The sequence below is a fragment of the Salarias fasciatus genome, chromosome 6 (genome assembly GCF_902148845.1).
Source record: "Salarias fasciatus chromosome 6, fSalaFa1.1, whole genome shotgun sequence".
In the NCBI taxonomy this organism is placed as follows: Eukaryota; Metazoa; Chordata; class Actinopteri; order Blenniiformes; family Blenniidae; genus Salarias; species Salarias fasciatus.
In genome coordinates this window covers 31,097,271-31,632,647 of record NC_043750.1, presented here as the reverse complement: position 1 = coordinate 31,632,647, position 535,377 = coordinate 31,097,271, and the positions used below count along the sequence as shown (strand labels likewise).

At 42.3% G+C, this 535,377-nt stretch overlaps 1 protein-coding gene across 1 annotated transcript; it reads right to left on the bottom strand.

Annotated features, from left to right (window-relative positions):
• Window positions 1–88,477: 88,477 nt before the first annotated feature.
• sorcs3a (sortilin related VPS10 domain containing receptor 3a) lies at window positions 88,478–353,849 on the bottom strand. The gene is made up of 27 exons (XM_030093398.1): window positions 353,172–353,849; window positions 237,372–237,439; window positions 202,557–202,656; window positions 192,210–192,368; window positions 160,539–160,612; window positions 158,221–158,285; window positions 157,538–157,656; window positions 152,339–152,428; window positions 151,801–151,980; window positions 144,032–144,178; window positions 135,362–135,464; window positions 134,004–134,080; window positions 133,133–133,224; window positions 131,685–131,792; window positions 130,803–130,920; window positions 129,965–130,098; window positions 126,283–126,396; window positions 124,876–125,047; window positions 115,443–115,629; window positions 111,291–111,424; window positions 110,414–110,537; window positions 109,853–109,965; window positions 99,413–99,544; window positions 98,267–98,366; window positions 93,308–93,413; window positions 91,528–91,688; window positions 88,478–88,571 (listed from the first exon to the last, which is right to left on the bottom strand). The coding sequence occupies exons 1-27, from the start codon at window positions 353,847–353,849 to the stop codon at window positions 88,513–88,515; spliced, it is 3,714 nt and encodes a 1,237-aa protein (XP_029949258.1). The 3' UTR covers window positions 88,478–88,512.
• Window positions 353,850–535,377: the final 181,528 nt, after the last annotated feature.

Here is a 535,377-nt window from a genome sequence, read left to right as displayed (position 1 = left end):
GCGGCCCGTCAGACTGGAGACCGCCCGAGGTCGGTGACACATTTAGGCTAATGTCTCGGCCCCGCTCCGGAGCCGCGGCTCCCGCCGTCATCCCGGCTCATTACGGAGCGCCGCCGCAGCCGGGGAAGTAGAGCGCGGGAGCTAGCAGGCGGCACGGATGGTTAGCTCGTTGGGAAGAGCGGAGAGACGCGTGGTGCTCGGCGAGTGTGAAATCTGACACATGGAAATGTCTGATTGATGCCTTTCAAATCTTCTGAGGGAACTTTTTCTAGATTTACTGCAGCTTGAGAATGGAGGACGTGCAAGTCCAGAGCGACATGTGTTGCTGCAGAGGAAACTGGCCCGACGTAGAAACTCGACCATGCAGCGCATCGTTCTCTCTGTGTGTTGTTTCATTACAAAAAACAAACCACAAACGTCTTTACAAACATCTGGATGAATGGAAAGCTGGACGAAGACCCATTTAGGAGCTCATTTCAACAATAAATCATCAAAAGATAAGGTTGTGTTGTCTAGAACAGTGCTACCCCCCCCTTTTTTTTTTTATCTAGAAGTTTTCCTAGAGTCCTAGATGATCTCCAGCGCTCCAGGTTGGACCACACGGCTCGAGTTCTTTCAGTGTAAGAGACTTACTTGTCTGCACTGTCCATATTGTAACATTTCTCATTCCTGTGGTTGTCCAACAAAGTCCGTCGCTCCCCCCTGGTGATTTGCCAGAAGAATAAAAGACATTTAGAATTACTTTTTGAACTGATTTGCTTTATAAGGTTTATGTTTGAAATTTAAAGTTTCAAAGAGAAATGGAGTCAATGTTTTAGACTTGTGAAGTTTGGCAGCTGTTTGCTGAGCATCGATGGCCCTGAATGCAGGTGGTCTTTTGGTGTCTGATTAAACTTGAAGGTGTCATAATACATTCCCATTGTGTTGCTCAAATGAAAGTTGGTAAAATCCCTCTTTCTTCAGGTTGTAATTGTGAGTTTAAGCTCAGGATCAGTGGTCAGCGTGGCTAAATGCAGTTTGAAATGCCAGCTAGACAGTGTTTGGATGTAAGATAGGTAAATATGAGTATGACATTACAGTGCTGTTGTGAAATCAGTCTGAAGATATTCATTTTGAGTCAGAGAGTTGATAAAAGAGTAGTTTTCCAGAAAGCGGCCGTCTTGCTTTTTAAGATGCGGTGTTGTGATCAACTGTTCCTTCAAGCTTATTGAAGGCCTGCAGCATCAGACATCAGCAGGAACTTCACGAGTTACTTTCTACATTTATTGTTAGAGACTAGTTACTGTGAAACCAACAAGGGAATTCAGCAGATTACACGTGAAAAGCTTCAGCGAAGAGCTGTATTAAACATGTACTTGTCCTGTCGGAATAACGGGAAATTTCTCATATTTAATCGTTGATATGTCGCTTTTGAAGAGGATTTATTCGGCAGTTTGAACTGGCATGCAACATCCATGAAATTCCATATCTTGAAAGAGAGCTTCTCTCTGTCTGCTTCTGGTTTCTGTCGCTGGAGGAAAATATAGATACACATTAGCTTGTGGTCACGGACCCACAGTCAGAGACAGCAGAAAGCTTATCCTTCCTAAAACCCCCGGGAGACGTAATTTACCCCGACCGCTCCTACATCTGAAGGTTTATCATAATAAATGTGGATCTGGGCTTCAGAAGAAGGAGGACGGGTCAAAGGAACAGGAAGTCACACGAACACGAGAGCGCTGAGCCTCCTGGGAAGCAGCATGTGGTCGTGCATGAGCTCTGAGCTCCACGGTTCCTCCTCCTCCTCCTCCTCCTCCTCCCTGCAGAATTAGCAAGATTATTATTTTTGTAGAGAAATATTAATAATACCAACAAAAAAAAGAGTTTTATTACTGTACAGCTTTTGTATAAGAACAGACGGTAAGGTGTTACAGTGTTTTTGTTCGACCTCAACTGTGCTGTGTGTAATTGTTTTATGCATTTACAATCATATTTATTAAATGGAAAGAAGTCTGTAAACTGTAGTCCCCTTTTTCTTACTCTGTTTGTACAGAATGTATTTGAGAAAGTAATATCCAAGCTATAAAGGAAACAAACCAAGCGTGTGTTGGTATTTTCTTCGATACATATGTCAGGAAATCTGTCGGTCGTGGACATATTGTGCTTCAGCTCTGTGTCGTGAAGTTTTGATTTGGCCTTTGTGATCTCGCTTTGGACGAATCGGATGCCGTTTTCCATGAATGCTATGTCCCATCGAGTGATCCATCAGTGAACGTGTTGATGCCAGCATCCAAATTCTGACGAGCACCAAGCAAGCAGGCTCTGCTCCTCCAACAAGCAAACTCCAGTCAAAAACATGATCCTTCATTGAAGTTTACCTATGTTCTGGTCAGCTGTGGCTCAGTTCGTAGAGCAGGTCTTCATCCAGTCCAGAAGCTGTGGTCCAGTCTCCAGTCTGTCCCATTTATCCAGTGTTGTTGGGTAGAAGATGGACCGCCTCCCCTCCTGCTTGTGGAAATGAAATATCTCCAATGGTGTTTTATATGTCTGTTTTCAGCAACCAAAACTTGTGAAGAAAACTACTTCATGGTCATCAAATTTAAATGGTGGTGCTGTAACACTCATAAAATGCACCACTAAAAACAGAGAAGACATGAAGAAAATCATTTTATTTAACCTATATCATGATTTTCCACTGATTCAACAATTCCCAAAGAGCTTTTCAAACGTAGGTACATCAACACACACCAATGGCAGCAGCTGCCATGGAAGGAGCTGAATTCTTCTACGGAGAGCAGCTTCAGGTTCAGTGACTTGATCGAGGACACGTCCGCACATGGAGAGATGGAGGACCGAACCTGCAACATTCCAACTGAGAGAAAACCCTTTTCACCAACAGAGCTGCGGCCCCGCATGAAACTGGAGGGACAGATGGAGCTAGGAGTCAGCGTTTTACAGTTTTTGATGGAAAAACTGAGTGAGCATTTTCAGTTTCACCCACTCTGGAAGCCTCTTTCAAAAAAAAATCCTCATGTTCTGAAAATGCCATATTTGTGTGGAGGGAACTTCAACTGCTGAAGAGGTTAAAATGTGTTATATAGGTGAAATTCATTCATCCTTGTTGAGGAAGTTAAGTAAGTAATGAAGGCATCTCTTTGTGGAATCTGTCTGCTGATGGTGTGTTTGCAATTTGCAAGTCTTCATTTCTTTGCAGTCCAGCTTTGAAAAATGTATTGGCACATCACATTTACATTAGACAGAAGGAAAACCAAATTTCAACATTCTCTCATCTTTAAAGAACAACATTAAAGAGTGAAGTGGAGGCAATCGGTGTTCACTGGATGGTGACGAAGAAGAGGGTTTCACAAAGCCCTCCGTTCCGTAGCAGCGTGCCCTGAGCTGAGACCGGCGGTTCACCAGCAGTCTAAACCTTCAGCAGCAGCACTAAGACACTCAGTGTGAGCCGAGTATGTCTCAACTAAAACCTTCAACCAAAAGGAAAGTTCAAAGACCGATAATGAAGGCCGAAACTTCTTGGAAGATCTTTTAGGAGATTTTTTTTTTTTCAACTGGAAACCTCTATCAGTGCTACTAATCGACCTCACAACAGTGCAAAACTGAGAATATATCAAGAATTTCTCTTTGAGATAAATAAAGTATTTCTATTTCTATTCTATTCTTTGATTCACATTAGAGTTTCTCATTTTGTCTTTGTTTTTTGTTGAATTTTGTCATTTTACATGAACCAAGACAGATGTTTTAAGTGCTTTTGGGTGTTTGTGTTTCACTTGCTGCCCTCTGGAGCCTTTTCTTTGAGTAATTACAGCAACCACTCAGGAATAAAAAGTAAATATGTTTTATGTGATTAGATTTGGAGCAGCCACAGCACATGCAAAGTAGCAACAAAAGAAGAGCTGGGTAAGATTTAAATAGTATTTTTGCGGGCTGGAGCTTCCAGTCTGTCAAGAGGTTGGAGTATTGTGGGGGGTTTTTTATTATTATTTTTTCTGTTTCGACCAGATGTCTGAGTGCCTACGTGCATCATCTTGTGGTAAAATGTGGTATTATATATGACAGGACATGCTGGGAATAATCGATTTCACATCTCATCTCCTGAACAATCTACAACAGATCATGGTCTTCATTATACAGTTTGACTAATTTAGGTTCTCTTGTCAGTAGTTTATTCACAATATTGTACCTTTAAATGATTGAAAAATGTCATCCCATAGTGTGTCCATAAAGAATAAAATCCGAAAATAACAGATGGGATGATTGTGCAAGCTGCAAAAAACCCACCAATCTGTCATCTGTCTGTATCCTGAGACCTCTAGTGGCTGCAGTTTGTTCAGCATCAGGGGGAATAAAGGAGCTGAGTGATATTTAATAATATTCTCAGTGAGTTTAGAATTTTTACTTAAATAATTACACAATATTGGACCATAAATGGACTTCAGCAATGAAATATTAAACTTTTAATCCACTATTGCTCTTCCACAGGATATTGGTTCCAGAAAATATTTAACAAAACACTTTGTGGTCGCAGGAATGTCCTCGGTTCAAATCCCGCTTAGGTTATTTTGCTTGTGTAGCTTCTCCAGTTTTCCAATGCAGTATAAAATCATGTGTTTGAGGTTAGTTAGTGACTGTGTGAATAAGAGTTTTTGATTTTAGCTGACTGGTTAAAACTCCAGCACCCTGACCTGGTTAAAATATGAATGAATGGATGTTGGAAAAGTTAAGAAACGAGAAAATTAAACTAGGTGTGCAAAATGCTGTCTTCAGAATAAACAACCAACAGCAAAAACAGAAATACTTCAGGCTGCAATGAAGTTGCTTCATTGAGAAGATCAGCGTAACAAGCTTGAAGTGTAAAACATGCAGCTCCTTCAATTAGCTGTCTTTTCATCTTTTCCGACCTTTCTTCTTCTTTTCTTTTTTAAATAGATGACTTTCTTGTTAAAAACTTAGGAGTAATTTGCCTGTGAGAAGCCCGCCGGGGGCTTGTTCGCTGAGGGCGGTTTGGACCGGGAGGACACTCATAAACAGGGAGAAGCTGAGACGGACTCATTAAAGATCAAGATGTTCATTTCGGCGTGGATATAAGCTTAACAAGTTTCAGCGCTGACTATAATGATGCTGGAGTGAGTGATAGTGCGTATCCACCGGATGGGAATAATTACAGCTCGCTGCTTTTACTTTTTATTTATGCAGATCCTGAAATAGGAGCGGTAAGAGCAGCAGCGGCGGTGATAATGATGAGAGCCACAGCAGACTCGAAAAAAAAAAAGAACATAATTTACAGCAAATATACTGTATATACAGTACAGGTCAGAAGGGCTGGCTCATTTATAGAATTACAAATACCTTCAAAAAAATGCAAATGCTCCATGATTAGAATAATTAATAAAAGACGGAACATGCAGCATGCTTGTAAGTTGTTAGGATGCAATGCCCTTGTAAATATTCTTCAGCACACACACTCTCATTTGAAGTCATTTTGTGGCATTAATATGACGGTAAGTTTTATTCTTCCTTTAAACCTATACCTATATCTCTATCTATATCCATTTACATAAACATATGTAGCGATAGAGAGATATATAACTAGCTTGATTTTGAAGCAAGTTTTTATTAGCTTCACATTAGCCTAACAAGAGTTTAAGTCCTCAAAGCTGTCAATATGGATGTAAAGTTGGCGTTTAAGATTGAAAACAATATTATTGTTTATGACCTTTAAATAGTGTGGAGCTTCATCAAAGTATTTAATGTTTGATATATTTTTTTTTACACTTTCATGCTTTCTCTATTTATATACATATTAATATTTAATTCTACTCCTTCATTCCCTATCCTGTCTGATGATATTTGATTAACTTTGGTTTTCTATTTATTCTGTGTGGAGCAATACTTTTAAAGATTTTCCCACTGGGATTAGCAAGGTATTGTGATTCTTTTCTATTCTCATCATCCACTTAATTGCTGAGAGAAAAAGTTTGAAATGACTGTTAGTAGTGACTCTTCTGCTGTTTCCAATGATCTTTGGGTATGGATTCAGCTTTGATTTTTTTTTTTTTTTTTTTAATAAGACCATATTTGTTAACTTACGGAGCTCTTTCTGTTCTTTTTTTCTGAAAAAGTCAAATAAAAATAAAAGTCAGACTTCAGTTATTTAATCCACCTTCGCTTGTTGGTAACAAGGATGACAGTCAAAGTTTTTATAGCTAAACTCAGAGATACATATTGTTGCAGTTTGTCATATTAATATAATGTACAATACTTTGCATAGTAAGTGAAGCATTGCCGTTTTTTTTTTTTTTTGCTTTTAGACATATTCACTCTCAATCTTTCAAAGACTTGATTCATCGTTATATGCAACAATTGTTTGAGAATTAGTTTCTACACTCAAGTCGACACAACTTCACGACGCACCCCGGAATCTGCTGCAGCGCATCACATTTTGAATCAACCAACAACTGAACTCTGACAGTGGAAAATATGTTCGAGAATTAAGGTACGTTTCGATCATTCTTACATGTTTTCAAAGATAAATATGAATCAGTCATTGCAGATCACATCCGGCCTTGCTTACTGCCTCCATTCAGGTGGTACAGGAGTTGAGTATCAGTGAGTAGACAGAAACAAGATATGTAACAATGTGAAGCAATATTAGAACTTTGTCATTTAATTTTGACAGATCTTTAATCCTGCAATGTTTAACAGGAGAAGATATACTTTTCCCCCCTCTCATTAAACGTCTGGAGTTAGAAAATACTTTTAACCTGTGCAAAACCAAGAAAATTAAGCCTAATTAATGTCTAAGTATTTTCTCTTTAACTCTTTTCCTCTCCTCATCAGGTGATGGTGGTTGATTTTTTTTTTTTTTTTTACTGCTAGCAGCTATTAAGCTCCTTTTAAATTGACTTTTTTTTTAATTCTTATGTCTTACTATCATATGACATATTGCATAATACTAACTGATATTCAACATACTTGTAAAACCAGCATCAGCGTGCAACTGAGTTCTGGACTTCCTGACAAACTGCGTGCAGACTATCAGGCTGGGGACGCACCTATTTTGTGCTCTACACATGACTGATCTCCCTCTGATCCAGTAGTGTGTAGGCAAGGTAGGCACTGCTTACCCAAGGTTGAAAGGAATAAATGAATCATATATATTTATATCTATCTATCTATCTATCTATCTATATATATATCTATATATATCTATATATACTATATATATATACATGTATAAGTGTGTGTGTGTGTGTGTGTGTGTATATATATATATATATATATATATATATATATATATATATATATGTGTGTGTGTATATATAATTTTTATACTTTTTTATAATTTTTTTTTTTTACTGTATATAGTACCTTTTAGTTTGAAAGACAATGGTATGACAATGACCAAATAGCAATTTGGACGTGGAGCTGTCTGCGGTGCTGAAACGTGGCTCTGTGTGTGGGGGTTGTAGGCCCTGGAGGGAGAGCCGCGTTTCAGCACCACAGACAGCTCCGCGTCTGAATAGTCATTTTTTCACTCATTTTGCATCTTGAACATAAACAAAGAATGCCTGTGTTATCATGAGATATAAAATTCATTGGGATAGTCTTGGGACCGCTACTAAATTATTGTTTAAGCTTTTTTAATGGTGTCTTACTATCTTGATTTTGTCAGATTAAGCAGGCACTTATCTGCCTACACATGTAAATTGTCATTGGTGTGTCCATCACAATTTGCGACTGCCTGCCTACCTGACCCTGGAGCTCCACTTTGATTCACACAAAGAAAAATTAACAACACAACCTGTGGTTGAACCATTTGTCCTTTGCCACAAAATCAACAGGAACTTAATGAAAACCCATCAAGAGTCTGAATCTGATTTATGTCAGTTAAACTAGTGTGACGGTGGTGAGCATCTCTAACTGGGATCCACATGTCATTTCACCCCAAGTCTTCCCTCCATCATCCAGCTCGTTCCGTTAGTAAAACATTTAAATGCATGTGCTTTCATGCGTGGACCAATTACTTCCATGATACATCACTCAGTGGCGTGCGGAGCAACAGAGGTTTTCATTTACAGGAGTTATTGAGATCATTACTTCCACTTCAGAAAATAACTGTGAGTAATATTTATTGGCTCAACATTTAGGCATTTCATTATTAACTCAAAACATGTAATGGAATAAGTTTATTTTCTTGGAATGTGTCAGTTAAGATGCAAAATAAATAAATAAATAAATGTACACATGGTATTTTCCAAAAATTGAGGCAAAATTCTGTCCATTCTACACTTATGTACTCCTTCGTATGTTCCTGGGCCCAGTGTATCTGTAATATTGAGAAGAAAAAGACACATTTCAAACTACATTTAGATTAATTATGTACTGTTTCTGAATATTTGTTAAATGAGAGGAAGAGTAATTTGAGGCTGAGGAATGTTTAAAAGAGGCCAGCAACTGTTGACTTGGAATCAAGGTTCTCCAGACGTCAAACAGTAGCAGAACACGGATGGATGCATCTGATCCATCGAGACTCCACCTCAAAACTCACAGCACTTAAAGGATCTGCTGCAGACGTCTTGGAACAGAAACTACAGAAACGCCTTCAGAGGTTTGGAGTCCACAGAAAGGAGGAACTATCTGAACAGCCTACTTGATGTAAGAAAGCGCAGATTCAGATCAGAGACAATGAAAATTCATTTTCTCGAACCACTTAGTACTTTCTGTAACATTTTTTTTGATGACCAGTGCCAGACCGGGGTGAACAAGTTCATCCCTTTTGTTCCATAATGTCTCTAATCGTCGCTATACAGTTGCACTTTGCTGCAAGAAACCCACACTGAATGCTAAGTGATATATCTCTTTTTTCTCCACAAATCAGATAATAGTACATGAACTGCTGAGACGTATCAGATGCGACTCCTCATCTGCTTTAATGCTGACATTTCTTTTCAGACGTTCAAATCAAAATCCTGATGCGTGGCTTTTAAAGGCTGATCGCTAGCCGCCTTCTGCTCCTAATGAACACGGAGTCTGTTTAATTTCCCGATACATTTCTCAGGCCTCCTCTCATAATGTCAGATTCAAAGGCCCGTGACGTCATGTTCAATTAAAAGCTGGACTTAATGACAAGGACTCGAGCACCGCGCAGAGTAGATCTAATTGCTCGAAGAGGGAAAACTCGGCAAGGCAAGGGCAGGCGGAGGACAGGCTTCTGCTTTCTCCCGGGGTTGTATGTGAGAGTATGTCATTGTGTGCTGTTGTGATGCGTGTGCATGCGTGTGTACACACCAGCTGTGCTATGATGTTTGTTCAGCTGGAGCTGGTACCAGTCTGTCTATGGGTGGATTCATTGTAAGGATGTATTTTTCCATTTGGCTTTAAGACACAAGCCTAATATTAAGTCATGCTAACAAGGTAGAAGGAGAATACCGGATGTTTCCAGGCATGTTAGCATGTTTGAAAGCATTCGTCTTCACAGAGATCCCCTTCAGGTCAGGGTCAGTGTTCATCCGAGACACGTTTCAGTAACAGTTCAAATCTGTCTGAAGCCAGCTTGAGGGATTTGACTGTAAACACATTAATCTTACATAAAAAGAATGGTTGCTGGGATCATGTGAAAAAGACTGAGTAATAACTGCGACCATCGATCTTCCAAACTGTCTTCAGGCAGTACGGGGTCACAGGAGGGCTTCGGTCCATCCCAGCTGACATTGCAGAGGATATCAAGGACGGGTCGCCAGTCCGTCAGGCAGGACTAACGTAGAGAGACAGACCAGACCGCCGCCGCACGTTCACCGGCAGAGGCACCAATTAACCCAACACACGTGGTCTTCAGGAGGTCAGGTCAACATGCGGCCTCATCACTTTTACCCTTCTGCACCAACAGACCTGCTGCCTTATAGCAGATAAACGGATAAAGGCAGAATCGATCAGCTCATACAGGTGACTTCACCAATGTGTCCAGCTCCTTTTGTTTGTCTCAGTTTTCCTTGAAGAGAGTCCTTGGACACCCTTAGTCTACGGTCTATCGAAGCATTAATCTAAACAAAGGTGACCTGAGGAAAAGCTTGAAACATGAACGATGGCGAGGATACGGATATTCGTACGTACAAGTCGTGATTTGAAAGATTTGCCACTTTTGTGGATGATGTGGAAGCAGTGCGTCAGTGAAGATCCAAATTGTCTTCAGTTCATTTCTGTTGACCTGCAGGAGTAGACATCCAGAAGACTGGACATGCTGGGGCTAGCTGGTTAACGTGCTAACTTTAACACTCAATAATGTTCAAGGAGGAAGAAAGCTGTGGGTGGTTTTAAATGTGCCAGCTGGAATTTCTCTCTTTAATTCCACTGACTCATTGTGAATGTATCTGAACTACTGGGAGCAGTCGCAGCGGGTGGAGAGGAGCTATGCTGACATATGTGGGAAGTATTATTTATTTACTAGTTTTATGTGCTGCCTGTTCCTTATTATGTACATATTTTCCACTGACACTTGGTGTGTGTCCCTCTGGGTCCCACTCACACTCATTATGCGTTTGTTTCTCACACACTGATAATACATTGAAGCCCACACTGTACTGTTGAAAGACAAGAAAACCTTGGATTCAGATTTTATAGGCGACTTCAGTCCTTAAAGAATATATAAAAAATACTCTGGTGCAGAAACGATTAAAGTGTATATCAGTTTATAACAAATTATTATTTTATAAATGGATAAAATCACTTTGATTTCAGTAGCTTTCTCTGATCATATTTTGCTCAAATCCCTAAATGTTTAAAGAATACTCTCATGTGTAATATCTTCACCTTGAAATACTATAACATTTTTTATTGCATAACCAATAAAATTGTCAGACCATGAAACATAACGTTTTAACATTTAAACTTGCCCATTTTTATATTTTTACAAAGTAATTTAGCTTTTATTTGTGGTAAATCTTCAGGAATATGTTCTGTCTGGATTCACTTTTCTATGTAGCTGCCAGTTATCCTATGTTCAGGTCAACATTTTAGGCTCTTTTCCCCACAATTCTTTCTTTAAATAATAATGAATTTGGAGAGTGAAACGAAGAACAATTCCATTTAAATGTATATCGTCAGTCATGTAAGATGCAAGCTGTACGTACTCTCAGTACATTACTACATTTTGTACTGTATAGTTTACTGTACAAACTATATATTTTGCATCTGTATATCTGATCTTGCAAAGTTATGCTAATGTCTCCCGGATGAGACAAGCAGACTCAGCGTGATGCCATAAAGGCGATATTCAACCCGTCACTCAGCGTGCCCTCTGCCACTCACTGGCTGCCAGCTGTGAGCTGTCTCTGCAGTGATTGATGGCTGGGAAAAGAGGCGGGAACTCAAAACAAAAGCTGACTCAACTTGAAGGACGCCAACCGCGTGCTTCATTATTTGGGATATCAGTTTTAATTCATGAGGGTGATGAAATCCACTGATCGCCTGGACGGGGCACGTATGTACATGTTTCAGTGCTTTCATTACTCCCAGCATGCTGCAGCTGGCTGTGTTACATTAATCCCACCTGGTTTGGACAGACAGATGTTCACAGTGGTTTCAGCACGAAAACAGGTTTGACTTGTCAGTCAGTCTGATTGAGGGGAATGAACCCCCGGTCGAACAGCCTAGTTTTCTTGGAGTCAAACCTCAAGCGGCGTTTCAAGTGAGAATGCATTTTTTTGTGTTTTCGTTTCAGAAAACAGCAACATTTTGAAAATGATGACAGACACACTGAAAACTATGTCGTTTCCATGTTGGGCCACTAGTGGATGCTGTTGGTTGTTATTGTAATGACAAATTTTTCACTTTTTTTCCGCTTTTTACTTGAAAATGTTTGAGTGTGAACCAGGCCTAATTTCAGGAAAAACCCCAAATCTTGTGACAGTATTATTCTTTTAAATCCATGTTATACTTGACACAGATGGTGGCCAATAAAGCGGTGTGACCATGCGTTTCCATTATCCTGCTCCCTCTCTCCCTCCTGTCCTCGTCTTTTCAGATTTCGACGGTGTAAGTGAGCAGAAACCATCCAGCAGAGTTACAGAGAAAGGCCACTGCTAACAAGCCAGTGCTCCACTCTCAGCGTCCCCCGAGGAAAAGGATGAGATAGAGCTGCAGTCAGGGCGTCCATCGAGGGAACGCCGCTCTTCTCCAGAGTAATTCACATGCTCGAATATTAATTGCTATTGGAAACGCTTGATCTGATTATAGCGAGGGTGTCTTTGCTTCTAACCTTGTCAGACTTAAAAGACAAGCTCAACCGATAATGCATACAGTGCTCACACACACACACACACACACACACACACACACACACACACACACACACACACACACACACACACACACGCACACACAGATTGGTGAACAAAGAAATACACATTCAATCTGTAGAGTTTGTTTACACATTTCTACATGTGTTTCTTCACAGATCACTGACACAATAGATGGCGCGAATCAAAGATTTATGGAAAAAGCCTTTGCAGGCGTATTCGGGGGAAAACACACCAGCAGTCACTCAGATGCTTAAACACTCAACCGTACACATGTTTAATAAATTATTTGCATCCGCCGAGCCCGCATTTGAATTTTCATCAGATTAAAACATTGCAGCTATGCACACTCACAGGCTACGTATTTAGCATTCAGACAAGCGGAGAATTGATGGCTGCGTTTGATATGGAAATGCAGCCTGAGCTCACTGTATCCGCCCAGCATTTGCATTCTGCTGATCACTCGGCAATTCATTGCCGGGGATTTTTCTCGACACGTGTTTTCTTTGGCGAGAAGAGATCTATTGTTTTGACTGTATTTGTCCCCCCGGACGCAGCATAAAGACGAGCCGACAATAAAAAAGGGCCTCCGGGAGAATTTACAGGTGGGTGACAACGAGGACCATCTGATTACTTTAATCTGCAGACATAAACAGATCTGGGTTTGAGGGCAGAAAGTCGATGTCTATTCTCTCAGTTTGGATCTGTTAGGGTGTCAAACTGAGGCCCACATTTCAAGTAAAGGTCCATCATTTTAGGCTTTTTGTTTCAGATAAGTTTTGCATTTACATGACAACATTTTGGAAACAATACGGATTACACAGAAGCAGCAGAAACGCTGAAAACCACATAGTTAGCATGTCAGGACACAAGTTAGGGGTAGTGTTGGTTGTTGTTTTAATGAAACTACACACTGATGTGAGTCTTGCCACCCAGGAGTTTGACTTTGTTTTTCCATGTAGACGAAGTTGGACTGTTATCAATACGTCCCTTTTGGAGGCATTTTCAAAAAGTTGTGGTTTCAGAGGCTTTAAGCACTATTGTTGTGTATGTGGATGTCACAAAAACACAGGAAAAGTTGTCTATTTTCACTTGAAACCATTGTCATGTAAGCAGGGACTCAGTTCACCAACAGCTTACAGCCCAATTTTATCTCCGTTAGATAGGTGTACTAAAGTGATAATGCGAAAACTATAAATACTGAAAAAAATCAATTTTGTTTCTTTTCAGTACAACAAGCATAAACATATCTTGAAAAGATAAAGGCACTCTGCGAAACATTCTGAGTATTTCTTTTGGAAAAGAAAAACATGTAATGACAAATCTTTATAGCAACAGAGCATTTGCAGGCTTTGAGAATGTTTTCATAAACTCATCTTCTCATATGGATTTGAAAAGAATGTAATTTTCCAAGCAGTAAGTTTACACTGTTCAACACCTAAATGATTACATCGACCATCAGTAAACCCATTAAGTTTGTGTCATTTAACCCTAACCAAAGCCCTAATGCTAACCCTAAACCCTAACTGGATTGGTCCTGTCTAACTGGAAATAAGATGGGATCTATGAAAACACGTAACGTTGCTAATGATCTGATCAGAGTCCGTCTGAAGGGCCCCGCAGTTTTAGTTTTGTTTGCATTTTTTTTACATAACATCACCAGAAGACACTTCTCGTGTGCCACTTTAAGATAAACCAATGCAGGTGCGGGAGAGAACGTTTCTCTTAAGATATACTGAAAGTCTACAATAGATGGAATAGGCTTGGTGCATATAAACCAGCACCACACAGTCTGATCCCTCAATCACAAAGAGTTTTACCAGAATGATCTGTATGAATTCTGATCTGATCTTTCAGATGAGAGTTGCTACCATCTGCTGTTCAGAACTTGGTTTCAGTGTTTCCATCATAATCTCTCCTGAAACAATGTGTCTCCCACTAGAGAAATTAGGAATAACAGTTTATTTATCCTTGTTTTCTAATATAATGCATTCAGTGTAGTAAATCTTTACACTTTGCAGGATCGTCTGTCCTATTGATCTGTCTTGGAGGAGATCGAGCAGAGGCTTAACTTTAGAGTTTTGTGGACTTTTTATTTGAGATTGAGAACTAGTAAATCAATATTCTTACAGTTAACTGTGAGATGTTGCCAAAATCTTCAGCGCTGGTTATTTCTTTTTCTTAGTAATGCCACGATCTTCTGCTTCTTCTGTTCTTGTACTGAAATCAAGAAGAGAGACTGAGTGACTCATCCTCTTGTTATAAAGTGATTTGACACTGTGGCTAGCCTGTACAAACAACCTTCTGATCATTATGTTAAAGTGTCTCCTACATCTTTCATGCTAAAATATTACACATTGTACCTTTAAAGTGTATTACTCCATCATATTACTGATCCAGACTATTGGAGTTTCATTTTGGCCTGAAGTAAAATGAGTTTGACATCCCTGCTTGAGAATCTCTGAGGAAGAATATTAGCATACAGTAACCGGGCTTCCAGCAGCTTATCTTAATATTCTTCCTCAGTTAAATCTGGAGCTCACCAGACTTTGTCTGCAGATGATTGGACGGTGCAGAGCCGCAGCTGATGAACTCGGAATTCCTTGGAGGCCGGCACCATTAATTCCTGTCATTACGCTCCAACACTCACCGCACAGATCACAAAGTCCCTCATTCGAAACGCTTTATTCAGCCTTCGTTTGTTTTCCGAGTCAACGTGACCACTGAGGTAAACAATGCGCTGACAGCAACAGGCAGCATTTCATTACAATCTCCATCGGAGCTGCCGAGGAGCCTGTCTGGGAGACGGATATCGTCACTGGTTAATGTTGCCTGGACTATTAGGGATTTAACCTTTGAGGTTAATTTACAGGATCAATATTGCTTTGAAAGGTTCAACACAAAGCAAAGTCTGTCTTTGGCTGTTGCATTGTGTTGACCTGCTGTTTTGTTGCTGTTACTTCTTCTATGTGATATGACGACTCTTGAACTGAGGTTGGGAACATTGTCACTTCTATTTCCAAGCGTATTTTCTCTAATTAGTAAGTAGACACGCAATTCTTCACAAGTTGCACCACGCTGATGACACCCTGGTGTATCAGCATTGTGTGTTTATACAAAGAAACCATTACTGCAGTCCAACATGCACTGGGACGATCTGTGCGTGTGTGTGTGTGTGTGTGTGTGTGTGTGTGTGTGTGTGTGTGTGTGTGTGTGTGTGTGTGATTGGTGTGTGAAATGACACAGCAGCCTCGGCCGGACCGCCACATGCAGGATGTCTTCCTGCCAGCAGGGGGAGCTGTGGCTCTGCCATGTGCTGCTCTGTGCTGAGCTTCCTCCTCCAGACTCCCGGGCTCCCAGACTGTGATGAGTGCAGCCGTCCCGCCTCGCACACCCGCGGGCTGCTGATCTGGTTTGATCTGGCTGTTTTATGTTATTTAATAGGATTTTCATAGCGATGTGTCGCTCCCTGCAGTCTGTCACTTCCAGTGACTGAGAGCTTACGCGCTCTGGAAGCAGGCAGGAGTTCAGCTTGGCTGTCTACGCGGAGAGAAACCCGATGCCGCGACGATCCAGGGTGACGGACTCAAACGCCGGGGCTTTTTTCTCCCCCGGATGCATCAGGTAGCTTCCAGATGTTCGCAGCAGCACGTCCAGGATATGAGGAAGCCGAGCTCGAGCTCCGCTTTGCACGCTGGGTTACAGATCAGAAGAGAGCAGCAGGGTTAATTGCTGCGGCTCCAGACTCGACATGTGAGCCGAGGAGCAATAAAAGTAACTGAAAGTGACTTTTGACCTGATGGAGATCAAACCTATATAAACATCAGTGAGGGATAGAGCTCTTAGACGCTGAGCGGCCACCTTTCCCTCCCTCCTGCCTCCTCATGTTGACTCCTCTTATTCTGCTTTTAACTTCTGACTTTGCATTAGGAGCACCGAGGTCACATGTATTGCTCGTCTTTTGAGGCTTCATTCACTGCTCATATCATCACAAATCCCCCCCCCCCCCCCCACACACACACACACACGTACACATGCATATATCTTATTTCTGCCTTCTTAAAGGAATATTTCATCTGACTCCTGTTTTAGCATCAAACGCTCACCTCCTGCCAGCTTGAAAGGCGTCTGTGAAAAGTTTGGAGCTTCCCAGTGGAAGGAAGCCGGAGCATCGAAATGTTCACAGAAACTTCTTGGAAAGGGGTGTGAAGCCAGGATTTGAACCTTCTATTTTTTCAGGTTCGAGTGATTAGAGAAGCGATGCGTGATGGTCAGAGCAGCCTGACCGAGACTGAAGCTTCACTGCAACGGGGACAGAAGTTCAAATACTGAAAATGAACCTGCCGGTTTATATCAAGGGCACAGAAAACCCTGCACACAGAACAAAGTTGTCGTGTCAGGAACCGGGACAGACGTTTAGTCTTCTTTTTAGACGGGCACAAATGTCAGTGTGCACACGTTTTTTCACTCACCGGGATACAAACACAGATTTTGATGACAGACATATATCAGTTCAACTAGTTCATTATTTCATTAGTTTATTTATCTTCTTTTCAGGAAAGTAGGATTCACAACATACCTTCTTCATCAGAAATGTCATGACGGGGTTCTTGAATATCTCCTTTAAATGACAGCAAAAAAAAAAAAATCTGATCTTGAAAAGTTTGCAATCAATATTTCTTTTTCTTGAATCTAATAAGAATTATAAATATACTAATTAAAAGTTTATCAGCAACAAACAAGTTAAAAAGAATTGAGGTATTTTATTTAAAAGATGGCAAAAAGTTCGGTAAGAAAACAAAAACGTGTGATAAAAGAAGATGGAAAGCTTTGAAAGAATAAATGTTGCACTTCTCTTGAAGCTTTCATTGCTGCACCTCAATATAATCAGCATTCAGTTCCAGGAGTCATCATTGTCTTCGGTCAGCTAGTCTTATCCCAACATTGAAAACTCCAGTGGACAATTTGGGAACAGGATATTCTTTATAGGGAAATAGTGATTTCTTGTGTTGTAACCACCCCCCACGGACCATGTTGGGTCGGTTGTGATCCATGGGTCACATACTTGACACCGAAAATTACACCTTATTATTGATGATTGCTTTGCCGGACCACTTCACTGGTGTCATCCCATTGACGTAACCCTGGACTGTGCCTGGCTTCTGAACCAAGATGACTTTCACTATCCTGATCTACTGACCCATCATCACAGAAGCTGTTGAGTTGGTCACCCGTTAACATGAGACCAGCAGATGAAGTCCACAAAGCTGAAGATAACAGTAGAGACAAGACAGACTGAGGTAGTAACTGCGAGCTGGGCACGTTGACCTTTCAGCGGAAGTGACGTGGAGATACTAATACAATCCCAACTCAAGTGTTTTGCCCAAAACACTTTGTGAGGACAAATGTAAACAGTCTGTGTCAGGACTCACCACATGTGATCCGATCACCTGAACTGCAGGTGAAAACGGACCTGCTTCTCAATCCGCCTGCAGCACGCTGTTAAGCACCAGAGATCTGCTCACAGTGGAAAGTTTGCATCAAACATGGCTGTCAGAAAAAGATGGACTCCGACAGGCTTCACCGTGCCGCAAGCTTGTTGACCTCAATTTCATGGCCGTCCTGTTTGAGTCCAGATTGGAGCTACATGGTGGTGATGTAGAGACAAAGCCGGGGGAGGAACTCGAAGCAGACTCCTCTCAGAGTACACACCAGCTCTGAAGTCTGGGGCTGTTCTCACGCTGCTGCAGGTGAGCTTGTACTTCTTGATGAAATCGTAAACTCCAAAGTACCTGCCGTCTGATATGAGAGATTATTTTCAGAAAATCAAAGTCTTGTAGCGGAGGAGAGCGGCCCTCCCACAGCGCTGACCTCAATCCCTCTGAGTGCCTATAGGATGCGCTGAAGATAAAACTGCTGTTTGTTTGTTGGCGCTCTGCTGTAGGTGAACTGAAGGGTTTGATGGATGTAACAGAAAACTTTCACCGAGTATTAGATTCTGATACGACTGGTTAGACCGAAAGACTTGGCCTACTCTCAACATTGAATCTTAATGGTCCTAACCCTCATTTGAGTGTAATTTTTATATACTCAGGCTTTTATAAGCATAGAGTCTACCTATGTTAGCATTTAGCTATAATGGGGAAAGATTAATTTATCCTGTTTCTCCTCCTGGGTATGATTTTAATGCCGTTGTGTTGATGTTTTTTCCTCTTCGTGACGCATTCTTTGGCTGATGCGACGTTCTGTGAAACTGCTCCCCTCTGTCAGAGCTGTGTCCGTGTGGAACCCCACATAAACTAACCTGGTGCCACTGCTGTGTGCACAAAGGCACCCGATGACCCAACACAAAAGAGAATCCCTTCTGCTTCGTGACATTATTAAAACTGACTTCCCAGCCAACGGGGGACATGACTCCACATTTTCTGTTATTTTGGCTGTATTTGTCTTTCCCCTCTGCTTTCTCCTTCCCCCAGTGGAATGCTCAGGCTTTAGAGTGTTACATCTACACAAAAAAAAAGCATGTTTTTCTGGTGATTCTGATCAACATCCTTGGATATTTTAGCTATAAGCTCTTAACTGTTAAAACAATGAGAGAAATTGCAAAATTTCCATGGGTTAAAACATCTAAAAGCTGCTGCCGTCAACCCTGTTTGGGAATCTAGCCACAGTTCTCCCTCCACGAGCAGCCAGTCGCACTGCCTGTCTGCACATCTACGCAAGCAGCCTCATAAACACGATAACCGCATTAGAGACACAGAGAGCTGACACAGATGCATTACTCGACTCAGGGAGCACAGTTTAGTGCCTGTGTACAGTTTACACTGCTCTGTGATAAACTGCCGCTGCACACGACGACAGGCACGGGAACACCGGCAGAATATCTGATGGTTGCAGTTTTCATGGAGTTTCCAGATGACCCGAGCACAGGGTCCGACAGACAACATCGACTTTGTGACTCATTATTGCTGCCTCGTTTGACTTTTCTTTTTTTTTTCTTCTTCTTCCTGTCCTGAGTGCTAAATTTACTCCTGCAAGGTGACACGCGGGAGATTATGAGGCGCCTCACCGATGTGGAACAAAATGCGGGCGATTTAGCTCGTAGGTCAGACACTAATTGTTTGGAGCGACATAAGTGGAAGTGGATGACAAAGAGAGTCCGAAGGTTCGACAACAGATCTGTTGTTGCTGCAGTTTTGAGTTTGGGAATCATGGAGTCTAATTTTAGATTCAGCCAGAGTTCAGGTAGGTGGAGATGTCAATCAGACTCCAGTGCCGGTCAAGACTGATGCAGGTTTGGATTTCATACCTCCTCTATTGTTTAGAGCTGTATGCCTCATCTAGTTCTGTGCATTTGAGCTTTGCTGTCTGGCATCGACAGTTTCGGAGGACATCAAGAAGTCCTAGATGTTTTCAGTTGGGAATGGACTGGTTTCTCCAGCACATCCCACAAATGTGTGGTTGGATATTGATTTGGTGAAGTTGTAGGCCAAATCAGGTGTGTTTCTCAAATCATTCCACAAGTGCTGTAGATCTGTGTTGACTCAATAACATAATAAAACTAATGCCAATTATAGCAGCAATACTTAAGGAGGTGCTACCTGTCTCAGTAACATCCACAAAGATGAGAACTCGAAGTTTTTCAGACGGACATTGTCTCGTTACATATCTCCATCATCTCCTTTCCTTCAGTAATCCATCGTGGAGCCATGTGTTCCTCAGGTAAATCTCACATACATCCAACCGTCCGCTTGATACCACATAAAACCTGATCCAGCAGAACAGACAACTTTCTTAGTGCTCCACGTTCCAGTTCTGCTGCTCAGAGCCCATACTCCTGTCAGCAGATCACCTGTAAATCTCGCCACTGCAGACTGGTCACCAAGCAACGGCTGCTGGTTTGGAGATGCTCTGACCCGGTCGTCATCAAACGTCCTCACTTTTTCACATTCTCTTAAATCAACCCAGAAGACTAAATGTCATACTGATAGAATCCCATGTATTCGCTTCAGCTGTCAGTGGTCATAAAGTTATGGCTCATGAGTGAATGTGTTTTTCTTTCTTGCTCATTCATCCTTCACATCGACTCCTCTCAGGTTTGTCCTCCTGCAGAGATGTGAGCGCTCTGCTGCACTAGATGGCACTGTGCACACGGCTGTGAGACGCCTGCAAGAACTCAGTCTGAATCAAAGCACAGCCACATCCTTTATAATCACTTATTGACACAGTGTTTGTATTTAGACTTCAACCCATCAGACATTCACTGTTGCCGTGGGAACAAGCCTAAAATAGGCCGCACCAAATCCACGCGGCGTAATTTACTCCCCATCCAACGCGCGTCGCCGTAATGCATATAGCAGCCGAGTTGAGTCAGCAAAGGTCACCGAAGATGACACTACACCCTGAGAGTGAATTAGCTCGGGGTCCCTGCCAGGGCCAGGTGCTGAGCCCAGAGCCCCGCTTGGCTCACGGCCAAGTGATAAAAGTCAAGTCTTGGAAACTGATGTCCTGTAAAAGCCAAGTCTTACTTGAACACAGTGCTGGCCAGGTAATCCGGCAGGAGAATAAAATGTCAGGCTGGCTCAGCACACCTGTAAGGACGCCTTTAAAGGTTCAGTTCACCCAAATTACTCCAATAACCAAAGGCCAATTTCTCTCAATGGCCTCCTGTGGAATCTAGTTAGAGGGTGATGATGGGATGCTGCTTTGTGCCTGTGTTTCTATCCAAGAAGAGTAGCAAAGCTGAGACACAGAGAGAGAGAGAGATTCCTTCTTAGCGCACACCACTGCCACTGCAGACGTTCTGCAGCGGGACACTTCTGAGGCCCGTCACGTCCGGCGCCCGGCCCGCTTTGAGCTCTTTGCTGCAATCAGGCTTGAATTGGGCTTAAAGTGAATTGCACAGGAGTTTGTTTGGACCCGTTTGTCAGACGGACTCGTTCGGGGTCGGATGTCAGCACTTGTACTTCTACAAACAAACTGTTTTGATGGAACAATGGATTTTCTTTCCATCCCACCAACTATGACAAGCGAAAACACCCTCGAATCATATTTTTTAATTCTCTCAAGTGTTTCCAGTCCATCAAGCTGAAGGAAGTTCCTTCGGCCCCCATCAATGTCGAGCTGGTACTGAATGAATTTCAAATGTAAATGGGAGGAAAATCTTTCAGTAACAGGCACACTGGGGAAAGCCGTCTCCACCCGCACACATCTGGGTAATCTTGATATATACGGTGGACTGTTTGGCCATGAAGTTGGAGCTTCGGTGAAATATGCACAGCAGTCGTCAATTTACTGCTTTCTCCCCATTAGTTCAGAGACAGTCCTTGGAGTCCGAGCGTTTCTTTCTTTTTTTTTCTTTTTTTTTTTTTCTGCTCTGATTGACTTGAAGAGCACTGGCACAAAACGGGAAGCACAACTTCTCCTGTAGGCAAAAATCAAACCCTGCATAGCAGCGTGCGGCGGCTCAGTTTCCAGATCCATCTGCACAGACAGCCATCGTTCAGTATTGGACATCTGTGGACGGACCCAACCCTCCAGTACTGGTCTTCTTATTATCCACTCCTTTTTCTTTGATAATGCACACAAATTAAACATGTTCTTTTTGTTTTTCTATTCATCAGTTCTCAGATAAAGTGATAAACAAGAAAAAGAGAGTAATTTATTGTTTATTTTTATTATGCTAAATCTAAATTTTAATGCCATTTGGCAGCTTTGTCTCTGTTGTAGTTGTTCCCATCTTTAATATACATTTTGGTTTTCCTGCCATGTCTTTATAATTAAAAATGATTGTTTCTTCCATTTAAAAACCTGCCAGAGAATGAATTGGAATATATTGGGCTTTTTTGGACAATGGAGAGTAATGAGGACTCTAAGGTCTCAGAGGGCATGTGGAGAGTTTCAACATGAAGGCCAAACGCAATGGAGCAAAAGCAACAGCGTCCAAGCTTTTCCTAAAAATACATTTCACACAATGCAACACAAAACTATCTCTCCTTGTTTTACCTAATTAAAGGTCCCAATAGTTTGATACCAGATGCAATTACAACAAGTAATCTAATTAATTAGAGTCTTTGTAATCAATTAATTGCATCCCAGTGGTTGATGCAAGAAGCAACATTTTCTGTTCAAACAGATTTTGGAAGATAAATGGATCAATAATTAAACTTGCATATGTTCACAGAAACATTCTACGTTTGTTTATTCATTTCATTCTAAAATTAGTGAATGTGACTGAACAAAGTAAAGTGAAGCAGTGAAAATATGCAATCTAAGTGAAGCCCATTTATCATTTACCGATAACCTTCATGTCAGCTTGCAGCTACTTTTTTAGCAGTGAAGGCTTGAATTTAAGGTGACCGAACTGCCTCTTTTACCCCAGCATGTCCTCTTTATATGTCCTGAGGGCCTTTTCTAAATTCATGTAATTTTTTCAGTTTTTCTTTCATACAGGTGACTTTAAAGTCTATAGAAATATGTAAGTAGACATTTCATCATTTACTTCTCTTCAGGAATGAAGTCGTTCCACATTCAAAGTAATCTGAACTCACTGAATTTCTCACAGTGTCACCTGAGTTTTATCGATTCATTTCTTTTGTTTTTTAACAGAGGACATATAGTTTTGATTCAGGATGCAGTTGTATACCAATATGAGCATCTTTAATGCTACAGTACTTGAAGATATTAACAGTCCTGATTATGCTCGATTTGAAATTGCAACAGACATTTTCTTCTTCTTCATACCAGACTGTTTGTTTGCCGTTAAATGGCCAATCAGCTCCTCATGCAACATGGTGGCAGAGTCCAAACCTGATCAGATGTGTCTGCTGCTTCAGTATGATGAGAACCAAAAGGAACCTTGTCAGCTGTATTAATAAATGTGTATCGATGAATTTATTACATTAAGATAGAGAAATATCCAGATTTGAAAAAATGAAATTTAATTTGGTTTTATGGCAAATAGGGACTCAGACTGTAGAAGTTCAGTGGCATTGTGGTGAAAAGCTTAAAATGGAACCTCCATGAGAAGTGGTGCTTCAACTTTTTAATATTAGACATCCTTGAAAACGTTTTTTTTTTTTTCTTTTTTTTTTTTGACCCAATGGAACACATTAAAAAAACATAAAACTCATACAAAAATACGGTTTTGTAATCTCTGGAGGAATGATTAAACAAGATTTAGTCATTTATTAAATAACAAAGCTGTTGTGTTTTGAGCATTTTAAATCAGTTGCTGGATTCACAATTAAATGCTTTTATTTAACTTAAAAATTAATCATTTCACTTTGAAGTTCATTCATGTTTCAGCCACTGACATTTTCCAGCAATTTGAGCTCCTGAATGTCTGTTAAATATCCACAACATCTCTCTGTAGCATTGATGTCTCTGTTTCTGTAGTCCACGTGTCTGTTTGAGTCTTGATGGAAGGTTTCAGCAGCAGTGAAAGTCTTATTAGGATCTCACAGTTTTTTTTTCCCTGCAAACTCTCTCATATCTGATCCTTCATACTGTATCTACTGTGTCCAAAATCCAAGTTTATTGGGTTTATTCTATGGCTTATTTCTCATTTCTACCTATGAAACTCCTATGTACTGATTCATTGACTGGTCTTGTTCATCCCTAACATTGCAGAAGCAGGCAAAAAAAAAAAAAAAAAAAAAAATCGGAAAAACAAAAGCAAAATCAAGGAAAAAAAGACTAAAAGCAACAAAATTACCACAGTCCAAAAAACTTAGCTAAGTGTACCTCAAAATAGCTAATCTTAAGTATTAAATTCGTGATGCCTTCCATCAGCTCGGTGCACCCTGTGTATTCACATGAATGAGAGAAAAAAAAAAAAAAAAAAGACCATAAGTACAAAAGATTAATCACTTGACATGCTGAACGAGTCACATTTCCGTCATTAATGTTCTGGGCGGGAGACATTATGCCTCCACATCTCCCCCAGGATCCCGGATCCAGCCTCCCACCCGTCCATATCTTAACCTGGGTGTGCGCATATACATACAAATGTATTTACACGTGGCGGCTGGGTCCGTCATTGATATTCATGCTGCAAAAACGAGGACAAACAGCCTCATGGATGCACAAATGTATTTTCGCATGCAGACAAACGTCCCTCCTCCAGCCTCGTCGAGGCGGCACATATTTTCAGGAGAAGTAGTTAATAGCGCCCGACGTCTTTGAATCTGCTTTGCGTTTGGCTGCTGCTTCGACAGTGAGCGTAATAAAAAGACGCTCTGACAGCGACTAACAGGCCTAAGCGCATTCCCTGCTCCGTGCAACTTAAGAGTAATTATCTTCCTCTCTGGGAAATCAGTTGCACATCATGAAAGGCTTCCAGAGACCAACTTCCTGCCCCAGTCAAAGCGCAAAAATTCTCAGCTGCCCTACTTTCTCCTTCCTTCATAAAGCCTGTGACAGATGAGCTAACAGGACTATCTTCTTCTAAATGCATCAGACACATGTAAAGTTTATCAAGACGTGACAAATCCACCAGTCTTATGAGAAGAGAGGAGCTTTTTCTATGCATAAATATGGAGAAATACTCCTAATGAAAGTTATGATGCCGAGCAACACGTACATGTGGCACTTTCATTTTCCCTACATCACACTGTTTGTAATATCGTTGGGATCAACATACATTATTGAGCTCTACAACTTACAATACAAAGAAATAACACTGAAATAACACTGTCTTGACCCCAGAACCCCAGAACTGAGGCTTTTTCCCTCGAAATGTAGCTGTGAGCAAGTATCTCCATGAGACTAAAGAAGCTGCCATTATCACATTTTGTACATTCTGAAACTCTTCTCAAGCTCTCCAACTGGGAGATTTCCACAGTTCTGGACGTTTCCTCTGTCGAACCTGTATTCTCATGTGTGGAGAAGAGATATTTACCTCTCTGCACAAACCCTGTCTCTTTATGCGTGTGTGGTGAGCGACCAATCAGACGGGGGGGTGGGGGGATTCGAAGCACCGACACACCCAGGAGCCAGTGGGAAGTTTCCATTTTCATTTCTGGGGTTGGAATCTTTTACAGCTTGAATCACTCATAGATCTTACATCAATCTTTGGCTCTGACTCACCAAAAAAATCCACAACACATGGGAGTCAGGTCTCTATTGATCTGATGAATTTGCATGTTCTTTCTGGGTCTGTCAGCTGGGATCGGGTTCAACTCTAGACTACTTGTGGAAAGCACTGTAAAAGATCAATGGTTGGAATCAGTTGCACATGGTCAGACTAGATGCAATTATCAGCCTATAACAATGCTAAGCCGTCTCAATTAGGCTTCGTTTGTATTGTATTCTAGAGGTCAGCATTTTTCAACTTCATACAGGAAATAATTGGTAACACAAGTTTTCAGATTAAGAGTTTAATGGACTGGCTGGGGACCGAAGAGCTGAGTATTTTTTGTTATTCCAACTTGTGTTGTATCTTTTTAAAACATAATAAATCAAAATCTATGTACACCTGCGTGACGATTTAACTTCACACCGTTAACATAAACGCTAGCACAAATCTCAGCGCTAATAAGCGACGGACACACACGACATGGAGCTGCCTCTGATTTATGCAGCCACATGTCTGCTACATTTCCTGCGACGCTGTAAGATAGAAGATGTATGCCAGTAAATCATACATGTCCAGTTAACCTTGTTAAGCAGTTTGATGAGGAGCTGACGTGCGGCGACTGGAGGCCATGTTTCCCATTTCCTGCTATTTATTGAACAGCAGCTGAAGGTGACGAGAGATGAGACTGGAGAGGTGTGAATGAGCTCACAAGGCAACATTTTGGGAGTCGGCGTCTAATTGAGGCTGCCTCCTCCTTCAGGCTCCGGGCCTCCATCAGAGCCACATCAGGAGGGTTTTATTTATTATTTAGATGAGCAGAGCTGTCCATCAGATCAAGGTCGGACCACAGGAACAGCTGATGCTTGAGCTGAAACCATCAGCAGCAGATTAGAGCTGAGGAGAGACACGAATCACAGCTTCAAGCTCCTTCACCAACTTTCTACTATTAGTCCGAGTCTTTACTAGTCCAAAGCATTTCCGAAACACAGTCGGAAACTGTCTTTAAACTGAGCTACAATATAATTCAAAACAAGTCTCAAGCTCATCTAAAGCATTCAGAGTTCACTGACTTCAAATTATTCTACAATATGTCTTTTGCAAGTCTTCAACGTTTCAGAGAAATTTCACTTTAACATAACAATGTAGTTTTCATGGAGGGCCACTAGTAGGTGCTGTAGTTATTTTTTCTTTCTTTTTTTTTTAATGAAGCCAAAGTTGACCTTTTTCTTCCAAAGGTTTAGTAAAAAACATCAGCACATAGAAAGGTCCTCAGGCTCCTCTGTGATCTCCAGTACCAGGTATCAAGGTGAAAAAAGCACAGAAATAGTTAAAAAAAAAAAAAAAAAAGTATTGTCAGTCATATTTACAGTAATTTGTGAGCTCCAATTTTATGCAGCAATCCCGAACATTTGTTCTCGCCTCACATTGTTTGATGCCTGTTTGTGTCTCCTGGGCAAACCCCTGAGACAATGCTGATCACCATATAAACATGTCATACGAATTCTCCTCTTGTTTAAACACAACTTAAAAACACAGATATTTTCTGCCGCTTTGGTCGCGCCTCTCACTGAGAGCAGAGAGCTGAAACTCAACACATCCATATGTGACTGCATGGCTTTGATTCTCATTTGAACCAAGTGTGTATTTCACATATGTGCCGGTGCATCGTGATGCCAAACATGATTGTGTGGAATATAAAGTGAATAATATCTTATGCTCTTGTCTGGGAGCTCAATGAAAGGCTGATTTCTTTACTTTTTTTTTTCTTTTTTCCATCTGGTGATTCTTTGAATTTCATGACAAGTGTTCATGAGTGAACTAATCAACTGTGACTTTCACTCCCCCACTCATAGCAAATTCTTAATATCTCTGCAGCAGAGCAGATTACCTGAAACTCAACTCCACCGTGAGTTTTGGGTGAGAAACGCTGCAGTCGGAAGACGTCGTCTCGCTCCTGGATCCAGCTTGCGTCTGGACGAACTCTTCGATTAGGTTTATTAGTCCAGCAGGAGGCGTTACCTGGAGGAGCCGTGCTGATGATGATTACATATCAGATTTCAATCATGACACAGACCATAAAGCTGTGATGAGAAAAACTCTCGCAAATTGCAAAAAGGCTTTTCACAAATCGAAATTTACCCCAAACAAATGAACCGGTCTGTCTCCTTTAAAATGTTTTTTTTTTTTTTCTCTCAAATTTCCAACCCTGTGTTTCTCATTACTTGTGCCACATCTCAATTTTTGTTACTTTTTCTTTTTGGACGACAGTAATTCTTGATATATGCTGTCACTTATGCACCTTTTCATTGTGTTCTTCTCAGTTAAGCCAGATTATAGACGCCCATCAACCACAACATTCTGGGTCTAAGTCAAAAAGTAGCTTCAAGCCCAACTAAAAATCAAAATCAATACCACCACAAGAATAATTTGTACCCGAAGTAACAAGCTACATAAGATGGAAATACATTTTACAAGTCTGAAGCGAAAAGGATTGAATAATAACAACTTTATTGACAATACAGTAACACAATACAGTAAAGGTACCTCACCCAAAAATTGAAATATGATAAAAGTGAGTGTGTATGTTGATCCAAAAGGTCCAAAATGAATTCTAACTTTCCATCTCAATATCCGTCTGAAGCCAGACCACAATCCTAAATTGGTCATCATAAACCTAAAATCAGGTTCAAAACAAGCCATAAATTAGCTTACAGTTAATCTCAGCACAACTTCAATATTAACCTTGAGGAAAAAAGTCATAAACCACGTGGACTTGTCTCTAGAAAGTATAAAACTAGACTCATGGACTAATCTAGAGTACATCGTAACTGAGTCCAAAGTAAACCTTGAACCATCACATAATCACTTTGAGGCCAAGTTCAAAAACCAGTCTACAAGATACAGAGAGTCTAAGCAAGTCTTTAAATAACTCCCAACTCACAAGTTCAAAGTGTAAACCGATACCTGAACCGGTCAAGCAGTAAAAAAATAAGTATAAAACCATGTCCAAAACTTTTTTTAAATACTTCATTGCGAGTCAAAAACCAAGGGTGAAAGTTGTCCAGTATAAATATAAAATTTCCACTCAAACTAACCTGAACTTCGTTTAAAGCCAGTTGAAAAACCAATATTAAACTAGTCTACAAAAGTCAAAAACCAAACCTGAGAATAGTCTCAAGGAAATTGAATCCAAGTCTGTAAGTATCCATACAAAAAAACAAAAACAACAACTAAAACCATATCTAAATAAGCCTTGAACACATCACATTGGTTGAAATCGGTTTAAATTCTTAATATTATTCATTAAACAAGTCTTATAAAGTCAGAATCTACATCCAGAACTGGTTCATGCGTAATCTGTAAGTATAGAACTAGTCAACAATTCATCTGAAACAGAGTCCTAAATTGAATTAAAATTAAATCTCAGTTTGTTTTGAAATAGTTCAAATAAAGTCACATCAAAAATGTGTTTTAAAGTGATGGGATCTCTTGTGAAACAGAGCCGCTCTTCCACTGTGGTCTGATCTCAGTCCGTCTGACGCTCTGGAGTCTGCGGTCGACCGGAGCTTCATGGAGAACAGTCAGCTAAAAGCTTCTGCCATGTTGCTCTGTCATGCTTCCAGGGGAGTCTTGAATCAGCTCATAAAGGAGAAGCTTGAAGGCTAACTAGCACTCACGAGGTGTACGTAGTGCTAAATCTGTTCCAGCCTCCAGACGCGACTCCCAATTCCCCAACTTTCTCTTCAGCTCTGAAGGTACATCCAGGTAGAGGTAATTAATCCACTCATATGGGTTCATTCCTCCTTCATATGCTAATTTCATTTTTTTTCTGTGTCTGATTTCATCTGTTCTAAATAAAGTTCAAAGACAAATATTAAAATTTCAGCTTGAAGACAAAAAACACTATCACGAGCTGAGCTCGCAAAGGGCAACTGCTCGCTGACGCTGACGCTACAATGGAGGACGAATTAAGGATTCAGATATGAGGACGAGACATTGCTGGTGGCCAGAATGGTCTAATCTCATTGCAGACGTGTCAGAGACTAAACAAATACGCTACCGGCTGAACGCACAGAGGTGCGTTTGACTTCAGAGAGAATCATCTTTCATCCGGTTCCAGCAGATTAGCTTTGCGGAGCCGGATAGAGCTTGACGAGGTTTTTACCTCCTCACTGAAGCTGGAGACTGGGCGAGACTTGACAGGGCTAATTGGTGCCAGTCGGCCTTTTAGTCTGTGAAGTCATAATCAAACTCAGCTCTATCTTTTTTTTTTGGTGAGAGACTAAAGGAGCAACACGACACAGGGTCAGCGGAGGGAACAAAGAGGCTCTTCTCCACCTCCCATTACTGACCACAGCCCTCTTTGAAGAGCCTCCTGACAGCGTCTGCCGGGAGCGGCGCCGCTGATGTCCGAATACCTTTGACTTTCTGAACCGTCTGGAATTCAAACAGCCTGGCAGCAGGCGACAACATGGAGGGGCCGCTTGATGGAAACCAATGCTCACTAATTATCAAAGAAAATCTGGTCTGAAAGTCAGAAATGCAAAACACAAGAGCACCTTTCTTCAACTTACTGTTCTCTCCTCCAAGCCCCAAGATCCAGTTTAGCAAGTGTTGGATCCTCTCTGGTCACTGATGTGCCAAAGCATCAAAGTGAAAACAAACCATCCCGCTCGATGTTCACCATCGACCCTTAAACATCAGATTCCTGGGGGAAGCTCATACACGCACAAGGAGAACATGAACACCTCACATGGAAAGGCCGCAACTGGGATTCAAACCCATACAGTGTTACTGTGATGCCACAGTGTGAACCACTGCCCCATGGCACAGCCCTTTCGCACACAGCTTGTCCAGTGATTAACTCCCCGCTCCTCTGAGCCAAATATCTGTCTGAGAGTTGAAATGCAAATATCCAAATGTCTCTGGGGCCGAGTCAATCTATCAGAAACTGGCAGACGTTACAGGTAATCATTATAGGTGTCATCCCAGAGCTATGATTAAAAGACCCAACTTCATTTTCTTGGGGGTCAGTTGTCACTGAACTGTGGCAGCAGCCCAGCAATCTCAACACTGTCAGCATCCTGCAGGCCACAACATGAACACAGCGACCACAGATGAAATTGAAGCTGCTTTTATCTTTAAAATTAAGGATAACAACATAAATTTGGCTACTGGCATTGCTTGAAACAAGCAATGTCAACAAATATTATTTGAAAAGCAATTTTAGTAACAGATAACTTCAATATAATGAATCACTCAGTCACAGTTGCTGACATTGTGATGAGTTTGCCTTGTATTAATTTAGTCCTGGATGAAAACAGTCGAGGAGCTGCTGTCTATGTCTGTCTTGCTTCTTGATCTCAATGCTAGCTTATTAGCATTATCAGAAGTCATTTTCTACAATAACTGTGGAACTCTGGAAAGGAAAAACTCCCTTTCAAAAGGAATAAACCTTTGCAGAATCAGGCTCAGAGGTGGCGAATTTCTGCTAATCTGGTTGGGGTGAGGGGACAGAAAGAGAGAAAAGGACCGGACCAACCAACAATGCTCCTCTCGATGCGGGTGGATCTATTGTGGTTTTACCATCTTGAAGATGTACAATCCTGTCAGAACTCAGAAGCTAACCGTGATAGGATCTGGGCAGTACCTGGATGGGAGACTGCGAGGGAATACCAGGAAGACTTTGTGAATGCAGAGTGAGTAGCTGGGGGTGGTTGGATTGACTGACAGTACAGATTAGCAGTTTCGCTTCTGCAAATCTACCCCAGGGCAGCTTTATATAGCTGACCAACATCAAGTATGGAATAAAAGAATAATGCAATTGTAAAGTGACTCAATGTTCAGAAAAGTGCTATATAATAATATAAACGTATTTTTCATTATTATTTCACTAAACTCCTGTTTTTACTGAAGTAGGAAAACCTCAATAATCTTGAACTATTTCAGTTCTCCTGCCAGTTATCTGTTCTACTGTAATATTAACATGTGTCCAGAGTAGACGCTATTTTCATTGGCATGCTTTTAGCATTAGCTTGCAGCCCCTTTTCTAATAGCAGTTTGCAGCTTTCCGCATGTTGGTGGTTCAAGCTACGTCTTCCGGTTTCAGCAGTGCTCATGTCCAGATTACAGCATATCCAGTAGCTGGCCAAAGTATTTACAGGCTTTGAACTGTTTCATATTTTTATCACATTACAAACACAAATTGAAAGTTATTTAAAGCGACACTAAGGAACTTTTCAACCTTAATAAAACATTTTAATATCTTTTGTGATGATACATCGACTTACAACGGGTTGAATGACCCCTCTGTCACGGGCTGAGGGCGTCAGTATTGCTTTCACTTGAACTAAGAAACTGTGAGGAGGGTGGTAGGAACCCAGCACATGGCATGCGTCACATTATGATATAATATTGTTTAGCCACCATTAGATTCATTACCTCGTCGCTATCCGTCCTTCACACAGCCACTGGAAACAAATGTAGGCGAGTTCAGTCTGACAGCATGCCACCGGGAGCAGCATTTTACGACGTCACGCACTAGTCCTCATGGGAACTGTAGTATTCCTTTAGGCAAAACACTACCGCTTTTGTCCACTGGCGCCGCCAAAATCAACGGAAACTGAAAGTTCCTTAGTGTTACTTTAATAATCAGGATTTTGGAAAATGATCCATGGTTTTCATGGACCTTTAGTGTTTTCAGGTCTGTCTTTCCCAGTTTTGCATACAGCCTGAAATTTCTGCACACTATTCTTTGAAAAACAGCTCGGGATCAGTAAGGTTGGATGGAAAGCATTAACGATTTTCGAGTCATGCCAGAGATTTTTCAATCAGACGAAGGTCTGGACTTTGACACATGACACAAGAATATACTTTGTTCTAATCCTTACCGTTGCAGCTCTGGCTCGATGTTTTGGGTCGTCGTACTGCTGCACGGTACACCGCAGAACCAGGCTACAGTCTTTTGCGGACAGGTTTTCCTTCATGACTTCCCTGTATTTGGCTTCATCCATCTTCCATTAACTCTGAGCAGCCTCCCTGTCTCTCCTCCTCACTGTGATATTTTTTAGCAATATTATTAGAACATAAATGGGTTAAGTAACTGAGCTAAAGTAGTCTTCAGCTCAGTGGGAAATCTGTGTGCTCAGGTTTTTCCTCAGCTGTAACAGTAATGCTAATGCTGAAGAATAGTGCAAGTCGCTCTCATCAGAAGCACATAAAAACACACTTCCAGCTGAGCTTCACTGTATCCAAGTACCAGAACGTCATTCTGAGAGGAGAGTAAATGGCGTTCGACTCAGTGTGTCGTCGAGTCCAAGAAGTGCATGATTTCCCTTCTCCAAGCTTATTATCAGAGCAGATGGTGTTTGAAAGTTTGCAGGTTAAAAATGACACTCAGTTGCCTGGTTATTGAATGCTGAAGATGTCTGCTAACCCACTCATGGATCCTGCTCTTGTGTACAGTCTGTTCCTGCATAAGTGTGAACAATGTAGGCTGGCGTGATGGATAAGCTATGTTGGATCCTCTCCTACTGAGCATGTTCAGCTTAGTGAAGTCTGTGATATACTTACATTAACATTAGTCTTGAAATTTCCCGCAGCTTTCCACGCCTAAATGAGGTAATAAAACAATCTGCTGTCTTTTAGTGAAGGAAAAAAATAAAAAAGAGAACAATTTACACAATACGAAACAGTGACAGTTCCAGTTTAAGTTGATTTGTATTGTAACAGATTGTTAAGAACTAGAAATGTTCACTCACTTTACAACTAATCTGTAAGAAGCAGCTTCACTGTTTAGACTTTACAATTAACTGTAACTCACTAACTGTGGTTAAACTAAGTTTATTATGAAGCAGAAAATCAAGTATGTGTTCAATGCAAAATTTTCTTCTTATTATTAAATTTCACATATATAGTGCCAGAAATGCCATTAACATCTCAAGGCACTCTCACAGAGAGAGAGAGAGAGAGAGAGAGAGAGAGAGAGAGAGAAAAACAAACAAACAAACAAGAATTTTACATAATCCAAAGGCGAAAGTTCTTCTAAACAGACCAATGTGGTATTGTTTGTTTACCTGACAGTTTCGAAGGCTGTCAGCCTTCTTCCTCAGAGTGTCACTGATGTTGTTGTGACGTATCTAGTCAGCTGATTTTATAGAGGTTTTGGCGCTGTTCTCCCACTAGTGGAAGCGGGAGAACAGCGCCATCTGCAGTCCGACTTCTTGAGTACAGCATCCCAGGTGTGTGAAAGCAAAAAAGCCCCCTCGTCCCGGTTAACTGTCCCGGGGGCACGTTTCCGAATTTCGATAGCCTCTTTTATCCACCGTCGGTGTTTATTCTCCTCTAGGTAAACAAACAATACCACATTGGTCTGTTTAGAAGAACTTTCGCCTTTGGATTATAACTTATTAAGGACCAAATGAACATTTTTGGACTAAGAATTTTACATGAGTAAAAGGAGAGTCAGAGAAGCCTGCAGAACAAGACTGATGTAGAGACTCTCTACAAAAACCCGAATGCAAGCTTGCAGGTTTCTGCTCAGTTGAGTACTGAAGCCTTAATTCATTCAACGGTTAAAGCTAAATTTAGCACTGGCCTGAAGATAATGAACTAACAAGGCATCATGACGGTGAGAAACGACAACAATACCCAATAAACAGGAGTTCAGTGCCGTACAAACAGAGGCATGTCTCACTGAATTGATGCTAATGCGAATGCTAAAAGTGGGACTTATGAGCAAGCGTTGAAAGAGACAGCAGCCCCGAACTGAAACATAGCTGTAACTGGGTCACTGATTTGCTTCTAGTTCCAAAAATATTGCTTGAAAGCAAATTATTTGTACGACTTATAACCATGCAAAATGCTTTACTGCACATTAAAATCTGTTTTCTGCATTTTGTAGCAGCAAATGGTGGCACGTCCTTCCTGTCGGGATTCGAATCGCCCATACTCGAGGTCAAGACTGATTGCTCAATTTCAGACTCTAAATAAATGACTCATAGAGTTCATAAAAACAAATCGTAAAAGTTTTGTGTGACGCTTTCATTGGAGGCTGCATTATTTTTCATGTCAAACTTGTCGAGGTCAATTCTTCAAAGAGAGGAGAAAAGACAGAACTTTTACAGGGTTTGTGAGCACAGACGGATGATTTATTGCCAGTAATGGATCAAATGTCTCATGATACAGCTCGTAAATGTAAAGGAGCAATCTGTTTTTGTTGGCTTGCTGACAGTGGATCATCTTTACGCTGTGATTACACGGAGGAGAAGAAACACAACGTGACGAACAAAGAAAGCGGCGGAATAAAAGCTTTGCCGTTCCATCCTCCTCCGTGCCGTGATGAATGGGCGCTAGCTAGCTAAAGCTGAGGTCATCCATCATGAGTCGCGCTAGTAATTAATGCTGTAGGAGGCGACCCGACGAGCCCCGTTCCACATCAGCCCAAAAGGAAAAACCCAGCTCTTTCCCCCTTCGGGCGGCTCAAAAAGCACTGTGGCTGTTTCCCGACGAGGACGATTCCGATCGGGACGCATGAGATTTACAGTCACACCTGAACGCCTCACTGGGCTCGCTGCCGACAGCGTGAAGGTATCCTCCTGCTCGTCACCCTCGCCGCTATCAGCCCGAGATGTGACTGCTTCTCATGATGGCTTTTCATTAAGGTGTAATGTGATTTATGTGAGCGCCGAGCGCTCCGCCACAGTAAATCGTCCCGGAGGAGAAAAGCTGCACACAAACACGCGTGTCCTCGGCGTCACGAGCACACGTGACGGGAATTCTTCCTGCGTGGGAAACGTCTCCGCTTTTATTGAGCAAGTGAGTTCAAATGGTAACATTGACTTTTTTTTTTTTTTCCATATAAATAATATGTTGAACAACGTGGAAAAAAGCAGTTGCTGGACAGGGAGCCGCAGCACTGCCGTTACATCTGGGCTTTGGACAAATAAATATGACTTATGTTTGTTTACTCTTCACAACACGTTCTTAAACAGATGCGACTTATGCGAAGGTGTTGCATACAGTAATTTATTGGTTTTATAATCCAAAGCAGGGGATCTTCTTCACACAAATCCCCCTGTTCTCACCCATACGTACATATTTGCTTAGTTGCTCACACGTATGCTTCATGTCTTGTCTGTTTGTCATATTTCTGGGATGCTGTGCCACCGATACTGCAGGCCTGAAGGAAGATGGAGACATTTTTAGATGGAGGAAGCAGCTCGCGCTTGTGTGTGTGGCTATATGGTGAAGTTCAACAACTTTCCTTATTACTCTCATATTACATTTGTTACATTATCACTCATTCTAAACAGTGATTTTTACAATCTTTTCAGTTGCATAATGCTGAATCAAAAGTTACACCGTTACAAAAAGAATAACCAAGAAAAGTTCACAAAAAAAATCAATTTTCTACATTTTCTTTGCTGCTGCCGTGCTGCTTTGAATCCCAAACAACTTCACAGACAAGTTTTTGTGTGTGAAACGGCGGAACGCGATCGGACTCAGTCACTCTGAGAGGTTAAATGTCAGAAAACAGCCGAGCTGCGTGTTGAAGTGTGTCATTAGCCACGAGCTAAAGGGCACGGTGTCAGAAACAAGCAGGTCCGTGACATTCGTCTGAACGTTGCGCTCCCCGTCTAAAGGTTACGTAACGTTCACGTCTCGGCTGGAAGGAAAACAGCTGAGAACAGACACCATTTCTACTTTTAATAAATTAAATTTAGCACACAGCGGAGCAACGCAACTTCTTACTCTGTCTTTATTGCAGCTCATTAGTCACCGCTGTTTCAACTCGCCTGCCCTTTAGGTGAACGAGAAGTGCATGAGACAGCAGTGACAAATGAAAGGACAAATGACTTAATAAATGTCTGCTGGCTCATTTTTTCAGGTTTTTCTGTCGAGTCACTAAACGCATCAGGCCCGCTCTCTTCTGATCCTAAACAATATATCCTCCTGTCTCGCAGGGATTTTACCTCCATTATTCATTTACAATCATTCTCCGCTCCCCTGGAAAATATTTCCAAAAAACATCTATCTCCGAGCAAACCAGAGTCAAAGTCAGCATGGGGGCAGATTTCGAGAAGGGGTATTATCAGCTGCCATCATCTCTCCTCGGGCATTATAAATATGGCATTTATCTCACAGGCCGTCCACAAAGCTCACTTTAATGCATTCTCATTTGACAGCAGGCTAAGTGATAAATCTCTCCTCGGACCGTTTTAGACGAGGTAACTACAACACGCCGGGGCAACAACCAGAAATGAATAATTCATACGCTGACAAAACGCTGCGCCAATTACCCGGCGCAGTCCTCCGCCTCGCTGGCAGTTAAACGTGAGCTCGAGCTGGAGATGGAGGTGAGATCAAAGTGAGCTTTCACGTCGTCTCGTCCTGGATTTCACTCCCGATGTACCGACTCCACGGCCGCTTTGAAGCTGCAGCAACACAATGAAGAGCAGCTGCTGGATTTCACACGTACACGCACACACATGCGCACGTGTGTTTATTTATCAGGAGTTACTCAAAACTTTACAGCAGGTCTGGGAACAAAAATCTTCAGGAAAATTCAGCGATCACAGTGAAATAAAGACATATAACGCTAATGCTAAAGCTAACAGTGGGTTCAGCAGACAGAACCAAGAGAGACAGCAGCTCTGGAGCTTCACCACTCTTTTCCACAAAAAAGCATTGAATAAGGAGCCTTTTGATAGTTCAGTCACTTTACTTGTTGTGACAGAAAGTCAGAGCCTTTTCCAACAAGGGTTTAGTGAATTAGAGATTAAAATGCTAATTCTATCAAAAAAACAGTCTGCACTGAACACCACTAAAACCAAGGTTATAGGCTTTAGTTAGGCAAGCTCAAAGGCCTTTTTGCCCTTTTTCCACCAAGGAGAACCATGTGCTTTTTCAGTGCTGGAATCTGTTTGACGGTTGTTTTAAAAATGGCGGTTCTGATAGACGCACTCGGTGCTTGGCTCTGGCCCATCAAAGAGTCGGTGCTTGCTGAGCACCTGTTGTGAGAACCTGGAGCAGTACTTATGTGACGGGAACACAAAGAACTGGTGCCGAGTGAGGATCTGTCTCCAGGCCGGTGGAACCAGCTGTTACAGTTCGGGAGCAGCTCTGATGCAGACAGCAGGAAGCTCCAGAGGTTCATCACAGCAGCACAGGAGATCGCTGGACTCCCTCTGATGGACATTCCATCTCCCAACGCCTCAGCAGAGCAGAAAACATTATCCGTGATAACTCAGACCCTGAATTCCACCTGTTTTCACCTGTCGTCGGCTCTGCAGGTGAACAGATTTGTCTTTTGAGTCATAACCACGCTAAATTCATACCTTCACTTCTATTACCGCTCCAGGATGCTTTGACTTATAGCTGCATGTTGAGACAGTCATAACACACACATACACACACACTCACACATATACATGGTAAACCGACCGTTGCTGTCAGCATCCACTCAAACAGGTGAACAGGTGTGTTTGCTCACACAGCCTCATCCTGACCTCTGAACTTCTCATCCGCACACTCGTCCTGTAACACACAGAAATGAGCCGCAGCAGCAGAGTAACGTGAGGGGAGGAATCCATCACAGCAGGATCGTTTTACGTATTTACAGCTTTTAATGTGTTTCATCTTCTAATATATTTACAGAGGTTTTCCACAGCGGTAATACAAACACGGCTCAGCAGATGGAAGACTGCAAACAGAATGTGTGTAGAACTACCTGCACTGGGAATAACAAGTGCAACTTCACTACCTTTGGCTCATCGGGTCAGAAACTGCATGTTGGCATTTGTCGGAAGCTAATTGTTTTATGTGCCTGAAAGTAAAATGTTCAATTTGAAATTTGACCAAATCAGAACCATAATGTTTCAGACAACTATAAACCTTTGGAGGGAGCTCAACCAGCAACATGTACTTTGGGGGAAAAAAAAGCCCCTGTCAGTCCACAGCAGGGGAAAATCCAGCAGGAATATTCAGTCGTTTCACTGTTTCCAGGAGCATTCCTCTTCGATCAAACTGATTTGAATGACCGTTCAACTTATTTTGAGCTGAAAAGTTAAAGTAACTTTGGGATTCATTTTGCTCTCTGAAAGGCAAGCGAAGTGCTTTTAAAGCATGTTAATACTAGCCACAGCCAGGGCTGGGCAAGTTACTTTGGAAAAAGTACTTAGTTATAGTAACTAGTTACTTCCTCACAAAGTAACTTAGTAACTGAACTATAATAATTTAAAAGTAAGTAATTTCTAGGCAAAGTAACTATTGCATTACTGCAATAGAGCTTTGGTCAGCTGCAGGTGCGGCGCAGTTAGGTGAGCTAAATAAGTGTTAACTTGTTATTGCGGAGAATCTAAGGGGCAGCAGAAAATCCACTCCCAACAGCAGAGTACAAAAAAAGAGGTTCGGGTCTCTTACGGTGAAATGGCTGTCTGTGTGAATAGGAAAAAAAAAATAGGTGAAGCTGGATGAGTTTTTTGTGCTCGCCACATCCTGCTGCGAAGCAAAAGAAGCAGCGAGTTTTCTGAGGAAATCCTTCAGTATTCTGAATGCTGCTGGAATAGTATGAAGACGTGTTGAAATTACACACTGGGACCAGCAGACGAGCATCAAGTCAAAAGAAGAAGCAGACGAGGTCAAGCTGGACAAAGTCTACAACCACGGGGGAAATGAAAGGAACAGACAGGAAAATAAGGTGAGACTGAAGTCCTTGATCAGATTCCTACTTATTCTAATTCCATTCATTATGAATTTATATTTATAGGTATTGATTGTCAAATGTTGTTACTACTGTAGTATGACAATGAGTAGTAAAGATGCTTAAGTAACTAAGTAACTAGCTTTGCAATAACTAGAAATAGTTATTTTATTATAATGTGTTTATGATGCATTATTATACTGTAAAATAATACCGTCACAAATAAATGTCAGCTAATGATTTTTCAGCAATCCTAAATTCTGGGATTGTTTGGGGTTCAGAGGAGGATATGTGAAAGGTTTTCGGGGGTTTTTTTTTCCTCTTGGGCTGTAACTGTGGTCCTGACAGCGTCATCATGATTTGGGTAAAAGGGGTGAATCTACATGTCTCACATTAGTGCAGATGGGACAGATTACAGTGATTTTGGCCAACAGCACAGGTGCAGTGTTACTAACATCTTCCTGAGCTTTTAGACTAATCCGAGCTCCGTGTTTGGAGAAAAGTATTCAGATCCCTCCTGATTTATCCTTTTCCTTTTTTTTTTTAATATGCAGTCAACCAAACAGTTTCAGAGCTTTAAAATAACTTGATTAAACATTTTCCAAATAAGGAACCAATAAACAAGACCTGAAGTGTATAAGAAGTATTTACTGGTGTCTGTAAATTAGAATTAAAAAGATATTTTTTAACTTTGTGAAGTCAGTTTAAAGGCTTTATTTAGTAGGTTTCTGCAATTGATGAGCGTCAGGTGAATGATCACAGTCTTCTGAGGTCCTGCGACTCATGTGCACATTCAGCCGTTTCATCCAGAGACCAGATGCTCTCTCTTCCCGAGCATGGCGAAAAGAGCAGCTTTATGTCAGCAGTGGATGTTTGGACAGAGGTCACAGTACCAGGTTTGAGGGATAGTTATACAGGGAAGGGTCAGAAATCCAAAATCCAAACTTGAGGGTGATTACTTTTCATTTTCGGTAACTGCTGAAATAATCCCACTTCTTCTTCAAGGAGCCACAAATCAAGTTCTAAGTTTCAGTCGCTTGTTGACACTGTAGGTTTTTACAACTTCGATTCTCATTAAGGTTCTAACTCTGCTGCAGTTCCTCAAGCAGCTCAAATTGCAGAATCCCTGAAGCTTTAATGTGACAGCTGTGGTGTCCTTTTCTTTCCTCTGCAGTTTGTGTAAATCTACCTGTTCGTGGCGCCGTTTGCGTCAGAGAATGAAGCAGGAGTTCTTGCAGGGTGTTGGTGAACCTGTCTGTGCTTCGCGCCGTGTGATGGACCGATCCGGTCTTTTCTGATGTCACTCAGTGTAACATCAAGAAACCTCACACGACAGCTTTAAAGAAAGAAGGAGAAGAAGAAGAAGGAGAGAGACAGGAGTCAGAATGAGCGGCACGCTGCAGGTGAATGGATGTACTTGTTGCCTGTGGAATTGTGGATGAACACGGAGCGGGCCAGTCGAACCTTCGCGCTGCAGACAGAAGAGATTAATCTCCTCAATTTAATGTTTCCACCTGACAGCCGGGAAACGGATTGTAGCTGGAACGGCCTTATGGGTCCTCTGCAGGACATCTATAACGCTTCTGCTTATTAATCTGCACTCAAACCCTGTGAACTCCCTGCTGGGTGCCAGAGGCTCCACCGCACCCAGAGTCTCACCATCAGTTGTTTACAGAAGGGAATCAAACCCTGCCGCTGTTCTCAGATGCGGTCTCATTGTTGTCTTTAATCAGTTTTTCCTGTTTCAGTGAAATTTTGAATTGCTTTTAAAGGGCTCCACTAATCCATTTATAAAATCCGAGCCTTCCATGTTTGATTGACTCTCAGCCTTCAAGATCTCCTTGCAGCTTTTAAACAAACAAATGAACTCATTTCAGGATGCTTTCTCTTCTTCAGCATTTCAGGCTCTATCAGGCTGCCTATTCATCAATATAAATAAGGGTTTATTTTTCAGGGTTATTTCACCATAATTCAATAAAAACCTAGCTCAGTTTTCAGTTTTACTGATCAACTAACTTCTTAATGGTGTGCATGTTCTGCTTTGGAACCTGTGGAGGAATGACCTGCAGACTCCTGGTGTCTCCGTCCAAATGAAGGTTCTTTTGATCCTGGGAACAAAGAGGTAGAGTCTCCACAGGTCACAGTTTGTTCTGCACATCCCTCAGATGCTCCTTTAGGTTGTGATCTGGTTGATTTCAGGGATAAATCAACCTTTAATCTCTAACACAGAGAGGCCCCAGTGGTATTTTTACCTTGAGCTGAGAGGAGCTTCACCACTGCTTCACTGTGCACACCTTTGTCTGAATTAAATCTAAGAAAAATACATATATCCAGAAGATTGCTAAAATCAGTCTTAAACATCTTCAAAAGAGTCTGAAAGAATTAAAAACTACAAAACAATCAAAAATGTGGCTGATTACTTTCAATAAAGTCTCCCGTGTTTTATTTCCTTTGGCCTGTGGAAATTATTTTGAAGAACTTGGGCAGGTAAAGTCTCATGCTGTGTCCTAAAAAGGCAATGGTGAATTATTGGAATGCTGTTTGATAGAAGGATAGAAGTGTGTCATTAGAACTTTTACAGTTTTATCATTTAACATGATTATGTAATTCTACATTCCAGGAAATATCACTGTGTGCATTAACTTAAGGGAGGTTTTCTCTAGAAGATTTCCCCCTAATTTTAATGCTTAAATTGGGTAGAATGTCAGTTCACATCCAGCCTTCAAATTATTCTTATGAGTTTTTTTTTCACATTTGTTTTGATGTCTTTCTTTGTAATTTTAACAATATTTCACTATATTTCTTTTAAAAACGGGTCTGAAAAGTGGAAGATTGCGCCTTCAAAGTGTAACTGGTTGGTGAAGCTGATGCAGTTTGACGCATTGAGAGCAGAGCGAGTCTGCTGACCCGCTCAAAGTGAAACCTGCGAAACACCGACTGCAGCCTGTGTGAACACAGATGGCGGATCTGCCTGATGGTCTCACCTACACAGAGACATCTGCTTCATCCTTCTGATCACTCACACACACACACACACACACACACACACACACACACACACACACACACACACACACACACACACACACACACTATCACACACACAATCTCCAGTAAAGTGTTTGTTGGGCTGTGAAAGTTAACCAGAGTACCTAAAACCAAAGACTGGAATCAAACCTGGGATCCTCCCGCTGTGAGCAGGCATGCTAAACACCGCCCCACCGTGCAGGAGAAGCGTTGCAGGTTTTTGACAGACATCATTGAAACTCACATTATTTCATATAAACACTGCATGAGGCGCTCATTATGTTGAGAAGAACTGAAGTCTGGAAACCTTTATTATCTGAATGTTCTTATTAAGATACTCAAAAGTTGTACAAATTTAACCCTGTTATTGTGGAAAATACCAAACTTATTCATTGTATGGTTGCTTTTTAAAGGCTGTATAGAAAGTTTAAGTTATTCAGGCTTCTTTCATGACTTAGATCTTTAAACCATCTAAAAAAAACATTAACAGTTTTCATATTGTGACTAAACTGAATGTGTCTGACTGTATAATGTGTTATTTGACAAGGAGAAATGGACATATTGTAACTTGTATAGGTTTCTATGCACAACAAACATTAAATATAATGTCAACAGGGAATAAACAGGGTGACACAGACGATTCTCATGTCCAGCTCTTCAACTCTCAGAGCTCATTTAGAGAAATGTTTATGGCCATGTCCAGCAGGGTAAAACACACTCTGGATCAAATTCACAATATTTTAATGAATGAAGGAAAATAAAAACTCAAAAAGCTGCGTTTCCTCTTGAAACCACCTGGAAGAGAAAGCAGAGTGTACTCTTTAACCTCCTGCTCTCCACTTCCTGTCGGCGCTGCGTTCAGGGCCGCAGCTTCCTGCAGACCCGTGACGTCTGCGTGTCGTTCTCACCGGTTTATCTCGGTCCTGCTGTGTTTGATCAAACCCTGCTCAGCACAGCTGGTTTATACACCGACAGACCGCCTGACCCCGGCCTGCAGCGCTCCATCATCTGGCCGACCAGGACTTTGCACCGGGCCGCTGTCTGTTTGCTCCCGCCGTCTCACACTCATATGTGTGTGTTTGCTCTGCTGTGATCAGGAATTATTAAGACGTGCTCTAATGTCTCTGACTTAAGGAGCTGCATTGTTTGCCTGCACACACACTCGGCCTGTCAAACACATGCAGTGGTGATTGCAGACAGGGCTTCGCTGTCTGATCAAACATCCAGATTTTTATTCAGTTTATTTTTATAGTGAACATATTTTTTTATTTCACGTTAAGATTTTTGTTTGGGTTGGAGGATTTTTTTAAACCCTTTATTATAATTATTGTGTGATTTGAGACCATAATTACGAATTCAGAATCCAGTAAGTGGAGTTTAGAACAGTTTCCTAAATAAATGTAATTTAATCTCACTGTGCTGCAGGTCTGATAGTTCTGAAGCTTTTTACAACTTTTCCCAGCAGCTGCAGACTGGTATTGAATCATTAGTTATATGCAGACCAGGTCTGATCCCAGTTGCTGCCGCTCTTTGCTGCAGGTAGGGCTTCCGGACGCCGCCCCACCTGGAGCTGAAGGCTCGGTCCAAACTGGGCAAGCGGGAGGTGACCCTGGCCCACGTCACCGACTGGATCGAGAGGAAACTGGACCAGGAGTTCCAGGTAGGACCAACATGGCCGCCGGGAGGGTTTCATCCCTCCACTGAGCCCAGGAGGGTGGGCGGGGCTTCGATTCCGGAGGTTTTCAGTCACTCATCACCTTCTGTCGTCTCCCAGAAAATCCTGGTCATGCACTCCGCCCTGGACCCCCGCTCGGCCGGTGGCCCCCCCGCTGGGCCCCCCGGGACCCCGAGAGCAACTGAAGACTGTTTACAGTATTTCCCTGGAAGTGGGACATGGAGCCAAAGCCTGGAGGTCCGACACGGCTCTGAGTGGCTTCAGGAGCCACACTAAAGACAAACTGCTGCTCAGCCCTCGGTCATGAAGTATTGATTGCAGATGATTCTACTCTGCAGAAGGAATCATTGATGAGAAACTCTATGAAGGGAGTTCAGCTCGGTCAGCCAGCAGGAGGTTCATGGAGACGCATTCACCAGATACCTTACGGACGATACCTGATCCACACCGGACAGCCTGCAGCTGATGAACAGCTTTAGACTGTGGACATTCGAGGAGTTTTTAGTGAATCCAGAAGGTTCAGTTCCTCCATGTTTGGCGTCAGTGAATGTAGATCACATGACAACTGGCAGTATTCAGACCATGAACCTCTCTTCCACTGCCAAACCCTCCACCATTCTTTTTGTTTTTTGTGCCATTGATTCCACTATCAGTGGAGGTTCGGTAGGAAGTGTGGCTCAGCCTGTAAATTCCTCAATAACATGCATAAAGACAATAAGTGCAATGATAGAAACGCTCTGGGCTTCAGTCTGCTATAAAATCCTGTATGTCGGATGAATGTATGTTTTCTTTTTCTATGTAAATATTTGCCACCCAGTTTATTTCCACTGAGTTATGCAAATGATTGCACAAAAGAAGGTTTTCTTGATGTTTCCAACACTATCTCCTCTTCCTGTCCTCCTGGTGGTGCATATGTGTCTCCATCACTCATCCTGAACCGTGCTGATGGTTTTTCTCCCATCACTGGAGGCACGTCGCTGAAGTTACGGTACGCTTTACACGATGAAGACCGCCTCCCCCCCGTCCCTGAGCCTCTGACCAAAGCCCTCTGCTCCGCATCGCGAGCCCACCTCTCCAGGCTGTTTACAGGACTCCTCCGTTCTGCGTCGGGTTCTTTTGTTCTTCTGTTCTTTTGTGTTGCGTATTTTAGAACGGCGACGTGAATGAAGGGTTGTGGCTTCAGTTGCTTTTTTTTTTTTTTTTTGGTATAAACAGAATGAACTGAGATTTTTGAGGTTATATGAAGATCACAACATGATTTACAGTATATCTGTGAATTATTAAAGTTTTTAAAGATTTACTTGTGATTTTATGGCCAAATCCAGTGATTATGTATATCTATTTATAGAGCTAATAAAGCCATCATTGAGAAAGCCTTCTGAACATGACTCTCGTGTTTATTCACTCAGGATTTTGCAGGTTTGTGCTGAAATGTTGATTCACAGGACTTGATTTGAAACCGGTTCGTCTGCAGTGATGCATCGGTGTGATCAGCTGCAGGATCAGCTGAGATCTGCTCTGAACTCAAACCCTGCACTGGATGAAACCCTGAAGAAAAACATGACAAATGATTTCAAATCTACTTTCTCCAAACTTCCTCTCAGGTAGAACACAAATGTCTGATGAATGCATTCATCCAGAAAATATGAGAAAAGGTGCACATTAAATTTACATTTCTTATTTTTGTTTTAACATGTAATGAACAGAACTTCCTCACAATATTTCAGTGTATCTGTCCTCGCTTACAGGAAACTGTGATTGACTGTGACATGTGAAACATCTAGAAGACTGTTTAAATCATATTTCCATGCAGGTTTTACAGTCAATACATTGTGCACATTAACATTCAAATCACCCAATAAATAAATAAATAAAAATCGATCAGGATTCTGCATCATGTCTCGGGAGCACGTGAACACAGTTTTAAAGTCGCATGTATCAAAAACATTTTCGGATCCGGTGAAATTTAAAACGGTTAAAACGATTATGTTTAAGGCAAAACAAAAAAATTCCGGGTAGAATTCAGTAAATATTTAGTGACAGTGAGGAGGGTTTTAACTTAAGAATGTTAAATCTTTTCCAGGTTTAGCTTCCCTTTAAAGGTGTGTGCATACAGCTGTTGTTTGTGTGTGAGTGTGTGTGTTTTAAGACAGATTTTTACTCATGCTTGTTTTATTTTGAAAATAAAAACAGCTCTGTGGTTGCCTAGCAATGAGAGCAGCCCCGCCTGCCACTCAACGGTAGCGGAGGAATAAAAAGGTTTATCTTTACTGTTTCTTTACTGTGTGAATAAATGATCGATTCCGGTGTTACCTGTTGTTGTTTATCACTAAAGTGAGTTTCCGTTCGTGCTTCCCTCTAAAAAAAAATCACTTAATAACGCTGTTAATCACTTAATCACTTAATAACGCCGTTAATCCCCCGGGAGGAACAGTTTAGCACAGTTTGACTCTGGAGGATCAATAACTTCTCTTTCTCAGAGCCGATGGATCAGGCAGGAGGTGAGGATGAGAGGGAGGAAGGGCTAAACCAACCGGATGATGGAGGTGGAGGAAGAGGAGGGAGTGAAGCAGCCGCCCCACAGGTGGGAAACCCGAGGAGGACGGAGGAGGAACCAGCACTGAATGATTTTGCTTTTTTCCTGTTTCATTTCATCATTTTCCCATTTGCCTTGTAATACGGGCGCACGCATGTGTGTGCTCATGACAGGGGGGTTCAGAGGATGAGCTCTCACCGGCGCCCTCCCCTGGCAGTGGTCTTCCGGCTGGATCCTCAGGTGAAGACGGTTCTCCAGGTGAGTCTCTGCTCCTGCAGGCTCGTCTTGAGTTCCTATATATCACTCTGATTTCCTCCGATTGTGTGTTTTAGTGCTGGAAAATGCCAAGACATCAGGAGTCGGAGGAGGAGGAGGAAGAGGAGAAAGAGGAGGACTTGTTTGTTCTGGACCCTGAACATGTCTGATGAGTATTCCCTTCCTTGTTAGCTTTTAGACGATGGTTTCATGGTTTTATTTGCTTCCAGGTGAATCTCAAGAACCTTTAAGCTTTGGGTTAAAAGAAATAGGGGAAACATTTGATCTCAAAATATTCTGAGATTCTGCATTTTTAATCTCAACGATTTATGAGTTCAAGCTACTTGAATGTTTTTCAGTTTATTTGCTTCAAATTTAAAATTTTGTCTTGTTTATATTCAACACCATGAAAAAACCCTGCTCCGCCATGAACATGATTTTCTCTGAATTTAGCTGATGAGCTTCACACCTCGTAATTTGTTCTGTTTTGACCTTTGACCTCTCCGTGTCCTCTCGTCTGGCAGCCTCTGGTCAAGAAGCGGCAAGCTGCCTTGAAGAGAATCCTCCTGGCCCACAGAGAGACGCTGGTTCTGGCCCTGAAGGAAAAGGTTTCTCATTTGATCCAGTTCGGTCCGGTCCGGTGGTGGGCGTGGCAGCTGCTCTGTGACCCCTCCCCCTCTCCTCCGCCCGCAGCTGGAGCTGAGGAAGGCCGTCCAGAGCTGCATGGAGGAAACCTCCTGCCAGATGTTGAGCAAGCAGGAGCAGCTGGCCCGGCAGAGCCGGAGGCTGGCGGAGCACCAGGAAGACAAGGCCCGGGCCCAGGCCTGGCACCAGCAGGCCCGGGAGCAGCTGGAGGAGACCATTGACCAGTATGACGAGACCAGCAGAGAGCCCGGCGAGGCCCAGGCCAGTGGTGAGGGAGGAGTTCAGTCACTCAGATCCTCTCATCTGTACTGCAGCAGTGGAAGTGCGGAATAAACCCGTCCTGCTCGTTTCCCAGTTTCCCACCTCCAGGCGGACCTGGATCGCCTCGCCCAGCGGCTCCTCTCCACACAAGAGGTCAGCGAAGACCTGAGCTCCAAGATCAAGACTCTGCACAACGTGGCGAGCAAGGCAGCGAGCTGGAGGACGCAAGTGGAGGAGCAGAAGCTGAAGCAGGTGCTCCACCCGGGAGGCGGCACCGGCAGCTCCGTCTGGTGCGGCGGCGGTTGATCCCGGCATTTCCTCTCCATCAGGACTTCTACGTGGAGCATCTGACGGTGGAGCTGGAGTGGCTGACGGAGCAGAGCAGCATGTACGACACCCACATCAGTGCCCTGTCGGAGGAAACGCAGGCTGCCAAGGCGCTTCTGTCCGAGGTGCCTTAAACCGTCAGGACGGCTGCAGTTCCAGACCTGGAAGTCCAGGTAACGCCTTCAGTGTGTGTGTGTGTGTGTGTGTGTGTGTGTGTGTGTGTGTGTGTGTGTGTGTGTGTGTGTGTCCTGCGCAGGATGACCTGGACCTGGAGGTGCTGCTGATGGCCAGGAAGCAGCTGGCTCAGCAGTGGAACAGCCACTTGCTGAGCATGAGGAGGCAGGACGACGCCCTCTGCGCCATGCAGGAGGTGGTTCGGTGAGACCCGGGACAGAGCAGGGCCTGAGGAGTGTCTGCAGTCCTTTTTCACCGCCTCTCTCCCCCGCAGTGACGTCCAGCATCAGCTGCTTTTGGTGCAGAGGGAGAGGGAGGGCTACAGGAAGTCCATCACCGAAGAGGAGGAGAGCAACAAGGAGCTGACGCTGCAGTTGCACTGGTCTGAGGCGGACTGCGAGACGTGCAGGAAGCTGCTGGCTCAGACACAGGCCCAGAGCGACGCCGTGCAGGCGCACTACACCACCGGCCTCTGCAAGCTGGAGGAGACCCAACGCGTCCAGGATGCCCTGGCCAAGGTGGACGCCTGCGACGCCGTCCTCGCGCCATCTGTCCGAACAGCCGCGGCCTCACCTGCTCTCTGATCTGTCTGAAACCAGGAGCCTCCAGGTTAAGCTGAGCGAGCAGCGGCAGCAGGTGGAGAGGAGCGCCCGTATCTAATTACTGGTGTTCATAGGTGTTTATGGCCTGGATCTTATTTTTGCCATTCAGCTGGCTCTTCAGGACCTGTCTTTCTCTCTGTAGGTATTTGGCTGTGGCTGACTTTTGAGCTGCCTCCTCATGGTTACCATTTACCTGTGGGATCCCCAGGTACTTGTAGCTGTCCTGCACATCTGTTATGCTCCCTTCAGGTAATTCAACTCCTTCAGTTGTGATCACCTTCCCTCTTCTAGATACCATTCTTCCAAACTTATCTAGTCCGAATGACATCCCGATGTCACTGCTGTATATCCTGGTGAGGTGAATCAGGGAGTTGATGTCACGCTCATTCTTGGCATACAGTTTGATGTCATCCATGTAGAGGAGGTGGCTGACAGTTGTTCCGCTCTTGAACCGGTATCCAAAGCCGCTCTTGGTAATGATCTGACTGAGGGTGTTCAGGCCTATGCAGAACAGCAGGGGGGACAGGGCATCTCCTTGGTATATGCCACATTTGATGTTCACCTGTGCCACTGGCTTTGAGTTGGCTTCTAGACTTGTCTTCCACAACCCCATTGAGTTCTGAATGAAGCCCCCTAGAGTCCTGTTGATGTTGTACAGTTTCAAGCACTCCAGCATGCACGTGTGTGGCATTGAGTCATAGGCTTTCTTGTAATCAATCCAGGCAGTGCACAGGTTGGTGCTGCGGGCCTTGCAGTCTTGGGCGATTGCCCTGTCAACCAGGTGGTGTCTGGCCCCCCTGGTGTTATTGCCAATCCCTTTTTGTGCTTTACTCATGTACTGATCCATGTGCCTACTTATCTTGGCCGCTATGATGCCTGATAGGAGTTTCTATATGGTGCTGAGGCAGGTTATAGGCCAGTAGTTTGATGGTATTGTTCCCTTCTGGGTGTCCTTCATGATGAGGACTGTCCAACCTTGGGTTACCCACTCTAGGTGGGTCCCTGATATTAGCAACTGGTTCATTTGTGCTGCAAGGCATTCATGGAGTGCAGTTTGCTTCTTAAGCCAGTAGGTGTGAATCTTGTCGGGCCCTGGAGCTGTCCAGCTCTTCATTTTGGCCACTCTTGCCTGAACATCTGCTGTTGTAATTACTACTGGGTCTTGTTCTGGGAGGTTGCTGTGCTCTGCCTGCAAGCCTGCCAGCTATTGGGCATTGGTGTTGTGTGACATCTTTCTCCCAGATACTCTTCCAGTATTGCTCAGTCTCAGCCCTGGGTGGGTCTGCTGTGGTCTTACTACCCTGCCACTGAGAGTAGACCTTAGCTGGATTGTTGGAGAACACCATGTTTATTCTCCTGGTCTCCACTTCTCTCGTGTATCTCTTTAGGTGGGTAGCTAGGGCTGTGAGTCTTTGCTTAGCAGTCTCCAGTGCCTCAGTTATTGACAGCTTTCTGTATTTCTTGGGCAGTTCTTTCTTGAGATTCAACCCTCTACTTAGTTCTGTGAGGAAGCTGACTTCTCTCTGTGTTGCCATGATTTCTGCCTCTAGCCTTCTTTTCCATGGAGGTTCTTGGTCACTCCGGCTACTCATGCTGTTCATCTTGTAGCCAAGCATCTCTAGGATGACTGTCGCTGTTGCATATATCAGCTGATTGGTCTCAGTGATGGTGCTGGTAGGGATAGTTAGTAGTGCTGTGTTCACATCTTCCAGTAGAGATTCCGATGGTACTTTATCATTACCTAGCCTTGGCAGCCAGGAGGGTGTTGAGTTCCCCCAGGACGGCATGATCTTCTCTCTCAGGTCAGCTGCTCTCGTGTTCAGCTCTGTTATTAGGGCTTGGTACCCAATCTTGTATGACCTGTTGTACTGGCTCCCCCTTGATGTAGCATCTTGTACCGTGGGTGAGGTACTGGGCCTTGGTACCCATTCTTGTTGAACCTCATCAATCTCTAATTTTGACAGCAACTTCCTCTTGCGGATATTCGAGCACTGACTTAGTAGCTGTTTCTTCGTCAGCTTGGATGTTGGGTTTTGAAGTAACCATTGTTCCCACATTCTCTGCATATATGAGGGGGTACCCAAAAATTCCCGGAATTTGGTTGTAACTTTTTATTTATTACATTTCAAAATAAAAAACCACCGTCGCCTTCAAAATAATCTCCATCCGCATTAATGCAGCGCTCCAGCCGTGCCTCCCACTTCACGAATGTGTCGTTACACCCATGCGTAATTGTGCCATTCTGGGCCGGTTGCGATTTGTCTGTCACCTCTTCCACATCTGCAAACCGCTGTCCCTTCAGCTCCTTCTTCAACTTGGGGAACAAGAAAAAGTCACTCGAGGCTACATTTGGTGAATAAAGCGGATCGGGGAGGAGAATCATCTCATTCTTCACCAGAAACTGCGTGACGCGCAGCGCCGTGTCCGCTGGCGCACTGTGGTGGTGGATCAACCGGGCTCCACTCCGCCACTACGCGGGCCGCTTCCTCCTCACATCCTCACGGAGCCGTCTGAGGACTTCGATGTAGTAGTCCTGATTTACAGTCTGACCTGGAGGGACAAAATCGCTGTGGATGACATCCTGGACAGCGAAAAAGCAGCTCAGCATTGTTTTCATGGCTGAGCAGACCTGATGCACGGACATCTGGCCCTTTTTAAACCGCCCGAACCACTCATGGACCTGAGTCTTCCCCGGAGCATCATCCTTGTAGACTTGCTGCAACAAGGTGTTTCTGCTGCTGTTTTTTCCCTGCAAAAAGCAGAATTTAATGTTTGCGCGCTGCTCTGGCTTTCCAGTTAATCTCGCCATTTTGGAAAAAAATCGCAGACCGCAACTGCACTCTGTTACTATAAATAGTGCCTGACAGGCGTCAGTGTCATTTAGGGGGCTCAGCTTTTTCACAGATATGCATGCTTACCTGTAGCACATCTGACAACCAGAAGTCGAAACTCATTATTATTAGTATTTCATGACCAAATTCCGGGAACTTTTGGGTACCCCCTTGTTTCCCCTTTCGCTGGGATTACTGCTGTAGTAGCATTCCATTAACAGTCTGTTCTCCGACCTGCTCCACGAGTGTCTTGTTCCAGTAGTCAATTTCTCAACAGTATGCCCTGGTTCCACAACAACTGACGCGGATCTTATTGACCCAGGTGACGTCTGAGTCGGTATGACTCTTTCATTTATGGTTTCGAGGTGTGGACATGTTTGTGTTATATATATATATATATATATATATATATATATATATATATATATATATATATATATATATATATGTAACAAATCAACAAGATAATCACCAACAATTTTGAAAAGTTTCCTCAAATATTTTCCCATAAAGCAAAATAAATGATAGTTTATATGGGGTTATGTATTTTTCATGTGGCAGTTATTACATTTTTGCAGTCAAACAAACTGACTGAAGTGAAGCCCCTGAAGGCCGACGCTATTTTGGAGTTCCTCATGAAAAACAGGCCAACAATTACAGGCGCTAAACGAACGGCCTTGGACTCCAGGGATCGCACGCACTCCAAAGAATTCAGAAACATAATAAGGTTCTGTGTCCCCGTCACCGGGTCAGAACAAGAGTTTCACAAACTCCACAGATTTTTTTTTTTCTTTGTCACACTCCTGCCTGATTGAAAATGTAAATTGGAAAGCAGATAAGAGCATTGGAACAAAGCGAGCTCAGTTCACCTGATCTCAGCTGCTGAAAGAAGAAAATAAATAAATAAATAAATAAATAAATAAATAAATCCCAACAACGTTTCCTCCACTTTTAATTACGCCTAAACTTTGTGGCCGTTTCACTGACTGTGGGTATTTTTTTAATAACTGCGCCTGCTGACTATCAGAGAATCACTTTAAAAAAGCTGATTATTTTAAGGCTAGTGTTTTTAAAGCGCCCTCTAGTGGCTTCAAGTATTCAAACATGAGCAAAGGTGGTGATAGAAGTTAGTTTGTGAGCTTAACCGAACAGAAAAGCTGCTGTCTGTAAAGAGGATGAGCTTTTAGAGGATGGATAGGCTCAATATAGGACTTTGATCCAATAAATTTGTGCTTTTTGGACGAAGTCGATGAATTTTTTTCAAGTTTTTGGTTTGATTTGATTGCGAAACACCTGAGGGCAGTGAATTTACAGGAAAACTCTTCTGTTCTGTCCAGTTGTTTCATTCTGTCTTGAACTGAGACAGTCTTTTCGTCTGTTTCAGGAGGTTGAGCGAAGAGCATCTCGGGCTGCTTCCCGTTTCCCTGTCCCACAAAAAGCGATTCCGCTTTTAGAAATCAAGCTGACAAAAGCATTACTGCAGCAGCAGAACAGCGTTTGCATGTTGCTGTTAATGAACCTCAAATTAGGTTTGTTTGAAGTAAAAAAAAAAAAAAAAAAAAAGAAGAAGAAGAAAAACCTCCCAGGATGAAAGAGATGCATAAAGACATGATGTGAGATCCAGGCCTGACAACAATGCCTCGTCGTTTTAATTCATCTGGATGTTTTTCAGCTGAAAGAAAAAGAGAGAAAAACAAGCTGATTTTGTGGGATGTTTCGAGTGTTACATGCTTCATGTGAAGTCACTGCAACGCAGTCTGATCTCAGAGCTTTTCTGTCCGAGAAAACTCAACCGAACATTTTTTTAAATTCTTTTCAGCTGTGGAAATGCAGTTCTATTAGAATCAAAATGTATTATAATTGCCTTGAAATAACAAGAAAGTTTTTCAGCTCCATCCAGCAGTGAGAAATGAATGAAAATACATCAAGAGTAAATAAATAGAGCAATCCGATGCCAAGAAATTCGAATTAATTGCATCTGCGGCCCTGTATAGAGGATGGTCGGGGATGTTTTGGCTGTTAGGGGTTCAGAAACTGATTTAATGATTTCAAAAAACACAGAAAACAGTTGACGTTCAGATTAAATGGACTTAAATTTCTTTACAATTCCTCAATTGGATTCAATTTTATTCGTACTGGTTCAAAAAGCAGTTAAAGAATTAAAGTGGGTTGGCGTGATGCTGGTGCTAATGCTCGCTGGGTTCAGTCAGCAGGACAGAGGAGGTGTTACGTCCACAGCTATCCATTCAAAATACCAGGATATGCTAGCGCTAATTGTGGAAAATCTCAAGGAGAGCCATATATTTACTTTGGGATAATGCTAATGCTAAAGCCAACAGTGGCTGTAACATAATGCTAATTCTTACGTTCATCTAAATGAGTAGAAGAGAAAAATAGCTTCAAATTCGTTCTAATGCTATCAGGGAGCAGCAGATAAAGAGACAGCAACTCTTCATTTATGTTAACTTATTTAACTGTATTAAATATAAGTAAAGTCAGAATGTATTAAAATAAAACCACGCCTTGTTTTGAAACTGAGGCATCTTGTAATTTCATGTGTATGATGGCTGATCTTGAACTCAGATTTGTGTTTACTGTTGTGTAAGATCCCCTCTGTCTGGGAAGTGAAGAGAAGTGAGGATGTGTTCAAAAGGAGGCAGAGGGCTTTAAGTGCTTTCATCCAAGGTAACTCTGTGGATTTCAGCGTGAGAATCAAAGAGAGACTGAAGGTCGTATCAAGGTAAACTCCTTTTTATGTGGACGATAATGATCCGTGTGTCTGATTCCAAGGGACTTAATGTGCGGACACAATGCTGTCTGTTCCAGCTGTTTTCCCCTTTTGGACTATCAAAGCTTGTCTTTTTCACCTTCATTTGTTTAATTTGGTTTCTCTTTCCAAATCTTTACTCTCGGGAAATCATGGCTGTTGTTGCTCACCATTCCAGAGAGCTGATAAGTGTCGGGATTTCAAAGGAAACTAAATAACTTGACTTTTAGCTGTTGTCTTTATTTACTAATGGCCTCTTCCACACTGATTTTTGTGAAGAACACATCAATTATTGAGATTTGTGAGGCTGAAATGCCTTTCAGGCAGGCACTAAAAATATGGACTGTCTGGACAATCAGGACACGTTGAAATGGCTGCTCCACCTGTACAGTCTAATTCATCAGTGTTTTTGTTGATTTTTACTGATAACTCTCTCTCTTAGACCATACAGTGCATCCAGAAAGTATTCAATCACTTTTTCCACATTTTGACATGTTACAGCATTATTCTCAGATGGATAAAATTCTCTCTTTTCCTCATCAATCTTCACACAGTACCCCATAATGATGAAGTTAAAAAAGATATTTTTTGAAATTGAAATAAAGAACTGAAACATCACACATAAGTAAGTATTTACTCCCTTTGCTAAACTGAGCTCAGCTGCATCCTGATTCCACTGATCGTCCTTGAGATGTTTCTACAACTTGACTGGAGTCCACCTGAGGGAAATTCAATTGGTTAGGCTTGATTTGGAAAAGCACACACCTGCCTAGTCCAGGTTTCACAGCTGAAAGACTATATCAGAGCAGAAACAAAGCCATAAAGTCAAATGAACTGCCTGGAGACCTCAGAGACAGGACTGTATGGAGGAACAAGTCTGGAAAAGAGTACAGAAAGATTTCTGTAGCATTGAAGGTCCAGAGGAGCACAGTGGCCTCCATCATTTAGAACCAAACGGAGCAAAAGGCACCTGGAGGACTCTCAGACCATGAGAAACAAGATTCTCTGGTCTGCTGCAACCAAGATTGAACTATTTTGTATGAACAACAAAGTACTAAACAAAAGGAATGAATACCACGTATGTGTGATCTTTAAGTTTTTTGTTTTTAATAAATGTGGAATAAAAACCATTGTTCACTTTGTCATTAAAGAGAATTGAGTGCGGATTGATGAGAGAAAAGATAATAATACTTTCCATTTTTGAAAAAAAATCTCTAACAACAAAATATGGAAAAATGTGGTTTAATACTTTATGGATGCACTGTTGACTCATTCACACACTAGTGACAAGTCTTTTCCCTTCTTTGGTGTATCTAAATCAGTTCAGGTTTTCTACCCCTTTCACACTGACGAACTCGCTCCACTGAGGTGTGTGAATGGCCGCAGTGTGTGATGGGGCAAGTTTGTACGAACTCAATCTGAGAGCCCAGGAGTTCATTACGCATTTGTATGGCCTCACGCATTCATCCACAACCAATGAATGTGGACCATCTTGGATTTCTGAGTGACCACACAGAGATGCTGCACATCTGAGACTCCTGCTGCATATGGTGGAGTGGTCTCAGACTGTTCATGTACAAGACGACATCATCCACAATGCCAAAGTTCACAACAACATATGAAACATGTTTCATCATCAAACCAACTCATTACTTTCATTTCTGATAGATATTTCCAGGTTGCCTTGCTTGGTCTTTTCTGAATCTCTTTTGTTCCTCTCTTCCCCACAGATTTGAATTATTTAATGGTCATATCCAACGTTAAAATTTATTGTGTCTTTTGGATATTTGTCTTTGTGCTCCAGCCAATCACTTCATGGAGAACAGAAGCAAACATACGTGGAAATGATATAATTTCCAATGCATTAATCTTGTGTAAACATGACTGAAGCATACAAAAAGATATTCTGAATACTTTTTTTCCTTGTGATTTCACTCATGGTGTTATTCCTGGGTGGACAACAATCAGAAAAAACACAATCAGTTTGCATGAGGTTGAAAGACAGGATAGGTCTGTCTGCACAGCCTCCAGCTGGCATGTGTTTTCTTACTTCTCTTCTGTCCTCAACTTTTTATAAAGACTACCTGTTTAAAATTACAAAGCAAAAATCTCAACAATAGACATTTTCATGTACATCATGCAGGCAGCTGTGGCTCAGTCAGTACGGCGCGTCGGCTTCCAGTAGCAATATTGTGGGTTTGATGCTCCATCTGTCCATACAATGATTTGTCCTTGAGGAAGACGCTGAACCGCAAGTTACTCCTTCCATGGCAGCCAAATGTGATGGATTATGTAAAACGTGTTGAGAGCGCTCATGCAACATAATGTTCTGTACCAGGAAAGTCCATTTTACTGACTGTGTTTGATTTGCATTCACATTCCTCACATTTAAGCAGCCGTTGACCGGAGGTGGTGAAATGAGTGATGCAGAAACTGATGTAAAATGTAAATCAGCGCTGTCACGATTTCACTTTGATCTAATGAGCTCTTTAAACAATGCCTCTCCACCACTGGAGCGCCCCAAAAAAAAAAAAAAAAAAAAAAATTGCCATCACTCACATCCAGGCCAAACCGGGCATGAATGAAAGGTAGCAGATTATCTGTCAGCTCAGACTGTGACGTCGAGCTGTGAGTGACTTTGCACAATTCAATGAACCACTGAAAAATACTCTTGACACCAGTGTCAGAAAATCAAGAACCCAAAATAAGACTGACTTGGTTTGAGTCACTGATTCTGATTCTGACCAGCAGGGTTTGACACACAAATACAGCAGTATAGAAATCAATGTACACAGAGGGTAATCCAAACAAGGTCCATAAACCTTATATCAACATGATGCTAAAGAAAGAAAGCTGAAAGAACTGCTGCATGACACAACATAAGATTAACAGGAGAGAACTACGAGGAGGGCGGACATATAACAAACCACAGGCCTGGGAAAGGAAGGCTGACAGGGACATGAACCATAAAAATGATACAAGAACCAGAATGTCTGAGATCACGAAATGACCTGAAACTCTAAAACATTATGAGCTGACAAAACTCACAAAATGTGAGAACAATTCATGAAAACTGAGTAAAAGGCAATAGAGAACACCTGGGCTATCACAAGCTGTATGTCCAAAATAACTATGTAAAAGCAAAAAATACATGCAAAATGCTTTTATTTTCTTTTTTCCAATAAAATATTATGACAAAATGTTTCTTCAGCCTTTTTGATTATGTTTGCTTGGAACTGCAGGGAATAGAGCGGGTGATACAACTAGCTGCACATCATTCTAACTTGCAATACCACTTTCTACCACAGGACGAAGAAGCACAAATCAACACTTTGATTATTCAAAAAGTGGTTAAAAATGTCAAAATCAAGCTGGGGCTTATGTTCTCCTAGCATTCCTTTTTCTTTGTAAATTAATTCTTTTTGAGAAGGAATGAAGATTGATAACTATTGAATCCATGGAGGGTAACATCATACTGGGCATCATACTGTGGGGGCGACAGTAGCTCAGTTGGTAGAGCAGGTTGTCTTATAACCGGAAGGTTGGCGGTTCGATCCCTGCTCCCGCAGGCGTAAAACTGTCGTTGTGTCCTTGGGCAAGACACTTCACCCACCTTGCCTAGTATGAAAGTTGTGAGAGTGAATGGTTGGTGGTGGTCGGAGGGGCCGATGGCGCAGACTGGCAGCCTCGCTTCCGTCAGTCTGCCCCAGGGCAGCTGTGGCTACAGTAGTAGCTTACCACCACCCACTATGGTGTGAATGAATAATGCAATGTAATGTAAAGCGTCTTTGAGTGTCCTGAAAAGCGCTATATAAAACCAATGCATTATTATTATTATACTGATTTGCTTGGTTGGTCGGAGACAAAAGACTGTAGTGAATTTCATCACATCTTCTCCACCCTCATGTTCAGGAAACGAAAGATATATAGTTTAGCATGTTCGATTAGCTGAGTGACCAAAAACCACTGACACCTTTCAAAATGGGGCTTCCATGTTTTCAGCAGGCCGACTCTTATGTGTGACTGCTATAACACAGTTTGGTTTGGTTTGGTTCATAAACTACGACTGGATTATATGTCTCTCTGTTTTAACCTTGTCTTGTTCTGTTGAACTGTCCTACCTGGACGTTTTCCTGGCTGTGTCAAGCTTCCTTGGTTAGGACAGGCAGAGCAGATGGATAACAGGATTCCTGGAGGTCAAAGTCACCGTAGCTCTGAATGTCCTATATTGATGTAAAGGTGAAGGTGAATTAGATCTGATGTGTCAGCACTATCTGCACAAAGAGGCCGTTTCACAACTCCAAAATCCATGTTTTCACTGGCATTTATTGACAAACCACTGCAGTGTACACTTTTCATCCCTCTCCAGGCCGTCCGTTTACACCTTACAAGCTTGTTCCACACTAGCGCGAAAGCTGCAGGTGACTCCCCACCGAACCCACCGTGAAATGTAGCCCATAATAAAAGCAGCAGCTCCCTCTGCACAGCTGCACCAGTTGTTTCTGTGATCAACGGCTCCGAAGTGCTTCATCGCAGTTCACGCAGCTGTCACACACCTCCCAGCCCGCCCAGGTTGTCCCCCCCGGGAGGCAGACAGGGATGGAAAGGCAGCGAAAATCCCAGCTTGGGAAAGAACATCTGTCATGGGTACTCGAGCAAAACTGCCTCCCACGGCTCAGGTGGAACAGACACCGCCACGGTGTAGATGACTGAGGAGAGGTGTTTGATTTCTGCCACCATTTCTCTCAACACCGCGGACGTCTGTTGAGCTAATACCTGCAAAATGTGATTGATGAGTCTTCCAAAGGTATAAATGGTGGGGCTGTTATCTCTGCAACACAAACAGACAAAGCAGGTTTCGCCACAACGTTTACACAGCATCATTTTGAAAATCTGTGTTCACTTAGCAATGGCAGGAACACGGAAAATGATGCAGCCTTCCTCGCGGTCCACTTGTTGGTGCTGTGTTTTGTTTTTGTATTGAAACCATACACACAAAAGCGAAAGCAACTCTACTTTGTATGGTAATCATTAACAAATCATTAACAATAATTAACAAAGACATGCAGAATAACTGTTCACTATGGTCGTGGTGTGTGTGCACAGTAAGTTAAAAGTTACAAGTTATTGAGTTTATTGAGTTTAAACCATTACGGTAAGAGCGTTTCCACCATCTACCTGGAGACGGAGTCAGAGCGATTGCAGAAAAGTTGTGTTTTACCCCATTTACATGGAGTTTGAGCATTTTCAGAAAGTCCCACCTTGGGAGGTCCTTTTCAAAAGTTGCATTTTCATTGACTCCGACCACCATTGATGTGTAAATAGAAACCCAAAATGCACCAAAACTGTGGTGTTTCCACTTGAAAACATTGCTGTGGAAGCAGGGCCTTAGTCTCTGAATGCTCCAAATTGTCCCAAAATGTTTAAAGTGAGTTTGTTGGAAGGTTGAAATTCATGTAACCTCTCCTGAACCCTCACAAAAATTAATAAGACTAAAGGCTGTGATCTATTAAAGGTCAGAATTCATGAATACAATATTGCAAATATTAAAGCTGATCTTCTAACGGACCTGCTCACTGACAACATCTTTCTGAACATTTAAAATTATAAAATAACTTGATTGACAGCAGCCTGAATGTAGCATACACTGAGGATTAAATACAACAATTATCCTCAGGACAGTCTGGGTTTGGTCCAGGCAGGCTACGGTTGAACCATGTGGGTCTAACTGCAACTCACTGTGAATGGAATTCAATCTGGCTGCTGGAACACGGCCAGATTTGGCCTCACAAACACAGCCAGCTCATATTTGGACGTCCAACCCGGCCTCAGGAAGTCAGAGGCTGTAGCTCCGGTGGTTTCAATTAAAGGACAGAGTCTTGTGTAGTGATCGCTCATTAGCTCATTTCACAGTGTCAGTATTCATCAAGCCATCTGCTGAAGGTCTTGGGGATATTTAGTGTTGGTTTAGAGGTGGAAGGCGAAACTAAAGACAGAAGTCTCATGAGAGAGAAAAAATCACACAACATGAAAGAACGTTTGGTGTGCATCACTAGTGGGATCAGATGATGAGCTGATAATAAAAAAACACAGGAAACCATTTCATTTCTCTTCATTTGGCATCTCCTGGCTTCTTTTTCATTATCCACTAAACCCGTTTCTTCCAGACGGACTCAGATGTGTTTATCAGGTGAACTCTGTTCAGCTGTTTAAACCCTTATCACTTCTGTGCGTTGGATAAAACTGTCTTCAGGTTTGCACGAACACACTCATGTATGTTTGATAAATGTATTAATCATGAGCAAAGAGAAACGCTATGGCTACATTTCCATCTACAAAGGATCAAGCTTTTTAGAATAAGAACAAATTGGATTGTGCACCATTGACCGGTACTCATTGTTAGCGGCTGTGCTGTTTCATCTTTTCATTGAAGATTAAACCTCCAACAAAAGTAGTCTTAAACAAGCAAATTATCAGTTAAAGAACAATGCCAAAACCAGCCTTAAACAAGTCTATACCTAATCAAATATTCTTCTGAAGTTTAAGAAAAGAATGTCAAAAAGTTGCCTAAATGTACACCAGAGTTTAAATGGAAGCTGTCCAAAAATGTCCTGAAAAACTTCAAACTCTAAAGTGAAGTTCAAAACTATCATTATACAGCTAATATCATTGTACGGCTAATTCGAAACATTCATGAAAGCCGTCCAAAACTATCCTGGAACCATTCTCACATTATTTGAAGATAATTTCAAAGCAGATTTACCACTGTTCACATCTGACAAGATCTCCAAGAAAATGAAAGCAATGAAACTAGTTTCAGCATGGTATGAAATTAGTGAACAGCAGCCAAAGAATGACACCACGACACGCCTACAAATAGCATTGAAGTGGTCCTGAGGTAAAAATGTGTGAGGTTTGAAACTAACCTGAAACCCATTCAAGACGATCCGAATAGACCCTCAAAGTGGTAAAAACTTATCCCAAAACCAGTTTTAAACCAACCTAGAGTCATTCCAAAAGAAGAAAACATTTCTTAATGTACGTTAGCTTTGACTTACCTGAGCACGAGCGTGAAATCAGCCATGATCTCACTTGCAGGTTGAGCCGATGATCTTGGTACTCAGCGATGTGATTCAGTGATGGCTTGTGAACACTCTACATCTGGGCTCGTTTTATCCACTAGAACTGGTGAATGGAATAATTGAACGCTGATTGGGTGCAGAGTCATGATGATGTGGATAATTGTGGTGAACAGTGAATCTCGGCTTGTTGTTGCTGCGATCCAGCCCTGCCGGGGGAATAATTGGCGGAGAGGATTAGATATTGAATTTTTAATTTCCTGTGCCCTGAGAGTCGACTGACCTGCTTCGGATTGGAGTTATTGGAAGTAATTCAAATCCCATTAAGAATTCCATGTTAATGGAGGTTGATGAAGTGACCAGGAATCCATAGTCATTTAGAAGGTTGATGCCACAAAATTCCCCAACAAGTTTCCCCTCCGAGCCCCGATGAAACTCTGTCAAACATGTGATGCCAGAGAGCGGCTTGTAACACCAAAATACTCTGACATGTGCTCAGTAAACGCTCTGGCTTTTCCCATAAGTGCAGTGGAATGAGAGTGAATGAGCTTTGAAGCCTGCGCTGCGTTTAGCAGTCGGCAGGTAAGCAGCCGCACAAATTACTGCGCCGAACGGCTCCTCTCAAGTGTTGTCTGCTTCCCATTGCAACTACAACAGCCCGGGAAGTTTTATGTTCTCCTCCGCTCTCGCTCCATCTTGATATGTGTCTCCAGGTGCTTTGAAGTGGGTACTTTACTTCTTGAAAAGCTGCAGCCCCGATCTGGCTTTTAATGAACAAATCACCTTGTAAAATATGTGCGGCGCCCTATTGATGGGAGGGAAATGAGGACTGCTGACCCAGCAGCGTCGTTCAAGCACCGACGTGAATTAACGGCTCGGGGGCCTCAAGTCTTTCTTATCAGGACAGACGCAGTGATAACTCACAGGACTAATTAATTCTCATCCCATTTAAATTAGTTTTCAGCCTGGTGTATTTGTAAGAAATGTGCTGCAGAGGAGGCGTAAATACCCCTCTGAATATGCTGACTGGAGATGCAGGATGTCTCTTTGATGTAATTCCACTTTTTAGCACCTGGTGGCAATAATGGGTCGTGGTATTGTAACTTTTGTCAATCGTTAACATGAGTTTCAGCCGTGTTTGTGTTTGCTGGTCCACCAACACTTGAGGATGGACTCAACTTTTGGAGAGTTTTCACAACAGGTACAAAGTGGGAAACATGTAATTTTCTTTTGAATCAGAATGAGAGATGTTGGGATGATGACAATCATAAAAGTTACAGGGTCATTTTTTTTCAGAATGTGAACATCAAAAAGGTTGCAAATTTTAATTTTAACCAAATCTAATTTGTTTACAATGAACAAAAGGTGTTCCTCAGTGTTATATATTGGCCTGATTTTATATTCTTCACTGACCTTCCCCCACGTGAAATGATGAAACATGAGTTAAAGATACTCTACAAAAATCTTTATTTCTGAAAAAAAAAAGAAAAAAGAAACAGCAACAAATGCTTTATCTATCGATTGATTTTGATCCATAAACAGCTATTCCGTATCAATCCTCAGGAGGAGGTTTTTGGATATTAAACAAGATGATCACCACATTTCAGGCACTTGGATTTTGGTTTAGTTTTGCATCGCCCTTTATTTTCAACCATGACAATCCAGTGGGCTGTGGCATCAAGGCACACATCAGAAACCAGAACAGCTTTTGAAAGTGCTGTTTTTCTCCTGTCTTTGTGTCTCCCAGCGATTGGAGGAGTTGGATGACCTCTGTTCCATGTTCTTTTCAATTTCACAGAGACTTTCTGCTACGTATGACTTGAATTTGAGAAGCTTAATCTTTTCTTGTCTTGAAATACCAGTGTTGTTGTAATCTGTACAACATCCTGATTGTCAAGATCACCATGTCAGCACAGTCACACACAAGCCGATCGATGGCATTTTGTTGCAGTACAGTACCATGAGGTGCCCAGAAATTCCACCTCTCCCAAGGTGGTTTCCCCAAACTCCACAGTCTTCTCCATGTCAAATCCTCACCCACACTCTTCAGCTCAGCGTCAGACATCAGATTGACTCCTGGTAATCTGTTGCTGTGAAAAGTACCAGCTGAGTGGATTTTGAGTGGAGTAGATAAACTTGTAAACCAAATGTCAAAGAATGTATGATTCTGTTGCTTTGGTGATGGTTGCACCAGGCGAAGGACCATGTTGCTTCTTGATCCAATAAATGGTGGGAGCAGAATGAAAATAAGAGAATTGAACTGATTTTTGCAAATGATAGTTTACGCAATACTCACCTTGTTGAAATTTACTTAATTATGCCAAGGTAAAAAAACAAACAAACAAACAAATAAAAAACAACAACAACCATTTCACAAGAGGAGCTGAGTGTTTATTGCACCTTTCTTGTGAAGATGAAGATGAAGCATTGCTTTATCATAAAGGTAATAGGCATATCTATTTCGCTGGCTGTTAAAGTCTTTTACAAATCGTATTGTACACCTAGAAAAGGTCCCTTATTGGATGGATTTTAATTTCTGTGCGATACACAATTTGTATTTAACACTTGTGTGAAAATGTGCCTTTATGCTGATGACGTCAGGGGCCGCTGACGTTCTGTTAGTCAGTGGGATGAACCTACATCTTCAGAGCTCATTCACTGCCTCTCCGGGTCAAAACCAGGGAGCAACACAGGAGGGTAGGCGGTCGTAACCTCATTGCTAATTGGTGAACTCCTGACCATCCTGTGTCGTTACATCAGCAGACTCGGAGTGAATGTGAGGCCTGACATCAATATGCAGAACAGACGAGCAGCAGGAGTAATATTCACGAGCTCACAGGGTGACAGACTGTCTGACTCTGAATGAATCTGTTGAGCCCTGAAACTCCCGGAGTGGTCTCTGTGGTACTTTTCTGCTTAACCGAATAGAGTCCAGGAAACAGGCCCGAGCTACTGAAGGCTCTCAGTAACAAGGAGAGCCTCGAGGGAGGGGGAGGGGGGGGCGGCGTAATTCAGCCTGCAGTCCTGGAAGTTTAACTTTGTCACACAGAGGCTGAGTGAGTTTCTCACTGCTGCTGTTAATAAGGCGAGCTGCTCGTAGCTAGCATCAAATCTGAGCATGCATTTAGCTTCATCCTGCACAGCAAGGAGGGAAACACACAGTCACGATGTCTCATTTAATGATTGTTAAATGTTATTTTCTTAAATGCAGATATGAACAATCCTGTCGTGCTACAAATGCACTCAGTTATCATAGTGAAATCTTGTACTGAGCTCCAGATAGCAAGAAACGAGGCTGATTAGGCTCTCTGCAGAGTGTAATCAGGTTTTAAATCCCAGGCTGTTTATTTTTAAGTTTCCTGCCGAGGAAACATCCCCGAATTCAATCAGCAACACAAAAACGAGGTCAAAAGGAGCAACAACTTAAGGTTTTATGAATCAGAGACACACGGGGGTTCGGGGCATACAAAAATCAGTTTCCTCTCTTCCAGGTCAAGAAGAAATCAAATTCTCACTTAAAACTAAAATTTAAACATGTATATAATCAGTCTGTGGCACTGAAGTTCATGAATCTTTTAGAAAAGTCCTCTAAACTACAAACTAACCAAAATTTGATGCAATGCAAATAAGAAAAAGCTAATTTAATCCGAGTGGTTTTGATTAAATCAGACAAACTCTGCAGCCTCTATTACGATTAATAAAATTCATGATAGAATCATGGTGCCTGAAATACAAACTTATTTGTTTGTTGAGGAGACTCCTCCCTCCCCAGGAAGCTGCTTCTTCACATTTGAACAACAATGATGAGAGACAGCAAGCAGAAGAGAAGTGAAGCAATGCTGCAAAAAAAATAAGTGAATGAATAAATAAATTAATTAATTAATGTCACTGAGGATGACTAAGGTGAAAACAACACTGCACCAGCTGAAAGTGAAGATACTCGTGCTATCTCATGTCCTGAGTTTAGGAGTACAGACCCATCTGATTGGTTTTGCATCTTCAGCACCAAGGACAGCGCTTGAAACAATTGAATGCTGTTAGTGGTTTTGTTGTAGTCTGCTCTTGTCATGTGGTGAATTACCGTGGTGAATTAATGAAAATGTAATGAAATGTGAATTTGTTTGGACTTCTTAATGTTTTATTTCTGTGAAGCTTATGGCAATCAGTCAGCAGTCTAATGAGTGGTGATGCACTGTACAGCAGGATAAAAAAATACAGTGGTGCCACTGATTTTTTTCATTCAGTTGGTGTCAATCAGTGACTGATTCATTAAATTCAGATAAAGCTACATCAGTTGATGGGAGGAAGATGCTCTAACAATGCTTTCAGCTTTACAGATTTCCCACCATACCAGGATAAAAGGAAAATAGCTGTGCTGACAAAAAACATACAAGCAACGAATAAAATGAGCACTCAAAAAGCAAGAAAGTAGTGAAAAATAAAATAAAGACACTACTCATTTAGGCGTTATCAGTTTTTGTATTTATGGATTTTCCTGTAATAAATTGAGCAACTTTGATGAGTTTCAGGCTGAATTTTTAGTTCTTATTGTGTGTAATGCTCACTATGAGGGTCTGGCATGAAGTGGGTTTGTATTAGCAGAGTTTTTTTTTTTTTTTTTTTTCCCCATCTTGTTTCAATAGAAGACACTTTCATTATTCCAAGACAACAATTATTGGAAAAAACAGCAAGCAGGTTGATTTTATGCCTCGGCTGAGATGCTGCTAACCTGTTACTAACATCACAGGTCTCAGGAAGACTTTCTTTTTCTTATTAAACTACCTTTCTTCTTCTTTGTTTCAACGTGTCTTGGAGCATTTGCAGGTAATTTCAAGGCTGAAAAGCAGAGTCACACTGCTGACATGGCAGAGGAGTATGTCTTGACACACCGTCAGTATCCCAGATAAGACAGAGGTGTGTGTAAAACAGCTGAATGCTGAAATCCTAAAAATAAAATTAACCATAGCTTTAACTGCATAAATCTGAACAGAACCTATGAATTTTAAATGCAATGGCATGCATCATCATTTCATGAACAGTATAATGACAAAGTATTCAATCCTCAAATGGAGACATTTCTCCAGACTGAAGGGAGTAGAATTCAGATTGTTTTACCATAAAACTGTGCTTTTGAAATATTTAGCAATTAGTTTATTACCAGAAAGACTTTGTGGACATGACAGAGCTTTATTACAAGAATTAGCAATGAACTGTGTTCTTGGACATGTTTTTTTGGAAGTGAATCAGTCATATATTTTTCAGAGATGTCTAACAGAAATATTTCTGGAAAGGAGTTTGCAGAAGGGTTCATGTGACCTTGTCTTTTTGAAGGTGTTCACAAACAGACACGGCACAGACGGTTCTCAGTTATCAATCTGGTGTTGAACTGGGTGCAGATTTGAGCGCTGCTTTCACCATATGACAGTGAGGTTTGGTGAGATTTGACCGATCTTGGCATCTGAACGATTGGGTGTTCATAAATATGGCAACTGAAATCGATCGTCATTAACGTGTCATGCCCTTAAAGATTCACGGTTCAGAGATGTTACCCACTGAGGTCAAACACCGAGAGGAGAAACCTTAGCAAAAAAAGAAACTTTTCTGAACTGGAAATTGATTCCCTCAAATCTGAGGTTGAGGTAAAGAAGGACGAGCTCTTTGGAGAAATAACAACTGGAATTAAAGAAGGACAGAAAAACGCTGTCTGGAAGAAGATCTCAGGGGCAGTGAACACCGTTCCCATGGACAAATACTGATACACCCAGGACCAGGTCCAGACGCCGGGCCGAGCCGGACCACCGAGGGTGCGTGGCATCCACTCCCCGAGCTGGACCAAGGCCAGCCATCATCACTCAGAGGTCCTGGAAGGGCAAACAGAAACCTGCCGTTTATTGGCCCCAGTAGTGACCACGCTTGAGGGACTCAATAATCAATAACACACTCAACAAAATGAACGACAATTAAAGACGTCTCAATAAAATGCTTGACTAAATGTTGTCCATTTTCTGTATTTAATCTCCCTTTAGACAGTATGCTATCCCTAAGCTACCGGCATGACATCACTGATTAAATAGAGCGGTGTTTCCCAATCCTGGTTCTCAGCCCCCTTTTAGGTAAAGAGATTTTTCTGGATAATGACTTATTATTATAATTCAGATGATATAATCTGTTAAAATTTGTTTGCCTTGAAATATTTACCTTTAACTATATACAGCATGCAACAATGTGTTCCCCTACAAAACCACTTCCAAACTTTCTGGAACTGTTGTTGTATGAAACTTTTATTGAATATAAACATATTATTCAAACATTTGACTTATAACATAAAATATGAATGAACTGCAGCCAGTTTTCTAAATAAGCCCTGCATTGCAGTGCTGAATGAAAAGCTATAAACCAAAATAATAAGAGTTACACACCGATCAGCTCGACCATCTGCTCCACTACTTTATGCATGCATTAATGCATTAATTCACTTTTAGAAAGTCACGTGTGCAAACTTTTAACTCAGAGTACCTTTATACGGCATACTTAGGATAAATTAGCCCTCCTAAAAACACAAGATTAGCATTAAGTGGGTAACTGTCTGCTGCCAGCAGTGGAAGACTGTATGGAGCTCATTATGGGAATTTACATACTTAAAATCAGAAAGGCAAAGGTTCCGTTTTAGGGCTTCATTATTATACATCTTAATATTATAGCAGAAACTGATCATGAACACTTGGTTAGAAACGATTGAATATTCACAATCTCCCTTTTTTAGAAAAAAAAAAAACAGCATGAGAAAGCAATGATGCCAAGAAATGAAAGTTTGCATGTGGTAAAGAGGTTAGAAGCAACTGCAGGAGAGAAAACAACAATCCAAAATCAGAAAGCTCAAATTAGGATCCTTCAGCTCAATGGCTGAAGATCCTGTTGGAAGATCATTAAAACCGATGAAAGAGAGGAGAAACTTAGTGCTTTATGTATGGTCTCCAAACTAAATGAAGCTGAAGCAGCAACACTCACACAATGGTCCTCAAACAACCTCAAATCAATGTTCTGTTGCTTCAAATTAGTATTTCAGGGCCACAAATTAATGTTTTGTGGCTTTTGAGACCATGAAATATTAATTTGTGGGCACAAATCAATGTTTCATGGTCACAAAATAGTTTTTGAGATGTCCTGAAGAAAGAGGCTTTATTGTTTACATGCAGTAATTTACATGCTTCAAAATTGAGAATACAAGTTTTATGTACTTAAAATTTGTATCTGACATCTTCTCTATGACTGTCACGTAATGGAAAGATTATATCTACATGGGTGAACAAATGTCGCTATTCTACATGTAAAACTCCAACATTGGACACCGTTGTACTTGCAAAAAGCCTACTGAAACACAACACAAGTGCTTTTTGCAAGAGCTCTGTAAAGAGTGTTGTAGCATCCAACTGGGTTGTAAAAGATGCAAACAAACAAAAATGAAAAGATTTTGAGGTGATTAGATTTGGTGGATCTGCAGTTGAGCTCAGATTCAGTCTCATTCACTGACTTGAAGGTTGGAAAAACACCATATTTAGCAGTTTGCTGCTACCGGTGTGGATTTGGTGAATTTTCTGTCGCTGGAGATCAAGGATGATACTTGTGAAATCCAACAGTATTGGGGACATAATTTATTCATGTGTAAAGCCTGAAAATATCAAATCATACTGGACCTTACGGGGCTACAATAACCTGACCTTTACTATTCAGTTTCTCATATCTCTGAAAACGTACTTACATATATTTTATAAAAACACAAATGTTTTTAAGTGGCGCTGAAGGCTTCTTCGATCCCACTCGACCTGCTGGAGGACCCATTATGTAAATACACACTTTGCGTGGGCAGGGAGTGTTGATATTTGGCAGTTTTAAATTCCTGGAGTCTAAAAAAATAAAAAAATAAATTTAAAAAAAGAGTCACAGGTTTGAAAGGAGATGTCGGACAAACCACTTCAGCTCAATTGCCAACAGAAAGGTCATCGGGTCCTGAAAGCTGAACGTGTCCTCCGCAAATCTCATTACATAACGTGCCGGTTCGGTCGACACATTTCTGTTTCACAAGAGGAAGCTTGAAGAGGATGATGAGGAGGGTCAGCGATTCACCAACACTGAGAGCAGCGTGAATATCGCCTTGATCTCCTGGGTGAAAAGTCTGCATAGTAATGGACTCAGGATGTCTGAACGTGAATATTTATTCAGTTTTACAGAGAAATATGAACCATACTGGATTGGTTTGAATGCATCTCTGCCTTTAGCTTAATGCCATGAATTAAAGGTTGAAGCTAAAGGAGAAAGCCAGTTGGGAGAAGAGTCAGACCAAAACCTTCAACATCCAAATTAAAATCCATAGTCATTTTACGTGCCTTACAGGCCCCGTGAAATAAAATCTATAGTTCCCAAGTCTGTAATCTTGTTTCTCTGAGCTTGTTGTTAATTCATTTCTTGATGTGAGACACATCAATATCAAAAGACTAAATTTGGAAGCATTTTCCCCTCAAATTTAAGTGTTTTCTCTTTGCTTCTCTTCATCCTTTTGCCACATACTTTTGACATGTTTTGACTGGATTGGAGAATCCAGTCAAAACATGTTGAAAGTGTGTTGAAAAAAAAACAAACAAGCTATGCACTTAATTGAACTATTTCTTCTTTTTCCTTGTCCTCTGAAACAGGAGACAAAGTGCTAATTTAGTAACACTTATTTTGAAACACTTTGTAGAATTTTCTGTATCCCTGGTAAAACACATGAAATGAAATCTAACTCGGACGTGTTTTAAAAATTCGGTCTGTGAGATTTGAAGGAGACCAGAAGACGACAGTGATCTCCAGAGTTTGACTGGCTCTTTTTCGATGTTTGGGTGCTTTCATCTGCGAGACCTTTTTGTTAATTAATTCCACTGCCCACGAGCTCCTCAGAGACTCGTTTTTGTTCGGAGTCGGGGAGAAAATCAAGTTTAATTGACCTTTAAACTGATATTTAATCCTTGCCAGGTTGCGGCGTCGGACGTTGGAGGAGTCTCTGAATCGTCATAAATAGTGGAAGTGGAAGCGGAGTGGAAGTCTGGCGCCGGCTCTCTGTCGCTGGGAGCAGATCCCCTCAGCACTATGAAGCTTCTTCCTATGGCCACTGACAGACTCTCGCAGTAAAAAAAGTGATCAAGCGGGAGAAAATCTTCTTCCTGTTCGATGAACTGAACTGTCTCTTACGTCAAGTAGGAAAGGTTCTTTTGTTTGAGAACTCTGAAGTAGCTGTTCAGTCTTCAGATGAACCTCTTCCATTTCAGAGGTTATACTTAAAGCGTTTTTATCAGGTTCAAATGAGATTCAGCTCTAAAAATGTTTGTTTTTCTTTTTGAGGTCGAAGCTTACAAAGAAAAGGGCTTTCTATGAAATGACAGCACCTCCTCTTGACAAATATTTTATACTATGTGCAGATTAATAGGCATTTTTTCCCTTTCTTGTAATTAGATAAAAACTCTTCAAACAGTAAGTGTAGTTTCCAGTCAGCGTTTGTCCTTCTGTGTTTGAACAGACCTTTGAAATGTGCAGAATCACGTCCTGATGCTCACTCTCATCATAAAACTACTTTCTCCTGAATCCAGATGTAATTATCCATGTTTGAGGGTCTGACTTTTCTAAGAACATCAAATTTTATGTGTATCCTTCTTTGTTCCGCTCTCAAGGGCTTCAGGGAACTCTTGTAAATGTCAGATTTTAATGCCTCCACTTGGTCGGAAAACAGAAAACACCAGAAAAGACCTGAAGCTTTTTTTATTTCGATCTGCAGCAGCGCTTCTGTTGGAACCCGCGGTCTCATCTAGATTATTTCCAGTGGAATCTTTGAACTTTTGGAGTCAAACTGATGTCTTTTGTTTTATTATGAGCCGTAGGAGTGTGTGAATGTGGTGTGTGGATGTAGAAATGTGAAAGCGACACCTGCCTGAGTCGGTAAATGGGAAAAGACAGCTGGTGTTTCCCTTCATCGGTGGCAGAAGTTAAGAACTCCGTCAGATTGGGCCAATGTTGTCTCTTCACCTTGTGATTTTCAATTTTGGGACTTTTTTTTCCCCCCCTTCCAGCGGCTGTTTATTTGCTTTTTGATGAAAATGATTTACATAAATAACAAACAGTGAGAGAAGAGTGCAGATGCTGCGTGCTACAGAATTACATGAAAGAATAATGATGAAAGACATCAAGCCCTAATGAGGCATCTGGAACCGCAAATAAAAAGACAACCTGGAGAATTCCTCCAGTCCCTCAGAAAGATCTGCTCGTCCTTGATACCTCAGGATGGAGGGAGGGAGGGAGAGATGCAGAGAGAGGGAGGGAGGGAAGGAAGGAAGGAAGGAAGGGAGGATGAAGGGAGAGAGGGAGGGAGGGACTGAAAGATTGAAGGAAGGATTGAAGGAGAGAGGGAACGGTGGAGGGAGAGAGAGAAGCGGGGAAGGATGAGTGAGGGAAGGATGGAGGGAGAGAGGGAAGAATGGAAGAAGGGATTGAAAGATGGAAGGAGGGAAGGATGGAAAATGGGATGATAAGGAAATGAAGGATGGAAGGATGGAGGGAGGAGGGTGAGTAACGAGATGAGACGATGGAGAAGGAAGGGATGGAGGGATTTAAAACAGGACAATTCGGGATGGAGGAAAGAAGAATGGAGGGATGGAAGAATGGAACAATGGAGAGATGGAAGGAGAGAAGGATGGAAGGAAAGAAGGGTAGGAGGAGAGAAGGATGGAGATGGATGAAGGTTGGAAGGTAGAAAGGGGTGAAGAATGAAAGGGTGGAAAATGGAGAAGTGGAGGATAAGAGATGAAGGGTGGACAGACAGAAGAATGAAAAGATGTGAAGAAGAAAGATGAAAGGGTGCTGGATAATAGAAGGACACAGAGATGTAAGGACAGACAATGAATTGATCGAGGCATGGAATGAAGAAAGGATGTAAAGAGGAAGGATGAAAGAGTGTAAAGCTGGAATGAAGGATGATTTAATGATTCTAAAATGTAGAATTTTAACTGTACCTCCAACTCATCCCATAAACTGAGCAGTGAAAGACAAAACAACTTCTTATCCATTCAGTCCCTGATCCTCTCAGTCAGAACTCCTTCAGAAAAGTAATGCAGCTACTTGAAAGGTTCTGAAAGGTAATATTAACAGCCTGACCTATTCAACACTAGCAATCACTCTTTAGTATTGAATTAAGTCGTCGACAAATATTTATCCACATTAATGTAGCCCCCTCGCTCCTTTAAAATACAGATTCTAACACAAACTAACTTGGTGACTTTGTCTGAAAGGAGGGCCGACGGCTTCTTATTTACTGCCGGATTAATCCACGTTAAAGCATCAAACTAGGTAAAACTACATGATTATGTTAGATCTTGCTAATTTCATGGTGAGATAATTTTCTGAGTTTTAGGATGGATCAGACTCTGTTCCTGACTGAGCAGATGTCAGTACTTAAAAAACCACAACCGTCAGAACACAACTGAAGGCTGCAAAGCTCACAGCCAGCAGATTAAGAATGTAACGGTGACAGCTAACTTTGTTATTAAAGGAGTATTTCCATCTACATCTGAGCAGAGATCACACTTTCTGAAAAAAAATCTACATTGATCAATAGATCATGCTGAAATTGTATTAAATCTACTTTTTTTTTTGTCTAATTTATAAATTGTCCCTATTTGAAGGACTTTAAGCATTGTTTTACTAGTTTACTGGCTGTGGACTCTGATAAATGTTTGTTCACCTGATAATAGTTTCTTGGATGAAGAACAAAGGGCAGTTTTTTGACAGATCCAGTGTTAAACCGGCTCCTCTTTGCTGCCTGTTCCCATATTTCACCACCGAGGTGCAGATCCCCAAAGAAGCTCGGCTGCATTCATTCCATTGCTGCAGCTGCTTCTGAACTCTGAGCTTGTGGAAGAATAAATAAACCTCCAGGAGCACTGTGCACTGTATGTGTGCATACACACAGCTGAATGGGATCAGAGTCGATTTCACTGCATTAGAAATCAATTTGACGCCACAAACCCATCATCGAATCATCCTGATTAAAACAAATAAGGGATTCGAAAGAAATTTGCTAATGAGTCAGAATCCAAACAGCACCGAGGAATGATGGGAGCCCTGGAGGTGCGAGGAGCTGATAGATTTGCATACGCGGTGACACAATAGCTTCAGACAGTCTCCATATGGGACTTTGGAGGCAGTGAAATTGGAAATGAAAGCACAGATGCTGTCGCAATACATCGGGGGATCGCAATTCAACAAAGAGTCTCAGAAGTGTCAGGATGTGGCAACAGGACTGCGGCTGGCGCTGCGGAGGAGAGGCACCTTCTGACAGCTTCACTTAGAGCATCACTGAAGACAAATTATCATATTTCAAATGTCAGTCAAATGTGAAAAGACCGGCTGAAGCCGCGGTGTGAAGTGTTTTTCCCTGGCAGATAGATAATCTTCTTTATGAAGTACGTGATGATTAAAGACTTTAATAAGTTTCAATCCATTTAGAGCTCTTAAAAGTCATCAAACTCAGAAAATGCCTCAGTATCCCTTGAACTTATCTTTTAATGGGTTATTTAAATGGCCAGTGCTAATCCGAATATCTAAATTATTATCGAGATGAAACGATCGTTTCTGATGTGCTGATCTGTGTGTGCATGTATGTGTGTGTGCGCGCGTGTGTGTGTGTGTGTGTGTGTGTGTGTGTGTGTGTGTGTGTGTGTGTGTGTGTGTGTGTGTGTGTGTGTGTGTGTGTGTGATGATCTGTCACCTTCTGCTCACATCCTCCGCTGAAGGTCTGCCTGCTGCATCCTCCTCTTCACTCAAAATGAGATCTGCTCATCAAATGGAGCAATAATTTACTGTCAGACCTTTTTATTCCAAAGACATCAGTCATAACATTATGACAACATGCTGACTGCTGTGTAGGTGGAGTCGTGGATGTATGCAGACTCCTGAAGGGGTTTCTGCTCTAAGACGTTAATAGCAGGTCTCTTCAGTCCTGGAAAATGTGAACTGGAACCTTCACGTCACTTTCAGCTGAGTCTTGCAAAAATGCTTCACTGGATAAAGTTCTTTCCTCTCCATCTCAGATATTTGCGCATGTACAATTGTTGGTTTTTCCCTGTAAAAGTACCTTGAAATGTATTGCTGTACAGATAAAATCAAATGTAACATTAACTTATAGCTAGTGGATTCTGGGTTATTTCGAACCAGCAGATCGTTGTGGAACATCAGTGCAGATTCATCAGCCCCTCAGCCGCGCTTTAATCCATCTCGTTCTTTAAACTAACCCTGACACAGGACTTTAACGCTAATGCTAGTTTGACAGCAACCTTGTAGCTAGCACGCCACTCTTAAGAAATCTGGTATAATGTGTTTTCTAAAGTTGAATGTCTTTGCCGGCCTGGATCCTCTTTAGCTTTGCTGAATCTGTCCTGTTTTCTATTTGATGTGTCAGGATGAAACGCAAAACATATCAATTGAATCATTTTGTTTCCTGCAGTTAAAGTTTAAAAGAATTTTTTCTTTGATGATTTCAGACTGGACGAAAGTGAAATCACACTGACCTTTGATCTTCTGGTTTCTGATATTATTTCTGGGTGCAGTCTCACTCTGAACAATGATGATAAATATTCTGGTCCTCCCATTCTGCCTGATCAAAAAAAAAAAAAAAAAAGAAATCTGTCCCTGCTAACAGCTCCAACACGAGGTACACGATGCATATTTATGATTTCCATCTGTGAGCATCAAATCATAAATAATCCAACATCTTTTCTTTTTTACAGTGAGACTCTGTGCATCTGTGTTTCATGGAGGGTTTGAACAGTTTGATGAGGAGATCACTCCTGTGGTTTCTGTCCAAATAAACACTGAAGCCATCGTCACATGAATAAATAAGAGAAACTATTGGAATGTGTTTTTACTCTACATTAGTCATCTGGTCGCTGATATGAAGCGGGAGAAGTTTTCTCTCTGTTAATCGGGCCCGAAGCCTGTTTTGTTTTTCGAATGACAGCATTACAAAGGTCAGTGTGGTTGCATCAGAGCAAGTGTTCAAACAGGCGACGAGTCTTTGATCCCACTCTGTGCTCCATCCTCCAAATGTGAACGGGAGCCATATTTAACTTAGTATTAGCATCATTATTGTCAAAACATGTGAACTCGTGAAAGCAGAAATGTGTGACAGTGTCATCCTTTACAGAACTTTCCTCTTTAGTTATGTATATAAGGTTCACACAGTTGAAACACATCAGGGCAGGGAGCAGCAATCAGACAAGAGGAGGGGAAATCAGGGAGCCTGAGACAAGAGACAGGAAACAGACATAAATGTGACATAATCAGTGGAGATGCACTATTTGAAATTTTAACTGATACCGATGTGGAATAATACTATTGTAATTACGTAAACAATATTTTCCGATAACTATATTGTTATAAAAACAAGTTTCTGTGTTGATTTTTTATGCTGAAAACCATGTAAACGCTGAGTATGAAAAAGTAATTTCTTTTTTTCCCCAAAATTTCAAATACAAAATACAGTGGATATAAAACGTCTACACACCCCTGTTGAAATGCCACATGTGTTTGAGAGATTCCAGATGTCTTCCTGCAAAATGAAGCTGGGCTTGGATGTTTCTCTTTGCAAGATAAGGCTTCCATCTTGCCACCCTACCTCATAGCCCAGACATATGAAGGAGACAGGAGATTGTTGTCACATGTATGACACAGCCAGGACTTGCCAGAAATTCCTGCAGCTCCTTCAGTGTCGCTGTTGGCCTCTAGGCAGCCTCCCTGACAAGTTTTCTTCTCGTCTTATCATCAATTTTGGACGGACGTCCTGTTCTTGGTAATATCACTGTTGTGCCATATTTTCTCCACTGGATGATGACGGTCTTCACCATGTTCCATGGTATGTTCAATCCCTTGGAAATTCTTTTGTAGCCTTCACCTGGCTGATATCTTTGAATAATGAGATCCCTCTGATGCTTTGGAAGCTCTCTGCAGACCATGGCTTGTGCTGGAAGATGCAGCTGCAAAAATGTCAGAAAAAACCTCCTAGAACAGCTGAACTTTATTTGGGGTTGATCAGAGACACTTTAATTGTTGACAAGCGTGTGCTGACTCCAGTTTAACCTGAGTTTGAATGTAATCCCCAGTTATAAGAGGGTGTGCACACTTAAACACACAACATTATCTCATTTTTTTTTCACCTCCCTGAAAGATTTCTGCTTGATTTTTCAGTTGTGATATAATAGTGGTCACATTGGTCACATTAAAGGTGGAAAAAGTTGTGAAATTATCTGTCTTGCTTTTTTTACATCACGAAAACCTTGCATTTCAACAGGGGTGTGTGGACTTTTTATATCCACAGTACAAAACAAATGCTGTTATATAAAAGTGTTAGCTTTAGGCTAACTTCAAAACTTGTAGCACCTTCCTCCATGAAGGTACTAACCCTTTTAATCATAGTTGATGAATCAAAATATCTTGACGGGGCTTTATAACTTCAATCAATTTCAACTAAAATATGTGAAATAGGCAAAATCAGAAATCTGAAAACATGTCCCGATTATGTTTCCACTAAACAAACTTATTTACAATGTACACTGTCATCAGTGGGAATTTTCCAAGTTAAATTATAACATTAAAGTAAATATCCAAACACTGAAACAATGTTTTGAGGAAGAAATTAGACAATATGATTGTATTGTATTTTCTCCACATTCCCCAACTTAAAGGAACCTTAAGCCACACATGACACAAACTAGATGGAAATAAAGATGCATCAGCTTCTGATATGTTAATATCGGAAGCTGATATATCTTGCTTCCCTAGTATTTAAATTGAGAGCGTGCCTGCAGCAGATCCCAGGAATAACATCTGAAGAATCAGGTCTATTTACACAACAACATTTTCAAGAGACAAATGGAAAGCATGCATTGCATTTTTGGTGTCTATTTGCAAAGCAATGGTGCTCGGAACCACTGAAAATGTTTGGAAAATGCTCCTCCATCATGTAAACAGGGAAAACACAACTTTCATGGGTTAGATGTGGTCAAGTCAATGCACCAATGTTGCAGTTCCTTAAAGCTCGTGTCCGGAGTTTCTGTTAACAGCTTAAATGGTAAATGGTAAATGGACGACACTTATATAGTGCTTTTACATCTGCATTAGCAGAGCCCAAAGCGCTTTACACTGCATTATCACATCTACCCATTCACACTCGCATTCACACACCGGTGGAGGCGGTTGCCATGCAAGGCGCTCAATCTATCCACCAGAATGGTTAAATGTGTTAGTCTGGTTCGATACTATAATATAATGTTGGCATAAAACAACATAAACATTTATTTATGAGCTCCGCCTTCCTCTCATAGACCCCCATGTTATCCGAAAAAGCGCCGGTCAGCCTTCAGCCAATAGATTTCGAGTTTCTGCTTTGTCATGCTGTCAATCCACGTGTGCACGCAGCCAGAGAGCACGCTCACTCACCCAGGCAGAGATGAGTTAGCTACGCAGCAGCCTAGCTAGCTTACCTAGCTTACCTCGGATATATCCATTGTCTGCTAAACAACCACCGTAAACAGCTAAACGTAGGAATTGGAGGCACTCATTTTGACTCCACAGGTAATGAGCGTGCACAATTAAAGGGGCGTGGCTTGGTAGCTCACGAAAGCAGAGGGAGGTCGAAACCTCGAGACGTTGGATTTAAAAAAAACTCTCATTCTTTCAAAACTCTGGACACAAGCTTTAAATGGGAACCTTCCAGCTATGCTGATGGATCATCTGATCATTAGTATTGAGATATTCAGTCTGTTCAGAGACATTTCTCTGACTCACAGTCGATGAGTGGATGCTGTCAATATTCCTCCATGCCCCTTTTTAACCCAGCCTTGTATTTCTGTACATGTTTAAAATTAAAGCCCTCCTCTGCCAGTCTGCTCTCTGAGCCGCTAGCAAAGCGCCATGAGAGCTCTCCACCTCATGTGACACTGAAATCAAACGCTCACCAACATGCTCGTTACAGCTCAGATGAACACTTCCTCCCACTCACTTCCACAATCAGACATCAGTCTGTTCTTTGAAATCACGTTCTCCTCTGAGTATTTGATCGACTCAATTCATCGTGCTTTTTGTTCCGATGGCCCGCGGTGTCAAGACGAGTGCTCAGAGTCACTCAGGAGCCCCCGAAGGGGAGGGGGGGCTGTTGATCTGGTCCTCTGTGCTGGAAACAGATGGCTCTCAAAGAAAAGTATGCCGAAGCAGCTGTTTGTGTCAGGTTTGAAACATTTTGTCCAAAGCATTACAAACCAGAATGTTCAAACAGCTTTTAAACAGAATCACGGAGGATTCCTGTGGTTGTTGGGCTTTTTGACACAATGTCCATAAAGTGTTTTCAATACATTAAAGCAGCTCCAGCCATCAAAATCAAGGAAGGCCAAGAAGATTTGGTCAAAAGTACAAATATGTTTAAAGAAGTGTGCAATTTTAATATTTCACACAAATCCAATTTGAAGCTGATTGACTATTGGGATGCAGTGTAACAGAGCTGCTTTTATTTAAGTGAGTGACATTTCCTCAACTGGCTCCTCATGACTTTTATTTGTGGATTTCAGAATAACATAATTTTCTCTGCTGTACGATCTTAAGTCCTCAGTTTTTTTTTTCTGAATCTCCTCTGCTGTGTTCTTCACCACAGCTTTGACTTAGTGACTGATATTTTATCATATTCCTATTTTCTTTCTTTTTCTTAGTCCCTTTTTTTATTTGTTGTTACGCTCTTTGATGACTTCCTTGCCAAGTGGTCTGACTTTATGGGAACACATTTAAGTACGGCCCGTGGACTATCCGCAAGGATGTTTTGTTTTCATCATTTCTGTCTGTCTGTCTGTCTGTCTGTCTGTCTGTCTGTCTGTCTGTCTGTCCGTCCGTCTGTCCGTCTGTCCGTCTGTCTGTCTGTCCGTCCAGATGTCAAATTGCCCCTGATACTGCAATTTTTTGGTCAGAACCACTTCAGCACCCTGCCTGGGAATGGTCCCCAGCTTGGCCAGTGGGTTTCATTCAGCCGCCTTTTGGTTTGTCCGGCCCGCACAGACTCCTCGGCAGGCAGTGTGTCTGGGGCCCCCTTGCATGATGGTTTCTAGCATTGTGATGGTGGGGATTTAAAGCTACGTCCAATCACTCCATGGTGAACTGAAACAAATGAACACAAAAGCTTTATCTGAATGCTGACATTTTCAAATGATGTTACTTTTATTTGACAACCTGCAAAACCTAGCAGTGTCTATTTTCTCAGGAATGTCATTTACCATGTTTCAGACAGATTCTGAATACATCAGACTCTATATGTTAAATTTTTCCAACAAAAAGAAACAGGTTTTGTGGAATTTCAGCCTCTCCTCACTTTTATATCCAGCAGACACCTGAGATTTTATTTTGTGCACATTTCTCCCAGAAGCTGTAAGCTGCTTTAGAATCTCAGATCCATTCACCTCGAGGTCACCTTGTAAAGTTTGGAAATCTCAAAGAAGACATTTCCTGCAGTGTTTCCAATAAAAGTAATCACAATTTTGATTCACTGCCAGTTTTACTGATTTATTATGATTACTGGATGTAACACAACGATGTGATTCAGATCTAAACAGCTGATTGTAGAGAGATACGGTGCTGAAGCTTGGCTATCACTTGCATTAATTACATTCTGTTTAGTCACAACACTGAACAAATACCAAGAAGAACACAATGATGTTCAGATCATATCGACACTCTTCCAACACTTCTGACATTATCTTCTAATTTCAGTACTCACCTCCATGTTTACTGATGCTCCTGGACTGTATCTGTAAATGTGGGAGACAAACTGAATGCAGAGGAAAAATGAGGTTTGGGAGTATTTAACCGCTAAATGAATCTCAAGGGATTTTTGTATTGGTCCTCAGCTGGTTTTAATGTTGTGGCCGATGGCCATCTGCTAATCCACATTTAGAAAGAGACCAATAATTGTGAAAAAATGTCACACACAGTGGAAAAAAAAGTCTGATTGCGAATCGAAGCATGTCCGCAGCCGTTTCCTGGCTGCGGTGATGAAGCTGAATATTAATGTTGGAATCTGAAGTCTGTCCCGATCTCACTTCGCACCTTCATCACGACAACCAAACACTTTGCAAACTCAAACGGACAACGAGAGCCAACCTTTACCTGTTTGTCCACATTAGGCTTTCACCGCCACCTCCATCCGTTCCTCCGTCCTCCACCTGACACGCAAAGTCTATCAGTAAGGCGGGTCGCGGTGTGTGATCGGGGTTCTAAGAAGAGTGCGACGCATTGTATCGGGCTCCCAAGGTGAGAACGGAGAGACAGGGGCCTGAGATTAATTCAAGCCACAGTATAATGAGGCTGCTCTCAGACTTCCCCGGTGTATAAAGACAAATGGCTTTTGTTTGTGCCAGCTTTGCCATCTTGCTTTGATAACTCCAATAATTCTACAAGTCTCATCTGCCTCAGCTGGAGAGGAAGTGAAAGACACTGGAACAGAGGGAGGGTGGGGGGGCCTTTATCAATCGACAGGGTGTTTTCACACTCTTGTGGAAGTAATCCCTGGAGAATGGGTGGAGGCTGATCACAATGCTTTCCTCTCTATGGAGAAGCTCTTTCACCCAGCACAACAAATATCTCACTTCTGATCAGTCTGCTGAGGCTGGATGGATACAGGCATGGAGCAGAGTGTGTGTTGTGAGTCTGCTTGTCAGGGTGAACAGATCAAGGCACTGATCACACTCTCACGTTATTGTGGAGTCATGTGATCACTGAGGTGATAATTAAAGCCCCCATCAATACTCATTGTAATTGCTCCACTGTTACCGCCCTCTCTGAGACGTCGGGGTTTAATGAGGCGACCAGCGGCTAGATCACCACCGGCCTGAACCAGTCTCCACTTAACCCCGAATCTCTTTTCAAATGAGACAATCAACTGATGGCACCAAAATGGGACACTGCCAGTCAAAAGATGAAATCACAGAGGAGACAGATTCGTTTGGACCCTGTTCTCTGAAGAAAAACTGAAAATCATCCTCTACTTTCATACAATTGCAGAAAACTCCATACATTGAGAATTTAATCACACATGACGATGGATTTGTTCACCGGACTATTCAAGCCTGTTGTGTTTCGTTTCAAACTGTAACACTAAACAAGCATTTCTTCAAAGTCTGATGAGGAAGAATCTATGGGAGTTCAACGACAGTCTTATTTCCTGTATTGAACACCTTTTCTCTAAACGTTGTGTGAAGATGTTGACGTTATAGGGGAGACATGGACACAAAGCTCTGGTCAGACCGTAAAGAGGGTTTCACCACCTCCTCCAATCCAACCAAAATAATTAGATTGACGTGTTTACATTCACACCAATATAACCAGATTATAATCATACAAATAACTTTAGATTTTGACCTGGGAGTTCCGCTTTCACAGTGCTTGGAACAGCTACCGATCATGCTTATTTTATTCTCCATGTTGGAGGCCTTTCAAACCAACACCGGGCCAAAGAAAGCCACACGTCAGTGGGGAAAATAGATATTTGATAGGACCATGGATCGCTGACTGGGGGAAGATGAGATTAGATAGTAGATGGTTTGACTTATTTGAATCACTGGTGAAAGGCGAGGTACGTTATTTTTACTGCAGGTACGCATCAACTGTGAGAGACATTCATTTGTATTTTATTGCATAAAATATTTTATCACCTACTAAACTGTAATAATCCTGGCTCTCATGGGTTTGTTAGATTTCTCCACAATGGGCAACACCAAAGAGTTGTCTGTGGAGACCAGGGACAGAACTGGAGCTCTGTACAATACTAGGATCGGTTCCAGGACAATAGGGAAGGAGCGACAACAGGTGTTGGTGCAGTTATTGGAATGGAAGAAACTCAAGCTGATTACCATGCAAGAGCTTCACTCTTGTGGCATCAGTGATCATGAGAAAGGTGATGAATCAGTGCAGAACTGCATCACAGGACCAGAGACCCAAGACCACAGACTAAACAATCACATTAGTAACACATTACTGCATCACACACAAAGTGCTCCTGCTCTTGTTTCATGCAATAAAAGGTGAATTATTTGGAAAATCGCTCACTGCAATTTCTGGATTGTTCTTTCAGATTCTTTCTCTCACAGTTGAAGTGTCTCAACAAATTAAGACATCTCCATTCTTTGGAAGAGAGAAAACTTGCAAATCCTCACTTTCCACTCTGTATATTCATCAATCAACACCCCCACAATTCCAAAGACTCCTCAAATAACCCTCCCCGCAGGTTCATACCAGGAACGCACTCCCTGTGAGGCAGCAGTGCTAACCCCTGCCCCACCGCGCCACCCGAAATCCGAAGACCTCAGAACCTCTTTCTGTTCCATTTTCTTATCTGCTTCCAACTTTCTCAACACATTGGCTCATTTCCTCAGGCAGCTCCGCTCAAACTTTGTGTCTGCTTCAGTGCCTCACCGGGGCTCTGCGAGAAGAGAGAGTCACGTAGCTCCATGCACAGGGACGGATTTAACCAAATCTGAGGCTGAGGTGGATATTGGCAGATAAAACTTGGAATGAAAGGCTTCCATTGACAAACTGGAGAAAACGGGGGAAAAAAGAAAAAAAAAAAAAAAAAAAGCATCCCCAGAACAAGAAATCTCAAAGTGATCAAGTCAAGTTTGGGTGAAAAAAAAAAAAAAAAAAAAAAAAAAAAAAAAAACACTTGAAGAGTTAAAAAAAAAAGTGCCTTGACACTTGATAATGAGACAGTTTTTGTATAGAAACAATAGCATGTAGCTGTTTTTTTTTTCTCCACAGATTAACTAGCTGACATGATAGTTTACAGGTGGCACAGTGGAACAGTGGTTAGCATTGCAGCCTCACAATTATTAGAGTTTATAAAGGCTTTAGATGTTTTCTACCAAACAGGCACAGAATGATAACATTAGGGAGGTGTTAATGCTTCAACTGAACCATAAAATATTAATTGATGGTATGATGGAGGAGAGGTCAGTACTGTAGCTTCAGAGAAACAACAGTCAGGGACCAACTACTGAGCTGATAGATCCATATATAGACGGACACCCAAAACGGAACAAAGGTTTTCTGTTTTCACGTTTAAAATGTTGAAAACTATTAGGGATGTATAAGTCAAGGATAAATGGAAGGGGTAACTGATTCTGCATTTTTGCAAATTTCTAGTAGAAAGAAAAGTTAAAGATGAAGCTGATGGAAAGGAGGCGTCTTAAGAAGCTGCGTATGTACCACAATGAAGGGGGCGGGGTTTGAGAACGGAAGCAAAAACGACCAAAACTGAGCCGTTTCCATCATAGAATTGTAGACTCAGAATCTGGATACACCGTCAAGCATTTTTTTTTTTTTTTATGTAGTTTAAAAGACAGCTTAGGAATAAAAGATAAAATAAGAAAAATAATTTTATTTCATGCCACCAGAATAGGCTGTATAATTTTCCTTTCACAGGACTGAAAGGTTAAAAGTAAAACTGTCATAGTAAAACTTCATCACTCTCATTTACATCGACATTAGTTTCAGCAGATATAACACGCCGGATCGCTGCAAAAAGAAAAGCTCATAGTGTTTATTGTGTTTTCTGCTTGATGCAATTTCCTGACACTGTAATTATTGCAGTCTTGTCGCTTCTTTGGAGCCTCGTCAAAAACATTGTGATGGAAGCTGAGAAATGACTGTTTGTCTTTAATTAGAAATTACTGCCCACTCAAAAACTCATCTTAGCTGTCAGCGAAGCCGCCGGCAGAAGAACGCAGGGAAAGTTATTTACTATGAGAAAAGCAGGCTGCATGCTGGGATTTAAACGACGCAACAGTTTGTAAGTGAGGATCAGTTAATTGTTATTCTTTCATTTCTTGGATTGCTTCCTCAGATTGAGTTTTTTGTCCAGGATAACATGAAAATGCTTTTTAAATCATCTGACAAACTGTTGTGCATTAACTTAATCAATCACATACAAGTCAATGAGTTTTAGTACTTAATGATAGTTTGTGGAAACTTTTATTTAATAAGTTTGATATTTGAATAGCTACCAATAATATTAAGCAAAACACGTGTTTGTGCAAACAACAGCACCCACTAGTGGTCCGACATGAAAACTGCACCGTTTCCAAAACATGAGACTGCAGCTCTGCAGCTTAACAACTCTTCTCACAAACAGCCTTGAGATGTCAATGATTCTCTGATAGCTATCGTCCAAACTGATAGCGTTACACAATGAGCTAACATAATTTCAAAGTTAATCTTGATGCCGTTTCATCGATAACGGCCGAGTGAGTAGAGAACTACTTTTAAACATTGAGTGGAATCTTCTGTGCGTATGTGTAAACAACATGTTTTGAAGGTTTTGAAGGTCTGAAGGTCTTTGTCACCACATGCTGATGAGATTGGGAGGATTTCTGGGAACAGAAGCTCGGAGCTTTTATTTGGTGCACGGCCACGCTGGAGATTACATCCAGATTGTCTCTCATTATTTATAGCAGCCATGTGGGTTTGTGTACAGGAGCTCCTCAGTCTACTGTTTGATTTAAACACATTCCTCCGATGTTTGGTTTAACATACGAGGCGATGATGTTTCCAACCTTGCTGCGGTCGCTGCTGTACCGAGTCGTCGGGCCACGGCAAAATTCTGCCAGCAGCATCTTCTCCTCACCGCTGGTTCCACGGGAAATTCATCACCCACAGAGGCAGAGCGCTGATGTACAAAAATACATTTATTTGAAACAATTTCAAAATGACAGTTTCTTAACCGTAGAAATATCCAAATAAAGATGAAACAGAACATTACTGATGATGCATGCATTGTAGATTTTTGTGCACTGGAGAACATTACAATGCTTTTGCCTTCTGAAAATAATCACAAATTGTTCAAGTATGGATTCCTCCGGAGACCTGCTACTTACAGTGTGATGTGGCATTGAAGATATGAGATGAGACATAAAATTTCCAATGATTGAGTGAGCGATGAGGAAATAAACAGCAGGAAATTACCCGGAGCGGATGAGTTTCTTCTACTGGGGACAGTTTGTCTGTGCGGATATGAAACACATCATCGTCTACTCCTTACACTGCTCCCGGAAAGCCGGATTTTCTTACAGTAAAGTGTATTTTTCATACATTCGTTACACTTTCAAAGGGTACAAGAGAACAAAGAGTCCTGTATGTTTGTTGGGGATGCACAAACTTTTTTTTTTTTTCAGATTTCTTCCTCCTGCGCCTCCTAATCCTGTTCTGCTAATAAGAATGACAACAAAGTGCCACCATCAAAGCCCCCCCACCCCACAGCCGAACAAAACCCTCCAACAAACGGGCCCGGGTTTGTGATGCGCCGAACACAAGAAAGCCGTCTTTGTTGGGCGTGTGTTGTGTCTGCGGTAACAAGGCTCCGCCGCCGGCCTGGAGATGAGAGAGAGCTCCCTTCCAGGTAATACATATGAGATGTGACAGCCTATAACTTTGTGCTGCGCTCCCTTTCCTCCTCACGCCTCGCCTACAAAGTGGGGGTCTTAATCGAGCCGAGCATCGTGGGAAAACTCTGCGAGGGGGGATGCTGTCCGGCTTTGCTTCATTATCCGCGGCTGCAGTCAGACCCCGGCCTCCGGGCTCACGAGCATGTTGGAGGAAACAGGCCGAATGCCTCCTTGTTTCATGCTGGAGACTGTGAACTGAGGTGGATGAAAAAAAAAATCTATCTGGTTTAAATGTGCTGCTTCAACTGGCTTTGTGGCATCCTAACAGGTTGGTTGAGTCACAACTAGAAATGATATTCTGCTTTTGGCACATGACAGCGGCTTGGTCCAAAGAGATTCATTTGCTGATGCAACAAATCTTGGAAGTTCTTATTAGGATCTATCTCAAAGTAACTCGAATTAGATCCTGTGAAATATAAAACCCTGTAGGCTTACAGCTGGGTTTCAGGAGGATGCATCAAATTTAAAATCATATTACCAGAAACTGGGATAGGCTTGACCAGATTGCTTTAGGTGGAGGAGAGTTGACTCTATGCTGAGCATGTCAAACAGATCCAGGGTGGAACCAAACTAGTCCTGGAACCAAATCCTAAACATAACCACGAAGAGGTTGAGTTGAATTACTTCACTGTCAGTTTCATAATCAGATGTTTTATGTCTCAGCAATATTTCACAGAAGATAAACTAATCAGGATCTCTGGTTTTCTGAGGAATATTGACACTCAAATGAATGGCAGTCAATGAGAGGGTTTGTACGTTCATTCGGGACCTCAAGCTGATTTGAAAGGTCGCTGTACGTGAGTTCAGTCAAAATGAGGATGAAACTGGCTGAAAAGTTACAGAATTTGCTTAATTTTGACGGAAGGTTGGCCGGTATGGAGTGAAATCTGTGGTCTTGGCAGGAGCTTGAATTAAGTGTTTTTTTGGGGTCAGACCTGATGTCACTGCACTCCAACTATGAACACCCTGTCTATCAGACATCCATTATGACCTGGAAATTACACTTATAAATCCATGAAATTTTGTAGAAAAACCATAAAAAGTATCACAACACCGATCTGGCAGAGTGAAGCCTCACGTCTCGTGACCTGTGACTCAGCTGCATTACTGTTACACTCCAACATAAAAGACAAAACACTTTGGATCTTCGGCCAACTTCACATAAAAAAAAACAATTTTCAAACTGAGGCCCCGTTTACAAGATGTTTTTAGGTAAAACTAGAAAACCAGAAATTTTACTTTGGAGTTGAGAGTTACCTTTGAAAAAAAAAATCAACATTTCTGTGTGTGTGTGTGTGTGTGTGGTTTCATTACAAAAATGAACAGCAGCACCCGCCCGTGGCTCTACATGAACACTATATCATTTTCAGTGTTTCTGCCATTTCCGTGTGAATGGACATTGTAAACCAGAACATTTTTTGAAATGGAAACACAACTGATACTGTATGTTTTCACTTGAAATGTCCTGTAGATGAGGCCTAAATAAAATCTCTTTCTACCCAACTTTGTTTGTACAGACTGATTCTCAGACAGGCTGTGAACTCCCTCTCTGCTCTCTGATTCACCAAAATGTTCCAGTGAAGACAAACACTGGTGGAAATGTTCTCTCTACACGAGTACCATGTACATTGGGCTGTTTCCTGGGTTTGTTATAGAGGGATAAACATTTCTATTTTCAGAGTATGACACAAAACTGATCAAATCCCATTGAGTTTGCTAAAACTTCACCAAGTTCCTCCTGAAATGCTGGGACTATTTGTTTACTTAATTACTTTTTATGTCTGACTCAAAGGTAAAATGTGATGCAATGATTCAAATAAGCATTTTAAAGATCCTCTAGGTTAAAAATGTCTTCTATATCGTATACGTTTACAGAAAATAGAAACATAATTGAACACGATCCTGTTCATTTCCATCCTTCTCATTCAAACGGAGAGAAGTGAAATCTCTACGATGTGGATACATCTCTACCTGCAGTAACGGATAAATCCTCTGTACTAGATACACGCTGCCCAACAGGAAGTGAGGAAAATGAAGAATCTGGACGGAATCAGTTGGGCTCTTCTTAGACGAATGATTAGAAAATAACTATTTACAACACTTGCTTATCTACAACACAGAAATCGTGTCCTCAGTAGGAACATGCACAAGTCAAGGACCTCAGCAACGAAAGTTGGATTTCTTTAAGTAATGTTTTAAACACACTTGTTCAAAAAGAGACCACTGTCGGATCTTCTGTCGGACTACGAGCATGTAGAAAGTAATAATATATATACATAAAACAGAACGGATGATAATATTGTACATTTCAGTAATATTCCCTGTTGGATTGAAGACTCAGACGTTATAAGTCTATATATAGGCAGAAATGATTCTCAAAGCAAAACCCTTTTTTTTCCTCGCAAATTTACAGAACTCTTCGAAGGTTTCCACGAAAGATATTTCACTCTGCGAATGAATGTCGTTATGTAGCTTATACATCCACGAAACCCAACAAGTTTTTGTAGGTAATTACAATGATCTCATCGAGTAAACGGCTGCATGGATGCTGCTGATCGACACATCCATGCAAGTCTGTATAAATGAGGTCCCTTAGAAAACTATTAACATCGGCTGTGTCGAGGATTACAAAACAGAAAAAGGAGACTTGGCCCTCCATCCCGCCCTCCCTCCATCGTCCCTGTAACGCCGTCACACCGTCGCTCTCCGGCCTCACACGCTGGTACAGTTGGGGATCTCCCTTGTGCTCTCGCAGGCGTTTCCGACTCCTCCTGAGCAGAAAGTCGGGAGAAACAGGAAGAAAGAATGTAACCTGGATAACATGGTAACGTCCTTTTAATACGTTCCAACAACTCTACATTCACCCACTAGCCAGAACATTTTGATCTCACTGAGTCATGAGGTGGCTTAGGCAGTGATAAGAAATGTAGTTTAGTGCTTTTATTCACTTCACACACATTTAATAACTTGTTAACAGAATCACAAAATGTGTATCACGCAAATCGCACAGTTAAACTTTCCATTTTAAATGAAGACAATATCAATCATGACTCAGGAGCACAAATCCATTTATCTATGAAACCAGATGATACTGATCAACTTGTCAAAGTAGAAGCTTGTCTTAAAAACAAAATTACATAAAAGAAAAAAAAATTCTGTACTGTCCTGTTAAAGTGCCAAGAAAGGATGGTACAATATGAATAGAATTTCATAGGACTGAGATGATCTGCTCCAGTGGAACTTCAGAGGTATAAAGGAGTCCAATCCTGAAGCAGTTGAGGCTGTTGGACCAAGGGTGTGTATTGACCAGAACTTCATGATGTGATATGCATCACGATGCATGGGCTGCAACACGATAATATCACAATATATCGTGATATTGCGATGTATTGTGATATTCATTAAAAAAATAGAGATAACACAAGTTGCATTCTCGTATATCAATCATTCAAAGGGCATTTCGAGTCAAAAGTATTTGTCTAAAAAAAAATCTCAAAGTAACTGCTCTTCTCTTTTCCCCAACTAACACAATACAAGTAGGTCTAACTAACTCACACAGTAACTGAAACTTTTAGGGTTTAGTTCCCTGAGTCCACTAGAGCAAAGGTTCAGAAGTCCTAGTGTATTCACAGAGAGTTTAACATATGAATAATTGTCTTCATACAAAAAAACTGAAATAAAATAAATAAAATGAGCTGTTGCACTGATACTATATCGGGACGCTGAGTATCACAGTATATTGCAATGTCAATATTTTTCACACCCCTAGTTTTGACAACACCAAGACATTCTCATCCTTGTTTTATTGAATTCCAGACCACCATGAAGAAAGACTGCGGACCAGCACCTCTCAGCACAGCAAAAAGTGTCAGATCTTCAAAACCCCAAATTGAGAACCCTTCCTTACTAATCAGCTAGGTGACACAATGTTATGGCTGTTAGTGAAATCCAGCATTGCTTTCCATAAAGTGTTAAATCAGTCAGATTTCTACAGTAGTTGAGCCTAGACTCCAGTTTCCAGTATAAAGTCCTGGTAAAGGAGGGTGAACTCACACTACAGTGAAACAGATTGCAAGCAAGAAGATACTTTAATTATAAGATGCAAATAAGCAGGCAGTTGTGTTCTTGATCCACTACTTTCTGAGTGCCCATTTAAGACAGTGACTCTGAAAGTGCAAGAGCTTGATGGTTCCTGTGAACCGAGAGAATCCACGGGCGCCTCGGCAGCTTTAGTTGGTGTGGATCCAGAACAGATTGGTACCATGTGAGAGCAGCCTGCAATTTGCTTCTGACAACCTGTTGTTTCTGCGTTAGTGTGAATTATTATTCTTAAACAAGTCAAACTGTGACTGGAAAAAGGAAAGCGATTAAAACCAGTGCATCTGTGGTCCTGCTGGTGCCTTCAGTCCGGAGGCCAAACGCTCCAACATGCTGCTTTCATTCATCATTCATTGGGAGACCTGCCAGAGTTTGTTCTTCCTCATGTTAACACCCTTTCAGCACTGTGTCTGTGGCTGAGGATTTCCCGCTCTCTGAATAATTAAAGATGGCAAAAACAGATTTGATGATTCCAATTCAATAGCTGAACAACCCCTGGAGAGCACGGCTCTGCACATGGCCATCCTCTGTGTTAAATTTGGACTTTTACTCAACAAAAGGAACCGATTCCTCCACAGATCAGGACACAAAGGAAACTAGCAGCCAAAAACTGGCCCACAAAAAGGTTTGAGTGGCCAGTTAATTGCTATACTTGAAAAAAAGCAGCTGCTGTCCTGTCCACTGGGGGTCACACTGTTCCAGTAAGAGTAGCGGTCGCAGCATAAACCAACTAGCAGAGAGTGAGAAAATCAGTGATGTAAAAGTTTGTTTTGTTAGTGTAGCGGAGTTCATCATTCCATTTGCCATACCTAATCCTGTTTTAAATTTCTATTTTTTTCCAGATTTCCAGATGACATTTATCATGTCACTTTTATACTCTACTTTGTGATTGTATTATTGATTTTTCTTGTGTCACGGTCATTACCTGAGATTACTAAATTAATGAGTTTTGCCTTGTGGTGAAGTATTTTAATTATTTTATTCAAGCCGAGTAAATTTATAATCTATTTATGATGTCTGTTGCTTTTTAATTCCTTAAATTAAGCTGTTAGCGATAGCTTTGCTAGCTATAGCTTCGCTAAGGCTAACTACTAATTCAAATAATTTAATGCTGTTCTAGAATGTTCTGGAGACTTTGCTGCCCTGAGACTGATCTGGAAACTTATTTTCATCTTTGTTTAATCATTTACCTGTTATTCTGCTTTATGAACATGTATATGTTGTTAAATGATATCAACCTGCTTTAAGCTATGTCTGCGAATTCTCTGATAACGTTGTTGTTATAAGACTGACCTGGAGATAATTTTACGCTGCTATTGTGTTAGAACAAAAGGCCAATCGAAGGAAGTGACCATTTATGCTTTCACTCACAGGAGAGAGTTCACACTGCTACTAGTGAAGTAGCATTAGCATTAAAGCCAAACCATGAGCCTGAGCTCGGGAGGAAGTTTATGCTCAAGGCTTCAGAGGGCCTACCAACTATTTTCCACTTCAGGTCTAAAGATTTTGAGTTTGTCTCAGATATTGTTTCTGGTCTGGCTCTTTTCAGAAGAAACTGAAATGTATGTGGCGCCTGGAATTACAACAACTCTGACAACACGGCCGCACATGGTTTAAAACCCCACTCACGTTTGACTCTGGCATCCAGCTCCTTCTCCATGAGTTCTTTGGATGTGGAGAACTCACTCAGGGTGATTTTCGGCGTGCTGTCACCCTGACCCACCGAACCGATCATCTCCTGCTCCTTCTCCTGGTTCACCTCAGCATATATGTTGATCCAGGGTATTTTTCTAGGGATTACAACGAGACCAAAAATGAGCTCCAGAATCACGATGGACCATCTGATGGTGTGATTCTCCTCAGTTGTTGATTCTCATTTACGCCATAATATTTTCATTTATCACAATCTGGTTCCGAGCCAATCAGCACAAGGTAAGGTACGAGGCTTTCAGTGTGACACATGGTAAGCAGACTGAGGCTGATCAAAATCTATTACCAACAAAAGGTTGTGAAGTTAAGGAGACATGTCATGACACCAGCATACAAAGAGAAGGAATTTCAAGACACGAGGCAATAACAAAGGAAAGCTCGGAGCAAAGCATCCTGGGAACAAAGTGGGAATACAGATATGTAGGGGAAAAAAAAACAGCCGAACAAAGGATTCATGATGCATTCAGGAGCGACTGGAAAGCACGACAAATGGGCCTGCATGCTGTGGATGTATATAATTTCCCACTGGATAGAGATTCTGTGATATCCAAGGAGGCATTTTGACATCATTCAACATAATTTCAAGTCATGAGACAATAACAGAGGAAAACCAGGAACTCGGTACACTGGGAACAGGCTGTGAATACAGAAAAGTAGAAGCACAAAGCAAAGCACAGACTCATGTTGCAGTCATGAGCAACTGGGAAGTGGATAAATCTCCACGGCTAGGTGGGTAAAACCTAAACACTGTCAAGCTCGAAACCTTCCCCAAGGAAACTGTAAAAGCAAAGTGTATTGATAATAAATTGCTTTAAATGATCATTTGACCCATCTGTTGGTTTGTACGCGTGAGGCCTTACCTGCACATATTCATGTGTTACTGTTAAAATGAACTTTCTCAATTGGCAACTTCTCAAGTTCTCGGCTACACGAATGCATCTTGCACAAGAAGGTTGGGGCAGTTGGGGTAAAAGTAAAAAAAACAAAACAAAACAAAAAAAACTCAACTCATTATTTTCCAAACTCTGACAGACCCATAGAAAGGCAGCCATGTGTTGCCACAACTAATTTGGAATAGAATAGCTGTGCTTCCTGGAGCTGATGGGTCCACACCAACTTTAAAGCTTTCTTAATTGTAATTATACTTCACTGACTAATTTACAGGCAAATTACAGCGACACTGGTATCGTCCGCCATCTACATTTACAATGCCTCGTATACATCTTTATTTAGTGACAATCCAATTTATTTCCAATTACGATTCATTTTTGTTATTAATTGCTCTGTTTTGTCAACTGTGAGATTTCTTGAAAAATGCATCCTCTTTATACTAATGGGAAAATTTTCATATCCATAATTAATGACAGCTTTTCCATTTCCCTCCGACTTTTCAAGAGAATCATTTTGAGTATGAATAATTTATTCGGCAAATAGGAGCCGAGGCACAGAAAATCCGCATATTAAACCTTTCTAATGATCATTTGTGCCTCATGCAGGGGAATCATGCAAGAAGTATGTGCATAACCTCCGAGGGGGGTCTTATTAAATCAAACCACCGAAACAGGATCGTAATTGATAGGTCCAGACTCTGCTCATCTGGCTTCATCAATAATAGAGAATATGGTATGTGTTCAGACAGGGGTCGCGTAGAGTGAGGCTGTAAAGTGCAGGAGGCGGAATTAATCTGGAAGATTTGTACCTCTTGAACTTGTAGATGAGGAACACGGCGAGGCCCAGGAACACCACCGACAGGAGCATGAGCATCGCCGAGCTGCTGTGTCTGGGACTGGAGTCCACCAGAGGAGCTGTGGAAGCAGAGCAGGAGGAGGAGGATGCAGCGTTTCTCAACGTCTTTGCACTGATTCACTCAAGCCAACAGTGAGAGACTGGATTCCATCACAGTTGAGACAGACAGGCACACACACATTATTTCTTTTTTGTTTTTTGTTTTTTTGGGGAAACCTGCAGAAAATCCACACTTGCACAGGACAAAAATAAGTGTTTTCTTTTATTAATTCCACCAAGATATCCATATTGTTATCAACTGCTACACCACTGTGCAATCCTGAAAGCACACAATGGAAATTAACCCTCCTCTCCACATCAGTCCTGTAATGATGTGGTCCATTTTCCTGCCCTGAATCAGTGGAAATGTGTCGAAGTTGTAATAAGTGGCTTTATAAATATTCACTGCGCAGCAGAGACGTGGGTGACAGTTTCATTTCTTACAACTTGGGAATAAAAGACCTGAAACCAGACATTTTTTTTTACCGCAGTGTGACTTGTTGCCATTAACTAGTAAAAGGATTTCATTTAAATGGCGCCTTTCCACTAGTTGAGCAACAGCCAAAGCACTTCATGCTGTTAATCACATTCACCCATTCACACATGCATGGAGGCAGCCGCCATGCAGATCGCTCAGTCCATCCATTTGGGAGCAAGTTGGGATTCAGTGTTTCAGTGTTGCTCAAGGACACTTTGACATGTGGACATGGGGAATCGAACTTGCAAAATTCCCATTGAGAGACTCAAGCAACAGCTGCCCTTTGCTTGAAGTGGAACTCCAAATCAGAATGCTCTGTGCTTAAACCACAATTTTTCTGTTTCAGCTTTCCAAACTCAGGTTAGTTGAGCTGTTTCACTGCCTGGATTTACTGCTGGGTTCATCCATTCTTAACCACATAAAAAACCATCACGGTTACAATGAATCCATCAGGCAGGTTCTCAGGACTGTTTTTTTCTGGTTTTCTTTGATTCAAGCAGATCCAATTTTGACAATAATCACAACCACTCTCAGTAAAATGACTTTTAGTTCAACGCTCTCTCTCTTCTTCTGGAAAGTTTATTTAAAGGCTCATTAAACTGTTCAAGAAACACTCATAAAAGATGTGGATCATGCAGCACTTTTCTATTTGTGGAACCTTTAAATTTTCCGTGAATTGTCTGTCTCAAAAACAAATCAGAATTTCCAAAGGCGTGATAAACTTCAGTTCTTGAATATTTCTGCCTGTGCTTTCTTTTATCTTTGAAACAAATTAAAAAGCCGATGAGTTGATATCCTGAGTTCCTCTTCCAATTATCTCAGAGAAACAATGTTCCTGTGATTTTTAAATGTCGGAAAAATTAAAAGTGGATAACAACCTGCTCTGAGGAGAGCATCGCTGCCGGGGCTCGTCTCCACTCGAGGTTAGAGAGCGCAATTGTAGACGGAGCCACGGAGATCACAATAGGAGCTCAAAAAAGACACTACATTAAAAGAAAAAGACTAATTGTTCATTAGTCTAATGGAGATAAAGGGAAAAGGAGAGTCTCTCACTCTGGGAGTGTACTGCCACCTACACTCATGTGAAGCTTTTTTTGATTTCAGCTTTCTTTGCCACTCTGATGGGTAATATTTAAATGGTCTCAAGTGTTTATCAACCATTTTATCCAAGTTCGGGTCACAAGGAACCAGAGTCTATTGTAGGTAATGTTATATGAAGGACCGGTTTCAAGTCCATCACAGGGTAGAAGGAGACATCAAACACAGGTGGAAGCAGTGGCGCAAATGTTCTCATTTGAAAAGAAAGCTGCAGCTAAGGATGACTCAGCAAAGCCTGCATCTTTTTCTCTGTTGACCTGTGGGAAAAAAAAAAAAAAAAAAAAGCAACAGAAAACCTTAGAAACACATTAAACTCTGACCAAAGTCCATCCAAACTACTGTGATTATGATGACGATGCAAGTTTCTATAAAAAAAAGGCCCCCAACTTAAATCCCTCTCATTACTCTGCGGAGAGTCTAAATGTCTGTCATTGAGGGAAATCACAATGCAATTTTCACACAACGCTGGAGCCCTTCAGCTCAGAGATGGAGGCGTGAGGTGCAGCTGACCTTTCTCCACAAGCTTGAAGGCTCTTTAGACCTTTTCTCAGGAAGTGAAATATAAAGCGGGATCCAGCTGAGGACAGCTTCCATGTCATTAAAGTGCAGCGCAGCACAGCGTGCGCCGGCAGCTACACACTCCCCTCTTCACGCCGAGCCATTTGGGCCACAGACAACTTGTGGCTGCGCGTCTCCAGAGACTTTGTGTGACGAATAAAACCAGCCAAGCAGTGCAGACAAGCAGCCCGGTAGCTGAACGAAGAATTAAAGCTGGAGAAGACCGACTGTCTCAACTCACTGTCTGCTCAGTGGATCCCTTCACAGGGGCAAAAAAACACAGAGCTACATAAACCAGAGGTATCACAGTGACGAGTGAATATCACCGATTATGGTTTTATCACCTTGTTAGGTAGAATATAGGATGCAGCAAGTGTACATGGTGGTGTCGTGGTAGCAGTCTTGTTCCAAATCAATAATTTCGCTGATTCAATTCAACTCTGGAGTTCTTTCCAATATCTGAATTTAGATATCTGCAGATATCGATACTATCCTCTCTGCAGACAAGTCTGAAATGTACAAATGTATGAATTCTTGTCCCTAAAACCAACTGAAGGAAAGTATAAGGTCAGAAAACAAAGCCAAAAAAATAGGAAATCCTGTTAACAGGAAGAATCCCACAATATCCAACCGTAAGGGTTTCAAATTGACTGTCAATATTTATTAAATTCAAGACCGATACACACAAAGTGTAAACTTCTCGAACACGACTCCTCTCCAGATAAAACACAGAGGGCTGTTTCATTTCAACAGCATGATTTTTTCTCATGGATCAGCAACAATTTTTTTTCTTTGAAATAAAAGTGCAATAAGTGTAAAGATCTTACACAAACACAATATCAATTAAAGAGTTTATGCCTGAACAGCACAAATCAAGTACCGAAGGATTTTTGGGTGTTAAAGTTGACCTGGATTAAGATCAGTGTTAATCTCTCCTCTCTCCCAGCAATCCCTGCCGGCTCCTGTCCTCTTTAATGTGGAGCTTTTTCAAATGTTTGATGAGGTTTGTTGTATTAGAGGTTGTATCCCTACTATACACTCACTGCATGCAAAGATGTTTATGCTGTTGAAATGGTTGTACTGTTAATGTGATTGTGAAGAAGGTGGAAATCAGCTCAGCCTTGAGAGACGTTGCAGTTATTGTGATGACTCCTTTAATATACTGTGTTTTCAGTGTTGTACCTCTTCTTATGTCTTGTAATCTTTTCTGAATCTCTTCTGTTGGTTGGTTTTCCATGTTCATATTTTTTGGGGGGGGTCCAGATTTATTTGCTGTCATGACTCTCAAATACATTTGAAATCTGCCTCTGCCTACACGTTGAAGGTTTGTGTTTGTGGGGGCTCGATGCTCCATCTAATGATGAGCCCAAGCAAACAAACATGGAAACAATCCTTTTCCCATTTAAATAGGGACTAATGCACACGAAAACCCTCCAATGAACACTTCTGCTTAGGAGTAAAGTCACTTATGGTGTTGATTCTTGGATGATCACTTAAAAAACTCATGAACAAAAATACAATCTATTTGTGAGAGCATGTGGAGGGGGGGGGGGGGGGGGGGGGGCTCCTCCTCTTTGTGGCAAGATTTAAAGTTGGGAATTGGTCGACAGTCATTTTGTCAATGAATTGGAGCTCATTCTAATTTGGCTTAGGAAATGGTTTATTGCTCTCTGTGTTGTAAATAGAACTGTTACAAAATCATCAGGAAGGTTACTGCCTGAGTCCACCACATCCCCATTCCTGTTTTTCTCTCTCCATATCTCCTGTGACGATCATTTTCAACTTTCAATAATGAGCAAACACTCTTTCAACACTAAAAGCCTCTGTAAATCATGTAATCATGTAAATCATGTAAATTTGTAGCTGCCAAACAGGACAAGGGGGTAAAAAAACCCCTAAAACAAAACAGTGAAACAATATACTAAAAATAGATTTTCTGACGTATTGTGCTTACTTTAGTATCTTGCAGTACAAATGTTAGTTGACAAAATAGCTTTTAATCTTAAAAGTCACATTTTTCAGCCTCAACTGAAGGACAACAGTCCCTTTAAAAGACAGTCAAACGATCATAAATTAAACAATGAGCATTTATTGCTCTGTAACTTTGAGGAATCCATAAATAATCAAGGTTGATGGGGTTGGCTGCAGACTTCTGCCCAAAGCTGCTCACACAAAAAGAGTTTTTCAGTCGATCCATCTTATTTACAGTCCCGATGCCTCTGTGAATCAGCTCTGATTTGATCCTCACACCAGCTGCTTGTTTTCTTTTTTGTGCATCGGAGTGTTTCGAATGTCAACCAGCCTCACAGCGGTTAAGAAATGCTGTTGACTTCTCCAGCGATTCTGCCTCTGCCCTCCAATAGTACAGTGTTCTTTCTCAAGGACTAAATAATCAACATAATTATACTCAGTGTAACACTCATTTTGTGGTTGGATGGCCGTAAAAGAAATCGAACAGATGTTTGGCTTTTGATGGCAGGCATAAAAGATCCCTCGTCTCAAGGAGCTCCACTTAAAATCAAACCCCTCCCACAGTCCCCCGTGTTGCTTTCCACCGGCTGGAGCCGGGCTGACAGGAATTTTAATTGGTGGACCAAAGATGAATTCTTCTTGTCAAAACATAGTTATTACAGTTGTGTTTTGTGGCACTTCAAATTGAGGAAGGGAAAAAAAAAAAGGCTGTGTCATAATTAAATTAGCCATGCAAGCTCATGTTACGGCTGACAATTTAATATTTACCCAGCGTCAGCTGTGTGTTGTACACGATCACTCTGACTCCGGGCTTCAGCTCGAACTCCACCAGGTTCTGGTTCAACGCGCTCACGATGATGTCCGACGCCTGGCACGAACGACAGACACAAACAAACATAAACAGGCATAACAGACATAAACAGACACAAACAAACATAAACAGGCATAACAGACATAAACAGACACAAACAAACATAAACAGGGATAACAGACACGAACATAAACAGACATAAAACACACAAGCATATATAACATACAGACAAAACAGATAAACAAACAGATATAAACCAATACAACAGGCAAAAACAAACATAACCGACACACACAAACAGATACAACAGATACAAGAAGACATAAACAAACATAAACAAACATAAACAGACACAACATACACAAATAACAGACATAAGCAGACACAAACAAGTACAGGTGTAAAACACACAGACATAACAGACACAAACAACAGACAAACAGGCACAAATAGATTAGAATCGAGATTGTCTACAGTAAAGGGGCGTGTCTACATTTATGCAATTTTTTTTTCTGACACTAAAAGTCTCAAAAACCAATAAAAATTTGGTGGTTCTTCTTGTCCTGTGAGATGACGATAACCAAAAAAGGCCGATAGAAATACTGTTTTAATGACTTGTTTATTCAGATTTTCATTCATTTTTCATTTTAAAATGTATTCTTTATTAGATAAAATTGTGAGCTATCCAGGCGAATGGTGCCTTGCCCCATAGTTGACTGGGATTGGCTCCAGCAAGCCGCCACCCGAAATGGGATGTAAACAGTACGTAAGAAGGATGGATGGATGGGTTTATTAGTAGTTGGAGCCTTTCAACAAAGCAAAAAACTGAACATCACAGCACCTGTTTGACGATAAATTTACAGCGTCAACGTTGGGTTTAAAAGCAAGAAGTTTTGTGTGAAACACTTTTTAACCCAACCCAACCTGACATCTGGGACCCATTGGAAGTGAAGGTTCACATCCGGGGCTTTTTTAGTCAGAGTTTCAGTTAAGGAAAAAAACATAAGTATCGATCTCCAGATAACACAAATGTCCATAAATCAACATCAACATCCCTGTGAATACTGGAATGTGATTTTGAACACATGCATAGTCAGACATACCCGCTCCAGCTCCTCCTCGCTCTTTTTCTTGCCTTCTGATTGGTTCTTGTGGGGCAGCAGGAAGAGCTCAGCTGCTGTTGGCACTCCGGGGAACACGGCTACCAGCAGCTGCTCCTCGGGGAAATCAGACACCTGCAACCAGGCAAACATATGCCTCATCGAGCTTCAGCACTGCACATACACCGCTAACGTTCGCTTGAGGCCATAAGACAAAACATACGGAAGCGTCAGATGGGTTAGAGGACACATGCCGAACGTCTCACGGCAGGCTAAGCACCGAGGTGTGGAGGTGGCAGGAGTGACTCCTCTATATACCGCCATGTTACAGCGATATCATGTTCTGTTACATTTGAATTGCTGTTGGTGCATCGACGTCCCGCTGCATCTAATCACAGTGACAAATGAAGCAAAGCGACTGTAACACAATCCAGAGTGCCTGTTTCACAGCGGCGCATGTAAACTCAGTGGCCTCCACAAAGCCGTGCCAAACATAGCGTAGCCGGATCTTTTTCACGGATTCCAGGTTTGAATACGATGTTTCACATGAAATTCCTCCAAGTGCTAAGATTCATCCTAATTATGCACTCACAGTTTCATTCAGTGTATAATTGCCTGACTAAAAATCCCTGTAGGAAACTAAGAGGCTGCATCCGCTCAGACCTTCAGCTCAGACGACGGTGATGATTTTCATGCTGGGTTTGTCTGCAATCTTTCATTTTGGCATTCGAGCGATTTGATTTAATTTGTAGATCTTTTGGTGACTGTGTGAACAGGTTTTAGCATGAGGCCAACGTATAAACAGCATCATATACAGTATGACATGTTATGAAGTAATAAACATCACAATCAGGTGAAAATGTATTGTTTTTGCGTTTTGGTTTCAGAAAAGTTTCGAGTTTGCATGGCAATGTTTTTAAAATGTGCGCTCACTCAGAAATGGCAGAAATGCTGAAAATGATGTAGTTGGCATGTCAGGCCACTAGTGGGTGCTGTTGTACACACATACGGTAACAGTACATTAGATACCATCTTCACATTACTTCACTGCACTCCTGTTAGCTGGAGACTCATTAATCCTGAACTCCCCCAATAAACAAACATGTCCCTCTGAATGTAGCATGAGCACTAGCAAAGCTCTCGTCCTGAGTTATTATTTCACTAAGCTCCCGTTTATAGATAGATAGATAGATAGATAGATAGACAAATAGATAGATAGAAAGGAATAATTTGCTTTGTTCTGTTTCACAGAAAAAAAGAGCTGCGGAGATAAAAGCAGCACTTCAAATGAACAGAGCCATAAAGAGAGTTGAACTTTATCTCCAGCCTACAATTGTAAGCACATAAAACCTAGTCAAGCATAATTTATTGGGAAAGAACAGAGAACAATAGAGCTTTTTCTTTTTCTATTTAACACTTGACAGTGTTCATTATGTACAAAGTTTTCCCAGCTGGATATCCGTGTATTTCACAGTTGTTTCATTATAAATGCTGATGACTGCGAGAACAGCCGGGAATGTAAAACTCAGCATTTTGTTAAAACAAACATCCTCAGAAGCTGAAGTCCGTCACTCCTTCAAGATGCATTGTTTTACCAAATCCACCCTCACAGCGTGGCTTCAATGCTGCTTTTCAAGGTTTTAATTCAGGCTTCAGCAGCCAGATTGGTCCCAGTCACAAAAAAACACCACACTGGTTGAAGTCATGTGGAGACAGCGTGAAGATGAAAAGAAGCTTTGATTTTTCTCGTTTGTCAGGTTTCATAATTATCCTGTATTGAAGCAGCCTGCCCCGGCTCACTGCAGCGACTTTAACCAGCGTCTGTGTCGGGATGTTAAAGTTTACTCTGCCCTCCAGCTGAATGTTCGCATTCATTTGAAACGGTTTTTACGAGAACAATTGATTGAATGTTTTCTGGCATCATCTTAATTTGTTGGGATGTGAAGTGAAGCAGATTTTTTTTTGGAGGCCAGTGTTTTTAAAAGCCGGCGAAGGGGCTGAGCGGGGATGGTGATTACTCTTCGTTCTCCCGCCTGTGATGGTTTTATGTTTTCCCCGTGGCCGGGACGGACGGCGGAGTGGATACAGCCAAAGCGCATCAATTATCCAGCACAGGAATCACTATTTGAGGAGCAAAGCAGTGGACAAATAATCGCTGTGGGCGATGAGAGAAGAGGCGTTAAAGGGTGAATGAAGTGAAGAGGATGACAGGAGAGGCAATAACCTCTGGACAAAAAGAAATCGATGCGCTTGGACCATGTTTACTCTCCCTGCTGCAATCGGTCATTAGTCTCAAAATCTGGCTGGCTTATGTGGCGCGCTCACTGTGTGATGTTCTGCAGATCCACTGCCGGGAACAGACGTCAGCGCACCGCCGTAAACAGGAAGGGGGGTTCAGAGAGTCGGTGAGGACGAGGTTACCCGCTGCAGGGAAGTCAGCCTCAATTCAGTGTGGCATCAAGATTTCATAGTGCAATATTTCGCAACTTTACTTCAAGAAATATCATTTGAAGGAGATAAATTCTGCACAGACTGCACAGAGGGGCGATACGCTCCTTCACATTCAGGGCTTTGTTTGGATGCCTTCATTCATTTCTGCTTATGTTCAATATGGGAAAAATTTAGATTTAACATTAGCTATAAGATACCAAATTAAAATGTCAACTGAAGCAGTGAACAAGTGATTCTCGGTGGGTTCTTTCCTGAAGCAGTCCCAAGAAGAACATCTCAAGAAACCATAATGCTGTATCGAAGCAGGAGCCATCAAAAAAAAAAAAAAAGGAGTGAAGCAGCTACTGAGGTCTGCTCTCGTTTCAAGAATTTAATTTTCAGTTTGTAAGTCACTAATTGATGCAGGCAGATTGGAAACCAGTGATCTGCACATTTCACTGTGTTCATGACCCATCACGCCAATGAATGAATGAATGAAGAAAATTCAGAAACTACATATAGACGAATAAAAAATAGATATGATATTTTAAAAAGCCATACAATGACGCAGTGATTAGTGCTCTCTCCTAACAGCAAGAATATCCTGGCTTCAAATATCGACTGGGGCCCAGGTTCTTTCTGTGTTGAGTTTGCATGTTCTTCTTTGTGTGTGTGTGTGTGTGCGTGGGTTCTTTCCAGGTACTCCGGCTTCCTCCAATGGTCCAAAACATGAGCCTAACTTCAGCCCACGTATGCATGTTTATTTACATACACTCACCGGCCACTTTATGAGGCACACCCGTCCAACTGCTCGTTAGCGCAAATTTCAAATCAGCCAATCACATTGCAGCGACTTAATGCATTTAGGCATGGTCAAGAAGATCTGCTGCAGTTCAAACCGAGCATCAATGGCGACGAAAGTTGATTTAAGCAACTTTGAACGTGGCATGGTTGTTGGTGTCAGATGGGCTGGTCTGAGTATTTCAGAAACTGCTGATCTACTGGGATTTTCACGCATAGCCGTCTCTAGGGTTTACAGAGAATGGTCCGAAAAGAAAGGAAGAAAAAAAAAAAACAGTGAGCAGCAGTTCTGGGGGCAAAAATGTCTTGTTGATGCCAGAGGTCAGAGGAGAATGGCCAGACTGGTTCGAGTTGGTAGAAAGGCAACAGTAACTCAACTCACTTTATGACTGCAGTGTACCCAAATTCTGATGGCTACTTCCAGTGGGATAAAATGCCATGTCATACAGCTCGAATCATCTCAGACTGCTTTCTTGAACATGACAATGAGTTCACTGTACTCAAATGGCCTCCACAGTCACCAGATTTCAAACCAATGGAGCACCTTTGGGATGTGGTGGAATGGGAGATTCGCATCATGGATGTACAGCCGACAAATCTGCAGCAACTGCATGATGTTATCATGTTGATATGGACCAAACTCTCTAAGGAATGTTTCCAGTACTTTGTTGAATCCATGCCAAGAAGGATTAAGGCAGTTCTGAAGGCAAAAGGGGGTTCAACCCGGTACTAGCAAGGTGTGCCTAATAAAGTGGCTGGTGAATGGAAGTCGGCAGTAAACATGGTGCTCTCCATGGTGCTGAAGTATCTCCTGAACACACCTGAGGAAATATTTTAAATTCCTGACACATTGTAAAATGCACACATGCATACACATACACACACACGCACACAAAGAAACAATCAAAGGCCCAGAAGTTGAAAGTAAACACGGTGCTGTCCATGGTCCTGAAGTATCACCTAAACACATCTGAGGAAACATTCTGAATTCCTGCCGCACACTCAAATGCCTGCATGAATTTATGTGCGCGCGCGCACACACACACACACACACACACACACACACACACACACACACACACACAAAGAAACAATTAAATAAGGACAAGGGCACATACAGCGTATATATATATATATATATATATATATATATATATATATATATATATATATATATATATATATATATATATATATATGTATAAAAGAACTTGATAGTTGACATATAGATTAAGAAGTTGAACAGATAAATTTAGCATAAATGGATGGATGAATAAATCAATAAATCAATTAAATCTGTAAGTATGAGGATTTTGAAAGAAACATCAGTCCGTATTTTTTTTTTTTTTCAAATTAACACTCTTTACTATTTGTCTTGTTGAGACAGTGATGTGTGAAGGACCAATATCCATCCATCTTCTCTGCTGTTTTATCTAACCTCAGGTTACAAAGCACTGAAGAACAGTCACACATTCACAGGAAAAACATACAAACTTCACACAGAAAGGCTCCCGAGCCCTAAAACAAATGATGTTCTTGCTCATATCAGTCTGTGACATCAAAGAAAGAAACAAATCAGTTCATTCAAAACAGTAAGTCAAGCTTGGTACAAAACCCTGATTGTACTTCAGTCGTGAGGAAGTGAGACTCACTGAACTCAAGTCATCAGAGAGGAAGCTCATCATCAACATTACTACTGTTTAGCAGAGTGAGAAGAGGAAAATATCACATCACGGGACGTGATCTAGCAGGCGGACGCTGAAGGAAAAGTGTTTCATCGCCTTTGGGGAAGCAAAGTGGGGACGGGAGCTTGATAGCTGGCATTAACCTTCAAGGGAAGCTGGAGGGAGTGTGACCATTGTAAAGCGTACGAGTCGGAGCGGAGCGACGTTCGGGGAATGAGGGAGCGTGGCAGCTGCAGATAGACAGAGTGGAATGAGATAACCTCCATTACTGCGTGAGCGCCGAGGACCGGCTGAGGCGGCGGCGCAGAAACGAGCCCGGGTGAAGAGTGCAGAGGCACGGCGTGAAGGATTCAGCAGAAGGGCCGCACCTCTGCTAAATGGACCTTGACTTTAATTGCGAGTTGTTCCCGCTCGCTCTCATCTCCTGTTTTATTGTTAGGGAGTTGTTTACTTTGTTGGAAAACCATCAGTTGCAGACTGGCCTCTGTCTCCAGCAGGCAGGAGTTCTCAACCATAGCAAAGGAGAGGGAAAAATAAACCCGCTTGTCATCACACGGGCGAGACGAGCGCATGGAGATGAACTTCGTGTCAGCCGCCGTAAACACATCTACTTTCGTTTAAGGGACGGCAGATATCAAACGCAAATAGTGCGATTTGAAAAGATAAAAACAAACAAGAGCAACAGTTCAGCCTCTGATAGGATTTAGTTATAATAGAAAAGCGAACGTGGAGATGACTCATCATCACTAAGTGGTGTTAAGTGAACAGCCAAACTAAGCTGCCACATCTCCCGTGTTAACACTCCGATGGTGCACATAACAGAGAGTTCACAATATTTACTCCTGGAACAATCTGATTGCTTAGACTAAAGCCTGCGGATCCCCCCTTTGGCCTGATTTGCCAGACATTTACAGTGAAGCCAAAGCCTGGGGGACTAACAAGCATACCAGAAGCACAACAAAAGCAAAAAGGAACAGCTCTCCTGCATGTCTTTGGGAAGTGTTTTATTTTCTGCTCTGCTGAGGAAGTCCAGGACCCGACTACTCTACAGTGTGGTATTATAATGTTCTAGTGCTTAGATTAGTGCGTTCCATGTGCAACCACTAGATGTCACTGTATGGCAACAGAATGCTGCTACAGCACCACAGAAGAACCTCCAGTTATTTGACTATAATAACAAAATTATCTTTATAAAGAAAAATCTGCGCAGAATTTACAGTAAAACTGATCAAATTTATGGCAGAAAAAATAAACTTGAGAAGCAGAAAGTTTAGAATGTGGGAAAAAGAGAGAAACTGTCACTATGATGAAGATTGTGGGCTAAAAGCCAAGCTGACAAACAAATTCACAGAAGGTTCTGGAAGAGCAGCAGCAGGATCAGGATTTTCCCAGATACAGCTGGACATGGAAAATACTTCTTTGATGAGAATTTTTTGTTTTCTCCTTGTTCATGACACTATTTTGCTGGAAGTGACTTATCATCTGGAAATTACGGTACACCCAGGTTGACGGCTTCCATGAAAGGTGGTCCTTATCCAGGGCGGCGACCAACCTTTTGTTTGGAGATGACCCAACAGTCCAGATCCAGGCTGGTTGATCTGGAGCTGCTTTCTTAGCTGTGCTGCTGTGGGTTGAGCCTTAATGTAGTGAACTCTCTCTCTCTCTCTCTCTCTCTCTCTCTCTCTCTCTCTCTCTCTCTCTCTCTCTCTCTCTCTCTCTCTCTCTCCTCTGTACCTTCCTGCAGGGTCTCTCTGATCTGTGCTTCTTTCTGTCATCAGCCTTTGGTTTGTGGAGTTACTATTTCCTGTTCTGTTCTGTCAACCCAACAATCCCAACAGCTTCGCTCCACCTCTGAGTTTGCGTCACACGAAGGCATCTTCCTCTTTTCTCCTCACATTGCCTCTGCATCTCATGTGGAATGGTTGAGTTTATTCTCCATATTTCATCCGAATGCAAAGTGCTGTGAGATAACGGTGCTGTAATTGGCGCTGAATGACGGAAACTGAATTAAAACGAGAACAGAAACAGCCATATGAGACTTATTTTCCACAATCCTGAATGATTTCATTTAGTCTGAGTTGATTTATGTGTGCAAGTGTGTCTGCAATATTAAGTTTCACTACGTGTGTGCGTGTGTGTATGTGTGTGTTGTGAAGACTGTGCAGTAGTGTAGGTGGTAACTATGATGTGAATAGAAAGTAGCTGAACCAGACTTGGCACAACTCATAATATGAGTTGTTTAAGTAGAATTTTTTTTTTCAGTTACCAGAGTGCATTGGTGCATTGTAAGTTACACAAGGAAGAGTTTACTTCAGGGGGAAAAAAAAAAAAAATCACTTCTGAGCTGCTGTTACTCCCTCAGTTTCTATACTGTCTGCACTCAGTGCTGATTCATGAAGCAAATAATGATCTGTTTGAGGAGTTCAAGAGACATATATGCCATGTGTACAAGTCTACAAGAAGTATAAGTTTAAGAAATAAAAAAAAAAAAATCATATTTTTCCTTCAAACGATTTAGACTGTTCTTTGATGTGATAATCAACAATTCAGTCGAACCTCAGGAATGATGTATTTTGTTGGTTCTGTGGTTAACCAGCTCAACGTCACAGATACTCACATTAATTGCGATCCATTTGTCAAGTTTTGGTGATTGGACAAAATTACAAGGTTGCGCAGAATTCATGGAGATTGGTCAAATTTAAATTAGTTGTTGAAATTGCAGTGTTTCTGCTTCTGAGATGTACTAATACATGCTTTACATTATTTTCTTAAAACTGGATTGAAATGCAGAACACGGACACGGTCGTGGCTCGGAAAGTGAGGCGAGTTTGGGATGCCAGTTTTGCAAAGGGATTTTGAAGTAAGTACGTCTTAATATCTCTAAGCATTTTACATTAGCATACCATGTCATTAGCATTTACTGTCATTTTACAGCAAAACACAGGACACGTAAACACAAAATAACATTGCCAGTAGTTGCAGCAGCAGTCCCGCGATCGCTCCAAATTTCTGACATGAAATGAAGAATTTTATCACAGCTCATCTCTGGTCACATACAACGATGTCGGCCATCCTTGACCCGGCATCACGAGGTGAAGTCGGACCACGGATTTAGAGCCAACACCAAAGATATCGCCATGATTCTCTCATATCATCTTTCGTCTGGGACGGCCAAAAATACATACAGCATATGAATTAGACTTTATGCCATTTAAGAAGTGCTCTTTTCAGAACCTGGGATCGGCAATTATCTGAAGGTTAGTAACTGTTGTACTTGTACTCATCGTTTGGTATCGGTGCTTCCCTAATCCCTGGCAGAGAGCAGGTAGTTTTCCATCTCAGTCTTTCAGATGCATCTGACATGCAGGGAATCAGTGCTGCTAATTTCTTTCTCACCCACATTGTTGCTTGTCTTTCAGCAACTGCTGATGTTTTTGCTCAGGGTCGCCAAAAGTTTGAAGTATTTCCCACAGATGTTTGTGTTCCTTTGTTTGATCGAGAGCACTGGAGGGTACATTATCAGCTGTGTGCTGCAGCCGTCTGATAACACCCAGTGTATATACCATCGGGTGTTGAGAGTCACAGAGATCGCTCTTAGAAAGCTAGCCTACCCTTTACTTAAGGCTACGAGTGCTACTCACTGTGGGAAATCTTGTATGTAGCTGTCAGGAGGACTGAGTTAGTTCAGAAGTAATAAGGCGCTCCAAGAAACAGGCCTTTAGAGAAAAAGCAACAAAGCTACATCTCAAAGTCTGGATAATGCGCAATGTGACCAGCAGCTTTGGCTCAATCACCAGTCGATCCGTTGGCAGGATTGAGAGAGACAGAAGGTTGACGACCTGTTTGTTTGAAGCAAAAATATTGTATAGCGATGCATTAAAAGGGGAACCTGTTAGAAGAGCAAACATTTTGGTTTAACGGTGCAACTTCAAACAGGAAAAGCTGCATCACTGGGCTCATGAAGCCTGGTCTGAGATGAGGTTATGTGGGTCACCCATGAGATCCACCTCAGACGTTTCAAATCTGCCCCTGTCAGCCTCAACGTGCTGCAAGAGAACAGCCATCAAAGACAGCGTGCTGTTCATGAGCGGCGAACGAGGAGGTGAGGAACATTTTACAGTGACGGCGCAGCTTCCCACGTGCTCTTCATGTGCATGGGAGGCTGAGTCGGAATCAGATCCTGCATGAAACCTGCATGCTTGCGGAAGTGGATGGAGTTTCGAGTCTTCGTGTATATTGTAGAGGATTTTGTAAAATCATATACAACCAGTGTGTACTCATACGAGGATGTTTGTTGTAAAATGAGAACAATCTGTTGAAAACAGTATCACTTTCATGTTCATTTGGTTGCATAATTCACATTGATTGGATGGAGATCATTCAGAATTACTGTTACCAACCAATCAAAGAAGGAAGTCATGAAAAAAAAAAGATCAACTCACAATTTGTTTGAGATACAACATATAAAATACATCATGATAAAGTCAACAATGAAAGTTATGGGGCCTCAGCTGAAGAAACGTCTCTCACCCCCTTCACAAGCACCCAACAGTGGTGATCCAACTCCATGTCAATGGGGAAAATGCTGCTTTTCATTCTGCACGTGCATGAGAAGGACTCATTCATAATAATGAATATGTGCTGTTTTCTAATAGTGGTTCTCTAACAACATTTACTACACCATCACCTGGATCACATGCGGCGACATTTCCTTTCTAACAGTCAAAACAACGAGAAAAGGCAGTAAAGGAGCTTGAGCGTTCACAGTGTACTGCTCTCTGCATGGACACAGAGGTGGTTTTATTACGTAAAACACCTACTACTGGCCCTACAGAAAGATTACATCATTTTCAGCATTTCTGCTATTTCTGTGTAAACGGAGATCTCTTTCAAGACATCTTCAAACACGAAGCTTTTCTAAAGTGAAAATGATGCATTATTTTGAATTACACAGCATATTCTACAGCATATTCTACATTAATCTATAAGTATTAACCTCTCCCACTCTTTTACATGATCTAGAAAACAGACGATAAATTGATACTGTGTTCAGTTAATAAATCAGCTCACAAACGCACATTTAATATACACAGTGTGTGTGCAATGCTTTCGTCAATCAGCTCCTGTGATGGATATTGCCACTCCACATTAAGGAAAACTCATACATCCCCAGTGGTGGGATCAACTTTAGCAGTGACTTTTAAAATTAAAAGAGAGTTTGCTCATGAAGCCATCTCTGGAGAGACGCCAAGCAGAGGCGTCTTCACACCTGTCTGAAGATGAATCGCAGGGTGGCTCGAGGGCGTTCTCGCCCCGCACCACTGAGCCCAGAGTATTGGGCAGCAAAGGAGTGTGGGAAATAATTGAGAAATAGCCGGACGACACAGACGGGAAAAAGAGAGAGAGAGAGAGAGAGAGAGAGAGAGAGATGGAGGGAGGGGGCTGACAGAGAGGCGAAGCGATGGGAGGAAGAAGACAGCGAGAGGGAGACGGAGGTGGAAGGACAAAGAAAATGAGAATCACTCACTTGGAGCAGAGCCTTCTTAATTACTCTCCCCACATCCTGCCTCCACTCGGGTATGTCGGGGTTGAACTCGTCCAGATTAGGGGAGAAAGATAAAAGTAGAGATTTGAAGAATTCTGTCGAGGAGAGTCAGGGGAGAATCAGCCATTAATTCACCAGGATCCGGGGGCATTATCTCGGGGAGCCGCGCTCCAACTGTCATCTCGCTCCAGCCCAGTTTCAGGTAGTTAACACTTGATGAAAAGAAGAGGTTCCTCATATCCCCCGCACTTCCCTTTGGCTACATGTACCAGATGCACTTCCAGATAATTAGAAAATGTCAGCGCTTTACGGCAGCCCGTCCTCCAGTAATAAATCACCGCATTTTACAGACACTTGCAGCCGGATTACTTCATTTGAAATGAAGATGTATTCTTTAAGAGGTTGGAGCTGTAATTTGATTTATTGCAGCTGAGCAGGAGTCATTTTTATTTCAGAAACGTTTTAGGAAAAAAGCTGAGCGGCAGAGACTCGGCGACAGTTGTTTGCAGCTCCGGGAACATGGGTCGATACAGACACACTGACCTTTGACTGCGATGGTCTTAGTGTCCTGCAGGATGACGTTGGCCGAAGCCACTTGGACGGTGATGGTGTGCATGCCCTCGCTGTGAAAGGTGTACGCGATGCTCCCGTCCAGCGAGACCACCGGCTGCAGGAGGCCAGTACAGAGATCAGGGATCAACTGAGAAGCTCCTCTTGGACGTGTCCATGAAAGAGAAATCTAATTTCTTCCATATTTCAGGTTGAAAGCATCACTCAGGCATTGAAATCTTTTTGAATGAGAACTTGCTACTAAACAAGTTGATCGTCACTTCTAACCTTCCTGTATTTAAGAGAGATTTGTAGCCTAAACTGATTGCTTGTCTTGACATCAGCTTTCTCACAGTCTCTTAGTCTTTTCGGGACTTATGACACAATCTTTATTTATTTTTGACCCTATTTTCTAAAAGCTTTAAAACCCGACTGACTCATAGTTGTGGTGTTATTGAAGTTAACATCATTACAAAAAACATTCAACCTTTATTTGAAACTGGAAATGATAAATTACATGATTATTTTAAAGGAAATTTAAATGCAGCTTACAGTGTGTCTTAGCCGCCTAGTGGTGTGAGGAAGTATTTCAATAAAGGGTGTGCTAACATGAGTTGTATTTGGTAATTTAAGTAACTAAACCACAATGCATCACTTTAATGCTTTCAGTTATTTAAGGTTCCAAAATACCTTAAATTGTCTTTTCGCCAGGTGAAAACCACTTGACCATAATCATTTTTACTCTGAATATTCATTCACTTAATGGCAACACATTTTCACAGTCTAAGAAATAATAACGCGGCAAGTGCGATCCAACCTATCAAGGTGAAATTCAAGGCAGAGTGTGGTTTTAATGAGATGCAGTAATTACCTCTGTATTGTTGCCGAGCCACCAGAAGTAAGTGACAGTGCGGGGGTGACTGGGTAAAACCACCGCTGTGATGTTCACCTCTTTGTTTCTGATGACCACGAAGGGAGCGAGGAGCTGGACGTGCTCCACTGGGCCTGGGAGGAAGACACAGGAGGACCACTTATTATGAAGTTTCCTCTCATTAAGAGGCAAAAACGGCGTCGAGAAGACCACGAGGAATCCTCCGCATATCACTTCAGAGTGCCGAGGTTTCAGTCCAAGACCCAAACCTGGGGTGAAATGATAGATAGCCCATCGGCATTAATGTGAGAGCGACTGTGTTCCTCTGTGATGATCCGTCCACACTCGTCCTCCACAGCTGATCTGCAGCTCTCCGGAGGGTTTCAATCCAAACCCGAAGAGCTAAAGCAAATCAGAAAAATGGATGGACACCAAGATTTTGGTGACAGATACTGAATACAGAACTGAATTACTCGCAGAGAGGAGACTCTCCAGGTGGAGCTGAGAGTGTGTTAATATGAAATGATGGATGGAAATTCCTTTGTTTCTCTTTATATTTCCGTACAACCTCATAGAATATAGACTGAGCTCTTTGAAAAAGTCTTGATTTACCTGAAGTATACCTTTTCAGACATAAAACCCAGAGTCATGTGAGTTGGTAACACTCCTTTCTTACCTGAAAATCTTTAATGTCTAAATAAAGTAACTAATTATTATTAATATTATGCCTTAATCATCAGGCAGCATTAAAAGAAATGTCAGAAACATCATCTCAATACAGCAGAGATGACGTTTCCAGTGAAGACGGAAGAACCCGGTCAAAAAATAGTGCATCAGAAAACTCTACTCACTTGAAAAGAAGAAAGCAAAATACTTATGAACAAACTAAAGGCATAATGAACCATAAACTATAGAGATACTGCTGCTACAGATAATGTAAAAGGAAAAAGAAAAACATAGTAGTCCCAGTGAGCGTAAGGGAGAGAAAGCATATACTTTTATCCATATTATTGTAGGTGTGCAAAATGATGTGGACGGCACAGCAAACAGTTTTTTCCCCCTGCCCCTGGGCGGTTTGTGCGATTCACACTTTAATTTAATAGAGCTTCTCCAAAACTGTGCACATTTACTACATGGTCATCGGGATCTGCAACGTTCCTTAGCATGCACTGTGACGAGTGAGGCAGACCAATGACAGTTCTCATGGTTTGCGTACACCCGCATGCATTCTGTGACACTTTAAACGTGTATCTAGAACTTGTTGGAGGTGTGCTTCGGGCAACACAGAGGCCCACTGCAGGTGTTTTCGCATCAAGGCAAAGCCTTCACATATCATTTGTGTATGTGGCATAAGCTAGACTTCAGCTTGAACAGAAACAACTGAAGGCATTGAGCTTGGCAATAAAACAATGAAATGACAGACCATGCACTGTTTTATTAGAGGGGATTTTTCCTGCAGTTTAATGCCTGTTTCCTTTATTTGTGAGTCAGACAGACTTTCCCCCCATTAGAGCGTCGGCTGGTAGGTGAACTGACACCGCCTAATAGGTAAGACGTATACGGTGGGCTGCTTTAACAATGCACATGCTGCGATGGCGGCAGATGAGAGAGCGTTGGGTCGTGTGATCTCGGTGAGCTTCCTCTTTACTTTTAAACCTGCTGCAATTGTGACAGCACAATTATGATTAATAGGAGTGACGGCGAGTTGGCTGTGTGTTTCATTTCCTGCATGTTAGAGGGAAAATAATCCCCAGATAGAAAAGTTTTGCGTGCTACCTGCTGTGTTTTTGTTTTTTTGTTTTTTTGTTCTTGCTTCTTTTAAAATAACACACATTGTAGTTTGATGATCTCAGGAAGTCAAGTTAATCATTTGTTTTGTACAGAGAGTTCACTGGATTTGAGCGGAGTCGCCACGTCAGCGTGTCCTCGCACAGTTTGACTGGAAAAGATTGGAAAGTGCTGGCAGCTGTGGGTGGAGCTGGACCCTGGCCAGTCTGATTGGATCACAGGGATTTTATAAGATTGACCGTGTCTCTAAAAATAACCTTTAATACACTGCACGATGTGAAATTTCTGTGAAGGAAGCCAACAATTCCTCCAATGAAGAGACACCGTGTGGAGCTCTGGATGATGCTGGACGTACAAAGAGGCTTTGACACGATAGTGACAATGACCCTATAATCTCTTGGTGTTTGGTTGCACATCGGAAATGTTGATTTTTTTTTTCTTTGGCTTGGACATATAGCTGTTTTTTTAAGGTTTTAAGGTCCCCACCAATTATTTGAGGATTTATTTCTACCATCAATGGTCACCTTTGTGTGCATTGTTCCTTATAAGCCCTGAAATGCATTGAAACATTTAGTAAATTCAAAATGAACCATTATCGAGTCATCTGTCATCCAATCGCATGACACTCGTTGGAAGTGTTGATTTACCAGCTGCGCATTTGTGGTCATCATGAGCAATTTTCTCACAAAGACCATTAGTGACGCTGCAAATTTTAAGTATGGTTTCCAGCCAGGCTGTCGGGGAGAGTGACATGCTAGCTGAAGGTACGTCAGAGAAATCATTTACTAGGTGCCAAAAGTACCGCAGTACCAGTGATGTGTCATGAAGCAAAAAATGTCATCAAATAATCAAAACTTAACTTAGTTGCTATAAGTAGCTGTTGATGGAAAAGCAATGAAAGAAGTGACGAGAAAGCATTTCTGCCCCCGAGCTCAGACTTCTTAGCAGAGTTCAAAAACTTCTTGATCTGAAATGTTGTTGTCGTCATGTGAAAGTGACAGCATGTGTCCCGCTGACATTTAATGCCACCTGACAGGCTGCTGCACGCTAATCTGAGGATGAGGTTTCTCGCCGCAGACACGTGTAATGTAATACTGCGCTTTCATGGAGGAACTCCCAGCTCAGGTTTGAGTCCCGCTGGGATGCGGGACCCCTCGTGTTGGCGCTCATCCTCTTTAACCACAGCTAATCTTTATCCCAGCTCTGAAGGAGCGAAGGTGACGACGTCGTGTGCTGTTAACTGTGCTTCGCTGAGGCATCAATACATGCTGCAGCTGCTGACACATCAAGAAAAAAAACAAGAAGGTGAATTAAAACACACTGAGCAGGAGACGATGAATTTGCAAGAAAAGTTTCACATTCTTTTAAAGCTCTAATTTCTTCAGGGTGCTCTCTTTAAAAACTATTGTTTGTTGTGTTGTGTCCTCACACGGCCTCCCGTGAGCCATCCGTTAACCTGTATTCCAGTCATGTTAGCCTCCTGTTCCCATCCTGTTAGAAGCCTGTTAGACTCCTATAACCATCCTGTCCACCGCCTGTCAAGCCTCCTTCCTGCTGCGCGGTACGATACGATATAGTACTGTACGGGTCTTTGTGTTTCAACTGACGAAAGTTGTGGATTGTACCAAAACCACAGTACCAAACATTTACCATTTCTCATAAAGTCTCGGTTGGGGTAGCTATCACTCCAGGTTTCATTAGGACTTTTTTAATGCACTACACAGCACCCTGGTTTCCCGATGAGGTGCAGGCGCTCCTTTCTATAAAAGGAGATTCAGGGAGAGTTGGCCAGTGCTGTTTGGAATAAAGTTTTTCCAGTTGTGTCACAGAGAAGAGAGGCTTGCAGATTCCTAAGCAGAAAGTGAGGAGTGACGACCAGAGAGCGAAGGACCACAGCAGCCAGAGTGGAGCCAAATATTTGCCATGTGAAATACCTGCATCACCTGAACCCCTCCTACATTTTACTCATATTCTCTGCAGGTGAGACACAGAACAGATTTGGATCCGGTTATGCTTTGCCAGACTGTACTGTACCATGCCGGACTTCACTGCACAGTGGGAAAAAACATCCTTTTAGCTGACTCCCAGCCTCCTGTTCATTTAGCATCCTGTTATTTAGCATTGACGTCTCTGCCAACAATGAACATTTACAAAAGCAAACCTTTTTCTGACCTCAGCAGAAGATATTTTATCACCTGCAGGACAGTGGCCATGAAACATAACAAATACAAATAATTCAAAGTCTGACTTAACCTTACAAATGTCCTATTATCTTCTATTCTTATTTCCTTCCTCCATATTTTATACTTGAAAAGTTACTAAACATCAAGTAACTGTAACTCAGTGTATTTTCTGGTTACTTACAGGTGACATGTAGGAAGAGCGTTGTGGTGTCGAAGCCCATCGTGTTCTCAGCCAGCACAGTGACACGGAAAATCCCCGCCGACTTGTACACGTGTTTGATTCCCTCCTCGGTCCAGCTCAGGTTGGAGTATGACACGGCCGTCCCGTCACCGAAGTCCAGCTGGATGTTCGTCCTCAGGGAGTCACCCTGCAAAACATTACATGTCTTAAATATCTAATTTAATCCTTGAAATGAACAAACATTGCATAGTGTGGACCAGGAGTGGTAGACAGTTTAGGGATTTGTGATCTCTGCTAAACTTACAGTATATGTAAAATATAAAGAAACAAATAATATAGGAATCTATTTCATTAAATCAAAACCTCGTGAAGAGGCTGAAGCTAACCGCTTGTTTCAAATTGATTAGTTCAAAACAAAAGCTTTGGAGTATTAAATACATGAAATATGAAAGTGGTCAGCGATGGTTTGAAGTGAAATGTTTAGCAGCTAAAGTACTTGTTAGCATCAGAAGCTAACAGAAAGTGAACACCGCAGGTGTTCTTATTGAAGATTGTGCGACGAGAGAGAGGTTTACGCTTCCTATGGATATCCTGTGTGGTCTTTTGCAGTCACATTTTACAGGATTTAAAGAGAAGAGAAGCAAAAAAAACACCTTTTCTTTTTCCCTCTTGATGCTACATTTTCTCTGTAGCTACCGCTCGGTGCCTTTGTAGGGCAGCTCTGTCGGAAAGCTAGATAAAGCACAAGAACAGATTGAGAAGGGAATGTTTGAGGGCGACTTCATTAAACCAGCTCTCGGACTGGAGGTGGGCGAATCTGCAGTCAGGAGGCGTTTCTGGTGGCCGTCGGCATGCGAGTCTTCCCGTTAGCAAAGCTCTAACATGCACAGTGATTATTTGGAGGGATACAGTATCAGTGGGTGTAAATTTGTTTGCTTTTGAACGCAGAGCAAGAGCCAGGCTGAGAATGAGTCAGTAGTCTGTTTCCCTGAGGAGGGAAGTGTCCTAGTCTACACATCCAACGCCAAAACACAGCAGCAGGCACTGTGTGAGGGCGGGGAACGTTCCCGCTGCTCATTAATACATTTTCAAGGACATTTTTACATTCCTGCCAATGCTTAAAATCAGAAATCGTGAGAGTGAAACATTAACTGGATCGCAAAATGTGAGTGGATTACAGACAAATATTCCTGAAAGAGTTTTGAAAACCAGAAAGAAAGCTGCTGTCTCTCTCTGTGTTGGCATTAGCCAGAGCGTTAATATGCTTACAAATGTAACTTTTTCACCAAAATCGTGTGTGCCACATTCTTTTTTTTTGTTTTAAGTTACTGTTATACCCATAATGACCACTAGAGAAAACAATATATATAAATATAAGTAATTTATATATTTAGACATACAACAGAAAAACAACAATGACTGAGTGACTCTGGCTGAACTTTCATCAGACATCAGCCGTGTTCCGCATGGCGATGATGTATTAGCAGCCTTAAATAAGGGTCAGTTTCTATCTTTAAAATTCAACAGGATGGTGGAGAGTAACAAGCAATATATACAATATGTATCTTTATTTATTTGTGTTTTGGGAATATCATCAGTGATGACAGCTCCACCAATGTGTCACAGTCACATTTTATAAAAATTTTATTTTTAAAAAACTGTACTGAATCCTGGATCAGAGCACTTCTATTTTAGTTTGCAAACATCAGCCTGCAGAGAGAATTACAACTTATTTTTCTGTATTCGTCACATGAATGTTTTACGACTTGTTTTGCAAATTAATATCTTCTACATTTGTACAGAACAGACAGAATTAATGCTTCTTTTTAATGAAATTCTTTTTTTTCCCATCCCTGCTAAACTAATTGGACAAAACTTTAGAAGTCAGAGACACAAGCAGACAAGAGACATCATTACGCTCAGTCTGCGAGAGAAATAATTAAACAAGTGTGGTTATCTAACTATGTAATTATACCTAAGTACCATAATTATATGGACTGCCTGAACACTTTGATAAAAATGAAAAAGAGCTGAAAATATGTGGACTAACATTTAAATGGAGAAAACTCACAATATCTATGAATTTGTTCCCTCCCCACGAGCCGAATGTGTTTTGTGTTCAAAGACGTGACGACTGTGTAATTCTGAGCTGAAGAAAGCGCCGAATCCTGGCAGCTCATCTCGTGTCCGACTGTCCTTGGAGCTCATTTTTTTTCTCTCCATCTCAGAGGAAATGGGCAAAAAGGGTCCAAGAAATCTGTCTCATGTCACGAAAGTTCTCTGTCACATTTCCTTTTTTTTGTTTGTTGCTTCAAATATTAATTATGTAGATTCAAAAAATATTCCAAATTCTGTAATATTCTAATTCAAAATTCCCCTTTTTTATTAACAAGGGCTGAGATTTATGTTAGATTCTCTCCATTCTCAACAAGCTTGCTGAATTAAATTTGGTATTTTGGCTGTTGATTGCTGAATGAATAAAACCTAAACTGCAATGTCAAAGCTCTTCAAATTTTGCACGTAGTTCCATGTGAAACGTAACTTATTGGCTTCAATTTTTATTCCTTTCACTCACAGAAGAATCAGACTGATGATCTCCATGTTACTCTGAATGTTTTTTTCTTTTTATTTATTTGCTTTTTTCATAAGAGTGTTTCAGGTTTAGGCATCATTTACATGACATGTCAAGGGAAAATTTCAAGAAAAGTTTCACGTTTATACGGCAATGTTTTGAAAAGACGGTAGTCAGCGTGTGAGTACGAATTGGTGCTATTGGTTGTTTTTGTAATGAAACCACACAAACACGTATGCAGAAAACAATATGCTATTAGCATCAGCAATGGTGAGCAGACGAAGGCCAGAGTGTGTCGCCTCCCCCCCCCCGACCCCCCCGGCCTCCCCTCAGCACACCGTGCCGTAGCTGCAGGGGTCTCCACCTGTGATGGAGCATTAGCATGCCGGCGTCGCCAAAACGCACAATAGCACACAATAAACAAAGCTATTGTTCTCTTTGTGTGCGGCTGCTCTTTAGCCCGCTCCGTCCCCTGCCCGACTCCCTTCTTTGTGTGCCTCCGAGCGTGAAAACGGGGGAGGGAGGTGTTTCTGTCGGGGACTTCAGGGGATGTTTTCATGTCACTCTGCCTGGTAAATGATATCTGTGATAAGTGGCTGCAGAGAAGAGCGAGCAGCAAAAACAGGCTCTGACAGCGCCGCATTGTTACCAACTGTAATGAGCTGGCGTGCGGACAAGACTCAGGCCCGGTGGCGCCGATGTCACTCAGCTCTTCCCGGTGTCCGTCGTCTCTCTCTCTCTCTCTCTCTCTGTGTCTTGCTCGGCTCTTGGTGGGACTGGCTTCATCTGCATGAGAGTAAAGCCCACCCGTCTCTGTAAATGTCACTCTTTGTGTGCTCGGATCTCCCCGGGCCGAGCGCATCCAAACACGCCATGCCACGCCACGCCGCAGCAGCCTTCAGCGTTCAGCTGACAGAGTTTTGGACACACGAGGACAGGGGTTTGTTCAGTGTGTTGTGTGTGTGTCCGAGTCCAACCTACAGCGACGGTTGATGTGTTACAACAGAAGGCGGCGGCGAGTCGCTTCGGAACAACGCTCAGGTTATTCCTGTCAGGCTGAGCTGTTTCTACACCGACGATTCATTCTTCTCCTGCAGTGATTCATGATCAGAAACAGTGAAAGGCCAACTGCCTGTTATTGAGTGGATCCCTCTTCGGGGAATCCATTTGACCTCTAAAAGTCTTTCTGGACCCAGATTCTTTGAGTTCTGGGTATTTTGAGCTGGAGTCTCCATGGATTGGACTTGTTTGTCCAGCATATCCCACAGATACTTGGATATATTGATATCTGTAGACTTTATAGGGTGAGTCAACATTTCAAACTTTCATCAGTTAATGAATAATTTTGACTTTGTCAAGTTTCAAATATTCCCTTTCCCCGTACTCGAACCAGGGTTTGAATCCCTCCCCACAATCTGTCAGTCTGTCCTTTTTGCTTTCTATCCATTAACCTCAACTTGACCAGCAGAGAATCTCCGCCTCTGAGTCTGATTTTGCAGGTTAGTTGCTGTTAAAAGAGAGTTTTTCGTTTCCATCAATCACTACGCTTTGTTCATTTAGAATCACCTGGTTTTTCTCTGTTAAAGCGCCTTCAACCAGCTGTATTGAACTAAACTGGAATTAAAATGATGCATTTTTAAAGCAAGTCAGAAACTAAACTGCAATAAGTCCAAAACAAATGGTAAACATAGCTTAAAGTGGTCCAAGTGTACTTCTGAATAGGGAGAAAGTTTCTGTGAGATATCATCACCATGAAAACTAACAAGAACTTTTGCTCTATTGGATTGGATCACCTGTATTGATGAGTCCATCCATCACTCTGTCATCAGGTCACTTCTGAGGGATTCTGACCACTGCAGAGGTGTTTCACCCCACAGGAGCTGCAGGTTTGGAGGCAAACTTGCTCAAATCCCCACTCTCATCCATTTTTCTGCTCCTGACATCAACTTTAATTGCTGCCTGACATATTCCGCACACCAACATGGGCCATACTGAGAGAGTTAAGTGTTATGTTAATGCTCATCATGTCACGTCTGGATCATATATCTCCACTTTTCATTGCTGTCATGCTGCAAGATCAGGAAATAAACTTTATCTGACTTATAATCTAACTTCGACATCTAAAATAACTGCAATTAAATTCTACCTTCAGCCTTATTTTAAAAAGTGCTTTGAAACCCCTCGTGTTTCCTGTTTTTGACATACAGCAAGAGATCTTAAAGTGGCTCCACAAGGAGGATAATTACCTTAATGACAGACATGTTTTGGGATTGTGTTGTGATGTGAAAGGTGTCTGACGAAGTGAATCATCCCTCCACTGTAAAGCTCCCCTCGGCTGTCAGGAGCTCGTTAGCCTCCTTTTGGTTGGAGCTCACGGCTCCGTTCTCACCACCGCTGTTGTCAACAGGAAGCTGTTTTCAGCAATCAAACAATACGTTTCATTTCAGTTTAACGTTTGTTTTTTTCTTGATTTAGTGAGGCTTTTCATGCGGGTGTTCCTAGTTAAGAAAAATGTCAAAACTTTTATTTTGAGTTTAGAGTGAGTCACAGCACTTCATTAATGTAAGAAACAAAGTCTTAATGGAAAATGTTGGTTTTTCTCATCTTGAATATATAAAAATATAAATTTTCTGCTGTCCATAGGCTATTTACATCCTGGACAGGTCATAAGTCAAGGATAATGTGCAATCTCATAATCAAAGTGGAGTCATAAATTGCCATATCCATTTAAAGTACCGTCGTTTTCAAAATGTTACTGTATAAACACAAAAGTTTTCTGAAACCAAAATGCAAAACTGATGCATTTTCACGTGAAAACACAGACAAATGGAAGCACTAGACAGTTTGTCAGGTCTCTTCCTTAGTATTGGAAGTCTATTTTTGGGGTATGTGATCGTTAATGCCTCTGCAGGAGGGTCCCAGATCCAAAGTTACTACTGCTAAATAGATAAACTGGTTAAGAATCAAAACACAACAGAAACCAATATAAATGAAGGCCAAGGTGAGAAAAAATGACAAAGAACTTTTGTTCTGTTGGATTGGGAAAAAAATGACACAAACCCTGTGTTCCAGGTGTGTGCAATGAGCCACCTGTTGGCTGTTGTTTTTATTTAAATGCTTTCATAAGCTGGTAAAATGTCACCACTGTGTTCACAGTTTGCTCTGCTGTCAAACAGTATTACCATACAGTGTTGGTTTTGTGGCCCCTGGGTGGAATTTGTGGCTCAACATGTGTGGAAAAAGTGAATTTTCAAAAACCAATAAAGGATGAGAGTGCTGTAATTTGTGCTGCTCGCCACACAAATCACAGCAACTTCTGCTAATGCTGCAATTGCACACAGAGAGGGAGTTAATATTTTAGCTGGGATTCCTCGGCGGTCCCGGCTGTCGTGTTCCATCACAGCATTCGTGGGCTGGAGATTCATCCGACTGGTCCGCTGGGGCCGAAATAGGTTTCACAAAAAAAACACAAAAAAAAAAAACAAAGGAGAGATAATGCCGGCGAGAACAACTGTAGAACAATTCCTCCCAAATGTGACTGGAGTGTGAAACAGGGAGGCGGCTGATAAGAACTCGAGCTGACAAAACAACTGTTAGGCAGATCACGGGGCACTGATATTAAGCGAGGTAGAAGCGCTGCGAGGGAGCTTTCACAGCTCGCACCGATAGCGGAGCAGCGGACACCATGTGACGTGGCGACCGACTCACACGAGACCACAGATTCAAATCAAGCACACGCCAAGTGGCTGAAACGCTTCGGTAGTTATAAATAAACCCTTTTAACTTCCCACATCTTCAGGGGATAATTGAAAAGCTACAGTAACACAAAGAACAGTCTGAATTTTTGAGAGAACAGAAATGGAGCACGCTGCCACCGGTTTCTACTCTCCAGTTTAAGCACAGGGCTGGCAAAGCTTTGGTTACTTTAGTTCTGCCAGAAGAAGGGACGCCAAGTCTGATTCATTATGGCAGCATTGAACCAAGATGGATTCGGTTTATCCAGTCAGAGCTCACTCTGAGACACCATCTGATTTCATCTGTTGTGCCTTTATTACGAAAAAAAAAATTGGGTTGTAGAAAACTGATGTGAAGTCAGTGGACGAATAAGGTGTTCTCTCTCAAGAGCAGAGGTGTCAGACTTCTTGTAAATGATCCCGTGTAGGTCAGACCAGCAAAACTCGACTATAAATGCCTCTAAATAGCAATACATTTGTTGTATTTGATTTTGTCACCTGAAATATTACAATGAAAAAAAGAAGCATGTATCATTTCACATTGTTACATAAATGATATGAAATTCGTGCTAATGCTACATAGCTAGCTGCTTCTGCTCCATCACTGATCTCTGTGGCTTCAGTTATTTTCACCGTTGTTACCAAAACATTGCAATCCCCTCCTAATAGTTTATGCATTAAATAAAATATGTGTCATCTTGTGGACAGGAATGGACTTTGGTGGGTTAGTGTAGTCCTGTGGACCATCATGTAAGACCACAGTCATGATTGTATCCCAACAACTCGAGCCCAGCTCCAACCAACAAGCCTCCCACTGCTCCATCCAATTATCAATGACTTACTATAACCCAACAACTTACGGAACAAGTTAGTCTCTTAGTAATATGATGAAAATAATTACTTAGACCGCAATTTTACAATGTTTTTAAGTAAAAACTGAAAACTTTTGCTGCGTTTTGGTTGACCGTTTACACTAAAATGTTGCTTGAACCCAGTAAAAGATTTTTGAAGACGCTCTGATTCTGCATAGATGGCAGAAAACAACCTTTCTGAATGTTGCTACTGTGCATGCACATCACCACCATGGTTAATCATTCTTCAAACAGAGTCAACCCTTGGCCTGGCACGCTAACTACATTGCTTTCCGGGTTGTTTTTTTCCCCATTTCCGTGTAAAAGGACATTTTTTTCAAAACATTGCCATGTGAACACAAAACTTTTCTTGCTATGTTCTTGCTATTTACTGGTATTTTCTGCTCAGATTCACTCACCAATATACAACATATTTATTGAATCGAATGAAGTACAGTGAAGTACATGAATAATGAAGTGCAGTGTGAGTTTTTTTTTTCTTTTCATCGAGTTGATCATAAAACGGGAGTTCCATTCTAAATTGTTTTGTCACAAAGTATTTGTCTGCTCACAGTTCCCTGATCGTTTCCTGTAGTCATAAATAAATAGTCTCTAAAGTAATGCAGAAAGAACACAGAGGAGCAGATCAGGTCTTAATTCTGAACATGTGTCAATTTCTTCATTCTTTCCAGACCTATTTTTAACGTGGATGTGAGCCACAGAGTCCTCTTCCCATTAAATATTTAATGCCATTTGCTCTCCACAAGAAATACAGCCGTTGCAGGCTTCATGAATATAAATTAAACTCTGAATTCATCTGGAGAATTTTCTCAGAAGAGAACGATGCCACAAGGATTCTCTACCCCACGCTTCTCGCCTCGACTGTATCGCTTCATCACGGAAACCCTCTCCTAATGAAAGAAAACAGGTCTCCATTCTTCACCTCATCACACAATAATATGAGGACCGGGCCCCGGACCCCTGGGGGCCCCCTCTTCGGGCTGTTACTGCATTGGCAGGGAAATGCTGGCTTTCTTGCACTTTTCAACCCACACACCGCATTCTGCCTGAGAAAACACGTCGGGCAGTTTTCTCAGTGACCAGGCAGCCCGACGGGCCCGGCTCTGAATTCAGACTACAAACCGTCTCTGGTGAGGTTTTTAGTTCTTTTTTTTTTCTTTTCTTTCTTTTTTTTCCTCCTGGCTCTGAGCTCTTACATCGTGTGGGCGATTAGAAAGGATTTGACTCGCTTAAAATCTGAATAGCAGCTACTTTCCTAGAAATCTCTTGCCGACACTGTAACGTCTGTGTTTAGGCTTTAAGGGTCAGAAAAAATGTGTTTCACAAACACAATGAAGCATCAATACATTTTATTTCATGTAACAAAGACCTTAATGCCTTATTTTTGACATAACATCTTCAGTAGTTCTCTGAACTGCGTAAATAACGGGTATTTAATTGATACCACTGAGCTGTGTGAAGCCAGGTCCGTCAGTCACACAGTCAAACACACTCATCTTCACACCTACAGGACACTTACAGCCACCAACTGAGCTCAAACATATGTTTTTGGACTGTGGGAGGAAGCTGCACATGCAATATTCAGAAGCCCGAGTTCGAACTGGTGAGATTCTATTTGTGACGCCAGACTCACGACAACTGCAGCATCATGTGGGTCTCGTTCTGTTAGCCGATGGTTACATTCAGCTCCACATGCTACACTAGCGATTGGATTTTAACATCAGACCCCAACAATCCTTTAGGTTTCATCACAAATTGCACATTCATAAAGCGGTAAGTCATCAGTGTATTAGTAGATGTTTTTCTAGGTCATCGGTCTTTTTCTTGACGTTTATCAGGAGAGTGACTGCATTTTGTTGATCACTATAGTTGAGCTCAGAATTGATACACGGAGTGTTGCTTGATTAGGATTTTTCAACTTTGTAAAAACAAAACCATTTATCTGCTTCTCGAATAAAAAAAGGACTCTTGCTTTTTTCCCTCTCCTGCTTCAGAAAAGTGACAGATGAATTTAATACATGTTGGAAAAAAATCTGTTTCACAGTATTGAACACATAAAGTTTCCCATGAGGAGCACCACCTTGCATAATTTAGATTTCTTACCCATTCAACTACAACTAATGTGTCTTCAAGCCAGAAAATCCGCAAGTTATTACGAAAACTGACACCAAATTGCCCCTAAAGCAGCAGTGTAGTGAATTATACTGAATAAATCCCTGGTTAGAGTGAGTTCAGTGCTCGCTGTGTCTCCTCACCTCATCCAGATGCACCAGGAAGGTGACGTTGCTGCCCAGGTTGGCTGTGAGTTTGCCGTCTTTGGTGGTCAGCTGGAGTCCTTTGGGAGGCCTGTTGGGGCACTGCTGCTTCCTGGCTGTGTACATTTCCTTAACTCCTTTTGTGCAGTTATTCAACACCACTTTGCGGTACCTTTAGTAAAAAAAATAAATAAATAAATAAAAAAATAATCCAAGAAAACAAAATACGTGTTATTCAATTTGGTCTCACCCCCTTCGGATTTTAAAGCATTCCCCTCGAGTTTGTGCTTTTCACACAGTTTTTTGTCGAAGTCAGCAGCTGCTCCGTCTGAACAGTCTGCAGACTCGACGACAAGCGACAACACAAGCTGTGTCAGAGGCTGAGACATGTTGGGAAGCTTAATCACAAGCGTGGTGAATAAAACACTCCCGCTGTGATTAAGCTTTGTAAGGTGTCTGTTCCCCCGGGGAGCTTCCAAAACCAACACACGTCGAGGCACATCGTTCTGACATAACAAGAGACAAATGGATCGTAATGGGAGGAAAATGATCGCGCAGACATCGGCTTTTGTTCTGGCGAAGTAAGCGTCGCTAACAGGACGCGGCGCTGTGGTAGTCGGGCCGCCATCAGGGAGGGAAGGCGGCTGTAGATCAGTGCGAGTTCGGCTGAGCGGAGGGATGACAAAGCGAAAATGAAGTAGCAGCGCGCTGATCAATCGGGTAGAGACTGGAAAAGGTCAATATTCATTACAAAGTGTTTGATTGTCGGGGCCCAGTCGATCACACACAATGACTGCAAGATAGACTAAACAACTGAACAGACGTTACTTAAACAGTGCTTTTGATGTCTTGTTAATTGCCGGCACTTTATACCCTCCCCGGTGGTTGTTGCACATTTATGATGGATTAATAAATATAACACACACTTTCAGCTCTGCAGCGCCCCGCAGGACAGCTGGGAGGTTTTGGTCAACGGTAGCATCTGAGGTCCTTTGTGGATATCCGCTTTCACTTGATTCACAAATCATTTTGTCTCCCCAACTTCATCATCCTCATCAAACTGACTTCATTTCAATCACAATCTTTAAAAAACTATATCAGATATAAATACTGCTGAAGATCTACGCTCTCTGTTCCGAGCAGTATTCTGGATTTAGCATCTGTGTATTAAGACTCAAAATTTTTCATTTACTTCCTGAAGCCTTTAATTATTTAACTAACTAGTTACTTTTTCTGTGCTGTAACTGCTACTGGAACTCCACTTAGTTTCAAAGACGTAAAAAGTACCTATAATCAACTGTCTACAATAATCGCTGTAACTACAGTGGGACATCATGAAGGACTAGTTCCATTTGAAGTAAGTCAGTAATGTGTACTGAGCAGGAGCCGGGTTGCTGAAGGTCTTACCCGGTGCTGTTGAGGTAGTTCTGGCCCTGACTGCAGCTGCGGGACACGGTGGACGGGTTGAACCAGAAGGCGGGTCTGCAGTTCCCGTCGCCACGGCGCTCATATCCGTAATCACTGCGGAGAGAAGACCGGGATCAATACTATGCTGTCCTGCTGTGTGTTCCCCACATCCACATCTTATCTCTCCACCTGTGACTGCTGACCGTCTGTCTGCCGTCGTTATTACGTATCGATCCCCACTGATAAATGCGGCATGGCAGCGTGAAGCTGCACGGAAATGCGCCTGCGAGGCGAAAATCCACCACCGTCCGTACGACTGGCTCTCAGTCTGCTGCCAGCCTTTCTAATCACAGTCTGATTTACATGTTACACAGCGAAGCAAGCGATCGCCTGCTGGAATAACACTCCAGACATTGATTTATCAATTGTTTACACGGACGGACAGACCGGTCCGGTTCGATTCTGTGATTACAACACTGTGAACTTCTCATTAACGGGCTGTCAGGGACGATACGCTGCACAGCTGCACACGGACAAACAGGTCACAGGTCACACAGGATTGGTATGGAGCTTTCCCAGCTTTCCAAAGCCTGATCCACATTTTTAAAAGTCTCCCATTTAGTTTTCTTTGAAATATACGAATCTCGTTCCAATGCCTTTCACGCCGGTGAAGAGTTGGTGGAAACACCTCTGAGGTCTATTTCACTCTGGTTCACTTTGACGTGTGGATGTAACGTAATCAAGGAACGGTTTGAGCTCTCAGTATTCCCTGTATTCTGGGATGTCCAAATCTTTACCCAGAATAACTGGGTTTTCCTGAATATAATTCTCATATTTGGGGCGAATAGATGTCACTTTATGACAACACACTACTAATTGCTGGTGCAATCAGTAACATTTTATAGAAAATATATTCTCACATGTAAAGTAAAGGTTGATTTGTGTGGTTGCTGTTCTGATATCCCGACTGTCCAGAACGGGATGCCACAGGGCTCTGTATTAGGTCACTTGCTATTTTTTATCTATCTCAGTGATATCTATTTTTTTATGCAGGTGTTACTGTCATTTATTGTGTTGGAGACATTGTGTTAATGGTTCTTAAGCACTTGCAAGCTGTTTTGAAAGAAATATTAGAAGGACTTCTGTCTTTGAGACTTGTGCTAAATTCATATTAAACAAAGATAATAATAATAATAATAATAATAATAATAATAATAATAATAATAATAATACATTTTATTTATAATGCACTTTACATTACAATAATCTCAAATCACTGATGAAGATTTTTACCAACTGCAGAGACTAACCTAATTTTTGCTCAACTGTATGTACATTTCAGTGAACTCCTGTTGAGACTGTTACTGTTTTCAAATAAATCTATTTCCTTGTTGATGTTAAATTGTCATTTAAACACCATATTGAAAACCTGCCAAAAAAAAAAAAAAACTGAGAATGAGATTTCCAAAAAATGTCCTATCTTTTTCTGTTTTGAAGAAGACACTTCTTATTGTGACCTGCACACCCAGTGCTGCAGTTCTTTGTACTTTCCCAATATCAACTAATGAAATGTTTGAGCCTTCTTCAGACTAATATTTTGCACATAATTCAATGTTATTACATCTTGAAATTACATTACAAATCCTTTTAAAATGTAATTACTGCAGCCAATAACATAATAATGCATACATAAGACTACACACCTCCTGGTAATAAAATAATTTTATGCCATTTGGATTGGATGTTGTAATGGTCATAATCATTCATTGAGGATACACACTATACAGCACTCTCTCCCAATTATAGTTGTAATTCTCTAAATATATCATTACATTCTTGGCTTTATTACGTTTAAAATGGCCAAAGTTATTAGTTTATTGGTTGCTGCGCATCTGCTTGGCCTGAACACCGATGCCGTTGTGTTGTACATGGCCCATAAGCCGAAGTAATAGGCTTGATTTATCATCATCAAGACTGCAGACATCATGTTCAACTACCCAGATACTGTAAGATATAAATTCACTCACGCTCATGTCCGTGCTGCACTGGCTTCTCTTTATGTCCTTCACGTAACTGACGCCCACTTTCTATCTGTGTTTAAATGACGCTCTGCACATTTACACTGCTCCATGCAGGGTGACATTTCATGTCTTGAACTGTCTGCTGATTGTGATCCAGACGGACTCTTTACATCAAATTAACTTAAAGGATTGCAGTATTTTTTTTTCTCCCCCCAGCCTATTGTAGCATTTCAAGCTAGCGCTGAGTTAATTCCCAGCAGAGAAGATAGACGGAATCACAATAACTAACTTTGCACTAGTTCAATGGGAACCAATTAGCGCTCCGTCTCTGCCCTTCTACAAAACACTATTCACATAACTGCTGAATGATGGGATGGAATTTTTTTTCTTGCTGGCTGTCATTACAAGATAAAAAAAAACAACAAAAAAAGCGTTCAGGATTTGCATACAAATTGAAAGTATTTACACCTTTGCATAAGAGAAGCTCGAGCTGACACACTGGAGGCTCACATTATGAGCAAATTGTGCAAAATCACACCAAAGTTATCAGATTATTGGAAAACGCGCAGCAAATAGGGTAAATTAATGACACGCATGGATCGCATATGCAATGGATTCCACGTAACCGCCGTGTCTGGATGGCTTCACTTGGTCAATTCACTCGTCGCAACATAAGACGTTCTGCTTTTTTTCCCTCCTCACAGGCAGTGAACATCAATTCTTTGAAACATTGCAGCATTTTTCCACAAGAGCAAACATTTATCAAGTGAATTCTCCTCTGAAATAGACGTCCATGTCCACTCAGCGGGTTTTATCTGTAAATGCGTTTGCAATTATTCAGAAACCTTTTTGAAAATGAAAGAAAGTGGATGTAGCAACAAAGTGCAGCTGAGGACAGTCTTTGTTTTCATAAATTCAACTAAGGTGAAAAAAAAAAAAGAGTTAGATCTGGAAAAATGGGCATTTAAGTTGGATTAAGCAGGTTTTAATGGTAGGTGGAAGAACGCAGATGAAAATAAATGGCTGCATTTCAGGATAAAACGTCAATTTAAGTAGCTTCCAATTACTCTCATGACTATTTTTACCCACCATGACACTCATCTCCTCTGTACTGTTTGCATATTAGCGAACCTGAGACTCACTGTCAGCTGTGTGCTCACTGTGTATGTCAGTGTTCAGACTGTAAAGTGGAGACAATTACAAGTTGCTAATTAGCGGTGAAGGAGACATGAAGTCTGACAGAAAGGGGTCTGCTCTTCATTATATACTGTGTCAAGCTGGCTGCCCTGTAATGAATTTTTAAATGTTTTGCTTCATATTTCCAATTAAAAACGGTTTTCTGAGGACATGACGTGGACTGTGAGGTTCCACAGGGTCATGTTTTGGGCCCTCCACCTTTTAATATAAACGTGGAATCAGAGAGCATCTTGGTTCATGTTATGCTGATGACACTCAGATCTTCTTGAAGATGATGGAGTTTTTCTCCTACACATTGTTCATCATTTTACCATAGTTTGCTTTCTTATTATTATCAATCTCTTGCAGGGATGTACTTGTCTCTTATTTTATTCTGGGTAAGTTCAGAAATCCACACTTCTGGATAATTCTGGAGAAACATGATCGCGCCCCGCCACTGAGGGGAAAAGCAGCAGTGGTCTTACCATTCGAAGTCGTGAGCCCGGCAGATGCAGGACTCGGCAGACAGGATGCGGGAGTAGTCCTTTCCCAGCATGCAGTAGTTTCCGGGTCTTCGCTTCATGTAGATCTGCTTCTGTCCCATCACACACGGCTCGCCCTGATGGAGCAAGAACAGCAGAGAGTTTATCGTCTTTCAGGCCCAAACTGGAGACACACTCTTGGGAGGAAGCAGATCCACTCTGAGCATGCTCAGTGCGTCCACAGCTCAGGAAACAACATCCAGGGTCACAAACGGTCAGTTTTGAAGGGTAGAACCTCATCCTCTGGGAGAAATTAAAATGGTGTTATTTTTCTTTTCTGATTTATCTTTCATATATTTTTCTAAATTTTCTATTATCTTATTTTTCTTTTACTTTTGAATTTTAAATTGTATCGTCATCGTCATCATCATTATTAATAATGTATGTTTATTTTAGAACCTCAAGGGTCAGTTACACACTTATGGAGGTTTGGAATGAATATATGTATTACTTTTCCTCAAATTACCTTTTTTTTCTTTTTTTCTTTCTGTCATATCAGGCTGCTTTAACGATTCCTGTCGAGTTTACTGTGAATGCATCGCGTCTCGCACCATGCTCACGTGTCCTCACACACCTTTCGTCTCTACACCTGAACATTTCATCGTTTCTCTTTGAGACTGAACCGTCCTTTCCAGTCACAGTTAACAACAGACACATGAAACTAGTTCTTATCAGGAGTCTGAAGCCACTAACATCAAATTGATCTAGTGACAGAATGAGAAAGATGATACAAACTTCTACAGGAAATGTTTTTTTTTTCTTTTTTTAATATATTTTCTACCTGGTTGTGAAGGTGCCAGGTCTGATAATCCTCTTCTGTGCACTTCTTGGTGAAGATGGATTTGTAGTCGATCTTGAAGAGCTGCCACTCAGAGCGATGGCTGAAGTGTCCAAAGAAGCTGCACAGAAAAAAAAAAAAATAACAAACATCCGGAAGATCCCTGATAAATCATGAGCAGCCATTTCATAACACACACGTTTCATAGCAGGCTGGGGAAAATGTTTGGCACGCGGGCCAAATAAGGCCCTTTTTATTGTCTCTGAGCGGCCACAAATATGGAATCTAATGAGAAATCGTGCAACCGCTGCCTGCAGCGTAACAGCTTTTCTCCTCTTGTTTTATGTCAATGTACATAAATTGTGCTCAGAGATGAAGCTTTAATTGTTTTTACTGTGTCGGCCAGCAAAACTAACATCTGCTACTTGGCTGAAATCTGGGTTTATAGGAAATAAAGAAAGATTAATGTCAGTAAAGTGTGTAAAAGGTTTTTCATTATGTGGAGACATTGGATTACATATTCACTCAAGTCAGAGCAAAGAACAGATCAATTTTAACTTCTACTATTACTGTGAAAATGTGTGTGCAATATTCTAAGAAGTGGCCTGGTGCAAAGAAGAAATATTAGCTTCTCAAAACATTATTATTTACAGCTTTTCATTTCAAAAGAAATTTGCAACTCTTGGGGCAAAAATGAGTTGAATTGAAAATGTTTTGAGTGTCTTTATGTCACTGTTGTAGTAAAACTCCAAAATCCATGATCAAGTAGATTCCACAAATCAAATCAAAATCAAAAATTTTCTTCAGCAATAACTTGATTCACTCCGCGATGCTTACAGATGTTAACTCCCTCCTGAAATGTGGTTCAGCGTTGGAAAGACTCACGTCATGATCTGGTTCTGGGCTCCAGCCTCCACCAGGACTCCGTCCACGAACAGAGGCACCGAGGAGAAGCTGTGCTGGGTCCAATGCACCCCCTCGTCAAAGCTCACCCTGTGTGAGGGAGTCAACAAAGCTCGAATGGAGGCCGATGGCAGCAAGGGACAGAAGAATAAGGGTTTCGATACGATCAGCTTGAGAAGCTTCAGCAAAATATCAAATCGTCGAGGAATATTTAAGACTGTCAAGCTAAGAGGTTTGTTGGAACAAAGAAATTTACATAAAGACAGAATTTTTCTTGGTTCACATGCAAAAGAAGGGAATATGTTCTTATTAATTTTAGAATATCAGTTGCTATTGAGTTGCTTGAAAAAGCAGCTGTGTTCATGTGTGTGAAGTTTGGCTGCCTCCAGGTGTATTTTCATGCTTCTCCATGAACACATCCAAATTCTGCATCAGTAAGAAAAACAACAAACAATAAAAAAAAAAAAAAAAAAAACCCAGAGTGGAAGTGTTTCATGACTGACTGCAAATCTGCAGAACAGGAGAAGAAAACGGCGCGGGAGTGGAGGAAAAAAGAGACGGTTTTCATCATGGAGGATTGATTCAGACGGCTCATCAACGACGAGGGGTACCTGAGTGTGACATGAGGTGAAACACTGCCGAGGCAGCGAGAAGAGAGAAAACCTCCCCCTCACCTTAAAACATACACACACACACACACACACACACACACACACACACACACACACACACACACACTGGCCTCATTTGGCTAAAAGCCCCGACAACAGCAAAGTGTTGACATGCACCCATTCTGGGATGCAGACCGGGCGGTGGGAGAGTGTTTAACTTCACCCTGCTGAGCGTCACTCTGTTCTGCAGAAACACACGGCTCCTTCACATCCGCCAGTTGTTTCCCTCACTTCCTCCAACATCGTGCTTAAATTGGTGGAGAGACAAAAAAAAAAAAAAAAAAAAAACCCAGCAGGCCACACTTGGCTGCTTCTAAAACTAATTTCAAAATTGTTGCAAAAGCGACTGGAGAAGAGATCTGGTCTCACTTGGATTAGCCTGCAGTGAGGCAGAGCGTGGGCCCCCGATTTGGCAAGAGGAAGGCAACGTGTTAATGAAAACACTCAAACCGGACGGCGGGGTGGGGGTGGGGGTGGGGAGGGGCTCACTCTGCTGCCTGCTAATGATAAGTGGTTTGGAAAAAAAAAATCTCCTAAATTAGATTGCTTATAAGTTTTTTTTTTTTTTTTTTTTTTTCTGCGGAAGTCGCAGTCAAAGTGCATCACTAAATGGATCAAGTGTCACCACGAATATATACACGCTGTTTTCTGCAAGAGGGTGGAGCTTAACAGTTAACCTTAGAAATCACCGGGAGGAAATTGGAAAAAGCTTTTTGAGAAAGAAAACGTGTCCAAGAAGGTTTTCGTAGACGGACGTACCACAGATGTCGCGTTGGCACGGACGGCTGCCTCACGGCGATCAGGGCCCCGCCTTTGTCCAGGAACCACACGTTGTGCTCCTCATCAAAGATCTGAGCACACATGAAGAATGGTAACAGAAATGCAACAGAGGGACGTCACTGTGAAACACAGATCGCCTCCGTGGCTAATTTATTAGCAAACAGTGAATTTTTGACATGCAATAAAAGAAAGTTCAGAAAACTGGGATGTGAGTCTGAAAACAAAAGCTGAAGAGCACAATTTTCTGAGCTAATACAACTTTTTCTCTGCATTAAAAGTTCAAAAGTGAAGCTGGCTGTTTATTCAGAGTTTACACTTAGCATATATTAGCTAGTGACACCGATACAGAAGGATTGATAATGTATAAACTAGAGAGGGGCAGACGGTTGAAATGACAGCACAACGATTCACAAACATCTACAAATGCAAATGTTTCAATGCAAATCAATAGAATACATACATGAAAGTGTAACATCCTAAAAATGAGCAAAATTTCAACATCATGCCAATTCTTAAATTCATATTCTGGTGAAAAATACAGCAAAATGTCTCTTTCAATCTCTTTCAGGGGCCAGTGTGCAGGAAGGGGCAGGGCCAAGAGTGTGGCTCGCTTCTGAGAGTGAGAGCCTGAAGGCAGGTGAGAAATATGGAAAGGTAGCTCCAATATTTTAACTCAAAAAGTTTTTCTGAAGCAAGATTTGAAGTTATCAGGTGGTTATTTTTTATTAATAGTATTGTTATTTATGTGGCTTATTGTGCATGATCACTGTCCTCACACTTGATATCTCACTGAGGAAAATGTTGAACCGTGAGTGTTGTTGTTTGAACCGCTGCAGTGTGTGACGCTCACCGCTCTCCAGCTATTGCCGGCGTCAGAGGATATGAACATGCCAACGTTGTTGTACGACAGCTCGGCTCCGATGTTTCCTGCAGAGGGTTAAAGAACCACAGCGAGGTCACATGGGTACAGAAGCGTACGTGTTTTAAATGCCAGTCACACCGTTCTGCCTCTGACTGATTCAGTCTTCCTGGCTTCATTCCCAGATCAGCTCCACTCATGTGAACCACACAGAGAACATCCCAGGATGATTCTTATGGAGGCTGGCATCACTCTGCTAACGCAGTGTGGGGATGTGCAGGAGGGATGTAGAGGGGGGATGAGGAGGGGGATGTAGAGGAGGGATATAGAAGGGGGATATAAAGGGGGGATGTAGAGGAGGGATGTGAAGGAGGGATGTAGAAGGGGGGATATAGAGGAAGAGGAGGGGAAATGTAGATTGGGGATGCAGAGGAGGAGGGATGAGGGTGGGGGATGTAGAAGACTAATGTTGGAGCCATGCTGGATGCTGGGCGTTGCAGCATTGCTTTAAGTCCATCATTGGTTGGCGGTCTTCTCTCCAGTCGGTCCGCTCCGCTCTGTGGACCGGCTCAGCAAACAGCCGTGTGTTTGATCTGATGCTGTTTGTCATGTCGGTGAGATGATCTTTGCACCTGCTGACGTCTTAAAAGGCACAGCAGGCACGGCCAATCACCGTGACAACGCACTGACTCTTCCAGCAGTGCACAGAAACACGACGGGACACACACACACACACACACACACACGCTCAGTCTTGTATTTCTATCCTTGTGGGGACCGTCCATTGACTCCCATTCATGTCTAGCCCCTAACCCTGACCCTTACCCTAACCCTAACCCACACCACAACAAAGCCTAACCCTAAAGAAATGTTTTTGCACTTTTACTTTTTTCAGTAACAACAACATGGTCAAGAAAACACTGTTTCTCCTACTTAGGACCGGAAAAAGGTCCCCACAAGGCACGTCGATCCACGTTTTGCTATCCTTGTGGGGACATTTGGCCCCGACAAGGATAGAAATACAAGAACGCACACGCACACACACACACACACACACACACACACACACTCCCATTGAATAATTGGCCTGGTTATGTGTCATCACAACAGTTGGACATGGGAGCCACAGCACGTTGCGTTAACAGGAGACCCTGCAGTCCTCTGCCCACGGTCACTAAAGACAGGCGGACAGGAGCTGAAGTGGGAGGAAGGGGGGGGGTTGATCGGGGCAGCGTCAGCTCGACAGGCCACCAGCAGAGTCCACTCTGCTCCCACAATGCTTTGCCCTAATCACGCAAGCTACAGTCACACGACATAGCTGAACCCCCGCACATCGGAGCCTCTCTGACCTGTGGCGACGATGATTCCTGGTGCGGAGCTCTTGGTGGAGATGGTTCCTGACAGGTACGGGTTCTCTGACGTCTGCAGCTGGAGGTGGAGGGAACAGAAGGGCTGGAAAGCACAGAGAAATGGTCATGAAAAGGATGTTACTGTAGGTGATCTGACACTCAGGTTATTTCTCTGTAATTTACAGCAATTTAAGAGCAAATAGAAAATCAGCTTTAGACCCATCAATGTCAGAGATGTGTACACAGTTATAGCACTGTGAAACCAAGCAGAAAGAGTTAAAAAAAAACAACAACAACCATCTGCAGTTTCTTTCTTGTTAAAAAAATAAAAAAAAAACTGTCAATCTGTTTTATTTCTCCCTCGTTATACTGGATTGAACATGATGTTTTATATATATACACACTGGCACATCGTTGAACACTTACTAAAGGTCAAGAAAGAAATGCAACTATTCATTAAATGAAATTAATATGAGCAATTAAATGAGGCAGAACTAAGAACTGTAAGCTAATGTGGACACATACGCAGTTAAGCTGTCACATAACCATGTTTCGAGTGAGTCATACATGCTTATCGAGATCAGAATGATGGACAGAAGGAAAAATTGAAAAAGAATAAGTGTTCACCTGATAACGATTTTGTTTATACAACAAAGTTCCAAGTAAAATCGCTTTGTTTTCACACTTTCTTTTCAGAAAAGTTTTGTATTTACATATAAGGCAATGTTTTGAAAACTATGTCCATTTACATGGCAATTGCAGAAACAGTGAAAACAATGTCGTTAGCATGCCAGGCCACTAGTGGGTGCTGCTCCCTGATTTTGAAATGAAACCATGCACCTATATGCAGAGAACAATATGCTATTAACACTAACGATGATGAGTATATCAACATTAGCTTGGACAGACGACCAGGTTGGAATGCTTTCACTGGTGACTCTTTTGATAAAACTACAAAGTTCCAGGAGAATAAGGACTGAGAGTCATGATACTCTGGAGGCAACCATTGTTGTTATTGTCCATCAACTTGCACATGCCAGAAGAACTATTTACTTTGGTCGTGGTATGCATCTGTGGTAGTAGCAGTATTGTAAATATGGTTTGAGTTCATTATATGTGTCAGTTTCTACAGGAGAACAGCTGCACAATCAAAAAGAGAATTATTGTTTGTTAGGGGTGGTGAAAAAAATCGATTATTGATTAATCGCGAATGTTATGGACGAGTTCGAATCGATTATTAAATTTTCAAAAATCGATTCATTTCACATTATTTTATTTTGTAAAAATTAGATCGCGCGTAGAGCGCGGACCGAGTTCCTCAGGTGCGTGCGGCGGCTAGAGCGAGGGAGCGGTGAAACGGAGGAGAAAGCAGCCAAGAGCAAGCAAGCTGAACCTCTCCACACAGGCGCAAATATGTGCGAGTTTATCCAAGCTGTGGCAGACGAATGGGGGACGGAGACACATGACCTCGTTCTCATCACCGACAGTGTCTCAAATATTAACCTGGCTGCAGGGCTTGGCAACTTTCTACATATCCGATGTTATGCTCACACCCTAAACCTCGCATGCCAACGAGCGCTGAAGCTGCCTGCTGTCGCCCGGCTGCTGGGCGGAGTCAGACGGATCACAGCAGCACCACAGCCAGTCATGTGTTGGAGCAAAAGCTAGCTCTACTCAGTACGCAAACGACTTCAAATTCATTTCTAAAATAAGAAAATGCAATTCATAATATAGGCTGCTAGTAATTGCCTTTTTTCCCCCTTTATTTTATCAGAACTGCCTAAACACAAATTCAAGACCTCCAAAGGAAAAATGTTGTAACATGCCCCCCATTGAAGGCTGACACTTTAACTGATGAAAACTTTGGATTTAATGGCAGTAAATCTTCATCTTCACCGTAAGAGCTTGTGCCTCACTAGGGGGCTGCTAATTACAAAATACAATGAAATAACAAAAACACAAACTCCGCTCCATTCATTCAACCGTCGTCAAGCAACCTCACCAAAAAACGTCTTTACAGGAAACAGTGCTATCAAAATAAAAGCATCACATATCAAAACCAGAAGTTCATTTCCGCTTACAGCAAACAAATATTGGTAGTACAGCTCAATAAAATAAAAGACAGCAATCATGGAAATCGAACATTTAAATTGAATTATGGTTACTTACAAACATTTTCCATGTTTTGTTTTTTATTCTTTTTTTTTTTACATGTGTTAAGTAAGAACAGATAATATTGAAGTCACAGAGAGCTCTTTGAATTGTTGTTCAATAAAAGAGAAGTTAAGTAATTCAGCAGCCAACTGTTTTAATGGTGCAATATCTTTGTGGTGTATTTGGGTTACTGCTGTCAAATGGAAAATCAATAATCGGTCATCGAGAATCGTTAATAATCGAAAATCGGTTTGCAATCAAATCGGGACTTCAATAATCGTAATCGAATCGAATCAGGAAATCGGAGAGATTAACCAGCCCTATTGTTTATGGTAGGGAGTTCACACAAATTCAGATGATGTGATCAGAAATCCAAACAAATGCTATGCACTGTTGTTTCTGACACCATTCTATGAAATCTTTTAAGTGCTGGACCACATTACTGATCCTGACCTCTAAGGTTTGAAGATGTTCTGAGTCATGGCCCATTCACACGACAACATTCTCAAATGAAAATAGAAAACCTCTGTTGTATTTTGGGTCTCGGAGCCCCTGGAAACCTGACTCTTTGGAAACAACTCCCAAGGTGGATTTTTTTGACAATGGTTCCATTGTCTGTGTGCAAATGAAGGAAAATGACACTTTTCTGAGAGGCTGCTTGCGTACATGTGCACCACGGTCACAGTAAATAGTTCTGCACATGTGCAAGAAGAATTAATGAATTACAGTACTTCTCTAGTAAAGTGTTCATCTCCTGCACCATCATCTGGATCACATGTAGAGACATTATATTTCTCATGGCTTTATGTCTGTTTTGCATACATAGATGGCTTTATTATATCAGAACAGCACCCACTAGTGGCTGAGCATGAAAACAAAAAACAGTTTTTAAACGTTGCTGTCCAAACACGCAAACCAAAATATAAAAGGACGATGCATTTTCACTTGAAACGTTGTGCGTAATACACCCTTATTAGGCCATGTTGCTTGTTTGTTATAGAATCTGGGAGACACATGGAGGCCTCTTGGAAGAACAGTGAAACATCTTGAACAAGTCCAATTTCCTTTTAAGACAGCAAACAAGGACACCAGGACCTGGATCACTGAAGACTATCAGACTGTGAGGACAAGATGTTCACTTGCTGCTTCATATAACAGGAGTCACGATGCAGAAAGTTTTAACTTCACCTGTCAGTTGTTCTAATGTTATTGCTGATCAGCATCTATTATGCAGTCATGTAAAATGAGAACAGATTCAACTGAAGTTGTTTATGTGCACACTGAACTAGGAGGTGGATTAATTACCGGCTCGTGTTTTCTGGAAATAAGAGAAATCGTTCTCGATGTGTATCGGCTTTTTAAAATGACCAGCAGGCAATAACAGGAAGCTCTGTTATTAGAAAATGATCAGGTCAGAATAACTTTGAGGACAAACGACTGAAAAAAAAAAAAAAAAAAAAAAAAAAAAATCCACTTTCATTAGTCTCCCAAAGAGAGCTAAATGTGCCTTCATAAGTTCTGCTAATTGCATTTAATCTGTCATTAATACAGAGAGCGCCGGAATTTGCATTAAAGTGTGAAGCCAAGCCTCCCGGGCATGCACACAACACAAGACAATTACGTTTGTTCACGGAGCAGAAAGAGCGAACGTGCTTGCTTTCATCTGCGTGACAGACAGCGTGTCAGAGCTGCGATGACATGAAGGGCAACGGGACTGAACAGGGTAATCAAAAGGAATCTGCAGCTGTAATTAAAATGTCACATGAATGCGCAATCACCGGGAACCTGCGCGCCGCACGACGCGGCCCTGAAATCACCTCTTAAACAGTGTGAAGTCCTGCTAATGTCTGCAGCATCACTCCTCCGAGCAGTCGGTTGTTAGCTTTAGTGGCGGGGAGGCCGTCTAATGAGGACTGCTGACGCATGGAGCAGATCCAGATCTGCCACTCCAGCATCAGCGCCTCATTTCCTCACTGTTTCCTCTAATATTAGTCAGCGCACGCTCAGAAAAGTGTGGGATCGCTACATTGTCAAACATAATGCTGCGGTAAGTGTGTACTCTTCAACATAAATGATTGATTCATAACCCCAGACGGTGTTTTTTCACCCTCACTGACAGGATCTGACAGGTGAAGCTCTCAGGATCATAACTCCCACACAGTTTATTGTTCCTGGATAATTCAAAAAGTGACAGAAAGCAGAGGAATACAGCTTTAAGATCATATAATGATCACGACGGTGGCCTCCCAGGTCTCTGCAGTAGAACCGTTCAGTCTTAGCATGTCACACATTGATAGCATAAGCTTTTTTTAAACCTCTTTATCCAGCTCTGGGTCACTGTGAGCGACTACTGACTTACAGGACATGAAAAATGTGACCGTCAGCACCTGATCATTACGGCCACACCAGCCTTTATCAGACGCTGTCACTCTTCATTCCCGTTCACCTGACGTCTTCAATGCATCCTGTCATAATCACGCCGACTTTGCATCCATCAGCCCTTCCTGTCGTTTCACCCGATAGTCTCACACTTTCCAACAAGCCTCAGTGGCTCTTCTCAGGGTCCAAATGCACAGAAATATTTTGGAGGAGGTCAAGAAGTTCACTGGAGGCTCTGTGCTAAATGACTAATAGGCCGTAAGATAAAGTTGCCTCCTTAATCCCCTGAACCTGCAGGGCAGATCTGTCAGGAGAAAAGTGGTAATGGAGAAAACTGATGAGGATGAGGAGTAAAAATGGATTTCCAGAATGTAGTTTACAGCCAAAGTCTGCTTCCAGTTTCTCTTTCAGAGAAGTGCTTTTTGTTAAAGGACTGCAGCAGCATTTCTCGTTCATATTCCAGATCAAGACTGCAAGACTGCAGATGCGTGTTAGAATATCTGAAACCGTATGGTGCGTTCATATTATCTGAACATTATGGCTGGTTTATTAAGCACATGTGGCTTTAATTATTGATCTTGGCTACAACTATGATAACCATGTCAGTGAGCAGTGTAAATTTGGCTCGCAGAGACTATGATGAGGAATATTTGTTAATGAATGTTTTTCATGGATGAAAACTTAAGTAAACAAAGTAAAACTAGACAAATAATGTGAAAGTCAAAACTCACACTAAAGACCCAGGAGGCCCTAATTGTCCCTTATTTTCATCACAGTCTTGGTCTTCATGTTGGGATTTTTATTTAGTTTTTTTTTAAGTTGTCTTCCAGGAAAAAGGTTCTTGACAAATACTTTTAGTCAAAGTCTTTGAAAATGAAATCACCGCTATCTGTGAGCAAATCTCCTGTCCTGTTTTATTGATGTGAGATTTCAAAAAGCTTTTCATCAAACTATCCATCCATCCATCACTAAGTCCATATGGGGTTGGAGTGATAAAAAAAAGAAGAAGATGAGGAAGAAGAAGAAGAACTAGTAGCTCTGATGTTTCTGTCTTCCATCTTCCATCCTATGCTGCGGTACCCAAAAGTTTCTCAACTATGAAATCAAATCTTTTAAGTTGGGTGAGGCCTGAACTTGGTTTTGAAATACTCAACTGGACAAGCTGAAAACCCATCCTGGACCATAGTCTAGTAAGAAGATATTGGCTGGTCCAGGAATATTGAAAGTCAAGCTGTTCGTTCCTTGTCCAGTTGTTTGGACCAACATTCTAGAGCTCTACCCTCTGATATGGTCTGTTCTCTTCTGGATCCATCATTTAATGACGAATCCAAGACCCAAGACAGGATCCAAAATACCTGAGTCTGAAACTTCAGTCTGAAGCTAAGAGCGTCAGGTAACAAACCTTCATTTACCACATCAGACCTCCATCAGTGCTTCAAAGAGCCACAGGGACAAACTATTTCTTCAGAATATTGTATTTGGCCATCTCTATTGCTTGATTTTACAACAAAAGAAACGGATGCTTTGAGGATTTCACATTTTTATAAAGACACAGAAATGGCTGTGTTCTTATGGAAACCTTCCCAGTTGAATTTGTATCAATCAAAGACGAATCAACAGATTCCAGCAGTGCAGAGCTCAGCTGATAGAGTCTCCGGGATCACAGATCCAATAAAACAACACCCACAATCAGTTTCCCTATCCTTGGTTCATTTATTTAAAATGTCCATGCTGTGAAAGTGTGTTTGGGTGATGGTGTGTATCTCTATGATGGCCACTGCTCTGATTCTCCCTGCTGCTATTATTTATTGATGCGACAAAGCGGTTTCACCAGCCACAAAGTGCTCCTCAACTAGAAGCCTGGTGGTCACGTACGCATGGAGTGACTCCAGGACTGCTTGGAGCTAAATATGTCAGAGGAAGTATAGAACTGAACTGTGAACCTGATGGGAAGCCAGTGAGGAGAACATAAGAGAGGCGTTTCATTAAGAGTCCTGCAGCGGCGATGTGGACCAGTCGCAGTCGATCTAAAGATGTTTTACTGAGACAAATGAAAAGAGCATTCCGATAATCAGACCTTCATGAAATGATGGCATGAATAAGCATTAATACCTCTGGCTGACAAATTCCAGGTCTTGTGTCTTCGGCCTGGATAGAGCTGGTTGGATGGATTTTAAAGCTGGGCTCTCCTCTCCCACTCAGACAAGCAGACGGTTTCTGCATCTGACTTTAGCACTAAAGGGAACCTACTTTTCTTATCAGGCCATCAAAGCTCTGGAATGATCCGCCCCAGCAGCTTAGAGTCACAAAATCCTTGCTTTTCTCTTCATATCTCCAGAACGTCCTTTTTTTATTGCACAGCCCAGGAGTATTACTAAATTTGGTATCTGTTTAACACTATTTCTAAAAGGTGTCATACAAATAAACACACTATTACTGTTTCAGAAGAGGAATTATACTGGATATTATTTTATTCGACTTCACAGGATCTGCAGTGGGTGATGTGTGATGCACTAAAGCCTGGTTATTTTTACATACTCTACATTTATTTAGCAGCGATGCCACAACGATCCCTTGTGTTTTATATTCCCCTTTTATCACTATTTACTGAAGCTTTGCCACCACTGGAGCCCAGCGGCTTCCTCTGCTTTGCTATTTATTTGTTGCAGTCGTTCAAAGGGAATCAGGAAATCTTTGGTCCTGAACTCCACCGTGTGAGTGTGTTTCACAAAAAAATATGATGCTGGTTTTAAACATGGCATGGTTTAAATGGATTACTGACAGTGTTCTGCAACCCTCACCCTGGGCAGTTTTTCTGTTCTGCATATTATGGACAGCTTTCCTTTCCCAACACACTTGATTTAAATGGGGGAAAAAAGGCATCAGAAAGCTCTGCAGAAGCCAGATAATGGTTCAGTTAATGGAATCAGGTGTGAAAAACATGTGAAACACTCAGATTAATCACTTCAGGGTTGGAGATATCGCACCCAGGGGAGTTTAATTTGAGTGTTTTTGCATTAACTCACATTAAAATTGAACTATATCATGAGACAGAGTGATGGAGTGGTTGCACTTATCATTAGAGGATGATTGTGGCCTCTCATCTGCTGCCTGTGCTAAAAAAAAAAAAAGATCGATTCTAAGTAGATGAACCATGGGGGATGTACAAAAACCAGAAGTGACAGAAGATTCCCTCCTCCTGATATACGAGGGAAGTTCTTCAAATCATTGGTCCGTGATCTACAAGGTCCAATAAATGTCTAGTAAAGCCATTATTTTATACTGATGACTTTATGTTGTTTATTCTGGACTCTTATTCATTGTATTCATAACTTTTGCATCTTATTATATGGAGAACATGCAAACATGGAACACAACTAGACTTTCTGTCCATGATGAAAAAGTGGTAAATAATATACCAGGCTATAAGAAAAAAGAGTGAATCTAAGTAAATTTCATTCATTCGTTTGAAAGATTGGCTGGAGAATTAAAAAAAACTGACCAAAATGACAGTGTATGTCAAAGATTTTGCTGAAAAAAGACTTAAAAAAAAAACTCTTCAGGAAGCGTTCACGTTCCTGTTGTCTCATCCTGATCACCACAGCGTATGAGCATTACAGAAAAAAAATGCAAATGGTTTCACGCCGACTCTGCACCTCTGTTTGAGGTGAAAGTGTGCCTTTTTTTTTTTTTGACATTTCAGAAAACTTTCACAGTTTCACTGTGACATTTTGAAAATGATATACGTATGTTTACGCAGAAATGTCGAAGTTGATATAGTTACTACGCCACACCATTGGTTGGCGCTGTTTGTTTTTGTAATGACACCACACACACGTGCGCTGAGAGTAAAATGCTATAAGCATTAAAAATGGGAGTATAAGACCACCAAGTCCAGGAGAATCTGGACTGAGAGTCGTGACACTCTGGAAGCTGCCATTCTGTTAATGTCCATTTATTACAACCGTGGTGTGCAGTGGCAGCATTTCTAAAAAGTTGCATTTCCTGCCATTTTTAGTGAGATGGAGCGTTTTTAAAAAGTTCAGTGACAGAAGATCCCTTCCTCCATCGATTCAATTCGTTCATCCCAGGGTGAACCAACATGGAAAACATGCCGCGGCCTTCTCGCTCACTCACCAGGATGCAGTGGATGTCGTTCCCGTCCAGGTCCGTCGCCGGGGCCTGCAGCAGCCTCCAGTCGCGGCCTTTGTTGTACGTGATGTAGGTCTTCACCTGGTTGTCCTGCCTCTTGTTAGCGATGAGCATGCCTTTGATTCCAGCCACCTGATGATCAACACACACAAACACACACAGCAGGTTGAGTTTCATGTTCCTCATCTAATTCCGCTCGGTTCTCGCATAACAGCTCCCAGGCTCCCACTCTGGGATGAGAAATCCTCCCCAGCGGTCTCATCAGAAGAGGGCGTTTTGTGTATTGAGGCGGCGATCTTCACAATAACAGTTTAACGCAAATGGCTGCTTATCTTCATGGCTGACAGTATTTCTATCTGTAATTATTCTTCTCGCCCGTCCACACAGAGCAGACAGACGCACCGGCTCTGTTTCGCTCTGCAGCTGAACAGCCACAGTCACACTCCCGGCCCTGAACGTCTCCCCGGACGTCCTCCCTCACCTCCACACAGCCGGGAGAAGACAGACTGGCTCCTCTCACGTGCGCTCCCCTCCACCGAAGGAGCACGGCTGTGTAAGTGGCACTAATAGGCAGCGCCTCTGGCGTCGTCATGGCAACTCATACATTCATTCTCTTTGGAATATATGTAAGTAGGAACGCTGACCGCAGCCTGACCTGAAAACACATCTTCTCCTCGACATATCTACATTTCTCCATCACATAACCTGTAATCCATGCAGATTTGTGTTGAATTACACATTTCGCTGCCTGTATGTGTCACAGGTGAGGGAGAGAGACAAAGAGAGAAAAGATAACATTAATATTAAATTAGAGCGTTACAGCTACAAAGAGCTACACGTTCAACTAATGAATTAAGAAATAACATAGTGAAGAGAAAAAAAAAGCATATTTCCACAGTTCATTTTGCAAATATTATGCACTCTTTGCTTTGATTTTGGATTTTTTGGATTTTTCAAATTTATTTCACAGACGGGAGTGTTTTTTTTTTTTTTTTAATCTGAGTATTTTTTTATATATTAAATTTTTCTCTTTTAAACTTTATAACTCTCGATATATTTATGTGGCCCATGCACAGATGGAACTTACAATTTCATTATTTGTGACAATGGCTGTAAAGATAAGATTCTCATTTATTAAAAAAAGATGAACATCACCTTCACTCCATCTTTTTGATATTTTTTTTCCTCCACAGAATAACAGCTGTCAGCGGAGATGAGCAGAATTTACAAACATTACCTTTTTTTTTTTTTTAATCAGATGTCCATCTTGTTTACAGGCAATTATCCAAAGACAAATTACATTTGTTTCAGATTCATTTCTTTAGTGACAGTTCTTACAATGAAGAAGCGACTTGCTGCACTACAGATGATACACGGTTGTTAATTTGGAAACAAATGAAGGTATGAAATAATAACATGTTACTTCAGGTAGATTTAGCTGTAATCTTCAAGAAGCTCTGGAATTCATAGCTTGTGCTCAGAACAATTGTTGAACTTGGATGAGAGGAGTTGTAACTTCCACTCTCCTAATCCTAATCTTACATCAACCTAATAGTAACCAGTCGGACTGAACATGTTTCCAGAGAAAACTGAAGGACTGTCCTCGACTGGGATCATTTTCCGTCACAGATTGAAGCCTCACATTGTGAATTGAATTGTTAAAAAAAAACAACATAAACACACAAACTCATAAATGTGCTGTGACACAGCCCTGCATACATCTGTGCACATACAAAATGAATAAATGCATGTGAAGAAAAATGTGCACACAATCGTTTAAAACTGTATTACACAACTGGATTTTAACTCTCAGCTCGTCCTGGATCATAAACATCGGAGGCATAAAACTCAGGTGTAATTTCCTTACTAAACAAGAAGATTTTTATTGTCAAAAGAGAAAAAAAAGCTGGTATTTATTGAACTGCAGAGCATCATCCATTACATTTTATGACTCATTTGTTGAATCGCGGCTTTGTGGGCTTTAGCAAACGTCATCAGATAGTCGAAAACTGACAACAGCCCTCTTCATGCCGCCAGTCAATCATCCCCGGCTCATTATCACAAAGTGGGGGATGATTTGTGCTTCTGTGAACTTCAGCCAATCGCAGCTCTGATTGTGGAAGCCACCTGCTGGAAAGCTCCTCTCAGACCGAGACGAGCAGCCCCGATGTCTGCACCAGATTAGTTTGCACAACAAAGACTGGTGATTACAGAAATTGCCCTTATCCAATCTGACTGACAATAAAATAATCCTCCTAATTTGGGAGATAATTGTCAGTTTTCTGTGTGGAAACAGAATAATTAATTTTTTGGGGGGTAGCAGCAGAGAGCGGAGGCGCTGCAGGAGGAGACTCGACTTCTTTAATCTTCAGTCTGACTCAAAGTGCAGCAGGAAGATGAGATCCTCTCAAACATTGGCAGCATTTAACCCTTTGTGGCGCACTCAGAAAATGTTGTTTGTGCGAGTCAGCCTTAAAAAAAAAAAAAAATAAAAAAAAATCTTGAAATCATAAAACTGAAAAAATAGCACAACTTGTAGCTGAATAATGTTTTTAAAAAGTTGCCACTAGATCTCTTCTAGTCAACAGGAGTTGAAGGAAATAGTAACAGATATCTAATTTCCTACATTTTACATTAATCTAGTAGAGCAGGGCTCTTTGGTGTAAATAATGTGACACTATAATTGAAGAACAACCTAATTTGAACACTTATTAAATTTACAAATGGTGATTTCTGTTTAGTTTTATACTTTCTGGCTCAGGGGTGTCAAACATAAGGTCCATGGTCCAAAACTGGCTCACAAGAGGCCACAATTCAGGAAACAACCAAGACCAATTATTTTAACATGTTTAACAATATTTTAACAATATTTTGTCAAAGAAAACATAATTGAAATTGGCCTCATGTTGAGATTGTAGTCACGTTAAGTGCTGTTTGCGGAAGAAAATTAAGTGATTTTTCAACAAAGCAAATCTTTGTAAAGTGTGATTTTCAAGGTTACAGTGGCTCTACTCATGTTTTCCCTGATCTAAAAAGAGTTTGATGCTGTTTGAGCTGATTCCATGATATATACAGTACATTCAATATATTGATGTTTATTTTTACTCATTTTCAAAAGTCCCAAAAGTAAAAATGAGCTGCACTTTAATGGCATCAAAAGATGGAAACTTGATTATATAAAAGCATTTAAAACGTTTAAACTGATGAGGCTCCTGCGGTAAAATGGAAGTTTCATGTGTATTCAGTTTAATAACAGAAGCTCTACTAATAAATACTGCTTTAAAGAGGCTCCATCATGGTGTTTAGATGGTGAAGCTTCGAGTTGTGGATTAAACTCCTGATTGTCCTTCTCTGCATTGTGAAGAGGTACTAACTCCTGCTGCATTCCAAACAGGAGCCGTGCACACGCTGGGACTCGTGCACACTCTGCAGGGGGAAGTAATGGCACTGTTAATTACCCCGATGCTGCCACCGCTGCAGACCTATAGCTCTCTTCCTCCTCCTCACTCCCAGACACACCTGCTGATGAGTGAGTGATGGACACCCTACCCCCACCCCCCCGGATGCTAACACATACAGCGAGAAGCGGCTAAGCTAACAGGGTCATTACGAGTCCAGAGGTGCAGAGCAAACAGCCCCATTAAGCCGGCTCTTTATGTTGTGTGTGTGTGTGTGTGTGTGTGTGTGTGTGTGTGTTGGGAAGACGGATGATTGTGAAGCTGTCCGTGGAAGACGGAGTGAAACACCACCTCCCACAAGCAGGCCTGTGCATGCATTCATCCCGCAGCACAACACGGGAGCCGCTTGCATCGATTCATCTGGGATGTTTCGTGTTGGAAATGGCTCCCCGGTCCCTCAGGCGGCGTACCGACCCGCGGGTTCAGATGCTAAAGAGCCAACAACTCCTGATGGTACGGAGCGGCTCTTCGGGGACGCTTCATCCATTCCAGTCAGGTGTGAGTCTGCAGGGCCGAGAGCGGCTCAGCGCAGGCCTCGGGCCCCGTTTACACAACATTATTACTGCATTTTCATTTCAGAAATGTTTCAAAATGGTTCAAATTTTTCTAAATCTCACCCGATGGTGGCTTAATTCGGCCACTCAGTCGCATTAAAAAGAGAGGAAATTGATTTCCGCTTGCAAAAAGGAGGGAGGCAGTTTCACTTTCAATCGCTGCGGTGACTTTTGGCGGCAGCTGTCGGTCAGCGTGGGATCCGAGAGGGGGTCAAACCCCGCTGCCTCCACTTCAATCACAGCAGCTGTAAAAACCGTGAGCCGGCGGAAACGTCAGCGGCAAAGCACCTGTTGGTCCTCTGCTATTGATTAACAGCTTGCTTTATGAACCCCCCCCCCCCGCCCCCCCGGGGACAGGGGACGCTCGCTCTGTGCAGCGGTGCAGAAAAAAAAAAGATGATTGAATTAACGTTGGCGTGATTCTGATTTAGTTTTAGTGTCACGGTTCCGCCTCTGTCTGCTTTTGCCGGTTCTTTTACGAGCCTCCTGTGAGGGCGAACCCTCTGCTGCGTACCTGCGGACGCCCGCTGAGCGCACACCTGCCGAGGTTCTTCATCAGCAGCTTATTTTGGCTCCCTGCCGCGGGAGCGTCGCAGCCCTCCGTGTTGCTGCATGTCAATATCTGTGTGAGCTCGGCTGGTGGAGCCTTTCAGAACGTTTTCTTTACATCATTCCTCTCAGCCAGATACACTGTAATGAAGGCACTAAGTCAAAAATATCGCGGTGCATGCTTAGGAAGTCACACTTGATTTCTATATTTGCCGCTATTTTCCAATATGGCCGCTTTTTCAAGTGAAAATAGAAAAACGTTTGTCGTGTTTTGGGTGACCGATCACATGGCAATGGAGCATGGAGCAAATGGAAAAGTAATTTTTTGAAAATGGCTCCCAAGGATTTGAAACAGTTTGAGATCTATTTGTGCAAACACTGCCTGAAATCTTTGCTCTCAGCTGCAGGGGCAGCAGATACATTAAAATTTGGAATAAAAACCATTAGAATTAGTAAGACGCTTTTCCTTATAATTCCCATTTTTGAGCTCAGGGTTTTCTTATTCAACTATTTTAATGATATGAGCGCTGAATCCTGATGTGTTGCACTGTTAAAACACGAGAGGTTTCGCTTCTTGATAGAAACTACAGGAAAATAAAAAGAGATAAAGTTGAAATGTTCCACTTTATGAGCAGCTTTTCAAATATGTGAGTTTTCAGTGACTCTGAGCACCGTTCTCATGAAAACGGGGCCTCGATTTAATTTTGTTCATGAATTTTCTAATTGTGCGATGCTGAACCGTTTTCTGTCACGGAGGTTTTTCCCCAACTGGTTACACTCAATCTGCTGCAGAGCTGCCAGAAGAAAAATAAATAAAGAAATAAATAATCACATTCATTAATTTCCCTTCTCTTTTTCGTCTGAGTGCAGTTTTACAACCAAATTGTATTAACATGAAAATGTTTTTCATCCCGCTTTACTTGCAGCATGTATTAAATCCACAGAGTCCCTTTATTCATTCCCACAGTTCTAAATGATCATCGATCTGAATGAGAAAACGCTGCCAGATTATTTGAAGCCTTCTCTGTTCTATTAATTTGTTTGGGTTTGCTCTCGATGGCGATATTGAACATGAAAATGTTACAAATGACAGTTTAATTGCCAGCACTGCTGATTATTCAGGACGAGTTCGGAAAGTTCCTCGTCAACACAGAGCTGAACTTTTTGAAACTTTTTGAGAGTGTAAAGCTTCGGGATGAGAAGACAAATGAAACCATGACTAAAGGGTTTTTGCTTGGGTGGATATAGTACGTATTTCAGATACACATAGATTACTGTAGGGTTTACTACAGTTGTTCAAATTGTTTATTTGTAATAAGGAGTAAAATATTCCCCTTGATGAGATAAAATCTGCCATTATACTCGCTCAAATAATATATCTGAATGAATCTTGTCCAAGTCTCAGTTTAAAATAAAAATAACCGAGGTAAACCACCAGTCATCTGAGATTCACGGGGACGGCCATTTTGAATGATGTCATCAATCTCCCATGATTCTCGGTTCAGCTCAATTATCTTGGGGTGTTATGCTGCATATTCATGACTGTGACAATTTTTTTTTTTTTTTAAAAAGTTGCCAAAAAATATTCTCTTCTGCAGTGCCTTGACCTGAAACAATATAACATTTTCAACCATTGCCTTATTATTAATGCAAAATTAAAAATAAAAAAATTAAATCCCTGCAACCAGCTACATTTGGATGAATGGAGCTCGCTTCAAGCTGGCAAAATTTCCTAATTACTAATCCAAAGAAGTGGTGGTTTTCAAGCACTCCTCCTTATGAAGAAGTTTTTTTTTTTTTTTTTTAAGATTTCGGTGGAGAAACTGACAACAGCATAAATTCTACTGTGAGATCTGACAGTTCAGGATCTGACCTGCTTCTCACCCAGAGCTGACTGTCCTTCGAAGTGGGTGAGCTGGATATAGAAGATGATTTGTAGCCACAGTAACAAATCAACATGAGCTAACCAGGTAAAATTGAACCGTAAAACATCGAAATACCTGTTGACTTCTATTAAAACAACAATCACTGCTGCTCACAGTCTCTTTAACTCTGCTTCTCTCACAGTTAAAGAATTGGCTCCGATTCTTTTGGCACTCCACAGTCTGGATTTGGTTCAATAGTTTCCCATTAAAAAGTGATATTTTAGATGTTTTCGGCAGATTGTTCGGCTCGCAGCATCTGGCCGAGCTGCAGAACATTAACGAACGTTAGCATCTGGAGGATGGTTTTGATGGCTTGTTAGCATTAGGAAAGTGAATTCACAGCACCTTCATTTGCTGTTAAATCCACAGCACCTGATAATTACATTCACTTACATTCACACTTTTTCTAATGAGTGTTTGCTCACACTTCTGTGCTATTTATCTAAGCTGATTTCGAAGGGTTTTTTTTCCTTGTCAGTTCTCAAAGGATCATAGAGGAATTTGATTGATACATCAGTTGTTTTTTTTTTTGGTTTAGTTTTTTTGTTTTTTGTTTTTTGTTTTTTTGCTGGTGTTGGATAAAATTAGAGAGAAACATCAAGTTTATTTTGAAAGTGGAACACGTCAGATGGATAAATTGCTGCATATTCAAGAAAGAAAACATGCTGGCTCAATCAAAAACTCACACAATATATTCTCTTCATTGTATTTATAATAGGAACAGGGATGGAGGTGTTAAAGTGGCACCGTCATCAGATTAGTCACCTTCTATGGCCGGAAAAAAACTTAATTCATTGATTCTCAAGAATGTTGACTATTGTGTGAAGCTTCCCAAAGTCATAAAACTTAAAGCTGGAAGTCATTTGAACTGGAAGTGTCTGATCAGGCTGAGTATGTCTATAATTTCACTTTAAAGAATGTCTCTGTTTGTTTTTCATCATTAAAATTAAAACAGTGTGTATTAATTGATAATGCTAACATACAGCCTGACCTATCTAGAAGGCCTATCTGGATCTGCTGCTGCCTACAAAGTAGTAGAAGAAGAATCGTCTCTCTAACGTCGCTACCGATTCGTCTGTGGAAAGCTATGGGTCGTTTGCACTTCACTTCCCTGTTTTCTGTCACTTTGATAGACAGACTAATAACAGCGGATCAGCTCTCCACTCCAAATGACGGACAGCCGTCCAATTTTTCTGTCACTGCTGTTAAGATTTGGCCAACGATGAAAAATCCTTGGCTAACGTGAGTGGTTTTCTTTCGCTGCCCACCTCGTACAGATCCAGCATCTGGTTCCCCGCGATGCCCCTGGTGGTCTTGACATTCTCCATGGCCAAGGTGAAGTAGATCCCTCTGGTGTCGGACAGGTAGAGGTTATAGGTGTCATTCTGGTTCCACTCCTGCACCGCGGCGAATACCTGCTTCTCATCGGTGCTGACAATGTGTAAATCCTATCGGGGAGCAGGAGGGGAGAGATTAAGAGGAGTTATGACTGGAGGCAGAGAGGTGACGGATTAGAACATGCTGACCCTGCGGGGGCCGGTCATGAGATCAATGCTGTGGTGTGAATATAAATGGACGATGACACACTCCAACTCGCTCTTGGGGCACCGCGTTGAAAATGGGGCGATTCAGAAAAGTGGGACTGTGAAAGGACACTTTAAACTGCTCTTTGTTTCACAGACAAAACTTCACTTTTCATCTAATATACATCTGCCAGTCCTTCAGGAGTGTGGAGTGTCTTAATGAACTCCACACTGTGAGATTCAAAAAGTCATAATCATCAAGGAAAAAGATGTTGCAGCTTACCTTGGGCAGGGAGTACTTCGGCAGTTTGATCTGTATGAACGATTCTCGCTTATAGGACACGTAATAGGTGGCGCGTCCTGATGTGGGAACCTGAAACACACACACACACACACACACATACACAGACAACACATCAGCTACCGCTGGGACTTTCATTTTGGGCACCACAATGGTGCAGTTGTTTGTGCTGCATTCTATCAGGCAAACATTTGTAATTCTTTAATATGTTTCGGTGCAGCGGTTCCCCAGAGATTGGTACGCTTGTCTCACATTGAGGAGGCCATAGGTTCAAGACCTGCAACCCTGCAAAGGATGAAGCAGTTTGAAAGTGGATGGACAAAGGCTTCCCAACCTGAGATCACATGTCTGGGGACCTCTGTGTTGTATTTTAATATGGAATAAAGACCAAACAACCATTTGAAATGGAAATATTTTAATTCTTTGTGCTAAGAATCAGCAAAAAGGGTAAATTCACATAGATTTTACTGAACCTGTAATAACTGCCATCGATATTCAAAGTTTGAAATGGAAAACTCGTGCAACTGGTTTTTTTTTGTTGTTGTTGTTTTTTTTAACCATATTTATTGTTGATTTTAGGTTTATTTCACAGTGGGTGTAACTTTTAGTTTGATGGGGTTGTGCTGCTGAACTAACACAGAGGACATGTTTAGCCATGCATAACCTCGCCATTGATGCCTTATCATATCCTCTCCAGTCGGTTAAAGCGGCGGATAAAAGCTCACATCCACCGCGCTCCCTGATGCCAATAGATATCCAGGGTGTATTTCTCTTTCAACTTAGCGATCTCCTGGCTTGCATTCAGAGGATCCTGCTGCACTCAGTGTCAATGCACTCGGCGGTTTCAAAGAGGACTTTGGTAAATATCTCGTAGGGCAATCAATAGTCTCATTATTCTTTGTCAGGAGGAATCTTTCAGTTGGCTAACCGAGCTTCTTCTGACGCTCACAGGGAGGTGGAGGGGGTTTGTCTTTAATGGTGCAGACCCTTTGTAAACACTCCAAGCTGTTAGCTGTTAGCTTATGCAGTGAGAAAACACAGGGCTGGAAGGTGGAGAGGAATTGTCATTAGCCTCGAGGCCACAAAAGACAAACACTCTTCCACAGAAAGGAGCAGAGCGAAGCTTGGCTGCAGCTTCGGAGCCCCTCTCCGCTCTCCATCGATAGAGACATGAGATTCATTATAGTGAAATCTTCTGATCCAGACTCACAGCACTCAGCTGAAGAGGAGAGACGGTATCAGCCTTAATGCTGTATGACAGATTTCACCAATCTTATAAGAGAGAAAACAAGCTGGAAGAGGAAATATAGCAGCATCGCAATGAACGCCGCAGAAACAGTCCCACGTGCAATCGAGTAAAGGAGCAGGAGATCGATGGTAACCAGAGGCGGTTTGAACTTTAAGAGGAATTGGTATGATTGATTTTCCCCCCCTCCCTCTCCCCACCTTCTCCTGCAGGTTCCCCCGTCTGTTACGCACACGTGTTGAAATGTGGAGGAGCTGGAATTGAAGGGGAGGTTCAGAACCACCGCCTCTCAGACTTCAGAGAGGTCAAACAGGACCGAAGGCTCTTTCAACAACAGCTTCATTTCTGCTGCCAGTGAAGCTTCTGCGGGAAGACCCCGCCTGCAGGTGGCTCAGCTGAGCACATTTATGAGCTATCTGATCTCTACTGAAATATTTAGCGAGGACAAACCATGGCAAGAATCATTTGACAAGTGCTTAGAATCAAAGTCATCATCAAAGGTAAAGCTGTGTAAGCCACAGCAGTTAAAATTTGTTCAATTTTTCTCACAACCCTGAATGACACGGGCATCCAAGACGGACAGATGGGTGTTCAATTACATACTTCAGACATGTGCAGACTGTACGTCATCTTTCACTAACTTGGAGGCAATGCCAGTTCGCCGGCGGTTAAGCTAAGAGCTGACTGATGACTGTGGCTAAACCTGGTTACTGATGGTGACTGACCCCAGTCTCACCTCATGACCCGGCAGTGGAGGCCGTCTGTTTTCCCCTTTGCAGTTAGTCAGCTGCAGCAGGAATGACTCAGTGAAGGGGTCAATGGAAGGGATGACTCGTGAGTCACCGGTCAGAAAAGTGACTCACAGGTTTAGAATGATTCGTTCATACTCAGACATGACTAGGGCAGGATGCAATCTGAACTTTCAGGATGGTGGAAAAAGAGATTAAAATGCTGTGCATCCCAGACAGAGCGAGAAAGGTGGTCACCTTATATCTGATATACATACAAATGGAAGTCTATGTATGCAGATGATGGTACATGGTCAGATAGACAATTATTTTGAAAGAATGCTGATATAATCCTGAAGGCTGAATAAATCCTGCATAGATATTAAAAATCTACAGGCACACAACAATAGTGCACACATGTATTACTCCAGCATTTCAGAAAGCTGTTTTTCCTCTTCACCTGGAGATGAAGGCAGAACTATTTCAAAAAGAAAGCTAGTTTTGAGAAGCACTGCTTTGAGAGATCTGCAACACTGTGGCATTAAAAATTCAAACACAATACCCATCCATCACATATTCGGGAATTTAAGTCATTAGTCACCATTTCACCTAAAGTTTTTGGGACGGTATAAAGAAGCCAGAGTTCAAGAAAATGGATAAATTGGGGAGGACATACAAAGTTCACAAAAAGCCCCTCAAACTTGATTTTGACCTGGGTTTCATCTTTCTGAAAGGTGAAAGCTAAACTAAACTGACCATACTTCCTTAGTCCCTTTAGAGAAGTTCTTCTTTCCACAGTCACCCATCCTGTTTCTACGATGTGGTTGGCAGCCATATTGGGGCACTCCAGGAAGCTGATGGAGAGGTCAATGGTCTTGGTCATAGACCCACAGTGTTGAAGTGCCTGCTGTGGGATTAAATCTTGTGAAATTCCAATCACAAATCCACTTTGGTAACCTCGAGGCCACTACTGAACCCTCTTGCAAACCCCAACACATTATTAAGAAGATTTACTTGTTTGCTGCTCAGCAAACTTTATTTGAAGATGTTTTTCCAAAAGGTCCCGTGAGTGAAGTTCAAGGTATGAAAATGATCCATTCCATGACATTATTCTAAAAGTTGGTTTTCAATCTGTTGGAGGTGTTGTAAGAGGTTTTATTTTTGCATGCAGTGCCCTCACAGGGACCTTCACCAGAAGATCCACTTCAAACGCTCGTTCACAGCAGCTGAAAACACCTTTCACAGACATCAGGCACCTGCAGCCGTTTGTGGAGGTGCATTTGAATGAAATTGGTGTTGTTGTAGACTCGGCATGTAATTATCCGGACTTTTTCTGTTGACTTTTAAATGCATGAAACCTCATTTGCACAATGTCAAAGTAAATAATATTCACACTGTGGAGGAAATTAAAATACAAGCCATAAATTACATCTGTGTTGCTTGGGATTCAGGACATTAACATTTCAGATTTTTCTGTCGCACAAATCATGATTAATCTGACACACCAGGCAGTGGCCAGCATGAATATTAAAGTCTGTCTGCCTTCACACAGAAACAAAGCAGAAATGTTCAGCTGGGGTCAAAGTAAGAAGATATTTACATATTTTCCCTCTGCCAAGTCACGTCTATACTTAAATGTAGTTTAAGAAATGGAAAAAAAAAAAAAACTTGAACTCAGAGCTTCTAAAAATAGATTTGTATGGAAAAATTCTGGATAAGACCCTTTCTTGAACCCAAAGCGTGGGGAAGGAGGCCCACCACACTCAGGTGTTACATCACTAGGAAGACCTACAAGTGTAAAAAGGGCATCTACAGTACATTGTGCTCAACTGAAGTCTACAAGATGCCAAACTGAAAACCATAACACTGGAATGTTTGTGAAGTTACTTGAGGATTTAAACTAAAAAGAGGTTAAGAAATGGATGACTGGTTTACCATGTACACACATTTTGCCTCTGAGGAAGGTTGTTGACTCTTGAAAAAAGAATGAATGTACAAAGCTAAGACTTAGACGTTTCAAGTAAAAACACATCCTTTTTGTGTTTTCGTTTCACAAAAGTTTTGTAATAATGTAGTTTGCCTGCCAGGGCATGAGCTGGTCTTCAACAGCTCATGATTGTTCATCTACTGAGCATGTACAAAAGAACTATTTACTACAGTCCTGGTGCACATGTGCAGTATCAACGTTAGTAGTCTGTGGCTGCAAAGTAGCAGCCATAGACTCAGCCGCTGTGCGCCTGGTACATCCTTCCACGGCGCACTATGCTTGTGCAGATTTGTGTGTATCAAAATGTTATTTTAACGGATTGAAAAGAAAACACGTCTTTTAAAATGTTTCGTAACCATTCGGATTTACTTCACGTGCTAATACGCCATCCCCTGGACCACTGGAAGGAGTATTTTGTCCACCTTCGTCAGTCCGGCTCTGTCTCCTTTTCACCTCCCACAGTTGAGCTAAGCTAACTACGATGCTAACAGCTGGGATCCAGCCACTGGACGCACAGACACAAAAAAGGTATTTATGAGCTTATCTCACTTTGTAAATGATAGGGATAGGGCGTGGGTCCAAAATCTTCGAAGTATTCTTTTAATGGAGTTGAAGCATTTTTGAAAAGTTCCATCTTGGTAGCTGTTTTCAAAAAGTTAGCTCCAGTTGGCTCCAAGTACTGTTGTTGTGTAAATGGAGGCCCAAAACAAGTTTTCAATTTTCACTTGAAATGTTTTGTAAACTGGGCCTGAGTTTCTCGGCATAGACAGCCTCAGGGCCCCTGGGATCCCTGGAAACCATCCCAAGAGGGTCAACGAGCCCAGGATGGGGGCAATTGCTCTAGGGAGTCTGAAGACGTCAGATATTGTGAGAGAAGAGATCTGAAAGTCTTTAGGTATCAAGTGGACTTTGTGCTGTCTCCCATTTATCCTGTTTGCCTGCTTGTTCAGCCAAATCTTCTTGAAGTTGGCTTTAACGTGTGAGTTTGTGACGTCTGTTTGCCCTGAAAGTAGCTTAGTGCAGCTTAGCTTAATTAAGATGCAACAATGCAAGTCGTCAAAATTAACATAATAGCTGATAAATTCCACATCCACTTTTCTTCGAAAATGCATAAACGACTTATGGAGGCTCTCCAATATAAGACGCGTTTACACAGCTCCTATTTGCATAATCCCTCTCAAACGGAGCAAGAAGAGGGGGCTGAGCGTGCAGAGGCCCACCTGGATGAATATGTAGTCATCTTGGACCACCAGAGAGCTGATGTCGATGTATCCGGGGAACGGGTAGTTCCTGTTTGCTTCTGAGCAGGTCTGAGCTCTGCAGGTGACATACTGAACATCTGAAAGACAAGCAGGAAACATGACAGGGATTTAAACCATCACACCCCCCACCCCAACGTCCTTCCTCATAAGTGGTGAAATGAAGACGTCGTCATACGGAAAGCTTTTCTCAGATGAAAAGATACTTTTATGTGTGACTGGAGCAGAACGGGGTTGTACTCCGCCCACGTCAACAGCTTTGACATTTTCTCCGGTTAATTTGCTTTTCTTTGTAGCGTCCAGGTAGCTACAAACAAGCACACTCGCCCGTCAATCACGTCGCGGTAATATGAGAAGAAAAAGCAACGTCTGCGTGTCAGAGTGACGCTACTCTGAAATAAGAGGCTGATATGAACACCGTGTCACCTATAGGAGACCTTGGAGGTGCTGCCATTCAGAGTTATGGAGTTGACATTCAGCCAGAGAAGGGGCAGTGAACAAAGGCCACATTCATCAAGAGTCTTATGCCGGCTTATTGGTGGTCGGGCGAGTCGATGCTATTTCCCAATGGAGGCTTTCCTATACTTATTTCTCCCTTATAGGAAGAGTTTTATTGCTCCTGTTAGTGTGATGAAGACACGTACTTCCATCCTGAGTGTGAGCCTCCATGTGCACCAGATCCAGGTCCTTGTCCAGACCCGCCACAGACCTGGAAGTGAAGAAGGGAACGCACAAATTCATCTCATACCTCAAATTTATATACCACTTAAATTAAGAGAAATTCATTTTGCTTTTTCTAATTCTCGATTTTTAATACAGGAATAGACGGACTGGAAACCTGTCCAGGTGAATCCTGCCCTCGCATGTAGCTGGCTGTGACTGGGTTCAGCATCTTGTGACCCTGAACAGGACATAAGCAATATCGACAATGGATGGATGGGAACTGTTGGTGCTGTTTATTATTAATTCAAACAAATTTCTTCTTATTATTTTTTTTATTAATATTAATATTATTGTGAGCAAAATAAAACCCCTGAGAAAGTGAGGATAAAGCCAATGCCAGCAAACAAAGGGCGAGAGCAAGGTACACTGTGAACAGATTGTAGGTATTCATACCAATGGACAATAAAGACTGAAAAGTCAAGCATGCAATTCTTGATTTCTAAAGGAAATCAAACTACAGTGGTGGAAATAACAAAAAAAACAAACAAAAAAAAAATCCTCACACATGCTCATATAGAACATACCAATTACACTCAATAAAAGCTTGCTGCGTGGGTACAATATTAACTCATCCATCTTCGATACAGCTTCATCCTGTTCAGGGTCATAGGGTGCTCGAGCCAACCTACCAGAGTACGCCCTGGACAGGTCACCACTCCCCCACAATGCTAACCATTTCAGCAAAATCCCACATATGCATGATTCTCTGTTTTCCTCTCCTGTTTCAATATTTTCCAACAGTCTACCAAGGGCCATGAAGTGGTGACATCCAGATCCCAGCTGACCACGAACAGGTCCACCCAGCACAACACACATTCACACCACTTCATCACCACCTACACTTAGCCGCCATTTATTCTCTTAATTATTTTCCTACTTGATATTTATCCCTCCCTCCCAGTGGATGGAACCACCAGTAGAACCACCCGTTCCATCCACCCGCATAGAAGTCAATGAAAATGTGGACAGAGATTTGAAAAAAAAAATATGACCCCAATGATTTGATGTGACTTTGCTGTGACTATCTGCTGTATCTTTATAATCAATGTTAAAATATACTTGTGTGGACGTGAAGCAAGCAGAAGCTGAACAAAACCCACCCAGCATATTCTATTTCTATTCTGGTGAGTTTCTTTCATTCCATGAGGACAATACAGTTTCCAACATCAATGCAGATTCGTACCTGTAGCGTTCTGTCAAAATTGAACAATACAAAGCGTTTGGCATTCCGACTCTAAGCGCATCCCTGATTGTAATCTGGCTTTCTTGTTTCTTTCTCTGCAGGTGGATTAGACTGGACGAGCACAGCTCTCCCATTGTGACGGTATTTCATATCCCCTGGAGGCTGATGAAGGCATTGTCTAAATACAGCCAACTGGAGTCCTGCCTAGCCATTGCTATGGACAAATCCAGTGCTCGGATGCCCTTGAAGGGGAAGGAGAGGGGTTGAAGTCAGAAGGGTGTAGCCAACGATGGATGCTGACCATTATTTGGGATTAAACCACAATGGCATGGAAGAAGCTCCAGATTTATGCAAGTGAGGGTTGATCCAGCCAAAGGCAAAGACCAGGCACAGTCCGGTCACCTCAGAAAGGGGGGTGGGGCGTGGGGGTGGGTGGGAGGGGAGCGGCGAGCTGGAACAGATCCAGCCTTTGTGATGAGTGTGCAATTTCAGACATAGTATGCAGACTGCAGGGGGAGTGAGCTGCAGATGTGATGGAATGAGAAGCGACAGCAGAGTCCCGGATCCATTATTAGTCACAGCTCCCATATCTGCATGTATGTATCTGCATGAATCCAACACCCTCCTCTCTCATTTTCTCCCTCTGCTGCCACCGCTGATGTAAAAATAATAATTTGGTATTTATGTGCAATGTGAGCAGGGCGAGGGATGAAGTGCCGGCTGAATGCAAAGAGCCTTCTGAAGGAGGAGATTAATCTCTGCTTTGATTGTTATCACGCAGTGGAAAATGTGCAGGATTTCAAGCTGTAGCATCACCAGTCACTCTCTCTCTCTCTCTCACACACACACACACACACACACACACACACACACACACAGACGCGTACACTCACACCTTGTTCCAGGCCATCAATATCACTTGCTCAGTCGCTCTGTACACCAACGACACTTTCTGCATTCCTGAGCAAACAAAAGTTTGCAGGAGGAAAGGGAAGAGAAAAAAAAAAAAGAAAGAAAGAAAGGAAAGGAAAGGAGTGCGGGGACAGGATGACTCACCAGTAAAATCGGTTCGGCGTGACATGTTCGTGGATGAGCTGCCATTTCCTCCCAAAGTCCACCGAGCTGTACAGCTGCACATATCAGAGAAGGGAGGAGAGAAACACGGCGTGTTAGCAAGACGAATGTATGTCTCCATGTTCTTGCAGGCACTAATCAGACCGACTGATTTAAAAGTTGGAACGCGCTGGTTAATTTCAGGGTGGAGGTTAGCCCGGGGCGAGATGGGCCGATGTGGCGCTGAGATGCTATCATCATTAGTGTCTGGCTGTTGGGGCTAACATATTATCGCAGATAGAGGAATCTCTAAGCCCCACTCCTGCTTCAAATGAAAGCCATAGATTCAAAGAAAGCCCTTTATGGGAATAATACATTAAATCTGAAAGAAAGAAGACAATAACAAGGCCACTTTAAGCTTGAATGGCAAAGGATTTGATTGGTGTAGTGGATTATGGATTGTATGATGGTGTAGTGGGTCACATGTTTGTCTCAAAGAAAGGAAATTTGTATGATTGGAACCTCTTGCAGGCCAGTTTTGACAGACAGGTCTTAGGTTTGACGACCCTGCCCTATGATGAACACAGGTTGTTGAAAGAATGGATGTATTTCTATGAAGAGCGGAAAGTAATTTCCTGATTTTTCTTTATGTGTTCATGCAGTCTGGATCTAAACCTGCGCTTGGCCCACAGTCAGCTGGAACAGTATTGTTTCCAGCTCCTGTGACCTTAACTCGGATAATGCAGGTCCAGAAGATGGATGAATCACTAGATCTGAGCCTGCTGTTGTATTTAAAACAAATTTTGGATCCAGAATAACTGATTCTGCAAAATGAACCTCTGCAAAAGCGAGGAATGATGTATAGCTCAGTCAACTTGTAGGTGTGCAGCATGGAGCCAGTGGCCCAATTTTAATGTACTAATTACATTTTCTGTTGCGCGGGCAAACAATTAATAACCCTGGTGCATTCCAGCGCGCAGTACTGTACTGATTGATGTTGCACAAGCGACTCTCTTTGTTCTCGCTGTGTCTGCCTTTGCATTGTTATTTCCTTGGCGGCCCCGCTATGCTAATGCTCCTACTTGTTGCCTTTTATCACAGCAAATCTGACACTTACTCTGATAAAAGGATGCACATTTGTCACCAGCTGCAGATTTATTTGTCAGCATGGCGAGGGAAACTCTATCAATGTCAGCAGGTGGCTTTCCTTTTTTTTTTTTTTTTAACCTCTAACGTTAGTGTACACATAGCCGATCAGCAACAGAGCTCCAACACAGATCAGCCTCTAATTTAAAGTTGGCACGGTTCTTTGACATTGCATACGGGTGTCAAACCCCATCATAGATTTAGTCCATCATTTGGTCTGCTGTTGAATTCCATGTGTCTGCACTGCCTGACATTGATGAGCAAAGACAGGAGACCCGAGCATCCGTCTTCGAGCCCCATGTGTGGTTTCAGGCTTGGACTTAGCATTAGCTGGGAGCTAACGTTTGTCTAAATCTTTATGAAGTTGCACGGAGTGTAATATCCCATACCCACAGGCATCCACTCAACACAAAATGTGATTTCTGACTTTCCTAACCTCGGTAAGGAAAGATTCCCCGCTGGAGCCTTCGGGCGGGTGCAACATGGCAACAGGCAGGGTCCCTCATCACTCTGGACAGTGACATATGATGCCGGCGGGCAGGCTCAGCCTCTCCACTCTCCATTCATCAGCTCAATGACATCTTAAATTTTAAAGCTTCGCAGCTGTCACAAAGTAAGCTTCATAGTTTCCCTCTCACTTCAATAAATCACCGGTGCGGCCGGCAGACTGCCAGAGAGCCGGCCACGGGACCGGCGCTCAAACCGTGATGGAGGAACGGCAAAGGGTGTGTTGGTTTAACTGTTGTGTTTGGAGAATATTCAGAGGGCTTTAAGAGTAATTCAGGAAAGTCAGCTGCAGGTGCAGTGAAATGTACCTTCAGTTGTCTGAGGGATACTGAGACCAGTGGAACAATGGGAAAAAGAAGTGTTAATTCACAATCTTTGTTCTTAAAAGAAACTCTACAAGCGCATTTTGATGAATTACACCCAATTATGGCCGCACGGTGGCGCGGTGGTTAGCGCTCTTGCCTCACAGCAAGAAGGTCCTGGGTTCAAATACCGGCCGGGGCTCGGGGCCTTTCTGTGTGGAGTTTGCATGTTCTCCCCGTGTGTGCGTGGGTTCCCTCCGGGTACTCCGGCTTCCTCCCACGGTCCAAAAACATGCATGGTAGGTTAATTGATCACCCTAAATTGCCCCTAGGTATGAATGTGTGAGTGAATGGTTGTTTGTCTATATATGTCAGACTGGCGAACTGTCCAGGGTGTACCCCGCCTTCGCCCACAACAGCTGGGATCGGCTCCAGCCACCCGCGACCCCGAAAGGGAAAAAGCGGCAGAAAATGAATGAACACCCAACTATGCGGAATTATGCTTCATCTTTGTATAAAACTAAAAGGCCATGCGGAGAAAGAAGTGTGCAAATTAAGCAGCACATGAAGTCCAATAAAATGCATTCAAGCATCAAAAATCAGGCAAATCTCCCTCTATTGCCCTGCATATGCCTTATTTCACACCATAAGCAATTTTCAGGCAAATGCTTCACATTGAAAGATGCTGGGATTATTGTCTGTTGGAAGTCACAGGCAGCTCACTGCAGAGGGGTCAGGAAAGGACATCACACATCATCCACACTCATCCTGAACACAGGAGCACCGCAGGGATGTGTACTCAGCCCACTGTTCACCCATCCACAGCAAGAACACCACAGCCACCACATTTGATGGTGACTTCACCATCACAGGACTGAAATCAAACAGACCAGGGAAACGAAGTGACGGACTGTTGGTCCACTGCGCATACATGGCCAAGAGGTCACAAGGGTCAAAGGCTTCAACTTCCTTGGCGTCAGCATTTTAGCTGACTTCTGGTGTGAATGTCCCCCATTCGGTGAGTAACAAACCTGTCTCCATCATCACCATCTGAGTCTATTCATCACTTCTATCAGTCAGCAGCGGACCGTCCTGCTAAAGTCAAGTGCTTCACAATGTCCTTCTCCTGCAGGCAGTGTTGAGGATGGCTGAGCACCTTCGCTTCGAGACCATCGGTCAAGACCTCTAATCCCTGCTTCAGTCTGGAAGCAGATACAGACTGTGTAAACTGTGGTTTCCAGCTGTTTGGGCTTCAGAACCACGTCGCTATAAAATGATCAACTGATTTGTAAACCGCTTTAAAATATCAAAAATGAGACCAGCATACAGCTCCGAACCAAAGTAAGGATAAAAACTATGAGAGTTTATGTCTCTAAATTTATTTATTTATTTTTTTTAAACCCTCTCTTCCCTTAACAACAGTTACTCTAAAAATGCTTTTTCTGTGAAAGTATTTAACACAGATGGTTGGATAATTGATAACTGGGAAAAAAAGGAGGGGGCTGAAAAGGTCAATCTGCAGTGTGAGTAAATGTCCTCATCTCAGGAATAATTCATCATAACTGACATACAAACACTTTCAAACACTGTTTACACATCAAGTGATTCCACCTCTCCCACCACCTCTCACATTTAAAAAAAGAAGAAAAAAAACCTTGGCCGTCTTTAGTTTGATTCACATTTAAGGTCTCAAAGAATTCATTCAAGTTTTATCACATATTTCAAATAAGCCATTTCAAGTTTGCAAACAGGCAACGGAAGAAGAGTTTGTTTTATTACTATTAGTTTAGGTGTGCCAAGAAGTTGGACTTATTTATTTTTTTGGCTTTTCTAGATTTCTTTTCTATCCTTTAGCCTTCACTTATGCTTGACAGGAAACAATTGGACACAGAAAAGGAAGTTAAATCAAACACAGATGGGATCTAAATGAAAAACGAACTGATTTAAAAAATTTTCCCCACTTCTAAAGCACCAAGAGATGAACTTCATCAAGCTTTGCTTCCACGGCAGTTTGTTCAAGTCCTGGTACTAGGGGGCTGGATTGAGACTATTTGCTGTTGCCATCCAACTATTTAAAGCCTGGTGTGAGTGCACTTCTGCTGGAGATGAAATATGAATCAGAATTAAAGATAAATGACTGCTCGACGGTGGCGCTCTACCCCGGAAATCAATTAGAAAAAACGTGGTGCCGCTGCAGACAAGTCCCCCGCTGACAAGAGGACACAGGTTTACAATGTTAGACACACACACACACACACACACACACACACACACACACACACACACAGAGACACACATACACACACACACACACACGCTTGTGCTTCTCAGGGACATTGCATTGGCTCACATTCCCTGACTGCAGAATGACTCTAAACTGGAACATAAACACTCGGCCGAACCAACCGAAGCCTTTTCCTAAAATACTTATTGATTTTTCTCAATTCATGTCCCCATTCACCAGTGTGCACTCCGGTGTCCCCTTCAGGCTGGAAAAATAAGAAAACAGACACACACACACACTGTTTTCCTGCCATGTGGGGACCTAAACTTGTCCAAAATTCGGTTCTTACAAAATCAAAATTCAGAACTCACTCAAAGCTCACTGGTAACTGTTATTTACCTCTTTTTAATGCTGACTTTTTGAACTAAACAAACAGTATGGCCCAAAAACACACTTTTTTTTATTTTAATTGTCCTAATTGGGGCTTGATTTCCTCTCACACTAAGGAGTCAAGTCCTCGTATTGTGCTTGTTTCTTGACATGTCAGTCCTGGCCACAGGCTTTTGACTTTAGTGCATTGCAGACTTAGGTCCCATTTACACAATAACCTCTTCAAATTTACTTACAGGACTGTCTCAGAAAATTAGAATATTGTGATAAAGTTCTTTATTTTCTGAAATGCAATTAAAAAAACAAAAATGTCATACATTCTGGATTCATTGCAAATCAACTGAGATATTTCAAGCCTTTTATTATTTTAATATTGCTGATTATGGCTTACAGCTTAAGAAAACTCAAAAATCCTATCTCAAAATATTAGAATATTTCCTCAGACCAAGTAAAAAAACAACATTATAACAGCAAAACAAAATCAAACATTTGAAAATGTCCATTAATGCACTCAGTACTTGGTTGGGAATCCTTTTGCACGAATTACTGCATCAATGCGGCGTGGCATGGAGGCAATCAGCCTGTGGCATTGCTGAGGTGTTATGGATGCCCAGGATGCTTCAATAGCGGCCTTTAGCTCATTTGCATTGTTGGGTCTGGTGTCTTTCAGCTTCTTCTTGACAATACCCCACAAATTCTCAATGGGGTTCAGGTCAGGGGAATTGGCAGGCCAATCGAGGACAGTAATGCCATGGTCAGTACACCAGTTACTGGTGGTTTTGGCACTGTGGGCAGGTGCCAGATCATGCTGGAAAATGAAATCATCATCTCCATAGAGCTTTTCAGCAGAAGGAAGCATGGAGTGCTCTAAAATCTCTTGGTACACAGCTGCATTTACTCTGGACTTGATGAGACACAGTGGACCAACACCAGCAGCTGACATGGCCCCAAACCATCGCTGACTGTGGGAACTTCACACTGGATTTCAAGCAACTTGGATTTTGCTCCTCTCCAGCCTTTCTCCAGACTCTGGCGCCTTGACTTCCAAATGAAATACAAAACTTGCTTTCGTCTGAAAAGAGGACTTTGGACCACTCTTCAACTGTCCAGTGCTTCTTTTCCATAGCCCAAGTCAGACGCTTTTTCCGTTGTCTTGAGTTCAGAAGTGGCTTGACCATGGGAACACGGCTATTGTAGCCCATTTCCCGGACACGTCTGTGAACAGTGGCTTTTGATACCTGTACTCCAGCTTCAGTCCACTGTCTCTGAAGCTCCCCCAAATTCTGGAAGCGGCTCTTCTTCACAATACTGTTAAGCCTGCGGTCATCTCTCTTGGTTGTGCAGCGTTTCCTGCCACATTTCTCCCTTCCAACAGACTTTTTGTGAATGTACTTTGAAACTGCACTCTGTGAACAGCCTGCTCTTTGAGAAATTTCTTTTTGTGTCTTATCCTCCTGATGGAGGGTGTCACTGATGGTCCTCTGGACAGCAGTCAGATCAGCAGTCTTCCCCATACTTGTGATTTAGTTTACTGAACCAAGCTGAGTGTTTTTCAAGGCTCAGGAAACACTTGCAGGTGTTTCGAGTTATTTAGACGATTCAAGTGATTAGTTAAATAGCCTACTAATATACTTTTTCATGATATTCTAATATTTTGAGATAGGATTTTTGAGTTTTCTTAAGCTGTAAGCCATAATCAGCAATATTAAAATAATAAAAGGCTCGAAATATTTCAGTTGATTTGTAATGAATCCAGAATGTATGACATTTTTGTTTTTTTAATTGCATTTCAGAAAATAAAGAACTTCATCGCAATATTCTAATTTTCTGAGACAGTCCTGAATATTCTAGATGTCTGTTTATGCCACCTTACACCGCTGAAGACACAGCTTTTTGAGAACAGCTCTCAAAGTGGAGCTTTTTGAAAATGTCCCAACCACATCACTGAGGAAACAAATAAGTGCTGTTACTGGTCATGTGCACAACAGTTCTTCTGTACATACACGAGTAGATGGACACTAAAAACAAGTTTTTCCTCCAGAGTGTCATGAGTCCCAGTGCATGCTCTCCTGGGAGTTGGTATTTTTCTAATTGAGAGTCACCCAGAAAAGCAATTCAACTTGGTTGTCTACACTCAGACTGTGAGCATGCGTGTGGTGCTACAAACATCATTCAGCACCTCCACCATTCCCATGCAAACAGACATTGTTTTCAAAGCATTGCTAAGTAAATGCAAAGCTTATCTGAAATGAAAATGTCAAAAAGCATTATTCTTAACTCTGCTATGACTTGAATAACCCAGCCTTAAGCCTAACCCCAGTTTAACCTGAAATAAGGATTCTTCATCAGTTTGTGTTCCTACTAGGGGAGAGGAACAACTTTCCATGAACTTACTTTCACTTCCTACAGAATGATTCCAGACTCAGTTGTAACTACCGTGTGTGTGTGTGTGTGTGTGTGTGTGTGTGTGTGTGTGTGTGTGTGTGTGTGTGTGTGTGTGTGTGTGTGTGTGTGTGTGTGTGTGTATACATGTGTTTGTTTAAATGACTGTTGGCCTTTGTGTGCAAACAACATGCTTTGTAAATGCTTTAGAACTTTCAGCACCATGGACAGTGCCGTTGCCCCATATACCGGGTATGCCTGCATATATGATTGTTACTGAGTGTCATTGTGTGTGTGTGTGTGTGAGAGAGTGTGTGTGTTTGCGTTTGTACTCTGTTGGCGTATATTTGGCACACAGCATGCTTTGTAAATGCCTGTAGAACTTTCAGCACCATCATGGACAGCGCTGTTGCCCAATATATACCTGCATATCTGCTTGTGACTGAGTCTGTGTGTGTGTGTGTGTGTGTGTGTGTGTGTGTGTGTGTGTGTGTGTGTGTGTGTGTGTGTGAATCATCATCACATCAGAAAAAGAAGCCTCCTGAACGTGGGAGTTTCAACAGATTTTTATTGGGTTCCCACAGCAGTAATAATGACACACACACACACACACACACACACACACACACATACACACACACACACACACACACACACACACACACACACACACACACACACACACACACACACACACACACACACACACACACACAGATGCAAACCAGCATAAACTAGCTGCAGGGCTGCCACGAAGGAAAGAGCAGAGATCATAATCATGGATTTTGTGGACTCACTGTTTGAGTCTGCAGTGAAACAAAGTGGCACAGTGCGACTGGGATTGCAGGATAAAATGTGTTCGACCGACCAATTAGTGACAGGAGGCTCACACTGACTGTTTTCTGACCCCAGCTGCAGCCCTGATTTCCAGCCATTAGCAGATGCTGCTCCCCTCTGTTAAATAAGACATTACAGGCTTTGCTTGAGGCTTTCAGAAACAAATGCAGATACGAATGTGCAAGATCGTCGCCCTTTAGCTCTCCAATCTGATAGCAACAGATTGAACATTGAATCTTATGTCAGACGAGTGGAGCCAGTGTATTTTCCCACCTGTTTTCTAACTATGAGCTTTCTTTAGAACAGAGCATTTTCCTTGATCTTGTCACAGAAGTCAGAATAAACTTGTGTCGATATGTGTCCAGATAATTTAAATAACTGAAAACAGATTTACGTGATATTTAGTGCTGAAAAGAACAACAAATCTAAAAAAAAAAAAAAAAAAAAAAAAAAATTACAAAAACAACATATAAATAATTTTAATAGTGTATGTATATAAAGCAAAACAATTCAAAGTAAGGACATCATTTGTTGGGGGTGAAGTGGCTATGAACAAAGTTAAAATTGAAATATTTACAGGTAGAGAAAACATATTATTATTATTATTATTATTATTATTATTATTATTATTATTATTATTCAAAACAAAATTGGGATTTTTTTTTTTTTAATCAGAAGCACCTCTGATAGCTTATCTGATACCAGAATGCGTGTTGCTTCTTAGACTCATAAGAAGAATACTTAGCCAGGCACTGTTGGTAAATGTGCATTATGTGAGCTCTGGTTTTTGATGCATTGTGGTGGTTCTTCTGTTTTGTTTTGTTTTGTTTTTTTTTTAATTTTCTTTCTGCACAACTCCTCGTGCAGCACTACAGCTGCAGTCACTGTGCACAAAGCTTCCTGCATCAGCATCAAAGCACAAACATATAAAAGTTCAGAGAAAAGGATCAAGACTTTGGGATTATGCAAATGATAACTGCTGCATTACAGGCTCCTGTGTCCCACACAATTACTATAAGTCACTTTTATAACTCCTAATTAAGTCTCCTATAAATTCTTGATGCATCTGTGTACAGTGCTTTAAATCAAGTGGCTTCTGTTGGCGCGTCCCGTATGGGCTGAGTGTGAGGATGGGTTTTACTCCCCACGATTTATGGGGCCTGCGCAGCACACAGCAGTAAGGATGCTCCTGTGTGGGGACATATAGGAAAAGGGCAATGCAAATGAACCGTCTGGACCACGAATGAGGGGCAATAAAGATGGAAGTTCGGTCCAGAGCATTCTCATCCACCTCTACTCTGCAGGAAAACATCGTTTCCTCATTATTTCAAACTTCCTATAAGCATCCTAAGACGAAGTCAAGACCAAGGCTGGCCTCCAGTACTGTAACACTAGGCTTTGGACACCAATAATCCTTGTAAGAAATGATACAAGGCCCCAAATATTATAAAGAATCCCCCAAAATTAATTTACTGCCCCCATGACTGACGTTGGGTTTCCCACCGATGATTTGAGCACATGGCCCCTCAGTGGCAAACACCCAGCACAGCACATAGACCTGGTTGAGACCACCGGTTTTGTCTCTCTTTTTTTTTTTTTCACTTTAAAGTTTTGTAAAGGAGAGATACCATCTGCAGCTTTTCTGAAAGGAAAACTAATGCATGACAACGAGACATTTTTACAGCTAAAAATCAACCTCTTGTGGATTTCCTGCCGCTTGTTTGCTTCAAAAGTGCAACAAATTGAAACGTTATCCGTTAAACGATGATTATCAGTGTCAAACTCTAATGTGCACCCAGTCAGGTTTAACCAACAGATTCCCTGTGGGTTTGTGCTCGCTTTCACACTGCTCCTCCTCCTCAGACGATCCCATCCCGCTGCCAGCATCTCCCCCGTTAGCTGCTCATAAACCGCAGCTTTCATGACTGACAGGTGGAACAGTAGCTTCATCTCGTTGCACCCGTGAGCTGACCCATTACCGACCGGCAACATGTGCTTAGACAACACATATACGCACCTCTCACGTCGCTAGTTTGGGCTCATTAAGAATTTTAGCCTTCCTTGTAGCGTCAGAAGTCGGTGCCTCCTGTGAAACAGCCTGTTTCGGCCTTGGAGCAGTTATTCTCCACCCTGGTGGAATAATTACCCTTTGAATTGCTGCGCCCATATGCACGAAGAGCATCCTTATTATCCCCGCTGTGCGAGCGAGTGCAACGTCTGCATTGTCCCGATCATGTGTTTCGAATTAAAGTCCATTAAAAGCGCCCCGGGAGGGCGGGCCGGCCGCGGCCCGCTGGAGCGCGGCGGAGCTGTCGCAGCCCAGGACGAGCGAGCCGCGTTCTAACGATACGCGCCATCTGGAGAGTCGTCGATTTGACAAACGCACTGCAGAGTTCCTGGCTGCAGCTTCGCGCTGCCTCTCAGCTGAAGGTGGGAAACCGGGGCAGGAAGTTGGCGCGAGGTGATTGATCTGGTTCATTAGGATGAACTGCGGGAGCTGTCGCTTTAAATCAGAGGTCATCTCAAACACATTCTGATCTGGTGCTGCGAGTAACGTGGAATACAGTAATGCATTATTCTAACACCATGACTTTCGGCATTTTAGCAACTACTAAATTTAACTGTTAATGAAATTACTCCATTTTCCAGGGTAGTGTAGTCGCCACAGCAACAGTAAACATGTCAAAGCAGCAACGTGATGAGTGAGCAGCGATGCTGGGATAACGGCCCATCAGGGCGATTGTATTAAGCCTGTTGAAAGTTAGGCCTAGAAAAATGTCCCTGACTGCACGCCGCGATGCATGTCATCCATCTCAATATCCTCTGAAATTTATTTCTTCTTCTTGGTCTCATTTTGCTGTTTCTGCGCTTGATCCACAGACCTGTTGTGTATAGACCTACTCCCGCATCTGTGCCTTAGACGCTTTCAGTAATTTCTACCGTAGCCTTCATTATTCAACCAGGAAAAAAAGGGAGAAAAGAAGTGTAATAATAAAATAAAAAGCTAAAATACCTCTCATTCACTGATGTACAGATTCACACTGGTCGAGTATCCTCACTGAACATTGGTGTTTGACTAAATATGCTGGGTAATCTGTGGTGCAATTTTTACTTCACAAATTACAGACATGGTGCATTCGATCGGAGACATCCTCCACATTATTACAAATCACCATTGGTCCCGAGGTAATACTTAACCCATGTGAAAAGGGCAACAGACTTATGCAATTTTTTAGACCAGTTGCTCTCCTCATAGTCAGAGGTCAAGACTAAACCTGATTATTTGAGCTTGTAGCTTGTTCCTCTAGTTATAAGTGAATAACAGCAATTACAGAATATCCCTCTGTAGGTAACGCTGGCCTGAATCACAGGAACCGAGATTAGCATTAGCATGCCTAGCTAGCAGCTAGCTTCTCTAAGAGCAGCTTGGATCTGTTCGTACGTCAGCAGTTTATCATAGCTGTTCTATTGTTATTTCTTCTCATTACTTCATAAATTAGATTCTTTCAAAAAGAGCTAACATCCAAATTATAAAGCATCTTCCTCCAAATAACTGATTGACTATTTCAAAAATACAGAAATGCTGCGCAACAACATTAAATGAATGGTCACATCTCATGGTTACTGTCACAGAGTGGTAATTATGGGTCAAACTCATGATGGTCTAAATGGTTTTTTTTTTACATCAGAAAAGGCTTTGACTTGACAAATTGTTTCATCCATCAATAAACATGTAATTTACTTTGAGGGAAAAGACGAGAGAAGCCTATAAATCTTGATTTCAACCACTGTAACTTGTACAAGTGATTTTTTTTTTTTTTTTTTGACAAAACTGTTTCAATGTTCTGCTTGACACAAGGTGTTACGTGAACTCTGCTAACAAAACTTACTTCTCAGCCCAGTCAGAGACTTGGAAGTTTTGCAGTTTTAACTTTGATTTCAAAGTGAAACAGCAGCAGGCCTGGCAGTAAAATTCAAAATCAACCAATTTCCCACAGGAAAAAGACTGATTATTGCATTTTCAGCCGGACGGAGACAGCTTTCAAAAGACTTCGCTAAAAGTAGCCGTTGCCAGAAAACTGGTTCACTCTTTAAATCGAGTCTGCGTCTGCCACAAATCAGAGGTTTAAATAAGGAACCACATTTATGTGTCAGCTGAGGATTACAATAACGGGGAACGATTTCAGAAAAAAGCAAAGCGCTCTGGGATGCATTCCTATTAAATATCTTATCTAAGGAAGACTCTTCAATAAGGGAATCTATAGCTATGGACAACACTGTAAACCATATTGGGAATGTTACAAAATGGAAAATGCTAATTCATTTTATGGAGTCGAAGCAAATGAAAAGAAAGAATAAAAAAAAGTAATCCTGAATAATGTCTTCTCTCTCTCACCCTCTTTCTCTCTGAATACTTCATTGAGTATGATGTCCCCGTTGCATATCTGAGAGCGTTTAGCCAGGATACGATTCAGCTCGAAATAATTAACAGCATAAATTTGCATCATTAGGGTGGATTAAGTCAAACAATGTTTGCATATTGAAGGACTGAAGGGACTGCGGGGCTGTCTCACAGAGACGTTTACTCCTGCTCGCGGGGCTGGTGGCTTCTTCCCGAAGATGCCTGAATCACAAATAAAACCATTACACGAGCAGAAGAGGAGCTCAATACGACTCCTGTACCGTCCAGTCCTGTGGAGTCTGGATGTTTCCACGTGAATAAAAACATGAGAATAACTGGGCAATTCGACGGTGAAGAGTGCTAGGACTGACTTTACTTTGATTTGTGGCTTGACAGAGTCAACCTTAAAAACACAATTAAGTGTTCAAAAAATGCCATAAAGATCAAGTGAAACTGATGAAAAATATGTATTTTCCCAACTCTGAGATTAAAAAAAAAACATCTTGAGGCTGAAATTCTCAATGGATTTAAAAGTAATGTTTTAAAGTTAGTATTAAAAAGCAAAAACAAGGTTGAAATGACCAATTACAGCTGTATGGCTGATGAAAAGTTAAAGTGTCCTGTGTTTTTTGAGTTTTCAGCCAATTCACCTTGATTGCTGTATTTTGTGGATTCTGAATCCCACCTTAGCCCACCTCTTTAATCAAAAAATTAATCACAAAGACAAAGAAAATAACATATGAATTGAGGTTTAATGTCAGTTAAAGAGTACGTGTGTCAGTCCTGGGTATGGTCAAGTAGTTTAGTTAGTACTCGTACTCTCCTTTAAAAAAGTGGTATTGGTCCCTCCCTCATGTTTGTGAACATGATGGCAGGATATATGAATGTTTACTTTCCCAGCTTTATTTTTGTTTTGTGCACTCAGCTTTCATAGGTATTGTCCACTATTTACTTATTCAACATTTTAATAATTAAATATTAATATTTTATTCCAATTGCCTATTTAATATTTTGTAAATGTTTTAATAGTGCTTGCAATTCAGTGTGGAATTTCCATTTAGGATCAAGAAAGTCTTTCTTTTCTATTCTAGCAACAGAATATTGCATCCTTTAATGTCTAATTCTGGTATCTTAACTTCACGTTGTGTTTTCTACTGAAAGAAATGGTCAAACTTTCGTTGAAACCTGATTTCCTTTTTCTTTTATGTTTTTGTCCTGATGAAGTAAATCGTGACACATTGAGATCAATGTCGTGTGACGTGAACATGTCACTTTACATTCCCGCCTGTGAACAGGTGTGGACTTGAACCGGGCATCCTGTGAAGGTGACAGCCATCCGACAGATGACTCCGGCAGGACTTCGCGGCTTCTGCGGGGGGAGCAGGCGGCATTTTGACTGCACCTCTTCTGAAAACGACTGCTGGCTCGAATCGCTCATCACCATTAGTCAAGTGGAAGAGTGATTCCTGCTCGTCGCCGTTACGCCTAAGACAACAGTACGGCACCGGGACGTCGTTAGGTGGGGGAGGGAGTGTGATGAAGAGCTCAGCGAAATGAGATTGGATTTAAACAAGTGGCGTCGCTGTCCTGAGGCCTTTCCACGGAGAGGTGGAGGCTGCATAACGATGAGACACTTACTTTCCCGACCATTCAGATTTATGGGCTGCGAGGCCTGTTACGATCATTAGGGGGTTTGTGAGAAGGGGGGAAAAAAAAAGGGAAATGGGGTTGAGACTATATGGGCTTGGGAGGAGGTGGAAATTGCACATGGGTTTCTTTTTTTTTTTTTTTTTTTTGGCTACACAGCATTTTTGAAACATAAATCTTTGATCCTCTCCTCCCTGTTTGTGCAATGACATTTTATAATGGAGGGCTCCTGATAATTTCACACTCCAATTAGTAAATTACTAATGCTGTCCTAAAAATGTGAGTCTAGGGGTGGTAATGAACAAACAGGTCACACCCCGAGGGAGCCTGGTTAAGCAGAGAGAAATGTACGTTTCACACTGTTAGCGCGATGCTGGGTCATCGCAAAACAACCTGGAGTGAACCGCAACAGAGCAAGAGTGGAGAGAAACGGCAACATGAAAGACAGGAGAAAAAAAAGTCTAATGACTGTTTGTATTTCTGCATAATGCCTGCGAGAACACCGGAAGAAACTGGAGTCAGTAGTTATAATTTCTCCACAAACATCAGCAAAAAAAATTTCAGCAGCACTAAAACTGAATGAACGGGAGCCATTAGACATTTGCGGCGTGCTGAATTATTCATTCTGCATAATCGACTAAAATCAACAGAAACATTTGCTTTTATATTACCTGGGGTTTCTTTACCAATGAAAACAGTCATATTGTTCCCATGGTGGCTTTTATCCAGCTGGGTTTTCGCTAGATTTGCATTCCTGTCATAGTAAGACACCAAATCATGTCATGCACGAGTAATTTTCTGAAAGACCTCATGAAATAGAAACTATATTTCCACATTTATCGTGCAAATGTGTATCTATTTCTTAAAATGTGTCAAATAACTACATTTTCTCACAAAAAGAGGCAGAACTGGTTGGAATCAGCTCAGATAATCCAATCCGCTGATTATATCACTCAAAGATGAGAAAAAAAAAACTGAGAAACTTAAAAAACAAAAGCATGGATGGTGGTTGTAGGGGAGAAAGCAGCTTAAGAGTGAAGCAGTCAAAATAGCGACTAAGTTAATTAAGCTCAAATAGAAACTGCACGATGTAAAGCACCCATCCTTCACTATATCAGACTGATGGAAGCAAACGTACTGACAGTGTCAAAGAGAAAAGTCGACACGTTCAGGTCGGTTCACATCAATGAGTCAAAGTCTACCCAGAAAACCACTGAACCCGTTTATCAGGTAATCAGCGAGTGCAGAACACCGAGGTCGGGGTCAGGGGGCGTCGATACTTCCTGACTGACCTTGAATGCTTGAATTCAGTTCCAACTCATTTCAGCACTTAGTGGATGCAGAAGGAGTGAACCACCGATTCCCGACTGGAAACAGGAATGGGGGTCATACTGGGAAGACTCCAAACTATATGAAAATATGTAATGTAATTGTCTGAAAACATTTCCATTCTTGGTGATCATGTCTGTTTTGGACCTATTTTTTAACAAGTGGAAATGAGGCAATATTTTGTTGAGTGACATTCCCTCAACTTCTCCACTACTTTTGTTTGTGCATTTTGTTGTGTGATCAGTCAATAGTGTTTTCTTCTTTGGGAAATCCAGAATTATGTGCTTTTACAACTTCCTTCGTCGCACTCACATTTCATTTTGCACTTGTGGGGCTATAAGCTCCATCCAGTCACTCCTTGGAGAACTCAATTAAATGAACACGGAGCTGATTCCATTTCAAGCAGACTGTTTTTATTGTGAAGTGGCCAAATGCATTCAAAACACGCATATAAATATCCACATTTGTGCACAGTGTCATTGGTGGTGTTGCTCTTCATCATAAAACATAGGTTAACCAAAACAGAACCAGCATGTATTTCTGGGAGCCTGACATTTATCACGCTTCATACTGATATTAGTAATTCACACCCTTAAAGGTCAATAGTAAATGGACTTGACTGTGTTTTAGCACTTCAGTAGTCTCATCCACATGGTCATTCACTCATTCACACATCAGCGGTGAGTGCTGCCAAGCACCACTCAAATCTATCTAGGTTTTTGGGGTTTCAGCATCTTGCCAAAGGAGATTTCAGACAGAAGATTGGACCACCCACTCAGGGACACATATCAACTTTGGGATTCAAATCAGCAAACTGGAGTCTGCTGCACAAATCAAAGGCTGTGATTCACTACCCATTAACTAGGAGCAATATGGAGTTGAGTCTTGTTCAAGGACACTTTGTCATGTGCACAACGGCAGATGGGGAATCGAAACTGCAACCTTCCGGTTGAACAACGACCGCACTGCCAACTGAGCTGCAACTGGATTAGAAAACCATCGAATCTGCCAACTAGCGCATCACTGCTGCGACGTAGAGTTGCTATAAAGCCAATCAAACATGTTTATTAGGTTATGGCATGTAAGGGATAATAAACTGAAGTGCACTGGTAGAACATGCAAACTCTACAGTTGAGCTCCCACAGTTACAGCCTCAACTGTGGATATTGGTTTGATTAAGATAATCTATATTGTGTAACTGGAATGATTACTTACAAACAGCTGACTTGTGAGCAAGAAGATAGATTGAATTGAAACCTTTGTAAACGTAGCAGCAGTGCAGTGAAGCTTCATTTCTATAACGAGTTATCTTCAGGAGACTCTCAAACACTCATGTAGCCACAATTCAAATTGTCGAAGCCACTTTCCTCAACTCCAACTGTAAAATAGACAAACACCACCTCTGTGACATCTCATGTCGAAACTGTTGTGAAAACACTAAAACATACATAGTTAATGTACCTAGTTCCACACAGCGCTGTTTCACAGCAGTGAAGACAGTTTTCCAGGCAAGGATTGGAGCATAATGTCAACTAAAGCAAATGCTATAATTATCTGCTGTTCTAAAACACACACACTGTGGAATATTGGTCCTGCTGTGATGAGAAGCATGAATGATACCAAGTGTCACGTCGTCCTTCCTTAACGGAGGAGCAAAGTGCGAACCGTTAATGAGTTTCTATTTTACCTCCTTGTATGCGATAGAACTGAATCAGACTGGTTCTGAGATGTGACTAACCGAGGCACAGGCAGGCCGGCGATTGGGGAATGCACAAACCACCAATCGGCTCAATGGGTTCATCTGTTGCCCTGCCAACGCAGGATGTCAGTGAAGCCTCTATAACAGATAGAAATAAGTTATTTATTAAGAATTCAAGCATGATCGATCAATCTTCATTTGCTCTCATTTACCGCTTCATTTCCGTCGCTCTGTTCTCACATCCCTGTTTTCCTCTCGACCTCTCGCTCACGTACCTACAAACACCTCCCTCCCCTCAGCCTCACATTTAGCCTCTTCTCTCCATCACCTGACAGCGAGGCCTCTCTTCCACGGAGGACTATGAGCAGACTGACACGTTTTCAGATATGTAAAGGTCACCATAGATTTTCAAATATCAACCACTCCTCCTTCACCAGTCGAATTCCAAACACCTTCAGAAGACACGAGGTGTTTACCAAAAGGCTAAGAGGCTACGTGTTACCGGTGCGAGCTTCGCCTGGTCTGTGGAGAACTGATGCATGGTCGTTATTCAGTTTAAACCTGAGTGAAGTAGCAGTGAAGGATCTCATAAATACAGAAAAAATGTTTCACTGAGAAATTAAAGTTAAAATAAAGTGAATTAGAAGGTTAAAATGATGTTTGTTGAATATTTCTACTGAAAAATGTTGAACATGCTGCAGGAAGACAAACAGACTGACCGGTTACATGAAACTGCTGAGTCATGTCAAACTGCTTATCGGAGGTAAAAACATGCTGAAAAGTTTCTTGTCTTTGTCGACACCCTCCATTGTCATCTTGGCAGCACACCTCCATCTGCTGTTTTGACAACTGAGTGACAATAAATATCTGCTACTCCATCGGAGTGAGTTACTCCATCTGTTCTGCCTGCCTCCGCGTGCCATGTTGCCATCACCGCATCACTGTATCCATAATTTCTCTTTGATTTCAGAGGCTCCATTCCCTGTTTCATCACACCGGATAGACACACACTGACATTCTGTGCTCCTGGTGTGTCAGCTGTATCTATACACTCAGCAAAAACTTGTATACTGGGTTCTGCAAAGGCTTTGTAGTTTCTATTTTGTTGTCATTTTCATGCTCTGTAAGTCCAGAACAGGTCATCTTCCAAAACTGGATGGTGGCGTTTCTACTCTATGCAGATGATGATGTCCTGTTGGTACCATCACATGAGTGCGACCCTTTGTTGTCTCCTGGAGAAAATGAAAATTGTTTGCCCAATGTAGGCTGGGGGAAGGTGGAACTACAACAGCCGATGGAGTATCTGTTGTCTTTTAATTGATGAAGGGAGGTAGTGTGACATTGGCAATAGATCCACAAAAGCAGCAGAAGTTAGAGTTTTTGTACTCGTCTGCTGAGGACATTGCAGGACTCCTCATACAACCCTCATGCTCAATTGGTAGGAGCATATTTACTATGTTTTTCTTCTTGGATATTTTATCTTAGGCAGACATTTTATATTTATTATACCTGTCATCGTTACATGGACATACATTTTTTCGTATTCACTTTTTAGCTTTACATATTTCATATTTGTTCTACACACTGTTGTGCATTTTATTTCTCCTGCACTATATAGTTTTCATATTTCATTTTATTCTATCATAAATTTTTACTTGCTGCCTCATTTTCGTTATGATAATGACAAAATCCTTCATTTTCATTAAGTCCTGATTTTTCACTCTTGACGAAAAGGATAATCTGAAAATCAAGGATTGACTTAAAGTGGAGTCACTGCAGCTCAAAATCTGGAGGAGTCCAGTTGAACATGGTCAGGTATCTGATTTGGACGCCCCCTCGGGGGGCCTGCTGCTGTCGTACGAAGCCCTCGAGTTGATCCAGGACATGATGGACAGGTTTTATAATACCGAGGGAGTGACTCAATTGAGCTGGAGTAAGTTACAGAGTGAAGGGATTTCTATTTAATGCGTCACCAGTGGATGAAACAGGAACGAAGATGCATGCTTGCTTTAACTCCTACACAACTGTCTGTCTGAGATTTATTAAGCGTACGCTTTGTTTACCTTTCCTGTCTTTTGTTTGATATTGAGAATATATTCCCGCAAACTGATTACGACCCCAACTAATCTGCCATTGCTTCTTTTTCCTCCCCTCGACGCTAAGCCCCAACTGTCTCAAATCAAGCTGCCAAAGACGGCTCCCCTCATGATCATTTAGTCATGATCCATTGTGTTATTACTGTTTCACGTGGAGCCATCCATCACCTGACTAATGGCATTAATCCTTCCCTCTGCAGGAGACTGTCAGCCCGGTGCCAAGGGGAGCTGTGGTTGAATCTCATGTGTGATTCAGTTCAGACTCTTGGCTGCAGCAGCCACAGACTTAATGGATTGTAGTTCCTTCAACGGAAACACAAACACACAAATTAAATGCGTGCGCGGACCTGGGGATTGTTCTGCGCCATCGCTGTGTAATGAAAGAGCAGCTCGCTGTGAGCACGCGCCACATTTCCGTCTGGGCGACTCTTTATGAGGTTAGAGCTGAACCATGAATGCCCGTGTCCTTGTTAAACTCCACATGCGCGTGCTGATGTGTGAATATGTACCGTTTGTGCTGGAGTGCAGTGCACTGTGTTTGCTGGTGGGGGGTTTAAAGGAAACAAGGACGGAGAGTTTCAATTTGTCAGAACTTGTGTTTCTGCAAGCAGGTTGTGTGTGTGTGTGTGTGTGTGTGTGTGTGTGTGTGTGTGTGTGTGTGTGTGTGTGTGTGTGTGTGTGTGTGTGTGTGTGTGTGTGTGTGTGCGTGCGCGTGCGTGCTCATCACAGCAGGCGCCTCCCAGGCACATTTTTTAGAACATGAGAGAAAAACAAAAACACGTCAGTCACGTCAGTTTTTGAAGAAGCGCTGACAACATGTGTTTTAAAAAGCTTTGAACATGAAGGGGAACCAACTGAAGTATATTTCAAAATTTAAAAGGACATTTCTATCAACAGGAGTGTCCATGAGTGTTTTTGAGACGGTGAAAGTTCGGATTGTCCTCCAGGAAGATGCAGTTATCTGACCCAAAAGAGTACACTGAAGGGGTTTTCAGTGACATTGGAGGCTGTTTTGTTCAGCTGCTGAGTTCAAATGGTTGAAAAGGGTTGCTTTATTTTAGAATAGAGATGAAAAAGTTCAATCCAATCATATTTCCTGTAAGTTGGTGCATTTTCATTTCGCTGCCTCGCATTTTGTCAGAGATATATTTCTAAATGAATTCATAGCTTGCAACATTGCTGGCATTTTAGCTACATCGCAAGATAGATGATTAAATAGCTGGATAGCCACGTGACTAGAAACATACACAAACAGACAGATTGTTGGTGGTGGACTGGCTACATGTTAAGATAGTAAGTCTGTCCTTTTTATTTTTACATTTTTTTCGCCAATAATCTTACATGATCCCCAGAAGATAACTCACAATAATTTGGGTGATCTCTTGACTTTTGCGAAATCTATCAGCTTGCAGGTGTTGCATCTCAATTCAGTTTCTTTTTTTTTTTTTCTGCTGCCACCTTGTGATGAATATTTATACTTTTAAAAAATGAAATATCTCAACAGCTGTAAAACTGCTGGAGTTTTTAGACTTAGACCCCATTTGTCTGCCTTTTACTAAATTGAATTTCACTCTCACTTTTGTCCTGCTTGAGCTGTGGAAAGCGCTTAATCAATAACTTCATTTCTGAAATAGATTTGAAAAAAAAAGCTGAGCCATTCAGAGAAAATATGATGCAAATGCATATAATACAAAGAGTCAAAACAGATTAATGAGTAAACATGCAAGGGTATCTTTGGATTTTTGAAGACAATTGGAGTATCTCCAAACAATCCTGATGAACATCCAAACTCTTCGTCGAAAAGTTTAACACCCAACAAGTTCTCCCTGATGCCTCTGTGTTTTGGCGATTATTCTTTCCTCGGCTTCATAAATGTGCAGTTTAACCTCCGTTTAATTTAAAAGAATCTGAGGGATCGTGATGACGGCAATCAAGACAATAATGATCCATGACAAACAGCAGCTGGAAAAAGAAGCACAGCGAGCCGCAGGTCAGGAAATCTACGTGAGAAAATCTACGTGTGACTGCAGACGAGGCTTGATTACAGTGTAGAGCACTGTACTCATGTCTGCTGAAATTACGGGATGAGTTAATCACTACACAGTCCATTAAAGAGTCAGGGCCTTGTCTCTCAAGTTTAGCTGAGCGTGAGCGGAGGTATGCAAATCTCTGTCAGCAGAAAGCCACATAATCATATCCATGGAAATGGATCAGCCCAACGCTTCCAGTGCTGCTAAATGTCTGCTCAGGAGTGGTTTATTATTCACTTCAGCTGAAGGGCAACAAGGTCTCACATGAATAAGGGAGGAAATTAAGCAAAACAACTTGTTTTTGTCTGAATTGTTGCCTGACAGGGAGGAAAATAAAAGGTTTGAGGTGAGATCTTCAAACAGAAAGTAATCTGAGACCTCAGAGTTCAGAGGGACCAAGGTTTCAGGTGAAAAAGCTTCGTTTTTGCATTTTTGTTTCAGAAAAGCTTTGCGTTTACACTGCAACATTTTGAAAACGATGTCAGTCTACTTGTTCATGTGCAGAAGAACTATTTCCTCTGGCCATGTTGCGCATGTGTAGCAGCAGGATCACATAAAAGTTGCTTTTCCCCGCATTTCCACAGAGACGGGGCAGTTTTGAAAAGTTCCACCTCGGAAGTCATTTTAAAAAAAAGTTGCATTTTCAGTGACTCTGAACACTGTTGTGTAAACTGACACCCAAAACGTAGCAAAGGTTCTCCATTTTCATGTAAAGGGGATGTAAAAAAGGAAAACTCCGGCTGTGGAGATGGTTAAATCGCTAGGCAGCGGCCTCATTCTCAGACGGCGGCCTGGGACTCCGTCACTGAGAAACTGTCTCCGACAAACCTGCTGCAGCTGAAAGTAAACACCAATCCCACAAAAAGGTCAGTCAGAGTTCTCTAGATGCAAAAATATCTTCATTTATTTTGAGGAGGGAGTGACCTGAATGTTGATTTGAAAATAAAAGCCATCTTAAAAGAGAATGGAGAACTCCAAACACCTCGCCGCAGCCTGTTTGTCCCGACACGGATTCTGATGTCTGACTAAAGAGCTGCGCTCCTGCCTCAAAGTGAAGTCCTCGGGGCAACACTTAACCGTGGCTAAGCACCAACTTACAGCTGATTAAATTCAGACTGACCCAGCCTGCTAAACTATTAGCCGCTCACAAGCTGAAAATGAGCATATTAAAGCTTCTCGCTGCCGGCTGCAATCCCAGTGTCAAAGCTGTGAGCGAAACCAGGTCGAATTAAGCCACCAATATTATCTGAGTAAACCCCTTTTAACCAACTCCACAAACAACATATTCTTTATTTGCAACAATAAGCCTGAGGCTGTGTGTGTGTGTGTGTGTGAGTGTGTTTTGAGTGTGTGGCACAGTCAGAAGTGGAATAAGAATGAGTCTCGCAGGGGTTGTAATCACATTCGGGCCTTTTTACATCGAGTGTTCTGGTGAAAGTATGAGTGAAGTGTTCAGCGAACCCGCCCAGAGTGCGATTAGAGGAAGGAGGGTCGATACAAGGAAGACATCACTATCAAAAAGCAAATACTCCAGGCTGAAACTTACATTTCTAGAAGAGGCTTTCAATGGACCAAAAAAAAAAAAAAAAAAAAATTCAGTCATAACTTAAATAAAGAGAAATAACCATACTATCAGTTATGGTGCAAAACACTTCTGAAAAAGAAAAAGTAGAGAAAACACAAGAACAGAACAAGAACAATGAGAGGACAAAAAGGAAAGAAGATGATACAGGAAAAATGGAGAGGATAGAGTTTGAGAGAAACAGAGGAACACAAGATGAGGAAGGAGAGGAAGACGATTAAGGAGAGGAAAGAATGAGCAGGAAGAAAAAGGATGAGGAAGGTTCCCATGATAAAGGAAAGAAGGGGAACATTGAAGAGGTAAAGAGATTGACGAGTGGAGAAATAAGGGCGACAAAGAGAAAGATAGATGATAGAAGATGAAGAAGCAGAGGATGAAGATGGAATAGAATAAAATAGAATTGTACAGAAATGCTTTATCAATGCCCGAGGGAGAATTTACGAAAGAAAAAGGCACGAAGACTAGAGTTCTAAGTGTGTGTGTGTGTGTGTGTGTGTGTGTGTGTGTGTGTGTGTGTGTGTGTGTGTTAGAGATTAATTGAAGAATATAACATGTCTGTGTCTTTGTGCATTTTTGGATGCTTTGATAAACTGCTGAATGCGTCCTTCCTTCGTTCTCTCCGTCTTTCAGTCCTTCGTTCTCTCCTCCCTCCCTTCCTTCTCTCCTTCATTCCTTCTTTTCCTTTTCATTGTGTTTTGGACATTTGTTTTCATGACAACAGTGTTTGGAGCCACTGAAAGCAAAATAACAAAAAAAAAACTAAATGAAACAAAATGTGTATTCCGTTTTCACTTGAAACGCGTGAATGGGGCTTCACTTGGGTAAAGAGGAGATACATGAGTGATGAAAGTATCAACCTCCAGCATGACTCTGATCCTCGTCGCTTTCTTAATGCTGTGAATCCTCATCTCGACCTTCTTCAACATTCAATCACTCAGATCAATAAAGCATCGCTGTGGCAGATCCTGTGATCGGTATTCATGCCGCAGACAGCAGCAGTATAATTTTTTATAGACGGTGTAATTTTTCTCTGCTGTGGGCTGTTTTTAATTACCACAGGAGCAGACTGTTTTTGGACTTATGTAATCGTGGTGACTGATGACTTTACTTTTTACTCCGCTGCTCTGCTTTGCAATAATTCTGGGTTTCGCCCGCAGTCTTGGCTGAAGGCAGGCTGCGCCTCTCTTTTAACTGCACTCCCACCCAGCGTTCACAGGGATTTTCCTCCTTCTCCCCTTCCAGCGCGCTGCTCCTCGCGCCGACTCCTCATCCAAAATAGCAGCTGCAGAAAACGGATGTTTCACGCTGAGCTTGAACGTTCCAGCAAAGTAGTGACGATGGAATTCATCTCTATGTACGCCACACTTTATTTTATTTTTTTTTTTAGCATTATGTGACCAACTGAATACCAGGTGAAAACACAAGTTGAAATCTAACATATTTATGGAGACTTAGAATGAATGTTTACATCAGCAAACAGCCTGTATAGTAAAGTGAAGGTTAACATATTTCTGGGGGTAAAAACTAAAATGCAATATGTTATGAAGTAGATGTGTTGGATAAATTTATTTTGGCTAATTTAAAGTCAGTTTAGCTGACTTTTTTGGCAAAATACTGATTTAAATTCCATCTCATGAAAGCTATAGCCTAATTAGTTCTAAAAATAATAATCTAACTACCATGAGAAGTGAAGTTGACTCCAATTTAATTTCTCTGTTTGCGCAACTTAGAAATATTACTACAATAGTGTTGCAGGTACTTTTACGTACATCATATAAAGAATTATCTTCTAACAACTTGAAAAGTCTAGTTTTTCACAATATGACTATGTCGTCAAACTCCTCTTTACTGCAATGCCTGGATACTGTGGCTCATTCGCTTATGCACACAAACCATACAAACAGCCAAACTTCCTTTTTTCTGCGTCTGTTGTCATTTTTCTGAAGTCAAGAGGCTTTTTCACATCATGTGCGACTAAAACCCATCTACACAATGTCTTCAAGCGAAGATGGGAGCAAACGTTGTGTTCTGGGGGTCAGTTTACACGGCAACTGTGTTTAGAGTTACTGCAATATCTCCATGTAAATGGAAGAAAACACAACTTTTCTAAAATGCTGCTAATGAACACAATGGGTGTAGTAAATACTTATCCTGCACGTCTACAAGAACACGGAGAAAAACAACAATGGCGGCCATCAGAATGGTACAACTCCTAGTTGTTCTCCTGGAATTTGGCAGTTTTCTATTTGAGAGCCACCTGTTACAATCAAACATGGTTGTCTGTCTGTGGAACTCACCATTATTATTATTTATAGTGTGTTGTTCTCACAGCACCCACTAGTGGCCTGGCATGCTAGCTACATACTTTTCAGCATTTCTGTAGAAACAGACATCACTTTCAAAATGCTGCAGCATCAACCCGAACCTTTCTGAAAAGAAAACACAAAAATTAAGTGATAGCGGTGTAAACAAGGCCGTGGTCGGTGCAATAAGAGCGCTGCAGGCTGGTGAGGATGGTCGTGGTCAGGAGGTAAGACAGGAGCCACAAGCAGCTCATCATTTTATGAACTCCTACTTTGGAAACAGATGGTAAGAGCTTCTGACTTGGCACAAAGACTCTCAGTGGAGCTTCTGCATGAGTGATGCTCAGAGTTAAACACACTGTATGAGTCAGTGGACAGCGTCCAAGAAGAAAACCAAAGCTCACGAAACTTTGCCAAAGACTGGGAGAGTAAAAGCTGGCAGCACATCACTGAGTCATGTGAAGCCAAACCCAATTAATTTGGAGTGAAATGAGGGTCTGGATGACCACGGTGATCACTCACCGCAAGAGGAGTGTGTATACACACAATTTCTCAGAGAATGGAAAACAATAATCAAGACCATAGCAGCAGGATGACGATGATCAGAAGCCAACTGCAAAAATCTTAAATGAAGTCAATTTAAAAAGAAAAAAAGACCTGGATACACTTAGTACATTTTACTTTTCTCTAGAAACATTTTTGAATGCTTTTAAAACAAAAGAGACAATGTGTCTTCAGCATTAAAAAGCTCAAGAAACTCACGTGTGGCAGATGAGTATCAATCCAGAGGAGTTCGTAAAAAATCAGTCAAAAACAGATGATTCTTAACATAGCTACATAATAAAGGACTGACATTTCCTGAATTAAGATTAAACTTACTGTGGTGGGTGGTTTAGTTTGTCTAAAATATTAAAATCTGCCTCAAATAGACCAGACTGGTTCAGATGTGCTGTGACATTTTCTCATGGAGTGAAGTGTGTCTCCGGGTTTCACATCTCTCCATATGAGACCAGGGGTCGTAAAGGTCAACAAACACACACACACACACACACACACACACACACACACACACACACACACACACACACACACACACACACACAAAACTTCATCACCACAATATTTAGTACTTGGCATTAATTATTAATTCAGAAGTGAACTTCACTTGGTACGTTTCTTTTCTGTCATCTGCAAGCATGAGCACTGTGTGACTGAAAGTGTAACTGTGTATGTCTTTATGTGTACACAATTTGTTTTTTGTTTTTTTTTTTTCGCTTTGTTGCTTTGAGGGTAACATGAAAGACACCGAAGACCCGGATTGCTCAACACTCCTATAGAGTGTCCTGCTCCCACTAACGGATGGAACTTCAGATTCTAGAGCATCTTCCTCCTACTAACTGAGATAAGCACTGAAAATTCATCCCTGTCCACTGGTTTTATCCAGCAGTGTCCCCTGGACGAGCTAAAAACTCACCCAGAATAATACATGTAGAAAAGAAGTGTTTCAATCTCACTTAAAACCAGAAGTAACTGAAGTGGACTGCGAGTCAGTCGATTCAGGGAGGTGGTCATTTGGAACGATGTCACGAATCTCCCATGATTCTCGGTTCACCTCGGTTATTTACAGTTAGTCCTGTCGCGTGAAAAAAGTTTTGTGTTCAATTTGTGAAATACAAAATGAATATTTTACGGTATGCCTTGTCAGTGTTTCTTATCACAAACATCAAAACTTACTACTTTCCTCCCTGGTAAACAAGTAAAACCTCTAACCTAAATCCTAGACGACTGTCTTATGAAGCAGGAAAGCGACTACAGACCGCCAGAATACAGTAAGCAGCAATAACATGCAGTGCTTTAAGGTTTAGACAACAATCTGTCCGTGGCCAGGAGTGATAACACAGTCATAGTGAGCAAAACAGGGTGCAGTGGTACAGGAAGAGGAAAACAAGGCAATCTTGGGAAAAGTTCTTGCACAGCTCTGATCGGAAGGTGTGCAGTTTTGCTTGGACGGGCACTGATGCAGTTATCATTGATTCAATCCCATCACACCATGCATTTACCTAGAAATGCTAAATTAAAACAATACAAGCGGTTCCATTTGGACATGTGGAGTTCACCTTGGTAAGTTTTCCTGGGCACAAATCCACAGACTCTGATTTGGGCGAGTTGGTTTACTTTATTAAATTTTGATGTGACTGCAGTCGAACTTAAAGCCTTAGAGACGACAGATTTCAGGCACCGTCCTGCACACTGCATGTAATTATTTCATCTTCCAGAATGTTTACTTTTTAACATTTTCAGAGTGTCAGTAGTGACAGATTGGATTTGGCTTCACCCCGTCACTCCAGCCAACCCCCCCCCCCCCCCATCAGCTCTCGGGTCACAGTCACTGACCTTAATAGCGGACATTTGCTGCGAACAATCTTTGAGCCCTGTGTGAAAAAAAATGGTGCTCAGAGCTCCATACTGCGTGACAAAGCCTGGTGAAGGTGACACAGGAACAACGGGAAAAGAAGGTTTGGGTGTCTACGTGCAGAAAGCTCTCAAAAAGCACATATGGCTGTTTCCTGTTTTGTTCAAAAAGGAAGAAAAAAAAACAGATCGAGTTCAAAATATGAGCAAAATTCTCAGTGCTTTTGCTTTCAGAATTATCTTCACACACCACATCATTACCAATAACCCAGAGCTGTGCAGAGCTTCTCTTCACTTTGGATCTTCAGTGTTTCATGTTTATTCCAACTAAATCAACTGGGAACAATCATTGGCTCTAATGGGAGAAAGTTTGTACATTTAGTTCACAGTGGATGATTTCTGGAAGTGTGTCTGAATTCATGCAGTGCTTTTTTTTTAAGTCCAGCAGCCCAAATAGGTCCGAACATCACCAGCTACAAATTATTAATCGTGTTGCAGATTCTTTGAATCTTAATATGAGAATATCTAAATCAATGTATCATATACAGAGGAGCATCGTTTTAAACCACATTATCTTAAGTTTCACTTTTTGTAAAAACGCCTTATTTTTGACAATTTTTACTGATGACATCACTTCCTGTTTAGTTTAATCTGCATTTTCTTGAGAAACAAAAGGCAGACATTTGCACATACTTGGAATGCCATCCATCTTCATTTGCTTGAAATCATCGTGGAAGCTGTGTCACAAGTTCATGTATATAATGTTAAAGATGTCAAAAACAGAAAAATAGTAAAATGTTGATAAAAATATATTTGATCAATAGTTAAAAATGAATGTGTATTTGAAGTTATTTACAAGAAGAAACATGGCAGTAGACAAGTTGTGTTGTACTAAATATGTATAAAATGATATATACTCATTTGTATGATCATGTACAATGACATTTTCAGTGAAGATACAGATGCTGAAGATTTTTATATGATTCTGTTCACAGTTTTCACCAATATATTAATGAAGAGGTGTGACAGTAAATGATCGACCTTACTGTGCCTCCGTCTTAATTATCATTGTAGTGGCTTAGTGTTAAGTCAGACACACACCGCACTAGAACACTATAATCACTTTATTTCCTAGAACTGTCAGTAAAGACAGGGAAGCACTAATAATGGAAGTAAACACACTTCTTGTTTTCATGTTGTAACTTCAGTTGTGCATCAAACACACTTCTGAATCGCGCTGAAATTGTGCAAGAAAAACCTTGAAAACAATGTTGTCTAAATGTTGGGTCATCTGAGGGTGCTCTTTGTTTTTGCCATTAAAGCACTCACACACACACACACACACACACACACACATAAGCGTGCAGAGAACAATACTCTACAAACACACGGACATTTGTATGGACAGACGACCAAACTGGATTGTTATTCCGGGTGACTTTTAACTCTATTACTACGAAGTCCCAGGAGATCATGACACCCTGAAAGCATATATTGCTTTTATTATCTATTCACACATATGTAGGAGAACTATTAATAGCTATCATTACTATTTCTTCACTGCGACTGATTATATCTTTGGAATTTGCTCTAATAAGATTAATTTTACTCCAGTTTTAAAAGTATATGTTTCCAAGATTGTTCTTTTTAATATTTATTCCTGTCTTGACATATTATAAAAAATGTTAATCAAGGGAAAAGGCAGCATGCTGGTAAAAGCCTGAAACTATTCATCAATGTATATAGAAATGTGCATGAAAAGCCTTTTACACTTCTATGATTGACATTGTGGAGCTTGAATTAACAGTGTGGAAGCAGGTTTATTTTATCTTCAGATAAATGGGTTTAGTCCAGTAAAATGACCTGAAATTAGCCATGAATCTCGGGCACAAGCACGCTCCATTACTACAACCACTGGCGAAAGGTTTTAATGAGAAACGACGGGAAAAATGTTTCAATCACACTTAACGGAGGCGAGAGGAGCAGAACAGAAAACGTCAAGACCTTTTCCAGGAATCTGATGATTAAGTGCTCAATAATAGGTGCGTGCACACACGAGAGATCGCTTCTGACGCGTCACAATAAAGACTGGCTTCGTCCTTCACTTTCAGCTGAATAAAAGCTCCCATCAACGAGCCAGCGGATGAGTTCATTAGCAACAGTTGATTAGGTAAAGAGACGAAAACAAAAAGATGCTGGATCACTTCTGTGAAGGACCATGAAATAAACATAAAGCCCAAACCTTAAAAAAAGAAGAAAAAAAAGGGACTTACTTCACTGATTAAATTCACTGATATTCTGTTGGTGTTAAAAAGATGTGTTGAAGCCTCCTAGATTGTATCTACAGTAGCTTTCACACCATTACAGTCCTGAACTGCCCACAACACATTTTCTGACTCGTGCCACTGGCTTGGTGTGTTTTTGCTTCCCAGAAAGTCCCTAAAGTGACCTCAGGTCCAGATCAAACAGGCCTGGTGTGAAAGCGCCCTAAGAAAGGCTGCAGGCCCAACGTTTGATCCATGCTTTACTGAAACAACAGAGTGACACCAAACACTGGGGCACAAAATCCCACACATATATAAAAGCACACGTCTATAAAATACTGTTGGTTTTCTTTGACATATTTTGATCTCTGGTGGGGCCTCTAAGGGAACCCACAGAACCCTGCTGTGCTGACACCTGCCTGTAGTGGCGCTGTTCCCACAGCAATATACCAAAAAAAAGCAGAGAAGACAGGCAGGCAGCAAATGCATGAAACATCAAAACACAGTCAATGTTAATTACGGAGCAATGATGGAGAAGGACCTTTGCTTTGGATCTAAATGGATTACAAAACCAATAGATTCAAAAGAATGTGAGAATTTATCATAAAAGCAACCTCCATTGTGGAACTGTTGGCTGGAAGGGGCCATGATGTCAGTGTTTTCAGATTTTCAGACATAAACACGGAACATTGAGGGGGACTTTTCAGATTGATCTCCTTATAAACTAAATATGAAATGGTAGTTTCCCTCCGTGCAAACAACAGAACTTTGTTGTCGTTTACACAACTTGGCCTTCAAGTGAAAATGGAAAACTCTTGAATGTTGGGTGTCTGTCTACACCACAACAGTGCCTGGAGCTGCTGAGAACCCAACTTTTTGAAAACAGCCTAATGTGGAACTATATGAAGATGCTCCAATGTTTCTAACAGCTCTGAAGAAATGGGAGGAAACACAACTTTTCAAAAACACTCTGACTCCGTCTAGAACAAAGTCAAAGTCTCCCTATGCACAAGTGCATTAGGCGGCGCCTATCTCCGTTTCATAACCCCAGACCACACAGCTACTACTGTGAGCAGTGAAAGCTACAGTGGGGGTGTTAGGCCTCTGGTAGCTCTGTGTGTTCGACCCCCTACCCCGTTCTATATATGCCAAGCACCTGGCTAGAAGGCAGTCGGTACCATTTTCAAGGTCTGGTATGGCTTGGTATGACCCGGCCGGGATGCAAACCCACGACCTCCCAGTTGTGAGGGAGATGCTCTACCACTAGGCCATCACTCCGTCTAGAACAGGGGTGTCAAAATCATGGAGTGCCTCATCCCTACATGTTGCCTAGCGGTTCGATCAACCAAGCGAAGATGCTGTTGGACTTCAAGATTCAGACTGACAAACTGGTGATGGCCGATCAGCCTGACATGGTGGTGATGGATAAACAACAGAAGAGAGCAGTTGTGCTTGATGTAGCAATCCCCAGTGACAGCAACATCAGAAAGAAGGGACACGAAAAGCTGGAGAAATACCAAGGGCCGAAAGAGCAGCTGGAGAAGATGTGGAGTGTGAAGGCAACAGTGGTGCCAGTCGTGATCGAAGCACTAGGGGCAGTAACCCCCAAGCTGGATGCATGGCTCCAGGAAACAACATTTCTGTCCAGAAAAGAGCAGTACTAGGAACAGCTAAGATCCTGCAGAACCCTCAAGCTCCAAGGCCTCTGGTAGATACCGCCCCGGAAGGGCAAGAACGCAGTTTTTAGTTATTTCAGTAAACATCCTCCTGAAGCATAGAAGTGTCCCGATCTACAGTAACAGTCTTCATTAGCCTTGGGCCAACGAGCGAGCTAGCTAACCTGACGGTTATGAAGGATGTGACACAGATAAACATATTCTGACAATACTAGGCTAACATAAGGGAACCTACTTGACAGAACAGTTGTCTGCGCAACTGTGTGTGTTTGGTTTCACTGCAATGAATGAAATGAACATTATTTTCAAAATGTCACCATGTAAATACAAAATGTTTCTGGAACAGAAATGTAAAAAGAGTGTTTTCACCAGTTGTGTATAGGGAAGCTTCATCGAGCGACCGCTTAAGGGGCTGCTGGACCACATGTTGCAAACCACTGACTGACCTTCTGGTCGTGGCTGTAGGCCAGGGCCCAGTCCTCTTCGGAGGGGTGGAAGAGCAGGCTGAGGACGTAGAATGTGAGGCGGTACTTCTGGTAACTGGCCCCTTCATCGGTGCTGACGAGCACGCTGCTCTCAAACTCCGGATCCGTCAAAAGCATAATCTGAGGAGGAGGAGGAGGAAGAGGGGGAGGAGGAGGAGGAGGGGGTGCACACAAAAGAAGAATGAAGAAAGAAGGCAGAGGAGAAGTTAGAGGCCTTTCGCCATCATTCCAACCTCACCTCTTCACTGCGATGCTCGGGCCTGCTGCCATGGATCTGAAACTCAACTAGTCATCATCGCCTTCAATTTAAATAAATTAAAATTAAAAAAAAAAAAAAAAAACAGATAGAAGAGGTTGCTCACAGCTGAGAGAGGTGAAACAGGACCAAACACATCGGCAGAAAAATAATGACTTGTCCTCATATGAAGCAGGATAAAAACCCAAAGAGCTGGGAGGGCTTGTAGTCTAGATGCAGCTAAGCACTGTACAAACAAGGGGTTGAGCAGCCGTGCATGAACGTGAATACACAGGATGTTATTTCCTTTATCAGCTAATGCTTTAGCATGTCGTTTCTTAGCATTTCTCCATCCAATAAAAGTCTAATTTCAAATTTAACAGCTCCGCAGTGGTAGAAGCACTAATTTCATGCTTGGGATATTTCTGCCAGAGCTATCACAGTTATTACAGAATTCAATAAGAACAGGAATTCCACAATGCATATTTCTTTCAGCTAATGGCATTTAGAGTCTTTGTGGAAAGAGATAAAATGGTCACAGGAATTCCTCCTTGACTAAAAAGATGTTTCAATAGGTGTCGTTATATATTTCATAGAAAAAGCAGCCCTTTGAAGATAATGCCATTGTCCGATACAGTTCCATTATCGGTGGATGTGCTGCTTCACACTTATGAAGGATGGAAGGGAGACTATTAGGGATTAGCATGTGTTATAGAATGAAAAGTGCTAACATGATAAGTATGATAGTAAAAGACTTCCTGAAATTAAAAATAATTAGTTTTATCTAACTCTGTATTGCGAAAACTACTTTCAAAAGTCAATATGGCTGGCAAAGGCATAAAGAAGAATCTGTGGAGAGTTGATTGGATTCACTTCATTAGATTATAGAAATCAGGTGAAATGATGAAGGTCGTAAATATAAACCAACTCTCAAGGAAAATTACACATTGTCCACTTACTGCTCAACGTTCTTAACCTGCTAGTTACCTAACTGTATCTGCTTTTCCATTTATCATTTATTTCTTCATTAAAGACAAGCAAAACTTCAAACATGAACAGAAAATCACCCAATTCTAAACAGTTCTAAAAGGCCAATGCAGCCATTCTGTGAACAGGCCAGTGTGTGCTGGTTATAACTGGGTTGTGCATCAGCTCCTAAATCAGATATTGCTGAGTTTATACACGCGAATCAACAATTATTTCAGCTATTTTTTTGGCTTCCAAGTCTTTGTCAACTTCTGTTAAGTTCTACATATTGATTACTGAGGATTTAGAACAATTTTACCACTAAAAGTCACACACTTTAAAGCGGAAATGAAACATATAATAGTAAGAAATACATCCCAATTACTGGAGGTAGTTAGTGGCATTATTATTATTTTCAGGAAGCTTATCTTAAAAAATGTATTCAAAGATTTCAATTTTGTGGATTTCTCCGTGCGCGCTGCCGTATTGGATGTGACGTCCGTGGTTACACCCAGAACTGCTCTGCAGGACCCAATCACAACAAAGCTTCAGAGGCAGAGCTGCTGTATGTCTCTAGGTTGTAAAAATACATTTACAAAGAAGCTGTATTTTATCACTGGTTGACAGAAAAAAGAACAGCTGCAAAAAAAAAAAAAGATTCCATGTGATAAAGACATAAATCTTACCCCCGTCTGTGCAGCAGCAGCCGTTTTCTGGACAGTGATCATCAAGAACAAGGTGTGTTTCTAGAAGATGGCAAACTTGATTTCAAGTTAACCTCTACTCCCAAACTGGATTCTATGCCTTATGGTTTTCATTTTTTGACTTTCAACTACAAACAAATGGAATTTTCCTGCATGCACACCCCGAGAAGTCCTGGCCAGGCGGAGCAGAGAGAGTCCAGGAGGGCACAGCAGCGAAACAGCAACCCCAAAAAAACACGGATAGAACAGTTTCCACTGGGAACCAGGTCATAGAAAAAACTAAAGTATTTTAAAAATATTTGTAAAGAGTTTATTATGAGCATCAACAAGTCCTGTTTTTGAATTTGTGAATCTTTTGCTTGTACACTGGTTCATCAATGAGGCGAGTTTAGCCTGTTAGCCTTTTAGGAGATATCACACTGGGTCGACATACTGAGTGGAGAAACCAGAGACGATCAAACAGAAAACAATATTTAACATTGGACAACACATTTTAGATTTTTGTGGTTTACTCTGGGATTTAGAAAAACTGAAATATTAATGTTCTTGAACAGTAAAGTGAGATTTTGCACATTTGCATGTTAATCACGTCAGAATGAATAAAGAAACATTTGTCTGGGTGTTGTGCTTTTATTATGATGATGAACAGATAGATTTGTCCTTATTACTCCTTTCACATTGACGAACTCGCTCCGCTGAGGTCTTGTGGATGGCTGCAGGTTGACAGCAGTGCATGCTGGAGCGCGATTTTACACGCAACTGTACTCCCATTCAGACGGACTGAGCGGACTGACATGAGCTGGTTGTACGTGAACATCTCCAGGATCTGCAATCAGCTTCTCCGCCCCCTCTTCTTGGTGTCATTTCAATCTTAAGCGTATATATATATATATATATATATATATATATATATATGTTTTTGGTTGTTTGTCTATATATGTCAGCCCTGCGACAGACTGGCGAACTGTCCAGGGTGTACCCTGCCTTCGCCCACAGCAGCTGGGATCGGCTCCAGCCACCCGCGACCCCGAAAGGGATAAAGCAGCAGAAAATGAATGAATGAATGAATATATGTTTTTTTTTTTTTTTTTTTTTTTTTTAATGAAACAGTGACCCACTGATACTCTGCACCACAATGGTGGCTTGGCTATTTCAGCACCAGGGACAGTGCCTTGGACTTATTAAATGAAGACCGACAAATCTATAGGTTAGAGTTTGTTTGGCCTATTTGTGGTTACTTCATCAAGCCACGGCTCATTTAGATAACGCTAATAACACTGACACACGCATTGAGTGACGACTGAATGAGAATGAAACTGTCTTAATTGTTGTTTAGCTAATTTGTAACAACTCATTTTTAAATAGAAGAAGGCAACACAGCTAGCATGAGCATAGAAAAGTTTCATTGTAGCTTTTGCTACTTCAACAATGTTAACTACATGAGTATTTAGGCAACAGAATTACCATATATCACTTATTAACATTTATTATTAATCAAATCCTTGGAAGAATGAATGGCTTTTCAACTACTTACTACCCACCTTTCTCCACCTGTTAGCTGCTCGCTAACTGCATCGCCTGGAAAATAAGTGTTAATACAGCCAGATACTTTCATTAAAGTTCACCTAATAATTATTATCAAATAAAAAAAGTAAAAACTGTTTAAACGATGTGAAAATCAAAAATAAGATTTTTATCCCATCTTTGGCTTTCTGAATAAGTAACATGTCATTCAAAACATTAGCCATGCAAGCTTTAATAGACTTCATACAATGGAAGCACTGAATGTGATCAATGTGAGCTAATTTTTGGATACTTCAATGGTTTGGTTCTTGATTCTTTCAACAAGTTGCTAAAGCTTGTCACTCTTGCGGATTTTAAATTTTAATCTGTAGAGAATGTGTCTTATTCTGTCTGTCTTTATCAAGCACAATTACGTCAATGCAGCCGCTGAGCCCCTCTGTGATCTGTGGCGCCCCCTTCAGGTCGGAAAACTCAGTAATACATAATAATGTTGTGATGAACTTGACGAGAGCAGAGGATGCAAGCAGGAAAGTTGATGCATTTTTAACGAAGGCGGTGTCGGCAGAGTTACAGTTCAAATTTGTAGCATGAAAACATGGATGTGATGGCACTTTGAGAATATTTTTCAGCCCGGACTCTTTAATCCATCTCCAGCTAAAAGAGCCATGCCTCTTCCTCGTTTGTGCGGCAGGCCGCGACGGCGCTCGGACCGCCGTGTTTTCTCTCGTCAATTCCTTCTGAATTGGAAAAGCAGCAGCTCGTTTGTCACTGACAGAAATGCTAGCCTTTCCTCCCCCGTCTTAAAGCGGGAACCCTCCCTGGTGGTGATTTAGATAAATTGTTTTTCATTAAGCACCAATAAACAGGCGGCACTTTCTCAATCTGCCGTTCTCATTGGCTCGGCCTCGCCGACGGCTGCCATTCATTACCTGTCACCACTGCTGATCTCTGCCAGTGTGTCTCAGGCCTGTCAGGCACTTTTTAAGCCCTAATCATATTCTGTAACGTGGCTATGAGTCTGGATTTGATACATTTCACAAAGAGTGTGAACCTTACTCTGTATTTAAGCCTTGAACTGCTTCTGCTGTGTTTACGCGGCAGGTTCCGCTCGTCTTTTCTCCTGCTTTTTGCTCACACTGTGTCGGGACTGCATCCTACTTAGTATTGTCGGATTCAAAAAATTACTCATTTACCGCTGCGTAAGTGTGAAAATGTAGCAAATGATTTCACAGCCTCGCACATTATTGTAACAAGCCCCTTTCTGTCCGCTGCCTACACGATTACAAAGAACCTGCTGCTAATTTGAAGCCGATAGAAAAGGCGGGGAAATCGTCCGGTTTCGCTCCAGCCTCCTAAAACAATCGCCCTCGGGAGAATAATTGCTCACTTCCAAAATCGTGGCCACCAATAGCATTAGCATTAGCAAGGGGTGATTAAGATTTCCCCTCACACTATCCACTCCAGGCTCAGCGAGAGTGAGGAGGGTAACAATGGCCAATCGATAGAGGTTGCGGGGATAACCTTTGTGTTTTATCAGCCCGATGTTGAGCTGTGCATAAGCTGCAGCACCGAGATAGAAGGCGGTAGTTGTCAGATCATGAGGTAAGTGGAGGTATGGATCAGAGACGGAGGGAAAAGAGACACCCTGCAGCAAATGAATCACGTCACGCCAGATCAATAGAGCTTAGTCTGCCTCTGACGGCAGGCTTTAACATAGAGTTGTCGCCGCAATATGCTCATTAGGCATGGATCAGGGCTTAATCACCCACATTTAGCTATCATGTTTCCACTGCCTCGCTGCCTCAGTGGCATTTCAACTGTTCATGTCTTTATTTTCAAATTAAACTAATCTACCAGCAGTTCAATCAAGAGCCGAGTGGAGCTCCAAGAGAGGAAAAAAAAAAAGAAGAAAAAAAAAGGACATCAAAATAGAGGCGGTGAAGATTGATGGGAGGTGTCATCTCCAGCAGCTTTGTGCTAAATGTCATTACTATCCTTCACATCTATAATGTGACATTGCGAAAGGTCAAGGTTTCAACTTATTTCTCGGACGATGCAGGAGAAAAGGGTTTCTACATATGCTCCCAGACTGGCTGCAGCAGACATATAATGATCTCTTCATTGTGGGCGAGGGGATATCTCACAGAGCAGCAGACGATTGTATCTAACAGTGAGTGATTAGGCAGCCAGACGGCTTTTTATAGAGCGCAGGCAGAAGGAGGCTGAGTGAGGAGGAGACACTGAGGCAAACTTCCATCCAACCGCACCGACGGTCAAATCAGAAAAACAAGGGGTGAAAATACGGGGGCAACATGAGACTGTTGCCACTTCTTAGCTTCCGCGACTCACTTCCACAGCAACAGGAACACACTGACACACTGACACCCTGACGTGGAATTTACTCCCCCTTCAATGGCCCACACATCAAAACCTACTGATTTCGTTGGATTTTCAGAATTTAACAAAATCCCCCAAAAGTTGGGACACCATCTTGAATTAACTTAATTAAAAAAAAAAAAAAAAAATGTCAAGAAAAAATGTGACAGCTGATTGTAGCTTTTTATTGAGTATCTTTTGAGTACTTTGCCATGTGTTTTCAAATATTCAATGAAAAGCTTTGTTTGGTTGTGATTTGTGTGAACTTACATCCAACAGAACATAAACACAAGGTTATTGTAGCTCAGACATTTTACCATTTCAGAGTCAACATGAGCACATTTCAGAATTTATGGAACAGGTATGTGTCCAAAAAGTTGGAACGGTGGCAACAAAAGACAGGAAAATGAAAAACAAGTGGGGATGCATTTCACTGCTAATGAGGTTAATCTGTGTGTCATATAGATGGAGCCTTCTGAGGAAGAAAAGGCTCTCACACCTAAAGTTAGACTGAGGTTCATTATTCACCAACAAGCTGTCTGAAAAATAATACTGTTGGCTATGCCCCGCCCCCAAACACAAATGAACCAATAGCATTCAGCTACCAAGTTATTTAAGTCATTTAAGATGGGAAAAAAATTCAGATGTGCCTGCAGCACTTGTAACAGCAGCAGAGACACAATAGGATAAGCGATGGGGTTTATTTTATCCCATTTGTTGCAAGGTAATTTCTTGAGTAATTTCAGTAACTTAGTCAAAATATCAATCCCACAACGCTGGCAGTGAAGACCTTCCTTAAGCTGACAATTGCATTTAAAAATTTAAAATTCACATCGATCAGTGGATTGTGTTTTTTTTTTTTGTTTTGTTTTTTTTAGTTAAAAAAGCATATCATGTTTTTGGGATTTGGAGATGTAACAGGTTTTGTTTTTTTTGTTTTTTTTTTTTTGGGGCGGGGGGCTATTTTGGGAGTGTGTCAAATCTTATATAAGCAGAATAACAAAAGGTCAAATGTGACTACAGGAGAGGGAATCTGAGGTATACAGTCCTGCAATACCTTTGATGTGGAATTACATTTTCTCCACAGAAAGAAGGCTGCAAGAATGAGTCATGAAGGGTAATAAGCGCCGGCTGTGATCTGTTCTTCCCCCTGACGAGGTTTAGCTCAGCGGTCCCCGGATCCTATTAACTCCCGCCCCATGCAAACGTATTCAGGGTCACTACCTTGGCTGGCTGTGCCTCGGGAGAGTGATGCCCATGAACCCAACTGGCTTCTCAAGAGTGAGCGTTTTAGAAACGATCCCCACTTATAACAGCCTTTATAATCCCTCGATATATCTGTTTTCCTCTCATATTTAAATAGTTATATAACATATGAATTCCCTTAACTCCAGGTGGGGCTATTACAACACATTCTGAATGGTAACTCCCGAAATAAAAAGAGGCTACAATGTTACTGAGCTGCTGCAGTTTAAAGTCAGAAGGAGGGAAAAGTGATGAAGTTTCACAGCTTTTCAAGAGATATCAGGAGCAGAAAGCGGCAGCAGCTGGTTTAGAGGGATCAAATATCAGGAGATGGACAGATTTTACTAAAACTGTAATGGTGAACAAAGTTTGAAAGTCTTTCTGTCGACATCTGATTCTTCTTCTTTGCTGAGGAACGCTAAGATTAGCCTGAGCTTCCAACCTGAGGAGGATGATATCTTCTGACCAGTCAGCAGGTCAACGCAGGAAAGAAAACAAATGAGTCAATACTTATTGATTAATATCAACATAATATTGCATTGTTCTACAATGACAAAAAATAAACACTTTATGAGATCTTTCAAAGGTCTGCAGCACCACTGCTCTAACTCTTAACTCCTTCAGTTTTCTGAAAAGCTTTAGCTTTGTTTATAACCAGAGGCGCTAATGTGTTTATCTTTATTGCTGAAAATATCACCCATGTAACACAGTAACTTCTTCATATTTTATCCTTTCATAAAAAAAAGTAAAGCAATTAGAGCAGCTGCCTGACTTCACCAGCTCGCGTGGGAAGAGACAGGATCGTCAACACCTGAAAAACAACCAAAGTTTTTCAAAATGTTCTCATGGAAATGTCAAACCTATTGTAATTCTGGCACCAATATGCAAAATACACATTACAATATAAAACTGACTTTGCTATGATACATTATGTTGCAGTCATGCTGTTAAAATTCAGAGTGACAGATTTGGTAAAGACGTGTGGGAGTTTCATTTCACATATATTTATGTATTCCATGTATTTGTGTTGCTCGATTCACATGAACGCCATGTTTTTATGAAAGCTTCACAGATTTTTGGTGTAATTAATGTTTCTGACAAGGGAAACGAAGCAGAAAAGAAATTATTCATCTGCATTTTTTTTTTTGTAAAGGATGCCAAGGTTTTACATTTTTCCACACGTCAGGTTGCAGGAGAATTCTCCATCGGAGAGTGACCATGACTTTATCTTTCTGTCCTTTGTTTTAAAATGTACATGAATCCTTGAATCTCTGAAGCCTCCAGTGTGATCTGCTGGAAAATAGGCCTCAATAATAAAGAGGATAAAGGACAAAAAGAACAATAGAAGACATGTATACTTTTTTTCAAGCATGTTCTTAAGCAGCACTCTGGTCCTAAGTGACTGTAAAGTAATTAGTATCTGTAGGTTCTTCTTTAACAACTGCAAATGAATGGTGAACACGCTGTGACCATGTGAAGGAGGTTATCTGTACTGATGAGTCTGCAGAGGATAAGCAAACAAGCTTTTCTTACTACTTATTGAACTTCAAAGTGACTCTCGGCTCATTATCGAGCTTGCGCCTTCGGGTCACTCGAACCTCTCTTTGCTTTGTTTTTGGCTTCAACCAGAAAGGAGGGGGGGGGGGGGGGGGGAAGCATAATACCTTCCAAAAAACCTGCTGTGAGCTACCTGCTGAGCAGAAAACAGCAAACAGAGAGAATGAGACGCTGAACAAGGAACATTCATCCCGTCCAGCCTCGTTGTGACCATGACCGCATGAGTCTTCAAAGGTACATTATGTATTTATTTTTCCATTCTATTGTCAGAGACACAACCATAATTCCCCTCAGTTGACATGAAATGTGTTACGCTGTAACTCCTGAAGTTAAAGTAACCTGTTTTCTCCATCCTGACCTGCATAACATTGTCTGGTGATCATAATGCCACAACTGATATGTCAACTATCACAACTGAGTCTTTCAAAAAAATAAAAAAATGAAGTAGAATTATTTGTCCCTTCTTTGAAATATTTAATATTTAATATATTTGTTTCTTTATCAGACTTAAAAAAATTATAACTTTTCACTATATTGGCAAAAAACGAATGTAATTACCAAAATTACTTTTTCAAGCTATATGAATTTAAAGCTAGGGTAGACGATGTCCAAAAGCACTTTTAGTCATACTGAGTGAAATGCTCCTTGCCCCCTGTGAGAAGTCAATTGATTATGTGGATGGAAAAAGGTGCGGAAAAAATCTGACAACTGTAGCAGCCAAAGGACAGTAAAAACTCCGACCAATCGGAAGGCGCGGACCGCTCTTAAGAAACCAATCAAATCCTTTCGCCGTTCTACCAGCCCCCTGCGCATACATTTCAATGGCGTGCACTGGCCCTGGTTCAGTGCGCGCGCGCGCGTTGCCAAGGCGCTCTCGGCGCTTGCGGCTCGCGTGAAAAATAGAACGAAGCGGAGCGGGCACGCTGCGCTCCTATGCGCGTTGTGTGCGGGCAATCAGAAAGGTTAATGACACTGGAGGCGATCGCAAACTCCGTGCGCATGGCGCTTCCGCGTCCAGTGCGTTCGCTCCCAACGGCAGCTCCTCCAATGGGGTGGGAACTGGGCGGAGCCTTGGGGAGATGCTACATTCGTGCTGCATGCTTGTTTTCCAAGATCGTCGACCCTAGCTTAAATGTGGAATAACACATAGTGTAGTTTATTTAAAAGGTATGTTTTGATTTGGAAAAAAAATAAATAATTGGGGAGAAACTATCAAGAGAGTTGAGCTTTGATTTACTATAGCAGCTGATCCTCGTGCTGTGGTTCTTGACCTGTAGTCTAACAGACCCTTTAGCCCGAATGTACCACGGATTCAAATAAATATTTGATTTGCATGTTTCACAGTAAAGCATTTTCTAAATTAGAATACATGAAAAACTTCCAAATGCTGCTGCAACCTAGAGAGAAAGGGCATCGGTGTTTGTCTTCACTGTAATATTGGATAATCTGGGTTTAGAGAGGGGTGTCTAAACAAATATTTGGAGTGAATCTAGGAGATCTCAAAGAAAGAATCCAGTCAGAAATTGTCATGTGGACTTCAGTTTTTAATGTAGCTGCTGGAACCATTAACAGGAACCTACCAATGAACCATAGGCAGCATTTATTATTGAGATTTGCAGCAAGTTTACCAATTTAATTGCCTTTCATGGGAGTTTGCAAATGTATTGCTTTGATTGCTTGGTAAGAAAAGTGAATTCTCACCTTCCGCTTGTTGGTCGGGCAGACATAGAGGTAACTCAGGACCGTTTTGTATCCGACTTTGTCGTTCATCCGCTCGTAGGTGGTGCCATAGTCAGCAGACCTGAAAGAACAAGAGTGAAAACATGAGAGCTGAGAAGCTGGAAGCACCGCCTGGACAGGCAGATATGGCTGAAAGTTTGCAGGGAATCAAACGGGTGTTTAGCTGTGATGAGAAAGAATGTAAAATTACACCCTCGGGGTGCGGTTGGAGCCGTACTGTATATGTTTGTATGCAACCACTGTGCTCCGTAGAGGAACCTCTGGCAAAAGAACAAGAGAAGGTTAACCAATCATCTCTAGCTGCCAACAAAAATGAACCATTCAAAAGTGTCTGGGGATTCGGCCCTGTAAATAATTAATTCTCTCCTGATGACTACTATGAAATAAAATATGACGAGTGTGAAAACATGTGGATGTTCCTGAACCCTCGGGCTTTAATAATTCAACAGTGGGAATGAGCCTGTTAGCCAGCCTGGTCCCTGGAAACTCCACATGAATCCATCATCACTGGTAACCAACAGAATCTGCCTTTCAAGTAGCATATTACAGCATTTACAGCATCGCTGTTTCTCTGCCTTCGTGTGCCTGTATGGACACAAACACTCACTCAGCGCTGTGGAAAAACTCCCATTTGGATTTTGTGGTGGATGTATTATATACTGCCACATGGAGCTTTGTTAGTTTTCTCAATTGAAGCATTTAAAATTCATTCCTTCCCAATATTCACTCCTGATCACAATCTTAAGACCAGAAAAAAAATTAGCAAATTCCTCTGATGGGTCTTACGGAGGCTCAAAGTAGAGCTTTGTTATGCTAAAACAAGAAATCAGAGCATGTTAAAAAGTAAATAAATAAATAATTAAATACAATTGAGATTGCAATTTTTTGAAAACAATTTAGCTGAAACAAGCTGTTCGTCAGCCGAACAAAAAATAATGACCATAGCACAAAACAATCCAAAAACCTCCTGCAAACAGAAATTAAAATGTCAAAAAAGGACTCAGTAGGGACTTGCTCCAACATCCTTGATGGTGAAGCTGGCTCATCCACTGTCTGGAAAAAATGTCTGTGTTTGTAAACTTCCCTTGCCATTCATCCCCAAACCTTCTCAAAGGGATTTAGATCAGGGGAACATGCAGGATCATCCAAAGGAGTGATGTTATTCTCCTGGCAGGAGTCCTTTATCAGGTGTTCATTGTGAGCTGCAGCATTATCCTGTTAAAAAGACTAGTTGTGGCCACATAGACGAGGGCCTCGGTCATGAGGTATATCCGCTGCAATGTCTCCACATAACCAGCTGATTTTTAACACCCTGACGCAATCCTAAGTTCCGTTTGTTTTATTGTGCCGGTGCAGTACAAAGCACCCCAGATCACGACGGTACCGCCCCCAACACAGTGTAGTGTAGAAAACATCTCAGCCGACGTCTGCTTGTGATGCCAGTAACACTGGAGCCATCAGGACCGCCAAAGGTTTTACTCGTCATGGAATCTACCACTTCTGAATGTCCTGCATTTGATGCATTTTGTGGCGTTGAAGAGATGTGGCCTTTGAAGAGGTCTTTTGTGTTTGAAGACCTTGACCTCTTTGTTCCCTAACCCTCAAGTTAGAACCCTTAAGAAATTCAAAAAGACCATGTTACTGCGTCCAACCTCAGCAGCCATGGCACGTTGTGAGAGGCTCAACAATCCTGCCACATTCAAACTAATTTTTTATTTTTTTTGCCTTTGCCATCAGAAGGTCTGGACAGAAAATGTCAATGTCAACTTTATTTATAGAGCACATTTCAATGAGGTCTGATGGATAACTGAAGTGCTTTACAGGACACAAGAAGAGAAGAAACATAACAAAGCAGCAAGACAATGAAATAGAAGATCACAGCATCTAGCGGTGACTCAGCTCAACCGAAGGCCAGGGTGAACAAGTATGTTTTTAGCCGGGGTTTAAAAATAAAGCAGCTGTCTGCAGATGGCACAGAGAAGGACGACGTGTTCCACAGCCTGGGAGCCACAACGGCAAAGACTCGATCCCCCCTGGTTTTTAAGAGGGACCGAGGAACGTCTAGGGTCAACTGGTCGGCTGACCTAAGAGCTCTGGAGGGTAGATGGACCTTGACAAGGTCAGATTAATATTATGGGGCCAGTCCATTCAGCTATTTTAAAGCAAATAAAAGAATCTTAAAATCAATCCTGTATCTAACTGGGAGTCAGTGAATGAAGAAAGCACTGGTGTTATATTCTCAAGTTTCTTTGTTCCGGTTAGGAGACGAGCTGCTGCATTCTCGACAGGCTGCAGAAGGTTAAGGTCATGAAATCCAAATTTTTATAGGTTTTTTTGGCTCTTAAAGGCTGGGGTCTTCAACTTTTCATCAGCTGATGAACAATTGATAATAGCTGTTTTCTAAAAACTACCTGCTTTAAATATTTCGTCTCTTGCTCCAATTTCTTCTTTTCGCGCATTGAAGCTCTACTTTACCTTCTTAATATCCAACAGTGCAATATCGTAACTGATCTTAGGATTTTGATCAAGGGTGTATTAGATTTAAATTATACAATATTGCTGCTTAATATTTGGCTCAGTGGTTTCTAACCTGGGGTCACAGACTCTCTCTGAATGTCTGAGGCTCTGTCTGCTCGACCTGCTCTGCAGCTGTCAGAATTAGACCTTGTCTGTTTACATGACGTTTCGAGTGAAAACGCATCATTGTTGCATTTTCCATTCCCGCCTCTTCATTCTATTTGTCTCCTCACAGATCTGTTTGTCTTTTTCCCCCCGTTGTGATCAAAATGAAAATGACACCTGTTTCTGTCTCTTTTTTTTTTTTTTTTTTTTGCCATTTGTTCAACCAAACCCTGCCGCTCGTGCTCCCTCGGCTGAAACCAGAGAGACGCTTCTCATTCACATTCACATACGCAGCAGAATGCCTCAGAGAGACTCAGTAGTTGCCATGATTACAAAGCGCAGTAATGAGTCTGACAGACAGCTCCGTACCCGCGGCGTATTAACATGGAGGTGCGGGAAAGCCGAGCTGCACCGAGCCGCGCGGAGGGGCTCTGAACCGCGCGCTCATAAATAACGCTGCAACATATGTTGTTCTTGGCATGATGAGCACGGCTGCCTCCATCATCCAGCAGTCACCATGCATATGTTAAAGAAACACGGGCTTCGTCTTTGGCACAGGCAGCAGGGAGGTGTCATCTTCTTAGATAGGGGATGAAGATTAAGTGTGGCCTCTGAAGCTTTCTCACTCTCCATGCGGCGGCTAATTAATAGGAGAAGCCGGTTTTATTGGAGGAGGTGGCGGGATGAGTAAGTGAGGTTCCAGCACATATTGTAAATTTCCAACGAGTTGAAAATACGAGGAGAAAAGCTGAGAGAGTGGTCAAAGTGGAGGAGGGTCGCCAGACTTGACAGAAGAGCACAAATATTTGGCAAACGTGGAGCGATGAGTCAGTGTCTGCTCCTGAAGAGGAGGACATTCCCAACACAGCTCCAGACTGTAAAACAAGACACAAGCATTTTAGGGGATTCCTCAGGGTTCCCCTTTAGATCTCCTATTATTTACTATCAAGACGCAAAATGCAGCAGAATATGCATTTGTCAACCCATTGTACAAGGTGTATTGGGTGTCAGAAGGAAATTGGCAGGTGAGCTATAAAAGGGGAAACTATTTCTTTGGTTCCACCAGGAAGATAAAACAGTCATTGATCACTGAAGTCGGTTACATGTCTGGAGGTTCGGAAAAGACGAGTTCATGAGTTAACTCGCCGCAGCAAGTTGTGGATGTTAAAGAATGTGCAGGAGGTTCAATTGTAATTTATGATTTACAATGATGAATTATGATATCAATAATAATTAGCGTAGATACTAAATTGTCTGATCATATGAGTCACTTCATTTTCAGTTAATCCAGTCAAACTCAAAAATGCTTGATAAATCCAGCTTGTTATTCTTATCTCTTACCTTGTAGCCAAAATGTGATTCAGTGAGGAACAAATAAATAACATTGATAATGGGACAATTTAGAAAAGAACAAAAGAAAAAAAACTCCCTCATCCAGTGTAATGATTACAAACAACAGTCCAACTCTGCTGACCTCTGAATCTTCCACTCCGTGCAACACAAACTTTGAGAAATTTTACCCAAATTGGGTTTTCAACTTTGTCAAATTAAAGCCACTGATGACATCGACTGAGCCAGCATGCAAAGACAATTACAGCCTCCACAATTAAATCAAGACCCAGTCTTTGTTGTGGGCTTGGAGTGTGTTTACAGCCAAATTCAGACTGACCTTGCCCCTGTAATCACATTAAGCCTTCAGAAACTGACAAGTCCAATTTGACCTGAGCTGTACTTTTAAGCATTCTTAGTACTGCAGAGAGGATTATCCACGCTTATATTTCATAGTACACCAATTACTGCAGCGCCCGGTTTCTCTGAGGAGGACTTAATGCTGCTATTGTTTCTGCAGAGACTCGGCTTATGATTCCTCTTTTTCTGTGTCTTTTTTCTTTGACAGCGGCGGCCTGAACGTAGAATAGTGATGACCTTACTGATGACTGTGAAGCAGTGTGGGCATCCTCTGGGGGGCGCCAGTGAGCTTTAATGAGGGCCAAATCAGCGGGGAAAAAAAATCAGGGATTGGAATTGTGACCTTTTCCCATGATGATTCTCCTTCTTTTAGTTTTTGAAAGTCACATATGGTCTGATGAGAAATAAGTTAAAAAAAAAAAAAAAACTATTACCGTATAATCTGGACTGTTGGTGACATTTTTAAAGCTATGTCCATCAAATACAATAATAATGGAGGTCCTGTTGCTATAAAGTGACATCCAGCAAATAGTATATACTGTGTATTTTGTTATATAATACATTGATGAGATAAACAACTAAAAAAAAGTAGCAATTTGTAGACAACTTCCAGAGTGAACACTCATTTCAAAAACAGAATCTATTGTAAGCGTCAAGAAGACCAATGTTAAACGTAAAGAATTTTGCGGGTACTATACCATATCGATCTCTTAAATTCTTTCACACAACCGTGATGCACATAAGCATCACAATTTAAAACATGAGACATAAAACCAAATAAGGAATTAAGCTATAAAAAACAATTAAAAACAGGAAAGATGGAGAAAAAAATTAAAACAAATAAAATGCCTCCAGCAGGCTGTAAGATTTGTTTTAGAAGAGGCCTTTGTGATATGTAAAGGCAGATTCAAATCATAAGTGCAACAGTTTTGACCAAAAGTTAAGGGCTTTGGTTAAAGCTTGGGGTGCAAATCCCCAATAAGGAAACAAAACGTGGCTGTTTTACAGCAGCCTGCAGCCTTGTCTCAAGCCCCGCCCCTTTTAGATCAAGGGGGAGGACTCATTGACAGGTGTAATGGAATAACCATATCTTCCTTTACACCTTCTGTACTTCTCTTCATATGAGCTGAAATCTGGCAGACAGAGTAATCCAACACACTACAAACAGAAACGAAGAGAGTGACATCCTCACAGACCCTTCACCGCAGTCCACCGAGACCAGCGCCAGCCGCCATGCTGGCTCCGCCTGCTGCATGGCGGCCAGAAAAGGCGGGAAGCAGCATTTGTTCCGTCTGTGAAGCTGAACTTCTCCTGTCATTGTCTCACAGCTCGTGTGGGGATTTGCTCTCTGAGGCTGCACAGGCGCGTTTGAAGGTGAAGGTCTGGTGAAAAAAAACACTTTCTTATCAGTCATTTCACCACGTTTGATAATTAAGATTCTTTCTGTGTGCATTTATCAACATTTATCTGCAACATACAGAGCTATGTGCGTATTTATTGAGAAAATTGACATTAGCATTTTTTTGATAATGTGAATAATCAAATCGAGCACATTCAAAGGTCTTGTGAACGGAATACATGCTAATCTGTGAGCAGAATAAAGGAAAGATTTACAGTCTTTATATGATCCAACAGTTTAAAACATGTAAATAAACTGCTGCTGTTCATCTGCCACACTGTCATTTGGTCTCGTGACTTCCAAAGTAATGCTGAATGCAGGACTCAGTGCAGTTCTTGCTGAATTCTTTTGGACAGATAAAAACCGACCAGTAAAATGTCTTCAACAGTCTGAGCAGCAGCAGGAAGCCCTCTCTTTTGTAGTTTATTGATCAGGATAAACTAAAAGGACCCAGAGCTTCTAAAGTCTGTTATATCTTGAGCTCGGTTCACTCACAGCTCTCACCTGCTGAAAAAAAAGATAAGAGTTTGGGCTACATGATAAAACTTGATAATTTTAGACACTTGGTGGAATTTCTTCGGGGGTTTGGGGGTTTGAAAGGTTTCCATCAAGGTGTCATTCGTTGTTTAATTTCTGTTTGGTGACCTTCATTTAAGTGTAACCTTGATCTTGCATCGTCCGGTGACTGACTTCCTGTTTCTTTAATAAACGGTTCACTCAGTTGTGTCCAAACATGCCGAAGTTCATGTTTTAAACAGAGTAGCTTGAAAAAAAAAAAAAAATTTAAAGAAAATACGACTGCTGGTTAACAGCCATGACAAAACCAAAGAGCTGCAGCAGAGCAGACATTTATAGACCGTTTCAACGATTTCATTCAGCTCTAGAAGTGACCCTGCTGTCTTTATTTTTTTCTGTGTGGGCCTCAGTGGAAGAGTGAACACACCTTTAACGGCAGGTTTATCAGCTAATGTAACCCACCAGAATCTTCTCTGAGCTAAATATAATCTAATACATGCTCACATCTGCTTGCTCTTTTTTGTTCTTGTTGTTGTTGTTTTTTTCAACAATTTATCAAATATTAGTTTCAGTGTCAGTAAATGACGAGGATTTTGAAAACGATTTCCTACTAATAATTTTGTTATTGTCACTAATCCAGTTTGTGTGCTTCTGAGGCTGTTTCAAAATGTTGTTTGCTTACAAAGCAGTCAATGCTGTTTGTTGTTTTTGGCAGAGAACAACACTATCAACCTTAACAATGGAGAGTACATGGATATTTGTATGGACAGACAACAAAGTGTGATGACTTTTCCACATGACTGTCAACTAGAAAATCTAGAATCTCTGGAGTCAAACGTTGTTGCTATGGTCCATCTACACACACACGTGCAGGAGACTAACTGGACCTAAAAACACAATGAGTTTCAGTTGAAAACATTGTTTCCGTAATCATTGCAAAATCCCTGTTTGGTGGAGTCGTTATATGGTTCAGATTTTAGATGTATCAGGAAAAAAACTGTGAAGACCTTATGAATACAATCCTATTTATTGAAATTTAATGGCAGAAAAAAACATTTCCATCAGAGCTAGAAGAGTGTTTCTTGATTACTCTCCCCCGTCGTTTATTACAGGTGCTTCAGGCGCACCCTGTTGCATGGAAACCTGAGTAATCACATTAAATCCTGTCGAGCCGTCCCTGAGTGCGAGTTGCGTTTGAAGGTTTGCTCTCACAATATTGCGGACGAGCAGACGACAACCATCTGAAGCGCTGATGGGAACATTTTTCCCTTTTTCCCCGATCATATAACTCCAAACCTCTCTGCTTCAAGCCATTGACTTGACGTATGTCTCAGACATAAAGAGGAGAGCACTCACTGTGATATAGCAGGTAATCTGTGTGTGTGTTCGCTGAACACAGATTATATTCATGGGGTGTTTTCTATGATGTGTCTGCATTATGACCTCGAATATACCTCCCAGCAAGCTTTTTGGTCCCAACTCCAATAGTCTTTGCAAAGACGGAGCTACAATCGACTACTAATTTTCTTGCACGTCTAAAGGGGAAAGGAGGTGAAGTTTTGGGGAGGGCCTCTCCTGCTGTGAGAGTTCTAAATATTTTTAACTTGAGCTCAACACCAGTGTACTTTATGCAAAAAAAAATTAACCTGTTTCCATTTCTGTCGAGACAAGCAGTTTGGGAGCTTTTCTGTGGAATTAATGACTGATTCGGGGCCTGTTCCGGAAGATAGCGGCTCCAAATGTTTTTGGGACTATCTGTGAAACAGATTAAGGCAGATTTGAGTCAGGATGTTGCATCAGATTCTCCTGAGTGCGGAAATCTCAATAAGTCTGCGACTATGAAACAGAGTTCGCACAGTTTGGGGGAAGGGGGAAACCGATGGCAGGACATGGAAAGGCTCCATCTATCAGCAGCATTTCTTCACTTTGTCTTTCAATTTGTAAAGTCCTTTGACCAAAAGGGTAGATTTGTAAAGTGTGTTAGATTGAGAATGAGACTGGGAAAATACCCGAATGCTATCTGTGCCGTCACAAAGTGAATTCTTCCATTTGAAAAGTGAAAGCCTGGAAAGAAAGAGTGTGTGTGTGTGTGTGTGTGTGTGTGTGTGTGTGTGTGTGTGTGTGTGTGTGTGTGTGTGTGTGTGTGTGTAGGGGAGGCGGAGATACGGAGCGTTGCATTGCTGTGTGTGAACATCAAATGATTGGAATAAAAGGCAGGCAGAAATTGCATTAGGGGATGTTTGTGAGGTTTTTGCCAGATGGCTGCCAGTAAAGCAGAACAGTTCAGCGTTGGTGTACAACAGTGTTGACCATGCTCTGGGGAGAGCGAGGGAGAGAGAGCGAGGGAAAGAGAGAGAGAGAGAGGAGCGGTGCACTTCAAAGACAATGAATACTGAAGAATGAAAACTCCGGCCGAATGATCTCCGTTTCTCCACAAACAACCTGAAGCAAACAGGACCTAAAGAGGACTCAAGTCTGCAATTCCGAAGAAAATAAAAGGGTTGCTGATTGGATTTTTCGCATTGGAAACCTCAGGCTGAACTGCCTCCCACCTCTCACTGCTTTTTCATGTTGTGCAAGCCGCTGAAAGCTATTACTAGATTAATGTTACCACCTACCTCTCTGAAAAGAAATGAGTTACTTTTTATTAGTCGTAGCCGGTGGATTAAGTATCGACTAATACAATATTAATACAAGTGACTTCTCAAAAAGTCAACACTTCTCTAGTTTCTAGTGTCTTTAGCTCTACAATCTGGAAGTAATCAGAAGTCACATCAGTTATAAAGAGGAAGATGCTGTATTATCTGAAGCTGCATTGGTTAGTGAAAAAAAGATTCTTCATAATATGGATGTTATCTGGATTTGCAGCTATTAGAAGGACTGAGATGCTCCATAATCTGGATAGCTCAAGTTCCATCAGTAAGTTTTCATTTATGACAAAAATAGCAATCAACAGTAGAATATTATGAAATTAATCAGATACTTGCATACAAATTGCAAAAATCTCAGTAATAGCAGCTATGAACATTATTAAAAAAAAAACACACGCACGTTCTGTTATATGTAAGTCGTCAATATTGACTTTCATTTTTAAATAATCTCAATCCACGAGCAAATTTATCTGAGCAACTAACTTCACCATAATAGTCAGTTAGTATCTTATGGCCAAAAGAAGGATCAATATAGTAGTTTTACCATATGTGGTCTTACTTCTGCTCGCATGAATTGGTAAAGAGATGCCGAGAGAGCAGCGAACACTGACTCCATATTCATGAGAGGACGAACATGAAAGCATCATCAGGTGGTCGTCGGATTCCAGTCCAAGCCGCTACAACTCAATCGTCTCAACGCAAGGGGAAAAGAGAGAGAGAGAGAGAGAGAGAGAGATGGGGGAGGGCAGGAGAGCGAGCGAGACAACAGTGAGGGAAAGGTTTCTGAGCACAGAACCCCGCGGCGAAATCCAGGCCGACGACTGTGAGTGCCGGCTGACTGATGCGCCTGAAAACCACTGCGAGCACCGGCGAGCCGAAGACTTCGATTCAGTGCTGAGGGGTCAGAGGCAGAGACGCATGAATGAGTCGCAGACATTTCCACCGCAATTGTCTGAATTGTTGCAGTCTTTTGTTCCGGGGACAGACTCCGGGGGCATGACAAAGCCAATTCTGCTCCAGCCACAGGTCCGCCACACAGGCCCGCTCTCGGGGAAGGGAGCGGGGAACTTTGGACGAGCAGGAAACGAACTGAACGGAACAAAACACCTGGGAGTGCAACAACAAAGAGGAGCATTTTAGCATGCTGGAAATCTTATTAACCGCTGCCTGCCAAGATACTTAACTACATCCTGTTCCTCCCACACTTTACAGATATGCACACGCAGCACAGGGCTGCAGGCAGGTCCTTTTGAGTGAAATGTGGATACCGGTTTCATTTTTGTGTGAGATTCTTCAAACTCCAAACAGGCGACGGGTGTAATTTGAATTCTCCTCTCAAACAGCCACTTTGGCTATTAGCAGGTGAAACGGAAACCCTGCAAGCTTAGGTTTAGTTGTGATTTTCAAATGATCCACAGCGGATCCAATTCAGGAGGAAGGTACTGAAAATACGGCAAATGCAAGTTTTCAACGCTTCAGATTCTCTGAGTCTAATTTGGATGAATTGAATTGAATTTAACCGTTTGTGGAATCAATGCAAATTACATATCTAAACTTGATAAAGGAAAATCCTACATTTTGCATATATAATAATGAATGCTGTGCTTACATTGGTAGAGTGGCCATTTCACAATCAGAATGTTGCTAGTTTGATTCTCCATCTCCTTTTTCTGTAAAACAAAAGCCTCCTTCAGCGAAACAATGAACCCCAAATTGCTCCGAATGTATGTATTGGGCGTGTTGCATTCGCAGCTGCCTCTGTCGGTGTGTGAATGTGATTAGCATATTAATTCACTTTGAGGACGCAATATTAATTAAATCCATTTAATGCACAACATCAACCCCCATTCAATGTTGAAGCATTTTCTTCCGAGAAAAAACATAATCACATAATTTCACTGAAATCTTTAGCCTATTAAGAAACATACAATACCTGCCACATATCAATGACAGGAGTAGAAATATACTTTTATTTGAATGTGTTTTTTTTGTTTTTTTTTCACTTTTGTACTCTTAAAGAGCGAACAACTTAATAGTTCTAATGTACTTTTCAATTTGCAAAGTTATGTGATCAACTGGAACACAACACCAAGATTCTGGGTCTAGAAATCCAACTGATCAACAAAGGACAACAATTCATATATTTATATTTATATTTATATATAGAGAAAAAAAGCTTAAACATCTCCCTCAGCTTGTAACTTTGTCCAGTTTCTCTAGAGCCACTTGCATACCATGACCTCCCCACATTCCCTGGGCTGAAATCAGAGTGTTGAGCATGTCTGGTAGGCCTCCAATGAGAGGAAACTAAGGGGGAACCTTATCAGATGCCCCAGGTTCCTTAATAACTCTAATCGTGAGTTTGCATCACTGGCGATTCTGTATCACCTTTGGCCAAAGTTGACATCAGGTGCTTTCCGGGTTTTCTTATCTCCACTGGATGATTAAGCACAGAGAGATCTGCAGGTTGGGAAAGAAATATTAGGTACCAGAAGCATGGTGGATGAAAGATTACTAGGTTTGTTGGAATGTGGTGAGATGTTTTGTTGTCGCATAGCTGCAAACTATTTAAACCAGTGTAGATCTGTGCATTGTCTGGAGACATGGTAAACACAGATGAGGACTCAAATCAGCATGAGAGTCTTCATCTTTTACTTATGGTAAGCTTCATAATTTCGAGGTGAAGGCTATATTTTGATAGGAAATTTGGTTTTTGGTTCATTAAAAAAAAAAAAAAGAAGAAGCTACGGTACCTATTTTCAAGTAAACCCTGTGCAGTGTGAAACGGTGGATGTCTAGACAGCTGGACAAAATGCAGATGGGCTCGGTGGGTGGGAGCTGCCCAGGGTGCAGACAGAAAGGCGTTTGTCTGGGCGAAGGCCCTGCAGCGACTGGTGCCCTGTCCTGACCGTTTCCCTGCCACTGAGTCTGAGGCATGAAGGGAGAAGCAGCAGCCTCGCGGTGAGGCCGAGCGGGAGGAAGCAGGCGCAGAGAATGAATGGATGGATGAGTTGCCCGAGGCAATTAGTCTGTTACTTGCAGTCAGTGTACCGCGTCATCCGGCCGATGGATTATTAAGAGCTTTAATCCAAAACACTACGCAGGCACTTCAGACCAAGTTCAGCCAGAAAGTGTTGTTAAGATTCAGTGTTTACTGTGTTGCTTCCATTTAAAGCTGAGTTCCTGTCCAACCATGTCATACTGAGCAGAGCTAATGATATGTGACGCTCAAAGGGGGGCAGAGATGGAAAAGACAGGATGACACTGTTCAGTGGTGTCTGGATTTAACAGAGCAGAAGACCAAAGTACATGGTTAAACATCTGGTTTACCAGAATGAAAAACACACATAACAGACCTTTGATTTTCAAACGACGAAAGATATTTGATTGAAATGTTTTTGACGTAATAGCTAAATGATTGCATACTAGGCTTTCCATTTTTTGCTGTCACCCCATCGAGGGTTAGTTGGACTCAGTAATCTGGATTTCTTAATGTATTATGCATAATATATCTTGGATGCATTATGCAGAAAACCTCAAGAGTCACAAGTCAGTGTAGTGGGGAGGACTTTCCCCTCATTGCGGCAGTGTTTCGGGTTCAGATCGGGGTTAGGTGTTTCTGTGTGAGGTTTGCATGTTGTCCCTGTAGATATGTGGGTTTTCTCTGAGTATTTCAATTTCCTTCCACAATACAAAAAAAGCATGCATCATGCTTACAAGATGAATTGGACAATGTGTGACTGTGTGTTTCTCCATATCCGCCCTGCCACCCATTGGAGGTGGACGCTTCACCTTTAGCTGACTGGGATTGAACCTCGTGCCCTTCGGCTATTACTTGATAAAGAGATGTCCATCTGTCTGTCTGCAGGCTGGCAGTGAGCAAACCCAATTGAATTGACCTGCTACCAATTGAATTGTCTGCAAAAAGAACAAAAACCACAAAAGTAACTTGAAGGCTTTGGATTGGGCCTGGAGCAAACTCATCTCTGCTCAATTAGAAAGAATAGTCAAAATCTAAACAGAAAAGTGGCAATCCAAACTTTGTATGGGGCCCCAGCCTGTTGTAGAATTTCTGATTGTGTCACTTTGTAAAAAAACGTAAATCACTCATTTTACATCATGGGCAGTGTCAACAGACTTTTACATGATTAAATGCAACAATTCACACATATCAGGAGTGACAGGTCATTTATCTTGTGTCTTGATGAAGAACACATCAATATATGGACAGGCCAAGATGGCCGATCTAACTAAGAACCTTACAACAGGATGAGGACCCATCAATGAGTCAGCTGAGCTGCAGTCACTATGGTCTGTGGTTTCTTTCAGACCTGTTATTCCAACATCCTGACAACACAGACGCCCTGTACAGAAGTGCCAATGGCAGCTATGATTGTTGACGGTACAGATATGGAAGAAATCTACTGTCAGACATCAGAGATCGTCTACATGGTGATCTCAGGGGCAGAAACAGGTGGAATAGACAGATTAAAAAGTCAGCGTTGTCCTTAATACTCCTCTGCAATCTATCGAGGTGGTAAATGAGAACAGGATCTTTGGCAAACTGAGATATGTCATGGACAATGTCTGGCACCCCGTCCACCACCCTGTGGGAGCTCGAACCTGCTCTATCAGTGGCAGCGGATGTGCAAAGAAAAGAAAAAGAAAGCCTTGTTTTTATTGAGTCCTATCAACTTAAATTCATTGAAATTTTAGGAACATTTCAGTTAATATGTGGTGCTGTTGTCACACTGGAATTGTCCTAAAGATGATCGCCATAAAATCTGAAAGTCACTGGTATTCAAATAACAGCATATTCAAACTGTGGCAATTGGAGTTCCCTCAGACTGAAAGTTAAGTATTTAATTAGATCAATCTCACTGGTGATATTTAAGGTGGGAGTCAGGAAACCTGACTCAACAACGAGAGGCGGCTGGCCAAGAGAGGGCACTTGGGGATTTGGGCACGCCTGATGATACACTGTGTTCATCTCAGCCATTTCTTTATATCATGTATCTAAATGCAAAGATAAAGGACTTCTCAGTCCTGGTCCTCCAGGTCTGGTGCCCTGAATGTTTCTGGTCTCTACCAGTTGCAACACCCTGACTGCTATGAGAACTCATCACTGGAAGCAGTGAAAGCATTTTTGTGTATGCATTTATTTTAAACCATGATCTTAAATACAACCTTGGGCCAACCTCTCAGACATGATCAGATCCAGTCTGGGTTGGAATGGGGGACAGACTCACACTCAGGACAGCCTCCAGAGATGCTCTGAGTCTGATTTCCCCGAGTGTGGTTCTCTCAGGCTTGTAGTTGTGATTGAGGAGAGTTTCACAGCCCTCAGTGCAAATGGAAGACATTTGTAGTCTATTTTTTGCTTTTGAAAATATCCGTCTGCTTTCCAACTAGTTTTGAATGTTTGATTTTGTGATGCAGCCTTTGTTTTGAAGGTTCAGTTGTGGCTACAGCGCTCACACTCGTTACACTGGGCTCTCAGATCTGCCTCGCTGCTTCTCTTCACAAAGCCAGACTTAATAAAGTCAGGATTGTACTTGCGCTCACATTTCTGCTTTGAGGAGGGGCGGGCATAACTTCCATCTACATTGTTTTGTCTAAAAAATGTTTCTCAACTTCTGCCAAACATTTACATGTGACTTCTGCTGCTGCTTATCGGAAAGCTCTCAAGATCGGATGAGTTCACACTCGAGTCAGAAGTTCATGAGTTACCCAGTTCATGTCAACTACCCAGCTAACAGCAAGTAAAAGTAAACAATCACCGATTTAGCCAGTCCAATTGCTTTTTGTGTTTGTTTTGTGCAATTTTGGTGTCGTCTGACTTTCCTACAATGAGTAAGTGCAAAGTCTTTCATTCTTCTAATGTGTGTGATGATAAGATTGTGTTTTTTGTTATATAATCTGCAAGTTACATTTTTAAAAAATGTTATCGCAAAAAAAACAGATTTTATTTTGAAATACGTATCTATGTGCCTTCTGGCATCCAACTTTCTCCTGTTTGGCTTGATCCAAGAGGGCGTGCACAGCGTCCGCACTGGACAACCGCACTGGAGACGCACCGGATCCAGTGTGAGCACGGAGTAATTGGCTTATGGCTCATCCTTGGGCCATGGCCCCTTGGTTGACAATCACTGCTCTAATCTATGCTACATCTGAACATGGTCTTTTTTCCTGATGGACACTGTGCCACCTCCTCCATCAGGTCGGCCACTGTCTCCCCGGTCCGCCATTCTGCACCTAATCCCCGCCGCCTGTCAGTGGGTTGTTCCACAGGGAGGACGCCAGCCTGGTCAGAGTGTCCATGATCTTTATTCAAAACTCAAATCCAAAAATCCAAAACACACTGCCTGGGGAGCCTCCTCGGTCTCCCTCCAGGCAGCCAGCAAAAGTCAGTCCATCCGCCCGGCCGACAGCCCGAGGCAACCCGCAGAGTGTCCGCCTGCTGTCCGTGCTCCTCGTATGTGCGGGGCTCAACCTGGGCGCCAAGACTCTGTCTCTCGTCGGTTCTTTTCTGTGTGACCTCCTGTCTCTCTGGAGCACTCTTTTAAGCCCTGGGAAGGGGGGGGGGGGGGGGGTGACTAACTACTCACACCTGAGAGCAGTCATCCTCCCACACTCTCCTCTCCCCAGCTTGCTCCAGCTCCTCCCCTCCGCCATCATGCAAGCTTGGAAACACCACAGACACAAAGATATTCCTGACACGACTCCCCACATCCACATGTGGTAGAAAGTGGTATTACAAGACTAGCAAACCCTGTGTAATGACTGAAATGACGTTTAGTCATATTTCAAGTGTTTTTTTTTGTTTTGTTTTGTTTTTTTTTTAATGCTTAACACAGAAAGATCTTAAATATTGTGTCTTCCAATGGATGCTGCAAATATGCAATGAAAAGTTTGCATCTGCAATGTGAGCTCCACACCGGCTTCTTGTTTTCAAGTACAGTGCAATACCCCGGAGCCTGGAAATGTTTCCCTGCATCTGAGATCACATTGAAAAGGAGGACGTGTGTGCCGTGTGATGTTTGAAATAGACGGAGAATTTCCATCAGCTGGAATGGACATCGTTTGAAGTGGAGACACAGAGGAGGCAGAAATAAACCCAGCTTGATATTTGCTGCACGCCCGCTGAATAAAAATGGTACTGCTGCATGAACTCGGGAGAAGAATAAAGCACGGAGATTGTTGTTGCAGCACGTCTCGAGCGGAAGAAGCATACATCTACTTTTTTAATAATCACCGCCACCATCAGCAGAGCGTATCTCAGCCAGGAGTCATAATGTACAGGCTGTCATGGAGTTTATCTATGAAATATACACACTCACACTGAGCTGCACGACACACACACACACACACACACACACACACCTCCGTGTTTTCACCTCAGGCAACAGCTTCACTATCTCCTCTAATGCAAAATCCACTGAAGCATAATTGAAAATGACTTTAGAGAATTGTCACATTGAGATTGGAAGATACTGTATTTGCAGGTGTTTGCGTGGCACACGTGAGAGCAGAGGACGGTGAAGTGTGGAAGAAATAATGGCACCTGGAAAGACTGAGCACTGCGAGACGAAGTCTGTCCGTCCATCTGTCTGTCTGTAGATTCAGAAGTGTGTTTATGTCTGCGGCCGTCCGACCATGAGCGTGCATGCTCGGCAGTGAGAGTCAAAGGAAATATGAAATATAAAAAGAAGTCATGTGTGAAGCAAACAGGAAACAGAAAATGTGCCTGCTGAACGCACTCGAATGCACGCTACTGCTAATACAAAGCGCAGAGGAAGCCAGAGACGATCCTGCGGTGTAAAAACAAAAGATTTCTCAGAACACCTGTGTGCTGCAGAGTGATAGGAGCAAACAAGCAGCAAAACAGGATGAAGATAAAGATTAAAAAAAAAACACCCTGCTATAGGGCCTCAACAAATACAGGATGAGCCACAACATTATGACCTGTTGTGCTATCTTCACATAGGTTTAGGCAACAGAGGCTTTAAAGTCTGAGAAGTAGTAAGAAGAAGGCTTGATAATCAAACTGGTTTGTCCAGCATCGTAAAGATACTTCCTTAAGTTAGTCTTTAAGAGGGACACATCTAAACTACAAGACTTACAAAGACAAAGACAAGCAGACAAAGACCCAGGTGATGTACGCCAATGCCCCAACAGCACACACATTAGGAGTGACAGTGGTGCCCATGAACACATCAAGGCCTGCCTTAAGAAAGCCAGAGGTGATTTCAGTGGAGTCGGTAGCGTATGGCAGTCCAAACATTACAACCTCCAAACTAAGACAAAGCTTTACAACAACAGTGCTAAATCTGTTCTTCTGTGTATCTCTGGTCTTTCATAACAGCTGCCTCTGTCTCATCTGCAATATCTACTGGCCCAACAGGAGAATGAATGAGGAATTGAATGAAAAGACAGACATTCTGAATATGCCTCTTGAAATTAAGAATCGCAGGCTGCGATGGCTTGGTCATGTCCAAAGGATGCCCACTGACAGGAAACCCAAAGTTGACGAACTCAAACTGGAAGGGGGAAAAGAGGACAACACTTCAGATCTACACAGATCTATCATGGAGCAAAGCCCAAGCCAAAGCTCAGGGCAGGGTTGGGCGGCCTTGACATGATCACCTATGTTTCATATGACAATGTTCATAATGTTCTGGCTGATTGGCTGCATGTCTGCACAGCAACATGCCGCACAAATGCATCGTAGAGAAGACAGCTTCAAGGAGGAGCAGGAGGGGGACAGAAGTGCTGACATTCACAAATTATTCTCAGTGACAATGTTCGTCTTATTACCCGCTCACGGCGTGTCGTGTCCGTTCAACCATGACGGCAAGTAAGCAGGTATTCACCCTCTTGCTATTTTTTCCTCAATGAATATACCTCTCAGACAAAATAACTTTTTCATGACGGATGTTTTAGATTGCAAAGGATGAATTTGCCTTGGCCATCTGCCTCGATTTGAACATAATTGCCATTATCAATCTGTAACTGAACCAGCAACCAGCTGCACTCTGACCTGTACAGTCTGATATCTGCCTAACGAAGAATGCAGGCAAAAAAAAAAAAAAGAAAAAAAAAATACAAACAGAAAAAGACCTGTATTCATTATTTGTGTCAGAAGGAAGCCTGAAAAAGAGGCAGACTGTAACAGAGTGTATTGTTGTTGAGTGGCAGCGCTTCACAATGGCTGCTATTTTCGAGTGTGGGCTCCCATGAGGTCTCTGAAGGGTTGTGAGTGATGATAGCTGACACGTTGAGATCTCGATGAAGGGGGAGTCCATTTAGTACAAAGACGCCATAACAATGCTCATGAAAAGTGGCAGATTTCCCTGCATCTAAGGGATAAAACTGGATATTTGCATTAATCATATAAAACATTTAAAAAGCCCATGGGCTGCTCGCTGTATATGAAAGTACTTTCAGTGCATTTTTAAATGCATCAACAGCAAAGAACAAAGCTTGAAACTACAGAATTTAAAACCTAATGCCCTCCAGAGTGGAGCCGGTCACATTTACCTGATTACATTAATAAATGATAGCATTAGCTAAACTATTCAAATTGAGTTGAAAAGAGAAACTCACAGTGTCATTTCGTGTAATCAGTTGATTAAAAACAGGAAAGATTCTCTTATTTGCAACCGACCAGGAGTTCATTAAGTATTTTCTATTAATCTGGAACTATTTAATATAATTTGTTTCCTCCGTGTGTCTGATGAATGTGTTTGTTTTTTTTTTTTCATCACTGAAAGCTTGAAGACAAAAGAGTCATACACCTTAAGGTTTCATTAGAAACCCTTTCCGTTTGAAGACTTCTGTGATTGTAAAGTGGGTGTGTCCACCACAGTATGGCTTCAATGTGAAGTTGAACTAAAAGTGAGGAACTACCAGAACATCAAGCCACCAAACAAATCAAAAACGCTTCAGAGAAACCCTTGACTTCATAGCAAATGTCTTGAGAGTAATGGATACAATGAAACAATGAAACCCCAGCTGAGTCGTCGGTGATGCTGCCATGAATGCTCGCTCCCTCACTGCTAGCAAACTAGCTTCAGCCTTAAAACCATAGAATTACAGTAAGGTTGGAGAAGCAGACGTGATGCAACTTCGATAGGAGAACACTCCACTCTATTGTGTACCAGAAGACATCTTTACGGTGATTTGACTGCAACTCAGAAAAGCCACGGCGGCCGTGCCCACACTTTGTCTTTACAGTGCGGATCTAAACGGGCTACGTCCGATCGGGTACGGCCCACCGGGCTGTGTTTTATCAGTCTGTGTCCCAGCAGGAAAACTGAGACAGATTATGAAACTCAACAGATTAAGGGCAGGGTTACAGTGCTCAGTAACACAGCGATTTGGATCACCAATTTACAGCTGTCTTCAAATGAGCTCAGAATGACCACCATGCCATCCTTATCTGTGAAATCAATGATTTATTTAATTTTCGTAGCTGACTTGCAGGCTGAGGACAGACGACCTGTTGAGGCCTGTAGGCTGCGAGTTGCCAAAGTCCGCATGAGGGCATCTCCAGTTGTGGAGAGCTGATAGAAAATAACAAAAAATGAATGACTTGCTGCCCACCTGCTGCACTTCCACTGCAGGATTTTTGGTGGAACTTGTCTGTGGTGTGTTGGAGGATTTCCTTGATGATTGATTTTGGCCGTCTGTTAAGCTTTGTTAGCCCAGACATGGAACGAAAGACAAAATGTGTGCAAGTGCTGAATAAAAAACCTCAAGAAAGCCTTTAAAAACAGACTAAGTGACAGAGAGGGAGCAACAATAACATTAAAATGAAGTAGGAGGTGGTCTGGGAGGAAGAAAAGCCACAAGGCTCCTCAGTTTACTTTCCGTTACACAACAAATAACTTTGCTAACTCTGTAAAATGAACATTTTTGTGTGAACTAAAGTTAATTCACTGTCCTCTTTTCTTTCCCTGCATACCTTCAGGGAGGTTGTTAGAGGTGCACAGCACAGACACGGGGGTCAGGTGTGCTTTCACACATCATGTCCTCCAATGTGTCTATCCCATGGCGTTCAGAGCTAGCTTAATGACCTGCCTGCACTCGACTCCAGTTCCTGTAAAAATATGATAGAAATGAGACGTGGCTTGCTTTTTATACTTAAAAAAAAAACAGTACCGTGGCCAGTGGAGGAAAAAGAAACTCATTCTCATTTTAATAAGAGCTCCACGGACCACAGGAGCCTCTATACAACTCCTTTCTTCGACATAGTTTATGAAGACTGCAAACAAACTTTTTGATTTATATCCGCTGTAAGTTTCGCTCATGATGCACAGACTATGCAGAATCCGACGTTAAATCACTCCCTCCTCTCCTAGAAGTCGCTTTCTGGGAATGAGCAGCCACACAAATTCAAGTGTTTAGCAGAACACCAGCTGTTTCTCTGGTGCAGACCCGCTGAAGTCGTGCAGATGAAAACCAGGCGGGAGTGTAAGAAGTCTAAGCACGCTCGTCTGTTTGATCGCCCGCTCATTTGCCGGCGTGCATCCTGTTGCAGCAGCGCAGGGGTAAATACATGTTTTGTTGCTTTTTTCCAAAGAGAAGAGTCGGGGGGAGGGAGGTAAAAAAAAATCGCTCTCCTGGAAGGTGAGTGGGAGCTATCCTTCACGACTCTGCAGCGCCTTTATCTGCTACCTTTCTTCTCTCTGATAAGCAGCTCCGGAGCCAATCATGTGGAACTTATAACTCAGACATGTGAAAGTGAAGTTTTACCAAGGTAAGTAAGAGCAAGGAGGGAATGTGAATAATAAACTTTTCCTCCAACCTTCACTAAAGTTTCCTCCCGCGCCCGCATGCCACTCACACACTCGTCATCCTGGCAGCGTCTCTCAGTGTTGGCAGCAGCACGTCCGTAATCTCTCCAGATCTGAGCCTGCGGCCTCGCTGCTGCTGACCGGGAAACCGGCTGGTGAGCAAGCCGCCAGCATCTGGTACGGGCACAGACTAAACGTGCGTGCAGCTATAGCACCAGTGCTAACTGCAGAAAACCTGCAGGTGACTGCTTGTTGATGAGTCTGACTTGCTGAGATCCTGCACGGAACCTGGATGCTCCCAAAAAACCAAATACACTGTCACACGCAGGTTTTACATTCATACTGCAACGTTTTGAAAACCGTGTCTTTTCACATGGATTTGGTGGAAAATCTGAAAATGGTATGCAAGGCCATGAGTTGGCACTAATACGCTTGAACTATTAATGATAGCGGGAACACAAACAGTTTAATGGATGGATGACAAAGATGAATTGCTATTACGATGACTTTTCACTATGAAACTACCAAGTCCCATAAACTCTGAGCACTTTTGTTGTATAAAGTGACCCAAAACGCAACAAGTTTTTCATTTTCACTTGAAAACACTGTCATGTAAAACAAAAATAAAAACATCCAAGACCTAAGAAAGCACAACACAGAAAATATCTCATATTGAAGTCAATTATAAAAGAAAAAAAATGTATGAGGAACCAGAGAAGGGCATTTTTCTCACCACAATAGCAGCAGCATCTCTGTGAACAGCTGGGTTGATTTACACCTATTTTACCATCTATTAGCACAAACTCCTTCTAGCAGTAGAGCCGGTAAGCGGAGGAAGATGCTCTACAATCTGGATGTAATAAAATAAACAGCTGATGCCGGTTAATGGTAATGATCTCATTTCGAAAGGATGACCAGTCAAAAGTAGTCATGAACCAGAAACTGATAAAATTCATTACCACAAACCAGAGTAAGAAAGCCACGGCCCTCTGAGGGAGCCAGATGCCCTTGAACAGCTACGGTGTGAAATTTCCCATCACCCCCGGGACAAAAACTGCGTTCTAAAATCAACCATTTGCTGTTATGACAGCAAGCAAATGAGCACTGGCTTCAGGGTGCGAGAAGAAAGGCCAATAGTGTGTAATTAACGAAGTACTCATTTAAATAACTAGTGAAAAAAGGGATGCAATCTAATGACCTCTTTTACAGCAGCAAAGGTGATTTATGGAGAAAATCCCATATTAATCCTGTTTTAATTCAGTTTGTTAAAAATAGAGACAACAACCATTCTCAAATGTGAGCACAGGAACAACTAATGAGCTCACGGACATGTTACCAACTTTAACTGTGTTAGTAGCTTCTTAATGGTAATGATTTTACTGTTGCTTCATGAAAAACACTGTTATAAATATGTAACCTTCATTCAAGGCTACGAATGCTAATTGTGGTGATACATGCTAATGGTAATTTACAATTGACAGGTAAGTAAAGATTTGAGGACTGAGCTTGTAGTAAACGGACGCCTTATTGGAGTAATGCCATTAAAATCAAAAGTGAACAGCACACATTTCCCTGGAACGAAGCAAAAGAATCGCTTTGCTGTCCTTCCCTGCAGGATGCTAACTTGCAGCTCACCGCCACAGTGTGCTGGCTTGCACCCAGAGTTCAAATTTGCAGCACCACCGACAGTCTTTGTCCCAATTTGCTTGTTATTGCAGGAAAATGAACATAACCAATGAGCTGCATGCGGTTTTGCAACCCATCCTGGAGTTGTGACACTGAGCTACATTTCACATATAACCTCGATGCAGAAACGAGAAAAGTTGTAGTGTTGTTCAGCCCTTTAGCAGGGAATAGAAGTTCATTGGAATGGTTCCAGAGCTGCATTGATAGGAGATAGCTCTCACGTTAATGCTGCTAAGAATGAAGCCAGCAAAGAGACTGTAGCTCCGCTGCTTCAGCAACAATCACACTGAATCTTCAATAACTTCCATCACATGATGTGTCGACCTGCATCCATCACACAGGTTTCCAGGCTTTGCTCCACTTTATCTGAGCCTTTACGGACTGTATCAATCTGCTCCCGGGTCGAGCCATTTCCATGGAGTGCTTTAGAAAAGTTCTGGTGAGGCCGGGCTGGCGAGACAAATACCAAGTCCAATTGGGAAAGGTCACAGACATGAGGTGTGACTCGGAGAGAGAGTCCGGCCCTTATTACAGGCACTGACCTGTGAAATATCACACAGCCTGTGAGCATGCTCAGCAAAATGATGCAATTTGAGAGGATGTCACTCTTCACCCCCAGGCGACCCGGTCCTGCCACCGTGGGGAGAGGAGGAGTCCGATAACGCCACCGTCTCCACTGCACTTTGCTCTGTGTGCGTCCATCTCTCTGATGTTCGTGAGGGAATCCCCGGCTCATTGAGGAGAGAACGTCGGTTTCCTTCCACTTTCCACTGTTAAAGGGTTGGCAGCAAAAATGTCTTCATATTACTGCTTCCCAGGTAGCTCGTAATAATTTAACTGACTAATTTGCCTCAAGCTTTATAAGCAAAATGTCGAAATAAATGCTGAAAAACACAAATTTACATGGATTTAGCAAGTGCATTACATGTATTAATCATTAAGCTGTATTGTTTTGAATTTAAGTCATTAAAAAAAAATCTCAAACATGGTTTTGGACAGAGGGAAAAAGTACTTTTACACATAGGGAGAATCTGTGAACTGCATTGAAAGATCCCCTATACAACGCTTTAGGGTTTTTTGTTTTTTTCTTCTCTTTTCCAGACAAATTGTTAAAGACAAACCAGTGGGAGCTTGTAATAACATTACTAAATTGTGCTTTGATTTCAAGAAAAAAAAAGAAAGAAAAAACTCAACATAGATTGCATGTTTATTGAAAAATGTGTCTGAATCAAACAAGAAATAGGAATGGGGTCTGATACTGCAATAGAATGGAATAGAATGATTTTTTAAAAATTATTATTAATATCGTGTAAGTACAGTGAAATTAAAGGGATGGAATAAGAATTAGCCTTCATGGAATTTAATAGTTACTCGTCTTAGTGTTCAGCATATTGGCTCAAGGTACTTTGTCCTTTAAAAAGGGGGTATTGGTGCGTCTCTACAAAAAAATAAAAATATCAGGAAATCTATGTTTTATTGATGTCTTTCCGGCAAGAACACTTCATGTCAATGTAATAATGGAGACAAACTCCATTAATCTCCATTTTAACCGGTGCAACATTTGTAGGATGAGGAGTAGATCTGGATATGTCAGTTGTGCCAATGACAGGACGTCAAACTTTCACCTCACACATGCAGATCTTTCTTACTACGTAAAAAAGGAAACAGTCAAGCAGTCCAATGCTTGAAGATTCATTATGCAGCTTCCTAAAGCTTCTGCAAAATCAACTGGAAATGAATGTTTGTTTGTTTTTTAAATCTTATTGCTGTTTTATTTGCACCATCTGTCTTTCAACAGGACTCTTATCTCACAGTTCGCGGAGACAAATGTGACATTTAAACATTTAAAAACATCCCGCTATGTCAGCTGCACGCCGCCTTTCGCTTCAGCACAGAAATGCTGAGCTTCCAAAGTCACCTCTCAGTTAAATAACCACGATTAAAACAAAATAAAGGAAACTTATCCAAGGAAAATAGAGCTTTTATTCAATGTTGGCATAGCTGCTTTCACTGACAACCTGCTGGTTTATCTGGAGCTGCGAAAACAGCCCAGAAACGACTGAAACTTTTAATAAAAGATAAGTTCAGTGGGAAATACCAAAAATGGTAAAGAAGATAAAGTGGATAAAAATGGTTTAAATGGCAGAAAAAAACTTGAAACAGCTAAAATATCTAGCAGTTGCTAAAATATTTAAAATCATCATAAACATCAAGAGAAAATAAATATTACTGAAGCTGCAAAGATAGTGAAAGATTACTGATAATGGATAAACTCACTAAAAACACAACAAATTGCTAGAAAATTTAATAATGAAAAAAAAACAGATCCATGAAACATGACAACAAAAGCTAAAAGCCTACCATTAACATACTGAAGTTAGGAAATGTAAATGTGACTTGAGGACCTGTTCTCGCGCATATAGTAAAATATCATAGATAGGTTTTTGAGCTGCACTCGCTAAAATCAGAAAATTAATCATTCTTTGCAGCTCTAGGTTAATTTTGCTGGATGGAACGTTGCAGAAAATGTCATAAATATTGCAGACTTTAGGCTAAGAAACTTTTAACCCAGAAGATACAACCCACCATTTTATTGTTTTGTCCGCTTAGTTTGTTTCTACAGCCTTTAAAATTAAGCGAGATGTGCAGCAGAGATTCTCATCCCATCTTTCCTCAGACAAATTACCGGAGTCTTTATGTGTCAGACCATCATCCACGGAGCAGAAATGGTTCAGTCTACTCCCTACACATTTCTTTGAAGGATGTTACAGAGATTCACCAGAGTTGTTGCAGTTCTTCTCAACTGAGTGACTCACCGGAGACACATCATTAAAAAAGAGGTCAAACCAAAGCAGCACAGGTCCAGATAACCTGACTTCTATTCCCCGTATGGCTCAACACTGGATCCTGTATTTCCCACAACACAACCAATACCAGGTTTCTGTTACAGGGGTTAAAAATAACCGCGGCTGACGTCTGACGGATGGAAATCCAGCCCGTCTCTAAACTGGGACGATTTACTCACCGTCGAATAATTATCTTCCATGAAGAAGAAGACACCGAGTCTGTCCTGCCATCGCCTGACTGTCGCCTGATATTTCATAATCACTGTCATTTTCAGTGATGCTAATTTCAGGCAGTTATTCTGGTAATGAACATTTCTTCATACCAAACATCATTACAGCTGTAATCAGGATGTTAATAAGGGACGAAGAGGAGTGCAGAGACTGAGAAGCTTTTCTTTTTTTTCCTCTGTCTACTATCAGATTAGCGTTAATTCACTGAAGGCGCCAATAAGACCAATTAAATCAAAAATAATTACACTCAAACGCCCGATCAGTTGGTGGGAAAATTGGCCGTAATGAAATGAAACCGACAAAGACTACAATGTTGTTCCCCTGAAGGATGAAATGACAAAAGTTGGATAGTTATAGCTCGTTTATCGGCGGTACGTTTGTTCCACTCTTTGGGACAAAGCTGTTCGTTTCTACCAATGTCCAGGATGCCACTGGCGACCAAACTGAAGAGGATGGATGTTTATGATGGACTGAAGACGGGAGCCTTTCCCAGCATGAGCCATTCTTGGTGATTTGTGGGGAGAAAAGAGAAACTAACTGAGCTTAAACCGTGGGACTGTGGCTTCAGACAGATGCACTGCTGTTTATCTTAACCAGTTAGCATTAGCACTGTGTAGCCAGATATGTACACGGGAAAAGAAATGAAGTGAGTCAAACAGTCATTCCCTTTTTTCTCATCATATCTTCTCAAAAACTGACAGAAGAGAAATGTGGTGGTGCCAGTTTGCGTTGATTTGCTGTGTGTTTGAATTGGCACGATGAATTCATTTCCGCTTGCTGTCAGATGTAACTGACAATATGTCACTCTTCTCCACATGAGGAGGTCAGTCACAGCAATGAACAGTGAGAGGAAAAAAAAAGGAGTCAAATTGGCTCCAAACGTGCAAAATCTATCAGCGTTGCTTACACGAGAATCCTTTCTCTTTACATCAGTCATTAAATTCACTGGAACCTTTGCAATGGAACAATAAATGTACACATTATGTAACCCATGGAGTTCACTGCCAGCTTGATCAAATTAGCCCTATTATTGAAATTGCTTTGAAAGTAGCAATTTCTCAACATTTTTCTGCAGCTGTGAAAATTCCACCTTCCTGAGGCGCACTTAATGGGATTTACTCTTGCTAATCTGACCCTTAGCACACAAGTTAGACACAAGTAATATATCGTCATGTTTGACTTTTACTTAAATGAAAAACAAAATACTGTGAATCATTTGAAAAAGTGACTTTGTCTTAAAGCTTTGTTATGGAATAATTTCAGTCAGGAGCAAATTGATAAACATCATAATGTTACTGACAATTCAGCCAAAGTTGACAGCGAGCCAAAACCCAGGCAATCTTGTAATACTAGTTTGTACCATAAGGTGGTACAGGGAGCGATTCCACCTCTTTTCCAGCATTCAGCCCAGAACAGAAGAAGCAGAAGTTTCTGACACAAGATTGAGGAGTGCAGCTGTTAGAGAGCGCACAGTAATCGTCCCTGACTCGACCATTTTACACTAGCTTTCCATCCAAAGTCACAGAATAAAAACTGGTAAAAGTTAGTGAAAGTGTGGACTGTTCATGTGTTCTAAAAGATAATTATTATTTTGAAGCTGTTGCAATTAGCAATGAAACTGTCTAAATTTCTTTCTGTTGAGATACTAATGTGAATGTTTCAGGTTTACTTATAAAATACATCCTTTCTGCAGCAAGGTGTCTTTTCATTTTTAGTTGTACTGCTAATGTGTGAAAAAGGTTGATCAGTGTGGGTTAGAAATGCTAATGCTAATATTGGGTAAATTACAGATGATCAGAGTGAGTTGGCAGCTATATTGCTATCATTTCAGAATGGCTAATGGAAGTGCAGCTATGAGCTGTGATGCTAACGTGTGTGATAAGTGGTCCATGCCCGAGTTGATGTTTTCACTCCGCAGTAACAGGATTTAATTAATGAATCTCTGGAGTGTTAACTCCTGCGATCAGGAAGGCCACGGTCATCCCTGCAGAGCCAGCTGCTAACGCTAATGCTAACACCTCTCCATCAAACTAAGATCTATTTCATGTCACGGTTGGGAGAAAATTTAAAGACTAAAGCTTCTTGGATATAGTGGATCAAAATAAACCAGGTGAGCACTGTGAGTCATCTCAGAGAAAAAAAAAATCCTGGAACATTAAACCAGAGGGGAAAAAAGTTAATCATCCAGCTTCAGGATTCGTGATGAAATAACTCAAAGGATTTAAGTTTCATTTTCTAACACATATTCATTCATCCAATATCTGTATTACAGGTGAGCTGTAGCCAATTCTGGCTGAAAATGGATATGATTCAGTTAAACAGTCAGTCCTTAAAGTGTTCCGTCCTCCAGATGATTCAGAGAAATCCATGAGTTCAACACATATCTGTGGATTGGTGGCTGATGCTGGACCACCTGATGAAAATCCATGTAGGCACAAGGAGACCATATAAACTCTAAACCAAAAGATCAATGAAATCCTTAAGAGCCATCTATAATAGAAAAGAAACCCACTTCTATAAATCCATCTTTTATTCCACTTTATCCTGTGCAGGGTCATGGAGCGCTGGAAGCCATCCCTGTTTACTGTGGGTGAGGGCGGGGTACATCCAGGACAGGTCACCAGTCCATCGATCACTTCTCATCATCCTGCATGTTAAATGTACATAAACTGCTGCACAGAAGTTTGACAACATCAGGCCAAAATACAGTGATTAAATACACTCCCACCACACTGTAACAAAGTTGTACCTAAAACCCAGGGTATAAATAATGTCTATCAAACTAAAAAAAAAATAAAAAATCAAAAAGAAATCCTTTATGTCCCCTTAAACCTCTTCTGTCATCGATGAAGCAGGTCTCCATTGAACTATGCTGCCATCATTTATAATTGCGCCGGCGTCTGAGTCACAGCCGTTTCAAACACAAACACAGCCCTGTAGAAGAAATGAGGACTTTGGCCTGTTTGTGCTCTGCTACACAACAGATTAAAACAGCATCATCTCCAGTTTTCCGGCTCGCTGCTTCGGCAACACACAGACAACGCAACTTCAATAAAGCTGAAAAGCAGAGAAAACAACAGCAGCACCTGATTGTTTTGGAGGGTAAAAAGTGCAAAATGCAGGATTGTGTCAGATTCGTCGAGGCGGAGGAGGGCAGCACACGTCGACTCTGTTGTTGGTGTTAATTTCCCCACGTCGGAACACCTGCGAACAAGGTAAGGGCTTGTCATTTTTAATAAATCCCCCTCAGCAGAGGGACCATACTCCAGGGGCCGGATGAGAGAGGCTGAGCAACTTTGAAGAAGAAGAAGAAGTGTTTTGCCGAGTTGATTTATTGTCAACAATGAGTAGTTTGCTTTCATTTCTCACCACCACCCTCCCCCTCTCTATCCACCGCGCGCATATGAAGGCTCCTTTAGAAAATTATGCAGAGGCTGACTGATCAGCTTTCATTGTTTAAGGTCAGGATGTTCATTAAAATTGACAGACTGTCGGAGCAACGCTTTGAGGTGTTGCCACCGCCTTGACCTTTGCAAAAAGGCAGCGTTAGACTTGCCATTTGGGACGTTTTCCAGTGAAGTGATAAACATTCTTCTTCGACTGCTCCTCTTCAAACCCTATCAGAGCTGTGATCTCAATTAGCTGGCAGCGGAGAGACGAATCGCGGATCCGGAGCTGAGTCCCGACAGCTGGCTTTCTCCGACACAGTCGAGCAAGAAGCTTGTTTGCCTCCTGTCTTTCTAGTCTGTTACTTTCTTTCAATCTCTTTTTTTCTTTGCCACCGTGGACTCAGATTCTCTGTAAATTGCTGTAATGCTCATGTCTGAAGGTACGTTTAATCGAAAGGGTAACAGCACACAAATATTTGGGCATTTTATTAGAAAAGCATTCGCAAGCAGGACGTCACCCACGTCTCTGCTGTGGCTCATAGAAAAACCTGCCATTCAAACCTGTTTTTCTTTATTGGTTCCCAGATGAACGTTAAGAAAAGAAAAAAAAAAAACTGTGGACCCCTTTCTGAGCTCTCCCTCAGTAATCCAGAGGCCAAAAATCGCTGAACATCCACTCTCACAAACAATTTCTTTAAAATATTCCAATAGATAGTCTGCAAAAGATTAGCATGAGTGTTTTATTCTGGTTTCATTTGATGTGCACTAATGTAATATTGACATTTTCAGGTCCTTTTTGAACACTTTGAAGTGAAAATAGCAAAGTTTCGTTACATTGTCCATTTACATGATGGCTCCACTCGGAGCTACTGGAAATGCAACTTTTTGAAAACAGCTTCCAAAGTGCAACCTTTTCAAAACACTCCGACTCTGGGTAAACATGAGATGCTGATACTGTACGTGTGCACTACGGTCAGATGAAACGGTTCTGCTTATGTCTGAGGAGGATTCTTTCTTCCAGGTGCAGTGTGTGTTCTTCACTCTTCAACTTACCCGTGCTTCTTTTCTAAACATTACTACATAAACACCTGGATCACATGTGGACCGACATTATATGTATTTTTTTTTCTCCAAATAACTGTTACTTAGTGGACCTGAACTACAAAGAAAGATAGTTTTTTCAAGGAGTTTCGGTATTTACTATTCTTCGCATTTATACACAGATGGTTTTATTAGATAAAACAGCAGCGGCCAGTGGTCCAAAACAAAAACTCCCTTGTTTTCAGCGGCAAATGTTTTCAAAAAGTTGTTGTCTCAAAATGAAACACTTCTGAAACGTGGACTGAGCCATTTGAATTTTCTTCAGCCCAGTTCAGCTGGAGTAACATCAGTTAGTGGAAGGAAGATGCTTTATAATCTTGACGTCAGCGCTTCTCTAAAGAAGCATATTTAAGACAAAATGACAACGAAAAGAAGCAGCATCCTAACAGCTGAGATGAGATCAGATAGCTCTTATAAAGAGAAGCTAACTGCTAATGCTAGCCCCAGCGGGGCATCTTTCATGTTGTGGTAAGGAGAGGACTGACTGAGTTTAGTCAGGATCATTAAGGCTCCTTCAGTAAACAGGAGTTTGGTGAAACAGCAATGGTACTAGGTAATGCTGAGGCAAACAGTACAGCAGCTCTGTAATTCTTGAGGAAAACAATGAAAACAATCAAAGGTTCTTGGTTAAAATTGAAGGACTAAAAAAGCAGCTCATGTAAAGTCCATAAAGTAACGTAGGTATTCTGGCGTGCTTTCTGTCTTTCTTTAGCCACAATCATGTCAAGCCTGGCTGGTCAGTTGCCTCGCTCACTGTAGATTTGTGGATGAGCGACGGGGCTGGGAGTGCTGCCAATAACGCTGATCTTCAACCACCGCGATGCCCCTTGTTCTCACGCCATGGATAAGTTACTTCACCTGACTGCATCTCCCCCGAAGACTTCATCTGTCATGCCGCATTTCCCTCTGATGGCACCGCCAGGGTGTATGTGAGTTCAATCATCTTTTATTTGTGGGCAAAAAAAAAAGAAAAAAAGTGCGAGGTTGCAGAGGGAGACACTCGGACAGCACGCGCCTCTTACGTAACACGGTACGGACTCCTGTGGCAGCTTTAGAGCGAGAACATTCGAAGTCTGGGAGGATCAGAACGCCTCCAGAGAAGGGGAGCCTCAGTGTCTTTTGGAGATGTCTATTTGTTCTCAGTCAGCCTGTAAACATCTCCCGTTTCCTTCTCATTGAGGAAAAGGCATCCCCTGACCCCTGACCCCTGGATCAATGGATCAGTGGTCCCTGGTGCCATCAAAAGAAGTCCTGAAACCATTCCATCTGACCACACAGCTTCACAACAGAATAAAACAGGATGTCTTGATTGTTACTGCTTGTATAACATGTAAAGAAATTGATGTGCATTTCTCCCAGGTGGAAGAAAAACTGCCACAGCCCATGTTTTCTGTTCCCTTCTGATCTTTTGTGACTTGTTTTTCATTTATGTTCATTTCTTTATACTCTCTCCGCTCTTGTGAGTTTTCCCTTCTGCTGCTCCTCAGCGCTCCCTCCGACTCCACCTTTTATCATCGTCGGTCCATTAGCATTGTTCCCTTCTTTATCCTGTCTTGTTATTTTGCTTTCCGACTATAATGTTTGTTCCTTCTATTTTTTTTCCCTGCATTGGTTTGTCGTTTTGAGCCATATAATTTTCTGGTCACAAGGTATTCACAAACCTTGCATTTTGGGTGTCTGTGTCCGTGACAATGGTGCTTCAAGCCAGTGAAAACCAAACGTTTTGAAAAACGGCTCCAAAGGTGAAACGTTTCGAAAACAGTTGTTCTCTGTGTACATTGATGAAAATGGAACCACACATGCACTTCTGCACATGTGCTAGAAAAAGTGTGGAGGGAAAGAAGTCTTTTACAAAGCTGAAGACCACAACATAGGATTGTTAATTTTATGAGGACTGGAAAGCAGAAGTACAATCTTTATCATGATCCTGCACGCACACTTCACTTTCAGGGTCAGTTCACCTGATAGCATTTCACATTGTTTTTGTATTTTTGTTTCAAAAAAGCGTTATGTTTACGATGTTACATGGAAAGTGCAGAAATGCTGAAAACATTGTAGTTACCGTACGAGTGCTGTTGTCATGAAAACACACACCCAAAATGCAAGCTTTCCTTTTTCACTTGTCACGTAAACGAGGCCTTAATGTCAATTATTCAGCATTATATTCTCTAAGATCAACTTGAGGTGGAAGCAACTGGAGGAAATGTGGAATATGGAGCAGTTGGGTTTTAATGCCTTGCTCAAGATTTTGACTTAGGGACAGAGCAAGTATAGGGGATTGAACCCACATCCATTGCAGCACTAAAACACCCTGGTAAAAACCCATAATTGTGGCTCATGAGACTCATTTTTGACTGTCTTTGCAAAGTAATCTATTGAAAAAATGTTGAAGTCACTGGTTGAGAGGCAGGGTTTTATAATAACAGGTGGGGGGGGTGGGGGGGGTGGTGGTGGTTCAGTTTGGAGCAGGACACACTGGATCCACTGAAACATCCTGAATCTGTTATAGTGAGAAATGTGACTTTTCTCTTCCTGAAGCTTCTTCTTCTGACTCACTGCGCTTTAAGAAGCTTTGGTCTCTCCTGTAGACGCCTTTACATTCTCTCCCTCCGTGCGGCGGGGTGACGGGGGGTCTGTCTGAGGGTGTTTATGCAGCATTGAGCGCAGGGATCATCAAAGTGAGCAGATTTAAACTTCTGCACAGAGATTTTTTTTTTTTTTCCACCAAAGTTTTTATAGATGAATAATGTGATAAACACAGAGGGAGAAGAGTTTGAAACTATTTTCTCTTTTTGCCTGTCATGTATGCAGACAGTTTAGAAGCACAGATAGTAGATTCGTATCATGAAGCAAGCATTTAATTATTTAAAAAGCATTTCCCCAAGTTTTTTTTTTTTTTTTGTTTTTTTCCTGCGATATAGTGTCTGGGTTGGATCGCACCGCGGGATATCAAGGGACTGCGTTTCCCCTGCACTTATTCAAACACCAAAACACCGCTCTCTCTTCGCCTCAGGACTCAAATTACACAGTAGCTGTCTAAATGTCAAAACTGGCTAGCAGTCACTTTGGCAGCGCTTATCATTGTCAAACCAGCACTTCAAGCTGGGCCGAGTGAGCAAACTTAAGAAGTGCAAGTGTTCTGTGTCTTTAAAAGGACTGTCAGTTCTGAAATCTGAAAAAGAAAGAAGAGAAAAATGGCATGCAGATGGTTTTGGGGTTTTTGTGTGTGTGTGTGTGTGTGTGTGTGTGTGTGTTTGTTTCTCTGTACCGGCTCTGGTTTGAACGCCAAAGATCCTCGACGATGAGTCTATCTGATGTGGCTAAAAAGACTGAAGGCCGTTCGGTTGAAGAACAAGAACCTATTCTTTTCAGATGCTTTTTCAAAAAAATGAAATGTGCTTTTCAGACTTTTTGTTTCCCCTCACAAAACTTTCCCTGCATTTCCTCTGGAAAATGTTGGCATTTCCATGGATACCATTGCTATGCAAATTGCTGAAAATTACTTGTAAATGACCATTTTTTGGGTGATTGTTTTTCTCTGTAAGACTATATAATTGAAAATTAGCAGAATTTTTGCAGATCAAGTTTCAAATCAGAAAGTTTCATGTGTAGCTGAGGAGCGCTGTGATTAAAACTGGCACCATCAGGCCCTGATGACATAACACGGAAGATGAGTGAAAACTGATCTTTCTATACGTTGGGTTTTGGATTTACAGCTTGGATGCCAGCAGCAGTCTCACATGAACTTTTTCTCCCACCAACACCTGATGGGAAGCCACCATTATCCCTGAAAGAACAGGACATAACTTGTGCCATTCGTGATGCTTTTTTCTTTTTTTTTCTTTACAGGATTCTTATTGCCCCTTCCTTCACTGTTTCATTTCCTATCACAGTTCTGTTCATATTTTACACGGCAGATGTGATTCCATTCATATCTAGATGTGGTAAACCGGTACAGGGCACAACCATGTGGAAAAGCTAAGCAGACAAATTTACTCCAATAATAAGCCTACCGGCACTGTTTGTGCATCCAGTCTTTAGTCTTTGTTATTGATTTGCTAAGCCAAAGTTTAAATAATGCCATATTCTGGGGGGTTTTTTGAGAGGGGTCAGTCTTTTGAAAGAAGTCTTTGTTCTAAATTACACAGTTTTCCTAGTAAATCCAGCTAAATGTAGCCCGAGAGGACTCTGTCATGTGTGTGGCAGCACCCTCAAAGGCGCACAAAGGAATAATTGTCAACGAGTCACACAATTCGGATTTGAAAATGGGCTACATGTTGTTTCAACTCATCAGGGATGAGTTACTCGCTCTTCTGCTCGTGTATTTTCCCCCTCTTCACAAGCTCTCTTGTTGTTTCACAAGTATGTGTGAGCACACACGTGTGTGTGTGTGTGTGTGTGTGTGTGTGTGTGTGTGTGTGTGTGTGTGTGTGTGAGTGTTTATTCTATTCCCCGCAGGGGCGAAGAAGCTGAGTACATCAGATAATACGGGCCGAACAAGAGCAGAGCAAACAGCATCCTCCACCTGAGTGCCCCGTCTGACCGGGCGTGACACCAGAACAAAGTGTTCACAGCGGCAGAGGAGCAGGTGGGGACGCCACCACCGGCGGGAGCAGACAGGTGGGCGGCGTCCGACGCTTCACAACGCGTCACCAAATGACTCAGAGGGAAAACAGGCAGACATCCTCAGCTCCGAGTGCTTTGCACCGGCCGGTTCATTTCCTGAATTATGTTCGTCACGGGGTCGCCATGCAAAGCTAATTCCAGCCATTTGTTGATCAAGCACACGAGAGCATGCAAAGACCTCGGCTGGTTAATACTTGACAGGATGAAGGGCTCGGCGCTCACCTCCAGAGAGTGCTCTCAGTCACGCTGCCGATGTGAAAGTCGTAGAGCTTGGTGAGAATCAGGATCACCTGTGAAGAGAAGACAGCAGAAGCTATTTTCAGCTTTTGAAAAGACACTAAATCAATCACAGAGTCTTCGGTGGAACAGAACTGTGAACAACGGCAGCAGAATGTCAGATGCAAGAGTGTGAATTGATCCATATTAGACACACCCACAACTAGAGTGATCAGTTACCTAAAGTTCATGTTGGAGGAAAGCCAGTGGAAAACCCAGAACAACACTCTACAGAGGAAGGCTAGTTATCATATGGTGAGGAATAACACACATGCCAGATCCTGCATGCAGACAGGAAGGAAATAAAGGTGTTCTTTGAAAACATGCTCGGTGCTGGTCATCTATGTGACGTTGCCTGGAAACTGAAGATCCCTTAAAATGTCAAACTACGTCTTTAGGCTACAGAGGAGGAGCTCGGACCGAGGGAGCTTAGAGTGAAATCCCTGCTTCTTCATGTTGAAAGGAGGCAGTTGAACGTGGCGATGCCTCCTGTATCTCTCCTTGAGAAGACTTCCCTTTGAAATCCAGCTGGGAAGCCACCGGCGGGCAGAGCGAGCGCAAGCTGGAGTGATTACACTTCCTGTCTGTACTGGGGAGCATCCCACCGAAGGAGCCAGAGGATATGACGGATACTTCGGTTCAACCTGCAGCTACCTGGATCACAGTTGGAAAACCAAATGCATGAATGGGGAGTGCTTTAATTTCCAGCGGGTGTTTTTTTTTTTTTTCTTCCCCTTGAGAGCTGCAGTCCCACATGACTGCATAATTCATGACCTGAAGAATCAATAACATTTGCATGAGAAGCATCCTGTTAATGCAAACTCAACAGATCTCACAGGTGCAATTCTTTGTTTTCTCCAAAAAATGTAGGAAAAAACAACAATTTGCATTCATGGTGAATTAAATTCCCCCCCCGAACGTCAGTTATAAAAACAAGGTCCTGGGATGATGGATTAGCATGTTGGGAGGTAGAGCTTTGCATAATACTGCGTGGTACTGTGTGTTCGATGCTGTGTGTGCCGTTTTCAAACTTAGTTTTGCTGTTGATGAAGCATGCTGCCATCCTCGCCCCCTGTGGAAAAAACCTGATTCAAGAGTCTGTGTGTTCACAGCTTTGGTCTCCGCTCTTCTGGGGAGATAATCAGCAGGCGGGGCTCTTTGATAAGCGCTGCACTCGGAGGCCTTTTAGACCAAAATCGCGAGACATGAAGGACCGAGGCTGGCGTGACGGGATCAGTGGTCAGCTGTGATCGTCCACTCCAGAGTGGAGGATCGCAGCTCTGCTGCGCGGCGACAGCTGACGGTGTGAGGGACGAACGAGAGGTAAGACTCTCAACTCAGCTGAGAGCAGGAAAAGTACGGTTTATTACACTTAACCATCTGGTAGCGTCCACCTATATCCACCTCGAGGCTGGAGTGCAGGAAAAGCATGCACGAGCAATTATTCAGTGTTTATCACACACTTGACCTGACCGGACGGGAGGGTCGACGTCCTTTTACATAATCGGATGCTTTAATCATCCGTCGGTCTCTGTGTTTCTGTGAGCTGCACTGTTTCCTCCGCAGACTAAATGAGTCCTGCTCCTTCTCATTAGCATCCACGTCTCTCGTCAGCATCTCCCTCCACACAACCGGCTCCTGCTTGTTTAAAGCAACCTGACAGCCTGACTTGAGTCACTTGGCTGGGAGGGGGCGCGGGAGGTGTGGCCGTGACTCCTCTGACAGAAGTCAGCGAGCGGGGGCCGGATGAAATGATGGGAAACTCTGAAAAGAGCCGGCGTCCCGGCACCCTCGACCTCCCGCCGTACTCATGTCCTCCCAGAGCTCCGAGGCCCGCGGACTTCCAGGACCTTTCCACCTCTGGCTGAGCCGTTCTCCAGCCGCCGGCGCCGTGAACAAGCCAGCCGCTCATCAGAGACCCTCGCCTAGTACTTGTGGGAAGATGTGCCACATGCCTGAGGGAGCTCTCCTACCAAGACTGTGAACATAAGGTTCAGGCCGGGCGAGGCTGCAGTGCCAGAGAGAAGACAACGCTGAACACGCCGGATATGGATTGGAAGAGATTCAGTAAAGACGAGAAGAAAAGTCCAAGCAAAGAGTACCCAATGTCTTGATTTTCAAAGATAAGCACTGGAGGGTGTCCAAGAGAAAGCAATATGAACAGCAGTGTGTAAACGAGGACTGTACAGTCTTATGGAAATGTATATGAGGATGTTGCACATGTGTCTGTGTGTATGAAACGTGTCTGATGTGATTCCCCTGGGTAATCTCAATCAGACTGAACCATGTTCATAGAGATTGTCTTCTTTGCTCTTTATCCTTTCATGGCGTCAATCATACTGCTGCACTGTATTTTTTTTTGTTTGTTTGTTTGTTTTTTTGTCTGTGACGTCCTGTAATCTAATTTTTGCAGGATTAAACATGTCTTGGTCAGTCTACCTGCATAAGTGGAGTCAAATAACAAAAATAACTTAAAATGTGTTTATGCATGCAGTAAATTTTTTATTTGTAGGGTGACTCAATAAACGTCAGAAGGCTGTGTGTTCGAATCACGTCAGGGTCACCAATGTGGCGGTCGCACAAGGAGGGGACGGACGAGAGAGTGGAGCTGAGTGTCGTTTATTGGCAGCACATGGTGGCAGCAGCCATTCCAGGAAGCAGCAACTCGACAGACCATTTCCTGCCCTTTTAACCCCACCCACAGTGAACCACACCTCCTCAGGTGACTAAACCCCGCCCTTTCTAATGTGAGGAACACCCTCCCCCAGCAGACACCACAACAGAGTTGTATTAGTAATCATATGAGTGTGTGTGTGGATACACATATACTGTATATACACAGAGAGAGAGAGAAAACCAGGAGTCAGGATCAAATCCCAGTCGCAGTTAAGAAGTTCCCACATTAAAATAAAGCAACAGTACAAGTTGACCTGCTTTGGTGACCCCGGTGAAATAGATCAGCCCAACAGAAACACACACATGTATTTCATATGGGCAATGCTCCAGAGGAAGTTGGAGCATCCCACTCGCCCAGAATCCTGTTGAGGGTTGCGTAAGAACTGCTAAGTCAAACATGTAGCTCACAATCTGCCGTGGCGAAGCTGTTTTTACGCATGTGTATCTGTTCTCTCAGTAAATTGAACCAAACGCAGAGAAAGTGTGTGAATATATGTGTTTCTACAGTGAAAAATCCACATTACTCTTGTCTCCTCAAATGCTTCTTAACCTTAAAAAGTCTTTTTAAAGAACATCTTTTCCGCCTCCATGAAAAGCCATTTTATGAGGACATTAAGTCTGAGACCTGGACGCTAACTGCTTGTGGATTTCAAAGAACTGCAGGTATTTCTCTCACTCTTTATTTACATGCATGCCTGTAAGTGCTGGAGCTCTTTGTGCAACAGTCAGCAGATGCAATAACAGGGGGGAAAAAATAAAAACCTGCAGCTTACAGAAAAGTTTGACAGGGTCTCTGTATTTCAAGTACACTCTCCCCTTCTGGATCCTCAGCTGACTTGCAATTATTGAATCAAAATGTCAGGCGCGCCACTCGTGCATTAGCCTCGTTGCCTCTGCAATTAACCAACTGTGGTGAAAACACATTATTAGCATAACCAAATGCCCCCATCCTCCTCACACACTAAGTCAAAGTGCCAACACACAATTTTGAATATTGGTTCAGCTCACGGTGCGCTAATGACACTGAATGACTCTTCAGAAGGAATGAAAATGCTGAGCTGCATTTTTTTTGTGACTGATTGCGACCTGAAGGGGTGTCACCTCTGACGGCGCGGAAATGATACCAGGCAGCAGAGAAAAACCCAACTACATCAAACCTGTCATGAAAGTATGGAGGTATGGATTCCTCTAAACCTCTGAAGATCTGCCCTGGTACATGAACCCAGATGTTTTGATGGAAACTATTTATGGATTTGACTGGTTTGACCTGTACATCCTGCAAATGCTGCACTGGAATGAAATGTGAGAAATATAGAAAAAAAGGCAACACATGGTTGACTTAATCAAATCAGTTCTACACCAGCTTACTTTCTAGCAAAAATTCAAAATCATAGTTTGTTAAATTTCTTGAGGAAATTCTTACCCGTTTTATTTCTAAGGTTCTTGTTTGAACCAGTGAATTTCCTTTTTATTAGTCTTGGGACCACCACTGCCTCAAAACTAGACATGAATATGTTCAAAGTAAAAACATCAGAAACCCCAAAACTAAAATTTGAGTGGTAAATTTAGAAAGAGACCAACCTCATACAAATCGAGCAGTCCAAATACTCCCAAAACTAATCAAACCCTGATGGACAATACATCCTAAAGTTGTCTAAAATCGGAAAACTCATCAAAAACTTTTCCCAAATTGGCCAAAGATATACTGGAAACCCACCTGTGTTCATCATTCTGCTGAGAGAGTCCATCAATAGATCCTGCCTTATGGACATGATCTACCTGTTCTGGAACAAAGCTCCATATCACAGTAACACCAGCATTAATGGACTCCAGGTTCCAAAGCCACATACTGCCCCTCCACCACCCTTTCTTCCCATAGTGCATCCTGGTTGTTAGTGTTCACCAAATAAGCCACGCCCATGTACCCAGAAGCTCTTTGAGTGCTGCTGGGGCCCCCTGGTGGAGGATGGAGGTCAGTATGCTGCAGCTCTGGGGATTCTGAGAGTTTGAGTCTGTTCACTCAAGGCCACTTTTGGCTGATCCTCACCACTACAGAGTGCGAACACGCCAGAAAAGCAGCAGCGATGCTCCGACCAAGTCAATGTCAGGCTGGTTAAAATCTTCACATTCCTCCAATTTTCGTCTCGTAACATCAACTTTGAGGACTGACTGTTCATCTTTTACACCACCATAAAGAGAGACTCTGTGACTTGCGTCACCCTTGAGTGGTCATAATGATATGGCTGATTAGTGCAGGAAGTTATTATTTTGTAAAATGTCAAAAACTATGTGAGCACTGATGATCACGTGTAATTACTTTCCATTTGCCTTAATTACACTTGTCAAATGTCATCGCACTTTACAAACTAAAAAAAGCCCAACAGAAGCAAACAAAACAACACACAAAAAAGAAACATTTTGCATTAGATTAATCAGATTAACTAAGCTTCCCCTGTGGAGCATTTATATTATTTTCTCAATTAGTTGCGCTTTAGAAATCACTTTACCCCGATTAAAGCCTTCAGTGGCATCAAAGCAAAAACAAAAGATTTCAGACTTGAATCCGCATCCAGGGCACTCAGATCTGGCTTCTCAGACACTTTTCTATTTTAGCTCTGACGATTTCAAAGATGCACCCTTTGTTCGCTCCGTTTGGAACAGAAAGAGCTCGTCGCGCCTTTGATATCAAAATGTCACGCTCGCTCCAGTATTGATGCTCTCGCATCTGAAAACAGGCTTTTAGCCGCCTGCAAACAGGCGTCAGGACGGCCGACGCCAAAATGGCAGCTGGAACTGATCATTATCGAGAAGTCATTAAGCCTCCACGCCTCTCCCGAGCATGTCAACAGCCGAGCAATTACTCTGTCAGCTGGCGAGAGTCATTTATGAGACACAATGTCAACTGGTGGCCGCCAAGCCAACCACTAACATCAAGTTCAAAACACATGGAACCGTTTTTTTTTTTTCACGATTTGGCAGGAATGATTATGACTATTGTGTTAAGTACAAATACTGATAAAGATTTTTTTTTGTATTAACTGGACAGATACTAAATACTACTTAGCATCAAATAATACGTGCAGCTTGCAAACCTACTGGGAGACCAGCAGGGGGCGAACTCACTTATCCAGACTGTCTTCACTGACTGCACCAGTAGATAAAAGGAAAATCTACATATTTCCAGTTATTTAGGTGGGTTTCTCAAACCAGTGTGAAGTTTTATCTTGCTGATTCTCTTTCCCCCAGTTAAAAAAAAACAAAAAAACAACCCTCTTAGTTTTTGGTTAATTGCTACTTTTTCACTCTTGCTTTCAGACATTTTGCAGGAAAAGCGATGAAGGATCGCTGCTTTTGTTGCTTAACCTTGGAAGTATGCAATGTTAATATTCGAAGGCCGCTTTTGTTGCTCTATTTGACTGATCACACTCCGAATGACGCGTAATTATCGTAGGAACAATTCAGAAAGTCAAACAAGTATGAAATTAACAAGCTTGTTTGGGATTTTTGATGAGTAAAATCATTGACCCTGATCCTGGGCAAGGCAAGGCAGCTTCATTTGCATGGTACATTTCAGCAACAACGCAGTTCAAAGTGTTTTACGGTAACAAACATGTACAGTGGGCAGGTTTAGTCTCCTGGTCACTAATAATATCCACACACTTTATGTCGTGTTGAAGTGACCTGTAGATACTGAGGAACAGCAATCTATACTGGAAAGTGAAAGAAAGACATTCTTTTCACCAGGACCTCTTCCTTAATCTAAACTGATATTTCCAGTTGGTAAAAGTTCACAATATGCTCAGAATCGCAGTCGAACTGAACTAGGTTCAAAACGCCCTCTGACTACCAAGAAACATGTTTCGGTCCCACGTCGAAGGAGATTCTCGTATTGTTCTGCAGTTTTGTTGAGTTCTTGGACTCTTCTCATAATTTACAATCCATTTGTTCTGATATCTAAACTCTGTCCTTCAGCAGCAAGGATTCCTCTTCAAATATTCAACAGCTTGACATCTGAGCCGTGCTTCTGTCTGTCGGACTCCAGGCAGAAATCCTTGAGCTCTCGTTATATTCTATCCCTCGCTCTCGCAACGCCAACCTTCCCCGTCGCCCTTTAATGTGAAAATTCTGAACTCGTAACGAAGGTGCAGAATGTTTATCCAGCTACGCTTCCGCTACTCCATGATTAGCCTTGAACTCCTTCTGATAACCATCTTAGTCAGGGAAGACGAGAAGAGTAGGTTTTCCACTAAAACTCAAAACTCTGAATGTTGCAATTATGTCATCAACTTGATGTGCAAGTAAAATAAACGCAACTCGTGGGACTTGGTAGTTTTATGGTGCGTTCACACCAGACGCGTTGCAAGCATCACGGGCGTCACTGGCGCCTCAAAATTGACGCATGTGAAGTGTGGAATTCGACGCGTGTTCATCTCCACTGGACGCTTGCAACGCTCGCGACGCGCGGCAGCTCATTGGCGGGAGTGGGAGGAGCTTCTGTGTCCTGTCTTCATGTTGACAATGGCGGATCCCATCGAGACACTGGCTTGGCTTTAGTTAATAAAGAAAGCCAGAAAACGGCGTCGTCAGGCGCTTGTGCGACGTTTTTGGGTTCATCCCATCCTGCAGCGGCGTTCGCAGTTTGGCGAATTTCACCATTTGCTCCAGGAGCTGTGTGAGGATGAGGTTCGCTTTCAGCGGTACTTCCGCCTCTCCCGGGCCCAGTTTGACGACCTTCTGGCCCGCATCAGCGCTCAGAGTGCTCGTCTGTGATTGGATGACGCTCGCGCTGACGCTTCCAAAGTTCAATTTTCCCAACTTCAGGCGTTGACGCCTGCAACGCGCGACACGTGTGACGCGCGTTGCCAACGCTCGAAAAGCGACGCTCAAAAAGCGCCTGATGCACGTTAGATCTGTTGAAGCTCGTCCACCATAGACTTTGAATGTAAAAGCAACGCCCGTGACGCTTGCAACGCGTCCGGTGTGAACGCACCATTAGAGTTGAGAGCCATCGTAGTAACAAACCAGCTTGGTTGTCCGTCCAACCAAATGTGTGTGTACTCGTCACTATTAATATTTATGTTACAAACATTATATCTAACTCTCACTCTCGCTCCAGCTCTTCATCCTGCCGGACACAGAAGACCGCAGTAGTGCTTCACCACTCAACCCTGTCCTGAGCTTTGCTCCATGGTGGATCCATCTCTTCCCTACTGTCCATCTTTTTATACGGTTCCTCATTTGTGGTCTTGTTGGGCTACTAGCTAACGCAGATCTGACAGAAGGAACTGTTGTGAAAGACATCAGTCTTTCTCATGTCTCCTTTTGTTACTCACCAACATCCAGAGCTGCGCGGAAGCACAGCCTCAATGCCGCTGCTGTAAAGCCTGATCTTAGTGTTGATGCTGTATCGTTTTGGACTTCCAGATATTATGGAGTCAATGGAGTCAATGTAAGGCCCCTCTCGCTTTGTTAAGAAGGACCTTGATGTCTTTAAGGGCGTCACTGTCACTACTTCAAAGGCTCCGAATTTCAAATATGAATTAAAAGTTGTTTGTTTGTTCTGTTTAAACTGACATACTGAGTTTAACCCGATTTATGGCCTAAATAAAACAAGCACTGAAAGTATCTAAATGTCTTCAACATGTTTGAGGATTGTACTTTTAATGAATCCTGCTCAGTCTAACCATGGAGAGTATAATTAGCTTTGACTAGCAGTAATAGTTAAAGCATGAGCAGCATCTATTTGCACATCTGGAAAAAGAACACCATTCCCATTGTTTGTCTGATTTGCTACCTGGTTCACCTAAAGCTTAAACAGCACGTGTGTATGCAACAGCACACATCTGTTTGCACATCTGAACACAAACTAACAATAAATAATGAAGCCCTTTAGCCTTGAGCTTCTCTTAACGACTACGATGGCGAGAAAAGAAGAGAATTTGAGGTTACGCCTGGAGCGGCGAACACTGTAATTATCTCATCAACTTAATTCAGAAATTAAATACATGCAGCACTTCTCAGATGAAGGCTGCGAGTGGATGAAAAGAAGAAAATGAGGTTAGGAGATGAGCGGTCTTTTAGCGTTGCGCCGCTGCGGCGTCGGAGCGCCACCAAGGCCACGTCGGGGGAGGAGACCGCAGCAGCGCCGTCTGGACATCACTCAGTCCGCCTCACCATCTCCATGCCGTCCTCCCCTCCTTCACCGCATGCCTCCTCTCATTTGCTCCATCCTTCATGTCTCCTCTTCCTGCCGGCGCCGTCTCTGTATATCCCTCCTAACTATAAAGCCTCTTTATCTCTGTTTATCTGGGCTCGTATTTTTCCCCCCCTCGCACTCTTTCTCCCTTGTTTTTTTTTTTTGCTGTGCTTCTCGCCCGTATACGTCTTATCTTTATTCTCTCTGTAGTTTCTCATAATCCCGTCCTAATGTGTCCCAACCTGCTCCTCACCTTCAGTCTGCTGCCTCTCCCTCCAGTTATCAGTGCCCCCCCCACCTCCTCCTCCCACCCGTCTCCTTCCACTTTGACTTGTCAGCCTTGTTTTGCTTCCGTCTCCGCCTCTCACCCACCCGTTTTGTTTTGACCCATTAAGCTCGACAGGCGTCAGATTTGCACTTGTACTCTGACGGGATGTCTAATTAAAATTATTTCAAGCGCGGTGCGGAACTGCGGCGACGACGGCAACGCCGCAATACGTTCACGTACCCCCGATTCACAGGCTGTTTTTGTGTGTTTTTGTCCTACGATCAGTGCGTCCACGGTTCGGTTTCCATCAGTGATGAACATTTCATGCGAGAGCGGTTTTAAAGGCTCAAATAAGATAAACTCCACCAATCAGATCCAAACATAGCAGCGATTCTGAGCATATAGAATTATTAAATTAAGAGGAAACCGCTTCATGTGTGATGTTCATTTGATTTTTCTACATGTTTTAATATTCAAATTTTCATTTGTCATATTTATAATGAATACCATCAGATGTAGCCCCAGGTGTGTTTGTGGTCCCATACAGACTTGAGTATTTAACGGTTTTATGACCTGGAAGAGGGCCCAAAAAAATCTCATCTTTTCTTCCGAAGGTCCAAGTTGTGGCTCCTTTAAAGGAATACTCCGAAGATTTTGGACCCACGCCCTATCCCGATCATTTACAGAGTGAGATAAGCTCATAAATACCTTTTTGTGTCCGTTCATCCAGTGCCTGGCTAACAGCTGTTAGCATCGTAGTTAGCTTAGCTCAACTACGGCAGTTGAAGAAGAAACAGAGCCAGACTGAGAAAGTGGGCAAAATACTCCTTCCAGTGGTCCAGGGGACGGCGTATTAGCACGCGAAGTAAATCCGAACGGTTATAAAGCATTTTAAAAGACGTATTTTTTTTTTTTAAATCCGTTAAAATGATGTTTTGATCCACACAGACCTGCGCGTGCACAGTGCTCCGCAGAAGGATATACCGGAGCACAGCAGTAGAAGTCATAGACTCAGCCGCTGTGCGCCTGGTATATCCTTCCGCAGCACACTATGCTTGTTCAGTTTTGTGTGTATCAAAACGATTTTTTAAGGAATTGAAAAGAAAACACATCTTTAAAAAAGTTTTATAACCATTCGGATTTACTTCGCCATCCCCTGGACCACTGGAAGGAGTATTTTGTCCACTTTCTCAGTCTGGCTTTGTCTCCTCTTCACCTGCCGTAGTTGAGCTAAGCTAACTACGATGCTAACAGCTGTTAGCCAGGCACTGGATGAACGGACACAAAAAAGGTATTTATGGGCTTATCTCATTTTGTAAATGATAGAGATAGGGCGTGGGTTCAAAATCTTCGGAGTATTCTTTTAACAATGAATGAGAAATGGAGCTTCTGAGTTAACATCAATGACTGTCAATGATGCTCATTTGATTCAAAGTAAGTGTTATAAGTAAGTGTGCATATTGTTATTGCTATTGAAAAAGGCATTGATTTGTTGGCTCTGTTGGGTTCAAATAATTCAAGTACGTGCTACAGCGGGCCAACAGTTGCTCATGTCTGAGTTAAGGCAGTTTTGGGTGTTGGGACAAAAGTGAAAACTGGATTGGATGCTTAGTTTTGAGTGGGTATAAAAAAATATCACGCCAATGAGAATTCCCCCCGAGATGGAGACACAGGTCTTGGTTTGTGATCCACACTGTAATTGTGACGTTATCAAACCTTCTTAATGTCACTTTGGTGGTTCTGTGTTGTATACTGTATTGATTATATTACTTTGTTTTTTATGGGTTTGAGCTTCAATTAAGGTTGAGACCAGAGACATCAAACAAATTTTAGTTCAAGGGTCACTTGCAGCCCAAATTTGTACCATACCAGCAAACTAGTGCTCAACTCTCAAGTTCACCTTTGTTGTTTTGCACAGTATATGTGATGACATTTTTCAGTAAATCAAATAATTATCATGGAAAATGTCTACAATCCCAACATGGAGCCAGTTTTCATGAACACTTCTGGTGCAAATTATGGTGACACCTCAAAAAACGTCTCCTATAGCTGCTGCATTATGCATGCTCGGACAAACTTACACATTGCTCACAGCTTGGCTTTGAGAATAGTTTGATACAAATGTGGTGACTTGCTTTCAAGGAAGAATCACTGATAGCTCAGGTCTCTGAAGAAATTTGTCAAAAAAGAAATGATTCTTTTCTCTGAAATTTGTACAGAACTTGATGGGTTGACGGGATGGATTGGAGTTTCTTGTGGCCCGGTTTTGGAACATGGGTTCTATGTTTAACACCCCTGGTTTAGACAGTGTGAGGTGAGGCTAAAAATGTAGAGAAAGAAATTAATATCAAATAAATGAAAGGAAGGAAACAAAACTTGTACTCATGTGTCACTGATTTGGATCAAAATCTTCTTGCTGGAACGAAAATGCTGAATGTTCCACTATTCTGCACATATTTATAGGTCAACAGATTTGGATAAAAGTTATGGGCCTAATTCAGGAAATGCTTTAAAATGCTGTAAGTATGTTTTTATCTTCCGCTCTGGAAGGGTTCATTGCTTCCTGAGTCACAATGGAACATGAAGTCCAGAGAGACACACACTTTAAGAGACAAATTTAAAGGAAAAGACACACTTTCAGGTCAGACTGTGATCACGATTAGGAGAGAGGTCAAAGCAAGTCTTGGTCCAGGAGCCACCCGAGCAACATATATGTGAAATTGTCCTTTGATAATTTTGGGGACCTGAACCTGTTTGTCCATTGGCTCATGTGGACTCATGTCACCCAGTGGGAAGATCAGAGGATGAAAACATGTTGTGGCTGAGTTGCATCCTAGCTCAGATTAGTTGTCTTTTTATGTGCCAGATGTAATTTTGGAGATAAAAATCCTGAATAGACTGTTTGGTCATTGACTGTGCCCGGGCAGACGTCATGGCCTTCAAAGAAGAGCCGGAGGAGGATCAATGCGGAGCCGCAAGGTGAGCGAAAGGTCAATTGATAATGCGGTCAAATGGCCCGTGTGGCCGCGGTGAGATTGTGAGCCTATCTGCCTCATCACCTCAGCAGGACTCCCGGTCTGTGGGAGGAATAACCTTTCCAGCACACTGAGATAAACCCCTCATATATGCTGTGCATTCCCCTTTCCACCTCCCGAAAAAAAAAAAAAAAAGTTTCACTTCACACAAGCACACTATATCCCACCTCAGCTTCAAAGCCCGGAGATAGAAATGTTACCATAACAGCCTCGGCGTGTGAAAGCAGCGGCTCGCCGAGCTCCAGCCATTCTGCGTCCACACTTTGTGAAAGTCTGGAGAAAGTCGCTGCTATCTTCTTCAGAGGGGATTAATAATCTGTCAGAAGCAAAAAATACTCTGGCGCGGATGATACGAGCACTCTGAAATGTACCCACTGCCACGTCACAAGGAAATTGGAAAGGTATTCCTTTTATTTACATTACTTTTTCTTGCGGAACCGCCGGCATGCAAAGCACCGAAACGGGAGCTGCCGGGTGTAACGTTTGCTGCCATTTTTTGAAAGATGGCATCATGCTGTGGAGCGATCCATTGAGAAATAAATAACGGAGGGCGCAGACAGTTCTCCAGATTCCAATCAATCTGTATTCTTGAGTATTTCTTGGCATTTCACTTCATCCTCCTTGGAAGCGCGCCCGGGATGTTGTGTGCTGCAGGAAGACGCCGGCGCAGTGGAAGATACCACGTCAGCCTCCTCCCTTCAGCTAATTAGGCTCTAAAAATATTTGTAGACTCAAGAAGAAATCTACATTGAATAAAACAAAGCACAAGGAGGGGGAAAAAATGCCTCTCTTCAAAGCGTTTGGCTTATGGGAGAACAACCTCTGCAATTTTATTAATAGTTTGTATTTGCATGGAGCTATTCCTGGTGTCTGCAGGAAGGACACCGACCATTAACATCTTCTATTTCCCCATATTTCTTTTCTGTTCTCTTTTTTTCTTCCCATGGTGCATCTGTCTCTCAGGCCAACTCTTGAGGAAGTGAAGCGAAGCAAACACTATCTGGCTGACCGCGGAGCCGGCACTGAGGGGAGTTGGAGCTTATCACGGAGCAGGCAAGGGTGCAATAAAAACAAAGCCTTGGCAGACTCCCTGACTTCACTCCATCATACTATATAACACAGGAGGACGGACGGGCAGAAAATAGAAGCAGAGGCAGCCACTGGAAGTTTAACTCTTTATCGGGCTAGTCGCCGTATTTGGTGACTTTCGCATGTTACAAGATAAGAAGGTTAAGTTAATATAGAAAACACAATGAATGAACAGAGAAAGGGGGAATAGACTTCTATTGAATCGACAGATTGGCCAAATGTGAAGATAAAGAGTAGAGTTTATGAAACAAAAGCCCAAGGCATGTTGGGATGACTGTTCAAAAATGTAATCATTTACAAGACATTCCAAGTAAAAAAAAAAAATGCATTTTTGGCATTTTTGTTTCATAAAACTTTCGCATTTACACAGCAAAATATTGAAAACGTCTGAAATGGCATATGCTGAAAAAATGTAGTTAGCATGCCAAGCCACTAGGGTGTGCTGTTGTTTGTTGTTGCAGGATCTGTAGGATAGACAATAATAACAATCCAAATAACTTCTACAGTAAACTTTCTGTAACGTCAGACTGCTGGATTTTTTTTTTTTTCACTGGTGAAGCATCCACTGCCCAGAGTTCCAATGATTCCCCCCAAAAAAACTGAGGTCTGGGCAGAACTCGGTCTGGTTTTGTGTGTGTGTGTGTGTGTGTGTGTGTGTGTGTGTGTGTGTGTGTGTGTGAGTGAAATTAGTAATAATTTTCTGAAAATAATTGTGGCACTTGTCCATATTTTATTCTTTGAACATTAGCCTATTTAAAAAAAGAAAAATAAGGAAGGAGAACTGGTTTTATTGACGAGGGGAGGAGAAAGGTTGTATTTATCACCTTTGGACCACTAATCAAATATATTCGCTGGTTCGTAAATTGAAATACATTCTGAGGTCACATATCAAATGCATGAATATTAACTTAATAACCTATTTGAGAAGCATCCACTATTTATTCATTTTTATTCATTTAGTAGTCAGAAATCTCTCGTGTTGGATTTGCTGAGCGCAGTGAGGTTATGGGTTACACGTATGTAATGTGGCAACAGTTTTTCATAACCCTGTACTGAAATTTGACAGCAATCGTTTGACATTAAAGGTCTAATACACGATTTTCTCGAAAAGACGAAGCCCCACGTCTGTTACTCACTTTTTGAACAACGCGCATGCGCCAGACCATCCGCCCGGCTCTCCTGCTTCTCCCAGGAAACGCGGAAGTGTACGAGCGCGATCTCCTCTTCTCCGGCGTGCACGGCTCTGTTTACAGTTTCTGCGATCCGCCTCGCTCATAAATAAAGCTTTTTTTCCGAAACAGTTCCAGTTTCATTATGTCAGACTCGCTGTCGGTAAGTACTAGCTCAGAAGCTCACCGGCTACATAAACACTCTGAATGCGCATGCGCAAAAGGGAGAAGCTGATTGGGCGCAAGCACGTAGAACCGCCTTACGAAAGCAGCTCGTCAGAATGATTGACAAACAGACCCACCAATTATTTAGGTGATCCACCCGGAAATCAAAATGTTGTATTACACCTTTAAGTGATATTTTGAAGCCATAAATCCATAAATGTGTTTCATTTTTGGCTGTTCTGTTATTCCAAACACATTTTATTAAGTACAGGGTGAAGAACATTTAAAGGTGGAGTTTTGTACTCGCTTCAATAGAAGTATTTCAGTAAGTGCCCAATTAAACGATCCACAACCTTGTGAGTTAACGCTGACTGCTGAAAAAGTTAAATAACATCTTTGATAGAAGGGGAAAATAACTCTGTAAAGTGGTTCTTCTCTCTCTTTTTTTTCCCTGGTCTGCATTGGATTTTCAACATCTTCTGATTAAAAACATTGCAGGGTTAATTCACAGAGAGCCCACAGTGACAATCTGGAAGATGTTCAAAGAATTTCATTTCTCAGAGGGAACACTTCTTTTTTTTTTCTTTCTTTCTTTCTTTCTTCCAGAAAAATGCAGCCCTGCATGTTCACTAATTAGAAAACAGAGTTAGTCGCTGCTGTGCAGATGAAACGCAGCTGATACCTCGCGCTGGAAACACGGGCTGCAGCACCCAGTGTCACAAACAGCAGCCTGTCCAACATGGCCCGGAAATATGTTGGCTGCTGTTTACCCACCGAACCGACGGTGAAAAAACCCTGCAGTGAGACTCGAAACGAAAAGAACAAATCACAAATGCCTTTCATCATTTAAAGGAGCGTTTGAAAAGAAATGTAGAATGTACATTTCTGGTGCATGATGTGGCCAACAGAGCGAACGGTGACCTCTTTTGTTGTATTAGAGCCATGTTCTCGCTTTCTTTCATGTGTCTGCAAACTGCGTCGCTGCCAGCATGAATAAATACTGTATAGGGCAGCCTGCACAAATTCAAATACATCATTCATTAGGAGAATCAGTCTGATGCAGATTTGAAAGCATCCACATTTTTCATTCTTCTGCTCCAAAATAATGTATAAAAAATGAAAGAACATCTCTGAAATCATGTTGTGGGGATCTGTACATACATACATATATATATATATATATATATATATATATATATATATATATATATATATATATATATATATATAAGTGACCCAGACTACAAAGACTTCGTCTCTTCCTTATCACCAGATCGCCTCTTTACCTCATTTGCAGATGGTTTCACTTGAAGACATTGCCTACATGGGGGTAAAGTTACCCTCTCTGTCACTGATAATGTTTACAGAACACAAAATAGCAATAAAAATAATACCACAGAGCGATATCTACAAGTCGAAAACCCTTTTTAAGAAGTGTTTATGATCTTTCCTTATGAGTGGGTCATGTTTAGTGGTAATCTTGGTCCAATGCCAGCCCAACAAGCAACATTTAATGCCAATTTGCATCACCCTCTGTTTTCTTGCAATAAAACACTTAAACCCTTTATTTTCTTGAATAAAGCTTGTTGACAAAGTCTTTCTCTGAAGGTGCCATTTGCTGCTGAACATTAAGTGAATGGAAAAAAATAAATGTGTTATTGCGAAACATTTGAGATCACATTATTTTGTGAGGCCCTCTGGTGATTCCCACCTCTGTAATTTAGTATCCATGTCAGAGTTGTGTTCTTGATGGAGAAAACACAGAGATAACATTCACGTCTCATCTCATGCTATCCTCTTTTTTTTTTTTTTTTTTTTTTTTGTGGTGTCCCACAGGGGTCTATTTTGGGCCCTTTTTTATTTACCATCTGCATGCTTCCTTACCCCCCTTGGGCTGTTGATTTTCACTGCTTTGCACATGACACACAACTATAAGTCCCAGTTAAGCCCCACAGCCACCACAGATGTCCCGTTCAGCATGCCATGCCGAAACAAGATGGAGCCCCTGATATCTTGTCTCTGTCTGACTGATACTAAATATCAGATGGATACAACCAGTACTACAAACAAGATATTGCGTTCTGTGGGTGCAAACAAAAAAAAAAAAAGGAAGAGACCAGAAATCTGAAAGTTATTGCACACAAGGACCCAAGGAATAACTTCATGGAAGGGTTTTGATGACAAAAAAACGGAATTCGCTCATATGTTTGAGCATGTATATACTTAAAATTTTTAACATTATATTGTTTTTAATTCTGATCAAAAAAGGTGAAATATTCACTAATAACTTGTCCCAAAGGAGTCCTTCTTTGCCAAGTCTTCCTCCTGCTACTCCTACCTCGTGTGCTCCCGGTTTCTCTAATTGGCCCTCCTACGTTCACAGTGCTAATCATTATTATGTGGCTTTGTTTTTGTAATCAGCTCTATTTCTGTCAGCAGGCTCGAGATGTGAAGCCAACAAGTACAAATATGTTAGTCTTCATAAATGCGTTTTTCAAAGTTGAACATTTTCACAAGTCCAACCAGATAATATTTTGTCTGGAAAATGTTCACGTAACAGCATTTTCTGTCTACCAGACAGAAACAGCTACCAGAAAAGAATAAGTTAAAAAAAAAAATGGACGATTAACTGGAACCACCTCTGCTTATTAGCTTTTGTTACAGGTGTGCTGGAAATTCATCAAAGTCCTATTAATACAAATAACATGAGTCAAACTGTTTGGGTTCGGGACAAGATAATCTATTGAGGTAGAATATGTGTATTGCTTAGACATGGCAATACTAGCAATGACTAACTTTGATTTTTATTTGTACAGAAATTGTCTCAAACTGCTAGGTTTACATGTTAATTAATGTACAACAAAATTCACAAACTGAGTTCACAACTCCGTGAACGACTCCAGTGTGGCGTGACTCCCATTCGCCATTCTTAATGTTTATAGCCAATTGTTGTCTGTGTGTGGTTTAAATTTATAAACAGCCAACTCCTGCCCCAGCACGCAAACTGCATCTTTTTCAGCATTTGTGCCATTTCTACACAGATATCCTATTTAAAATGCTGCTGTGTGAACTTTTCTGAAACAAAAATGCAAAAACCTGTCCATTTCCACTGGATTCACACAGGATTCCGTCCTCCTGTGATGGACTTCCTCCCATGGTAAATGTTGGAATTGACTTTAACTTTTCTGTTCTCTGAATACGTCTGTTTATTTCTTTCAAAAGCATTTGTCTCCTAATGAAACGAAATCACCTGAAAGAGTGAGACTGTGTGGTTTTCTGTCCTTCAGCCGTCTGTGACCTGCCGTGGACGGAACCCGTCTTTCACGCTTTGTCAGGATGGATTTCACCCCCTGTGACCCCAAACCTGAAGTGGGTTTAGAAGACAGATGGATGGATGCAACTGAGCCCTGCTGTCCTGTCAGACTGATAGAAATCTGGCAGTGAACCCTCAGACAGCCTGTTAATGTTCAAATCGCCCATCGAAAAGACATAGAGCTGATTTGACTGGCTGAGGAGAGCTCCTCAAGAAGATTCGATGTGTGAAATCACCGGAGTGCCCCTTTATGATCTCGCTTCAAGTTCTGAAATGGGTGTTAGAGGAATTGGGCAAATGTGGAGGAGAGAGACAAAAAAAAGCGTGTTCCATCTTAAAGTTCTGGTGAAAGATGAAGAAGTTAGGAAGAGTCATTGAGCGGCTCTTGCCAGAGGGAACCAGGTGGGCTGATAGCGTGAGGCTCAGAAAGTGACAGACACCTCGCTCTCAAATGGGAAATGTGTTCCGAATTAAGACTTTCTCTGCAAGGCTATGAACTCCTTCACAAATTAGTTTGAAATAAAAGAAAAAAAAATGCAAGTGAAAGAAAAAGAAATGAGAAATGAATTCAGAAAAGGAGACTGTCACGATTCAAAGTGACTGTCTCCATAAGAGCAAATGGTGTATTTATGCAGCGCAAAACAAGGAAAGGAGGCGATTGGGAAGATTCCGCTTTCCAGGCTGGGAAACATGACAAATGGAAAATTATAAATTTTTCTTGTTCTATCGATACTGATCCAGTCATTCTGATCTCACTCCTTTTTTTTTTTTTGCATCATACTTTTTTTTTAATCAAAAATTATTATATTTTGTTGTCCATTTTATTTGACAGGTGACTACACTGATTTTCAAAAATGCTCTGATGTCCTGACTAAAAACAACAAAAAACACCCAGAATACTTGCATTTGCTAAAATTGATGATCATTGAAGTATTCCAAAAGAAGTACAGGAAAAAAACTAACCAACATTTCACACTGACACAGACCCTTAAAGCAGCTGTATCATGAAAAGCTGACTTTTATGTGCTTTTAAAATTGTTAGCGTACTTCAGAATGAAGGACAACAACCTCTCACTGTAGACATTCATGCATTAGATCCACAAGCTGTTGGAACGAAGACGCATCTCTCCACTGTCAGCGCAGAGTCTATGTATTGTAGGTCAATGGTCGTCAAGCGAAGTCGAGTTGTTTGGACTTCTGAGTTGAAAACACAGCATATAGAAGTATTAATATTCCATAATACAAAAGTGCTGCATAGAGCCATGGGTGCTAATATAGCCTATAATTGCCTGTAGATGACTTTGGCAGGCTCGGAAAAGCGTGATACGGCTCCTGTAGTCACTTGCATATATTCCTTTTATACTTGCTTCTAAAGAGCTGTGGCTCTCTGTCAATACATTTGACTTGCCTTGCCAAAACTCACTAAGAATCACCCAAAAAGGTTAAAATTGCTAAACTACTCTAAACATTATGATATGCGAAACGGTCACGACTAGCTAAACAGCTGAGATGGATTAAACAGCCAAGTTGCATCAACTGACTAAAATAGGAAAATGAATGAATAATAGTTTTTCTTTTTCGTTTCAGATGATTAGCATGCTTTGTTGTACCAGACACATTTTATTTGGTGTAAATCTGCAATAACAACAATAAAGGTTTTTTGCTACACAGTATAGAACTGTTGAGAAATAGAAGTGTTGGTTTCTGAGCTCTTTGTAAGTTTCCAAATTCCAGCTTGAGAAGTTTTTGTATTTTCTGTCACAATTTTATTTGATCCAGTGCTATTTTCAGAGTCATGAAGCAAAATCAGATAAAAAGCTGTCCCTCTGAGGTCTGAATTCTCAGTTTGATCTCAGACAACATCGTACACCGAGCTGTCTTCACAGTTTTCACCACGGCTGCATGTAGTGTGACACGTTGGCATCAAGTGTGTTGATGTTGGTTTTCCAGGTAAATGACTCCAATTTTGACTCTTTGCTGTGTGAATTTATAGTGTTTTTTGTGAAAAGAATACAGTAATGTGTTTCTGAAAGCAACCGTCATTTTGCCAACTTCCAATTTCCTGACCAAGTGGATCGCTGCCTTTCAGTTTCTCTAAAGAAGTGACCTTGAATGCTCTGTGATGTGAATCTTCCCCCGTTAGAAGTTGAAATAGTCTCACTTTCCAGTTGCTGATGATCACACAAAGAGACTACAAGCTTTGATACATTGCAAACTGACAGCCAAAGGGTACTCGGCTCATCTTGGAGCAAAACTTGCTGTTAATCTAATCAGAATCTCCTGGAGACAGTGTGAGTGTGCGTGTTACCACAGGCACGCCGTTCCTGATTAGAGAGACATATTGCTTTTTATTCTGAGTGACAGGAATTACTTTGAGTCTTTTTCAACTCCACATTATTTCATGTACTTCATGTTTTTTTTTTTTTTTCTTCCTGGCTGTGAGCTATGCTAGTTTTCTCCGTTCTGGTGTCAGCAGGGGAAGCGAGGCGGGAGGCTTTAACCGCCGGCGCGCCGACGCGTCACAGCGGATCGACTCAGGGGCAACGCAATATGGCAGCAGCAGGACAGCTGATTAACACCAGGCTCCAATCCTAAACTCTTAATTACATTTTTTTCCCCCCTCCACACACAGATTTCTCCATGTTGTGTCTCTTTGTGCTGATGATGTGTGGTGAGAGAGGAGAAGCAAGGTTATAAAGTAACAGATTACTGAAATGGCACAACTACAGTAACGTGCTGGACTTTCATGTTACCTCTGATTACTGGAGCAGGGAGCTTGTTCTTCCTGAATCAGTGCTGATAGAGCATCTTCCTCCTACTAATTAATGTAACTGCACTCATTAGACTGAAAGTACCACCCAAGTAACTTGCATGCAACTTTCTGAATGAGCAACTAGTGCCCTGTAATCAAGTACTATCCTTGATTAACTGGCACGGAAGCGACGGTACGTTGGAGGAGAAGACGGTGGACGCGGACGAAGAGCAGCTCCGTCACTCCCGGTGCATCCCGAGTGAGTGCAGGTGTACACAGCAGACACTAAAAGCATCAGAAGTGAGGCGGGCGTAATTAAAATAGCAATATGTTGTCCTTTCAGGGACATTATGCCATCCATCAAGCACTTGATCCGCGGGCCGGGCGGCGCGCGAGCCGGCTCGCTGATGGCTCCAGGGCTGCTTCCGCTGACATCTGCTGTGACAATGCTGGGCTAGCAGACACTGAAGTGCGGCGCTGATGCCACCCCGGCGCACCATCCATTACCGTTATGCCTTCCACCTGCCTGATCGACCGTGCTCCGGGAGTCATTCCAGGCATGACGGGTTGTTGGTCTGTTTTTTTCTGTTTGTTTGGTTTTTTTCTTCATAATAGTGAAGAAAACTTTGCAATCAGGGGACAGATAAAAGCAAAACTGTTTGCTCGTCTTTACCCTGTCACTGTTTCTTTTAAATCACTCTCCCTGCGCTTTGAGGACAAACTGAAACTTTCTGTATTCACAGAATCATAACACTTGGTAGGCATGGAGATGCCTCATTAGCCGCTGCTAGGGATGCTCACTGCGGTGATGTGCACCTCCTAATGCATGTATCCATCAGGAGCAGAAGCCTAAGCGCAGTTAAAATAGCAGCTTACTGATTTTAACTGCTTTACAGCTGTGTGGGTTTATTACAAATGTCTAATATGTGCGAAAACTACACAATTTCTTTATGTCGCGACGCTTGGAGCCATAAAACTTTGTGGGAAAAGATCAGAACACATTTATATGGTAAGCAGTCAAATGACTCAGTTCTATTCTTCATGAGTGCGAATATCGCCACCTAGTGTGAATTATTGGAGTGTTGCATTTGGAAGTTCGCGGTTTAAGCCTCCTTCCTCTATCATGTCTGCAGCAAGTGGTTTAATGTCTGTTTGCTTGTTTCTCTGGCATTTTCACTCCTTCTATTCTCTAACCACAACTGGAGCAGAAGAAAGTCACTTCACCTCTGAGTCTGCCTCTGCAGGTTTCTTGAAAGTCCCCTAAAGGTAGATTCATGTTTGCATGAGTTATTGATTTCGTGTACAGCTGTGTATATCTCTGATGGACTTCTGCCTGATAAAAAAAAAAAACAAAAACAAAAAAAAAAACACTGGCTTGGGGACATTTTCGTTAAGTTTGGATCGGCAGCTTATCCAGGTTGTTTTCTGGACATTTTCCTTTCAAGAAGACAACTGACAAGGAAGGATAAAAAAACAACAACACTTTCAGAGCAGGAAAAAGCTGAGTGTCTTTGTGTGGACCAGGCCCATCAGCCTCCATCGCTCCAGAGAAAGCATTAACTGTCACCGCGGCGAGGCTCCGGAGACACGGCGCCGCTCTCCAGCGGCGGCGACCGGAGCTTCAGAGGAGCTTGGCGTGTCTCCGCTCGTCATCCGGTGCCAGCGCGGGTCACGAGCGGCGGGCATCGCTTTGTGCCTGCAACGGGAGCCGCGGCAAAACAAAACAGTCGGTGCCATGTGTCGCCTGGCGTGATTCATGGTGACGTGCCCCGGCGTCGGGCGTCCTCACAGCCAGAGCTTTTCAGATGAGTCACACTCCTGACTGAAGCTGTGGTCTGTAGGTCTCTGAGACAAAAAAAAAAAAAAAAAAAAAAAGCCTGGAACAAACACTTAGACGGACGCGAGAGGTTCGCTTTAGCCCTGCCCGTGATTTACCACGCGGTGAGACGTCTCATGCCGTCGCGCAGAGACACAGCAGAGATGATCACATCGAGTTTTCACCCTCCAGTGAGTCAGCGTCTGACTGGGTTCGAGCCGCGCTACAGGTGGACTCGCTCCTCATCTATAAATGATGGCAACACGCTCCGTCACGCCTTTGAAGAGACCGCTTTCGCAGCTGGAGGCAGACGCGTGTTTACGGCTAGCGTTAATCTGCTCACAGCCGCGCTTTTACGGCCTGCAGAATTCCTCCCAAAAACATGCAGTGCGGCATTATGTGGATTAAATAAACAAGATGTGATGTGATTAAAAGGCTTTCGAGGTAGAATCAGTTATCCTGAGGTTGGCGAAGCTGCTAGCCTGAGTTAGCAACCGTCAGCTGCTTACATTTCACAAAACTTGAAGATTTTAAGAATAATATTTTAGTAAAACTTCTTAAAAGTAGGTGGATTCAGTTAATTACCACTAATAATGTAATAACATTTATTGTCTAATAATGCTCAACATCTTTTCAATGAAATGTGAAACAGATGAATGGATGGATTTGAAACTGTAGGGGTTAATGGTTATCAGCACACGAGAGCTTTATATTAATGGTGTTTATGGAATGGAAAGCGGGTCTCCTGATAGTTACAAGGATCAATCCCCAGCTGTTCCTGTCTTTAAATCAAAGTGTCCTTGAGCAAGATATTGAACTTTATACTGCACCCAGTGGGCCGCCGATCGCCAATAGGTGAGAGTTAATTACACAGTGAAATGATTTGAGAAAAAAAAAAAAAAAAAAAAAAACCCAGAGAGGTCAGAACTGCACAAACAGCTTCATGCATAGCGACTAATGGTGCAGTTTACATGATGTGAGTGGATCAACGGTTTACCCCACAGGCCAATGCACCCTCAGGTCATTGATATCCGCTGGTTAGAGAAATCGCTTCATTCAATTCCGATGAATAATCTGACAAACTGGCACTGCCAATGTGATGCTTTTGTGATGAGTTGCTGATATATTTAAAAAAAAAAAAAAAAAACAAGAATCGCTTAAAATATGGTAGGAGTAATAGATTACACAATCATTACTGAAGATCTGGCTTTTTACACAGTGATGTACGTAGTTTAAGTGTAGCCACAACATTCATCGATTGGACCAAATTCAAGAACAACGGAACTTCCAACCGACCAAGATGAACTGAATTAGAAAGCCTAGAAGGAACGACTCAACACTGTCACCTGGTGTACAACAGCGGCACGACTGAAATTTTCTCTCGATCTGATTACCAACGTCGGGATTTAACGTGCATCTTCTCTCACTGATGTTAGTTTATGATGTTAAGAATTTTTGGAATCTCACAGAAAGCAAAGCTTTTGGGTCCATTTTAAACTAGATTTTTGAACTTTATGTTCATTAACTTCACATTTCTTCTTTTTTTCCAGTCAAGAACATTTTAATGACATTCCGTATTGTTGTGTTGAACATTCAGACGGTTGTTTCTTGTCCAGGATTAATGCAGAAATAGTCAAAGTGATCACAACCCATGACAAACTTCTCATAATTACGAAAACACTTAGTCCTTGCGCTTTGGCAGAGCGTCGACTCGCTAATGGAGACAAGTTGTTTAACCTTTTAGACTGCTGGGAAATTTCCACATTTAAAGTCTCCACATAATTCAAGTGAATGTTTTAAGTATTTACTGCACTGTAGCTCAGTAAATGTTTATTATCAGAAAAAGCTTCTCTAAAAGTAGCAGCAAGTGGTTTCGGCCCTGATTAAAATAAAAACAAGGAGATCATCGACGACCTGATCAATAGTCTGGCCTCAGCAAAGAGAAGCTTTTGACCTCTCAAAAAAATCACTGATGAACTGCACAACTGTGAAGATCTGAGTTAACATTTCATCACACGGCATCTGATTTCCAGACTTTTTTTAAATGCTGAACAATCAATTAGCCTTGATGAACTTTAGAGCTCTGTTTTCCTTCCACAACAGATGAAAAAAAACCCACATTTTTTTAATCATGCGTGACATTGCTTGAACGATTCAGCTCTCACATGGGAGCATGGGAAAAAAAAAAAAAAGACATTTGAAACAGCCTTCACTTATCTAGCCAAGCTTCAGTGCAGCTGTGAAAGACTTTGCGTAAACCAATTAGGGGAAGAAAAGGTCACACAGCAGCCTGCAACGGAAAGAGATAAAAGCCTGATTGGATTGGCTCATGCTCTAATTTTGACCATCACATTTTTTTCACTTAAGTTGTTGGGATGTACGAGGCAGAGGAGGCGAGACGAGTCTAAACTCTCATCCCTCTGTGAGCGCTGCTGATAAAAAAAGAGTCCGACATATCAAGATGGGCTGCAAGTGATGGCAAATGCAGCCAAAATAAGGGAACTGATCACAATCTATAATGAAGTTTTGTGAGAATAACAACAACGGGCGGTTCTTATCCATAAAAAGGAAAAAAAAAAAAAAAAAAAAAAAACAAGAAGGAATACAGTGCGGTGATATGAAACCAGTGTTTTATGACAAGCTGACGCTGTGCGCTGCAGAGATTTTAGTGTTCAGACTTTACAGCTCGGAATGTCAAATTAAATGAGAAACCGAGAGCATCCGGTGTTAAATAGTTTCGAAAAAAAAAAAAAAAACTGTAAAATGTAATGAAAAAAAGCCCAATAAACTAAAATCTCCCCTGGAGTACCTCTGCAGCCCCCCTGTTGATGCCTAATGCTAAAGACTCATTAAAATGAGCGACAAATTGAAAACAGTCATCTACTGATAATACACAGATCCTCATGCCAAGCAAGAGAGTTTACAAAAAATGCAATCAGTGAATTGAATGTATTCAGAGAATGGTGGAATCTACTGCACTCATATCTTTTTGTGCGTCCTTCTTGAGGTCGTGCTCAGAGTGTGAAGTTGACTTATTGTTTTCGGAGCGCTGACTAAAGCTTGGTTACATTTTACTTAAAGTAGTTGCTTTACTCCGATCATTAGCAGCCCTCGCTGTCTGCATTAAAGGGGGGCAAAGTGACTCTCAGCCTTTGTTTTCTTAGCATATCCTTCGAATGCCGTATCCCTTTCAAGAGGGTAAACTGCATATTCCCGCAATCTGAAGAGTCATCTTTGTTCTCAGCGTGAAAAGCACCGAGAGAAGCACGCGCCTCCTGCTCTTGTGGGAGCATAATCTGCTTTGTTGCCTCAAACGCAAAGAGAAAATAAAGGATCTGGTATTGATGCGGGGAATTAGGACCATTAAGTCTCATTAAGAGGCTCGATCAGGGCCTGCCTGTGTGCTTTTCTTGATATTGGGCTTGCTCGGGGGAGATAGCACGGGCCTGAAGAGATCGTTACAAAGCAGAAGAAGCACATTTGTTCTGTCTGTCACACTGAGACTCATGAATCCTGCCAAGGAATCTTCACTGTCTCAAGCCAGTGAGATGGAGGGAAATTTTCCTCATTCTCCCCTCCAAAGAGGCACCTTGCAAAACAAGCTTGTAGTTCTTGTGCTCTTGTAGTTGTTGTTGTTGTTGTTGTTGTTGCACCATGGGAAGAGAGAAATAGAGAGGCAGATCAAGGCAAGCGAGGTAGGAACAGAGCACCCATTTGATCTCTTTCCTTTTATTTTCAAATTGATCAGCGGCACCGAGAGCCCTCTGAATGCAAAATAAGAAGTATGGCTTCCACCTGTGGGCCAATTTTTATTCATGACTGTGAAAACGCCGCTGTACTTTTATACAGTGTTTTCTTCAGCGGGAGAGAGCCCGCTCGTCTTTTCTTTTGCATCCCCCCCCTTCCTGCACGGCGCTAAGTCGAAGCATTAAGAGTGGAACTCGACTGCGCGGCGTCGTATTAAACTCCCTCTTCAGCTGCTTCTCCTCGCCGCTGCTCTCTTTGTATCCAAACCAGCACTGCTGCGCTATAAATAGGCGTCCTCAGAAAAGCAAGGTAATAAATGTGTCCGGGTTTTTGCAATGAAGAATGATGCCTTTGCTGTTAAGTTTCTCCATTGGGCTGATGTATCATTGAGGTTGAGCTCTCATTATCAACTGGGAGGATTATAGGCCCCTAACTCTCTCCGAGGAGGGAACTGTCTGCTCTTCTTGGATCGGGTGTAATTCAGCAGCGCAGAGCCTTTCTGGCAGCTGAATAGGGACATATCTATCCTCTCTTCCCTCACCCTCCTTCTTCACTCGCTCACTCTATCTTCCCCGCCGTCTTTCTTTCCCCTCTTGGCCAGTTTGCTGCCCCCTATCTCTATCGCCCGCCTTCGTTTCTTTCATTCCGTTGGAAAGTTCAGGCCTTTTCATTGACTTTGCTGACTCTCACCAGACTCCGAGGACCACTGCAGTTGAGTCCTCCGATCCTGAAGCTGACATTTCTTCTCAATTAAATCTGGCACCTTAGCCGCAGACCGCCTCGGCTTTGGTGGTCAATTAAAAGATGGGCCTGGTCGTTTGCAGCAAGCCTCAGAGCTGATTGTAGAAACTGGGTTAGTATTTCTCTTGAATTTGAGGGAATATCACATCAGATGGTACAAGTTGAAGGAACTGAAAGCTGGAAAGGGTTTTTTTTTTGTTTTTTTTTGGCATTTTGTCACTTCACAAATGCTCATTACAGTACTGAGATCAATCTCAAAAAACAGAAATCTTTGTGAAGAACATTCATTAACTGATATTATCTTCAGTGTCACAGATTGCAGCAATGAATATATTCAGGATTTTTTTTTCTAGTGACACATTATAAACACTGAAATATTGATTGTAATGGCTGGCTTTTCTGCAGACCTTTGTTGCTTTGTGCAGAGATCGAGCACTGAAGTTCAAAAAACTTGCAGGACCAGGTTTGAATAATCTGCTCATCATTTCCGACCTTTGTTTTGTGGAACTCCCCGAGAGTTCCCCTCAAGGAAGGCTCCAGAACCAAGTGTCAAGCGAGCTGTTCTTGTTGTCTTTGCTCGCTAATTTTAACATCTACAGATCAGACAAAGCCTTGTGAATCCTTCCTGTGATCATCACAGGAAAGTCCCTAAACCAGTGGTTGAGTCTGAGGCAGAGCGCGGTGTGCTAGCATTGCCCTCAGGGGTCAGAGGGCACAAAAAAGAACATATGGAAGATCGGATATTGGACTTAAGTCAAACTCGACTGAATGTGTCTTGTATCTATGAATACGTACAAATCGTACTGATAATTATTGGTTTGCTGTGTTCAAACAAGGCAGCCCTTTCATCCAAACGAGCGTTTCCTCGTTTGCCAAAAACAGAAGAACATTTCCGAGGCTTTTGTATTCCTGGACACCATCAGATGTATAAAACATGGGCCGAGGCGATGCTTTGCCGCTGATGCTTTTCCAGCATGAATACAAACACTGGTAACACCATCTGACAACAGAAGTGACAGCAGTGAATTATCATCAGCTGTTTGGTTGATCCGCTCCATTTGGAAAACAGCCGAGCCACCGGGAGCGGCGAGCCTTCTAATGGGAGGAGAGGGGAGAAAGGGGTTGGATACAGGGCTCACTTCAGCTGGGTAACCTTCTCCTGTTCATCCCCTAAACACACACACACACACACACACACACAACAGAACCAAAAAGTGGGTCTGAAAACAGTGCTTCCATTGTCTCGCTAAGCACAACTTCAAACCAGTGCAGTTCTTCATCTGAAAAGTTGGATACAGTTGAACAAGAAAGTAACTGTCTTTTAATAAATTTAACAACGCCCCCAGGAGGATTTTTCTGATCTTTAAATGAATGCCCTCTGAATGCTTCAAAACCACGGAATGAATTGAAAAACTGAACAGAAACAATAATAGTTCAGCTCCATCTTCATGTATTTTCTATGCCGTTTGGAAAAAAAGCAGAGACTGAAACCTTTTGATAATTCAGCTCCATTAGGAAATATCAAAAACAAATTGTCATGAATTTATCTATGTGTTAAACTAACAAAGCAAAGGGGGAGTGTCACAATGTTTTCTATTGACCCACAGGCAGCTATTGAATGATTGTGAACACAATAGAGCTATGTGTTGAGGAGAAAACAAGCCAAACCTTTCACAGAGATGGTGGGAAGAAGCCATGAATCTTGATGTCTTTATTTGGGGAAAGCGAGCGAGAGAGGAGTCCCCACCAGCTTCCTCATAAATGTCAGGAAACGGGAGTTTATGTTCATCATGAAAATCAATTAACCCAAGCTGGCGGAGTGTGAAGGCGAAATGGCACAGCTTTTTTGGTTCTGTTTTTTAATTACATGATGGTTGCCAACATGTCCTGTGTGGAACTAAAATCAATGTTTCATTCAAGCTTTCATTTCTGATACTTGCCTTCAACTATGCAATGTTACAAAGTGCTTTCCTTAAAAAAAATCCAACCTGCTCCCCTTTTCTCTGTGAAGACAAAACTACCCTCTTTATTAGGAGTCTAAAAAAAAAAAAGATTTTTGCTTCCTTCTCCCTGTCTTTTCAAAAAAAAAAAAAACAGGATCAGATATTGCTTTAATTCAGTCGATGTGTTTGGAAATGCTATTGAGACGCTGTGTGCTGATGTGCTGCAGAAGCATCTTCTGGATATTGCCTTTTTCAGTTCAAAAGCACCATTACATTGAGCAAACTTTACACAGGCCCGTGGTTATATTTCTACAAATCTAGGTGCCAACAGTGAAAGACTACAATTTAAAGAAACAAAAATATCAATACACATGTTTCTAAGTACAGCTCCCAAACTAGCTTGCAGACTTTCATGCTGTGAATGAAGAAAGAAGTGGACGATACAGGTTTCATGTCTTTAACCTTCAATCCAGTATGTGAACACATTTGATAGACTTCTGCTTCAAGCGTATCATATATTGATATAAACCCTGATGTGTTCTGTCCTTTTGTTTTCCTCATGCCCAGTTGGTGCGCGAGGTCATCAGATTGATTATTTTATTCGGGAAATAAAGTGATTTTGAAAAAATGTGAGACAATATCTGCTCAAAATCCCCGTGAAACACGTAATTTCTTTTTGCAAATAACACATAGTGTTCTAGTCAGCATCACCTAACCCATGATCAAGTCAAGACCACGACCAAAGCATCTAAACACCAAGGCAAGACCAAGACTTTAAGGGGCTGAGACCGCATCAAGACCAAGACAAAGGCATTCCAAGACCAAAACCTAAAGGGATCCAAAACTGAGTCAAGACCAAGATCTTGAGACTGTGGTCTGTAGACCAAGACCAGTCTTGAGTGCTACAACACTTTGTTATAGCAGTCAGTAAGATGTATCATCAAGGTCTTATAGCTTCATACTAGGCGCCAACCTCCACTGATGAAAAATTAAGCGAATGAGGAAGTGAAGAAAACCTGTAGTTCGGGGGAAATTCCAGCAGGGGGCGATGATGTTGGTTTCAAAAAGAACCTGAGTCCCATTGGAACCCATTCGAAAACGCCAAATTTCAGATTGCAAATAAACGTATAAAGCTCCCAGTTTCAGAACATGTTCTGGTCTCTATCACTAGTTTCTACAGCTGTGTCAGCCTGACCAGACTCCAATCGTCATTTAAATCAACTGTTAATTTTATTTATTTTATGAGTTAAAATAAATCGCTCTATCACAGTGCCTCCTATGTCCATGTGATGCGGTCACATGACAGCTTCGGCCAATCACATTTACATCCAGTTTCAAAAGCTCAATATGGCGACATCCTGCCGGAAGCTTCAGATCGGGGTTTCAGAACGCTATGGGTGGTGTTTCAGCGCCATCCATCCTTTATATACTATCAATACTTCATACAGAAAAACAACAAACATATCTCATTAAAACAAACTCTCTGTAATTTTTAAGTTTTACACTTTTTCAACCGTTTTCGTTGTCATCAGATGGTCAAAAATGGTCTAAATGCTTCACTTACACATTGTAAACCCTGAGAAGCTCACCTAACTCAAAATGCTTTGTGTAACAGATCACACAAGAATTTCTAAGGTTTTACAACATCACTTAAAAATTCTTGTTTAATCTGTTACATATAAAGTATTGAGTTCAGTGAACTTGTCAGGATTTACAGTGTATTGTGGTTAATAAGACTCACAGTGGCCTTTAGAGACCCATTTGTAATGTGCACATGTTAACACTTTAAACCTCAAGTAAAACTAATCTGAAGATTTTGCAAACAATCACTTTGAGTCACTCTATGCAGACAATGTACAAATATATATATATTGAAATTCCATTTGACTGCAGTGCTCTTCATACTTTGGTCAACAGGGTATTGTTCTGCTTGTGTGTTTCTTTCATTCTCCACATTTATCTTGTATCTGAGAGTTGACCGTCCGCTAATTTTCACACTTTGATGAAGCCTTGATTTCACCAGCCTCAGTGTGGCTTGTGACTGGCCACTGTATGCCTGACATTTTCCAACCTTATATATATATATATATATTTACATTCTGGTCCTATTTTAAAAGATCACAGGATCTTGTGACAATTTGATACAGAAAGAAAGGGGAAAAAAGCCCTTCAAGTCATCTTTTTGCAATAAATCTGAAACAATTACTCTCAAAATTCCGACTGTGAAAAACAGTATCATCTGACTAGCTGTTAGAGAGTTAATCCATTTCTAAGGTTCAAAACAGATATCGGGACATTTTCTTCACACAGTTTGAACTCTCGTAAATCTGCACTCATTAAAAAAATGAACAGGCTTTTCTCTGCTCTCCATCCAAAACACAGCGGCTCATCTTTCAACTGGAACTGGAGACATGAAGACGTAGCTACACTGTCCACGCCATTCACTGTTGCTTCCATTTCATAATTCTATTGTGCACTTGCATATAGCAATAAATGGATTGGCTGCACTCTACATCTTCGACCTGCTGGTCGAGCACATAGGAACAAATATAAATATATATATTGTGTGAATGAAGCCATATTTCAGTGTGTAAGTACATTTGGCTTTATGGTTGCAAGCAGGGGCGGCACATCATTAAGTAATTCCCTAAAAACCTACAGCCTCCCATATTTCCTGGTGGGCAGATGTCCCACAATCCATAATACACTTGATGAATTAAAATGGCAAGGTGCCCATTACACACACACACACACACACACACACACACACACACACACACACACACACACACACACACACACAAAATCCCTCAAATAAAATATGTTTTCACAGTCTGCAGACCCGCAAACCAGAGAGAGAGAATTAAAATAGCTCGCCTACAACTTATTTATGATGACAAATCAAACATGAGTTGGGCAGGTTGTGCTTATGAATTAACGAAGGTCTACTTACATTTTTACACACGCCAGATAAAGACGTCACACCTGAATGCGCCTGTAAAACACCCCTCCACCGGCGGTTTGGCTCTTATAATGATACATGCCTAAACTCTATGAATGGAGGAGAAGAAAAGAAAAAGCAATTCACCTAAAAAAAGATAAAGAAACTGCTGCAAATTCTGCTGAAAACCACATCTTAAAGCCAGATTTGACTAATCTGATAATGCATTGTGTGACCATGAATTTTGGTGTCCATTATAAGGGAAGGACCTTTTTTAATAGTAGTTGATTTGTTTATTAGATCATTTTTTTCTTCATCAAATGAACTGAAGCTGAGACTGCAGAAGAGATGATCACATGCGACATGTGCATGTGGGGATTTCACACATCAATCGATCAGCATGTTGTTTTAGTACTTTCATTGTACTTTGAGTAAAACTACATAGACTCAAATACATATCACAATATATTTTACTCATTAAAATCATCTTCAGAATAATATAATCTAATATGCCCCTGAAGAATATACAGTATGGTTTCATAAAATGGAGACAAAAGTAGGAAAAATAAGTGGTCCAAAGACAAAACCCTGAGGTTTCCCTAATCTTGGAGAAGGTGATAGAAACTATCTATCATCTATAGAAACTGAAAAACAACATGATTGAAACCAATAAATTCAACAAACGCAGTGCTGTAGCTTGTCGACCAGAAGATAATCATCAGTCACTTTTACGCTGTCTTTCCACTCGACGCGACGCAAATTTGGAGTGACGTGACGGGTTGGAGTGACATGAAGCTGCGGCGAGCGGGATACAGTCAGGTCGGCACCACTCCAAGTCGGCCCCGGCCAACTCGGCACCGCCCCGGGATACAGTCAACTCGGCATCAAGCCAAGTCGGCATCAAGCCAAGTCGGCATCTCGCCAAGTCGGCCTCGCGGGCGGGGGGCTCTCGAGTGGCCGAGTTGGTCGGTGCGGACTTGACTGTAAGCTGCTTACCAACTCGGCCAAAAGCGTCTTTCTTTTTTAATCACGATGGTGGATAATGTACCTGGGAGCTTCATGTTTGACGTCCGAGTAGCTTAGCTACAAGCGCGCAGCGCTTAGCGGCTGTCTGGTCATGTGACCGGTCCCAAGGCATTCTGGGAATCGTAGTGCAGCGATGCCGGCTGCGCCGCGACGATTTGCAGTTTTTTTCGTGCCGGCAGCGCCGCTTCTCCTCACGTAGCAGGCAGGGGACTGGAGGACAAACTGTGTGATTATGGTGACTGAGAGGTTAGAGGTGGAGAATGGACCTGGAGCTTCATGGTTGACGTCCTGTTTGAACCGAGTAGCTTAGCTACGAGCGCACAGCGCGAGCGGCTGTCTGGTCATGTGACCAGATCATGTGACCGGCATGTGATCCGCGAACGCCGCATGATCAAACCAGTCGCCTGCATTATAATTTTATTGTAATGTTCTCCACCCCTGAAGTTTGGTCAGCCAGTACAATTAATTTATTTTTACCCAATCAGTGGAAACCTAGGAAGCCCGAAGCTGCATGACGAACTCGATCATACTTGTTGTATTTCATCCCAACCACAACATAATACCTGTATTGTATTATGCTTATGCTGATTTGTTCATTTCTGATCAACATTGTTAGTTTATCAGTCATTATTCTTTTCTTTAACAAACATTGTCATTTGCAAAAGCATGTATTTTGTTGTAAATGTTGTTTGCCCGCCATCTAGTGTGCGTCAACAGTAATAGCAACTGGGACTGTAATATCAAACGATTACCCGTCGTACATGTTAAACTGTTCATATGGTTTCTTGGCGTTCATAAGCTCATAAACGTAGCCCTCCGGTAAAATATTATATACATTTCATTTCACTGAAATGACGGTCGCCATGTATACATTTAAATCACGTGTCAAACTCCAGTCCTCAGGAGCGGTGACCCTACATGTTTTAGATCTAATTGTAAATCTAACTGTACTGGCTGACCAAACTTCAAGGGTGGAGAACATTACAATAAAATTATAATGCAGGCGACTGGTTTGATCAGGCGGCGTTCGCGGATCACATGCCGGTCACATGATCTGGTCACATGACCAGACAGCCACTCGCGCTGTGCGCTCGTAGCTAAGCTACTCGGTTCAAACAGGACGTCAACCATGAAGCTCCAGGTCCATTCTCCACCTCTAACCTGTCAGTCACCATAACCACACAGTTTGTCCTCCAGTCCCCTGCCTGTTACGTGAGGAGAAGCGGCGCTGCCGGCACGAAAAAAACTGCAAATCGTCGCGGCACAGCCGGCATCGCTGCACTACGATTCCCAGAATGCCTTGGGACCGGTCACATGACCAGACAGCCGCTAAGCGCTGCGCGCTTGTAGCTAAGCTACTCGGACGTCAAACATGAAGCTCCCAGGTACATTATCCACCATCGTGATTAAAAAAAAAGAAAGACGCTTTTGGCCGAGTTGGTAAGCAGCTTACAGTCAAGTCCGCACCGACCAACTCGGCCACTCGAGAGCCCCCCCCCCCGCCCGCGAGGCCGACTTGGCTTGATGCCGACTTGGCTTGATGCCGACTTGGCTTGATGCCGAGTTGACTGTATCCCGGGGCGGTGCCGAGTTGGCCGGGGCCGACTTGGAGTGGTGCCGACCTGACTGTAAACCGCGGCGAGCGACGAAGGTTTTTTGCATATTTGTACCAGCAATAAAACTCGAGCATCTAGCGCGACGCAATTTCATTTGTCGCGCAAATGAATTTGGCGTTAGAGCAGGTTTACTCACAGTCATGATATATTATATTTGTGTTTTACACAAAACATTGTTTCTAAAACATGTTTTTGTTAAACTTACAATAGTGTACTTTCAATGCATGATCAAAAACTGAAAATAGATAAAGGATAAAACAAGTAAACATATACTACATAAAAACCTAACTTTAAAATAAGCTATATTGTACTGGACAAATAGAAAATGAAAACGTGTAACTAGTAGGAGAAACTTAGATTTAGCTTTTATATCAGGACAGCTGTTCACAGTGATATATTCTGATGTGACGGAGCGATGTGGTTCATCTTCTCCAAGTTTAAAAACCTTCTGTTTCAAGGATGCAACCCTGAGGAGCTCCGGAGACCGCTGACACTAGAAAACTGTTTGTCACATCCAGAATGAGTGAAAATAGTTTTAAGCCATCTCATGTGAACAAACCCAGAAATGCAGAGTGTCAGTCATTATTTTTTATTGACTATCGGTGCAGTTTTCAGACCGCATTTGAAGAAATGTAATCCACTATGACTGAATATCGACATTCAGATATGAAGTATGATGCTCTTCATCATGCGGTTAATTAGAGGACTATTTGTTGAAGAAATAGCTTTTTCCTTTTGCAGATTCTAAATATATCGGTAACAGGCAGCTGGGTTCTCTGGGACGTGTTGAAGGTCGTTATCTGCAGTGTTAAAGTACAAACCCAGCTCCTGGTTTGAAGTATTTTTATCCATTGGAGGAAATGAGTTATATTTAGGGAAGATTTTTCAGGTCCTGCTGTCTTGCAGTGCCTTCAGCTGGCTCTGTTGGGGGTTGGAGCAGCCAGCGACCTTTCAGAGAGCTAACAACAGACACACACACACACACACACACACACACACACACACACACACACACACACACACACACACACACACACACACACACATATACACTGCAGCCTCCAGTCACCTCTTCAGCTTCAAGTCGCCATGTGAAGACTCTGCCGAAGGCTCCCTGACACCCACTGGCTTCAGCAAGTCCTTTTTTTCCTTTTGTTTTTGGGAAGAGCGCGGAATCACACAAAATACCCACTCGTCCGCTCGCATGCGCTATCACACAATCAGTCCACACTTCTCGTCAGCCTTGTGAGGGCACTTACATGTTTCTCTCCGTCTCTGAGCACTCTCCTTTCTCTTCATCTCTCTCTCTTCCTCCCTGCAATCTGTTTTTTTTTTTTTTTTTTTTCCACGCTGCCACATGCAAACGCGCCCGGTGGATCAATCTCCCTGGATTGGATTGATGGCCCACAGGCCGTCTGCTGACTAAGGCGTTGCCGAATATGGTGAGTTATTGGTAAATTATGCTCAGCTGCCACTCTATCAGGGCTGGTGATCCACTTTGTCAATCCTGATCTTTAGCCGCTGTCACCTCAGAGCCACCCAGCTTGCCTCCGTGACCCCTCGTTGCCGGGGGAGACAGAGCAGATGTCGCTGGGTTAGTAACGAATCCATCCGAATGAGGATATTCTGATCAATATTAAACCTCAGAAGAGAGTCATTACATTTTCTGCATGAAATTTCGACTGAAGAAATTAAGACACAATTAAGACGCAACAGAGAGTACAAATGACTGGCAGTATGTGGGTGTGTGTGCATGTGTATGTGTATGAGCGTATGTGTTCGCAGGTTCATGAAACAATGAGCAGAATATTCCCGTTACTTTCATGCCTGGTCATTTCCATATGTCCCCCCTGCTCTCCTACCCATCCATCACATTTCACTCAGGGCAAGACAGCTGTCTGCGGCTGGAGCATATTCACAGTTCAGCAGTCCATCAAATTGCACCAAATACAGTAATTCTCCAGTCAAGCCGGAGCGGAGTGAGTTTTGGGAGGCGAGGAGTGTCAGGGAGGCCGAGGCGTGCTGGCGAATCACGCTTACCTTAACCCTTCGGGCTCCCGGCGGCTTCAGACTCTGTCACTTTGTATTCCACATGCGCGTTCTTTGGAAAGACCAAATGTCATTTCCTGTCAAAGTGCATTGGGCTGTTTAAATGCAGATTTGAGAGTGGATTCAGCCGGTGCAACTACATTTTTCTCCAAACATATAAACAGCAGATTCGAAACTCAGAGAATGAGAACAGATTCTCTGGAATTAATGGAGAGAACTGAGGAGTTGAGGAGCGAGAAATTCATCATACTCAACACATATAAGCTGGACATTTTACCCTTTTTGAAAAAAGAGTAAAATTACTCATATGATCTGTCTATCTATCTATCTATCTATCTATCTATCTATCTATCTATCTATCTATCTATCTATCTGTCTACTGACCCCAAATTCTGACGTATGTCAGCCTGTGTTTTGGTCTTTTTGTTCTCAGTAGGTATGATTTTATTTTGATAGAGTAGTAGAACAGCACACACACACCTCTGTTTCTAAAAGATGTCACTGCCCTCCAGTAACAAGCATTTCCTCTCCTGACTATTCAGTGGCCATCTCAGCGAACCCTTTATTGAAAATAACTGTAGTCATAATAATACAATTTCCATGAAAAGCTGAATAATAGTGGGTCAGCTGCTACATAGTTGTGATTAATCATCAGTCAGCCGAAGGATGAAATCTTTGCTCTGAGAGCAGAAGGTTTTTGAAAACCAAAGGAGAGACCTGGAGCCGTAATTGTAGCCGTTGCAGTTTTTCTTTGGACAGTGTAAAGTGCCACTTAACGTCGACGAGTGGATAACAACTTTCCCCAAATTGCACACACACTCAGATAAAGAGGTCAGGTGTGTTGTCGAGGTTCAAATTCCTTTTATCTTCCTTTGAGAGGTTTGTTTCATCTGCTGTGTCAAATTGTTGTTTTTAATCATCCTTTCCAAAGAGAAGCACCCTTTGGTAATGTTGAATACTCCACTCCAGTCTACTCCTAAAGGGAGAAATCAATAACCACCACACTGCCTCCACTGTTGGTGTTTTCCATTTCTCTGTATTTACTGCAGATGTGCTCAGAAACAAGCTATACTCCAGATCAGCATTGTTGTCCATGACTCCTTCTGGGGGATAATCATTCAACAGTGGCGACAGGCTCAAGGCAGTTTTATGAAATGAAATGCCAGCGCTGTGAGAATTCAGTAGTGGCACTTTGGTTTGGCTTAGATATCAAAATTAATGTTTTGATAAATGCTGATTTTAGGAAAAGCCCAAAGCAGCCCCTTGTCATAAGAAGTACTGCCACCAGAGGGCAACCTCAGGGGAATCTGTTAAAAAATGCTCACATTTGCAAGCAGAGATTCACAACCATTCCTCCTCTAAAAGATGCTGCAGTGAGGGCCGAAATGACGAGAAGCCAGAATAGACGAAGCACTAATACAGGATATTGAAGAAAAACTGTGTTTTGGCACTGTGACAGGAAAAACTGTCACTAAGAGCACTAAGAGCATATGCTGCCAACACACACACAAACACACACACACACACACACACACACACACACACACACACACACACACACACGTTTGTACTTCTATAGTTGGGCGGACACTCCTTGACATAATGCATTCGCCCCTTACCCTAACCTTTACCCTCAACCTAAATCTAAGCCTAACCAAAAAATCAAGTCTTTTTTCAATTTTTGTTCTCATGGAAAAAAAAAAAAGCCTTGTATATGTATGTGAGAGAGAGTGTGTGAACTCGTAGCATACACAGCTAACATGCACCAACACTTCATGGACTTCTAACCTGACCTCAGACTCATGAGCCAGAGCGACTCATCTGCGTTCGCTCTGCCACTTGCTTCCACCTCCCTGCTATCAAACAATCTCTGCTGCTTCCAACACATTCCGCAGCAGATATGGCTGAGTTTCCAACTCTGTCGCTGGTCTTTTTACTACTTTATTTTCAATCAAGTTCATCTTTCTTATGGAAGTCTCTCGTGTGGACTTTTTGCTCGTCACTGTCTTTGAGCCGGTCGACATCCGTCTGCTGCCTTTGGGCCTTTCACTGCTCTTATGTTTGTTTCTGTGTTCATCTTATGTCTTTTGTGTTCTGACTTTGTCAGTGACTTTCTTCAGCATCTTTCCGTGGGAGAGTGGCATCTCTTTGTGGCTGTGTTTGCATATTTCTTGGTGACAATGCATCTCTTTGTTTTTATATTCGCCTTTTTTTTTTTTTTTTGTCTGATTGAAGCCTTGACCCCAGACCCCTCCTTGGTGCCATAATAGACTCGAGTGCTCGTCCAATAAGGTTGCAAAAACTCTCCGAAAGAATCCAAAAAGAGACAAGATGCAAGGGTCCAAGGATGGCTGGAGGAAAACTTGACTCTTCCACTTCAGTGGTGGAATAGATGTAAAACAGAGGTCCTATGAGGCTCTTAGTATTCAGCCTCTTAAGTGTTTTTTTTTTTCCCCCTCTTCATAATGGTATCTAAACACTCGATCTCCTGAAGGCTGCTGGGCATGAAGAGGCTTCCTGCTTCTGCTATGATCTAAACTGATCCTGCTGTGGCACTATTCTTGAAAAAAAAAAAAAAAAAAAAAAAAAACTTTTCAAGCACAAGTTCAGTAACTTCTCCTTTCACTAAGTCATTGTTATAAGGCTGTTATTTACCCTCTAATTTACAGTTTTGATTACAGGGAAGTAAAGATGTCAATTTTTATTCCTTAGACTGATTGCCTTCTCCAAAGTCTCGCTTATAGAAGAAACACTGGGGCGATCATTTTGGACTTCACAGTTTAAGAACTGCTACCCACTGAAGATTCAATATGTTTATTCATGTGGAAATTCGACAAAATAGCCTTGGGCTTAAGGGGTTAAGTACTGAAAAACAAAACTGGCAGAACAGAAATCCACACCGACAGGACATTTTGCTTCGGATTTCAGATGAATAGCTTTTCTTTTTCCAGCTCTCCGTGTAAAATATGACCATTACTTACAGGACAGAGGTCCTGCAGAAACACGAGGCATAACCATTTCATTTCAGAGAATACAACTGCAACCGCGTCAGAGCTTTATTGTGCATTTTTTATTTATTTTTCTTTCACCCTTTGAGAGGTTTATGACTTTTGGGAAGAGCCCGGCTTTGAATGAGCCTTTGTTCTCTCCGAGGCATGTTGCATCTTCACTTGAGAGCGCCTTGTTAACTCACTAGTACAAGTGCACTTTATTTAATGCATGGAGGTGGCACCGAGCCAGTCCCTGCACAATTTTATATATTGGCAGGCTTCACTCAAATCCCTTCTATTAAAAGAATGCCAGCTTCTGCTCCGGCACTTCCTCATTATGTTGTGATCAACCGGTGGGTTTTTCCCCCCCACCGCTTCTCTTGTCTCTCAAAACAGGTTTAAGCATCCTCATGAATGCAAATGAAAAATTAAATTACCTTATTAATAGGGATTTGGTTCTTTCCCTACACCGGTACCTTATAATCCCTGAATTGTTTGCATGCCCAGGCGTTGTCGGGAGCAAAGGCTTCGGGGAAGTTTTTGGATGACAAATTGTTCCCGACTGAAGGGCCAGGTGATTCATGGACCCTTGTAAATGTGCTCGAGTGGGGAACCGAGAGGAACATCGCCACTTACTTTGAACCCCTGTGGAGCTCACAGGTGAGTGCATATTTGTGAGGTCTTTAAGCTGCATTCACGCTCAGCTGCTTTAACATGATTAATGTTAAATTAAGACTCCGCTATGATTGCTAAGTTGGGGAAAGCGGAACCCTCTGAACCTCGCTGCACACTGACCAAACTGAGACTCATTGTTTTCTTCCACAGCTCCTCTCATGCGACTAATGAGTCAAAAGCTTCTAAATAAGTCACATTGAGTTTGTAGGAGGTCGAACAACCACTATGAAATTGTCAAGGATTTTGATTTAACTGTGTAGGACCTTGTTTAGATGCGTTGTCAAAGGTAAATGCTTCTGTATTTTGGCCTCAGAGAAGTTTGACGCTCACACGGCAACGTTTTGAAAAAAATATCGGTTTCCATTGGAAATGGCAGAAATGAGGCAGACTTTTGTGCTGTTGGTTGTTCTTGTAGTGAAACGACAACGGCGCGTACATTCACGTGGACAGATGCCAAAGTTGGATTGCTATTACGGTGACTCTCAACTATAAAAGTACAAAGTTCCAGGAGCTCATGGACCTGGATTCATGGCACTCTGGAATCTGTTACTTTTAGCGGAGATAGAGAGATCAAGCCAGAGTGTGATAAAAAGTTCCATCATGGGAGCCGTTGCGTTTTCAGTGTCTCCAAGCACCGTTTAAACTGTTGAGGCTGATAGAGCATCTGATTTGGATGCCTTGTGGTTCATATTAGAGGCGTACTGCAAAAATTGACTTGCTCGAGGGTTTCAGGTCAGCTGAGTACAAACAGATGTGATTATATCTGTTGTTTGACCTGGGTTCCACTTTTTGGATCAATTTTGAAAATGTGTGACCACAAGGATCTAAACCGTAAAGTGATTGGATATTCATCCAGGGAAACACTCCAGCACTGTTGGTTTCCTGAAAAAACTTTCACATTACAATGGATGCACAGCAGAGATGAAACTTTTGATAAATCAGGATTTCACTTCAGAAAACACCGAGGTGATGTGAAAAGACGTGCAGCTCCGCAGGCTGGAGGGCTGTGGTCGCACTACAGTTCTGAAGTGTAACATTTCTGAGTAGGAGCTCAGATGTCCCTTCTTTTTGATGCTTCTTCATGGAGAGAGGCAAAAATTACGCCTTTCTTCTGCTGCCTGGGTTGAACAGGAGGTCACTGAGGGAATGTAAGAGCTCCAGGTGGCGTTGGAGGAAGAGATTAGCCCGAGAAAGATTTTGTACAAAGATGGATAGTTTGAGCTGACGGGCCTTTCCTCTGTTGTGCAACGAACAGGGACGAGGAACTCTTGACTGATGGGGCATCAGACAGAAGCAGGAGCTCCCAGAAGGTGTCCTGCATCTTTCAGGATGGGAGCCTGTGGGAATACCTCTGGCAGTGCAACAGAGAGGAAACACCAGCATGTTGTCAGACCTTGAACTTGGAGTGAGAACACTTGTTTGGTCTTGTAGGAACACCAGAGGGGTCACTGGAGTTGGGTTTGTTGGACAGGAAATGCTTGGGATTTCCTCATACTGACATGAAGCATGACATACAGGGATGATCTGAAGAGAAACCGAGAGCATATATCTCTCTATCCATCCATTTATTGATTTATCTATCGAGACATCATATGAGAATTCAAACTGGATTTTAAAGAGTAAACTTTCAATTATTGCTCTCTGCCAATTCTTCTTCTGAATTTGATTCTAGACTCACACATGAATTTTCTGAATTAAAGCAGAAGTATTTCTTTCGATGCTGAACTTTATAAGATGATGACGGGGTGATTTGAAATATGACTTCCATTTTATTTTGATTCCATGAAACTGCCACATATATCAAGCATTCTAAAAATAACTCATCAGAGGTTGAGTAGCGTTCAAAGGTCCGTTTTAAATGGATGTCCCCATATGTGCCTTTTTTTAATGAGAAAATATTTGGGAAAAATTGAAAAAGTCACCAAATTTGCAGACCTTTCCTGATTTATAGCTTAAAAAGTGTCTTAATTGACTCACTTGAATAGATAATTCTCTCCAACACTCTGGAGGCATGCTTTGTAACCACTGTTGCAATTCACAGTGTATCGATTGCACCTTCATTTGTGTGATGATTAGATGTGCCATCACAAATTTTCATATTTTATCCAATTTTCATATTAAAAGCATCAATCGAGTGCATCAGCAGAGAGTAGGAGGTGCTTTTCCAAAACAAAGAGACAAAACACATCACTGTTTATATCACAGAAGTGCCAAGTGTTATCTTTTCTTGACACAAATTCTAAAAATCCCACATGAGCAGAAGTAATTCCCATGCATTGCACTATATTTACAAATCTTCTGGTGTTGTCATTGTTAGATTTGATGAAACAAGAAGACATGAGGAAGTTCCTACATATGTTCACGTGCCAGAAAAAAAGGTTGTCTCCTTCTATTTTCAATCATCTCTGCTCCGCAGTACCTCAACAACACCTTTCATGAATGCTTCATCACTGGAAGGTTCTTCATGGTCTGTCATTGGTCAAACATTGACATGACAGTGATTCTGCTTGTAATAAATACATAGACTGTGTGTGTGAGTGTCTGTGTGTGTTTGTGTGTGTCCTTCCCCTACAAAACACTCACCCCAAGCTCAAAACCAAACGCTGACAGCTCTGTGTAAGGTGTGAGTATCTCATTGTGCAGTGAGATGCTGCTTGTCATGCAGAGACATAAACAAACGACAGCGGCCTGGACAATGAATTCAGATTACATCTGAAATATTAGCACAGTTAATTAACTCCGAATCACGCCTGAGTAAACAGACGGACGTTTTTTTTTTGGGATATCAGCCCCTGGCTTTGAATAGATGTGTCAAACTGGCAGTCATTTCCTACCATTTCAAATTTAATGGAAACATTTGAAAGCGGCACCAGCGATGACTTGAATTACAAGTCGTTTCATCCCAAATGGGTTGAAAAATGAAACCCGAACACAGTGACACCACCTGAGAAATGCAACTTTTCAGAAAAAAGAAAGTTTTCAAAGTGAACCCACTTTTCTCCTCATGTGACTCCCATACTTGAAGAATTAAAGTCTCAATGAATGGGCATTTAAACATATATGAAAGCGAGAGGGGAAAACAGTCATTAAACACTCTTGGTGCTGGGAAGCAGGCAATTCATTCCCTCTAATGTTTTATTAATACCGCCACTTCGCCTGAGGGGTAAATGTTTCTGTTCTCACGCCACACATCCACTTTAAGAAATCAATCATTCTCCTCACTAATGGCACATCGTCCAGCCCGGCAACATCTTTTCAAAGCCCGAGCCTTTGCACCCTGATCAGAAACAGTAGATTAAAGAGACTAGCATTGATGGACCAAAATGATGGCGTTTCTTTTTTTTTTTTTTATTCTTTCTTGTTCTTTTGGTTTTGGGCTGAGCAAAGCTGATGAGGGAACATGGAAAATGTGCGTGAAACTGAAACGTTTTCCACTGTGGCTGTCTTGCAGCTCTGGAAAGGAAATGTCAGCAATAATCATTAGATCTTGTCAAATAAATGTCGGAATTATCTTCTGAGTTTCAAGGGACTTCATCAAAGGAGTGAAGATATGGCGGAGCGCATTACAGTAGGGCTGTAAGTGGCAGAAGGGATATCATCACAGTGGTTTAACACTGAAGGCAAACTTCTTCTAAGACATGATTTTTGTTCGACTTCAGAAGAGGAGGTTGGGTTAGAATCTGTTAAACAGGCCGACATGTTGGAGGAAATTACCTTTATTGCTTCGGCTGCTGTCAGCGAGGCCTGCAAAATGAAAGCTTTATTGTTCTAAGCGTCCAACAAATTAAGCTAAGTTGTCAAAGACATTTTTAAAGTCCAGGCCTCCCCTGTCTGCTCCTGTCCACCTACACACACAACTATTAAAGAGAAAACATTAATCCATTAAATATATGCCATGGAGCTTGTGTAGACTTGAGGAAAACAGGCTATTGCAGTTTCCTGAGCAATGCATTGTGAGTCAGTTCATGAGTCTAATGTGATCAAACATGGTGAAGTCAAACCCAGACTCACAGTATCGACGATATCTGGTCTGGTATTTTATAAACCAAGGCCCCATACATGACGTTTCAAGTGAAAATGCATAATTTTTGCTTTGTCATTTCAAAAAAGCTTCGTGTTTACACAGTGTTTTGAAAACAATGTCCGTTTAGACGAAATGGCAGAAACAATGGAAAACATGATGTCGTCTGCAGGTCATGAGTTGACGCTTTTGGTTATTTTAATGATGAAACCACATGCACAAATGCAAAACATGTAAACCTGAACAATGGTAAGTACATGGACATTCGTATGGACACACGACAGAGTAGGATTGCTGTCACGGGTGACTCTCAACTATAACACTACCAAGTCCCAGGAGGGTATCGACCGGGAGGTATGACACTAACCCATGAAACAGGAAGTGATTCAGTAAGAAAATGGATATTTGGTTTGAAGAGTTGGCCAAAGAGAGAAAGAAAGTATATATTATACATCCCATTGGGGGAATTCCTTCTCTGCATTTAACCCATCCCCTTATATACATATTAGGAGCAATGATCACACTACAGGGAGCTGATATAGTCAAGGGTCTGTCTGCTGTGGGATTCAAATCGGCAATCCAAAGTCCGCTGCACCAAAGTACTTGCAGGAATACTTCTCATAGTCACGCATACATAATCAATCATTGTGGATCAAGGTGCTCCGGCAGTTGGCACAGAATTCAAACAAAACAGCAAAAGTCAGTCTGAACAATAACCAATGTATCAACTGTACGTTCTGATCTACACTAATGGATCTACACAAAGCAACAACACAATCAAATTTATTTATTCCGAATCAGCCCATAATTGAAGTGACCCACTAGAATCTCTACTGTCCTTCACACCCATCCATCCACCCCATGCTCCTCCAAACAGTTTCAGTTATAGCCACAGGAGGGCGCAATGCATGTCATTTATACAACATGTTCTTCAACCTTTTTCTATTTGTTCCAACAGAATTAACTGTTTTGAATTTTCAGAGGAGATTTGGCTAATATCTCACAGGACTAACCCTTAAATGCATGTACCACAAATGCATTTCCCCTACAGATGTGGCACCATTCTATAGTGAATAAAAATGTTTTCAAAAGGTCAGATTTAACATCACGACACAATCAGATGTATTGCTAATAAGAATTATTACAATGAATGGTTAGCATATTCTAACAAATATGAATTCTCTTTTTTTTAATAGAATTTCTGTGACTCTATATGCATATGGAATTAAAACTATTAGTCTCACAATCTCATTGTAGATACTGTATTTCTTCACCTTATTCTTTGCCCCTCTCAACCAAAAAGACACATTGTGATGTTAATCTGCACGGCTTGATGAAAAAGGTGCTCACCAGTGTTCATGAACGATGTGAGTGAAGCTCAATCTGATCACCATGAAGATGAGGATGAATGGGAACAATGGGCTTAATTGCATCCTGCACATTCAAATGGATACAATGCATCATAACGTCTTCTCACCATTCATTTACAGGCCCTATTTAATTTGAGCTCATTAGAGCGCATTAAAAATGGCACTCATTCACAAAATTGCAGTTGTGATTTTGTTCCACTTCTTTGTTCGTCATCATCTGTTTGATTAATCTATCGAGCTTTGTTATTTGTCCATGACTTTGTGCATTAAATCACACAAACATTCTTGTGTCTCTGACATCTGCTCTGGCCTCGTGGTGAGAGGAAGAGATTAAAGCAGCCTGAGAGTCAAACTGTGACGGGTGACCAATTAAATTAACTTAACATTTAAAACACACAAGCAGAGAAATCCCCCTGTAATACCGTCACAACATGTCTCCAGCCCTCTTTGTCAGATTCCAGCGTGTCTCTGTGCCTCATTATTCTTGTGACAGGAATCTGAACCCTAATTGTGTACAAGCCAGAGAACCGAACCCCAGATCCCTGAACCTTCTGTTTCTTTCAGGTCAGACTTGATGGCTGATGCAAAAGCTGTGCAAACACTGTTGAAAACGGCAAGTACATCCCGCTATGTTGACACAGTGCATTTATATTTTGCTCTGTAATCAGCAGCATGAGTGATGGGAAGCCTCCCGAGTTCATTCAGTTGAATTCAGCATGCTGCAGAACCGTGTTTTTACACATTCACTTGTATTTCCTGTGAAAATACGGTATTTTTGGAGAAGATTCTTTTTTGTTTCTAAACATGCTTCCTATTATGCATCCATGGTCCCCAGCCCTGCTCCTGGAGATCCACTGTCCGACCTGTTTCTAATGTTTATGCCATCATTTCATTCCCAGTGCCTTGTTTATGCTGTATCTTTTTCACGTGAAAGCACAAAACTTTCATTGCATTTTGGGTGTCTGTTTACATGCTACCACAGAGACGGAAACAGTGAATTGTTCTCTGTGTATGTGTTTTTGACTTCATTACAAACAGCACCCACTAGTGGCCCTACGTGAATACTACAATCTTTTCTGAAACAAAAACACTAAAACTAATCAATTTTACATGAAACGTTGTGTAAAGGAAGAAAGAATCTCATTGCAAACAGGTGTGCGATGCGGAGGAGACTTCAAAACATGCATTCCAAGGACCATCCATCCAGGACCAGGATTGGAGAGCCCAGATGTATATATGGCAACGAAGATAGGCATGCATGCTAACTGCAGCTAACATCAAGCCAGGATGAATGAGACTTTTTCTGGAAGAGGCGTCTGATGGGCCTTAGAAGAAGTGGACAGCTGCTTCTTCTTTCCTGATGTCTCTCTTCTCCAGTCAAGCGAGTATCTACACCACCAGGTGCCACACATGCAGGCAACATGCACAAGGCCCCGGAGCTGGAACATGTTCTTTCTACATTAGATGGCCAACTGCTCGTGCCCTTCATAGCTCTCGGTCAGGATGCTGCATGGAGGCTCAAACAGTCTGCAATCATTGCCAAGTCATGTATGAAATTAGGGAGGTACAAGTCTAAGAGCTTAATGCAATACACCATCTATCAAATGGGCAGGTCCCACTTTGTTATAGTGGTTAACACTCTTGCATCACAATGAACATTTTCCTTGGTTGTGATCATTTGTGTCTCCATATTCTCTCTGTGCATGTGTGTGTGATTGCCTGTCTGTGAGTGTCTGTTCTGTGATTTTGAACAACATTAAAATCCAACACAACGACCAGGTCGTCATGGAAAATGTGAACCAGTTGTCAACTAACTTACCTGGTAAAATAAAGGTTAAATAAATTAGAAATTTAAAAAAAAAAAAAATCTTTTTATGTGTTAAATCTGTCTATCTGTATTGATCCACCGCTTTCTTCAAAGCATTCTTTGACGGCGGATGGACGTTTCATCAATGAGATTTTGTCTCACATCATCAGAGGCATACAAATACATTTGTTTGTTGCAAGAAAGTCCATCTTTTCACGTTGCTATTATCTGATTTACTGGCTGGATGAGACCAGTCTATTTTTGGATTTTCGCTTCTTGTTGCAAATCCCACAGATCTCTTGCTGCTTTTTTTTTATTTCAAATAATTAATATTTTTCATTGTATTTATTTAATTTTTTTTTTTTTTTTTTACTACTAAAAATGTCTTTTTGATATTTTCTGGCACAGTGAGATGTGCAAGCAACCATGGCAACAGAGAGAAAATCTTGGGTCTTGAAAGTATGTGCCCTGAAACCAGCTCTGTGCCGGAGCACATCCCGGCATGAAAACCCGAGTCTGGCTCGGTTCCCTGGCTCGGCTCGGATGCCAAACAGGAGAGCAGAGAAATGCAGAATAACCACGGAGCTAACCTTGACCGCAGCTGCCACTGTGGGCGGCTGATGGAGGAGCGAGGGAGTGGAGGAGGAAGAGGTCGTGAACTGCCCCTCTGGTACTAAATGGATAATTCAACTCGATTTCACTAAAACACCTACAGAAGCCAGGAGGCAGGAGAGTTTGTACAATACCTCATGCCATCAACAACATAACAAGCTCCATCACCTCTCGGAACATAACACTGAATAGTGAGCGACCCCCCCCCCCCCCCCCCCCAACTTCCCACTCTCCGCACACAAACGCCCCCTCCCCCTCCACTTTCTTTTTCTATTACCCATTTTTGCCGCCAGCTTCCCGTGGCTCTCAGCGATCCATCATCTTCTGCTTCCACGAGTGCTTACTGCACCATATGGTTTTTTTTTTTTTCTTAGCAAATAATTTCCAACTCTAGCGGCCCCGTGTTCTTCTGACCTGCCGTTATTAATAGACAAGATACGGAGCAAGCCACTTAGGGAGATGCTCGCTTCGTTAGCGCACTCGTGAACCAGCAGAAGATCACAGGCTCCTTCTGGTCTCTGCCTCTCACTGTGGAGACTCTTACCCTGTCTCAGACCTTTGCACGCCCACTGGAGGTTTTCCATACTGCAGGAAGAAATTAGCACGTATTTGCAGTTTCTTTTTTGAGGAAAGAGATATCAAGCCAAGCGAAGAAGACAAAGAAAGCTCTCTGCTTTTCTCATGGAACACTCAATGACTTTTTTAACACATGAGAAATGGTTAATTCTCAGGTTTTTCTCAATAATATCTTTCACAGCCATGCATGTACTCTCTGTTCCTCATATATTATGAGTTGGAAATGGCTTATTTTTGTGTTTAATCAAAACTCATCCCTTGGGGAAATTCTGTGTTTCCACATTAACCCTGTTACTGTGATCAGCAGCCACATGACAGCGCTCTGGGGAATTGATGAGTTGTAACCTGTCTTCTGTGTGGCTCGAACCTGCGAACTCACGACGAACTATCCATCCATTTCCCTTGATTCTTTTTGCAGTCGTACATTAGCTTCTGATTCCTGATTAGAAACTTAAGGTGGAGATACAGACGTTTAGGAAGGGATGTTAAACCGATGGCTTTGACTAAAGTGTCCATTGGAGCAAAAGCACACCACCATTTCTGTTTTGACCCCAGTTTGTTGAGATTATTTACTGTATTTTTAATGAAACAGTGCCAGCTCCAGGTTTCGTAGGGAATTTTTTTTGTTCTATACTTCCTGAACTATTCTATTTAAGCAGTTTATCACAGCTTCTATTCTTCTCTTTCTTTCTTTACTTCCTTCTTTCTTCTTCCTTTCTCTGCTATGTTTATATCATGTGCTATCGCTTAGACAGCTGTTGCCTGAGCTTGCGCCGAATTAGCTATTGCTGATAAGCCAGCATCGTTAGCAATGCTAATATGTTCATAATGTATTTATATGTGAAATGTTATTGTTTGGAGTATCAACGAGAGTTCCTGACAGCCTACTGAAGGTACTTGAGCATCTGCTCAGGTGGATTGACAGCTGGCTTCAGCAGCTATCGAGGCCTTCACAATTTCACGAAACTCTTTTTCACAGGAGGAGAGACTGACTGAATGAACTCCTTATGACGGCAATATGACAGGTGTCACACTGTAAGTAGCATTGAAATTACCCTGTATTCTGGCTATAATTAGCATTAGCAGTGTGGAATTATATACTGTACCATCCTGAAATATAAAATGAAGCCCTGGAAATGTGATACATCCCTTTTGATAACTGATAGCTTTTGAGCCGAATCTTCAGATCAAAGAAAATGGGCACATGCACATTGAAAAGCCAAAGAATAGGATGTCTTATTAAAACCGGATTATGAGCTCCTGCTCCTTGTCATACGTATCATATTAAATCTGCGATCAGAATCTGCTGTGAAAGCCAGCTTTCGCCATCACAGTCATCAAAATGACCTGTCTGGGTCTCATAAAAGGGACTCCAGACATTGTCAGAAAAAGCACGGGCCAGACCGAATATGAATTCTCTTTGGGTAATAATTGTTGGAGACAGTGTTTTATACAGTTGCTTGAATTCCAATATGCATTAATAGCTGATTACTAATGTGAAATTTGTAACTAAGTCAAACTGCAGCAAAGCTAATGTCTCTGTAAATCTGCTCACTAAATCAAGTATCAGCATTAGCAATAGCCTTGGCTTTAGTCATCATCAGAATCTTCTTTCCTGAAGAATGATTATATTTAAAGGTACATTAAGGAGTTTTTCAACTTAAAAAAATACTTATTTTCCACCATAAATATGTTACAAATGTTCAATGGTGTGTCCAATGTGCCCTGACATATTCATTGTAAGTACTTCTAACAGCGCTAAATTGTCACTTGAAAGTTGCAGTGCCGGTCCGGCACCAGAATTTTTTTGCTGAGAATTTGAGATGATGTGACGTAATGCGCGCTCCCGCTGGCCTGATATCCTTAAATTTCGTTTTGTCCGCCATTACTCCGCCAGATGCTTAACGAGCAGCAACTGAACAGTATTGAGGATGGATCTTCCAGAAAGTAAGAAAAGACCGGCTTCTAGCACTGCCACAACTCCAGCACAGACTCCACCAGGCAAAAGAAACTTACATTTTACTCGAGCGCTGCTAAAAGAGCGAGGAAGGAGATCCCTCTTCCGTGGACGCAAGCCACAGACACAAGCGTTTCATTAAGCTGCAGTTACGCCCAAGGCCTGCAGGGGCCGGTGTTTCGCATAAAATGTGCAAACTCCTTAATGCACCTTTAAAGTCACAGCACCATGAAGGATTTCCCACTCTGGAATCTAGTTCGATTAACTTATAGCATTAACAACCTTCTTCCCTGTCAGAAATCTGATTCTTTCAGCTTCAGCTAACATCTAGCTTATTTATTGAGCAAGCACCTCTCATTAAGTGACACACAACTCATGAGTGTCCGTGAGTGAGAAATTACTTTTTATTTGCCTAAAGTAACTTTTCCTAAACAAGCAATGACTAATCGTAATCAGAGTCGCATGTTCAGTAACTTATCCCACACTCGACATAACTATTTGAGAGAGATGAAGGAATCTTTAATATCAGATCCTGGAAGGAAGATACCATGATAACGCAAATGAGACCATTATTTATACAGTTTCTACAAGTTCAGAGGTATTTGGTGCTTTGCTACTGTGCTTCTGCCATCTTGACTCTCTTGCAAAACTCTCTCTTATAAAAGAGATTTATATCTTCAGTGGGTTTTTTTTTTTCTGGTAAAATAAAAAGGCTTCTCCCCTTTCTGTATATCAGCTGCAGTCCGACATGGACTGAGCCGAAAAGAGGATGGATGGGTGGTCTGTACCTTCAGCGTTAGAAGCCTGTCACTGGTATATTAGACAATTTATTGAGCTGTGTGCAACTGCTGAAGCTTGGCTAACCAGTGTTGATGCACACAAAAACTATGGATGAATTGGTTGCCAGTTATATAACCCATCAATCCTTTTTGAGTTTTTATAGTTTCTGTTTTTACTTATGCAGTTGAGGCTACAACTTTCAGAAAGAAGGATTTCTGTAGGGATTTTTTCTTAATACCTTCTGTGCCTTATTTTGGCTTATTAACCAAAGCCAACACCTGCCCGAGCCACTTCTGCTACCATCAGATTCTTACTTGGCAACAGCATAGAAAACTGTTCTCTCTCTCTCTCTCTCTCTCTCTCTCTCTCTCTCTCTCTCTCTCTCTCTCTCTCTCTCTCTCTCTCTCTCTCTCCCAAGGCTGAGAAAAAATAATTCTCTTTTTTTTTGGGAGGGAGACTTTTTGCAGCTTGTTCTCAACACATCATCAGGGCAGATCTTTTGTCGCGTGATGTGTCTGAAAACTAGTGCGTGATTGGTCAGTCAGTGATCACGGTCAATGCAGGAAACTGAACATAAAATGTCCTGTCAGATCAAATAATTTTTGTTGTTATTCTAGCGATCTCAAAGGAAAGAAATTCATGTCATCGTTTCGAATCTGCATCCTGCTACCTTCCCCAACTCTTCCCATGAATTTATCTTTTTCTTAATTATGTTACTTTGGGGGTCATGGTGGCAGTATAAAGACCAACGAAGGCCAGATGCTCTTTCCAACCCCCATGACATCCTTTACCCCTTCTGGAGGGAATCCAAGCCAATCCCAGGCCAACTATGTGGCTCCTTGGTCAACCGCCAATTCTTTTCCTCATTGACCTTATCCACAGTGGTGTATTGGTCCCTGGGGAGGTGAATATATTCTTGATTTTTGCCTTCTTCTTTTTAAGAGACAGTAGCATTTAAAATGACTAGTAAAAATCTGTCTACAGTATTCCTGATTTTCTCATAATTTCAATATAATGTATCTGTTAGCAATTGAGAGATGGTGAAATTGAGGTTTTCCTGGGATTGACTCAGGATCGCTGACACACCATGACACTGCTCTGCATCCGATTGGCCAGTCCTCACTGCATTGACTGATTTGATCGGTTAATGTCTGTTTACCGTACAGCATGAGGGCCAACGAGCCAATCAGAGGCAGAGGAGGATCGGGCAGGGCTACATCATCCTAGAGAGAAAGTCAGTGTATGCATTGCCAATCAGCGGGTTTACACCATATAACCACTCATACCCAGGACTACACCCCTGCTTATATGGTACAATTCTTTTAGAAAATGACCAGGGAAAATCCTGATCATACATGTGAATCTCCTCCGCTGGCTCGGCTGAATGTGGACAAATACTCTGACTGCCTCCTGGACGATTGAGCTCTTCGCTCTAACCCTACTACAGTACCTGGATTCTTCTGCGTATCTGGATCACAGAGTCATTTTTCAAGACACTCACAGGGAAAACAACCAGCACGATGGGAAAAACCAATTTAATCTATACACATGTCAAAAAAGACAATGATTAAGAGTGAGTCCAACAGGCCCAATTTCACAGTTAAAGATGTTGCAGTTATTTTTAATGAATCAGTTATGTATTTTTCAAAAATCTCTAATATTGTATTACATTTAAATAACATACATGTTACTCATAAACTATGGACTGGTTTTAAAAAGTGCATACGGGTGTTCTCAAGTTATGTCTCTAAGTTTTGTGTTGTTCTGTTCAGAGGTAATTGTGATGAAATATTACATCCGTGTTGATGCAACCCTGGCATATTGTTGTGTTATTAGATGGTGTGCATGTATCTAGCAGTCTGGTACGGGAGCCAAAGCATGTCACTGTAACACAGAGACCTTTTTTTCACAGTTCCTGCTATAAAATTATTCACAGTTTGATCTGTTCAATCCAGAGAATACACATGAGTATGACGATGTCTGTGCTTCTCAGTGAACATCAAGGCTCCTCTATGTCCTGATGAAGAGACGTGCTCACTTTTAGTCCCTTTAAAAATTAAATAATGTGACAATATGAGAGGTAGAGCTTGTAGTTATGTACCTAGTGAGACTTTACAGGATCTTATACACAGTTCCAGGTCATTATTTAGTCCTCCATCCTCCAAATGTTCTTGTTTTATTCAGTGGCGTTTCTCTTTGCGGTCACAGCAGGCAGCTGTTTTCAGGGAGGAAGCACCATTAACCCGCTGCACATTACCTGCTCAGCACCAGGCCGCAGACAGACACAGTTACAGAGCAGCTCGTGAACACAGTGGAGCATTTAACAGCTAATGAGCCAAATATTACCCGTGGGGCCTGGTAGAGACCAAACACAGTGCTGGAAGATGGTTAATATTGAACTTGAATGATCACTAATGATGTTAACTGATTGGAAAGAGTCCTGAAACTTTGTCCTCAAGTACAATTACTGTTCCCATGCTTAAAATGTACTCACTAAAAGTGCAGACACTGTTGTCTGAAGTGTTTATTATTTTCAAACTGCATCTGCAACATTAATTGATTAAAAAATTAGGTGTGGGTAAATAAATGTAGATATTAAGCAGAATTTTCTCAATCAACTTACTGACCACAAATATGCAGAACGAAGGGTTTTGACTTCCATTCACACTGTGATCACGTTTCATAGTTACTCGGCATTTGAAAGAGTAAAGAACTAGATTTCATGGTGTGCAATTTAGGTCCTGTTCACACAACAACATTTCAAGTGAAAATGCATTTTTGCATTTTTGTGTCAGAGGAGTTTTAAAATGACGTGTATTTACAAAGTTATACTAAAAACAAGTTATCTGAATACACGATTTTCACCTGGTGGGACAAGACCGCTAACCTCTCCTCTAACATGCAGAAACAACTACTTTCTACCACATGTTAAGTTGTCTCTAAAAAAAATTACCACACAGTTTAAAGACAATATAAGATGAGTAATAATTTACTGTTCAATTTTCTTCTCAAGGCATCATTCCCCCTGAACCTCAGTGTTTTTATTGCTGCACAGTTTGTACTGCGACAGAGGACACTTCCTCAGGAGCATCTGCTGTGGTATGCTGGCGAGTGTGTGTGTCTGTGTATGTGTGTGTGTGTGTGTGTGTGTGTGTGTGTGTCAAGTTTGCCAACATGTGATTTCGTCGCATTGCTTCAGCAAATATGCGACCACCTGGGGGTCCGCGGTCATTCTTGGAGTCAATAAGTGGTGGGCTTGTGGTTAAGCCCCTGCAGTCCTGCTGCATGTATAGATTGCATTGTACACTTACTGAGGCTTCGTCTGAAGGTCATTTAATATGAGTCACTGCAAAGATGAAACCTTCAGAGCACATTTGAAACACATTATGAGCGTTATCCTCGGCTTTTCTGATGCCTTGATGAATATTCTGCTCAGAGACAATTCCTACCACAGGATTAGTCACACCGACATTTATCTGTAATTGTTTTCTGCACTTTTATCCTGTTTTAATGGGAGGATTATTTTGTACTTGTATTTGATTCCAATATGTAATCATCCCTATTTGTTTGTTTTGGGTGTTTTTTTTCCCTGAAAGACCAAACTGTGAAGTGAGGACGGGCCGGGCTCCTCTGCAGCTCGCTGGAACAAAAAAACCCTGATAACCGTTCAACATTTCAGGTGCTGGTATTATCAAAAGTGACACGGACTGCAGCAGCGATAATCAATACTCTATGTTACTTCAACATCTACACTCAATATCTCCCGCGCAAGCTAAATGCCACTGATTCTCCAAAGTGAGCACGCAGCAACTAAAGTGTGCGATAAAAGCAGACCCCAGCGTGGAGGCAGCCAGACGGTGCAACTGCCAAAACATTAAATTAGGAAAATCATTACGGCGCTTTCAAAGACCTTATCGAGGCAACTTGTCTCTCCTCAGCCTCAAAGGGGTAAATATATCCTGTCAGCAGCCCAACAGTTTTGTGAAGACGCTCACTTTTGTTGTAAAGTCAAATGAAGGATAAAGAAACAATCCGAGTGGTGTAGCTCATTAGAGCAGAGATGAGCCTGGTGCTCTCGGCAGAATGAGACCCATCAGCTGTCAAACACCTGCTTTCCATGTCTGGGAGACGGGCAGACGGGGAGCCTCACAAAGCCGAGTGCAAACATTCAGAGCGACTGTAAAACATCCTAAACAACCACATCAAGAGGAGTACGCCGCATCATTACCACTCCACGAGCGCTCCACGACACGAGCGCAGCTCTGAGCCGCTTTGTGGAGGTTCAAAGTGTCTTCGGTGCCTGGAAACTAAAAGACGAACACCTGATGAAGCCGCAGTTTTCACACCGTTAAAGCCTGAATGAGAGGCAGCCATGTGCTGCCGTTCCACCCACTAACTCCAGTCTGCTCCCACATTTCAGCTCCTCTACATTCTACCCTGTTTTTTTTTTTTTTTTTTTTTTTTTTAAGTCTGATTCATATCAGGTCCACTGAAGCCACACCACATGTCCATCTCCATCCGTCCATCTTTTTGCCCGTTTAATCCATGTAGAGACGTGAAGGCAAAAGAGAACGCAAAGCAAGCCAAACATCTCCATCCAACTAAAATTTACCCCAGCTCTGGATTGAGCCCAAGTAGTTCCCAGATTAGACAAAAGCTAAAATATCAGCTTTAGATTCAGGCTTGCTGAGGCAGAGAGACGTCTCGAACATGCAGGACGACGGCCCCCCACAGTTTCACACCCCTGCGTTAAACCCAGCTGGCTCTGCCTGGCACACCTCTGATATCAGAACGGCGTCCAAATCAATTGGTTACTCTCAGTGAGGAGCAGCAACATCTCATCTTTGACATTCTTGACATAAAGTGAAACCTTTCAACCACTGAGATTCCCAATTATCAGGTGTCCAAATGCAAAGTTTCCAATTGATTTCAAATAATGCAGCAAAGAGCACCGACACAAAGAACAAGCAGGAGATCAAACATCTTTCCAATACTGGTAACAGTGAATGATGTCCGTGGAAGCCTGGTTCAGACAAAGACCAGTGTTTGCACTTATGTTGAGTTGAAGTGTCAGAACAGCACAGATGAATAAGCTCTAAACAGATGGACCACAGGATGTGGCGGGCTTCATAAGCTCTCCGTTCTTGGAAGCAGCCCTTGTGATGTTACATTAAAAGACTTAATGTTAAAAGCATAAAAGCGCCACATTATGCCAAGAGCATCTTTACCTATATATTGTAAAAAAGTTGAAAATAGTAAGAAACCGAACTATAGATGCAAAACTTCCTCGAAACAAAGGACTGTCGAGTCTACTTCAGTAGTGGAGATTCTCAGTCTGTCATATATGGCAACTTTTGCCACCTTTCAAGGAAAGCTAATCTTGCATTCACTGTCTCATTCTTTGACACACTGTTTGGTTCTTGACACAAAGTTCATGACCATGGAAGAGGGTGTGGATGTCAAACCATCGACATACACAAAGCTTCACTGCTTCGCTTCACAACAGCTTCGTAAGACGACTGCGTTTCTGTTGCCATTTGACCGAACTGACCCTTCTACCCATCCTTCCTTTCATCACACATGAATAAGACCCAGAGACATGCCAACTCCTCCACGTGAAGGTGAAGTATTCTCATTCCGCATATCTTCAACGTACATATTTTTTCCTCGGGGAAAGCCATGAGCTTCACTTCATGGGTGAAAAGGTGAGTTGTGTAAAGACTCTTGAGGGACACCTGGAGACGTCTTCATTGGTTCTGGGTTTATCTCTGCATGACCAGATAAAGATACTCGAGTTTCCTGATTGTCATCAAATGTCCTGTGAGAGCTGTGCTGTGCAATCCTGCAATTAGTGCACTGATTTTTGATGACCTTTCCTGAAATGTTGCAGGATTAACACATTCATTTTTCAGCATCAGGGGTTGATTAATGAGGAGCTAGAAGAACTCATTGTTATTCTGTCAGGAATTGCCATTGGGTAAATCAAATGTCCAGACATATAAAAAGTCGCAACACTTTGTGAAATAAAGTAGTGCACAAACATTTCCCAGCTCTTTTGAAGTTGAGATTTTCATCCATCAGCAGGGCATCTGATGCTGTTTTCACTCTGCAGCGGGACGGCGAGTCCAGTTCTGCCGTCAGCCACGAGAAAAATCCTGCAGCAGATGGCGCGGCCGCCACAGAGCTCTGATCTCCACATCACGGTGGCGAGCTGGGATTACATGAAGAAACAGAAGCCTGTTTGCAGAGTCCGGCTGCTTCGAGCACATTGACGCCTCGACTGTCACCATTCCTGTTTAAACAGGAAGTGGTTTTCTTTCAGGACTTTGGGAAATGCCTCAAACTCTGAGGACTTTCATATATCCACAAACAAGCAAACAGAAACTTTTTTTGAGAAACTGTAATTTTTCAATCCCAACGGGATTACATAATCCAACAGGTGTAACGAACATCATCTTTCTGTTTCTTCACCTAAACTGGCAGCAGTGACTCTCAGTGGCAACACATGCTGAAACTGCAGAAACCCTTTTTGATTTGCTCTCTTCATTAGGTTCACATGCCTGCTAGTCTGAGGAGGTTGGGACCAAAAAGGCCATCCAATAATAAAACAGGATCCTAAAACATCCTTACAGCCATGATGGAGACCCATCAACCCATCACTGCACAGCCTCGTTGGTTGTGAGCAGATTGATTGATGGGCTGAGTGTTGACAGGGTGCCTTTACCAAACTGCACCTGTTTATTAATGTATTTTGCATATCTGTTAAGAACTCATATTGGCGATTGATGAAAGGCTCATTTAACAATAATACACCAAAAATCCCTTTGAATGAAGTTTACAAGCTTTTACTTCTTGCAGTCAGAGAAGTGAGAATTCAACTTCTTGTCTGAGGAATTTTTTTAACCGACACCGTGTGGCTCTCTTCATTTTCTCCACTAATCCTTTGGAACCAAGCCTACTTTTGGAGGTTTGTGCTAAAAAAAAACTGTATCCGCTTATATTCCCATATAATCTGTGGAGCCTCTGCTTTCATCTGTTGTGGAGTTTGCGTGTGTGGCATAAAGTTTCAGAGCGCTGCAGTCTGAAATGTGGCGAGTGGGCTGATGAGATGATGCTGCTTGGATTAATTTTGGTCATTCGTTTCGTGCTGCGAGTTTGCAAAAATAGCTGTTACAATTATGCAGCCAGGATTCTCCTGCTCAATTGGACATGTTACATCTCGGTAGTTTAACATGATCGATGTGTTGCAGCATGCACAGTCTATTTTATTATTGATCTAACTTGTGTAGCTCCTTAAGATGACAGGGTGCTTGAATCAATCCCAGGACCCAGAGAATCGTGCGCCTGCACAGGGAAAACATGCAAAATTCCACACAGGCAAACTCATGAATCAGAAAACTTTTGACTGTGAAATGAATGCTAACGTTCTCCAAAGGATCACCACCTCACAGCGTTTCTCAGCTGTGCTGGCCTGAGGTTTGTCTCCTAGTTCATAAGTCAAAAGTGTTATTTTTTCTTCCGTTCAGGCAAGTCGGCTTTTTTCCAAGATATCTTTGCGTGTCTCGACAGCGTTCTCCCGTCTTCATCAGGAACGGTGGTGAATGGCGCTTCTTCAGATCAGCTGATGTTTCAGAGGCATAACTGACGTGTCCGTTCCATCAGGACTCTGCTCCAGGTGTGGGACTCCATCCATGTGCAGGCTCCATCGTTCCTCTGGCCTCGCTTCCTCGTCTCCACTGTCTCCATGATCCAATGCTTGTGATGGAAATGATTTTCCCGTTTGCAGTGTTTTGATGTGGCTGATTGTTTTGTCTCCATGCCAGACAGGTTAAAGGGTAGAGCTCTAACGAAGTGCGATCCACTGGTCCTACATGTTTCGTGTTGGACACAAGACTAACGATCCTGTTCCATAAAGCACTGCAGCAACAGGGGAAATCAGCACCACTGGGTGCGGCGAGATTCTACTGACCTGGAACAGACAAAAGTGGCAATTCTTTGTTGCTTCCTGTTGGCATTCATTTGTCTGACAGCCTGATTACTAACCACTGCACCACAGTCAGATTAGAACTCAGAGCTTACACTTCACCCTCTTGCCTCAACTTTATGTGATTGCTGCGAAACTGACAGTCGAAAAAATACAATTTAATTCGCTTCCGCGCTTCCTCTCCATGTCACAGATTCATAATTTATGCAAACGCTGTCTCACAATGAGAAGTTTCATCAGAGGGGAAAACATTTCTGAATGTACAAAAAGAAAACTCAGTTAAATAAGCCATTCGCAGCGATAACTACTCTGATTTTTCTCTCCAAACTCTGCGTTTCGGATGAGGCACAAATGAGCAGAGGCTTTGTGATATATAGCCGACATCCACCCACCTTCTTCTGCACCGCCTGGAAAATAACTGTGAATCAGCTCCACACGCTCACTCTTTATTAATAATGCCAGGAAAAAGCGGGGAGAAATAGAAAAAAAAAGAAAATGTGAAGAGTACAATTACTGTGTGTTACACCTTACTTCTGGCTAAATTCAGCCCTTAAATCACACACAGCTCCGCTTAAGAGGAAAACCTCATTTTGTCTGAAAAGTAAATGATCTTCTCGCTTGCCTGCTTCTTTTCCCCCCCCTGTTTCACCAAGCAAGAGCCTCGCTCTTAATCTCCTCTTGAAATGAGACCATAAACAATGAGAAATTCACCAGACATCTCCGATTCCATTGCACTGGAAAAGGTTGAAGTTAGCCTTGGGCAAAGCTGTTAGTGCTTCATGCTCCAACAACCTGGCAACTACTTCTGTTGGGGAACCTTCGCGCGAGGGTGAGGGAGGTTGTGCATCTTGCCAGGCGGCATGATGAGTCCTTTTCTCTTCTGTCAGTCTCTCTCGCTCTCTCCTTTAATCGGAAACCCGATCCTGGGTTCTGTTATGTAGAAAAGAGGGGGGCCGTTTCGGTCCCGTCTGAATCTGGCTTGTCTTTGTGACTGAAGATGTGTTCAAGCGCCGCGGAGCTAAATGTCGTAATAATCCGCTGACATCCGACCAGCTGGCACGCGAGCTCGTTGTTTAGAATTCCCAACATGGAGATTTAGAAAAAAAAGAAAATCTATAAATGCCTCAAGGAGCTTTGTGGAATTTGTTGGTTTTACTCAGAAGAGATGGTGTTTTGTTTCAAATCAGCCTCTTGAGAGATAAAACGCACCACGAGTTAACCCCAAAATTGGACACATTTGGTAAATTCTCAGTGTTTCCTCCTGACTAGCATTGGTGAACAGCTTAAAAAACACTGGACTGGCTGCTTCACTGTGCCATTTTTGTCTTATCAGTGTTCCCGATTAATGATTTCCAATTACAAGTGCCGAAAAATGGAGATAGAGATTTGCTAATGTCGACAAATCATCTATTTTGTTCGGCGTGTGAGCATAAACAGGCTGAAAAGCAGGCGATGTTAAATAATTCCATAAATGAACAAACTCTCGGGGCTACTTACCGAACTGTTGAACTCAAAGCCAAATGTCCACTTTGGTGAAGACATTTCTCTGCCTGCAAAGCCTTTGTGAAGCAGACGCTCATTGCTGACGGCTGAATGATAGTTAAGCTTGGAAATGTCTTATTTAGGACTTTTTCTTTCAAATAACCTCTTGGACTGAAAGATATCGACTGTAATAAATTGTCAAGTAAGTGCGATTCTGTCCCGTTCTACATGTAATATCTGTATAAATGAAACCAAATGCCGGCTATTAGGTTGCCTTTGAGCGACGTCTCAGTCTTGAGTCATCCATCTCCCAGTATGAGTGCCCTTTGAAGGGTTAACCTGCAGGCGATCGAGCCGCCACTTCCACAAGGAAAGAGATTGAACTCCTCAGAATGGTGCAACACGCCGCGTGCAGCCATTTTTCCTCCCGCTCGCCTTCCTTGTCGAGCCTCCTGCAGAGGATCGCTCTGCTCATTAACCTTTGTGCTTCATTGCACCCTGGGGCGTCGGTTTTTAGAGGGCCCACATTTGCTTCTTTTATGCTGCTCGGGCCGTTTCGCTGCTTGACCAGATGCCTCCTTTCACTTCTTTTCTCGGCCTCTTTAGCGCTCTCCTCTCTCTCCGCTCGTCCTCTTTCTGCCTCTGTCCTCTGATAAAAAGGCTTCTATCACGCTGGTTGCAGAGTCGTCCTGTTCTCCTCTGCAAACCACCAGAGGGTCTCCTCTATCTCTGCACTGTCCCACCACATTAAATCAAATATATGTCCTCTTTGAGCGGACTCTGCTATATATGCCCCCGCCCCCGCCCCCACCCTACTTTCCTACATTTTTCAAAGAGAAGATCTCATCAGAACTTCCCCGTGGACTTCCCCATTGACCAAAACAACCATCTCAGATCAGGGAAAAAAAAAAAAAAAAATGTTGCACTTCTAATTGGTAGCTCCGAGAGAAGAGAAACACTGAAGACGTTTCAAGATAGGATGGCTTTAGTGGAACCTCACCTTACTGTCAACATCAAATTAAAATCAGTGATTTCTGCACAGTTGGAGGTTTTCTGACAGGAGAGGACAGCATCAGCATCAAGTGTGGCTGCTCAGATTATCTCCAGCACTTCATCAGAAGAAGAACATCCTCCTCTGATGTTGGTTTCAGTCTTTGATTGTTGTAATAAAATGTTGAAGATATTAGGATCTATCGAATCTAAAAGCTTAGTTGTCACTTCTGTCGTCTGCCTTCATTTCCGTTCCGTCGCTGCCTTTCACGGACAGATTTTCAACATTTTCTTTTAAAGCCGCCGCTCCTCACATCATTCAAGGCGAAACTCATCGAGGAGCGTTTCAAACGCGTCCTCGGTCACTTCACTTCCTCTCCTCTGCAACAAGTAACTGAACCCTGGTTTTTCCTCACTGGAAGCATTTTACCAACTAACCAGTGAATCTGTCATTTCAGTAACTGCTTATTCAGCGAGATAAACGCACACGTTAACCTGAATATGTGGAATTACACAAATACTTCAAAATTATAAAGAAAAAACTGGTAAATTTGACCCTGAGATAGATGAACCGAATACTTCAGTAATTAAATACTGAAAGAAAAAAAGAGACAAATTGCACAATGAGCAAATAATGGGGATGCGGAGAGGAATATTTACACTTAATTAAATGATTTTTAATTAAAAACAAAACTTTACGCTTCAGGTAATATGTTAATAAACTACTTCCTGTTTTGATACACAAATATCAAACAAAACAGGTGTTATTTCAAAATTGCTCATCCAAATACAGCTCCAAACTTCCCTCATTCTACATGGTTTTTTTTTCTTCTTCTTGAATCTTCATTATAATAGAAATCACACCAGAACATTTTTTTTGTTCTCTACATGCAAATTCCAATCATCAAACCCCCCCAAAAAAGTAAAAAAAGAATAAAAATAAAAAAAAAAGAAGAGGAATGGAGCAGGCGACAGGCTTAATTAATCTCATCCTCCTGTATTTGAACATATTTTACTCACATATTTGCTCCAAGTGTGACCTGGCCCGCTGCATTAATTTTCCAGAGGAAGTGAAGGCAGGACGTGTGGCAGCGGAAGAGTTTGGGTCTAATGAAGCAAAACCTACACAACTATCCATTTGTGTTCCGTTTTAATGAAACAACTAAACATCGCCTTGGGCCTGGATGTCAGCAGAGCAGTAAAGAATGCATTAGACTGATGAAAAAAAAAGCAAAGAGCTCATGAGTCCCCTGCTCATCGGAGCCTGTGCAGCCACAGTATGTCACAGAATCAAAGTAAGTTTTAAAAATCCAAATGTGATGAAATTGTTCTCAATATCCCGCCCTGAGGTTGCACAGTGAGAAACATCCAGGAAGCCCTTTGTTCTCCATCGTAGTCTTCAAACAGGAGCCTGATGAGCTGTTGTGCATTCGGCTGAAATTCAGTGCAACAGCTTCACAAGAAGACTTCTCTCCACCGCGTAAGAGAGCGGAAACACGAGGCAATCGTCTGCTGCCGCCGCCGACTCCACACTCCGCAATGTCAAAATAAAACGCGCTAATAAAGAAGTATGGAAAATATGCCTGAACTTAGGACAACTTCTCCCCTGACTGAGCCTCTACCCTGCTGTCTGTCTCCATCTTTCTCTCCCATTTCTGATTCAGCCGACATCCCATCGCAGCAACCTGCTTTTGTCGTTTCCAATGTCGTCCTCATCCTCCACAGACGCCCTCGCCTTCCCTCTTTCTTCTTCCTCTCCTCCGTGCCACCTTTATTTCACCCCCCGTCCTCCTCCTCTGTGTCACTCTCGGTCTCTGCGCCCCAGACTGCTTCTGCCACTTCGCATTTTAATGAAAAACCAGGAGAATGGAGAGAAAGCAGAGACGCCCAAAACAAGGTCCTCAGTGCTGTTTGACTTCATTCAGACTTTTTTTTTTCCTCCTGAAAACACCTCAACAAAGTTCAGCTTCTTTTAGCCGTTTCTCAGGACACAGATGCAGCCTTCAGAGGTAGGCCCTGTTTACACGTTTTAATGTGAAAGTGAAAACTTTCGCTTTGTTTTGAGGTCCGTTTCCATGACGATGTCTCTTGGAGAAAATTTCTGAAATGGGCTCTCAAGATGGAACTTTTCGAAAACTATCTATCTCCATATAAATCAGGGAAAACGCAGCTTGCAGAAATGCTGCTACTATGCATCATCTTTTTGGGTGAGACTCTTTTTTTTTTTCCCCCTTATTTGTGGTGTGCTTCTCCAGATATTTTCATTATTATTTTCAACAGCCTTGATGGAAATCTGCAATAAATAAATGTTTCTGTCTGAATTTTACCTTAAAAGTGGATATTACACAAACACAGTGACAGTAATTTGCACTTAGCATCAATCTTCCCAAAGAGAGGATAATTTATTTGGCTACGAGACAGAAAATGAGAAAATTAAAGAAGACTTCAAATGTGTTGATGCTTTTTGTACACTCAATATGAGACAATTACGATCTTCTGTCATATTTAATTGCATTTGTGTTAGAAAATCAAATTTCCCTGAAGAAAAAAAAAAGTTTTTTTTTCCTCTCCAAAATACCCAAGAAAGAAATTACTTTAAGTACATTTATAGTGAATAGCATTGTATCATATTGCACATAATTCAATGTAATATAAACAAGTTGCAGGCTCATAACACACGATTTGGGAATCACTGTAAAGAGATAAAGCTGTGCTGGTTGCTTGCGGCTGTTTTCTTCACACCTTATTAAATACCTTTAACATCAGACAACAGCAGGAAGTCACAAGCTGTGATTCCATTATCCACCAATCAAGTGGCCTCAGGATGAGGACCAGCCGGGTCGGAACCACGAGCTCTTCATCACTTCCCACTGCTCACACAGTCACGGTCTGTTAGTTACAGGGGAAGCAGCACAATGGATTTCACTGTCAACCTGTGCACGGCGCCGCTGGCGCACCTGGCTCTTAAAGAGACAGTGAGATCAAACAACAAGTCCCAAAACTCACTTCAAGGTTCTATAAGAGATTGAGGTAATATGAATCCAGATCATTGAGCAAAAGTAGATGTAAACCCCGTCAAATGCACTGGCACCAGCAGCGGTTTTCAACCTTTTCAACATGGACGCGGCGCAAGAAGTGAAGATGAAACTGTGAGGCAGCCAAAAGGTCGAGTTCATCTGACTGGAAAATCCTCACAGGCTGACACGGCGAAAGCAGCAAAGGCAGATAATCTGACCCGAGGCTACGTGAAGTCACCCATGTGAGTTTTTTTTTTTATACAGCAGACACATTCAAAATGAAAGCGAGGAAATCAGTCGAACACCTGCTACCAAGAAAAGCCAGCCCAAATCGGATAGAGGACTTACTGACGTCCCATCTCAATACACTTTTCCCTGGAGCACCCTCATATATAAGTGGTTCCTAATACTGCTGCTCTAGATTCTGGAAATCTGATTCTGGTTTCTACTGACATGTGCTCCTCTAATTCTGACAGCCTCGAAGCAGGCAAAGCTTTGGGCATCCATCTATCAGCTGGCACCATTCCACCAATGGCGTCCTGGATGGAACCATATCGGGAAAGTTTAATGTATCTGATGGAAAACTTTTCCGAGGAACAAGCATACAGCTAAATCTTTGGTACAGTTCTCTTTTTCTTTCTCATTCTGTCAGCAATGTGAGAAAATCAGTTCCTGGAGCTCATGGTTGTAACCTTCTGGCAATCTAGCCGAGCTGGTAGAGCACATCATCTCTCAATGGGAAGGTTGCAGGTTGGAAGAGTCCTGTTTCAAGACATCGAGTCCCACGATGGATTACAAACCACATGTTAGCCGTGTTCATTGGTGCATATTCCATTTCCCGTTTCAAACTCTGGTTCCTGACATTTGTGACTGTTCTAGGTTTGTTAATGTTCTAGGGTTCCAGATTTCCTTTAATAAAAGTTTGTTCTTTCCAATGATCAGGACTTAAAGCTCGTGTCCGGAGTTTTGAAAGAATGAGAGTTTTTTTTAATCCAACGTCTCGAGGTTCCGTCCTCCCTCTGCTTTCTGAGCGACCAAGCCACGCCCCATTTAAAAATGCACGCGCATTATCTGTCGGGTGAAAATGAGAGCCTCCGAGTCCTACAGCATCCGACACGTTTAGCTGTTTACGGTGGATGTTTAGCAGACAGTGGATATATCCGAGGTAAGTGGGGCGGATAACTCTCCTCTGCCTGGGCGAGCGGCCGTGCTCTCTGGCTGCGTGCACACGTTGATTGACGGCACAAGAATGCGGAAGCTCAAAATCTATTGGCTGAAGCTGACCAGCGCTTTTTCGGATAACATGGGGGTCTATGAGATGAAGGTGGGGCTCATAAATACATTTTTATATTGCTCTATACTTATATTATAGTATTGAACCAGACAAACACATTTAAACTCTGTTAAAAAACGCTACATACATTGGAAACGAACGGAAACTCCGGACGCGAGCTTTAACAGTGAAGATACTTTTCTCTGTTTGTTTCTCCCAGTTTTGGCAACATTTTTAATCACGAGCCTTCAAAATGAAAGCAGTTTCAGACCTGTCTCACACTCCTTTTCCTCTATGTCAGCTTCATTTTAGAAACCAGCATAAATCTCCCAGGCCCCATGAAGTCTCCAACAACCCCCTTTGAGATGATGATGGGCCAAAGGTGGGGGATTTTTCTCTCCGTCTCCAAAATATGATTGATAACCTTTACTCAGAAGTTAAGTTTCTAACATACAACTCGACACCCTGCAGTCTTGGACAGCATAAAGTGGCAAAGAAGATGCATGTATGGAAGTTGTTCTAAATGAAAGTTGTGCAGCAGTGAAGCAAAAATCTTCTCGTGCAGACTTCTCATCCACATCGCTGTTAAAAAAACAGGTGACTACAAGTTTCCTGTAACAGTTTGTTAACAGTGTTGGTTGTAGAGGTGATGACATTCAGGCTGTGTGTTCAGTAACTGACTGTATTCAGTCTGTAATGTCACATTACTGCACTTTCTGGGATCCGATCTCTTGCCTGAGAGAAACACAGACGACACATTGGAACTGATTTTCTGGGACTAAATGCTACATGACATCGTCAAAGCGCTACAGAAAAAAAATACACATTATCTTTGTCAAAGTGTCGCAGAGCTGCTGCCTCTCCCACTGTTTCTTTCCCGTGAAGACAGTCAAGGATTCAATTTAAAAAACTTCCCTCAGTTTTCATCAGAGAAACTTTCGGTAAGTCAGTAAGTCGTGAGCCAGCAGGACTTCCAGCTCTAATAGTCAAACTAATTTGCTGTTACATATTGGTGCTCCGCGGGGAGACGTCGGCGCGGACATATGGACCGAGGCTGTGAAAGTCATCCCAATGAGATGTTTCCTTATTGAGGCCGTCAGCGGTTTGTCAATGCGGCGTTTTGTTGTGCCGTTCTCAGCTGGATCAAACTAACAACAAAGTGGGCCGAGCGATCGTTAGGGCCACGGCGTGTCGATGCGGCGGCTTTATGCTAAATGCTAATGAGCCTGTTCACACAATGAGGCTTGCTCCCTAAAATCTGTCACACACTTTGATTTAACTGAAAGAGGACATGCAGGAACAATATTGATGAAAAAAAAAATGGAGGAAACCCTGTGTGTGATTTTTCTGTACCTGTGTGCTCTCATGAACAACAATAAGCTCCACTTTGTTTATTGCAGCTTTAACCACTTTAAATTGATCTTTAACATATTTTTTGCATATTATATTAAAGTCATTTTATTTCCACTCATGCAATGATTCTTAATTAATTTTAGTTTAATAAAGTGTAATTTAGTCCTGCTGACAGTTCATTAACCATTTATTCACTTCGGATGTACTTTTATTTTGTTATTTATCAATCATTTTATTGAATTAGTACATTTGTTTTGTTCATTTATATACTGACATTTCAATGATATTTCAATTAGTCATTTTCAATGACTCTTCCTTTCAAAGGCAAGTTGAATCAAACAGTTTCTGTAAATAATAAAACATTTATCATATGCTCAAATTTTAACTTGAGCACAATCCACTCCACTGATGTTTGTCCACATTAAATGTTTCAGTGTGTGTTTTGGGTAAAGCAGTGTTTCGTAGGACCTGCCAGTCAGTTTCTCATATCATCACAGTGCTGGTTAATCAGTCATTCGCCAGTGAAAAGCTGAAGCTCGGCCACGGCCGTTTCTACAGGTGATAAATCGTTCCAGACTCATTTATGCTCCTTCAAGGAAATGTCAACATTTGAATGAAAGAGGTCATTTCTGTTTTATTACAGGTCTGGAAATAATTACACTTTATACTGTATTTTACGTGACGCAGCTGACGACCATCGGCATTTAAAATATGACCACAGGCAGGTCTCCCATTCTGCGAACCGAGCAGCTCAGTGTGTTCCGGCTGCTCCCACCAGAACCAGCGGTCTGAGCTCCAGCAGCTCGTCTGCTGCCTCTTTTCCTTCCTTGGATAATTTCTGAAGGATTGTGGTCACAGCAGACCAGGACGGCCTCACAAGAGCTGCAGGTTTGGAGATCTTCAAACTGCCCTCATCTTCACACGTTTCTCTTTTTGTTAAATCAACTTTGAGGACTAAACACTAAACTGTCAGACTAAATTGTGATGTACTATATTTAAATGAAGATGTTGTTCCATGTTGGGACTGATTTTTCAAATCCTTGCCATGTAAATGAGTCCTGATATTTATATGTACTTACATATTTTAATGGGTGGAAAATAATATTTTAGCGAGGAAACCAAATCATATTCCTTGGATGAAACATGAAATATCTTTTTAAACGAACATCGTAGAATCTTGCAGTTTGTTTTCGACTGAAAGCTAACAGCTATGTTGTTCCAGTGACCCCTGTGGTGTGATCGTAGCTCTTTCACATGCTGAGGTGTATCTCCTGGGAAATCATCAAAAAATGTTGGAAGAACTGATCGATGGCCCTCTTGTCCTGAAAAGAACAAAGTCTCATCCATGATTCTGCATCCCGGGGTTTGGGTTTTACAGACATTTTTGCAATAAAAAGTTCTATCGCTCCAACAACAGGAAAACATGGCCTAGGCCTCAGACGGTTGTACCCAAAGATTCCACATCATAATGAACATCGTTTCATGCCTTTTTTCCCTTGTTTCATAAACACAGCGTAGCAGAGCTGAATGAGGATGCACCCTGATCAATATTGTGCATGCATAACCTGGCATAACAGGTAGTACATCTGCAAATGCAAGCAGCAGCCTTGTTCTGCGCTGACTGAATTACAAAACGCAACACAAATGAGGAGTTTTTACCTCCGACTGATTTTCTCTGCACTTTGTCATAAGCAGCTCAGAGAAGCGTGTAATTATCTCACCTGAAATACAATAACTCGTTAAAGCCGCTCTGTCACATGCGCAAATATGTGAGCTGTGTTTAAAGGCGATCTCTGGTTTCAATTTCAAGCAATTTCCTTAACCCCGGCGTTCTAAAGTGGTTCCATCATTCTTTGAAAATGCATGCAAATGGAAAACTGTCCGCCTCTCAATTCATCTTTTTCTAACAACAGCTTCAACTCACTGGGACTATTTTCAGTCAGATGACGCTGCGCATACAGACGGCTCATTGTTTACAACGCCTTGACTTTGGTGGTTTGCATCTATGTTTAAACTGTTTGCAGCAATCCTTCAACAGATGCTCCTTTCCTTCTCCTTTGTGTCGCTCGCATCCGTCCCAAATCCGCCCGTCCTGGACAGCACAGAGGCCCCACTGCCATTCTGCCCCAAGCTTTGATTTTTCATCTGGCGGACAGAAAGACATCACATGGAAAACTTTGTCCAGAGTGCTTCACAACACAGAAAAGTGTGCTTATTTTTAGTCTGAATGTAGCCGGTTTGGAGAATGCATCCATTACAGGCAGTCTCCCCCTCTGAATTCTTTTTTTCCGTGGCTGACTTGTATGCACAGAAAGATCGACTCCATCAGCAGCTTCAGTGATACATCTTTAGTGTCAGAGGAAACTCGTTGCAGTTTAAAGTTGATGCATCGACTCTGGATGCACTGACAGAGTAAAACTTTGAGACAGATGTTTCATGACTTTAGTTTTAAGAAAGTACAAATATATATAAATAAGTTTCCGGCACAGTTCACAACAAGGGCAGGTGTCACCTGAAAATGAGACATAGCAGGAAGCATCACACAGTCTGGTAAATGACCCGTGTAATAGCTGCGGTGGCTAAATGACGGCCTCCAAAAACCGCTACGGGAGACTCCATTCTGCCCTCGCCACATTTCTCTGTTTCCAGACAGTCGGAATAGACAAATCTGAGCTGCCACTGTGGCAAAGTGGAAGATGCTCATGGAGCCAGAACTGGAGCTTATTGGCAGTGAAATCTGATTCATATCCTGGTCTGCTGTTATTAGAGCCCCTCCTTTAGGAGGTAGTGCAGTTACCTTACTAGGCACTGCTAAGAAAAAGGATTGATATACTTGGGGAAGGAGTTTAAGCTTTTCCAGTAATGGAACCAGTTGGTTTGGTGAGAGCTCGGCAGAAGAAGCAGCACGAAAACAGCTCGCCAGTATTTACATGAAAACATTTTGAAAATGAGGTCCGTTGAAGCCGAAACGGCAAAAATTTTGAAAATCGTGTTGTTTTCATTATACGCCACCAGTTGGTGTTGTTCCTTGTTTTGACAAAGTTGTAATGTCATTCCAGGCGACTCTCAACTAGTGTGGGGTAAGTAATGTATGCCAGTATTGTGTATCCATTGACTGTTATATACAACATGCAAGCAATAAACCACTTTGCTTGGCACTGGCAATTGAAAATAATAGATTACTGACCCAAGAAAGTCCCTGGAGAATTTGGACTCTGGGAGCCGCTATTGTTGTGACTGTTAAACCGCTTGGACAGGTGCAGAAGAACTGTGTATTCGATGTGGTGGTGTTACAAAACAGTTTGGTTTCCCCTGTTTCTATGGAGATGGAACATTCTCATTTTCAAGAAGGTTCCACTTTTAGAACCTTTTCTCATGTAAAATAACACCTGTATTCCTGCTAATGTTATTCTCTATTTTCTAAATACACTCTCCTGTTTGAGGCATGTTGGAGATCACCTGTTGCACAGATACATGCAATCCGATGTTTGTAGCTTGCTCCCATCTGGCGTGTGGTTTAAAGCACTTATGTGGAGGGCTTGTTATGTTGCAAAGCAGGAGATAGCCAGGCATGCAGGTTGAGCCAAAACTGCTGGTTATTGCTTGTTAGACTCACGCTCCGTCCCTGGATGGGGTGTAATTAGAAAACCTGCCCACGCTCAGCAGCGCTGCAGAGAGCCTGCAGAAAGCCGTCCTCACCTGGAGAGCGATGCCATTCAGCCCACCAATAAATGATTTCCGCCTCTTTAACAAAGCTTACAAGGAACAGCTTGAGCGCTCACGTTCCAATGTGCGAAGGTCAATTTCACGCAGAGGCGTACGCCGACGACTTGAACCGATTCTGTTTAAACCCAATCAGATATACATCAGCTGTGATACGAGGAAATAGGAAAAAAAGAAAGATCTAAATCCCATGTCCAGAATCAGAAATCCTCTCCATCCCCTGAAAGCTTCCTAATAAGATCATGGACTGAGTCCTGACCGTTGTGGTGGAGGCTTTCCTCATCTCAGAAACCAATTAGGAGCAGAAGCTTGAACGGCGCTCACCGTGGGACGTTTCATACGCAACACTTTTGACACAGCATGACAGTTAAAGCACATCACTTCACAGTCGGGATCAAAGAAGCGATGCTAATGTGCACCGCGTGTTTTTCTCCACACTGAAGAGACCAGAAAAATATTTTTAGCTGTCTTTGGAATATCGCCCGATCGAAAAATGGACGAGGAACATTCAGATAAGTGATGTGGGGGGTTCGATATGTGGTGTGGCTCAGTGGATAGAAATGTTCAACCGTTAACTGTGATTCTGCCTTCGTAGAGGTTTTTGAGTCACTGGAAGGTAGTAAAATTTGGAATTGCAATTGGAAAAAACAAAACTGAACACTACAAATATATAGTTTAAAATTGGGGAACTTCATTAATGGATAAGTGGAAAAACTGTATTGGGAAAGTAGAAAAAAATACATGTGATTCATGTTACATTGGCTTTTTTGTGTTTGTGTTTGATTGTTTAATAAGTCAGAAGTAGAAGGGGTCTTCTCCACTAACTGGGAAGTGGGAAAGTTCCAACTTCAAAGAGGAAAAAAATATAATAGTAGCTGTCAAAAGGTAAATCTACAGGAAGAAAACGGTTGTTAAATTGTAAATTTACCACTGGAATTTTTTATTTCCTGCTCTCCAGGATATGCCAATATGGGAGAGGAGCGACTAGTTGAGTGGAAACGTTCCAAAGTGCTGACGCTACTTAAGTACGCTCCATCCTTATGGAGCGTACTCACGAGGCTTGTATAGGAAAAACGTTTAGCCTTTTTTTTCTCAAAAGGAAATATCTGATTTCTACAGGCACTATTTGATCACCTGTCTGTTGGTTCATGTGGATGATGACCACACTTGTTTGTGACTTTGCATATTTTATGACAGATTCCGCCATCTTTTTTTTTTAATGGGAAAACACCCAATCAGGACGAGGAAACTCCCTAACTGGTAATATTGCACCCTGTCAGCAACATGAAGCTGTTGTCTTTGATATATGATGGTTCAAAATGATGAACTCAGTCATTGTGAATCTGTCTGCTTGGATTTATGTGTTCACATCAAGGAGTTATGATTGGAAAAGCTCCATTACCGTGTTTCATTCCGTTTCCATTGGTACACATTAATAATACTTATCTCCTCCACTATATTGTCAAATTCATCTCATATTCGAAGAGATGAAGATATAAATGAGGACATTTAATATGGAGGATTGTGTAATCTACATACATGATCTCTCTTTCCTATTACATATTTTCTTTGTGCAAATAAAGCAATTTATATAGAGATTTAAGTACTGCAAAGAGGGGCAGACACTATGTTTCAGTGTGTTAATATTGGAATTGCTAGAAAAGCTAAATCATATTTGATAATAAATCTGTACGATGATCATCTCATCAGTTTTTTTTTTTTTTTTCTGTTGGGTGGTGGGACCATTGAAATGTGGATATTAAATTCATATCGTTTGGTTTTTCATTTGATTCCAGAGCTTTAGCTCAGAACGTTTGGTCTCTATCGGATACCAGATCTATTGTTCTCTCAGTCTCAGATCACTTCACACACACAAAGCATAAGCGTGTAACTTTTTCACTAGATAATGGATCGTAAACACAGATGATGCTTAATATTAATGCAGGAATAAATTTTCATGACAGGCGTCTTTAAATGATTTAATGCAGAACTTCACCTCCATTTACTTTAAGTGCTTTAAAAACAAAAATTACCATCTCTGGCAGTTTCCCATAATCGACGGATTCCATCACTGTGTGTTGTCAGGTCAACATTAGACTTCCTTTCACTTTAAGTGCTCTCTTTGACTTGCAGCTATATTTCATCAATGAAACATGATGGAACAAATTCAATGCTCGGACCTTCCTGATGCAGAAAAGTGCAACCATCAAAATCCTACAAACCCAATCGAGACGTACAGACTTTAACCCTTTAACGCTTGCATCAGTGGTTTGGTGAAGCAAATACTGACTTTCTGTTTTTACTCAAACTCTTGATAAATTCTCTTTCTTTAAGAGTCTGGTTAATCAAGCATCTGATTATTGACATGAGCTGATTTTAGATCGTGTGAGACATCTTGGATTTACCGGGATGTTTTGATAAGTCGTGGTCAGCTCATAAAACAGCTCCATTAGAGATTCAAATCTCCAAGTCAAATTCAAATCATGAGCCTAGTGTGAAGGGTCCAAGTTTAAATTTCAAGGTCTAATTTTAAGAGTCTGTCTGCTTCTGTTTAAAGAGTCTGGTCAAGTTAGGAGAGTCCCAGTTCCAATAAATATTGTTTCCAAGATGATACCAAATCCTTAAATAGAACACATATGTATGACAAAGAACGGAAAAGTGGGCCATACAGCCAAAACATCTTTTATTCACCCTTTCTTTGAAAACCTGAGGAATGCTGGTTTGTCTTGTACAAGTTTCTGTGTCATTGACTTTCAGCGGATACACAGACAATAAACTGTCATAAAATAAACCCTGATAATTTCCATGTAGGATCCTCCAAATTCCTTTTTTGACTAAAGATCTGCCATTCATTGTGACTGGGCTGATGAGGAATTAGAGGAAGGCGAGCAGCTTCACTGCTGACTGCGACACTGCAGTTTCTTCACTGCATAAAATAAACAACATACCCACTTATTTCCAGAATATCTGCAAGTGTACTTTTGCAATCAGGAAATGTGTGTCATTGCACAGCCTGAGAACATGTATATGAAAGACTAGGAATAGACTGAGCCACTCAGCTTTGAGCTCAGGCACCATTTAATATATAGTTAATGTGTAGTGCTGCTGAAGTGCCTCTTTCTGAACAACGGGTGTCAGTGGGTGGCTCGGTAAACATGCGCCTGATTCTCCAGGAGAGAGAAAGGACTGGTGGCGACAGAAGAGTCTGAGTGATTTAAAGTACACTTCTTTATGAAGTAATCAAACTCGATTCTTTTTTAAGTGTGCCGACTGCAAATGAACCCAGCTGTCAAATGAAATCAGGTCTGTCGGGTCTGCTTTGATGACACAGAACAGTACTTCTGATCACTTTTCAAAATCACACCACCCACAGAAAGTCTTTTTTTCCTCAGATAAACTCGAGGAAAGTTGGAAAAATGGGTGAAACTGCAAACCAAAGAATGTTCAGACAAAATGAAGCAGATTCTACTGCTGTCAACACGGTGCCTACGGAGACCGTTGAGGTGCTGTCTGCTGTGTCAGGTGTAGCATTAATGCCACAGTAATCAGACGTTAACATGACTGTGTGTGTGTGTGTGTGTGTGTGTGTGTGTGTGTGTGTGTGTGTGTGTGTGTGTGTGTGTGTGTGTGGCTCGTATCTTTTAGCTTACAAATCAATTAAATTTCTGTTTTCTGTCTGAGAAGCACCTCATTGTTAAGAACATGACAAATCTTCCACTAGTAACACCATCCACAGTGTCTCATTAGCATTAGCATTAGCATTAGCATTAGCACAGTTAAATCACAGTTAACTTCCCTTTCTGAAAGTTGTCTGTCTACAGGTTGGAAGTTTACCTCAGCTGCTCTGTTGCTGCTGCTTCTCAGCATGACTTCATGAAACTGTTTCTTTCAAAAACAGTGAACATCCAGATTATGGGCTGGCGCGTCCTGCTAACATCTAGAGTTTAGAGCGTCTTCCTTCCAGGAACCAAAGTAACTTCAGTTAAAGTCAATAAATTACAGCATCTTCCTCTCACTAACTGAAACATTCAAAGGAAGAAATAGCTACCAAATCACTTTTTATGTTTTCTTCGCATTAGCTAATACAAGCCATACCAATTCTTCAATATACTATAATCCAATATTCCTTGTTTTCACCACTTGGGGCTCAGATTTGCCATCTGTCTGCATCATTTGTTTCAGTTTCTCTTTGCCCCACATGTTTGAACAGCTCCAGTACTCAAGGCGCCATCTTAAGAATAAAGATTGTTTTAATACTTAACATTGCACAACTGTGCACAAGTAGCACATGCTCGATTTCAAATCTGATGCTAAAGATAATAAATTAGCAGCAAATTTATAGGCATTCTAAAAGAGAAATGGGACCATCCTCGCAAATGGCTAATGGCTCATTATATTGCGAGGTGATTATTCAGTGGAATTCAATTTCAGGGAATCCAGCCTAGAGAGTCATTAAGCTCAAAGTTAGTCCTCTGTGTGCAATTGTGCTGCCATGCATGATGGGAAAAATACCTTACTTCTATGAGGTGACCAGAGGGTCAAGCAGGGTCATCGCAGACAGAAAAATGTCCTCCGCCGCCCAGCTCAGTCTTCCTTACACTACAGTGGCCTCGGCAGCGTGTTCACCCGCGTGTGAGCAGAATGTATTTGACTTATACAAAAATCCAGTTAGTCCTTTTCATCTGTTCCATTTGCTCTGCTAACTAGCCGGGACGGCGAATGGTAAGTGCAGCGTCGCTTCCACCTCGAGGCAGCCGACACGCCGTGTCTCTGCACACACTAATGACCAGCCGCGGGCCGGCGTGGCTTTTAATTACGACCCCCAAAGTCACGTCTTCACCTGAAGTCTGAATTAAGGAGAATAATGGAGAGAAACTGGAGATTGAGAAAGGGGGAGTTGAGTAAATACAGTGATGATTATGTAAAAGCTGTCAGGCTGAGGGTTCATGCATTAATCAAAATTCCTCATCCTTCCACAGCTCTTATATTGAAGAACAGATTGATTACAGGACTGGCTCAGATTTTACAACCCCAGCACATTCTAGAAGTCTCCCAGAGACACAGAAACACAATCTAAACCTCCAACTCAATCAAGAATGTTGGCAAATTCTACAATTTTCACAGAATTCTTGGACTTTTGCACATTGCTCTTCTGCCAGATTTTATAACTGAGACACATTCGAGAGCTCCAAAACATTCTCCATATCTTATACATTCTAGAACAAAACTTTCTCTGCATTCAGTGTACTGTGAGTTTGGAAGAAACAATAGAAAAAGCTATCTGTAAACGTGATCCGTTGCTGAATAAAGGGATTCATCAAAAATAAAGATAAGATCAGATGTTAAAGGTCTTGGATATTTAACGAGATGAGTCAGAAAACCACTGAAGTTGAACTGATCAGTGATATATCTATGATATACAGATGACAGACTTTGAAACAGTGAACCTGAAACTCGTTGTGAAGCAGTAGATATAAGTGGCGAGGCGTCTTCATGCAGGTGGAAGTAATTTGTTTATAAATCCTACCAGCTCAATCACATTTGTTCAATTACAAATGTAAATAAGATTCAACATCAGGCGGGATGCAGACAGAGTTTCAGTGACACTCGACGCCACCTGCACCAGTACACCAGCCTTTATTTAAAAGTTTAGTCTCTATGAAAAAAGTTCTTGCATGAATAAACTGAAATTGCAGTTTTAATTGAAAACGCTTAGTTTCAGAAAAGTTTCGTTTTAAATGACGTTTTCAAAACGATGTCCGTTTACACAGAAACTACAGAAACATTGAAAATGCTGTAGTCAGCATGCCAGGCCACAGTTTGTTTCTGTAAGAGAGTTTTTCAGAGAAGTTTTGTCTCCAGTAAACAGGGCCTAAGAAAAGACTTTTGTAAGAGGAATTACAGTATGTAAAAACTCTGAGGTCACTCGACATATGTTTTTTTTTTTTTTTTTTTTGTTGCATCCACTAGTTTTTTTGATATATTTACTTAATTGGTCTGCTACTTTCAGATTAACCTCGAATCAAAGCACTAATGGCCAAAGTCAGCAGATGGCCGTCACAGAGAAGCTTTTCGCTTCCAAAAGCCAAAAGACTTTTCAGTTGGAGATTTAACGAAAAGGAGATGAAACAGTGGATTAGATTTGTAGTCAGAAACACGACCTGGACAACCTGAGAACACGGTGCAGCCGCAGAGCTTAATAAAGCTTTTATCAGTATTTATGCTTCTCATCATGTGTTAAAATGATTTAATGTCATGCTGTTTGTTTCATTTATGGTTTTTTTCCCCCTTCATGTTTGAGCTTTACAGACTGCAGCTTTAATCAACAGGACCGCAAAACTCACAAAAATAGAAAATATACATTTTTTCTGTCTTTCATTGCAGTTGTGTCACATAAAATGTGGCTATGTTATGGAATCATCTAAAAATTGCTTACTCACACAAATGCCTACACATTCTCAGTTAATTGAAGTTAGATTTCTGTTTAATAGAAAATGGTGAAAATGCTGTCACAGGTTACATAATGAACTCTTTTCTTCATTATATCTGAAAGCTTTTTCCACGTCCCTGCTGATTTTGCATATCTGCTGCTGCTCAAGATGGAAACCAGGCTCCAGCAGAACGGAGCTAATCCACACTGCTGTTAAATACATCTATTCATTACCGGCGGCTGTGTAACTGTGTGAAATGTGTAACAGCCACGTTTTCTAATTGTGCGCGAACGATGCAGACTCGTGCCCAAAGAGTGTTAAATACCTGAAAAACAAGTTGATCTAAATGACAATTGGCGTAGCTCCTTGAGTGTAATACCCTGGATCAGGCTGTATTAAAGGGGGATTTTCCCACCGAATTCCTCACTTTCATCTGTGTGCGTGTGTGGTTCAGGCTGCTCTGCTGCTGGAGCATAAAACTAAAAGCTGTGTTCTCACAATGGAGGAGCACTTTTCCAGACTGAGGGACAGACGTTCGCCAGCTTCGTCTCGCCTTCAAGCCAAGAATGCTAATTGGGCTATTTAAAGAGTGTCCGTCCCTGGCCAGAAAAGCAAATACTCCACGTGTAAGCTGCTCCAAGGATCATTAAACCTGGTGTCTTGTAGTGAGACAAAAATGGACTTTAATCACACTCACCAGTGGTTCTCAAGTGTTGGTGCAGGACCCCAATGGGACCATCAGAGATGACGAATAATGTCTTCATGTGAAGTTGTCAAAATTAAATCTGCACATCTGAGGCCCGTTTAAACAAAGTTTTCAAGTGAAAACACGTGTTTGCTTCAATGACAATGAAAATGCAGCTTTTTGAAAATGGATCCCAAGGCAGAACCTTTTAAAAATGCTTCACTTTTCGTGGAAAATGCAGCTTTTTGCTACACATTGCAACACAGCTGTACTCAGTGGTTGTTCTGCGAGCAGGGTGGGTTAAATGCAGATCAGATGAGTTAGATTTCACTGTAAAGTTTTGGCCGATTTGTGATCAGAGAGGAGATCAACAGTTTCTATTTGACGAAATCTTGGTCGTGATCTGAGGAAAGAAGTTTCTGAACCTTTAATCTAAGGCGCACTGTACAAAAACATTTGATGGAGCAAAGTCTTCAAAAACCAAAGCTTTGTCTGTTTGGACGTCAAATTTACACATAAACACACTCTCTAGAACTTAGAGTACCACTGAAAAATATCATTTTTCTATGGAAGTCATTGCAAAACCAGAATCACAGCATGCAATGGAGCCTAAAAAAACATGAGTAGAAGTATCTCAACAAAACACAATAACTGATAATCAGATTCATAACTGTCCAGAAAAGCTACAGCACGGCCTTGGTGAGACCTTTGCATGATTCGATGGATACAAATCTGACAAATAGGCTTCAACTGGGGGTCTCAGGTCCTCTTTGTGGATCCTGAATGGCATTTAAAAAAATCATTTTCTTTATAGTATGTCAAGTGTTATTTATAATGCTAATGATGCCAAACTTCATCCCCCCAACAAAATCTGAAGATGTGATTTAAAACAACGATTCCCAACATGGAAACCCAAAGGGGGCAGTTTGTTGGGCCTGAAGCAAAAAAGTTATTGAAAGTTCTTGAATTATTGCAGAAAAAGATGCTGTTTTAGGTGCAAACTGGAGTTGATCCACAGACGGTCTGTCACCTTTCATAGTCATATCATGGGGTTCTTTAGGGCCAAGAGAAGAGCCACTGACATCCACTGTGCCGAGACTCTATCAGTTCACACTGTCACATGCCACCGAGAGACGACTGAATCCTGCCGTTTGTCACTGTTTATTCCTGCTGATAGGAATCGGAACGTCGTTTGTCTTTGAGCTTTTCTTCTGTGTTTCAATTACTTGGTGGTGACAAATGGACGCCGGATGACACGGGAAATATGATAAATCAATTGATTTCAGCTGAAACAGCCGTTCGGATTTACGACCCCCACGCCGCAACGCCACGCCAGGCTACAATTAATGAAGTGACGGTGTATTTCATTTTCATTTTGGAGTCATTAGGATTGCGGGAGCCCAAGGAGGCGCATCCCGTCTCCGTCGGAGCACTCCCAGGAGCGTCGGCTGTGTTTGGTCTACATAACAAAGAGAAAAATTAAAAGCTGCCATGGAAGCCCTTAAGCTCGGAGCACACAAAGCCTCAAGTTTGTACTGTTGACGGAGGAGCTTAAAGCATGGAGGGGGAATTTTGTGACTGAATGTTTATAGACTTAATTAAATTACAAGACGAGATGCACGCGGGAAAGAAAGAAAGGGGGGGGGGGGGGGGGGGGGGGCAAAGAGGCAAGGAGCTGTACAGCGTTTAACAGAAGCCGAATGAGGCTTTTGTTTGGAATGAAGAATCAGCTGGAATTCCTTTCACTCTGGTTAATTAAGTAATGGCTGAAGCGAGGAGTAATCCTCAACAGTGCGATCAGGAAAAAGAAAGAGCGAACACGGGAGAATCAGGGAAAACGTACAGTACGCACGTGAGAGCGCACGTTCACATGCCTTCTAATGAATGTTTGATGAGTGCACTGCCTGCAGTCTGTCTCCACGTAAGCTTCAGGTATGGAAGCCCTGGTCGCTCCTTCCTCTCTGCGCCCCTCATAACCCAGAGGTGATGAACTGGCATGGAAGACTGCCATCATCTCATCATGTCATCAATTAGTCTCGTCAATTAATCTGGTGACATAACATGCCCCCGTCGCAGAACCCACAGCTCGTTTTTTTCCACGATGCCCTTGCCCGCGTGCATCCCCCCCTACCCCCGCCCGCCCGGCGACAAAAGCCAGAGCGTTGCCAAGCGTCTGATCTTGCCACGCGGAAGGTCGTGCTAAATGAAGGGGCTCGTCCAAGCGCTGACACTTTTCACGTCTCACAGCAATGAAAGGCCCGCTCGACATCCCGAACACGGCGGCGTCCTCGTCACCCCGAGAAGCCTGACCTTTCTCCAAACGAGTCCTCTCCGCGTCCAAGGGATGGAACTCGAACGCAGCACAGGAGAGAATGCAGTCAGATAAGGTTAAGACCAGAGACGGAGAGCGGAAACAGAGTGAATGATCTTTTGTCACAGCCGCTTGCCGCAGTTTGATATTGGAGAAGAGATTTGAAAACAATCACGCCGCTCCTCTGGACGTCAAACCAGGATGCAAAATGGAGCATTAGCCAAAGAGACGAGAACTGAGGGGTGTTATGTTGGGTTTTTCTGGTTATTATGAGACAAAAACAACACTTGTTGTGTGACACGCACATGTGGAACAAACCAGCATGAAGGATGAAGCGGATTGGAAGTAAGACCAGAATCATAATTTGACGATTAAAAAAAGAAGCAAACAGGGAAAATCCAACAGCTGGCAAACTCAAAGTCTGCTGGAATACATATTTACAAACAGCTTTTCTTACTTTCATTCAACTTTGACGTACATGACTCAAGTTTTGTTGACAGTTTGAGCCAGTTTGGACCATTCATTCATTCATTCATTCTTCAACACCTCTTCTAAACTCAGGGTCAGAGTTTCTGAAGGCAGGTTGTCACTGGACAGATGACAGTCAATCACAGTCACATTCACATTTAGATTAACAGTCAACCCTTCACTGAACAAATGACCATATTTGGAAAATGTCCTTCCTGGGGTTTTGAAACAATAAATTAAATGAGGTGATGCTGAACACTGACATAGTTTGAGCAGAAGTTTCCAAAATTTTCAGAATTATCAAAATGGGTAACACTTCTCGTTTGGGTTGCAGATTCAATTCCTCACCTGCCGAAGTGTCCTTGAACAGCTGAGACTCCACTGACACTGACATTCCATTGGTGCTTGAGAAGGTGAATATGACACACAATGTAAAGGGCTAAAATTCTCACTGGAACACAACAACCAAGAAATGGTCAGTGCCTTTTCTTCTTCCATTTTGAGATTAAGGCTCTGTCTCTCATTCCAGGCTTCTTCACCTCCTCTCCTGGTGTCTGATTACTGCAGTGCTCCCTGATGTGTTTCACCTGTGCCTGAGTGTGTGGATGTCTTCACCCGGCGGCTATGGTTTCTATTGGGCATCTTCTGTGTTCATGTTGCTGGTTGATCTGTGTATCTGTGTGGACAGTTCTCTCCTGTCATGAGTCTCAGTAATTACCTCCTGTGATCTCAAGGAGTTTGCTATTTTGGCCCTTTCGATTTTTGTCTTTGGAGTTTGGAGTAAAGATGAGCTCCTGTTCCAACTCTATTGGTGTCAGATATCTTGTGTTCTCCTTTGAGCCAAAACACAACGCTTTAAGTATTTAATGGCTCTACAACACCCAAACAGAGTTAAGTATCATATGTGGAAAAGATCCCGATTTGTAAATTTTCAAAGAAATAACCCATGTCAAGACATTTTAGAAATGATGTAAAATGTGTCACTGTCTTCAGTTTTTTTTTTCCAAACATGAGCAAAGTCAGATTTTCCAACTTCCAAGTATTTAAAGGTGCATTTAGGAGTTTGCACATTTTATGCGAAACAACGGCTCCTGCAGGCCTTGGGCGTAACTGCAGCTTAATGAAACGCTCATGTCTGTGGCTTGCGTCCACGGAAGAGGGGAGCTCCTTCCTCGCTCTTTTAGTAACGCTCAAGCAAAATTTAAGTTTCTTTTGCCTGGTGGGATCTGTACTGGAGCTGTGGCAGTGTCAGAAGCCGGTCCGTTCTTACTTTCTGGAAGATCCATCCTCAATACTGCTCGGTTGCTGCTCGTTAAGCATCTGATGGAGTAATGGCGGACAAAATGAAACTTAAGGAAATCAGGCCTGCATTACATCACATCATCTCAAATTCTCAGCAAACAAATGCTGCTGCCGGACCGGCACTGCAACTTTCAAATCATGGGCACATTGTACACATCATTGAACATTTGTAACATATTTATGGTGGAAAATACGTATTTTTAAAGTTGAAAAACTCCTTAATGCACCTTTAAATATCCAATAAAGGTTTAACTGTTGGTCATATATTCATATCAGGAAAAGGGAATTGGAAATATATTACTCCATATAATAAGGTATATTATATGTACCTTATGTTTGACTGCTGAATACGGTTCTGCCAGCCCTTTGTCCTACTTTTCACTGACTCCTACTGTCCTTCATCCATATTCTCCTAGACTGTATCAATGATTACTGGAGCCAGTCTCAGCAAATCAAATGGATAGAGTTAACAGGTAACCTCGACTTTAATGAACCCCCAATCATGCTCCTAATGGGTGGTTTTCAAATATTTATTTAATCAAACCATGTACAGTTTAGGTTTTCTTGAAAGCAAAGTGAAACCACTACACCTTTACACTTCCTGGGATGTATTCTCTAATATTAGTTTGACCCTTCACCTTTCGTTCAGGTCCCAGAGGGCCATCAGCCAGGTGTAGGAGGGGGTTACTGGGCCACTTCCACGCTGGGGGCGACTGCAGCTAGCAGGAAGCGAAGCAGAAATGGGTCAGCGGCGAGAGCCAATGCGGCAAACGGAGAGCGGCGCCGAACCCCGAGTGCAGCGGCAGAACGTGGAGGAACATGGACGCCCTGGATAATTCATGAAGTATCTTTAGTCGTCCATCCAAAAATATACAAAACTGACCTGAACCTTCATGCTTGCATGGAGACAAAAAAAAAAACAGATGTTTTTTTATTTACCAGGCAGTCCAGGCGAGCTGTTAGATGAGTTTTAAGGGGAAGGGGAGGAGTTCAAAGGTTCATGCTCACAGACACAGCAGGGGGGAAGGAGCTGAACTCTGCTGGTTTGTGAAGCCGATTACATTTAGCTCTCCATTTAACCTGCAGATCAGTCACTGGAAGGAGCGTTTTGTTAAAAAAAAAAAAGTGCAGCCGATTTGTCGAACTGGCAAATTCATTCATGTGATCATTTATTATGCCCTCAGGTGATTTCATTAGAGATGACGGGAAATATCATGGAAGTAAAACGGCACATCAGCTCAGAGGAAGGAAAATTCTTTCTTTGGAAGACGAGAGGATGGATGCATGAATGATTTCAGCTTTGTGAAAAGTACAAGTGCATTCATTCTAAAAATCTTACGTCTGCTGCACTTATTATTTTCACACACTGCCTTGAATTTCTTTGAATAAAGTAAATCTGATATATATCCAACCACAGTCATTCTCTAGCGGAAAAGAAAAATAAAGCATCATCTCTTAGGCTGTATGATTCCTTCAAGCCTTCAGCACGTTTCCACAAACTCACCCTCACAAAGTCGCTTTGATGCTAATGTTGATGCTAATGCTAAGTCTCCCAGCAATAAAGTAATTGGCTTTTCTTTTTTTTCTTTTTTTTTAACATCTTCTCTCTGCAGTCAGCTGTTTGGTTCCTGGCTTAATTTTCAGTTATGTCTGTTAATTTAACTAAAACACCGCAGCACCCAGTGGGCATATTAATAATATCAGCTACTTCTATTGGAAATAATTGCAGATGATGGGTTTTATTATATTTCTACAGTTTGCAATATCAGCCTGAAGGCCGGATGGACCCTCTGGTGGGCTGTTGTTTTCCTTTGAGTTTCACAGCCGTGTCCGGGAGTCTGGCTATGCAGAAAAGACTCATACACCAAGAGGAATGTATTTCTTTCCTCAAGTACATTTAAAGACAATCTCCAGTCTTAACCTTCATTGACTGAATCTCAGTTGTTGCAAAAAGGGCAGCAGTTCAAAAAGTATCTAAGAGTACCCTACTGCACAAGATATAGTGACTATAAAAGGAAGCAGATAAACAGGTGCATCGAAAAGCTTCTAAAATTAGTACTAATTAAAGAGAAAACCCAGAAATTTTCCATGTTTTGTTTCACACAGTCTTACACTCAGACTGAACTGTAAATCCAGAGCAGAAAACCTCAGGTTGTGTTTTGGAAGTCTCTTTACATGACTACAGAGCTCGGAGCCACTGAAAACGCAACTTATCGAAAACAACTCACAAGGTGGAAAGTATTGAAAATAGTCCATGGAAACAGAAGGAAATTCAAAGCTTTTCTGAAACAGAAGCTAAAAAATGACCAATTTTTAAGTGATGTGTTAAACTGGCCTCAAAGTTTAAATAGATCTGAACCCCGGTATCATTAGTATCAGATCTGCTAACATATTAATCACATCTGACCTGTTACGATGAGATTCACAGGTTGTTTGTTTAATTCAGCTGGTTTTTATTACCCAAAAAACATTTTCCTTACATTCTTCAAACTCTTCTTTTGCCTCTCATTTGTCGCTCATTGTTGTCGTCAGTATAGACCGAGACAATTGCAGCTTCTGGGAAGAATCGTTGCCAGGCCCGGAGGATTGTGAGTCCCCGCTCACAATCACCTTCACTCAGGAGATAATCTGAATTGCCGAGTCCACCCTTGGATCGAGTCGGCCGTGAGGAGTTAAGCCGCCGCATCGGCAGAGAAAACAAAAACAACACAAACACAATGCAGGATGAGGGAATAGTTCCTCAACAACGGCTTTGTTCACGCATGTATTGTGTTCTTCTGCTCACGTATAGAGGGAGCGTTCAATGTGAGGAAAAGATACATTACATACGCTGCGCTGGGAGCATTTGAACATGGAATGACACATCGCACTATAATAACGGCACTAAAGGAAAGTGTGTGTGTCGTCATGTCGGCTGTGGCATTATCAGAGCTGAGGACACAAAGGCTTTCAGTGCTTTCAAAGAAAAGAGCTCTGGTAAAAAGCTAAAGTGTGGCAGATACTCTGAATGCCTTGGCGGCGGTGAGCGCGGAGCAATGCTTCATACGAGCTAGAATATGCTTTCAAGCTTGTCCTGCCCGCCTGACGCTATCATTCCTCGCCTCAGTTTTCTGTCCACAAGTTGATGGAATTCCATCAGGAAATTGATTAAAAACTGCAATCTGGTATGAAAATCATAAACTCTTTCATGACTTGGTTTGTTTTGATTTCATGGCTGCTTTTTTTTTTTAAAAAAATGTGTGATGAGAAAAAGACTTCTGCCTCTTTTTCCAAAATAACTTACATAACTGTCGGTTCTTCTGCAACACTGAGTTTCTTTGACGTTACTGAGACACTGAGACATCTGAATCTTGTCTGCGATTGGATCGTTTTAACTGGGAACTGGAATCTTCGTACATCAGGCTCTAAGGTTCAACACCTCCAATGGGATTTTAGCCAGAAGAGATAAAACATTGACTCTGAAACCGTGGTAAGTAAGCAAACTCCCTCTAGTGGTGGGCGAAAGACATTTATCAAAATAGTACAACTTTAAATCAACATGTGAAGTGACAACCTTCGTTCATTCTTAGGGAAAAAAGTGAAGAGTTGAGTCTCTGTGGGTGTGAGTCTGAAACAGCCGCTATTCTTCTTGTTCTTTCTGGCTTCTGAGATAATAAAAAGGTGATTCATCTTGTTCGGATGAGTGTGAGGATATGCTGACACGACGGCACTGCTCGGAGAAAATACAGCTTTTTGGAACGAGCACCCAAGGTGGAACTTTTCTCACACTCCATCTCCGCGGAGAAGGGGTGAAACGCAACTTTTCTGAAATGCTGCTACTGTGCAGGTGCAGCGCGGCTGCAGTTCTTCTGCACATGTGAGCGGATGGACGACAACGATGTCTGCCTCCAGAGTGTCCTGACTCCCATATTGTCCGGGGACTTGGTAGTTTTAGAGTTGAGTAGCATCATGTAGCAGTGTCTCGGACTTTTCCGTTCTCACATCGACTTGAACCTCATCCTAGCTACGACTGCTGAACTACGAGAGCTAATCACAGGGTGTGAGGGTGAGCCACACCGATCCGAGGAGAGGAGGACCCCCGAGCACGATGAAGGGGCCGCCATGCGACGGCGAGCGGCACACGGGGAGGGAGGAACCCAGCGTGAGAGAGATTGTTGTGAACCGCGGCGCTAATTAGCGTTGCTCTCGCCGAGCGAGGCCCCTCCCGGAGCTCGTCTAATCAAAACCGGCAGCCTCCCCACCTCTCCCCGTAATTTGCTCAAGGTCTCTGTCTTCATCTTTTTGGATGAGGGAACTCGACGAGGGAAGCAACGCATTAATTAACAACCGTCGAATTAGCGTGGCGATTTGAGGTGGTGTTAAAATACATTCCCACACATTTCTTCACCTCTCCAGCCTCCAAAACATCACCGTCGCTGTAAACACGCCTGGTACAGAGACAGATTAACTCGAATGTAACGCTTGATGTTGGAGCAGAGACGGGCAGACCTGAGAGAGTTCAGAGGCTCATTCAGCAACAACTCTCTCCTCATTTATTCTGATGAAAAAATACAAACATTTCCACTGAAAACGTGTATCAATCCAAACCTGCTTGTATCCTGTTGCGTGAGAAGATGAATCCACTCGATTGTAAATTAGAGGCCGGGTGGAGAGAGACAGTGAGTTAATTCACTCTTCATTATTTACTCTGATTCCTAATGTTTTACTTCAGTTGGTGGGCCGTTTGGAAAGTGTATCGTGTTCACGCATGGCTGTTCATCGTGGTTAGAGCAGAAACTGTACAAACCAAAGGGAACGTTTTGTCGATGCATGGTTTTTTGTTTTTTTTTTTTAATTGATATTATTATTTTAACTCTGGGAGACATAATTCAGTGAGATCATAGTGAGAGAGTGTGGGCTTCAATATGGACCAGGAACCACACCAAGAGGCCCAACAACCGGGATTTTAAAGCATCTTCCCCCCACTAACTGATGTCATTTACAATATGTCAGTCACAATATGGCAGAAAGTGTTTGTGTTTTCTGCCTCCATGGATCTGTCGTGGTTCACAGAAGTCTGGAAGCATCTAGCTGAAGCCTTTTCAGGGAAGAACGGACCAGTCGCTGCAGCTCCACTTCCAGGCCTTTTCTCAGAGAGACAGACGGATCGCTCCATTCTGGACAGTCAGTCTGAAGGACACTCAGACCTGCTGTCATACTTCAGGCTGGGTCTGGACGCCTCACGGACGCCTTCGTCTTTATCTTGATTTAACCTGTTTTCACCCCCTTCATGAAGACATTCTCTGTATCTTACCTTCATCTCTCATCAACTCTCTGCACCATCCTTGAGTGAATCTCCTGCCTGAATTTCTTCGGCGCCTCACAAGAAGAAGGCAAGACGTTCACATCTTCATGACGTTGAAGCCGTGCAGCCGCAAACTTGAAACTTCTGAAACATTTATGGCAGACTGACACTTCTGCTGCTATGGGCATACTTCTAACAAGCATGTGCCGGACAGCATATTGCATTCTCCTGTCATTTAGTCATGCATGATGCTCCTGGTGTGTGAAGCAGAAAGAGGTTTCACAGAAACCTCAGTAATTTGATTCCCTCATTCGCTGCTGTATTTTCTGAGGGGGGGGGGGGGGGGGGGGGTCGTTCTGCCGAATTAGCAGAGGTTCACCGTCCTCCACCTTGTCCTACACCTGAGCTCAGAAGAGCAATAGAATCAGGAGATTACAGGTGACCCTCTCGTCCCGTCCGTCACCCCTTCAATTGTCTCCCGTCGGGGGGAAGAAACTCCGGGCGAACATGACGGCAAAACCACTTACTGCAGATCCCGTTTCTGTCCTGTGGGTCAGCGCTGTCACAGAGAGTCCATCAAGCGCGCGACTCGTCTCCATCCATAAAAAAGTGCTCTTGTCAACATGTTCCAGGCTTCAGGAGGTCCTGTCTTCAGCCGTAATGTGAAATGATTCCATGACCTTCATGTTTCCCGTGCACATGAAACTGTGAGATAATATGAATTTTTTGAATTTTACTTACTGCCTTCATTTGATAGAGGTAAATAATTTGGACATGGTTTACGGACTCTTTGATCCCTGCTTTTGAAACACTGGACGGTGACTTCTGTTGCAGTGAGTGCAAAATGTCATCCTGAATAATTCAAACATTTCTTGTTTTATTCAAGAAACAAGGTCGTCAGCTACGTCATGAAAATCCCACGATTGGGTATTATGACTCAACAAGACACATTTAAAGCTTTTCCTCAACATTTCTGAGGGACTTTTAATGCATTTAATTCACCAACATACTTGTCAACCCTCATTTTATTGTTCTAAATTAAAGCATTTTCATCTTCCAGTCTAAACTCTTGAACTGAAGTTATAAAATAACGAGGAACCACAAACCTGTTAGTCAGTGAAGGTTGATTCTTCGGATAAAATTCAACTCAAGTATAATTGCTGGAGTGTTAGTGGAGTTATTCTTTATTTTTTTCACCACAGGTGAAAACAGAGCTGCTGTCTCTGCTCACTGTGGCCTCATCTACATGACGTTTCAAGTGAAAAATCATCGTTTTTGAGTTTTCACTCGATGAATGTTTTGGATTTACACAAAAACAAGGCAGAAAGACTGAAAAGGGTGCAGATCAGATGCATGTCGGGCCACAAATGTGGATGTTTTAGTAATAAAACCAGATGCACCTGCATGCAGAGAATAATACAATATAAACATTATAGGCCCCAAATATGCAAGAAAAATGTTCTGTTTCACAGGGGCCTCAATCCAAATTGATTAAGACAAAGCTTTTTTGTTTTTTCTAAAGCTTGAAGAAAATCTAACCTAAGAAGGGAGACATGTATGTTCATCCTCTACAACTAGGGTGTGCAACCTGCGGCTCTGGACCAACATGTGGCTCTTTAGTCTCTCTGTAGCGGCTCCAAAAAGCTTTCACAACATGAAATGTGAATAAACACTGAACTTATTTGTATTATAGTTACACACAGTAGATACTATTCAAAATGATTCATCACTCTTGGTTCAAAAGGGATTGAAAGAAGGTATAAGTAAAATTTGGAAAATTAGCTAAAACCACAAAAAATGGGGAAAAGAAATGATAGAGTGGCTTAAACATTTGAAATGTTTAGAACTTTGGACCAAAGCATGCAAAACCGTTTTAAAAAGAGGTAAAATGGCTAAAACTGCCAAAATGTCAAATTTCTTGACAAAAAATGTTTGAAAAGAGGAGCAAAGCTGTTAAACTCAGGTACCAAAAATAGTTTAAATTTAATCAAATGTTCATTATTTGGAACTGTAGTTTTAATTGCATCAATTTCAATTGTAATTTCATAAATACATAAAAAAATATTGTTTTGTTGTTTTTTTGTGCATCAAAACTATATATGAATTTCCTGAGCTGCATTAGTCTCATTTTAAAGGCAAAACCTGCTTTGCAGCTCCACACCAACTTCACTTGGCAGAAAGTCACAAAAAAAAAAAAAAAAACTCTCTCCTGGTCAGAAAGGTTGGAGATCTTTACCCTACGGTCCACATATTCTCCGTCATAGCGATCAAAACTGTTTCACAAACACTAAATACATAAATAGTTTATTTTAAGGAATATCTAAATTAAAAAAAGAAAAAAAAACATCACATTTAACACAAATCTCACCCTGAGAAAACCATTAAAGGAGGAAGTTTAGCTTCATAACTCGACATAACATGAATATTAGATGCGTGCCTCACTTGTAATACCCGTGCAACCCATCCGCACATCATCTGAAATCGAACTCCATGCGATCCTGTGATCCTGCACACCATTAATCCAACATCAGCTCCGTTTTAATTAGCTTTCCGAGTCTGCCAAACCTTTCTCTAAAACATTCCAAGCTTTATGCATTTGTGATCTCATCTTACTACATTTTGCCAAAATCAATCAGCTTCCTGCCGCGCGAGGATCATCCAGTGAAGTGATGCTGCTGAGATGTTCTTGCAGGGGGGGCGGGGGGGGGGAGATAAATGACAGCCCGGGCCACACGGCACTTTCATATCTGTGTGCCAGGAAGGCGCGGCGGCCATCTTCTTGTTAATGCGGCGCTCCGATCCATCAGCATTCAGGCCTCATCCGAGCTGGATTCACGGAGACCGCCCTGCGGCTGCCACCGGGCTGCCAGACCTGCAGAGAAATGGCCGGAGGATCCCTGCCATCCTCCACACCGTCGCCACACACGCTGTTTACTAATCAAGATTTACGCCGTTTGTTTGTTTGTATGTATCAATAAATCACTTCTGAGCGAACGTGGACGACCATGAATCTCGAGCAGAAGTGGATCTCTAATTGCCTCCCACAGGGCGAAAGCAGGGCTTTACCACCCAGGGTTCTTTATGAGACCACGGGGAACAAATGCTTTGCTTTTAATTGCTGTGTAAATGTGGCTTCTGGGGAGATTTTCATTGTTTGGCAGAGCCGATGGCGTAAAGTGACTGTCCCCAGTGGCGAATGGGGCGGCTGGCGGATCGGCGGGCTTCTCTCTGCGGCGCCGTGTTTGTCGCTGTTTCGGTAAAAGCTCATTTCCTCCACATCCCCGCTGGGAGCAGCGAGGTGTTATTGAACTCCCCGACAGGTAAACTCAACACAAAAGACAGATTTTAACATTCAAAAACGCCGTCCGCCGACCGGGGTGAAATGTCACTTTCCGCGCCTCCCCGAGGTGTGCGCAGCACTCCCCGCTCCGGAATACTCCACATCAACGCCTCCCAAGGTCACGGAGTGGGCTCGTGATATCTATAACCGACAGAAGGACCCTTAGAGGAGAGGAGGAGATGGTTTAAGTTCCTGTCCTCGGGGAAATCTTCATCCATCTGGGGAGCCGCTGAGAGCACGGCCAATTCACACGCTCCAACAGACTCTTAATTCGGGGGAAACATATGCCACCGCTTAGGCCTTTGGAGCCCGCTCACATGGCAGGGATGGGTTGTTATGGTGGACATTAGCTGGTGGACCAGATGAGGCACACACAACATTACCCGCACGCGATAATCTCTGATCGAGGGTTGTTCTAATCTCCCCACGTGTATTCACACTCCATTATTGCCTGTGACACTAAGACATATTGAATTTTGCACATCACAGTATGGAAATACTTTGGAGCGCCTCTCTGAGCTTATAAAGCCGGTGAAACACGGTGCCCTCGTGCCCCTTCCCGTTTGCATACAGGGATACTGCATATTAAACTCATATAGCATCACTGAGCTCAATCCCTGGCTGATGGTTTGTGCGTACCTCAGAGGCAAAAAGAGAAAACAGCAGAGATATCAGACCTTAAACAAAGAAAAAAAAAAAAAACATGGAAACAACCCTGATCACACCGGCTGCCTGGAGGCAGATGATCTCTTTCAATTTACAGTATATTACATTCTGATCCATTCAAATCTTTTACATATTTCTGCAGCCACTTTGAAAACAAAGTTTATCAGTAATTTCAAGAAGGAAAAAAATCAAACAATGATTCAAGCAGCAGTAAATCAGGAAACTGAATGAGAAGATAGTGGGGTGGGGGGGTGGGGGGGGGGGGGGGGGGGGAATTGAATAAATCAATTCATGAATTCAATAATGTGAAATAAAATATCCACCCATCCATCTTCTACGCTGCTTTGTCCTGTGATAGGAGGTGTCGAAGCTTCATACTGTCAACCTTCGCACCACATTTTGGATGTGAGCTCATTGACACGTGTGCACACACGCACTTTATATATGGATTATGAAAATACACAGCTGCACAATTTTGAAGCAGAAGTCCCATAAATAGAGTAGAATTCAAAGAATTCTGCTGAGAATTTTTTTTCCAACATTGTTATATATTTTTTTTGCAACAATAAATAAAAGCACTTCTTCACCCTCCCAGAATAGAAACAGAAAACAACAAGCAACAGGTAAACAACCTTCCAGTAGTTGAATAATAGTCAAGTAGGTCAAGTTTTGAAGATAATAGTACAAAGTATCAGGTCATAGTAGATAATGGCAATGTGTTTGTCACTGCAGAGAGCCATTATTTACTCATCTCTATCTCTTATCTCCAACACTTGTGATCGGTAAACGGTAAATAGACTTCACTTTAAGTATACAGTGATTTTCCACTGCTTGAGCAGTCCCAAAACTCCTTTACACTGTTCATCACACACACACACAGTGTGCTGCTCAAGGACGCTTTCACATGCAGACAGGGGAGACAGGAGATCGAACCTTCACCCACACCTGCGTCCTCAGTTTGTTTCTGGCACGTCGCTCATAAAGGGGTTCCAGATTTGATGGAATTTATCTTGCAAAAATGCATCTGCAGTAATTTTAACTGTTTTGATTGATTGATGACCTGCAAACCGAGACCGGCCCCACAGAGCTGCAGAGCTGGAGACGTTCTTGCCCAGTTCTGCTTCCAACGTCAGCCTCGTGGCCAAAATGGTCCCAAACTACTTGATCGATTCTGGTTTCACTGGCTCAACCTGCTGCCACGCCATGGTCAAACACTGAACAAGTTCAATGGAAGTTTTCAGGATGTCGCACAGCTGAGGAGAAAATGTCTGTCGATTATAGATTTCATGCATTTAATACATGCTTTTGGTAGCTTATATTCAATAAAAAATAAAAAAGGCCTTTCACGATGTGTGTTATGGTTGTGTAAAAGCTCTTAGTATTATTACTGACTTTGGTGTTTGAGCAGTAAAAGGCCTGTTTGTGACTTGTGTAATTACACAGACGAGCGTTATAGACTGGTCATGTAATTCATGTGTCAAGCCTTCTGCAGAGCTGTCACAGCTGCCCAATAAAAACAGTGAAACACAGTATTATATTTCCCTTTGAGATCCATCGTCAGATACAGCGGAGTAGCATAAACCAAAACAACCTCGTAAAGTCCAAGCATCTCGCACTCAAACTACCGGAGAGGGAAAATATCGAGATTGAATTCTCCGTGTTTGGTGTGGGTGGTGAAACCTTCCTCCAGGGGGAGGACCACTGTACCACTAAACTGAATCCAAGCCCTCGCTTTTTCTCCCTTAAACTCGTTGCCCGGGGTCACTGGTCCTCCACGATGTCAACCGCACCAGCGTCTTAGCGCTGGATGTTCTCGCCGAGCCGCAGCGGCAATAACGTCATCGTGTCGGCTTTGCACTTCTGCAGTTGCTGCGAGCTTTCAAGCAACGTGCCAAAGCAGCGAGAGAAGTTCCCTCCTCCAGTGGCAGCCCCACGGGGAGCTCCGAGAAATGTGGAGTGGGCTCTTTCTGTAATTTCAGTGGCAGCCCCCACCATGTGCTTCTCAGCCTCGGGAACAGATCCGGTCCGAACGGCGAGTCCGCCCACACTGCGTGTCACTCTCGATAACGCAGAAATGCGAGCATGCCGTTTAAATACTCTGGCTACACAAACATGCTCAGAAAGAAACCACACTGCCTGCACACACTGATCAGCCAGCATATTAAAACTGCCCTGCTGACCCTGTGTAGGTTCCCATCATCCTTACAAAACAGCTCTGACCTGCCGGGGCAGGAAATATGAAGGTATCTGACACAGATGGCCAAATCGACTCAAAGTTTGCTCGTATAGAAACATGTCTAAATGTGATTTTGCACACACACACACACACACACACACACAAACACGCACACAGACATATACAGAAGCTTATCTAACAGCAGAACACACATGTAATAAACCAATAAAATAACACACAGCATCCATTTAGCATGTTTGCCATCGATTGATTAAAACACAACAGGAAATGAGATTTAAAATGTCTGAACTCATTTGCATTGTTTATAACTGTCTGTTCAGAAATCATGTCATTCTGGTTAAAGACAGCTCCTCTGCTGGCCCTCTTCAACTTTTATTTTTCACTTTATTTTCTTTCTTTCCTTTTTCGCTTTTGCTTAAATTAGCTTTCTATCCTCATAACCTTCCTCCACCATCACGAACCACATTTCTTCTTGTCCTTATGGAGGCTGTTTGCACCATCCAGCAGCTCATTCTCATGTAAACAAGGCTTAATGCACACAAAACCCTCATTTGAAAGCTTCTGTTTGCACATAATGTCTTTCATGACAATATTCTTATTTGATCAGTGGTGAAACACATGCCAACAGAGAGCTAATAAATCGTACAAGCATGCGGTTTAACACACTTTATGGAGGATCCTGGGAAATCAGGCCCTTTGACATTGATTATAAGGACTAACATGTTTCTGCATCACTTCAAATAGAAGCCGGTTTTGACTGACAGTGAAAGAAAATGGAGAACAGATCAACATCTGAATGTATCGATGTTTCAGAAGCATAGTCATCTGGGAAACACTGCTATCATGAAAGTGATCTGAACATTCAAGCACTGCATAGTTCAATGGCTGCTAACCTTCGTTCCAATGAGGAGCTCAAACATCGTTTGTCCCTCCCTGATCTCTTATGCTCCAGGTATTAAGAGCAAAGCCAAATACTGGCAAGGCACCCACTCTCGTAAAGACTATACTGCAAGAAACCTTCAACATAAATACACTGAGTGGTTTTTCTGTGGATTCTAGAAAGTTTTGTATTTTGTTTGTTCAACATCTGACTGTTACAGGCAAATCCTTGGACACCCCTACGATTTCTGGTAGCTGAACCCAAAGTGCGAATGAAGGGTTCACTAAAATGTTGAGTAAATGGGGCCTCAGTTGTGATGAAAGATGATAGTTTTCGAATTCGAAAATTCAGGTTCGTATTACTTTTTGGCAAACTTTAGTTGTGATTTTCCACAGAAAGATCCTGGTTGAACTTCAAGAAAGACAATAGGTCATGAAACGACAGGGTCAAAGAACCACAGTAGAGAACTGTTGAAGGAGAGCAGAAAGACCGAAGACACGATATGGACAAGCAAAAAATAAAGGTGACAAGGTGGATTTATGCTGTCTGGTTTACCACTTTCTTTGTGTGTTTGCTGGGGCAGAATGTCATTTTGGGACAGTGCCATCAGTTACCCTTGTCAAAGATGGTCGTAAATACAAGCTTGTCCAGGTTTCCTTCAAACAACCTGGCAGCTTCAACAGATAACTGTGCTCTTGTTGCCTCCGTCTCTGTCTATTTGAAGTCAAACATGACATTTGCAATCTGTTTACTTTTTGTTCCCTGTCCACGTTTTGTACCCTCCTCATGTTTTTGCACTGTGTCGACTTGCACCAAAAAGCAGCTGTACCTTTTTAAAATTTCATGGTACAGTGACAATAAATTTCTTGAATCCTGACTATGTGACCCATTCACAGCTGTTCTGCTCATGCAATATTCAGCCTTCCTCTGTTGTCCTTTGAGTTTCAGACCTTCTAAAGACAGCGAATCGACTCCCAAAATGAGCACACTATATCATTTCTTTCTCTTTCCACTTATTTCAGAGCGCTTCCCACTCCTGCTCCGGCTGTAATTATCTGTAATCTCGTCTGGATGTTGCATCTAAGGTTGGAGCATGAGAGGGAGCTTGACGGTTGGCACGCTCTTTGTCTGCCTCCTGATAGAACACTTTCCACTCGGCTGAATTACCCACTCCATGATGACTCGATGCAGCAGAGCAAAAAATGATGCTCCCCAGACTGCCGCGTATTCAGATTCTTTTAAATGCATTCCTCGGCCTCCTCCCATCCCAACCACCTCCTACCCTCAGGTAGCAGGCCGACGTGGGGGGGCTACAGCCTGTTATGGATCAGGGCTCATCGATATCCATCTGATAAGAAAATATCAGCGATGAGTGGATTTCTTTTGACGGATTTGCGGCGTGTGACACGGTGGATGGCTGCATCAGTGAGCGTGCAGGTGCAAAATGTCAGATAGCCAACCGCACGCTTCCCTGACTAAAACCCTCCCATCCTTATTGAGATTCCAGCGATTCGGCTCAGACCAGGATATCGCCGTCATCTCCATCGTTATAATGTGTTTCCATGTCAGCGGCCACTTTAGCAGGAATGTATTTCTTAAAAAAGAGTAACCCAGTTACCTAAAATATTAAGAGACACAGAGCTGCTTTCACTCTGCCAGAAGCAAAATCAGGTTTTTAGCTTCAGTATTAGTCAAAGCTGTTCGGACCTGTTTCCTGCAGGATGAATGCCTGACAAATTGAACTGTAACTATTAATATCAGTAGCTGTATCAACCAAGGTTGCTTTGACCATAAACATTTTCCATTCAAAAGAGAATAAATATATTAATAGAATATCAGTGATTTCATTCAGGGAGCTCACTGAGAGCTGCTTTCTCACAGAGACATACCTTTTGTTGCATTATGGGGTCGGTTTACTCAACAACAGAGTTTGGAACCACTGAAAACAGTCACTGTGAGCCAGTGTGCATCACAGTCACCATAGGACTAGATCAAAAATAACAACGCTGGGCTCCATGAGTGTCATAGCTCGCAGTCTATGTTCTCCTGGGACTTGGCAGTTTCAGACTTGAACAGAAACGGAAATCACCGCAAGCTTTGATTTGAAAAAATGCAGTTGCTGTGTGACCGGGGACGTGAAAAGTTTCAGTTTAAATGTTGATCCGTAACCGGTTTGCAGAACATGCTGGTCACTGCCGTCCTCAGTGCGCCATCGATCGGTTCAGGCCGTCACCTGTCAGCTCTTCAGTGCTCTGGTGACCGTCACTCAGAGAGGAGCGCCGGACGGCGGCGGCCGCTCCTTCCTTGACCTCCGATCCCCTGTTGACAACTCGTCCGCCTCAAGTTGCAGAGGAAGCTCACGCGTGTCTCGCCTGGCATTGCAATGACATGTTTAGTAATACCAGAGGAGCAGATCAGAGAGCGGCGTCTCTCACTCCTCTATTGACAGTCTGTCCTCGTGAAGCGAACACCTCCCCAACAGAATATCAGTATCACTCCACCTTGGTTAACTTCTAGTCACCATGCGGGTAAAATAACTGAGTACATTTGCAAAATTCTATACTGTGTGCTGGGATCAAATTAAAAAAAGCATCGTTCTGCACAATGCATCCTTTCTACTGCAATAGAAGCACAATCAATACGACGGCGTCACTGCCGCAGTGTCACGAGGCGTTATTCTGTTTGAATGTCGAACTCAGCCGTTTCTCTTTCTCCTTTCCTGTCACTCTCATGTGCTGCCGAGCAAAAACAAAGCACAAACATCTTAAAATAACCCCTAAAAATAAAGTCATAAAAACAGCCCAGAGGTAGTGAAGTGGTGATTTCCACATCTGGAGCCCCACTGGCCAAGGACGGGGTCCCACCACAACTTCTTTTGTTTTTCTCCTTGTGACCGCTGAGTGTCTTGTTATCCAGTGGGCAAATGGAAAAAAAAAAAAAAGAAAACACACACACACACACACACACACAAAGTCAGACACTTGCACTGATCTCAGTCTCATGCCAAATGATGATTTCTGGTTGAACGGTGGACTGTTAGCAGCCTGCGATCCAAAAAGGCTCGCTGGCTCGTGAGTATCCCATTATTTTAATCCCTCTCATTACACACATGTAACAATCTGCCAAAAAAAAGGGTGTTTCAATGAAATTAAAAAAAAAAAAAGGAAAGCCAAAACACTGCTTCTCTTTATCTCAAATTTTGTCTTTATCGACCCTTGTGGCTTTGAACTTGAACTCTGTCCAACTAACACTCCGGGAATCTTTACATAGCTCAGAAATAAACCTGAACACAATAATAGAAATGGGAATGACCACAGCTAAAGCCACTTCCACCTGAAGGTTTTGGCACTCTGCACCGCAATGCTGAAAAAAGAGCAGCATGGCAAATAATGCAAGACAGCTTCTGTGAACAGAAACAACGAACGCAACTGTGGTGAAATCACAAACCGCACGGCGACAACTCCATTCCAAAGCCCAGCGCTGCAGAGACTTGTCTCCACCTAAATTCCTCCTCCTCCCAGTGATGGCTGAAACTAAAGCTCCTTAAACGCAGCAATGGGCTGCAGAAGCGGGGAATCTTTTACCAGCCGGATTATCTCTCGTGTAGCAGCCGGCTCTACAAATGCTTTTCTATCTGGTAAACCATGTAGCTCTAAATTCAATTAGGGCCACATAAACATTTTCATGTGTGGCAAGTGAGCTGTGAAAGGGCAGCGAGCAGGCTGCAGCTGGGAGAGCCGAGCGGAGCCTGATGTGCTTCAGAGAGGCAGCGGAGGAAGAGCGGCGGCGGCTAAGGTGGGGGGGGGGGGGGGGGGGGGGGGGGGGGGGGGGGGGGGGGGGGGGGGGTGGGGGGTGGGGGGGGGGGGGTGGGAGACAAACACACACATCTGATATGCTGCAGGAGATCCGCGGGAACGTTTGGCTGCGTTGTGAGGGGCTGTATCTCTTCATCACTCACACACTGCTGCATGGATCCTCGTTCATCCGAATCAGAATTTACTGAGGGAGTTTAAGAAGAAAGTGTCGAGGAAAGACTCTGCTGCTACATTTGACTTGACCAGTTGAGGGGTTTCCCCTTACTGTCCTACTGTCCTGAATGCAGGCTGGTGTCTGTCCGTTGCTAACAGGGTCTTGAGCTCTCGACTAATCTGTTCAGCAATTTGTTCCACAAGAGGACGTCAAGGTCTTTCGTTCAAGGACCAACAATACTGACCATCAGTTCACCTACTTAACCTTTAGGCCAGCACAAGAAGAAAGACAAATACATGCTTCTATTAGCCTTTTATACCTGCATGTCCAGACGAGCTATTTACTGTGGCAGTGGTGCACGGCGGCGGCTCTTCTATCGTCAGTTTCGTTAACCCCAAGCTTTTTAAAAAAACTTAAACTTGGAAGCTGTTTCCAAAAAGTTGCATTGTTAGTTGATCTTAGTACCGTGGTTAAGGAAGCAGACGCTCAAAAGGCAATCAAAGTCTTGTTGGTTTCACTTGAAGCTGCCGCTGTGTAAACGAGCCCTTAGTGGCGTTAATGTCCAAGTTATTCTCAGGATATCTTCAAGTCAACTGCTGAGTTGTTCTTTTTTCTCTCTCTCTGTATTCTTGAATAGAGGAGAGGGCATCCATCCACCGACTGACAGAATAAACAGCCAATCAATTTATTTCATTCAAACAGACAGAATCTTTTCATCTGCCAGAGGTCAGAACGTTTGTCTCTGCAGGATTATTTCCCAGAGAGGTCCGACCTCGTGCGCATGGAGCACATCCATCCTTACAAATGGACGCAGTCAGAAGCTGCACCGTGGCTCCTTCTCTAAAGTCCGGGTCATGAATAATCCCCCCCACCCCTCTCTCTCTCGCTCTGTCCTCTTGTCCTCCGGCTCTTGTTACACCGTGTCGTTCTTTGGGCTACCCACTCCCTCTAGTGATGGACGGAGGCACTGCCCACGGAGCGGCCGGCAGGGAGGGAAGCAGGCAGGTGAGAGGCAAACCGTGGGACCACTGGAGCGACGGGGAGGGTCCGCCTCCCCCCACCGCAGGCAGGACGAGACGCCAGACCGCCGGTGGGAAGCGCACGACGGCCAACCGAGAGGAACACTTGTTTGGAGAAAACAGTGGAAAAGACTGCAGAATGCAAAGGCTGCTCTCTGTCTCTGGGAAAGAGAGGCGCACGAGAACAGACACACACACGATCACACTTGATTAAACAGCTCACCCTCTGAGAAAAAGCATGTTCATTTGTATTTAAGTGGCGCAACGTGATAATTACCTGGGCTGGGTTCCTTCGGAGCTGCGTGCTGCTCAGTGGGTTCCCAGCCAGGCCTAGTTTTTCCTCGGCCCCCGCTGCCCTCATCCATCTCACTGGTCTGGATGATGTAGCGGTGCCTTCACTCGCAGCCCTACCTCTGCGAATGTTAATAATCATACACAGCTTCCTCCTCCCGATCTGCATTCCGAGCACTTATCGCTGGGACGTAGACTTTGAATGATAAAGCGCGCGTGTCAGAAAACAAGCGAGTGTTGATTTAATAAGCCATCAATAATTACAGGGTATCTAATTACATGTGCTCCCTACATAAAAGATGATCCCGGTGAGGAGGTATAGATACAAGACACGGCGCCGGCTGCGGCGCGCAGAACAAATGAAAAAGGTGAGTCAGAAGTCAACGCAGTGAGCAGAATTCATTAAATAAAGTTGCTAGAGTGCGCCCTTTCCCGCAACAAATCACTGCTTCCAGTGGAATAGTCTCATTTAAATTCCATTATGTCTTTACACTGACATGTTTAAAAGCAGATAGGGACTGAAATGAGATCCATCCCCTTCAAGATAATTGATACCGCTGGAGTCTGGGCAGGCCACACACTGAAAATAGGGCATTATTCATAATTCATTAAATTTTATATAACTGACTCACTTCTGAAGATTACACAATAACATATTCATTGTTAAGAGACAGAAAGTCGTGGTCAAATCCAGACGACAGGGGCATTGTTCTGCTGAAAGCTGTGACATGATGAACTTTCAAGACCCCCAAAACCATTCACCCTTCCCCCCCCCCCCCCCCCCCCCCCCCCCCCACCCCTGTGTGTTTTTGTCTGAGACACTAGTCTTGTACAGCCGAATCGTGCATATTATCACGGTGACATTATGCAAGTTTCCATCCTGTGTGTGTGTGTGTGTGTGTGTGTGTGTGTGTGTGTGTGTGTGTGTGTGTGTGCGCTCACCTCCTCTTAATGAAAAGGTCAAAGCCAGAGCTAATGCTCCTGCTATTATATTGTGACACCTCTGGGATAACGCGTGATAATTAAAAGGGCTTTGGCATATGGCGGACATCGCAAACACGCTGCGGGGGGGGCGGGGGGAGGAACTCACTGGCTTGAGCAGGGGTGAAAAGACAAAAGAGGAAGAAGAAATGCCACAAATGTAGCATTTCTTCTTGAATTTTAAGCAGAGCAATAAGCTAGTTGGCACAAAGTGGCACAAAGTCAGTGCCAGCGTTACTGACACTAATCATTAGCTCCCGCTAATGCTGAACGGTCACTCGCTCTTCGAAACCGCTTTGAGCAGAGATGAGATGATACGGCAGGAATCAGCCAGAAAACAACAGCTTGGTGAAAAGGTAACCACCGAAACGTTAGCTTTGGCCAATGCCAATGATAACAGTTAGCAGAAAGAGACAAAAAGTTCCCATTTCAGACCAAATTAAAATCCATTTTACACAACACAACTTCACCACCAGTTAGTAACTGATTACTGTAACCGAGCGCCACTGGAGGCAACAGAATAAAAGTGAAAAGTAAGACGCTGTAGCTCCGCAACATACATGACAATGGCAATAGATCGCAATTGCAAAAATACCTTTTGTTTGCTGCATTAAAGCAAAAATAAAAATACAACATTTATGCTAAAATATGCTGTAAGGTAATATATAACACGTAACGCACTTATAATGAAAACAAAAGTGCTGATGTCTCCTCTGCTTTACATTAACCCCGCCGGCGGGATAATTTGTCATCCCGACGCCGCTGTAATAAAGCCGTCCCCCGGTGGCCCCCGCTTCGACCCCCTCGGCATCCATTTCCCCGTTTCCCCGCCGCTTTGTTTGTACACTTTTCTCACGGCGGGGCCGGACTTGAGGTTGTACAAGCAGTAATGTTGAGTAATGAGTGGTAACAGGCGCGCAACTAAATAAAACACCCTGAGTCTGACACTTTTTACGCGCTCCAGCTTGCGAGGGCCGCCGTTCTGCCTGCGTCAACATCCCGACGATTTTCTGCAGAGCGGCTCTGCGCTGCTGAGGGCAGCATATAAAAGCAGGCTTCTTCTGTCTTTTAATGCTAAGCTTTAACAAAGTCTGAAAGAAGTGCGCACTCCTGAATAATCGGTTATCTCGATGCGTCGCTTGTTGGTGATGAACACATTCTCGAAACGTGCCACCGCCCGATGCGGTGATTTTTTTTGCCTCAGAGTAGAAGCTTAACCCTCCTAAATCCCAATAATTCCCAGTGAAGGTAGCCACAGCGCTGCCCCAGTCCTGTCATAGGGAGACTGATAGCGGGCCTTTACAATCAATGCAGCTCAGTATCATTCCTGGTGTGTCATATACCTTCAGGCTGCAGAGAAAAGAAGCCGAGCAGCGGTTCAGGCACGGCCAGACTTTTTTTTTTGGTTTCTGGATTTTTTTTTTTTTTTTTTTTGCAGTTCAGAGACGGTCTAAGCATGAATTTATCAGTATGTCTGACATTAACAATGAATTAAACGACTTGAAGTCGTAGAGGGTTGGCTCCACTGACGAAATCATGGTGAACGTACACTGAATGGAGCCTCATAGAGCTTTGACTTGGTGTATAACTCACTAGAATAACGTTGCACCGTTCAGGACTGTCATTAGTCTGACTGAACTTGGTTTGCTTTAACAACTAACATTTAAAGGATGATTTGAAGTGACCAAAACCAAAACAGCCAATAGTGGCCTAGCAGGCCAACTACACCGTTTTCAGTATTTCTGCCAAAAAACAGAAATGCATTATGGGAGATGATTCGTCATGTTGTCAGTTGTGTGTGTGTGTGTGTGTGGGGGGGGGGGGGGGGGGGGGGGGGAGAACAGCAACACTAAATACCTCAACAGGAGTACAACACAGAAAGAATTTTTTTTTACAAATTCCTTATAAAAGGAAATCTCTCTTATCACAACCACAGCCGCTTCTCTGCACCTCGTTTTAAAACATGTTCGAACCAGATGGTGTAAATCACGCTGCCACTAATCTGTTCGTGATACCAACACCCAGGTTTTGTCATTCTCAAACACATGCCCCATAATCCATATTTATGAAGACAAATCCCTAAAAATGAATTTTGGGATGAAGACCTAGATGTTTTTGTTTTTTTTTTTTTTGTTTTTTTTTTTTTGTGGCAAATTTGTAAATTGTTGAAATGATAAATGCTGCTTCTTCTCACTCACTCATCCTGCATGCAGGCCAGTGCTGTGAATCCTTGTTGGAGACCAATTACTTTCATGAAATTAATGATGCTGTTAAAATGATGGAATATTCAGCGTGCTGGTTACTCATCATGTTGGTCGGACATTAAAATAGTTGATGAGTTGCTGTCTCTATCTGTCTGGGTCATGAACTGACAGACAGTTTCAGCAGAAATAAAGCAGTAATTACTAATTCTGCCCCCCCCCCCCCCCCCCCCCCCCCCCCCCCCCCCCCCCCCCCCGTTCGTCTCTGCTTGAGTCCAACGTTTGCTCCAGACGACCATAATGAAGTTAAAGCAGAATTAAAGTTTTACGTGAACGAGGGATTATTTCACTCTGCTTTCAAATCAGAATCAAGCAGCCACTTTATTTGGAATTAAGTTAAATTCGGCAGAATCATTTTCATCTGGAATTCAGTGTTTACATGGTCATTTTAAAGCAAGATTTCTTTTGTTGTTTATCTTCCTCCCTCTAACTGCTGCAACTCTCTTGAGTGAATCATTGTTTATTTTCAGAAACTCTACCACTTCATCGGGAACTAACTAGCAGCTATAATCAGGTAGGAATCTTCTGCTCCCCGCCGCACTCACTTAAGCTCTCAGGAGAAGTGAATTAAAACAGAACTTTGGCTCGAATGCTTTGCTGCATCGCTGAAACAAGCTAATGCTGAAGACCTTTAATTCAGCACGCTTCATTAGCTCCTAATATGTTAGCGGCAGCTCATTAGCAGCAGCACATGTTAATACATACAGTGCACAGTGTGCTCGGGCAAACGGCTCGCGGACCGGTGCAGACGACGCACTTTTTCACTGCCGACGCGACGGCGTGAAACGACTGCAGTCGTCGTTTCAGCCTTCACGGCCAAACCTGGCAGGAAAGCAGGAGTGAAGCATGAAGAACGCCGTCTCCTCGCCCATCGACGCCAGAGCCAGACGGACCGGAGGACGGCGACTGGCTGCAGGGAGCAGCCGCCTCCTTCCTCTGTGCACGAGCCGATTACAGGTGGCAACAGTTTGTTGTGTATTGGATCCAGGGGCAAATTCCCAGAGAGTCTCCAAAAGCAATTATCAGCTAAAACAACGCTTTAAACACCATTTGGTGGATGTTTGTTGTTTGTTTCTCAAACAGGGCGATGGGTGAAATGTGCATAAACAGTGCATCTGTGATGGAATAAACGCAGTACAATTAGGAAATTTAAACAAAACAAATCTCCAATTATGGACTTATTTGAATGTTTTTTTCTTTTTACAATATTAATGAGCATGTGCCTTTAGATTTTTTAATCGCTTTCTAGGAACTTGTCTCATCAGTATTCCTACTATCTAAACATAGAAAATAAAAACGTTTGAAGCTGTTTTTTTTCATTTATTATTGACAATTATGTTCAGAAATGGAAGAAGAATGAAGGAATCAATGATCCAGGGATGTTCTGTTCTTTTGTCTGGAAGTCAGCATTTCTTGAAAGACATCACTGAACCGCGCCCAGGGCCGGCTCTAGGAACTAGTCCGCCGCCTAGAGCGGAGTGTACGGGGGGGGGGGGGGGGGGGGCTCGTACATGTGTGCCTCAGACTAGGAGCTTAACCCTCCTAAATCCCAATAATTCCCATTGTAAGCAGCGACCCCCCCACTACGACTCTCCGTCGCTCCGTATGAGTACCTCACCAACCCACACCCCCCCCCACCCCAACGGTTGTCGTGTTGGGCTCGTCCAGTTCGCCTAACAGACCGGGGCTGGCCAATGGCAACAATATGCAGCAAAAAAAACAAAAAAAACAAAACAAACAACAACACTGAGTAAAACGATCAACATGCAGACAAGTCTTCAGCCCTTTGTTCAAGTCACAATGCATCATTTTTTCATTTGTGGTTCAGAAGAGAAGTTAATGGAAAGCGTAAAACAAAAAAAGATGCTGTTTTTATATTCTACAAAAGTGAGGAACCCCCATGAATCCTAATAAACTGATTAATTAATTGAAATCCTCCTGTTAAAAGGAGCTACTTGTTGCATTTTTGCCATGATGCCATCAACATTGGGAAAAACGTCATAAACAAAAAAGAACAGGTCTCAGTTTGCAATGAGGGCCAATGAACACTCACCGCCAGCTTCTCTCAGCACATTAATGTGTCAGCGTACGATGAATGTCCGAACAGCAGCCGAGCCTCTAAACAAAGTTGATTAAAGTGATTTGCGTTGCATCATACGCTGGTTTCGGCTTCCCGTCACTGCGTATGAGTGCATGCATTTCTTACAAGGCCCTCAGTGGGAATTAAACATCACAGGCCTGAAGTGTAACTGGCACCTCCATTCATTGACCTGCTAAAGGGATTGTTAGCGATGCCTCAACAATGGCCTGTCTTCCTCTGAGGACTTCACTGGATTTCTTTCTCTTTTTTTTTTTTTTTGGTTTCCTCATAAGGATTATGAAAGGCTGTGTACTCTCTGTTCCAGTGCACGGTCTGCCTTCACTGAAAACACCTATAAAAGAGCCGGAGGATTAATAATTCATTGATATCCATGACCACTCATGCTCTCCTTTATAAGACGGGCTTATATTAGCGCTGTACCCGTCAAATAGTCCAAACAACTCTAACGGCGTCATTAAAATTTTAAAAGCAGCTCAGCGTGCAGGCTGGGTAAATAAGAGACAATTACTGTGTTTGATAGAAACATAATGCAGTCTCCTTTCAGGGGAGGGATGTGCAAACCTTCGGAGGGGGGTGGGGGAGGAAAATGACTTATAGCCAGCAGAAAAATGATTTATTTAAAGGGCACTTTTCAGGCTCGAGTTCCACGCCAGATAACTACGGACAGTCAGAAGTTCAGTCACGTAGCCCGGTATTTTGCACAGCTTGAGAGGGGTATTAACGGAAAATAGGGAATCCGAAATCAGCCGCTATCTATCTCCCGCCGCCGCCATTGAAAGATGCTTACACAATCTGCTCGGTAATGGGAGGGATGTTTAAGCAGGTTATTACCATTAAAATCCAAATGGAAATAAAGAAGCAGACCTGATTGTGAAGTTAATGCGGCGTGGACACATTTTACAGCCATTTTCCATCTCTCATAGATAAACCAGTAGATCACTTTAATTAGACAATGTGTTAATTGACTGCAGGTCCTGGGGTGCGATGTGTCAACATTAGTCTCCATCAATGACAGCCTCCTCCAGGCATGACACCATTCACCATTCACCCCGACTGAGAGCGAGACGGGATACTGAGAGCAATCCAGGCTCTGCAAGAGTGTGTGTGTGTGTGTGTGTGTGTGTGTGCGTGTTTCTGCTGTGTGTCATTGGCTGTGCATGCAGCCACATTCGTGCGGGCATCTGCGATTTTGTGTATTTGTGACCGAGTGAATGTAAAGCAATGCATGAGAACGAGGGAGGCTGCAGAGGAAGGGCAGAAATGGAGGGCGAGCCAGAGAGAGAGGAGCCCAGCGTGCGGTCTATCGCTTCGCTGTGGTCTGACATTATTATGTGCTCATCGCCTGACCGCTCTCCTAGGCTTTCCCGTGTTTGGGAAATGGCAAGGGACATCAACATTACAAGGTATCGCACTTGGCTCGGGATGAAAAAAACAAACAAAAAAAAAAAAAAACCCAAGGAGGATAAGGTCAAGATGCAGCCTGCCTCTGGGACGTGGGAGCCTCACACTCAAAGTTCAATACTCTCGTATTCGATCCATAGATGTTCAAACGGAAGATGTGACCCCACGATGGATGCTCCCCTCATGTTCTCTCACTGTCTCCACGTGTTTAAAGTAGACAGGAAAGATTAGAAATCACGCCAAATCAAACCTACGGGCTTAATTGCAGCACGTATGTGAGAAATTCCACGTAGTCGGCATCGTGGAGCTGCCGTCCGCGATCAGTGGCCAGGCGTATGATAGCGCTGGAGTCTGTGAAGTCCCAGCAAGTCGGCCTCCATCAAGCCTTCAATCATACAGGAAACATAATGAGGCCATTAAGGTTTGGCCAACGCAGCCTTTAAAGCCTCTCGTGCGCCCGGCTGGGTTTCCGCTCCGCACACGCTCGTGGCTTCAAAGCTTTTTAGCAGCCTGATGTGATTTGAGCTCGGCGGCGTGCGGCTTGGTCGTCCTGATTGGACGCTCCTCTGAATGGGTTCCTTAATGTCGGAGAGAGTTTCAACATCGTGCGGCTCCTTTAAGTGCATCTGCTGACCTTTAGCAGGAGTTATGAAATGCCAAAATTATGCTGACCTAGTTAAGTTCGAGAAAAAGAAAATCTAGACTTTTTTTTGCTTATCTCCTGATGAGTTGATCTGATATTTCATGTTTGAACGTCTTCCTCTGGTTGTATCGCACCGTTTGGCCAGACGTCGCTTCCCACACAACACCTTGATGCTTTTCATTCCGCATGGCTCAGATCACATAAAGAATTCAGAAATGAAGAACGACATGCCATACATGGCGCGACTCATCCTCCACGAGCCCTTTCTAAAAGCTCATCCACACAGTGCGAGGATTACAGGACATAACATGCTCTCAGAACCACACTCTGAGATCTGGAGGTCAGGGGTGAACGTCTCTATGAGCCCGCCGATGTTTGGGAGCTCTGCTGTCTAAAAACTCACTGGCCATTCACAGCGCTGTTCATCACACTTCCACTGTGCAAAGAACAAGAGATGAGAAGCAAATTTGGAGATATTAATTAGCCGAGGATTAGAGGGAAGGAGGGCGGATTGAAAGAGGGATAAAGAATCTCAGGCTGGCTCGCAGGGTTCCATTATTTATGATATTCAGATTCTTTCCCCCCCTCTACTTCCTGCAGAGCAGACGGCCACCAGGGCCGCAGCAGAGGAAAGAAAAGAAACAACTTTATAATGCATTAGCATCAGTAATTTAGGCTGAGGAGTGAGGTGGGCTGACGGAAAGCAAGAGTAGCGCCTGATGACTGCGAGAACCGAGTCGTGGAAAAAAAAGGGGATTTAAATATAAACCTGAACTTTTCTGATATTGTGTTGACACTTGAAAGGTCATCCAGATAGTTTAAATACCGTCGCGAAAGACGTAGCTAGGGACTTTTACCAGGAAAGGCCAAACGAATGCAACCACGTTGCCTAGAAACAAACTGATCTTCCGCAGGTTCAACGGATCGTGAATGAAGCGCAGGTGGATCGTGTGACTAAAAATGTCTCAGTGGTCTGACGGATGAAGCAGCCTTCTCCTCTGAGAACAGCTGAAGACGTTTATGTGACAAAGCTTGGTGGGATTTAAAAAAAAAAAAAAACAGACTACCTTGTAGAACGAGGGTTAGGGTTCATATCTCCACTGTTTGCCACATTCAGCCATTCATAGAGGCAGCTGCCATTCAGGACACTCAGTCCATCCATTGGGGGCAGTTTTTTGGGGTTTTCCAGGAAATTGTACCTGCAACCGACTTGTGGTCACTGTTGTGACACAAGTTTTCTTAATTTTTGTGTCTCTTGCATGTATTTTTAGCATGTAGTTTGATTGTTTTCGCCTGGTCATTCAGTAAGAAGCGTCAACAGGAGCCGAGGTCTTCAGGAGACACTGGAAGGAAACCCTGTCAAAACAAATAGCCTCCGTAAGCCAACTGTGTCGGGGAAACTGAATAAACACCCCGCCGAATGTGTCAGCTGTTTAAATAAAAGAAAAAAGCCTAAGTGGCATATTGTGTTTGCTTGTGTCTGCAGTTGACTTTTCCAAAGGAAAAATCTGTTGAAAATAAATCCGATTTCGTCTGGCACGACAAACAGGAAGGAGCGCTTCCCGGCCCGCCCTGCAGATGACAGCTCCGTCCCCGGTGGTGAGTTTCTGGACCGTTACAGGCAAACAGCAGCCGGCCGGAATGATATCATGTTCAGGAGGAGGAATTTTGCAAGATCTCAGATTTTTTTTTTTCCCTGCCAAAACAATTTTTTTTTCTTTAAAACTGATCATTTATTGACACCTGCTCCAGAAGCATCCTTCAAAGACTGAAAGTCTGTCTCATCTCCAACATGCAAACATCACGTGCGCGTGTGCATGCGCGTGTGTGTGTGTGAGCGTGTGTTTGTGCACTGCGTGACATTTTTTGGCTTCAAACGCAGCTCATGAGAGTAAGCATGCGTTTCCTCCGGTTCTCGGGAGGGATTTGGGAATTTCAAACACACAGTCAGCTCCACTGATGACTTGCCAGATATGGATGACCCGCCTCGGCGTGAGTTCTCACCACTTTAAAAGACCACTCGCATCCAGCCCCCGCCCGCAGCCGCCTTATGCTAATTTCCCTTTCCACCGCCCTTCCTTCAAATGAACAGAGGACAACAAAGCCGCCGTCATGTGCCACGGTACATGAAACAAACATCAAGGAGTAATAATAAAAAAATAATAATGAAAAAAAAAAAAAAAGCTGATGCCCTGAAATGCTGATACTTATGGCTTTCTTGAAGGGCTGCATTCATTTTGATTACGCTGCTGGGGAGGATTTCAAGGTTCCCTCAGAAGAGATGAATGTTTCAAGATCACATTAAAGGAGGCACCACTAAAGCTATCCATTTCCTACTCAAGCTGTCACTCACAATGCCATTATGCTCGCCACTGCCGGGGCTGAGAGGTTACACGGCCTCAAAAACACTTCAGGAGAGAAGTTGTCACATCGCTGCGGGGATGCTTCATTGGGATTACGCTCATGAATATTATAACCGACAGTTAGTCTCAACATGGCCACCGCGGCGGTGCCAGTTAATATCTGAGGTTGAGTCTTCGCCGTAACCCGCGGTGAGCCCGAGGCGGCGGCGTGAAGACACGCACGACGACAGACGGCGAGGAATGGCGGTGGATCGGCGGGGGCACGAGATGGCAAGTTGGACAGGTACAGAGAAACAGTGAGAGTGCATTAGCCTTGTGTACACGCCTCAGAGGACACGCCGCCACTCCCGCCTCCCCCCGGGGAGCCCACCGCTGCGCCGAGTCCTCCCACAGGTAGTCACAGTACAAGACACGGCCGACCAGTCCGCCTGAAATAAGACTGAAGGAGAGTCCGCCGACCAGAGAGCCTGTGAGTTCATGGTGGATGTTGTGGCCAGTCAAGCAAACAGACAACAGGCAGCCAGCAGAGATTCATTTACATTTATATTTCAGACCTTCAGCACAGAGCAGTTAAGACTGTGGAGGTGTTGGAGGCCTGCCGTCTCCGCTGGAGGCCGGGGGAACCGAGCAGGTGTCGAACAAAACAAGCACATGTGGGGGATTTCTGAGGTTTGAGGGTTTTGTCAGCGCTTCAGATCAGTGGTTCACAACAGGTCTTTTTTTTTTTAGCTGTTGTTTCTCCTTAGAGCCACCCCAGATTACCTCTCAGAAAAGGCTGAGGATCTCCTCTCTGATCTCTGATTTGAGAAAAACATTACAGTGAAGCCAGATGTTGACAGACACCATCATACAGAAGCCAGACAGTTCAAATCATATTTCATAAAGGGTCTTTTTCTTGTTCTGGGTTCTTTGACCTGTGAACACTAAAGTGTGGCCTTTAAGAAAGACTGCAGGCCAAACTCTGCACTCTCTGATATGAAAGACATCACACTAAAGAAAACACTGATGAACACAATCAAATCATCGAGCTCTGAATCAAACGTACTGAGTAAATTCCAAAGACTGCCGGAGTCTTCTGAATGCCTTACATTTCACTCTTATATTTCACTCTGTTCTTTGAAACTTCAAATCAGCGCTCCTGTGATGTTCCTGGAGTCAGGCTGCGAACCGCTGCAGATCTGGAGATGTATAATGAGGCTACATACTGCACTACATTATGTTCCATAACAAGGCCAAAGTGTGACGAATGTGAAAATAAGTACTTGTTCTGCAATCGTTTAATGACGGTGAGGAAACGTCTTCTGAAGCAGTTATTCTCAGTGATTCACATTAACCTTTACTGACCACCACTGATTATATGGTTTGGTTGAAGCAACTAAAGACATAACAAAGGGTCAGACTCGAAGGTTAGAAAAGATCATAGTGGGAGGGTAAAAAAACAAATCAATAGCTGCATATATGAGGTGGGAGCTCACCTTGGCTTCAGCTCTGCCCTCTGGTTGCTAACTTTGATCAACCAAAGGTCACAGCCTGGACAATGGCCATAAATCCACCAGAAAATAATCCCTAAATTCAGTCGATAGGTGCTTGAACTCCTGTGAGCTCAAACATGAGAAGCCACGGCCCTTTGTGGGGCAGAAAATCTTGGACTTCTGCACTCCGATGCATAGTTTTCCTTATCGAGAAACACCAAAAGGACTTTTCCTCTCAACGCGATCCAGCCAGTAAATCAGAGCGTAAGCAGGAGCCTCAGAACAATCAATCAGACAACCTCAGCTATAACTTTACATAATAAATGTGATGAAGCGGACATAAAACACAACAGTGGCGCATTAAATTTTCATTAGTTTATTACTAAGCAGCCTCTGAAATAAGAGCGCTGTGCTTTGCTGACCTTCCAAATGATCTTCATGTTTGTGAGAGCCGCTGGTGCAAAGCTCACGGCATCTTAATAGCTTTAGAATTCAAAATTGGTATTTGAAGATGTTTTTAAGACTTCATAAAAAAGGCAAATAAATAAATAGATAAACTGGATGCAAAAAAATCATGAATGAAGAGATAAAACCTTCAGAAGTGATTCCAAGAATGATCAAGATTTGCTTCTGTTTATTTGCATTTTCGATGTGTAAGCACATGCAGAATCACAAAGAAGTCTTTCAATCCTCCCACGGGTAATTTTGTGAGGTTTTAATAGCAATTTGAAATAAAAACATTCTTAACACAAACATATAAAAATGGAAGATGAACAAACACACATGCATAAAGTATGTCAATTCTTCCATAAGGTTTATATTTGTTGCCCCAAAACACAAAGGAGTCAAAACTCAACTCTTAAACCCTGGTTTTAAAAGTCAAGGATGAAAACTCAGCAGCTCAGACAACATGTTGGACTCTTATGTTTCCTAGATTCACTAAGAAAGATTTAAAAAAAAATCCAAATTGAACAGACTGGTCCTTCAATATAACAAAAGTATTGATGTGGTAACAAAGAAACTACAGTCCTGTTTACAACAAACTGCGATTCATGAAAACAGAAAACATTTGTTGCATTTCAGGTTTCCGTTTACACAATAATGATGCTCGGAGTCAGTGGAAGTGGAACTTTTTTAAAACGCCTCCATGGAAATGGGGGAAAATGCTGTTACTGTGCATGCACGCCACGGTCGTAGTGAAGGGTTTATCTGCACACGTATGAATGTCGTGACTCCCAGTCCATCTTCTCCCGGACATGATCATTTCAGTTGAGAGTCACCTGTAATCGCAATCCAACTTCACGGTCTGGCCTTACGAATTTCTGTTCTTGCTGTCGTTAATATTTATATTTTGTATTATTTTATATAGTATTATCTGTAACTCTTTACTTCCTTTTTAGTGTTTCTGCCATTTTTGTGCAAATGGACTGAAGTATTGCTCTGTAAAGGTGAAACACTTCTGAAACGAAAAACCAAAAACGATGCATTTTCACTTGAAACTCTATTGTGTAAATGGGTAGTTTGACATACTCTGAATAGAAAAAAACATCCATGGCCAGAATTCTTTAAAATACTCAACATGTAGATAAACTTCTTCTCTGTCCTTTGACTGACAAAATATTATTTTCTGAACATCCAACCATTGAAGAAGTCCGGACACCATTCCACCTGACAGGATGTTTACCAGACAGTCCACATGTCCATAACAGAGCAGACACACTGTTTAGTGCCATCAAACCCTATTTGGTAAAACCTGTTCACAGGGAGAACATGAAGCCCTGGAGTCAAACCCTGGATCCTCTTAATGTGAGGGGAGAATGTCAACTACACTGCACACAATTATTTAAATATTTGTACAAAACACTTGCAAAAATGCCCTTCACAAAAAAATTCTTTGTTGAAATAACAGTGCCGATTATAGGAAATATTACAAATAGAAGTAGTCATAAATAGTGACAGAGGTTGAAATCTGAAGTGATTTCAGCTCATACAAAATATGTTACTTGCAGGTCCTTTTGTTTATTTTTATTTATCTTATATATGTTTTTTCTATCAAGCGTCACGCATCTGTTAAATTTGGAAGGGAGGGACGCAGCCTGGTTCTCTAACAGCATGTAGCCATTTGCATGAGGGCGAAAATCGTTTGATTGAAAAGTTGATTGGCTTTACAGAATAACTTTAAGCACCTGGAATAATTAGTTAGCCAATTTCACCATCTTCTATGACACCTTTTCATCCAGAAACATCTTCTGATGGTGATTTGTTAAATGCTAAAATGTTTGAGTAATGAAGGAACATGTCATCGTGTCAAAATCCTAATTGAAGAAGACAAAGAAAAGAGTGAAGACAAAATGATGAATCGTGTAGAGAGACCATAAAAACAAGGAAAGACTTTCGTGGTTTGCAGATAAAAAATTCAAATTTTAAGAATTGTTTTTTCTGTTGCATTACCCAACATGGCCATAAGGTGTCGCCTGCCGGAGATGCAATGAAAATGCTAATGTTCTTCAGTTTGCCATCCTTCTCCATGACAGTGGGCCAATAGGGAACCGTTCAACAGCGCCCCCTGCAGGGACGGGCTGTTTTTAGTACAAATGCCTCCTTTGAACTAGTTCAGCTTTTCACTGTCTCTCTGAATCGTTGTTATATTTATGGTTCTTCTAAAGAGTGGCGAGATGAAAAATGAAGGAGGCCACAGACAGTCAAGGTTCAGCTTGTCGGCGATGCAGCCGGTTAGTCTTCCCGTTAGCCAGACACTTACTCTTACTCCTACTAAACTACTGCTGCAGTTAAGTTAGAGGACTTAAAGCTCAATCTCCAGCACGTAGGCCTCCATTCATCACCAGAACAAGCTCCAGCAAGCCAATGAAGATTAAGTAGCAGATCTGCTCTCCTGAGGATGCTCTCGAGGCCAAACGAAACTCTACTCTCCCTTTTTTTCCCCTCTTCTTTAAACCACAAAAGGATAAAAGGACCTGGGTTTTCACGTTAATCAGTGAGGATTTTGAGCTGAGGGGCAGCAGCACACAGTAACCCCGTGCCCTTCTCCACCCAGCAGACAGCCGTGCAGCAGCATGCACACAAACACATTTCCCACACAGCGCCTCAGTCTTCACTCCGGGTTAAAAAACAAGTTCATGCACCATGTTATAATCAGCTCAGACAAGACTGAATATGTGGGGATTTTTCTGATTTTTTTTTCTTTTTTTTTTTCAAATGGAAGAAAGCAAGAGAAACAACCAGAACAACAAATTAAGCCTGTGAAACCACAAAGAGGAAGCCATCGGCTGCATACCAGCTTACAAGACAGTTGTGTAAATGACTTTGATTCATTTTGTCTCATTATTCTCTTCCTATGAGGGCCTACTTGTGTAAGAGGGGCCGCAGTTTCATCCATTTCCAATGCAGAAGAGGCGGCTCGAATGTGACCTGTTTCATTCTGGAGATGAGTGAGTGGAAGAGTGAGGATTATTTACAGCTGCTGCTCTGATTTACAAATTATGGCAGGTGGCTGCTTTTGCCCAAAAAACTGCATGTCATGCAATCGTGAACAAGAGAGGCAATTAAGAGTTCTGAGTTCTTGGTTGAGACATTTTTTAAATAAATCCCCTCAAGAAAAACGAGAGTTAATGGTTAAGGGATAAATTAAGTGCTGGAAAGGGACTTATGTCACTGGGCATCATGGTTTCACACATCTGATCCTGAAAAGGGGAACGACCAAATCTCCAGGCATCCCTTTGAATATGCATCTTTTTTTTTTTTTTTTTTTTTTTTTTTTTGCTTTTTTCAATTTTCAAGGCTGCACCAAAGAGCAACCCGTATTTTAAATGTATAAAATCTTTCAGATTTAGGGTGATCAGTTCAATGAAACATTAAATTTTGGGGAAGCACAAGGATCCATGCAAGAGGACACAATCGCCATGTGAAGAATTTAAAGTCCGATTGGAGATTGTACAATAATGCATGACTCCCTCCTTCCCCGTTCAATTAATTTGGATGAAAAAGCACCTCGCATCAGCGGGGAGGAATGAATCATGCATTCGCAGATCTGGGATCCGCTTCAAATAAATCATACAGGTTTCCTCTCTGAGGACATAAATCACCTCGGAATAAATTATGAAACTGGAAATTCACGAGTTGAACCCTCGCGCACGGACTCGACGCGTTTGGCAATGTCACAAAACAGTATTTGGGATTATTAGAGCTGACAGGGGGGTAGGAGCAGGAGGAGGAGGAGGACAGGGGGCTCTGTGCGTAATTTGTGCTCCAGTGAAAGGTCGGAGCAGCAAAAAAAACAAACAAAATTCACAATGCTGCACAAGTCTGGCATTTAGGGAGCTTCGTGCGTCGGAGCGCATCTGGAGCTCCCGGTGCATGCACCTGTTAACAGCCAGCACAAAGTCTCCGCTCCGCTCTGTGCGTCACCCGAGATGAGAATACCCCACTCTCCGGACAGAGTAGGAAAAACCAGCCAGCAGGATAAACATAAACACCCAGAGAAATAAAGATGAGCCGGGGTTTGTACTCACGCTGCTGTTCTGTCCCGTCCAGTAAACAACCGCGTGGTTGTGCGTGGAGTCTCCCGTCAGAGGGAAAGTGCTGCTGCTGAGCTTGGACTCGTCCTGGCGGTTATTCCCTCTCCCTTCGTCCCTGTTCCATCTGAACTCAGATCTGCCCTGTCGGTGTCCGTCCAGCATGGAGCCCCGCTGGCCCTCCGGAGCCGCGGCCGCCGCGTCCCCGCCGGCCCGGCCGCTCCAGCCGCCCTCACTGAACTCTGCAAACTCCGGACCGCTTCTCCTCTCCCTCCGGAGCGCAGCTTCCTCACCCGCCTGCACCCACCCGAGACTCCCCTGCCCGGGTTCGGGTGTATCCTCCTGCGTCCTAACTCCATCCAGACTGCCCGCGCGCACGGATCGGGGCGCATCCTCGGAGGAAGCACCAGGCTCTCCGTCTCCGTCCATCCCAGCAGGCTGCTCGGTAACCCCGAGTTCCCTAAACTCTACTCGGATGTTTTTTAGGGCGCCCGGCTCCTCTGTCGGGTCGGCGCGTCTCCCCAGCGGTAATTCCTCCAGGTGAAGTTGGACAGGCGTCGCGCAGGACGCGCAAGTTATCTCCGCCGTAGCATCCCGGAGGGTGTGAACGGCGATCATCACCCAGATACCCAGAGAGAAGTGCAAGCCTGGGCACAAGCCAGCCCGAGTCTCCATCGCTGACAGAGATCTGGAGGAGGTGAAGGATGGCTGGAGACCTGATCCGACACCTTAACTCCCTTCTCTCAGGTCGATGTGGAATTAACTGACGCCTCGGTTGTCCGTCCGCTTGTTTGAGAGGAGGGCAAGGGGGGAAAAAAAAGAAAAAAAAAAGTGCTCTTCAGCGAAACTGTTCACGTCCAAGGATCTTTTTGGTCGGGGAAAGCCACCACACAGGGAGGAGGAGCTGTATCGCAGCCAGCTGCCGAGTGTGCGCCCGGAAGAGACAGTGGGAGAGAGAGGGAAAGAGAGAGAGAGAGAGAGAGAGAGAGGGAGAGAGAGAGCGAGAGAGAGAGGTGCTGTCCATGGTGCTGACTCTTCTCCTCCTCTTTGAAGTCGTTTAGATCTCAGCAACACAAAACAGTCATTGTGCAGCACGCAGGCTGTCGCTCAATATCACACTTATCCCCTTTTAAGATGGTGAATTCTTCACTAAATTCGCCATTACTGACTCTTTATCGGCCGTGTGTTTAATGAATTAGTGAATTAAATTAAACGACGTTTTGATTTATTACCGGTTACAATAAATAAGCTGATAATTAGGGGGGGGGAAAAGCGCAAATAGGAAATCTGTCAAGACAAACAATCTTCATGTGTGTGGTGATAGTGCTGCAACAATTATAAACGTTTAACATGTATTTAACGAGGATTCTTGGCATGCAATTAAAAGAACCGTTAAAGTGAAAGATGCGCAGCAACAGCCCTCAATGTCTTGGGTGTGAGTGACGCACATAAATGTAACGTGTAATTGGCAATCAGAGCACACGCACTAATTGAATAATGAGGTATTTTGGTCTTGTCTTGTCTCTCCAGTTTTCTGCGTAATCGGTGAAATAAGCCCTGCTCTCTCACCTGCTCACTGCGCGCTGTTACGGAGCAGCCGCTTGACCTCCAGCTGGAACTTGGTGCCGGATGCAGGACAGAAGCATCTGAAGCTGCTGGGGGGGGGGGGGGGGGGGGGGGGAACATAAAAAAAAAATAAAAACATTATTTAAAGTTATCGAACTAATGTGAACGAAAACATGACTTTCATGGGGAAAATCGCTCTCTTTTATTTGATGTGACCGGAAATCGTTCAATTTGCTTATTTACATTAAAATCCTTTTTTTTTTATATCGTGATTAGATGTGGTTATTATATTTGTTGGCTTATTTGTGCTCTTCATTGTCTCTCCTCTTATATGATAAATTATTGATACACACACAGAGATTACTGAGTCTAAACTCCACTTGTAACTAAACTCACTTCACTGTCATTACTTCATAACTTTCTTTCAAGATGAGCTTACATCCAGGAAATAGAGCATCTCATCTTTCCGTTAATTGATGTAATTTCAGATAAGATTCAGATTCTAGAGCATCTTCCTCCAACTGACTGATTCACCAATTTCCCCCACAGTTGTGATGAAATCGTCCAAACTGGTTATTTGTTGGTTTAGTTGTGAATATTTTTGATTACCTGTCCAAATCTGTACCCGAGATGGAATACTCTCCCTCCTGCTGCCCATTCACTATTACAACTGTTTGAGCTGCGAACTTCATGTTTTGATGGATGACAGAAGCATCTGAAACTTTTTGTGTTTTTAAATAGGTTTTTCTTACTTGTGAAACTAATAAAAAAAATGAAAAACTCAGGCTATCTTCTGTAACATTTATCAGTTTATTCTTGAAAATAGGGGCCGAGCCCCAGGGCGAGGTGGCCTCTGGGTATCTCATATGCTTGTGTGGTGGTCAAAGCACTCACTTCACTCCTGGAGGTCTAATTCACTATGACAATCTAAATGAGTGACAGGAACTGATTGGAACAAAGTAAAGTCTTTTAAGGAGTTGTACCTTCATGAGTTTTTTTTTAGAAAAAATGTTTGCTCATTGATGTGTCAATAAAATTAGCAGTGTAATGTAATGTAATGTAATGTGACTCCTCAATAATGAACCTTCAAACTGTCTGAGCTACATGTTTGCGGTCAACAGGTTAAGAAATGACCCTAGTTTAGGTTGACATTAGTTTGAGGCAGTGAGAGGAGTTTAACCTGTTCAACTGAGAGCAAATTAGGAATTCAGTCAGTATATTTAGTTTTATGTTTTCGCTTGTTTCTCCCTGTTCACACACTGTGTGTGTGTGTGTGTGTGTGTGTGTGTGTGTGTGTGTGTGTGTGTGTGTGAGCGTGTGTGTGTGTGTGTGTGCTGACCCACTTCCTCAGCCACTCCCCTGCTGTCTGCCTGCTCCTCCTGTCGCCTCCACCTGCTGCAGCAGAAACACTCGGCCAACAAACCCCCTTCACATCATTATTACTTAATTTTTTCTTCTTCTTTTTTTGGAGTCTGAAACTCCTGGTGAAGACTGTTTTTAACTCGGTCCAGCTCTCTGCAGCGCTCACCTGCTTCGACCCGATCCTCAAAACTCTTCTTGTCAGATCCTTAATTCCCTCAATGCTCCTGCTGAAAAAAAGAAGAAACACCTGAACTCTTTTCCTTCCCTCGTTCGGTCTGCTTCTTGGGCTCACTACAAACAGTTTAATCTTAACAGGTTATACTTGAATAGACGTATTCAGTGCTCTTTCCAGTTTACCTCACATTTTATATCATTGTACTGTTGGATAGCAAAGGAGCAACAATTAGGCACAGATGTAGCAAACTAACACAAAACTGATGTAACGGAGTGAAATGACTGACAAGGCCACGAGGCAAAGACATCAAAAACAAGTAATCTGTAAATCCTTATCCAATGATGTGTCTAACACTACGTCTCAGCTATTATTAAAATTACAGTTAGTTGCGTATTGTTCATTACAGTTCTGATGATGCATTTATGCTGGTATATTACGGGAAGTGAAAGAAAACCTGAAATCACCATATTTGTGTATCGAAAAGTGTCAGGTAACTAAATTCTGTTTTCATGCATTCATTCAAAGTCGTTTCATCAGGCCATTTGTCACTTCTGTGTCTGAACTGGTGCAGTGTGTGGTCTTCCAACCTCAAAGTCAGCGATTCGATCCCTCATCTCAAACTGCCTGTGTTCTTTAATCACATAGTGAAGGCTGAATTTGTGCACAAATCTGCGAAAGTAATGAAAATATGACCCAGAATATAGGTGAAGTTTCAGAAGATTTGGCAAGTTTTTGTTTTTGTTTACCAGTTTGTCAAGACTGAACCCAGTTCTCCACCATGCGGGACGACTGACCGACCACTTTAAAGACTATTGCCTCTCAGGTTATTTGGGTAGTGGTGGTCTAGAGGTGAGAGAAGTGGATTTAAGCCTGGAAGATTTGCAGGTTGGTTGAAACACAGTAATCAACTCGGCTTTCGTTCTCTCAGTAGAATATCACTAATAAAGCTGAACCAGTCTTCCTGTGGAAGGAAAAAACATAAAAGGAAAACTTGGAAAATGTTGTGGGATCTTAGGGGAACAGTTGGAGCCTAAACGCTCCATCTCCCACGAGAATGATTTTCTGTTTACGGCCCCTCCCGGTATTGACCTGGAATTTCCTTCCCTTGCTGAGTTGCCTCCATCGAGACGGCAGCCTCGCCGTCCAGCCTCTCTCTCCCTGTCACACCACATCCACCATAATTTCAGGAGTGAGAAAGAAGCGCCTCCTCGGTGGCAGGAAGACCCGGTCAGTCCTGACGGCGTGAGTGAGGGTGAGAGAGGGGATGGGTGGGGGTAGGATCGGCGCTGCGCCCAGGGGGGGGCAGTCACTGATGGATTGGGAAGAATTGGCAGGCAGTTGCACCACTCCTCGGGGGGAAATAAGGCTGCGCCTGGAGGCATGAGAGAGGAAGGGGGGAAGACTGCTCTGTGCATCAAGGACTCGCTGCACGGGCGGGTTTCTGATAAAAACATGGATGTAGGAGAGAAAAAGTAGGATTTTTCCTGCAGGAGTTGGGTTTGTCTGAGGGTGGGTAGGACGGTTTATTCATTAGTGATCTGGCATGTTGTGTCCTTGTCTATCAAGTTGACTGGCCACAAATTGCCCATCGGGGGAAACTCAGGGGACTCAGCCTGCATTTCAACAAATTCCCAATCATATCTGTGTGAGAGAGACAGCTGCAGAGCAGGCAGAGCTATTTCATTGGGTGAAAAATATTCTAGATATATATATATACACACATATAACTTGAAGGGAGCCGATGCCGTTTTAAATGGAGAGTAATCTGATTGCTTCATATTGCCAAGGATTCAGAGAATATATTCCACCCAAAGGAGGGTAGAGGAAATCACCTGTCCTTGCAGCATAAGGTGGTTCAATTTTATAGTTTTATCATGGCAGTGTTATCACATGTGATGTAAAACTGCTCCAGTATGAAAAAAGGTTCCCTCAAAGTGAGGAATCTACAAGGAATTATCACTGAATCTGCAGCGCCCCGCCTCCGTCTCAGCTCCAACGCCGTTTTTAACTCATTGTTTAGCGGTCTGACCCCCAGGTGCATCGTCTCTCTTCATTCTCAGCTCTAATCACATAGACCATCATTAGATAAAATAATGCAGAAGTATAAATGACTCCTGAGAGAGAAGGAGGCCTGCTGTAATCCACAGTGGAGTTGTTTTGACAGCGCCCCCTGGTGGCTCCTTAAATTATGTAATTATGTCAAGGACAAAGGAGTGAAAATGAAAACAGGGAGTCATACACTAATACTTCATGAAAAATCAATAATATCTCCTGAAGATTGATAACTGTCTTGCAGGAGCCATCCACTGGCTGGTGACAGCAGGACTTGTAAATTGCACCACTGCAATGTTAACAGATGAACCATGAACTAAAGAATGGAAATGGAATAAAAGAACATTTTTTTTTTGTTCTGGTCATAAATCCTACAACACACATGAGAAAAGAAACACGGCCCTCCTGCAGGAACGTCCTTTACTTCATAACTTTATTAATGTGTGATGCTGCCACCTACTGGTAAGAATTTTTATGACTAGAACAAAGGAGCATGTGAGGAAACACAGGACAATTGACACTGAAACTTATATCCTTCGATTTCTGTTGGTAATGGTTTGAATGTTAGAGAAGAGAGGTTATGATCAGAGGTTTGCAGGTTTGAATCCCACTGCCAAAAGGCTAACACAGTCAATCCATGAACCTCAAGGACCTAAAACCATTTTTCCCAGAACCACATAAGAAAGTAAAAAAAGGACTAAAACATTAAAAGCCTAATAAAATTCATAAATAGGCACAAAAGAGAGATGAAAAGAAAACGAGAGAGAGGATCCAAAATTGATAATCATCCAGTGTCAGCAGCTTCCTGTTTTGTTTCTGTAATTCAGTAACCTCTAGTGGTTAAGGTGATTATGACAAGAACAAAGGAGTCAGTGTAGTAAATCACACCATTACACTTCATGAAAGGATGGAGAACTCAACAGCTGCCTAAAAATTAAAACAAGCACCCTTCAGGCACCCCTTAATAACTGGTTGCAGCATAAGTTGTGATGTAGTGGTGAAGTGTTCCCTGGAGAAGTGGGTATACTTACAATTTAAACCAGCCCAGAATCACAGATTTTTCAAATTATTATTATTATTATTATTATTATTATTATTATTATTATTATTATTATTATTATTGTTGTTGTTGTTGTTGTTGTTGTTGTTTAGAAACAGTGGCATGTAGGATCACTCTACTTCGTGAAAGTCCATCCACAGTATTTGCTCAGTGTCACATGATTTCAGTATAATTTATCGGTTACCATTATTTACCCCAAAAATCTTCCTGTGATTTGCTCACCACCCCTCAAAACCTCGACATCAACCAATCAAATCATTGAATGGCGTGAATGAGGCAGAGTAGGTTGGGTCAAGGTTTCACCATCCTAAGGAAGAAACTGCAGAGTGGAGCATCATGGGGGATTTTGAAGTGCATGTACACAGTGTTGACTGAAAAATAAGTCTGTACGCTGTTTACCCTCCTATATCCTGGGCTACACCGCTGGACACATCCCCCATGTGAAACTGTGAACTGATTGATTTTTATTTGTTTTGTTTTTGAAAATTGGGCTTGAATAACCGTCACACAAACACCTGTCGACACACAAACTCCAGATCCGTGCTGAATCTCCCAAAGCTGTCAGCAGATATGATCAGGTGACTGTTTCATCCATTACGCTCCTGGGTTGGCGGGTTTACAGCGGAGGCTTCACACTGTGCGCTCGCTCCTCACCTCCAGCTCTTCTCCTCATGTAATGTCATGATTGACAGCTGCTCTGAGTGAAGTAATGAGTTGTGAGTAGTGTGTGAGTGTGTGTGTGACAAGCGTTGGTCACTTCTGCAGAGAATCTGATCGTAAAAAAGATGCTATCAGCACAATATTGCAGCTTGCTACCAGGATTTTATGGACAGATTGGAGTGGGTACCCAATCTATAGCAGAAATCAGATTCCTTGTAAACATGTGCCAAGAAGCAATACTGCCACAGGTCATCAGTTTAGCCTCATTCCTCTGCATGCTGCTGCTCAATACTGCTGTTTCCACATTTCATAGACACTTGAGTTTGAGAGCTGAGTGACTTAGATATGATAGAAAATGGTCATCTGAGACAAGAGGCAAGCTTTCCTCTGTTCTCAAATTGTGTGGATCTGGAAATCTGAGCCCAGAGTATTTCAGGTTTGATTGAAGTTGTGACAGGAAAATGGATGTAAGGCAGCTCTGGCAAGTTTTTAAGCTGAGGTACTTTATTGATATCCTGAGGGGTTTTTTTCCTCCTCTTGATATAATGCATCTTGCTCATAGTTAAGCTTAACTACACATACATGAGCTCCCATATCGCAGTGCTCTCCAGGCTTTAGGGACCTTGCTCATGATCACAGCAGGGACAAAGCAGTGCCTGAATCATCCAGGCCATTCCTGAGCCAATAGTTTTACTTTTATTTATACATGAAACTGCGATGGTAAAATTTTATGAAGCAATGAATAAAAAATGAAATATAGTTTCCTTAATGCCTCAACAATAAATATCAGACAGGTTAATTAGTATCATTTAGATCTGTGGTCTCCAACCTGATCACAGGGTGGGGTCCAGAACTTTGCCTGCAGCATCATGGGAAACGTAAACCAGAATAAGATACTTGGTACAATCTAGAGAAAACTTCAGAAGGTGGGTAAGGGTTGGGTGTTTTCACCAGTGTTTGGCTTCACTGCTGTGTTTCAGCTGATCTCGGGTTCCGTTTACACGACAACATTTTCAAATGAAAACCTTTAGTGCGCCTCGTGTGTCCGCTAACAAACAACGGCGTGAATGGACTGAGAATGGAACAATTTGGAAATAGGTCCCAAGGTAGAACTTTCTGAGAATACTCCTTATCTGTGGAGATGATGGAAACGCCGTCCATATGAGTTTATATGAACATCCATGTGGTTTCATTGCAAACACAAATGGCACCCAGGGCCGGCGATTAGGCTGGGCATCCGGGGCACTTGCCTAGGGCGCCGAGCCATAGGGGGGCGCTTGATGAGACCGTGAGGCGCACCCCCCCCCCCCCCCCCCCCCCCCCCACGCTGAACAACTCTCGCGGCGCAACTCTCCGCGACACTACCACGGGGCACTTGCGTCGGGCTTGCCCAGGGTGCCTGAGAAGCCCGCGCCGGTCCTGATAGCACCAACTAGTGACCCAACATGAAAACAACATGACTTTCAGCATTTCTTCGGTTTCCATATCAGCGTGCATATCAGGTCTCAAAGTAAAAGCTCCTCTGTTGCAAAAAGTCAAAAACAATCTGTTTTCACTTGTGAAAGGTTTCTGCTGAAAAAAAATGGCAGAAATCATCTTTTTTGACTCTTCATGTCAGAATCAGTTCTTTTTTCTAGAAACGTCCTTTAAAGTGTCACAAACCAAAATTGTAGGAAGTGAATTCGTCCATTGCTGGTTTTGTCCACCAACATGTTTCCTCGAAAGACAAAACTGTTATCCTCACTGAGACGAGGACTTTCGGCCAGGACTGAATGATTTCAGGGAGACACGTAATGAGATTTTAATGAAAGTGAATGAAACTTCTCATCTCTTGTGATGATGCCATTCATCAATTACCGTGGCTTACTAATGGAGTGGAAATTATTAATCCTTTTTAACGATAAATCAAAAGGAATTTTTCAAATCAATCAACATCCAAGTGAGATGTATTTCATATCAGAGTGGAGCACATCTTTAAAGCCTCATGCACGGGGTGGTCCGGTGTCTTGAGAGCCACACGTTAACGGGTGGAAGTGTCCTTGAGCGGGACACTAATTCTTGTCTGAATGCAGATTGCTGTGATCTGTGGGTGAAGGGTCAGTGGCTGTTGACCAGGTGCAGATCATTTATTTATTTACACAAGGGCAGATACAGATTGTAATCATTCTCATATTATCATATTATCCTTGCTACACAGACACTATAACCTGCTTTTTTTCTGCAACGGTACAGAAAGATTTAGAAATCAAATAATAAATTGTAAAATACACATTAATTTGATGAAAATATCCTATTTATTACCACTTAATGGTGAAAACCAAAGAGCACTTTCTTTCTTTACGTGTATATAGTGATTTAGCATGTTGTTTGTTGAACCTTTTATTGGGCTTTAAGTGAAATTCTTCACAGCACTGAATGTTTTCCAAGAAAAGCTTTGCAGCTATATTCTTATGGTTATAATTTAGTCTCTGATTCTGTCTCTGTTCTCAGACTCCTTAACTTGTTTCTAATTGTTGCTCCCTGATGTGTTTCACCTGTGTCTCAGCGTGTGATGAGCTTCACCTGTTGGCTGTGGTTTATATTGGACGTCATGGGTGTGTTTGTGTTGTTTGTATGTCCCTGTGGGCAGTTCTCTGGTGTCTCAGTATGCCTGTGTTCCTGTGTTCCTTGATGTTTATCTCCTGTGATCTCAAGGGCTTTGGGATTATAGTCATTTGATCTGCTGTTTCTTTAAGTTGGTCTGTCAGTCATTTTGAGGCCTCTTATGAATCGAGGTTGATTTTGCAAGTGATAAAAACTGTTCCAAAGCATCACACTGACCCCCCAAAAGTGCTTTGCATTAATCAAATTTCTCTTCGGCTTTCTAAAAAGCATGGACAAACATAAATAGACTCTAAATATAACTTGCAGAAAGTAATGAACATATCTTTGACAACTGCCGTTGTTTTTCTTTCTTTTTTTTTTTTTTTAGAATGAATCGCTTTTCATGACGATCCTCAAGTGAATTCCATAAATCAAGTGAATTAAAAGGTAGATTACTAGCACATACAGTAGGAATTCCTGTCCTAATGTTTAGCATTGACATTCAATCACGTCATATTCGTTCCATCAATTACAATAGTTTAGAAGCACAAAAAAAATAAAGGTGCGTGAATATCTCAACAATAAAACATTAAAATGGTTTATACTAAACAGAAGAAGGGAGAGGCAAATTATTTCTCCTAAAACAGTTTAGAAGTAAGGTTTTCATGAATATTCTCTAAAAAAAAATGTAATTACCATATTTTCCAGAGTAGACATTCCACTTTTTTCTGATAATTCGGCTGTTCCTGCCACTTACTATCGAGTGTGGCTTATCTATCAAAATACATGTAATTTAACTTTTTTAATTCATTGTGAAAGGCTAAAGTGTAAACATTCCCATCTGCAGCCATGAGAGGGCGCTCTGGCCAGCTGACAACTATATGCTACACCTCTTACTCTACCAGTTTAAAGGTGTAATACAACATTTTGATTTCCGGGTGGATCACCTAAATAATTGGTGGGTCCGTCTGTCAATCATTCTGACGAGCTGCTTTCGTGAGGCGGTTCTACGTGCTTGCGCCCAATCAGCTTCTCCCTTTTGCGCATGCGCATTCAGAGTGTTTATGTAGCTGGTGAGCTTCTGAGCTAGTACTTACCGATGGCGAGTCTCACATAATGAAACTGTAACTGTTTCGGAAAAAAAGCTTTATTTATGAGCGAGGCGGATCGCAGAAACTGTAAACAGAGCCGTGCACGCCGGAGAAGAGGAGATCGCGCTCGTACACTTCCGCGTTTCCTTGGAGAAGCAGGAGAGCCGGGCGGATGGTCTGGCGCATGCGCGTTGTTCAAAAAGTGAGTAACAGACGTGGGGCTTCGTCTTTTCGAGAAAATCGTGTATTAGACCTTTAAGATCACAGAAATGCTGAACATCTATCCCGGACTGTGTTTAAATCTCGTATTTGAGACTTTGTCCCGTGTCGTTACCAGAGGATGAACGAGGTGACCGGGTCAGCTCGTAACTATTAGCTTGTTAGCATATTAGCTTTAGCCATCGGTGTCAGTTCGCTGAGCTTCATGTGACTTTCTGAGCTCTGAATCCCTCCGGAGGAGTCCCGATGCTTCGTCTTCCTCCGCTGTGGTTCAGAAGTGACACAGACGATGAAGAATTCAGTGGATTCAGTGATGTGGAAACAGAGAGGGAGCTCGGAGAACGTGCATGGCCTCCTCGCTATGTAACAGTTTCTCTCCATTGGTTTGGTTCATTTATTGAAACAGAAATTACATTTTCAAAACTCTGAGATCAAAAGAGTCCAGCAGAATAAAGCTCATGTCTCTCCCAAAACTGTTCACTCATGTTTCAAAGCTACATTTCTTTCCCATATTAATAGTCAGTGCCATCAAGATGCAAAGATCCTTCTCAACAGTTTTGACTCATTTCTCCAAACAGACCAGACGTTCTCAACACTCTTTGTTCTCTTGTCAAAAACAACCTGGACGGTTGACCTCAACGCCACAGTTCACCTGTTAAAGCTCAGATCTCTTCCAAAACAGTTCACTCAGGTGGCAAAACTTGTGTGGCGCTGCAATTCAAAATGTTGAGATGTTTTGACCTCTTCTACCTCTGTCTGAGCCGAGTTCTTCACTGATACTACTGTGCTGTTTTTGTTGATGTTGTTGTCATTTAGCTAGCAAAACACATATATAAAACTGAAGGAAAAAATAACAGTAAAAAAAAAAAAAAAAAACTTCAAGTTTTGACATTGCGTTCATACTGCCAAGGGCACTGTAATTATTTTATTCACACGCAGAGTAACTTCCATCCATCAGAGTTCAACATTATGTAACATAAACACAGATAAAAAACAAGGAAAATGATGTGTAGCCTGTTACTGAGTATTTTGACTTTCAGTTCCCAGTTAGCTGTGTTAAGGTCACACTGTCTTGAAATGAGTTGAGAGAACTTTCATCTGAGAAAGGTGTTATTCTGGTGCCTGTCGTCTGTATAAACTGACTGAAGAAATGGAGGAGATGGTTGGAGTTCTGTGCGAGCTTTGGCCCTAATCACAGTCATCTGACTTGTCTGAGTCCTTTATAATCCTAAATTAAAAGCTTGTGCTGCGTCAACTCCTTGAGTCCTCATCTCTGGCTCTGTTTCACCAAAAATTCCTCAACATAGCCTACAGTGCCGTAGTGACAGCGAGGACAGTCGCTTTCCTCACCGTTCCTCTCCTGGCCATGCTCCTCGCTCCTCTGGTCCGTCTGAAGGGAAGAAATGCCCTGCATGTCTTAATCATCCCCTACGCCCATCGCCTGTCATGTCCTCGCATGCAGCGTCCATCGCACGGAGCAGGGACCTCTGATTATGAGCCTGATGCTCAGACACTCTCCACTTCTTTGGGATTTAGGAAAAGACAGTGAGTTTCACACTTCCGGTTCAGGAAGATGAGGAGCTTCTGTGTATTGTATTGGTCGAGACTGGGGATGTCAGTGACCACACCATGCTTGGAAATAGCAGCACACACAGATATATTGCCTCCATGCTGACCTTTTGCATCCACGGTTTTCAAGAGATTTATACATAGCATTCATGATATTGCAGTATGTTCTTGACTAATTTTAACAATGGAACAGACTGGAGTGCTTGTAAAGACTGATACGATGAATTGATGCTGACACGTTTTACGGAATCTGAGAATCAACCAATCAGTTTAGATCAACATGATTTATTCAGCTGGAAATTCTGCTAAATGTAGGATAACTGTACTTAATGATAAGCAAAGATGTTCTGAGACATTGAGACATGGACTTAAGCAACTGAAATTTGGTGAAATGAATGAGAAATACTGTTCTGCTGTGAACGATTGGCGTGTTGCTTGGAGGTTTGTCCACCTTGTTTTGAGAATGTGATTTCTGTTTGAAGAAATGAGCCAAAGCAATGGAGAGAAAGTGTCATTTGGCCTGTTCATCTTCCCAGGTTTGTTTTTAATGCCATTGTGTCGCTGATGAACTGTTAAAGTGTTATGTGAACATACCGGACACCTGTTCAGCCAGCTGTTCTCTGTGTTACTGAGCAGTGGAATAACTTGCCTTTCCAAATTAAAGGTCCTATCTTGGTCCTGGATTTTGTGAAATAAATTTATAAATAATGTGACTTATAGTCTCGTGCGACTTTTATGTTTTTTTCCTGATGTGATGTACACACTGGATCGAATTATAGTCTGGAGAATACAATATACAGCAGACATGGTTAAACTACCGATTCTTCTAATAAAGAGGGGATTTGTACCATTTTTTAAAATCTATATCCCAACCACTGTGAACAGGAATAAATTCTCTTATGAAAAGCATGAGAATGTCTGAAATTCAACCAGGAAATGGCAGAGATTCTAGATTTTTTTTTTCTTTCCTGAAACGATGGGATATATGGCTAAAATAAATAAAGAAATTAAAAACTGAGAATGTAACTATTTTTATAATGTAACCTTGGTTTTATACTTGTGTTTGTACCTTGCTGTTTCAGTGCCATGGGCATCTCTCTTTCTCTCTCTCTCGCTCTCTTCCTCACTGTCCACATTGCCATCGTCCAGAAGGCCGTCCTGCTCTGATGGCCACCAGCTTCCCCTCGTCCACCTCCAGCTGCCATCACTCTCTGAGGAAACACCAAAACCCTGCTTCTCTTCTTCATAACTTGGAGTTTTTGTCTTGGGCTCAGGTTCGCCTGTCTTCCATCCCAAAAACCAGAGGAGGGTAATCCCACCGTTGTATCTGCTACAGAACTACTTAAGAGGTGAAGGCACACAGGAGAAATCAGATATGGAGTCATAAATGTAATTTTTAATGTGAAGTTCAGATTGATAGATACCAGACCAATGTTTCCTCCTGTCAATACGATAACCTGGATGTTTGATCTGAACTTCCACCTCCACTGGAGATCTATCGGAAGCAATACAGTGGCCCGCCAGGGTCACCACCATGTAAAAGAAACAGAAACACTAAAGCAGAGACATGAACAGATCGGATAAGATATAAAGATATGACACAAATGTCAACTGAAAAGGCTTTAACTTGAAAATAAAAAGTGGAAACAAAAGACACATTTCAAACACAAGTATTTGTAGTTGTGTGTGTATCTGTTCTTCCACCACAGCCTGCAGTCTGACGTCTCATTTAAACGATAATGTTTCAAGTGAAAAGTCTGGTATTTACACAGAAACGATGTTTTCAAGTTGTGCCACGAGTGAGGCACGTGCACGTACATGAACAATATACTCAACATATGGACAGATGATATACACACAGACAGATGTTGGATATAAAAGCAGAGGAGAGGCGGCCGTCTTTGCTACATGCTGTGAACATATTAGAGGTTTCTGATCTGTAAACTGCTTCAGTGAGACAAAACTGGACAGGAGATGACTCGTCGAAGCGAAATTAATAGAAAATACCAGAAAAGTTCGAGTCCCCTGCCTGATCGAAACAGAAGTGAAGAAAAGCCAAAAGTAAGATCCAGTGAATTATCTTCCAATCGGATAAGTTCAGCTCTTTTGATCTGCGCCCAAAGTTTCTGAGTCTTTCTAAAGTACTCCCTCCAAACCAGGGCCTTCTTAGGGACAAACACATCTCCAGCTGTCAGAATGTGAAAAGTTTCCCGTGACGGATCGGAGTAACTGGAGAAAGTTCCCGACGTTAAAACCCACAAAATGTCAGGAAGTTATCTTCTTCATCCAAGCAGTTAGTCCATTCACAAATCCCTCAGCTATCTGATCAGCACCTCCATTATTGACTTTTGCACTGTGGTGACCTTTCAGGTTTGACCTGATGGGAATCCTAAAAATAGGCATAAAAAAAAACTCCAGACCCTGCAAAGGAAGCGAGCGGTGCTGCTTTGTGTCACTGGAGTCACCGGAGCAGCGACTGCACTTTAATGAGCGACGCATCAAAAGCCTCAGGAACCTCAGAGAGTCTCTACCTCTAAAGAAATAATTGCACCAGTGTTCTGGATGATGTTTTGATGTCGCGTGCTTCATAATTAAAGATGCACGTAAAAAGGCCAACGTCGGATTAGTAGGAAACGTCCTGCCTTGTTCTCCATCGTCCTGCTTGATCGCAGGCTTCCACAGAATACCTTAGGCATCAATCTGCTGTATGTCTGTTTGATTGATGAAAGTCAGGGCAAAGTAAATTAAACATGAGTGAAATGTTCCTCTTCCCAGCCTGAAGCTTAAAAAAAAAAAAACACAAGTATCCCCCGCCAGATTGTGCTTTTGCGTTGTGTACAGTGAGTGAGGTGAACAAACATCACGCTGTGGTGGCGGCGGAGAGAAGCGCCGGTCAGCCACAGCATCAAAACCACTGGATGTCTCATTAGAGAAGCACCTGTCAGGAGGTGGGATGCAGCAAACCGACACACAGCAGTCACTTCTCCAAGCTGCTGTCTTGTGTTGTGTGCAGGAGAAACGACCGAACAGGAGGATCCAAAGGTCCAGGCTGAAACCTGGACAGAGCGACTCCGAAACAGAAGGTCTCCAGGGACGTGGAGACATTTCACTGTGTTTGTGAGAAACACAGTGAAAACCCTTCATTTCCAACCAATAAAACATCAGCAATGCAGTAGAAGGTATGTGATCAATAAATCAATATCTCAGATATTGTCGGAGCCTCCTAGTTTCCAACCTTAGATCAGGGACTTCTGAGAAGAGGGTGGAGGCAGGGGTCACCAGAGATTGACAGGGGGGGCCTGGCTTTGTCTGATCAGAGGTGGTTATCTCTTGATTCAAAGACCAGGGTGAGACATTTTGGAAACTCTAGTCTAGCCAGACCTGGAAAGTGCTTCATGCTTATTTTTTTTTTGGAAGACATTTGCTCTTGTAAACTCCTAAGGTGGACGTATTTACATCAGTGTTTGGCTTCACTGCAGTGCTGAAGCAATGAGGGGGTCGAAGACGGGGTCTGCAGCTTCTATGATGGAAGAATATGAAACAATTAAACCAATAACTGCATGTTTCCAAATTCTGTCTCATAAATCAACATATACCCTTTGATTATCTTTTATGTATGTGGTATTTAATGTCACTGCAGTGCATTATGGGTTAGTAGTGAGTCAGTGAAGTTTATCATGAATCAATCTCTGTGAGATTCTAATTGAATTTCTTCAGTAAGTAATTAACACAGACGAGTAGTGCTTACTATTCCATACAGGTTACAGAGATGCTAGACTAAGGCTTGGCCAACCTCAACACTTCACCTCAGTTGTTCAAGTGTTTTTTTTTTTTTTTTTTTTTTTTTTAAGTGGTTCAAAGACCAGTAGCTGGTCTTAATCCATGACTTTCAAAACCAGAAAGAAGATCCTCAAAAGTTCAACGTTTTGAGATCATGTTTTGAAAATGACATTTATTCATTTACACAGAAATGGCAGAAAGGTTGAAAATGATGTAGTTAGCATGATGGGCCACAAGTCAGTGCTGTTGGTTGTTTTCAAAATGAAACTACACAAATATGCATGTAGAGAGCAAGATGCTCTAAACATTAACATTACTACACAGACATTCATATGGACCAACGATGAAGTCCCAGGAGAACGTGGACGAGGAATCATGACACTCTGGAGGAAAACATTGTTACTGTCCATCTGCCGAGTCATGCATGTGCAGAAGAAGTATTCAGTATGGCAGTGGTGTGCATGCGCAGTAGCAGCATCCCAGAAAAGATGCATCCCTGCGAGTTTAGATGGAAATGATGCATTGAGAAGTAGCTTGTCTTCCTCATCGTCTTCACCCTCTTGAGTAATTTTCTTCTTTATTCTGTTAAGTACTTCTCTTCCTTTCCATCTGCTTGAGTGTTCTTTCTTGTTCATAAGTTTTCTTCAAGTTGTTCATGTTCTTCTTTGTTCATCAGCTGTCACTTGTTTTTTTTTCTTTGACCCTTCACTGTGTGAACTGCTTCGTCTCAGTTCCCCTGAACCCGGGCCGCCGTCCTTGACTGGAAGAGATCTGGTTTCATCCAGAACCTGATTAGCCAAACCTGCAGTTGTTTCACCTTCAGGAGGAACTCATGTTGGTGTTTTTTATATGCGAGGCATGTATGTATTTATGGGGCTGGTTAGTATCCATGGGAACGTGTGTCGGCATTTGTGAGAGCCAAGAATCTCCTCTGATGCATAAGAAAGTGAATAAATATGAATGAGAGCACAGCAGTGATGGACAACAGCGTGAGACGAAAAAGTTATTCCTCCTCTTTCAGTCCAGAAAATCAGATTTTTTTTTTCTCATTAAAAATGGTTTGATACAGTTTGGAAAAACATAACTTTGTCTTTCATTCTCCTCCCTCTTCATCACTTCTCATTCAAGCTGCAGCCGCAAAATAAATGTACTGTAAGCAGTTGCTCTGTTGCAGTGGATGTTGGTGGGAAGGGAAGTTGCAAAGACACCTGTTTGATCAGGCTACCAACCCAGTCACTGCGCCCCGTCATGATGGTGGGGAAAAAGCAGTAGTTTTTATAACACAGTCAAGAGTGTTATGAGTTCTCCCACCACTCCTTTGTCACAAGTCATTTGTTCTAAACATGCACCTGTCTGTCTATAAGAAGCCAAAACATTGGCTGTCTCCATTATGTTCGTTTAATAAATGAACAGACACCTCTTTTGTTTTTACCTGGATTAAACAATATAACATGATTGAAGGATAGAATTTCTCAACATTTGAAGATCGAGCTCCGTCGGCAGATGTTGCTTGGAAAAGGGGACTATAAAGAAACTTCATTATACTTTAAATAGTTTTCAGTACATTCACCATCTCTACAGTATAAGTTACACATTTTCTGTTGGTCAGTCTTTCTATGAGCTGTTTAAAAAAAAACAAAAAAAAAAAACAATAATATGTAAGGATTAATATTGGCCTATGCTCAGGCTGCAGGTTTTTAATGTATCATTTATGTTTTTTATGCATTCATTAACTATACTTTTTTTTAATTTAGTATTAAAGCGTCCAATCTCATGTTATTGTCAAATATATCAACTAGTGAGTTTTGAGATTTGAGACTTGACTTTCACATTTTTTAAAACAGAAATCTGGACGTGATAATTACTCCAGGATATAAATTTGAATGTCTTAGAATTGCCTTCATGTTAAATCTCATTATTTATTCATTTTTAACCTCATATTTCTGACCATTCATTTTCAGTGAAAGCAGAAAAAAATGACTGTTACATAACCAGAGTTGTTTGCAAAACAGAAAAACTGGAACATTTTCTTCAGTGCAATCAAGTAAAAAGTTAAAAACAAGATGTGTTTTAAAACCCAGATGATATTTTCAGTCTTCTTTTTTTCCCCCCACTTAAGGTTTGAGGCAGCTTTCTTTATTCAGAGATTTAAAAAAAAATTGAGGATCAGTCATCTCAACAGGGATCATCTGAAAATCTCAGAATGAGCTGTCACACCGACCCCGAAACACCTTCACCTGCTGAGATCAGGATCAAACACCACCATCAAGACGATGTGAATGAAGTGACAGCGAGGCAGTGGGCTGTGGAGGACGAGGAGGAGGAGGAGGAGCTGGACGGGTGAGGGGGCAGGAAGAGGGGAAATCAGATCAGATTCAGTCTCACTGGACTCACAAGGTAACAGTAAAGCCTGTTATGTCCACAAGTCTTGGTGAAATTAAAGAATTAATATATTTATTAGCTTAGAACTAATCCAGTATTATCTTAGATTACGGCAAATTCAGATGTCATTACAGCTGCTGTATTGGTCCATGTTGGTAAAACCAGCGGGGAATTATCTTTTACAGTAAATCAATTAGACGTTTTTTGAAATTAACAGTGACTGGTCCAGGGAGCTCGTCCTGTAATTTTGAACATACAGGGTCTTCATTTGCAAATGCCACATTTACACAAGTGAAAAGGTATTGCTTTTGCATTTTCGAAAATGTTCACGTTTATACGACAACATTTGAAAAACAATCTGTTTACATGGAAACAGCAGAAATAGTTAGCATGCCAGGCCACCAGGTGGAGCTGCTGGTTGTTTCATCTACTCGTGCATGTGCAGAAGAGCTGTTTAAAGCTCGTGTCCGGAGTTTCCGTTCGTTTCCAATGTATGTATCATTTTTCAACAGAGCTTAAATGTGTCAGTCTGGTTCGATACTACAATATAATATTAGCATAAAGCAATATAAAAATGTATTTATGAGCCCCGCCTTCATCTCATAGACCCCCATGTTATCCGAAAAAGCGCCGGTCAGCGTCAGTCAATAGATTTCGAGCTTCCGCATTCTCGTGCTGTCAATCAAAATGTGCATGCAGTCAGAGAGCACGGCCGCTCGCCCAGGCAGAGGTGAGTTAGCTCCGCAGCAGCCGCCCCGCTTACCTCGGATATATCCATGGTCTGCTGAACATCCACCGTAAACAGCTAAACATGGAGGATGCTGTAGGGCTCAGAGGCTCTCATTTTCACCCGACAGATAATAGCGTGCACAATTAAAGGGGCGTGGCTTGGTTGCTCATAAAAGCAGAGGGAGGGCGGAACCTGAGACTTTGGATTAAAAAAAACCCTCTCTCTTTCAAAACTCCGGACACGAGCTTTAATACAGCTGAAGTGTGCATGTAAAGTAGCAGGGTTTTCAAAAAGTTGCATTTTCCTCGATTCACATGGATACGAAATAATTGGAGCACCACTGCTGTGTAACCTGAGATCCTGTACGAAATGCACGCTCACGTAAACAGGCTGTGCACGCATATTGCTGGCAATCGTAATACCACATCATACACAAACATGAGTGTGTGTTCTGTGGTCATTGAGCCTTGTTTACATGAAAACAATCTGCTGGAGACACGGTCGCTGCCCGCCTGCTTTGCGTCCATGCATCCCTCATGGAGTGATGAGCTGTAGCTCAGAGCTTTCACAAGTACAAATGTAATGCACATGTTGGAAGAAGTTATCAAGCATATCCGATGTTTCACCTCCTTTTCAGACATCTAACAGACACATCCTAAGCAACTTCAGACACTGTGAATCTCATTTTCAGGATTTTCAATGTGGTAAATCAATAGTGTTTGTTAGTTTCTGCATGCATGAGATCGGATCCTGGGGGGATTTGGTGAAACAGTTTCCAAGTTTGTGTATTATTAATTATTATAAACACAGAAACTGTTCGTTGGGTTATTAGTAATGATCTGGAATAGTTACTTGAAGATAGTTATGTAGTTTCTCAGGGTCCGGGTCAAAGGAAATGTGAGATTAAACCACTTTTCAATTGACAGCAAAAAAAAAAAAAAAAACCTAATGAGAATTGGAGAAAATAAATATGGGTGAAAGTGGACTAGAGGCTAATAAAAGTTACAGTGACCATTTCATTAATTTAGCATCATTAGAAATGAAGAACATCAGTCGTGTCGATCTGGTTCTGTCATTCAGAGCATGAGGGGAGCAGACTGAACCGGTGTTATGGGTGTACATGTTAACATGGTAACTGGTGAGTGACCTCTAGTGTCAGTGGTTGCTGCCAATTATCATAGTAACTATTTTCATTACAGTCTCTGCTAACAATGCTAATGTGAAACTGTGAACTTAGCCAATAATTCTGTGTATTCTTCAAGATCTATTTTTGTCCTGTCCTGATACCTGGCAAACACACACACACACACACACACACACACACACACACACACACACACACACACACACACACAATGTGTGCACAATAACAGTAAGTGTTTACAGAAACTGAATCAATACAGGCAGTCATACGGCGACTCGTCCTCAGCCTGGGGGGGATGGAGCACTGTCAGGGAACCTGTGACATTTGGAGGAGGCTCCAGTGGGTTTTCTGGCACATCACGCTAAAAGGTCAAGCTATGATAGAGAGTCCTTGGACACGCAACTGTAATTGACCTTTTTCCTTTGATAGTAGGGCCTGGATTGACATATGCTGCTGTAGAGGCATGACTTAATTCACTGCTGTTCAAATATAATTAGTTAAGTTGCTCAGGGAGTCATTAAGTAAAGTGTAAAGCTTGGAGGACACAATAGATTGTTTCTGACTGCAGAAAATTTCCCTAGAAAATGTTTCGGTTCAAGAACAATCCGTGTGTTGTTTTCTAGATAGGACAAGATTTGTTTGGTAGTCTTTGTTTCTATTTAGCCAGAGCTTTGTCTGACTGTCATTTTTGGTTGAATGCTGGATTTCCAATTTTTTGTCACATAAGGTTAGACATTAGTGTGGATAGCTTTTAGAATCCATCGAATCTGAAGAGTCTGCCAAGAGTCTGTAAGTTTTCATGAAATAAGATATTTAAGTACTTTCCATTCTAAGTTTGGGTTTGTTCTGGAATGAAAAAGAAAAAAAATGATTTCAAAAAAGGCCTCCGTCTGACCCTAAAAACTTTATTTTAGACTCTCTGGTAATCCTCAGGAGGATTGGATGTGTTATGATACATATTTTTAAAACATCTTCTGCAAACAGTTTTATTTGTTCTCTTCTGATGGCATGTTTACTCCTTTAATATCTGTCTTGTCTGATTCCTTGAGGCCATCGAAGGACCTTCTCAGCGAATCAGTGGCCTTTTCAGCATCTGAACAAGTATGGATTGTTTCTGTTGGTTGTTGCATGACCCGATTTATTAGTGTTGTCTTCCATGTGATGAAACCAGTCTGGGGACAATGGATGTGATTTGGTCAAATTTACTTGATTCTTCTTGATATCAATATTCGGGGAGCCAAAGTCTACACATGTGAACGTGTACACAGATGAGAAATCATAACCATTCAGAAAAATCAATAACCAATGTGTGTGTGTGTGTGTGTGTGTGTGTGTGTGTGTATATATATATATATATATATATATATATATATATATATATATATATGTATATATGTGTGTGTATATATATATATATATATATATATATGTGTGTGTGTGTGTATATATATATATATATATATATATATATATATATATATATATATACACATATATATACATACACATATTTGGGGTGATGTTACATGAAAGCTTCAGATAATAACATTAGCTAACTCAATATTCCCTCTAATGCAGATATCCATAACATGATAGATACATGAGGCGCAATATTGTGTTCATTTAAAAAAAAAAAAACAAAAAAAAAACAACCTGCAGCCACGGCCAGTGTTGCTTTCAAGTTGACTTGACTCTGGGGCGAGATGGCAGCTAACAGCAAGCGGAGCACTGTGTGGTAGCTTTTGTAACAAACTGTTGGTTGTAGGCTGTGTCAGGCATAGCTGGTCTACAACAGCAGCACGGGGTCCAGGAGAGACCACCTCCGATGGAAACACCCCAACAAATTGGAGGGAGCGATGTTGCTGCTAGCGTCGGTGCTAATGCTAGCTAGCTAGCTCGCTTCCGCTAGTGGTTCACAAGCTAGCATGAGGGATTTTACATACAATCGACGAAATGTGACAATGCACTGAGTGAACATATCAACAACCTAATAGCTGAAATAGTTCGCCTTCTGGCTAATAACTACTAAAATGGCTTTGATTTAAAAGAATACTCCAAAGATTTTGGACCCACGCCCTATCCCTATCATTTACAAAGTGAGATAAGCTCATAAATACCTTTTTTGTGTCTGTGCATCCAGTGGCTGGCTCCCAGCTGTTAGCATCGGAGTTAGCTTAGCTCAACTGCGGGAGGTGAAGAGGAGACAGAGCCGGACTGACGAAGGTGGACAAAATACTCCTTCCAGTGGTCCAGGGGATGGCGTATTAGCACGTGAAGTAAATCCGAATGGTTATAAAACATTTTAAAAGATGTGTTTTCTTTTCAGTCCGTTAAAAGTGTTCAGCTTTTGTGTTCAGAGTGTTCAGAGTTCAGCTCTAATCTGAAACATGTAGTGTTCGTCATGGTTCATACTTCGTCTCTTGTGTTCTTTTTGAAATTCTCCAGTTTCAGCCTCCCTGATTTTCTGTCCCGGTGTCTGATTACTGGTCCCTGCCCTAATGTGTTTCACTTTTGCCTGAGTGTGTGATTGTGCTCCATCAACAGCGGTGTCTGGCGTTCTGACTCCTCATCTCAGCAGTGTTGTTAGGGGAAAAAAAAAGACAAATTAAATAAGAGTTCATGTTTAATTTGTTTGATTTGCCATTATGCTCAACATTTTTAAGTTTGACACTGTAAACATAAAGCACATCAGACACTCTTATGACCTCTGTTACACATCAGAAGTTTCTAAACTTCTTAGCATTGCTGTGTGTGCAGGGATAAATGCACTCCCGGGATCTTTATATTGGTATTTTTTTCTACCAGCAGAGAACTCACCGAGAGCCTATAAAACCTATAAAAGAGACAAAACAGCAGCAGGAATTCCACCGTTTGAAACTCTCAGGGATCTGACTTTCAGATGCATGTCACATCCTCAGTCTTTCAGCGGGTGAAACATCCTCAAAATCTGAAGACCCGTTGGATTTATAGACAAGAATCTAGACTCCTGTGTTTATCTGATGAAAGGCAGGCATTCATTGAGCGATTTTGGCCATCTCAAACGAAAGCCGGGCGTTTGAGAGAAAATCTTTGATTGTGGCTTAGAGTCTGTGGTGTCAGGCTGGAAGATGACAGGAGGTCAGGGTCGTGTGGCCTGAGATCATCTTCTGACAGTGTCTGAAGTTTTGCGACATTGTACATCGTGGTCGCTGGTGTATGGAAACATGAGGGAACACCAGCATGTCAAAGGTAAAAGAAGAATTGGCCCACCTCCTATTTGATCATTAATTTCTGGTAAGACCTTAAAGGTCTAATACACGATTTTCTCGAAAAGACGAAGCCCCAAGTCTGTTACTCACTTTTTGAACAACGCGCATGCGCCAGACCATCCGCCCGGCTCTCCTGCTTCTCCCAGGAAACGCGGAAGTGTACAAGCGCGATCTCCTCTTCTCTGGCGTGCACGGCTCTGTTTACAGTTTCTGCGATCCGCCTCGCTCATAAATAAAGCTTTTTTTCCGAAACAGTTACAGTTTCATTATGTCAGACTCGCCATCGGTAAGTACTAGCATAGAAGCTCACCGGCTACATAAACACTCTGAATGCGCATGCGCAAAAGGGAGAAGCTGATTGGGCGCAAGCACATCGAACCGCCTTACGAAAGCAGCTCGTCAGAATGATTGACAAACAGACCCACCAATTATTTAGGTGATCCACCCAGAAATCAAAATCGTGTAATGTCCAGGATTCGTTGTTACTCCTACATATTTGCTCCTACTCCTACATATTTGCAGTGCACCTCCAATACATTCTAATTAAACTTATCGTTGCTCATGAACAGTCATCCCTCAGCTGAGCTGCACCACAGTGGGTTTGGAGATGGACAGAAGCTGTGAGAACAGAGTAGTCCATCAACAGACTGCTTTACATGGACAAAATGTGAAGAACGCAATCTAGATCTAGATCTAATATACACTCATTAAGACATTCAAATTTGAAACTGTCTTTTTCCTCCTTGTCTCACCACACCACATTTTTGATAATGAAACTGAAACTTGGTTGAGGAGACGTGCCTCTGACACCCCCCCCCCCCCCCCCCCACCCCCCCCCCCCACCCCCGTGTGGGAGAGAGTGGTAGTGGCCAGATGTGTTCAAGTGCATTCCGTGAAAATCAGGCTGTTCGGAGGAGGGCTCCTCAGAGCCACTTTTTAGACCGCTCAAACCCCGAACATAAGATGAATTTGGGGCAAACAAACTTATATACTATGTTTTTGGGCTTCTCTGACCTATATGACGTGACTGAAAAATAGCATAATAGGTCCGCTTTAATATAATAAATAAGACCGTATTTCACTAAACTCTTTCACTAAACTCTTATTGTCAATCCTGAACTAACTTAACCAACTGAATTAATTTCAGCCGACAGCAGCTGTGATTTGCATTAGCAGCCCTATACAACCTTCCATTTCATTGTAATGCAACTGTCTGGGTAGTTAATTAAGTTAATTATGTCTTTAGTTTGTTTATGTGTAGTTTCTCTTTTTTTCTTTTTTTTTTGTCTGGCAAGAAAAAAATACCTTTCACATGTTTCGACTGGATCCTCCCATCTTCATCAGAAATATGTGAACATTACTAACAAATGAGTGTTTCAGTTACAGTAACTGAGGTTGCAGTGGGATTTATTGCATGTATTGAAATACTTGCAGAGTTACAGCCACACTGCCAGAATGAGCTAAAATCCTGATTGAGGTTGCATGTTTGCCTCCAGCGACCTGAGCTAAGTCCTCTTGGTTTGATTTGAAAAAAACCCCTACTGGAAGTGAATTCGTTATTGGCCTGTATCCACAGTATCTTTGATCAGCATTAATGTACTCAAATAGTCGCGACTTTCCCTGAGCCGAATGAGTGACTCCGTCAACAGGCTGACCCACACGATGCCCACACAGTTTCCTGATAGCATGTTGCATTCTATCTGCAGTAACCTCGTGAAGTAACAGCAATACTTTTTAACATCAAGTAATTTTCTACCATCACTATTCCATTATCCTCCACTGAGGGTTGTGATGACGAGTTATCAGTGTGTCAGGGGAGGACACAGAATTAGCTGGACTTCCATTTCACACTTTGCTGCTTGTTGAGAGAAAAAAAAAAACTGCTTCTCGGAATGCAAATGTTGTTTTTCTCTTTCTCCAAATGACTGAAAAAGACTGAGGAGCCTGTTACTAATTCAATGAACTGAACTGCAGCTCTGAAATATGCTCTTTTCTTCGACTTAATGAGGAAGGACCTCGGCTCATCTGCTACAACTCATGGTTTCCGGACCGTGACCTGAGGTCCCAGCGTGTCAGAGTAAACTTACACTGATCAGCAAAGTCTTCAAGTAGATTGGGCGGCTTTGTCCAGCATATCAGGTGGGTTTCAGTAAGATTCTGTGAGCATTTTCATTTTTCATCAAGTCTGAGGCCATATCTCAACATCCACCTGGTAGAAGAACCCTGATCGATCCCTCTGTGATCCAGTTCTGAAGCTCACTGATCATTGTTGGTGCCCCCTGGTGGTTTCCAGAGGTCAGCATGCTGTGGCTCTGTGGATTCTGACAGCTCTCAGGTAGAAGCAGCAGGAAGCTCTGAAGCGGTTTGAGCTGCAGGAGCTCATTCAGACGACCTGCATCAATGAATCCGCCCATCACTCTGTCACCGGGTCACCTCTTTTCCTTCCGTGAAAGACTTTTCATCAATAGAGATCTCCACAAACAGGGAGGCCCCCCAGAAGAGCTGGCCCTGTCTGTGTTGAACTGACTCCGATCCTCACACTCCACCATTTTTCCACTTCTGGCTTAACTTTGAGAACTCATCATTCACTCGCTGCCTGATATTTCCCACCCACTATCAGAATGTGTCACGCGAAGAAAATCGACGTCAGCCTCGCCGTCCGTCAGTGGACATAATGTAGAGGCTGATTGGTGCACTTGCACTTATTACACGCAAAGTGGCTCGAACAGACTCGCAGCAGTCATTACGGGACTCACAGCTGATTGGAGTGGGACCGTAATGATGCGTTTTGAGTCCAAGTAATCAGTGACTGTATCAAAGTAAAGGAAAGTGCATCTCAACCTGGCGCTGTAGAGCTGTTCTCTCTTTAAACACTTCACTCCCTTCTTCACTTATCACTCCATCGGCCTCGCACTAATTGCTTGTTCTTTGCACCATCACATCTGGCAGCCTAATTGCTCGCACTGCTTTTGTGTGCTATTTTTCCTTCAAGAGGAGCGCAGGTGATAAATCTACCCCCCGAGCACTGTTGTTTTATGTGACTAATTGCGGCAGCCTTGAGCCATCACGCCAGCCAATGTCGTTTGTTAATTTGGAGGAAAAGATGCCGGAACCTTTAAGAAAAGTTCCGTGAAGATTTGCGGCGGCATAAATCTGGCACGTGTGGATCTGAAGCACTCCTTTCACAGAATGAAGGGCAGGGTGAATGGTTGCTGTATCGATTACTGCTTTAATTCTAAATAGAGACTGACAGTCCCGGCAGCCGCTGGATCCTGCCATGGCTGACTCAGTGCCTTGTCGCTGTCACAGCCGTGCTTGCCACTGGCAGGTTTGTTCCCCTATCAGTGGATAAGGATATCCATCTTCACACCTCAGGGTCCCCCCAGCAGGCAGCCGCTCTCCCAAACAGACAACTTTGCAGAATATAAACAGGGCATTTCAGGTAACCATCCCGGTGCATTATCCTGCCAGACTACAGAGACTTTCGTTGGCGCTGAGCAGGGAGGAACTTTTTTGAACTCCAACATTGTTTTTTTTTTTTTTTTTTTTCCCTGTGTCAACCATGATGTATGTTTCGAGAGGAAAAGGGAAAGGCATGTTGTGATACTGACAAATATCACAAGTCAAATTTTAACCGCAGTGATTCACCTCATGCACGGCTGGAACATCCATCAGCGAGTTACAGATTCCTCTCGCAGACGTCGGATCATTCGGGACGAACCAGACGTGAAGTTCTCTGTGAGGAAATGTTAATGCTAATGGACCTTAGCGACAGTTAAGCAGGGAGACAACTTCAATCATTCTTGTAGCTCCTTTTATTCATTACTGCAAAACTTTCCCTCTTTGTCAAGTCTCTGTATCCTTCATTAGCCAGTCCACTGGGAGACATCTACTTTCTTAATATGTGCACGGTGGTGCAGTGGTTAGCATCTCCAGATCAAGTCCCTGCTTCCAGTCCGGGTCGTCCATTCTTGGGGGTCTTTCTGTGAGCCGTCCCTGTGCCTGCTGGTCTGAAAACATATGTTTGAGGTTTCTGGTGATAAAACATCCTGCCGGTGTGACTGTCTGTCTCTGTGTTTGTCCTGTGATAAACTGCTTACCTGTGCAGGATGTCAGTTAGGATCAGCTCCAGTGTCCAAGAGAACGACATAAAGAAGATGGATGGATGCCATGAATAATTAAAGAGCAGAGTTGAAGTGTGTCAGAAATATAAGAATGCGTGAAAAAACAAACATCCAAAATGAAAACATGTCACAAAAACTTTTGCTGCTCTACCTGCTATTGTATTAAGGCTGATTGCCGGTATAGAAAAAACTTTGACGAAACAAATGTGTCACAAACTTCTGAAACTTTATGAAAAAGCTCCAACTCCATCTCCATGGGAAACTCGGAAAGTGCATATTATAGCATGTTCTCTGCGTGCACATGTGTGTCGTCATTAGAAAAACAGCCACCACTTGAAACGCTGTCTTGTAGATGGGGGGCTGGAGTCTTTGGTTTCCCCGGTTTGTTCCCTGGAGACTGGAGAAAGGCTACACATCTCCTCCTCCATACCCACAAAAGCAATGACTTTAAAACCAAAACAAAAAACGGACTGGACAGTTTTTCACATCCACTTTCGAATCTAGAAATTGCCTGATCCTTTTTTTTTTTTTTTTCACATGTACAATGCTTTGAATCCACTCTGTGATCTTTGTGAAGCTGAATTTCTGCACTATCTCGCCGAGATGCTTCATGAGAAATGCAGCATGCAATTAATAAAGTGCATTATTCAAGAGGAACACAATATATAGACAAACCGAGGTAAGACATGAATGGAAAACCTCAGCAGTGAAGGACAGTGATGATCCCAGCTCTCTGCTGCAGCTTTATGTTTGAAACTGCAGAGAAAAGCTGAGAGAACATGCAGCTCTCATGAAAATCCTGAATCTCTCAACGCTTTAAGAACACTTCACACATTTAAAAACCGAAGACAGGGTTCATCTCCCAACCTGTAAATCCTCACAGTTCTTATTTTTAGATTTGCTGCTCATTAAACTCTGCTGTTTTCTTGAAGCCCCTTTGAATGAGAATCAAAGAGATTTCTACTGTATGTCTGCACCGTTATAAATCCCCCGGCCACAGAAAAATCCTGTGATAAATGTTTCATCGTGAAACTTTTTACACAACATTGACTTGATGTTTTTTCTTGTAGGATCTGTGAAGGCTGACGTGAGAACAAAAGAACAACAACAAAGGATTTAAGCTACTGAGGCCTATAATCTTCCATAAATAGCATTTGCATGAAAAAAGTTGCTGAACCTGGAATGTGGATCGCCCATTAGTGGGTTGCCTTTGGAGTCTGAGTCTTTACCTTCTCTGAGTTTTTTAAAATATAGTGACACATGTGAAGCAGAATTTCTCCTTTTGTATGTTGGTAGGAGTGTCTGACTGTGATCTTCACCCTATAATGAGTATTTTATTTCAAAGCATTGATCAGTAGTTGAGTCAGGGTGGGGTGGATGGATGGATCATACAAAAAGCTTTCACCGAAGAAAACACAACGTGAGACTTGAAAGGAGTAAACAATTCAGTGTTTATTTTCATTAAAGTGATGGTACACAAAAAACTGAAGTAATTGTCAGAATATAAGTTGAATTTTCCTTTTGTTGACTTGTTTATGCATTTTTTGAAAGCAATAACTAGAATCTGAAAATATTCATACCCTCTGTTACACCTGGATGTCACTTTGTGACAAGAGAAGGATATACTCAGAGTAAAAATGACATAATTTGCCTCAGAAACAGAGCAAAAAGGGTTCAAAATGTGTGAGAAATTCATGAGAGAACTACAGAAAAATGAAGAAACTGTAACCGTGATGAAGAAGGTTGTTTGTTTGATTCCCTATCTCCCCCTGTCCACGTGTTGAAGTGTCCTTGAGCAAGACACTGAGCCCCGAATTCCTCCCAGTGGATGGACTGAACACCTGGCATGGCAGTTGCCTCCATATGTATACCAACAAACGTCACTTGAAGGTTATAAATTCCAGTGTCAAACCCAGATTTGCTTCCTTTTTTTTTTTTTTTTTTTTTTTTTTTGTCATGAGTGAGGTTCTCATACAGCTTGAAGATCACAGGACAAATCTATCTGGCATAGCGAATGTCCGTCTGCCGTCTGGAAGCCTTGCGACAGTGTTGGTTGGAACAACAAATTCCCCCTCCAAAGGCTGCGACGGTAGCTAACCTGTTTCCATCTCTACCTTGACGGTTGGACGCCGCTATGGTGTTTCTGTTCATGAGAAATTCATTGCAATATCCTGGCAGACGGAAAAGTTGCTGACTCATTGTCCTTGCTGAAGTGGCGGGGGACAGCGCCCTACAGGCATTCTCCCACGGGTTTTATGATGTGCCGGCCGCAGCTGTTAGCAACGCTGTTGGTGTTAGCTTCACTCGTGCGTGCCTCACCCAACTTGAGTTGTACAAGTTCCCCTGACTGTCAGGCCCCACCGTGGCCATTAGCTGCACTGCGGGTGTTAGCTAGTGACGTCCAGTGGGGTGTGTTTCCATTGACTGATTGTTGCTGGTCCGACCTGTCCACTGTCCTGAGGTAGCTGCCGTGTGGCCGGTCCTTCTCCTGAGCAAAGCCTCAGTGAGAATTTACAGGCTTGGTAATCCAGTGTCTGCTATGTCGGCGGCCTAAGCCCCCTTCCCTCAGCTTGTCGAACTACCTTTGTTCTGACCTGTTTAACCCCCCCCCCCACTCCTGGCGGTAGCGCCGCCACAAAGGCAGAAGGAAGAGGGAGCCGCCCTATGGCAGGGTGTTATCGGGGGGGTTCCAAGAGCTTGCCTATCCTGAGGTTTCCTCAAATAGATTTGCACATTTGAGAGAAAATCAGAATAAAATGCTTTGGAGAATATTTCACAGACCTGGGAGACTGAAGGCTCCTGCTTTGGGGGGTTTTGGAGATTGTATGTCTCACTGAGTGTGTCTGCCTGTGTAAAGTTTTCAAATCAGAGCTTAGAGAGCAGCTTCTTTCTAAATGTCAACTGGAGCAACATATATTTAAACAGTGAAAGGGAAAGGTTGACACCAATCAGACTGTAGAGATCCTCAAGTAAAAAAAAAAAAAAGCATGTAGATTGATTCAAGAAGCTGAAGAAATCACCAGCGTGTGCGTATATAGGATTTATTATTATAGCCACCTCTAGGGGACAAGGGAAGTCTGTGTCTTTAGAAGGAGAGGATGGATGGAGAAAAAAAACACTATAACTGATTTGATCTCACATTGTGGAGACCCCTGTTTGAATCAAAGTTCAAAGCTTTCGTTCATGAAGCAGCTGGTTATTCATTCATTCATTTTTTTTTTTAATCCGCTTATCATTTTCAGGGTCACGGGATGCTGGAGTGACTGCCAGCCTCTTAACCTCACTTGCATGTTTTTGAACCGTGGGAGGAAGCTGGAGTACCTGGAGGAAACACACACACACACACACACACACACACACACACACGGGGAGAACATACAAACTCCACACAGAAAGGCCCCAGATGGTGTTTGAACCCAGGACCTTCTGGCTGTGAGCCAAGAGCACAAATCACTGCACCTGACAGCATAGGGCATCCACGAAAATATGCCACTCTGATCGATCTTGAGTGATCTGGTGATCTCATGCAGGTCTGACCCAGTTTGACTCACTTCCTGTTTCGCTGATCGTTTCCAGTTTTGGGCGGCACCTGTTTTCCCTGGGATAGCGCCTGTTTCGTCACACAATCTTGAGGCTTCCCGAGCGTGTGCCTGATCCACCTCCACTTCCTTCTGCGTATTCGGTGTGTCATTCTTTCCTGGTTGGTAATCTCCCATAAATCTTCATTCCAGATTACCAAAGGCCGTCGGGTATTGAGGATAGAACACAGGCGTGAAGACATGGTTGTTATTTAATCTGGTGACCTTAAATTGCCTGTGTGTGTGTGTGTGTGTGCGTGTGCGATAAATGGCTGCATGGAGAAGATGTGAAGGAAAGTATATGTTGGTTAACATCTGACAGTCTTTCTATTTCAGCGGGCAAATTAGTCACTTTTAGGAGAAATAACAGAGTGTCTTCCATGATTGGCTCGACAAATTAAGTCCCAGTTCTGCTGCAAACTCATTTATCAGTGTTTAAAAAAAGAATAACCGCAGTATTCACAGCAGATGTGAAGGCGTCTTTAACACCAGCTGATGAATCGATACAGAGGAAAATTAATTTTTGATTTAAAGACAACATGAATTAGAACCCTACACTCTAAGAGCTGCTGTGATTTCTCTGTCTTCTGCTTCTTCTCTCTGAATCTTTTAAAAGTGATGTTCTTAATTGCACCAGCATGGGAAGCGTCAACACTTGGCCACCTTTTCATTTGCCATTCCCTTTTCCAGGATGGAAAAGGCAAACCGCTTTCTTTCAGGCCTTCTGAATAATTGATGTGTAATGCTGTTGTGAAGTGGAAAGCACCTCATAGTGGCTGCTTCAGCGAGCAAGAGAGACACAGTGCACCTTCTCAAAGCTTCCTCCTCCCGTTGGAGGAACAGAGGGAAAAAGAGAGGGGGGGGTGGTGGGGGTCAGAGTGAAGTGAGAGGCACCTGAATGAAGGGGAACAGAGGCTTCCTCTTCATGGCCAGCGATGTCCCTGACATGGCTGACAGTATCCTTCTGCGGGCTGGACAGGAGTCGTGACAGAGACACAAAAAAAAAAAAAAAGAAACTAAGAGCAAGTTTTTTCTTTCCACCTGAGCTCCTCTGCCAGGGGTTTATTTCTCAAAGTAATCCTCCTCTGCCCTGACTTGATGTTTCATCTTGCTTTAAAAGTTAAGTTTGTAGAATTTTTTTTTAAAAAAAAACGTAAAAGTTATATGCTAATGTGTGGTGTCCTGGTGTCCCCCAAGGCTCAGCACTGGGTCCCGTATGTTTCATCCTCAAAAAAAATGACATCTGTACAGTCTCTAACCACTTGAAATTGGTTTTATTTGAAGATGACATATAGCATTTCTCAGTTAGGGAGAATCACAGGACCTACAGAAGACAATAACTGCAGGAATGTGAAAAAAAATTAAATGGTTTGACGGGAATAAGTCATCACTAAATCTAATCATCTAAAGAACTCTAATAGTCCAAAGAAAATTAATGCAGATGAATGGGATTGGCATTCTGGGAACTCATCAGATCAAATGTCTTGGTGTAAATTGTCATTTTATAAAATGAAGTAGAAATCCTACATAAAACATGTACAAAACAAACTGTTATGAGGCGTTTAAATATTCAGTAAGACAAAACACTTTCTAAACAATGGTTCCAAATCTACACTACATTCACTCTCTATGCTGCAAAAAATGACCATAAGGCTCATGCACAACACGGGTTACAGAGATCACACAGAACTATTATTCTTAAATTCTAAAACATCCAAATTCACTGATCTGGTTCATTTTAAAGCAACACTTGGACAACCAAACCAATTTGAACAAATGAAACACCACTGCGTTTAAAATATTGTTAGTAGTTTTTACACTTTTCGAGGTGGGGCCAGTGGGGCCAGTTTAGGCCCAGAAGCCGCATGTTTGTCACCCTTGTTTTTTGTCTAACTAGGACTCCTGACAGGAAAACAGGAGATTGACGCAATAATCCCACCTGGGCCGGAGGAAGCAGCTGGAGTTGAGGAGTGGAGATATTTTCAATTTGTCATCAGCCACTAATTATTCACAAACAAGTTAATCTTAAAAACCCCCATCACTAACCCCAACGCCCCACATCCTCATGGCCCCCTGCCTTTGAGTCAATCATACAGCTGCATAAACACAAGATGCACACTCTGGTGCTTCTTTCAATTATCTGTTAATTACATATTTTACTCATTCGATGCATGCTGAATGCAACCATGCAAAGGAAAAAAAAAGTTATACATTCAAGTATAAATATTAATGCAAATGTATGGTGCCAACAACCTTTCAAGGAGCTCGTGAGCTGACATTTTCAAGTCCACACGAGACGTTTGTGAACTGATTTAAACAGATGGTGACACAAACTGCTCTCAATCTGACGCATGGAGGAAGCTTTTCGAACGTCTTCAGTCATTTTTGGTGACTATTTGGTGTAAAAACTTCATGAATGGCTTGTTTTTGGAAGCAGGAGATCCAGAGTTTGGTTCTTTGCTTGTAGGTAGAGTTGATCTGGTGAACATGGAGATTTAAGAATTAGACTTTTTTTTCCCACTTCATGCCAAGGAAACCGTCAAAGAGCACATGATTTAATAGTTCAACGGAGAGGAAAGAGTTAATTAATTCAGACTGATACATGTTCTCCATCACCTTCAGTGTGAGGTGTTGGGGCGAATGTTTTTCTTTGAGCTGTAAATTGACTTCATTTATCCAAAAAACACAATACCGACTGTGAAAGTTCCAAATCCCAATTTCTTCACTTCTTCACTGGTTTCACTAATGGATCACCACTGAGAGTCAGTAGCAAAGCCCTGAGCTCATAACTGCTCAGGAAGAGAATCAGGAGGAGCGTCCGGCAGGAAACCTGGACCAAACCAAACATGCTGCTAAGATGATGACTCCAAAGAAAAACACAGAAGAGTCTTTCACCTTGAATTTCATAACACTTCCCAACTATCGATGGTGAACCATCTGAACTTGACAACACAGTTTAAGGTCCCATTGATATGACAGCGTTTTGAGAACAACTGCATGGTTTTTACATTTTCACTTCATGTTTCAACAGCAACATTTTAAGAATGAAATCCATTCCCACAGAAATGGCTGACATGCTGAATATAATGTAGTTATGACGCCAGGCCACTAGTTGGTGCTGTTGGTTGTTTTTGTTATGAAACACACATGAAAGCAGAGAACAACAGTAACAACGGCAACCACACAGACATTTGTATCAAGTTGAATTGCTTGAATTGAATTATTATTATTTTAAACTCTAACCTCCACTTTAGTTCTGGGACAGAATAGTTGGTGATCGCTGAATCAGACTGACATTAACTTTATGGTTTTCCTGTTGTGAGAGTCTGACTTTATTATTTTCTGTTCAGTTGTGACGATAGTAAAGAAAAATGGCCACTGTATGAAATAACTCCCACAGATAGTTATGTAGAGCTTCTGCTGCGCCACTGTTTATGTGAATATGGTGTATAAATAATGCTACATCAGCTTCATTAAGTTCCGTCTTCATTGAATATGAGTTATAGGAAACGTTTTTTAAGACTATCTAAGCACTGGATCATAACAATTTCTGCTCATGTGCTTCTTTATTTGACCATTTCTTTCTCTTGTTCTTCTAAAGTAGAACTTGTTTCTCCTCGCAATGTATTTCATTTGAAAGTTTTATGTGCAATACTTTATATTACAGTATCATTTAAAATGCACTTTTCTGTTTTGGATGCTAAAAAAAATCTAATAAGTACTATTATATAAATGAACATCCATCTTTTTTATTAAAACTGAGAGCAACGAATATATTACTTTCTTTTTATTATACATTACCTTTAATTACACAGTTACGGATTGAAAAAATGTAAACACGATGTTAAAAATATGATGAAACTGAATGAATTTGCTTGAAGGCATCATGGAATCAGGGCCTCAGATTTCTGGCTTAAACTGCAGGAATCAGTGTGGTGGATTCAAGGTGCACAGCGATTTTTGATCTTTTGTTTTGAGCCTGCATTTCTCCAAAGTAGCCTGAACTGTAACAGTTGTTCAGAACCAGTGGACCAGTGGAACAAACCGTCTCTAAATGAGCAGAGTTTATTTGCTTCAAACACAAATTAAGGGATTTACAGGAAGAGCTGAACTGGATCTTGATTTCCACTGGAAGTTTCTGTTGGTTTTTCTCTAATTATGAGTTTCTTACAAAGAGAAAACCCTCAATGCAGCATTCCTTTTCGATCCTACCCCATGTTTCCAGTTCCTAATTGTCTCTTTTACTCATCTTCCAGCCCCTTTCCTCAGATGCTGTTACTAACTACAATACTTGCGGCCATTATGCATCAGCTGCATTTGCATTTCATTCAGTAGAAACTCCCTTCTTATGGTCTCCAGCAGCCAACGCCCCCTCCGGTATCACTGCTCCCTCATTTGTGGCTCCGACCATGTCACTTCTAATTAAAATGAGCTCAAAATCTTCAGCTTTAAGGGGAACCCGGCAGAGATCACACCCGGAGGAGCTTGGAGATGCTGGTTTCCTGATTCACATCAGGGAAACTTCCTGACCTCCAAAAGAAGGCACGCAGTGAGACCACTCTTTTATAGACCGAGTCCTGTGTCAACTGATCCAAAGTAATAATAACAGATGCTGATAACGTCTTATTTCCACTTGATGCTGTTGATTTACTGACACTGCTTTTATTACCAAATTCGAACATTTACTGTGCGTTTTTTGCCCAACTTGTACCCAGTGGGAATGTGTTAGTCAATGTGGAGCTTCTCCACTAACCTCTGCTCTGCTGTAGTGAATGAAGGACTGTCAGAACACAGTTCACTGTGAGGAGATTATTTGATTTTAATTTTTTGACCTTCCAGAAACGTTCTTGGAAATATCATGACTGTCTTGAGTATTTAGCATTTTGGGGACTGAATGCAGCAAGCAGGGGCGGAGCAGGGGTCCCAGCCCGGGGGGGGGGGGGGGGGCGGGGGGGGGGGGGGGGGGGGGGGGCGGGCAAGCATTTCTCCATGGGCCCTTGTGGCCAAAACATCCCCATTAAATCATAATCGCTTAAAAAAAAATGCCACAGATCAACCCCTCTGACACAACCACAGCAAGCAGGTGCACGCGGTCAGAAGGATGCAAATAAGGTTTCAGCACCATGGACAGCTCCATGGATTTTGCCAGTCATTATGTCAAACCTAATTATAAGCCTAATGCAGCCTCCTCCAGCGATCCCCCTCAAAATCTCCCCGGCGCCCCGGGAAGCTTTGTTTGCTCCCCTGCTGGGCTTCCTGGTCGCGCACACGGCCGCTGCGCCGACCACGGTGGACTACCGTCCAATCCCCCTCTTCCTCCCACATCTCTCACACCCGTCCGGTGGAGGATATGCAAAAACAGGTATGGAAAACAATAAACTGAAATAAAACAAATTAAATAAAACAAGACACCCCCTAAAAAGTTCTCCCAAGCGTGCAGTCGCGTGTTTCGACCAGGTACGGTCTTCCTCAGGCACAAAGCACGCAAAATTAAAATAAATGAGTGATCAATTGCTTCCCGGCACAAATCGGCTTCTCACAAACGAGCTTCTTTCTCTTCAGAGAACGGAGCAGAAAGTACAGGCTCCACCTCCGGCAAAAGTGAACAACAGACAACATGGGCGCGCACGTACCCGTGCATGACAGGCAGACAGACAAGAGGAGAAGGGACTTTTTTTTCATTGTTATCTTTTAAACAACTTCATCCTCTTGAACGCAATTGTTATAGAGTCCAGCTTTCCTCCCTTACCATTTTCTTCAGCACAATTCCCCCCATCTTCAGGGTGGGCCCCGCACGCAGCAGTGGGCCCAGGATAGCACCCCCCCCCCCCCCCCCCCCCCCCCCCCCCGCCCCCACCCCCAGCCTGCTCCGCTATTGGCAGCAAGTATACTCTGGCACTTCCCCTTTGGCTATACCGGTTGTATTATCTGAGAAAACTAAAGCTAAACCTGTCAATCTGTGGAGATTAATGAAGCTTTCATGAAAAAATAGACTCACTTTGGTGAGTAAAGTGGAAAGAAGAAGCACTGGATCAAACTGCAGTGTCCCTTGGTGTGAGCCACACATGTTGAAGGCAGCTGATGTCCAGCTGCTGCAGAGAAGTGGGCGGGGTTTAAAGGGAGCTTTTCTGTTTTGCAACTGTGCATAATCGTAATAATGCATTTTGTTTTTAGCAAACATTATATTTTGTGAAGAAGATTTAAAGTGATAATATTTAAGAACAATAAAATGATAATAAAATAAACAGAATTAAAAGTTATCAAAACCAAACACTGTTCAGTCTTAGGATTGATATGCTTTATTAAAAAGGAATGCTTGACAGCATAGTGTCTATTGACTCTTTCATAAACCAGCTTGAGACATTTTAATACTAGAAGGTTTTGAACCTTTAAATTGTTACATTTCACAATATTTCGGTGTTTTATTGTGTTCACTGTAAAGCACTCTGGTTCTATGCCTCTGTAAGGTGCTCTATAAATTAAACTTATTGATTTACTAAATGTTCTACATCCTTTTAATAAGTTCTGTTCAGTTTGTAAACAATAAACTTGGCAAAAAAAATACTTCTCTTCATTTCAGAAAAATTCTATAGTCATTGTACACATGGAAACGTTGAAAAATAAAAATAAAAAGCAGACATGTGAAGCTGCTTCTTGGTGCTCAGGTTTTTGTAATGCAAGACACACACACACACACATACATACAGGGAACAGTATAATGTAAACAACGAAGGTAATTTCAGCTGTCTGTGCTCATTGTGTAGGCCCAGTCTTTATCTGGTGTATTCATAAACGTGTCTCTCCTGATCCAGATGATGGTAGTAAATGTACACTTTGCAGGAGAAGAGCTGTTACATTCTGAAGGGTGAGCGCCACAAACACTCTCAATCCTCCATTGTGATTCTTGATCTACTCACACAAGTGGAGACACAGCTTTTGCTGCCACCATAGTGTGCACATTGCATTCTGGAAGCTTTATTCAAAGAATTCTGATGTTGTTGTAGTGTGAACAAAGAGCATCAAAGCAATGAAAGCTTCACATTTCTCACTTCTATGAGTAGCAGTCTACTGGCTGAATATTTATTGGTATAATGATGCAAAATTCTTCATCATCTCTGTCTCCAGTTAGGCCCACAACTTTGGATTCAATGGAATAGAATTGTCTTGATTGTCATTACTTGACAAAAAAAACAGTGAAATTGTAGGTGCAGTCCATGCATGCACCAAAATATATGAGCAGAACAAGAAAAATTAAAAGTGAACAATGAAAGGCTTAATATGTGTAAGTATAGGTGTAAAACACTCAAATGTAATGCCGGGCTCACACTGCCTCCGGTGGGCTGCAGTCTGCCGGAAGGTTGCCAGATCTGTCTCTTTTTCCAGCCTGAACCGAATGTAAAACCCGTCCAACTCAATAGAAAGCAGCTCAAATCTATATCTCTGCAGAAAATGCATGTTAAAACTGTGAAACCATTATTTCCATATTAAAAAAACACATTAAAAGCACATGACCATTTCATCAAACTGCCCAATGTGTTCAAAAGAAGCCAGATTGCACAGAAACCCACCAAATCTGGCAACATGCAGTCACTTAGGGTCATAGAGCTATTTATAGTTCCACAATTTCATTTCTCTTTAGCATTTTTTTTGCCATTTTGGTGTCATTTTACATTCCTACAATGCCTAAGTACAAAATCGTTTATTCCTCTATTTCGCAAAATGATTAGATCACATTTTTTATTATGTATTCTGCTAGAAAATTTTACAAAAAGAATGTTAAGGCAAAAACACAATACAGATTTTATTTTGAAATCAGTTTTATTTTTGAACATGTATCTACTTTCCTTCCGGCACCCGACTTGCTTCTGTGTAGCTTGATCCAGTAGGACGGCAGCGTGAGGAAAAATAGGATCCTTGCGGACTCTTCCGTGGCGTCAGAACTGGAACGCAACCACACAGTGGCTGGTGTGAGCCGCCACATTGATTTTAATGACTACTGATTAGTTGCAGTGTCTGGACCGGACACGCACCGCATCCAGTGTGAGCCCGGTATAAAGATCCCATTGACCTGTTAGCTGCAGGTCTGTCAGCTTCACCTCTGTGGTCACGACATATTTCCCATCAAATCCACCCTGGACCCCCTACTAGACCAACACCAGTTTCACTCCAGAGCTACGTCAACTTGGCTCTTCACTTCATATTGAAACGTTTGGACTCCCAAGGAACTAATTTACAGGTCCTATTTGTGGACTCCAGCTCTGCTCACAACCTGATCATCTGGGCCCTGCTGAAGGATAAACTCCAACAGCTGAACATGGCCATGTACACCTGCAGATGGTTTACAGACGTCCTGACTGGCAGGAGCCAGTGAATTAAGCTGGGGGAGCCTGTCTCAGACTACTAACCATCAGCCCTGAATCCTCCCAAGGCTGCGTTCCTTCTCTGCTCTATGCCAATAGCTGCATCTCTGGTCATCAGACGGTCAAGTTTCTGAAGCTCGTGAACGACGCCGCTGTCTGGCGAGGAAGAGACAGACCGTCTGGAGAACTGATGCAGCCAGAACAACCTGGTGCTGAACTCTGAGATGTCAGTGTGTTGATGGGTATGGCCTTCAGAAAGAACCCACCTTCACTCTCTCCCCGTGATCTGTTTGATTGTTCGTTCTCCACTGTGGAGTCCCTCTGATGCCCCAGAACCAACAGCAACTCAGTCTGCTGAACACAACTAGCAAAAAAAAAAAAAAAAAAAGATTCTGATTCTGAATGTCACCATCTAGTTTTCTCACTTACTTTTTGCATTTCCTATCTTGGTTCTGCTTCTGAATAACTCAAACAACTCTCGTTTATTTGACTGTGTGAAGGGAAAAAAAACTCTAAGTACATTGTTGTCTTGGTAAATTCAACAGCCGAAGCTTCGTCACATCGTTGAGTACTTTTTGTTTGTTGTGGCAGAAACTTGAACAATAGAGTCCTGTGGAAAAAATGTCCAGACGCTGAATAATAATCACTGCTAATACAAACGTGGGAGGAGCAAGCCAACAGTAGAATGGTGGCGTCCTCCCCGTACCGTCTCTGTTTAACATTACACTTTGAGCGTCTTGCCAAGGATCAGAAACTCTGCACTGTTGTGGGTTTGTCGGCAGGGTGAAGGTAGTAGTAAGCGATGTTTTATTTTCAGTGTTGCACCAGGGCTTTGTGAGCTTTAGCAACACCCTCTCACGACCGTGGCGAAATCGCACTCTCCAAAATCAATGTTTGATTGTCGGTAGAGTCAAGATGTGGAATGGTAATGAGAGACTGCTCATGTTTGGCGCTTTGCACACAATCTGCACTGACAGACAGTAACAGGAACTCAAACTCTTTGAACAAATGTTGTGTTTGTGCCAGGAGGAGTGCTTTGTTTTCCTTCCTGCATCATCATCTCTGGTCTGCACAGTGCTCCGGCTCCACTCTCCTCCCTGTGCCGCTGAGCAGAGCTCAATTATCGAGGTTAGATGGTCGATGTCAAGCGGTGGAGAAGATCTGGCCTGATGCCCCCCGATTCACCGTCCTCAAGCATCATGCATAATTAATGGCTTTGCATTGTTCCTCTGCCCTGACTTTGGTTTAGTTCGTCCCAGGGGTTCTCAACCTGGGGTCCAGGACCCCCTTCAGGTCACTGGGTGGAAATCGAGGCTATCGTTGCTTGAAAAAAAATTCATAAAACACTTTTTAGAATCTAGATCTGAGAAATGGCCTAATTATTTGTATTTTCATGAGGATGCATCAGTGTCTGTCTTCATTATAATAGTTTAATAAATCAGAAGGATTAGAGAACCGTTGTTACAGTAACTGACTCCTCTAATTCCTCACAGTAGGACACAGAGGTAATGCTAGTTTCGGTTTATGTGAGTGAGTGAGCGAGTGAGTGAGTGAGTGAGTGACTTCCAGCCTGGAGGGTCAGGGGATCATTCTTCATGTGGTCTCCACTCCAGCAGGAATGCTTCTTAAAGGTCTGAGAGACACAGACTATCCCACTGCGGTAAGGCAGTGATCCACTACAAATGATCACTGGAATATAGTGATCAGATTCACCTGACAGAGGAGTAAGGAGCTTAAATCACAAAGAAGATATTGAAGATTTCCAAATATCTTTTTAAGTTTTGAGTTAACTACTCCCGGTGGATGAGTTGAGCACCTTGCATGGCAGACGCCCCCCCCTGCTGTGTGAATGTGTTTGTGAATGGGTGAATGTGTGATTGTGTTCATATCTTTATATGTTGGTGATGGTAGGTGTGTCCACAAGGCTTAATTGTGGACAGAGTGAAAAATGTAAAAAAAGAAATCAGCTTTTTTTTTTTTCCCCTCACACATTTGCAAATGGCCATGTAGAGCTTCCAGTCAGGTCCAGGTCCAGGCAGAGTCCAAAATATATTAGAAGTTTTCCATTGATAATATTCTACATGTAAATTTATTCTGATTTGGGCACAATGCATTAAAAGCTTGTACAACTTTCCTTCCAATCTCCTCCCACATTACCCTTTTTAATATAGTCTTTGATAACGAAGCTCGGCGAGGTCTCACAGCAGGGATTTTATTGTGTTGGAAAAATTCTGGATTCATTTTCACGGGCTGTTGAGGGATCAGTGTTAATTATCTCAGGTTCTGGCCTTTGATCTGATTCCCGTCCATGTCTCCTGGAGCCTCAGCTGTCTTTACACATCATCTGGAGTTCATCTCAGACGAGTCAGTTTGTGCTTACAGGCCAAAGTCTGTGTGGAAACTGGATGACCGAAATATTCCGCAAGTGGTAGTCGATCAAAGATTGTTCTGTTCAGGGTCCACAAAGAGCCCAGTTTCTTTTTTAGTGGACCAGACTGATAAAACACTGCCATGATAGGCTTTGAATTGAAACACTAAAGCTTTCTTTGTTGTGGTTCAGAGTAAATATCTTATAAAAATCTTTGTATTTTACAGAACAAAACCAAACAATTACAACCAAAATTGACAACAATTTCAACATTTTAATATGTTCTGGTGCAAAACACAGTGAAATAAATCTCCTGTAACATTTATAAAAATCTATTGTTAAAAGAGAGCCTGACAGCATATCTTTGAGGCTAATGGTAGTTTGCTAGCTTTCAAGATAGCATTGCCCTCATCTCAGCTTGCTCTCAGTGTTGTGTCTGAGAACTCATTAGAAATGTGTTTAAAAAAAAAAAAAAGACAATTTTTACTGAGACTACGGGTTTCAAACATAAGGACCGTGGGCCAAAACCAGAGTCTAATCTAGCCCACCAAGCCCAAAAATTTTCAGAGAGAAAACTCAGGAAGAGACCTGTCTGTATGCTGCCTTCTTCAAAGGAATCTAATCTAATTCCAATGTTTGTTTTTGTTTTTGTTTTTTCCTCAAGAGCTTTACTTAGGCATCAAATTTCACCAGATATTTCAACACAAAGTTGATTTCAAGAACTTTGCAGAAAACAGACACAGAGCTTTGTTTCAAACACTTATAGTATGAATATTCATAACATTAAAAGTCAGTGATATTAAAAATACTAAGGGATAGTAAACTTTAAATTAATCTTTTAAAGAATGAATTAACACATTTACTAATCAGATTTCATTTGATTGACCAGAACTCTGCAAATCCTCAGTGTTTTTAAAATAAAGTCACAGTGAGCTCCTACTGTTATTCATATGCACAGAGTCAGACATACTGACCGTTTGCCTATTTCCTGTTCGCCAAGGAGGAAATACAGTCATCATTCTACCCTTTGGTCATGCAGACAACTGAGTCACCAACTCTCTCAAGTCTATCATTAGTATCTGGAATCATCGCATGGCTGGAACACTTACCTCACAGCAGCTGACTGGCATGGGTTTGAGGTATTTAAGGAATTAAAGTTCCTTAAAGTTCCTTAAAGTGAATTAAAGTTAGTTCGGTTTGAGTTGTTTTATCCAATATTTAAAACGTCAGCGTGTACACAAAGTGAATCGGATCAGAATGTGACTTTGTCTTCTCTTTTTTTGCCAACTTTCTTTCCAAGAGAAAGGTTCAAACTTAACCGAACCCTCTATGTAGCCACAGTCTAACAAAGCAGGCGGTCGACAGCAGCAACCTCATACAGTAAGAAAGAAGACCATCAGCCCCTGGATTTCAATTAGAATCAATGACTCCGTTCAAAAAAGCAGGAGCCACACAGTGTTTGAATAGCCAACCATCTTTATATGGAAACGCACACAATGGTAATTGTATGCAAATTGGTGAGAAATACGTGGGATTAATGCATGAGGCTCTTGATCCCTGCAGCTGAAAGTCATGATTGGACTGCGATGAAGTGCTCCGAACTGCTGCAACCGTCTGTGGAGCCAAAGGTGCAGCTGAGACATTACAGCACTGAGTGGATTTCCGATGATTTTCCATGCAAAACACATCTCAGGTACCACTTAGACGCTTTTGGAAGATTCTGTCAGGACTGTAATAATGACAGCAGGCTGATTCCGTGCCTGAACTCTTCACAACTTTATGTTCACTTTCACTGCTTTGCTAAACTTTGATATATTGTTGGTTCTCCTTCGTGATTTCGCCACTGTTGCTTTGTCCCACCTTGTAGGAAAACTTGACTTCAACAGCCACTAAAAACCTAGTTTGCGTTAGCTTTTTGTTGAAACCAATTCTCTCCACTCGGCTCACTCCAATCATGTTTAAGCAATGTCCGTGACTTTATAATGAAGCATGATGAAGCCTAAGTAATGAGGTGGCAGTGAAAGGCCCTTGTATAGCTTTTCCCAAGCCCTTTAACACAGAGCCCTGACCTTTTTAACTAGCAGAATTAATTGGGCTGGTCTAACCTTTTAGAGCCTAGCTGTGAAATAAAACCAGCGTTCCCGCGTCGCCTCATTATACCACGCTGGCTTTGGAGTGCAAGTGCGAGCGTTCTTCTTTTCCCCCCTCCTATAGTTTGGGGACGCACAAGTCGAAGCTCAGACTGGGAATAAATTTCAGGTCAGTCCAACTGAGCCCGATACAGTAAGCCTGGTCCTTTAGCCTCTCCGGCTGAGGGGATCAGCCTGAACAGCTGAACACTGACACACCTGTCCTTTCAGACCACGGGTATTGAAACGCAACGTTTTTCAACATTATCATCACAGAACTGAGGGGTTGAAAGGACATTCATGGAAAAAATGCACACGACATCTGTTCAATCTTGAGTTAATTTACTAGTCAGAGCAGCAAAATGTCCAAGTGTCCTTCAGAGGTCAAACAGCAGTTGTTAATGTGCAAACAGAGGTTGAGGCACCTGATCAGTGTGTGGTGAGAGGACAGTGAAACTCAAACCTGACAGTGACTTGAACAAGACATCCAAGGAGATCTGTGAAACTCTGGAGCGCTGATTCAGGATTTAGTTCAGACCAGGAGTCACCTTTTGGTGTAGACCGAGAGAGGAAGTTTTTATATAATACGGTTGGTGTTCAACTGTTTCCACGATGATTGATTGGACCATGTTTACTAAACCGTGTACAGTTTCCTTTAGCAGGAAGTTTCTGCCCCATCAATTTCACTTCCTGCTTCATTTAATGCATTTCAAGGATTTTTGCTTTCAATAGAATCGTGTTCATGAGGCCATTGGTGCAGCTGCCGGTGACGATCCTTTTATAATTAACACACACTCTACTTTCAGAGTGAAACCAGAACTAAACAGACCACCTCTGCAAGCCAGGTCTCCATGCAGATGTTTCTGGCGAAAGAGATTGTTTGATGTTCACAGCTCCGTGCACACTCCCAGAACACAGCAGGAGTGGAAGCTGAACTGACCGTCATTGCTCTTTTTTTTTAAGAAATGCCTATTTGAATTTGAGCCAACATATCGATAGTTTTCACAGTGTTCACTTCCCTACGCAATGGCAGCAGTAAATAGATCTCCTACACATGCTCAGTAGACGAACAGAAACAATTTTTACCTCCAGAGTGTCCTCCTGGGACGAGACGATCTGGAAGAAAAGATGGGAAACCCACTGATATAAAGGCTTTTTTATAACTTTAATTTGTCAGTCACTGACAAGCAGTTGTATTTTTTTCACCAGACATCTTCAGTAAGTTAGGACATATACCTATGAATCAAATTTAAAGACAAAATAGCCTCCTTAACCCTCCTGGTTCACCCAGGCAGAACTGACAGGGGGGCTTCTAAAATGAAAAACACTTACAGCCATACTGTAACTGATGTGAATTTCCATTCTCAGCAAAGCTGCTTCTGTTCGGAATGTAAGTTTTTACCAGTTTAAAAAAGAAACCAAGAAGTCCACAAACAACTCCTCTCCAAATGTGACAGCAGCAGCACAGTCAGTGAAGTTTCTGTTAAAGCCTCGGTGACATAACAGCAGCTGAAGAGACTTCGTTACTTTGTCCTTTCACCGAGTCACGCAGAGAGGGAAAAAAGCAGAAATTCCGCTCTCTCTCTCTCTCTCTCTCTCTCTCTCTCTCTCTCTCTCTCTCTCTCTCTCTCTCTCTCTCTCTCTCACGAAAGAAGAACCACCTGTCTGCGACCTTGAGCAGAATCAGACTGCTGCGCACCAACGGAATATCTCCAGCTTCCTCACATGTTTTCATTTCAAAGGCTCCGTTCGGATCAGGGTCCGGAACGGGACCCGGCATGACGATCAGCCTGCCAGATCACGCTCTGTCCAATGAATTCCTCCTGCTGCTCCCAGGCGCACGTTATAATTTGCTCCAATCGCTTCTCCAAGTCCTTCATTAACTCTGCCATTAGGCTGTTTAACACAGACAAAAGCCCATTTTAAAAGATTTTCTGTCGTTTAGAAAACAATGTATGTCTTGTCGCTGTTATCATGGCTTATTTATTTCCTCATACCGGTCACAGTTATTATCTTTCTGCACTCTTAATGTGTTCCTTTGACATTTTAATTACACTGATTGCTGGCTGTTTGTGAGGAATGTGCGTCTGAACTGAGGAGCTTCAAATGGTTTTGCTCCACAAAGGGATGGAAATTTGTTTTAACTCAACTCGACCATGAACTCTGAATAAAATGTGTCAGTCCAACATTCACATTGGGTTTAACTCGTGTATGTAACCGTGGATTTGGTTGAAAATCAGTGTCATTACACTGATCCAGCCTCATCTTCACACTAACTGAGTCATTATAGTAAATTTTTGAATGTGATTGTCCATAACATGCAAAAAAAAAAAAAGCCTGTCAGCTGTTGATTTTATTAGTTACAACTGTCTCTTCAGGCCTCATTTACACATCTTTTGAGTTATTTTCCATCCATTCATCATCCGTCATCCGTCCTCCACACCACTTGGTGAACCTTCCCACCCGTTCTGAGCACCAGGACAAATCACGACCGTCTGCTTCTCCTGCGGGCCAGACGTGTCGCCTCAGCTCCGCAGCCTGTCCAGAGGAAGCTGCACTGTGCCGAACATCTATTTTTATATTTTGCATGACATTTAATGCTGCTCTGCCTCTGAGTGTTTTGTGTTTGACCCAGAAAAGAAAGACAGTGTACATTCAGGAGTGTGAAGCGGACACAGTGGAATATGAGGCTCTATCTCTTTCTTTCCATGGAACACACAAGTTTTAATTTTTGTAACAAACAAAAGCTGCATTCACATTTGTTGAATTAATTTCTAAATGAATAAGCACATCTGCTTTGCTGGGCATATTCACAAAGTGTCCTGCAGTGCTGAAAATAACATGTTTTTAAGTGTAAAATGTTGCAGTAACCTCACATCTATTCCGGTTCTCAGTGTTGGCGCAGGCTTCCTGAGATTTCTGATCCATCAGGACCTCGCAGGTCGTCTGGATCAAACCTGCTTCCTGTTCCCGAGGCAGAACCAAACATACAGAAGCTTTTATCCATTTTAATATGTAGAACAAACTCAGAACAACTCCGATACTGAATTATTTTGGGTTGAAGACCTTTCGGTTTGCTGCCTTTCAGTGAAACAAATATTAATTTCTTGCTGTACTGTATCTTCAGCTCTTGTAATTTTTAGCTTATCTTCTGATTGATTTTCCTTTTTAATTGCTTCAGCGTTTTCTGTTTCACTTGAATGTTTGTTTTTATCTTTTCATGTTTGTATTCACCTTTCTTGTTGCTTTGGCAGGTTGTGTCACCTGCACGCTGTGTTAATGTTGTTGAAATGTGCTGCACTATGAAAGATGCGCTGCAATCATTTCGTTACATTTAACTCTGCTCTTCCCCAAGGAAACAGCTGTAGAGCTGCTGTCTCTCTCTTCTGCGAAAACAATAACACCTTTCAGCCTGCGGAGCCGCTGTAAAGATGGTTCCTGTTTTTCAGCAGATTCTGAATTCCTCTCGTTCACAACACCACTGACTCCTGCTGGAATCTTGCATTTCCACCTTTGCATGACGGCATGACTGCAAGTTCTGAAATGTTGGCAGCATTTCCAGGAACATCCTGTAACTTGCGTCTTCTCCCTGCGGATTTACCACACGGTGACTCTTCACCTTCTCGTCAGCACCTTTGTCGTCTCTGACGGATGGAGCCTCCAGTTCCGCTTCTTGCCTTCCAGGGAGGTGCAGCTTGAAGAACAACAGAGCCCTCGAGCCTTCAGTCATCGTGACACAGGTCAGGCGTTTCTAACCAGACGATGCTCTTATGTTACTTTTCGAACTACGTCGCTGTTCCACACATGGCGAACACATGTTGGTTACTATGGTTCCTAAAAGGAATTGGTTTTCTCTCAGGACCTGCAGATTGTGACTCACTGTTTCATTGTCTCTGATTTTTTTTTTTTTTTTTTATTCAAATGACTGCTGGCTATCCTTGGAAATTAATAATAACACAGTTAAATCTGACAGTGTCTGTGTTTCTTCAGGAAACAAAGCTTCTGTTCAAAAAAATTAATGTGACATTGAAAAGGTCTGACAATGATTGTTTTGTGTATAATTGATACAGTGAGAAGTCTCAAGGGTTTCTAATATTCCGAAACCTTTCGGAGACACCTCAAGGCCCCGCTTATGACACAATATTTCAAATGAAAATCGTTTTTGCATCTTCGTTTCAGAAGAGAAGTGCTCATGCGCAGCAGCAGGGGTGCCTAGGAGCTGATTCTCCCATTTCCATGGAAACGAGTCAGACTATTTTCAAAGTGTTGCTTCCTGATTGGCTCCGAGCGTTGCTGTCGTGTAAACAGACACCCAAAACACAATGAAACCCTTCTTGTTTTCACTGGAAAACGTGTTGATTGAATCATGACATGACATCCTTACATTTTCTTCCATTGATGGTAAGATTTAATGAGATTTGCCGAGCTGGAGCTCTTCATCCATGTTGCCTGTCTTCAGACTTCCAGAACCTGTCAGGGAAAGAAGCTGAATCCACTCTGCTGTCACTGGCTCTCCACATGTCAGGATGGAGCAGCTCTTCCAGGTCCTGGGTGGGTAATTGATGGTAATTCTCCAACAATGAAAAATGACTGTGACCTTTTTAAGCGTATTTAACATTCATGGATACAATTTGATTCGCTGGTTTAATCCTGATTATGGCATTAATGTATTATATGAGTTGCAGTGCTCTCCTCAGGGAGGAAAAAAAGCAGGCGTTTTGGACGCAGTAGCTTGGAGCTGGATGCTTTCCGTTTCGTGTCCACAGCGTCTTCGTGCCCACCGGCAGCCTGCAGTGACAGTGTGATGCTCAGTTCACAGGGTATTAACCAGACTTATCCCGGCATTGTCTGATGAGCTCCTTATCCTCCTCAACCCACCCAGTGTTTCTATTTTCATTATTTTCACAGAGAAATTCCTGTTTCAAGAGGATGAGCTGTGTGTTAAAGACTCCATGAAATTAAAAGTAATAATAACAGAAAAAAAACATTTAATCCTTGTTTCTTCTGAGCTTACTTGTGTACATTTTGAAAAACAAAACAAATATTCTTGTTTTGTCATGCTAGTCGCTCTCATTACATCACGTTTAATAACTGATCATACATATGTGGGCGTGGCCTGATGACTTGAACGTGTAAGCCCCGCCTCCAACTGTGCGGCGACTGGATCAACAGTGGCATGAGATTCAGATCAGAGCTGGGACTGCAGATTGAGCATCACTGGCAGCTGAAAATCTCTAATACAGAACACGATTCCTCTGCTTGATGCCCTTTAACGAGAAACTAATCATTTGCACATCAGGTATCAAACATCCAAATTTAACTCAATATAACTGACAAGACATTACAATCGCTCAAACTGTGTGAAGCTGCAGCTATGTGCTCCAATTTATTTAGTTGATGGAATAATTTTAAGGAAAAATGCAAAATCTGAGTTTTAATTTGAAATTTTAATGAACGCCGGAACATTTTTGAAAAATTCCACCTTGAGAGCCATTCATCGCATAAACGGACGCCTGAAACGCATTAAATCTTTTCCATTTTCGCCTGAACACGGGGCCTAAGCTGGAGGCCATTGGACAGACTCTTGAAAGCACAGACATGAAGTTTTACACAGCGGAAGCCGCGTACACAGAGGGTCGTGTGGGATTGTTGCCCTTTGAGCATGTGAGCCAGTCCTTCCCTCTGTGTGCACTTATTACTTTATTTGATGATTCATGCATGATTCATCCTGCAGCGGCCGTGTTTATGGGTCGAAGTCAGCCTGACTGGGTAATTGCACAGTTAGATGGCGTCTAACGTGGCAGAGGAGCAGCCTCACTCACTCTCCCTGCCTTCCTTTTTTTTTTTTTTTTTTTTTTTTTTTTTTTGCAGCCTCTTTTAAAAGCCTAATGAGTATTTGTCATTCGTAATTACATTTTCAAGTGGCGCGCTGACATCCCTGTCGACGCTGAATTCCAAGCGCCACCCAAACATTTGAATCAATCCGCCTTCAGATTGTACACCAGCTTCTGTCAGTAGCCCCACAAATAAATAAAAAAAAAAAAAAAAAAAAAAACAATTCTACTTTATATGCTAAAGATTTACTCTAGGTAAGAATGCCTTATCTATATGCAAATTATAAGTTATCAACTTCAATAACTGTTGAACGAGGTGTCTCCAAACATGCTACTGCCTCCATTCGTCAGGCTGCCAGGGTGGCCCACTTTTTAATGCAAAGCGTTCAATCTTGAGGGAGATGGCAGCAAACACAGACAAATGGCCGCTGGAAGAGGGAGCGGATAGTTAAGAAAACACAACACCAGCGACGATAATGAGTCCTGTTTGTGTTGCCCACTTCATCTTTATAGCGAATGATGAAAACAACAAGTCAAAAGCAAATGAAAAACACCGCCGTAATGCTAATTGAAACTATTTCCCAATGCTGCCAGGGGAATGGTGCTTTTTTATTATTTTATTTATTTATTTATCTTTTTTTTTTTTTTTTTTTTTTGAAAAGCAGAGAATAAATGTCCCGCAGAAAATTTGGAGAAGCAGCACTGTCCAAGAAAAAAAAAAAAGGCGGGTGAGGGGGACCTCAAAACAATGGCTGGCATTTTCTTCTTATATTGATGGTTCGCTTCATATCATGCAGAAGTTATTTCCCGTGGCCTCGGGGCGCTTCCTTTCATAAGACTTATTGCAGACACACAGGAAAAAAAAATAAATAAATAAATCCATGACATAAACGCGGTGTGAGCTAAAATATGGAAATCATCTATGCTTAATTTTTGCTGAGACGGCTTCATGAGGATCAAAACAGAACGGCGCTGTTTACAACAAATAAAGGTTTTTCCTTCGTCTTTGTCTGCGGTCTCACAGGCACAGTGAAAAGGTCCAATTAGAACTGCCCTGATGTATTATTTCAATGTCGACTTCCCGATAAGCTCCTGATAAACACTCAGATGTTGAGGAAGTCAAGCAAACCTGCTGCCGGTCAAACTCCAGCCCGATTCAGTCTGAATTCATATTTTATCCCACTTTATTCAACCTGTATCGCCCATGGGTGGATTCAGTTTAAACCATGATAAGTGACACATTCACACCTGTGTGACATCTATTTGTTGACTGATTAAGATCCTGTATAAAATATGCTGAATTCCATGTCAGGCAAAAAGATTAATTCAGTCTGGTGCCTTTCTGCAGGTGAGAAACAAGAATAACATTATCAGTGTCTTCATGCAGAAACATAATTATTCAAATGAGGGTTTAGTGTGTTAGTCCTATTTACTTGATAATGTTCTGGAAAATGATGCACATTTCATTTCTTGTGTTATTTTGAGAGTCTGACTGGTTCTGTTTTCAGGATCAACATAAATATAAATAAATATATATATAAATATATATAAATAAAACATAAATATTGGAGAAGGTTTGGCAAGAAGTTCGGGCTTCAGGACAACAGTAAACATTCAGAAAAGGTGAAACAGAAAATAAAGATTGTGGAAGTAAAAGCCGTGGGGGGCCAGCTAAAGGAATGTCTCTTCCCATAAGAACATTCTGCTGGTAACGTTTTCAAATGTGTCCAAAAAGACAAACAAAAGTTGATATGGTTTTTACATATTATACACTGTATAATAATCTTTCAACAAGAACCTCTGCCAATTTTTTTTTTTTTTTGCATGATTGAGTCAACACACCTGACATTGCAAACGTGCTCAATTGGTTATTTTTTTTTTAATTGAACAAATATAATTTGAGCACATTGTCAAGTTTTAAACACCTTTCTTAGATCAGGCCTTTATGGTGAACAATTAGCCTCACGTGCATGTTTTAAGATTGTGGGAGCAAACTGGGGTTCTCCCAGAAAGAGAAAATTCAAATAATAATGAGTCCAAATGGAACAGGCAGGAGTCTGAACACTTCCCAAATAGATCCTTTTAAGCCAAAATCTGAGTAAGAAATATGTTAAGAGGCTATATTAGCAGGTTTGACTCATCCTTGTAAGACAGTGTCTCATAACAGCAGGAGACAGTTTTATTTTGACTGCAGTCCAGTTTTTGGGAATCATGTGAACAGCGTCTTCTGCTGCTTCAGCGTTCAAACCTCAATATGAGATGTTTTTCTGCAGAATTTAGTTTAAAGTTGATTTCTGTCATCTTCGACCGACTCCACCGCTCTCTGACGCCAACAGGACGGATTCAACCAGAAAACCGGAGCACTAAGGCTGTTTTCCCTCCTACTTCCTCTGTAAAACCCTACAGATGGTTGAGTGTGAAAAGAACAGCAATCTAGTAGTCTTTTCCTTTCTTTTTAACTTTTCGTAGAAACTACTAACTTGAAAATATGAGTGATAAAAAAAAACTTTCTAAAAGCCTTTTAAATCACCTCTCTTCCACACTGCAATGCTGTTTCAGGACATCTTGGCCACGTCTACATGACTAAATGCATTGGATGTCTGCCATGTGATTGGCTGCTGAGGCCAAAGACCAGCTGAACTTTGTGAACTGTAAATCCTAGATGAGAAAATACTAAGCAGTTTTATTTCTGGTTCATAATGTGTAGCATTTCTTGGAGCACATTGCTGATGACGTGGTGTTTTTCCTCTCTCTGATGTGAGAGTGAACTGCACTTTTCTCTTCGTGCTTCTGTGTTTTTATGATTACTTTGTTTCATAGATGGAATTTTCACCTGAATGTTCATGCAACCGATTTACTGCTCCAGCTTGTCAAACCATCGCTTGTTTTCTTTAAATAAGTCCTTCGGTCACAGCAACATGGATATTAAACAGCTCACACACACACGGCTGGCATTATCTGTAACACTTGTCCCGACCTCGTTCTGACCTGCGCTCTCATATTCCATCATAACCTTCAGATACACACCATCATGAGTGTCTGATCCCTCAAGAACTCCAAAATCATAAACATTCTGTAATGTGAAAAATACAGAGGAAAATAAAACCCTTTCTGCTGGGAAGGAATGTTTATGTGACACATGGTTGACCTGCAGGAGCGCAGTGACAGACAGACGCTGAACTCAGAGGGTTTTTATTCTTCCAGGTCTTCATTCATACAAACCTTTGGCTGTTTGGTAATTCAGACCCTCATCTGGCGGTTCTCATCGGACGGATTCAGGTTGTTGTGACTCTTGAAAAGAATTGCACTTTGACACTTTGTTCTGCACCACATACTTGACCCACCTCATGATGTTTACATGGCACCCGAATAACAAATCCTTACATTAGTCTGACTTTAAAATTTTCCACATTAACTCAACAACAAATAAAGTTTTCAAAGCTGCATTCAGATACTCATGGACCGAACGATATTGGAAACTCTTGATGTACCCACTGAATGAGTACTGAGTCCTGTTCAGATCAAGAAATGTGTTGAAAATGGGGGACAGGTGGTCCCGGTGCCATCTCTATTCAGAGGTGACCGCTCCAGGATTCTTTCACTTCTCTCTCAAGCCTTTTTCTTCCGTGACTGTGAACATTTCTCCCTCGAGTCTCCTTCAGATGGAAACCCTGATCTCTCAATAATCAGTTCAAACTGACAAAATCTTTTGGACAAAACGTGCAAGGGCTTCAACGTTTCCAGCTATTTCATGTTGGATTTTCTATGACCTGAATGACTGAGATTCAGGTTTTTTTTTTTTTTTTTTTTTCCCAGATCTCTGAGACTCAGAGCCCTGCTTGGTTCATCTTGACCTCGCAGCTGTGGAGCTGTTGCTGACTGATTTCAGTGAGGAAGAGCAGCAGCTGAAGGGTTAACTCTGCTTGTCCGGATGCTCCAGTGAGCAGCTTGTTAGTGGAACAGGACAGCAGCAGAGGCCAGTTCAAGTGGAACAACTGCCTTAAAGTTTGGCACCAAAATGATAGAAAATTTTCTCTCGTCTTTGCAGAAAGTAATATTTTCAATCATAAATCTGCATAAAGCTCAATTTTCTAGATTGAGTCAATTCGTCTTCTGCACATTTCTCTGTATTGATTTAGCCATGTTCCCAGCAGATGCTTTGGCCCGTTAAAGGCGGAGGCACAGATGGAGAAAGTAAAGAATGACTGAGCTCCATTTAATTGAGGTACTTGGAGGTTCTTGGGAGCGTGCGGCCGCGACGCGCTGATTCACTGAGATGTTTTATGGATCAGAGCCATCATCAAGGAAATTTGTTTTCACTTGTACGTTTCTTGTCAAATAAGACTGGAATGAAACGCTCTGTAGAATCCTAAGTAGACTGGATTCTGATTTTGTATGTTTGTGATTGTTTGGCTTTACTGCAATGTTTTTGCAAATCAAAAGTTCACAGCTTTTCCTGGAGACCTTCTGAGGACCTTTTTACATCAAGGGAAAATGCATCTTTTCTTTTTTTTTCCACACTGAAAAGGCAAAAATGCAGAAAAGTCCGTTGATAGCATGTCAGACGACAATACAAAAAACAGAAAATCATCCAACAGAGACAGAACAACAAGCAAACAGACATAAATCCACTCATAGAAATGCTGCAACAGGATTGCTTATACAGGTGACTGTCATCTTTAAGTCCCTGCATGGAGGATACTGACTGGGAGTCATGACACTCTGGAGGCAAACGTTGTTGCTGTTAGGCATTGACTCTCACATGTGCAGAACTCTTTAGTTCTGACGTGGTGTGCAAATGCAGTAGATGAGCTGAACTACTCTTAGAAGTGATCTTGTTCGCGGCATCTGAGGCTTGGTTGGTAGATCCAATTGTCTTCCAGTCATTAGTTGGATCCATCAATGAGTCAAATTGTCCCCAGTCAAGCACGCTGCATGGAAACCTTTAAAGTGTAACTCACTTTGAAACGACTGCACACAGACTTCTGGAACTCCAGTAAATCTAATGTGAAATTGCTTCGATTGTACTCAATTACCATGTTTTTCACAAGCTTTCTGCTTAAAACAGACTTGGGGAAATTCAGCCATTTTTCATGTATTTAACCAAGAAGTGTATCTGATATGTTCAAGCTGTCACAAACACGGCTGAGCTATCATGCAAACTGGAGGCAATGCTGATGCCTTTACATGTGTTTTTATTAGCAGTGACCTTTATACTTACCAAAAGTCTGGGAAGCTCTTTCAGAAATATATTTTAACATTAGACTCCTAGATACAGCGAGGGATGTCACTGTAAAGGTCAAACTAAGTTTATATGGCTTCTGCTGGCCGTTTCTTCTTCTCACACATTAAACATTTCTCCAGACACAGAAACAGGCTCTTATTCTGATTTTATTTATTATTCTTCAAATGTTTCAAGTGAAAAATGCATCGTTTTTTTTCCATTTTCCTCGTTGAAAAGTTTTACATTTCACAGGTAACATGTTGAAAATTTTGTCAGTTTACATAGAAACAGGAGAAAAGTCAAAAACAAAGTGGATTTGTTGGTTGATTGGTTTTGTAATGAATCAACAGAATGATATAAATATTAGCAATCTACCAAATAAGTGAAAATTGCTTCAATTTAAGATGTCTTAAAACAACATTTTTTTCAATGAATTTGTCTTAAATTAAGGGAGAGGAGACATTTTTACTAAAAGCCAAGTCTAAAGAAACTTGGTAGACTTTGAATTTTTACAGTATTTGTTAATGCTTTTGATGCGTTTTCCCTTTCAGGAGAATTGGTGAAGTGCATCAATAAGATGATCAGTCCGGCTGATTTGACACGAAACAAAAATGAAAAGGCAAAAAATGAAACAATCTTTCTCACATCTCATTGTTCCATCATGTATCACAACTACTAAACCATGATTATCATCATTATGCAATCGACATTTTTCAACCACAAGCTCTGCTGCTCGTCTCATAAATGCATGTCTTCCACGTTGCTGCTGCTCACAGCATTATTTCAATTGAACCATCAGTAACATCCGGCCTCATGCTATGGTGCTTTCAAAGCACTTCACATTGTTTTACACCGAACGAGGATTTCCACCTCAAATCGGGCCGGTTTTCATGGCGCCGTCGCCTCGTCTTGGACGTGCAGGTTCGGCGTGAAGCCGGTGTGAACGATCGGCCAACAGGCGCCCGCTGAGCAGAGCCTGGCTGCTTCTGCTTCCATCTGTCCGCCTGCCTGCACACTCTCCATCCGAGAAGGCGAATCGACACAGAAATCCAAAAGGAAAAGAACCCCCCACTCCACCGCCTTTCTTTGCCGTCCCTTTTAATGTCACGCTTCGCACATATCTAATGCGCTTGAAGGCAAAACTGTTGAGATCGAACGAGTCTGAGGCCGACGATTTGAGCCTCAGAAGCCCCGAGAGCGATGCTCCTTATCTGGTCCTCCGTCCGTCTGCAGACTGTATGAGCATCTCCGACGACGGTGTGTGTTTCCCTTCGTGTGTGTGTGTGTGTGTGTCTCTTATCTCCACTCGGCTGCATACCTTCCCCCCGCACTCAGAAAATTGAGTTGCAATTCATTTAAAGTGCATGTTAAGGGTTTTATTCCGAAACTCGATTTCCATTTGGAAGAAAAGGTTCGTGATATTTATTTCCTATTAACACATACCGATACAGTGAACACATGACCACTGCTGCACGAGAAGGCCAGCACGACATCAGAGATGCGCAAAAACCTTTAAACCTTGATTGAAGTTGATGGCCCAATTTATGACGTTTTAAATGAAGACTCACTGTTTGCATCTCAGAAAAGTTTTACATTTACACGACAGCGTTGTGAAAAATCATGTCCGTTGACATGAAAACGACAGAAATGCCAGAAGTGATGCAGTTAAGAGTGCCAGATGTTCTCAAAAACTTGCGCTTTCAGTGAGTTGGATGCCCAGTTCTCATTTTTTATCCAAATGTGCATCGAGTTAATTTTACATCACCCTTTGTCTTAAAACTGTTGCTTTGTTCAGGGAATATGACGCAAGGAAGACAAATGCAAACAGGAAGCAACTAAAAAAAAACTTTGTTTTGATAAAGTGAGATTTAAAAGCAATTCAGTCAGAAAAAGTCAGAGAATTTCACTATTTAAACTTCTCTTTTAACAAGCCGGTATGGAAAAGGTAAGGACTATTTTTACATGACAGACTCGATTCTGCATTTACAGAACTCACAGGCCGAGGCAGTGGAATAAAAAATAACGGTTATTCTCTTCTTTAAGCTTTTTTTCTGTTCTGTTTTAAATTGAGACGCATTACATTGTACCTGTAAGGTGATTGTTGATGCTGGTGGAGTTTCGCTCGTCACACAGTGCTGTACGGACGCGTCTGAAAAGCAGAAATCGATAGCGCAAGGAAGATAAATACCCGAGAGCTCCACGGCGGCTTTAACTGTAATTTTGTTACAGTCGGCTTAAACTCCCCGCACGCCTCCTACGGGGGTGATTAACAAAGGTGGAGTTTATCGTGGTGTTGCACCCTGCGACAAATGAAACAAAGGCTTGAAGTGTGGCGGCGGCGCAGCGAAACACACCGTGTGGCTGTAATTGAGAGCAGCGCGAGACGACACCTCACACTTCCTCCCACACACACAGACACACACACACACACACACACACACACACACACACACACACACACACACACACACACACACACACCGCTAACAGCAGCTAAGTGATTACATCCCCTCACGTAAAGCCGCACATTGTCTTTCGTCTGGCAGCGAGGGGGAGAGAAGATGATGCATTTCTGAAGTTGTGAATCGAGGAGAAGAAATTAAGGTCACTTCTGGCTGAAGCTGAAGGTTTGAATTGCGTAACATTTGTTGTTTTGAAAGTAACTAAATGACAGTTTCTTTGTTTCATTGGGAACAAAGGTAGCGTAACTGTTTCTAACACATCATGGGTGAAATAGATAGATAGATAGATAGATAGATAGATAGATAGATAGATAGATAGATAGATAGATAGATAAAAACTTTATTAATCTCCCAAGGGAGAAATTCAGGTGTCCAGCACACACAAATCATTCGCACACAAATAAATAACAACAGCACAATAAAGTGCTCATAGTGTACTCAGGCACATATGTTATACAGCCTGATTGCTGAGGGGATGAACGACCTCTTGAAGCGCTCGGTTCTGCAGCGCAGTGACAGGAGCCTGTTACTCCGGTCACTCTTTTGAGCTGCAGCTGTGTCGTGCAGTGGATGTTTGGGGTTCCTCAAGATACCCTGCATTAGAGCCCTCATCCTCCTCTCCAAGACTGCTCCAACAGAGTCCACCTTCCTCCCCATCACAGATGCACACAGACTGATCAAGTCTGTCCAGCCGATTGCCGTCTCTCTTTATCATACTGTCACCCCAACAGACAACCCCAAAGAAAACAGCACTTGCCACAACAGACTGATAGAAAATGTACAGCATGCCACCACACACGTCAAAGGATTTAAGTCTCCTCAGGAAAAACAGCCTGCTCTGACCTTTCTTATACAGGGCCCGAGCCTGCTCTGACCAGTCCAGTTTGTGGTCAAGGTGCACACCCAAGTATTTATAGGTGTGAACAACCTCAATACTCTCTCCGTTGATGATGACAGGTTGATGAGAGGCTTCCTGCCAAAGTCAATGATCATCTCCTTCGTCTTAGAGGTGTTCAGAATAAGACCATTGTCCCTGCTCCAGGTGGTGAATCCCGCGATGAGCTCCCTGTACTCTTTTAGTTAGCTGGAGATTGACGGGTTGCTGTTCATGCTAGCGTCACAAAATCGCGTTAAACAGACATACAGTATGTTCTTTATGTGGATTCTCAAAAGGTTTTTTTCCTTGTGATTTATCAGACTGTCTTTATGAAAGGGTCAGGACTTACGAACAGGTTGCTCCAAGATTCAAAGTACTCATTTAAAGCCACAGTGTTTCAGGGGAAATTTTATTGATTTTTTTTTTTTTTTTTTTTTTTTTTTGCATTTTTGCATGTCCAAAAGAATTATTTACACGGCCATTGACCAGATTACCTCACTCAAAGAGTGTGGATCCCTTTTTCATCTTTAATTTGCCAAAAATGTACACTGAAGCCAAGCGTTGTTTGCTTCAGCTCAGAGAAACTGCCTCATTCTGGTTTTCTTCGTCACATTTTGACGATTGTGGAGCAGACGACGCACGGGGCCCTCGCCTGATCTCCGCCGCCATCGACACGGCGTCCCAGACCCCAGCTTGAGAACCGCTGCTCCCCAGGACACTTCATGCTTCTCTCTTTTGATCCCTCTCTTAATTTGCTCATATAATTAGCAAAGAAGCAAATCGTGAACAAATTAAGATGTGACACAACAGGATTAAAAGATAAAATGCTCTTTTCTTATGTATACATATATAATTTGAGTCTTCAGGCAGAGGACGAAGCTCCTCTACGCTCTAAATTAGCTTCACTCATTTTTCCATCTTGCTTCGGGTGCAGATGATGAGGAAAACGTGTAATCTTCAACATGCATGCAGGTAAACGACAGCTTTAGCAACACTCGGCGACGTGCTCGCTTTCATTTATGTTCTGTCCTCAGATGAGAGGAAATGATGCTTCAGAGTGCAGAAATGAGAGGTCGGATTCAGGCAGGAGAGTCATTGTCACTCTCGAGTGTAATGATTCAACGTGTTATGACTGTCCAATAATTATCTCAGAGGGTTATTATTACACAATCATTTCACCGGGGTTTGTTCTCCAGCATTTATTCCAGTTCTTGGCTCGAGCTGCTCTCCAGGTTTGATCGTTGTCTTTCATTACTGCAGTCTTCTCCAACTCTCTCTCTTCATCTGTGACACCAGAAGATAACGAGGACCCTCCACCGGCTGCACGGAGTCCTGAGATCCTTCACTCATCTTAACGTAATCCAAACCATGAGCAAACTGTGTGAGACCCGTGGGCCATGTTTACTTTCCTGTTTCATCTGTGGCCATTATGAATGACTCAACGCGAAGGTCGGCAGTGTTGCTGCAACTTTTGGCTTCGAGTTTGTTTGCATAGATTCTTCTGAACCATTCATGGAAGCGCTGAAGAGCCTCCTGTGGCTCCGGAGCTGCAGGTTGAACCCCCCCCCCTCGGTGTGGACTGAGCCCAGGTGTCCTCCACAAACAGCAGCATTCACTCCACATCAGTCATCGGGAAGCTGTCACAGCCTCGAAACGCCGGCTGCAGTTTATAATCACGCCGCAGTTTAAATCCATCTGAAAAATGGGATTTCAAATCGATGGCATTTTTCTGTTGACAATACTAATGCGGTTACGTTTCAATATGAGTGCACAGCTTCAATCCCAGCAGGCAAAAAACAAATTAGGTACAACAAAAGTGGCAGTTAAATCCAAACACAATGAGAGAAGTAGTTGCGGAGGGAAAGAAAAAGAGAGTCACCCACTCGGTTTCTTCTTCTTACAAAACAAAGTGCCCATTTTCACATCGGCTTCTCAGCACAATAACAAGCGCGACGCACAAAAACGAGGCAATTCTGCAAAAACGCCGCTTGAATTAAACAATTACGAACTCGCAGCTTCTTTTTACACGAATTATACGTCAGCCGTGACACGATTTTGGCTCATTCTTAAAGATCCTGATGCATGGAAAGGATCCAGAAATTAACTCTACACATCCAGTAAAAGATGCGTGAAGGAAAACACACACAAGCGTGAAAGACTCCAGCTACAGTAGGCAAATAAAGCTCCTGGATGTATTGATCTCTGGGGAAGGTGTAAAAACTGAGCTGTGCATGAAGTTGTGCTTCTGTGCCCCCCCCTGGGAGGGCAGCGCTCCTTCGATCCACCCCCCCGAGGACGCAATGTAAATATTGCCATATACAGTAAATGTAGATTTTCTGATATCCTTCACACGAGTCTTTCTGTCTGTGTTGCAGCGCTGTTGTTGACTGCGTTTGTATTTGCTGCTAAGAATTAAGACTAAACTGAGCTGAACTGACCCGAAAGCTTTGTTTTCACATAGTTAAACAATCACACTGTGATGAGTTCATTCACCCTACTGAGATTTTTTCCTTTTTCCTCAGTAAAATATAAGAAATCTCATTGCAACTTTATTCCATATGAGCAAATAGGAGATAAGGACATAATGAAGACATTTACATGACTTGTTACGTCCAAAATCAACACTCTGTGATGCCGTTCAGCCGCTTCTTACAGCAATGTTCGAGAACCTTTCAGATTCTGAACGAACGTGCAGTACCACTAGGAGGGGGAGGGGGCAGTGTTGAGATTACAAATGGTTGAACTTTTCAGACGTGACTCATTCTGAATGTCAACATTAGTTTCAACCTCCACTCTCGTTATGACTGACGTTCTTTTTTCCTCTTCTGGGTGTTTGGCAAATATGTAGATTGATCATCAAAAGCTCGTTCCAACATAGTGGACATGTTAAGTATGTGTTTAGGGGTGGAAATACACACACACACACACACACACACACACACACACACACACACACACACACACACACACACACACACACACACACACTTGTCTATATTAACAGATCTCTGTACATATACAGTTCATATTCCACCAGCTTTAACAGCATAAATAACTGGAAAAGCTTCAGATGTTTTTGTCTTGTATATCTGTGAATAAATAACTGTTTTTCTGCCCAAACTCCCTTTTTTCATTGTTGTTTTTTATGTTTTAGGGAGGAAACCACTGAACTTACTGAAAAAAAAAATTATAGCATCAAAGTCACTGTTCTACTTCATGTGTGGTTTTTCACAAAAAGCTCATTTTCTCCACTTTTCAGCTGGAGAAAGGTGTTTTTGGTGAAACCAACCTATGTTCTACTGCCAATTAAAGAATGTAAAAATGGACATGCAAACTTTTTTTTCTTGATTTAAGGAGATAGTCCATTCTTTCTTTTGGTGTGTAGTACATACTCAAAGAACACAATCCTCTGTGGGTCTTTAAAAATCAGTGTAAATCCTAGAAGAAACTGCATTCTGAGGCTCTCTGCTCTGAAAACCTCTGGCAGTCAATGAGTTAAAAGTGGGAGTTGAACTCATAAACTCCATCCCAGGTCTGCTTACCTCTAAAGCGCCCCTGTCCATGAGGGTAAAACGCCCTCTTTGAAAATGCAACAGATTTTTGCTTTTCTTTAAACAATATTCCTCATAAATTTGTCTTTCGCATCTTAAATTGAAAGAGAAGCTCATGTAGAGCACAATAATATCCCTCTAACCGTGTTTTTTCAGCTGTTATTTCCAAGAAAATTACTTTGAAATGATGGAACCTTTAAAATACAGCGTTGCTGGCAGTCGCGGTTCGAGACGGATTCCCTCATTTGAAATTACATTCAGGGACAATAGAGGTGTAAATGGTTTTAAAATGTGCTTCATATTTTAGAGTTGTGTTCTTTGCATTTCATTCCTCGCTTTCAATTTGGAAAGAAAGAAATCTCCCCCGCTGACCGAGGTCGTGGGAGGACAGGTCAATGAGGGAAGGCTGCGACTGTCCATTAATAAAGAGATAAGAGCCCATTATTGTGTTTTCTCTTAATCTCTGTCACAGAACACACACACACACACACACACACAAACACACACACACATGCTCCCATTTGCCGACATCCAAGGGCGTGAAATCAATCGGAGCGTTCGCCTGCAGTGTGTTGAGTTGTGAAAATGTGCGTCCCGACGCCCGCCGTCACCGTGATGACAATCGCACGGCCGTAACTGCAGCGTGAGCAGAACGGGGGCTCATTCTGACTGAAGGATCCCCCCAAAGGACTCAAGGTTACCCTCTATCACTGCAAGAAGTCATCAAGGTGGGACAGGTGGGAGACGAATCCTCAGGGCGCTCTCTCCATTTCCTCCATCACGGCCTGTTTATTGGTATTCCACTGATTGTGGGGCGCTGATGGTGTCTGGGCGAGGCCGCCCCCTCCTCCTTTGTGCAATTGTCTGTTCAGCACATTTTGGAGTGCATTAAAATGAGGCGGGCAGCCTCCCCCCCACCGTCGCCCTGTCCTGATCCACAGGCATTGATATGTGGCATATCATAACGGGGGTGATGTCCATCAAAACTCGGCTGCGCTCCGGAGTCTCTCGGCCCTGCTGTAATATTCACCGCAGCACAAAAGGGAGGGAGGAGAGAGAAAAAAGAAAAAAAGTTTCACGGTAGCTTTTTATAAAAATGGTATTTTAAATGCTAAATCGACAGAAAAATGTGGACTTATTTTGAGAAACGCCTGACTCAGTCGGCACAGGTCTCATGTGACCCTGGAGCAGATACACAGTCCAGCTATAACCAATAGCGGAGCAGGCGGGGGCAGAGGGGGCGGCTGCCCCGGGCCCACTGCTGCATGCAGGGCCCACCCTGAAGATGGGGGGAATTGTGCTGAAGAAAATGGTAAGGGAGGAAAGCTGGACTCTATAACACTTGCGTTCAAGAGGATGAAATTTAAAAGATAACAGTGAAAAAAAAAAAAGTCCCTTCTCCTCTTGTCTGTCTGCCTGTCATGCACGGGTACGTGCGCGCCCATGTTGTCTGTTGCTCACTTTTGCCGGAGGTGTAGCCTGTACTTTCTGCTCCGTTCTCTGATGAGAAAGAAGCTCGTTTGTGAGAAGCCGCTTTGTGCCGGGAAGCAATTGATCACTCATTTATTTTAATTTTGCGTGCTTTGTGCCTGAGGAAGACCGTACCTGGTCGAAACACGCGACTGCACGCTTGGGAGAACTTTTTTGGGGGTGTTTTATTTTATTTCATTTGTTTTATTTCAGTTTATTGTTTTTCTTACCTGTTTTTGCATATCCTCCACCGGACGGGTGTGAGAGATGTGGGAGGAAGAGGGGGATTGGACGGTAGTCCACCGTGGTCGGCGCAGCGGCCGTGTGCGCGACCAGGAAGCCCGGCAGGGGAGCGAACAAACCTTCCCGGGGCGCCGGGGAGATTTTGAGGGGGATCGCTGGAGGAGGCTGCATTAGGCTTATAATTAGGTTTGACATAATGACTGGCAAAATCCATGGAGCTGTCCATGGTGCTGAAACCTTATTTGAATCCTTCTGACCGCGTGCACCTGCTTGCTGTGGTTGTGTCAGAGGGGTTGATCTGTGGCATTTTTTTTAAGCGATTATGATTTAATGGGGATGTTTTGGCCACAAGGACCCATGGAGAAATGCTTCGCGCCCCCTGGGTTGGGACCCCTGCTCCGCCCCTGGCCATAACATTATTACCACTGAGACGTGAGGTGAATGACACCGATTATCTCTGTTCCTGATATCGTCGTCCACCACCAGGGGACGACGACACTGATCAGAGAGCAGCAGGACTGAACCAAGGATGTTCTGGTCTGATGGATCATGTTCATTTTACTCTCATGACACCACACCAGAATGCATTATGGGAGGAAGGGAATCCAGTCGTGCAGTGTGGTGTTTTGTCAAATGTTTTGATGGGAAACCTTGGGTCTTTCAATCCATCTGGATGTTACTCTGACAAGCAGCAGTTTGCTCAGTAATAAACCATTCATGGTGGCCTCTTTCAGCTGGAGGATGCGGTCTGACACCAAGCAACAAAACCTTTTACTCAAGCTTCACATTCCAGTTTTTGTTTTGCTTTGAAGTAGCTTTAATTTGATTTTGCAGAACTGCAACCCGTCAGAGGTGTTTACACAGCTTTTAAATTCTCCAGAGGTGATCCCAATTCTAACATAACGGAGTAAAGAACAGATGACAGTGACAGGGTTGGGGTTAAAGGTAAAGTTAAAACCACGAGTCCTTATCAACAGCCAATCACAGAGAAGGAGCCATTCCCAAGCTCAAAACAAGACACAGAACACTTTTTCCGATGATTCCACAAAGAGGAAGACTGGAGATCTCCTGATTTTCACACAGAATCCTAATATTTTTCAGGCTGTAATCGACCGTAACTCAAAGTATGAGATTTCCTCCTTCTGCCAGGTAGCAAAACAGAAGCCTGGTTCAGTCTGTGTCAGAGATAAAAATAGAAGAGAGAGTTATCAGGCTGATCCAGCAGTGAACTGGAAGACTTGAAGATCCAACTCACAACTTCCAAGATGGCTGCTCCGTAGCATGGCTGAAGTCGAAACCTCAGAAAGGCTGGCACTGGAAAAACATTGGTAAAAACATCTGAGGTCCAGGAGAGAACATATCACAGTTATCTGCTTGATCTTTTCGCCATCGCCGAGCAGTTCCCTGGGGTCTGCGTCATTGGCCTGGCAGGTGTCTGGAATGTGGCCGATTCCTCCGGGGAGCCGTGGCGGCACGCTCCCTCACGCCGCCATTGATTATTGAGGCTGATAGGATGGACCATCGGAGAGTCCTAGACACACAGCATGCCGTTCGTTCCCCTGCGAGCAGTCCGGCTTTCAAGCAGAAAGCCAGAAACTTGTGCAGACTGCAGCTGCCTCAGACAAATGTTTTTTTTCTCCTCTCGCTTCATCTTCCCCTCTGTGCTTTAATTTTTCTTGTTTCACCTCAACTCTTCCTCTTCCTCGTGTCCCTCTATCTGGCTCCCCTCCCCACTTCCAGTCTAGTTTTTCCAACTCCACTGCTTCCCGCCTCCCTTTTCCCGACTATTATTACCAGCTATGTTGATACCAGGTGCATAATTGCAGCGATTCTCCTCAGTTTGGTTACATGGAGAAGCTCATCATGATTAAAGTACAGTAGAAAGCGGCAGATTCAGGTCAGCTGAGCTGCTTATGATGAATCTGTGAAGGAAAGCTTGGTGCTGCACATCCAAACATACAAGCTAAAGGGCTCCAGATCAACTGAATAGCTTCAGTATCTTTTCTCCTTCCCTTCATCCGTCTGTGTTCTAATTAGTTACTGTTGTGCGCAAATGAATAAGTTTTCAAATTAATGACCTGGGGTCCCTATTTTTCAATTTAATGCTTTGGTGTTGAACAGAATTGTTATAATAGGGACATTTATGTAGCGGAGAAAGATGATAGGATGTTATATAAAGCTCCGGAGCAGCAACTGTACCAACTTATGGTGGGATGATATCAATTCTTGTAGAATCCAAGGTTGAGAGAGAACTCTGTGTGTCAGCTTCAACTGCTGAAAGAAAGTAAAACCGTTCCAGTGGAGGGAATCTGAAAGGGAATGATCAGAAACTGGAGAAAAGCATCAATCATTTACACAATGCTGAAGCAACTCAATAGGACATTTATCCATCCTCCAACTTCTACATGTTAGCATCAAGGGTGCTGCTGGAGTTGTTTATTGACAAATAGTTGTTTATAGTTGTTCTTTGACAAAAATTGTGTTTTGGATCACGAGAGGAAGCTAGTTTACCCATTTAAAAGAAAGCATGGATGAATCAGGAGGACAAACTGTTTTAAAAAGTGAGAAAACTGACCGCTACTTAAAGGAATACTCCAAAGATTTTGGAACCACGCCCTATCCCTATCATTTACAAAGTGAGATAAGCTCATAAATACCTTTCTTGTCTCTGTGCGTCCAGTGGCTGGCTCCCAGCTGTTAGCATCATAGTTAGCTTAGCTCAACTGCCGGACGTGAAGAGGAGACAGAGCCGGACTGACGAAAGTGAACAAAATACTCCTTCCAGTGGTCCAGGGGACGGCGTATTAGCACGTGAAGTAAATCTGAAAGGTTATAAAACGTTTTAAAAGACGTGTTTTCTTTTCAATCCGTTAAAATGACGTCTTGATACACACAGACCTGCGCATGCGTAGTGCTCTGCGGAAGGATATACCGGAGCACAGCAGTAGAAGCCATAGACTCAGTCGCTGTGAGCTGGTATTTCCTTCCGCGGAGCACTATGCTTGTTTGCCACGCTTTGTGGTTTGTCGGTTTGTTCTAGGGTCCTACATGGTTTTCATGTCCATATAAGTCTGCTGTTAGTCCTGTGGAAGCAGTGTTATCATTAGAGCAGCTTCCATTGTGCAGGTTTGGCAAGAAGTCCTGGTTTGGTCCTCTTGCTTTTATCCCGAGAGTAATTGTATTGTATTGTGTGTCTTTGTTTCTGTAACCGAATGACATTTATTTTGAAAGCAGACCGTTGTCTTACTGCTCAACCCTCCAGCTGGAGGACTTTAGATCACTCATTGTCTGGTCTGGATCCTTCGACCTGTTTGCCGTTGGTGACCCTGTCAGGAGTATTAGACTCCAGATCACACTCAGTGGAAATCCCTTCAGGACAGATAAATATTGAAGCTCAAGTTTTAATCTGAACCTGGAAGCTGATTTGAAATGTGAATCTGTGTGTTTCATGGTGTAACCTGCCTTCACACAGCCGGCTGAGATCAGATCCAACCACCCTGAAATGGATCAAGAGGCTTAGAAGACGGGAACCGGCAGTCTTACATCCACATTCACCCTGTAACAAGTTTGATTTATTAGTGTGCACTGCAGTGACGACCAGCTGACTTTAGTAATGCAGCTACAAAAAAGGACGAGATACAAAACACCGCCGACATGTCCGACCTTCTGTGGATGAACTTAAATTGCTCTTCTTTAAACCCATAATCCCACGTGTCTTTCAGAACTTCAATTTCATACGCGCCCCCCTGGGTCGCCCCTCGTCTCTGCTTTCTTTAAAGAAAATCCTTCAGAAGGCCTCGGTCCTCGTCCATCTGACAGCTCTGCCGGTCATTTCAGACGCTTCCTGACAGACAGAAAACCCCACGACGTCTGGCTTTTTTTTTTCCCTTTTCCTCCACTTTTGTTTTTTCCAAATATCATCAAACATGCAGGGCAGCGCTGCAGCCTCGGCTCTCTGGGTTGGTCTCTCGCCCTTCGTCTCGCTCTCCCCGTCCGCCCGGCCGGTGTCCGACCTGTCTGATATGATGACCATTAAGGCTGGGCCGGCGGCGCCGGCGGGCCCGCCGCCTCCCCGCTCGCCGGCTCGCTGGCCTGGAGCTGCTAACAAGCTGTGCGTTCAGACAGTTGATGCTACAAATGGAGCTGTGCGCTGGACCAACTCTGCAGATGAACAACTGAAGCGCCGCCGAATCCCGTCGGCGAGGGAAGAGAGCGAGACCTCCCGCCCGCCGCCTCAGAAACGCAGACAGGGACATTTACTTCCAGGGCGAGATATATTCTGTCGGTGTGTGTGTGTGTGTGTGTGTGTGTGTGTGTGTGTGTGTGTGTGTGCATGTGTCACCATGTCATTTATTCTCATTTCAGGTAGAACGTAATATCAGACACTGCAATAAATAATGTATTGCAGAGGTAATTGGAAATTCAACATAGGGCAAACCCGAGTAAATCCACACTTCTGTGACTGTGAGACCAGATGACAATATTTACAGGCGATATTACTGAGAAACAGGAGGAGCCGAACAACGGCAAATCACAGTCGGACTCACAACAAAAGACAACTCGTGTGCTGTTCCACTCTCTATTTTAGATTATTCAGAAAACTCCTCTGTGGTGGACTTTACATGTATCTTTACTGCTTTCGGTACTTTCTCGTCATATTCATCAAACGAAAATCGCTTCTATATGGAAGTCAAAGTGTTTTACTCATACTTACAAGAACTTACAAGTTCTTTCCATGATGACAGACCTCATGCTACTCCAATCTAGGTGTGTGTGTGTGCGTGCAAAAATGGTCAAGAAGTCAAAATTATATATATATATATATATATATATATATATATATATATATATATATATATATATATATTTATATATACACATATTTTTTTTTTTTTTTTTTTTTTACTTTTATACTTAAGTGCACTCAAAGCACTCAGTGCACTTTCTATGGGAATAAAAATGATGAATGACTACCTTTACTGATAACCTCTTTTTTGTGACAACTCTATTTGAAAATACTAAATTAAGATGGCAAATCAAAGCACTTAACGGCCGTTTCTTCAACATTTACTGAAGTGTCTCAGGCAATTCAGTGTCAGCTCGTAGTGATGTCTTTGTTTTTTTAACACCTACTGCAGTGAGAGATGTGTATGAGTGTGACTTCGCATCGGGCATTCACACAGACTGGAAACTGGCCAAAGCAGTGGGCCGATCGAAGAACAACACACAGCTTCAGCGTTTGATCATGCAACTGTGGGGAAAAAGCCTGTTTGTGAAGCAGGTGATCCATAAAGAATAATCAGAATGACGACTGGAGGTAAAGTGTGGAAAGGCTGTTGCAGGATTTCACTGATATGAAGTGACAGAAAGTCATGGCTAAATGTCTGACTCAGTGTTTCTCTTTGCTGCAGATCAGAAAGAAACTCAACATGTAGAAGTTTCTGCAGAAGGAAATGGGAAATGGATCAAATATTTGTCGAACTGAAGTGTAAATTGACCATACTGTAATCCAACTGAATAGAAATGGAAAGTTATCACGTCGTGGTCGAGGTCCTGGAAATGAGCAGCTTAGCTTTAATGCCGCTCTGTTTGATCTTTGTTTTTTTTTTTTGGGCTGGATGGAAAATCCTTGTTTCATTTCTGTATCTCACTAAAAAAGAAATTTAAGATAGAAATAATGTTGACCGAGAAAGATGGGTCTTGACATCGTTCCCATAAATACTTGCATATTACTGTGCTGCACGATCGAGTGGCCAAAGAATTCTTAACTGCAAAAACACACAAGACAGGCCCCAAGACCTGAACGAAACCGAAAGCTTTAGCATCTTCCTCCCACGAGATTAGTGAGTAATCAAATACCAATCATCAGCAACTCGCACGGCACCGAGAGGAACTTTGATTTTCACCTGTTGCGTTTCCATCGATCAATCACTGTCACGAAGAATCCGCCGGTCACTTCAGCAGCTCTGGAACAGACGCTTTCAGAAAGTTTCAAAAAGTAGTGCTTCAGTTTGTCAGATTTTATTTTCTTGCTTTGATAGAAAATGACATGTTTTGATGACGAACCCGAGAAGTGCTGCTGCATCGTCTGTGACAACTCCAACCTGAGAAGCTTTCATAGCTCCTCACACGGTGTGACATCCAGAAAACCTGCGAGATAGAAGTCTGACACGTCGCCGCTTGATATACGAGTCGTGTCACGGCGTTTAGCTGGAGAGCTAACTCACTGTGAGCTGTTTCACAGGATCGCCTTCTTCCTGACTTTCTTTCCTGCCTGCATGCGTCCAACCCGCTGCCCTCGTGTCTCAACCAGAAGGAGTTTCATCACTAAAGAATGAAACGAACGTGTTAGAATGGGGGAAAAAAAGAAAAGAAGAATGGAGAGGAGCTGGACTGGATCCACCTCCAGCAGGATTTGGGTAAATCAACACAGAGCTGTGTGTGAGCGGGAACTTTTCTCGGCGGCCCACAGAGACATCATGTTTGTGACGTTGTAATTACCATAAAGTTACTCAGCCATGTTGAAGTCTAAACAGCGCAGCAGGAGAGGAAACACGGCGGCTGCCAGAGCCTGTTTTCTCAGGGAGAGCGAGACAAAGACTAAAACAAACAGCATCTGCTAACAAAGGCAAACTGTGTGACCCACTTGGAGCCGGGCTCGGGAAGCGGAGGTCCTCTCCTCCGTGTTTCTCCGCTCTTCAAAGCCGCTCTCTCGTCGCGGCCGTTTGACGAGACGCTCGACCGGCCGGCCGCTTCGGCCGAGCCCAGACGGAACTGAAGGAGTCCGCTCTTCTGCGGCCGTCTGCGTCTTCCAGTTCACTTTGAGCGCCATTCCCAGCTTTGATACTGAGAGCAGCAGGCGCAGAGCCGCAAGTACAGCAAACAACCACCAATTAGGAGGGAGAGGGAACCGGGACCACAGTTGGCTCAACGGAAGCAGAAACAGAAAAGTGAAAAACTCTCCACCTGAAAACACTCGAACGGATTTAGTCCATTTTCAGGAGGAAGAAGCAGAATACAACAAGCTGAGTTCATGAGATCAGTGAGAAGAGTGTTGGATGAAGATTTAATCCGAGGCGTGGGAGGGAGTGGGGGCTTTAATATCAACTGTTATGTCACTGAGCTGATGATGGAAAGAATGAATGGAAAGGAAATGAGACGTATAGACGAGCGACGGACAAGTAGGAAATGAGTGAATTAGTTAGCAGAGTGATGACTGGTGAAGATATGTGAAGGAAAAGAAGAGGATGAATGGACTAAATGAGGGATGGATGCAGGGTTGGGGGGGTGAAATGAGGCATGCATGGTGGAGGGCTGGTAGATGAGGATTAATTCATACGGCTCTTAATTGAAGCCTTGACGGTTTTGAACTGGGTCCGTTTTGACCCCGGCAGAGAAAAGCCTCTTATGCCAAACCCTGAACGACAGACCGATTCATAATGTATGAATAGACCAACTGAATCTTAGAAATGCTTGAATGATTTGTATGAAATGATTTATTAAACAGTTTAAAAAAAATTGGGGGGTTTATTATAAGGCCAAGATAATTAACAGTTAATGAAGAAAAACATATTTTCCTCCCAAATAAGGAGTAACATAAGACGTATTTTCTTTAAAATTTGCAAAATAGTAAAGACTTGGAATGTTGAGGTTTAAACTATGAATACGTTTCACTACAGCTGCCATTAAATATTGTCACTGTTTTAATGTGAGACAAATATTGATCCCAGTGATGTTGATTAAATTTACTACAGATTAATTAACATCACAACTGCTTATTTATTCATTTATTTATTTTTTTAATGATTCGTTTGAATAAAAGCTGTGGCTGGAAATCTTGTTTGTGTAGAACTTACATGTGCTTCTCACAGTCGCTGCAGGTTGTTCTTTGGGAGTCATAAACGTGTCGGTCAGTCACATCCATTGTTTCCCCAGTCGGGTTCGTCATTTAGGTTTTTTGGCAGGAAAAGCAGATAAACTGGAGAGTTTTGTCGTCCTGGCATCATTCAAAAGACGATATAGAAGTGAAGACCAGATGATTGCATTGCTGTTGGTTTTTCCAATCTAAATGTCTGCCTGTAAATGAGATCCATCTTCATCAGAGTTCTTCCTCCAAATCGCCATCAGCCTTGATCCACTGTCTGTTACATGTTAACGCTTTTATAACCGTGACCAAATAAAATGAATGAGTGAAACAAATGGATGAGGAAATGAAGCAGGACGGAGATGAATGGATGAGCAGCAGATGAATGAGAAGTGACAATGATCACTGGACTGAATGAAGCCTGGAGGGATGAGGACGAGTGAACTTTAATAATGAATGAATGAAGCGTGTTTCTGGAATGTATGAAGAGAAAGAAACAGGCGAGAGATGGAGGAAGAGGGATGTGATTGAAAGACAAAATGAATCCAATGTAAGTGATTGTCATGATCAGTACACCGTTAGACCCAGACGCAGAGAGGCCAGACCAGGGGGGACGTTTGGACAGGAGTGATCAAAGATGGCTGCTGGCTGGCGGCAGCGTTGGGAATGACAGGGGGAAGCTGAAGCACGCAGGCCAGCTCTGAAATGAACAACAGTACTTAGTGGATTAGGTGGCTTAGGAGCTGGAGACCGTCTGGGGACAAGAGGCTTGAGCATGGACTGCAGGTGTAGTGAGCAGGACGTAGGTCTTGGAGAAACGATACGAGACAAGGCAAGACGAGGCGTGAAAAAATCTCTCTCAGAGCTTGGCAGAGCAGGAGAATCCTTCTGCAACGTCAAAGGCGCCCGGAGAAGATAACAATCCCGCAAGGAACAAGTGGCAGAGAGAGGCTGATATAGGCAGGAAGGGTGGCAGCACCCAGGTCAACGCAATCAACAGTCAGATGGACCCAGGGAGCCTGAGACTGTCCGCTGCCTGCCTGAACAGAATCCTGACAGAACCCCGTTACCGCGTTCCTCCAACCGAACCAACAGACAGGCGGTCTGTGACGGTTTGATCCCATCGTTGGATCAGAGCAGCACTTGAGGCTTCTGAACTTTAGCTAACAAACGGGCGCCGTTTTAAAGAACAGCGCCATGTCTGAGGTGCTGCCGGTTTATCGCAGAAAACAATAAGGAGAGGAAACAAATGGGAAGGGAGAGAGCGAGAGATATAAAATGGAACAACTCCCAGGGGCACCAGCGTTTATATTTGCAGGAACCTAAAAGGGATTGTTGAAGATATATAACGGCCATTAGCAGCTGCTGAGGATGAGGAGAGAGAAAAAAAAAACATGAAAATAAACTCTCCTTCAACACGAGACTGTCCCTCAAAAGTGAAAGGAAGGACTCCAGGGTCACGGTGGAGGAGGGGCGGAGGAGGGAGGTGTGTGGATGTCATGGAGAGATTACACTCCGAATGAGAGGTCGACGACCCCGGTTACTTAATTTGGAGCGAAAACAGCCTGCGGGCGCACGGCGAAATGAAAAACAGCAACAAGCAGTTGGTTCTCCTGAAAATTATCCAGTGCAATTTCCGGTGTGGATTCTGTCAGCTGCAGCCGACCTTCAAATTACATGTTTCTCTCCACGCAGCTATGATTACTGCTCATGGCTGATTGAGGCTGCCTTTTAATGTGCACAAATACAGATCGTTATTCAGAGAGGTATTTTGGAGCAAACTGAACCCTGAGATTATTATATGCTGTTTGCGGAATAAACTAATAAGGCTTCAGCTGTCACTGCAGATCAGATGACGTGCGTAAAGTCTGGAGCTGATGCAGAGAGAGAAACAGAAAAAAAGAAGTGAAAAAACTAACAGACCTGTTTTCAGATTTGAAAACGACTGCAGTGGTCAGTCGTAGCAATCCAGGCATCGTTCACCGTGACTTTCAGGCTCCTTGACCTGATTCAGATGAAGCATTTCAATCGACTCCACCTGTTATTGATTCACCACAGGGTCACAAAGAAAGGTGAGGAGAGTAGAGACGAGATGAACAAGCCTGAGAGGCAGTGACAGACTGTCAGGTGGCCAGTGTGTGAACAACAACAACAAAAAATAATCATACATAAATTCACAAACTTTCCATTCACATTTTTCACGTTAAGATTTCTGGGTTCAACATATGCCATTTCTGCTTTCTTTAAAGAGACTTGTGTGGTGTTTGCATGTTCTACCAGAGCATGTAGCAGGGTGCTCTGACCCAAAATTGACTCATATCAGTGGACGTTTGATGGATTCCAGGCCTCAAGCAGCTCTCTCATGTATTTTTATTCATGCTCTGGAATTTTCGGATGATTCAAGTGACAGTGTGAAAATCCTATTGTGATATATGTAAGAGCAGTTATCCTGTTATTTCAAATCAGATGAGCACACCTGCATCGCTCTCCGATGTTCTGTCTTCATGCATGTTTAATGAGACGAAGACTACAGAACCTGATGTGTAGTGGTGGGAAGGAGACGAAGAGCCAAACCTGAAGTGAACAGGAGACAAAACAAAAGGGAAAACACTCCACACAGCTCAAAATGTAGACATTTTTTTGTCATATATACTCTGCAGCAATACAAAGAAAAGCATATAAGTTGAGATTTCAGGGTCATTAGTTCACCTTGCTAACGTCTGAAGATTAAATTAGGCTGTATGTGGCACCAGCTCTCGCTCATCTGTACGTCCTGAGTATATTAGCCTCTAAATCTCAGATTGGAAGAATACTTTATTTATTTGAGCCAATCCCGATTGTACCTGTTAGCCTTTGTTTTACCCCTGAGCCCTTGCTGTTGAAGGTTCAGATCATGTGGAGGGGTGTCCCAATTCTCCACAAGATGACGGGAAAGGGCGACACAGCGCTTGAAATGAAGACGAGCCAGGAACTCAGTTGAATTCTGCACTAATTCATTAGAAACAAAGCAGAGAAAAGCTCATTCCGTTGATCTCTTGCTCCTCTGGTGAACCATGCTTGAAAAACGATAAGATTCTGTTTTCTTTATTTTGATTTTAGAGCAGGAACAAATCAGTCTCACTTAATGTTTGCACATCACAACGGACTGAACTTTAACAAATGCTATTTCCCATGATGCAATGCGTGCGCTGACAAGATGGAAGAGCAGGAAAGAAACACAAAAATGCAATTAAACATAATTATTATTCTAATATGAATGGTACTCGTGTTCTGGAAGATATCCAGTTGTTTGTTTCTCTTAACCCTTACACTCATGAAATTTTATGTATCAATTTGAGTACATAAACAAAAACAAAAAACAAACAAAAAAAAAAACTCTCAGTCTTATTTTCAGACACTATTTCATTAAACATTATATATGCAGCCATATCTTGTGGCGTGCTATGATAGTGAGGGCGAGCTGGCCACTCTCTACTCCGAAGTGTAAAATGTCTGGATGTTAATGGCATCACCATCAGGCTTATTGGGCCTGAATCTCCTGGGAATGTTTAGCACATTATTTACGGTTTCTTCTGCCAGTTTTCATGTCAGCAGCTCAGAGTCTCTCAGGCCGGACTGCAGAGCCTCAGTCAAACAGGTTTTTGGTTTTGTTTAGTTTTTAATCAGGCTTTTGCAGAGCTTAATGACAATTCATTTATTTGAATGTAAAATGTGCCAGGTTGAGGTGCAGCAGGACAGGGAAAAAAGTAAAAATAAAAGTTAAAAAAACTTTGTAAGTTTATAGTAAATAGGAACAACAGGGTAGTAAAGGCAGGAAGTACAGCAGACAAAATAGGTACAAAACCAAGAAATATTGGCACATATATATGTTTTTCAAAAAAACTGACTTCATTAAATATTTAGAGACATTTTCCAACACACTCCCTCAAAGCCCAGACATGAACCTTCCCATGAACGAGGAAGAGGGCTCCACCAGCGGAACAGGAAACTGTCGAGGACAGAGAAGCAACTAGCTTAAAATTAAAAAAAAAATTAAGTCTGTCAATCATTTGTTTTAGTTTTTTGGGGGCTGACATTTCTAAAAAAAAAAAAAAAAAAAAAAAAAAAAAAAAAGGAGAGAAAGAGAGAGGTCTGGTTTTCTAAGATCTACTGTCTCTAAAAGATTATTGATCCCAAAGTAAATCTGAGGGAGAGAAGAGCAGAAAAAGGTTCAAAACGGATAATAAGACCTAAGAAAGATGACAGGCTGAAAATATCTCACAAAAACATCAGTAAACAAAGGTCGAGCAGAGTGAGCCGAGGTAATCCTGCAGTCAATCATTGTCACTTCGTAGATCAACGTGTGAAAACATGAGAAAGTAAAGTCATGTGTACACGTTGTCAAGAGAAAACACATTGGTTCTGGAAAGTTTTGCATTTACACGGCATCATGGTTGGGAACTACAGATAGAAATTAACCATCAAGCCTAAAGCTGCCGCTTTTACTGTATGGTACCTTCATGGGAACTGTCCAGGTAATCATAAATCAATGAGCTGAACTCTGTAGTGGAGCCAGAGTGGGGGCAAGGAGGCGGTCCCTCCAGGGCCCACAAGGTCATAGGGCCCCATTTCATGTGATGTGTTCACATTTAATTGTAAATTAATTATTATAATGAAATGTGCAGTGTGTGTGAGAAGGTATACGCATATGAGTGTGGGCTCCAATTTTCCAATTCTTAATTTACGACTGTCCATGAATGCATCAGAGCTGTAAGCCAGCGCTGATTGGCTGTGCGGCATGAACGAGTTTTTTCTTTGCACTTGATCTGAACTCTTTGGAGGGAAGTTAAACAGTATGCTAAACACTATTTTAGCCGCTAGCGATACTACCCAAAACCTAACATCGGAGCCATTGGTGAGTCAGTGAAACCTTCAAAAATATTTTCTATATCAGAATGCTGTGGTCTTAAACACCTGGATATTTGAATGTGCCTTGTGCTGCTCTCAACTATAAGAGACCACCAAGTCTTTTTTTTTTTTCTAATATACATGAATTCTAAAAGATATAGATAGCTGTGTCTATATCTATCTGAATCAGTGTTGTTTTTTGGCAGCCTATTTTGATTTAGTTTTAGTCTTAGTCTTTTGGATGAAATGCTTATTAGTTTTAGTCAAATTTTTGTCATTTCTGCACTTCATAGTTTTAGTCTAGTTTTAGTCGATGAAAACCAAACGGGTTTTAGTCCAGTTTTAGTCATAAAAAAAAGCCTTAAAAGGAAAAAGACAAAGGAAATTGTCAACAAAACAAACATAATAAAATACACTTAAATGGCACAAAAACAACATAACACATTGATGCCTTTGAATATCAAATAATAAACTGGACTAGTTTGATACTTTGCAAACTCAATGCATTGCTTATACGAGCTCTGCCAGACAGAATGAGAGGACTAATAGGAGTTCTGCTGATACTTTCAAGCTATTTTTATAATGACCATACTGATATAAAGGCTGAGATCTATTATTAAAACTAGTCTGTTATGTTTCTATGTTACTGATTTAGTCTCGTTTTAGTCACGGAAAAAAGGGGCATTGACGAAATATTTTCGTTGTCGCCATTGTTAATGAAAGCAACACTGATCTGAATAGATTGTGTAATTTTAGACCAGCTGTGTTCATTTTGTATTTAAGTTGTATCAAAAATGGTACAGATTTAGCCAGTGAGTTTTTAATCTGACTTTTCAGCACCATGGACAGCGGACGCGCTGAGATTGACAGCTGTCAGGCTGCAGTTGTGTGTGTGTGTGTGTGTGTGTGTGTGTGTGTGTGTGTGTGTGTGTGTGTGTGTGTGTGTGTGTGTGTGTGTATGTGTGTGTGTGTGCATATGTGTATTTGTTCTTCAGAACAAGTTTGTGAACTGGTTTGTGACTTATTCTGCTTTCTGAAGCATATAGGTTTGCTTGGCTCAATAAAAGTGAGCATTAGTGTGTCGTTTGACGGTAGCATGAGGGATTGTTTGAATGGTAAAATTACTATCATAAGGACCTGTCGAGAATGCTCCGCCCCCTCTGTACTGAGACCCACGCTCCGCCTCTGGCTGAACTACACAATGGAGTTGGATTGTTATTACAGGCGATTCCAAGTTTTTCATTTTCATTTTCAGCCCTGCTCCCAGCATGACCTCTGTCTCTGAGCCCGCTCTGGCCTCGTCCTCCAGGAGAGCCGAGGACGGGCGGCTCGCTGCCCGGGAGCAGGCGGGGAATCCCTCTGTGGTGACGGGAGACGAAAGCCGCTCTGAAGAGGAGGAATCACACTCTGTAATGAGCCGTCTTCCCCAAGATACACTCTGGAGGATGAGCATGAGAGGGAGCTGACACAGGGGCATGATGGGAAATGAAATACACCGGCGTACGAGAGGAACATCACAAATATGATAACAGGTCTTTCCGTGGAGTCGTAGCTGTTATGATCACAGACTCCTTTCTCTTTCCGTCCTCGCGTTCAGTCGTTCACCGCAGCGCAACGCGGCCTCCGTATAATTTACCTCACAATGCCAGGGACCTGCTGCGCCACTCAATCTGCACGCCGTCGCGGTTTTTCCCCTGCCGACACGCGGACGCTCAGCGCCGAACTGCTGTAACCGCTTAATTCAGCGGTAAACAAAGAGCAAGAAAAGCTGTGAATTAGACACAGGAAATGCCCCGGAGGCAGTTTGATTATTCCGACTGTTAGAGAAGTGTTTGTTTACTAAAAATACCAACTCACACGGGAGCTTTCAAAAAAAAATTCACAAATTAATTATTGGCAAATACTAAGAAGGTCCTCTGAAGTGGCAGAGTAATTAGTTGGTGTTCCATATTAATTTTTCATGCATTTGTTTTTTTTTTCTCTCTCTCTTTTTTTCATGCGGATTGAGAGTGACTTTTAAAAACTGCACTTATGAAGATTTTAAGAGAAAAATGAGTCTTTTTAGAGTAAACGGACACTCTTTCAGAGATTGGCCTGATGCCTGAGGGGCCGCTAATGAAAGCGGTGGGAATGTGGGTTTTTAATGAGAGGATGCAGAGACACATGGTGCTATCATGGAGAGCGCTCCGCCTCGGCACAGCTACAGTCCCTGTTCGGTTTTTTCCAGACACTCCTGTTCGGTTCATCGTTGATTCTAAATGAATTAAGTGTTATTGTTTGTGAGATTTTAACTGCAGGGGTTAACCTGCAGCTGGAATCTGCTCCACACCTCCAGTGGCAGATGAGGATCTGAACGTGAGTGGACATTGAGTTTTCACGACGAAGTCTGGCAAAACGCACAGGATCACACAACAGGATCAGGAATTTCTGGCAAATCACACAAAATACAGGTCTGCCTTTGGTCTTAAAATCTCTCATATCTCTGTTGTTGCTATTTTAATTTCAGCTTTCAGTTTGTGAACGATCCTTCATCTTCTACACTGCTTCATCTTGTCCGGGGTCGCTGGAGAAAGCCTAGCAAAATATTTGTTATTAATATTCAGACTTGAACTTTACTCGACAGGATCAGAGTTCATTCTGTGCTCATCAGGGTTCGGCTTTTCAACAAACGAAATCCTGAAACAATTTTGAAACCAGTATGAGTGTACTAATCGATATAAAACCCTCATTCGAACAGTCGCGCTTGCATGTGATATTACTCATTGTGTTTTTCTCCCGCCTGTGAAATGCAGGCGAAATGAAATTGCTCTACATGACCATGCAGTTTATCACACGTTACGCCTTTTCTCAGATAATGCTGGTAAAGATAAAAAAAGAAAAAAAAAGTTTAATTTGGGACTTCAGAGGGAATGTAAATTTAAAGGTGTCCTCGAAAACAACGTTCCTAAAATGTTTTTAAGTAACGAGCAAAGAAACTGCTTCGGTTTTAATACACTGATTCATAAAACTGTATTAAAAAAGAAAAAAAAAACTTTTTTAAATAAAAGTGAAATTGCAAAAAGCATGCGGGAGGTTGATTAGTTATTCAGAAAGAAAACCTCAAATTGAAATAAAATTTCATTTCTGTCCAAAGTGTGGAATTCAAATGGATCCGCAGCTTTAGGCCAGACGGACACATTCCAGGTTTAAGGACAGACTGCAGGATTCAGTTTGAGGATAACAAACCTCTGGGTGGGAGCGTGTGAAGGACTCCCGTAACACAGAACACGCCAAGAAAATACTCCTCCCTATCTGCGCTTTTCAATCTGCGGGACCTGACTGTTAATTACGACAATCTGAGAGTTCCACGCGTTAATCTTTTCTCTCAAATCGCGCAGCAATTAGTGTCATTCTGTGCCGGCTGAGTGCCAGACTGAGTCCCTTGAATTATGCAGCGCTCTCCTTTAACCTCTGCCTCACGGCAGCTATTTTTGGCTGCGTGAAGACGAGCTTCGTGACGCCGGAGAGCGAGCGACGCCGGGATCCCGGCGGTCTCTCGTGCAAATCTGCAGCCGAGACCGACTCGTTCTTTTGTCCCTGATGGAGGAAGTTGAGCCCGGAGGAGGCCAACGGCCGCCATGAATGAAACGTAATAAAGCTGATGACTGAAGATCTGTTCACAGTTTATGAGTGAAATCTGGTTTGTTGTTGTTGTTGGAGGTAAAGTTTCAGCTTTGAGAATAAAGATATTGGCACTCTTTGAGCTGACGCAGTAATTTAGCATATGACTCAGAAATATCAATCCTACAGTGTTTATTTAAAGTGCATCCAAAACAATTGGCTAATTGATTCTGTAGAGCCAACTATTTGGAGAAGAGGGAGGCAATAAATCAGAAGTGAGAGGTCCGAGTAAAAATAAATCTCCAAAAAAAGGAAAAAAAAAAAAAAAAAAAAACAGGAGAAAGAAAATCATGCAATGTTTTCTTTGTTCAAACACTTGAAGTGGTCTGCATGTAATCATTGTTTCTGCTGCCAAGAGGCTTCTTTTTTCTCTGTTTAATAAAGAACAAAATATTTTCACACGGTCGAGCTCCTGAAAAGTTTGATGAAAGTCCAGGATGGTTTCCAAGATTTCTCACGTTTTAACTTCACATTTGTTTCTGGATAACATGAATGTTGGTGGAGTGTTGTGGTGGTAATCCCTCAGGCCTCACCGACACATAGCCTCGTGTTTTCCCTTCAGTTTGTCTCTGACATGCTCGGACCGGATCCTCGGCTGGTGTTGATGGTCGTGGTCACACCCCCTGCTTCAGGTGATGTCTACCACCTCCATGATCTCCCGCTGGTGGCGATCATCTTAACCCCCTATCCCAGTCCATCACATGATTCTCAACGATCAGAACATTTTAAAAAAGTTGTTTTCACCAAACGCAATGAAAGTCTCATAGTTTCACTTGAAAACATTATAAAATCAGTCAGGAATCCATCTCACCTGTGACTTTTTATCTTCAAGTGATGCTTGTGCATGAATGTAACAAAAGATTAAAAAAGATAATAATAATTTATTAACTGTAGCTTCTTACCAAATCATCATATGGTTGTTTTCCTCATTATGCCGAAATGAGAAGAAATCCTGATGATTCTTGAACATCATTAAAATAAACTGGCAGAACACGATGTTGTTTTTTTACCTGATCTAGTTTTTGTTTAACACCCATTATAGAATTTCTTTTCCGGCGTATCTCAACCTGTCAAGTCTGAGTGATTGAGAAATTGTTTTTGCCAAATGAGTGTTTGGCAGGCGAAGCTGACTGAGTACAATTGCGTGTGTGTGTACGTGTGTGTCAGTCACAGCTGATAGCAGGTCCAGTCAAATAATAAAAAAAAAAAGGATTAGAAAAGTGTTTCAAAAGCTCAAAATAATTGTCAAAACATTCCCTCCAACAATAACGTAGGAATTATTACTCATCATCCTCAAGAGTAATGTCACCCAAAATCCAACCGCTGAGCTTCACAGAGCTTTGCCAGCTGTTCGTCACACTTTGTTTCACTTTCTTTAAAACCCGCCGTACAGGCGCGGCCCCACGCCGTGGCCGCCGTTAGCCGCTAGCTGGTGAGCACAGTGAGGCATTCAGCAATAAGCAGGCGGATATTTCCCTCCGGTGCTGGGAGAAACTCGGTTGCGATGCATATTCATTTAATTTGGAGGACTTCTCCAAACCCCCGAGGGCAGCTCAGCCGGTAATGATGTAAAACACGGACGCCGGCGTTCAGAAGGTGTCGATTGGAAACACAGCCGCCATAGCTGCGTGGCGTTCAGGGACCGGAGGAGATTGCTGTCTCTTCTCTTTGCGGCGGGATGATTCACCGGTGGCATAAACATCCTCGAGACGAACAAGTGCTCCGGAAAAGATTGCTCTGTCTGAAACCCTCACGCTCAACACGTGCCGGGAAACCTCTCCGGGAATCGAACCACCTGCGAGAGCACAGATTAAACGGGCCGGTTTTCTATCTTGTCGCAGGAAGTGTTGCTCTGTGGTTGAACCACAGGTGTTGCCTCGCTGACATTAATTTCACCGGGCATGTTGCCTGCTTCCTGTTTTCTCACAAAGGTTAAAAAAAGTCAGATTTTTCCTTCAAGTTCTTCCTCAAAGCCCTTTCTTTTCACACAGATACTCTTTAGCCTCCGCTGCAGTCTGACAGCCAGCACTGAGATCCGCGGCGGCTTCCTAAACATATGCAGGAGGAAATATCCTCGGCATCATAACAGCCGCTGAGCGCTCCTCTGTCTCGGTGAGCGCAGGAAGAGAAAAAGAGATCAGGTATTCAGAATATTCATCAGTGAACCGACCCACAGCGAGATCCTGGATCCACGTCCGTCAGCGGCGGAGGAAGACCTGGTGAATAATAGATACGGCATTTCGTCTCCGCTTCTAAATAACCAGTAACTTTACAGTCCAAGTGGAGTTTGTATTCTCAGAGATTAAACTCGTAGAACTGACTGGTTTCCTTCATCAGGCGTTTACTGCCGTATTATTAATTATGCTCCACTGAGAGGCGGATTTCCCATATTTCCCAATGACGCCTTGTGGAAGAGTGAATGCAGTCAGCTGAGAACCTGAGACGGCGACTGAAGGCATCACGTCGGCATTCCAGCCGCTGATGAAGAGAGTAGGCTGGAAGGAGGTGGCGGTTTTCACCTAAATCACTTTCTGCCGAGTTTAAATGAATTTGTTTCAACTGAGCCGAAGTTTCTGTGAATATAAAAAGACTCTCCACTTGCTTCACACATATCAGGATGTCGTCGAAATGTTCCAAAAATTGCCAAACTTCCTGAGAAGAGGTGTTTTGAGTCTGCGTCTGTTGGGACTAAAGCTTCAGGCTGCGAACAAAGACACAAACCCAAAGCTGAAACTGAACCTCAAGTCCCATGACACCACATGTTATCGCCGCGATCCGACGCAGCGGAAGAAGAATGCGTGGAATAAAACGGACGGTATCATTTCTGAGAAAGATCTCCGAGCTGTTTGGTTTTAAACTGGCCATTGCGAGCCTGACAATTTTAGCGAATTGCAATATCCCAACAGATGGAGTACACATTTAAAAAGTGTCAGGCTAATATTTTATCTCAAAGTGCTCTCCCTCTTCTCTCCGCTGCAGGGCCGTCATCTCCTTCACCGTCGGCGCCGTTACAGCGGCTGGTGTCTGAGGTGTTTACTCTTCCCTGGCATTCTCTCCCATTTCATCAGCAATGGAAGGCTGAAATTGCAGGATTGAAATTAGTTTCAGAATTGACCTTTTGTCTTTTATTGCTTTCTTATGTCTTTGGAAAGTTCCCTGCAAACTGATGTGTGTGTGCATTAGAATAACTCAGGTTGTGGGGACTCGGCTTCTTTCTGAGGACAAAGAAAATCAGTTTTCAACTTATAATTGTAACACAGAAGGCTGGTCTGATACAGTTTTAAGCAAATGTGATAGGAAAGTAATTTGTGGTAGGGTATAATGCTTCGGTTTCACTATATTTTAGAGAAAAAATGAAGATTGGATCCAGATTACAATGGCAACAGTCACGAGGACAGAACGACCACCTCATCTTCAGTTATAAATCCACAACTATGTTTTATGTGAATAAATGCATATTTATGTTCAGTGACGCTGTATTTTTAAACAAGAAATATAAAAATAAAGTATAAATATGTGTGTGGATTTTGTTTAAAAGGCATAGCAAAGAGTTTCTTTAGGTTGCTTTTCAAATAGTCAAAAAAAAAAAAAAGAAGAAGAAAGAAACCAATTTGTCAGTTGTTAAAATTAAATGAGGGAAAAACACAACCTCTCTGAAATGCCACTGCTGTGCATGTGCACCATGACCCCAGTGAGTAGTTCTTCTGCTCCTACACAAGTAGAAGGACAATAACAATGTTTTCCTCCGGAGAGTCATGGATCCCAGACCAGGTCCTCCTGGACCTCAGTTTCATCGTTGACAGTCAAAAGCAACCGAACCTCCTCGCCTGTCCATGTGAATGTTCATGTATTCACCATTGTTAATGTTTATGTGTTCATGTGTTTGGCTTCATTATAGTAAAATAACCAACACCAACCACCTCATTGTCTGCCATGCTATCTACATCATTCTCAGTATTTCTGCAGTTCTCATGTAGACAGACCTCTTTTTCAACATGCTGCAGTGTAAACACTTAACTTTTCCGAAGCAAACGTGCCAAAACAATGACTGTGAAATCTGATTCTTTTCAAAAATGACAGTGAAGCCAAACACTGGAGCACACTGTCACTTTCACCGACACATGAAAGCAGGAGTGTTTCCAGGGTCTGATCTCTGATCTTCTTTGATATCTCAAATCTAATTTAGAGAATCACAGAGCAGATAAAGCTGCGGACCCCTGCTGTGAGCCTTGGCCAGGAGGATCCTGGTCCTAGACTCTGAAAACTCTCCTCTAAGGGGTTAAATGTGCAGCCAGAAGTCAAACTTCACGCATTTCATTAAAAACAAATGACTGCTGACAAAAGATTGATGAGCAGATGGAGGTGTGGATCAATTATGTAACCGTTCTCTCAAACTGATGAATAATGTTGATATTTTTCGCGCTGACTGTGATTGCATTTGTCGTGACGCCGGAGACGGCAGAAAGTTCTCATGTCGTCTGTATGGAAGCGAGTTAAAGGGAAGCGGATGCGACCGGTCGCTGTCGGACAGCCTCACAGGCGGAGCTGCGAGTTCTGCGTCCCCGCGGAGACGAGTTGAAAGAGACACCTTTCCTGCGCCAGCTGCCGGGAGAACAACACGCGGTGAATATGTATGGCTGCATGCGACCGTTTCCATCAGCGGGCCTCAGCAGGCATTTGTTGTCTGCATGTGAATGCCGCCACTCGAGGGGGTTGACGTGAACAAGCTCAGCACACATGTTTTTGTGTGTGTGTGTGTGTGTGTGTGTGTGTGTGTGTCTCTGGGATGTATAGCATGTAATCCTCCGCATACAGGAGTGTCTGTGCAGCTTGGCGAGTCAGCGTTGCCCGGGGCAACACGTCTCCACAAACTACCACAAAACTTCCAGAGACGACTTTCCGCAGATCGCTGACCTCATGCTGTCATTATGAGAACTCTTTCCAAAACGGCTCACTCCAAACATGTGACGCTGTGTAATCTCAGCGTTGTTTCAGCATCGGAGTAAACAGATTAAAACGTCTGGGGGCTGAGGCTGCATGCAGACAAATGGCTGTTTGCTGGGATGGAGGCAGTCGGCGGTGCGCTGCAGAAGGCTGCTCAGAGGACTTTCTAACAGCGGGGTCAGTGGGGGGCTCTGTGCCGACGCCCCGTCTGCAGTAATATATAGACAGTGATGCACTTCAGTGGGGTGCAGCTCCGGGCCGCTGTGTCGTCTGCGGGAGTCGCACAAGGCCAACGGTAATGCATTCCTGACGAGGTTCACGTGGAGACTCGTGGGCGGGAACCTGTCGTAAGGTTGAGACAGAGACTAAAAGAGCCACCAGCAAAACTGAGAGACGTCCAGAAAGCTTGTTTTTTTTCCTTTTCTTTTTTTTAAAGGAGACATATTATGCTTTTTTCACTTTGTGAAGAGTTTCCTATAGTAGTATGTGTTGCCGTAGCCTCATTATGACGTTGAAATTTGAAAACTGTCTGTTTCCTCCCTGTCTTGCTACACCACATTTTGTGAAAATGAGACGGTTGAGTTTGAGTTGGGTCTGCTTATCCTGAAATAAGCGGATTTAACTCCTCCCCCTGACTGTGCCCCCACCGTGTGTGAGAGTGGGCGTGGACAGATACGCATCTCAAGTGCATACCAGGAGGCAGGCTCAGAAACAGCCTGTTCTCAGGAGGGCTCCTCAGAGCGACTTTTTAGACCGCTGAAACTCCAAACTAGGGATGAATTTGGGCTGAAAAAACTCAAATATTATGTTTTTTTTGGCTTCTGAGACCCATATGACGTGACTGTCCCCTTTAAATAAATAAAATTGGAAAACATTGTGAGGCGTTCAGGATCTGGACTCGGTCCATTCTGTTTGGAGGTTGCATGTTCTCCCTGTGCTTTCTGCAGATTTCCTCTCTGGACTCTGGATTCACTGCAACCGTGCATGCATGACATTAAATGTTATTCATGTTCATTAAATGAGTTTCTGGCTTCATGTCTCTTCAGTTTTTAAAGCACTTGCAGTTTTTTATTCAATGTATAGCAAGCAGTAGTCGGTGAGTCACCTCAGACAAGCAGGTGTACCTGAAATGTCTTGAAAGATATTTAAATACCAGTCAATTATATTTTCGTTGACTTATAAGAACTTTATAGTTTAATTTTCTACTTGTCAGATATTAACAATGGAAGCAGGAAAAAAAATAGATAAGCTTGAGGTAAACAATCCTAATCTTTGACATTTACATCTTTATATTCTTTGACTTTTAGTTTGCCTGGAAAGCATAGAAATTTAGTCACTTCTGACAGTCAGTCAAGTCACAGATGATATTGATGGCCAAGCTGGTGCATCAACATTCGAGATTTTTTATCGCAAGTTAACAAGAAAATATACTAAAAAGCTTCAGATTAGGACAAAATACATGAGAAAGCTCTGAGTGACGTGGTGGAAAAATGACTCTGAGCCACACAGTAGGACTACAGAACTGCTCAGGTACAGAACAGAAGGGGAAGTAGGCCGACCAAGAGGGCTGGCGAACAATCCTGGTTTTGGTGCCGTCCACAGCACTTTTTACATCTCGACATGGACGACACTGTCAGTCTTTGTGCCAAAATGCTCATTTTAACTGCAAATAAATATAAATGTAAACACTGCCAGGGAGTTTCATGCTGTTTCGCATCCAATCCTTCGACATAGAACTGGAAGGGACAGTCTGGACAATACACACCGCTATGAGCGCAGATGCAGCCGTACTACAGTAAAGCCAGTGGATGAGGGATATGTAGCTTTGCTTATTGCTCTCCAGTCCCCTCTGTCATGTTTTTGCCTTGTCCCTCCTCTGGGGACTGGTTCTCAGGTGTCCTGGACTCTGAGAGGCCAGGTGTTCCCCATGCCGTGGCCAGACTGGCAGCTGCAGCAGAGGGCTTGGTTCTGATGCTGCTGGTGGGAACCACTGCCGTCAAGTCGGGGTAAACTTGAAGATCCATTAGCTTCCCCTGGTTACTCACCGAACTCAGTCCCTGTGGTGGATTGAGACTTTGATCTGATCTCACAGCGTCGAGATGTCAAATGTCTTCAGAGAGACACAAATTCATTGTGTCTTGTGTGGCGCCATCACTGGCACATGTGTGCGTATGTGTGTGTGTGTCGGGGTGTTTGACTAGGCAATGTAATTAACAACGGAAAGAGCTCCTCCTTAGGGCTGAACATGTGCTTCATAAGTGGAGTGTACTTATTGTGTCCCCTTATTATCCATGGGAGAGTGTTTCTTTCTCACAGTCAAATTTTTACCTGTTTGAATACATTTTAACTTCAAAAGATCAAAGTCTGGCGCTCTGTTTCTGTTTTAGTTCTTAGGTCTGTGGCTATTTCTGTGAATCACACCTAAAAAAAAAAAAAAAAGAAAAGAAAAGTTCCTGAATGATAATGAAACTGTAAGTGTGTCTCGGCTCCCTGAGGCAAACATAAAATGAGAACATGCATCTTATGCAGGCTGCGTATTACAGCTGTAATTAAAAAAGTGCTGTTACAGAGATCTGTCATGCATTTGTTGATCACTTTAATGACTGAATCTAAAGTCTAGTGGAACAATGTTGTAAAAATTGATCCGATTATTGATTAGAGGCAGTAAATTCTGTTGCATTGACTTATGGGAACATGTGCACCAGTTTCCTTCTTTTTACTGCAACTTCTCATTGAAGATTTATTCAGAGCTATTTTTTGACTGTGGAAACATCATAGATGCTGAGGAGAGGAAAGCAGCCATGGTGAATGAGATTAAACTAATTGTTTATTCCTCGGGGTTTGTGTGGATAACATTACACACAAGGTTAATTAACTCCATAAAATAACAGTAGTGTAATCGACAAAGATCATGTCTCTGATTAGCAAACACGAGGTCGGTTGCTTTGTTGCAATTAAAGACATGATGAATGGCGTCTGACAATCTGCTGGCCCCGCTCAGCGCGCTCATGCACACAGGAACTCTCTGAACCGCTTTTCAGAATCACACTAAAAGTCAGCGGCTTTACAACGGACGATAAAGTCACGGCTCATCAATCACGTCACGCCGCGGCTCTGATAACGACTCACACCCTGACAGCGGGCGACAAAAAAACGCTCGCTGTTTACTACGGCGCTATTACAGAGGCAACATTATGTGCGCGTGTGAGGCTCAGTTTTGTGTGTGATGATATTTGTGTCTTTATGAATAAGATGATGTGAGCAGTGAGGAGAGATAATGAACACATCAGACGGAGGATGTGAGAGATGAGGCTGGTGGTTAAAGCTCTCCATCCATTCAGAGTTTGGCTTTTCTCTGGAAGTTTCTCTGTGTTTTTCTGCCTTGATCTCTACTGCAGTCAAGCAGGAAGTCTATAGTCCCATTTGTATGTGACGTAAAGAGAAAGCGGAAAACCTTGCTGCTTTTAGCGACTTTCTGAAAACAGCTCCCAGGCTGGATCTTTTAAAAGAAAGATGGAGAAAATTAAAGTTTTCTGAAATGCTTCACAGGTGAATTTTTGCAATTTTGCTGTACTTTGATTAAACCTCAGAGAGCAATTGGATCAGGTCAACTGGTCAAACGTCTGGGAGGATATTTTGCCTTTTATTCAAGTGGCTCCATCAGTTCCTGCTGCTTGAGATTCCTCCTCAGATCAGATGTCATTTTTGGTCTTCGACATTTTTCTTTATTTCTCGAGAAGCTAACTTTTTTCAAAATGCAGACACACAATACAGTCAAGTGAAGGTTTAGTGTGTGAGCTATATTCCCTTATATATTTTGTGGTGGACTAAGACCACAACAACATTTTCCAGTGAAAATATGAAACTTTCGTTTCATCTTCTGTTAATTTTATAATTAACAGTCACTTTAATAACAACCTGTCTGTTCATACAAATGCCAGTGTTAATGTTTACTGCATAATGTTCTCTGTGCTCTTTCACTCCAAAAATAAACAACAGCACCCACTAGTGGTCCAGCATGCTAAATAAATTGTTTTCATCATGTCTGGCAATTCCTAGTAAACATACATCGTTTTCAAAATGCTGCCATGCAATTGCAAAAACTTTAAACTTTGTTGTGTAAATGGGGCCTAAGTTTGAAGTAGCTGCTGGAGATGGAGCGGCAGCAGAACAGAGATGGAGTTGGTGAAAGAAGACGTGGAACTGGTTGATGTGACTGTAGAGGAGGCAGGAGGTGGAGTCAGTCTGCTGTGCCGACCCCTGATGGAAACAGTTGAAGCAGGAACAAATTGAGGTGAAATTCTTCTGGTAGAGAAAGAAACACTCTTGTATAGTACCTAATAGAATGCAAAAAAAATAAAGCTTCCAAACTGTACTGTAATCATTAAAGTTGTGACACCATGGTTCAGATATTTATTCTGTTGGTATACAGATTTGAAAGTTCATGAAGAAATGAGTCTCTTTGACTCCGTGTCTTGAGAAAAACCAGCCTTGATGAAGAGGTAATGAGGTGGACGGATGTTTGGCGCCTGCCGACAGAGACCTTTAAATGTCTCACTGAAGTCGGACCCCGCCTGTCTTTATATGCTGCTTTCTGTTCAGCAACCTTGGGAGTCTTGAAAAGCGCCGCCAAATATTATTGTTGTTATTTCCACGAGTAGATTTAGCTTTAATAACAGAGTTTTGTGTGGAATGACAGGTTAACTCTCACGCTTTCACAGTGAAAGAGCCTCCATCAACTGCAGAGTACTGCTATTGATTTGAAGCACAGGATCTGGAAAGCACTGACAGCTGAGAGATGTGCAGCCTGACAGTCATAACAGGCCTTTATTTAAGAGTCAATAATAGAAATACTGTGTTTATTCTAGAGGGTAATTTAATGTCTTGTTGTACCTCATGTGAAAATGATCATTTCACGAAAGAAATTCAAAAGTGAGATGGCCACATGTAAGAAGGTTCTCCTGTGATTCTGCGGTGTACTTTGGTGATATTGGTCTGTTCCTGAGGGAGTCTTTCCCCACTCCACCCACATCACTGGTCTTTTAAAACAGCCTGTTGTTCAGTTCTGCTTTTTACAGTTTTCTATTTTGTCTTTCCCCAATATCACAAATACAAACTACAGGAGACCAAGTATATAGCCAGGGGGAACAAACCATTTTACGTGGTATGGAAACATTATTCGTATTTGAGCGTCAAATTTCTGTTTGGGAAATTGATGTCTGGAGGCCGTGAACAGCCTGCAAGTCTAGACTGAGGGTGAAAAACAGACTGACAGAAAAACCTGTTTAGTAACAAGAAAACAAAATCCGAAGAGTTGACTGAGAGGTGAACGAACACACACACACACACACACACACACACACACACACACACACACACACACACGTCTATACGAGCAAATCTCTGTTCAAAAAACAACAAATATATAACACCAGCTCAATTTGTCTTACAGAGCTATAAATCTGTGTACACACGGCTCTAAGTCGGTGCAAACAATTCTTATCACAGATACACAAATATCATTACCCAAACTGGAACCCAGATAGAGACACACAACTCTCCACACGAGCACAATGCTCATTTTGTTTCTATCGCAGCCCCATAATTTACTGACGACTCATTACAGTCGGAGAAGGCGGCCTGCAGCCGCGCTCAGCGACTGATAAAATGTTCTGTCAGTCAGTGTCTGACGGCGGGACGCGAGCATTTCAGGAGGACACCTCGGTGTCACGCGTCCCGGCGCCATTAGCATGGGGTTGTGATGACAGCACCTGACACACGGCGGGCAGAGGAGGCCATCATCCCAGGAGAGCACATCTGACAACCAGCTGACTGACTCACTCATAACTCCGACTAAGTGGCTGACGAGCTTCCCGACAGACGATCCTGCAGCAGTGGCTGTGGATGTGGGAGGCGGCGGCGGCGGCGGCGGCGGTGGGGGCGAGGACGGGGGGGGAGGGAAGGGAAGGGCTGTGGCTGATAAGCAAAGAGGGCAAACAAGCTGCTGACAGCCAGCGAGGAGTGCGACGGGGGGAAACTGGCACCCGGCAAACTGCTCTGTTTGTTTGGAAAGTAGCCGCGCGCTGCTGCACACCAAGGAGCCATTGGCGACCCCCCCCCCCCCCCCACACACATTACCCCCACGCCGCCGCAATCACCTCCTGCCCCTCTCTCCCAACTTGGATTGTCAGAAATAGCAGAAGAAACAAAGATGCCGTAAGAGACAGAGAGAAAGACAGACAAGCAGACAGACAGAGAGAGAGAGACACAGAGAGAGAGAGAGAGAGCGTCTCTGCTCGCCTGCCAAGTGGCACCGGTGCCACTCTGCGCACACAGTTTGGAGCCAAGGCTTGTCAAACACAGGGCAGCCGTCCAATCCAATCCAGCGGCAGAGGGGCGGGCGGCCTGCCACTCCTGTCACCTATATAAGAGTCGTCAGCGCTCGCTGCTGCCAGCCCCTAAAAGCACCTGCTATCGTAAAGCTCCTTTCGTGGCACAATGGGCCCCCTCACTGCAGGTGTGTGTTCACACACAGGAGGGGGGAGGAAATTAGATTACGCTCACACTATTAGAGCAGGGCCATATGTTTTGGAAACACTCAAAAAATACGAGTGCTGAACTTTTAACTTCTTTCCATACCGAACCATATGTCAAGACTGCTGCCTCTCGTGCGCCGTAAATAAAAGGAGGCTTGGTTTTTTTTTTGGTTTTTTTTTGCTGAAGCTGTACATTTTGCAGACCACAAAGTTAATATGACAAATGTGTCTTGTGATTGTAATTGGGGTTGGCTCGCTCGCAAAGGTGCTTTGTTCTGAGTGTTTACTGGGGAAAAAGCACCTGAGGGACATAAAAGGAGAGTTTGCCTTTTCAGCTGGGCACAGACTCAAGGAAAGTCTGAACCTATCTAATACCATTGTGTGTGTGTGTGTGTGTGTGTGTGTGTGTGTGTGTGTGTGTGTGTGTGTGTGTGAGTGCTGTTCCTGTCCAGGCTAACCTGTGCATAATGTGTGAGTTAATGAAGTCATTGTGTGCTTTCTTGCATGTGTTTGCTTAACCGCTTTCAGCAGCGTCTCTCACAGTGAGCGCTGTAGATTATTAACATTTCCCACACGTTAACGCCCCCCTGTGTGCAGGCCGCCTCCGCCCCTCCTTCTCAATAAATAAATGAGTGAGATGTCCAGGAGAGATCATTATCAGAGAGGCTCTAAATCGATCCATCCTAATTAATTACCTGCTTGATAGATTGGAGTGAGGAACGTCACACTCCAGCAGCCCAGGAGAGCAGAGCGGCTGTTGGAGTCTCGCACATGATGAACACACAGCGGAGCAGGTGCACCACCGACATGTTACTGAACACACAACAGCAATCAGTCAAAAGCTAAATCAGATTGTTGAACACATATCTCAACAAATGAGGTTGACACTTGTTTAAGACATGGCTGGAATACAAAATGCTTCGTCTCTCAGTCGTACAGTTTAGATAGACTTCAATTAAAAGCCTGATCTCAAAGAAAAGAAAATGCATTGTCACAACACGGTGTGTGTAATTACATTCACGCCACAGTCGTCCCATCGTTTTCAGTTGCCCTCTCATCGTGCGCACAGTTAACATTTAGCATTCCCAAAACAGTTTTGAGTGCCTGACATGCTGCACTATTGTTACATTTCTGCTGTGTCCTTGTCCTGAAAACATTTTGAAACTTTTTGAAGCATAAACAATGTTTTGTCACTCGAAATTTCGTCTTAAACGCGGCAGGTATCCTCAGTATCCTCAGTTAGCATTAGCATGCTAGAGGAGTGGTTAGATTTTCTTTCTAAACTGACACTCTTGTAATTCTTACTGTAATACGAGCTTATGATTGCGTTCGAGTATCAGTAATATTGCCATTAGCCTGTAATCACAGTAGCTATGTTCAGGAATTAGCGTGCTTGAGCATTTGAATAATTAGCATTTGCAGTTTCGTTTTCAGCTTCTTATTGTCATCAGTAGAAGAAGAACTAACATCCAGACCTTCCAGCATCTTCCACCGAGTAACTCATTTAACTTCAGATGAGCCTGTGATGGAGCACGCCAGATCAGAGAATATCAAACTAGTTGATTTGAATCAGGGGTCGTACAGAGGTCATACCCTCTGCAAAGGAAAGGTTCAGAAATCACCAACGCGAAGTCAAAACAGAAAGCAAAAATCACAAACCCTAGAATCCTTGAGAGAAAATGATGGAATGACTTCAAGCACATTCACAGTACAATCTGGCCAATAAACGTTGAGCGACTGTTGAAGAAGACTGATTCAGTAATGAGGTGCAGGTGTGGCGCGTGAGAAAACAGGAAGTAGAGAATAAGACCACAGTCACTAACCGCTGCGCTTCACGAAGGCTTGTGAGCATTCAGCACGCCGCCTCTGGAGATGTGCAGTGAAAGCATAGTGAACATACTGTATGTGTGAAATGTCTTTACGTCGCCAGCAATGGTCACAGTGACTCTCTCCCTCTGAGCCTGCTTCTGTCAATGTGGCGTCCAGGAAGGAAAAAAAAAAAAAAAAAAACGGTCTTTGAAATGAAAATGCGACATCAACACAAGCTCACAAACACCGCATTGTTTTGTTGACATTCAAGGCTGTAATCTAGATTGTTTCATCAGATAAAATACACATAGAAAATCCTATCAATGCTGTGCGTTTGTAGAATGCCAAAGCAAAAAGTGAGCAATTCTTCATGCCTTTGTGGGATTGTTATAGTATGTAAATTAATTCTTTATTTGCAGCTTGCAATCAATAAACTGCACACAGGCCTTTAAATGCATCAATAAAAAGAGTGAGTAGACTCGGGGTAAGAAGAGTGAGTGGGCTGCAGTCCTCAGTGCAGTTTATTAGTCTGCTCCGGGTGTTGAAGTCGGTGCTGGCGATCTGGAAGAATCGACACGCTGCCCGTGGAGCGGAGTGGCCTCCACACCCCCTCCGGAGCACCCTGGCAAGGCGCAGAGAATCCAATAACTTTTCATTTTCCTGCTGGAAAGGACCCCCCCTTTCTCCTCCGTAATCTCCTCTGTGCAATGATCTTTTCCTTTCTCACCCCCCTCAAAACCACCCACCGCGCTTCCTCATCCAGCGACACACACCTAAGAGGAGGATCAGCGGGCCGATCTGTGAGCGAGCTGGACGACCAATGTCACATTAAAACCCGCCGCTAAGCTGTAATTACACAGTGCGTTAGAAAGTGGCAGATGAGATACTGCGGTACTGTAATCTAGTGCTGAACTGGGGCACCGTGTCAGCGGGATGAAAGAAATGAGCGCAAATGTGGGACATAAACCACCTCGGATTTGGCGAGGGAAGAGCGATATATCTACTGGCCGAGTCATCTCAGTAGGTCCTCTTCATAAGTGTGTGTGCGTGATCTTGGATTTCTCTCTCTGTAGGGCCCAAAAAGTGGGAGTTCACCTCACTTATGAGGTCCTTTCTCTCTTTTCAGATTCCAAATCAGCTTGTTTTTCAGAGGGGTTGAGCCTACAGCGCTTCAGGTCAGGATGTGTTTTTAGAGTAGAGCTGATTTCAAATTCAGACGCTTAAACGGGCTCAACTGACATCAATGAAAAGGCTCTACAAACACAGCCCAGCATCTCAGTGTGCCCTCTTGTATTTTCTTCTTTTTATGGAACAAAAACTGTGAGCTTCAGGGTTAACGTAACTGTAAGCAGCAAAGAAAACTCATCCCATCAATGGGTAAAGCCCATAAAGATAGTGCTGCACGTCTGTGTGTGTGTCTGTGTGTGTTTGTGTGCCTGTGCCTCTCTCTTCTGGTTCCAGTCGAGACGATCTATCTCCTCACCCTTCTATGCTCCATTTCCCCCGTCTCACTCTTCCCTTTCTTGGACTAAAGCAATAGTGTCAACATTATTTGGCAGAGAAAACTTCTTCCCTGCACTCGGCAGAAGTTTCTTTGTGGATCATCACAAAGATAATAAAGCTTCCAGATTTAAAGTTGAACTGAAATTGAAAGGGTTTTTTTTTTTTTCTTTGTGAAGAGGAATACAAACTATAATGACATTCCAGCTATTGTGAATAAATTTACATTTCTAAATGAGGATACCATCTCTTTTTCGTGTCCTCTTTTTGAGTTTGCAACCAAACGTCAAGCCTTGGGGCAGCTGCCGCCTTACACAGAGGATCACTCACATTTGATATCTGCCTCTTTATTAATCTTGTTGGTTTCCTGATGGCTGATTGTGTTATTGGTTTGTGGAGCCTCTAAATATCTGCATGGTTCCTGTATTTTCAGCAGAACCTCTCGGCGTCGATAGTAGTGGGCGTTTCACAGTCACGGGGGGCAACAGCTCAGAAAGCCTTCCAGTCCCCCATCGAGCAGGATTAGGGCGGAGAAAGTGTGTGTGTGTGTGTGTGGGTGTGTGTGTGTGTGTGTGTGTGTGTGTGTGTGTGTGTGTGTGTGTGTGTGTGTGTGGAGACACGCTACCATGTGTGTCCGAAACATAAAACAGATACAGCGCAACTTTTTGGTCGTGGTGTTGGGTCTTTTTATTTCTCTCAAAAATCCAAGAGGAGTTTGATTTTTGTGTAACTGCACACTCTCACCAGGATCTTCCTGATCTGAATGTGTTGTGCTTGTTTTGGAGGCTCTTAGCCACTGATGTCTGTGAGTTTTGTATTTCAACTGTCCAGTGAGGAGAAGACATGTCATGAGGAAACTCATCTTCTGGCAAAATGTTTAATACGACATGACTGCTTTTCCTACTCCCAGTTTATTTAGACCCCATTCAGACAACAAAAACCAATGAAAACACAAAACTTTTGCCCATTTACATGACAACAGGGCCGCTGCCACTGAAAACACAACACATTTAAAAACAGCTCCCAGGGTGGAGCTCTCTGAAGATGCTCCAGTTTTTGGTCAAGTGCCACTGATGCACATGCACAAGTGGACGGATAATAACAAACATGGAGCCTCCAGAGTGGAATGACTCCCTGCACATATCCTGCTGTTATAGTCCACGTTGGTTGTTTTAGAGTTGAATTCTTCGATTCATTGTTGGTCAGTGAATTCTCCATTGTTAATATTTCTAACATATGATTCTCTAAAAGCATAGGTGTGTGCTTTCATTGCAAAAACTACAAGCAGTGCCAACTTGTGTCCTGGCATGGTAACTACATCCTTTTCAGTATGTCTGGAAACGCAAAACTTTTTTAAAGCAAAAAATGTAAAAATGGTGAGTTTTCACTTGAAACATCCTGCAAATAAGGATCTAAGAGCTCACCAGAAGTTCATGACCCCTATTGAGAAATCTTCCAAAGTCATTTTTATTGCTTTAACATCATAATCCTGAAATAGAAGAGATCTTTAAAATAGCTTGTTGGCCATGCGTGCAATCTTTTGGTTTTGAATTGTTTTCGATTGTTTGAATAGTCTGTTGAAATTTGCACTGCATTCCAGCCGAGCGACAGTCTGCAGACAGGTAATGCCGTGTTTGAATAGCAGGTTGTAGGTTTAGTCGCCTCTCTTCTTCCTGACTCTTGTTGTGTTGACAGCGTGACCGGAATGTGAAAACTCACGGCAGCAGATAGCTCTGTGAGCCGAAACAAATAGAGCAGAGGGAGGATTTGAGCAATGCGCTCCAAAACACCAAACCATAGACAGGTGATGCAGGTTCTTGATTTAACCCTGAAAAAAAAAAAAAAAAAAAGTAGAAGAGATTCAAAACTTCTTCAGTTTGGCATAAATTCACAATTCTGATTAAAGTACAGGAATGACTAAATGCACACATGAGTCAACGAATGTTGGTAAAGTTGAGGAACACAGAAGATAAAAAGTATTGAGAGAAGAAAACTGAAGGCTTCCACCGTGACAAATCCAACACCCTGCAGCCAGTAGACCTATTACACTCCTGGCTTATTTTATCTTTGTAGTTTGTCTTCATTACAGCTGCATTACTTTCAGTAATAAAATGTACGTTTCATTGGAGTAAATACCAGCCCCTCTCATTTCCTTTGGACATAATTTCCTATCAGGCGTTACCTGGAACCGGGCAGATGTTCGAGATCTTTGATCTCAGCAGGATTCCTCTTGTTAAATTAAACTTGATAGAACTAATAAATCATCATCATTGCAGTATTTTAACAAATTTACCTGCGTTCACCATGGTGTCTCTGTGGATGTTTCGGGGGGGGGGGGGGGGGCAGACCGGCCCGGTGCAGGCGCCCTGGTGATGATCGACTCTCAGACGGAGCGAGGCGCCACACTGCGCACGCCACTCCACATCAAGTCTCATTACTGCACCCACACATACACACACGCACACACACACGCACACACAGGCAGCAGATGTAATCGTCTGTGGCCTGATTTGCATACAGGTTATTGCGGGCTTGTCAGCCTCCTGCCCGACGCCTCCTGCCTCGCGTTCTTTACATGAGAATTGGCGTCAAGCTGCGGCCGTTCATCGCACATCATGAGCGGCACCACAACACGCTCGCACACACACACACACACACACACACACACACACACACACACACTGAGAAACAAAGGACAGATGGAGCTGAAATAAATCATAAACCATCAACTTTCAGAAGAGAAACAATAAGACAAAATAACTGTGAGGAAATTAAAATGTCTTTGCCGGGAAACCTGCACGCTGGGCTGTTCTGTACCGAGGATTCATGCTCCACTGAGACTAAGATGCAATCTTGAGCAATGATTTTCACAGCTGATGTAGTTGAAAATGTCAATTTACACGCGTTATCAAGATAAACACAGGGAGCATGCGGTATCGTTAAGTGATTTAATTTCACGGCGTTATCAGTGTGGATTTCATGGGCAACACCAGATCTGTATCTGAGCGAGTCTCTCCGTTCGGATTAGCCAGCCGCCGTTTGAATATATTCCTAATTAATTTAATTGATTTCCTGATTGTCATTGGAAGCTCGATGTGAGCCGGCGTGACAATGGATGACCTTCGTTCTAAAGATGAGGCCAGGCTGGATTCAAGGACCAGTTATCTTCATTTACCAAGAATCTATTGATTCCAGTTTCGTCTGCTTACAAAGACACCAAGATTCTGACATTAGTTACTTAACAGTTAAATACTTAAGCGATTTTATTTAAAATACCATTAAAATAAGAAACACCAGGCACACTGTGTGCTGCGGAAGTTATGGCGATTTGTCATGCTAACCATCTCGTCCGAGCCGGCATTCAGTTCACAAAGAGGATGAAAATGGAGATGATCACATGAATGCTCATTTCTGTCACTAATGACACTTGTATAATAGTCACGATTGAAAAAGCGGGTAATAACCTTGCTGGACTGTCTGTCAGGCCCCATTTACACAACACTCGATTATTGGATTCTCTGCGCCTTCAGACAAGTGAAAAGGTATTATTTTTGCTTTTTCATTTCAGAAGAGTTTTGCATTTACATGGGAAGTGGCCATGAAAACTCATTATATATTTGCCTGTAAAGCCCTGATTTCCTCACACCTCGTTCAAAATATTGTCCTTTATTATGAAACAGAGGAAGTTCAAGAGCATCTCTTCATGTGTCGAGGTTAAAACAAGGAAAGAGTGGGTTTGGAGGATGTCAGGTGAAGGTAAAACATTTTTGTTTAACTGTAGGGATAAGAAGAAAAAAAAAACTAATCTCCTGAGAAAAACAAACCTGACAAAAATGTACCTGTATTTGCTTGCTTCCCACGTCTATTTTTGCAGATAAATCTAAGAAATCCTGGTAAAAACACTGAACTCAGAGAGTTTGAAATCTTCCTCAAACTTTCCGCTGGAGTTTTTTGAAGTGGTCATTAGCAGTCAGTGGTCGGAGCCGCGACAATGTCAAAGGTCTCCGTCTTGAACTGCATGACTAATTTAAGAGAGGTGTGCCTTCACGAAAAGAGAGTGATGTGTCATAATAGCTTCCAGTCAATTTGCTCGAAAGAGACATTGATCTCCATTTGATCCGCAGCCACCGTCGGCCCTCAAGGACTTGATTCAAAAACCTCTATCTGTCCACGAGGCTTCTGCTTGAGTCATAATTGACTCCGGACTCTATTAAAAGGCGTCTGACCTCCACACGGCGCAGAGCCGGTGTTCTCCCCCGTCCCTCCGAGGTAACAGGAGATGAAAATCAAACCTACACTCTTTCCCCCGGGGGGATCAGAGCGCGCCGAACACCGGGGAGCCACTGCCGACCGCCGTCCTGCTTCTCTTTTCAGAGGAGAGATTTTCACAGCTGGACGTCGGCCAGATGAGTTTCTCCAGACATTAAGAGGAGGTAGAAAGTTCACTAAACACCCCCCCACCACCACCACCACCGACTGCCACTGTCACCGGCAGCATGTCACAGTCCCCGCCTGATGGACCACCGACGAGACAAGAGGGGTAATGGAGAGATTGATGAGGAGGAGGAACCGGGGACACACAAGAAATGGAAAAAAGAAGGAAAAGACTGAAGTGTCGGCCAGGAACTGTTGGGAGGCTGGAAAAATGAGAAATGAGGGGAGATTTCTGCTACTTTTCTTTTTTCAGTCAGCTTTTCAGTTCAACTTGCACGAACAGCAATGGTAACATGAAGGTCAATTTAAATACATTTGAGCAAGTTAATAGAATAATATACTCCGAATTACCATATGAATCCATTTATTCCTTGATAAAAAGTATCAAACGTGTGCTTTAGTCATTGAATTAGTTGCCAGAATTAACATAAATCCTTGTGGTGGATGTTGGTCATGAAGATGAAACTTTAGTGCCCCTCACAGCGATCAAGGTTTCCCATCTTAGAAAAACTATGTTTGAGGTTAAGATGGAAGAACGCTGTCAAATCATGTTGAAAAATGTATATTCACCTGAAAATAGTAATACTTCTAAACCAAGTAAAGCCATAATAAACCTTGCTGAACTCATATTGAGACCTCTCGCTTTGTTTCAAAACTTTGTTTTATCCCCTAATTTTGCTTCACATTGGTATATTTCATAAACATTACACTTTCTGAACACACACAACAGGCAAGATGAGTATGAACAGATACGACTCTGTAAATTCTGCATCAATTACTCTATTTTGGCTGCCAGCCTTTGTTTTCTTTTGATTTTGTTTTTTTTTTTTAGAAAGTGCAATTTCTTCCCAATTTCATCAACTTTCTCCTGCCCAGTCGTCTGGATCTCTCCTGTTGTTTTCTCTCTGTGAATTTATTTTTCTGTCTGTTTTCTTTTCATGTGTGCCTTTTCTCATCTGTCTGCACTGTATTTAGCATCTGAAATGGTCAGAACTGATTGGCCGAGTGGTCTCAGATACACTCTTTATTCCATATCTGATTGTATTATGCATTTTGTTTCCTCTGTACTGGTCAGTATTGATCAGTTTGGTTCGCAAAATGAATGACTCAGAAACAGGACTCGCTGAAGGCTTCTTTCAGCTGGACCTTGACATAAAGCAGGATTGGTTTGACAGAAACATCCAGTTTTACATATCGTCTTGGATCAACCGACCAGGTCATGCGCCTGTCAGAAACCCCGTCTGAGTTACTTCCACCAGATTCCTCACCGGTGAGGCGAGGGCAGGTCAATACTTTCACCCAGATTCCAGGCATCAGTATTTTCACTGGAAAAGACAAAGCCGGTCCTCACTTGAGGCGTGATGAACAAATTAGAGCACAATTTATTCACCGGCGTGAATTTTTGCCTCCAAACCATCAACTCGCGTTGACCCAGAGACCAAACAGCACAGTCAGCTGTGGAGGAGCTGAAAGCTGAAGGAGGCGAGACGAGTCAAATGTCCAATCACGGGACGCCAGGCCTTGACACACTGCAGGCAGTATGGGAACAGCACACCAGAAAAACTCTCCCATATTTAACGCAATCCTCCAGAATGTATATCGTCGCCGGTCGTTCCCTCGTTTCCGCCACACGGTTAGAAGAAAAGAGCCTCACCTCATTTTTCTTCTTGTCTGAGAGAGACCAAAGTTGTGGAACAGTCTGCCTGAGGAGCTCCGTCTTGCCTCATCCGTGTCGACATTTAATTCACCTCTCAAGTCTCATTTTGATCAAAAGGCCTTTTACAGCTTGATCAGTGGAGTTGCGCTCTTTCAGCTGCTTTGATTAGCTCCTGCTCTGCCTTAAAGTTTAATACTTCACTGTCATCTATTGTTCTTTTACATCTTCACATTTTGAAGCATGCCTTTTAATAATCCACTGCTCTCAGTATCATTCCCTTCTTCAAGCCTCACTGATGTTAAGTTTGGTGTAACATCAGCTTTTATCATTGACAGCTAAACGTTTTTTTTTACTATTTTGTATTTTTCTTCTCAATATAATTTGCAAAATTCATGACGGTAACTGTGGACAACCTTTATCATCATTGCTTATTAGTGTGAACAAGATTTTCAGTGAATTGCTCAACGCTGAAAGTTTCTTGATGGTAATATGATGCTAACCATTCCCAGTTGTACCCGTCCTGCTTCCTCTCGGCCGACGCCGTCACATCACCTGCGCGCCGCTCCGTTCCAGTCCGGTGGCGTTACCCAGTGTCGGGAGCATGAGCAGAGGGGTTTGAGTGATTTCATGTTTTGCTGGGGGAAGAATCCCACGCCTCACAGCTTCCTCGGCATCAATAGAGACGATCGAGAAGAGCGAGAGCGGGCGAAAATGCTTTTCTTTCGCTGATGGAGCAGGCGATACAGTCCGTGAGCACAGCCGACAGAACAGGAATGAAACGGGAGAAAACAATGAGTCACCACGCGGCGTCCAAATGAAATCCATCCCATCTCTGTTCTAACTCAAGACAAAGGCGCAGCGGAGGTGTGGAAATAAACAAATGTTTATACGTGTGATGTATCGCACTGCTTTTGATCTTCTTGCTATTTCACGCCTTTCTGATCTAATTGTGGCGAACGCTGGAATGAAGCTGTCTGCAGTCGGATTAGTATCCACGGCGCTGCACAGGCAGCTTCAGAGACACATTCCAGTGAATGCAAGCTTTGTTTGTGGGGATCTGCTGCAGCCGGGAGAGGGAACGTGGCAGAGGCCAGCTGGGGTGAACGGCCTGACATAAGCCCGCCTGGATCTGGAGCGTCGGACCTCTGCAGCCTGTGTGCGGCGGAGGCGCCAATCCCGACAGTTTGACGCTGAAAGGGCTGACGTCTCGCGTTAATATTACGATCACCGATTAGACAGGGGGCGCCAAAGAGCTTCAGCGGGATCAGTATAAACCTACAGCAGCCTCATCTGAAAATGAACGGTCTCTTCAGCTTTCAAGGGTGTAGCTGTCAGTGAAGTGGCGAGCTTTGTTTTGCTGTTCTTTGCTGGTAGATATTTATCGCCACAACAAAGAAGCAACATTACTTAAATCTGGGACTCAGGGAGAACCATTCCTCACATGTTTCTGCTTGTAGCTGTTCAGAAGAAATCCTCCCAAACAGAAATAAAAGGAGAGACATATTATAAGTCTGTTTTTTATTCCAGTTCACATTTTAGAGATGAATTTATTGTAATTACAATGGAGGCCAATTAAAATGATGAATTAGGGCTTCAGCGTAAATGACAGTTGCAGCAGACCATTTATATTGGGTATTTTTGGAGATTTTAAACTTGTTTACTCGCGGGAGAACTGTTCTGCTTCTTAAGAGTGATTTGTAATGTTTGATTGTTCCCTTGACTCTTTTCTTTATCTTTATTGTTGTTGAATTGTTGATGGGTTGTTGTTTTTTTTTTTTTTTTTGCCTTTTTCTATTCATCTCAATGCACTATCTTGACATTTGTTCTCATTTAAGAGAGAGAAATGGAAGGATCTGTCTTACAGCATGCATGTAGAAAGCATTGATGTTTTCAGTTAATGCCATCGACCTAAAAAAACCAGCGTGATGCAACGTCCTTCGAGGAAAAGCTCCGATATAAAGAATCAGGCTTTGGGACGCCATTAATCTCACAGTGCTGCATAAGAGAGGTCAAATTTAACACTCAGCTCCTGCTTCTTCTTATTTATTCTGGCAAAAATGAAAAGAAAGGGAAGTGTCTGTCTCTACATACATTTGGTTAAACAGCAGCTGGCAGTCAGCCGTAATTATACACCTCAGCCTGTGCATTATTTATGTCACCTTTTAAAATCCATTAAAAGTCATTTGGTCTCCTCTAAAACCTGTCATTATCGATTGACTTTACTGTAATTGCTGCTTTAAGCCCTCAAAGATTTTCTGCCGGGTGATTAAGGATGCAGGCCCGGCTGCAGGGCTATGCGGCGAACGCGCGCTAATCAAGGCGCTGTAAAACTCGCTGGCCCAAGTAGTATTTCACGCGGCGGTCAGCAAGCCGAGGCAGACGCCTCGATTCGGCCGGTGATTGGAGCTTGCTGGAGGTTTTACTGCTCCGCGCCCTCAGACACAGTGCGGCGCTCCTCGTCGGCTCATGATTTGTACACTAATAAGAATGTGGTTACTTCCACAGTAGCAGCTAGTAAATTTAAACCTCATCCATCACTTACACTCGCAAAGAAAAAAAAAACACACAGACACACATACACACTCACATTGCTGAACTAAATCAAGCAAGCAGCAAACATCTCACCTTATTTGGCCCCTTTGAGCACAGGGCGGTCCTCAGAAGTATGGCTCTTTCATTCCGCAGTACAATTAACAGCTCTGACCTCTCTCACTCTCTCTATTAAAGATCTGCAATGGCGCTCAGGAGTGAGAGCGCAATCAATAGCGGCATCATTAGCATGGCCTGAGCAGGGAGCCTGTCTCAGCGCTCCGCGGCCAGCGTTTAGCGTCACAAGAAGCTGGAAATGTTTCTGGAGGGTTTATTAATTCAAAAAGTGAGTCCAGCCGGAGTGTGAGGCCACCCCGGAGCTCAGCACTTCAAATGATCGAGTCTGGACCGAAGGCACTCAGTGGAGATTGAGGTGTAAGGTGAGGTTAGCAGATATCAGAGCATTAGACTGCTGGGAAGTGTCTGCGTACGTAGGTGTTGTCGGGGCGCACGGGCCTTGCACTGAGCTAAAAGAGATGGTTTTGGTGTTAAAAATGTAATTTGTTTCATGTGGGTGTTAAAGTCCGACCTGACAGTTGTAGCATGGACACCATCAGAGCTCTGAAGGTACGCTGTGGTATCTTCACCAAGATCTGGTGAGTCCTGGAAGTAGTGAGGTGTATCCTCAAATGATCCACTGAACAGAGTCCAAGTCAGCATCTCAAAGCTGTTTTGTTTCTCCAGCTGTTTTTGTTGGAAATGGTCATCAGTACTACTTTGTGCACATGGTCAATAATAACAGGCCAAAACTATGAGGCACAGTAGGGATGTGACAATTGCTGGTAGAACTTCTAGCTCTTAGTGTTACTGTTTAAAACGGCAGTTATCATTAAAACGATATTTGATTACCACATTTTGAATAACTTTCAGTGATACTGCAGGCGTGAAAGCACAGTTCATGATTTGGCTCCTGAAAACATGGCGGAACCTACCTGTGTGGTCAGTGCTCCAGAGGTTCCCTCATAAAGCGGACAAAGTACGAAGTCTGGGCATAGTTTGGATTTCTTAAGGATGCAGACGGAGGATTACTTGAAGATGGATAACCTTCGTCCCGATAAAAACAGAAAATAAGAAGTATGCCAGTGGGCACATCCTAGAGTTGCCAACCGTTCCTTGAAAAACGGAATCGTTCCGTATTTGGATGTAAAAGTGTGCGTTCCGTATTGAGCTGAAAAGGAACGCACTTTGTTCCGTATTTTTGTGAGAGTCAAAACGTGAGAAATGGAACTTGCGCTTTTTTTTGAAAACTTACGGTAAATTGTTCAGCGGCTCTCTGACGTTCTGTGACCAATGAGCTGACAGAGATGGCTTGACAACACAGAATCACTCTTATCTCATTGGTCAAAAAAAGACCGTTCCTCGTAGGCTACGGCAGCTCATTGGCCAGTAGACAGTTTGGTCACAGAGCGCATGGGAAGAAGGAAATCAAAACATTAAGGCAGCGCAGCATGGCTTCCAGAGACACGTAAGTTTGTGCCGTTTCCAGATCGGATATATCATGTTTAGTTCATTGATGTGTGTCTGCTGCTGCAGACTGTGGAGTGTTTTCAGTTTAGAAACGGAACCTTGTTGGGGTTTTTTTGTTCAGAAGTTTTTTCAGCTTTGATTTTGCACTTTTTTAGTTGAAAATAAAAAAAGAACATGTTAAAATCCAGAAGAGACAGCAGCTGTTTGATGTTATTTTGCACATTTAGCAATAAAAATAGAATAGAATGGAATAGAATAGAATAGAAGACTTTATCAATCTCACAGTGGAGCAATTTGCAGGCGTATAGACTCATAGAACTCACAGCAGGGTGCAAAAGTAATGAATGGTGCAATAATTAACAAATGATAGTGCAAAATCATACTGGGATTGATAATAGAAGCAAAAGACAATAAAGATTTAACTGTATGTACAACCTGAATCTTAAAATTATAACAGGATATATATATATATATATATATATATATATACACACACACACACACACACAATATATACAATACAATATGCAATATATGATGCAATATATAATTATACAGTATGATATATAATATATACAACATGTTTTAGCGGAGTGAATGGATACAGCAGAGTGAATGGATGATAAAGTGTCGCTGAATTTCTTTAGGGGGGGTGCAGAATATTATAATGTCCAGGATTATTGCTCATATTCTACACAGTAGAACTGTACAGTCTGACAGCGGTGGGGATGAGAGGCCTGTGGTAGCTCCTTCCTGCTCTGAGGGTCTCAGTCTCCTCTGAAGGAGCTGCTGAGCTGCTCTGCCGTCCGGTCAGTGGCTGAGAGCTGCTGTCCATCATGATGATAGTTGAATGATAACTGTCTCACTGTAGGCCTCAAATACAAACAGATCAAGCTGATCATGAGTTATTGTAATCTTGCTACTATAGGTGTAATGCAGTAGCCTACTGTGTTTTTATAGTCTGTAATAGGTATAACTGTGGCAAAATGCTGTTATATATGCGTTTTTCACCCCCCAAAAACCAGTTTTTTTCAGCTGCCCGCGAGAGGCGTTCCTTATTTCAATCTCTGGGAGTTGGCAACCCTAGCACATCCTCTCCTTGGATAAAGATTCAGTCAGACCTCTTCAACAAAAGGTCATCAACACATCTGCCTCTTTTCCACCGTGATATGGGACAGTATGCTCCAAGCTCATTTTTATCAGTATCTGCCTTTCTGGCAGCAGAAATAACATAGATCTCTATGTGCAGCCTGCGCTGCTGCTGCATTCAGGGACAGTCTGCTAACTAGAAGATGCAGCAGCAGTGAAGACAGAGACCACAGGTATATCTAATACCGTCTCTGGTATTCACTGCAGTGTCACCAAAATCACTATTACCTTCACTGGTCTCCAACTGATCAGATTACAACTCTTTGCTTTAAAAACAAAATTCTTTTTCATAGTCTGAAAGGATTTTTGTGAGCAATAAAATTCTATCAATTCATAGTAGAGTCCACATGGAGAGAGGACCCAGGGATCCAGACCAGTCCAGACCAAAACCTTGAAAATGTGGTATTTTCTTGGTCTTAAGTTGCTCTTCAGTACTGCAACACCACCAACTTTTACTGCAGTTTGATCCAACGCAGGAACTCCAGAAGCCTCTGTGTTGGATCATGTTAGACCATCATGTTGCCCCAAATTCGTTTCATACAGTACTGTACACTTTGAAAAGCATCGTTATTTCTTCATTTTTTTTTCTCTCACATTTTTTCCCAGCAATCTTATTGTTTGTACCAAACCGAATTTTCAATGACAAGACACCAGCGTGAGCACAAACTAGGGGTCTTGAATGTGATTGATGCTTTTCAAGCGAGCTCCTAAAAGATTTTTAATTTGCTCATGTTGCCAAATGTGATCTATCACCGGCCCCATATAATGATGAGCTTTTGTTTCAGCGCGTCCACTCAAATCTCCTTCAGATCGATCCGACCCTCCTCCACTCGTTCATCTCAAGTTTATATCCCAACCAAGCGTCCATGATAGGCGCCATCATTCTCCACCACTTCTGCCTGGAACACAGTGTGGACGGCTTGAAGGACAAATCACTGCAGATATCACCACCCTCATGAGGAGATGTCACAACATGATGGAACTTCGTATTTGCAAGCAAGCATTAAGTTCCCATCACAATTACTACTTTGCTTGCAGAAAGCATCTCTGGCAAGTAGTGAGCTCCACGGAAGATTTATATCCAGAGAGTTATTTATGCTTAAAAGTGCAGTATATAACCATCAGCGAATGTTACTCCTGAGCACTGGGTGGCAGGATGGAGGGACTGTAATCTCATGTTTGGTTGTTCTTCTAATAATAATTTCTTAAAATTTTCATTTTTTGAGGTTGTCAAGCAGTTGTCTTCCTCTGTCCTGCTTGTAACAGTTAACTTCAGCAACAGCAGAATCTATGGGTGTTTACTGTTTGATTAAACTGCTTCATTTTTGCTCATCAATCCTGGAGGATGTAAGTTTAGGAGTGTATACTGGAATATATGCACAGCTTGTTTCTTGTTAATGTCCCCCCCCAAAAAAAAAAACCCAAACAAATTATTTGTAAGCTGAACGTACTAATAACATAATAAATAAATCTTTCTCATTTCTGGTTATCATTAATATTATCATTGTTGATGTAAATATTAATGTCCCTCATTTTCTTCCTTTAACAAGTAAAATTCTTTCTGAGCTTCTGGCTGTGATCAGATTTTCAGTATCTTCTGCAAAATGAACCCATTTTTCCAAAATCACCAATTTGATAGTTTTACCTTTTATGACCTCTCAAACCTCATCGAATGCAATCATCTAAAATCACACAGATAAACAGCCAGTAACAGGGGGCTCGCAGTGTTGGTCTTTAAAGAACCACAAACCTGGTAGCAATCACCTCCGAGTGTCCCCGACCTCACACCACTCACACCAACAAACTTTCCAAATCATCCTTCACCCTCCATTTCACTTTATTTTACTGGTTTGGTCCAAACTGTGCTGCTTTACAACTGTGAATCAAACTGTGCTTGGTTTCAGGCAGTAAACCCATCAGATGAAGTGTAATTGGGCACCAGCTCACAGATGACAGCATATGTAGCAGCCTCCTGAACGCGGTCCAGGCCCTGGCCCGGGCCGGGACCGGTCCGCCGGGGGGGTCCGTACACCAGACTCCCATGGCACGGCCAGATGGCTCGGAGGCTGACCAAGTATGGCGATTCAATCTGCTGCTATTATCCAAGGTGGGCCAACTTCCTCCCGCCAGCAGGTCGCCTCTTCTATCACACACACACACACACACACACACACACACACACACACACACACACACACACACACACACACACACACTGCACACACAGAGACACTCTTAACGCTGATGTCTCCTGTGTGTATCAGCTGTGATGTTCGCTGCTGCTGCTGTGGGTGTAGAAGCGGGAGCCTTTCTGAGTCATACAAAACATTTCTCCAATAAAACATTGATTGCAAAATGAAAATGGAGCAAGCGTACAAAGTCTTGAAGCTTTCATGAGCCTCGATTTATTTCTTTGATATTTAGACGTTCATTTCTCCACTTCTGGAAGAAGATGTGAATTTGAAAATTTGAAAGTGGGATTGTATCAGGTATGCAATGGAGCTGCATGAGTTTATTTTGGTTTTTTTGGGCACAATATTGTTATATCGGGGACCTCAGGATTTCATCTCTGCTTTTTGCAGATGATGTTGTCCTGTTGGCTTCATCGAACCCGGACCTACAGCATGCACTGGGGCAGTTCGCAGCCGAGTGTGAAGCGACAGGGATGAGGATCAGCACCTCCAAATCCGAGGCCATGGTCCTCGACCGGAGGAATGTGGATTGCCCCCTCCAGGTTGGTGGAGAGACCCTAGCCCAGGTGGAGGAGTTTAAATATCTTGGGGTCTTGTTCACGAGTGAGGGACGGATGGAGCATGAGACTGACAGGCGGATCGGTGCAGCGTCTGCAGTGATGCAGTCGTTGTATCTGTCCGTTGTGGTGAAGAAGGAGCTGAGCCGAAAGGCAAAGCTCTTGATTTTCCGGTCAATCTACGTTCCCACCCTCACCTGTGGTCATGAGCTTTGGGTCATGACCGAAAGGACAAGATCCCGGATACAAGCGGCTGAAATGAGCTTCCTCCGTCGGGTGGCTGGGCGCTCCCTTAGAGTTAGGGTGAGGAGGAGCTCAGTCACCAGGGAGGAGCTCGGAGTAGAGCCGCTACTCCTCCACATCGAGAGGGGCCAGCTGAGGTGGCTCGGGCATCTGTTTAGGATGCCTCCTGGACGCCTCCCTGTGGAGGTGTTCTGGGCATGTCCCACTGGGAGGAGACCCCGGGGAAGACCCAGGACACGCTGGAGAGACTATGTCTCTCGGCTGGCCTGGGAACGCCTTGGGATCCTCCCGGAAGAGCTGGAGGAAGTGTCTGGGGACAGGGAAGTCTGGGCATCCCTGCTGAGACTGCTGCCCCTGCGACCCGGCCCCAGATAAGCGGTTGAAGATGGATGGATGGATGGATGAAAGTGGGATTGTATCAGGTATACAATGGAGCTGCATGAGTTTATTTTGGTTTTTTGGGCACAATATTGTTATGTGTTATAATGATATGTGATGAAAGCTGAAGGGAGGGGCCTTTCTTTGCACTCATGCTTTTATTTTTGAAGTAAAACATTCAGATAGTGGATATTTTAATAAAACACAAGCCTTAGAACTAATTGCTTTTTTAAAGATAAGTGTATATTGAAAGTCAAACATTTAAAAGGTGCACGATCAAAATTTGAATCATACAATGTCCGTGCATTAGGTGGCAGTGATGAGTAACTCATTTTGCCAGTTTGTTTTGTAGTTATTCATTACAAAGAGTTGCAGGTGTTTCTTATTCTATCTGCATAAAACACTAAGGCCGCCTTAACGTTTTCAAGCGCTCTGTGCTCTGGTGACACCACAACGGTGCTCGGAGTCGTTAAAAACTTTTTGAAGACAGCTTCCAAGTTGGAACTTTTCAAAAAATGCACCACACCTGTGTAAACCAGGGAAAGTGCCACTTTTCGAAAACACTCAGGTTCTGACTACGTGTAGATGACTGAAGACTGAAATTTTCTGAAGTGCTGCTACTGTGCATGCACACCTCGGCTGTAGTAAATAGTTATTTTGTACATGTGTGAGTAATAACAACAAAATCCACAATGGCGGTCTCCAGAGTGCATTCTCCTGGGGCTTTGTAGTTTGAGTTGAGAGTCACCAGTAACAGAAATCCAACTCGGTTGTCCATACGAATGTCTGAATACTCACCATTGTTAATTTTTACAGCGTATTGTTCTCTCTGTGCAAGTGTGTGGTATGTGTGTGTTTTCGTCACAAACACAAACAGCATCCAGTAGTAGCCCAACATATAAACTACCTTGTTTTTACCATTTCTGCTGCTTCAGTGTAAACGGCCCTTGTTTTCAACACATTGCTGTGTAAATGCAAAAACTTTTCTGTTCTTTTATTGGGGCTAAAATGTTGTATTTACAAGGCTGTACAGGCTGTAGCTAGCTATAGCATGCTAACTTCAGTCACTGTAGGCTACAACACATCATGGCTGGCTTTTTTTCTTCTTATTTTATTAGATCATTTTGAAAATGTCAAATAAAATATGTTTCTTTAAGTTTTACAGATATGAGTGTTCTTGGTTGTATTTTGCCACTTTTACTTCTATGCACATCTCAACAAAAATGTTGATAATTAGTGGATGTCTTTCAGTTTGAAAGTAAAATAAGTACCAACGTACAACCTAAATGTACTAGTTTAAATAGATCCAACAAAGTGTTTGGTTGTAACCTGCAAGGAGGGATATGTTGACCACATCCCTCTATAACCCGCGCTCTACCAGGAAACTGTTCCCTGACTGCATATCTGCAAAGGTGCAGATTGAATGTACAAAAACTAGCAAAAAAAAATTCCTTTCAATTGCTTTCCACAGCTCAAATATTGGTGTCCTGGCACCGTGATATGAATCAATATTTGGGTAAACAAGAAACAGCTCTAACTCCCTCCTGGCAGGCAAAGGCCAAGAAACACAGAGCTGCAGAGGTTTGCCCTCATTTTCAGCACTTAAAAGCCTGATTAGTGCAGTGACTCTCGAGAAAGGAGACGCAGATGATTCACAATGAAGCACGACTCAAACGGACATCTTCAGCCCCGCGTTTGGCCCTGTAAGAGCTGGTAATGAGGGCCAGCTACACATCACTGTTTAATCTTCCATGTCGCAGTTTCTATTAGCGGCCAGACAAATGATGGCCGGTGAGGAAGCAGAAAGGTCAGCCTAAATTGTGCTTCATTGATTGTGTGATTTTCTACCTAAGTTGCCCGTGTGCGCTCCTCAGATTTTTTTTGCGACGTGCAGTGTTGCTCGCCACGTGTTGCTCGCCACTCAGACAGCTGCTGATGATTCACAGTAAAGGTCGTCCACGCTGACAAACGCCACCAGGGCCACATCCAGGACATTTCCACCTTCAAAGGACTCACTCTTTTCACTTATTTTCAGGGAATTCCCTGTTTCCTGTCAGAGAAAAAGAAACATCATGATGTTACTATTTCATTCAATTGCAAGAGACAGATAGAAAGACCTCTACTTGTCTACGAATCCCAAAAGCGATAAACAATGGTTACGTTTACAGTGAAAGTCGAGCATCAATGGGAAGATTACTACTTAGAATGAGGCTAATACAGACCAGCAGGGTGCATAATTACTTCAACTAGATCCTCTGTGCCCTCATTGTTCTTACTGACAGTGTCAGGAAGCAACATATTTAATGATTCCCTCACCTAATTACAGTCTGCATGCTGTATCTGGCTAAATGTGGCTGATGCTACTTGGTTGAGGTAAACGCTTCCATTCATTAAATTTTATTTCTTTAGCTCCAGGCACAACACAGTTATCTTGAGACACTTCTAGAGCGAAAGTCTAACAATTCCACATGAGCAAGTAGACAAGACGGTTCCTTTATAACAGAAAGAAACCTGCAGAACCAGACTCAGAGGTGGAGACTCCAGTTCAGGCTCCGGTTGTCAAGAGACAGCAACACGCAAACAGACATAAACCACTCTCAGCAGACGTGATGGGGGGATGAAGATCACACCGGAGCCACCAGATTCAGGTACTCCTGAAATTTTGCTCCCTGTACTTTTCAGCGACTGTGGTCCAGGTTCCACTCTCTTACTGCATCAGTCAGGTGATTCCTCCAGTTAAGCAACGTTGTTTTGTTGAAGGGCGATGACAACAATCCCAAACAGGTGTTTCATTATTGGCGAGTATTTACACTGCCCCAACTTTTACTGCGGAAGGAAATCAAACTCCAGACCCCTCAAGACGCTGTGCCCGTGACGACATCCATTCACACACACGACGGAAGAGACACAGAGACACAGTCTGTTGACCGAGGGTAGTAAACAGCACAGCATGCTCCGCTTTTCTCAGTGATTCCTGCTCGTTCATCTCTGTTTCTCTCATAGTTCAAGGTCGTGTCGTTGTGAGTACGAAGCACTTACCTCACTGGAGCATTCAGTCTCTTCCGAGCTCTTTCTCTGCTTGCAGAAGAGATCTAGATGGACGAAGAAAAACAGACACATAAGCATGTGTTTCATGTGCTCAACAATAATGACATTATGTTCATCTCATTATGCTTTCATCACTTTTCATCCAGTAACGGTTTGCATGATGGGATTGTCTGCACATTGTCAAAAAGAGGATCAGGAGAATCAGTCTTTTTTTTTTTTTTTTTTTGGATGAGGAAGGTTAAACATCCATGCATTCATCTTCTTTATCCAACTAGCTGTTGTAGAGCATTGATCATATCCCAAAGTTTGACGTTGAGAAAGGACATGACACATCTAGGACAGATCACCAGTCCGTGCGCAAGCTAACTTTTTGCCAATTCCAGTTTCTGAACATTCAAACTGCGTACTCAAACGCCCCCCAACCCAGAGTCAAACCAGTAGCTCCCCCAAGGCGGAATACTGTTACCCCAGTAATAACACAAGTACTTATTGTGTGGAAATAACTTCATTTCAAAGGTTGAAAGATGCATACGGGATTAGCATAAGCAATTAGCATTAGCGATTAGTATTTGGCAGGCTAAAGCCCACATCCCTCAGATGCAGACAGCAGCAGATGTGCATGTAAATGTGCATGCGCTCCGGGACACATTTCAACTGAGAGCGCACAGACCTGTTAGGAGAATGTGAAGGGGAAAATAGTGATGCAACCTCCTGACAACAACAAACAGAGGCCGCTTGGTTTGCTGTGTTTGGTGGTAAAAGGCTGAATACAGTATAAACCTGAGTGTTCACTTTAAACCCAACCTTGACTCTTGTTGACCTGATCACTCAAAAACTTCCTCAGACACGTCAGATGTGAGCATTCATGGTGTCAATTAAATATAACTGGAAACTTAGAAAAGGGATTTTTTTTCTTTTCTTTTCTGTAAAGCAACAAATCCCTTAATTCTATCTTATGAGATTAGATTTCTTACATAATTCATCCTTGCAAATAAATGCATGAATTTTTAATGAATGAAGCAAATAAAAAAAGTTGACTCATATCTATCGTATAAGAGAGATGCCAGAAATATGCTTAAGAACAACTGGAAAAGAACAAAAATTGTTCAAAGAAAACAGATATCCACAATTACATTAACAAAAAACTAAAACTAAAGTGTCAGATCCTGGAATGCATTTCAAAATGTTTACTGAGAGAACAGTCCTCTGTTCTATTGTAAGACTGTTCTCCAACTCTTCTTCAATTTCATTAGAAACATTTCCTTTTTTTATGTGCAAATCCTGATCAGAACAAAGCTTTTTGATCCCTTGAATCAAAGCACTCGACATATGAACAATACTCACTCAAGGTTTATATGATATTCACAAGTTAAAGGAGAGGAGGTTCATGTACAGAAGCAGCATTTCAGCAAATTTCAATATTCAGAGTGTTTTTTAAAAAGCTGCACTTTGAACGCTACTTTCCAAAAGTTCTGTTGTTGTGCAAATGGAGACCTTAAATAGAACTAAAGTTTGCCATTGTCACTGTGAAAACGTTCTGTAAACGGAGACTCAGTCTTCTCAGTGCAGACATGAACTGTCCTGACCCACAGTTTTACTGCAGAAATCAAAGGCTGGTGTGTGTGTGTGTGTGTGTGTGTGTGTGTGTGTGTATGTGTGTGTGTGTGTGTGTGTGTGTGTGTGTGTGTGTGTGTGTGTGTGTGTGTGTGTGTGTGTGTGTGTGAGTGTTTGTTTAAATGACTGTTGGCCTTTGTGTGGCAAACAACATGCTTTATAAATGCTTTAGAACTTTCAGCACCATGGACAGTGCTGTTGCCCCATATATGCCTGCATATCTGATTGTTACTGAGTGTCGTGTGTGTGTGTGTGTGTGTGTGTGTGTGTGTGTGTGTGTTCTCGTATTTCTATCCTTGTTGGGGCCAAATGTCCCCACAAGGATAGCAAAACGTGAAACGACGTGCCTTGTGGGGACCTTTTTCCGGTCCTAAGTAGGAGAAACAGTGTTTTCTTGACCATATTGTTGTTACTGAAAAAAGTAAAAGTGCAAAAACATTTCTTTAGGGTTAGGCTTTGTTGTGGTGTGGGTTAGGGTTAGGGTAAGGGTCAGGGTTAGGGGCTAGACATGAATGGGAGTCAATGGACGGTCCCCACAAGGATAGAAATACAAGACTGTGCATGTGTGTGTGTGTGTGTGTGTGTGTGTGTGTGTGTGTGGCAAATGTGCTTACAATGTACTTCTTCAAGTATTTGAAGTTTGTGGGGTGGGGGGGTTCAAGCAATGCATTTGGTAAAATATGCAGATTGGGTTTCAGTATGACATTAACTCTGTCTTTTGATTTAGCTCTCTCTGTGCTGACAGGCGTTCGTGTTTGTGTGTGTGCACGTGTGTGTGTGTGTGTGCGTGTGAGCATGTTTACGTTTTCACACTTTTGCCGTATGTGTGGTGCTCAACGTGCTTTGTAAATGCTTTAAAACGTTCAGCACCATGGACAGCACTGGGGCCCTATACAGTATATACCTGCATTTAAGCTTTTCTGACAGAGTGTCTATGTGTGTGTGTGTGTGTGTGTGTGTGTGTGTGTGTGTGTGTGTGTGTGTGTGTGTGTCTGTACAGTAATATGTCTCAAAACAGTGACATCAGTGCAAATTCATGTTTCTCACACACACACACACACACACACACACACACACACGCTCAGTCTTGTATTTCTATCCTTGTGGGGACCGTCCATTGACTCCCATTCATGTCTAGCCCCTAACCCTGACCCTTACCCTAACCCTAACCCACACCACAACAAAGCCTAACCCTAAAGAAATGTTTTTGCACTTTTACTTTTTTCAGTAACAACAACATGGTCAAGAAAACACTGTTTCTCCTACTTAGGACCGGGAAAAGGTCCCCACAAGGCACGTCGTTTCACGTTTTGCTATCCGTGTGGGGACATTTGGCCCCAACAAGGATAGAAATACGAGAACACACACACACACACACACACACACACACACACACACACACACACACACACACACACACACACACACACACACACACTATCAGTCCTTCACAGAGTTAACGCAGAGAGACAATCGCCACAAATTCACACTTACTGATGATTTTGTTTCTCATAAATCCAGCATGCATATTTTTAACGGAAACCCACACAGGTACAGAGAATATGCTAAAATATGTTAAAAAATAATAAAAGCCCGACTCACATTCAATCCTGGGATTTCCTGTTGTGAGCAGACAGATACCTTTTAGCTATATTTCCTCTTTCCAATTTTGCAGCTCATTCTTGTTTCGCACCTCCTCATCTTAGAAAAGCGATTCACGGAAAATTTCAGCTGCTTGAATACGGTACAACTGACCATTTAACATTAGATTCCTGTCAATCGTTTTGTTTGGGGATGGCTCTCAAACTGTAGTCCAGGGGTCTGTAGCTTCCAGAATAAAAAAGTAAGAAACTACTGATCCTTCTTCTGCTGTTACTGATCCAGTGTAATTTCCTTCTGTTTCTGTAATCTATCAATTTGATCAATTTGCATTTGTAATGTGGTTTCTTCTTAGATTTGAAGATCTGAATGCTTTTACTGATGAAGAATACAAATTTTAGTGAGAGTACACCATTTTTCTCATCTTTTGGTAATGATCAGATCCCTATTTAATTACATGAATGGTCCTCTGTGGAGAACCCCATTCACTCCACTGTCACACTGTTTAAAGGACATTTCTTCACTAATGACGTGGACGTCCTCTTAATACGGGTGATTCATGTCATTCATTAGAATTATAACCTCACAGGTGCCATTTAGAGTGATGGAAACAATGTCACTGTCCATCACAGAGAGGCAGCTTCAAAGTGCACGATGGAGACTTTCACTGGTCACTCCTGAGCTTTTACAGGAACTCAGCCAGAGTTTACTGCAGTTCACGAAAGCTCCAGCTTGCCACACCCAGATGGTCCGACATCCGAGGGGCTTTGCTAGCACCTCTTCATCTGGCTTCTGCAGCAAGGTGGAGAGATGGTGCGCTTTCAGCTTGTGAGCCAGGATTCTCCCCCATGAGGAGGAATTGTTGTGGCACTATCATTGTTTCCGGCATTTAGAGTTTATGTGAAGGAGCAGTGACACAGAGCGATATCACTTCACCAACTGTGCTGCTCCTGAAGCATGTCTGAATTTATATTAGCGTCAGTGCGACATGTGCAGATCAGCACCTTCTTCAAACTTCATTCCCTCTGAGTTTTTCAGAAAAATAATATTTTTTTCAGTACGCTTTGTTAAAAAGACCTTGCATTGAATACCACATGCAAAGAGTAGAAACATCCACATAGAGTACAAAGCTCCCTTTTGTTTCTTTACTGGGGTTAATTGTTTTTGACCCAGAACCCTTTAACACCTACGCAACGCAAGATGAAGCACTGAACCACCTTCCTCAGTCTCTCTACACTGATCCTGAGAAGAGTGTCTCCACCACCAGGGTTCCTAATAAATCCTTCAAACCTGCTCAGAGGAAACAGTGCTTTACAGTTTGATGCTTTAGGAGACTCCTGTGTTCTTTTTACGATCGTCTCCAGACTTCAGAGGCTTTAGTAAACGTGTCGGCAGACAGTGCCTCGCTGTGTTTAACTGTAACTTCATCTCTGCCCTCCAGTCTCCAAAACAGGCAGAGGCCGAAACATTACCCGGCACCAAAAAAGATCTTTTTTTTTTTTTTGCAGTAGCTGCACCTTGTGCTGCAAGCCTGCCTGCAGAAGACAAAGTGTGATAACTCTGTGATGATAACCGCGGGTAATTGAAGGCGCCTCGCAGTGCCAGAGAGGCAGGCCCTCCTGATGATATGCATCGGCACATTTCACAGAAGAGTGGAGTGGCTAAAGAGCCCACCGACGATCCGCGATTACCGTACCCGCTACTTACTGTCCGCCGCTGTCATTTGTTTTAGCTTCGATTCCAGCACACTTTTTCTGGCAGCTTCCTGAGGGCTGGCATCGTCAGCGCCGCAGCCTGACAGAAGCAAAGCGGCGGTGAGAGCGGCTGCAGATTAGTGGAGTGGTTTCTGCTGGCGCCGGTGGGCTGCGGGAGCAGGAGAGCAGCCTTTTGGCTCGGTCTGTCAGCTCCCTGCAGCTCTGTGCTGATGGCCCCGGCAGCCGCCGGTACTGTGGCGTCACCTCATTCAGCTGCTGCTTTATTTCACTCTTTCACTGCTTCACTGTGTTGAAACGAAGACATGGAAAGAGTTTGGGGACTCTTCTTCTTCTTTACAAAACTCTGACAAAAGCATACATGCAGATCCAATGGAAAGTGTGCAATTTACTGTTTGTAAAGAAAACCTTTTTGCTGAAAAGTCGCAGGTTGCCAAACCTTTTGAATTTTTTCTTTGTAAAAAAAAATCAAACTGTTTATTCATGTTGAAGAATTTGAAAGCACCAAATGACCCTGTTTAAGCATGTTTGTAGGGTTGAGTGAGTCCACCAGTCTTTGGCTTCAGAGGTCCACGTTCAAACCACATGAAGAATCGCACCCTGAACACGGAAAACAGCTTCACTTCAACATGAAACAGAAAATCTCCTGCAGAACTGCAGATTCTTTGATTCTTGTGACGAGCAACTGGGAAGTGGGAAAGTTCCAATTAGCAAGTGAGATGTGATTGATGTAAGAATGATCAGACTTTAAATCAGTGAGTCTATTACTTTGGAGAACCTGAGAAGCCTCTGAGGTGGGTCTGGACGCTCCTCTGTCATTTTTAGGTCACTAACATTTCAGCCTTGTGTGCCTTTGCACCAGGTGCATCAGGCTGCACCATCACTCTCAGGAATGTTTGTTTTTCACACAGCTACTATTTTCAGGAAGCACTATCAATCAATATTTTAAAACTATTTTTTTTCTGACGACTCAAGTAAATCTCATTTTAGAATTTCAACCAAAACCATCCACCCTCATTTTATTTCCCCTTGTGATTGATCCACTCCAGAACCTTTATGTTCGGTTTCCCTGGGACGTATTTACTGGAAACGCCCAGGAGAGGAAAAAAGGCAAGTAAACACCACTGCACAAATCACACTTTTTAAAATGTTCCCGTGGTGCTTAATGTTTATTCTCACACAGCAGCTCTCAAACTGTGTGCTGGTCGCTCTCTGTAACTCGTACTTTCTTCTTGAGCCCTCTTTGTTTTTCCAGCGACTCCCGTGCAAATGTGGGCATGCAATCGCACAATTCTACAAATGTTATTTCAGCGCGCTATATAAAGAGCAAATGTACCAATACAATGTGCCCTGCTATTTCATAACCCAGTGCCTTTAATCGTCAGTAACGAGGCATATCCTCATTAAAGGTTCAAATTAAAAGAATAATCATTGCAGTAATGTCTGAGGGATCTTTGTAAAGACATTCTGAACATAATTTGAGAAATTCTGTGTTTAATCTCTGTTGGGTTTATTAAATCATCTGTACAACCTATTCTTCCCACTTTAAAAGCAAAACAAATTGGTTTTTCAGCTTTTTTAAAAAAAAAAAAATTCAGCTGTTTGTTTTCCAGTGATTGTAGAAATTAATGTCACGGCTGTCCTCTTCCACACAATAGCACAACAGAGCCAAGGAGCACCTTTAATCTCAATCTTTCTCTCCGGCCGTGACAGACAATAATTTACAACTGCGTGCCGTTTAATGTCAGCGTCAAAACACACCGCTTGCCTCGGCCGGCAGATAGAGGCCGGAGTCTGTCAGTCACCGCGAGTCTGTCGTCGTAACGGATGCAGACGTCCCATTGTTTATCGGTCTGACTGATGCGCCCGAGTCACAGAGCGGAAGCGATAAGACATTAATTAGCAGCGTTATAAAAGAACACGCCGGCTTGAAAAGTTTCAGCGGCGCAGACTTGAGTTTTTTGGCTCACTGCGGGCCTAAACGCTGCTTACTCCACACTCACCCAGCAGTCGCCTGGATACAAGCTTGTTTAGCTAAACCAGTGCCAACAGTGCCGGGGGGCCACATTTAATTAAGCCCGGTAATAAATTATCAAGGAATCCAGCTCGGAATGTCTCCACCTCCGGGCACGGGGAGCTTTTATAGTCCACGCGCCCTGAAAGTAACGCGTTGCTCGCTGCACACAAACGTCTGCTCACCTGCAGGATTTTGAAAACTTCATTTTTCAACACCCTAACCTCGAGAAATCCCACCGAGCCTCTGGATGACCACGGCGAGACCACCGGAGGCGCCACGGAGGGAGAAAAATGCTAATAACTTTTGCATGGAGTGTTTTAATGATGTCTGAATGAGAAGTTTAAGTATCTAAAAGTGTAGAACGGGAGTGAGACACCAGAGGGGGCGTTTTTTTTTTTTTGTTTTTTTTTTTTCCTGCAAATGTACCCAGTGCAATTCTTTATGGTTGAGCTCTTAATTGGGTGATGGTAGTTTGGGAGGGGGGTTGTAATTATTCATTTAAGTGAACTGGCCAGAACTCACTGCTGTTCCGTGAGCGAGAAGTGATTTATGGAAGCGGTGAGAAGCCCTCTGGGGGCTGGACACCGACGGCCAGTGGACAGGCAGAGCTGCAGGACGCGGCGGCGGCGGCACTGTGAGGCGAACAGGCGGCAGCGAGGGAAAATAGGCCCGCGCTCCGGGCCTGATGGGAAATACCGCTGCCTTAACATGCACCACAGGACTAGATCCACCCGGGGTGCGCTGAGCCTCGAGTACCGTTTCTGTGCCAGTGGTCAGACACGTTCGAATAACAGGAGGAAAAAAAAGACAAAGCTCGAAAGAGAGACGGCAGACCGCGGAGGTTGGGACAGAAGGGCAGAAACATGCAGCAGAAACGAAGGTCAAAAAGACAGAAAACAAGACGAAAACTTTGAAAAAAAAAAAGTGTGTTTTTTTTCTGTGACAGTGTGAGAGATGTTTTGACTGGAGGGGGGAAGAAAGCCAGCGAGGAGGAGGAGGAGGAGGAGGCGATGATAAAACAGGAGGGAGAGCCAGATGAAAGTCGATGGAGACCCGGAGCTTCAGGTTCCTCCCTCTGATGGTACGGCGGCGCTGCTGGAGCCCGTGGATCTCACTGAAATGTACCTCAGCTCCGCTCCTCCTGCTCCGTCGAGGACAGACATCTGACTTATAAGGAGTCAGCAGACTCTTCAAAACAGGCCACACATTACACCGCCTGCATAACACCAGCATCAGAACCAACTTCCTCCACATCTTCCTCTTATTTTCAACGACATCCACCTCCTCTACCACCAGTGAACTGTCTCCTCTGCCTCGTCTTATTAATCATCTCGATCATGCTTCATGTCTTTCAGGTCCTTCCCATGTCAATGAAGTTCACGTCAGACTTTTCTTTAGTTGTTTGTTGTGGCTTCAGATATATAAAGTTGTTGATTTTTGGCTTGGAGGAGGAACTTTTCACATGTTTTTCTACGTTAGGCATTGATTTTATTTTATTTTTTCAAATCTAATGACCAAATTAAATAAATGTAGATTTAAGGAGGTACATTGCATAAGTTTCCAGTGAGCTGGAATCAAGTCAAGTGCAGTTCTACATTATATTCTACGTGTTTAAGATAACAGTCAGCCTAACGTTGAGGAATGGTTTTACCTTTGGTCTAGATCAGGATACTTTCCAAATGTCTTGTCTAGCTAGCTAATTTAGCTAATGTCAGTTTAACGAGACAGGTTTCCAGCTAACCCGCAGTAAAACCAAACCAACTTTTAACCACCTCATTGATTATAACCTGGATGCTAGCAGACGCAGCCTGAATGTCTTTTCTCATTAGCTAATGGGACTAATGTTGTTTTACACAGGACGGTTAAGATTAACCCCATTGGGTTGTTCTCTAGAACACTGGAATCCAGTGAAACGCAGTGAGACTTTATTTTCTATTCAGCTAATGAAGCTAACGTCCGTTTATGGCTAGAATCAGCCGAGACTGGAAACAGAACACCGCTTTGACTGCAGCATTTATTTAGTTCAGACACGTTAAGAGACTCATGCTTGATTGTTTCAGAGTGACTGCACATTTTCTATTGAGCTGGTCGGGCCACTTATTGATTATAGTGTGTAAAATCGGCTAAAAGTGTTAATTTGGTTTTCTGATGAACTCCAGTTTGGGCTGCATCGTTGCGTTCTACATATTTGCGGTCCAGGCTAACGGTCTGATAAGTGCCGAAAACATGCAAATACCGGAAAATAGAATCATTTAACATCCCTCAGTGTGAATCCAAAAGAGAATAGGGTGGAAAACTCAACTCAGCATAAAGGATTGAGGACGTACCTATATAGAGGTATGTCTGCAGCTATGAAGCATTTGTGACCATTACCATATTTTCTGATTTTGTTTACAAGCCAAACTATTGACGTTAATTCCAAATACATATGTCATTACTAGACATATTAAAGATTATGCGTGTTGAAAATTGCTGTATTATTTTTATGTTAAAATAAGTTGCTCACCTTTTCTTTTGGAGCTTTACAGCAGTCATCCTCCTCTCAAGGTGCAACCAGGAAGTAAATGGCTCTGGTCACATGACGATTTACTGTAAACACGTGACACTGCACACTTTTCATCCAAACACTGCATTGTTCTAGAAATTCCAGTGAAATATATGAAAAAAAATCACTTTAGAGGCTTTTAAACAAAATATATATTTTTCACGGTCGCTGCTATGACCTTTGAGAAGATGAGTCACTGGAGCTATGAACTGAAAGATGATGTACCATTTATGTATTTTTGGGTTATGTTTCATTTGAAAAATCATTTTGGAAACAAAAACATTTTTTAAGTGAAACTGCCAGAAGGCTATTCATTTCTAAAGCAGGAAGCAAGTATGTCAATCGGATCACAAACGTAATTTTTTTTTCATTGGTACAAATAAGACACTCTTTTTTTGTTTTACAATGCCACAAATAAAGTATTATATACAATCCTATTATGATCATACCAATACAAAGATGGTCACGATTTTGAGCTAAGCTTGTCACGCAGCCACGGTTTTAATCATCTTCCTTGTGCTTCTGCTCTGATTGTTTTGCTTCTGATAAGACAACTAAGTTGACAGCAGCCTCTAAAATTTGCGTTCACCGTGGATATATCATTTGGTGGCTCCCCGCATGCGTCCCCATCCTGAAAGGCCCCGCGGCGCCGACAATTACAGCTGCTCAGCTATGATTGGACATGTGCTGTTTGCGATGTTCGGAGGACAGTCAATTATCCCATGTCACACGCATGCTTATTAAACCAGACGTCGTCCTTTAGAGTATCGGAAACGATTGTAACATATCTGTGCGTGGCGTTCGTGGCGAGGACAGGTGGCTAAATCAAAGCCACAGTCTATTAAAAGTGTAATCAGGCACACTGTGGAGGGACCGCAGGCCCAGTTTGACCCCATCAAGTCTTAATGAGGTCCACCGAGTCGTTAACCCGCACATTTAAATAACACGCATCAATATTAATAGGTTATTAATGACTCACTGCAATTATGTATACAGTGGACTGGACAGAGAGTGCAGAGTGAAGACATGAAGAGCTACAGTGAGACTTTTAACAGTGTGTGAGCGCGTGCGTGGGTGCGTGCGCGTGCGTGTGATGTTTTGTGGGTTCATCAGTTATGAGGCATTGTGGACTCATTAAAAGTGTTTAAATAGTGGATGAGTTTCAGATTTATCGCGCTGGAAGACATGAACAGTTTTTAGGAATGTTCCTAGAAGAGACTGAACTGGTGTTTTCTGCGTCTTCAGTTAAAAACTTCCCCCTAACCTCTGCAAAACAAAAGTCACTATTGCATGCCAATCATTTCATCTGTCTCTCTCCTCTCAGTTCCTTCTCTCTTTACAGAATCTTTGATAGTGGAACTGGAATTTCCTGATATTAACTTCCAACCTCCATCAAGTCTGAGGCTCTGATGCCTGTTTCCTTCTTTATTAATCCATCCTTTCCTCTCGTACCGTCCTCCGAGGCTCAGCTGGCTCCTAATAACAACGTTCTGGGGTTCTCGTTCTGTCCTTGAAGTGTCCTCTTATAAGACGTTGAACTCCGGATTGCTCCCATCGGAGTGCGAACACCTTGCATGGCAGCTGTAGCCACTGATGTGTGAATGGGTGAATGTGGCAGCTCATATAAAAGTTGAAAAAATAAGAAAAAAAATTAAAACGCCAATGAACCCCCAAGAAGCGAGAGTAAATTCCTCTGAGTCTGGCACCAATGAGGTTATTTTCCTGTTTAAACTGTGATTGTAAATGTCTTCATTTTTCAGACATGTTTATTGGACTACGGGAAGAAACAGCATGAAACTCTCCAGACAGAAGCCTTCTAACAACCTGGACTGGAACTGGGGAAGTTCCCACCACACAATAACCACTAACTAACCAACCACTATATGTGCACAAAAGATAACGAAACCATTAACAAAACGTTGCATTTTCAGTGGCTTCAAGCACAGATTTTCTGTAAACGGACACCCAAAATACCATTAAAGTTTTACATTTTGACTTGAAAACATCGTATAAATGGGGTCTGATGCCCGAGTTCTCCTGACAACAGCATTAAACATGTCCCATGTTACATTTTTGTAATTGTTAGAAACAAGCTAGCATCTCCACTACTTCTTAAATAAATAATCACTAAAATCAATTATTGATTGGCTGTGATTTGCACAACCCAAATAGTATAATACAAATGGATGAAGTGCCATCACTTTAATTACTTGTACAGCTCTGGCTGCAACACAAACATAATAATAAACCATTGTGCACATCATCAGGCCATCCTGATTAAGAACGCTAATCAAAAGTAATTCATGAGATTATTGTGAAAAATGTATTACTGTCAAGACAAATGGATACTCTATAAGCCGGTGTAACTTTGGGCCCAATTAAAGTTGGTGTAAGGCGCATGGGAATGCATATGTCAGTTAAAATAGGCCACGATGAAGCTGCAGTTCAGTGTGGATCACAGGTTGAGTCGACAGCTGCTGCGGACAAACTGTCATAATGCCAACCCTGCTGTTTCTCCCCCGAATTCTGCCACATTTTAACCCTTCATTTTCCTCCTACCTCTCTGTTAACGTCTCATATTTCTCAACCCGTTTAAAGCAACAAGAGACGACAGGAGCCCATTTTTAGAGTCGGCTGTGTTCTTCCCCTGTTCAGATGGTGACAGTCTGTACATTAGGTGTAACATATAGGGATGATAAGCCATTCAACAAAAACAGCACCTGCCAGCAGAGCAAAGAGGAAGAATGAGAGGAGTGAAGTTTCATGGATGGGTGACTGTGAGACTGCCGGAGTGAATGACCGGCAGGAAAGAAGCTTGTGGAAGTGTTTTTCTAAATGAGAAAAGGCTGACCCGAATGTGATGACAGCAGCAGTCCAGGTCAAGCTTTTCATGAAACACTGTGAGACAAAGGTTTCGGAGTCATACACCGGAGTGGAGGTCAGATTCACGGACTTCCAGATGAGGAAGACATTGGACGCTGTTGTTTACCTGTCTGGTTTTCTTCAGCTTGACCACTCATGAAACTCACAAGCCTCGTCTCTATTTGCCTGTTTGTACCCAGCATTAACATGGGTTTCTGGTGTTCAGATCTGAAAACACAAGAGTAAACAGTCAGCACACATGTGATCTGATCACCTGAAGCGCAGGTTATTGACAGACGCAAACAGGCCCTGTTTCCACTTGGTTGTCTTCCCGTATCTGTCTTTCTTCCCTCCGTGTGTGATTACCCATTCCCTCCCCAATGTGTTTCACTTGTGTCTTCCCATCTGCATTGTATATAGACTCATTTTTCCCCTGAGCTTTTTTTCAGGACTGCCCCTTCTGATACGTTTGCTTGATCCTTTAATTCAAATAAATCTTTTGAGCTCTCTTTCGTCTCTGACTCTGTATTTGAATTCTGCCAGTGTTTGTGACGCAAAGCCTTTCATCACTTTCGTGCGCTAATATACAAAGAAACTGAGGTTCAGAAGTCACCCACTTACTCATGGCTGGATAGACTGTCTGAAACCTTTATAAAGTATGTTAATGGTAACTGCAGCTACAGTGGATACAGGCAAATGTGAATGAATGAGCGCTACATAATTGATTATCATAATTTTATCAGTTAGCAGTCTCTTACCACAAAAGTCCTGGTGTTACAATAACTTATTACTTTAAAAAAGCAGAAGAACTACAGACTGAAACCTTGTTATTTCCTTGGGTTGAAGGTCGTGTTTGAACAATCGAGGAAAACCAATTTCTTCCCAGACTTCTAAACTTCGGCTGAAGTGTTTGCTGGTAATTCCAGTTCACAGCATTCTGCTTTTTTCTGCATTCAGAACGAGATTCAGACTGCCACCAGAAGTTTTCATTCCAGGGCAACGACGTCAAATCTAATGACTGTCGACGCATTTAAGTAGACTCACTTCAAGTCCGTGCAGACGGGCAGAAAGGCTTCAGCTCAGAATACTCAAACACAGTCATCATGGAAAAACGCCACGTCTCTTGTATAAAAATAAAAAATACCGTGTAGAATATTGGAAATGATGTATATTTACAGATTATGACAATCTTTCACTAGTGACAAGAGTCCCTGAAGCTCTTTAGTGACTTTAGTGATTCAGTCATTTTAGCTGCCAGGAACATTCAGAACACTTTAATCCTTCACCTACAATATCTATGTTTAGTTGATTCTGCGCTGCTTCCTGTTTCTCGTAAACTTACAACTGCACATTGACGATGGGGAAAAAAATGAAGAAGTCGGCCCAGAGACGGTCTCCAGACGGAGAGTAGTGTGCTATATTCAGCATTTATTTTGTTTGTTTTGTATTTGCGGGTGAGTTAAGTGCACAAGTACCATATATATGCTTTGGTGACAGCATCAAATGCTAACATCCGTTGCGTGACGTTATAGTATGCATTTTATGTGTTTGTGTGTCTAAGTGGACTGCATCATGTGGACAGAGGAGGCGCTGTGATAGGGCGATTCATGCAAAACTTTAACTCATAAAATAAAACCAGCAGATAATTCATGTGAAAATCAGAGTCTGGTGAAGCCAGCATGGTCGTAGAAACTAGTGATAGAGACCAGAACATGTTGTAAAACCTTTATATGTTTAATTGCACAGAGAAAATCAGCATTTTTGAATGAGTTCCAGTGAGTCTCAGGCCCTTTTTGAAACCAAAATCATCGCCCTCTGCTGGAATTTCTTTTGTATTTCGTACTTCAGCATTATCTTTACATTTTACCAGCGGAGGTTGGCACTTGGACATCATTGTGCACGTGTAACACCAAGTCCCAGGAGACTATGGACTGGGAGTCAAGACAGTCTTGTGGAAAACACTGTTATTATTGTCCATCTACACAAAGGAACTGTTTACTTTGATCATGCACATCATAGAAAAGTTGCGTTTTCCACCGTTCACATTCTGTCAGATTCTGAGCTTTTCTCAAAAAGTTGTGTTTTTCCCCGTGTCTATGGCGATGGAATCAGAGCATGGCGTTGCTCTGAGCACCACTGTCCTATAAGCGGACGTCCAAAAGCCAACAAAAGTTCCCCGTCGTCTCTTAAAAACGCTGCATCAACCAGGCTTCAGCTGCACACATGGTATATATTCTCTCCTCCATGCTGTCATTTTTCATTTGCTTCTGAGTAAATAAAACAAGTAAAGCCATAATAATGCTGCACTTCATCCTTTTAAGCTCTGCTTCGGTACTCTGACATTTCCAGCAGAGGAAAACATCCTCAGATTGAATCGGCTGCAGCTCCTCAGTAATGAGGCCGAATCGAACGAGCTTTAACGATAAGAAACACCCCAGAGTTTCAAAACAGATCAAATCTGTTGTGTTGGCTGTCGACCAGCAGAGTGATTTACAAAGCCCCCCAACTCTAAAAGCAGGATTTACTTTATGCTTTTCACATTACAACATGTTAGTCCGAACACCTGTGGGAAACTTTTCTCATGAGTGTTGAAACAAAAAGCTATATTTCTACAAAGCCTATATTTATCCACATTGCTGTAATCTCAACATAAAGCCATTTTTAACTTAACCGTCTGGTGCAAAATACAGTGAAATGTCCATAAACCTTCTCCTCTCAACTGTTGCATCATGTAACAATATTCAATCAGGCTTCACTGCTGGTGGCCGGCTGGCTCCTCCACTCTGCACGCTGTTTTGAATACGTGCTGTTCCAGAGAGAGGCGCTCCAGAGCCATCTAAATAATACATGAACTTAATTTGCATAACATAGCAAAGCATTGTTTTGCTTTTCAGTGTGTCATCATTAAGTTCCTGGGATCTCGAATGTTTTCTTTTTGGAATTTGGATTTTGTTTGTTTTCTGTGCTCCGATAAAATGAGCCACTGCTCCGCCACAGTTGGTGGTGTTTGTCTATCTAATGATTTAACCGGCTGTGGTGATCAATCAAATCGATCACATCTGGCAAGACGTTTTGCAGCTGTATCGTTGGGTGATTTTCTCATATAACAGTTCAATGCATCGCAGCAGAGAAGTAGTCCAGTCCCAGAGGTGGACTATAAGCCACTGGTATTGGGGAATGTCACTCATGCCAAAAAAATGTCTGCTGTGTTTGGTTTTCCTGCGATGTGACGGTTGACGCTGAACCATAAGTAATCCAAACGAATGTCATAATCTTGCGCTTCAAGCATTTCAACACGTTGAAATTAATATGGCCAGTTTTACCAATTTCTGGATGAACCACTGAATGGAGAGTTTGGTAATTCTGAGCTTCTCTCCTGAACTGAAGCGTTTTGTTATTCCTCCATTCTGAAGTACGCCGTAGAGAAAGCTGCCTCTGATTCAGTGGAAAATGACATATTGTAGTCAAGCAAGGTTATGAAATCAAACTCACACAGAAGAGCAGCTCAGAAATTTGTAAGAAGATAAAATGGCTTGGTTTGATTTCTGACAAGACTGACTGGGGCGTAAAGCTCAGAAGATAATGGACATCCAGAGCAGGCAGATCAGGGAGTGTCTGATTTAGACGAGAGAAGGTCCGAGTCTTGTTTTCCCGTCCGGTGGACGTGTCATTTTCTCATTCAGAATGTGTTTGCATGTGGGCCGCGGTGGACGGACAGCGAGCGTAAACTCACACACCGGTGACTGAGGGGCAAACAGCAGCCGGCCCATTCATATGCAGCTCGTCGAAGCTGGAAGCGGTGGAAAATAGCCAGTCTGGGAGTCGTGTGTATGTGCGGGGAGATTGTAAGCAAGTCTCTTTCTTTTTTCTTTTCTTTTTTTTTTTTTGTCTTCACAACACAGAGGTGAGTGATTGAGTTCAGATCAGCCCGAGCCAAGAAGGTTCATGTTGGGGTGACACACTTCACAGAAAGGAAAGAACAGCACAAAAATCCCAAAAGCTGGTCCTAAGCAAAGGCTTAATCCTTTTATGTGACGCCTCTTTTCATGTTGTGAGCGACAGACGAGTGCACGAACACCTACTGTAAGCAAATGTTTATTTACACGCTGCAAATCTGCAGCATCAAAGCTTGGAGACGCGAAAGCGGCGGCACGTGGCCCAGTCCGAGAGAATAAATCCTCGGCAGATTTTATTTTACAGCACGCCTCCAAGCGGAGGTTACAGAGAGCTTCATAAACAAAAGGAACATCGGCAATATAATGATATGAGACACACAACAAAATCAAACATGTGCATAAAAAGGCAACACCAGCCAGTAAAGAGCTCTGAGAGAAAAGGGGCTTCTTAGCAAACACGAACAAACACGGCCGCAGCCAGATGGAGATTTAAGAAGCCAGAAACCAACAATATGAGGTCCAAAGAGATACTGCAGCTCAATGAAGAAGGGTCAACATGGAGGGAAAGTGTGTCTTTATTCCAGTCTTATACACAGGGTGTGATTCCTGAAACAAAAGGATTGGTTCTTCCTTCAGTGTGGATTATTCTCTGTGATTTATGTGAAGAAATCACAATGAAAGAGGAATGAGTGGAGTTTAAAGGACGTATCAATACTGATGGGAGCCGGCGAGAATGACGTGGCAACAAGAGATGCCCGAGGTTTGGAGAGGCTTTGAAATGAACGACGACGACAAAAGTAAAATAGACTGAAAACTATAACCTGCCAAAATATCAAGAAGAGGAGAAATGTAGTTTATTCAACACCAGCGACTTAAAGGTTGTATAGAGGATTTTCCATGGAGAGAGAAATCCAGTGACTGTTAGTCCTTTTTGAAATGCTGCGCATGTGTGACCCACTGCCCCTCCTCCCCTCCTCCCCTGCTCTCTCTGGAGGAACGCCTCCTCCCTACGCAGAAAGTTCGTGCCTGTGTGAGCTGAGTAGCATGTAGCATGTCGCAACTAAGCATCATAGCGCTAACACATAGCTACCAACGTGTCCTTTCGAACAACAAAACAACGAAAAGAGCATAGGAGCATGACAGTTACGCTAAAAGTGTAGAGGTTGATTGACACGTTAGAAAACCAATAGATAACGAGGCTACCTCGCTATTGATTTGCTAAAGCAATGTTGGTTTTACAACGTCCAGAGTTGATTAATGTTTATTTTGTTTGTTTTTTTTTATCACGATAAAAACAAGGCTGCGACAGCTTAATAACGCCATTTTTTAGCTTTAATTCATTTTTGTTAGTATTAAAGATCTTCTATACAACCTTTAACTACCAGAGATATTTGGACCAATAGAGTTAGAGCGATTATAAACCAGCCGGATCTGGAACTACAGCACATACAGGAGCTACACACATAGATGTATCGTCATAGTCATTGCTACTAGCATTAGCTCCATTGAAATAAACAACTGTATTTCCACTGAATGCATTTTAGTTGTTGCTTGATGCACTCCACAGTTGCAACAGAGTGGTCAGTGATCTGACAGCAGGTCTATATTCTCCACATACGGCAGCTGAAGTTTAGCTACTAAGAGCCGCTACATGCTATGTAGAGGGTGCTCGCAGCGTTACACACACAGCCTTCAAAGCCCAAAGCCAATAAATCAATAAACCATTGGTGAAAAATGTATTAATGTTCAAAAATCAGGTGTGTTGAGATGCCAAAGTTAGTAAAAACTATTTAGTGAATGTTTCAGTTTGAGTTAAATGTCTGGAATTTGCATTCAGATGAAAATATAATGATTTAATAACATTTGTGACAAGTACTGTGCTCAGTATTGACAAGTCGATCAAGGTTGAAGTGGCTTCAGTGCATCTCTGTTTAAAACTAATGATCGTTTGATTAAAATAACAAACATTGAAAGATGGCCGTGATGACCACACATTAACGTCTAGAAATGAAGTCCAGTAAACGACCTTGAGGCCACTCTGATTCCATCAAGTCGACAAGAACAAGCACTCAGCGGCTCAGAGTTAAAAAAAAAAAAAAAAAAAAAAAAAAAAGTAGGTCAACAAAACAACCTGTTCAGGGTTATGAAAGCAGATGTCCACTGAAAAAGGTTCGATCCCCCGAGTCTGGTGAGTATTACCTCGGCAAGATATCAAAGGTGACTTTTTCAGGCTGGCGATAAGGAGCCATGTCTGGTTTCTGGCTGCCCTCATCCAGCTGTGTTTCTCTGCTGAGTGATTAGCCCAGTATAGGACCACCGCCTCTCCCCTCCTATTGATCCGGCCTGCTGGTCCTGAGCTCAGTAATCATTTATCGGCTCGGACGAAAGCCCCAAGGACAATGCTAATTCAGTTAGCGAGGGTAACCTTTGAGGTCCCGCGGGGGACGGACGGACGGACGGACGCACGGCGGACAAGCAAATATCCACGACTGTTGCTTTAATGCTAATTAAACTTATTAATGGCAGAGTGTGGAGAATTGAAGTGAAAAAAGCCAAATACATTCAGCCAAACTCAATGGTTAGATCTGAATGTAAGAAGTCGTTTAGTGATTCCTCTGTATTTCAGGGTGCAACAGATTATAAGATAGGAAAATATTTCAAAATTTGCGATCATCTTTGTCTGAAATAACTTCTCCTTGGTGGCTTTATAGTCATTTCTTGCTCCCAGTCACTTCCACTGTCAGAAGAAACAACATATGCCCTCATGTGAACTTTCTGTGCCTCCTTAAAACACTCTTCACCCAGCTGAAAACTGAATTCTGTCTATATATTGATTCTCTATATGAATGGAAAAAAAATCAGTTCCTGGTCAGCCTGTTTGGGTTTTTCTGTACTTTTAAATTGAAGCACAATAAAACTTATGTATCATGATTGGCTTCTCTTTCCCCTATATGATCTCACAATGCCTAACTGGGCATAAACTTAGTTATTTTATAAATTTCATGTGGAAAAAAAGGAAAAAAAAAAAAAAGCTCAGATATGTAAAGGCAATCACAGAAATCCGGAGTGTTTGGCAGCTGTTTAGGCTGATCTGAAACAGTTTGGATAAAAGAAGCAGTTTACAGTCGCTCCCTCAAAAAGCTGACCAGACGTTCGCCAAGCTGTGAAATACAGAAATGCAATTTCAGAAAAACGCTCCTTGATGGAAGATTGGCAAGACGACTGCAGCTGAGGCTTTCGCAATCCAACAAATCTCAAAACCTGGAGATGATGAGAAAGAAGTTCAGTCTTCGTATGTGAGCCATCTCCTTCCCGCCGAAGGCCAAAGTTTAACAGCGACGGCTCTCAATCCCCAAGCCAAGGCCGACCCCGTCTGAGTCTTTTGTGTTAACTTTATTCAGTCGAGTGAATCTTTCCTGTGAAAAATCTTCAATCTTTTTAAAAGGACAAAGTTATTGTGAGTGTTTTTAGAGATGATCAGTTGCTCATATTTTGTATTTTCCACTGAAGAGCCGATTGAGACAATATTATTCACATTTCCTTTTATTTTTTTACAGGATGAAATGTGTAAAAATTAAAAAGACAAGGTCTTTTCTCCTGTGAATTTCGTTGATTATTTCCAGGATGTGACTGATTCACGAATACTTTCTGCATTGTTTATTTAGAGATAATCTGGTGTTTAGTCTCGTTGTTTTTGTGCAACGTGAGACTATAAAAAGATCTTTTTGCCTCAGTTGGGACACCTCCACATCCATCAGGTCGACGTCATGAGACATGATTGCAGCGCTGCCTGCTTGCAGCAGGCGGTGCAGAGAAAGCTTTATTCCACCTGTAAGAAATGAGCTCTATTGTGGTGATTTCACCTCCAAATTACAAGACTCTTTTTTCAAGGCGCTCGGTGAGCTGGTGATTGAGCCGCAGCGAGTCTGACAGGAGCGACTGGAGCCGAGGTAGACGCAATAACTTTTTCACCTTGCTGTCTGACACAAGAAGTCTGCCCTTCAAATTCTGCTTCTTGCTATCGATTTTCTGATTTTATATATATCTATATCTGACTTAGATTACTATAATTTAACATTTTCAAGTGAAAAGACAAAACTGTCCATTGTAACTGAAGTAACACCTTTCATGATGTCTCAGTGACAGTCACGACTGCCGGATGAATAAAATCTCAGATGTTTCATTCAATATAATCTACAATAGTAGAAATATTGTTTGTCAATGGAATATAAAAGAGAAAGGGAATGTCAATTTGCTAATGCACAAAAATTAGGGCTTGACAAAGCAGTTCTTCATTTTGTTAAAAAGGCATGTGGAGTTGCAGATTGACGCCCTGTTTTCAAGTGAAAACGGAAGACTGTCCGTTTGAGAAGATGGCCAATAGCAGTGTTTATCAGTTTTTATTTTTGGGATTTGGGATTTTTATACGTAATACTTTATACTTGCTATCTGTCCAAACAAATGTCCATTTACTCACTACTGTTAAAGGTCTAATACAGGATTTTCTCGAAAAGACGAAGCCAAACGTCTGTTACTCGCTTTTTGAAAAACGCGCATGCGCCAGACAACCGAGGAAACGAGCTCATCTTCTACGGGCGTGCACGGCTCTGTTTACAGTTTCTGCGATCGGCCTCGCTCATAAAGCTTATTTCCCAAAACAGTGACAGTTTCATTATGTCAGACTCGCCATCGGTAAGCACCAGCTGGAACCGAAGCTCACCGGCTACATAAACACTCTGAATGCGCAATAAGCAGAACCCTATTGGTGGCGAACACGTTCAACGGCTTTACGAAAGCAGCTCATCAGAATGATTGACAAACAGGCCCACCAGTTATTTTGATGATCCACCCGGAAATCAAAACAAATAGAACATCCTATATCACACCTTTAATGTTTGAAAAAAACTCACCTAAAAAAAAATACATGTGGAGTCCCTCAAGGCTCCATCTGGTTCCCGTTACTGTTTATTCTAATCTATGTGCTTCAATCTCTGTGGAACAAAAAATTTTTACACTTTTTCATCAGTAAACTACATTTTTCATCAATGCCTGAAGTGATTGTATAGAGCTGATCAATCTTTAGAGATGTAAAAATTTCCTCAGCTTAACTAAGATACTCATTTTTTCTAAGTTAAAAGAACGACAGCAATCTTGCCGACGACCTTTCAAAATATCCCAATGTTCATCAGGTGCTTCTAATCAGAGTTTTATGCTCCTGGTCGTTTCTATGAGTGCGATTTCTGAAAACGGTGGAGTTTCCCCGACTTTCAGCGAGACTCAAGAATGAATGATTCATGTGAAAATCCTGGTCTTTATGAAGCTGCAGGCATTTCCCTGTATTTGCACATAGATGCGCTGTTTGGTGCAACAGTTCATTTCCTCCAATCAATACAGCGGAGGTGGAGGCTGCAAAGTTTGTGTGACCCACAGAGACACAAAAGCTGCATTAATGGAAAATACAGCAGGTAGAAATGAAGCAGAACCGTCCTCGGAGGTGTTGTTTAGCGGCACAGTGCCTTCCTCTTGTCTTCCGGGCTGCACACGGCATTACACATGTGCATATAAAATGCCAATTCTCACCCTCTCATATGAATACATACATGGATGATGGTTCCCGCAGAGGTCTCATTGGAGACAAGCCTCCTGCTGGAAACCAACTTCAGAGACCTCAGGATAGTAATTATTATGATTGCAGATGAAAGACTGAAAGGATGAAGGAAAAAAAAAAGTCATTTAAAGCTTTACTCCCTGCAGTCCAGAAGACATATTTAATGCAGGCGAGAGTGAAACATTTCCACTTGTATGAGCACTTTTCACAAACTTCAAGATGTCTGAAATTACAAATTTTTTTGGTTGGAAGCTCAAATAGATCAAAGAATGTGTTGAATATCATTTAAATGAGTCATAATGAACCACCAGTGGGGTAGTGGGTGGTGAACAGACCACAGGGGCCAGGTGTGCTGTGTGTGTGTGTGTGTGTGGGTGTGTGTGTTTGTGTGATTTCAGTCACCAATATGAATAATAAAGTGTGGTTCACTGGGATGTGCAGAGAACAATTTGTACAAAAAGCTGTAAAAAAAAAAAAAAAGCTTTAAAATCTCAATGACACTGGTCTGACTGTCACACTAACTCTACACTCATGCAGTTGCGGCTGTGTTTTCACACACCAATTACTACATCCTCATTAACTCCTAACTCATTTCTCGTATTTTAAAGTTGTCAACTGCAAATCCTCAATCTTTTATCCAACACAACAAAATTTCCAGTTAAAAAAAAAAAATCCCAATTTTTATATTCAGCACCCCCCTTCATTAGAACGACATTACACTGGTAAATAAAAGCACTTCTGTCATTAATACAGACTAAATTTACAATTTACAAATTCCACATCCAGTTTCACATTCGTCAATCGAACTCACATTAAAACGACTCTTAAGTGTGATCATGGTGAGTTTCAGCCTCTGGTGATGATTCGGGATTCTCTACGTCACGAGATGAATGTGGATAAGATGGAGCTGTTCTGTACTGAGGAAGCGGAGGAAAGCTTTTTCACGGCGGCCGTGTTTTAGATAGCCGCTCGGTGTGGAGGATAAGAGGACCCAGGCTGTCTTTGAAAACGCCATGAAAGTGTAAAAATCTGTGCTTCCTGCGCTGCTTCCTGCTCGCATGTGTCCAGATGTTAATTGTCACAGCAGGCCACAATTACGCCAATCAAAGGCCTTGTGTGGTAGCAGCGCTTTCTGCCGGACACATGAAAACAGGCGGTGCGTTTGCCACCTCAAACACACTGCCAAGCACAGGAAAATGAAAAAGAGAACGAAAGACATATGGTCCTTGCAGATTCTGTGTCAGTTTTTAGAAAGTACGCTTGTGGCTGGAGGAGAGAGAGTCGAGCAGAAAGAGTTTGTTTTTCCTCCACATCTTGATTGAGTCCATAAGAACAAATGTTTCTGACTCGCCTGCTGCTGCAGGAAAATGTTGTGAGGATTCTCCTCCAGTCACAGACACAGCATGAACCCAAAGGCCTGAGAGAGACGGAGACAGACCAGGTTTATTAACCCTTTATTGGAAACAAATTTTCATTTTCAAACCAGAGAACCAGTGAGAAATTCTTTCAAAATTCACCAAGAAACACAAAAAGTCTTTGAATGAACACCAAACTTTTTTGAAAAATACAGACACAAAATACAAAGAAAGATTAATACCAACCGAAAAGAAGGGAAAAATAATCACTAAGTGAATTAAAGGAGACATAAAACAGCCCGAAAAGCATGAATCAACACTGAAACCCCCGGAAAGACGAGAACAGAAGACTTGTGAAGCTGCAGACGGGAAGCCGCTCTGTTTGGGGTATCAGTCTATTGAGGGGCGACATAAGTGACGGTGATCGATCTGTTTGTGACGATGTGGAAGCTCCTCACACACACGGCTCTAGAACAATATTCTCGCTGCAGTTATTCCAGGAACAATGACGGCCTCTTTATTGGAGCCTCATGGAAATGTGAGCTGTCAAACTGTCAAAAAGGAAGCCAGCGACCACTGAAATATTACAGAGCGAGAGAGAGAGAGAGAGAGAGAGAGAGAGAGAGTGAGAGAGCAGCTGAGAAAATTAAAGCTCTGCCAGGATATCGACTGCCACTTAGCAAGAGAAGAAAGGGAGGGCGGAAAAAAAACAGCTGCATTGTAAATTAGCGGGACGCAAACAAATGCTTTTCCAATATGAGGGAGGTAAATACAACAGGCCAGGCGCAGGACCCTGCAGGGCCCACCCGGGCAATCACACAGACGCCTGCGTGTAATCAGCATAATGCACCTGAACGCCCCGGAACGCTCAGCGAGGGAGCGGGGGGTGGGGGGGCAGCGGCGGGCATCTGCAGGTCTGACTGGACTCACGGTGACCGTGATGAACAGACAACTGGAGCCGAAGCTGATATTCTGCACCATGAACGTCACAAAAACTGATTGACTTCAGAGGTTGACGCCGTTTCCATGGATGATCCGGTGAAAAACAGACATTTGTTTGCCTGTTGAATAAAAAATAGGAAATCTGAGAGCAAATAAGAGCTAAATTATACCTCAGTGAGATGCTGTTGAACTTTTAAAGACTGTTGTGAGTTCTCTAGGCAGCAGGAGGAGGAAAAAAAGCCGATGTTGTTACCTTTTAAGTGAAACTAGCTTCTTCACCGAATGAGTCACAATGAGCCGCATGTTGCGTTTAAGCAGCAGACACAGATTGGTCTGACAGAGGAACTTCCAGGCAGGAGGTGGTTGAATATGAATAAATAAATAGATCACTGTTTGCATATGAAAGCAAACCAAAACCCTCAGCGTGTCCCAGTCACACTGCAAACTGTAAGACTGAACGCTGAGGAGGTAAAATGTGTGTTTTCTTCATTAAAACACATTCCTGGATGTAAACATCCACCCAGCGAGATGTTAATGTTCAAACTTCATAAGTCGCTCTACTTTTAATTGACTGGCATTGTGAGAGGGCTGTATATGGAGAAGGTCGTTGTCATTAAATTGCTCCACCATGGGAGCGCTTAAGAATTGCTCCTGTGAGTCCTCTTCATCACTGTAAACTTCATTAGCGCTCAAACTGTGTGAATCGCTTCCAGAACAAAAGTTGGGCTGCTCACCCTGCACCTGTTTGGACCTTTACTTCAGTATGTGATAATTAAAGTGTCCTCAGTGTATTCAGACTGCTTAATGTCTCGATGTTTTGTTGAGGAATTGATGTGGATTTCCTCCTGAGGAAGCAGATTTCATCAAAACACATGCAGCTTTGGTTCCTCTCTGTCACTGCGGATCATCTTTAGCAAACTGACTGAAGATATAATACAGCTTCACTTCGTGCACCTCTAATACTGCAGATATATGGAAAACAACTCACTTTTTCCCCTCACAGGCTACTGTAGAGAGCAGTGAAGTCCAGATGTCTCTGTCCTCCAGCTCTTCTGGAGTGACCCCTGACCCCAAGCTGGCCCCAGACCAAACCACTGATGTAGTCTCTCCAGTGCGTCCCGGGCCTCCTCCCAGCTGGACTCACCTGGTGAACCTCAGTGCGAGGAGACCAGGAGGAAGCAGACGAAGCACCTCAGCGGGAGCAGCGGTTCGACTCCGAGTCTCTCCTGGATGATCGGACTCTTCTTTCAGCCCAGCTCAGCAGTATTTATAAAGCTCCTTAAAAACAGCTGCAGCTGAAACAAAGTGTTGAAGACTTAAAATATAAGATGTGAACAATAAAACAAAAATAAATAAAATGGCAACAATAAAATCCAAGGAGTAGAAACGGGTGTTAAGATTAGTTTTAAAAACGGACAGTGAAGCCTGTCTGATGCTCATTCCACAGCCGAGAGGAGAAGGGAGAGAAGCTCTGTCTGGACCTCGGTATCTTCCTCCAAGAGAGACGCTCGCCGGCCTGCAGAGAAAGATCACGTCAGCTGCTTGGTACCTTTTTCTTTCGGTCACGACCCAACGTTGAGGACCTTCACCACATTGCCCACGGTTCCTCGTCCGATCACCTGGTGAATACTGAATCTCCTGGACACGACACGCCACCCTTTCCCGTGCTGATCCACATCCTATATGCTTCGCGCTCAGCAGCAGACTGTTCCAGTGAACGCTGGAGGGCCTCTACCAATATTCACCACTAATGAACCAAAAACATCTCAGGAAAGACAAACACTGAAGGAAACTCCCACTGTCATCAAGAAATCAAGTCTAATTTTAACAGTTTTTAGCCGTTTTCCTCTGTCTTCCTGGCAATAAGACAATTTATTCAAAGAGGAAACTGTGAGCAAATTGCGTGCTGAATAATGAAAGGAAAAACAATTGTTACTGACAATGAGAGTGCATGACTCAAAAAGGTTAGACTTCACACTGAGATTGAAGCAATTTTTTTTTTTTTTGATTCAATTTCTGTGTTTTTTCCCTTTTTCACTCTTTTGGTAAAATATGCCAAAACATTTCATTTCGTGACGCCATGTTTGATTAAAATAAACATCACACTTAAAACCAGTGTGGGAGACAGAACAGTGTGTCTTCTTTATTAAATCCAGTTTGATAAAATTAGATGAAAAGGTTTGAAAATTTGAGAGATTTGAAGAAGACGGACATTATCATGTAACACACTTCCTCCCATGATGGACAGCGACAGCGAGCAGATTGATCTCATAAAAACAGTGTTTTGAGATTAAATTCCACGCAGATTGGCCACGTATGTAAACGTGAGTAAAACAGTATAAAAGATCAGGGGAATGGCGGCACGCAATCATCCGCTATTATCCAATTTGAGATTATTCATTATTGTACGACTGCAAACCATCTGGGGTGATTTCAGAATGACTACGTTTCCGATTCTTATCGATTGATCTTAGACTGTTGACATATAACCCCGGAACAACCAGTCTGCCACAGTCCGCAGCAAGAAGTTAAACTCAGACGGCTTCGGACTGCGGCGTATTGATTTCACATCATTTCACAACGCATTTCATAAAGCCATGTTCCAGACAACTTCACTATCTGTGACAGAACGCAGCCCAGCGTGAAACAGACTTTAGTCTCCTGAGATCTCGAGCATTTTGTGTTTTTGGAATTTTGGTCACAGAACAAATCGCAATAAACTTTAATGATGGCGAGAAGAGAGTCTTTGTTAATTCCAGGTGACTCTCTACTCCAACAAACATTTCATTTTCTGCCATCTCTGGTCGTTCCTGTTGGTGTGTGTCTGCTGACGGATCTGTCTCCAGGAAACCTCGATGCTTCACAGGACATAAGATCAGCTTCCGGCTTGGTTTCTCTCTGTCTCTCCTCCAGCAGTCTTTCCAGCACCGATGCTTTGTTTAGCTTTAGTTTTAACTTTGATTCTGCATCAGCGACATTCAGCACTATTTTTCATTTGCATCCAGAGTCTTTCCTGTGTCTGTCATGATTTTCAAGTTGGGTTTTGACAGCAGAGACTCAGCGTTTTAGTGACTCCGGGCGCCGTTGTCGTGCAAACGGACACGATAAACATCTTGAAAGTTTTCAGTTTTCCGAGGCCTTTGTTTTTGTAGCCTGTTCAGTATCTTGAGAGTCTGTTTTGGTATATTTTGATTGACCTGTTTTTGTAACGCTGCCATGCTTTACTGCTTCTGTTTGGAAAAAGCATTTAGTTTTGCTCATTAGGGCTATTGTTTGAAATATTGTCTGCTTGGTTTCTCTGCCCACTTCTTGAAGATCGAAGCTAAGCAGGAGTGCTCAGCCTTGTGTTGACTACGAGGACACACGAGCGCATCCGGGAAATGTTCACTTTTTAAAGAATCTATATAGTTAACAACATGTTATTTTCACGTGTGTGTTCGTCCTGCCAGAATCCCTCGTGCAACTCCACTTATTTCCTCGTCTAGTTTCTCTCACTCACCGTCTGCTGAATTAATGATGAACCCCAAAGCATCAAACACAAGTCAGTAAGAGGCGATCAGAAGACGACACGGAAGAGTGTTTAGGCACAAAAACACTCCGGTGGACTCTGTGTGTACGTAACGTCCCTCGATTGGGGACAAAATTCTGCAGCGAAACAATAACGTGACAAAAGAAATCCTTTTTCTGTTTGATGCAGTGCCCTTCGTCCCCCACAATGCACAGATAATAAGCATCATTACAGTTATTTCATTGCACTTTCAACTCATACTTTGCACATCAGATCTAATCGATATGTGTCTGAATAACAGACCGTTTAAAAGTTGAACTGAACAAAAAGGAACATTTTTCCATACTTTTATAACAATACTGGAAGTCCATTATTCATTTAGTATAATGGATCAAGAGTCATTAACTTTTCTTTTTTATATATATATATAAATTTCTGTCACCTTATTTTCTCTCAGGGAAACATGTGAGTCCACAGCTCTCTGAGTTACTTCAACACTTAATGACAGAGCTAAGTTAGACAGTTTCACTCTTGATGGTTGGTTTGTGCAAACTACAAATCGCCTGAAAAAGCTGCTCATGGCTTTGTTTTAATGCTACATGTACTGTACATGCTGGCGGCTAGCTCCAGTTAGCATTAGCTAAGCTAACAGCACTGCATGGGTTATTCTAAAAACTTACTTATTAACTAAGTTCAGCTGAAGTTATATCCTTTAGTACAGCGATGATGCTCTGTAATCTGGATTAGCTGCTTCATGAACGAATGACGATGAGAAGAATCAACCAAAAGGTAAAGATATTTAGGTTTTCTGTGGGACTGTGATTTCCAGCATGTTGATTCAAAACACTAGGCGGTCTGAGCTTTGCACAAGTACATAAAACATGCATCTTAAGCATAAAACAGCCCTGATATTACACAGGATACAGAAATTTAACCTAAAGATGGACATATACATCACTGACAGGCTGAACTAGTGATGAGATCCCACTGAGTGTGAGTAAAGCCATTCAAAAGAGTGTCGCTGCTGAAAAGACTGTCGAGCATCACTTTGATCACAGTTCATAAAACATTAACGGAAAGTCACCAAAGCCAAAGAAAGGTGCACCGTCTCCATTTCCTGTGTTTGATCTCTGCCTGGATTCTCACCGGCAAACACAGCAGAGGTGGATGAGACTGTAACTTCCTCCACCTGTATCTGACCGCAGCTTGTTTTCTGTAGATTGAAGACTTTTTTTCTCTGTTATTATTTTTAGTGTTCCCACATTTACTTATTTATTTATTTATTTATTTATTTTCCTCCTGTATTTGTTTTCGATGCTTGAATCTGTATTTGCTCCCTTTTGGATGATCTGAACTGTCCAGACCTCTCCGGTCATCGGGGTCAGGTCAGGACTGAACATGAAGACGTTTCTTCCATTTTAATGTGCCTTGTATCAGGAAAAAAAGGAAGAAAAAAAACAGAAATATAAAAGTCTGCTTCACTCCTGGGCTCATTCACAGTGCCCACATCCTTATCCAACCTCGCCACATTCAACGAGCCGGAAAAAAAAAAAAAAAAATTTAAAAGTTCTGCTTTTTCTCACATTTTATGCATTTCTTAGATATTTGCCATTTTCTTTTTCTTCTCAATTTGATAGTGTGCAGAGCAGAGGTGATCTCACAATTTTCGGTTCTCCATTTTACCCGTGCAGAACGTCTCCATGCATGATGTAGATTCTCAATCCAGCGTTTGTTTTGGGGGTCATGGTCCCAGATCGTCTCAGCACTGCAGAGCAGCACTGCAGAGCCAACACTTCATTTCAGATTTCATGCCTGATGGTCTTGCAATTAATTTCCCTCAATTCATACATTTCTGTTCCTCTATCTCAAAATTCTCAGACTTTGTTTACACAATGTTGTTTTCATGTTGTCTCCACATGTGATCCAGATGTTGGTGTACTGAACGTACACTTCTTTTGGAGAGGCGCTGTTAATTTCAAGAGTGAATAGCCTCCTGCTGAATTCAGTCCCACTCGTGACTTGCCAAGGCTGCTTGCTATTCGTGGTGTGCAGGCGCAGTGTCGGCACTTCAGAAAAGTTTTTGAAAAGTTGAGTTATCAACGGCTCCAAACACCATTGTCATGTCGATGGACACCCAAACTGAAAGTTTTTCGTTTTCACTTCAAAACGTTGTGTGAGAGGGGCTTGTAGTCGTAAGAGGACAGGATTGCACCGACTGGGTAAAGACACTGTTTGTTTCGTTGATCCTCTCTGAGCAGGAGCCCCAACAAGCAGCAGTGTTTGCAGAGAAAAGCACATAACTCGGCTCCTGGCTTCCCGTCTCCTCGCTGTCGGCTGCATTCATTGGACTTTGAAGGCATCATTATAAGGAATTCAATTTCAGATGTTGACTCTCCGCTGCAGGTGTGAATTTTTCCCCTCAGAGCCATACCGCACGTCGTATTTCCTGCAAATTTTTACAGCGGTGGCAGTAAACAGCATTGTGCTGAAGAGTCTGGGAAGCGGCTGAGGGTGTTTTAGTGTAATGGGATTCGGCGGCAGCGGGACCGTCTGCTCAGCAGCTCTGACTGATGGTGTCATCTCTGACGAGTCCCACAGTGAAGCCCGGCCTGGACTGGAAATGAGTGACTCCTCCAAATCAGTCATGAGTGGCATGAAGCACCGCGGCGAGACGGCTCCGGCGGCCGGGCTGCTCTTCATTGCGGTGATTTCCTACTCCGGGCTTTGTAAGACTGCACAAGAAAAAAAAAAAAAAAAAAAAACCAGCTCTGCCGTTCCGTCCGAGCCATTCTTTCCTGAGTGTAATCCAGCGTGCTCAGAGAGGATCAAGTGAAATGGAGTTTGTGTCCTTTGCATCCTGTCTGTGATACCGCCTCAGTACGGAAAAACATGCTGAAGGGCAGCACCGAATCGTGTGTGTGTGTGTGTGTGTGTGTGTGTGTGTGTGTGTGTGTGTGTGTGTGTGTGTGTGTGTGTGTGTGTGTGTGTGTGTCATGAAAGGATGATAGCACATCATGTTTCATTTCTACTATCTATCCTTTTTTTTTATTATTATTTCTGGAGAGGTCTTCAAAATAAGGCTCCAGTCCAATTCCCGCTGCACACGAAGGCCTGTCAGCTGGTTCATGTGGATGCACAGATCTCACACAAACACAGCGGCCCCGTCTGATGTCCTCACATCTCTTTGCTTCGCTCCCCCACGTGCCCCCTCCATCATATCTCGTCCTTGTAGACTGTATCGGCTCAGCCATTCTCTCCGCAGAAGTAAAAACTGTTGTAGTGGCAAATCTCGGAGCGTAATCTCACCTGAGTCGATGTCAGAGCCGCGGCTGACGGTGTTTTCCAATCTCAGCTCGGAACACTCATGTGATTAAACTGCTGAGCCAAATCGGATATGAGGCGCCGTGGTGGTGGCGGCGGCGGCGACGGGGGTAAGAAAACATGTTTCCAGGCCCGCATGGGGACCGTGTGTGGTGAAAACAGCACGAACTCTGAGCGGGGACGGTCATGCAAGACGCTTTCTGCCGGCGCTCATGAGCTCTGATGGCAGAAATAAAGGCAGACGGCACAACAATGACTTTGGCAGATGTGGGATATGGTGGCATTGATGCAATCTGCTGCAAGTCTGGAAACAGGCTGAACAAAAAGCCACGTAGGCTGCAATAAGCCGTGCATGTTCAACAATGTTGTGGAAGAGGTTGTGATCTGCACCGTACGCGAGCGTGACATCGCCGGGATAAACTCAGTTTGTCAGATGAGGAAAGAACTGCAGTCAAAATAAGAGGCGATTACGTTTGAGGCTGCAAAGCATGTCAAAACAACTCGTTACACGGCGTCACTTTGCAGTTCCAGCTTTTAGTTCAGCCACTCAGGCGCGTCTGCAAAGTTTGAGCAGAAAGTGAAGTTGAAGCACGTTGGGGAACGCTGACCTGTTCTCACCTCCCATGAAAACTTTAGCAAGAAGTCGCCTCGTGGTTAAAGGGCCACTGCTTTATACCAGTGAGCTTCCAACCTTGGGTTTGAGGCCTTTCCTGCAGTTATGCTGTAAAAATGTCTCACACATGTCAAATAAACAAGAACAAGACAAAACTTTATGGAATATAGTGCAGCGATGTCAAACATACGGCATAGTTTCATTCTGAGTGGACCAGATCTTCTTCAAAATAGTGCTATAGTAACCTTTAAATGAACATTTCAAGTTTTTGAAATGTTTGGTATACATACATTAAGGAGTACATACATTAAAACATAATCACGACCATGGGTGCCATGCTAAGTCTTGGCATTCATGTGAATTTTTCAAACAAAGAAGGAATTATCAGTGAAATATCTGTGACTCACCAACTTCATTAATATCACAAAAGAGATGCAAATCCACCAGCAGGGGAGCGAGCTAATAGGCCATGAAATGAGAAGCACAGAGAAACACTAATCGAGAGAAAAAAAATGAAGAATGGGATGCTGCAAAAACAATGCAAGCTACTCCAAATAGTGATGAAGACGATCAAATTCAGAGTGACTCCAAAGAAACACCAAAACAGCCAAAGGATTTCACTTTTAAAAAATACCACGAACAACTGAAAAACAATGACAAAGTGATCCACAAAGAAACCTGCAGAACCAGACTCAGAGGCGGAGATTTGACAGGCACGAGTGTAAAAATATTGGCATAAGAAGATGAGTTCGTCCATTAGCTGCACACCTGAAGACGGCAGATCACAGACTTTCAGTTCCAGATTCAACTTCCTCATAACGTTCACCTGCCAGGTCCCGGTGACATTTAGTTGATTGTATGGCTCAGAGGAGATCTGCCAACCCTGCAATGCCCCAAATTAAGCTGTAAATCTGCTCTGGCTTCAGAAGCACGCAGACTGGAGGAAAAACACAGAGCAGCTGATCAGCTTTGCAGGACGAGGAGGGCCCGAGACGTCCACCAACCCCGTCCGATGGTTCCATCCAGAGCTCAGATTTTCACTTCAATTGATCTGCGACCAGGACGCCGTTCTGTGGTTTGCCGCCGTTACAAAAGGATGTGGACTCCTCTGAAGATGAAAAAACGTGCAGTGAACTCCTGCCTCCATGATCCAGACACACTTTCCCATGTGTCTGGTTAATCCAGAATGTCTGGATGATTTAAATGATGACAAACAAACAAAACTTTTCATTGCATGTAAAACATGCTCAGGAATTGTGTTATTCCTTATAAACTCGTAAGAAAATGAAAATGCGTTTGTCTATGTAACAATACTGTGTTCCTTATACGTTTGGGGGTCTTTCGATGCAGAGTTTGCATGTTCTCCATCCCCAGGTTTCTAAAAGCCAGCTGAGGTTCATGGCAGAATCGAAATTGCATCTCGAGGTGAATGTTGATGTTATCAAATGACAAACTTTTAACCCCATCCCTTTCATTCTGTATGTGAAGTGCACCATGGTGCAAACTGGGAGCGCTGTGGTGCGTCTGGAGCTGCGTTGCTTTGTTTCGCCAGCAGCTCATTTGCATCAAGTAGAATCCGGCCAACTTTATGCAGATGAGCCAAGACCTGATGCGTAGTGAATCTTTGGTAAAAGGTCTAAACTGGCTGTAGCGAAACCAAAACCGGGACCAGATTCAACAACTGAACAGCGGATTTCTCACTTTGAATGTTTTTCGAAATACGTCACACTGAACTGCTTCTGTAATAAAAGAGGAAGTTTTTAACTGAGGTACCAGATATCAGAGGTCTGAATAATGGAGTTAGGAGTGTTTTAACAGCTGAGAAAAGTAGAATGGTCTGTTCTAAGAGGAAATCGTCTGCAGGAGATTCATGGAAACCTCCGACCAACGCTTCCTGAAGAGCACAGGAGTCACTAACCTCTGACAGCACAGAGGAGGCAAGGGTCAGAGGGCAAGCAGCAGGGGACAGCAGGAAGACGTTCTTAATGTCCAGGATGAATACAGAAGCATCAATGAACGGCCAGACTTATCTCAGCTGATGACCTCTCGGCGGCCTGCTACGACACTGGCGGCGGTGCAGTCATTTCCCCGTGCCTTCAAACAGCAAGGAACTCTGGGTACACTGACACCCAGACACAAAACTGCAACAAGCAGACGGGGATGAAAGCTGAGCCTAAACACACGCAAATGGACCTTGAACGTGAACATCTCTCTAAAATGAGATTTAAATTGAGTCGTGTAAGTTACAGACAGACTGTGAAAGGACAAAACAATCAGCTAGATCTACAAAAAAAATCTCCAATACGAGCGGCAAAATGATGTAAATTGAGCAGAAAGACAAGTAAATTGATGGATAAAGACACTGGGGTAAAAAAAAAAAAAGGTCATTTTGTCTGAAGAAGAAGCAGAAACACAGACAAAGTCAAACTCTCACATTCCTGCTGTGCTGAAGAAGAAAGACAAAAATCTACAAGCAACTCAAAAAAGCACAAAGTCATGCAGATCAATGTCTTTAACTGTGGAAACCAGGTGATTTTTCTTAAGTCCTGAAGAGGCAGAACAGGTTGAAAAGCCTGCAGCATGAAGCCGTACAGGAATAAAAACAGGCATTTCTGTGGTTCTGTAATAGATTTTTTTTTTTTTTCTGTTTGTTAAGGTGTGCTGGCCTGATCTCACCGCTTCATTGGTTCAATAGAACGAGTCAAATCTCAAAAGCTGTAAATATATACATGCAGGCAGCACACTGTGTGCCGAGCACGGCTGTCAAAAGGCTGAACCCCGGTGCGGCTGCTCCCTTCAGGAGAAGCCCGCTTGTGCATCCAGTCCTTCAGATGTTCCAAATCAATCGCCTTCCAAAGTGAATCTTCAAAATCAGTCCGTCCCATAACTGCGGGGCTGGAGAACAGTGTTTAAAGCTGCTACTGACACACGAGTGACCTTTTTACGTCTCAAACGGCTCCGGCTGTGTTCTGGCGAGTCAACAGGAGGGTCATAAATCTTTCTGGAGAGCTCGCCTTGAACGCGGGTGACCAAATCAAACGCGGGGCTTCGTATTGATTCCTCTTCAGGTGTTTCTTCTACTGTCAGAGAAACCCGCTCCAGTCAGTGTTACTGTTTTAGCCCGGTACAGACCGTAAATTTGTCTGCGGTAAGGTTCAGAGTCAGTGAAGTGTACTCTGGTGCCAACTTCAGATCAACACCGGAGGTCAGCTGCTTCTCATCTCATTTTTTTTTTTTTCCGAGGAGATGATAATAAAACAGAGAATGACTCAAAGATACAATACAATAAAATGATGAAACACACAGTATTCATGCTACATAACAATCCACAGGTTAATTGACACACCCATTCCCACCACTTAGCAACACAGAAAATAAAAACATAGAAGTTAGAAACACAGAGTTCTAATAGAGTTTTATTCTGGTTTTCTACTAATCAAATCTAATCTGTGAACAGGTAAGGTCTTCAGACCCAACAAACCTGTCCTGGACTCAATAGCAAGACCTTCTGTGCTCAAGATACAAAAACAACCTCATTATTAACCTGATAATCTCTGAATCCCACAAGAAGCTGACAGTCAGTCAGTCAGTCAGTCAGTCAGTCGTCCCCATGAACGCCGTCAGCAAAAAAGGATCACCGCTCTCTTCTGTTCCAGGCCCTCAAGCTTCCCCAGAGGGAGGCGTGTCTCCTGGTAGGGTCACCCAAGCCAGAAAGGTCAAAGGGTAGAGACTTGATGAAGAGTTGGACACAGGACTGAATAATCCTGTTTCGTAAAACACTTCGATTACGGGAACGACAACGGAACAAATCAACACTACAAGGAGTAATCAGGCAATTAACAGGAGTGTATTTTAATTAGAAATATGTCAAAATGGCATAAACTAACAGTTATGACCCGACGTTACAGAAAAGCCAGTGAAGTGGATAATTGTTCATGATTACTGTTTCACACTGTTAATTACCGTCAGCATGCTGAAACTGACCGGATCAGGCTGATTGGCTGGTTGATAAAAACAGAGAGGGAATCTGTCAATCACTCCACCTCCCACCAATCACTGGGTAACCCACAAATGGTACGCTCCACTTCCAGTCAAATCCCGGGAATCCGCCCGACTCTGGGAGTTGTCGGCTCGGGGAGTGTCGCCTCCGGCCCTGAATCTTTGACTCACTTTTGGAACTTGAAAAAAAAAAAAATCTTTAGTTTGAAAAGAAAATCAGTTCATCATCATGGAGAGAGACTGACGACCTGCGGTGAATGTCGTGTCTTGGAGACACGACGGGTGCAGACTGCGCTCTGAATTTTACCCGCCTTCATACATTTCTGCAAAGCCCTGCAAAACAAACCAGCGTGAAGCCAGACATTTGAAGCATTTGAATGTGTGCATCCACATTCAGAGCTGTCTCCCCTGAAAGAATCCTTAAGGAAACCTCCCGGCGTGCTGCAGGGCAACAGATTTATGGACATAAGTCTTGTTTATTTGTATTCTTGAACTGTTATTGGGATTATTTTGGCCCCATGCTGTGCTGCGCGGGGTTCCTGACGCTTCAGTACTCACATTAGAGTCACTGTCAGACCTCCTGATGAACCGCCTTTGTGCAATATGTGCTAAACACTTCTGTGATCAGCAGCTATTGTGTCTCATCACTGATGAAATACGATGAGAAAGCAGCCTGATAAACAAAAAATTAACATTAAGCTCAATGAGCCGTACAGCATGGTAGTGCCTGCCTCTGTTCCTTCACAGTGAAAATGCCTCAGTTCAGTTCCGGTGAGTTTTCATGTTCTTCCTTTTCTACATTTAGTTTTTTCTACGAAGACTCAGGCTTTTGTCAACAAAAAGTCAGACTGCGATCATGTTTCGCTATTTAGTGATTCTCATTGTGTCATAAAAAGACAAGGACTCAAAATTCTTCTCATTTGCAAACTTCTGATTTTTCATGAGCGTCAGGAGTGGAATCAAGACTAACTTTGCTCCAGGAGGCAGAAGAAACCATCACAAAGAGTCACCAAGCCAGGCTGGATGCTCCGCCGCTCCACATCTCCAGAGACAGACGCTGTGAAGCCGTCCTCAAGCTTCTTCAGAGACCATCCTCAGGAGCAGCTGACTGAGGAACTTGAAAAGCAGGAAGCTAAAGAAGAGCTTGATCTCCAGTGGTTTGCCTTCCCGTCTTGCAGCGCTGATGTAGAAATGTGGTCCCAGGCGTGCCGGTATGTTGGATGTTGTTACACTCGGCCCCGAGGCTCAATTTCAGGTCCAATTCTTCCTAACGTATCTCTGCTTCCTCTCAGGGACGTCATCAGGGGACGTCATCTGGACTCTGAGCTTAGTCTTATTCCTCATGTAAAGGATTTCATTATCTTAGTAATATATCCCGAGTCCGCCCGTGCTGATGCACGTCTGATTTCTGGTCGCTGTATTTCATTGTACTAAAAGTGTTACATAAATAAAGTTTGATGGGATTTCAGTCATGCAGCTGATCAGACCTTGAATCAGTCCATTCTCCGTACCACTCCTTGCAGCTGTTCCTCATTCCAGTTGGTGGCTTTTACCTCCAATGTGAGGAACCCTGGTTCAAATTCCAATGTGGCAGGAATGACATTCCATGTAAAAACTAGGTGAAGCTCTGTTTTTAAAAGAAACCTTTTTCTGCATTTGGGGTTCTGTTTAAACTCTGGGTGAGAATGATCTCACATGTTAAAGACTAGAAGAGTTTTTGCTCTTTTAATTGAAACAATAATCTGGACAGTTTTCATTCAATAAAGTTATTCAGCCATACTCCAGTGCTGAAGGATGGACACACTTGCTATTGAGCTTGTGGATCACACATGAAAGCCTTTTAATTTCTGGTATTACAAAGTGAACTAGCTGGAGTGTCAGTGGGAATGTTCTGGGATAAAAACCTACAGTTTGTGACATGTTTTCTGTCATCCAGCAGTGGTTGTTCTGCCAGAGGCTGAGCTCATGCAACGCGCTCGCCAACTGCTGGTGACTCCAATCCAAAAGCCTCATCACAATCAGCGGTTATTGTCCTGTTTGCCTCTGAAATAAATTCCAGCTCTGGGGAAAAGAAATTTGGTCTACTAATTGTCACACTGCTTAAACTTCAGTAGTTGGCAGTTCAGTTAAGTGGTGGCAAAACGTTGGGGGTGGGAGGGGGCTCGTCGGGGGGCAACATGCAGTCCAAGAGCATCGCACTCAATGAACACCAACAACTATAAAGCTACAACGCAAGAAATATGAATGCAAAAAGTCCTGAACAACACAGATTAAATTACTTCCAAAAACGGCTTTGAAGGTTTCGCATGTTTGGAAACATTCTGGTATGCATCGTCTCATCCTGATGTTCTCGGTTTGTTCTCTGTTCTCACGCCGCATCTTCTCTTGTGTTTCCTGACGTCACAATGTTTCACACTCCCTGCCTGTGTTCAGGCTCTTTCTGCTCTCTCCTCATGTCCTCTTTTGTGCTCCCACTCGCCTCGTGTCCTCCCTTGATTGTGTGTGTATATAAGTGCCTTCCACAGATTTCTGTTTTGTCACTTCATCTATTCTGCCTGCCCTGCTCAGTTTCCCCTCTCTCCTAAGCTGTGTCCCTCTGTTTATCCTCGACTCTTTCTCCTCAGCATTTTAAGTTGGACTTGTTTTTCTTTCCTTTTGGTGAAAAGGAGCTTTGAATTTAGACATTTTTGAAAGATTTCTCTGTCATTTTGCAGACTCCAGAATGTGTGTGCTGCTCACTCATTGGTGCTTCTCCATATATTTACATTTACTTCACTACATCAACATCAGAAATGGAAAATCATTTCTAACAGATCTGGGACCTTAGAGTCACCAATAAACCTCAAAGTGATGTTTTGTTCCTTGAGTCAAAACCTGAGGACCCTTTAAAAATCCACGCATGCACAAGGAAAAGATGCAAATACCACACAGAGAGATGCTCAAGCATCATACAGTGACGGCGCTAAATATCACTCTGCCATGGAAACCCTTCAGAGCTCTACTTTTACCAAAACAATCAGATCCTAACTGGACAAATCAGGTATCGAAAATGAACATGCCAATCAGAAGCTGATCTGCAAACTGCGGATCCGGCCTGAAAGGCATACAAATGAACACACTGTTGCTTCAAAATGTTTTTACCTCTATGAGTATGGAATATGGAGTGTTTGCTTGCAAAACACTGGAGGGAATTCATGTCTTATTGTGGCATCAGGCATTTTACCAGCTGGCTCCCCGTGACTTTTGTTTGTCAACTTAATTCTAATACTTTCTCAGTTCTCTGACTCTCCTTTCCTTTTCCCTATTTCAGATTTATCTGCTTTATCACTCTGACATGTGTGATAATGTTCTCCACCAACACGTACACAGCCATATATTTCACCAAGGTGTCATGTCATGTTTCATATTTGCAAGCGAAATCATTCATTCTTACTCAGTCACCTGCACAATGCATGCAGACTGAATGTTCTATATTTATGCGGAGTGTTAATGAATCAGATCATACTTCTTTATCCCACTCGACACCTCTCATCTATGCTTCAACTCCCCGCCAACAAAGCGTGTTTGATTCAGTTATAATAGCTCTACAAATGCATGTATAGAGGTGGGGATCAATGCATTGTTATGAAGATGCAGACAGTCAGCCATCGATTGATCACTCTGAACTGTACACGAGTACAGGAAGGAAACCAGAACATGCATGAAACGGCTTCATCCTGAAGGCGCACGGTTTGAAAAGACGTTTTCAGAATCTCGATAGGGAACCGTTGAGGGAAAATTGATTCAATTACAAAAATGTTATTGAAAGCCTGAGTTCATTGGAGGTGGGTGTAAATGGAGGTGTCAGAATGAGAAGGCTGATGGGGGCTAATGTGTTGGGGAGCTCCCCTCCCTGTACCTGCTCCTGTTCTCCATCATGCCGCCCTGGGCTGAAACAGAGGTAAATTGATGAAATTGTGATTCAGACAGCAGTGGTGGTCCAATCAATTGCTTTTCAGATGCTTTGCTTTCACTGGCCCGGCATTTTAAACACTCGTCGGCGCCTCGCTTCTCTTTTTTTCTGATGCAAGACGCTTCCGTCGAGCCTCCTCCTTCTTCCAAATGATGCATTGACGGTGTCAAACCAGCCATATGCGAACCGACTGAGGGGCAAGGCAGAGATGTTTAATATGGCAGTTAAACTCAAATGCAGCAGAGACTGCGGTTTGATCCAGTGGAGGACAAATGGTGGTAATAGACAGTCATCGGGGAGATGCCGATACGAAACGCATCTCCTTTGTGTCATCACTTTAGAATAATTGTGTTTTAGAGTAGATAAATGTGACCTTGTGCTTGAGGCAGCACGTCTTTTTCTTCCCACTTTTGCAGACTTAAAATGTAAACAAGTCACAGAGGAGAACAGCCGTCTGACACCGCTCCTGACCATGATGATTAAAAAGACCCTCACTGTTCATATACATGCGATTTGTTAACTTTTCCAACCCTACAGGAGCTAAATCACCTAAATCCTGTGTTCATTACATCCAGATGATCTACAGACACACATCTGTGTGTTGGTGTATGTAGAAGTGTGTGAAATGTAGCTTGTGATTCATGATAGGATCATCATAACACACAAAAGTTGCGACTTTCAACATTCCCAGAGACTGCAGACTTATCAGACATTTGTCATGACATTTTTATCATTTTCAGTTTTTTTTTTTTTTTTTTGCTTCTTAAGCTTTATCAAAATTTGTGGTACATCTCAGAGATCAAATGATTGTATAGCAAACAAAATAACATTTTAACTGTCCTGTCCATAGTGATAAAAATCCCACAGAAACTCCCACTGTGGAAAAGGCCCCATTTGTAGTGAAAACGCATCGTTCTGCTTTTTCTTTTCAGAAAATGTTCACATTTACAAAGGGAAACCCAATCAATCAAAGTTAAATGGGAGAGTTCTATTTTTTTAATTCTATTTTAAGAAATAAATGTGGCTTTCGTGTCTGTCATTTTTGTGTTAAAGTCTTGTTTTTTGTGTGTTAGGCTTAACCAACTACTGGATGAAAAAAATGAACTCCTATTTAAACAAATAATGAATAATTAACTGCAATTCTACTTCAGTTGATTGACTTTTGAAGCTCTTTTAGTTTTTCTCCTACTGATGCATGTTGTTGTACAAACGAGCATTTCTGGGCAAAAAAAAAAAAAAACAGTCAAAAATCAATTACTGTCACTACATCTAAACACTGAAAGAATGATTCAAAAATTAACGATGAATGGGAAAACTGTAAGGGTTTTTCTTCTCAGACTCATATTGATCAACAGCACAGCGAAGAAGGAGGGCAGGTCAGACACAACCTGCTGAAGTGACATGATAATTATGGTCCATGGATCTTCATGCTGTCCATGCACGTACGTGCACGCGCGCGCATCTTGCGGCGAGCCGAGCGCGACCGTCTTTACGTCGGCCCATATGTGCATACTTGTTTGCCTGCACATGTGAGAGTGTGCGGGGTTGCATCTGGCCCGTCTACGATATTTCACATTTCCATTCAGGCAGAGGGAAAGCAGGCTGGCGCCTAATGAGCCGATTACCGGGAGCAGCATATGGTGTGTCCTGTATGCTTCTCCTGGCTCCACCATTAGCGCTGATGAGGGCTGGGAGAGATGTGGAGACTGGGCGGGTCGGCTGCGGGGAGAGAAAGCGCAGATATGGCTCTGCTTTCGACACACACGGCCCAATCTCTCCGGAGGGGGAAAAAAACACAAAAGGAGAGAAAAAGGAGCCGCGAGGTTTAGGAATTTCCTCCTTCATGTTATGTCGTTATGAAATTCCTGCAAGTCCACTTCACACGAGGGGCCAATGTGCCAGTTTTTTAATTAATGAGGAAATGCTTCGGGCCGGTCCAACTGACGCATATTTTCAGGAACGGAGGAAAGCATGAGAACATGTCACCCAGCTCTGCCTGGTTCTGAAAAGACTCCCTTCATTAAAAATAAAACATTCCACTGTTTCCTCCTGTGTGGATTCCTACAGGTGCACGGTGGGACAGCATGCATGTGTCTTTCAAGCAAAATCAGCCTTTACTTTTCTCTATAGGTGAATATATATTACACATCATTATCATATACCAGTGCAGAAAAATCTACCAGTGACTCACAAATAATCCCGCTACACAAAAAAAAAAAAAAAAAGAAAAGAAAACACTTATGTATGATTGTTAATACCACTGATTGTTGCTTTTTCTTTTTAATTTGGATTTATTTCATGTCTCCTTTTAAATTATGAGGTTGAGGATCAGTGCAGTTGAGGAAAACTGTTCAGTGATAGTTTCCTATAGCTCCTGCAGAGTCACAGTGTTTCAGGAATATGGCTTCAAATGAGCATTACAGCCATCTGTACACTATAATCTGACTATATGGTTAAAGTCTATAGACTCCATACCATTGATTGATCTTGTTTACTCCATTAGTAATTCCACTGTGCATCCCCTCAAGGAGCTCTGATTTACTGAAACATTACAGTGAAGCCAAGCACTGCTGGACACACACCACCCATTCTCACCAACATACGAAAGCAAGAATCCTCAATATTCATCTGGAACTCCCCAAATCTGCTCAGTTGCTTGACTGCATCGAATTTTCTTCATGTGGACATGAATCATGACATTAGCTCATTGTGGATCACCTTCTTCAAAAAAGTCAATGAATTGGAACTCTTTATTGTTTGTTTGTTTGGTTGTTTGTTTGTTTTGGTGCCCATAAATGCATTTTTGGGATTTTTTTTTTTTTTTCAGTTTATACTGCTTTGGACCAAAAAGACCACTTATTCTGCCTTTTTAAGTGTTTTAGTAAATTATTCTTCTAAACAAATGTTAATCTTTTCCTGGCCTTCATGCGAAACAGCACTTTTCTATGGTTTTTTTTCACTTTGTGTTTACATTCATGATTGTTCTGGGTATTTTTTTGAATAAAATCTTTTGTTTTTGTCTCAGTTAATTCTTTGATTTTGAGTATTTTCATCCCTTGTTTCAAACCAGTGATGAAGACGGGAGACTCCAGATGAAACATGTCAAACCTGTGTTTCAAAAACTTCCATGTATGAAGAGAAGAAAGCGACAGTTCTGATAAACAAACTAAAAGAAAAGAAAGAAACCGTCTCGTGTGCAGACGGGGAGTGGTCAGGAAGAGCAGTCACTTATTGAGAGATGGTCAGAAGATGATAAATCGTGGCTGTTAGCCGTTAGCCGCTATCCGCTAGCTGGCGGCGGGACTTCCAGTATCGGTTCGCACCAATCAAATGAGCCGGATTTCTTCTTCTGTCAGTGTGCTCAGTGTTCATTACGGCCGACAGCGCCCCCAAAGGAGCAGCTGCTGTAACTGCACAACGTTGTCCATGTGTTTGGTCCGTCGATTGTCGGCTCTCCGAAGTGAAGTGTGCAGCAACGCAAACCAAGAGAGAACCGAGTGGCAGACTGTCCTGGTGTGGAAGAAGCCAAAGTCAAACCAGGATTTTAGTGTTCAGCTGAACCAGTTTGAAAACACTCCTCCATCTTCTGCTTCCACTTTATCCAAGTTAGCATCACTGTGAGCTGGAGCCAGCCCGGCTGACATATGGCTAAAGGCAGGGAACTTCCTGGACATGCTGCCGCACACACACACACACACACACACACACACATATGCACACACATACGCACAAGCAATTTGGAGTCACCAATTAACTGAACCAACATGTGAGGGAAAAGCCAAAGCACTTGGAGAGAAGCCCAAACACTCAGAGCATTAACATACAAACTCCACACAGGAAGGCCTTCAGCCAGAAATCAAACCAGGGCCCGCACCACGTGAGGCTAAAGTGCTTACCACTTCTCCACTGTGCAAAGCTGATGTGGTGTCGAATAATTGCATGAAGCTCTAAATTATCATCAAGCCACTGTCAAGGTGTAGACAGCTAATAGATTAAAGAGTGTAGCAGGAAGTGTTCAAAACTCACAGCTTCTTTTTTCCAGATAACTTTTCTACACATTTCTATATCTCAAAAAACTGAACCATTGGAACATACTGTCTCTAAAATTTATCTATGTCAACAACAAAAAAATTCACAGAAATTCAAACTGTTACAAGGATCACATTCAAGTGAAAATGCACGATTTTTGTTTTTATTATTACTTTTTATCTATTTATTGCATTGAAGAGATGAATTTGTTATTCCCTGTGACTTTCAACTCTAAACATGCCAAATCCCAGCAGAACATGGAGTCCTGACACTCTGGAAGCTGCCATCGTTGTTACTGTTCATCCACTGATCATGTGCAGAACAGCTATTCACCACATCGCATGCGCAGCGTCCGTTGCATGGACACGGAGTCAGAGGGATTCGAAAAGTTCCACGTCGGGAGCCATTTTCAAAAAGTTGCATTTTTCACTGCAGTCATTTAAACACCCAAAACACAATGAAAGTTTTCCATTTCCACTTGGGAGGTAAATTCGTCACAAATATCCTCGTCTTTCCAGTTAAAAATTGATGCAGCTGCATTCTCACAGATGAGTTTTATGGCCTCTGTCATCTTCAGGTCTGAGAATTTGAGAAAAGTTGACAACTAATAAACATTAAGTAGAAGATAAGAAATAGAATTTAATCGTAAAATGAGCTGCAATGTCAAACTGGATAATTATAGTTATATAATGAAAGCTTCAACCTACTGCATATTGTACTTGTCTGTGGAACCAGAAGCCATTTCAAACGGAGCCTTTGAGGACGAAACTTATTAAAATCTGGCATTTAACTGACAGGAAGCGTTGAAGTGAGAGAAAAAAAGGAAGCATGAAGCCCTGAAACACTGACTGCAACCTCACTTTGCAAATAAGCAACTTGATTAATTCTCGGCTATAGAAAATCCAGTAAAACACAATCTAAAATATTAATTTTAATGGTTCTTTAGTGGTGTGCACTGAATAGATTGTTTTTAAAAGAATTAAATGTTCATAACCTAATTCCCACACAGCTAATCTGCAGGTGTTATGAGAAGTATCCATCTTTCCTCAGCTTTTTATCGATTCTTCGCTACAGTGATCAGAAACTAAGTGGTGGATTCTTTTTGTGTTTCATCTCAAAGTCTCAGAGTTCCAGTCTTATACTAAATACCATGAGCCCCGTACTTTATCTTGAATATGCATGCCAGTATGGCCATAACATCTCCCCGGAGCGCCCGGGAAAACTTTGAAATATCTCAACTTAAATAATAAAATAATCCAAAATGAGAAGCCTTTTTATTAGTGCATAATTCAGGCTCATTGATTATTTATCGGCGCTGCTGGGGACTGACTGCAGTCTGAGAGGTTACCCAGCAAAGCCTCCTGCTCCGGAATGAAAGCGGAGGACTGCGGGACGGCCGGCGAAGTCTGAACTGAAGCGGATCCACCGTGGGATCGAGCAGGTTGTTGAAGAAATGGACTCTTTGTCATTCTATCAAGCCAATCTTTTCCTTTGACGAGCATAATCTCACTTTTTTGACTTCAGTCTTTTCAGTCTGGCTGAATCAGTCTTACTGCTCCTTCATCACAAAAGACCATCTAAACTCAATCAAAGCATCGTCTCGTGTTTCACTTTGTGTCAAATCTTCCTATCTGGAGTTATGTTGTACCTCGTCTCATTTACTGTCATCTGGTCTTATATTGTATAATCTTGTCTTATTCCGTTAGCTCTTGTCTTATGACTCCTAATATATATTGATCTTTTCTTGATGATGTTCTTAAAGCATCAGTAACTGTCTTACATGTCTCTTCTTCTTGAGTCTTGTGTAGTTTCCTGTTTTGCCTTGTGTTCCTTCGTTTCATCCTGTCCATTGACTTCACATTTTCCTCCCCAATTTTTAAGCATCTATTTAATACTCCGCTCTTTTCACGATCTCAGAAGCTATTTCCAGTGTTTTGAATGAAGTTTTATTAGTTTAACATTTATTTTATTCTGCTGTGAAGCACTTTGCACCTTTTCTTCGAAAAGTTCACCATAAATAAAGATGACTGTAATCAGCTGTTCTCTCTGATCTGGAAAAAAATTCAAGCTTTCTGTAATTTCAAAAGTCTCCAAGAAGTAGAAAAATGTTCTTCAGCAGACTGATGTGATCAACTTCCTGTTGTTGACAACAATTTGTGTATTTTTTTTTCCTTTTTTTTTTTCAATGATTGTCGAGCAAATCAAAAGTTGATGCCAATATTTGTGGACATGAGTTTTGGGATCACCTTGAGGAGACGTCAGTCTTTGATTTCCAGAGAGGATTTATTGACTGTTGATGTTTTGAACTGATGAATGAAGGCACATACCACAAGCCTACGATTAGCAGAAATGCATGCTGGGATAAATCTGTCCTTCAGACTTCTGTCACGTCACATCGAAATTGCACCTCTCCTGTAGAGAAGAGACGCCGTCCACACGACAGGGATTCAAATCAAGGATCGCTGACAGTACACTGACACAACACGCCGTGGGAATCAATACATGTCTCTGTCTTTTCTTTTCTTCTTTTTTTTTTTCCCAGATTAAAAAAAAAGCCTGTAGTTGCCTTCGTCCTCCAAAACCTCAAAACAGCCTGCAGCTGCGTCCGTCCCTCAGAGATTCTGATCATATTTGTCCCGGCAGAGTCTCTCCTCTGAAAACACAGCGAGGTGCAGCTGATGAAGAGCACAGATTGAACATCCAGACATCAGATACGAACGACGCTGCTTGAACGAGGACGAGGGCGTTATTCCTCCACTGGGGGGGATTCTTCTCAAATCACAAATCAGATTTTGGGGATTAAACATGCTTCATTTGTTGTCTCTTTACGCAAATGTTTTGTATTTTTATATTTGAATGCAGTCTCACGTCTCCACAATTTCTCTGCTCATAATTCTCCATATTTTCCAAATTTCTTCCAGCGTTGAACATAGTGCAAAGTTATGGCTGAGTGCATTTTGTGTGTGACCACACATCAGATGGTCAACGCCTTCATCTAATCGCGACTTATTGGGCAGAATCTGCCCCTCTAAAGATGACGTGCATCCGCGATGAAGATCGGCGGCCAAAAAGAGTCTGACGCGTGTGAGATTTAATCCGGGAGGAAGAGGTGCAACCCTTTCAGCTCGATCATCGCTTATTGCATCAATCCGGTTCAAAGGCTGAAAGAGATCCACTGACGCCGCGGCTTAGCATCTCTCCAGGAAAACAATCTCTAATCTTGATGTCAGCCACTGAAGCTCCAAGTGAGGCTCTGCTGCTATTGTCAGCGTCTCCAGTCAGGAGTCATTACCCTGTTAAACAGTGATTCAGCCCTCCGGACGGAGGGGGGACGTCGGCGGGGATGAATAGCCTCATCAACGCGATTATTTTTGGCTCTGTGTAAAACGGTGGTGCCATGACAGTTGTGGTACTTGATGGAGACGTCTCCGTCCGTCGCCAGCCCTCGATGGGGGTGCTTGCAGCCACTTTCGCTCCGTCGGAGATGAAAACGTGGGTGAGAGCCAGAGCTCGCAGACGGGGAGCCTGTTCCGGTGACATTTAACATCAAAATCAACACGTTTCCCCGGCGTCGCTCCGCCTGTTGTTTGTTTTGTTCACCTGTTGAACCGGCGTCCTGCCTGACACATGCTCCCTCCGCTGCGTCACAATGGGAGGACGAGAAGCCGCGCTCAGACAGCTGCGTTTTCCATGATGCATGGTTAGCAAGGTCGCCGAGGCCTTTAGGCTGCAGTGGGAGAGGCTGGCTCCGTGCTTAATGAGCTTGGAGCACACCCAGACGCTCTCATGCTCGTGGCAGCCAGTTTTTAGCTCCCCACATCCTCTTCCTCGTTACATCTCTTTCTCCCTGCATCGCGCCGTCTCTCTCGGTCTGCTTCTTCACCTGGTCCGGGTTGTTTCTCCTGTCGGATCGGCTCAGCGTCAGATATGATCGTGCAGTGTTTTCTGCCTTCTGGCTGCCGGAGCTCTGCCTTGTTTCTTTCTCCGGCTGCTGCTTCATTAGCTGTAGCTCCCTCTGTATCAGGACACACAGATAAAGAACTGGAAGTACCGAACTCACTTCTGAGGCACGTCATATATGGAGCAGGAGTCACCTTAAGGCAAGGCAATACAATTCAAATCACCAGACTCGATGTTCACTTTGGGTAAAAACTAATCATCCTGTCTTCCCTTAACATTGACAAGCCCTTGACCAAGATGCCTAATTGCCAATACAGATAGCACAGATGTGGTAGCTGATGCAGGATTTGTCCCTGGAGTCAGCACGTGTACGTCTCTAACTGCGAAGCCAAGCTGTGCCCGTTTCTCTCCCCGATTCGCTTTCCAAATAAATGCATCCAGAACACGGAAACTTCGCAATCACCTGTGAGGAGTGAAGTAAGACTGTGAGAAGAAATTATAGGACAGAAGACGATGGATCAAAGAGCGAGAGAGCAAAGTGAGGTAATTTCCTTCCGTCTAATAAGCCGCAGCCCCCCCGTCCTTTCATTCATCTTAAGGAGGCAGCGAGGGCAGGCTGTCGGTGAGCGACTGCCATACTGATGCAGCTGAAAGGGCTAAAAGATCTTAGTTAGTGCCCAGATCAGGCGTCCTGAAGGCTAGCCGTCCTCCCACGATCTGTACCAGACCCACACTCACTGTGGGCGGTGAAGAGATTCTGCCTCGGCACAAAGATGAATAGAAACCCAAGTGGATAATCACATAAATCAGCCTAAAAGTAGCCAAAAATATGACTAAATACAGTCCAAAGATATATTTTTTACACATTTTCTTTGGAGCTAGTCGGGTCCAGGAGGCTGCTGGTGAGTGGCACATGCCTGCTAGTTGGGCCCTGTAGTTGCTACTGGGGTTTGATCGTACACTAGTAGGCCAAAAGTGGCCCTCGCAGTGGAAAAAAACATACCTAGTGAGACAAAGTTGTTATACTCGAGCACTAGTGGGAGCTTGTCTCTTGTCTGTTGGATCAAACTGCACAGATCAGCCTTCACACTCACCTGCATCAACGAGACTGAGCATGACTGTCATCAGCTCGCCTCTTTTTTTCCATAGAAACCCAGAGATATTCTGACCCAGTCATTGACAACCTGGCTGAAGTCTTCCTTGACTCGAGAAAATTCACACAAATGGATTTTAGCCACCATATCAGCCAAGGTTTCAATTTTCTTTTTATTTTAAAATCTGAATTGAAACTGCTCAGACTTGCAAATGTCAATGTCCGATCCCCGTCAAGTCCACCTTTTAAAAAAAGACAGAAACCTTAAAAATTTTTTAGGGTGACAAAAGTAATTGCACCACAGCACAAACCATGAATTGTCTGCTGTTTTTTTTTTTTGGCTTCCTGGAACCGTCTCATCATTCAGCGTTTCCGCAGCACTTTAATTAAACCGAACTGGAGGATTAGCGGCGCCAGCTGTTTATGAAGAACAACCAACTCCTAATGTTCACTGATAGAATGGAAACCCACACCCGTTCCCATTTTTCTCCGGCAGATAAATTCAATTAAAACTGGAGGCCACACTCGGGTGGGAACCCGACTGCCTGTTAATGTCGACGCCGCGCCTTGGCGGCGGTTGAAGAGCGTGAACGGGAGCGTCGCTGCCGGAACACACCCAGCCTGAGCGGTTTGCTTTCACCGCTTTCACTCGGGTTCAATTTACAGGTCTGCAGAAGGAGATTAAAGACGTGCCCTTCTGCTTTTATTCCTCTGACAGAAAAATAACACAATAGATCAAAGGATGCAAAAAAAGATAGTATTAGAAACAGAGTGACAAATTCATAGGCTTTTTTCTTTCCTGTTTCAATTGAATTTATCTTCTATTTTCTAAAACTTCCAGATATCCAGGCCTTGAGCGAAAGTGTAGATATATTTGGAGCCTCAAAACAACCTCCGTGTATATGTATGGTACTCTTTTGTAGCTGAGATAAAAAGAGGAGAGAGAAAAAGAGGCTGTATGTTAAATCTGAAGAGTCCAAATCTGCAGCAGGATGAGCAGGTAACATTCGCAGGAGTTCAGATAAAATCTTAAATTTGAGTTCAGCGTCTCTGATCATCCCAAAGCTAGTAACATGATGAGTCTGTATTTTTCCTGTGAATCCGTTTTCATGTGGAAATGTGAACCAAATCATTTGATTTACCCGTATTTCACAGGTTGAATTACTTAAAATTTGATCCTGGTTTAGAAAGATGTTGTGTGTAGTGTTTCGAGTGATAGATATGCTATTCTTTTTTTAATCCCTTTATTTACGGTTAAGAAAAGTGAACTTTCATTACTGTGAAAAGGAAACACTTTCTTTTTTATGTTGCTCTACTGTCACAAAACACTAATGTATCAAAAACTGCCCATATCTGATTTAAGTGTATTTTGTACCAGGATTTCTATATTTTTCTCTTTAAAATGCATTAATTTAGAAAAGTAGAAGGAAATAAAGTGTTGCACTCTGATACGCTTGTTAGAAATGTATCATGTTGCTCATATAATTAGCTCCATTGTATTCTTTTTCGAAATAAAAGAAAATGACATGTCTACATTGTCTTGTACATAAATACAATGCAATTTATGAAGAACACAGAACATAAGTCGACATCCTCTTAACTAAATTAGGAATATAAAATGCAACATTATATAAAAGGAAAAAAGAAGTTCACCAAAACCTTCTGTTCCTCGCTCTGAGGGTGAGACGACGCACCTTGCTGATTTGTGCCCATGACAGTGTGTCTAATCCAGGTCAGTCAAAAAAATAAATACTGCTCGAGTATAATGCTCCACAGATTGAATAAAAATATCCATTATGTTCACAGTTTTAATGGGTAAGAAAGAGGAAAAAGAAACTAAAATTAGCAAAGAGCTTTCAGATGAAAAAAAAAAACCCTCCACATCCATACAGCTTCTAGTCTCATGAACAAACATCGTGATCCTCCGAAGGTAATTAACAAGGAAAGAAAGAAAGAAAAAGCCTTTTTTCCTTCCATCCGATCTCACAGTGAAAGGGTCAGACTCGTACTTGAAAGAGTGTGTTTTGAATCCCTCACTGAGTCTGACTAACCACAACATCTTTGGGGCCGAGCTTCCATTTCATTGTGCGGCGCTTCGCTCAAACGAATAGCAGTTGGCCACCGAGAGATAAAGTCGTAATTGAGCATAATTTACCGCACGCTTTTACACGGTGGTTAAAGAGCAGATATCACAATACCGCAACAGGAAAAAAACAAAAAAAACCAGATAATTATTCTGCTGCATTAAATGAAGCAGATGAGTGTGAAATGGAATTATGTTTATGCTGGTGTTATCACACAAAGCCCTATCATGACTTTAAAATCAGTAAATATCAAACGTATTACCATTTAATGGGATTGTCGGAGGGTTCTTTTCTTTTGTTCTCTGAGTAGCCCGCTCAAAGGGAAGCGGAGGCCTCTCTGGATGGCTCAGATTCTTTCATACAGGTTACCGAGCGAACAGAGAAAATCAAAGTAACAAGACTGTCTGACTACAGAAAGGAAGACAGATGAGAGAGGGCATAAAGTCAAGCATGTAAGATCTCTTCCTGCTGCATACATTAACACAAAGGAAAGACAGCCACAGAAGCCCAGAAATGTGGTAGTAGATAAAGGCGGGCTAATATAGCTGAATAATGTGTGTGTATGTGTGTGTGCACGTACGTGCATCTCGGTTCCAGTCTCGTATCTGTAATGATATATTTGAGTATGTTCTTAGATTTGTGTGTAGGATCTTTTGATGGAGCTACTGTGTGAGCAAAATGACTTGTGCTGTTATGCATGATAAGATTTGTGTGTGTGTGTGTGTGTGTGTGTGTGTGCGTGTGTGTGTGTGTGCGTGTGTGTGTGTACGTCACAATGTTTGTGTGTTTGGAAATTGTGTGTACACAGATTTGCTTCTGAATAATTAGATTTGTGTATGCTTGATCCAATTTCTGTTTGTAATGAGCTTTGAGTGTGTGTACTTTGATGTGTGTGTTTATTCCTGCAAGATCTGAAATTGGAATGAAGAAAAACGAGGTGTGTATCTCGAAAGTGTGATCTTGGTCCTGACTCGGTCTCAGCCCCTTCCTTTAAGGTCTGGGTCCTGGGACGATTTGGTCTTGGCCTTGACTCAGTCCCAGTCCCTTAAAGTCTTGGTCTTGTGATGTTTTTGTCACGATCCCGACTCGGCCTCTGTCCCCAAGCCTCTTCCTCTTGTTGCTCTTGGGATTGTCTGGTCTCAGTTTTGTCTTGATCTCAAGTTAGGAGGTCGTAACTACAAAAGTGGTGTATTTGTGTGTCTTGACTGACTTTTACAGGCCCTTGAATTGTGTCAAATTTTTGCACACGGGCAGGAAAATGCTTACATTTCATCTTGAGTTTGTTTTTTGGTTGCAGGTGACACGGCGGCACCGGGGAGCTGTTAGAGTTACCGGGACCACACATGAGAACCCCGAGCCGGGAGTGATTCACGCAGCACCGGGGGTGAAGTGTTTGTAGACGAATCGAGCTTTCTCGCACGCAAGGAGGAGAAAGCCGCTGATGGTGACACTTTCTGACAGGCCAGAAAAGTCGAAGACATTCAACAGTGCTGGTTAAAAAAAAAAAAAAAAAAAGAAAAGGGAGAAAACAAGAGAGTAAAGAGGGGAGGGAGGCAAATATGACAGGATATTTTTCACTGAGTGTGGAGAGCTCAGGCAGATTTTTGTTGGTATCTTCAGAAAGACCTATTGACATCCTGTCACAGCACTGGTGGCAGGCTAAATGTGAAATGAGGAGTGAAATATGAGAAGCTGACAGGAGCAAAGGTTTGACACCTGACAAATTGGTGGAGAGGATTCGAGAAGACAGATATCATCTTTCTTTAATGGTGAGTCAGGATGTCAATATCCTGTTTGAGGGTCATACATTAAAAATAGAGACTGTCGTGCGACATATAAATAATGACACATGTTCTGCTTTTAACCTGCTTGTTTGTACAATGCCACCGCGATCCGACAACACCGTACGGCAAGCAGAGATACCAGTGGGTGCCTGCAGAATACAGGAAAAAAAAACCAGGCAGCAGAGCATGAAACTCTCCCTCGGCGATGGGCTCTGGTGATAAGCTGTTTCTTTTATTCAGGACCCCATTCTCACTTTCCTCACTTCTTTCCTTTTTCCTCAGCAGCAAACCGAGTCGGTCGACCTCGACTACACTGATCTGAGCCCAGGAAACAGAAACACGGCTTTAAAGTGGAGAGCAAACAAAGCGAGACACTATTTATGGATCTGTCAGGATTTATTACAGCAGGGAATTGCAATGTGAGAATCAAATATTTATTTTTAAACCACACATTTTCTGGTTTACTGCACTTGTTTTCCAAATTAAGGTTTCATTTTAAACTGCATTCAGCTATGTTCAGCGTGAAGACAAAACAAAAAAAAAACACAATGTGGCATGTCTTTTCCCACACTTTTAAATGGAAGAAGTTCTGGACATTCATGTGATGAGAGGCGCAGAGATGTCAACAGATCACTATCTGGTGGGGAGCAGGATTACCTCTAGATAGAAGACCTAAGCTCATAGTGAGGCATGCTGGGAACGGCGAGTAGAGGACTTCAATATGATTTCAACTCTCACGTCCATGAGAATTTCTCTCAGGTACCAGATGAGGTTGGGGACATGGAGTGTAGTGGTCTCTGAGTGGAAGTGACCAGAGGCTCAGTGGTGCCTGTCATGGTGGCAACACAAAGATACACTGGTGGAGAGTCGTGATCTGAGAAACTGACATGGAGAGGAAGTCCTGATTGGTTTCAAGGAGGTTGTGGAGCATCATCCGGTGGCTCAGAAGGGGTCAGAGAGTCACTGAATGGCCATCTCTGACCTTATATAAGGATATCATCCGGAGATGAAAGGAACACGTTGAAGACCTTCCAAACCCGGGGAACACCCCTTTCTTACAGGAGGCAGGGCAGAACACTTCTGGACTGTCCTCATCTAATTCTCTGGTGGAGGTCACCAATGTAGTAAAAAAAACTCTTTGGCTTCCCAAAGATTAGATGAGCATTCGGGTGCAAGAATTTTGTCCACATACTCAGTGTTAAGTAGAAACATAAACATTGGGTCATGAATAAAAAAGAATGAAATTGCGGATACCAGCAGCTTAAATGGCTTTTCTCTCCAGGGCGGCATGCGTCAATCTTCATGACAGAGTGAAGAGTTCAGCTATTCTGGAAAAACTCAAAAGTTGAAAAACTTGTCAGCTGAAGCTCCTATAAACCACTGACTACTCAGGAAACTGCTATCACTACTGCCACCTAATGGTAAAAAGCTTCATTACACCAGTTTCACTAAAAGTGGGGTAATGGCCAGAAGTGAGTCCATTCATTTTCTGTCAAGTCAAGATCTTACATTTTTGTAATTTCACCAGTTGCTCTAGACTTTGTTGTGATGTTTTTAAATTTATTTTTCACAGCTCTTTGGTTCTCTACCGATTTATATCCAACCACAGCTGAAACAAAGTTAAGTTTATTGTTCTAGCGGCAGTCCCCAGTGCGGTCTCCATTTCCAGTCTTCGAGGGCCGGTGTCCTGCATGTCATTGGACTGTTTTACAAGCTGGTTGTGGTGTCAACATTAGATTGAGGTGGGATGGAGGCCTAAAACATGCCGGATACTGGCCCTCCAGGCCCTCCAGGAATTGGAGAACACTGAACCTACAATACAGTATACATATCACCTGAATGAAATGACGACTTGTTTTATTTTCTTAGATCATTTAGCAAATGTCTGTCAGGAAGAAATCAGATAAACTGCAGAGCTTGGATGAATCTGATTCTGCCAGTCATCAAAAGGCCTCTAGATGAAGCTCACACAGTGAAATAATGTGCATGTGTGTCTATGAAAACATTGCTCTTGCTCTGTATCTTCAGATGGTGTTGTGCCATGTTAAAAAAATCACACGAAACAGGCCCTTTTCCCAGAATACATAAAACAGTTTAAAACATCCTTCAGACCCTAATCAGCCAAATTGATTTTAACTCATCTGATCTCAAATGCTACATCAACGAAAAGCAAATTGAATTGACCCGATAAAATCTGGCATTACCTCAGTTGACAGTGTCTTGATGGAGCCAAATTCCATTACAACTGTGCATGAAAAGTGGAGCAGAGCTCGAGGAAGGCTAAGTGGCTTCATGGGAAGGTGTTTAGGGCAAACACAGACCGGTGAAGGAGAAAAAGACAGAGAGAGCAGATACGAAAACAGCATTTATAAAACTGATTCAGCCTGGTTGACGTCTGGAGGAAAACAACTGAGAAAAGGTGGAGAGAACTGAAAGCTGGTGATAAGTGGATCAGACGGCAGAAAGGTGATATGAGGTTCTTTTCCCCTTGTCTTGCGGAACACTTAATGTGTTGAGGTAAAAAGCACTTGCTCTGTGAAGATTAAGATAAAATCTGATGGTGTTTTTTCTTTTGAACAAGAATCCTTCCAGTTACTTGAACTCCTTCACTAAACCATTGAAATTCAGAGGATGCACTGGATTATGTAGTGGTTGGCACTATCTAATCACAGCACTGTTCTGCCTGGTTCGACCACCTAGTGACTGGTGGTTCAGAGGTGAATGGATTGTTCCTAAACAGTGACTTTTTTACTGATCGGTCACATTCAGGCACATATACAGTGATCGACCATCACATTATGACCACTGAACCTTGACGTGAATAGCACTGATATATCAGGCAGCAAGTGAAGATTCTGCCTCGTACCTGATCTGGTACCTTCTACCTCAGCATGTTTACTGATCATGTTCACTTTTATTGCTTTTGATCTAGTTTAACAGAAGTCAGGACTACAATGAGGCTAAAACTACATTCATCCCGCCAGGGGAAATTCAGTTTTGGATTATTCGTAGACATCTTTCAGATTTTTTGGAACATAAAGGACCTATATGACACTTATCATAGAGCAGAGATGGTGGGATGTACATGCCAGCCACTGATGAGCTGGCTCCCTAACTCTTGGCTGTCATACCAACAGAACATCTGTAGATATGCTTATATGCTTATCAAACCAATTCAGTTTGGCTACTAAGATCTTGTTCTCAAACACCACAGCACACCTTCAAAAGTCTCAAAGAGTATGGGGAACTGACACAACTTTATAGAAAAGGTCATATTGTTATGGCTGCAATCCTTTCATTGGCATCCAACTCATCAGAAAATGAATGCATGAATGTTTAGATTGAGTAGAAAATGTGTGTAGCTTTTGTAAAATCTTGGTATTATAGGCAGTAATCAGTGACAGACTCATCTGACAGGATATTTTATAGAACCGTCCAACAGATAAGCACTAAAATTAAAGCTGTTCTTCAAGGCTCAAAGTGTGACTTGTCCAAAAACAAACAGTGCATTTTAATAGATGCTGCTGCAGCCGAGAATGTCCCCATTATCAATACTTCATGTCACAGCGCTGCCAGATAACCTTGTCAGCAAGCTATGTTAGAAATATGGCAGCTTGCAGAGGAATAAGACTTCCTTTCTTTTCTTTTCTTTTTCCTTCATGAAGACTTTCTGACTGGAATCATCCCACACCTCAAACAAAGGTGCAGCTAATGGAGCTAACACGCTGCTTCACTGAAGGCATGGCGAGCGGCAGGTCTCCAGCATCTCAACAGCGTCTAACCGTCATTCAGCCATTATTAATGAGACCTCTGCAGGAGGAAATAAAAAAGCTCTATTGTGTGGGAATGATCATTTTTATTTTGCTTTCAGTTCTGGGAAAAATGAGTTACGAGGTAATTCACAGTGACGTACAAAGTGATTAAAACCTGTTGTTCAGAGTGAATACAGCTTATTTTTCTCTTGGTTTTCATATATTTATGGCACCGTACTTTAGCCTGTCTTTAACTGTCTTCTATATAATTTTCAGAGGGTTCCAGAAACCCTCTGAAAATTATATATAATTATATATAATTAAAAAATTAAAAAATATATAAAATTATATATATGTATATATATATATATATATATATATATATATATATATATATATATATATATATATATATATATATATATATGTGTGTGTGTGTGTGTGTGTGTGTGTGTATATATATATATATATATATATTGATATATCACAGGCTGACTAGTTGGTCCAGATGGGTAAATCTACAAAACAGCTAAACAGTAAAGTTTAAGCTGTTTGTTTGACACTTATTAAGTTTAAAATGTATTTAATCTATGTCCAAAAAAAAGCAACTAATCAATTGGATGATTTTTTTTTAACTTATTTTTTAATGATTTTTAAATTTATTCTTTTGTTTGTTGTTTTAATGGAGAGCTTACAAAAAGTTTCCCTTTGGAAGTCATTGTGTTTTCAGTGGCATCAGTGGCATTGTAAATGGACCAAAACACAACACAAGTTTTCTTGTTTCACTTGACGTTGTTGAGTAAACCGGGCTACAGTCCCAATCTTTGCGAAATAGCGAGGCGAATCCTCAGTTCAAATCTATGTTGTTTCTCCAAAGTATAATCCATTCTATTCTTTATTTTTCAGCAAAAATTAACAAGGATACCAACCTGTTGTGTGATATCTAAGCTACTCAAGGTGCTCAAGATTTGTCTTTGAAACAAGCAAGCCCACTGGCCAACTATATTTGTGTTGTTTTTATAAATATGAAAAAGTGCTCTACAAGTAAAGTTTGATTTGATTTGATTTGATATAGACTACAACAGGTTTCTCAAGTGTTAAAGCTCGATGACATGCTTGTTGTACATTCACTGTATAATGACAAAGTACCTTACCTTACCTTACCTTACCTGTTCATTGAAGTTAATGGCCAGCGATCACACAAAGCAACATGCTTTTTGTTCTTCACCCTAATAAAAGTCTCATTCTGGTTTTCTCAATAACCAAATAGAGGTTGAAGCATGGGGATTTTTAATACTATGGGAGTTATGATGTGCCTGCTTTCGCCTTGCATGACTGCCGCCTCCATTGGTGTAAACATATGCATGAATGGGTGAATGTGAAGTGCATTGGAGGCTGTGAAATCAGTGGAAACATGCTATATAAGTGAACTCCATTTATAAAGCTAATTTTAGAATTTTTTCATGAAGGCAACTTCTCTTCTGAACATATAATGTTGGAAGCATTTACTCTTTTTACTGCTCTATGTGTTACCCATGAATATTGTGAGTCACTGTTATTTAGTATTTAGTCGTTTTGTTTTTTTTGTTTTTTTAAGCAGTGGAAATTGACCTTCCCAGTTTTGTGAGACAGTATGTTCTAATTCCAGTTTGAAAATGTCAGATTATTTTGTGTGTGAAGCCATTTAACCTCCGACTTACTGGCCCAGGGGTGCTCAGGCACTAGGTTGTGAACCACTTTGTCACTGCATTGGTAAAGTACTCTCAAAGCTTTTACTGATTCATGGGCCACCTTGATACATGCAAACTAAGTGACGCACTTCCCCCCTGTCATGCTCATTGAACTTGTCACAGTGATTTCCAGCGTCTCGTCTGGCTGTGATTGGAATGATTAAACCCACCTTTCTGCAGGGCCAAGAGTAAGTGCTCAAACATCCCACTGCACATTCATTAATTCACAGATCTCAGGAACGGATGGGTTTAGTGGGGTGTTGGTGAAGAAGCCCCTTCAGAAGCTGCCGGCTGGTGAGTAAATGGCCCGAGGTCAGCCTCTGTGCTGTTTTTATGTCTGCTCCTCCTGAGAGCCTGAGCAGATAACGGTACAGCGCCGAGTGGCCATGCTAATCAGCTGCTTAGGGCACACGAGCAGCAGTCCCTGGAGGTGAGCGATAGCTGTTGGCTTCCCATGGTTCATGCTGTCGATGTGAGTAACTGCGATTGCAGCCTGAAGCATGCTGGGTTAAAGCTGAGGGGTAGACATAAGTATACCCGCAGCGTTATGATCACACAGAGAAGGGCACCAAGGTTCGAGGGAGAGCAGCTAAGAGACCAGCCAGCTTTCATTCTGTCATCAAGCAGTGCATATGAGCAGGCTGGACCTGAATTAAGTGCCTATAGGCTGCCTTTTAGCACTGCAAAATCAGTCAAGACAACAGAATGTGTCAATAAAGCTCAGTTCAAGCCAGAATTCAAGTCAGGCAATAGAAAAAACTTGGACCCAACTCAAAACAAAGACCTGAACCAACTCAAAACATGGACCATACCTGAAACAAAGACAGAAAACTCAACTCAACACAAGAACCGGTACACAACTCTAAACAAAGACCTGAATCCAACCAAGCACAAAGACCTGAAACCAAGTCAACACAGAGACCTGAACCCAATTACAAGATCTGTACTCAAGTAGAAACTCTAAACGCAACTAGAAACAAAGATTCTAAACCAAAGTAACACTTCAATAAACCCAGCAGAACAACTGGAATGTCATTCAAAAGGAAGACCAGCCCACAAACTGAAACAAAGACCTAAACAAAACTCAACAGACAGGAAACCACAACTCTTAGACACATATAAATCAGGTTCAATGTCTTTCACACAATTAGCCATTCTACAGGAATCCCAGAACTAATTTTAACACATTGTAACACCAAAATAACCGAACATCGGTTTTTACTGATATTTGAACAAAAGTACATTTTGTTATTTTTTTTTTCTCTATGACTGTTTTCTTATCACAGATATTTTTTGATTTTGACTTATAATTTAACCTTTTGATTGTATGCCTGCTTCTGTTTCGAAGCAAGCTTCATGTTTAAACACCTCGCTTCATTAACCGTTGTTTCCAGTCTCTTGCAGAGTGAGAGGTTCAGATAGGGGTCTGGGTGGGAGTACTACTGCTTGGCTCTCTTCCCTGTACCCGGAATTCCCCTCTGGCGTAACCTCGGTCAAGGCAATGTGCTGTATGGAAGTCACGTTCGCAGCCCAGATAGTTTTTTTCTCTATTCTATGGCCAAGAGTGCACCTCCTCTGCATCTCCTGCCCCTCAGGCCTTCAGGCCTTCATGTCTTCGCTTACAGAGCTCTCGCCTGGCACCAACACTTCCAGTCAGCTCATTTTGTAGGCTTTGTTTGCCAACGAGAAAGCTCATGGACATGCAAACACGACAGTCAAAGAGATCTAGTAACTCTCTGGGTTTGGGCTTCAGCTTGAGGATGAAACACCTACACAGTCGAGCACAAATTTGTTTCTGACATTAGTTTCAAAGAATATTTCATCAAGGTTTGGTCAAAGTTGTGGCTTTGACCTCTGTGGCTTCCCCTCCCCATGTTTGCCTGGTTTTGTGATGCCAGTCACCTGGTGCTCTGGGCATTTAAGAGGCAGTCTCTCTGTGTTCTGTTTGTCAGGTCATTACATCTTCTGTACCGCTTCAGTCGTGGTCATGTCTTCAGTCCTGTCTCCGGTGGTCAGGAGTTCTGTGTGCTGCTTGGAGAGGGGCTTCTGTTCTGTTGGAGAGCTTCAGCAGGTGTCCCAGCGCTCTTTTGTTGTGCAGCCTTCAGGGCTCCCGGTGTGGAGTGAGCTGCTGTCGATGCCATTGCACTGCAAGGTGCGACCGTGTCTCCCCCTACGTCCCCCAAGTCTGTGGCGGACTTCACCCTTACTTGGATTTCTTGGACACTTTCTGTTTGTGGATTTTTGGACTCTGTTTTGGACTGTGTGAGATTTTCTGTCTTAAAAAATAAAATAAAATGAGTTTCATTTTCAACTCCAGATGTGCCTGGCTCTGCGGGTCCTCATCCCTGCACCCTTCAACCTCAACCATGACAAAATGACTGATAGCAAAGCAGCAGAGCTGAGCTTTACTTTACTGTTTCTGCTTTTTCTTCAGTTTATAGATGCAATAACATCTGTTGTCACGCGCAGTCTATGACTCAGTTCATGTCAGGGGTCCGTGTACCTTGCAGAATGACCACAGCTTCTTTTTCACTGTTTGAATTCACTTGCTAGTTAGCTTAGCATAATCCTTTCCCATCATGATGGCTCTTCTGTCCTCTCCTCCTCATCCTGCCTCTTTCCAGGACAAGGAAGTGAGGAATCACCTTCGGGTCTGACTGTGCTTTTGGAGAAAGAATAAATGAAGGTGCGGTCCTATTGATGTGTGTCATATAGTTACAGACAGAGACAGACACAGACACTCTCATACACTCCAGGTTTTCCGACAAAGTCAGCTTGAGATAATGAATCGTGGTTACATTTTATTTCCAGACTTTCGTTAAATAAACACATAATAAAATCAGAGAAAAGGTCTTTTTTTTTTTTTTTTTTTTCATTTCCAGCTTCCACATGTGAAACCGGAGATGAGCCATCTATCAATTTTTGTTTGGTTTCTCTATCGACATGAAAACATGAAACAAAAATTGACTCATTCCCAAATCAACACTAAAACCGAATGGCCAGAAGGTACATGAACCGTCAGGGGAGTTGACCTCTTCTAACCGTGTCTGTTTCAAAGAAGTCTGAAATAAATATCCGACTGAAACCTAAAGATTCCATGGCCATCCTACCCGATATCGCCTGAATCAAACTATTTTTGCCTGGAAAGGTTCAATGAAATGAATCCAAAATTAAATGGACTGATCATTTCCAGAAATTGATTAATCAACGCTCCAATGTAAGGGCGACCTGTCCCGGGTGTAGCCCACTGTTTCCCAGCATTAGCTGAGATCAGCTCCGGAACTCTGTGACCCTTAACTGGATAAAGTGGAAGAGAAAACGGATGGGCAGATTAATCAACAAATTGCTGCAGCTTTATTGTGCAAACTTGACAGTATTCAACCTCCCGAGTTGGGAACGACCACTGCAACACATAACGGACATACATAGGTAACATATAAAATCACCACATTGAATTTGATTTGATGTTGTACAAAATTGTTACAAAATGAACACACAGCTGACAGCTTCTATTCCTTTTTTACAAGACAGTTTCTACTTGTAATCTCTGTAAATCTGGGGTCACCAGAATGAGTAATACAAGGACACAAGGCTCTATCTTTGTGTTTTCTTGTAGTTATTATATTTTCCAGTTATCATCAACAGTCTTGGAGATCAGGTCATGAGAGGGAAACATGCTTAATCATATCAGCGGTGACAGGACAGGAATAAAAGGATTAAAGACAGTGGTTCAGTGGAAAGTCGAATATCAAAATATCACACATGAGCGATAATCAAAGTCTGATAGCTCATGTTCGTTCACCGTGATGCAACAATGCTCCGCAGGGATTCTTCTGGGTGTGAGTGAATGAGCTGTCCTCGTTTCCCCTCCTGAGAAGCCTTTTTAAAGCTGTTACTCATCCTCTGAGAGATTTCTGACAGAACTTTACAGATTGGAAACTCATATTTTTGTGTATGTAGTCATGAAGCTGCTTCCTATCTCGTGTGGTCACTCCTCACTCTCTCAGTTCTGCTATCAGATATCGTGCTTCTTACTGAGGAATATCTTCTTGCTGGAGTTTGTGTCCAAGCCTTCTGACTTTTGAAGAAGCATCTCTGAGTTTGAAGTTTGGAAAAAATACTGAATTCAGGGGATTAAGGGAAAGGAGTCCTGATCACTAAAGCTACCATTTCTGGGCCAATTAGAGCAAACGTCCATTTTATCCAATTTTATTTCTTTCGCGCCAAATACAACAAAGTGATCTGAAGACACTTTTACAGAAAAAAATCCAATTCCAAACGAGCAGGCAAAGGAGCTGGTGGAAAGGAAAACCTCCCTTTTAACAGGAAGAGACCTGTAGAACCAGGTTCAGAGGTGGAGATTCTCTGTTTTTCCAATTGGTGTAACTGGATCAAAAGACAAGGGTTGAGCACAGACTGATTGTGGGGAGGGATTTAAACCCTGGTTCAGGTGGGCAGGAAAGGTTCTATCACATAATGTACTGGATATTTAACATCACAAACTATCCTCAAACACATTTTTGTTCTGCATACGCAGGGAGAACATGCAAGCTCCACACAGACAGGCCTCTGCGATGAAGCACGGGAGTTGAACCAACGGCCAGAGACATTCTTACTATAAAATGAGCGTGCTTTATTACTACACCTCACAAAACACTACAGCTGAGAAGCACTGTGAAGTGTGAGTGGGATGTTTGAGGTCAGAGTTCAGTGTGGAGATGGCTTTGAGCGAAAACGTCTTCATGACTCCTGCGCTGCATGTTTCCAAGGACCTGTCATGTTTTCCTGGAGGTAACAGTTCCTCCACTGAGTGGGCGGAGCAGAGCGAGTCCTTTAGTCTGTAGTGCAGCTGTGTGTTGGTGGGGAAGTGGGTTAGTCACTTTGGATAACTGGTGAGGTTCAAAACCAGAGAAACATGCTCCAAAATGTTGGATGATTAGCTGATTAGCTGTCGCCGACATGAGGGTCAAATCGAAAGAAAAAAATCTTCCTGCTATTTATCAACTGTCTGATTGCAACATCTTCTTATTTGGACGTTTTCCTGTGAGGGGTTGCCTCAGCAGATTATCTCTCTTTAATCTGCTCTGTCTCCTGGGTCCTCTTCCCTCACACCAATACTCTTGTCCCCCGTCACTGCTTCCTGGAGCCTCCACTCGTCCTCATCCTTTCATCCTCAGCATCCTGTATATAAGGTTTTCCTCCTATTCTCCTGGAAGTTAATAGTTTTATAGTTGAGTCACCCAGAATAACAATCCAATTTGGTCATCTGTTCATATTAACGTTTGTGTTAATGCTTATAACTGTGTTGCATGGGTTCCATACAAAAACGAACAACAGCAGCCACTAGTGGCCCAACATGTAGACTGTCGTATTCACCATTTCCAACAATACCGTTTAGATCCAATACTTTTCCAGCACAAAAGCACAAAAAAGCAGCGTCATCAGACTGTTGGTGAGACAAGAAGAGACAAGTTTTTAAGTTATTACCATTATTCCAGCAGAATCCATATATAGGCTGACATTGTTTACATCTTGCACACCGCTGTGCTCTTATCCACACTTCAAACTGAAACTGAAAGCAGCCGAGCTACAAGCTCTCGTCTGCTCTTTGAACACGGGCTTTTGTCTTCTACTGTTTCACAGCATCAATATGATCCATACGTTAGAAACTGAAAACAGCTTTTTCAGGTGCTCTGGCACAGTGAAGCATTGTTAAACAACAGTAACATCTCTTCCACTGATATGTGGTCGACTGTCATTTTAATAAAAAAAACAAATCTGTCCCAGATCCAAAAGCTTTTAAGGCATCTGAAGGTTGAAATTAAAATAATCACCACAGCTGAAGTTTTATATTTTGAGCCATGCAACCTTGGTGATGCTGAGAGAAAGCTAGCAGCTCTGAAGAAGAGGAAGCTGACGATGGAAGCTGAGTACACAGGGGATTAACACTTACAGCCTGTGTGTAACTGCAAGTGGATATTTATAGTAGGAGTTGGCCTGATCCCACAGCGACTTACTGAACAATACTTAAGGACACAAGATAGTTTTCAGCCTATTGATGTTTCTCAAATTTCTCAAACATCAAATTATTATAATTTTTTTCAACATACATTTATTAAAAAAAATGCTGGAAGAAACTTGGATTGCTCAAACAGAAATATTTAAAGCAGTTTGACAGTTCTGTAATATTTTAATGCAAATTACTGAACTTTCTTTTTTGTTTTTGTTATTTGTTTGTTTTTCAGTGTTTCTTTTGACCAGTCCAAAATTGTATTCAGTCCCAAAATTGTTTGTCCTCAGACAATTTTACTGTTGTTGCGCCAAGTATGAAGTTCTCTACTGAAAATGAAACAACTGATCCAGATGATCTGATAAGTGTTGATTTTAACGATTATTCAGATCCCCTAAATCCCAACACCTCTCCATATCTGTAGATATCATATTTAAACTACAGACACACAAGCAAAAATCTAAAAAAGCATATTTTTCCAACAGTTATTCCAAGTCTGAAGGTAAAAATGACCTTTCATCCTTCTTCAAGCCAATATTCAGCAGATAATGAATCCCATTGTCTCTCCTAATCTCCAGAGTTACCAGAAAAATGTTTCATTTTCAGAAGAAAAATTTTATAAACATAGTTTGAAGTTTTAAGGTAAAACTGACCTGACAAATGTTTCAACCAGGCGCCAACCTCTGGTGCAGAAAACTGTAGTCAATGCATTAGTGTAGAAAAAAACTGTAATTCAGGGAAAGTTCCAGCAGGGGGCAACGATGTTAGTTTCACAAAGAGCCCAAGTCCCATTGGAACAAATTCAAAATGCCGAATTTCATGGTGCAAATAAACATACTAAAAGCCATAATATGTTTTCAAGAGCTCATTGAGACAACCTGCTGGAAGCTTCAAAATGGGACTTTTGGGACAGGTGACGTCCTGTGAGCTCTGTCCATCTTTTATACACTGTCACCGGTTTCAGCAAATATTTATGTTCACCAATTATTTAATCCTAGTTTCTCTATTTTATTAAATCGCTTTATTTATTTATTTATTTATTTATTTATTTATTGGTTGCACAATTCAATGTGAATTTACTTTTTCTTCATTAAAAGTTGGGCTTTACAAAAGTAAACTAAAATAGTAAACATCATCAGCATGCTAGCAGGCTAATCTCTGTTAGATGCGTCCACGTTAGACAGCTATTAGGGGCTTATGAAGAGAAGGAAAACAAGTTAATCAGTCGCTACAGTTCAGCTTCTCGGTTTGGTCTTGGTTCCGTGAGCACCTGTGAGCGTAGTCGTGTTTTCTGAAAGTATTTCCTCGGGGTGGAAGGAGAAAACAAATGGCGACTTTGTAAACGTATCCACGCGGGACACAGTTTGATACTCTCAATTCATATCCAACCTAATTAATTTCCCCTGTACTGCACTGCTCATCAAGTACTTTTTGATTAGTTTTTTAATGTGTTTTGTTGCAACCGTGACAACAAGCGCTAATGAGTTGAAGTGTGTGGCGGCGAGCCGGTGGGTGCGAGCGGGGAATCAGAGGTTCGGACGGAGCTCAGGCCCCAGCGGAGCGCCGGCGTTCACTAATTATTTCATGCTGTCTGCTGCCTACGCTTCTGTGGACCTTCACAAGGAACTGCACTTTATGCCTTCCACTTTATTTCTGTCAGAGGTCCCTCTTCTTTTTTTTTTTTTTTTTTCTTGCAGTGCTAAAACCAGTGGTGGATGTTTTAAATTTTAATGAGGTTTTTATTGAGAGGGTAAGTAGCAAATTAAATTAACATTCAATATGTCAACATGTTACTGAGTTTTTGTATTTTTCTTTTCCGTTGCAAGGACGAGAGAAGGAAAGCATATTGAGAAGAGATAAAGAGAGAAGGAATCATTTTACCCTGACTAACCCTAAAGCAGGGGTTCTCAATTAGAAATGTAAAAGGTCCAGAAAATAAGTTTTGAGGAAGCCACTGGTCCACAGTGCATGCGTGTCGGTGAAAATTTTTGGACTTTTTTTTTTTTTTTTTTTTTTTTTTTTAATGTTTTCATGTAGTTTGAGGCTGGGTTTACTGTACTTTAATAATCAGGAGTTAGTGGAAGGCACAAAAACAATTACTTTCAGGATCACACTGATATTCTTTCTTACTTAGCATTACTCAGTAAAATAAAACTAAATAAACAACAACTTTCTCAAAAGTCAAATCAAGTGTTTTGAGAATTCAGATGTTCACATACATCTCAAAAGTAAAACAGTGTCCTTTTCCTTTTGCAAATGAACCATTTTGGTCACATGCATTTCCCCTCCATGCCACTAGGTGTGCTGTTTAGGTGTTCAACCTTATTTTTCCACAAGCGAACAAGCCGTTGTCAAGAGGAGGGAAAATTAAAAATGTGTCATAGGACAAAGCATGACACATCATTGTAAAGGGCTTGATGAGGGGAGTAAGATTACACCAGAGTGGAAGTTTGAATTTGCTCCTGCTCAGAAATCTCAGAGACCTTTGAACTTTGACTTTGCTGCTTCTTTTAAAGCTTCTATTTTGACAATGAAAAATGCTAGAATCATGGGACCAACTGTAATATAAATCTCTTGAACTCCACTATCCTGTCAGGTTTCACTTGATATATCACCAGCAGGGGGCATCACATTATGTGGTACAAACTAAATTTCACCTATGTATATCAGTTTCATTTGAAAAAATAATCCAAAGGAGCATGTTCCTCATCACTCTAAACCCCTAAATGTACTTATTTTGTATATTTCACTCTTCTATTTAGGGAAAACGGGTATTTTGAATACAGAACTACAAATCTCAATGGCGTCATGATGCAAATCCATGGATGACGTCATGGATTTTGTAGTTCTTTGGGGTTTGAATGTAGGGTTACATTTATGAGTTTATGAACGCCAATAAACCATATGAACAGCTGAACAGGTACTACTGCTAAAGTGTAATGCGTGTCTTATGAATTGAGTATGAAGAAGTTTATCGCTCTGGATTTATTTCTGTGAGTTGCCAGCGACTGTGTGACTGATAGATGCTGCAATTCCCGCGAGATCTTGTGTTCTTGCGATACCGACAATCCCGCGCTCAAAATCAGTGGGTTTTTGTCCATTGACAGTCTATAAGATGATTTTGGCGCAGCGTCCCAGGCAGATGTGGAAGCATGGATGATTTGGCACACGCACCTGCTGAACAGATGTGCATTTGAGACGCACGTGGCGGGTTATTGTGCGTGGGACCACCGGTGTTGCTTTGACTACGATTCCCATGATACTTTGAGGCCTGGTGGATGGTCGGTGCAAACATGAAGCTCCAGGCACATTATCCACCTCTAACCTGTCAGTCACCATAATCACACAATTTGTTGTTATTTAATGCAAAGAGGAGTATTTGTGGGCAATCATTAGTTAAAGAGCAAAAACTCGCTCCGTAAAAAAAAAAAAAAGAAAATGCAGTCCATGACGCACATCAACTTCCTTCCGGTTCGGGGGTCAGAGTCCTTAGCAACAGTCTAACAACCTGGCGGCAGTTCAGCAGGTAAAATTGCACTTTGAAACAAAAAAATTACAGATCATGTCCATAAAACGAGGGGAAAATTTAAAGATAAAATGTACATTTATTGCTAGAGAAGCATTGTGTAAATTAGAATTTAGAGACTTCTCCGTTGAGTCTTTTTTAATGTTTCATATTGTGGCTTTTGATCTGTTTCAGAAACTATTTTAGTGATTTTGTTATGTTTTGAAAGTCTACCTGAAGTCATTATTTAATGCAGAGAATTGTATTTGTGCTCAAACTTCTCGGAGCAATACCCTCTGTCTAAAACAAAAAATAAAAAATAAAAAAAAAACACTCCTTCAGTCCGTGATGTTCCATGATAATATTTACCAATAGGAGATACTTGATTTTAAAATATAGCTCTTGGTTGTAATTTGGATCATGAATTATTATTTGGATCATAAATTAATGAGCTATGTGGTCTTGTGGACTTGTCATAAGGTGGAAGTAACGAGGAGCATGCAGTCCACTGTAAGGGTAAATACACATTTATTTTATCAGAAATAAACAACAGTGAAGAACGATAATGTTGTAATCACTTCCAGATGATCGCAGAACCGCGTCTCGGTTTCCATGGTGATCAAGATGCGCAGTGCAGCGTCAGAGAAGCTCCAGCTGTCTTCTCTGGTGGCAGATCATGTTTGAACTGCTCTTAAAAACCAAAACAGGTATGTTAGAAATACATCAGGAGGTAAATATTAGCTCCAAAACCCTATAGTCACTATACAATGAGAGATGTGCGTGCATATTTAAATTAACGGCAAGAATAAGTTGAAAAAGTCTGCATGGAACCTTCAAACATGACTTAAAATAGAGTGAATAAACATAATGTATTTTCAGAAGAGTAAAATGCATCCCAGATGAATATACAGGGTCAATTTAAACCACCAACATGATGAAGGAAATGCAGGGGGAAAAAAATCAGTTTCGGACCAAGCATAATTCTACAAAATGAGGTATGAGGTATAATCAGAGTCCACAATGGGTGACTGGTTAAAAGCGTAGCCATTACAGTAAAGTTGAGCTCTTTACACATATAGACCACAACACTTTTACATTCCACCAGAAGTCAAACCTCACTTTATATTCAGCTTTATCTCTTTAGACATTGTCCACAGTGGACTGTTGAGATGGAGGTGGCCGTTTGACTTTAAAAGTATGCACCCAAGTACTTTGTCCTTGTATTTTTTGCACCAGCCCTACTCTTGTCAGTTCTGTTTGGGAGTGAAATTTAAATCAGGACCGTTTTCATGCAGCCATGGTCCACATCAACAGTTGCCTGCCAGTTGAATTTGTCAGGATGCTCTGAAGATAAAGACTTCAGGGAAATAATCTAAATGTGTTCCAGCATCAGGAGACGGGCTGATTTTGATTTTGGATGGCGTCCTCTTCAAGTTCAAAAGGCAGGCATCAGTGCAAGTTTTCCACAGGTTTAATTTCCTTTTTTGTTTGTTTATGTGACAGTTTTTGATCTTTCTTTTTTTAGATTTTGTTTTGTGCAATTAAGCACAAATTTGTTTTGGACTTTAAAAGTTTTTCCCTTTTTTTCATTCTTTTTATTTAAACAATTTTGTTTTCGTTGTTTTATAGCGGACCATCTGATTATGTCAAATTTTGACGTGGGAAAGAATGTGGAAAGTAAATTCATGACTTTGTTTCAACAATCTGATTGCAAGGCTGGCAACTGAATTCAGTGTAGTACGTTTTATTTGCTGAGCTGTGGTGCAGGTGGGATGTTATCTGATGTATCCCTTTTAATTTAATTTTTGTGAATAGGGGAAATAAAACATTTTTCTATTAAGCTTTGACTAGGCTGAAAATTCTGTTCTTTGTAATCTGTTTATTAGAATTTGTGCCATTTCAATCAACTGAAGTACTGATGCAGTTCACTTAATACACACTTTTCTTTTTACAAGACCACATAAAACATTACAGATCTCAAACTATCTTCATGTTTATAGTGTAATCCATTGATAGAA

Excerpts from the sequence above, each read along its gene's own strand:
- sorcs3a (XM_030093398.1), bottom strand. The coding sequence starts at position 353,849 with ATGGAGACTCGGGCTGGCTTGTGCCCAGGCTTGCACTTCTCTCTGGGT. Across the intron at positions 134,081-135,361 it reads AGGAATCATCGTCGCCACAG|GAAACATCGGAGCCGAGCTG; the intron begins GTCAGAGAGGCT and ends AACCCTCTGCAG. Across the intron at positions 131,793-133,132 it reads GTGCCAACGCGACATCTGTG|GGTGAGCTTTGACGAGGGGG; the intron begins GTACGTCCGTCT and ends TCCCTCACACAG.